Genomic DNA, 547,809 nt, shown 5'->3' with positions numbered 1-547,809 from the left:
CAACAAAATATGGAATGAAAGTATTCGGTGGTAAGAACATCTCATTATCTCTAGCCGCTTTATCCTGTTCTACAGGGTCGCAGGCAAGCTGGAGCCTATCCCAGCTGACTACGGGTGAAAGGCGGGGTACACCCTGGACAAGTCGCCAGGTCATCACAGGGCTGACACATAGACACAGACAACCATTCACACTCACATTCACACCTACGCTCAATTTAGAGTCACCAGTTAACCTAACCTGCATGTCTTTGGACTGTGGGGGAAACCGGAGCACCCGGAGGAAACCCATGCGGACACGGGGAGAACATGCAAACTCCGCACAGAAAGGCCCTCGCCGGCCACGGGGCTCGAACCCGGACCTTCTTGCTGTGAGGCGACAGCACTAACCACTACACTACTGTGCCATCCGTGGTAAGAACGTATCTTTTTTTTAAGAATTATTTTATATATTGAATTTGCAAAAACTAAAACTGCTCTGTTTCTCAAAATCTGGTGAATGTGGATAGAATAAAACAGTTATTCCACTCAATCTCGGTGCTACGCGCCTCGTCACCTATCAGCTCATGTACGACTCGATTGCAGGGAATAACTGTTACATATATTTTTATCACAAAATACAAAATTGTTATTGAATTATTAGCCAAGCTGTACCACTGAACATTGTAGGATCCCCCAAGAGGACATTTAAACAATTATTAAGGTTCTAGGATTTGAAATGATTTTTGTTTGTTCAGTGAAAAAAAACCACTACAATTAAAGAAAAAAAAAAAGCACCAAGGTGTAAGTTCTAGTCCAAGTTAATTTACAGGTTACAGTGATGAGTAAAGTGTTGGTTTACTGTCAGATTTTTATTTCAGCCGAAGGTTCATGAGAGACGGGAACAGAAACAGACGAGTGAAGCATCTGTTAGAGGAACATCTCAGGATTTTATAATAGCTTTTTGTGTGCGTGTGTGTGTGTGTGTGTGTGTGTGTGTGTGTGTGTGTGTGTGTGTGTGAGAGAGAGAGAGAGAGAATGTGAGAATGTGTGTGTGAGAGAGAGAGAGAGAGAGAGAGAGAGAGAGAGAGAGAGAGAGAGAGAAAAGAAGAGACTGACAGTAAAATGAGAGCAGGGGAAAAATAAAGGCTGCTGCTTGCTTTCACATTTCCAACAGTGGTGAAGTACGAGAGTGAGTCACGTGAGCGATCCCCATCACACTCTCCACCAACCTCTACTGGACTCTGTCTCCTGTTAAAAGGTGCCACTTTATCTCACACACACACACACACACACACACACACACACACACACACACACACACACACACAGATGAAAGTGATCTCATCTCTTCCACACATCACTGCTGTCTCAACTTCTCAGTGCTTTCAGAAGCTTCATGTTCTTTCAAAATAGCAGTAAATTTCTTGTCAAAGCTCCACCCATAACTATTGATGTCACCACTTCCAACTTTGGGAACAGCGATGCTGTGGTGCCCTGCTGATACCAGTCCTTCTCCAGTTGAAATGTGTGGAACCGGTTCTAGATTCGGGACCAGCCCCAGCACCGTGTTGGTGTAAAACAGCTAAAACGAAGCGTTCAGGATTTCGAGATGCCGAATGAGCAACAGAAGAACGCTGAAGTGTTCTAGATTTAATTTTTTTTTCACTGGACAACCAAAAACAAGAATCCGGCCCAAATGTCCCAGTTCATGTTCCAAAAGTTTTCAAGACTGGAACAAAGAGAGATGAGGGACGAGCACAAGGCGTAGAGTTTTAGAGTGATTAGTGTCTAACATCGCGAGTGAAGCTCTACACAGATCGAAGACTTTCTGACACATAGTGTAGAGTTAGCTTTTTTTTTAATAGAACAATTAATGAATTTATCTCCACGTGGCCTGAAATTCTCCGCTATTTTTTCCTGCTTCACCATGACCCAATACAAGATACTACGTCGTGCATCACATGGTGGGCTTTCCCCGTTCACGCAAGGCATTGTAGGATACAAATTTGAAACAGGAGAGAAAAATGGAGGACGTGAGTGTGCGAATGAAACGTGAAAGACCGACTACAGTAATGGAAAGAAAGCGAGAAGAAAAGACGTTATGTTATATACGAAGGAAAGGAAACGCAGGACCAAACTAATAAATATGGGTGCTCAGCGAGCACCTCAGTGTGATCAGCTGTTCGTTTAGCGATGGAATGATGGAACTGTCAGTGCACGCTCAAAGGTAAACCTGTAGATGGCAGTAATGCGACACTGTGGATGCCAGCTGCTGTAAAACCCAAAAGAAGAAGAAGAAGGTAAACCTGCGCATGTGCACACGAACTTCCTCTGTCTGCTTGACTGCACCAAGCGAGCGATTTCATGCACATTATTTGCTTTAATCCCCTCAAATTAAATAACTTCCCAGCCATAGAATGGCCTGATATTTTGTGAGATATTACAGAAATAAACAGATATCACAATCACCACATTTCAGACGGAACTAAATTTCACCGATTTTATGAAATCGAAAGGCCGTCTCGCTTTAAATATGTAGCAGCAACAAGTAACATCAGGACAGAAGAGATAGAAGGAAAGGATGAGTACAAAAGGAGGATGACTGACAAATAGCTAAGAATAAGAGAGACTATGCCTCTAGGATGGACAGTTTGAACGAGAAACCAAGGAAAAGAAAACCAAAGCATTGTAGAATTGGCTAACAAAAGGAAATGTGAAGAGAGACACAGAAAGCTTACTGATGGCTGCACAGGACCACGCCCTCAACACCAACCAACTCAATCTGGAAACACACATACAGACTGGGAGACTCTGAGGAATGTAGATTGAGTGGCAAGCAAGTTGAATCTCTCACCTAAGTAATAAACAGATATGCAATGCTTACACAGAAAGATTATAAACGCTGAAATCATAAAGTATTCCAACATTTACACTTGTGTCTGAGCAAAAATACGGATTTGAGACAGCTGAGAAACGGGACCAGCATGTCCCAGAGAAAGTCATCAAAAACAAGGAGGTTAAAATGCTGTGGGACTTGACCGTCCAGACTGATCGGGTGCTAGAGCACAGCACACAAGACCAGACGTTACTCTAGTAAAGAAAAGAGCGAACAAATGCTTCATCATCGATGTGGCTATACTACCTGATGAGCATTACACTGAACAGAAAGAAGTCGAGAAGATCAACAGTTCCTCCCAACTGAGACTGGAGATCAAAAGACTGTGGAGTAAAGAGAGAGCTGGAGTTCTGGTGGTAATTGGAGCCTTAGGGTCCATACCAAAGGAGCTCGATTATGACCTGGAAAAGATAAAAATAACACCAGACATCACCGCCTTACAAAAGCGTGCTCTTCTAAAATCAGCAAACATCATCAGTCTGTCTCAGGGTGTGAGGATGTGATGGACATGCATAAGAACGACTTCCAGTTTAGTAAGACCTTAACTGTGGAAAAACAAGTTTTAGATAATAATAATAATAATAATAGGGGCAGCACGGTGGTGTAGTGGTTAGCGCTGTCGCCTCACAGCAAGAAGGTCCTGGGTTCGAGCCCCGTGGCCAGCGAGGGCCTTTCTGTGCGGAGTTTGCATGTTCTCCCCGTGTCCGCGTGGGTTTCCTCCGGGTGCTCCGGTTTCCCCCACAGTCCAAAGACATGCAGGTTAGGTTAACTGGTGACTCTAAATTGACCGTAGGTGTGAATGTGAGTGTGAATGGTTGTCTGTGTCTATGTGTCAGCCCTGTGATGACCTGGCGACTTGTCCAGGGTGAACCCCGCCTTTCACCCGTAGTCAGCTAGGATAGGCTCCAGCTTGCCTGCGACCCTGTAGAACAGGATAAAGCGGCTAGAGATAATGAGATGAGATGAGAAATTAAAAGCACAAAGCACACTGAGAAAAGAAAAAAAAATATATATGAAAGTCACATCGTCACACAGTGTGTGTGAGGGAGGTGTAATTCCTGGAAATGAGAATTCATTTAGATAGATAGATATTTACATACTGTAGTACATTATAAATAAGGAAAAAGGAAGCACAGGAGAGATGGAGAGCAGGAGATAGAGTGATAATACACTGCTAGGTCTGTCTGTTCAGTCTCTCTCTCTCTCTCTCTCTCACACACACACACACACACACACACTAATCTGTCATCATGAAGCATAGAAAGATAGAAAGTACATGTCAAGTCAAGTCAAGTTTATTTGTATAGCGCTTTTAACAATAAACATTGTCACAAAGCAGCTTTACGGAATATGAACGACTTAAAACATGAGCTAATTTTATCCCTAATCTATCCCCAGTGAGCAAGCCTGTGGCGACAGTGGCAAGGAAAAACTCCCTCAGACAACATGAGGAAGAAACCTCGAGAGGAGCCAGACTCAAAAGGGAACCCATCCTCATTTGGGCAACAACAGACAGCCTGACTATAACATTAACAGCTTTAACATAAAGTCAGCTTAAACATAAATTTATACAGTTAGGTCCATAAATATTTGGACAGAGACAACATTTTTCTAATTTTGGTTCTGTACATTACCACAATGAATTTTGAACAAAACAATTCAGATGCAGTTGAAGTTCAGACTTTCAGCTTTAATTCAGTGGGTTGAACAAAATGATTGCATAAAAATGTGAGGAACTAAAGCATTTTTTAAACACAATCCCTTCATTTCAGGGGCTCAAAAGTAATTGGACAAATTAAATAATTGTAAATAAAATGTTCATTTCTAATACTTGGTTGAAAACCCTTTGTTGGCAATGACTGCCTGAAGTCTTGAACTCATGGACATCACCAGACGCCGTGTTTCCTCCTTTTTAATGCTCTGCCAGGCCTTTACTGCAGCGGTTTTCAGTTGCTGTTTGTTTGTGGGCCTTTCTGTCTGAAGTTTAGTCTTTAACAAATGAAAAGCATGCTCAATTGGGTTGAGATCAGGTGACTGACTTGGCCATTCAAGAATATTCCACTTCTTTGCTTTAATAAACTCCTGGGTTGCTTTGGCTTTATGTTTTGGGTCATTGTCCATCTGTATTATGAAACGCCGACCAATCAATTTGGCTGTATTTGCCTGGATTTGAGCACACAGTATGTCTCCAAATACCTCAGAATTCATCCGACTGCTTCTGTCCTGTGTCACATCATCAATAAACACTAGTGACCCAGTGCCACTGGCAGCCATGCATGCCCAAGCCATCACACTGCCTCCACCGTGTTTTACAGATGATGTAGTATGCTTTGGATCATGAGCTGTACCACGCCTTCGCCATAGTTTTTTCTTTCCATCATTCTGGTAGAGGTTGATCTTGGTTTCATCTGTCCAAAGAATGTTCTTCCAGAACTGTGCTGGCTATTTTAGATGTCCAATTTAGCCTTTTTATTCTTGAGGCTTAGGAGTGGCTTGCACCGTGCAGTGAACCCTCTGTATTTACTTTCATACAGTCTTCTCTTTATGGTAGATTTGGATATTGATACGCCTACCTCCTGGAGAGTGTTGTTCACTTGGTTGGCTGTTGTGAAGGGGTTTCTCTTCACCATGGAAATTATTCTGTGATCATCCACTACTGTTGTCTTCTGTGGGCATCCAGGTCTTTTTGCATTGATGAGTTCACCAGTGCTTTCTTTCTTTCTCAGGATGTACCAAACTGTAGATTTTGCCACTCTTAATATTGTAGCAATTTCTCGGATGTTTTTTTTCTGTTTTCGCAGCTTAAGGATGGCTTGTTTCACCTGCATGGAGAGCTCCTTTGACCGCATGTTTTCTTCACAGCAAAATCTTCCAAATGCAAGCACCACACCTCAAATCAACTCCAGGCCTTTTATCTGCTTAATTGAGAATGACATAACAAATGAATCGCCCACACCTGCCCATGAAATAGCCTTTGGGTCAACTGTCCAATTACTTTTGGTCCCTTTAAAAACAGGGTGGCACATGTTAAGGAGCTGAAACTCCTAAACCCTTCATCCAATTTTAATGTGGATACCCTCAAATGAAAGCTGAAAATCTGGACTTTATGTCCATGTCCATTATATAACTATAACTTGAATATGTTTCAGTAAACAGGTAAAAAAACAAAATTTGTGTCAGTGTCCAAATATATATGGACCTAACTGTACATGATATACATCATGAGATGTTTGTCACATTGTGTGTGTGAGAGAGAGAGAGAGAGAGAGAGAGAGAGAGAGAGAGAGAGAGAGAGAGAGAGAGAGATCGCTGTATCAGCATATGTGGCAGTGCTCATGTGCTTGTGTTAACACTGATAAGAAACACTGTGTTATTTTAATGGAAAACATTTAAGTTATTTATATACAAATAAAGAATAAGTTTAAAGAGGCAGTGTGCACTTTTTAGGGCACTTTATTAAAGATCTGGGGTTATATTCAGACTTCTGTGCACACTGAGGTTATTGAAAGTACTGAAACTGAATTCAGAACTCAGACATAACTCCAGACTCAGAAGTTATGTGAGACCTATGCAGCCAGGGGGTGGAGTTTATCTAAAAGAGGCATGTCTCAGGTGCTCAGAATTCTGAACATGGTGATATCAGCTCAGGTGATACGTGAGATTAAGTCCAGCGCTGCTATCCGACAGCTTGCTGTAACCGCAGTGTCAGACTGAAACATGTTTTAGCTGTTAATAAACTCAAACACTACTGAATGCCAGCAGATCCATCCAAATAATTAGACTGAAAGCTGATTGGATCAGAGACAGAAGGTAAAAGACCAAAAGCAGATCATTAGGTTAGTGAACAGCACCCCCTGCTGTTCAGTAGCTGATGAGTTTGTGGCATGTAATAGAGACTCAAACCGGAAGAGATGAGCAGTGAGTAATTAAACCCTGCAGGTGTGTTCTGATTGGCTGTCCGGTGTCACTCACCTGGTTTCCTATTTGTATCCCCTCCCACCATGCAGTTGCAGACCCTGAGGGGTTCACAAATTATGCAACTCTAATGAGAGAGAGAGAGAGAGAGAGAGGTTTTAGGTATTCTACACAGTTCTACTTTACAAAACTACCGTGGAGGTTAAAATGTCAATCATCTCATCTCATTATCTGTAGCCGCTTTATCCTGTTCTACAGGGTCGCAGGCAAGCTGGATCCTATCCCAGCTGACTACGGGCGAAAGGCGGGGTACACCCTGGACAAGTCGCCAGGTCATCACAGGGCTGACACATAGACACAGACAACCATTCACACTCACATTCACACCTACGGTCAATTTAGAGTCACCAGTTAACCTAACCTGCATGTCTTTGGACTGTGGGGGAAACCGGAGCACCCGGAGGAAACCCACGCGGACACGGGGAGAACATGCAAACTCCGCAAAGAAAGGCCCTCGCCGGCCACGGGGCTCGAACCCGGACCTTCTTGCTGTGAGGCAACAGCGCTAACCACTACACCACCGTGCCACCCATTTTATAATCAATCAGTATTATTATTATCTCATCTCATCTCATTATCTCTAGCCGCTTTATCCTTCTACAGGGTCGCAGGCAAGCTGGAGCCTATCCCAGCTGACTACGGGCGAAAGGCGGGGTACACCCTGGACAAGTCGCCAGGTCATCACAGGGCTGACACATCGACACAGACAACCATTCACACTCACATTCACACCTACGCTCAATTTAGAGTCACCAGTTAACCTAACCTGCATGTCTTTGGACTGTGGGGGAAACCGGAGCACCCGGAGGAAACCCACGCGGACATGGGGAGAACATACAAACTCCACACAGAAAGGCCCTCGCCGGCCACGGGGCTCGAACCCAGGACCTTCTTGCTGTGAGGCGACAGCGCTAACCACTACACCACCGTGCCGCCCTATTATTATTATTATTATAGTAGTAGTAGTAGTAGTAGTATTTTATAAATGTATAAGCATATGTACAAGTCTGAACAGCCAAAAACCACACGAGATCCGATTTTTTACAAATCTGCTTCAAAACACATTCGTATTTCATATTCAGAGTAAACCCATTTCATTAACCTCCATGTAAGTTTCTTTTGTCAACTTTGTAGTTTTTCACCACAAGGTCATTGCAGTGGCGGCTGCTGGTTTTTAAAACAGGGGAAGCCCATTTTACGCATTCATTGTAAAACCTGTAGGCCGGATATCAAAGCATAGAAAGGTGTGCGCCATTAGCATAGTGAACTATACAACCCTACCTAGTGGCAGAAAGTATTTTTGCTTGTACATTTCATGTTATAGTCTGGCTTGCCAGGCTAGTGCCTCATATCCTTAATCAAAAATATCAAACATCCAAAAATCACTGGCTATTCAACGAAGAGCCTTGAACATCATACCCTGATATGCAACACAGAGTCTTTAACACAACACCCAGCTGTGCAACACATCCTTGAACATCTTCTGCAACACAGTCTGGAAATTCATAACCAGGTAGGCTATGCAACACACAGAACCTTGAATATTATACCCAGGTATAACCTATAACACAGAGCCCACCATTCTCTTAACATTACTGAACAATATACACACTTCAGATTCATGAACATTATATGATGCACACTATTTATACACAAATTCTGCCCTCCGCTCCTTTTCCAGAAAATGGTCTGTGACCCTGTCATACCAGCTGGTTGTGCTTTCCAGAGACTTCACCAATTTCTGTTAGCAGCTAGCACTGCAGATCCCGATAAGGCTCAAGCTAGCCTACAACCAGATTGAACTACAAATGAAATAAACGAGTGAATTCACGAATGATCAAACTGATAGAATGGATGAAAGTTAACGGAGCACAACGAGTAATATTTACATTTATTTACAGAGTAATGTACAGAGACATCAATGAGAAGAAACGTTTATATGAAAAGAAATTCGGACAGCACTTTGGCACACGACTACACTTTCTCGACATCCACTAGGGACTGACTGATCATGCTTCCGTGTTCCTCGCCGACGCCGAAGTACAGAGCCCGCCCTCCTCATGTCTTTAACACTACCTCCAATAATCCTTCATCAGCCCGGCTTCTTGCCCCTCCCACTGTCTCGTTAGTCCCAGAGAAGCCCGGCTTCCCTGGAAGTGACGATTTTGTCGATTTTAACCAATAACAACTAGCCGAAATTGGCTGTTCAGAGCCCTCTCATAGACTGCAACGGAAACCCGGCTGCCAGCGCATAGAGCCCATTGAAATAAGAAAGGTTACAGCCAGTGTTGCCAGATTGGGCGGTTTTAAGTGCATTTTGGCGGGTTTTGAACATATTTTGGCTGGAAAACGTCAGCAGCATCTGGCAACGCTGGTTACAGCCTGGCAGCAAAGGTGATTCTCGTAGCGAACTGCAAGTTCGTCAGACATCACTCAAATAAGTTACAGGATAGTTATGAACGTAAATACAATCTTGGGCATATATTATGTTATGCAAGTTATTGTTTAATGAGAATTCAATGTCATAGATGCCGCAGTTTGGGGAGAGAATTTTAGGGGAAGCTCGGCTTCCCTTGTTGTCTCTGAGAAATCGCCCCTGGGTCATTGCTACTTCCAAGGGAAATGACGTTACTATAGCAACCAATGTGAATAAGACTAAAAATGAGGTTCGCCACATGGACACAAATCGGATCTATTCCCTTGAAATATATAACGTAAACAAGTCAATCAGGAAAATCAGATTCAGACTGGATATGCAAAAAATCTGATATGGACTGATAGTGTGAACTTAACCATAGTAAACAATCACATTTCACTTTAAGCTCACAGTCAGGATTGAAAATTTGTTCTACTGCAAATTTCAATGAGGTATTGAATAAAAGCTAACAGAGAAAGAACGCAAGGAATTCCACTCAAATACCACACGCTCTGTATTTGGACCATGCTGACCTGAATAGATTAGATTAGCTGGATTTAATGCCATATTAATGAGACTCAAATTATTCATCTTCATTATGACAAAATGTAGTATCGTGGGATCGTCAAATGACAATTGACCCCACATAACCTTGATTTGACCATGGTTGTCACATAACCTGCCAGCTTTTTTTGTTCACCTCTTAAAAATGAGCATATTTTTAGTGGTGCTCCTCATGTGAAGCAGAGCCCTATGCTTAAGAGAATATGGTAACGCATCAACCTGATTTTTGATGGCTTTTGCGAGCATACAACAACCGTACATATGAACAACATCCAACACCACCACAGGGAACCTGATCGTAAATGTGAGGCAACGTATCTCAAACACTTGACCACCAGACAACAAAATTTGTTTCTTTATTTCCATAAGATAGATGGGGTTTTAGCCAATTCTTATTTTTAATTTGCTTTTCAAAAAATAATGTGGGATTATTTACTAACACATTTTATGGAAAAATATTCACCATAGTTTCATATAAAATGAGTTAAAACAGGTTTATTAGTCCACTCGCTTGTTGGACAGTTGAGTTTGTGTCATGTAAGGGAAACAGAAGGATGTAATCGCAGGAAGAGTTTCATTGAAAGCACGTGAGCAAACACATCCAAAATGGAGACGAACAGAGGCAGAGTTGAAAAACAGGCAGTGGTGGAGTGAGGCACAGACAGGATATCAGAGGGATACGATACTCACAGTCCAAAAACACAAACAGGGTCAAAACCAGAAAAGAGACACAAAATACAAGGCTTTCACAAAGTCTGTGTGTCACTCAGAGTCCTTATATAAATGCCTATGCTGTGATTGAGCTCTAATCAGGAACAGGTGCATGGGGATTAGTCCTAATGACGCTGCATGTTCGTGGGTGTGAGAGACGAAACCAGGTGACTGTTTGACAGCTCGAGTGTGATACTAGATGGTAGCTCTACAGTAGTGATGTAAAGTGAAAGCGCTGGTTCACTGCTGTCCCCCAGGCACCCAGCAGAGTCACACCATAATAAATATGCTGGTGTTGTTTCTGGTATATGGCATGCGGCGTCAAAGAAAGGAATAAATATGTATCATAACTGTGATGTGTATCTCATTATTGATCTCATTGTCACAAGAAAATGCAGTGATTTATTGAGGTGAAAAAAACACGACGACACTTCGGTACTGTGAGCTGGCCTAGTGGTGAGCCTCTTGACTGGGAGATTGTGAGTTCTACTCACAGTTGGGTCATACCAAAGACCATCATAAAAATTGTACCTACTGACATCTGGCAAGGCTGCAATACAGATGTGAGTGGGGAGTCAAACTCTCACGGTTACCAGAGAACCAGTCCCCCAGTGTAACCCTAGCTATATAATAAGAGAGAGGCCGAGGGCTACAGAAACGGAGATCAGCGCTGCCCAGTGCACCTCAAAAGACTGGTTAGTACTGGGACAGGAGACTGCCTGGGAAGACCAGGTCCTGGAGTGGGAGGGACTTTGACACAATTCAATGCGTCATATGCTAATATTATTATTCTACTGAGATTGATTTTGTGCCCTTGCAAATATTTTGTTCATAAACTCATCAGGAGCTCCACTTTTATGCAGCGCCTAAATATATATATAGGGGAGAGCGGGGTAAGATGAGCCAGAGGGTAAGATGAGCCACCCCCTGTTTCTAAGAAACAGTAAACAAATGTGATCATGTGACCACATTCAAAGGGGGGTGGGACCATTTACTTACACTTGTGGAGAGGAGCACCACATGTCAAACTAGGTGAGGGAGATATTTATAAAAATATGTTTTTGTGCTTTCTAAGTCAATTCCATGTTTGTCCACAGTGAAGATGATTTAGAGAAGACAAAAGTAGAATAATATTTAGACACATTAGGGTTAAGTTAGTGGCTTTCTAAGCTATGATATGAATGCTAATAAAAATAATTTTGATTAGCCTAATCCCCTTTATTAGCATTTTTTTACAAAATGGTGGCCATGGGGTAAGATGAGCCATTAGATGTGGGGCAAGTTGAGCCACTGGCTCAACTTACCCCATTGGTGGCTGAGCTTACCCAATATGGATGACACTTAAGTTTTCACATTTACTGGTCATATATGACAACATCACATATATATATATATATATATATATATATATATATATATATATATATATATATGACATCAGATGAGGAAGACCAGTTGTTAGATGTGGGGGATTATGTTGTGGCAAAATTCACGGGGAAGAAGAAAGTGCATTTCTTCATTGGCCAGATAATCAAATTGGATGTCTTCGAAATAGAGGCAAGATTTGTCAAAAGAAGCCGGTCATGCCATGGCTCTGCAAGAAAGCCGACCTTTGTCTTCAAAGAGAAAGATAAGGCTGTCCTGTCAAGACAGGATATTGTGAAAAAATTGCCCCACCCCTTTACTGTTGGGGGGACAGCACGGAGGGAGAGGCAAATGGTGTTCCCTTGCCATTTGAATGCTTGGAACATTGAATAATGATGAAATGATTGATGGAATGATTGCTGCATGTTTTAGCAATGTTTTAACCTACTGAAAGAAATAAGATTTTTTTGGGACTGTTCTACTGTTTTAGTAATTTCTATAATATAGTATATCTCTCATTCCCTCTCTAACCATCCCTCTTTCTATCTATCTATGCATATCTCTCTCTCTCTATCCATCTATCTATCCCTCCCTATCCCATCTCGTTCTATCACCTCTCTCTTCATCTCCCCTTCTCTATGCAACGGCCCTATCCCCCACTTGATTGACTTGACTTGATTCACTGATTGCATTTCTAATAATAAAAGTTGTTTACTTTGTTAACCTAACGTTTTGTGTTGGCTCAATTTACCCCACACAGTGGCTCATCTTACCCCGTGCATGGGGTAAGTTGAGCCACTTGACATTTTTTTTCAAGAGGTAATATCACTCTAACCATAAGAGCTTATCAATTATTTTTTGCTCACATAGTAACAGTACACTTTGAAATTTGGTATGGTGTGTAGACTGGAAGCAAAAATGGCTTTAACATGTAGTTATGATGAAAAATGTAAAAAGTGGCTCATCTTACCCCGCTCTCCCCTATAAAATTTTTCTCGCTTATTTGCAGATATTTCATGCGACAGAAAAATTACTTCAGCATCATTGTCAACAACATGCCCTCCCCTGACTAGCTGAAAATAGGTTGGTGGTCCATCCGCTTCCACGACGTAGTCAAGATGGTGACCACTGAGGATGAGAAGTGTCCAGGGTTCCACACTCAACATTGTGACTGTTTTGAGTCCACCATCCAGGTCTCACAGCATGTTGCAGTGTGAACACACTCAAAATATCAAGTGTAAGTAGAGGAGTGTGCGAACTGAGACACCTCAGCCCTAATGTGACCAGACGTCCCGGTTTGACCGGGACAGTCCCGATTTTGAGTTGCGTGTCCCCAGTCCCGACAAAGGTCCGTCAGGATGCTGAAATGTCCCAGTTTACACCAAACACGAACAAACTGTCCCGGTTACAGCGATTATATATAGCCAACAAGATGTCAATAAAGCTTCTAGCAATTCAGCATCAATGAGCGTGTGTGCGCAGTCAACTTTACAATGTATCTATTTGTACAATCTTGCAATGTAGAGGCCGCGTTATAACGGTTTCTTTCGCTAGTGGCAATGCCGAACGGATGAGCGCTGGGCGGAGATGTTCGTGCACTTCAAGAGTAGGGAGATTCCTTACAGCAATGTCAGCCAGCTTTGCCAGTTTGCCATGTGCCTACCTGGCACCAATGCTCCAGTTGAGCGAATATTTTCACTCATGAGTAACACCTGGACTGATGAGAGGAATCGCATGACCGTGCCTACTCTCAAAGCCTTGCTCATTACCCGGGCCAATTTCGACGATACTTGCTCGCAGTTTCACAGCAGGCTCTCGGGCAATAAAGCGCTACTGGAGTAAATTCACTCATCATGTAAATATATGCAATAAAATGGCATCTTCTTTAGGGTGGGTGGGTTGGGTGGCTGTGTTTCTGAAACATTTTTTGTTGTCTTTCATCTGTATCACAGATTGTCTTGACTTGTTTGATGCTGTTGTCAACTCAGGGTTCATCTCATCTCATTATCTCTAGCTGCTTTATCCTGTTCTACAGGGTCGCAGGCAAGCTGGAGCCTATCCCACCTGACTACGGGTGAAAGGCGGGGTACACCCTGGACAAGTCGCCAGGTCATCACAGGGCTGACACATAGACACAGACAACCATTCACACTCACATTCACACCTACGGTCAATTTAGAGTCACCAGTTAACCTAACCTGCATGTCTTTGGACTGTGGGGGAAACCGGAGCACCCGGAGGAAACCCACGCGGACACGGGGAGAACATGCAAACTCCGCACAGAAAGGCCCTCGCCGGCCACGGGGCTCGAACCCGGACCTTCTTGCTGTGAGGTGACAGCGCTAACCACTACACCACCGTGCCGCCCACTCAGGGTTCACGTTTTCAAAATAGTTAATAGCCGACACTGGTTAAGATTAAACCGAGGCATTTTGGGTAAAGGTTCGGAGGTGACAACGATTAGGCTCATGCGCTCATTCCTGTTACAATGCATAGCCTATTGTTTAAAAAAAAAGTTCATTGCATAAAATGTTGATGTTAATATGCAAGCAATGCATTTTCTTGGCATTTTCACAAAGGTGGAATAAATCAGTTGAAATTTAGGCTATTGGCCTATTCCCCATCATCACATCTGTTGTCTGATTTTCTTACTTTAACTGAATTGTGATAGAAGCACATGTAGATAACAAGAAAATACTTGCTTATTCTCTGAAATGTTGATAAAAGTGAGCTTCTACAAAATGATAAAAGCACCTGTCTGAGCCATGGTTTGAGCCGGCGCATGTTTACATCAAAACGCGTGTGCGTGCACGAGTGTCCCGGTTTTAGACTCGAGAAATCTGGCCACCCTACTCAGCCCCTATACAGTTCTGTTATTTGAAACACATCAGTGAGCTGGTGTCTTGTTGGTATTCAGAACTGGAAATTAAAAAAAAATAATAATTAATTAGTACTGCAGGTTTACACCATGATTTGCCACACAGCTTAATTAACCACCATCTTGTGTGACTAAGCTACTGAGCCTCAGCTAGCTGGTGTTAATATGTTCACTGAGAAATTGACCAAAAAATACAAGCAGAACTTTTTACAACTTTTAATTTTATCAATGTACAGCTTCTGACAAGTCACAGCATTATGATTCAAAGCCAAAAACTGCCATAAAAACCACTAAAATAGATTAAATGTAGATTTTAAACTCCTATCAGATGAAAGCAGATACTAAGCTAAGCTAATCTGTTCAATAGCATGTTAGCTAGGAAGCTAACATTTTAGCGGGAAATAAGTAGAATTTTTTTTTAATAGCGACAGAAACCTTGAGCTGTATGAGAAATATAATGTGTAAATTTTACTCAAAGAGGATTATCTTTTATCTACATCTACGCCTAATTTGTTATTGGTTTAATCTTAAGGCTAACCGCTAGTCAGCTGCTAGCTAGCTGTCTAAAGTTAAACTATAGAACATGACCGCATCTGTTTTAAACATTTATACAACAGAAAATTGTTTAGTCAAGCCTTGTGTTAATGGTGTTTATGAGGTAAAGGTGTAGATCTGGAGGATCCTCAGACAGAGTGTTTTGGTAAACTGGGATGTATGGATGCTGTCAGTCCCCACTCGCTTGCTCACTTGAGTTTGTTGATGGTGTAGCGGCTGCTGTTTTATGTCCCGGGGCTCCCTCATGCCTGTGTTACCTTCTGGCTCTCCCCTTTTAGTTATGCTATCATATTTAGTTGTCGGAGTTCCTGCTTGTACTCAGTGCAATATGTATACTGTTCCTACTTATTCAGGTGACATTGGGCATACCTAACAACCTGTGTTTTCTCTCCCTCTGAGTTACAGGTCAATCCTGAGATCGGGATGCTGAACCTCTTCTGCTCCTCGGACCTGCCTGATCCATCCTGGTGCCCTGTGTCTGGTTTGAGTCTCATCACATCGCTCCTGTGGAGGACGGCCCCATGTGACAGTTGAAAGTCACACCTGGAGGACGCTCTGGACTCTTACAGTAATGCTTTTATGGCTGAGGACTACAGTTGACTTGCTAACTTTAGGACTGCAGTTGACATGAACAGTTTTGCACTCAAGTTTCCATCAGTGAAGAGTTTATAACATCAACGAAACTGACTTCATGTTAAAACTGTTAATGTTATAGTCATGTTGTCTGTTGTAGCCCACATGTGGATGGGTTCCCTTTTGAGTCTGGTTCCTCTCGAGGTTTCTTCCTCATGTCGTCTGAGGGAGTTTTTCCTTGCCACCGTCGCCACAGGCTTCATCATTGGGGATAGATTAGGGATAAAATTAGCTCATGTTTAAAGTCGTTCAAATTCTGTAAAGCTGCTTTGCGACAATGTTTATTGTTAAAAGCGCGAAACAAATAAACTGGACTTGACAAGTCGCCAGGTCATCACAGGGCTTGTATTATTATTATTATTATTATTATTATTATTATTCGGAGTTTAATATGGCAGATTAGACACCAACTGGTGTATTACCGCCACCTACAGGATAATCAAGTCCACTACCATGTCAGACTCTTAGATTCTGGAATAAAGCCCAGAGGCTTTTAAAAACCCAATCAGGATGGAGGTAACTTTAAAATCCTTCAACTGAAGCAAAACAGAGAGAGAGACATTATTATTATTATTGAAATAAATTGTTTAATAATGAACTAAATAATTGTGATGTCACTCCCTTTTTAGCCCTGAAGTCTGTCAGATTGATTAAACCGGAAAGCCGGAAGTCGTGCGAATTGTAAATAATTAAACCGACTTTTTTCATATTTGCATATAACCACAAAACATTTGCATACACCATTTTTGTACAAACTCATGATATTATAGGCTAGGGAAAGAGGGGCTCTTATTTTGACACACACACACACACTATAGTGCGCTTCACACTCTGCAGGACAGAGCTCTCAGCACTTTGGTTCCACACACAGTGCACAGACTTCAGAAAGTAATCCAGGATGTTGATGTCCAGATGTGTGAGTAGCTTCCTGTGCAGGATGAACTCCGCTCCAGTGGTGCTGTGCTCCAGGTAAGATCACTGCACTGCTTTGTTCCACACTGACCTTCACCAAACACACACTTGTTCCTGGCTTCCTGTGTTTACTTGTCCTCCATGCACAGCGCTGTCAGGATGCAGGGCAAAGGTTACTAGGGGAAAGTTCACTGTGGTCACGTGAGCGCCGCCTCGTGACGTCATACTTCTTGATTCCATCATACTGACTGGATCCCAAAGAAGGCCTTTTTGAAATCATTTCCAATTTACCAGCGTTTCTTGCAACTCTATAAAGTTTTTAAGACTCCTTAAAGCAGGGGTGTCAAACCTGATCCATAAAGGGCCGTGTGGCTGCAGGTTTTCATTCCAGCCATGCAGCAGCACCCTGATTTGGCTTATTCAATCAACTGACACACCCACCCTTTAATCAAGGGTGGGTGTGGCTGCAAGTATTTGACTGTGTGAAGACAGTTCAGTTGATTGAATGAGCCAAGTCAGGTGTGCTGCTGCATGGCTGGAATGAAAACCTGCAGCCACACGGCCCTTTATGGATCAGGTTTGACACCCCTGCCTTAAAGGAACAGTCCACCGTACTTCCATAATGAAATATGTTCTTCTCTGAATTGAGACGAGCTGCTCCGTACCTCTCCGAGCTTTGTGCGACCTCCCAGTCAGTCAGACGCGCTGTCACTCCTGTTAGCAATGTAGCTAGGCTCAGCATGGCCAATGGTATTTTTTGGGGCTGTAGTTAGATGCGACCAAACTCTTCCACGTTTTTCCTGTTTACATAGGTTTATATGACCAGTGATATGAAACAAGTTCAGTTACACAAATTGAAACGTAGCGATTTTCTATGCTATGGAAAGTCCGCACTATCATGACAGGCGTACTAACACCTTCTGCGCGCTTCGGCAGCGCATTGATACCTTCACTCCTCTTCGGGCACGGCCAGGCGGGCGAATGCCCTGGTTCGTCCGCCCTGTCTAAAAAAATGGTACAACTCGAGCCCCATGGTAAAATTGGGACTTTGTCATTTTTTCCGCATGAGGCCCATGGTAAAACCACACTTCCAGGAGGGGCTGCCGTCTGCCTCCCAAGCCGGCCGAGAGCGCTCCTCGTCGGGCACGGCCAGGCGGGCGAATGCCCTGGTCCGTCCGCCCTGTCTAAAAAAAAAAATGGTACAACTCAGGAGTGAATGTATCAATGCGCTGCCGAAGCGCGCAGAAGGTGTTAGTACGCCTGTCATTATAGTGCGGACTTTCCATAGCATAGAAAATCGCTACGTTTCAATTTGTGTAACTGAACTTTGTTTCATATCGCTGGTCATATAAACCTATGTAAACAGGAAAAACGTGGAAGAGTTTGGTCGCATCTAACTACAGCCCCAAAAAATACCATTGGCCATGCTGAGCCTAGCTACATTGCTAACAGGAGTGACAGCGCGTCTGACTGACTGGGAGGTCGTGCAAAGCTCGGAGAGGTACGGAGCAGCTCGTCTCAATTCAGATAAGAGCATATTTCATTATGGAAGTACAGTGGACTGTTCCTTTAAAAAGTCTTAAATACAACTTTCGGTTTTCAAGGCCTAAAAACGTCTTAAATTGTTTGTTTGGAATGAGTGGAATTTTCGAAAGGGAGGTATTAAATTTAATATTGGACCGAACAAGTGAAATGTCTCCATCCGGTTTGGGGTATTTATTTAACTGTAATTTTAAAAGTGACCAGCGGACCTTTTGGGGGCAGCATTGGTTCTGTGCATTCCGTAGATCAAGAGCTAACGTTAGGAGGCTACTGGAGGCAGTGTGGTGCGGTGCGGTGTGGTGTGGTGGGTGTGAAGAGAGAGAGATAGAAAGCGTTGATAATTATGGGAAGATGTCTGTTTAACGACAAGTGGTTGGGGGATGACAAATACCCCCAAAATAAGGAGAAGAATCGTTTGCGATAAAAAGCGCTGGATCGCACAAACGTACGTCAACCCATATGGATTTCCTGTATTCCCTACGGATTTTGGCATTTTAAAAATGGTACGGGCGTAGTGGTATTCAACTACGGATTTTTCTACATTTTCACCTTAAAATTATTTTGATTTATTACCGTCAAAAAAATCGTCATGAAATACGAAAATGCACGGGAGCCACCATTTTCTACATTTAGAATTACTCAACCGGTACTTCCGCTAGGTATGGAATCAATTTTGTGCCAAAATGTTCATACAATACTTTTGAAATATCAAACAAAAACAATAAATCAAAATTCAAAAAAAAAATGTTGCAGTAGTGCACATTATGCAGGCGTGTTTAACGTTAGCAAGACAGCTATTATATTGGGTAGTGGAGCGAAGTCTAACATTTGACTTGCCATGAAACACCTGCATAATGTGCACTACTGCAACACATACAGCACATTTGTCCCGCACTTACACTTTGTTGAATTAATTTAATATCATAGTCGCCACTGAAGTCCACTCGATCCTTGTTTACCGTCAATGGATCGGTCACTCGGCAAACAGTCCGCCAGAATCCGAGTAGGAAATGGCCGCAACAGCCTCCAGGGGAATCGCTGAGCGTAGCTGTCAGTCAAACACAATTTAGCGAATGGGAATGCATTCCTGGACAGCCCACCCACACGTCAAGTTTGTGCCAAAACTGCAAGCAAAAAGTCACGGAGCGCAAACGAGAGAGCTGGAATCGCAACCAAAATAAATCACGGCAAACAAAACCGAGAAAGACGCGGAACAAAAATAAAAGGTTTCTGAAGAGTAATAGACTGATATTTTGCACGATTAGACAAATAATTTGTTTGCCAGTTTAAAAAAAATTGACTTTTTTTTTTAAATTTTGATTTGTTGTTTTTGTTTGATATTTCAAAAGTATTGTATGAACATTTTGGCACAAAATTGATTCCATACCTAGTACCAGCAAGCCATTCCGAATGTCTGAGCATGCGCAATTGTGATTTTCCTGCACACCGAGCGGGAAATAACAGCACATGTAGCGTAACAATAGACAGGTCAAGAGGTCAAGAGGTCAGCACCACCGAAGAAGAAACTCAAAAAGTCTAAAACTGGAGGTCGCTTTCTTCCCGAATGGACAGAAACATTCAATGGAATAATTATCGCTTCCAAAATGAGTGCTGAGTATGTCAACTGCACAATTTGTTGTAGAGACGTGAAAGTGTTTGCCTCTGGAATTTACGACGTGAGGGAACACATGAAATCTCAAATGCATGTGAAGAATGCAAACCAGAAAAAGAGACAGCCGTCAATTAATTTCTTCATACAAAAGCAATCAGGAACATTGCTGAACAATGTGCCAAGTGAACCCCAAATTACTGGATTATGTGAGAAGAGACACTAAATTTTGTTGAACTGATATAGGGTTCAGGGCGGCACGGTGGTGTAGTGGTTAGTGCTGTCGCCTCACAGCAAGAAGGTCCTGGGTTCGAGCCCCGTGGCCGGTGAGGGCCTTTCTGTGTGGAGTTTGCATGTTCTCCCCGTGTCCGCGTGGGTTTCCTCCGGGTGCTCCGGTTTCCCCCACAGTCCAAAGACATGCAGGTTAGGTTAACTGGTGACTCTAAATTGAGCGTAGGTGTGAATGTGAGTGTGAATGGTTGTCTGTGTCTATGTGTCAGCCCTGTGATGACCTGGCGACTTGTCCAGGGTGTACCCCGCCTTTCGCCCCGTAGTCAGCTGGGATAGGCTCCAGCTTGCCTGCGACCCTGTAGAACAGGATAACGTGGCTACAGATAATGAATGAATGAGTTTATAAATGTAATTGGTGATTTCCCCCCCCCCCAATCCCTGGGAGTGGATTTATGTCTTTTCCCCTGAACGATACAGTGGCCTACAAGCCACTTGTAGTTTCAAGATTTTCATATTTGCACACAGTTGTTTGTGTAGATGCTCATGGTACCTTCCGTGATTTGGAAATTGCTCATAAGTACGAACCAAACTTCCTCTGTGAGAAAATGGTATTTCCGAGGATTATATAGAAACAAATAGGATTGCTTTCTCTGAGATGGTGAGCTGCTCCTTCAAACTGGTCCAGAGCAAGGAAGCAGAAATGAGATCTTTTGTAGTGGTGCCTCCTGAACTGGACAGACTTCATGAACATTGCTGCTAGGGGTGGCACGGTACACAAAAGTGACGGTCCGGTACGTACCTCGGTCCAGACCCCATGGGTACGGTACATTTTCGGTACGGTGCAGGGGAAAAAAAAACAACCAAAAAGGTTGTCCTTAAAGGTATTTATTGTTCAAAAATAGGTAGCTGAAATATCTCATCTCATTATCTCACTAGCTTTATCCTTCTACAGGGTCGCAGGTGAGCTGGAGCCTATCCCAGCTGACTACGGGTGAAAGGCGGGGTTCACCCTGGACAAGTCACCAGGTCATCACAGGGCTGACACATAGACACAGACAACCATTCACACTCACATTCACACCTACGGTCAATTTAGAGTCACCAGTTAACCTAACCTGCATGTCTTTGGACTGTGGGGGAAACCGGAGCACCCGGAGGAAACCCACGCGGACACGGGGAGAACATGCAAACTCCACACAGAAAGGCCCTCGCCGGCCCCGGGGCTCGAACCCAGGACCTTCTTATTGTGAGGCGACAGCGCTAACCACTACACCACCGTGCCGCCCTAGCTGAAATATTCTGAATCAAAATGAAAAATGGAACAATGAAGGCAAAGCAAAGGAGTGGCCTGTGAAGTTGATGGTCTGTCCTCCTGTGTGGACAGAGACAGCTCATTCTGCAATGTGAAAAGGGGGAAAACAATAAATTGAGCATTATGGTGTAACAGTAGATTAGTCACTTAAGAAATAACATTTTATATATTATTATTATTATTATTATTATTATTATTTTCTTAAATGCATACCTTTCTTAAATGCATGTAACAAATATTTGAAGCCTTCCTCTTCCACAGTGGAGTATGGGCGCATTGCAGATGCAATAAAAATCCCAATTGCGTCGGTAATTTTTTTTCACTCTAGTAGAGTTTGTGTCTAGTGGTTGGTGAAACACGGTGGGGAGAAGTGACTGGACACTTTTTTTTTTTTTTTGGGCTTGTTCCAGTTATGGGGATGCCTGGGTGATGTCGTCGAATGTGCTTTAGCATGTTCGAAGTGTTCCCATTCGCATAACCAACCACTGTCGAACAACGCCGACAGACAGTCTTCGTTTTGTCTACTTCTCGCTCACCTTTATTGTAAGTCACGGGGAACCCGAAATTATCCCACACCGTTGATTTAAACGATGCAGGCGGGTCTTCTAACTCCGGTGTGCTGTCACTCGCCATTCTTGCATTCGTACTTCTCTTCAAACTTGCAGCCGCAAAGAAAAATAAGGAGCCATACCAAGCAGCGGTTGTATTTTGAAGGCGTTTGGGCGGGGTTGGAAAAGCTAGACCAATCAAGAGTTTCCAGGTGCAAATGGTTAATATGCCCTGAATGAATCCTCACACGACACAGCAGTTCCGCGTTTAGTTCTTATTAAAAAAAAAAAAAGAGTACCGTGTATTCTCCGTGACAATGCATGTACCGGACCGTGACCCCCGGACCGTGACGGTCCAATACGAGTACAAATACCGTGCCACCCCTAATTGCTGCTGAAGAGCGCTGTGTGTTTCTGAATGGAATGATGAAGATAGTGTTGACGGTGGCAGTAAGCTGTATAATGTCCTGCTCCTTCTGCTGATCACAATATCCTGAACTTTCCCCGTAACTCTCTTTTCCCAGAATGCAGCACCTGCAGGGTGGCACGCCCACCCCCTTTCGCCCTGAGACCTCAATGGCCAAGTCGCTGATGGACATCGGGACACGGCGGATCTTCTCTGAGGAGCATGACCTGTTCAGGCAGAACGTCCGGCGCTTCTTTAAGGAAGAAGTAGTTCCTTATCATGCAGAGTGAGTGCAGTGGCTACGTCCTGAACACCACATTACTATCACATGTTTTATTCAATCACATATCTCTAACGATGGTAACTTCCTGTTTGGTAGTTAACCATCACTCATGACTGCGCTGTTTTTTCTCTTAAAAATGTTTAAATGTAAATTATGTTAAAAGTGTTTCAAAGACTTTTTTGCTGAGGATCAATTGAAAACAGTTTCCAATTTTACAAAATATAAAATATCCTCCTGCTCAATTCTATAAGATCATGTGATCAGAAGCATAAAGATGAAAAGCTTTTCGCAGACCTGCGTTACACTGTTACGCAGTTCTGTCTTTACACGGCTACAGAGACGATACACCGTTATACTGTTACGCTGTAACATACAGGATTTACAGAGTTTAGTCCTGGGTGTGACTTTAAACTGCAACCGGTGGTGAGTCTCAGGTCCAGGAGGACTTGAGTATTGGGGAAAGTGGAGTTACCCCTTAATCACCATTGCTCCCAGGTCCGCTCTGACCCAGAGTGGTAGCACCTGCCTGGGTTCCAGCTATGGTTTAAATAATACATCGCCGATAAGGTGCTGGCAGCAGGGCGCTTTTCAGTGAAATGTGGCAGATGAACCCAACAGTGTCAGTGGTGCACCACCAGATGGCATGTGGAAGAGCCACTCAAATGGCCAACGGATGGCATCACTCAGCAAGTCAGCTGTCACTGTGGGGCAACTTCCATACCCGTCAGGTGTGTGGTACTTTTGTGCACCATTTGGCATCAGGTCTGGAGGTCCAGAGAGACAACACAATGGGGGCATTACATCGTTTGTCTTATCTTACTATGCAAGGCGCTTGATTAGGAGAGGAGAAAAATATGTGAGAGCTCACAAGGCCCGACATTCCAATGGCGGCTCGGCCGGGCTGTTTGTGATGCCACCGCTGTGGACGGCTCTGTCACTCTGGTGCAGGCCTCGTGCCCATCTGCGTCTCTGTGCACGCTACTGAAGCAGTCATCATCACTAGCGATGGACAGCGGACGACAGCGATTTACAGAATTACTGTTATGTTGCTGATAAACACTGTGTAAAAATATTAACTATGGAAATTTGTTACAAAGCAACTCGGTAAACGTGCAACAGTGTAACTGTAAGTATGTCATGCAAGTCTGCAAAAAAGTCTTTGTTGATCTTTTTCTAACATTACTGTAGAACAGGGGTTCCCAAACTTTTCCATGCCAAGGCCCCCCAAACAGCATTAGCTTCTGGCCGGGGACCCCTTTGCAAACCCATAGACAATGCTACACAATATGTATAGAAACATCAACTTTTAGAATGTTTTCTCTTACTTTTATTCAATAGTCAATAATTGTTATATTTGTTTAGCATAAGAATATTATTAACTAACGTTTTCAACACAAATATTTTTGCACTGAACAATAAACTGTATAACCTCCTGTAGTATCTGATTCAACTCGTTATCCATCCTTTTTGCGACCAGTGCCTCGCGATGGAGCATGCAGTGTGTGGCCCCTACATGCGGGGCCTTCTGCTTAATGAGCGCGGTCACTCCACTGATCTTCCCGGTCATTGCCGCGGCTCCGTCCGAACACGCCCCCACACAACGGGTCCAGTCCAATCCGTTAGACTCGATGTAATCGTCCAAAACTTGAAAAATGTCTTTCCCAGTAGTTCTTCTTTCAAGTGCTTTACAAAATAGTATTTCCTCCACAAATCTTTCCTGTGAAATAAATCTGATGTACACGAGCAGTTGGGCCTCGTTGGATAAATCTGTGCTCTCATCCAGCTGAAGTGCGAAGAATTCGCTGGCTCTCACCTGCTCCAACAGCTGAGCAGATACGTCTTGAGCCATGTCACCAATCCGTCGGCTCACGGTGTTATCAGAGAGTGGGACAGCATCGATTTTTTTTTTTTTTTTTTGGCAGCGTCCTCACCAAGCAATTCTCGGACAATGTCTTTGGTGGCTGGTAAAATCAAATCTTCTCCAATTGAGTGAGGTTTTTTAGCACGAGGAATGTGGTACGAGGCTAAAAATGATGCCTTCAGGGCCCACTCGGGGACAGTACGGTAGCTTGCTGGGTGAATGCAGCAGATTGCCTGACCAAATGCTCTTCTTTGCGTCTGAAGAAATCTACTGTTTTTTCGGCATCTGTCGGATGTTTTTGTACCAAGTGACGCTGAAGTTTCGAAGGTTTTAAGCACTCGTTTGACAGGGTCTCCAGACAGAGGACGCATTTCGGGCAATCATGGCCATTTTTCTGTATGGCTGTAAAGCCATACTTAATGTATGCTGCCTCATATTTTCGGATTTTAGGTGGCCAGGACTTCTTAGTTTTTTTCGCAGCAGTGTCCTCCACAGCAGGGCTGTTGGTTTGTTCCGTCGGTCTCTTTTTCAAAAACCTGTCCATTTTACGCAAGCAATACGCTAGCTTGAGGAGCAAAGCAGCTTGATAAATGGCGCAAACTGCAACGTCACAGGCAATCGGAGAGATGAGCATGGCAAACAACGTTTCGATATGATGTATTATTATTAATAATTATATTTTATAATAATGATTAAAAAACTAATTACAATATATTTAATAATAATTATTTTTAAAAAGTATATTTTTTTCGCAGTTTTTTTTATCGTCCCTCCAACTTTCTGAGGCCCCCCTAGCGCCCCCTGCCCCCACTTTGAAAACCACTGCTGTAGAACATTGTTGATCTTTTGTCCTGTGAAACTGTAAAAATGTAACAATTTCGGAATGTAATGTTGTAACGGTGTAACATTTGTATCTATGTAACAGTGGCCCCTTTTCTGCAGCCTGTTCAAGGCAGAAATCTTGCGCCTTTATTTCACGTTGCATTCTGTATAAAGCATCCGAATGTGGAACGGCAGGTCTGTGCTGTTCCTCCTCTGAGCCAGAACGATTGCTAGTAACAGAACCGGAATCGACGCCTAATGGTTAGTGAAGCAGCTTTGGGACCAAAAGGTTGTTGGTTCAATTCCCTCGATCAGCAGGAATTGCTGAATTGGCCTTGATCAAGGCACCGAACCCCCAGCTGCTCCCCAGGCTGCTCTGGGTGTGTTCTCTTATCCAGAGCAACATAGCCTCTGCTAAATGCCTGTAATGTAAAAGGAACAGCTGGCACAGCGGGACAGGGGTTGTGACGTTGTACCTCTTTCCAAAATCAGTGCAAATTCAAGTCTCCATCTACGGTGTCTAAGGTCCGCACCCCTTTCTGACTTAAACTGCTTCACTTTCTTCTCCAACATTATTCTGATCAAACATGTTGCTTGCACGAGTCTTGCTGGGGGAAGTCATGGCTCTCATGGTTAGAGAAGCAGCTTTGGGACCAAAAGGTCACTGGTTTGATTCCCTGGAACAACAGGAATGTCTAAAGTGCCCTTGAGCAAGGCACTGAACCCCCAACTGCTCCCCAGGCTACTCTGGGTATTTTGCATGTCATTTTGGATAAGACTGTCTGCTAAATACCTGTAATGTAATGAGTCTCTCCACTCCTCTGTCTCTCTCTGTTTGTGAGTGTACTTTTCTGTAACAGACTTTTCCCCCCTGAAAAGCCAGTATGTTCGAAGTATTCATATTTCCGATGTGTAGCTGCGTCCCCCTAGACGCCGTCCCGCCTCTGGTTGCTGAACGCCAGCTCACGGTGTAAAAACACACACTGCCTCGGCTTCATGCTGGATTTATTTTTCAGCGTAAATCACTAAAGCTGGAAAATTGAGGTGTTTCTTTACACCAAGATTCCAGAATATCTGTGTGAAAATAGCGAGAGGAACAGCGGAACAGTGTAGCGATGTGACCCAGGTTTGCTAAAAGCTGTTGATCTTCATGTTTTGGATCCAAGAATGCCGTTGGGAAGTTGGATGAGATGACTGGTACCAAATTTGTGTAAAACAACAATTAAAGCACTTAAATATCAGGGTATTTTTAACCAAAGTGATTCACACAGCCTCAAAAATCTAAACCTAACCCTGTGAGGAATGCAATCAATCAATCAATCAATCAATCAATCAATCAATCAATCAATCAATCAATCAATCATATACAAGGGTTTGATGTTTAAAAATTGATTAACTTGTTTTTATTTTAATTGGTTGTGTGTGTTTACAGGTGGGAGAAGGCGGGCGAGGTCAGTAGGGAGGTGTGGGAGAAGGCGGGCCAGCAGGGGTTGCTGGGTGTTTACACTCCTGCTGAACATGGTGGCATCGGAGGAGACCTGCTCTCTGCTGCCATCATGTGGGAGGAGCAGTAAGTAACACTGGGTTACTGTCTCACTTACTATACCTGTTTCTGTCTCTCTCTCTCTCTCTCTCTCTCTCTCTCTCTGGGTATCTCGGTGGATCATTTTGGTTGGGGTGTGTGTGTGTGTGTGTGTGTGTGTGTAGGATGTACTCGAACTGTTCTGGTCCTGGTTTCTCTCTGCATTCGGAGATTGTGATGCCGTACATCAGTCATTATGGCTCTCAGGCTCAGATCGAGCACTTCCTGCCTCACATGGCTGCTGGGAAATGCATTGGTGCCATCGCCATGAGCGAGCCAGGGGCAGGCAGGTGAGGCCACGCCCACTAATGATGGCACACAATCGTATACATATTCATATTAGATATTTCACTAGCATACAAGTGACATCTGTTGGTGAAAGAGGGGAACTGCAGCAAGTAGTGTGTGTGTGTGTGTGTGTGTGTGTGTGTGTGTGTACACACAGTGATATTCAGGGAGTGAAGACACATGCTCGGCAAGATGGCACTGACTGGATCCTCAATGGAAATAAGGTTTAAACAGATGCTGAAATATTCTTCTGCTACATTAACAAATAAAGTTTGGATTTATTTATTTATATTAAATGTGTTGTACCCTTTCTGTCTGTCTGTTTGTATGTCTGTCTGTCTGTCTGTCTGTGTCGTCCCTCCCCCCCAGGTGTTTATCACTAACGGGTGGATGAGTGATCTGGTTATTGTTGTTGCTGTAACAAATCGTGAAATGAAATCAGCAGCTCATGGTCTCAGTCTGTTTCTGGTGGAGAGCGGCACCAAGGGCTTCAGCAAGGGACGTAAACTAGAGAAAATCGGCCTCAAAGCACAGGTGTTTACACACACACACACACACACACACTATATGTCACATCATACTGGTTTTGATGATTAGCATACAACCCCAGTTCCAAAAAAGTTGGGACGCTGCATAAACTGTAAAAAAAAAAAACAGAATGTGATCATTTGCAAATCGCAGAAACCCTATAGGGGCGTCACGATGATGTAGTGGTTAGCGATGTCGCCTCACAGCAAGAAGGTCCGGGTTCGAGCCCCGTGGCCGGCGAGGGCCTTTCTGTGCGGAGTTTGCATGTTCTCCCCGTGTCCGCGTGGGTTTCCTCCGGGTGCTCCGGTTTCCCCCACAGTCCAAAGACATGCAGGTTAGGTTAACTGGTGACTCTAAATTGAGCGTAGGTGTGAATGTGAGTGTGAATGGTTGTCTGTGTCTATGTGTCAGCCCTGTGATGACCTGGCGACTTGTCCAGGGTGTACCCCGCCTTTCGCCCATAGTCAGCTGGGATAGGCTCCAGCTTGCCTGCGACCCTGTAGAACAGGATAAAGCGGCTACAGATAATGAGATGAGACGAGACATTTCTGTAGCTGTCACTGCTGATCTAATCTCAAATCTCTTTTCCTTTTCTGAGTCACTGTATAAACAGCAGGGGGCGCCATTAGATAAACGCCATTCTGATCTGAATTCATACTCTGACCTTTAACCTTGGTCATTTTATCCCATACATCAATCTAATCTAGAAATTAGGGCTCTCTATATTCCAGTCTAGACGTGCTCCCTTTGTTTGTTTGTTTTATTAGGATCCCTGTTAGCTGCAGCAAAACTGCAGCTATTCTTCCTGGGGTCCGACACATAGTATACAATACATTACAACAGAAAATTAAAAACAGACCAATAAAGGTACCATAATAGAAAAATAAAAATGAAATGAAACTAAAAATTATACCACAAAATTATACTTTTAATTACTGGTAATACATTCAATACAATGCATATACAGACATTCTACAACTAGCATCAAAGTATTTTCTATTTATTACTTATAATGAGATGATGAGATGAGAAACCCTATATTTCATTGAAAATATTACAAAGACAATATATCAGATGTTGAAACCGAGAAATATTATTGTTTTTTGGAAAATATATGCTCATTTTGAATTTAATGTCAGCAACACGTTTCAGAAAAGTTGGGACAGGGGTGTGTTTACCACTGTGTTTCATCACCTCAACTTTTAACAACACTGTAAATGTTTGGGAACTGAGGAGACCAGTTGCTGTAGTTTTGAAAGAGAAATGTTGTCCTGTTCTTGCCTGATATACAATTTCAGTTGCTCAACAGTTCGGGGTCTCACATCTTTATCGTATTTTGCACTTCATAATGCGCCGAATGTTTTAAATGGGAGGCAGGTCTGGACTGCAGGCAGGCCAGTTTAGCACCCGGACTCTTTTATTACGGAGCCATGCAGTTTTAATATGTGCAGAAAGTGGGTTTGGCATTGTCTTGGTGAAAGAAGGAAGGCCTTCCCTGAAAAAGATTTTGTCTGGATGGCAGCATGTTGCTCTGAAACGTGTTTATATCATTCAGCATTAATGACGCCTTCCCAGATGTGCAAGCTCCCCATGTCATGTGCACTAACGCCCCCTCATACCATCACAGATGAACTGTGCACTGATAACACGCCGGATGGTCCCTCTCCTCTTTAGCCTGGAGGACGTGGTGTCCATGATTTCTAAAAAGAATTTCTACTTTTGATTCGTCAGACCTCGGGACAGTTTTCCACTTTGCCTCAGTCCATCGTAAAAGAGCTCGGGCCCAGAGAAGGGGGCGGGGTTCCTGGATATTGTTTATATCTGGTTTTAACTTGCATTTGTGGATGCAGTAATGAAGTGTTTTCACAGACGATGGTTTTCTGAAGTATGTAGTGAAAATTCATTATGTCTGATAATTATAACTATTCTTTTAAGTTCGTTTCTTAAGACACGTATTTTTAAGTATGTTACCTCGCTTGTTGACAGTTTCGGCGAACACTTCCGCCTTCTTCAAAACAGTCACCAGATGTCGAGTGGTGACGTGCCTTATCAGCTGATGTACTCTATGGAGGCGTGAACGTCCCGCCCAATTTGACAGGTAGTCCACGCCTCCTGCTGTCAGGTCGCTGGCCCAGGACTGCGCTCCAGGTGTGTGACAGCGCGTACGCTCCCTCATCCCGGTTTATAGTCCTCTGCGCCCGCTTACGTATCTCCACTGCCTCCAAAATCCAACGCTGATATCTATTCTCTTCAGCGCGAATGACTCTGGCCTCTTCCCAATCCATAATATGATTTTGTTGTTTGCAGTGGTCTGAAATGGCTGATTTTAAGTTTTCTTGGCTTGCTTTTTCTTTTTCGGATCTTGTGAGTCTTTTTGTTGTTTCTTTTTCACATTCTAATTGGTGTTCTTTCCTGCGAGTGTGGAAGCATCTGCCCGTTTCACCAATATAGACTTTATTGCATGAACGGCAAGGGATTTCATATATGACATTGCATTTATTGTCCAGTTGTATTTTATCTTTGGGGTGAACTAGCAGCTGTCGGAGGTTCTTGTATGGTTTGACCGGGGTGCTGATGTGGTATTTCCTCATGGATCGTTGGATGCGTTCTGTAACTCCTTTTATATATGGTAATGTGAGTAACATCAGCTGATAAGGCACGTCACCACTCGACATCTGGTGACTGTTTTGAAGAAGGCGGAAGTGTTCGCCGAAACTGTCAACAAGCGAGGTAACATACTTAAAAATACGTGTCTTAAGAAACGAACTTAAAAGAATGGTTTTCTGAAGTGTTCCTGAGCCCATACAGTGATTTCCACTACAGACACGTGTCTGCTTTTAATGCAGTGTCTCCTGAGGGCCTGAAGATCACAGGCATCCAATGTCAGTTTTCAGCCTTGTCTGTTGCAGACAGAGATTTCTCCAGATTCTCTGAATCTTTTAATGATATTATGGACCAGAGATGATGTGATCCACAAATTCTTTGCAGTTTTACATTGAGGAGCGTTATTCTTAAGTTGTTGCGCTGTTTGCCCATGCAGTCTTTCACAGAGCGGTGAACCCCTCCCCATCTTTACTTCTGCTCCTCGGACCTGCCTGATCCATCCTGGTGCCCTGTGTCTGGTTGGAGTCTCATCGCATCGCTCCTGTGGAGGACGGCCCCATGAGGACAGTTGAAAGTCACACCTGGAGGATGCTCTGAACTCTTACAGTAATGCTTTTATGGCTGAGGACTACAGTTGACTTGCTAACTTTAGGACTGCAGTTGTCATGAACAGTTTTGCACTCAAGTTTCCATCAATGAAGAGTTTATAACATCAACGAAACTGACTTCATGTTAAAACTGTTAATGTTATAGTCATGCTGTCTGTTGGTGCCCAAATGAGGATGGGTTCCCTTTTGAGTCTGGTTCCTCTCGAGGTTTCTTCCTCATGTCGTCTGAGGGAGTTTTTCCTTGCCACCGTCGCCACAGGCTTGCTCATTGGGGATAGATTAGGGATAAAATTAGCTCATATTTTAAGTCGTTCAAATTCTGTAAAGCTGCTTTGTGACAATGTTTATTGTTAAAAGCAATAAATAAACAAATAAACTGGACTTCTGAGAGACTCCGTCTCTGTGGGATACTCTTTTTATACACAATCATTTTACTGACTTGTTGCCAATTAAACTAATTAGGTTTTTTTTAGCATTACACAACTTTTTCCAGTCTTGTTGCCCCGTCCCACCTTTTCTGAAATGTGTTGCTGACATCAAATTCAAAATGAGCATATATTTTTCAAAAAACAACAAAATTTCTCAGTTTCAACATTTGATATGTTGTCTTTGTACTATTTTCACTATTTTAAATGAAATATAGTTTCCATGATTTGCATACATGTCAACCCATATGGATTTCCTGTATTCCCTACGGATTTTGGCATTTTAAAAATGGTACGGGCGTAGTGGTATTCAACTACGGATTTTTCTACATTTTCACCTTCAAATTATTTTGATTTATTACCATCAAAAAAATCGTCATGAAATACAAAAATGCATGGGAGCCGCCATTTTCTACATTTAGAATTACTTAACCGGTACTTCCGCTAGTACCAACAAGCCATTCCGAATGTCTGAGCATGCGCAGTTGTGATTTTCCTGCACACCGAGCGGGAAATAACAGCACATGTAGCGTAACAATAGACAGGTCAAGATGTCGGCACCACCGAAGAAAAAAACTCAAAACATCTAAAACTGGAGGTCGCGTTCTTCCCGAATGGACAGAAACATTCAATGGAATAATTATCGCTTCCAAAATGGGTGCTGAGTATGTCAACTGCACAATTTGTTGTAGAGACGTGAAAGTGTTTGCCTCTGGAATTTACGACGTGAGGGAACACATGAAATCTCAAATGCATGTGAAGAATGCAAACCAGAAAAAGAGACAGCCGTCAATTAATTTCTTCACGCAAAAGCAATCAGGAACATTGCTGAACAATGTGCCAAGTGAACCCCAAATTACTGGATTATGTGAGAAGAGACACTAAAGTTTGTTGAACTGATATAGGGTTAAAGGAACAGTCCACCGTACTTCCATAATGAAATATGCTCTTATCTGAATTGAGACGAGCTGCTCCGTACCTCTCCGAGCTTTGCGCGACCTCCCAGTCAGTCAGACGCGCTGTTACTCCTGTTAGCAATGTAGCTAGGCTCAGTATGGCCAATGGTATTTTTTGGGGCTGTAGTTAGATGCGACCAAACTCTTCCGCGTTTTTCCTGTTTACATAGGTTTATATGACCAGTGATATGAAACAAGTTCAGTTACACAAATTGAAACGTAGCGATTTTCTATGCTATGGAAAGTGCGCACTATAATGACAGGCGTACTAACACCTTCTGCGCGCTTCGGCAGCGCATTGATATCTGAGCTCCGTATCAATGCGCTGCTGAAGCGCGCAGAAGGTGTTAGTACGCCTGTCATTATAGTGCGCACTTTCCATAGCATAGAAAATCGCTACGTTTCAATTTGTGTAACTGAACTTGTTTCATATCACTGGTCATATAAACCTATGTAAACAGGAAAAACGCGGAAGAGTTTGGTCGCATCTAACTACAGCCCCAAAAAATACCATTGGCCATACTGAGCCTAGCTACATTGCTAACAGGAGTAACAGCGCGTCTGACTGACTGGGAGGTCGCGCAAAGCTCGGAGAGGTACGGAGCAGCTTGTCTCAATTCAGAGAAGAGCATATTTCATTATGGAAGTACGGTGGACTGTTCCTTTAAGAAAACACTGACTGTTGTTTAATTGAGTGTGAACAGTACATATGGATGTACAGAAATAAACCAGTGCATATATTAGGTAAGATCTGATACATTTTTATTATGCATGAAATATTACTATGGATTTGGTCTGGAAATTATGGATTTCTTTACCAGGCAGTGCAGGTGAGAGCCGTGAGGGGTTGACATGTATGGATTTGCAGATTATCACATGATTTTCTTTACAGTTTACACACCGTCCCAACCAGGGTTCCCGCGGGTCCTTAAAAAGTCTTAAATACAACTTTTGGTTTTCAAGGCCTAAAAACGTCTTAAATTGTTTGGAATGACTGGAATTTTCGAAAGGGAGGCATTAAATTTAATATTGGACCGAATGAGTGAAATGTCTCCATCCGGTTTGGGGTATTTTTTTAACCGTAATTTTAAAAGTGACCAGCGGACCTTTTGGGGGCAGCATTGGGTCTGTGCGTTCTGTGCATTCCGTAGATCAAGAGCTAACGTTAGGAGGCTACTGGAGGCGGTGTGGTGTGGTGTGGTGCGGTGTGGTGGGTGTGAAGAGAGAGAGATAGAAAGTGTTGATAATTATGGGAAGATGTCTGTTTAACGACAAGTGGTTGGGGGATGACAAATACCCCCAAAATAAGGAGAAGAATCGTTTGCGATAAAAAGTGCTGGATTGCACAAATGTGTTTAAAGATGGTACTGCAGCGCTGGGGACACGCCCACTGGGAAACTGGCTTTTCACGGACACGAGGCGGGCATGTGTTAGAGGTCAAGTGCTCCGGAGTGAAACGCAGGGGGGTTCGCGCATGCGCACAAGAGTCAGGTGGAAAATGGGACTTATAGGACATAATACTCATCTCATCTCATCTCATTATCTGTAGCCGCTTTATCCTGTTCTACAGGGTCACAGGCGAGCTGGATCCTATCCCAGCTGACTACGGGTGAAAGGCGGGGTACACCCTGGACAAGTCGCCAGGTCATCACAGGGCTGACACATAGACACAGACAACCATTCACACTCACATTCACATCTACGGTCAATTTAGAGTCACCAGTTAACCTAACCTGCATGTCTTTGGACTGTGGGGGAAACCGGAGCACCCGGAGGAAACCCACGCGGACACGGGGAGAACATGCAAACTCCACACAGAAAGGCCCTCGCCGGCCACGGGGCTCGAACCCAGGACCTTCTTGCTGTGAGGCGACAGCGCTAACCACTACACCACTGTGCCTCCCATTACTACTTATGAATTAGTGATTAATAAGTACTAGGGATTAATAAATGTTATTAAAAATTATTACAAATAATTATTAAAAAGTAGTAATTGGTAGAATACAAACAAATACTCATGGATTATAGATAATTTTTTAAAATAGTGAACATTGATATAAAATAACTGTACTACTAATAATAAACAATAATACTACTAGTAATACTTGTTGTTAATGTTGTTATTATTATCAGTTCAGTTGTTATCAATGTTCACTATTAAAAACAAATTATCTATAATCCATGAATAATTGTTTCACTGCTACTACTAATAATAATAACTACTTTTTTAATAATAATTTTAACTAATCTTATAACTCAATTTTATAGCATTTTAATAATCACTACTTATTAATTATTAGTATAATTTAGTTGATGATAATTACTACTTATTAAATTACATTTTGATAATCACTGCTTATTAATTAAGTAGTAATTAATAATACTGAATTATAATAATTGCTACTCTATTCATTAATTAATATAGCTAATAAGTAGGGATTATTAAAATGTAAAATTGAGTTAATTTTTTTTATTATTAAAAAAGTAGTTATTATTATTTTTAGTAGTAGTAGTAGTAATACAAACAATTATTCATGGATTATAGATAATGATTATTTTTGAATAATGAACATTGATATAACGATTGCACTGATGATAATTAGTTTGCAGTTATTACGGCACATTGATTAATATTGATAATGGTTATGAAAGGTGACAGTAGTTTTTCTGTGTTGAATGTAACGCTCTGATGATTGTATGGCTGCAGAAACAGGTTTACGCTGTTACCTGCTATAATGCAGAAGATACTCGAGAACTTCCTCAGCCAGCTGTGTACTGTACCACACTCACACTGATTTTGCTGTCGGACACAAAATCACACATCAAAGATAATCTTTGGGGATTGAAATAATGCCGGCTAAGGTTGTTCAGCTGGTTCTACTTGCCGTTTATTGTTTTTGAAATGATTCCTGGTGTTTTCTCCAGTAAACCCCAGTCTTCTCGTTGCTGCTACAGTAGTTCTGCAGCCCAGAACACACGACTTTGCTTCAGCTGTTTGCTGTCTAACAGTTGCCACTGATGCACCCTGTTGTTCACCAATTGTGTGCATTCTTCTTAAAGTTAGTAAAAAAAAAACTATTGCAGAAAAGAGTTTTAAGTTGTCGTATTTATCACTTTCTTTGCCATGGTACAGTCTTAATTTTTCCATTTAGAGGTCTTGAAAAGGTCTTAAAAGTCTTTAAATTTGTACTTGAAAAATGTGCAGATACCCTGCCAACTTTTTGGAAATGGGGTTGTATTTTCAGTATTTAATCTTTATGTGGAGCTGCAGCTGGATTTTAAGTGTGTGTGTGTGTGTGTGTGTGTGTGTACAGGACACAGCAGAGTTGTTCTTTGAGGACGTTCGCCTCCCAGCTGATGCTGTACTGGGAGAAGTGAATAAAGGTTTTTACTATCTCATGAATGAACTGCCTCAGGTACGAGCAGCTCCACACTGGAGGAGATTTTACCCTCTTCTATCACTTCATCTTTCGTTCTGCCTCCTTCTTTCCTTTTGTCTTTTTTTATCTTTTTCATTCGATGTCTTTCTTCCCAAATGAGGTTTATCATCACACTGTTGCATGAGTTAAATTTATAATGTAAAGCTATGCAAGTGTGGCAGCGGGGGCGTGGCCGAGCGTCAGTCTGTGAATGGAGGGCGGGGTCAGGGAAGCTGAGTGGTCGTGTCACTACACCTGTTGTCAATTAACGTGTGTTTGTGTGTGAGAATGAGAAGGGGAGGGCGGTGCCGAGGGCTTGCTGGTAGCCTGTGTGTGTGTGTGTGTGTGTGTGTGTGTGTGTGTGTGTGTGTGTGTGTGTGAGTCATTCTATAATTAGGGGTACATTTCATGTAAAGCAAAATCTCAAAATCTCAGTATTCTTTTTCAATAAATAACCTATATGTTTCCATGGTATATACCCTCAAGTTCCTAAACAAATTAATTGCCAAGCTTAATCTTAAATTACTTTTAAAATATTTTAATGAAAATGAACATTTGATTGTTTATTTTGTCAACCGTGTTACGGACAAATGTTATGTCATCTTAAACATATATAAAAACACTACACATTTGAAAACACATTTGTTTGAAAGTGCTTAAGTCCATTAACAAGATGTTTTTAATTAATCTGTACAACTGTTATGGAAAATATGAATTTTGAGCTTCATAAATAGGATTTTATGGTTCACTGTGATGCAGAATGACACTTTTTTCAACACAAATCCTTGTTACGTCGAATTTAGAGTTGTTCTCCCTCCTTATACAAGACTTCCCTATCCAGAGATAATCCCCAATCTTTTATTTTACAGTTCATCAAACACATAAGAGATTTATAGCACAAAAAACACTTGCAACACAGTTGACAGGCAATGTAACACAACTGACGGGAGTAACACAGTTGACAGGGCAGAAGAACAAGAGGACACTTTTTAGGATAAAAAGAGCTTTTTATTGTTTTAAATTTAACTACAAATAAGCTGATGAATTCAGGTGAACTGTTAAAACAACATTTAGACACAATTTCAGAGAAACGTAGCTTATTTAACAAATTGAACAAATTAAATCGTTCTGTTTGTTTGTCTGTCAATATGAAGATTAAGTGACAGAAACATACTCCTCCTCAACTGTGTCATAGCTGATGGGTAACACGGTTGATGGTAACACAGTTGACAATTCGGCCATTTTTAGAGTGTCGTGCTAACTGCAGACCTCAGAGCTTTCACTACAAGACCTTAATCAATTCATATTTTTATTATCTTTAGCTGTATACTTTGTAAATACAATTTCTAAATCAGGTTTATATGAATATGTTGACAACACAGTTGACAGACATTTAACCCGCTCTAGGACTATACAACAGTATTGATGAAAATATTGAAGAGGTGAACTCAAAACTTACCGCACGGTCTTCAAATTTCCCACCAAAGAGGATATGACATCACATGATGCTGGTCACATGACTTAGGACCAAACCATTTGCCGATTTATGGGGGGGGGGGTTCAGTGGGTAACACAGTTGACATAAGTTTCTCGGACGCACACAAAATTCTTCATTTAATTTATAATATAAAGCATTTTAGGCTTTTAAACACTTTTGTCATATTATAATAATTACCATGAATAAATATTTGTAAAAATTTTAAACAAAAACCTTTTTTTAAAATGTAAATATGAAGACCAAACCTGACATTTGGAAAATCAGACAGCATAAAAACACCAAATTCCAGTATTATATATGCATTTTTGCAGAGTAAAATGATATAATTTGTTGACTTTTTGTATTATATAAAAGAGAAATGTGTGCTAACGTACAGTACAAAAGATCATTGGCTGAAGTTAATAGTTAGTGAAATTGACAAATACAGCACATGGACTCGAGATGTACCCCTAATTATAGAATGACGTGTGTGTGTGTGTGTGTGAGAGAGAGAGAGTTTGAGTTGTGTGCTGAAAAGCAGCAATAAAGAAAATAATTAAGACGCAAACAACCGCCTGCTGTGCTTCTGTGCTCCACCCACATCAGGGTCTTTCTAAAGTAAGGTCCATAAACAGTAGTGAATTTAGACTTGCGCGCTCTTTCTCTCTCTCTCTTTCTCTCTCTCTCTCTCAGGAGCGGTTGATAATAGCGGTCATGGCTCTGGCCAGCTGTGAGTTTATGTTTGAGGAGACTCGGAATTACGTGATTCAGAGGAAGGCCTTTGGAAAAACCATCTCTAACCTCCAGGTGGGACTTTAATAAATAAAAACACAGTTTAGACTTTAAAGATTCCTTGTGTTTTTCAACCCCTTTCATTTTAAACAAAATGATTTTTAGCTCATCCCGCTGTAGGCCAGGCTGGATGAGCTTATGTGATCACGTGTCGTCTGCAGTCATCCGTCCACAATTTACAAAACTCGCTGTTCCTCCTACAGGAGTGATCAGGTTTCGATCAAACTTGCATCCAGTGTTCCCAGGTGGGTGTGCATAAAAGTGGTCAAGACGGTGGCGCCACCTGTCATATTTACAATTGTATAGGTGTCTGAAATTTTTGGGTGACTCTCTGCTCTTCGTAAACTGCTGGGACGTTGTAGTAACTCACGGGAGGCTTCTTGCTGAACATTAAGGAGTTTTATGATGTTTCTAATGAACACAGTGTGCAGCTTGGTCACCTCATTTCTCACAGTATGCAACCCAAACTGTTTCTTCCTCTACTGTCTGTTTAACCCAACTGGTAACAACTAAAGGTCACCATACCACCTAGTGGACCTGCGGACTAACATGCGTTACTGTCAAATATCACCGTTACAGCAGACGTTTTCACTGAAACTCACCCAGAAGACTCTAAAGACATATTCCAACAAGAGTTGTTCACCAGGTGGCGCCACCTGCCACGGATGAGGCTCCACAGGGGTCCTATGCAATTTCACAAAAATCGCTACTCCTCCTACAGGAGTGATCGGATTTCAAACTCGCACACAACAATAATGGCCGGTATGAGCTCCAGCTTCAGTGAGGCTATTTTTTTCAAGGATATGTTACTACTCGGCATTTTTCAACTTTGGAATTTTCCCCCTCACTCCAAACTCTCTAGGTATTTTAGTTGTTTCTTGGACTTAAAGTAAACTCCATAAGTATTTGGACAGTGACAGACTTTTTCTGTTTATACTGTTCAAACCTTGTTAAAATGATCGCTTTTTCTGATGTAAAAAAAATGAGACCATGATAAATAATTTCAAAACTTTGCCCACCTTTAATGTGATCTATAACCTGTACAATTGAAAAACAAACAAATCTGTTAGGGGAAAAAAAAACATATAACAAGCTGGTTGCATAAGTGTGCACGCCCTTAAACTAATACTTTGTTGAAGCAGCTTTTGATTTAATTACAGCATTCAGTCTTTTTGGGTCGGAGTCTATCAGCCTGCCACATCTGGACTTGGCAATATTTGCCCACTCTTCCTTGCAAAAGTGCTCCAAATCTGTCAGACTGCGAGTGCGGCTCTTGTGCACAGCCCTCTTCAGGTCACCCCACAGATTTTCAGTTGGATTTAGGTCTGGGCTCTGGCTGGGCCGTTCCAAAACTCTAATTTTGTTCTGGTGAAGCCATTCTTTTGTTGATTTCGATGTATGCTTGGAGTCATTGTCATGCTGAAGGATGAAATTCCTCTTCATCTTCAGCTTTCTAGCAGACACCTGAAGGTTTTGGGCCAAAATTGACTGGTATTTAGAACTGTTCATAATTCCCTCCACCTTGACTAAAGCCCCTGTTCCAGCTGAAGATAAACAACCCCAAAACATGATGCTGTCACCACCATGCTTCACCGTGGGTATGGGGTTCTTTTGGTGATGCGCAGTGTTGTTTTTGCGCCAAACATACCTTTTGGAATTGTGGCCAAAAAGTTCAACCTTGGTTTCATCAGACCATAACACATTTTCCCACATGCTTTTGGGAGAGTTGATGTTGGGTTTTTTTTTTTTGCAAAATTTAGCCGGGCCTGGATGTTTCTCTCTGTAAGAAAAGGCTTCTGTCTTGTGACCCTACCTCATAGTCCAGACATATGGAGAATATGGGAGATTGTTGTCACATGTAGTACACAACCAGTACTTGCCAGAAATTCCTGCAGCTCCTTCAGTCAGTGCGTTTACATGCACATCCAAATCGAGCTGCTGTCGGTAATCGAGCTAAGGGTCCCAGCAGGGGTGCCAGAGAAATCCAATCCTACATGCACACAAGGAAATTGAGCTATTGAGTGAGGTACATTGTGCACCCGAGCCACAGGTGGTGCTACACGCCCCATCGTGTTGGTACACTTCTGGTTGTCGTCATGAAGAAGAGCTATTCAAGAGTATAAACAAAGTTATCCGTGTTCACAAGAAGAGTGTTTGTAGTTTGTATGTATGAACAGAAGTGTTCCTAATAAAGTGGGCAGCTAAGGTGAAGTGTCATGCCGACCGAGGCTGGGTTTTTTTTTTCGACCGAGGCTGTTGTGTTTCCCGCTTGTGGTCTCGTCACTTCCGGAAGGGGCAGTGCTGAAGTAAGCAGCTCGACTCCGTAGCTCGATAGGGTTTACATGCACTAAGTAGCTCGGCTACAATCGCATAATCTAGGTCGTGCAGCTCGATTACGAGAAATCCAGTTCGGTTCGATTTCAGCCGAGCTAAGGTGTTTCCATGGCATTTAGAACTTCGATTTCAGTCGAGCTACGGCAGAAATTCGATTTTCTCTATGTGCATGTAAACGCACTGAGTGTTGCTGTAGGCCTCTCGGCAGCCTCCCTGACCAGTTTTCATCTTGTCTTTTCATCAATTTTGGAGGGACGTCCAATTCTCAGTAATGTCACTTTTGTCCCATATTTTCTCAGAAACACTTTTCAGAAGTCATCAAGAAGTGGAGAAAATATCAGAAACACTTTTCTTCTGAAAAGTGTTTCTGATATTTTCTCCACTTCTTGATGACGGTCTTCACTGTGCTCCATGGCATATCTAATGCCGTGGAAATGTTTTTGTCCCCTTCTCCTGACCAATACCTTTCAGCAATGAGATCCCTTCGATGCTTTGTAAGCTCTCTGTGAACCCTGGCTTTTGCTGGAGGAGGCGACTGAGTAAATGTCTGAACTTTATTTGGAGTTTAACGTGATGTCATTGGCAGGTTCCCCTTCTTGTGTACCACGTCACGTGTGACATGGCACAGATTATCAGCAATGGCGGATAGAACGCGATTGTCAGCTTCGGAAAAGAAGCGAAGGAAAATAGCGAGTGATGCCCAAAGGAGACGGTCGATGGTGAATATCGGCACAGCAATCGACAAGTGGAAATCGCGTTCTATCCGCCATTGCTGATAACCTGTGCCACGTCACATGTGACGTGGTACACAAGAAGGGGAACCTGCCGATGACATCACGTTTCACTACCGCGCGGAAATTAAAAGGGTAGGTGACTTTGGTCGCAAAATTAATATACTTGTCGTTGTCAAAAAATTATGTTTGATATATCATTTTGAAGCGAAAAGATTTCTCTGTCTAGTCATGTTGTCATAAAATATATTGTATTTTATGCCAAAGAATACATCCAATGGTGGAATGGCACTTTAAGGGTGTGTACACTTATGCAACCAGCTTATTGTACGTTTTTTATTTTTCCCCCGAACAGATTTGTTTTTCAGTTGAATTGTACAGGTTGTAGGTCACGTTAAAGGTGGGAAAAGTTTTGAAATTATTGATTGTGGTCTAATTTTTTTTTTACATCTGAAAAACCAATCATTTTAATGGGGTGTGTACACTTTTTATATCCATTGTGTGTGTGTGTGTGTGTCATATATGGCTGAACGATCTATCGTTTTCGACCGAAAATCGCGATCTCAGACAACACGATTTTGGGATCGTCAAAGCCGCGGTTTTTCTCAGTGCTCCTAAACTGACCCATGTTTTGTTTCGTCAATAAATTGTCCTCATTTTTTACACTACAGACAAAAAAAATTACGTTCAGGAAAGCCTTGTGGCACTCATTGTGAAAGAATTTTGTGAATATCTCCTTCCGTTGTCATGTAAATCCCCGTTGTTTGGAGGGAGCGCTGTGAGGAAAAAGTGCGCTTTCTCTGTCTCTGAGCGCGCGGGTGGGGGAGGGTCTGCTCTCTCTCTCACACACAGGAGGGAGGGGCCCTGCAATAGCGACTGCTACAGCCACTGCATCACTCTTATTTCCCACAGGGGAATTGTTGGCTCTAGTTATAATTTATAATGCTCATGTACATTCTTTTACAAAAGTGCAATATTTTGATGCTGCTGAGCCATTGATCAACCTTTTTTTATGTCTGATATGTTGTAGATGGGAAAAGTAAAAGAAGCAAAAGTTTACTTAAGCAAGATGGCTCTCTTTTTATTTTTATTTTAAGTTATTATAACTTGTTCCTCAGGCACTCAATGTTAATAAACAGGCCTACATTTGAAATCTGTTAACCTCAGTTTTCATTCTTGCATTAGCTTTATGGAATTCATTGTATTAATTAATTTGCACTGAAACTCGGTTTAAAGAAAAAAAATCGTGGTTGAAATCGAAATCGCAATATCTGCCAGAAAAATCGCAATTCAATTTTTTCTTAAAATCGTTCAGCCCTAGTGTCATATATAAAATATATTGCCAAAAGTATTTGCTCACCCATCCAAATTATCGGAATCAGGTGTTCCAATCACTTCCATGGCCACAGGTGTATAAAATCAAGCCCTTGGGCATGCAGACTGTTTTTACAGTTTGGAGCTGGCCCCCTCCTCTTCCAACATGACTGTGCACCAGTGCACAAAGCAAGGTCCATAAAGACATGGATGACAGAGTCTGGTGTGGATGAACTTGGCTGGCCTGCACAGAGTCCTGACCTCAACCCGATAGAACACCTTTGGGATGAATTAGAGCGGATATATATAATGTGTGTGTGTGTGTGTATATATAATGTGTGTGTATATATAATGTGTGTGTATATATAATGTGTGTGTGTGTGTGTGTGTGTCTCTGGGCAGACAGTTCAGCACAGATTAGCTGAGTTGAAGACGGAGATCTGTGTAGGTCGAGCGTTCGTTGATAGTTGCCTCCAGCTGCACAGTGAGGGGAAACTGGACTCTGGCACTGCCTCCATTGCCAAATACTGGTCAGTCTCTCTCTCTCTCTCTCTCTCTCTCTCTCTCTCTCTCTCCAGTTTATTCACTCTGTATTTAGATCCATATGAGTGATTTTGTAAAGTACTCAAACTGTTTGGCCACATAAAACGAATGGATTGTGGCGTCAGCAAGATCTGTTTAGAAGTCATGATTAATGGAAAGAGAAACGGGGGTCGGCAACCTAAGAGATGGAGAGATAACATCACAGCATGGACAGGTGTTGATATAAATTCCCTGATCGCTCTTGCCAAAGATTGAGATCTATGGAAGCAACATCTCATGTTAGTGCGTGTTCTGCCGCAGGCGGAGATGGCGGTTAATGATAAATGAGTGATTTTGATGATGCTATAAGAGTCAGGGTTAATCTGAGAGGGCGTGGCATGTCAGTCTCCTGTTTAAACATCTTTGTGCTTGTAAAAACAGTATCCACTTTAAATTTAATCTTGTGTCTCGCTCTCGCTGTGTCTCTCTCTCTGCAGGGCGTCAGAGTTACAGAATAAAGTGGCCACTCAGTGTTTGCAGCTGCATGGTGGGTGGGGCTACATGTGGGAGTATCCAATCGCCAAGTGAGTGACACACAGCAGCCAAGCAGAGGAAAGATCTAGCATTTAATTTCAACCATTATTCCGTTTCAAGCTTTAGAAATCAATGCTCTAGATTCCCTGCTTGTAATGTTTGGTCACACCCGTAACTCCACCCTGTACGGGTGAAAGAAATTTCATTTTTGTCCGATATAATTGCTGGAGTTCTTAACATTGACATATTTTTCACTTTTACATTTCTGTAGCGGCGGCACGGTGGTGTAGTGGTTAGTGCTGTTGCCTCACAGCAAGAAGGTCTGGGTTCGAGCCCCGTGGCCGGCGAGGGCCTTTCTGTGTGGAGTTTGCATGTTCTCCCCGTGTCCGCGTGGGTTTCCTCCGGGTGCTCCGGTTTCCCCCACAGTCCAAAGACATGCAGGTTAGGTTAACTGGTGACTCTAAATTGAGCGTAGGTGTGAATGTGAGTGTGAATGGTTGTCTGTGTCTATGTGTCAGCCCTGTGATGACCTGGCGACTTGTCCAGGGTGTACCCCGCCTTTCGCCCGTAGTCAGCTGGGATAGGCTCCAGCTTGCCTGCGACCCTGTAGAACAGGATAAAGCGGCTACAGATAATGAGATGAGATGAGTCACTGTATAAACAGCAGGAGGCGCCATTAGATAAACGCCATTCTGATCTGAATTCATGCTCTGACCTTTAACCTTGGTCATTTTATCCCATACATCAATCTAATCTAGAAATCAGGGCTCTCTATATTCCAGTCTAGATGTGCTCCCTTTGTTTGTTTGTTTGTTTGTTTGTTTGTTTTATTAGGATCCCCATTAGCTGCAGCAAAACTGCAGCTATTCTTCCTGGGGTCCGACACATAGTATACAATACATTACAACAGAAAATTAAAAACAGACCAATAAAGGTACCATAATAGAAAAATAAAAATGAAATGAAACTAAAAATTATACCACAAAATTATACTTTTAATTACTGATAATACATTCAGTACAATGCATATCCAGACATTCTACAACTAGCATCAAAGTATTTTCTATTTATTACTTACTAGTTATTATTCCTTGCTGTATGATTTTATTCTATATTTTTAGCGTTCTATATTTCTTTAATAATTCAGTTAATAATTCAAATAGTTTTATATGTATCCATTTAAGAGATGTTTCTTCACTAACAATTTGAAATCTTTTTTCCTAATAGTTTGCCCAAAGTGTTTGGGGAGTAAATTCCATGGCTCTGTACATCACTGTTCTTTTACTGTAGTTTGTTTTTATTTTTGGCAGTGAAAATTTTCCTCTTGCCGCATGTCTCGTAGTCTCATCTCATTATCTCTAGCCGCTTTATCCTGTTCTACAGGGTCGCAGGCAAGCTGGAGCCTATCCCAGCTGACTACGGGCGAAAGGCGGGGTACACCCTGGACAAGTCGCCAGGTCATCACAGGGCTGACACATAGACACAGACAACCATTCACATTCACACCTACGGTCAATTTAGAGTCACCAGTTAACCTAACCTGCATGTCTTTGGACTGTGGGGGAAACCGGAGCACCCGGAGGAAACCCACGCGGACACGGGGAGAACATGCAAACTCCACACAGAAAGGCCCTCGCCGGCCACGGGGCTCGAACCCGGACCTTCTTGCTGTGAGGTGACAGCGCTAACCACTACACCACCGTGCCGCTCCCGTAGTGATAATTGTCTGAACTATAATATAGTTTCCTGTGTAGAACTTGCGGGATTTTGGATGTGGATACATTTCTTACAAATATTAATAATGAATAAAATAGTCTGTCTCGCACCATTAACCAGCTGAGATTTTTATGCATGTTAAATACATTTGTTCTGAAATCACAGCCAAGGACAATGCATGCTGCTCTGTTTTGCACTTTTTGAAGTTTATTAACCATGTCTGCTGTGGCGTTTGACCAGACCACTGTGCAATAGTCAAGATTTGACAAAATTAAAGCTTCTGTTACCCGTTTAGTTGATTTTGGAGACAGACATGCCTTGTGTCTTCTAATAACAGAAATGCCGCTTCCTATTTTATTAACAATTTTATATATGTGTTTTTTCCAAGAAAGTTTGTCATCTATAACTACTCCCAGCAGCGTGGTCTCCTGCACTTGGTTGATACACACCTCTTTAATTTCCAGATTTAACTGAGGGTTTCTACTAATTTTGTGGTGTGAACTAATTACCATACAGCTGGTTCTGGATCCATTCAAAGCAAGTTTGAATGTGTATCATCCTCTAATCTCAATCTAATTCCAGATGATGTTCAGGAGGTTTGCGTTGGTTTCTGGTGTGTGGTTTTGTTTTGGTTTTTCTCACATGCTCTCATCCTCAGAGCCTTCGTGGACGCTCGTGTGCAGCCCATCTATGGTGGAACCAACGAGATCATGAAGGAGCTGATCGCTCGCACCATCGTCGGACACAAATAGACGGGAGGGGCGCTGAGCCGAGCTGACGGATCCGACTGAGAAGCTGGTTTGAGAGTGTTTAGTGGTTTGTGTGTTCCTGAGAAGTGCCATGATGTACATGTAGCTAAGAAATGCTGATCATGTAGCAATACATTTTCTTCAAGTTCATGTGATACAACGGTGATTTATTTCAATCAAACAGGAAAATAATTAAGTTTAACTTTTAAATAAATAATTTAACCTTTATTCTTTATGTTGTTGTGCTGTCATTTGTGTTCAATGTTTTAAAACAGCAGTAATATTTAAAGCACTAGAGATGTGAAATGTTCCGACTCGCTCAGCTCCACTTCACTCTCCGTCATCACTGAAGCAGCAAAAATGGATTCAGTAATTTTTAAAAATGCTGATGCGGTGACACATGACCTCACAACTGCCTTTAAAAAATATAATACTGACTGTTCAGTCTTTCAGCTGTGATAAAGTTTAGAATTTCAGGATCTGGTGTCTAAAGGTGATGATGCACAGGGCAACTGCGCTTCGACACTTTCCCAGGGAGATTGGGCAACATCACTTCTGTCTGAATGATTTTGATTGTTTTTGGGCAACTTTTTATTATTAAGATCATCCAATCAGAGTGCTGCAGCGAATCACATGACCACCCGAGAGCTTCTGGAATTTTCAACAAAGACAGCGGCGACTCCAGCAGTGGAGCGAAGAAAAAAAAAAAGAGAGAACTTGTATCCTTTTATGCCCAAAGTGGTGAATTTAGCTCATCAAATGTTTAGAAACCCAACAGACATCTCCAGTTGTTTTTTCTCGTCCCCCACCAGTGTCTCTGATTAAGATCCTCTGATGTCTGAACAGCGCTGAAGTCTGTAGTTGTGTCTGAGGTCTGAACACCGATGTGTGTCATTTCATTATGAAATCATGACTGTACTCTTAACTCTGAATCCACCTCCAAACCTTTCATAAAGTGCCCTAAAGGCCTCTGCATGCTCTTGCGACAAGGCTTTCGCAGATAGCTTTTCGCAGACAGTTGTAATTTATCGTTGAGCGGGGAGTAATAGGCGTGCGCGATGTTATTCACCGGCACAACGCAAGGGGGTGTGAAGTCGCTAGGAGTAGTTGGTGGGTGTGGTTAGTGGAGTGTTTATCCTCCGGTTACTTATAATGACTAGAACTTTTTTTTTATAATGACTAGAACTGGAGTCGTATAGATGTACGTACTTCCTCAATCAACCGCTCTTCATGCTGCTCCATCTTCGCTCGTGTTTTTAAAAATGGTGGTCGTGAAAACAAACCAAACCAGGAAAGTAGGGAAGCGGAAGTGCGTGTACAGCGGATGTAGAGTGGACCAATCAGAGCCCTCTTGTCTGCGACGCTGTCTGCGAGGCTTCTGCAGTGGTCACAATTTTTGGGAAGTGTGCGCAGAGCGTCTGCGAAGGTGGGGGGGCTACGCAGACGCTATCTGCGACACCGTCTGCGAGGACTGGGTTGTCAGCATAAATTGGCCTTAAAATTACTCGTGTGCAGTTTTAAAAATTGTTTGAACATAAAGAAAAATACTTTTTCGATAGAATAAGTAAAACTCTTCTGCTGTAATTTGTGATCGAATGTGTGCTGATTATTTTGTATGTAAATGACATTAAAATGTTATTTTAATGAAATATTTTTCATTAAAATAACACGTGGCTCACCTCACTGTGTGGATCTGTAATATCTCTCTCTCTCCCCTAACTGTAGCACTATTTTACATTAAAGTGAAAAATGTTTTTTGGCTTTATATTTAGTTACAATGTTTTCAGCCGAGACTTAAACGCTGAGCCTGTGTCTGATTCCCGAACACTACTTGGAAGGCTGTTCCATAACTGTGGGGCTTTGTAAGAAAAGGCTCCGCCCCCTGACTTGTCCAGGGTGTACCCCGCCTTTCGCCCGTAGTCAGCTGGGATAGGCTCCTGTAGAACAGGATAAAGCAGCTACAGATAATGAGATGAGATGAAAATAATAATACATTTCAGAGCTGCAGGAAATGTGGAAGTGAAACATGACGCTCGCGCATTCCGCCACCAGAGGGCAGCACGAGCACACCGTGAGAACCTCAAAAGTAAACAAGTAAACACAATAATAAAATTATACAAAGCTAAAATAAATTGTAATAAATAAATACAGAGATGGAAGATAAATGAAGATATTAAAAAGAAAAGCAAAGCTGAAATAAAAAAGAAAATTATATGAATATAATAGATACTATTTCTGTTTAGAAGAAGAAGAAACCTTTATTTGTCACATGCACACTTCAAGCACAGTGAAATTCATCCTCTGCATTTAACCCCTCTGAAGCAGTGATCACACACGCACAGCAGTGGGCAGCCACACCAGAGCGCCCGGGGAGCAGTCAGGGGTTCGGTACCTTGCTCAAGGGCACCTCAGCCCAAGGCCGCCCCACGTTAACCTAACCGCATGTCTTTGGATTGTGGGGGAAACCAGAGCACCCGGAGGAAGCCCACGCAGACACGGGGAGAACATGCAAACTCCACACAGAAAGGCCCTCACCGGCCGCTGGGTTCGAACCCAGAACCTTCTTGCTGTGAGGTGACAGCGCTAACCACTACACCACCATGCTGTTTAGAGACAGATAGATAGATAAAACTTTATTGATCCCTTTGGGAGGGTTCCCTCAGGGAAATTAAAATTCCAGCAGCATCATTAGAGAATAAACAGAGAATAGAAAATAGAGAAAACTTCTAGATAAATTAAGTATTAACATATAGTCAAGTTTATTTCTATAGCGCTTTTAACAATAAACATTGTCACAAAGCAGCTTTACAGAATTTGAATTACTTAAAACATGAGCTAATTTTATCCCTAATCTATCCCCAATGAGCAAGACGGTGGCAAGGAAAAACTCCCTCAGACGACATGAGGAAGAAACCTCGAGAGGAACCAGACTCAAAAGGGAACCCATCCTCATTTGGGCAACAACAGACAGCATGACTATAACATTAACAGTTTTAACATGAAGTCAGTTTCGTTGATGTTATAAACTCTTTATTGATGGAAACAATATATAAATATAAAACATATACAAACATAAAAAATAAAATATGAAAAAAAATCTCGCAGGAAAGGTATTGTACATTTATATTGCACATTGTCCAGTATTGCTTTTTGTCAGGCTAGGCTACTGCTCCTTCCCGTCCTCTGTCCTCCTGTTACCCCTCCTCCCCCCCAGAGAGGAGTTGTACAGTCTGATGGCGTGAGGGACAAAGGAGTTTTTGAGTCTGTTCGTCCTGCACTTGGGAAGGAGCATTCTGTCACTGAACAGGCTCCTCTGGTTGCTGATGACGGTGTGCAGAGGGTGACTGGCATCGTCCATGATGTTCAGTAGTTTATCTTCAATCCTTGTACACACATGCAAACTCCTCACCTTTCGGCGAAATTCGCCGTTTTGGTCCCAAAATAGGTCACTTGTGTGAATCGTGTAGATCCGAAGAGTTTTTTGGGGGGTAGGCAGGCTACAACGCTATTGTTGCCAAACATTTCACTTACAAGGTTACAGCCAATCAAGATAAACAGTTACTAACACGCTTCTTTTCCATTGGAGTTCTGATCAGCTGGTGCACAACCCACTGCTGGTTGCCAGTCCTCGCTTACGAATATTCCACAGATTCAGACCGCAAAGTCACCTTTTTATAGAGAGATCTGGCAACCTCATCTCGCGACTGAATCTGAATACCAATGGAACAGTTTCCAGCGCGCTCGGGGGTGAATAACCATGGGCGGATCTACCGGGGTGGCATATGCCACTCTAAAAGAAAGCCTTGCCACCCCTGCTGCTACCCCAGTTGGCAGCGACGAATTCAAAGAAAAATTACGGCCAATTTGACATTTACGTGCGCGAATTTCCAATGTCCGACTGCGGCGAATGCAGCACGAGATAACGCCAGAGATTGGTTGTTTTGGAAAATTGAGAGGCGCGAAGCGAGGGAGCCAGGAGTCGCGAGGAAAGGAGACACGGGAGGAAAGGGGTAAAAGCTGATTAACTATCTATCAAAAAATGAAATTATAATGAATGAACAGTGCTAGCATAGTTGCGATGCTGATTTTGAGAGGATAAAAATCAGGTTGGAGAAGGTTATTTAGCTAACTATACATGTAAGGCAAAAAAAAAAAAAGTGTGTTTCCGGTAACCCGACCGATCGAGAATTTCCGCGTCGAAATTGCCGACCGTAAAGTTTTTATTACAAATTTCCCTCGATATTTTAGTGTAAGTGGCGTTAGTTTGTCATAATTTTTTGTTTCAACGCATTCAAGTTGTGAAAGAAACGATAAAAAGTAAAATGTTTTGCCACTTCTATCAGCCCTCCTGGCCGTAATGCAAATTGCTTCCTCTTCAGTATACAAGTGCACTTCCATGGCAGGGAAAAACACTACATTTTGCCGCCTATGTAGTCCCCTATTTATACAAATAGGAGTCATTCAGGATTCAGCCATGTTTTTGCTCGACCCAAGTTCTACAGTAGGCTCGGCGAGGCCGTCTGCTTTTAATGGAAGTAGCCTAGCCTAGGACGTTAAACCATATTTTCACATTATTTCTTGATAAGGTGTTTTCACATTATCACATGAAAATATCATGAAATTACGTGTTATTACATGATAAATATATTGTAAAAACGTGATAACTCTGTTAACAATATCTTTTCACGTAATTACTTGAGTCTAAGCCAATTTTTTTTTTTGAGTGTGGCAGCAATACGCTTCCGCAGATCATAACTCGAACTCTTGCGATATTTTTTTTATTCGTTTAAAGATTTAAAACACTTATTTTATTATGATGTGTGGTATAAAGGATTCTGTGCCAAAATACTATTTTGTAAGATGTTTACTTGTGTTAATTTTTTCAAACAAAATAAAACAAATTAAGAAAAAAATTTCCTACCTACCGACCTTATTTTAGTATTTCATGTTACCTGAAACACACTTTTTTTTTTTTTTTGGCCTAATGTTAGCTAGGTTTGACATTAGTTTTGTGTAAAGTCGGCCACAAAAGTTAATATTGATTCACCGTCTGTGAAGGAAAACATTGCTATTGGCTGAAGCTTATGATTCAAATATTGAGGATCTTAAACATGAGTTAGATCAGACGAGGAGAGTACTAGACAGAAAAAAGGGGGAACAGGAGAGTCCTACCACTCTCATGGAGTTCACTGTTTTTGGACCCATACCAAGATGATGTTGTTATTGTTTTTTTTAGTTGTTCAGGTTGTGTAAAATAGCGGTTGTCTTGCCTGTGAGCAGTGCATCCTGTGAACGAAGTTTTTCATCTCTCAGGCTCATAAAGACTTAATTGCGGTTGACTATGACAGAAAAGAGACTATCAAGTTTGGCTGTACTCAGCATTGAATCAAAGCGCACAAAAGCATTAGATCTTGATAAATTTGTGAAGCGTTTTGCTGAGCAACATGGAAATCGCCGCATTCAGCTGTTGTAGGCATGACAAGTTCATGTTATGCTCACTGGTGAGCCTTTACAAAGCGTGAGGAAAAAAACTATAAAATGTGACACTGGTGTAAATGGTTTAAATCATGCTGAACTTGAAGCAGTGTTGTTATTGTTGTTTTTTAGTGTCTGTTCTTTTGCATATACAGTATAAAACTGTCCAGAAACGGTATAGACCTCATCTGAGAATGTGTTCTTCGTGAACAATAAAGGCATGAGATTAAGTTTATCTGTACGAGTTTGTAAATGGCAGTCTGTGCCCTTTTGTAGTGTGTACATACTATTTGTCGTCAAACTGTGATTAAATTCAGTATATATACACACACACATGTCTGTAATACGTTGCCACCCCTCAAAAATTCCTGCCCCCCTCTTGCCACCCCATAAATATTTTTCTAGATCCGCCCCTGATTTCACATAGGTGATGTCTTTAAGAAAATTGACAGACAGGGATTGGCCAGGTGTGTCCTCTGGGGTAGGTCTGTTAGATAGCACAGGCAGTAATATATACCTTTTTGTAAATAGCCCACTGTGTTGTACACAGGGGTGAAAATTAACTTCACAAAATATCAAACTTTACCGGCCACTGACAAATAAATGGTACAATTTACTGGCCACTCAACAGTAACTTATTAAGACATGTTTATGGAAAGTTATTTTGTACTGTATTAAATTCAAGATGTCACTGGTTGCAATTTTTTTTGTAACGTAGACTACGAAATGTACTTTTGCGCGCGTGCCGTGTCCCCGTGCATCCTTCTCACCTTTTTCACCCCTGACCAGTTTGCATGCCTGTTGTATTTATATTGTTTTATATATCAACAATCTACAGTAATGTTAGAAAAAGATCAAGAAAAACAAAGATCAAAGACTTTTTTCAGACTTTTTTGAAGAGTGTGCAGACACTGTGTATGGAGGAATATTGGTGAGACGACTGTGAGCGTGGTAGCATCATGTTGTGAGGGTGTTTTGCTGGAAAAAGGGATTGGTGCACTCGAATAGATGGCGTCGTGAGGAAGAAGGATGCTCTTATATATGATATAATCAATTAAAACTGAAATAAAAATGACTTCTTATAGAAATAAAGTAGATTACCTAATTGAGTATAAAAGGAAAAGTAACATGAAATGTGTGGAGCTGTGAACGTTCGAGTTTGAATGTCTTTAACCTCGGTGTATGTAAACTTTTGGCTTGCTTCCTTTTTATCACCTGATTTCTGAATGTTAAAGTATAACCAGCTGATCTCATTTCATCTACAGGATGATGATTCTGGTGTACTAATATCCTTATTACTCATTGCAAAAGTTGGATTCCATAGAAAACTGGTTATCTATGACCCGTGATTGCCAGCACTGGCCACTGGGTTCCTCAGAATTAATTCTTTATTCCTGATCAACATAAACAGCTACCTTCTGCATTACTGTAGCACAAACTGCTGAAAAAGTTCATGCTGGCTAAAACAGAAAGGTGTCAGCATGAACTTTTTTAGCAGTTTGCGCTCCAGTAGCTTTTCTGTTCTTCTGGATCTGACCATATGTTCTGGCCTTCAAGCCCCATGCAAATCAATGAGCCTTCGACACCCATCACCCTGTCACCGGTTCACCAGTTGTTCTTCAGATCCTTGGACCACTTTTGGTCAGTACTAACCACTGCATACCGGGAACACCCCTCAAGATGTGCCATTTTGGAGACGCTCAGACCCAGTCATCTAGCATCACAATCTGGCCCTTGTCAAAGTCAGCCAGATCCTTACACTCGCCCATTTTTCCTGCTTCCAACACATCAACTTCAAGAACTGACTGTTCTCTTGCTGCCCTGTTCCTTTGACAGGTGCTGTTGTAGCAACCTAATCAGTATAGTTCACATCACCTGTTTCACAGTGAATCAACACAGTTTTTTTCAGCAAGGCAGGTTTTTTTGACCTCAGCCTAGATCTGGATTTAACAGTCTCTCTAACTTATACTACATGTGAAATAATAAATTAAATGCTACACCTTTCTTGCATTTCTTTGAGTTAATTGGCTTGCATGGCCTGAATCCCTTTTTCGTGGATGGTGTTGGAATATTGTTGGCGCAGCATCAGGTTTGAGTCGAACACGACCTGCATAGCCCATGAGCTCAGCCTGTCGATTCCTTGCAAAGCAATTGGACTCCTCACAAACAGCAGGATTTCTACCAAAGGAGAGTGTTTGTAAAGTGTGACCTGCTCCCAAGTTGTGTAGCCACTGCTTAGCAAGTTGTTTATGTTGCTTGGTTGGGCGGCACGGTGGTGTAGTGGTTAGCACGGTCACCTCACAGCAAGAAGGTTCCGGGTTCGAACCCAGTGGTTGATGTGGCCTTTATGTGTGGGGTTTGCATGTTCTCCCCGTGTCTGCGTGGGTTTCCTCCGGGTGCTCCGGTTTCCTCCACAATCCAAAGACATACAGTTAGGTTGACGTGGGGCGGCCTTGGGCTGAGGTGCCCTTGAGCAAGGTACTGAACCCCTGACTGCTCCCTGGGTGCTCTGGGCTGCCCACTGCTCTGGGCATGTGTGCGTGTGTTCACTGCTTCAGATGGGTTAAATGCAGAGGATGAATTTCACTGTGCTTGAAGTGTGCATGTGACGAATAAAGGTTTCTTCTTCTTGTTGGCAATGGAACACAAAAAAAAATGCTTCCCTTATTATCGCATTTATTATTTTTGCAACCACGGGCTTTGCATTCTAACATTTTTCAACAATGATTTGTACATCCGGGTACATCATGGGGTCAGGAGCAGTGAGCCAATCAAGATACAGGAAACCTATCAATGATTCTACATCATGATGCCCTTTGACACCACCCACAAAATGGCAGTATGGCTGTGCTCTGAAGTGAGCAGGATATCAAATCAATCTAAAAGCACTGCTTTATGTGACAGTACAACAGAGATGTTGAGGAGAAGTAGTTACAACAGTTCTCCTCAACATCTACACTTGTTCTTTCCAGGGATCATTTCCTGAATAACTCAGCAGATGGTTCCACCTTCTTGGTTCAGATTGCGATGGGTGGTCATATGTTAATCGGGGGTAGTACACTGTCAGAAATAGGGGAACAGTAGGAGAACATTTCTGTCCTCCATGGTACAATTTACACTAATGTACTCCATGGCGCTCATTACTGGACCTCAATGTGTATCTTTTCAGGGCCAAAAAGTTACATATATGTTCCTAAGCGGTATATAAAGGGTACAAATAAGTACCTTAGAGGGTCCTGCCTCTACAGTGACAAGCCACTGTAGCCCTAAAGGTACAATAATGTGCTTTATTTTCTGAGAGTGTTCCATAAGGAATGACAGGAGAGTCTACATAAGACTTTTGTAACTGGTTTGTTCTCTTCGCCTGATTTTTCTCTGTGGTCTTTACAGACTGGGAAGGTAACAGTGCACTTTGAAAGGTCCAGAATGTTCCCAAATCACACTGACATTTCAGAAACAACAAGAAAATACAGTTTTCCCTCCAAAGACATGTCCCCTTTAAAACACAGCTGGAATCACAGTGTTGAACTGCTACAGTAGACCTTCTGTTCTGGACCATATGTTCTAGCCTTCATGCCCAATGCAAATCAGTGAGCCTTCAACACCCATGACCCTGTCACTGGTTCACCAGTTTTCCTTTGGAACCTTGGACCACTTTTGTTTGGTTCGAACCACTGCCTCCCAGGAACACCCCACAAGATGTGCTGTTTTGGAGATGCTCAGTCAGACCCAGTCATCTCGCCATCACAATCTGTCAAAGTCACTCAGATCCTTACACTCGCCTTTTTTTCCTGCTTCCAACACGCCAATTCTTCAAGAACTGACTGTTCTCTTCTCTCGCTGCCTGATGCAGTATATACCACCCCTTGACAGGTGCCACTGTAATGAGATCAACGTTATTCACTTCTTCACCTGTCAGTGGGTTTAATGTTACGGCTGATAAGTGTGTGTGAATGAAGTTTTTAACCCTAAAAAGTTCGAGAGAAAGACATTATGACTGTAATGTAATTCATAAACCTGAAAGTCTCTCTTGGAAATTCGAGCCAGCCTGAGAGAGCGCATTAAAATCTTGCGCAGAGCTGAGTGTCACCGCAGGGACAGGAAGTGGCGGATGAAGGAAAGGGTAAACTTCACGAAGAACCCTTTCAAATACCTGTCCAAACTCTTGGGCGACAAAAGATCAGGGGAGTTGAAAGCAACAAAGGAAGAGGTGGAGGAGCACCTTCGTCAGGTCCACAGTGATCCCAGGAGGGAGGTTGGCTTAGGTGAGATGGAAAGGCTCATTAAACCTGCCGCACCAACTATTCCCTTCGAGATAAAAGAACCGAGCTGGCAGGAAGTCAACAGCTTTCTCAAGAAGACCAGAGGAAAATCAGCCCCAGGTCCAAACGGTATCCCGTACAATGTCTACAAGCATTGCGAGAGGCTTAGGAAACGACTCTGGAAGCTACTGAAGGTGGCATGGCGGAAGAACTTCCTTGCTGACGAATGGTTGCTTGCCGAGGGGTGCTTCATCCCTAAGGAAGAAAATTCCGTAGGGATCAAGCAATTTCGTACCATCTCACTGCTTAATGTGGAAGCTAAGATCTTTCTAGGGATCCTGGCGAAGAGGTTGACCACCTTTTTGTTGGACAATGGGTATATTGACACTTCAGTTCAAAAAGGTGGCATGCCAGGGGTATCTGGCTGTCTCGAACACACCAGCGTAATCTCCAAGATCATTGAGGACGCAAAGAGGAACAACGGCAATCTGGCAGTCCTGTGGCTTGATTTAACAAATACCTATGGGACGATACCCCATAAGCTAGTGGAGTTGACTCTGAAGACCTACCATATCCCAGAGCGATTCCAGAAGCTCTTGCAGAATTACTTCGACAGATTTAACATGCGTTTCACCTGCGGAGAATTCACCACGAGTTGGCAGAGGCTAGAGGTGGGCATCGTCACTGGCTGCACAATTTCAGTGATTCTGTTTTCTGCAGCGATGAACCTTCTCGTCAAGTCAGCAGAGAAGTTGCGTCGAGGTGCAGTCCTGGCAAGCGGCATGCAGATGCTGCCTATAAGAGCGTTTATGGACGACCTCACCATCACAGCAAGATCAGTGTCAGAAGGAAGATGGATTTAGGAGGACTTGATTGAGCTCATAAATTGGGCAAGAATGGAGTTCAAACCGGCAAAATCCAGAAGCCTAGTTCTGAAAAAGGGGCGTGTCCAGGAACGATTTCGCTTCAAGATTGGAGAGGACATTATTCCATCTGTCCAAGAAAAACCTGTGAAGTGCTTGGGGAAGTGGTTTAGGTCAGACCTCAATGACAGAGCGTGAAAGAGATGCTTAACCAAGCAGAAACCTGGATGACATCTCTGGAGAAGAGTGGTCTGCCGGGTAATTATAAGGCCTGGGGCTACCAACATGGGGTTCTCCCCAGACTGCTCTGGCCACTCCTGGTTTATGAGGTACCTGTTTCCACAGTGGAGAGGCTGGAGAGGAAGCTGAACACTTACTTGAGGAGATGGTTGGGTGTCCCAAGAAGCTTCTGCTCCATTGGCCTGTACAGCTCAGGCAGCAAGCTACAGCTGCCAATAACATCGGTGGTGGAGGAGTATAAGGTCGCAAAGATACGGCAGGCCATGATGCTACGAGATAGTAGAGATGAGAGAGTGCGGCAGGCGGGCATTGTTGTCAGAACAGGCCGGAAATAGTCAGCCAGTACAGCACTGAAGGAGGTGGAAGATCGACTGCATCATGCTGACATCATTGGGTCAGTAGCCCAGGGAAAGCTTGGGCTGGGTTGCTTCACCAGAACAAGCTGGAACAAAGCCGATCCAAAGGAGCGTCGAGGCTTGGTGCAAAGGGAGCTGCGGAAGGCAGAGGAGGAAAGCCGGCATGTCAAGGCCGTGGCCATGAGCAAACAAGGCAGCTGGACTAAATGGGAGGGAGCGAGCTTTATCTTGGCGGGACATCTGGAGCATGGAAGGCCACCGGATTAAGTTCCTGTTGCGTTCCACATATGATGTCCTGCCGACTCCATCGAACCTCTACACCTGGGGAATGGTAGAGAGCCCGAGCTGCAAGCTCTGCGGAAGGACAGCTAACCTAGAGCATGTCCTCTCCTCGTGTCACTCAAGCCTTGCAGACGGGAAGTTCCGATGGCGACATGACCAGATCCTCGCACAGTTGGTCGATGGTGTTGAGCAGGCGAGGAAAAAGGCAAGACAGCTTTCCAGGGGGCCTCGCTTCATCCATTTTGTCAGAGCGGGAGAAAGCTCTGTAGCAGGAGGGAGGAGCAAAGGGGTCCTTGCCACAGCAAGTGACTGGGAGATGCGGGCTGACCTGAAAAAGCAGCTCAAATTCCCAGAGGAGATAGCCCACACTAGCCTGAGACCAGATATTGTACTGTGGTCTAAAGGTACCAAACAGGTGGTGCTCATAGAACTGACGGTTCCCTGGGAAGAGAGGCTAGAGGAGGCATATGAGCGTAAGCTTAAGAAATATCAAGCCCTCATCCTCGAGATCCAGCATAATGGATGGAAGGCCTGGAACTTGCCGGTGGAGGTGGGCTGCAGGGGTTTTGCTGGGCGGTCGCTCTGGAGAGCCCTTGGACTGTTGGGAATTGAAGGGTCAGCTAGGAAGCAGCTGGTGGCCAACACCACCAAGCGGGCAGAAGAAGCGTCACGCTGGATTTGGATCCAAAGGGAGGTGCGGTGGTAGAGCCGGCCTACTGAAGAACTGAAGGCATAGAGTTGGGTGGCGTTCAAGCGGGGGTAGAGCCAGGATGCTGGTTCTGCCGTCGAGCCCCTCCGAGGTGTCATGGGCTTAAATCGATGAAACACCAGTGAAGGGGGGTGCCCATTTGACAACCTGCTGAAGCCAGCCAACTCTTGTCTAGTTGTGGCATGCAGTCAAGCTTCGTCTTGGCTTAGGGAGGAGGGCGCCCTGCCACGCAGAGCCCCGCTGGTGCCTTGAGGGAAGGAGAAAGAGAGAGAGCGATGCCACTGGCTCACAGATGGTGCAGGGCCGAGTACCTGTAGAGGTGAGCCAGGTGCGATACCCCTATCGTATTTTGCATATATAATTCATAAACCTGAAAGTCACTTCAGGAAGAGTGGAAGTGTGTGAATCAGAGAAAGAGAGAGAGGTTGAAGTAGTTGTTATGGTGGTGAAGTCATGAGTCAACTCTTTTGTGCCAGCAACTGGTGATCAGGTCATTCAGTCTCTCTCTCTCTCTCTCACACACACACACACACATGCAAACACACAAACATAAACCTTGTTGTCACCTGGATGCTGCTTTCTCTCTCTCTCTCTCTCTCTCTCTCTCATCCTCTCAGCTCAGGTAATGATGCAGAAACTGATGTGTTTAATTTCCTCTTGGAATCAATAAAGAGTTTTATTCCTCACTGTAATGTTATAACTCTATAAAATGTGTAATTAATGTTGTTGTTTTTTTGTCCTTAAATGCTATAAATGCACTATGCATTCCTGAAGAAGGTTTTTAGAGACATGTAAGGTTAGAGCTTTCCAAACTTGACCATGTGTTCACAGACTGCAACTTTTTCCATTTTGGTTCTAAGGGTGTGTAAACTTTTGCACAACAGGAAATCTCTCTCTCTCTCTCTCTCTCTCTCTCTCTGTAAAGTAAAGCTGCTGCTTTACTTTACACCTCGGTGCTGAGGAAACACAGTGCAGCTTTATTAACCTCATCTGCATTAATCTATAAAAGGAATAGTAAATAAAATTAATTGAAGTTACACCATATTTCACCTTCCAGAGTAAAAACACACTAAAAGTACAAGAAATTTATGTTTAATAACATCACACCAGAGAACACTTCAGTCAAGTCAAGTTTATTTGTATAGCGCTTTTAACAATAAACATTGTCGCAAAGCAGCTTTACACAATTTGAACGACTTAAAACATGAGCTAATTTTATCCCTAATCTATCCCCAATGAGCAAGCCTGTGGCGACGGTGGCAAGGAAAAACTCCCTCAGACGACATGAGGAAGAAACCTCGAGAGGAACCAGACTCAAAAGGGAACCCATCCTCATTTGGGCAACAACAGACAGCATGACTAACATTAACAGTTTTAATATAAAGTCAGTTTCGTTGATGTTATAAACTCTTCATTGATGGAAACTTGAGTGCAAAACTGTTCATGACACCTGCAGTCCTAAAGTTAGCAAGTCAACTGCAGTCCTCAGCCATAAAAGCATTACTGTAAGAGTCCAGAGCGTCCTCCAGGTGTGACTTTCAAAAGGAGCAGTGAGGTGGACAGTTGGGGGTCGCGCCTGGAGGACGCTCTGGACTCTTGCAGTGGTGCTTTTGTGGCTGGGGACTGCAGTTGACTTGCTGACTTTGGGACTGCAGTTGACTTGCTGACTTTGGGACTGCGGTTGACTTGCTGACTTTGGGACTGCGGTTGACTTGCTGACTTTAGAACTGCAGTTGACTTGCTGACTTTAGGACTGCAGTTGATTTGCTGACTTTGGGACTGCAGTTGATTTGCTGACTTTGGGACTGCGGTTGACTTGCTGACTTTGGGACTGTGGTTGACTTGCTGACTTTAGGACTGCAGTTGACTTGCTGACTTTGGGACTGCAGTTGACTTGCTGACTTTGGGACTGCAGTTGTTGTGAACAGTTTTGCACTCGGGTTTCCGTCGGTGGGGGGTTTATAGCATCAACGAAGCTGACTTTATGTTAGGACTGTTAATGTTATAGTCATATTGCCTGTTGAGTCTGGTTCCTCTTGAGGTTTCTTCCTCATGTCATCTGAGGGAGTTTTTCCTTGCCACCGTCGCCACAGGCTTGCTCATTGGGGATAGATTAGGGATAAAATTAGCTCATATTTTAAGTCATTCAAATTCTGTAAATCTGCTTTGCGACAATGTTTATTGTTAAAAGCGCTATACAAATAAACTTGACTTGACCCTCAGTTCAGCTGCTTCAGGTGAGAGGGGTAATGGTCCACTAAACCAGAGCAACTCAACAGGAATGAACTCACTCTGTGTGTGTGTGTGTGTGTGTGTGTGTGTGTGTGTGTGTGTGTGTGTGTGTGTGTGTGTAAAAAACACACTGCTTTGCCCAAACAAGGCACAGTATATTTAAAGATAAGGCTCATTAACACATTACAATATCATATAGTGTAATGTATACTATGTAACGCGCGTACACACACACACACACACACACACACACACACACACACGATATACTATATAACTGCATTTATAATCACATCTTGATCTACACAGGACATGCTGCAGTGTTTTGTTACACACAGGTTAGAAACATGAATATTCATGAGTTACAGTGTGTGTGTGAGTTAAAGTCATGCTTTGGTTTGTAATACAGCTCATGCATAAGCTTCAGAACAGCTGGACAAATATGATCCCACCCTCAGACACACAGCTGAATGTACTTTCATCATGGGTGTGTCCACCTACAGGGTGTTAAGCAATCAGTTCCCAGAGGGCAAACCCCCGATAACATGCAAACTCCACACAGAAAGGCCCCGTCAGCCACTGGGCTCGAACCCAGAACCTTCTTGCTGTGAGGCGACACTCAGTGCGTTTACATGCACATAGAGAAAATCGAATTTCTGCCGTAGCTTGACTGAAATCGAAGTTCTAAATGGCATGGAAACAACTTAGCTCGGCTGAAATCGAACTGAACTGGATTTCTCGTAATCGAGCTACGCGACCTAGATTATGCGATTGTAGCCGAGCTACTTAGTGCATGTAAACCCTATCGAGCTACGGAGTCGAGCTGCTTACTTCAGCACTGCCCCTTCCGGAAGTGACGAGTGACGAGACCACAAGTGGGAAACACAACAGCCTCGGTCGGCATGACAACAGTAGTAGTAGCAAGCAGCAGAAGAGGTCAGGAGGAACAAGGAGAACGATAACTTTGAACAGCTGATAACAGGAACAGCTGATAACTTTGTTTATACTCTTGAATAGCTCTTCTTCATGACGACAACCGGAAGTGTACCAACACGATGGGGCGTGTAGCGCCACCTGTGGCTCGGGTGCACAATGTACCTCACACAATAGCTCGATTTCCTTGTGTGCATGTAGGATTGGATTTCTCTGGCACCCCTGCTGGGACCCTTAGCTCGATTACCGACAGCAGCTCGATTTGGATGTGCATGTAAACGCACTGATTGTTAACCGCCGTGCCACTCCTCTGTAAGCATTTCCACATACGATCAACAATGAGTAAATCACTGAGTTGAACAAATCAAAAGAAACAAAGAACGAGTCTTCTTTTTTTAACTATTTTTATTTAATATCTAGGTAAAACGTTGATTGTATACAATCTTGAACGTTCCTTGACAACAAAAGCTCTTCCAACATTTTTAAGTGGCCTATCAGTCCCAGTTTTTGAGAAGGAAAGAAAGAAGAAAAAACAAAGCAGTAAAATTAAATAGTTACAAGGGGATAAATACCATCTTTAGGGTATTCTACATTTCAACCAGATATTGAGTTACAGGTGCCCATCTTTGCAGAAAGATACCTTTTTTTGTTTGCAACTGTGTAGTCATCTCTTCCATCATGTATACCTGTTTCAGTCTATTAGTCCATTGTTCCATCTTGGGAAGTTGATTTTGCAACCAAGAGATAGTTATCATTTCCCTTGTGATTAACAATAATACCATTAAAATATACATTATCCCCATAGAGTATACCTTTCAGTATACATCCCAAAATATAATACTGAGGAAAATCAAAGTTTAAAAATAACTGTTATCAAGTCAAGTCAAGTCAAGTCAACTTTATTGTCAAATATGCTATACATGCTCGACATACAGCACAGATGAAATATCAGTCCTCTCTGACCCACGGTGCAAACAGGCAATGCAATAAATAAATAAAAATAGAATAATTGAAAAAAACAAACAATATAAACAGTATAAACACTCTAGATAGGAACTAGACATAGACTAAACACTCAAACAATATAAACAGAATAAATAAACAGTATAAACACTAGATAAGAACAAGACAGACTAAACACTCAGACAATATAAACAGTGTAAACACTAGATAAGAACTACACACAGACTAAACACTCAAACAGACAATATAAACAGTATAAACACTCTAGATATGAACTACACACAGACTAAACACTCAGACAATATAAACAGTATAAACACTCTAGATATGAACTAGACGTAGACTAAACACTCATACACACACACACACACACACATCTCAGTTTTAATATCTTCCCAAATTTTTTGCAGTTTTGGACAAGCCCAAAACATGTGGGCCTGGTCCCCAATCTTCCCACAGCCCCTCCAGCATAATGGTGAAGCTCCTCCAACAAACTCAGACAACACTTGAGGGGTCCTAAAGTACCTGACCTTAACTTTCCAGTGAAACTCTCTCCACATAGGGCTGTCTATGATTTTATGGCTACTTAAGTGACTCTTCTCCCATTCTTCATCATCTATTATAACATTAGCTTCCAATTCCCGTTTTTCTTTAATAGAGTACGCATCTCCTGATTCATCTAATTGTAAAGTTTTATACATGTTGGATATATATACTTTTTTCAGTCAATTTTTTCTCCATCAAATTAATAAAGTACTGTTCCACACCCGTTGGAGGTCTTTTAATTTTTCCCACTTACTGTGAGTAACCAAATAATGCCTTCTTTGAAAATATCTAAACTTTGGAAGGCAACCCAAAGTGGTGCTGTAGCTGTGCAAATCATTTCAAACTGTCTCCTGCCATTAACTGGTTAATGGTCACCAGGCCCAAGTCAGCTGATCTTTTAAAGCCCCCATCACACAAAGATGGACAATTAGCCTGTATTTCCTGCTATAGAGGATGTGCAGTCACGTGACCCGCACGTGTGTACTCCGCCCACTCCGCCATATTGGACGGCATCAGGATAGTTTACCTTGCGCGAGTGTAATGGATCCAGGGAGTAATCCCCAAGAAAATTCGGAAAATACCCCATCTACATCGCGCGATTACTTGTCTAAGTTTGTTCAGCATCTTGAAGGTGACGTGAGGCAGCGTTACGTGGAAAAGTGTTCCAGGTTGGGGATTGCAGATCTGTACAACTTGCCGCAATCCTTGTTCAGGGAAATTCGGAGCTGCGGTGCCGGCGATTTGCCCGATCTGGCCTACCACGACATTTACAATTTTCTTGTTAATATATTTTAAGTTCGTTTCTTAGACAAGGATATTTTTTAAGCTTGTTACCTCGTTAACAGTTTCGGCGAGAATCTCCCGCCTTCTTCAGAAACAGTCACCAGATGTCGAGTGGTGACGTGCCTTATCAGCTGATGTTGCGTTACGGAGGCGTGAACGTCCCGCCCAATTTGACAGGTAGTTCACGCCTCCTGCTGTCAGGTCGCTCCTCCAGGACGGCGCTCCAGGTGTGCGACAGCGCGTACGCTCCCTCATCCCGGTTCATCGTCCTCTGCGCCCGCTTACGTATCTCCACTGCCTCTAAAATCCAACGCTGGAATCTATTTTCTTCAGCGCGAATGACTCTGGCCTCTTCCCAATTCATTATGTGATTTTGCCGTTTGCAGTGGTCTGAAATGGCTGATTTTAGGTTTTCTTGGTTTGCTTTTTCTTTTTCGGATCTTGTGAGTCTTCTTGCTGTTTCTTTTTCACACTCTATTTGGTGTTCTTTCCTTCGAGTATGGAAGCATCTGCCCGTTTCACCAATATAGACTTTATTACATGACCGGCAAGGGATTTCATAGATGACGTTGCATTTATTGTCCAGTTGTATTTTGTCTTTGGGGTGAACTAGCAGCTGTCGGAGGTTCTTGTATGGTTTGACCGGGGTGTTGATGTGGTATTTCCTCATGGATCGTTGGATGCGTTCTGTGACTCCTTTTATGTATGGTAGTGTGACAAAGCCCCGGTTTGTTTTTTCAGTGTTTTTTCTTGTTTGTTTATTTTCTTTTATTTGTGTCTGTAATTTCCCTTTCCGAATTGCCCACGGTGGATATTGGCAGTTTTTTAATGCCTGTTGGATGTGTTGTTCCTCCTCCTGTCTGTCTTTCTCCTCCGTGATGTTCTGTGCTCGGTCGTATAGTGTTCTGATTACTGACATTTTGTGTGCAATGGGATGTTCAGATGTCCAGAGAAGATATTGGTCGGTATGTGTAGGTTTTCTGTATGTTGTAATTCTGATGTTCCCTTCTTCTGTGTGGTGTATTTTTAAGTCCAAAAAAGCTATTGTCTTGTCCGTTTCCTCTTCGTGTGTGAATTTGATGTTGCCTGTCTTGTCTATGGAGTTTAAATGATCCGTGAGTTGTTGTGTGTGTCCTGTTTTGGTTATTTCGAGAATGTCATCAACGTATCTTTTCCAGAAGATAGGTTTGCAGTCATCCGGTGCTGTTTCTATGGCTCGGGTTTCCAGATCCTCCATAAAAAAGTTACATAGAGTGGCAGATAGCGGGTCCCCCATTGCAAATCCCTCTTTTTGTCTATAGATTATGCCTCTAAATTGGAAAAATGTGGAAGTGGAAATGAAATGCAATAGTTTTGTTATGTCCTGTGCTGTAAGTTTTGTGCGTTTTTTCAGGGTTCTGTCTGCTTTTAACCGGTTTTCTACTACGTTGAGTGTGTTTGTGACCGGTGTTTTTGTAAAGAGGGATATGACGTCATGCGATACAAACATTTCATCCTTTTTTATCTTGATTTCCTTTAATTCTTTCGCCAGTTGTTTTGAGTTTTTGCAGTGGTATTCCGTAAGTCCGAGGAGTGGTTTGATTATGTCTGCCAGCGTCTTGGAAAGGTTGTAGGTAACTGATCCTATACTGTCTACTATGGGTCTTAGTGGTGCTCCGGGTTTATGAATTTTCGGTGTGCCGTATATCCGGGGGGTGATGTTTGCTGTGGGGATGAGGTGGTTGTATGTTTGTTTATCGATTTTGTTGTCATCCAGTAACGGTTTGAGTAATAGCTTTAGTCTTCTTTTCTTTTCCTCCGTCAGGTCTTTTTTTAATACTTCATATGTGTTTGGGTCCGTGAGCATTTCATTCATTTGTTTTTCATATTGATTAGTGTCCAGGATAACCGTGGTCCTCCCTTTATCAGCCGGTAATATTGTTATTTTCTTGTTCTTTGTAAGTGTTCTGATGGCTTCCATTTCCTGTTTGGTTATGTTTCTGGGTGGCGGTTTAGCTGAGGTGAGGATGCCTGCTATTTCGTTCCTTAATGCGGCCTTCTGTCCTTGGTCCTGTATCATATTGCACGCTAGTTCCGTGGCTAATACGAATTCTTCATGCGGGATTTTATTTGGTGTGATGGCATAGTTTAGTCCCCGTGAGAGTATAGTGCGTTCTGCTGTTGTTAGTGTGTGTTTAGACAGTTTGCAAATCCATTTTTCGTTTATTTGCTTGTCCTTGCATTTATTTTGTTTCTTATTGATAAGTCTGTTCAGTTTTTTAATATGGCGTGTTTTTGTTTTTGAAAACTCTTGTTCTTGTATTGCATTCAGATGTTCTTCCATATTTTTTTCCATTTCACTGCTGAATTTGAACCGGCGTTTGAATTCTTGTTTTCTTTGTGCTATTTCTGTGTTTAAATTGTTGATTTTGTTAGTCGTGCATTGATTCTTTCTCTTACCAGAGTCATTCGCGCTCTTTCGATGGTCCTTTCCGCGTTTCTTGTTGGTATCGGATTTTTTATGTAGAGGCTTGCTGGAATGCCCACTTGTCCACCGTGGGCAATTCGGAAAGGGAAATTACAGACACAAATAAAAGAAAATAAACAAACAAGAAAAAACACTGAAAAAACAAACCGGGGCTTTGTCACACTACCATACATAAAAGGAGTCACAGAACGCATCCAACGATCCATGAGGAAATACCACATCAACACCCCGGTCAAACCATACAAGAACCTCCGACAGCTGCTAGTTCACCCCAAAGATAAAATACAACTGGACAATAAATGCAACGTCATCTATGAAATCCCTTGCCGGTCATGCAATAAAGTCTATATTGGTGAAACGGGCAGATGCTTCCATACTCGAAGGAAAGAACACCAAATAGAATGTGAAAAAGAAATAACAAAAAGACTCACAAGATCCGAAAAAGAAAAAGCAAACCAAGAAAACCTAAAATCAGCCATTTCAGACCACTGCAAATGGCAAAATCACATAATGAATTGGGAAGAGGCCAGAGTCATTCGCGCTGAAGAAAATAGATTCCAGCGTTGGATTTTAGAGGCAGTGGAGATACGTAAGCGGGCGCAGAGGACGATGAACCGGGATGAGGGAGCGTACGCGCTGTCGCACACCTGGAGCGCCGTCCTGGAGGAGCGACCTGACAGCAGGAGGTGTGAACTACCTGTCAAATTGGGCGGGACGTTCACGCCTCCGTAACGCAACATCAGCTGATAAGGCACGTCACCACTCGACATCTGGTGACTGTTTCTGAAGAAGGCGGGAGATTCTCGCCGAAACTGTTAACGAGGTAACAAGCTTAAAAAATATCCTTGTCTAAGAAACGAACTTAAAATATTTGTAATAGTTAGACATAATGAACATCCACTACGTAATTTTCTTGTTAATCGTGAATCGTGTTACACTGGCAAAGCCCTCAAAGCTTACAAGAGCCTGGAAGCTTATAAATATTTTGTTGCGGGTGGGTATCCCAACTATACCTCTGGAAGGTACCGAAGAAGAATGTCTACTTGATAACCTCACAGGTAAGTGGCATTAAGACGTTTACTTATCATAAAGAGACTATGCAGGACGTTTTATCTTAAGAATGTTCGAAATTTAAACTCAGTTCCAGATAATGACAGGGTTGTAAATATGTATGTTTTTGTCTGAAAAACAGTAAATCTGCGCAGCTTCCACGAAAACGTGGGCAGTTTTCTTCTCATACTTCCTATTTTTCATGGACTGTAAGGCATTTGCTTATTTAGTAATTTTAATACAGAATTTACTCTGATGAAATTATTCAGACACTCCAACGCCCCCCTAAAGAAAAAAATCGGATCTGCGTGTTTCAGCCATGAAACGGCATCCGCCGTTTGCATCCCTGTTTAAACTCATAGGTTAACCGGCTAATGAGGCTCGGTGGTCGGTCAAGATTTTTTTTAGTTTTCGCCATCCCTACTATGGATTGGCCTTTCAAAGGCATATATGAGCCAAAAAGATAAAACATTGTCATAGACTAGGCCAGGGTAGTAGGGCTAGGCATAGCCATTTTAAACGTTAGAGACTGTCTAGTTTCTAAGTATGCAGTTATCATTCAATCCGAAAATCAACTTAACAGATGTACTAGGAGTATTGAATTAGAAGATTACATCAAATGCTGAACAAGATATAACCATTCTCGAAAGATCTACTCCCACACACTTGATAATTAGAACAGGTTCATCTAAGTTCTATGCGTGGCCTTGCCGTCCAAAATAGTGGATAACGAATACCACGTGACCTCGTGACGTCACGTGCACGCTCTCTATAGAGATCTTGCAGTCACGGGACCGGAATGTAAACAGCCACCATCTTGTCAGTAAAAAACACCGCTGAATACTGCTGCACTCGTGTACAAAATGGATCAATTTCAACCGACGGACTACACGGCTCATTTTTCTAATGAACAGATAATTAGATATATGTCTAAAATAAACAACCTACAGATTAGTGACCCTTATCACTTACCGGACATAGTTTTCACGACCGTGTCAGTGGATATTGAACTGCCAGAGGTGGAATACCCAGATGTGTATAATTACCTCATTAACTTTCCCTCGCTGTTCAGTGGTGAAGCACTGCGTGCTTATAAATCTCTGCACAGTTATCTTTACAGAAATTCAGGATTTGTCAGCCGCGGCATCTTGTAAACAAGAAAATAACAATCCTCATTGGACGGGTAAGTCACTTAAGTATTGAGTACTAATACTGGATATATCAGTAGTATCTAGTATAGCAATGACCAGCTGATTATAGAATAGAATAAGGTAATTCCAGCTGTAATTCCAAATCGTCCGTCTTGTTTACCATGGATCTGGCGTTGGAGAGGTAGAGGCTTGGCCGTAGAGATTTGAGTGGCTGTTTTCTGAGCTTAGTCAACAGGCCGGCTCTGCCTGCAGCCTCGCTTTTGCTTCCTCTCGCCTCCTTTGCCTGCCAGACCCGATAACAATCTACGGAGACCCCGCTGGTCTCGCTATCTCTTCCGGAATGCTGTGCATGTGATGGAAATCGCTACAAACCATCATTTTCTGCTGGAAACCAATGTCCAGTAAGTCCATACGGTTGTAGTGGATATTGAAGTCCGATACAGACGAACAACACACAAAAATACGCACAAAAAACAAAAATCGTGCACAGGTAGGGAGAGCTTGTAGCCGCAGCCGTTGTAGTAGAATTGTATATAGTAGGGTTTTCCAGAAGAAAAGGTAGAAGCAGAAGTAGAACCAGAAGTAGAAGGCGGAAATATGGCGTTTGACCGACAAGATGGCGTTTGTTACAATCTGGATTGGCTGTGACGTCACATGCAAGATCTCTATTGGCATAGCCCTTGATATTGAGTTTGCACCTTTCCCTTTTTTTATCCCACACTTTCAGTGCATTTTGTATCTGGTTGTTTTTTTATCTTCATTTGTTTTTCCAATGATCTTTACCCCAAAATATTATTGATCAGAGGGGGCTTTCAGGAACTGAATTTTGTTTGATATGTACTCATCTTGTATCCAAGTCATTATTAATCCAGTGCACCAGTGTCTGTTGTTGGGCTGCCCAATAGTAGTATGTAAGGTTCGACAAGCCAAATGCACCTCTGTGTTTTGGTAGAAGAAATATTTTGAGCTTAACCTTGGGTTTTTTCTTCTGCCAAATTTATCTCAATAAGAGTTTTTCTCACCTTTTGAAGGTAATAGCAGGTATTTGTATGGGCAAAGACTGAAAAAGAAAAAAAATCTGGGCAGTACATTCATTCGGATTTATACTATTCACCCCAATAAAGAAAGTGGTATAATTTCCCACCTAGAAATGTCTGATTTGACTTGTGAAATCAACTTCTTATAGTTAGCTTGATATAACTGATTGTTCCTGGGAGTAAGAATAATTCCTCTCTCTGTATCCCTCATTAGGGTGCTATACTATTCAAATGAGGTGGCCAACATCCCATTATCATCATAGCTTCTGATCTGATAGCCAGACAACGCTCCATAGTTTTCCAAATCATTCATTATGGCTGGGATTGAATCTACAGGGTTCATTTGATCTAATTATTTCCGCAAGTGGCTATATGGTAAACGCAAATAGTGATGGAGATAAAACATCCCCTTGACATGTCCCTCTCTGTTTCTAAAAAATTGGGAGCAGTGGCCATTTACCCTAACTCTGGATTTAGGGGCTTTATATATAATTTTATCCAGTTAATAAATGTGTTATTAAATCCCATACATTTCAGTGTTAGTTCCAGATACAGCCAATCAACTCCATCAAATGCCTTCTCGGCATCTAGGCTAAGAAGCATTGCTAGTTCCTGTTTGGATCCAGCCACTGATTACAAGTTTAAAGTTCTTCTAATGTTGTTAGTACCTTGTTGGCCAGGAATAAAACCAGCTTGATCTGGATTAATAAGTGTTGCAATATATTTCTGTATTCTTTTATGCAATATTGATGTCAATATTTTAAGATCAATACATAGCAGACTTATAGGCCTATAGGAACTGCATTGCGTGGGGTCTTTGCCTTCTTTGTATATTACTGAGACGATGCCTTCTGACCAACTTTTTGGTGTGTTTATAAAATTCCCCTGGAAATCCATCTGTTCTAAGTGATTTGTTATTTTCAAGCAGCTGAATAGTTTCTGATATCTCCTTCTCAGTAATGGGAGGTGTCAGTTCACCAGCCTGTTCTGTAGCCAGTTTAGAGAGTTTAAGATGATGTAAAAAGTTCCAAATTTTTTCTTCCTTATTCTCCAATTCTTGTGTTTTATAAAGGTCACTATAGCATGCTGCAAAGGTATTAGTGATTTCTTGTGGTTGTATTACTATTAGCAGGGGTGGATCCAGGAAAATGGGAAAGGGGGGCATCAACCCAGTAAGGGTGGGGGTCCGGGTGCTCAGTTCCCAAGACTCAAGGGATTTCAAAGAGATTTTCTTCAGAGCCGTTGCAAAAATCAACATCTCTCACAGACCTATCCAGCCACTGTCATAAAAATCAAAGTGAGGCTCACCCCCAAAACGGCACATGTCCCATGTCCATACACAGGGTATAGTAAGTACAGGGATACCCTATTAATAAACACGAGCAGTAGCCAGACAGCCAACACATGTGTGTACGCAGTAAGCCTGCTGTAGCATCTTATCATTCTGGCTTGTGCGCATGCGTGTTAATGGTACCATAAACATAAAGAGATGGCCCTTTACATGTAGTCCATAGTGCAGTCCAGGAATACAGTATGTTATGACAGTGTGGGAAATGAGGAATTTTAAGCAGACTGTCACCAGACAGACAAGTCTGAAATGTTGTCTACCCATCCAAATTTCAGCCTGTCTGAATGATGGGCCAAAGGCCTAGAACAATGCGGCCGGGAGAAGCTGAAAGACTTTAGATGCCTGGAGATGGCTTCTCAGCTATTTCCAGGCACATTTTTGTGATCTTCAAAGGCCAAATTACACCAAACATTAGTTGCTAATTACACTACAAATTGAATCTAATTTACAAGAAAATGTCAGAAGATTCAAGGAGAACATGCTTAAAGTTCTACCCAAGAAAACAGTAGCACACACAGGTCAGTTCCATGTCTAGAAAAAAGTGGGGGGCAAGGATGTTCCAGTTGGTTACAACTTACTGGTCCTCATATATAGGTACTATAATAACACTTTTGAAACATTATGTCAACATGACTATTTTTATACTATGTTTTATAATAAGTCTATAAGAAATTTAGTAATTATAGTAGAGCTGTTAAGGCCCTATAAACATAAGAATTGTGCACAACATGATAAAAGCATGAAACTTTCAGGGTTTGTTCTCCAGGGCATAACAATTAATTTAAGATCTGGAGGCGCTCTCAGTTTGACCTTGGAGGTCATCGACCCTTGTTATGTGCAATTTCAATGGACAGGATTAAAAATTGGGGCATTTTATCATATAAGTGTGACAAAAATTGTAATTACATGTGGATTTCCATTTTTCTAGGTCATGAGGGTCCATTTATAGTGATATTACACTTAGAAGTCAAGGTTAAGATGAAGGTCACTCTAAAATATATGATGTGTTATGTCAATTTCAACAACTTTTATGATTTTGTAGCATATTGCCAAGCAGTATATACTTTGTAATTGTAAAATGACTTCCAAATGAGTGATACAAGTGATACAGGCCTAATGTGAGTATTCTAATCATTGCAGTCTCCAGAACATGCACAAAGGGCAGTACACTTCAATTCTGCCTTTTTGCATTTGCAGTGACCACAACAGCCCTTTTTGCAACCACAATGCAAAAGCTCATAGCACGACTGTGAGGCCTCAGGTAGTGTTGTCCAAAGTGGCTGCCATCCATCGTCACTGTTAACCCATGCCCAGTCTGAAGGACTTGGCAACTGGGGCCTAATAACCAAGGCAAGGTTCCATACATGAGCCTGATACATGGCTCGTTTGATGTGTTGTCTCAAAGCAGCTTGTGTAGGGGGGATGGTTTCCAACGATCTTGACTTTCGTGTGAAAAGATGTTTCCGTGCCTCATTGACACCTACACATGTTCTGTCATAAATGAGAACAACAAAGCATTCCAGCTGTGAGAAAGACAGGTCACGCAGTTCTTGTGGCATTTGCAACATTTCGTGAAAAGCCTCCGTGACTTCTGGGTACACAAGCCACGTGTCCCAAGCAGTCTTTTTACCACGGCCACAGAATGCTGATGTTGTATCACAGCCAGTGAAAGAATGAAATGCGAGCAAACAGTATTTTATGAATGTGTAAGTGTGCGCTCAGCGCTCCGACTCTGGTGTGACTGAGTAAGGGGACAAGTTTTATGTTTCATCTAATTTAGGTAATTTAAAAACTATAATATTATTTGGCAGTGGGCACAGAGAAAAGTGTAAAGTATAAAGTTTCTGTCAATATGTTTATCATGCTTGTATTATAAAAAGTCGTGAAGATATTTATCTAAATCCAGGACCTACTCATTCTAAACCTGTTGAGCTTCACCAGTGAAGCTCTCGACCCCAGAGGGTTAAAATACGATGGAAAAAAACACTTTTTCAGCATCCAAAACCTGTAATGGTCTATTTTCTTTTAATGTTAGTGGTAAACCTACCCAGCTGATAACAGCGTCATGTGGTGTCATGCCAAAATGCGCTCCTACTTGCTGATGAGAGGCAATCGGCCAATCACAGGCCTTGCTACAACATAATGTATTTGCCCAGTGTAACATTTGGAAGAAAATTAGAAGTAGTTTAGACCAATATCTTTACAATTTTTCATGGGTAATCCATTCCGATGCTTTTGAAATACAGATGGCCAAATGTGAAAATTACCGGTCAATATCCGCTGGGCCGGCCTTATTTCCCACACTGTTACTGTGCAGATGCATGAAGTTCCCCCACCCTGTTAAAATCCAACAGGACTCGCTTTTCATCGCATTTGTGTCATGAGCGAAAAAACCTAAGCCAGGACCTACTATTAAATATAAATTTATACCATAAACTCTTCACCTCAATCCCACATAACAATTTATTTTGCTAATTTTTTTTTACCTTGTAGCGCCTGTCCCAGGTAGCTATTTATCTAATATGCTTTAAAGCGGTGTTATAGTGCCACGGGTGGGGGCCTGGGTTCCTTTAATTATTGGTTTTGCCGTAAACCTGTATTAATTACCAAATTAAATTCTCTTTTTACTTTTAAATAAACTATTTTTGATGGTTGGTGCCTCCACTTAGTAGAAATATAGGATAAATTAATTATTTAATCTACTAAGAATTAGTTTTTGTACTTGTTGTAACCCACTCTTTTAAAACCTTGTTTAAACCACAAAATATGAATTAACTCAAACAATATAAACACAACCACACACACAACGACTTTATATAAAAATAAAATATTATTATTAAATGAAATGGGGTTTTAAATGGCTTTTCAATAAACATACATAAGAATTAATTAGGTACAAAACTAATTTGATATTTAACACAAAATGACTTTTTGAATTGCTGCGTAGTAAAATAGAATTACTCAATATGTACCCTTAACTTTCTCAAATGATGCTGTATTTATACGCAAGATTAACTGAGGGTGCACTCCTCTCTCTCTCTCTCTCTCTCTCTCTCTCTCACACACACACACACACACACACACACAGTCTGCAATAAAACAAAATGTCCCTTACAAAACCTGAAACGTTGCAGGCCTGAGTCGATGCTTGTGAGTGTTGAGGTCTGAAACTTAGTGACCCTTTCACAAGCATATATATATATATATATACAACCCCGATTCCAAAAAAGTTGGCACAAAGTACAAATTGTAAATAAAAACGGAATGCAATAATTTACAAATCTCAAAAACTGATATTGTATTCACAATAGAACATAGACAACATATCAAATGTCGAAAGTGAGACATTTTGAAATTTCATGCCAAATATTGGCTCATTTGAAATTTCATGACAGCAACACATCTCAAAAAAGTTGGGACAGGGGCAATAAGAGGCTGGAAAAGTTAAAGGGGCAAAAAAGGAACAGCTGGAGGACCAAACTGCAACTCATTAGGTCAACTGGCAATAGGTCATTAACAATGACTGGGTATAAAAAGAGCATCTTGGAGTGGCAGCGGCTCTCAGAAGTAAAGATGGGAAGAGGATCACCAATCCCCCTAATTCTGCACCGACAAATAGTGGAGCAATATCAGAAAGGAGTTCGACAGTGTAAAATTGCAAAGAGTTTGAACATATCATCTACAGTGCATAATATCATCAAAAGATTCAGAGAATCTGGAAGAATCTCTGTGCGTAAGGGTCAAGGCCGGAAAACCATACTGGGTGCCCGTGATCTTCAGGCCCTTAGACAGCACTGCATCACATACAGGCATGCTTCTGTATTGGAAATCACAAAATGGGCTCAGGAATATTTCCAGAGAACGTTATCTGTGAACACAATTCACCGTGCCATCCGCCGTTGCCAGCTAAAACTCTATAGTTCAAAGAAGAAGCCGTATCTAAACATGATCCAGAAGCGCAGACGTCTTCTCTGGCCCAAGGCTCATTTAAAATGGACTGTGGCAAAGTGGAAAACTGTTCTGTGGTCAGACGAATCAAAATTTGAAGTTCTTTATGGAAATCAGGGACGCCGTGTCGTTCGGACTAAAGAGGAGAAGGACGACCCAAGTTGTTATCAGCACTCAGTTCAGAAGCCTGCATCTCTGATGGTATGGGGTTGCATTAGTGCGTGTGGCATGGGCAGCTTACACATCTGGAAAGACACCATCAATGCTGAAAGGTATATCCAGGTTCTAGAGCAACATATGCTCCCATCCAGACGACGTCACTTTCAGGGAAGACCTTGCATTTTCCAACATGACAATGCCAAACCACATACTGCATCAATTACAGCATCATGGCTGCGTAGAAGAAGGGTCCGGGTACTGAACTGGCCAGCCTGCAGTCCAGATCTTTCACCCATAGAAAACATTTGGCGCATCATAAAACGGAAGATACGACAAAAAAGACCTAAGACAGTTGAGCAACTAGAATCCTACATTAGACAAGAATGGGTTAACATTCCTATCCCTAAACTGGAGCAACTTGTCTCCTCAGTCCCCAGACGTTTACAGACTGTTGTAAAGAGAAAAGGGGATGTCTCACAGTGGGAAACATGGCCTTGTCCCAACTTTTTTGAGATGTGTTGTTGTCATGAAATTTAAAATCACCTAATTTTTCTCTTTAAATGATACATTTTCTCAGTTTAAACATTTGATATGTCATCTATGTTCTATTCTGAATAAAATATGGCATTTTGAAACTTCCACATCATTGCATTCCGTTTTTATTTACAATTCGTTCTTTGTCCCAACTTTTTTGGAATCGGGGTTATATATATATATATATATATATATATATATATATATATATGCACGTGCAACAGTTTAGTTACTCACAACCTCTTTAGTTACTGTGCTTGCTGAGTGATGAGCTGATGAAGAAAAGGGATCTGGTGCTGGAACACGAGGACAAGAAGCACCAACTTCTGGCGGCAACACACATGTGTGAAAAAGAGAGGAAGAGCTGCTGACCGGAATCTTCTATACTTCTCAAAAAGTCCAAGGAATGCCTCCTGGTCTTATCCTTCCGCAAGCCTCCTAATGACTTTTACCCGTCGGTAAACTCTGCATCCACCATGGGATTTGTCATAATTCTCCGGCTCGGATATTCTCTCTGTATGTCTGCTTATCGTCTCTCGTCTCTCTACTTCTCTAAACTCACACACGCTACGGGGTCTCGGTGACATCCCGCCCCAACAATGATCTGATTAGGCTCCTAATTTATCACATCCAATACAATTAAAGAATGAGCAAGATAGACAGTTTGACATGGAGGTTAGGGAGTAACTGAGCATGTTTTCACCTGTGTACGACAAGCAAGCTATTTGAATTTCAATGAACTTTATTTAACACATGACAAACATTTCATTATCAACTGTTTTTAGAATTAATTTACTTTGTAAATGTATTATAACTTTTTAAATAAACACCGTATATGAACTTAAAATGTTTTAATTGCTTTTAACAGCATTTAACAAATTATTTATTACTTTTAAATTTTATTTATTGGGGGGAGTGGCTATGGTGCGGAGCTGAGTGGTCGCATTTTTCGAGCTCTCTGCAGCAATCGGCTAATTAAAGTATCCTGAGTTAGAAGCGAACACACTCCTTTATCAAAACTAAAGCTAAGTGTATCTGGACTCGAAGACATGTTGAACAAACAACGTAAAACCACCACGGGCCACCAGAAAAAGACTCAGAAATCCGACCGATTCGAGGAAACAAGGGAAGATGCTAGCAGGCTAACTAGCGATGAGCAGACCCCTGGAGCAGCTGGGATCTTGGAAGCAATTATAGCCCTGAAAGACGAGTTTGGCTCTAAATTTGACGGAGTCCTGACTGCAATTAACGGGATCATGTCGGATATTAAAGACTTTTCAGGAAGATTGCAACAAGCGGAGAATCGTATTGGTGACGTAGAGGATGAGGTTGCCAGTGAGAAAACCAAACTGGCGGTGATGGAGAAGCAGGTGTCTGAACTCACCTCTAAGGTGGACGATTTAGAAAACAGGAGTCGCCGCTCAAATCTCAGGTTGGTGAACCTCCCAGAAAAAGTTGAAAAAGGCAACGCGGCTGCTTTTCTGGAAAAGTGGCTACCCGACGTCCTGGGACCGGAGACCTTTCCTGTTCCGCTGGTTATCGAAAGAGCGCATAGACTACCAAGTGCTCCGCGATCCTCTGCTCCACCAGTCATGATTATGAAGTTCTTGAACTTCCGCGACAAGGTCCAAGTCATGCAAGCGGCTAGAGAGAAGGGCAAGATCATGTATGAAGGCCGCCATGTCATGTTTTTTCAAGACATCTCCACAGAGCTGCACAAGAAAAGAAAGCGCTTTGATGGTGTGAAACAGCAACTGCGAGACCTGAAGATAGACTACGGCATCATTTACCCCGCTAAACTCAGGGTGTTCCACGAAGGGAAACCTTGCGTGTTTGCTGATCCGGCAAGTGTGGAGTTGTTCATCAAAGAATTAGAGCAGCCTTCCCAGGACTAGAGGGATTACACTGCGATGACCACTATTAGTGACTGAACTTCTCCACGGCAGCAGCAGCAACCGGTGTGAACATTCAATTTGAACTTTGAACTTTGTTTTTCATCTAGCCTCCTAAGGAAAGGTACTGTCTGTTTTATAATGCTTTAAGTTGTACCCGATTGATACCATGCGCGTAAGTGGTTTTAATCCCACACACCAGACAGATATACAAGTGTACATAGACTATATGTTCGCTTATCGTAGCCTACTAAGCCGATTGTGGGCGAGGGCTTGTTTACTGTGCGATTCATCAGTTTATAACTGCTCCTCGTTCTTAGTGGATCAGTTGGGCGTTTAGTTAGCTCTTCATGTTAATAGAGGGGATACGTCGTCTCGTTTGGGGAGACAACGTTGGGACTATTTTAGGGGTTACTAATGTACGTTTTTATTTTGAGGCGTGGCACAATGACATACAATCTAATTGTTTTGAAAGAACAAAATACAAAAACGAGTTTTCAGTTTACACCATTCCTTCCTATTCATATATGGTATGGTTGAAAATGTTTATGGTATACTATTTTTTAGATGCCTTCTAATCTAAATTTGAAGTTTACGTCCTGGAATGTTAGAGGTATGGTGAAATTGGCTAAAATGAAGCAGGTACTTAGTAGGATTAAACAAATTAAATCATCAGTAGTATATCTCCAAGAAACCCACTTATTATCAGATGAGGTGATTAAAATAAAAAGGAGATGGTCAGGACAGGCGGCACGGTGGCATAGTGGTTAGCGCCGTCGCCTCACAGCAAGAAGGTCCGGGTTCGAGCCCCGTGGCCGGCGAGGGCCTTTCTGTGTGGAGTTTGCATGTTCTCCCCGTGTCCGCGTGGGTTTCCTCTGGGTGCTCCGGTTTCCCCCACAGTCCAAAGACATGCAGGTTAGGTTAACTGGTGACTCTAAATTGAGCGTAGATGTGAATGTGAGTGTGAATGGTTGTCTGTGTCTGTGTGTCAGCCCTGTGATGACCTGGCGACTTGTCCAGGGTGTACCCCGCCTTTCGCCCGTAGTCAGCTGGGATAGGCTCCTGCGACCCTGTAGAGCAGGATAAAGCAGCTAGAGATGATAATTGAACCTCTTTTAGCTATGTATGACGAGTCTTTTCAACAGGATCGTCTCCCAGACTCCCTGAGGAGCGCGCTGATAACACTTATTTTGAAACCCAATAAATCCCCCACCAACTGTACCTCATATAGACCCATTTCTCTGCTCAACACAGATGCTAAGATTATCGCTAAAGTAATTGCAAGAAGACTGGAACCGGTGCTCCCAACTGTGATTAACCTGGTCCAGAATGGTTTTGTGAAAGACCGTCAAGCCTTCCACAATGTCAGAAGAGTGTTGCATTTGATACATGTGAGGGAGGGAGGGCGCCCCTGACACCGCTATTCTGTCTTTAGATGCTGAGAAAGCATTTGACAGAGTGGAGTGGAGCTATTTATTTGAGGTGCTATCTCGTTTTGGCCTTAGTAATTACCTTCGAAAATGGATTGAGACACTTTATACTGATCCAATGGCAGAAGTCTCCACCAACTATTTAATATCATCCCCTTTCAAACTCACAAGAGGAACCCGTCAGGGGTGCCCTCTCTCACCAATGCTATTTGTCTTGTCAATGGAACCATTTGCGATAGCAGTGAGGTCACACACCTCGATTTCAGGTATAAAAATATCGGACACTGAACACCGAATTGTAATGTACGCTGATGACACCCTTTTACTTCTAACAGATTTAAGTAACTCCATTCTTAATTTGATTAACTTAACTGAGAAATTTGGAAAGTTTTCAGGCTTTAAAATAAACGAAACAAAATCCTCTATCATGTTTTTGAATGAGCAGGAACGAATAAATCCAGTTATAAACCACCCCTTTAATAATGCACTAAATGGATTTAAATATCTCGGTATCACCATTACCCCAAACATTAAGGATTTAACATCTCGCAACTATGATCCTGTGATCTCTACAGTAACTGAATCCATGAATAGTTGGTCATCAATGCCAATCTCTCTACTAGGACGTATAAATATAATCACGATGAATGTACTACCAAAGTTTTTATATCTATTTCAATCGATCCCTTTACCCCCACCACCACAGTTTTTCTCAAAAATGAAGAAACTATTTACAAAGTTTATTTGGAATAATAGAAGGTCAAGGTTGAGACTGTCACTTCTTTACCTGCCATATGAAAGGGAAGGGTTACAATTACCCCACTTACAGTGGTATTTCTGGGCGGCTCAAATTAGAGCTGCAATGTACTGGTTTTCACCTGAACCGTGCTTACCATGGGTACAAATCGAAAGTATTTGCACTGGAGGCCTGCGACTAGACACTTATTTATACTCTGCATCTGTCAAAAAATTGAACTGGCTTACTGTTAACCCTTTTGTGAGGAATACTATTAATGTCTGGCACCATGTACAGTCATTTCTTGGAGAATCTACTTTGTTTTCAGGCTTTTCACCAATATGGGGAAATGATAACTTCTCTCCTGGCAGAAAAGACCAAGGTTTTAAAATGTGGGGTACAAAAGATTTGTAAAGTTATGGCAAACTAGCTTCATTTGAAGAACTCAGAAATGAATATGACATTCCCCGGACACACTTATTTAAATATTTACAGTGAAGAAGTTTTGTTTACGCACAGACTCACTCTTGTATACAACCCCCTCTGTCCATATTGGAAAATCTTGCAGTGAATAATTGTACTGGTAAGGGTCAGATATCCTTAACCTATGATATACTGGTGAAAAATCATAAAGACTCTACTGAACATAGGAAAGCTCGATGGGCAACTGACTTGCAAGAAGATATCTCAGAAGCGGATTGGAGAGACGTGTGCTCAACAGTCCATCTCCTAACAGTAAACACCCATCTCAGACTAATTCAATATAATTGGATTATGAGAATTTATATTACACCAGATAGACTGAATAAGATGAATCCAAATATCCCTGATACCGGTGTTAAATGTAATGCTGAAAAGGGCACCTTATTTCACTGTCTGTGGGACTGTCCTGAGATGCAACAATTCTGGAATGAAGTTATAGAATGCATTTCTCAGGCCAAGTTTACATTAGACCATATCTGTCTCGTTTTCTTCGCGGATGCACTGTCCGTTTACATTAAAATGCCTGGAAACGCCGGGAAACGGGAATCCGCTAGGGTCCACGTATTCAATCCAAATCGTGTCTGGTCCGGTGCTGTGTAAACATTGAGAATATGCGGATACGCTGTGCTGAGCTCTAGCTGGCGTCATCATTGGACAACGTCACTGTGACATCCACCTTCCTGATTCACTGGCGTTGGTCATGTGACGCGACTGCTGAAAAATGGCACGGACTTCCGCCTTGTATCACCTTTCATTAAAGAGTATAAAAGTATGAAAATACTGCAAATACTGATGCAAATACTGCCCATTGTGTAGTTATGATTGTCTTTAGGCTTGCCATCCTTCCACTTGCAAGTGGTAAGTGACGCGCATGCCCGACATGCACTGAGATCACACACACAGCGGCTCAGTCCCAAATCACTGCTCGTGCGCTTCACTCGCGCGCTCTGTGAGCTGCGCAGGGCCGGAGTGTGCACCCTCCAGAGGGCACTCGCTGTTCAGGGCGGAGTGATTTGGAGCGCAGGATGCCTGCGGAGCCGAGCGTATCCGTGTATTGGCGTTGCTGTGTGCACACTAATCGTTTTAAAAACATTAATCTGATGATCCGCTGATACGGTCTAATGTAAACCCCACCTCAGATGACCTTGAATCCTGTACCCAACTGCCCGACACTTTGTATCCTTAACCTATACCCAATGGACTGTAAGCTAAACAGCAAAGAGAGGAAATTGACTGATCTATGTCTATTACAAGCTAGACGTTTGATCTCTCTCTGTTGGAAAGATATCAAGAGGTCGTCTGTTGGTCGTTGGCTGAAAGAACTATCAGCCTGCCTTGTCCTCGAAAAGCTGACTTATACGATTCAAAAGAAACTGGCCAAATTCAAAGAGATCTGGAACCCCTTTCTTGCATTCTTAGAAAACTGTGAAGTTGAAGAAACTCTGAAAACTTGAAGGTGTTATGTCCCTAACTGCCATCACGTAAACCATGTGATGTTAAACTGCGTATGTATATGCATGTATGCTTATGTAATGTCATTGCCCATGTCAGTACTGGGTTTTTTTTTTGTTCCCTTTGGGGTGGGGGTGAGTGGATTATTTTTACAGTTTGACTGTAATATGCTTTGTTGAATGTATGTTTGCAAATTGTTAAAACTCAATAAATACATGTTTACAAAAAAATTAATTTATTTTCCGTCTATACCTTTAGTAGGCTGGGCTACACCTTATTAATTAAATAAAAAGCAGCAGGCATTCTTGGTATCTGCAATACTAAAACTATATTTTTTTTTGGATGGGGGGCACCCCTCCCCCCAAAATCCGTGCCAGATTAGACTTGTATTTGGGTGTTTAATCTTTGGGACTACCTGACTTGACTGTGCTTTGTGGAGCTGGAATGCCAACAACTTGCTTGCCCTATTTCCCATCTTATAGTAAGTCTGATCAATAAATCTAAGGGCCCCATCTAAGGGCCCCTTCTGCTTTATTTTTAGTCATTGCCTCTTTAGGATACTTGACATTGAGATGATTTTACCTCTCATTAAGGCATTTACTGCATCCCATAAAACTGAAGGTGAAACACTCCCACTGTTGTTAGAATCAATATAATTCTTCAGTTCTTGACTTACTTTCTCCCTTATGAGAGGGTCAGACAGCATGGATACACTGAGCTGCCAGTATTTAAAAATTTTATCAAATCCAAAGTTCATTTTAAGAGTTACAAGTCCGTGATCTGAGATAGTCACTGATTCAATATTACAGGATTCAATTTGGCTAATATCTTGCTTGGAGACACAAAAAATCTATCCGGGAATAACTACCATGGACCTCTGACCTGAAAGTAAAATCCTTCTGTCTCGGGTGATGGTAATGCCACGCATCTGTAAGTTCAAATTATTTTATCATTGCATTCAGTGATCTAGATTTCCTAGAGATAGATCCACTATCCGGAGGGAACTGATTGATTTTTGAATTAAGTACACAGTTGAAATCTCCAGCCATAATAATAATAATTCCTTTGGCGTTTCCTGCCAAGAGCGATGCTATGATTTTAAAGAAGTTAGGGCAATCCTCATTTGGTGCATATATATTGAGGAAAGTTAAGTCTATTCCGAAAATTGACCCCACAACCATGCGATAGCTACCCTGTTCATCAGCAATTTGGTAAAATAGACAGATTCATTAAATAGTATAGCCACTCCCTTCTTCTTTCCATCTTGGGAAGAGGCACTACATGCCTGGTCTGTGTTCACCTACTGATTCCAGCTTGTAATGTGCCAAAACAGAACAAACACCAAGGGGGATGAATACTTTTGCAAGACACTGTAGCAATGTTTATGCCATGATCAAAGTCACTGAGCACTTGGTAGCTTTCCATTCTGCTCTACCACTTCACTGCTTCCATCCAGCACTCAAGTATAACCTGGACCTGTGCAATTATCATAACAGTGTACACTGATGCAGATCATGCTTATTGTCATGATGATGATGTTATTGTTGTTGGAAGAAGATGCAAGTAAGGATTTCGGTGCAAAACGTGAACCTGAAGGGCATTTAAATGCATGAAATGATGCATGAAGATAGCAAGCAGCAACGTTCATGCAGCAACCTCACACATCCGATTGGTGCTGTGATGTGGTCTCGGGTGCAAACACTCCCAATTCTTAGAAAAGACACAAAAGTTCATGCACTCAGCAGAAAGACGACAGCGGGAAATCCAGAGAACATGCAGACATACACACACAGGCGTATGAACAGATATGTTGTGGGTATTTTTATTTTGCACTGCAGAGAAGTAGTGAAAATGAAAGATTAGATTAGATTAGATTAGATTAGATTAGATTAGATTAGATTAGATTAGATTAGATTAGATTAGATTAGATTAGATTAGATTAGATTAGATTAGATTAGATTAGATTAGATTAGATTAGATTAGATTAGATTAGATTAGATTAGATTAGAACTTTATTGATTCCTTTGGGAGGGTTCCGTCAGGGAAATTAAGATTCCAGCAGCATCATTACAGATAAACAGAGAATAGAAAATAGAGAAAAAACTTCTAGAGAAATTAAATAAAGTATTTACATATACAAATATAAAAAGAATAAGATATGGGGAAGAGATGAAGGGGGAGGAGAAAAAAGGAGGGGCTGCAGGAGAGATATTGCACGTTATATTGAACATTGTCCGGTATTGCTTATTGTTAGGTTACTGCTACCTATAGGGCTGAGGAAAATATAGGACTGAGGAAACATTGAAGTGTGTTAAGACTGACAGAAAATGGTGAAAATGAGACGGAGAGAATATAAGATTAGCTAGACTGATAGACAGAGTTTACCAGAAAATAACAAGTCCCAAATTTATACTAACCCTAAACCCAGGGTCAGTAGGAACCCTGAGCCTGATAAAGAGAGAGAGAGACAGAGAGAGAGAGAGAGAGAGAGAGAGAGAGAGAGAGAGAGATCAAAGATTAAAGCAGCAATCCAAAAATTAGAGTGTGCAAGCAAGTATCTTCCTAAAAATAATAATAATAAAAGATAGACATAAAATATTCAGCAAAATATATAAAATATAGTATTGGATATAGAGTATAGCTTTGGGATTATTGTGATGTACAGCACAAAACAGCAGGAATGGAACCACCGCAGTGCATCAGAGTAGTCAAGTCAAGTCAATTTATTTGTATTGCACTTTTAACAACAGACATTGTTGCAAAGCAGCTTTACAGAAAATTAAAGACTTTAAACAAATAAACTAATTTTATCCCAAATAAATGTATTTATCCCTGATGATCAAGCATGAGGTGATGGCGTTGAGGAAGAACTCTCTCAGATGACATGAGGAAGAACCCTTGAGAGGAACCAGACTCTAAAGGGAACCCATCCTCATCTGGGTGATAACAGACAGCGTGATTATAAATAACTCACGTCTATAACTGTGTCCTATAGAGTCACAAAGTACAACTGTGTAACCAGGAAATTCATTAGAGTTTGAACAGGAAGTCAGTTTTGTTGAAGTTATCAACTGTTCATCAGTTGATGGAGACTTGAGTGTAAAACTGTTCATGAGAACTGCAGCCCTAAAGTTATCATGGTGATTGGAGTCCTAAAGCATCGGAGCAGAACAGTAAGTGTCCAGAACGCGTCTAAGTGTGATTTCAACTGTCCATATGGGGCCGTCCTCCACAGGAGCGATGTGGTGAGACTCCAGCTAGAAGTAGGGCATCAGGATGGATCAGGCAGGTCTGAAGGGCAGAAGGGGCAGGATCGCACTGGTGTCTCAGGATCTACAGTGGTGCTTGAAAGTTTGTGAACCCTTTAGAATTTTCTAAATTTCTGCATAAATATGATCTAAAACATCATCAGATTTTCACACAAGTCCTAAAAGTAGATAAAGAGAACCCAGTTAAACAAATGAGACAAAAAATATTATACTCTGTCATTTATTTTTTGAGGAAAATAATCCAATATTACTTATCTGTGAGTGGCAAAAGTATGTGAACCTCTAGGATTAGCAGTTAATTTGAAGGTGAAATTAGAGTCAGGTGTTTTCAATCAGTGGGATGATGATCAGGTGTGAGTGGGCACCATGTTTTATTTAAAGAACAGGGATCTATCAAAGTCTGATCTTCACAACACATGTTTGTGGAAGTGTATCATGGCATGAACAAAGGAGATTTCTGAGGAACTCAGAAGAAGTGTTGTTTATGCTTATCAGGCTGATAAAGGTTACAAAACCATCTCTAAAGAGTTTGGACTCCACCAATCCACAGTCAGACAGATTGTGTACAAATGATGGAAATTCAAGACCATTATTACCCTCCCCAGGAGTGGTCGACCAACAAAGATCACTCCAAGAGCAAGGCGTGTAATAGTCGGCGAGGTCACAAAGGACCCCAGGGTAACTTCTAAGCAACTGAAGGCCTCTCTCACATTGGCTAATGTTAATGTTCATGAGTCCACCATCAGGCGAACACTGAACAACAATGGTGTGCATGGCAGGGTTGCAAGGAGAAAGCCACTGCTCTCCAAAAAGAACATTGCTGCTCATCTGCAGTTTGCTAAAGATCACGTGGACAAGCCAGAAGGCTATTGGAAAAATGTTTTGTGGATGGATGAGACCAAAAAAGAACTTTATGGTTTAAATGAGAAGCATTATGTTTGGAGAAAGGAAAACACTGCATTCCAGCATAAGAACCTTATCCCATCTGTGAAACATGGTGGTGGTAGTATCAGGGTTTGGGCCTGTTTTGCTGCATCTAATGACCCTAAACATGTGGCCAAATCTACACAAAAATGGTTCACCAGACACAAAATCAAGCTCCTCCCATGGCCATCTCAGTCCCCAGACCTCAACCCAATTGAAAACCTGTGGGGTGAGCTGAAGAGGAGAGTGCATAGGAGAGGACCCAGGACTCAGGAATGATTTAGAGAGATTGTGCAAAGAGGAATGGTTGAATATCCCTCTCTCTGTATTCTTCCATCTTGTGAAATGTTATAGGAGAATATTAAGTGCTGTCTTGTTGGCAAAAGGGAATTGTACAAAGTACAGGTATTAACATCAGGGGTGCCAATAATTGTGGCACGCATGATTTCATGTAAAATAATTATTTCTTAATGTGGGATATTTTTCCCACTGAATAAATGCCCTTGAAGTAAAGGTTGGGGATTTTTCTCTTTTTTTGCATTGTTGTCCTATATTATTTAAAAAAAATGAATTTATTAGAAACCTAAGAACATATCTTAATGAGGGGTGCCAATAACTGTGGAGGGCGCTGTATAGGTACTATATATATAAAACACTCTTGAAACATTATGTCAACAATGACTATTTTCATACTATGTTTATAATAAGTCTATAAGAAATTTAGTAATTAACAATACAACTATTCTTACAGAATAGTGTCATTATCTTGCTGAAAGACCCAGTGACGACCCCTCTTCAGCTTTCGGGCAGAGGCCACCAGATTTTGATTTAAAATGTCCTGGTATTTCAAGGAGTTCATGATGCTATGCACCCTAACAAGGTTCCCGGGGCCTTTGGAAGAGAAACAGGCCCACAGCATCACCGATCCTCCCCCATACTTCACAGTGGGCATGAGGTGCTTTTCTGCATACTCATCTTTTGTGTTACGCCAGACCCACTTAGAGTGTTGCCAAAAAGCTCTATCTTGGTCTCATCTGACCAAAGCACACGGTCCCAGTTGAAGTCCCAGTACACTGTAAAAAATGTAACTTGCAAAATTGTTGAGTGAAAAAAGGATTCTAGGTTGAATGAACAAATTTCCCTTCTAATTGTTCAAGTAACTAAAAAAAAATAGTTGAGACGCCTTTCCTTCACCACAAGTTCATAGGAATTGGAAAATTAAGTTAAGTGAACTTATATATTCAAGTGCTGATTGACGCCCCTTAACCGATGCCACTGCACATGCGCGCTTCACAAGTTCGAAAGTTTCAACGGTCGGGTGGAGTGAGAAGTCCGTGGAAACTGACACGAGACGTTGTATAGGAGTATAGACTAAGCTTTCCTCAACAGAGGCCAGGGAATTCCCTCCTTGTATGTCAGTATTTGTTTCTGTTTGTGTAATAATAGGCAAAGTGAAGTAGAACTTAAGTGTTGAGAGGTTTGTGTTAACTAAAAAATGTAATGCACACTAAATCATTGTAAAAAAAAATAGTCAAGCCAACTTAAAAATGTAACGCAACCTGCTGCCAAAGGATTTTGAGTAAACTCAACTTAGAACCATGATGTGCCAACTTGCTCTTCTAAGTTAATTGGCATTATTATTTCAATTTATTTCAACTAAACAATTTGTTGGACTGAACTTCTAAAGTCAGGTCAAGTAAACTCAACATAAAATAGTCTTCTATGTGAACTTAAAAGAACATTTTGGGGCGCTGTGGTTCAGGTAGATAAGGCGCCATACCATAAATCCAGGGACCTGGGTTTAATTCCGACCTGAGGTCATTTCCCAATCCCTCCCTGTCTCTCTCCCGCTCATTTCCTGTCTCTACACTGTCCTCTCCAATAAAGGTGGAAAAGGCCCAAAAAATATTTAAAAAAAGAATAATTTAGGATAACAATGTTTTTTGTGCCAACTTGCTTTTCCAAGTTAATTGGAATGATTATTTCGATTTATTTCAACATCACAATTTGAATGCACTGAACTTGCTAAATAAAGTAAGGTCAACATAAAATACTCATCTGTGTCGACTTAAAAGAGCAAGTCAGCACAACTGTTTGGCCCGGAGTTGAGTTTACTCAAAATCCTTTGGCAGCAGGTTGCGTTACGTTTTTAAGTTGGCTTGACTAATTTTTTTTTACAGTGTACTGCTTAGCGAACTCCAGACGTTTACGTTTATGCTTGTAAGTGAGAAAAGGCTTTTTCCATGCATGCCTCCCAAACAGCTTGTTGGCATGTAGATCATGCCTGATGGTTGTTATGGAGACTTTGTGACCCCAAGATGCTACTCTTTGATGCAATTATCTAACAGTGAGCTTTGGAGAACATTTTACTTATCTTCCCATCCTCCTCACTGTGCGTGGTGGCAAGATAAACTTGCATCCTCGTCCAGGCTTGTTTGCCACTGTTCCAGTTGTTTTAAACTTCTTGATGATTCCAGTGGCTATTTTCTTGTAGCCATTGCCTGACTTATGAAGGTCAACACACATCTGCCTTACTTGAATGGTGTATGAGATCCTGCACTTTTGGCGGCAACCAACGTGAGTCCAAAAAACTCTGTCTGTTGTTGCCCAAATGAGGATGGGTTCCCTTTTGAGTCTGGTTCCTCTCGAGGTTTCTTCCTCGTGTCATCTGAGGGAGTTTTTCCTTGCGACTGTCACCACAGGCTTGCTCATTGGGGATAGATTAGGGATAAAATTAGCTCATGTTTTAAGTCGTACAAATTCTGTGAAGCTGCTTTGCGACAATGTTTATTGTTAAAAGCGCTATACAAATAAACTTGACTTGTTCTCTTGCTTTTCCCATGTTGAAGAGTGGATAAGAGAAATAGGCCTTTGTGTCGCATCATATTTATACCCCAGGGAAACAGGATGTGATGAATTACTAATTAAAGGTTCCTAGATACTCTGATCAACTTTATAAACTACAGTAGAAATGACAGAAATGCTTCAATTACATTTATTTGCATACTCATCTTTTGTGTTACATGTAACCGTCCTGGCCCAGATGCAGCAAAACAGGCCCAAACCCTGATACTACCACCACCATGTTTCACAGTTGGGATAAGGTTCTTATGCTGGAATGCAGTGTTTTCCTTTCTCCAAACATAACGCTTCTCATTTAAACCAAAAAGTTCTATTTTGGTCTCATCCATCCACAAAACATTTTTCCAATAGCCTTCTGGCTTGTCCACGTGATCTTTAGCAAACTGCAGACGAGCAGCAATGTTCTTTTTGGAGAGCAGTGGCTTTCTCCTTGCAACCCTGCCATGCACACCATTGTTGTTCAGTGTTCGCCTGATGGTGGACTCATGAACATTAACATTAGCCAATGTGAGAGAGGCCTTCAGTTGCTTAGAAGTTACCCTGGGGTCCTTTGTGACCTCGCCGACTATTACACGCTTTGCTCTTGGAGTGATCTTTGTTGGTCGACCACTCCTGGGAAGGGTAACAATGGTCTTGAATTTCCTTCATTTGTACACAATCTGTCTGACTGTGGATTGGTGGAGTCCAAACTCTTTAGAGATGGTTTTGTAACCTTTTCCAGCCTGATGAGCATCAACAACGCTTCTTCTGAGGTCCTCAGAAATCTCCTTTGTTCGTGCCATGATACACTTCCACAAACATGTGTTGCGAAGATCAGACTTTGATAGATCCCTGTTCTTTAAATAAAACAGGGTGCCCACTGTTACACCTGCTGGCTCAAACAAGTGCAACATAAAGGGAGACCACACGTAGTAATATAATTTGATATAGAAATTTATTTAAGTAATAGATAAAAATCAGTAGTATGAAAAATAAAAATATAATGTACTAAGGACTATGTCCAAACAACAAACCAAAACCCCAAAAATGCCTGGAAGGAGGAAGCCCCTCTCCTCCTGGCCAATGGATCTTTTTAAAAGGCCAGGCCCCTTGTTAAGCCAACTCTCCGCACCTGCACCCCAATCACCTGCTGATTAAACACATAATAAGGAGACAGGGAACAGGGCGGAGCTAAGGGGCTCCTAAATGAGACAGGGTCGTGACACCCCCCTCCTTAAAACAGAGACACACCCCTGTGGGTCTCTGTAAATGTAACCACTTAGACAATACAACAATAATACACATTATTCCAAATACCTAAATACCACAATACATCATAACTACATGCGAATCAAACACTAATAAGGGCACAGCAAATATTAAACAACAAATTCAAAATCTCACACATTCCAGCCATAACGAGATGATACACAACATCCAATCACAAAGTCAGCACCCTCCTGCGTCACACTCTCCCCACCCATCGGCAAACCTCGGCGCCAGGCAGCTATTTAAGGCAGGCAGAAACGAGAAAGACACATTCACTTCTGACATGATCAGATATGCAATTAAGAAATTAGTCATCCATAGGAGATCGTGACAAAGCATCAGCCATGACATTTTCCACCCCCCTAATATGACGAATTTCTAAATTATACGGCTGGAGAACCAATGCCCAGCGCATAAGACGCTGGTTAGGGCTCTGCAACGAATGGAGAAATGTGAGCGGGTTGTGGTCAGAATAGACCACCACTGGTCGAACCCCTCCACCCACATAAACATCAAAGTGTTGCAGAGCCCAAACCAACGCTAGCGCCTACTTTTCAATAACATAATAATTCAATTGATGTCTATTGAACTTTTTAGAAAAATAACCTACTGGACGCGCAATGTTGGCTTTATCTAACTGCAACAAAACTGCTCCAGCACCCACTTGGCTTGCATCCACCTGTAACTGAAAAGGCACATTAAGCCTAGGAGCAGCCAGAACAGGAGCGGTGCTCAATAGCAACTTCGCATTTTCAAACGCAGTCTGACAATCTAGAGACCAAAGAAACTTAACATTTTTTTTCAAAAGAGCAGTCAATGGAGCGACAACAGTGGAAAAATTGGCACAAAAACTACGATAATAACCCACCATACCTAAAAATCTCATCAATTCTTTTTTCGAGGTAGGTGGGGGAAACGCATCAATAGCCTGTACCTTGGCTCGGACTGGGCAGACTTGACCCTGACCCACAACCTTACCCAGGTACACCACAGTAGCACAAGCAAACTCGCACTTAGCAAGGTTAACAGTAAGCTTTGCAGCACGCAAGCGCTCAAAAAATGATCTAATACAAGACAGGTGTTCTTCCCAAGTATCACTATATGTCACAACATCATCGAGATAAACAGCGTTTATAAACAGCACAACCCTCCAACCCGGCAACAACTCGATTCATGAGTCGCTGAAAGGTGGAAGGTGTGTTGCGTAATCCGAAGCTCATGACAGTATACGAATACAACCCTGATGGCGTTATAAACGCAGAAATTTCCTGGGCTCGCGGCGTCAATGGAACCTGATAATACCCCTTTAAGAGATCAAACTTACTGACAAAGTGAGCTGAGCCCACCCTATCAATACAGTCTTCCATCCTTGGAAGCGGAAAGGAATCGGGCTTAGTAACCTTGTTCACCTTACAATAGTCAGTGCAAAACCGAAATGTGTTATCCGGTTTAGCAACTAACAAACATGGTGACGACCAGCTGGAATAGGAAGGCTTAGCCAAGCCATGATCTAACAAATATTGCACCTCGGCTTCCAAGTATCTCTCTTTCTCGGGCGGCACCCGGTAAAAACGTTGACGAATGGGCTGACTATTCTCAACCACAATGTCATGTTGAATAACATCAGTACAGGTAGGCACATCAGAAAACAAAGCATCGAATTCACAAATCACAGATTTCAATTGGCCTTGCTGTTCAGAAGACAAGTGACCAAACAAACAATCCAACTTCGACAACATTTCAGAATTTCTCAGTCGCGGTTGCCACACTGTACCCAAAGCACTTACATCCTCAGGAGCCGCCACATCCTGAGACTCCGCCTCCACTTCGCTCACCACAGCCAAACCGACAGCCTTGGTACTCCCACCACCAAAGTCTGTCTTCAAAGCGGGAGCATAGTAGGGCTTTAAAAGATTAACATGGCACAACTGAGTAGCCCTTCTACGATCTGGAGTGGGCAATAAATAATCTAAATCAGTCACCTGACGCACAACTACATAAGGACCCGAAAACTTAGCACAGAAAGGCGAGCCCGACACCGGAAGCAAAGCCAGAACCTGATCCCCAATGTTAAATACACGCTCTACAGCGCGTCGGTCATACAGGCGCTTCATTTTTTCTGTGCTTTGGACAAATTTTCCTTAGACAGTTTCCACGCAAGCAATAACTTTCTTCTAAAACCGTGCACATAAGCAATTAAGTTTACAGGGGGCTCCACCTGCTCCACTCCCTCTTTTAACACAGAAAGAGGTCCACGAACTTTGTGCGCAAACACCAAATCATTTGGGCTGAATCCCATGCTCTCCTGAGTAACATCACGAGCAGCTAGTAGGAGCCAAGGAAGACCCTCCTCCCAATCTTTATTCAACTCCACACAGTAAGCGCGCAATAAAGATTTTAACGTACAGTGGAAATGCTCTAAAGCACCCTGACTCTGCGCATGATATGCACTACTTACCCTATGTTTAACGTGGAGCTGATTCAAAACTTCCTTGAACAAACCCGAGGTGAAATTACTACCACGGTCACTTTGCACGATTTTTGGTATACCAAATATGGACATGAATTGAGACAGCGCTTTAACCACAGAACGAGTGGTAATGGTGCGTAACGGATAGGCCGCTGGGTACCGCGTGGCCTGACACATAACAGTTAACAAGTAGGCGCACCCAGACTTCGATGGCGGCAATGGACCTACGCAATCAACAATTAGATGTTCAAATGGTTGCCCCACCACAGGGATGGGATGTAACGGCACAGACTTTATTGTCTGATTTGGCTTCCCTGTCAATTGACAAACATGCATGTCCGAACATACTCAGCCACACTCTTTTTAATCTTCGGCCAATAAAAATGCTGTAACAATCTCTGGTACGTCTTACGCACACCAAAGTGTCCCGCGACATCACCATGAGCTGACTGTAACACCAACTCCCGAAATTTCACCGGTACCACCAATTGCAATACTGGGTCAGCATCCCCATAAGCAGACCATTTACGCACTAATACCCCATCAATAACAAAATAACCACTCGTATAAGAATTCACATCTTCTACAGGCAACGCCCCACTCAACACCCCTGCCAACTCTTCATCCCCTTGCTGCGCTGCAACAAGATCCTCCCGGGGCAAAGATGATGGCAAAACTGGAACAGAAATGGCACTAAACTTAACATCTTTTCTGTGACTCTGCGCACGGGTCACAGCACAGGCACAGAACACATCAGGGAACTGATCTCCACATTCGTCCGATACCACAAGCAATGGCACTACACTTACAACAGGTGGCGGTGCTGACTCAGCCCACACCCGCCCACCGGCCAAGTTGTTTCCCAGTATAATATCCACCCCTTCTACCGGTAACTCGGGCCGAACAGCCATCGTAACCTCCCCATTTATTAAATCGGATTCCAAATTAAATTTGTGTAAGGGTACAGAAAATGTGTGCATTCCTATCCCCCGAATCAGAACGCAACGGTGTGTATCAGACTGTTCATTAACTGGCAACACATACTGTTTTATAAAGGACTCAGAAGCCCCAGTGTCACGCAATATTTTTACTGGCACTTTCTGCTGGCTGCCCACTACAGACACAAACCCAGTTGTAATAAATGGCTCATAGCCATCATTATACTCTGTCTCCATCACCGACCTGTCAACGCTCACATCAGCTGACACACTGCACACAGAACTAGTCAACACCTCTTCAAGCTTACTAACGCTCGCATCCTCCAGTGGCGTCCCCACGCCCCTGGAGGAAGCAGCGCGTACAGGTTTAGAGGATGCAGCACCCACAGGTTTAGCTGGAGCAATTCTACCCCTACCCTTTCCCTGCAAAAGAGGACATTCTTTCTTCCAATGACCGCGCTCGTTACAATAACGACACTGGTCATCCCCAGTAACACTGGGATATGCAGACTGCCTAGAAACAGAAAAACGATGATAACGAGGGCCACGACTACCAAAAGACACACCATTATCATTAACAAACTTACCCTTGTGGATCAAAACAAACTCGTCTGCCAACACCGCAGCTTCAGCGGCAGTTTTAACTTTCCGCTCCGTAATATAAGTTACAATACGATCAGGAATGGTGTTTTTAAATTGCTCAAGCAAAACTAAATCACATAGAGTCTCAAATATATGGACACCTTCAGCTGTACACCAACGACTGAAAAAAGTAGTGAGCTCACTAACGAACTCTGTATACAGCTGCCTGTCACCTTTTCTCCAATGTCTAAACTTCTGACGATAGGCCTCGGGGACCAGCTCGTAAGCTTTCAATACGGCCCCTTTAACCGATGCATACTTCTTTCTCTCATCAGCGCTCAATGCAACGAAAGCATCCTGGGCTTTTCCCGTGAGCACACTTTGCAACAACAAAGTGCGCTCCGAGTCACTCCACCTTCGATCAACAGCCAGATTTTCAAACAATGCGAAAAAAGTTTCAAGATCTCTATAGTTGAATTTAGGCAGAAGTTTAACCATATTTGCTACATTACATTCCTTAAAATCGACGGTATTTCCAGCGCTATTCGCGTCCACACCCCTACGTAACTTTTCATATTCCAGCTGCCGGTCTTTATCACGGACATCAGCAGCCAGTCGGTCTCTCTCTAATTGAAACTTAATTAGTTCCTTCTGCTGCTCAAAAGTTAAATGTGTTGTAGACGGAACTACAGGTGCACCCAATACTGGTACACTAAAAGGTATCATTTTGGAAAAATCTAACATCTCCAATTTTACCAATTTGTCTTTTACGGCCAGTCTCAATTCATCCTTTCTTAAAGTCTTGGGTAAATCTGTCACAAACTCAAAATGTGCAGCTACCTCCCAAAGTTGAGCCTTCGTCAAACCATTTAATGCCTCCTCCGACGGAGAATCCACAAATGCGCTCACACTATCCATGACACAACTTACCAAATGTCAATACAAAAATGACCAAATAACACTCACAACCGATCCAAAAGTTGCCAAACTGTCCTGACCAAATTTACCAAATGCCAAACTACTTACCACGCACCTAACCAAGTTACTAGCCTACTTACCAAATGCCAAAACCAAAAATAGCTGCCCAAATTACTAGGCCAAAAGTAGCTGCCCAATACTATTTACAAATGCCCTTTACATGCATATCAACCATTCCTTGAGGCGCATGTCCCACAATTGCTGAAAGTTAAAACGCACAGGAGTAGCCCCGCACCTAACTCAACAGAAATCCCTAATTAAAACTAAACTAGTCTTCAGGAGCCCCCATACGATTGAGTTCCGAAGAACCCCCCCGCGTTCGACTCCCAAACACAAAAAACTAAAATAACAAACTAAAAAAACAAACAGCGTTAGGCGCTCTACTCCTACCGCAAGGTTTGCACGTTACTCCGGTGAATCTAATCCACCTGCGTTACCTCAGCAATCAAGGGGCAATTGCCTCAACCAAAATACTTGGTACTAGAACGATGAGACTTCCTCCTCCCCCAAACAAACAGAAACAATTAAACCAACAACCCAAACGAAAATGTATCAAAATATACAAAAATACTACGCGAGTCACCCACCAATTTAATGCGCTAGTTTACCCAAAATCGGTTCCAAAACCGGACGAGCCCCCATACGTTACACCTGCTGGCTCAAACAAGTGCAACATAAAGGAAGACCACACGTAGTAATATAATTTGATATAGAAATTTATTTAAGTAATAGATAAAAATCAGTAGTATGAAAAATAAAAATATAATGTACTAAGGACTATGTCCAAACAACAAACCAAAACCCCAAAAATGCCTGGAAGGAGGAAGCCCCTCTCCTCCTGGCCAACGGATCTTTTTAAAAGGCCAGGCCCCTTATTAAGCCAACTCTCCGCACCTGCACCCCAATCACCTGCTGATTAAACACATAATAAGGAGACAGGGAACAGGGTGGAGCTAAGGGGCTCCTAAATGAGACAGGGTCGTGACACCACTCACACCTGATTGTCATCCCATTGATTGAAAACACCTGACTCTAATTTCAACTTCAAATTAACTGCTAATCCTAGAGGTTCACATACTTTTGCCACTCACAGATATGTAATATTGGATCATTTTCCTCAATAAATAAATGACCGAGTATAATATTTTTGTCTCGTTTGTTTAACTGGGTTCTCTTTATCTACTTTTAGGACTTGTGTGAAAATCTGATGATGTTTTAGGTCATATTTATGCAGAAATATAGAAAATTCTAAAGGGTTCACAAACTTTCAAGCACCACTGTAGATCCTGAGACACCAGTGCGATCCTGCCCCTTCTGCTCTTCAGACCTGCCTGATCCATCCTGATGCCCTACTTCTAGCTGGAGTCTCACCGCATCGCTCCTGTGGAGGACGGCCCCATATGGACAGTTGAAATCACACTTAGACACGCTCTGGACACTTATGGCCCTTTTCCACTACCCTTTTTCAGCTCGCTTCAGCTCGCTTCAGCTCACTTCAGCCCGACACGGCTCGCGTTTCGACTACCAAAGAACAGCACGACTCAGCTCGCTTCAGCCCTGCTTAGCCCCTAAAACTCGCACCGTTTTGGAGTGGGGCTGAAGCGAGCCAAACCGAGCCGAGTGAGGCTAGGGGCATGAGCAGACACTCCCCTGTGCACTGATTGGTGAGGAGGAGTGTCCTCACATGCCCACACATGCCCCGCGAGCACGCTGGGATCTGTAAACACCGTAAACCCGGAAGAAGGAGAATTACGAATTACGAGAATTTCTGAAGCCTTATGCGCCTCGCCTCATCTATACGCTCTTGCCAGTATCTGTTGGTGTTGTCGGTGACAACAAACCACAGAACCAAGACCAGCAACACTAACGACTCCATGTCCTCCATGTTTATTGTTTACTATTCGGGTTGTGAGACTACCGCTTAAAAGCTCACTGATGTCACTGTTTGTGCCGCTTAACGACATCACCTGACGTCCACCCACTTTCGCTAACTCCACCCAATGTGTCTACCCACTTCCAGCCAGCACGGTTCAGCGCGGTTGTAGTCGAAATGCAACTTCAATAGCCCCGCTCAGCTCGACTCAGCCCAACTCGGCACGGCACGGCTCAGCCCGACTCAGCCACGTTTGTAGTGGAAAAGCGGCAATACTGTTCTGCTCCGATGCTTTAGGACTCCAATCACCATGATAACTTTAGGGCTGCAGTTTTACACTCAAGTCTCCATCAACTGATGAACAGTTGATAACTTCAAGAAAACAGACTTCCTGTTCAAACTATAATGAATTTCCTGGTTACACAGTGGTATTTTGTGACTCTATAGGACACAGTTATAGAAGTGAGTTATTTATAATCATGCTGTCTGTTATCACCCAGGTGAGGATGGGTTCCCTTTAGAGTCTGGTTCCTCTCAAGGTTTCTTCCTTGTGTCATCTGAGAGAGTTTTTCCTCAACGCCGTCACCTCATGCTTGATCATCAGGGATAAATAAATTTATTCGGGATAAAATTAGTTTATTTGTTTAAAGTTTTTAATTTTCTGTAAAGCTGCTTTGCAACAATGTCTGTTGTTAAAAGTGCAATACAAATAAATTGACTTGACTTGATTACTCTGATGCACTGCGGTGGTTCCATTCCTGCTGTTTTGTGCTGTACATCACAATAATCCCAAGGCTATACTCTATATCCAATACTATATTTTATATATTTTGCTGAATATTTTATGTCCATCTTTTATTATTATTATTATTATTATTATTCATCTCATCTCATCATCTCTAGCCACTTTATCCTGTTCTACAGGGTCGCAGGCAAGCTGGAGCCTATCCCAGCTGACTACGGGTGAAAGGCGGGGTACACCCTGGACAAGTTGCCAGGTCATCGCAGGGCTGACACATAGACACAGACAACCATTCACACTCACATTCACACCTACGGTCAATTTTAGAGTCACCAGTTAACCTAACCTGCATGTCTTTGGACTGTGGGGGAAACCGGAGCACCCGGAGGAAACCCACATGGACATGGAGAGAACATGCAAACTCCACACAGAAAGGCCCTCGCCGGCCACGGGACTCAAACCCGCCCGGACCTTCTTGCTGTGAGGCGACAGCGCTAACCACTACACCACCGTGCCGCCCATTATTATTATTATTATTAGGAAGATACTTGCTTGCACACTCTAATTTTTGGATTGCTGCTTTAATCTTTGATATCTCTCTCTCTCTCTCTCTCTCAGGCTCAGGGTTACTACTGACCCTGGGTTTAGGGTTAGTATAAATTTGAGAAGCCCTGTGATGACCTGGCGACTTGTCCAGGGTGTACCCCGCCTTTCGCCCGTAGTCAGCTGGGATAGGCTCCAGCTTGCCTGCGACCCTGTAGAAGGATAAAGCGGCTAGAGATAATGAGATGAGATGAGATAAATTTGAGACTTCTTGTTTCCTGGTAAACTCTGTCTATCAGTCTAGCTAATCTTATATTCTTCTCTCCGTCTCATTTTCACCATTTCTGAAACAAACAACATTCTTCATCTGATATAAACATGAGACACAGTGTCTGACTGTCTAAGAATCTGAGAGGCACAGATTCTCTAAAAATTATATTTCTCCCTACACACTGTCTCTGAAGCTCTCATCTCATCTCATTATCTCTAGCCGCTTTATCCTTCTACAGGGTCGCAGGCAAGCTGGAGCCTATCCCAGCTGACTACGGGCGAAAGGCGGGGTACACCCTGGACAAGTCGCCAGGTCATCACAGGGCTGACACATAGACACAGACAACCATTCACACTCACATTCACACCTACGGTCAATTTAGAGTCACCAGTTAACCTAACCTGCATGTCTTTGGACTGTGGGGGAAACCGGAGCACCCGGAGGAAACCCACATGGACATGGGGAGAACATGCAAACTCCACACAGAAAGGCCCTCGCCGGCCACGGGACTCAAACCCGCCCGGACCTTCTTGCTGTGAGGCGACAGCGCTAACCACTACACCACCGTGCCGCCCATTATTATTATTATTATTATTATTAGGAAGATACTTGCTTGCACACTCTAATTTTTGGATTGCTGCTTTAATCTTTGATATCTCTCTCTCTCTCAGGCTCAGGGTTACTACTGACCCTGGGTTTAGGGTTAGTATAAATTTGAGACGCCCTGTGATGACCTGGCGACTTGTCCAGGGTGTACCCCGCCTTTCGCCCGTAGTCAGCTGGGATAGGCTCCAGCTTGCCTGCGACCCTGTAGAAGGATAAAGCGGCTAGAGATAATGAGATGAGATGAGATAAATTTGAGACTTCTTGTTTCCTGGTAAACTCTGTCTATCAGTCTAGCTAATCTTATATTCTTCTCTCCGTCTCATTTTCACCATTTCTGAAACAAACAACATTCTTCATCTGATATAAACATGAGACACAGTGTCTGACTGTCTAAGAATCTGAGAGGCACAGATTATCTAAAAATTATATTTCTCCCTACACACTGTCTCTGAAGCTCTCATCTCATCTCATTATCTCTAGCCGCTTTATCCTTCTACAGGGTTGCAGGCAAGCTGGAGCCTATCCCAGCTGACTACGGGCGAAAGGCGGGGTACACCCTGGACAAGTCGCCAGGTCATCACAGGGCTGACACATAGACACAGACAACCATTCACACTCACATTCACACCTACGCTCAATTTAGAGTCACCAGTTAACCTAACCTGCATGTCTTTGGACTGTGGGGGAAACCGGAGCACCCGGAGGAAACCCACGCGGACACGGGGAGAACATGCATACTCCGCACAGAAAGGCCCTCGCCGGCCCCGGGGCTCGAACCCAGGACCTTCTTGCTGTGAGGCAACAGCGCTAACCACTACACCACCGTGCCGCCCGTCTCTGCAGCTTACCTTTCTAAAAATCACTAAAGTCATAAGAATTGTCTAAAAATTAAATTTTCCCCTACAACACTCTTCTTCTACTTTATTTTGGGAAATTATTTCACGTATCATAGCATTGTTATGCATTTTACTCTGCCACCTTGCCACCCAATAAAGATGGCAATATGTGACCCTTTTTGGGTTGTGACCCTAAGTTTGGGAAACGCTGATTTAGTTCAGTGAAAGCATTCTGGAATAAACTGTCAGTACTTGCACTACTGTCATCAGCCTGGTGAGCCACGTAAAGGATGAGTTTCTCCCTTTAGTGATTGATTAATACTCTGCCACCCAGTACTGCTTCCTGGAGTATTAACCTGTAAAAGAAAGATCATTTAGTTCCACAGGAGTAGCTGTTATACATACAGGACTGTGGCAGTGGGGGCGTGGCCAAGCGTCGGTCTGTAACCGGAGGGCAGAGGCAAGGAAGGTAAGTGGCAGAATCACTACACCTGAGGTTGATTAATGTGTTTGTGTGTCTTCCCCAGTGACCGTGCCCTATTTAAGGAAGAGAGTGAGAGCAGAAAGGGTTCACTCCCCAACCAGGCGACTGGAGTGTGTGTGTATAAGTATAGTTAAGGCTGAAAAGCTGTAATAAATGGGTTTTGTGAACTCACTTCTGGCCTGCCGTCCTTCTGTGCTCCACCCACCCATCCGAATTGCTACAGTGGTGCCGAAACCCGGGACTTGGAGTGCCAAAGCAGAACAGCCCCATGGAGTCCTCCCCTTTCGCCGAGCTGGTCCACGCCCTCACCACGGCCCAGCAAAGCCAGCACCAGGCACTAGTAGCCCTCCGGAAGGAACAGGAACAGCAGTTCGAGGCCCTGGTGCTGGCTCAGCACGAAGAGCGACAGGCGTTCCGGCACCTCCTCGCGTCGGCGGGGTCCACCACTGCGGGACCGTCCCGCTTCACCCTGATAAAGATGGGCCTGCAGGACGACCCCGAGGCCTTCCTCACGCTCTTTGAGCAGGTAACAGAGACCTCGGGGTGGCCGATGGAACAGCGCGCGGCGCGCCTCCTCCCCCTGCTAACGGGAGAGGCGCAGCTGGCCGTGCTACAGCTCCCCGCCGACCGCCGGCTGGCCTACGCGGACCTTCACCGGGCCGTCCTCCAGCGTGTGGGGTGCACCCCCAAGCAACAACGACAGCGCTTCCGTGCTTTGCGCTTGGAGGACGTTGGCCGGCCATTCACATTTGGCCAGCAACTCCAGGACGCCTGCTGGCGGTGGTTGAGGGCCGACAACCGCGACGCCGAGGGGATCATCGACCAGGTGGCGTTGGAGCAGTTCATCGCGTGTCCACCAGCCGGAGCTGCAGAGTGGGTCCAGTGCCACCACCTGGTGTCACTGGATCAGGCAATCGAGCTAGCGGAGGACCATTGGCGGCTGTCCTGACAGCAGACAACCTCTTCTCCCCTCTCCTCTCTCTCTCTCTCTCTCTCTCCCCCTCTCCTCCTGTGTCTCATCCTCATCCCATTCCCCCACTGCGGAGGTGGGGGCCGGCCCCACCCCAGCCGGCCTGCCGCACCCGCGGTGCCCTCCCGTTTCTCCTGTCTGTGTCTGTCTCTCCCCCCCCTCAGGTGAGTGAGCCCCAGAGCACCAGTGCAGAGAGGAAGCCCGGGCTGGTTTGCTGGCGCTGCGGGGAGCTGGGCCACCTCCAAAAGCAGTGCTCAGTAATGGAGGTGGGCACGGTGGTTCAGATCCCCGACGTGCCAGGAGCCGCCCTCGATCAGGCCGGAGCATATCACATACCGGTGAGTATCCAAGGGGATACACATCAGGCGTTGGTGGATTCGGGTTGTAATCAGACCTCAATCCACCAAAACCTGGTGCAAGACGAGGCATTGGGGGGAGCACAATTGGTGAAGGTGTTGTGTGTGCACGGGGATGTTCACAACTACCCTTTAGTGTCGGTCCACATTTTTTTACGAGGGGAAAAATTTATAGTGAAGGCGGCGGTTAATCCTCGCCTTACCCACTCGATAATTTTGGGGACGGATTGGCCGGGATTTGGGGAATTAATGAGTCACCTAGTGAAGAGTGGGTCCTGCCGTAGTTTAATAAGGGGAGGTCCCGGTGTCGCATTGGCGGGAGCAGCTGTCACAGAGCTGTCTACGTCAGCTCTGAGTCAGAGTGAGGAGCCGCCGGCTCCTCCTCTCTCTCTTGGGGAATCCCTCGCGGATTTTCCATTAGAGCAGTTGCAAGACGAGACTCTGCGGCATGCATTTGACCAAATGAGAGTAATCGATGGTCAAATGCTCCAGCCAAACGCCACCCTGTCCTTCCCCTACTTCACGATTATGAAGGATAGATTATACCGAGTGACGCAAGACACTCAAACTAAAGAGCAAGTCACGCAGCTGTTGATTCCGAAGAGCCGCCGGGAATTGGTATTCCAGGCGGCTCACTTTAATCCCATGGCTGGACACTTAGGGCAGGATAAAACACTAGCCCGAATAATGGCCCCGTTCTATTGGCCAGGGATTCGCGGCAATGTCCATAGGTGGTGTACGGCGTGCCGTGAATACCAGTTAAGTAAATCCAGCGGCCATTCGAAAAGCACCTTTGCACCCTCTCCCATTAATCGAGACCCCATTCGAAAGAATTGGGATGGATCTTGTCGGGCCATTAGATCGGTCAACACGAGGGTACTGCTTTATATTAGTTCTGGTGGACTATGCAACGCGATACCCGGAAGAGGTGCCTCGTCGCAATATCTCAGCACGCAGTATTGCGAAGGCGCTCTTCCACGTTATCTCCCGAGTTGGAATCCCGAAAGAGATTCTGACTGACCAAGGCACCGCGTTTATGTCACGTAAACTAAAGGAACTGTATAGGTTGTTGGGTATTAAGCCGATCCGCACCAGCGTGTATCACCCACAAACGGACGGTTTAGTTGAACAGTTCAATCGCACCCTCAAGAATATAATTAAAAAATTTGTAAGTGAGGACGCACGTAATTGGGATAAGTGGCTCGAACCCTTGCTGTTTTCAGTGCGAGAGGTTCCCCAAGCCTCCACGGGGTTCTCCCTGTTTGTATTGTTATACGGGCGTAAGCCACGTGGCATTCTAGATGTGCTGCAGGAAAATTGGGAGGAGGGACCTTCACCAAGTAAAAATGAAATCCAATACGTTATTGACCTGCGCGCAAAACTCCACACACTCACCCACCTAACCCAGGAGAATTTGCGGCAGGCCCAAGAACAACAAACCTGCCTGTACGACAAGGGTACGCGCTTCAGGGAGTTCACACCGGGAGATAAAGTACTCGTACTGTTGCACACATCGAGCTCCAAATTAGTCGACAAGTGGCAAGGACCCTTTGAGGTCACACGGCGAGTCGGGGATGTTGACTATGAGGTGAGGCGAATGGACAGCTTCATTACAAGTTTACCACCTCAATCTGCTCAAACTCTGGAACAAGGAGGTCCCCATGGCATTGGTGTCGGTGGTTCCGGAGAAGGAGGAGCTGAGGCCGGAGGTTCAAAAGGGAACATTGGCATCGCGTACCTCTCCAGTCCCCTGTGGAGACCACCTCTCCCCAACCCAACTCGCAGAGGTTGCCCAGTTGCAGACCGAGTTTTCGGACGTATTCTCGCCCCTGCCTGGCCACACCAACCTCATAGAACACCACATTGAGACGCCCCCGGGGGTGGTAGTGCATAGCCGCCCTTACAGGCTATCTGAACACAAGAAAAAAGTGGTTCAGGAAGAATTCGAGGCCATGCTTGAAATGGGCATCGTCGAGGAGTCCCACAGTGACTGGAGCAGCCCGGTGGTCTTGGTACCCAAGTATGACGGGTCAGTCCGGTTCTGTGTAGACTATAGGAAAGTCAACACGGTGTCTAAATTCGGCGCGTACCCAATGCCTCGTATTGATGAGTTGCTCGATCGGCTAGGCACAGCTCACTTTTACTCAACACTGGATTTAACAAAGGGTTTTTGGTAGATCCCCTTGACTCCATTATCCCAAGAAAAAACGGCCATTTCCACACCGTTCGGCTTACACCAGTTCGTCACACTTCCTTTTGGGCTGTTTGGGGCGCCCGCTATGTTTCAGCGGCTGATGGATAGGGTCCTCCGCCCCCACGCCACCTATGCTGCCGCGTACCTTGACGACATCATTATTTATAGTATTGACTGGCCGTGGCACCTACAACACCTGAGGGCCGTCCTTAGGTCGCTGAGGCGGGCGGGTCTCACAGCCAATGCGAAGAAGTGTGCGATTGGGCAGGTGGAAGTACGGTATCTGGGCTTCCACTTGGGCAATGGGCAGGTGCGTCCCCAAATTAACAAGACTGCAGCAATTGCGGCCTGCCCGAGGCCCAAGACCAAAAAGGGGGTGAGACAGGTCCTGGGGCTGGCTGGCTATTATCATAGGTTTAGACATAATTATTCGGAAGTCACCAGCCCGCTGACTGATCTCACTAAAAGGGGGGCACCAGATCCGGTCCAGTGGACGGAGCAATGCCAGAGGGCTTTTTCTGAGGTAAAGGCTGCACTGTGTGGGGGGCCGCTGTTACACTCCCCTGACTTTTCTCTCCCTTTTATATTGCAGATGGACGCGTCGGACAGAGGGCTGGGGGCTGTTTTGTCCCAGGAGGTGGAGGGGGAGGATTGCACAGTGCTGCATATTAGTCGAAAGCTGTCAGTGCGTGAGGGGCACTACAGCACCATAGAGAAGGAGTGCCTGGCCATCAAGTGGGCGGTCCTCGCCCTCCGTTACTACCTGCTGGGGCCCCCTTTCACCCTCTGTTCAGACCACGCACCCCTCCAGTGGCTCCACCGCATGAAGGATGCCAACACGCGGATCACCTGTTGGTATCTGGCACTCCAACCCTTTAACTTGAAGGTGGTCCACAGGCCGGGGGCGCAGATAGTCGTGGCAGACTTCCTCTCCCGTCGGGGGGGGGGTAGTTGGCTGCGGGCCGGACGGCTGCCCGGCCTGAGTCAGGCGGTGGGGGTATGTGGCAGTGGGGGTGTGGCCAAGCGTCGGTCTGTGACCGGAGGGCAGAGTCAGGGAAGGTAAGTGGCAGAATGACTACACCTGAGGTTGATTAATGTGTTTGTGTGTCTTCCCCAGCCCTATTTAAGGAAGAGAGCGAGAGCAGAAAGGGTTCGCTCCCCAACCAGGCGACTGAAGTGTGTAGTTAAGGCTGAAAAGCTGTAATACCATGGGTATTACCATGGGTACAAATCGAAAGTATTTGCACTGGAGGCCTATGACTACACATTTATTTATACTCTGCATCTGTCAAAAAATTGAACCGGCTTACTGTTAACCCTTTTGTGAGGAATACTATTAATGTCTGGCACCATGTACAGTCATTTCTTGGAGAATCTACTTTGTTTTCAGGCTTTTCACCAATATGGGGAAATGATAACTTCTCTCCTGGCAGAAAAGACCAAGGTTTTAAAATGTGGGGTACAAAAGATTTGTAAAGTTATGGCAAACTAGCTTCATTTGAAGAACTCAGAAATGAATATGACATTCCCCGGACACACTTATTTAAATATTTACAGTGAAGAAGTTTTGTTTACGCACAGACTCACTCTTGTATACAACCCCCTCTGTCCATATTGGAAAATCTTGCAGTGAATAATTGTACTGGTAAGGGTCAGATATCCTTAATCTATGATATACTGGTGAAAAATCATAAAGATTAGGTGGGGTTTACATTAGACCGTATCAGCGGATCATCAGATTAACGTTTTTAAAACGATTAGTGTGCACACAGCAACACCAATACACGATTCGCGTGCACACAGCAATGCCAATACACGGATACGCTCGGCTCCGCAGGCATCCTGCGCTCCAAATCCCTCCGCCCTGAACAGCGAGTGCCCTCTGGAGGGTGCGCACTCCGGCCCTGCGCAGCTCACACAGCGCGCGAGTGAAGTGCACAAGCAATGATTCGGGATTGAGCCACTGTGTGTGTGATCCCAGCGCATATCACTTACCACTTGCAAGTGGAAGGATGGCAAGCCTAAAGACAATCATAACTACACAATGGGCAGTATTTGCATCATGATTTGCAGTATTTTCATACTTTTATACTCTTTAATGAAAGGTGATACAAGGCGGAAGTCCGCGCCGTTTTTCAGCAGTCGCGTCACATGACCAACGCCAGCGAATCAGGAAGGTGGATGTCACAGTGACATTGTCCAATGACGACGCCAGCTAGAGCTCAGCACAGCGTATCCGCGTATTCTCAATGTTTACACAGCACCGGACCAGACACGATCTAGATTGAATACGTGGACCCTGGCGGATTCCCGTTTCCCGGCGTTTCCAGGCGTTTTAATGTAAACGGACAGTGCATCCGCGAAGAAAACGAGACAGATACGGTCTAATGTAAACTTGGCCAAAGACTCTACTGAACATAGGAAAGCTCGATGGGCAACTGAATTGCAAGAAGATATCTCAGAAGCGGATTGGAGAGACGTGTGCTCAACAGTCCATCTCCTAACAGTAAACACCCATCTCAGACTAATTCAATATAATTGGATTATGAGAATTTATATTACACCAGATAGACTGAATAAGATGAATCCAAATATCTCTGATACCTGTGTTAAATGTAATGCTGAAAAGGGCACCTTATTTCACTGTCTGTGGGACTGTCCTGAGATGCAACAATTCTGGAATGAAGTTATAGAATGCATTTCTCAGGCCAAGTTTACATTAGACCATATCTGTCTCGTTTTCTTCGCGGATGCACTGTCCTTTTACATTAAAACGCCTGGAAACGCCGGGAAACGGCAATCCGCCAGGGTCCACATATTCAATCCAAATCGTGTCTGGTCCGGTGCTGTGTAAACATTGAGAATATGCGGATACGCTGTGCTGAGCTCTAGCTGGCGTCATCATTGGACAACGTCACTGTGACATCCACCTTCCTGATTCACTGGCGTTGGTCATGTGACGCGACTGCTGAAAAATGACACGGACTTCCGCCTTGTATCACCTTTCATTAAAGAGTATAAATGTATGAAAATACTGCAAATACTGATGCAAATACTGCCCATTGTGTAGTTATGATTGTCTTTAGGCTTGCCATCCTTCCACTTGCAAGTGGTAAGTGACGCGCATGCCCGACATGCACTGAGATCACACACACAGCGGCTCAGTCCCAAATCACTGCTCGTGCGCTTCACTCGCGCGCTCTGTGAGCTGCGCAGGGCCGGAGTGCGCACCCTCCAGAGGGCACTCGCTGTTCAGGGCGGAGTGATTTGGAGCGCAGGATGCCTGCGGAGCCGAGCGTATCCGTGTATTGGCGTTGCTGTGTGCACACTAATCGTTTTAAAAACATTAATCTGATGATCCGCTGATACGGTCTAATGTAAACCCCACCTCAGATGACCTTGAATCCTGTACCCAACTGCCCGACACTTTGTATCCTTAACCTATACCCAATGGACTGTAAGCTAAACAGCAAAGAGAGGAAATTGACTGATCTATGTCTATTACAAGCTAGACGTTTGATCTCTCTCTGTTGGAAAGATATCAAGAGGTCGTCTGTTGGTCGTTGGCTGAAAGAACTATCAGCCTGCCTTGTCCTCGAAAAGCTGACTTATACGATTCAAAAGAAACTGGCCAAAGTCAAAGAGATCTGGAACCCCTTTCTTGCATTCTTAGAAAACTGTGAAGTTGAAGAAACTCTGAAAACTTGGTGTTATGTCCCTAACTGCCATCACGTAAACCATGTGATGTTAAACTGCCTATGTATATGCATGTACAGTGGTGCTTGAAAGTTTGTGAACCTTTTAGAATTTTCTATATTTCTGCATAAATATGACCTAAAACAACATCAGATTTTCACACAAGTCCTAAAAGTAGATAAAGAGAACCCAGTTAAACAAATGAGACAAAAATATTATACTTGGTCATTTATTTATCGAGGAAAATGATCCAATATTACACATCTGTGAGTAGCAAAAGTATGTGAACCTTTGCTTTCAGTATCTGGTGTGACCCCCTTGTGCAGCAATAACTGCAACTAAACGTTTGCGGTAACTATTGATCAGTCCTGCACACCGGCTTGGAGGAATTTTAGCCCATTCCTTCAGCTTCAACTCTGGGATGTTGGTGGGTTTCCTCACATGAACTGCTCGCTTCAGGTCCTTCCACAATATTTCCGTTGGATTAAGGTCAGGACTTTGACTTGGCCATTCCAAAACATTAACTTTATTCTTCTTTAACCATTTTTTGGTAGAACGACTTGTGTGATTAGGGTCGTTGTCTTGTTGCATGACCCACCTTCTCTTGAGATTCAGTTTATGGACAGACCTCCTGACATTTTCCTTTAGAATTCACTGGTATAATTCACAATTCATTGTTCCATCAATGATGGCAAGCCGTCCTGGCCCAGATGCAGCAAATCAGGCCCAAACCATGATACTACCACCACCATGTTTCACAGATGGCATAAGGTTCTTATGCTGGAATGCAGTGTTTTCCTTTCTCCAAAAATAACGCTTCTCATTTAAACCAGAATGTTCTATTTTGGTCTCATCCATCCACAAAACTTTTTTCCAATAGCTTTCTGGCTTGTCCACGTGATCTTTAGCAAACTGCAGATGAGCAGCAATGTTCTTTTTGGAGAGCAGTGGCTTTCTCCTTGCAACCCTGCCATGCACACCATTGTTGTTCAGTGTCCTCCTGATGGTGGACTCATTAACATTAGTCAATGTGAGAGAGGCCTTCAGTTGCTTAGAAGTTACCCTGGGGTCCTTTGTGACCTTGCCGACTATTACACGCCTTGCTCTTGGAGTGATCTTTGTTGGCCGACCACTCCTGGGGAGGGTAACAATGGTCTTGAATTTCCTCCATTTGTACACAATCTGTCTGACTGTGGATTGGTGGAGTCCAAACTCTTTAGAGATGGTTTTATAACCTTTTCCAGCCTGATGAGCATCAACAACGCTTTTTCTGAGATCCTCAGAAATCTCCTTTGTTCGTGCCATGATACACTTCCACAAACATGTGTTGCGAAGATCATACTTTGATAGATCCCTGTTCTTTAAATAAAACAGGGTGCCCACTCACACCTGATTGTCATCCCATTGATTGAAAACACCTGACTCTAATTTCACCTTCAAATTAACTGCTAATCCTAGAGGTTCACATACTTTTGCCACTCACAGATATTTAATATTGGATCATTTTCCTCAATAAATAAATGAGCAAGTACAATATTTTTGTCTCATTTGTTTAACTGGGTTCTCTTTATCTACTTTTAGGACTTGTGTGAAATTCTGATGATGTTTTAGGTTATATTTATGCAGAAATATTGAAAACTCTAAAGGGTTCACAAACTTTCAAGCACCACTGTATGCTTATGTAATGTCATTGCCCATGTCAGTACTGGGTTTTTTTTTTTGTTCCCTTTGGGGTGGGGGTGAGTGGATTATTTTTACAGTTTGACTGTAATATACTTTGTTGAATGTATGTTTGCAAATTGTTAAAACTCAATAAATACATGTTTACAAAAAAATTTATTTATTTTCTGTCTATACCTTTAGTAGGCTGGGCTGCACCTTATTAATTAAATAAAAAGCAGCAGGCATTCTTGGTATCTGCAATACTAAAACTATTTTTTTTTTGGATGGGGGGGCACCGCCCCCCAATCCATGCCAGATTAGACTTGTATTTGGGTGTTTAATCTTTGGGACTACCTGACTTGACTGTGCTTTGTGGAGCTGGAATGCCAACAACTTGCTTGCCCTATTTCCCATCTCCATAGTAAGTCTGACCAATAAATCTAAGGGCCCCATCTAAGGGCCCCTTCTGCTTTATTTTTAGTTGTTGCCTCTTTAGGATACTTGACATTGAGATGATTTTACCTCTCATTGAGGCATTTACTGCATCCCATAAAACTGAAGGTGAAACACTCCCACTGTTGTTAGAATCAATATAATTCTTCAGTTCTTGACTTACTTTCTCCCTTATGAGAGGGTCAGACAGCATGGATACACTGAGCTGCCAGTATTTAAAAATTTTATCAAATCCAAAGTTCATTTTAAGAGTTACAAGTCCGTGATCTGAGATAGTCACTGATTCAATATTACAGGATTCAATTTGGCTAATATCTTGCTTGGAGACACAAAAAATCTATCCGGGAATAACTACCATGGACCTCTGACCTGAAAGTAAAATCCTTCTGTCTCGGGTGATGGTAATGCCACGCATCTGTAAGTTCAAATTATTTTATCATTGCATTCAGTGATCTAGATTTCCTAGAGATAGAGCCACTATCCAGAGGGAACTGATTGATTTTTGAATTAAGTACACAGTTGAAATCTCCAGCCATAATAATAATTCCTTTGGCGTTTCCTGCCAAGAGCGATGCTATGATTTTAAAGAAGTTAGGGCAATCCTCATTTGGTGCATATATATTGAGGAAAGTTAAGTCTATTCCGAAAATTGACCCCACAACCATGAGATAGCTACCCTGTTCATCAGCAATTTGGTAAAATAGACAGATTTATTAAATAGTATTTACTACAATTTTTGTGGTTTTTACTTGTTTTGGGACTTTTTAAAACAATATCGGGACAGCCATTCAGTCATGGCTCGACTGTTTACACCTGCGATCAGCTGATGGCATTGCAAAGCATGAGGATACTCTGTGAGGAGAGACACAAGATCCCCGTGTAAATAAGGAGGACGAGGAGATGTAGAGCTGGGGTTAAGCACCGCAAGAGGAAAAGACGGTATAAACCATCCATGCTGTCTGTTATCACGGGGAATGTAAGATCCCTCCCTAATAAGATGGAATGAGACTGGTAAGAGTAAGGGCAGGGGGGTAGTGATGTTTGTGAACGAGAGATGGTGTATGGGACTTCAAGTTGCAAGATTTTTATAATTTATTATAATTTTATAATTTAATTTAGGGGCGGCACGGTGGTGTAGTGGTTAGCGCTGTCGCCTCACAGCAAGAAGGTCCTGGGTTCGAGCCCCGAGGCTGGCGAGGGCCTTTCTGTGTGGAGTTTGCATGTTCTCCCCGTGTCCGCGTGGGTTTCCTCCGGGTGCTCCGGTTTCCCCCACAGTCCAAAGACATGCAGGTTAGGTTAACTGGTGACTCTAAATTGACCGTAGGTGTGAATGTGAGTGTGAATGATTGTCTGTGTCTATGTGTCAGCCCTGTGATGACCTGGTGACTTGTCCAGGGTGTACCCCGCCTTTCGCCCGTAGTCAGCTGGGATAGGCTCCAGCTTGCCTGCGACCCTGTAGAAGGATAAAGCGGCTAGAGATAATGAGATGAGATAATGAGATAATTTAATTTAATTTATTTAGCTTTTGCCATAGGAAGATCTATATATATATGTACATACATCATGGCATGGGAAACCACAACAACTTGCGTCAATTACAGTGGCCCCATTGTACCGAATCTGCATGTCTTTAATGATGTTAGCATTTGGCCGTACCACCTCCTGAGGGAGTTCTCGCATGTTATCTTGCATGTTATAATCCCGCTGGTAGCTGATTCTGCAGCAGCCTGCGAGCTTTTACATGCTGTCGTATCACAGCTGCAAACATCACACCCACAAGCCTTCCTCCTAATCTCAGGGGACTTTAATCATGCTACCCTGTCTTCCACTCTCCCCACTTTCAGTCAGTATGTTGACTGCTATACCAGGTACAATAAGACACTGGACTTACTGTATGCAAACATCAACGGTGCATACAGCATATTGTCCCTCCCCCCACTGGACTACTCAGTGTGTCAGAGGGGAACGAACAGGGATACAGGGGGGTCATCAATGATTTTGTCAACTGGTGTGGAAATATCAACTTCCATATCAATGCCAGGAAGACAAGGGAGTTGGTGATTGATTTCCACAGGATAGCACCAGTACGCCAGTGGACATCCTGGGTACAAACATTGAGATTGTGAGGGAATACAAATACCTGGGTGTTCACCTTAACAATAAACTGGACTGGACTGGACTACCAACACAGATGATTTGTATAAGAAGGGTCTCCACCTGCTGAGGAGACCGAGGTCCTTCAGAGTGTGCAAGACACTGTTGAGGACATTCTACAACACTGTGGTACAGGGCTCTCAAGTCTCACGCATTGAGCGTGAGACACACGCATTTCAAGCAGTTCACACGCTCACACCTTGTATCTCTCATGCACAGAAATTACTAAGACAACACCCACCAAGGTGCACCGTGATTTTTTAACTGTGGACGAAGAGCAGGCATCAAGTGGTTTCCTGCAGAATTCAGAAATAGCTTGCCACACACTGATCAATAAATTGAGAAATGTAGCTACCCAACAGCCAATCAAAAAATAGCATTGTTGTTGTCGCGGCGAATGCCCTTTTCGTCAGCCGGTATGCAAGCGCATTAATTACTCACCTGCGCGCAATCAAGGAGAACAAAGCGACACGCTGACTTCCTGCTCGGGTGCAAGGACTGAACAGCAAAAAATAGGCTGCTGCAGCACCAAATACAAACTCGATCACTTGCCGAGCATTTTGTGAAGCTGTGTAGAAGTTTTGCCATTGTCAAGATCTGAACAGACAGCCGGTAAGCTCGCGGTTAGTTTTATTTTGTTGTGAATGCGAGGAAATTGTTGCGCTGATGGGGCATTGAGATGCGGGGAAAATGTTTGTGTTTGTAGCATCTTAAGGTTCAAATATTCACATGGTGTTTTGTGTAATTGTCGGCTGGTAAGGGTTATTGCAACTTGCTTTGTTTGGTCCGGTAAAAGGTGTGGCAACTTGCTTGGTTTCATGTTTGAAATGGCCCAATTTAGATGTGGTTTGATGCGTAGATATTATTATTATTATTATTATTATGCTGAATCCTTGGGTGCCAGTGAAGACATGGTTCAAAAGCATGTATCTTTTTCTACTTGCATACAGTGCATGTTTAAAACGAGCTGAAAGTATTTCATTGCTAAAATGTTCATGGTGGATATGGTTTGTAAATATGTAGGTTGGCTTGTTACTTGGTAACTCATTTATTGGGTTTAGTAACTTGCTTAATTCATTATGGCCCTTGTGGTTAAAATGTATTTTAATATTTTGATGCATTTACATTGAAACAATTCATTCAAAATCTGTCTTAAGTTAAAGTAAATTCTGTCTATTTTCACATACATGTATTTAATGTTAAGCTTTTGATCATTTTTTTGTGTAACTGCTTTTATAAAAAGGAAAAAAACTGTGCAAATTGGTAAATGGATGGTGTTTGTCTTTTAAGGTTTTTCACCTGCAAAGGAAAAAAAATAAAAGGAAAAAGATGGAACAAAGGTCTGGTTTGACTGAATTCCAGTTTTAATGTTCAGCATTGGTATTACCCTTCAAGTGTGGGATAAGCACAGCAAAGGAGCAGAACACTTGACAGTTGTATCCAGGTAAAATTTACGTGAACTTTCCAAAGAAGACGATGCGGTGAAGTGCAGACGGACACACATTGGAGGACGCAGGAGCGCCACATTTGATGAGTAGCTTACAGTACAGTACAGTACATCCATTTACATCTCATTTACATCTCATCATGTGATTTTGTATTTCCTGAATGAAATTAGTACTTGCATCACAAAAATTATGAGAGCTGATGTTGGGGAATATAGTCTCCAGCTAATAATGTTAACTATCACTTTGCCCAGAGTCTGTGAGCTTGTCTCGCCACTTCAATCTTGAATCCTTGCTAATTTCAACAGCTATTTTTGACACCTGTTTTTAGTCCTAGTGTTGCACACTTGAATGAAAACTCAGTGTGATTTTTTTTTTTAATCTCTTCCTTTACTGGGTACTTGCCAAACTGCAAAATACACAGATATAGTAGTACATCATTACGCGCTTCTGTTTACACGTTGCCCTTGACGGAACTCTCTTCTCAATCATGGCTGTTAAAATGGCAGGCCTGGAACCACTGTGTTTCAAGTGGGAGCCCCCTACCCCTGTATTGAAGGCCTCTAAATCTGCCACTAACACAACACATAACACCAATCATAACCCCCCCCTCCATCCCCCTGTGTGCCGCCGCCAACACCCCTCACCGGCACCACCCCTGCCCTTCCCGACAAATCTCACTCTGAACTGACTTCAAAACTTGAGAGCCCTGCTGTGGTAGCATCTGCTATCTTCTTTGTCGTGGCCTGTTGGGGATGTAGAAGCACTGAGAGAGACAGAAAGAGACTGAACAAGCTGGTGAAAAGGATCAGCTCTGTCCTGGACTGCCCTCTGAAATCCACTGAGGAGGTGTGTGTGTGTGTGTGTGAGAGAGAGAGAGAGAGAGAGAGAGAGAGAGAGAGGAGGATGATGTTAGTTAAGCTAATGTCAATCATGACCAACACCTTTCATCCCCTACACGAGACTGTTGGTGCTCTGAGCAGCTCCTTCAGCAGCATGCTGCTGCACCCACAGTGCAAGAAGGAACGCTACTGCAGATCTTTCATCCCAACTGCTGCCAGACTTTTCACTGACAGCCTGGTGTAATGTAGCACAGTTTCTCATGTCACTATCACTTTTTGTCACTTCGACACTTTATCCGCATCTCGTCGCCATCTTATACTTATTCTCATCTCATCTCATTATCTCTAGCCGCTTTATCCTTCTACAGGGTCGCAGGCAAGCTGGAGCCTATCCCAGCTGACTACGGGCGAAAGGCGGGGTACACCCTGGACAAGTCGCCAGGTCATCACAGGGCTGACAAATAGACACAGACAACCATTCACACTCACATTCACACCTACGGTCAATTTAGAGTCACCAGTTAACCTAACCTGCATGTCTTTGGACTGTGGGGGAAACCGGAGCACCAGGAGGAAACCCACGCGGACACGGGGAGAACATGCAAACTCCGCACAGAAAGGCCCTCGCCGGCCACGGGGCTCGAACCCGGACCTTCTTGCTGTGAGGCGACAGCGCTAACCACTACACCACCGTGCCACCAATATCCTTTTCATTTGCTAGTATTTTCTTATTCATGTCTCACTCTCATAATTGTGTACAATTATGTCCATAGCCTGTTTTTTGTCATTTATTGGTCACTCACAAATTTACCCACCAAAGGATGAATTTAGCTTATTTTAGCTTAGTCAAATTTTCAGCGCTGGCCACAGGACAGTGAGCGTCGTCTCGGGTTCTCAGAACGAATGCTTGGTTCCTCTTTCAGCTTAATCACTGGAGCTTAGCAGAACAGTGTTTGTTCATATTCTGCTAATGGGCTGTGTGTAAAAAAAAAAAAAACAGTGAGAGGAGGAGTCCTAAACTCTGTCTCGGTCAGAGTCAGTCCATATAAACCCCATCACTCATCACCAATCCGCAAAGCAGCTCACTGGTTCATCTCTCCGCTCACTGGTTCATCTCTCCTCTCACTGTTCATCTCTCCGCTCATTGATTCATCTCTCCGCTCACTCCCATCGTGCAGGTGAGTAAAACTGATTGAACCTAAAGTGCACCTGGTTTATTTATTTGAACATTTAAAGAAAAAAAACCCAGATGTGATGTATGAGCATGGCCTTTTATAAAGATGACTAAAGCTGAAGAATAAAACTAGAACTGATGCATTAATTATTAAATATCAAGCCTGATATCCTCGGATCAGTTTGTGCACGAATTTATAGCTTCTATAATATAAGAACAGGAGCTTGTTTTGAACGTTCTGCAACCTTAAATCTGACTATAAACAGATGAAAGCATGAAATATTATAAATATAAGCACAAGCATTTGTGATGTTTTATTCTTTAATAATTAAAAATGGTAAACTTTGGCAAATTGCTTTGGCATAAGAGAAAGAAAGCACTTGGGGATGAGCTGTTTTAGGAAAATAATCAACTTCCAGGTGGGAACAGTAACTTTGATTTGCATCCCGCTGTCTGGATGATTTTCCTACAACAACAAACCCACTCGTGTTTTATTCCTTACGTATTAGCTACGAGAACTAGAAATGTGGCTTTAATTATTTAGAAACAGTGAAAGTCTAAATATTAATATCTTCAGGTCAGCATGTACACAAATTCTTTTCCAATGTTCTTATCATTTTTTCCCATAAAAGTCACTACTTGCTTGAATCTGACACACATTTTTAATAACTGTCTTTATATTCAGAACCATGAGCAGGAACTTCTTGTCTATAAATGAAGAGCTCCAGAAAGGAGACTTCCTGTTATCCAACAACAGCGAGTACAAAGCAATCTTTCAGGTAGAACTGAAACATGGGAAATATATAGAGATGAAGAGTCTTCTTTGCTTTTTCTTCATTTGCTGTTTGAAAAAATTACTTCCAGTTCCTTTCACAGAAATATAAACTCACCTTCCATTCTCTGATATTGAACCCTAACGTCTTGTTTCAGGATGATGGGAACTTTGTAGTGTACGGCTGGGCGCCGGTGTGGGCTACTAACACTGGCGGCATTACAGGCATCAATCGCCTGGCCATGCAAAACGACTGCAACCTCGTCATATATACGCCGGATGAACCCGTGTGGGCCGCCGGCAGCTACAGCCCGGATCTCACCACATGCCGTTTAACTTTGGGTAATGACGGCATTCTGGTGATCCACAGGGACGGGAAAATGGTGTGGAAGTCCACTAAGAAGAATTAAAATTAATGAAACAAACTTCTCAAAATGCTTTGATGTTCCTTTCATCTGCAACTGTCATTAAAGTTGTCAATAAATCAGCAAAGCAGATCAGCTGGATGTCTCCGTGTCTCAGTATTATAGCCATAGCACTGTTATTACAATCAGTCATGAGCTGAACCTCAACACCACAATTACACCAATCACTATTTCAACTGCACTGTTGATAAATAATAAATCTAAGAAATATAATGTAAGGGACATAATTCTATTTAGAGTCAAAAATAATGAGTATAATATTGATATCAGATAGATTTTGATTGGTCTGTATCGAAGAAGGTTGAATTGATCAAGTGTGAGTGATGTAGAAATATAAGTCCTCTTATAACACAAACATAACACACACACTATTATCATTAGGAACATTAGGGACAAGCCTGCGAGCTGGGGACGGAATATCAGAACGTCAATAACATCAGTGATCATTGCTAACATTAAGTACGTTAGCTAGCAACACAACAGACTCATGAAACAAACCATTCAAATGCTAACACACACAAACAATCCAGTACTTGTCGCTGACTGAAGAGATGTTCCACTGAGATGCAAGACTGAGAAAACAGACACAGCTTGGACTGTGATGAAGTTAATTTGAGACGATTGTGAGCTTTGGAGATCACGTTCCTCTGTAGCTCTGACTGTAATCACAATCTTTTACACAGATCACAAAAAAATCCTGACATGTGTACAAAAGTGTGAAGTAAAGGAAAGGTCGCCATTACTAATGCCATTTTATAGTGTCCTGTGTTCGTGTGTGTGATATGTACATATGCACAAGAAGGTACCCAGGTGTTGAAACACCGGCCCCTGGAGGTGATAAGGGGTGAAATGGAGTTTCTCCTGACACTCAGGTCATGAACATTTCAACTTGCAAAGATGTGACTTTAAAAGATGAAACCATTTTTAAAGTTGCTCAAAAGTAAAAGTAAATTATTACAGCAAGAAACATCTTGTCTCCTCTCGTCTCGTCTTCTTCTGCTTTATCCGGGACTGGGTCGCGGAGGCAGCAGTCTAAGCATGGAAGCCCAAACTTCCCTCTCCCCAGACACCTCGGTCAGCTCCTCGGGAAGAACACTGAGGCGTTCCCAGGCCAGCCAAGAGACATAGTCCCTCCAGCATGTCCTGGGTCTTCCCCGGGGCCTCCTCCCAGGGGAACATGCCTGGAACACCTCCCCAGGAAGGCGTCCAGGAGGCATCCGAAAAAGATGCCCGAGCCACCTCAGCTGGTTCCTCTCGATGTGGAGGAGCAGCGGCTCTACTCCGAGCTCCTCACGAGTGACTGTGCTTCTCACCCTATCTCTAAGGGAGCACCCAGCCACCCTGCGAAGGAAACTCATTTCAGCCGCATGTATCCGCGATCTTGTTCTTTCGGTCATTACCCAAAGCTCATGACCATAGGTGAGACTCGGGACATAGATTGACCGGTAAATTGAGAGCTTCGCCTTTTGGCTCAGCTCCTTCTTCACCACGACGGACCGGTAAAGCGACCGCATCACTGCGGAGGCTGCACCGATCCGCCTGTCGATCTCACGCTCCATCCTTCCCTCACTCGTGAACAAGATCCCGAGATACTTAAACTCTTCCACTTGAGGCAGGACTTCTCCACCAACCTGGAGAGGGCAAGCCATCCTTTTCCGGTCGAGAACCATGGCCTCGGACTTGGAGGTGCTGATTCTCATCCCAGCCACTTCACACTCGACTGCAAACCGCCCCAGTGCATGCTGGAGGTCCTGGTTTGAAGAAGCCAACAGGACAACATCATCCGCAAAAAGCAGAGATGAAATCCTGTGGTTCCCAAACAGGATTCCTTCCGGCCCCTGGCTGCGCCAAGAAATTCTGTCCATAAAAATTATGAACAGAACCGGTGACAAAGGGCAGCCCTGCCGGAGTCCAACATGCACTGGGAACAGGTCTGACTTACTGTCGGCAATGTGAACCAGACTCCTGCTCTGTTCGTACAGGGACCGGACAGCCCTTAGCAAAGAGCCCCGAACCCCATACTCCCGAAGCACCCCCCACAGAATACCATGGGGGACACGGTCGAATACCTTCTCCAGATCCACAAAGCACATGTGGACTGGTTGGGCAAACTCCCATGAACCCTTGAGCACCCTATGAAGGGTATAGAGCTGGTCCAGTGTTCCGCGACCAGGAAGAAAACCGCATTGTTCCTCCTGGATCCGAGGTTCGACTATTGGTTGAATTCTCCTCTCCAGTACCCTAGAGTAAACTTTCCCTGGGAGGCTGAGAAGTGTGATTGGAGCACACTCTCCGGTCCCCTTTCTTGAAAAGAGGGACCACCACCCCAGTCTGCCACTCCAGAGGCACTGTCCTCAACCGCCACGCGATGTTGCAGAGACGTGTCAACCAAGACAGCCCCACAACATCCAGAGACTTGAGATACTCAGGGCGGATCTCATCCACCCCCGGTGCCTTGCCACCGAGGAGCTTGCAAACCACCTCAGTGACTTCGGCTTGGGTAATGGACAAGTCCACCTCTGCGTCATCAGCCTCAGTCTCCTCAATGGAAGACATGACGGTGGGATTGAGGAGATCCTCAAAGTGTTCCTTCCACTGCCCGACAATGTCCCCAGTCGAGGTCAACAGCTCCCCACCCGCACTGTAAACAGTGTTGGCAGAGTATTGCTTCCCCCTCCTGAGGTGCCGGACAGTTTGCCAGAATTTCTTCGAGGCTGACCGATAGTCCTTCTCCATGGCCTCCCCGAACTCCTCCCAGTTCCGAGTTTTTGCCTCCGCAACTGCCCGAGCTGCAGCACGCCTGGCCTGCCGATACCCGTCAGCTGCCTCAGGGGTCCCAGAGGTCAACATGGCCCGATAGGACTCCTTCTTCAGCTTGACAGCATCCCTTACTTCCGGTGTCCACCACCGGGTTCAGGGATTGCCGCCATGACAGGCACCGGAGACCTTGCGGCCACAGCTCTGAACAGCTGCATCCACAATGGAGGTAGAGAACATGGTCCACTCAGACTCAATGTCCCCCACCTCCCTCGGAAGCTGGGAAAAGCTCTCCCGGAGGTGGGAGTTAAAGACCTCCCCAACAGAGTGCTTGGCCAGACATTCCCAGCAGACCCTCACCATACATTTGGGCCTGCCAGGTCTGTCCAGCTTCCTCCTCCGCCAGCGGATCCAACTCATCACCAGGTGGTGATCAGTTGACACCTCAGCCCCTCTCTTCACCCGAGTGTCCAAGACATAGGGCCGGAGATCAGATGAAACGACAACAAAGTCTATCATCGACCTCCGACCTAAGGTGTCCTGGTGCCACGTGCACTTATGGACACCCCATGCTCGAACATGGTGTTCGTTATGGACAAACCGTGACTAGCACAGAAGTCCAATAACAAAACACCACTCGGGTTCAGATCGGGGAGGCCGTTCCTCCCAGCCATGCCCCTCCAGGTGTCACTGTCATCGCCCACGTGAGCATTGAAGTCCCCCAGTAACACAATGGAGTCCCCAGTCTGAGCACCCCTCAGTACCTTTCCCAGGGACTCCAAGAAGGCCGGATACTCTATACTGCTATTCGGCCCGTAGGCACAAACAACAGCAAGAGCCCTCTCCCCAATCTGAAGGCGCAGAGAGGCGACCCTCTCGTTCACTGGGGTAAACTCCAACACATGGTGGCGGAGCTGGGGAGCTATAAGCAAGCCCACACCAGCCCGCCGCCGCTCACCATGGGCGACTCCAGAGAAGTGGAGAGTCCAGCCCCTCTCGAGGAGCTGGGTTCCAGAGCCCAAGCTGTGAGTGGAGGTGAGCCCGACTATCTCTAGCCGGTACCTCTCAACCTCCCGCACAAGCTCAGGCTCTTTCCCCCCCAGTGAAGTGACATTCCATCTCCCAACAGCTAGCTGCTGTGTCCGGGGATCAGGTCGTCGAGGCCCCTGCCTTCGACTGCCACCCAATCCACACTGCACCAGTCCCCTACTGCTACCTCTGTGGGTGGTGAACCCACAGGAGGTCGGGCCCACGTCACCTCTTCGGGCTGAGCCCGGCCGGGCCCCATGGGCAAAGGCCCGGCCACCAAGCGCTTGCATACGAGCCCCAACCCCAGGCCTGGCTCCAGGGTGGGGCCCCGGCTGTGCCATACCGGGCGACGTCACGGTCCTCGATGGTTTCTCCATAAGGGTTTTGGTGAACTGCTCTTGGTCTGGCCTGTCACCTAGGACCTGTCTGCCTTGGGAAACTCTGACAGGGGCATAATGCCCCCGACAACATAGCTCCTAGGATCATTCAAGCACACAAACCCCTCCACCACAATAAGGTGGCAGTTCTAGGAGGGGGCAAGAAACATACAAGGGACTTTTTTTTTTAAACCACTGTTTACTAAACATGAGGACCTGAGCATTCTGGGGGGGAAAAATCAATAAAAATAGACTGAACAGACAGAATGTTATTGGAAATAACAAACAAACTGAAGGCAGTGATACTTTTAGGGGTTACGCTGCAATTTCTAACTGCACTAACAGCTGCAGAGAAAATCCAGCCTCTGTCCGAGGATGATGATGGTGATGATGTTGTTGTTGTTGATGTTGATGATGATGATCCTGCTGAGGGAAAATGCTGGCATTATTTAGAAGAAAGAAGAAACTCTTATTTGTCACATGCACACTTCAAGCACAGTGAGATTCATCCTCTGCATTTAACCCATCTGAAGCAGTGAACACACGCACACACACACCCAGAGCAGTGGGCAGCCACACTAGAGCGCCCGGGGAGCAGTCAGGGGTTCGGTACCTTGCTCAAGGGCACTTCAGCCCAAGGCCGCCCCATGTTAACCTAACTGCATGTCTTGAACTGTGGGGGAAACCGGAGCACCCGGAGGAAACCCACACTGACACAAGGAGAACATGCAAACTCTATACAGAAAGACCCCACCAGCCGCTGGGCTCGGACCCAGAACCTTCTTGCTGTGAGGCAACAGTGCTAACCACTACACCAGTGGTTATGAAACCTTTTCAACTTGAGACCCAAACAATAAATTCAGAGTCTCCTCAGGACCCAAACTTACAAAGATCTACAAACCCCATTTCCATAAAAGTTGGGATATTTTCCAAAATGCAATAAAAACAAAAATGTGTGATTTGTTAATTCATGTGAATCTTTATCTAGCTGATAAAAGTACAAAGAAAAGATTTTCAATAGTTTTACTGACCAACTTAATTGTATGTTGTAAATATAAACAAAGTTAGCATTTGAGTCCTGCAACACACTCCAAAAAAAAAAAAAAGTTGGGACAGAGGCATTATTACCATTGTGCTACATCACCTTTCCTTTTAATAACACTTTATAATCGTATGGGATCTGAGGAGTTGGACTTTTTGTCCATTCTTGCTTGATACAAGACTTCAACTGCTCAACAGTCTGTGGCTGCCATTGTCTGATTGTCATCTTCACGATGCACTATGCATTCTCAGTAGGAGACAGATCTGGACTGGCAGCAGGCCAGTCAAGCACACACACTCTGTGTCTACAAAGCCATGCTGTTGTGGCCCGTGCCGAATGAGGCCTGGCACTGTCCTGCCCAAATAAGCATGGACTTCCTGGGAACATTCTCATTCTTATCTCATTATCTGAAGCCGCTTTATCCTGTGCTACAGGGTTGCAGGCAAGCTGAAGCCTATCCCAGCTGACTACGGGTGAAAGGCGAGGTACACCCTGGACAAGTCGCCAGGTCATCACAGGGCTGACACAGAGACACAGACAACCATTCACACTCACATTCACACCTACGGTCAATTTAGAGTCACCAGTTAACCTAACCTGCATGTCTTTGGACTGTGGGGAAAACCGGAGCACCCGGAGGAAACCCACGCGGACACGGGGAGAACATGCAAACTCCACACAGAAAGGCCCTCGCCGACCATGGGGCTCGAACCCGGACCTTCTTGCTGTGAGGCGACAGCGCTAACCACTACACCACCGTGCCATGATGGCAACATGTGTCTCTAAAATCCCAATACTGTATATCAATGGCAACTTCACACACATGCAACTCACCCCCTGATGCCCCCCCATCCACCCACCCATCACAGATGAATCATCTCTGCCCTGATAGAAACAACATCAAAATAATCGCTTCCACCGCTGTTTGAAATCTTCACGTCGCTCGTGACTCCACCCTTTCTTTTCAGTCACACATGACCAAATCAACTTCCTGTGACTTCCATAATATCACCTGGCTCCGCCCCTCTCGGCTTTCAAGATGCGGTGTTGATGATGATGATGAACAACAGCACACAGGAAATTGCTGTGATTGTCGTCACGGTGCTGAAACGTGTAGCTCTCGCACTCCGCCACCAGAGGGCAGCACGAGCGCACTGCAGTTCCAAGGAGAACCTTTCAGAGCTGAGAGCCTGAGAACTCCTGTTCCCTTTTCATCATGAGGAAAACACAACTGGCAACAAACATCATCATTCAGTTATAAAAGGATTAAATGAAGTAAAGAAAAAATGGAAACAATTCCAGAGAAGGAGGATAAAACAAAATATACTGTAAAATAAAATACAAGAGTAAATGAATAAATAAAACCGTTTTAACTGAAAGGTATACTAAACACAAATGTCAGAATAGAGGAAGCGCTTTCATTATTTGTGAAAAATATTTGCTTTTAGTGAATTAAAACTCAACAATTAAAACAGTGAGGTACTGTATTCTGCGCGTGTGTGTTAACAAAAGCATCTCATCTGGTCGGTCATTAGTTTAGCATAGTGGATTAATGTGGGTTGCCAGAGTGGAACAATTTGGGTTGCCAGAGTGCGTTAATTTGTGTTTCTAAAGTGGATTCTTGTGGGTTGCCAGAGTGGATATATTTGGATTGTGAGAGTGGATCAATTTGTGCTGCCAGAAAGCCTTAATCTGGATTGTCAAAGTGGATTAATGTGGGTTGCCAGAGTGGATTATATCGGTCATGATATTACACTGTATTACTTCAGAAAGTAATGTGCACAATTGTGTACGCGGTGACTGAAGAGGTTAATGTGTGTTGCCAGAGTGGATACATTTATGTTGCGAGAGTAGGTTCATTTAGGTTGCCAGAGTGCATTAATTTGGGTTGCCAGAGTGCATTAATTTGGGTTGCCAGAGTAGATTAATATGGGTTGCCATATTCGATTAATTTGGGTTGCGAGAGATAAATATGGGTTGCCGAGTAGATGAATTTGTGTTTTCAGAATTTTGGTTGCCAGAGTGTATTAATGTGTGTTGTCAGAATAATAGTAACATGTTAGTATCCAATACAAAAAGGATGGATGGATGTAGGGTGTTTTTTCTGTCTTGGTTTTAGACTAACACAAATTTTAATTTCATAAATACAGTGAAGGACAGCAGTGCAGTCACCATTATCAGGTTAACCGAGATCATTTATATCGACACCTCTACCGCCATACGCTTCAGTGTTTAACACTGTGTTTGGAAATAAACCATGATATACTATACAGGTACAGCATCTTCAGCTCATACTGCATGTGTTATTGCATACATGAAATTTCACTCAGTGTAGTTGGAGGTGCCAATAATTCTGGACATGGAAAGGTAGGAGGGGGGAAATATGACAGAAAATGTCACAATCATGATACTTGAAGATGTTTCTACAATCCATGATATGTATTGCAATATTTTTACTTTGCTAAGAAGAACAGGTAAAGCTGAATTAAAAAGAAGAACCTGGGAACAACTGAGACTGATCCATCCATCCGTCCGTTATCTCTAGCCGCCAGAGGTGGAAAGAGTACTAAAATATTATACTCAAGTACAAGTACTGTTACTCTGATGAAATTTTACTTAAGTACAAGTAAAGTTACCAGACAAAAAATCTACTCAAGTAAAAGTAAAAAGTAGATCATTTAAAATGTACTTTGAGTAAAAGTAAAACGTTACAGTACTTTTAACAATGGGTGTTTTCTGCCTCCATTGTGTTGTGCAAAAATGAAAAAGAAGAGGAAACAAGGATATATGTACATCTCAACCCAGATGTTTTATTTAAAGGAAGTGTATCAAATTGAATGCTTAGGATAATGCTGCATTAAAACTGAGACAAACAAAAAAGGTCAATACACACAGTCATGTCGTTTACATCGCCCTGACCACACACAAAGCATTGTACATGAAATATGAAAGTGAAATGTTGCACCGAAATCTCGTAGCTTGCCTGTGTGCACTGTGTGTTACTGAACAATTCAATTCAAACATTATTTGTTTTGCTTAGTATTCCTTTCTGGCCTGTTGGATGTAGAATGGTAGGAGGACTGATCACGGCAGGTTGGCGAGCTAACTTGCTTGCATGATTAGCCAACTGAATAACAGACTAGTTACCGTTATGTTACAGTACCAACAGGTTGCTACTTCAACATTAGCAATGCCATCCACTATTTTTGGAATATAACCAGCCTATTGTCGGTTTTACTATGGAAAGGAAACATTATGATCAGGGGCGCAGATACGTTTTTTGAACTGGGAGGGACAAAAAACTGGGGGGGACAAAAAACTGGGGGGAACAAAGCTGCCAGCAAACCAACCCCAACCCCGATATGCCTGTCAAACTTGTTGTGGGTAACCATAGCAACCAAGCTCGAGCTCGAAACCTGTGCAGTCTGCGCAGCTCAACCAACCGAATATCAGTCTTTGTTTTGTTTTATGTGAGTTGTTGCAACTATGTATACACTGCTGTGCACCTCAATAAACCGAATGGTAATTAGTCTTTTGATTTTTCCGTGAGGTTTGCCTTATGCAAAGAAAGACAGCATAGATGTTTTTTCCTCCCTATAAGTGGGGGGGACCGAACGAGGTGAATTTAAATCTGGGTGGGACGAATCCCACCCGTCCCACCCTCTATCTGCGCCCGTGACTATGATGCCAATGACAATACTTACCTCAACATGCTTGCGCAGATTAGACGTCGAATTTTTGTATGCCGCAATGGTTGTCTTCTTGGGCACACACAATCTGCATTGCATAATGAAACTGTCACCCCTTTTTTCTACGAAGCTGAAGTGATCACGTATGTAGGGCCAGGGGTGCACTTCATTACTGGAAGAAATTGCGTTTTCTGCAGGGTTGTCCACCACAGGTTCCTCGGTCTCCTCCATGTCCACAGGGGAGCTTTATCAACACCCGTGGCCCAGGGGCTAGGCCCCTCATAGGCCACCTGTCAACCCTACCCTTACTGTTGGCCAGGAAAACACTCTTATTTTATTTGCAATACGTGTCAAGCATTTACAGTGTAAGCGCGTAATTAGCCTAGAAGCCTACGATAGGTTACGTTTGGCTCAGCGTAGCTGCGCAAGGCCCATGCTCACATCGCTCAACACATCCGACCACAGAGGGAGAGAAGAATGCGTGCATTATCATTACAGAGCCGGTTCTGATTATTACCACGGACAGGACAGTGATACTGCGTAACTTTAACGCAGGGGCATGGCCAGAGATAACCACACAAGCGTGCGTGCGCTAATGTAGACCTATGTGTTGTAAACATAAAACACACACACCTACAGACAAGTCCTTTTAAAAAATAAAATACATAAAAATAGCTCGGCGGCATGAAAACAAACATTCACTGCAAGACAAGGTGCCCTAGAATCACCATCAGTTTTTAAATATCTATATGGACTTTGTTGTCAGGATTGCACAGCATGAGATATCAAAACTGTACCCAGATACAGGCTTCAAGTTCAGATATTGCATTCCAAATGAGGTATCCACAAGAGAAATGCGTATGAAAGCACGAGCATCAGGAGAGGGTTGCATAACAGAGATTCTATACGCAGATGATCAGGCCATACTCGCTGGATCCATCGAGGAGCTTCAGAATATTCTTCAGTTGTATGATAAGACCTACACCCGCTTTGGTTTACAAATATCATATGTCAAAACAGAAACAATGGCTTTTAACGTCAATGAGGATATCAAATGTAAACCAAGTATCATTTCCCTTGGCGGCATTAATATTAAAAAAGTCCGCACCTTTAAATATCTTGGTTATAATGTCAGCAACTGTGATGAATCCTCACACTTCCTGCATGCTAGGATAAGTGCTGCATTCATGAAATGGAATGAACTGAAACACGTTCTAACCGACCACCGAATACTACTAAAAACCCGTATAAAGTTCCTAGTGGCATGCGTTCGATCTCGTCTCCTGTACAGCACACAGGCATGGCAACTATCATCCAGTGAAATTCACAAAATTGAGTTAGTGTGGCACGGCTTCCTAAGGAAAATGATTAAAGGTGGATATAAACGAAAGAATGCCCCTGACCAAAAGAACACTACAAATGAAGATATAGACTGGAGCTACAAGATGTCCAATGCTGACCTCCGGAAACTGACAGGAACCCAGGATATAAAACTATCCTGCTACGTACAACAACTAAAATATATTGCTCACGTTTGCCGGATGGGCAATAACCAAGTGCAAAAGCAGCTGCTGTTTGACAAAAATGGTTACAAATGGACGAAATGGGAAAATCTGCTGGGCATAGACACCCAACAGATAAGACATATGATGATGGACAAATCAAACTTTGAGCAACTGCTGCAACTGCTACAGCAGAAGCACCCCTAGAGAGTTTAACTTTTGACAGGGGAACATGATGATGATGATGATGATGAAGGTACTTGGCTCGGCGGCCACATGAAACGTAAACACCATGGACAGTGGCCAAACTCATAACTCTACAGACCGAAATACACGAAACCGAGTCCTACTAGGGTATATTTTACCGATCTATGTTCAAGCATCATGCAAGTCTTCCTTCTCCTTGAATAAGACCATGCATTCAACTGCCTTTTTGACATGACTGCATCGAAATACCACTCAACAATATTTCACACACTCCATCAAGAAAAAAGTTAAACATGATGAACACGGGCATACTGTTTTGAGCATACGATTTTTTAAAAAGAAACTAGCTACATCAAAGTCCTTCAATAAACCCATCCTTTAGCGCAAATGAGCTTAACCTAGTTCAAAGCATGACGCTAGCAGTAGCTGCATAAGGCAAAATCATGTGGGCCTTTCATCAACAACAAGCCACGGCGGGCAAACATTAATAATCAAGCATCCTTACCTTAAAACATTGTCTTGACCACAGAACTTCTCAAGTATTTCACTTAAATCCACATGGGTTAACAACACACCCAACACAGCTAGCGAGAAATGTGGATCTGCGCTAGCTTTGTATTGCTATTCCCCTCAGTATGCTTACTCTGTCTGCTGCCCGAACTGTGAACATTATAGCCTACAATCTTTTCATCAATTTCTTCAGTAGATGCCGTTTTAGACATTTTATTATCCCCATCGAAATATGCTATTATACTAACAGGATTATAACTCAAATCACACGACACGTATTCAAATCACAACTGATTTATTTTACTGTTGGACAGATCATAGCATATCTAGCCTAGCTGCACATAGCCTAGCTGCTGGTAGGCTGATAACTGATAAGTAGCTGATATTCTGAACAGATTGGTGATCCTTACCTTAAAAAAGTCTGTGACTTTAGGCAACGATTCTATCATTACCTGCATCTCTCTCTTTTTTTTCCTTTTATGCGCCCCACTAACATGTGAACGCTTCATCTTTCAAAGCCTCTAAATTTGTGTCTCTGTAGTCTGCAGTCGTTGGCGCGCTTTTGTGCGTGATGTTACATTTTGTTACATTTTATTCTGGTACAGTTGTGGGTGTTCGTTTCATGAACCATATCCACCATGTCTCTTACAGCGGGCTACTGTGCGCTCATTTATTTCTAACCTTATTTCTATCCGTACATTAATGTAGGCCCACGATTCCGACAGTTTATTATTTTATTAATATTACAAGGCCCCTGATTGGCTGTGGCCCAGGTGGTTGAGCCCCCTGAAGCCCCCCCCCTTAAAGCGCCGGTGCATGTCTGCCATCATCTGTGTGAGACTCGCGTGCGCGACAACTGTCCTTCCTGTGATTCATTTCCAGAACGCATTTCCCCAGGGGCGTCAGAAGGATTTTTAATGTGGGGGGGACACACTGGCGGGGGGTCCTCCGCCAGAAAAATTTTAATTAATTTTCAACAATAAGTCTTCATTCAACTAGTCCATATATTCATCAGCCTGTTTTTAAACCCACCGCTACGCCTAAGATAATGAGATGAATGTGACACAATTTATCACCAACAATGACTTTATGGGTGCATTTTACTTTTTATTTTGTGTTTTCTATTTAGTTTTAGATGTAACACAACATGCCACTGGGCCAAGCAATAGTGACACTCAACTGTATGTTTAAAAATAAGAATATTCATAATCTCACACAATGAACAGGCATGACATGGCATCGTGCAAACTTCATAACACAAAATCACACTGTGTCAAGCAACGGTGACACATAAAAAATTACTTCACACAATGAACAGGTGCAATTTTGTTCACCACCAACAGTGACTTTAGTGGGTGCATTTTACTTTTTTCCGATTTAGCGATACTCATAACAAAAATGGCATGGCATCATGCAGTCTTCATAACACAAAATTACACTGGGTCAAGCAACGACACATAAAAGAGAACTTCACACAATGAACAAGTGCAGTTTTGTCAACCTACATGCAATGGTGGTACTACAGTAACATTTACAGATTAGTATAACAAATAGATTTATAGATAGAACTCCTTCTTATATTGGTGCCACCACAATTTCTATCACTTCATAACTTTTATCCCCCTTTCCTTCACAATCCACCTGGAATAACATCCATCTCTCTCCATCGCTTTCCTCTCTACTATTCCTTCCCCATACACTGATTTCCCATCTTACTTTCCAGAAAACTGCCAAAGACCAGACAAAACAAGGAATCAATAAATAATCATCAGAGCAGACTTGACCTCATTCTTGGCATTACAGTAAGGCAGGCCTACTGGGTTTGAATTAAATGATAGCTAACATTAAGCTAGCTGATACATCTCCTAACATTGACTAGCCAGCTAACTGCACTAACATTTCCATTGGGACAAAAAAAACCCTGTCCTGTGGGGAAATTCTGACTGACTTTCCACTTCTTTGTAAAGAATGTCCTTATGTCCATTGTGTCTGGGGAGGAGCAAATACTGCAAACAATTCATCATCAATCAAGAATACCCCATTAGGCTAAGCTTATTTCACTGTTTAGTTGGACATTAATTTAACGTGCCCTAGGGTTAATTTTGAGGGCAGATAACAAAAGAATAAGGTTTTAGCAAAAGCTAGCCATTGTGAGGTTGCAATGGGGATGACGTCACCTCCTCCACTTTCCAGCAGCTGCACCAACATTTCTGTGCTCGCGCTGAGATTCCCTTCCCTCGCGCGCGGTGAGCTGTTGTAGGGAGCGGCCGGAAACCCCGGAGTGGATTTTCAGTGCTCTGTGTTTTCTCTTATCCATCAAGTGGAATGGATTCTTTCACGAAGCAACAGAAACGGCGCTGGGTGAACTCATATTTTATGTTAAATGTGGGCGGGTCCAAACGAAGAATTATGAAATGTGAGGGGGACACGCCCACTTCACATTCAATGGTGGCGACGCCCATGCATTTCCCCTTCTCCGTTTTAGCCTTTTTTTAAAATTTATTATTTATTTATTTTTACCCAGTAACGGTTGTGATGTAAAATGTACCGAAGTACACTACTTAAAAGAAAACATACTTAAGTAAAAGTAAAAGTACACTCTTTAAAAATTACTTGAAAAAGTATAAGTACACAAAAAAGCTACTCAAGTACAGTAACGCGAGTAATGTAATTCGTTACTTTCCACCTCTGCTAGCCGCTTTATCCTGTTCTACAGGGTCGCAGGCAAGCTGGAGCCTATCCCAGCTGACTACGGGCGAAAGGCGGGGTACACCCTGGACAAGTCGCCAGGTCATCACAGGGCTGACACATAGACACAGACAACCATTCACACTCACATTCACACCTACGGTCAATTTAGAGTCACCAGTTAACCTAACCTGCATGTCTTTGGACTGTGGGGGAAACCGGAGCACCCGGAGGACAACATGCAAACCCCACACAGAAAGGCCCTCATCAGCCACTGGGCTTGAACCCAAGACCTTCTTGCTGTAAGGTGACAGTGCTAACCACTACACCACCGTGCTGAGACTGGTGATAACATTTAATTTTGAATAAAATAAATGAAAATGGAATGAAATGATACCAAATTTTCCATTTTATAAACTGAGTTGAAGAGAGAAAAAAGAATCAACGTCAAATCAAAGCTGCTCCAAAGGTCGATTTATTTCGTCATAATTTTTGAAACATGATAAAAGTTATAAACTATGATTTAAAAAAAAGTTCTCACATTCCTATGATATCTGAATAAAGTCTATTGCAGGGAATTTTATCACGATATTAAAGTATCGTTACAGCATATAAATCACAGCTCCCCCTGGCGGCAGGACATTTTATTATACAGTGGATATTTATGAAGCTCTTTTGTGATAGAGTTAAATAGAGCAGCAGGTCACAGATCTGAGAGAGGTGAGGGGTGAGAGGGGTTTAAATAAAAATAAATAAATAAAAGCTGTATAATTTTTATTTTGCATAAATCTGGCAACCGGGGCAGCACGGTGGTGTAGAGGTTAGCGCTGTCGCCTCACAGCAAGAGGGTCCGGGTTCGAGCCCCGTGGCCAGCGAGGGCCTTTCTGTGCGGAGTTTGCATGTTCTCCCAGTGTCTGCGTGGGTTTCCTCCGGGTGCTCCGGTTTCCCCCACAGTCCAAAGACATGCAGGTTAGGTTAACTGGTGACTCTAAATTGACCGTAGGCAGGGGCGTATCACCCGTGGGGAATGCGTACGTTTCATCCCCCGCACTTTTGTTGAAACACAATTTCATCCCCTGCACTTTTGTCAGATTAAAATGACATCATTATGAAAATTATACAGCTACTATAAAATGTGTAACAAGGAAGTAAACTATTGCCATAACGCATAGACCGCAGAACTGCCCGGGCCAGGGGGGCCGTGGCCCGGGTAACTTTTTGAAAATTATTTAAAAAATAGGCTAAACCAATATTTTTTGACGTTGAGCGGACTCGAGCCTGGCATGAACCGCTCCGACGCGCTATAATGACACCAATCTATCACCAGCTAATCAGGAGACTTAATCAAACGCATCCCCCGCCCACCAATTTATCACCAGCCAATCAGGAGACTTAATCAAACGCATCCCCTGCCCACCAATCTATCACCAGCCAATCAGAAGACTTAATCAAACGCATCCCCCGCCCACTTGTGTCCGTGTCTGAGACGCTGAATTTTCACAGAAGGAGGGAAGAAGTTGACTGAGGTAAGACTGTGTGATAAATTAACGAGCGAATAAGAGAGGGATTTCAACATATAGGGCTTAAGTTTGTTACCGTTAAATAAGCATTGCTTGTACAGTAGCGTTATGTCGTTACAACATTGACCCACTTTTAACGTGTCGAGTACCGACTGTAGCCGCTAACATGCTAATTAGCTTGCTGTCAAAAGTGCAAAGACCTTAAATTGCTCTGTGTAAATTAGAAAATGGCGCAACTTCCTCTGTAGCCGTCAACGGACAAGCACAGACTTGTCTTGAGTTTTGAGCCGATCACAGCAGGGCAGCACTGTGGCCTGAGGTAAAACATGATAGTTTTAGTTTGTTTAAATTACAAAAATGAGTAACCCAATGACTGTCTCATATACTCTTCATATACTCACACTGTTTAAGTAATGCAGTAAAACTAATCTTTAAAAGTGGAATTTACTCAAACTGTTTGCACAGAATGAACTTTGGGGTTAACAGTGTAATAGTGTCGCAGTGTTCTGCAAATCTGCAATTTAATATTTCAGATCTTGAGACATGAAAGTGCTATTTAAAAAAATAAAAGGTCAGAAATGTTTTCTTTGTCGTCTATTTCGTTCATTTTATTTCCTCAATAATTTTCCTTGATTGAGAAATCGGTCTGGGCTCTTATGGGTTAATCAGTAGCCTGCATGCTAGTATATGTTCCATTTACAGTCAAACATTTTGATGAACTCCAGGCTCAATTTTGATGAATCAAAAATCTGCGTAGTAGTACAGTCTGAAGATGCTCTTGCACATTCGGTGTCAATTGAACAAAAATTATGGGAGGATATAGGTTTAATAAGTTTTACAATTTTTGAAGTGAGTGATGGATTGATAAGTTTAGATGTGTTCAATATTTTCTTATCTTCAGACATAATATTGTAGATGTTTCTTTACCTGCTTGATAGTTTTGACCGGGACTCCAATCTTCCTCAGAAGAGTCATTAGTCCTTAAATTAAATTCATTATAGACATGAACTTAAAATCACTGTTTTATTTTATGGCCTCAGTGCCCTGGCTTTTGGCCTTCGTGCCCTCGGCATCAGCAGAGAGTTCGTTTTCCACACTTCGTCGACTGAAATCATACCTCCGATCCACAATGACACAAAAGAGACTGAATGACTTGATGAACTGCCATATTCACCGTGACATTCTGGAACAAACTGACATGACAGCCATCGCAAAGGAGTTCGTGCAGGCCAATCAGTGCGTTTACATGCACATCCAAATTGAGCTACTGTCAGTATTCGAGCTAAGGGTCCCAGCAGGGGTGCCAGAGAAATCCAATCCTACATGCACACAAGGAAATCGAGCTATTGTGTGAGGTACATTGTGCACCCGAGCCACAGGTGGCGCTACACGCCCCATCGTGTTGGTACACTTCCGGTTGTCGTCATAAAGAAGAGCTATTCAAGAGTATAAACAAAGTTATCAGCAGTGTTGCCAGATACTGCTGATGTTTTCCAGCCCAAAACATGTTCAAGTCTGCCAAAATGCACTTAAAACCGCCCAATCTGGCAACACTGGCAGTTCCGCGTTCACAAGTTCCGTACTCAAGCTGCTAGGCTTGCTCTAACAGACTGTATGGCTACAAACTGTCCTGCGCAGACCACTGTTTTGTAAGACAACTTATTTTGCACAATTGTATATTTTTCTAAAGCCCATTTTTTGCTGACAAAAAAATATTTTTTTTTGCTTACAGTTTAACTTATGTCTTAATAAACACACAAAAAGTTCAATTGTTTTGTTTTTATTGACATTCTTCAGATGTTGGACATTATATATACACACAAATACAGTGACTTGTTTATGTACACAATTCACAGCTATGCAACAGCTGTACAGATGTATTTGGTGATACAGGAAGTGTATACATGCCAACCTTTTCACAAGAAAAAGAGGTAGATTTTACTCGCGCACGGTACCGTTGCACAAATTGGCAATTTCAAATTTTGGCGGACAATTGTTTTTAAAGATGTTGCTACTAATTCACTTTAAACAAAGCATAAAACACAACTAAACATAAATAGGAATCAAATAAGTACATTTTATTACACAGATTTGATCATCTGATCTAATGTAATGCTTTATATGTTGCAGATTTAGCATTTGTCACAAGTTTTTCATCTGGACTCCAGCTGAAACAAGTGCTGTCTTTGAAAATGTTAATTTTGGATGCCAGAATACCACACAATGTATTCCTAATCCCATGGGTGTCTTCATATACACTGGCTTTTGCATGTCCATCTTTCCCCAGCTGACTTCTTTAAGTTGGAAATTTCCAACTTAAATTTCTTTATTTCTTTAAGTTGGTCCTTCCGTTTTGCGCTGAAAATATAAAAGGAAATAATTGTACACTATTGCATTCCCTCAGGTGTTTATTTTATAAATCATATCAGAGTTCAAAATAGCAATAAATATTAAATAAAAAATAGTAAAGTGAAAACAACGTATTTTATCAAGGAACATGTCAGTTCAAAATAGCAATAAATATTAAATAATAATACTAGCAAAAAAAAATGTCAAAGGAAACTTTAATAAATGTTTGAATTGCAGTAATGCTCACCTTTTCTGGAAATGATAGTAGAGATCTATGAGGAAATCTCCTGCATCAAACCCGTTCAGAGCCTTTTATCCTAACAAGAATCTAAGCAATTTCATCACAAACACACCACATGCACACTGCCAACGAAACCGGAAATAGAGAAGTGAGCAAACAGCACCAAACGAATAATTGGTTGGTCTTGTGCATTTCCGGTATTCGTGATGCCAAAATAACGCACGAAACACCGGCCAAGCATGTTCAGAACTTAGTGTGGGATTTTTTTTCTGAGAAATCTAAAAAACTTTGACATTATGTACAAAAGCGGTAGGCGTTGACAGAAGTTAAAAACCGGTAGTTTACCGCACAAATCGGTAGTGTTGGTGTGTCAGTAAGTGAGCTAAATTTTAACAGTGCAAACGATGCCACAAAAAGAAAAGATTCATGCCGTTGTCATGATTCGTTGTCATGCCGACCGAGGCTGTCGTGTTTCCCGCTTGTGGTCTCGTCACTTCCGGAAGGGGCAGTGCTGAAGTAAGTAACTCGACTACGTAGCTCAATAGGGTTTACATGCACTAAGTAGCTCGGCAGAAATCGCATAATCTAGGTCGTGTAGCTCGATTCCGAGAAATCAAGTTCGGTTCAATTTCAGCCGAATTAAGGTGTATACATGGCATTTTGAACTTCGATTTCAGTCGAGCAACGGCAGAAATTCGATTCTCTCTATGTGCATGTAAACGCACTGAGTGACAGACGCAGGCAGGCCTTTGGGAAGTTTTAAGCGCAAGTCATTGGTTACTTCTATTAGCACCGCCGAGTGCACTGCTTCCTCTGTTTTCAATGTTTCTATACTGCATTGGTACTGATACAAGCAAGTTGTTTAAGTTGAGTTAGCCTACTACCGAGGTGTTTTTGTTGTGTACTGTTGGCTGTTTTAGCATTTTATTCTGCGCACTTCTGTGCTGGCATATTGTGGACTAAAGTCATAACTGATGCTGGGGTTATTAGTGTTGGCTGTTTTGGCATTTTATTCTGTGCAGTTATGTGCTGGCATATTGTGGAAACGCTCACACACACACACACACACACACACACACACACACAGACGCGCACTCGCGGACACACACGCAGCTCTGACAAAACTGCAGGCATATTCCCATACTTTCCTCTGACCGAGAACCGCCGAGCACACTTCTCTGTGTTCAGTGTTTCTCTCTATAGTGCTTTAGTACTGGTACAAGCAAGCAGTTTAAGTTGAGTTACCACCGACCACCGAGGTGCTTTTCTTGTGCATTTTAATCTGCGTGGTTCTGTGCTGGTTGTCATGACTGATAGCATTACGTGCGTGTCCGTGTATAATGTAGCCTACAGTATATGCATCATGTCTGACCTAACATTTCGGTGACACCCTCTTGCGATTGTGGCCCCCCCCTTGTTCAAATGCGTTCCGCGGTCTATGCCATAACGTTAGACAAAAAACAGCCACGCAACGGACTCAAAACAGTTTTTCTCACCCAGCAGTTGCGTGAATATAATAGCCAGTTTGCGTAGCGTGCCAAAAGCGCTCAATAATACAGTATCTGTCTGCAGAGCTGCAGAGCCAACACCAGTTTTACCGCTCCTGATTCACCGTTCCAGGTTTGACGTCGCATGCGGTGCTTACTGTGCCTGGCTCTGCGGACAGACCCTTCTCAAAGCGCTTGCGATGCCGTCGTTCAAACAGTTGTCCCAGGCGCCATGCCCTAAAAGATTGTGTTAAAGGGCTGATGACATGTTTTTGACATCTTTGGCGATGTTTTATAACATAAAAAGTAATTCCCGATGATCCATATATTAATTCACGAAGGCGCCTATTTTACAAGTTATGATAAAAAACGCGGCTATTTGGGCAAATTTGACGGGGCTGCAGCACCCAGGAGACGAATGAGGAGGAGGGGCTATATGACGTCAGCGAAAGAATCTTCCTCCTTACTTACCAGTTTGTTGTTGATGCGAGAGGTGTTCAGTTTATCATTATTAGTATTATTATTATACATTATTATAATATATATATATATATATATATATATATATATATATATATATTAGTTATTATGCCTTCACGTTGTGTTGCCGGCTTTTGCTCCAAAACCCACAAGGATGGGGTAAGTTTATTCAAGTTTCCCAGAGATCCCGAGCTGCATGCGAAGTGGGTGAAGCAAGTCAGGCGCACTCGTGACAAGTGGGAGCCCTCACCAACATCCGTCCTGTGCTCTGAACACTTCGATTTGGATTGTTTTGACACCCTTCCCAGCTTAAAGGAATCTCTTGGGTGTTCAGTTCAGCACAAACGTGTGTTACTACCATCAGCAGTGCCTACAGTATTCCGGAGGGGGTCTACTAGTAGCTATGCCGGATCCAACAGTCGCCTGGGACAAGGCGACTCCTCCAAAGACAGTCCAACTGTCAGAACATGTGTTGAGAAACGACATAAGATAAAGGTACGTAGAGCTATAGAGTGCTCCGACATGATGCTAAAAATAGTAACCATGCGCTCTGCGCGGCCATCTTGGAAGTGACTCGCTCCAGAGCGCTCATAGAGTACACATCATAGAGTACACATTCATGATAATCATAAATGTAATCATAAAGTCGGCGTGATATCAGTCATGTATTTGCTTGTGAAAGCTTGTTTCTCAAAGCAAACACTGAGGGAAAGCTAACTTAGCCAGACAAGTAGGCTACAGATTGTCATTTGCTTACGCTGATGTAGGTCATCAAATATTTTGCTTCATTCAAGGATAAAACTAAGAAGCCATAAACTAGAAGATGTGCCTGCCAATATTATCCTAAATGTATCACGGATCAGGCATAGTCATAAGCTTATTATGTTAGCCGTTTGCATTCTCCATTAGGAACTATGTATTCAGTGTAGCATACGGCTTACATGATATAAGCAGTGTTTACACATGCAAGACAACAATACACAATATTAAAATATTGATTCCGTAACATTTTGAACAAATACGGGTTGACCTACCAATCCTTGTTATCCAACCTTGTGGTGTTCAATGCCGGGCTATCTGCCTGTCCGCTGTCCATCTCGGGGTCGGAGTCGCTCTCAGATTGCACAGTAACAGGTTCAAACCTGTACGGTCGGATGCACCCGTGTTCGTCATCACTTGATTCTTCCGATCTATCCCACTCACAACACAATTCTAGACTCCCAGAAGAGGAAGAGCTAGAGTGTTCACCGGCGTTTTCATGCGCCATTTCCATTGAGTAAACAGCCAGTGAACCGCAGCGTGTTCTTCCGCTGACGTCACAACATGGCCGCGAGCCATGGACCCAGTTTTCTTGTGCTGTGCAATTAAAAGTTGGATATTTGCGTAACAACAGCTTCTTTTCACGTAATTATAACAGAAATCTAACATGTTTGCCATGTTGTATAGTTTATTTAAGAAATTGCATAGAGTCATGTTCGTGTCATCAGACCTTTTAATTGAGATTTAAAGGCATTTCAAATCGAATGAATGTTCAATAATTGTTGTACAGTAATGTTATTTGGCCATTAAGTGTTTGTTGTATGTGTAGTCTATTGCATCATTTTCAAATTTTATGCGTTAAACCTGATGTAATGCATGATGCAAACAAGTTTTGTACACGAGTTTGAATAATTAAAGACATTAAAAGCAGGAACTGCCCCGTCTTATTTGAATGCTATACTAAAGAGGTCCTTCCAGGATGCTGCGCTTCTCCAACCTGAACTGATTAGCCATGCCTCCTGCTCACACAAAGTGATCCCAGTCCAAACTGTTATGCATGATGGTGTATGATCTATACACTGTGTATGACTTCTTGGGCTATGTGAAGTTTTTGGTTTTGTTTATATCGGTGTATACCAGTGTAGGCAACAATACTGACATCTCTGTTATAGAACAGTATCCTGTTACCTAGAATTATCACTCAATACTTTTTGCCTTCACTTACTGAATAATTACATAGCCCTGGCAGTAACAACACCAAAACCCAACATGATAGATCTCTGCATGAAATGCAGAACTTGGCTGGAGTCAACTGGATTTATAGGCTTTCTGCTGTCCTCCCTTTCATTTGCATCCATGGACCATGGGTATGAAAAAGTTCCATATCGGTCATTGACAGTACATCAGTGTACACGCCGGGCATGTATATAGCCATAAACCGATTTCTAATGATATGGCTTCCCCATTCCAGAACACCCCCACTTTTGGAAAGCTTGATATGCCCCTGCAAAGACCATCATAAAAATTGTACCTACTGCCATCTGGCAAGGCTGCAATACAGATGTGAGTGGGGAGTCAAACTCACACGGTTACCAGAGAACCAGTCCCCCAGTGTAACCCTAGCTATATAATAAGAGAGAGGCCGAGGGCTACAGAAACGGAGATCAGCGCTGCGCAGTGCACCTCAAAAGACTGGTTAGTACTGGGACAAGAGACTGCCTGGGAAGACCAGGTCCTGGAGTGGGAGGGACTTTGACACAATTCAATGTGTCATATGCTAATATTATTATTCTACTGAGATTGATTTTGTGCCCTTGCAAATATTTTGCTCATAAACTCATCAGGAGCTCCACTTTTATGCAGCGCCTATATATATATATATATAAAATTTTTCTCGCTTATTTGCAGATATTTCATGCTACAGAAAAATTACTTCAGCATCATTGTCAACAACATGCCCTCCTCTGACTAGCTGAAAATAGGTTGGTGGTCCATCCGCTTCCACGACGTAGTCAAGATGGTGACCACTGAGGATGAGAAGTGTCCAGGGTTCCACACTCAACATTGTGACTGTTTTGAGTCCACCATCCAGGTCTCACAGCATGTTGCAGTGTGAACACACTCAAAATATCAAGTGTAAGTAGAGGAGTGTGCGAACTGAGACACCTCAGCCCTAATGTGACCAGACGTCCCGGTTTGACCGGGACAGTCCCGATTTTGAGTTGCGTCCCCAGTCCCGACAAAGGTCCGTCAGGATGCTGAAATGTCCCAATTTACACCAAACACTAACAAACTGTCCCGGTTACAGCGATTATATATAGCCAACAAGATGTCAATAAAGCTTCTAGCAATTCAGCATCAATGAGCGTGTGTGCGCAGTCAACTTTACAATGTATCTATTTGTACAATCTTGCAATGTAGAGGCCGCGTTATAACGGTTTCTTTCGCTAGTGGCAATGCCGAACGGATGAGCGCTGGGCGGAGATGTTCGTGCACTTCAAGAGTAGGGAGATTCCTTACAGCAATGTCAGCCAGCTTTGCCAGTTTGCCATGTACCTACCTGGCACCAATGCTCCAGCTGAGCGAATATTTTCACTCATGAGTAACACCTGGACTGATGAGAGGAATCGCATGACCGTGCCTACTCTCAAAGCCTTGCTCATTACCCGGGCCAATTTCGACGATACTTGCTCGCAGTTTCACAGCAGGCTCTCGGGCAATAAAGCGCTACTGGAGTAAATTCACTCATCATGTAAATATATGCAATAAAATGGCATCTTCTTTAGGGTGGGTGGGTTGGGTGGCTGTGTTTCTGAAACATTTTTTGTTGTCTTTCATCTGTCTTTAATCTGTATCACAGATTGTCTTGACTTGTTTGATGCTGTTGTCAACTCAGGGTTCATCTCATCTCATTATCTCTAGCCGCTTTATCTTGTTCTACAGGGTCGCAGGCAAGCTGGAGCCTATCCCAGCTGACTACGGGTGAAAGGCGGGGTACACCCTGGACAAGTCGCCAGGTCATCACAGGGCTGACACATAGACACACACAACCATTCACACTCACATTCACACCTACAGTCAATTTAGAGTCACCAGTTAACCTAACCTGCATGTCTTTGGACTGTGGGGGAAACCGGAGCACCCAGAAGAAACCCACGCGGACACGGGGAGAACATGCAAACTCCGCACAGAAAGGCCCTCGCTGGCCACGGGGCTCGAACCCAGACCTTCTTGCTGTGAGGTGACAGTGCTAACCACTACACCACCGTGCTGCCCACTCAGGGTTCACGTTTTCAAAATAGTTAATAGCCGACACTGGTTAAGATTAAACCGAGGCGTTTTGGGTAAAGGTTCGGAGGTGACAATGATTAGGCTCATGCGCTTGTTCCTGTTACAATGCATAGCCTATTGTTTAAAAAAAAAAGTTAACCGCATAAAATATTGATGTTAATATGCAAGCGATGCATTTTCTTGGCGTTTTCACAAAGGTGGAATAAATCAGTTGAAATGTAGGCTATTGGCCTATTCCCCATCATCACATCTGTTGTCTGATTTTCTTACTTTAACTGAATTGTGATAGAAGCACATGTAGATAACAAGAAAATACTTGCTTATTCTCTGAAATGTTGATAAAAGTGAGCTTCTATAAAATGATAAAAGCACCTGTCTGAGCCATGGTTTGAGCTGGCGCATGTTTACATCAAAACGCGTGTGCGTGCACGAGTGTCCTGGTTTTAGACTCAAGAAATCTGGTCACCCTACTCAGCCCCTATACAGTTCTGTTATTTGAAACACATCAGTGAGCTGGTGTCTTGTTGGTATTCAGAACTGGAAATTCTCATCTCATCTCATTATCTGTAGCCGCTTTATCCTGTTCTACAGGGTCGCAGGCAAGCTGGAGCCTATCCCAGCTGACTACGGGCAAAAGGCGGGGTACACCCTGGACAAGTCGCCAGGTCATCACAGGGCTAAACATAGACACAGACAACCATTCACACTCACATTCACACCCAGTGGCGGATTTAGCAAATTGGGGGCCCCAGGCGAAGGTATGTATGGGGCCCCCCTCATCCGATCCGAAACAAAAAAAAAAATGTACCAACTGCATGGTGGATAGGCAGGTAAAGCTAATCTATAGGGAAGTAAAGGTTGGAGAGGAGAAAAAAAACATTCCCCTTTAAACCCTGCATACACTTCTGTACTCCAAAATGAAGATGGAAAGCAGAGAACACACAAAGTGTAGCACTGCACAAACTAATAGTCATGATGGAACCCAACAGAGAATAAGATTTCAGATAACATCTGTCTTTGCCAAAATGCCAGGAAAACCAGCACTGTTTATTGTTTTTTAAAGATCAGAACATTTCAAACATTCTATAAATAAAACTATGTACATGGTTGTGTGTGTGTTTATGTGTGTGAGAGTGAGTTAGTGTTTGTGTGTATGTGTGTGTGAGAGAGAGAGAGAGAGAGAGAGAGAGAGTGTTGTGTGTGTGAGACAGAGAGGGAGAGTGAATGAATGAGAGTCATTTTCTTCGTGGTGGTCAACAGAAACGGGACACGCACTCACCACCTCCGCTATGTTTTTTTCAGAATGATTATTCTGCTGCTCGTCTGCTGTGTTGGAGCTCGATGCCGCTCGCTCCCCTCCTGAATCCACAGCAGCTCCTCCTGCTCCGCTACAACATCCGAGTCAACCGACGCTGTTGACACATTAAAGAAAGCTGTGAGCTTGGGAAGTGCATCATTCTTTGATTTCGCCTCATCCCGCTTCCTCCTTTTCGTAGCACCACTTGGAAAGTGGCGCTTCATTTCGCTGATCACAAGTTCAAAACAATTCAGCACAGTCGCTATTAGCAGTTCTCTGAATTCACTCACTCAGGTTCAGCTCACGCTCGTCTTTCGCGCGATCATTGCATGGAATAGTCCATTTCAACACAAACGGGGGGGTACAAATACTTCATTCCTTTGTATTTTAGTTTTTTGTCTTTGTTTCCGATTTAAACATACAAAATTACAATTTACAAACACAGTGGCTTAGGAATGGATCGCTGTCCAAAGGCCCCCAAATCCCCAGCTGATTCGGGAAGGGGCAGCTGGTCTGGGGCCCCTGCCGAATGGGAAAGTTGAAGGGGCCCAAGGCAATTGCCTACTTCGCCTCTATTGTAAGACCGCCTCTGATTGTGGCCAACACGAGTGTTAAATTACCTAAAAGATCGCGTGAAGTTGGCTGCTATCTACTTTGCGTTCGTTCTCATTTTCCTCCATCATTTCACAGGCCAGAAAGAGATGTTTTGACGTAATTTAATTTAGTAGGCTATGATTATTATTTAACCGTAGTCTTCTAGGGGCGGCACGGTGGTGTAGTGGTTAGCGCTGTCGCCTCACAGCAAGAAGGTCCTGGGTTCGAGCCCCGGGGCTGACGAGGGCCTTTCTGTGCGGAGTTTGCATGTTCTCCCCGTGTCCGCGTGGGTTTCCTCCGGGTGCTTCGGTTTTCCCCACAGTCCAAAGACATGCAGGTTAGGTTAACTGGTGACTCTAAATTGAGCGTAGGTGTGAATGTGAGTGTGAATGGTTGTCTGTGTCTATGTGTTGGCCCTGTGATGACCTGGCGACTTGTCCAGGGTGTACCCCGCCTTTCGCCCGTAGTCAGCTGGGATAGGCTCCAGCTTGCCTGCGACCCTGTAGAAGGATAAAGCGGCTAGAGATAATGAGATGAGATGAGTCTTCTAGACATTTTGACTGTTTGGGGCATTGAACGCTTGTGTATGATTTTCAGGGAATAAAGTTTAGCGCATGTCGGAACATCATTGCGCTCGCAGCCTCCAACTCCTCAAACGTCCTTTAAATTGTGATATAACGTAGGCTATAAGGCACGGTTCTAACATACCTTACACATTGGCCTAACGAAAATAATAATTGTTGGGGCTTCTGCTGATTTGTTAGCTATAAATTTAGGTCTAATTACTTCTGACAGTCTGCAAGCATTGCACCGTCGGGTCTTCAAGTCTGGCTGAAGCAGAGGAGCGGGCTTTCCGGGGGTTTTTTTTTTGGGGTTTTTTTTAACATGCTCTATTTCTATATGTCCAGGTTTGAACTGAGTCATTTTGGCAAGATTTAATTTAATACAAAACAGAAATGGTCAGACACAAGCACGCCAAGTACATGGGAATGTATTTTGCCAATTTTGACAGCGCATGTTTTTTTAATGCCGCACTGTAGACAGCGAACGTTTAAACATGATCAAACATAGGAAATGAGCGACACAAAGCATGGCTCAAAAACAAAAAAGTTAAATAAACCCTGCTGATAGTTGATGGTGTTGCAACACATCAGTGTTATAACCCAATCTCTACCCAACCACCCGTCATTTTAATTCTCCTCGGATCAGCACCGACATCACATTTGGCCTTGGGAGAGTTCAGTTGACGGAAATCCGTCACACGACGGAAAACTTTAATCCATGCTACTGCAATAGCATAGGCAGGGAAACGCAGCTGTCAGACGTCTGGGGAACGATCAAACAAATGAGTGGTATAAGAAGAAGGTATGAAATACCAGTGTTAAACCAAAATAATAAAATAGCAGTTACAAACAGACAAAGCAGAGCTATTGGCACAAACGTTTGTTAAAATTCATAGCCTAGAGAATCTGTCAAATACAGCTAGACAATCTAGAGATAATACACTGACATTAAATTCAGGTGTTGAGGTGAAGAAAACTACATTAGGTGATCATCTGGACTTACCCTTAAGTCTATTTGAGTTAAATAGAGCTATCATGAAGGTCAAGCAAACTTCCCCAGGGAAAGATGGTATTAACTATAGCATGCTGGAACATATGGATAATAGTTCACTTAGTGTAGTGTTGAGACTATTTAACATGGTCTGGGAAACTGGAATAATTCCAACAACCTGGAAGCAGTCAATCATTGTGCCAATTTTAAAGCCTGGAAAAGACCCTTCAAACTACAGACCAATAGCATTAACATCACAGTTCGGTAAAACAATGGAGCGGATGATAACGGAGAGGATTACTTCATAGAAAGTAAACACCTTTTCGCACCTTATCAAAGTGGATTCCGTAAAGGAAAAAACACATTGGACTCTGTCTTATGCTTGGAATCAGAAATCTGTCTTATGCTTGGAATCAGAAATCAGGAAAGCCCAGACTAATAAAGAAATAGTTGTAGTTGTCTTGTTTGATATAGAAAAAGCATATGATACTGTGGAGCACCTGTCCTGCAGCCCCATGGAATCCTCCCCGTTCGCGGACTTGGTCCACGCCCTCGCTACGGCTCAGCAGAGCCAGCACCAGGCACTCGTCACGCTCCGGAAGGAGCAGGAGCGCCGCTTTGAAGCCCTGGTGCTGGCTCAACAGGAAGACCGAGAGGCGTTCCGGCGCCTCCTCGCGTCGGCGGGGTCCACCAGCGCCCCGGCCGTGGGCCCATCTCCCCTCACCTTGACCAAGATGGGCCCGCAGGACGACCCCGAGGCTTTCATCGCGTTGTTCGAGCAGGTCGCCGAAGCCTCGGGGTGGCCGATGGAGCAGCGCGCGGCGCGCCTCCTCCCCCTCCTGACGGGAGAGGTGCAGTTAGCCGCACTACAGCTCCCCGCCGACCGCCGGCTGGCCTACGCCGACCTTCGCCGGGCTGTCCTCCAGCGCGTGGGGTGAACGCCGGAGCAGCAGCGCCAGCACTTCCGCGCGCTGCGAATGGAGGAAGTCGGCAGCCCATTCGTGTTTGGCCAGCAGCTCCGGGACGCCTGCTGGTGGTGGCTGAGGGCCGAAGATCGCGACGCCGAGGGAATCATCAACCAGGTGGCGCTGGAACAGTTCATCGCCCGCCTACCCGCCGGAACCGTGGAGTGGGTCCAGTGCCACCGCCCGGCGTCGCTGGATCAGGCCGTGGGACTGGCGGAGGATCATCTGGCGGCTGTCCTGGCGGCCGGACAACGGATGACGTCATCTTCTCTCTCCTCTTCTCTCTCTCTCTCTCTCTCTCTCTCTCTTCCCCCTCCTCCCGTGTCCCGCCCTCGCCCCATTCCCCCACCACGGAGGCGGGGGCCGGCTCCACCCCAGCCGGCCCGCCGTACCTGTGGTGCCCTCCCGTTTCTCCCTTCTGTGTCTGTCTCTCCCCCCCCCTCAGGTGAGTGACCCTCAAAACACAGCTGCAGAGGGGAGGCCCAGGCCGGTTTGCTGGCGCTGCGGGGAACCGGGCCACCTGCAGCATCAGTGTGCAGCGATGGAGGTGGGGGCGGTGGTGCGGATCCCCGACGCGCCAGAGGCTGCCCTCGATCGGGCCGGAGCATATCGCATACCGGTAAGTGTACAAGGGGCGACATATCAGGCGTTGGTGGATTCGGGTTGCAATCAGACCTCGATCTGCCAAAGCCTGGTGCAAGATGAGGCATTGGGGGGAGCACAAGGGGTGAAGGTGTTGTGTGTGCATGGGGATATTCACAGCTACCCGTTGGTGTCGGTCCACATACATTTCAGAGGGGAAAAATCGATAGTGAAGGCGGCGGTTAATCCTCGCCTTACCCACTCTTTGATCTTGGGGACTGATTGGCCAGGATTTCGGGGGTTGATGGCACGCCTAGTAAAGAGTGGGTCCTGCCGGTTGTCAGGGGAGGGTCCCGGTGTCGCTTTGGCTGGAGCTGCGGTCGCAGAGCCGTCTACGTCATCTCCACGACAGAGTGAGGAGCCCCTGGCCCCTTCTCTTTCTATTGGGGAATCCCTCGCGGATTTCCCACTGGAACAATCGCGAGACGAGACTCTGCGACATGCGTTTGACCAAGTGAGAGTAATCGATGGTCAAACGCTCCAGCCGAACGCCACCCCGTCCTTCCCCTATTTTTCCATTTTGAAGGATAGGTTATACCGAGTGACGCAGGACACTCAGACGAAAGAGCGAGTCACCCAGGTTGTTAATTCCAAAGAGCCGCCGGGAATTGGTATTCCAGGCGGCTCACTTTAATCCCATGGCGGGACACCTCGGGCAGGATAAGACACTCGCCCGGATAATGGCCCGATTCTATTGGCCGGGGATTCGCGGCGACGTCCGTAAGTGGTGTACGGCGTGCCGCAAATGCCAATTAGTAAATCCAGCGGCCATTCCAAAAGCGCCCTTGCGCCCCCTACCCTTAATCGAGACCCCGTTTGAAAGAATTGGGATGGATCTCGTTGGGCCATTAGATCGGTCAACACGAGGGTACCGCTTTATATCGGTTCTGGTGAACTATGCAACGCGATACCCGGAAGCGGTCCCTCTCCACGGGGTTCTTCCCGTTTGAATTATTGTATGGGCGTAAGCCGCGCGGCATCTTAGATGTACTGCGGGAAAATTGGGTGGAGGGACCTTCATAGAGCAAAAATGAAATTCAGTACATTATGGATCTGCGCGCAAAACTCCACACGCTCACCCACCTAACTCAGGAGAATTTGCGGCAGGCCCAGGAACGGCAAACCCGCCTGTACAACAAGGGCACGAGCCTTAGAGAGTTCACTCTGGGAGATAAGGTACTCGTCCTGTTGCCCACGTCGAGCTCCAAATTAGTCGCCAAGTGGCAAGGGCCCTTTGAGGTCACATGGCGAGTCGGGGACGTCGACTATGAGGTTAAGCGAACGGACAGGGAGGGGGCGCTACAGATCTACCACCTCAATCTGCTGAAACTCTGGAACGAGGAGGTCCCCGTGGCGTTGGTGTCGGTAGTTCCGGAGAAGGCGGAGCTGGGGCCGGAGGTCCAAAAAGGGTCATTGGCATCTCGCACCTCTCCGGTCCCCTGTGGAGACCACCTCTCTCCGACCCAACTCACGGAGGTCGCCCAGTTGCAGACCGAGTTTTCGGATGTGTTCTCGCCCCTGCCTGGTTGCACCAACCTCATAGAACACCACATAGAGACGCCCCCGGGGGTGGTAGTGCGTAGCCGTCCTTATAGATTACCCGAACACAAAAAAAAGGTGGTTCAGGAAGAACTTCAGGCCATGCTCGAAATGGGCATCGTCGAGGAGTCTCACAGTGACTGGAGCAGCCCAGTGGTCTTGGTTCCCAAGGCCGACGGCTCGGTCCGGTTCTGTGTGGACTATAGAAAAGTCAACGCGGTGTCTAAATTCGACGCGTACCCAATGCCTCGTATTGATGAGCTGCTCGGTCAACTAGGCACGGCTCGCTTTTACTCGACACTGGATTTGACGAAGGGATATTGGCAGATCCCCTTGACTCCATTATCCCGGGAAAAAACGGCCTTCTCCACACCGTTCGGCTTACACCAGTTCGTCACACTTCCGTTTGGGCCGTTTGGGGCGCCCGCTATGTTTCAGTGGCTGATGGACCGGGTCCTCCGGCCCCACGCCACCTATGCGGCCGCTTACTTAGATGACATCATCATTTATAGTAATGACTGGCAGCGGCACCTGCAACATCTGAGGGCTGTCCTTAGGTCGCTGAGGCGGGCGGGGCTCACAGCCAACCCGAAGAAGTGTGCGATTGGGCGAGTGGAAGTACGGTATCTGGGCTTCCACTTGGGTAACGGGCAGGTGCGTCCCCAAATTAATAAGACAGCAGCGATTGCGGCCTGCCCGAGGCCCAAGACCAAAAAGGGGTTGAGACAGTTCCTGGGGCTGGCTGGCTATTATCGTAGGTTTATACCTAATTATTCGGACGTCACCAGCCCGCTGACTGACCTCACTAAAAAGGGGGCGCCAGATCCGGTCCAGTGGACGGAGCAGTGCCAGCGGGCTTTCTCTGAGGTAAAGGCTGCACTGTGTGGGGGGGCCACTTTTGCACTCCCCTGACTTCTCTCTCCCTTTTTTGTTACAGATGGATGCGTCGGACAGAGGGCTGGGGGCGTTTTGTCCCAGCAGGTGGGGGGAGAGGACCGCCCAGTGTTATACATCAGCCGAAAGCTGTCAGTGCGTGAGAGGCGCTACAGCACCATCGAGAAAGAGTGCCTGGCGATCAAGTGGGTGGTCCTCGCCCTCCGGTACTACCTGCTGGGGCGCTCTTTCACCCTCTGTTCAGACCATGCGCCCCTCCAGTGGCTCCACCGCATGAAGGATGCCAACGCGCGGATCACCCGTTGGTATCTGGCGCTCCAACATTTCAACTTCAAGGTGGTCCACAGGCGGGGGGGCACAGATGGTCGTGGCGGACTTCCTCTCCCGTAAAGGGGGGGGGGGGGGGGGGGGGAGTCGGCTGCGGGCCGGACGGGCGCCCGGCCTGAGTCGGGCGGTGGGGGTATGTGGCAGCGGGGGCGTGGTCAAGCGCCAGTCTGTGACAGGAGGGCGGAGTTGGGGAAGGTAAGTGGCAGAATCGCTTCACCTGAGTGTAATTAACCTGTGTTTGTGTGTGTTCTCCCCAGTAAACCGCGTCCTATTTAAGGAGGGAGAGTGAGAGCGGAGGGGAGCTCGCGAGAGGAGATTCACGAGTGTGTGTGTGTGTGTGAATCTCAGAGTGTGTTTTGTGTGTGCCCGACTGAAAAGTGCGGCAATAAAAGCGCAATATTTAATCCTGATCTCTGTCCTGCCGTCTTCTGTGCTCCACCCACACGTTAAACCCCCTACAGATACGTTGTGGAAAGAAGGACTTCTTATTAAGTTGAATAAATTAGGTGGTAGGTTATACATGTAGGTATCATGCCGCCATCTTGTGTCAGAACTACAATTCCCAGGCAACTTCCGCGTGACCTACGTCACGCGTGGGCAGGATCATCTACGTCAGTCCGCCATGCGCGCATAAGTCCAAGCGGAAGCTCCGCCATTTTTGTCTCTCGCATCCGGTTTTCAAGGAAGCTAGACGCACAAAAGAGGCGCTCTCCATCAAAAAGACGTCTTCTTTCTTGCAAGATCCATCACTCAGCGCGATTTTCTTTCTTACCCTTGGCAAAGGTAAACTCTAGAGTTGCGCGATCTTTAAACTCAACCTGAGTTACAACCGGTTTACTCGTATTAGAAGTGACGTCACGACTGCAGCCCAGGCAGTTAAAAGTTAAGAAGCGATTGAATCCCTTTTAACTCAAAAGCACTGTGCATCTTGTTCTGATCAGAGACTTTTCCTCTCGAACGCTGAGGTTCAGACCAAGAATCCTCTGCTTTCTACAGGAACCACCCAAGTGCTCCGCTGGACCCGAAAGTTTTCTACGCCTCCATCACAAGTGGCTCACGTGCTCCCACGGCAAGGCCTAAAACTACAACGGCGAACATCTTCATATCTTGCTAAAGGCAGGATTAAGTAAGATTTTGGCATTTGGGCATAATTAAGATAGTCTTAGGAATTTGCTTTTATTGAAATAGTGTGAATTTAAACCCAGGTTTATCTGTTACACTGTTAAAACGCAGCGTGTTGATTTATTTTGGTTCTATGTTCTCTCAATTGTTTAATAGATAGGCTGTGCATGCTTTTCTCTCTGACTAACACTTTAATGTCCTTATCATACATTTGACCTTCTCAAGGTTTCAGTGAGTTTGGTAATGTTATGAGTGTGGAATCTTTTTTGTTACTGAGAACACGTACTCAACAGGCCTGATCAGGCCTGATACACTTTAGATAGCTTCCCTTTGTCTTTAGCAACACGTGCTCAGTAGGCCTCACCAGGCCTAACAGACACACTTTAGCTAGGCCATAGGGCCTTTCACAAACACACTAGCAACACAAGGCTAATCTAGGCCTCCACCACGTGTAGTTAGCTACATGAGGCTAAACACATGGTCAAGTCCCTCACACACACCCAAGCACACGTTAGCAACAGAGCTAATCCTTTGTTCTATTTAGATAACATTGCTTTGTTTTAGCTAGCAACAAGCTAGGTCATACACACACACACCACACATGTATATACACACCTCACTGCTTGTATATATTGATTTATTATTTTTCTTTGTTATAATAAATTCATTTATTAAACAAACTGTTTATTTGTGTGAACGATATATGAAGTCCCCAGTCTTCTCAAAGAATTCAAAAGATGCATATATGTTATGTACAGAGGTGGAAAGAGTACTAAAATATTATACTCAAGTACAAGTACTGTTACTCTGATGAAATTTTACTTAAGTACAAGTAAAGTTACCAGACAAAAAATCTACTCAAGTAAAAGTAAAAAGTAGATCATTTAAAATGTACTTTGAGTAAAAGTAAAACGTTACTTTTAACAATGGGTGTTTTCTGCCTCCATTGTGTTGTGCAAAAATGAAAAAGAAGAGGAAACAAGGATATATGTACATCTCAACCCAGATGTTTTATTTAAAGGAAGTGTATCAAATTGAATGCTTAGGATAATGCTGCATTAAAACTGAGACAAACAAAAAAGGTCAATACACACAGTCATGTCGTTTACATCGCCCTGACCACACACAAAGCATTGTACACGAAATATGAAAGTGAAATGTTGCACCGAAATCTCGTAGCTTGCCTGTGTGCACTGTGTGTTATTGAACAATTCAATTCAAACATTATTTGTTTTGCTTAGTATTCCTTTCTGGCCTGTTGGATGTAGAATGGTAGGAGGACTGATCACGTCAGGTTGGCGAGCTAACTTGCTTGCATGATTAGCCAACCGAATAACAGACTAGTTACCGTTATGTTACAGTACCAACAGGTTGCTACTTCAACATTAGCAATGCCATCCACTATTTTTGGAATATAACCAGCCTATTGCCGGTTTTACTATGGAAAGGAAACATTATGATCAGGGGCGCAGATATGTTTTTTGAACTGGGGGGGACAAAAAAACTGGGGGGGACAAAGCTGCCAGCAAACCAACCCCAACCCCGATATGCCTGTCAAACTTGTTGTGGGTAACCATAGCAACCAAGCTCGAGCTCGAAACCTGTGCAGTCTGCGCAGCTCAACCAACCGAATATCAGTCTTTGTTTTGTTTTATGTGAGTTGTTGCAACTATGTATGTACTGCTGTGCACCTCAATAAACCGAATGGTAATTAGTCTTTTGATTTTTCCGTGAGGTTTGCCTTATGCAAAGAAAGACAGCATAGATGTTTTTTCTTCCCTATAAGTGGGGGGACCGAACGAGGTGAATTTAAATCTGGGTGGGACGAATCCCACCCGTCCCACCCTCTATCTGCGCCCGTGATTATGATGCCAATGACAATACTTACCTCAACATGCTTGCGCAGATTAGACGTTGAATTTTTGTATGCCGCAATGGTTGTCTTCTTGGGCACACAATCTGCATTGCATAATGAAACTGTCACCCCTTTTCTCTACGAAGCTGATCACGTATGTAGGGCCAGGGGTGCACTTCATTACTGGAAGAAATTGTGTTTTCTGCAGGGTCGTCCACCACAGGTTCCTCGGTCTCCTCCATGTCCGCAGGGGCACTTTATCAACACCCGTGGCCCAGGGGCTAGGCCCCTCATAGGCCACCTGTCAACCCTACCCTTACCGTTGGCCAGGAAAACACTCTTATTTTATTTGCAATATGTGTCAAGCATTTACAGTGTAAGTGCGTAATTAGCCTAGAAGCCTACGATAGGTTACGTTTGGCTCAGCGTAGCTGCGCAAGGCCCACGCTCACATCGCTCAACACATCCGACCACAGAGGGAGAGAAGAACGTGCACATTATCATTACAGAGCCGGTTCTGATTATTACCACGGACAGGACAGTGATACTGCGTAACTTTCACGCAGGGGCATGGCCAGAGATAATCACACAAGCGCGCGTGCGCTAATGTAGACCTATGTGTTGTAAACATAAAACACACACACCTACAGACAAGTCCTTTTAAAAAATAAAATACATAAAAATAGCTCGGCGGCATGAAAACAAACATTCACTGCAAGACAAGGTGCCCTAGAATCGCCATCAGTTTTTAAATATCTATATGGACTTTGTTGTCAGGATTGCACAGCATGAGATATCAAAACTGTACCCAGATACAGGCTTCAAGTTCAGATATTGCATTCCAAATGAGGTATCCACAAGAGAAATGCGTACGAAAGCACGAGCATCAGGAGAGGGTTGCATAACAGAGATTCTATACGCAGATGATCAGGCCATACTCGCTGGATCCATCGAGGAGCTTCAGAATATTCTTCAGTTGTATGATAAGACCTACACCCATTTTGGTTTACAAATATCATATGTCAAAACAGAAACAATGGCTTTTAACGTCAATGAGGATATCAAATGTAAACCAAGTATCATTTCCCTTGGCGGCACTAATATTAAAAACGTCCGCACCTTTAAATATCTTGGTTATAATGTCAGCAACTGTGATGAATCCTCACACTTCCTGCATGCTAGGATAAGTGCTGCATTCATGAAATGGAATGAACTGAAACACGTTCTAACCGACCACCGAATACTACTAAAAACCCGTATAAAGTTCCTAGTGGCATGCGTTCGATCTCGTCTCCTGTACAACACACAGGCATGGCAACTATCATCCAGTGAAATTCACAAAATTGAGGTAGTGTGGCACGGCTTCCTAAGGAAAATGATTAAAGGTGGATATAAACGAAAGAATGCCCCTGACCAAAAGAACACTACAAATGAAGATATAGACTGGAGCTACAAGATGTCCAATGCTGACCTCCGGAAACTGACAGGAACCCAGGATATAAAACTATCCTGCTACGTAAAACAACTAAAATATATTGCTCACGTTTGCCGGATGGGCAATAACCAAGTGCAAAAGCAGCTCCTGTTTGACAAAAATGGTTACAAATGGACGAAATGGGAAAATCTGCTGGGCATAGACACCCAACAGATAAGACGTATGATGATGGACAAATCAAACTTTGAGCAACTGCTGCAACTGCTACAGCAGAAGCACCCCTAGAGAGTTTAACTTTTGACAGGGGAACATGATGATGATGATGAAGGTACTTGGCTCGGCGGCCACATGAAACGTAAACACCATGGACAGCGGCCAAACTCATAACTCTACAGACCGAAATACACAAAACCAAGTCCTACTAGGGTCTATTTTACCGATCTATGTTCAAGCATCATGCAAGTCTTCCTTCTCCTTGAATAAGACCTTGCATTCAACTGCCTTTTTGACATGACTGCATCGAAATACCACTTGCAACAATATTTCACACACTCCATCAAGAAAAAAGTTAAACATGATGAACACGGGGCATACTGTTTTGAGCATACGATTTTTTAAAAAGAAACTAGCTACATCAAAGTCCTTCAATAAACCCATCCTTTAGCGCAAATGAGCTTAACCTAGTTCAAAGCATTACGCTAGCAGTAGCTGCATAAGGCAAAATCGTGTGGGCCTTTCGTCAACAACAAGCCACGGCGGGCAAACATTAATAATCAAGCGTCCTTACCTTAAAATGTTGTCTTGACCACAGAACTTCTCAAGTATTTCACTTAAATCCACACGGGTTAACAACACACCCAACACAGCTAGCGAGAAATGTGGATATGCGCTAGCTTTGTATTGCTATTCCCCTCAGTATGCTTACTCTGTCTGCTGCCCGAACTGTGAAAATTATAGGCTACAATCTTTTCATCAATTTCTTCAGTAGATGCCGTTTTAGACATTTTATTATCCCCATCGAAATATGCTATTATACTAACAGGATTATAACTCAAATCACACGACACGTATTCAAATCACAACTGATTTATTTTACTGTTGGACAGATCATAGCATATCTAGCCTAGCTTCACATAGCCTAGCTGCTGGTACGGCTGATAACTGATAAGTAGCTGATATTCTGAACAGATTGGTGATCCTTACCTTAAAAAAGTCTGTGACTTTAGGCAACGATTCTATCATTACCTGCATCTCTCTCTTTTTTTTTCCTTTTATGCGCCCCGCTAACATGTGAACGCTTCATCTTTCAAAGTCTCTAAATTTGTGTCTCAGTAGTCTGCAGTCTTTGGTGCGCTTTCGTGCGTGACGTTACATTTTGTTACATTTTATTCTGGTACAGTTGTGGGTGTACGTTTCGCGAACCACATCCACCATGTCTCTTACAGCAGGCTACTGTGCGCTCATTTATTTCTAACCTTATTTCTATCCGTACATTAATGTAGGCCCACAATTCCAACAGTTTATTATTTTATTAATATTACAAGGCCCCTGATTGGCTGTGGCCCAGGGGTTTGAGCCCCCCGAAGCCCCCCCCTTAAAGCGCCGGTGCATGTCCGCCATCGTCTGTGTGAGACTCGCGCGCGCGACAACTGTCCTTCCTGTGATTCATTTCCAGAACGCATTTCCCCAGGGGCGTCAGAAGCATTTTTAATATGGGGGGGACACACTGGCGGGGGGTCCTCTGCCAGAAAAATTTTAATTAATTTTCAACAATAAGTCCTCATTCAACTAGTCCATATATTCATCAGCCTGTTTTTAAACCCACCGCTACGCCTAAGATAATGAGATGAATGTGACACAGTTCATCACCAACAATGACTTTATGGGTGCATTTTACTTTTTATTTTGTGTTTTCTATTTAGTTTTAGATGTAACACAACATGCCACTGTGCCAAGCAATAGTGACACTCAACTGTATGTTTAAAAATAAGAATATTCATAATCTCACACAATGAACAGGCATGACATGGCATCATGCAAACTTCATAACACAAAATCACACTGTGTCAAGCAACGGTGACACATAAAAAAATAACTTCACACAATGAACAGGTGCAATTTTGTTCACCACCAACAGTGACTTCAGTGGGTGCATTTTACTTTTTTCCGATTTAGCGATACTCATAACAAAAATGGCATGGCATCATGCAGTCTTCATAACACAAAATTACACTGGGTCAAGCAATGACACAAAAGATAACTTCACACAATGAACAAGTGCAGTTTTGTCAACCTACATGCAATGGTGGTACTACAGTAACATTTACAGATTAGTATAACAAATAGATTTATAGATAGAACTCCTTCTTATATTGGTGCCACCACAATTTCTACTACTTCATAACTTTTATCCCCCTTTCCTTCACAATCCACCTGGAATAACATCCATCTCTTTCCTCTCTACTATTCCTTCCCCATACACTGATTTCCCATCTTACTTTCCAGAAAACTAGCAAAGACCAGACAAAACAAGGAATCAGTAAATATCATCAGAGCAGACTTGACCTCATTCTTGGCATTACAGTAAGGCAGGCCTACTGGGTTTGAATTAAATGATAGCTAACATTAAGCTAGCTGATACATCTCCTAACATTGACTAGCCAGCTAACTGCACTAACATTTCCATTGGGACAAAAAAAAACCCTGTCCTGTGGGGAAATTCTGACTGACTTTCCGCTTCTTTGTAAAGAATGTCCTTATGTCCATTGTGTCTGGGGAGGAGCAAATACTGCAAACAATTCATCATCAATCAAGAATACCCCATTAGGCTAAGCTTATTTCACTGTTTAGTTGAATATTAATTTAACGTGTCCTAGGGTTAATTTTGAGGGCAGATAACAAAAGAATAAGGTTTTAGCAAAAGCTAGACATTGTGAGGTTGCAATGGGGATGACGTCACCTCCTCCACTTTCCAGCAGCTGCACCAACATTTCTGTGCTCGCGCTGAGATTCACTTCCCTCGCGCGCGGTGAGCTGTTGTCGGGAGCGGCCGGAAACCCCGGAGTGGATTTTCAGTGCTCTGTGTTTTCTCTTATCCATCAAGTGGAATGGATTCTTTCACAAGCAATAGAAACGGCGCTGAGTGAACTCATATTTTATGTTAAATGTGGGCGGGTCCAAACGAAGAATTATGAAATGTGAGGGGGACACGCCCACTTCACATTCAATGGTGGCGACGCCCATGCATTTCCCCTTCTCCGTTTTAGCCTTTTTTTAATTTTTTTATTTTTTTACTCAGTAACGGTTGTGATGTAAAATGTACCGAAGTACACTACTTAAAAGAAAACATACTTAAATAAAAGTAAAAGTACACTCTTTAAAAATTACTTGAAAAAGTATAAGTACACAAAAAAGCTACTCAAGTACAGTAACGCGAGTAATGTAATTCGTTACTTTCCACCTCTGGTCGCTGCCATTTATTCATCCAGTTCAGAGTGGAACACAAGAGGGCAGACTGTCTCTATCTCGGTCTCTGATTTCACACAAAAGAACATCGAACATTCACATAATGTAGTCAGTATCATGGTGGAGCCTATTCTGGGAACACTGGGTTCAAGGTGGGGGGAAGGATTCCATCTATCACATGGCACCAAGTACACACACACACTGACAAATAGGATCAGTTTAGCATACCCAAACTGCCTAGCTGCATGTTTTTGGACACCGGGAGGAAACCAGAAAACCCAGAAGAAACACACATACAGTGTCTTGCAAAAGTATTCATCCCCCTTGGTGTTTGACCCGTTTTGTCGTATTACAAGCTAGAATGAAAATGGATTTTTGGGAGGTTAGCACCATTTGATTTACACAGTATGCGTACAACTTTAAAGGTGCAATTTTTTTTTAAAATTGTGACACAAACAATAATTAAGCTAAAAAAAACCCCCAGAAATCTGGAGTGTGCATGGGTATTCACCCCCTTTCGTATGAAACCCCTCAATAAGAGCTGGTCCAGCCAATTAACTTCATAAGTCACATTAGTTGATTAAGATCCACTTATGTGCAATCAAAGTGTCACATGATCTGTCACATGATGTCTGTATAAATCAACCTGTTCTGGAAGGACCCTGACTCTGCAACACTACTAAGCAAGCAACATGAAACCCAAGGAGCCTCCAAACAGGTCAGAGACAAAGTTGTGGAGAAGTATAGATCACAATTGAGTTATAAAAAATATTCCAAACTTTGAATATCCCAGGAAGCTCCATTAAATCCATTATAGCAAAATGGAAAGAACATGGCACCACTACAAATCTGACAAGAGAAGGCCACCCACCAAAACTCACAGACTGGGCAAGGAGATCATTAATCAGAGATGCAACAAAGACACCAAAGATAACACTGAAGGAGCTGCAAAGATCCACAGCAGAGTTGTACACTCCACAGAGCAGGCTTTATGGAAGAGTGGTCAGAAAAAAGCCACTGCTTAAAGAAAAAAAATAAGAAAAAACACATTTAGAGTTTGCCCAACAGCATGTGGCAGACTCCTCAAAACACATGGAAGAAGATTCTCTGGTCAGAGGAGACTAAAACTGATCTTTTTGGCCATCATGGGAAACGCCATGTGTTGTGCAAAGCCAACACCCTGAGAACACCATTCCTACAGTGATTGAGAATCTGTGGCATAACTTGAAGATTGCTGTACACCAACACAACCCATCTAACTTGAAGGAGTTGGAGCAGTTTTGCCTTGGGGAATAGGCAAAAATCCCAGTGGCTAGATGTGCTAAGCTAATAGAGACATACCCCAAGAGACTTGCAGCTGTAATTGCAGCAAAAGGTGGCTTTACAAAAGTATTGACTTTGGGGGGTGAAGACCTATGCCCACTCCATATTTCTGTTTTTTCATCTTAATTATTGTTTTTGTGTCACAGTTTTAAAAAAATTGCACTTTTAAATTGGTAGGCATGTTGTGTAAATCAAATGGTGCTAACCCCCCCCCCAAAATTCATTTTAATTCCAGCTTGTAATGCAACAAAACAGGACAAACACCAGGGGTGTTTGAATACTTTTGCAAAACACAGTAGATACAGGAAGAAAATGGGACTCTACCACAGTGAGGAGACATTGTTACCCACTGTACCACCATGTCACCTAGAAATGCCTTTTTACATCTTCTAAATGGCTCTTTATTTGTGTTTTCACACTTAGTATATTTCAATGCTCCAAGAGGTCTCCGATTGATGACTGAGCATTTTTTGTGCATATATGAAGACAACAAAAGAACAAAACAAAAAGGTCTTTTACTGCTGCACATGAAGAAACAGAAAGGCCATCTAGAGTGCCTATGCAATTAGAACCTACTTCTAGCTACATGTGGTTCAAGTACTTCTGTCTTGTCAGAATTAAGTCAAAGGAAGTTTATAAGCATCCAGTGTCTAATGTCCTTTACACATTCCTCAGTTTATTCAAGCTGGTGTCTGTCATCTGGCTTTGCTGAAACATACAACTGTGTGTCATCAGCATAACCGTGGAAGCGAATACGATGCTGGCAAATAATATTACCCAGATCTAACATACATTAAAAAAAGCAGTGGGCCGAAGAGAGAACCTTGTGGAACACCAAACTTTACCTTATTATGCATAGAAAAATCACCATTTACATCAACAAACTGATAGCAATCAGTTAAATAAGACCTGAGCCAGGAGAGGGCCATTGCCTTAACTCCCACATTTTCTAGTCTATCCAGGAGAATGAAATGATCAGTGGTGTCAAATGCTGCACTAAGGTCAAGCAATACAAGCAGCGAGACACAGCCCTGATCAGAGGCCAACAGTAGGTCATTTACTACTTTAACCAGTGCTGTGTCTGTGCGAAGATGAGGTCTAAATCCTGACTGATACAGGGCTGCCTTTATATTTTTGATTAAAAAACCTAACCTGGACCCCAGTCAGCTGTCCAACTATAAGCCAACATCATACTTCCCCTTTATCTCCAAGATCCTAGAAAAAGCTGTGGCACAGCAGTTATGTTCATACCTACATAGGAATAACACAGAAAGAGACAGAAAACACAGGTTGTTGGGTATGCCCAATGTCACCTGATGAGTAGGAACAGTATACATTTTGCACTGAGTACAAGCAGGGACTCCAGCAAAACTAACTATGACAGCATAACTAAAACGGGAGAGCCAGAAGGTAAACACGGGCATGAGAGGGCCCCGAGACTTAAAGCATCAGGCACTACACCATCAACAAACTCGAGTGAGCAAGTGAGTGGGGGACTGACAGCATCCATACATCCCAGTTTACTAAACACTCTGTCTGAGGACCCTCCAGATCTAATCCTTTACCTAATAAAATAAAAAAAGGCTTGACTAAACAAATATGTTTTCAGCCTAGACTTAAATGCTGAGACTGTGTCCGAGTCCCGAACACTATTTGGAAGGCTGTATAAATGGGGGGCTTTGTAAGAAAAGGCTCCACCCTCTGATGTAGCCTTCACTATACGAGGTACCAGCAGATAGCCTGCACCTTTTGATGTAAGTAGGCATGGCAGGTAATAAAGGACCAGAAGTTCTCTCAGGTACTGTGGTGTGAGACCATTCAGTGCTTTAAAGGTCAATAGTAATATTTTATCATATTTTACAATATGAAATATGGGGGGACTTCCGGATGCAGCGGAGGAGTGCAGACATGTATTCATGAGCTCTTGGTGGTAGGCCCTAGCACCTGCTTTTATCCTAATTTAACTTCTCATAACTTTGGTTTGTATGCAAAAGGTGAAGTCATTAAGAACACTTTTGTATGGCAAGCTACAATTTTCAACATACAAAGTGAAAGAAAACTACAATTCAAACTTCACTGCACTTGCACGCTTTAACTACAAGAAACATGGCGGCCGGGGAAAAAGAAACATCCTTCAACAAGCTTCTCGATGCTATTCGAGAAACTAAAGAGGACCTCACAAAACATATTGACAAAAAAACAGCCAACATACAAACAACTTTAACGAAGATCGAATCCTCACTCTCTATCCTGTCAGAACAGGTCCAGGAGATAGAGAATGAGTGAGTGCAAATGAAGACGATGTTAAGGATGCACGCGACCATGTTGAAAAACTGGAGAAACTGATAATGCACCTCCAAGACAAAAATGATGACTTAGAAAACCACAGCAGGAGGTCTAACATTAGGATACTGAATGTGCCGGAATAGGCAGAAGGTCGTGATGCTGTAGGATTTTTGGAAAAGTTTATACCGCAAATCCTGGGTAACGGCAACATCACCTCACCGGTCAGCCTGGAAAGAGCGCACCATATCGGGAAGAAGTCGGACAGACCGCGGCCCTTTATCGCCAAGTTCCTGAACTTCAGAGAGAAAGAGAAAGTCCTTCGGCTGGTCAGAAGCAAAGGAGAGATGACATACGATATTGTTCTATCCAGATTACAGTGCAGACCTGCAGCGTAGGAGAGACAAGTTCCTTGATGTGAAGTGGATGCTGTGAGAGAAGGAGGTGGAATACCCAGCCCGGCTTCGCATCAAACATCTGGAATCTGTCAAGTTTTTCTCTATTCCAGCCGAAGCGCAACATTTTCTGAAAGAACTCCCAAGTGAGTAAGCTGACCAAAGTGACTGCAGTACTCAGTCTAAAATTTAAAACTTTGCCATGTACAAACTGTTATGAGTGGCCAGTTTTAACTCCAGTAGTTGCTGGAGCCACCACTGTTGTTTAAGGGAGTTACCTACCTAATGTGGTTTTGTTACAGGGGTTTTACAAGGCAGGTTTTTACTTTAATGTTTTGGGGTTATGTATGGTCTCTCACTAACATTCGAACTTCTACTTACACATATGTCCAGATTATTCTCATGTCCAGGTTGTGTCTTATCGGTATACCTAGGTTAATTGTTTTTACCACCTCTAACTGATATTATGGGTAAATTAACATGTATATCTTGGAATATGGGGCGGCACGGTGGTGTAGTGGTTAGCACTGTCGCCTCACAGCAAGAAGGTCCAGGTTCGAGCCCCGTGGCCAGCGAGGGCCTTTCTGTGTGGAGTTTGCATGTTCTCCCCGTGTCCACGTGGGTTTCCTCCGGGTGCTCCGGTTTCCCCCACAGTCCAAAGACATGCAGGTTAGGTTAACTGTTGACTCTAAATTGACCGTAGGTGTGAACGTGAGTGTGAATGGTTGTCTGTGTCTATGTGTCAGCCCTGTGATGACCTGGCGACTTGTCCAGGGTGTACCCCGCCTCTCGCCTGTAGTCAGCTGGGATAGGCTCCAGCTTGCCTGTGACCCTGTAGAACAGGATAAAGCGGCTAGAGATAATGAGATGAGATGAGATCTTGGAATATTAGAGAGGTCAACTCTCCAATTAAGAGGAAGAAAACGTTGACATATTTGAAGAGGCAGAATGTAGATATTGCCTTTATCCAAGAGAGCCACCTCACTGACACTGAACATTTAAAACTGTGTAGAGACTGAGTGGGTAATGTTTTCTACTCTTCCTACTCCTCAAAAGCAAAAGGTGTTGCCCGGCTCATTAATAAACACCTGAATTTTAAATTAAATTCAGTTGAAAAGGATAAAAACGGCAGATTTTTGCTTGTAGACTGTGAAATAAATAGAAACAAGATATTTTTGGTGAATATATATGGGCCTAACTACGATGACCCATTGTTCTTTAGCAATCTGATTATGAAACTGGCTACAATTGGGGGTCAATGTATTGTGGGTGGAGACTTTAATTTGGTCTTAAACCCTCTTTTGGATCGATCATCACCAAAAACAACTTCACTATCAAAGGCGGCAACAGCACTAAACCAAGGTATGAAAGACATAGGCATAATTGATGTGTGACCAAATCTTTATCCAAATCAGAGGGATTTTTTTTCTTTTCACCAACACATAATACACACTCTAGAATTGACATGTTCTTGGTGCCACAAGATATGATGGCCATGGTGATAGAATGCTCCTATTTAGCAGCTACCTTCTCAGATCATCATCCCATCAAACTCCCCTGGATGATTGATACTCTACAGCCCACAACCCGTAGGTGGAGATTTAAAAATTACATGTTAAAAGACCCTGAATTTATTTCATATATGTCCACTAACATTGAAATATTTCTTGATGTCAATTTAAATTCCTCTTCTCACGCCAACATTTGGGAGGCTCTTAAAGCCTATATGAGAGGTCAGATTTTATCATACAGTGGCCATAAGGTGAAAAAAAAATTAGAGAGAGACTAACTAGATTAGAAAGTGATATTAAAAAGCAGGAACAGGACTACATTGCCACCAGAAAGGAAGAACACCTTAATACACTAATAAAAACAAGGATGCAGTATAATAATCTATGTACCAACAAAGAGGAAGCAGCTATGGCCAGAACTAGGTATCACTGTTATGAATTTGGGAACAAGACAAGTAAACTCTTGGCTTGGCAAATTAGAAAGGAAACATCCGATAAGTTTATATACTCAATATTAACAGAGGACGGCAGACTCCTTGACGATTCACCATCCATAAATGCAGAATTCAAACAATTTTACGAAGATTTATATAAAACTGGGCAGGACGCTGATAATATCAGAGCAAAAAGGTTTATGGATGGAATAACCCTTCCTAAATTACAAGATGAGGATAGAGAACTGCTTGATGCAGATATATCAGAAATGGAGGTACTCTAAGCCATTAATTCTTTACAAAATAACAAGACTCCCGGGCCAGACGGTTTCCCTGTCGAGTATTGTAAGGCCTTTTCAAAAAAAATTATTGACCCCCCTCACGAACATGTTTAAAGAAGCTCTAGAAAATAAAAAAATACCAGACTCATTGGAAATCGCAACAATCACACTGCTTCCAAAACCGGGGACAAACAGAAATGTGACTCATGCAGACCCCTCAGCCTTCTAAATGCAGATTATAAAATACTGTCCAAACTAATTGCTCTCAGACTGGAAGATATTATACCAAAGATAATACACGCTGACCAAACAGGCTTCGTTAAAAACAGGCACGGAGCAGATAATGTGCGGCGACTGCTCCACATACTGAACATCTTTAAAAAAAATCAAAATCCTATGCTAATAATATCTATGGATGCAAACAAAGCATTTGACAGGATTGAACCAAGCTTTCTCTTTCTGACTCTAGAGGCTATGGGCTTTGGAGAGAAATTCACTTGGTATATTAAAACAATTTTTAATGCTCCCAAAGCTAATATTTTAACAAATGATGTTCTGTCTAACACTTTCTCCTTATCAAGAGGCTGCAGGCAAGGCTGTCCAAGCTCCCCCCTGCTCTTCGCACTTGTGATCGAACCATTAGCTGTCGCCATCCGCTCCAACACCTCCATAGCTGGAATTAAATTTGGTACAAGTGAACATAAACTTTCTCTGTATGCAGATGATCTCCTTTTATATCTAACCGATCCACACACATCAGTCCCCCCTCTATTGGAATGCCTCAAAGAATATAGTGCAGTTTCAGGGTATGAATTAAATTACACTAAAAGCGAGATTCTACCACTAAATATACTGGACAAAAATATCAGAGCTCTCACTGACCCATTGAAGTGGTGAATGGTTTCAAATATTTGGGTATAAAAATTGTCAAAGCGGATGGGCATATATTTAAACAGAACTAGATGACATTATTGGAACAAACCAAACTCAACCTTCAAAGATGGATGGATCTCCCATTGTCTCTCATAGGCAGAATTAACACTATTAAAATGAACATTTTGCCTAAGTTTATTTACCTATTTCAATGTCTTTCTGTAAATGTTCCCAAGAGTTTTTTTAAAGAGCTTAACAAAATTATAACTCCTTTCATATGGCAGAGGAAAAACCCTAGAGTCAAACTCACCTCTCTGCAGGCTCCATATTCAAGGGGAGGACTTAACCTACCAAACTTTAGGAATTATTATCTTGCTTCTCAGTACCGATCAATTTGGATCTGGCTGCATGCAGAGAATAGTGAGGTTACATGGGTCCCAATAGAACAACATGAGATGAAGTCTATGCCTTTAAAGGATGTTCCATTTTTAGGTACAAAAAAATTTTTTAGCCACACTCACAAACAATTCAATAATACTGAACACATTCACTGCTTGGCAAGAATCTCACTCACTTCTAAACACAAGTATTTCTTTTCTCAGAAGTGCACCTTTGTGGGGTAATCCCAACCTCTCACACCACATCGCTGACTCAGTATTGCAGGGGTGGAAAGATAGAAAAGTCCAAACAGTTGCTGATTTATACATTAATGATACTTTTGCTAACTTCCAACAACTAAATGAAAAATCCAATCTTCCTAATTATAGTCTCTTCAAATTCCTACAAATTAGAGACTGGGTTAAGGAGAAATCTAAAGAAACATTCCCAGATATTCCAAAAGAAACTCCTCTTGAAACCCACCTATGTAACAAGCTATGCAGATCAACAAAAGGAATAACATCTTCTATATATGGTATCATCAATGGAAAGTTACTTGTTTATGATAAAACATCTACAAAAGGAAAATGGGAAACAGACCTAGGCTGTGTTTATGAGGAGGCAGATTGGCATAAACTATTGGAACAGGCACAGACTGTGTTAACCTCCACAAAACACAGGCAAATTCAATTTAATATATTCCATAGGACATGCGACACCCCTTACAGGTTACATAAAATTGACAGCAACATTTCCCCCAGATGTCAGAGATGTAAAGTGACCGACGGTGAGCTTCTACACATGCTATGGAGTTGCCCAATTGTTGGGGTTCACCCAGAAAGAGACCCCGATTCCTTCATGAGCCACCCTCGGATCCGGGACGATAATGATCAGGTCGAGAAAAACAGACAAAGAATCAGAGATTCACATGCCAGTTTATTCGCACAGTCACTTCGTCAAAGATGAAAGATTACAAACACCTTTTATAACAAATCATAATCTTTCCAAACGGCTATTGTGTCTGTCAAATGTGTGTGTGTTTGTATGTGACCTCAGAGAGGGGTGTGTGTGTGTGTGTGTGTGTGTGTGTGTGTGTGTGTGTGTCTATGGGAGGGTGTGAGTAAGTGACATCATTTTGATATCTGTGTCTATGTGCTAGGTCAGCAAATGACATCTTAATTCCATATGTATGTGTGTGTGAATGAAACCTTCAATCATAAGCAAAATAATATTTCAGCAATTCAGTAATTTCATTTACACACGTCAAAGCACATGAGATGTTTTTACGACAATGTTTTAAACAAAGACTATGTTTGGTCTAACAAAGAAGTGTTCTTCTCCACTGGACGAAGGTCAGGCTACACAGGAACAGTTTAAAATCACTGCCATAGTATATGCAATAGTCCAAAATAATAAAGGATCTTAAAAAGCTCTAAAATATACTATAAGTAATATATACTATAACTATACTATAAAAATATAATATAAGAGTCTTAACTCTTTGTTCAGCAATAAGGCTACCATTACATCCAACATTAAAGTGTGTGTGGGTCAATCTGACATCAAAACAGACCTTGGCGTCGTTCAGACACATCTCTGATCAAAAATACACATTTCATAAACAAAATGTTCCCAAACAATGTCCAGCCGAGACAGAAGGTCATTTTTAACTGAACCTTAAGTTAATCCTTAATTTTGTCACCATTTTAATAATAATACTAATAAGAATAATAAGAATAATACTTATATAAACCTAACAATCCCCCCCTTTGATAATAGTATCACTATTATCAAACCCTAGGACCATATTTGATCATTATCACCTCATGATTATATATGTGATTACATCGAGAATTAATCCTGAGTTAATCTTTGCCCTTCTTGACGTTTATTGGTGCTCAGAGGGCGGGCATGCCCAATCAGCCCTCGTCCCACCTCACCGGAGCTTAGAGAAACTCAAAACCTCGTAATTCCCAGATACACGCTACTTCCTTCAGAGTAATTTGTTCTAAAACAGTGAGGGAAAAATGAAATTAGAAGGCATATCGACCTATAGTGAGAACAGAGTCCTGTAAGAATACAGAGTTTCAGAGCATAGAGATGTGTAATAATAGTAGAAAACGGCATCAGATGAAAGACATAACACATTCGTGTGGTGTGCGCTTGTGCAGTTCAGTTAGCGAAGTTAGTCCAGAAGATGTTGTCTCGAAGTCCAGCTCGAGCGGGTAACCCTGCCCCGAGCAATGAAGTGGTCCAGAAGGCTCGGGCGGGTAACCCTGCCCCGAGCAATGAAGTGGTCCAGAAGGCTCGGGCGGGTAGCCCTGCCCCGAGCAACAATGAAGCCACGAAACCCGTGATGAGGACTGTCATGGTTGTAGTGAGGATGATTGGTTCCAAATGGGGCGCAAGATCTCTTCCCCTCTTTGTTCACAACATCTTGAGGATTCTCAGTCGAATCTGTGTAGAGCTCAGAAATAGAGAGAGAGAGAGAGAGAGAGAGAGAGAGAGAGAGAAAACTGGCCAGAGGGAGACTAGATAGGGACACAAAAAGCGTTAATAGCAGCAAACTTGTTATTGTAACACAACTTTGTTATGGAGCCTTCTTCAATCGAGTGGCATGGATCCACTGTGGAAAAAGATCAGTTAAAACAGCAGCAAAAGTAATGGCGACTATGTCTGCAGGCCCATTATATTGTTTTCCCAATTGTCCAAATCATTACTTTAAAAAGTCACACCAGCACCTGTCTCCCACGTGAAAGGGGTGTGTGGTGGAGATAATATTGTATTATTGACCTTGGTACAAATTTTATGCAACTTATCTATAAGGGCTGCAGAATACTCATCCATATGCATTTTCAAATCAGAGGTACCCGGAGCCGGAGTTCCCTTCTTCCAGGGGAGAATAATTTCTTGGTGTCACACGAATTTCAGCCAGAATGAATTATGGATTACAGAACCAAACCTGTGTCCTGCATGACCTTAATTAATTTGTCTTTCAATGTTCGATTAGTACGTTCTACGATACCAGAGGATTTAGGAGTGTGAAAACACCAGTTTAGTTTAGAGATACTTACAAAGGTTTTGTGTGACTTTTGAGGTGAAAGGGGTACCCTTGTCTGAGTCTATGGCATTTGAAACCCCATAACAATAATTATTATTATTATTGATTTCTTATTATTTTATTGTTGTTATTTTATTGTTCTGCTTTTATTGTTTGTTTTCTTTTTTATTGTCCAGTGTCCTTAGGTACTTTGAAAGGCACTTATAAATAAAATGTATCATTATTATTATTATAACTAGGTATCAAAACGACTACCTTCGTGTTCTCTCGAGAACAGGGAAAAACTTCTACCCATTTAGAGAATTTGTCCACAATCAAGATGACAAAAATCAAATGAGAAAGGAAGAGCGTATGTCTCATGCAGAATATCAGGCTGATATTGATTGAACACACAGAATAACCACAGAGGTGTGATAATATTATAAATTATAAAACAAGCACCGTCTGAAGATTTAGAAAGATCCCTAGAGGGCTGGAGCGAAGAGATCAGACCTGATACTAGTAGTATGTACGATTTTTTAGACAGCCAATATCAATGTCATCCCAAGTGTCATCCCGAGAATTAAGGAGGCGTGCGAGAGCGCGACCTACATTATCAAAAGAGGATGTGACACGAATTTCGAGATTGTTAGTAGAACAGAGAATAAATAGTCATATGTTAATCTAATTATCCATTAAATTACTGATTAATTAATTTAATGGGTAAACCATCAAAGCACATGCGGAGACAGCCCCCAGACACGCAGGTAAGCCTTGAGCAACAATGTCTAATGTTTTAATGTGTTGGATAAAAACGCACAATGATGCATTCCCCCCCACGTTCCCCAGAGGCCGTGCCCCGGTGTCCACAGGCATAGAGGTGGAAGGGCTTGAAGTGAGCAGGTAACCCAGGGGCGGAACAAAGGGTGCTTCTGAGGGAGTGATAAGCAACCACCATAGCGTCAGTCCAGGTCAAAGGATGTTGCAGTGGAGGAGGTTTTGTGTCTAGAATGACAGCCTTGAGAAAGTTCAAAACTTCAAAAGTTCAAATACTTAAGTGTCCATATAATATTGCAGCTTGGTTCTGGAAACCTTAAAGCCCTTATGCACCAGATGTTGGAGCAGGCGCAAGTGTCAGTGTCTTGGCAGATTTCTGGTGACTCAGCAGACACCAGAACACACAGACCACAGAGTCCTGAGGGAGGGAGAAGGTCACAGAGCACGTTATGAATTACAGCTGAAAAAAAAAACAGCAGGAGAATCAAATGAAACCTTGAGTCCAAACGCTATCTCCTCATGTGCGTGAAAAAAAAGGCAGAACAGAGATCATTAAATGGTAGGAACTTGTGATATTACAGAAGAAACAATCAATTAATTAATCTTACGTAAATCTTGTGTAAAGTGTCTCACCACACCTTGCTCGAGAAGAGACTGTAGGATGACATGGATCCAGAGAGAGAGGTACTGCTTATTATAAACAGGATGCACATGAATAGTTTCATGTCAATTTAAGTTCCAGGTTGCAGTGCAACAAAATGCGGAAAGGTTCAAGGACAATGAGTACTTATACAAGCCAACGTATCATAATCATGATAATTTATGAAGTTTTTTCTTAATGGTTAAATAAAGATAAACCCAAGTCTCCGATTTATAAACAAAAGTTATTCAAGTAAACGTTTGTTAACTAAATACATTAAAAGCCTATCCATTCCATATCCTCTGTGGTTTTTAAAGGCAAAAGTATAGAGGTTTAAAACTCAGCAAACAGTTAATCAGAGCATTTCATATCAATAGTTCGAAATTAGAAGGAACATAGTTAAGCTTAGCCTCATAAGTAGCAATAAGTTTAAAGAAAGATAAGGAGATAAAAACAGGGCAAATTGAAATGACAAACAATTTCACTGAATGTAATTTGAATAAAATTGAATAGCTGATAAGCACTCTTTGTTGGATTCGATATGTGACAGAGACTGAAAATACATTTTTAATTCAATTAACAGTATTAATGGGAATGAGAATTGGTTGTCTTGGACATTTTGACTTTATGTATATGGAATTTACCTAATAATATAAAGAGATTACTTATTAAATTCATTATTGTGAGAGAGTGCCAAAAATAATGATTTTCTCTGCCCATTGCAGATTTCTGTGTGTCCTTGCCTGCTGTTCTTGCATGAGTTGTTTATATTATAGCTATCTGTAACAGTCTGGGAGCCCTTATCTCAATGCTGACTGAGAAAGAGACAAAGCATATTGCTACGGAACAATTATTCAAAATATGTCAAAAATGAAGTAAAAAGCGGGTTAGCTCGCTGTTGAACTAATTTCATGCTTCCCAGACAAGACAAGTCCACATTTCGCTAAAACGCGTCAGAAACAGGAGTATATAGGATATTTAAAGGTTAGAATTACATATGATTAATAAAAATACCACTACACCAGCGGCGGTGAGAGCGCCGAATCCTAACCACTAGACCACCACACGATCAGTTTTAAATGTTTTAGATCAACATTAAACATTAGGTTAAACATTAAACTTTTCGGCATTTCCATTCACACGTAGGGTAAATATATTTGATGCCTTTTATTATGCCTTTAAACAGGAAGTGGTATAATACTCAATATTTTAAAAATGATTCCTGATAAATATCTTCAAATCTGAAAGTGATATTTGATTTGGCTAAATTAATCAAACTCTAAGCCTTAAATATATTTCTTCTGTTTTTACCATGTCTGTTTAATTTAAGTGAATGTTTTAAAATGGTTTTTGTGTTGTATTTGCTTGTACAGTTATTTCCTTATTTAAGGTCTGAACGCATGGAATTACTGCCCAAATCTGATGAGACGAGAGTTTTGCCCTAAAGAGCTGTTTTTTTTTCTTTTATCCAGTGCGCATGCCCAGTTCACAAGCATCATGGGAACTGGAGTTCTCATAATGTTATTTTGCCGTCACATACTTCGTAATCTAGACATGAAACTGCATTAATAGCTGCACTATTAATTATTAAAACGCATTAATAGGCTTGTAGAGTGCTCGCGGACCACTCGTGACTTTCCTGATAACCTTCCAGTTATAAGTTTCGGACTATCAACACACAATGAATATAAAATAAAATGCAGATGGTCTACTCACCAAACGCTGAAACTAACTGATTAAGAAGCAGATTTTTCCTCTGATGATGTTAAGGGAAGAGGATCTCTTCTCTTGGATTTCTAACAGTGATGAGATTCACAAACGATTCGGATCTTCTTCGGGACGAAACATAAATGACTCGATCGAGCGAATCGATACAGACGCTGCATTTGTTGAGTTCATGCACACGTAATGGGTTGAGGAAAGTTCATACTTTAATTTCATGCAGCATGAAAATGTGATTATTGTTTACAATTTGAAAACAGGAATACAAATAAGGTTCCCGTAGTTTCTGAGTCAAGAATCAAGAGTGAATCAAGTAAATTGATTCACACGCATATGAGTTTGTTCTAAAGAATCGATTCAGTGAAGCTTTCGTTGAGATCATAATGCACAATATACAGAATGTCCGTATTTTATACGGATTTGATTCAATAAACATAGTATACGGGCGTACAAATAAAGTTATACGGATTCTTTTTAACAAAAAAACCCTTCAATATTTATTTAGAGCTATAATCAATTCCCACGATGATAAAAGAGCACATAACATTTACACCTTGTGTTTTTTTTTGTCAAACATTGAAGCTTTGTATTCATTCTTAAAGTTTATTATTATTAATATTGAATAAAAAGTACCTGGGATATATTATTGTTAACTATCATTCAAATTTTAGGTAAATCATTTTAATTTGCATCTTATAAGGATTTTATAAGGGAAATAAAGACTTTGGAAGTTGGTTATACAGGTTTGACTGACCAAAGGTTTGACATTTATGCACACCAGGAACACAGTTCTGACTGTTCATGTCCAGAGTACTGATTTGTTGTTTCATTATTTTGTGCATATCCAGTAATGCCTTATATAAATGCTAAAACAATTAAAGATACATTACACAGCTCCTAGAGATTGCAAATACCTGGATGAGGATAAATCAAAACTGAGCCGGCCAAATTGTCTAGAATCTTTGTAGAATGCTAAACCACATCCAATCCCTTGGGTTTTTTCTCGGGGTCCGGGTACCTTAATACAATAATACAATTAATATAATACAATTAATATAATACAATTAATATAATACAATTTTTCCCCCCATGGTGGCTGCACGAAGGAATCAAAGATTAAAAGCGCGCTCTTCTCGTGACAGCTCTCCCGTGGAGTGTCTTCACGAGGCTCACCGTCCTGTAAACAAATTACGAGGTTTATCAGTCCAATCCCGTGGCTCTACCAGCCCCGTCTCGTCCCGTAAACAAAAGTCTAAAAAGTCTACGAGGTTCCCCAAAACATCCCGTGCCTTCACACGAGGATTACCTGAATTTACTGGGTCTCTTTTCTTTTTGAAATTACTACCAACCAGGCGGAAGTCTAACCAATCAAATTATATATTAAAATTAAAATAATTTACTCACCTGGTTGGCAGTATCCCACTACTGACACCAAATTGTTGGGGTTCACCCAGAAAGAGACCCCGATTCGTTCATGAGCCACCCTCGGATCTGGGACGATAATGATCAGGTCGAGAAAAACAGACAAAGAATCAGAGATTCACATGCCAGTTTATTCGCACAGTCACTTCGTCAAAGATGAAAGATTACAAACACCTTTTATAACAAATCATAATCTTTCCAAACGGCTATTGTGTCTGTCAAATGTGTGTGTGTTTGTATGTGACCTCAGAGAGGGGTGTGTGTGTGTGTGTCTATGGGAGGGTGTGAGTAAATGACATCATTTTGATATCCGTGTCTATGTGCTAGGTCAGCAAATGACATCTTAATTCCATATGTATGTGTGTGTGAATGAAACCTTCAATCATAAGCAAAATAATATTTCAGCAATTCAGCAATTTCATTTACGCACGTCAAAGCGCGTGAGATGTTTTTACGACAATGTTTTAAACAAAGACTATGTTTGGTCTAACAAAGAAGTGTTCTTCTCCACTGGACGAAGGTCAGGCTACACAGGAACAGTTTAAAATCACTGCCATAGTATATGCAATAGTCCAAAATAATAAAGGATCTTAAAAAGCTCTAAAATATACTATAAGTAATATATACTATAACTATACTATAAAAATATAATATAAGAGTCTTAACTCTTTGTTCAGCAATAAGGCTACCCTTACATCCAACATTAAAGTGTGTGTGGGTCGATCTGACATCAAAACAGACCTTGGCGTCGTTCAGACACATCTCTGATCAAAAATACACATTTCATAAACAAAATGTTCCCAAACAATGTCCAGCCGAGACAGAAGGTCATTTTTAACTGAACCTTAAGTTAATCCTTAATTTTGTCACCATTTTAATAATAATACTTATAAGAATAATAAGAATAATACTTATATAAACCTAACACCAATGATAGAAGAATTTTGGAAGCGTGCCATTGAATTAACCTCAAGGGTAATAGGAATTCAAATTGAACAGGACCCAAAACTATGGATTCTGGGGGACACAAGCTCTAATAATGTGAAATACTATAAGAAATACTTTATTTTACTTCCGAGCACTGCAGTGAAAAAATTTATTCTGATTAACTGGAAATCTGAAAATTCACCATCAGTAAGACACTGGATTAATGAGCTTGTATCTTACTGCACACCCGAAAAGATATTATATAATGTGAGAGGGAAGCATGGAGCCTTTGGAAAAATTTGGGGCCCCTTCATAGACATTCTGCCTTTTCTGGACTTGGTTGACCTTGGTGGTGTTAACCTTTATGGACTGGCTTCAAACTAGCCCTCTGTAGGTTCTTCTTGTACAGTGGGGCAAAAAAGTATTTAGTCAGTCACCAATTGTGCAAGTTCTCCCACTTAAAAAGATGAGAGAGGCCTGTAATTTTCATCATAGGTACACTTCAACTATGAGAGACAAAATGAGAAAAAAAAATCCAGAAAATCACATTGTCTGATTTTTAAAGAATTTATTTGCAAATTATGGTGGAAAATAAGTATTTGGTCAATAACAAAAGTTCATCTCAATACTTTGTTATATACCCTTTTTTGGCAATGACAGAGGTCAAACATTTTCTGTAAGTCTTCACAAGGTTTTCACACACTGTTGCTGGTATTTTGGCCCATTCCTCCATGCAGATCTCCTCTAGAGCAGTGATGTTTTGGGGTTGTCGCTGGGCAACACGGACTTTCAACTCCCTCCAAAGATTTGCTATGGGGTTGAGATCTGGAGACTGGCTAGGCCACTCCAGGACCTTGAAATGCTTCTTACAAAGCCACTCCTTCATTTCCCGGGCGGTGTGTTTGGGATCATTATCATGCTGAAAGACCCAGCCATGTTTCATCTTCAATGCCCTTGCTGATGGAAGGAGGTTTTCACTCAAAATCTCACGATACATGGCCCCATTCATTCTTTCCTTTACACGGATCAGTCGTCCTGGTCCCTTTGCAGAAAAACAGCCCCAAAGCATGATGTTTCCACCCCCATGCTTCACAGTAGGTATGGTGTTCTTTGGACGCAACTCAGCATTCTTTCTCCTCCAAACACCACAAGTTGAGTTTTTACCAAAAAGTTCTATTTTGGTTTCATCTGACCATATGACATTCTCCCAATCCTCTTCTGGATCATCCAAATGCTCTCTAGCAAACTTCAGATGGGCCTGGACATGTACTGGCTTAAGCAGGGGGACACATCTGGCACTGCAGGATTTGAGTCCCTGGCGGCATAGTGTGTTACTGATGGTAGCCTTTGTTACTTTGGTCCCAGCTCTCTGCAGGTCATTCACTAGGTCCCCCCATGTGGTTCTGGGATTTTTGCTCACCGTTCTTGTGATCATTTTGACCCCACGGGGTGAGATTTTGCGTGGAGCCCCAGATCGAGGGAGATTATCAGTGGTCTTGTATGTCTTCCATTTTCTAACAATTGCTCCCACAGTTGATTTCTTCACACCAAGCTGCTTACCTATTGCAGATTCAGTCTTCCCAGCCTGGTGCAGGTCTACAGTTTTGTTTCTGGTGTCCTTTGACAGCTCTTTGGTCTTGGCCATAATGGAGTTTGGAGTGTGACTCTTTGAGGTTGTGGACAGGTATCTTTTATACTGATAACGAGTTCAAACAGGTGCCATTAATACAGGTAATGAGTGGAGGACAGAGGAGCCTCTTAAAGAAGAAGTTACAGGTCTGTGAGAGCCAGAAATCTTGCTTGTTTGTAGGTGACCAAATACTTATTTTACCGAGGAATTTACCAATTAATTCATTAAAAATCCTACAATGTGATTTTCTGGATTCTCCCCCCCCCCCCCCCCATTCTGTCTCTCATAGTTGAAGTGTACCTATGATGAAAATTACAGGCCTCTCTCATCTTTTTAAGTGGGAGAACTTGCATAATTGGTGGCTGACTAAATACCTTTTTGCCCCACTGTATAACTTCCTCATTGATGTATCTGCTGTGAGTAGTGTGTTGATTTATATACATTTGAATGTGTACAGATGGGTGTATGTATAGACTGGGTATACAGACTGTGTAGGTATATAAATGAAAGGAAAGTGAGAGCCATACGAGTGAGGAGGGTGGGATGGGAAAAGTTAATGTAATATATATATATATTTTTCTTGGTTTCTCTTCTGATGTTCAAAAATCATCCTTGTATGGTGTGTCTGTAATGTTATACATTTATGTATGTTTTTTTTGTAAAATATGACTTTCACTGTAACAAACTGTAGAAGGTTGCTATGCACTATAAACATCCTGTAAGAGCTTATATGAATAAAAACAAATCTTTACCAAAAAAAAATACAACATTTGATTGGGAGCCAATGCAGTGTACTGTAGATAAGACAGGGGTGATGTGGTCGTATTTTCTAGTTCTAGTAAAGACTCTTATTGCTGCATTTTGAACTAACTGAGCTTGTTTATGCACTTATTGGAACATCCAGACAGTAAGGCATTACAGTAATCCAACCTGGAGGTAACAAGTTCAAGTTTTATTTGTCACATATAATTACAAGTAATTACAGTGAAATTCTTATGTACCATAGGTCGTTGCGAGTATAAAGGTATATAGATAAGATACAACCCCAATTCCAAAAAAGTTGGGGCAAAGTACAAATTGTAAATAAAAATGGAATGCAATAATTTACAAATCTCAAAAACTGATATTGTATTCACTCACAATAGAACATAGACAACATATCAAATGTCGAAAGTGAGACATTTTGAAATTTCATGCCAAATATTGGCTCATTTGAAATTTCATGACAGCAACACATCTCAAAAAAGTTGGGACAGGGGCAATAAGAGGCTGGAAAAGTTAAAGGTACAAAAAAGGAACAGCTGGAGGACCAAATTGCAACTCATTAGGTCAATTGGCAATAGGTCATTAACATGACTAGGTATAAAAAGAGCGTCTTGGAGTGGCAGCGGCTCTCAGAAGTAAAGATGGGAAGAGGAACACCAATCCCCCTAATTCTGCACCGACAAATAGTGGAGCAATATCAGAAAGGAGTTCGACAGTGTAAAATTGCAAAGGGTTTGAACATATCATCATCTACAGTGCATAATATCATCAAAAGATTCAGAGAATCTGGAAGAATCTCTGCATAAGGGTCAAGGCCGGAAAACCGTACTGGGTGCCCGTGATCTTCGGGCCCTTAGACGGCACTGCATCACATACAGGCATGCTTCTGTATTGGAAATCACAAAATGGGCTCAGGAATATTTCCAGAGAACATTATCTGTGAACACAAGTCACCGTGCCATCCGCCGTTGCCAGCTAAAACTCTATAGTTCAAAGAAGAAGCCGTATCTAAACATGATCCAGAAGCACAGACGTCTTCTCTGGGCCAAGGCTCATTTAAAATGGACTGTGGCAAAGTGGAAAACTGTTCTGTGGTCAGACGAATCAAAATTTGAAGTTCTTTATGGAAATCAGGGACGCCGTGTCATTCGGATTAAAGAGGAGAAGGACGACCCAAGTTGTTATCAGTGCTCAGTTCAGGAGCCTGCATCTCTGATGGTATGGGGTTGCATTAGTGCATGTGGCATGGGCAGCTTACACATCTGGAAAGACACCATCAATGCTGAAAGGTATATCCAGGTTCTAGAGCAACATATGCTCCCAGCCAGACGACGTCTCTTTCAGGGAAGACCTTGCATTTTCCAACATGACAATGCCAAACCACATACTGCATCAATTACAGCATCATGACTGCATAGAAGAAGGGTCCGGGTACTGAACTGGCCAGCCTGCAGTCCAGATCTTTCACCCATAGAAAACATTTGGCGCATCATAAAACAGAAGATACGACAAAAAAGACCTAAGACAGTTGAGCAACTAGAATCCTACATTAGACAAGAATGGGTTAACATTCCTATCCCTAAACTTGAGCAACTTGTCTCCTCAGTCCCCAGACGTTTACAGACTGTTGTAAAGAGAAAAGGGGATGTCTCACAGTGGTAAACATGGCCTTGTCCCAACTTTTTTGAGATGTGTTGTTGTCATGAAATTTAGAATCACCTCATTTTTCTCTTTAAATGATACATTTTCTCAGTTTAAACATTTGATATGTCATCTATGTTCTATTCTGAATAAAATATGGAATTTTGAAACTTCCACATCATTGCATTCCGTTTTTATTTACAATTTGTACTTTGTCCCAACTTTTTTGGAATCGGGGTTGTAAATTAAAAACAATAGAAATAAAGGGGGGGGGGAACTCAAGCTATATTAATGAGTGGAAACATGGCAGAGATGTGATGATTGTGCGGTTATGAGTCCTTAAAGTCCAAAGTGCAGTACTGCATAGTAGTGTACCTTGTTATCATTATGAACAGTTCAACAGTCTGATGGCCTGAGGGAAGAAGCTCCTCCTCATTCTCTCAGTGTTGGCCTTCAGCTGTCGGTAGCGTCTCCCTGAAGGTAGCAGGAAGAACAATCTATTATTTGGGTGGCTGGGGACGCTGGCGATCTTCCTGGCTCTGTCCCTGCAGCAGTTGGAATAAATGTCCTGTAGGTTAGGGAGGGTGGTCCTGATGGTTCTCTCAGCAGAGCGAACCACCCTCCTGAGAGCCAGCTTATCTCTCCTCGTGGTGCTTCCCATCCAGTTAGTGATGCTCCTACTCAGGACACTCTCAATAGTGCAGGAGTAAAAGTTCCTTAGAACCTTGAGTGGGAGTTTGAAGTCCTTCAGTCTTCAAAAGCATGAACTTGTTTTTCTGCGTCGTGTAGTGACATTAAATTTCTTATCTTAGCAATATTTCTGAGATGAAAGAAAGCTATCCAGGTAATGTTATCGATATGAGTTTCGAATGAAAGACTGGGGTCAATAATCACTCCGAGGTCTTTTACTGCTGCACGTGAAGAAACAGAAAGGCCATCCAGAGTTACTGTGGAATCAGAAAACCTACTTCTAGCTTCATGTGATCTGAGTACAAGTACTTTAGTCTTGTCAGAGCTAAGCAGAAGGAAATTAATAAGCATCCAGTGTCTAATGTCCTTTACACATTCCTCAATTCTATTAAGCTGGAGTCTCTCATCTGGTTTTGCAGAAACATACAACTGTGTGTCATCAGCATGTAGGTACCATGCGCCATCTTGTGTCTCAGAACTACAACTCCCAGCCAACTTCCGCGTTGACCTACGTCACGCCTGGGCGGGATCACTTACATCACCTCCTCCATGATCTTCAAAAATGCTTGGAAGACTCCATTTTGTTATCTCTGGTGTCTGAACTCAGCGAGGAACAGACCATAAAGAGACGCTCACCATCGGACCGTCCGAAACCACGACTCTTTCTTGCAAGATCCACGCTTCAGCGCATTTCCCCGTTCTGTTTACCCTTGATCACGGTAGACTCCAGAAACACGCGCGCTTTAACTCAAGTGAGTTATAAACCGGTTTTCAATTATTCTTTTAAGACGTACGCAACTGCAAGCAAAAAGGCAGTTTTCTTTGTTTTTCATCTGTTCGGGAAGCGGCTGGACCCTCCTGAACCCGTGCACGGTGCTTTTGAACAGAGCTCTCCTTCTCACGAGCCACAAAGCCTTTTCAAAGAACCTCCTCTCCTCCCTACAGAAGTTTTTCCTAAGCTCCAGGAAGACTCTGCTTTCTTCAAAAGACGAGACTTTTGAAGTAAGACTGGCATTGGGCAATAAGACTAGAAAAACATTCTAATTGCTGATCTGAGTTATATTGTTAACTACAGGGTTACTTAAATTGTCACTTACATTGTCTGACCTTAAATTAGTAGTTTGAATTTTTTGTCGGATATTTTCAATTTTGTCATTAAAAAAATTCATGAAGTCGTTGCTACTACATGCTGCAGGTGTGCATGTGTTTATAGTGGACTTATTCCTGGTTAATTTTGCTACAGTATTAAATAGGAATCTAGGATTATTTTTGTTCTTTTATTACAGCAGCATGGTGGTGTGGTGGTTAGTGCTGTCACCTCACAGCAAGAAGGTCCGGGTTCGAGCCCCATGGCTGGTGAGGGCCTTTCTGTGCGGAGTTTGCATGTTCTCCCCGTGTCCGCGTGGGTTTCCTCTGGGTGCTCCGGTTTCCCCCACAGTCCAAAGACATGCAGGTTAGGTTAACTGGTGACTCTAAATTGAGCGTAGGTGTGAATGTGAGTGTGAATGGTTGTCTGTGTCTATGTGTCAGCCCTGTGATGACCTGGCGACTTGTCCAGGGTGTACCCCGCCTTTCGCCCGTAGTCAGCTGGGATAGGCTCCAGCTTGCCTGCGACCCTGTAGAACAGGATAAAGCGGCTAGAGATAATGAGATGAGATCTTCTATAGGGATATGTTGATCTAGCAGCACTGAGAGATTTTCTATACTTCAGGAAGCTCTCCTTCCATGCTAATTTGAACGCTACCAATTTTATTTGGCACCATTTACGTTCCAGTTTTTGAGTGGTCTGTTTTAAAGTGTGAGTGTCATCATTATACCTGGGTGCTATTTTTTCCCCTGATCATTTTCCTTTTAAGAGGAGCTACATTATCTAAAGTATAGCGGAACGTTGACTCTAAGCATTCAGTTGCCTGATTAAGTTCTGCGGGGGCTGACAGTGACCCAATCAAAGTTGATAACTCTGGGAGATCATTCATTTTATGTAAACTCTTCTAATATTAGGATGCACACCACTGACACTGTTCTTCATTTAGCCATCAGTGACGAGTTACTGTTGTTCTTAGTGAACCACAGGAAGATGCTCAAGTGTTGGCACGTGCACATTAAACAAATATAAATGCATATTTTGAGGTGTTCATGAAGCATTTGAGTTCGTGAGGCATTCCTTGATGTTAATCCTCTCTAATACCTCCAAAAATCACCAACAAGGAGATATTAGAGAGGATTAACATCAAGGAATGCCTCATGATCATTATACAAATCAAGAAACTCAAGTATTTGGGGCATATTATTTGCCACAATACTTTTCATCGCATGCTTTTAGAGGGAAAAATTTATGGAAAAAGAGGAAGAGGAAGGCTAAGAATTTTATGGACATCCAACCTCTGTAGATGGACAGGCCTCAGTTACACCAAAGCAGTGTGAATGGCTCAGGATGACAGAAGTGGCTGGAGAACTATTGCATCCAACCCTCGACCCGAGGATGGAACCTGACGATGATGACGACGATGACAATGAGTTCCTTCTGTTCTTAGCGAACCACAGGAAGATGCTCAAGTGTTGGCATGTGCACAATAAACTTACATAGATGCATATTTTGCGGTGTGGTCTCAATTTTTTACTGTTCCAGTTTACCCCAGGTTGTGTTACAACATACCCTGGTAGTGGGGTCGGCTGTAACAATGGCACTCCTTGCATTTGACATCAAATAATGAATTCTGTGATATAGTTTGTGAAAATATTGATATTTGTAGTCGACAAATGAGGGGACTTTGTGTCAAAATTTGAGCACTTTATCACAAAAATTCTGCAAGTTCTAGGAATAATGTTTTTGTATAATGTTTTTGCTAAGACAAAAAGTGTTACACTCATCCCCGGCCTCCCCTACACCAGTTGTTGCCGGCACGCGCATGCCTAATGGCCGTGAATGGCCCTGCGTTTTCTGCCGTGTTGTGGACAGAGATTATTTCTAATGCAGAGCGAAAACAGAGATTGTTTTTACTTTAACGCCGTTTTAAAACTAAAACGTATGAGTGTGGACGTAGCCTATGTTTATATAAAGGAGAGAGAGAGAGAGAGAGAGAGACTGTGACTCCACCCTCTGAAACCCCGCCTTTTCTCCTCCGGATCTCAGGTGAAAGTGAAAGTGTTTTCAGGTGTTTTTCAGGTGAAGGTCAGCAGGAGGTTTTTTTTTTTGTGACCAGAAAAACATGTGGCTCTTTAGGAGAAAAAAAAAATCATCAGAGTGAGTACAGGAATATAAAGCTGTAATATGTGAATGTTTGGATTATTTTCTAAATGAAGAACATTTCTGTCTTAACTGACACAGTTGACTTTATTCTTAATTTGATAATTCGGTGTTGACGCAGTAACTTTACCTGAAGGAAGGAAACCTGTGTGTCCTGCGGTGTTTCTTACATGTGTGTAAAGTTTACAGCTGTTATTTGTTAGAGAGGGAAGAATATTCATATTTATTACAACAATTCCTGACATACTTCCACTATTTATTCTTCTTTTTCTCCAACAAACACAAACAGCAACAAACGCAACACTTCCTGGTTACACACACACACACACACACACACACACACACACACACACACACACACACACACACACACAGAGCCATTTTAGATTGAAATGCTGAAATGTCATTGGGCCTCGATACCATTCATGTCAGATCGAAATATCTCACAGCAGCAATGATTTTTATCGATTCTGTCCTGATAAAACCATTTCAATCACAAGTCGGATAAATATCTGTGTAGCCTTCACCTGCCATATAAGCAACCAGAGAACTGTGCTTCAGAAATTTAAAGCTCTTTCAATAATAAATATCAATCTCTATGAAGTAAAATAGCTTTTTAGCATCATTTAGAGTAGAGTGGGGGAAAAGCCCCCCTTAAGGAAAATTCAGTTTTTCTCCAAGTTAAAATGAACCATGTGTTTAGTTTTAATCATAGTTTTTGACAACAGTGACATGAACAATAATGCCACCTAAAGTTTGCCTAAAGTTAATACTTAATTTTTTTTTTAAACAAAAACAAACATTGTGCCAAGGGGGCCTTTTACCCCCCCCCCCCCCCCCCCCCCCCAGTGGGGTAAAAGGCCCCCTGAGGTGGGGCAATAGGCCCCCTCACTAAAAAAAAAGCTGTTTGGATAGCAAAAGTGTTTACTTAAGCCTATAATGTGGAAGAAACAAGAAAATATCCCTGAATTAATGAATAGATGCATTATTTTATTATATTTCGCATTTTAATTTCAATATAATTTTGTGTGGATTGAACATGAATTAACAAAGAACAAGTGCATCAATAAATAATGCTAATTGAATCAATGAATTCATTACATTAACATTACAGTGAAATGTAACGCTATCTAAATACCCTGCAGCTGAAAACCCCCAACTGAAACAACACACATGCCATCACACACACACACACACACACACACACACACACACACACACACACACACACACACACACACACACAACCATATCACCATGTTATATGTAACTATAAGAATCTGAATCTGATGAGCATCAATTAGCCAAACATGATGTGACTAATCTTAGGCTACTGTTCTAGCTAGCTACATAGCTATCTAGGCTAATCTGAGGTAATATTTTAATATTAAGTTCAAATTACTTGCTTTGCTCAACCAGGTAAGCGAGATGTTATTAAAAACTATGTATCTGCTATTCAGAAATGTATGAAATACAGTAATTATGATAAAAGGAAATGATGCCCCCTGGGGGCCATTTACCCCGCCATTAAGGGGGCGTTTTACCCCACAGACTACACTTTTACGAAAAAGGGTCTTACTTTCAAAATGTGATTCAACTTTTTATACCTAATGTATTTTTTTTAACGTACTGACTTGTCTACTCATACCACATACACAGCTGTGATATCTGACGAAATAGCAGCTATCTAAATACAGTTTTACTGATATCTGAAAATTATATCACTTACCATGAAATTTGATTTCTCTCTGCTGCGTTGCTGATATGCGATCCACAGTGGATATTTGTATATCCCCGTTGTCAAGCCAGTCCATAGCAACAATAGAAATGTAACTTTGCGCCATCTGGTGGTTATTTTGGGTAAAACAGGCCGGGTCGTATTACCCCACGGGGGCTTTTCCCCCCACTCTACTCTAATTTATACACACTTTTTTTGACAAAGTACTTACCCATATTAACAAAAAAATAAACCTATGTATTTGTGCTTGCGTTTATATGGAAGAGCACTGAAATATACAGGAGATTAGTTGCTCAGTGTTGTTCAACTCAAAAGGTTAAATTCTTTACACATCTCCTGGTAAGACCAGAGAGACGTAACGCTTCACAATCTTGTGCACAAAAATTACATACTTGCCAACCCACTGAGAAGGAAAAGCGGTAGATCAGATTGTGCAGCATAGTCGCACCCTTGTCTGGGGGGGGGGGGGGGGGGGTCCTGGCTGCACTAAGGTCAAGCAATAAAAGCAGCGAGACACAGCCCTGATCAGAAGCCAACAGTAGCCTTATCACACCCTTGGCAAAGCCCCGATGGTAAGGCTGCACTCAAGGTGTGTGAAGAGGATATGAGATGGCTCTTCCAGAATCAGAAAATAAGGAAAGCACAAGGTCACGATGGAGTCTCCCCCTCCTCTTTTAAAGCCTGTGCTGACCAACTGGCTCCAATCTTTACACAGATCTTCAACAGATCCCTCAAGCTATGTCAAGTTCCCTCTTGCTTCAAGTGCTCCACCAAGAAACCCTCCATTACAGGACTAAATGACTACAAGGCTGTCGCTCTGACATCTGTGGTCTTGAAGTCCTTTGAACGACTAGTGCTGGCTCATCTGAAGAGCATTACAGGTCACCTGCTAGACCCCCTGCTTACAGGCCAAAGTGGTCAGTGGATGATGCAGTTAACATGGGGCTGCACTACATCCTGCAACATCGTGACTGCTCAGGGACCTATGCAAGAATCCAGTTCATAGACTTCAGCTCGCCTGCCATATGTCAGTGGATCACCAGCTTCCTGACAGGCAGGGAACAGCAAGTAAGGCAGGGGGAAGTCACTTCCGGCATATGGTCAGTCAGAACTGGTGCTCCTCATGGATGTGTCCTCTCCCCACTGCTCTTCTCCCTTTACACCAATGACTGCACCTCCAGGAACCCAAATGTAAAACTCCTGAAATTTGCAGATGACACTTCTGCTGACTTTTTTTTTTTTTTGCTCACCTCTTAATGATCTAGGCAAAAAAATTCCACTAATTAACTTTTGACAAGGCACGCCTGTGACGACCATACGGTCTATGGTGACGACTGCGAGTGCTCCTGGGCGTGGCTGCGCTGATTGCCTGATTGCCATCTGGCGGGATGAGCTCATCTGCGCCCTTATCTATTGGACTTCCCTCAGTTGTTAGTTACCCGTGAGCATTAGGCTTCACGTTTTTGCCACTTGTTGTGTGTGTTTGGTTTTCTGTGATTGTGAACTTGCAAGTGTTTTAGTAAGAGACTCATGGTATTTTTGAACTTGGTGTATAGTTGAACAGTTTAAATCTTCTGTGCCTGAACGTGTAGCTATCTTTATTTCTGAGCATAAAGCTAAAACTCCTGAAAAGGCGGCGGAACTGGCTGATGAATTTACATTAACGCATAAAAGTAGTTCTCATGATGTTGGTAAGCCTGGGTTAAATGCAGCCCAGGGGGGCGAGTAGACCATTGCCGGGGCCTTTGACGTCGTTGCCGAGTCAGGCCACGGATTTGGTATGCAATTACTGTCGCGAAATTGGGCACTGGAAGGTGGATTGCCCCGCCTTAAAAAATAGACTATTGTGCTCGACTTATAAATACGTTAAATCAAATGCATTAGCTAGGTCTTTGCATTCTATTGAGTCGTGTGCATGGAGCTCGGGGGGGTGACAGAGATTTTGCAAAAGATTGTTTAATGTCCTATTTGCCCTTTATTACTGATGGCTTTGTTTTTTTTCCCAGGTCAGAACAGTGTTCCGGTCATAGTTCGAATTACGGGGGGTACTGGGGGGTACTATACCCCCCAATGAAGACCCAGTACCCCCCAAAGAGACAAAAATATAAGTTTTGGGGGGGTCCGATATTTTTTCTGATATTGTGAAAAGGAATATATAATTCAAACCAACTCCCATTCGGCATTCTTATTGTAGGAACATTTTAATGTAAATCGATTTCAGACAGACACCCCTATTGTGGACCGTAACATTTTTAGTCACCGCAGCGCTAGAACGCGCTACAGCAGGGGTTCTCAAAGTGTGGGAGAGTCAGCCCCCTCCCCCCCCCGCAGAGAGCAAATAAACAACAGCGCCCCCCCCCCACACACACACACAATTTTTGTTGTTGCCATACTTAATGTTCCATTCGTATTTAAAAAAAAATGGTTGTTGTACACATTTTTATTTTTTTCTTTTACACATTTTAAACATCTGTGCTTTTTGAAAACATCTTTTTTACACATTTAAAACATATGAGCTTTTTTTAAACATCTTGTTTTACACATTTTAAACATCTCATAGCATCGTTAGCTAGCACCTCTTGGCAGACAACACACTGTAGCAGTGGAGCATCTTCAGATCCAGTCCATGAAAATCCAAACTTTAAATAATCGTGGTCATACTTCCTTCTTTTTTTGCTTGGCCCAGACTCTGTCTCCTCACTCACTGTAGCTTTAGGTACTAAAAATCGATCCATTTTGTCTCTGGCAAAAGCTAGCTGAAGTTCGCTAAATGTCCGCAATAGTAACTTATTCTGGTTTATTTTTCCTCACGTTGCACCCCCCCCCCCCCCGAAGAACTCTGGTGCCCCCTAGGGGAGGCGCGCCCCACACTTTGAAAAGCCCTGCGCTAGAAGCAACAGCTTCTAGTCCACACCATATTCAGTTGATTCATCAGATACAGTCCATGGGTTTGCAGCAATTTATACAGTCTGTGGTTTGCAGCAGAAGACGTGCATTGGTAATGTTAGTTGCTAACCAACTTTTAGCCTGTTGAAAATGTGTTATTTTACAACTTTCATTTATTAAAGTGATTTGTTCTTTCAGCTCATGTCACATCTTTATACGTTGAATTACTTACTCACTGAGGCCAGAAGGCTACAGTGGACGGACGTTAACGTTAGTTACCAGCGTTAGTTAGCAAGATAAGCTAAGTCTCTATTTAAATCAAGCTTATTACAGTGTGGTATAGAAACGATTCTCATTTCAAAGGAGAAGAACTCCATATGTTTCCATTCTCATTTTATCATGAATAAATTGTGCCCTTCTGAAATTCATTTGGCACATAGGCCCATCCTGTGTGTGTGATTAGGCACAAGAAGTTCTGATGTAGGCCTCGCTAAGCCTATGTAAAATTACAATCACAACCTCTGGGGGCAACATAAAAAGAGCCAGGTAGTAGGCTAGCCTAGGCAAAATAGCCTAGTACATGGATGTTTTCTATTGTTTTTACTTACATTCCTTTTGTATTATTTTTAAGATATTCATAGTTTCATCTGAGTACCCTGTTTGAGTTTATTCACAGAGACAGTAGGCCAAACATGAGGAAAAGAAAAGGGCCAGACATCAGGCATTTTTTTGGTGCTAAAAGAGTAAGTAGTAAATATTAGCACTAAGATCTACAGACAATTACAGTACAAGTGTAGGTGCAGTTAGGTTTCATACACTGTTCATGTGAATAAAGAAAATGGGTTCCCAGCAGACAGGAGAGGCACAGCAGGACGAAAGAGAGCAAGACATTCAGCAGGACTGTTCTGCATGTGTGTATATACTGTATGTGACTCATTTGTAGTGTTGATACCCAGTTTGTTCTGACAAAGAAGGTTATCAGGTTGTACTGCTGTTTTTCTTCTGTGGTAGTACTGTATGGTTTGTCATGCTTCTTAATGACATTAAAAATTATTGTTCAGAGTTATTGTGTTGAGTTACTGACACCGACTTCCATAGACGAGACGGGACAGGACCGGGGGGGGATTGATATGATAGTGGACCATGATGGTACCCCCCAATTATGGTGGGGTAATTCGCACTCTGGTTCCGGTGAAAATTCTGCGGGACACAGGTGCTGTAGATTCGTTTATTTTACAGTCGGTGCTATCTTTCTCTGAGCGGTCATATACTGGTGATAATGTTTTAATTCGTGGAATTGGTTTGAATACGGTTTCTGTTCCCCTTCACAGAATTAATATTCATTCTGATTTTGTGCAGGGGGAAATTGTCCTCGGGGTTCGTCCGGCCCTCCCTGTGGATGGAGTCCATATTATTTTAGGCAATGCAATTGCGGGGCACTGTGTTTGGGATGACGTTCCTTCACCTATTGCGTCTGATTCCCCTGGTGCACCTGTTTGTGCTCCTAGTAATGAGGGGGAGAGCCCAGCCTGTGCAGTGACAAGGTCGATGAGCAGCACTGGTCATCATGTGGTACCGACGGCTGTGCAGAGGGAAAGTTTGGGGTCTGTGCTGGGTGTTCCTGATTTGTCTAACCTGCCCTTTCCTTTGTCAAGGGAGGAGTTGCGCAATGCACAGGCTGGTGATCCAGGGTTGTCTGATTTGTTTAAGAACGTGTTGTCCCCCGCAGATGCATTGGGAGCAGCGAGGGGGTACTTCCGGGATAATGGGGTTCTCTTCCGTAAGTGGGTACGGCAAGGGGAGGTGTTTGTGGGGGATGCCTATGTCCAGGTGGTAGTTCCTGCTCAATTTCAAAATTCTGTATTGCAGGTTGCACATGACCAGTGTGGTCATGGGGGCGTGAAAAAGACGTATGATCGAGTTCTTAGAACTTTTTTTTGGCCGCGCGTAAAAAGGGATGTGTCCGCATATATAAAGACATGTCATACCTGTCAGACTACTAGTAAGTCAAATCAAGCGCTCAAACCTGTGCCTTTGCGCCCAATTGTAGCTGTTGGGGAACCTTTTGAGCACATTGTTATTGATTGTGTAGGCCCATTGCCTCGGTCGAAGAATGGTAGTAATTATATTTTTATGCTAATGTGCTTGAACACGTTATCCTTTCATGTTTCCTTTGCGTACTAGCTCTGCGAAAGCGGTACTATGGGCTTTAATTCAGTTTATGTCTGTTTTTGGCATTCCAAGATTTGTGCAAAGTGACCGCGGGTCTAATTTTACTTCCCGTGTGTTTGCTGATGTCCTAAAACAACTGCGCATCGAACATCTTACATCCACAGCATATCATGCCCAGTCGCAGGGTTCCGTTGAAAGATTTCATCAGTCTATGAAATCTCTCCTCCGTGCCTACTGCGTGCAGCTGGATGCAGACTGGGAGGAGTCACTACCATGGCTCATGCTGGCTGCTCGTGAAGTTGTGCAGGAGAGCACTGGGTTCAGCCCGAATGATTTGGTGTTCGGTCACAAGGTGCGGGGACTTTTGTCAGTTTTGGGGGATGTAGGTAAACCTGTTGTACCACCCACTAATGTTGAAGGTTATGTGCTTGGGTTTAAGGACAGGTTGTCTAGGGTTTGGGATATAGCAAGAACAAATCTGGAGAGCGCACAAAAGAAAATGAAAAGCTTGTATGATCGAGCCGTAGAGCGTCGCTCTTTTGAAGCTGGGGATCAAGTGTTGGTGCTTCGTCAGTTAGTGGGGTTTTATAGATGTTTTTGTAAGAATTTTGCCACTGTGGTAGCACCATTGACTAATCTTTTGCGGGATGGAGAAAAATGTGTGGACTTCTGGCTGTCAAATGGCTTTTGAAAACGTTAAGTCAATTCTGTATTCTGCTCCTGTTCTGTCTGCTCCACGTTTTGATAAGCCTTTTGTATTACAGGTTGATGCCAGCAACGTCGGAGCAGGTGCTGTTCTGATGCAGGTTGATGAGCATGGCATTTACCATCCTGTGGGTTTCTTTTCCAAAAAATTCTGTTCTTACCAGCTTCACTATTCTGTGGTTGAGAAAGAGACACTGGCGCTAATATGGGCTTTGCAACATTTTTCCGTTTATATCAATTCCACAGTAGCTTTGACTGTTTATTCAGATCATAACCCTTTAGTCTTCTTAAATTCACTGAAGTGTCCAAATCAGCGTTTAGTGCGGTGGTTTCTGTTTCTACAGTCATACTGTTTGGACATAAGACATATTAAAGGGTCTGAAAACATCGTGGCCGATGCGTTATCCCGTGCATGATCTACTGCTGTTTTTGTGCTCTCTCTCTTTCTCTCTGTCTCTCTCTGTCTCTTCTACTCATGGGATTGGGGGGGGGGGATGACTATTGTTTTTGTTGTTTTAGGAAATTGTGGAAAAAAAAACTACGATCCTGAGGGATCTGCGTTTTTTGGAAGGGGGGGGGCGTGTGACGACCATACGGTCTATGGTGACGACTGCGAGTGCTCCTGGGCGTGGCTGCGCTGATTGCCTGATTGCCATCTGGCGGGATGAGCTCATCTGCGCCCTTATCTATTGGACTTCCCTCAGTTGTTAGTTACCTGTGAGCATTAGGCTTCACGTTTTTGCCACTTGTGTGTTTGGTTTTCTGTGATTGTGAACTTGCAAGTGTTTTAGTAAGAGACTCGTGGTATTTTTGAACTTGGTTTTTGGGGGTTTTTTGTGGGTTGTTACGTCTTTGAGCCGCACGTAACAACGCCTGTTAATTGAAGTGTTCCAGGTGACGACCTCAGGAAGCTGGTTAAGATAATGCCAAGTGTGTGTAAAGCTGTTAACAAGGCAAACGATGGCTACTTTGAAGAATCTAAATAAAATATGAAATATATTTTTGACCATTTTTAGTTTACCACATAATTCCATATATGTTCCAGATGTTATTTCATAGTTTTGATGTCTTCAGTATTGTTCTACAATGTAGAAAATAGTCACAGTCCAGAAAAACATATGAATGAGTCAATGTGTCCAAACTTTTGACTGGTTGTGTGTGTAAATCATATTTGTTGTAATATCATTTTCCCCCTGTTGTTTTCACACCAGGACCAATCTAAGCTAATTAGACCTTCTGAAATAATGTCTGGGGAGTATGAGGAACTCAACATCTGAACTGCGTGAAGATGAGCAGCACAAGATAGATATATTTTGGAGGGTTCCCTCAGGGAAATTAAAATTCCAGCAGCATCATTACAGGATAAACAGAAAATAGAAAAAACCTCTGGATAAATTAAGTATTAACATATATATACACAGGTGTATACATATGAAAAAAGTCCAGCAGGAGAGGTATTGCACTTTATATTGCACATTGTCCAGTATTGCTTTTTGTCAGGCTAGGCTTCTGCTCCTTCCCGTCCTCTGTCCTCCTGTTACCCCTCCTCCCCCCCAGAGAGGAGTTGTACAGTCTGATGGCGTGAGGGACAAAGGAGTTTTTGAGTCTGTTCGTCCTGCACTTGGGAAGGAGCATTCTGTCACTGAACAGGCTCCTCTGGTTGCTGATGACGGTGTGCAGAGGGTGACTGGCATCGTCCATGATGTTCAGTAGTTTGTCCATAGTCCTCTTCTCTGCCACCGTCACCAGAGAGTCCAGCTTCATGCTGACCACAGAGCCGGCCCGCCTGATCAGTTTGTCACAAGACACAAACGTAAGCACGCAGAATGCAAAAATGTGATATAACCTACTGCTCCCTATGTTCTAAATTAAAAGAAAAAGGAAATTTACATGCACTAACATAAACTTATAAAGGATTTGTTAGAAGTTCTGCATGGAGGCTCTGAATGAAATGTTGTACAGAATGGAATACACTTTTTTACTGTTCTTTTAAAGCAGTGTTTAAAATATAAAAAATGTGTAGTGTGAGAAGTTTACTATGACCCATAAATGGAACTAAATCTGAAAACTAGTAGTGCATTAACAACAAACTGGTAATGGTTCAGGTTTCACATATTGTTGAAATGTTCGTGAGGAAGAAGTCCTGTATTTCTAGTGGGAAAAGGGTACGTTAATGGAACACAGGCACAGGGGGAAAAGACAGGTATACTGAAAGAGCTGCTCAGAAATTCTTTGTGAACAGAACCAACAGAATCAAGACCATTAATGTTGCGTGATCGTCAGAAAAATATCTTAAACGATAACAACTTGAAAAAGGAGAAAAGTGAGACAGACCTCTGGTGGCAGTGAGTGTTAGTCTGTCTTTTTCAACCTGGAATGGAGAAAATCTTTTTAAAGAGATCATGAAATATTGTGAAAGCTAAAATTTGATTTTGTATGTTGATGTATTTAATTTTAAAACAGAAAATTTGTGTTTGTTTTTTAGAGAATTCTCTCTAACACACGTGTTTTACACACACACACACACACACACACACACACACACACACACACACACACACACACACACCTGGGACTACGTGAACTTTGCTAAAAAGCTAATTTCTTCCTTGCCTAGCTTGAACTCGCATGATCTAATTTTAGGTGGTGATCTGAATTGTTACTGACCCAGCCTTAGACTGATCGAACCCTAAACTTAAGAATTTCTCTAAAATGGCTACGTGTGTGTGTGTGTGTGTGTATTCCTCTTTTCCCTCTCCACTGTAATTGTTTATTTTTCCAAAAAAATTCCAAAAAAGTTGGGACAAAGTACAAATTGTAAATAAAAACGGAATGCAATAATTTACAAATCTCAAAAACTGATATTGTATTCACAATAGAACATAGACAACATATCAAATGTCAAAAGTGAGACATTTTGAAATTTCATGCCAAATATTGGCTCATTTGAAATTTCATGACAGCAACACATCTCAAAAAAGTTGGGACAGGGGCAATAAGAGGCTGGAAAAGTTAAAGGTACAAAAAAGGAACAGCTGGAGGACCAAATTGCAACTCATTAGGTCAATTGGCAATAGGTCATTAACATGACTGGGTATAAAAAGAGCATCTTGGAGTGGCAGTGGCTCTCAGAAGTAAAGATGGGAAGAGGATCACCAATCCCCCTAATTCTGTGCCGACAAATACTGGAGCAATATCAGAAAGGAGTTCGACAGTGTAAAATTGCAAAGAGTTTGAACATATCATCATCTGCAGTGAATAATATCATCAAAAGATTCAGAGAATCTGGAAGAATCTCTGTGCGTAAGGGTCAAGGCTGGAAAACCATACTGGGTGCCCGTGATCTTTGGGCCCTTAGACGGCACTGCATCACATACAGGCATGCTTCTGTATTGGAAATCACAAAATGGGCTCAGGAATATTTCCAGAGAACATTATCTGTGAACACAATTCACCGTGCCATCCGCCGTTGCCAGCTAAAACTCTGTAGTTCAAAGAAGAAGCCGTATCTAAACATGATCCAGAAGCACAGACGTCTTCTCTGGGCCAAGGCTCATTTAAAATGGACTGTGGCAAAGTGGAAAACTGTTCTGTGGTCAGACGAATCAAAATTTGAAGTTCTTTATGGAAATCAGGGACGCCGTGTCATTCGGATTAAAGAGGAGAAGGACGACCCAAGTTGTTATCAGCACTCAGTTCAGAAGCCTGCATCTTTGATGGTATGGGGTTGCATTAGTGCGTGTGGCATGGGCAGCTTACACATCTGGAAAGACACCATCAATGCTGAAAGGTATATCCAGGTTCTAGAGCAACATATGCTCCCATCCAGATGACGTCTCTTTCAGGGAAGACCTTGCATTTTCCAACATGACAATGCCAAACCACATACTGCATCAATTACAGCATCATGGCTGCGTAGAAGAAGGGTCCGGGTACTGAACTGGCCAGCCTGCAGTCCAGATGTTTCACCAATAGAAAACATTTAGCACATCATAAAACGGAAGATACGACAAAAAAGACCTAAGACAGTTGAGCAACTAGAATCCTACATTAGACAAGAATGGGTTAACATTCCTATCCCTAAACTTGAGCAACTTGTCTCCTCAGTCCCCAGACGTTTACAGACTGTTGTAAAGAGAAAAGGGGATGTCTCACAGTGGTAAACATGGCCTTGTCCCAACTTTTTTGAAATGTGTTGTTGTCATGAAATTTAAAATCACCTAATTTTTCTCTTTAAATGATACATTTCCTCAGTTAATCATTTTATGTCATCTATTTTCTATTCTGAATAAAATATGGAATTTTGAAACTTCCACATCATTGCATTCCGTTTTTATTTACAATTTGTACTTTGTCCCAACTTTTTTGGAATGGGGGTTGTACTTGTTATCATGACTTATGGTTCTCAAAGGTGATGTGGTGTGTGTGTGTGGGTGGGGGTGTGGGGCTGTGGGGATGGGGGTGTGTGGGGAGGAATTGGGGGTGAAAAGTCAAAAAAGTATGCTCATATCACATGTTCAGTCCTTTTAGTCAGTGTCTCCTCATAACTAGCTGCTACTTTGTAGCCAAGCTACAAAGCCCCTGTTGGTCCGTCAAGCAAGGTCTTTATTCTGCTCTGTTCCAGAGGTGCAGTATAATAATCAAATTAGGATATGCAAATAATTATAAAACTCTGGAGCTGTATATGCATAATGGCATCTTCAGATATAAATGACTATATTTTATAGATAAAAATCTAAAACTACTTTCTCTTCATTCTAGTGAAACGAAGGAAAGGCCTGTCTCACCTGGACTCAGCTGTGTGTCCTTTCAGAGTGACCGCTCAATGGTGCAGCCTCTCGAGTTTACAGGTGGAGCATCCTCTGTGGAAAGGTATTCCTCTATCCTCCCCTCACTCAGTTCTCTGAATATCTGTAGAAATAACTCCCGACAGGGCAATTCTTGTTCGCTTCAGTATAAAATGTGTTGTGCTAAATTTTCTTGATTAAATTACTGGTATCATATTCAGAGTTCATATGAACCGTTATGAACGTGTGTTCTAGTGTATCACTACTCATAACAAGCCCAAAATAATTCTACCCGAATAACTTCTGGGTAGAAAAGGAAAAGTTTTTCCAGAAGGGAATCTGCCAATAGCCCTTGGTAAACTCCAGGAGGGGATGGGGGGCGGTTGGGGTTAGTGGTCAGAGGAGTCTCTGTATTGTCTTCCATGATCTAATTTTAGGTGTTGATCTGAATTGTTACTGACCCAGCCTTAGACTGATCGAACCCTAAACTTATGACTTTCTCTAAAATGGCTATGACCTTATCTGTATTTATGAACCAGGTGGGGTGCATTGACCCCTGGCAGACCCTTTTTCCTTACAACAAAGAACTTTCCTCTTTTTTCCCCCATGCACACAATACATATTCCAGAATTGATTATTTTTTCATAGATAAGACTTTTCTCTCCTCAGTTAAGAACGTTGTATATTCAGGGTCATTACTGAATACTCTAAGTGATGATTAAATACTCGAAGTGACAATATTTTTCAGGGCTTTGAACCAGAATTTTTTTCCTATTGGTTCGTTCCGAACAGAAACGGAATTTTAACGTTTCCGGTTTTGGGTTCCACCATTAAATAGACGTTCCCGAACCGGTTAGAACAAAAAAATTTCGTTCCCGGAACGGTTAATTACGTTCCCTGTCAGCGGTTTAACAAATGGCTAGAAAATTATGTCTCTGTCTCATCCAGCTTAAGCCAAATGTAGGCTAATTCTATTACAACCTTCATTAAATAAGACAAGAAATAATTCAAAACAATTATTATTTCAAATGTTGGCGATTTGGATTCTCAGTATGTCTTCCCATCTACACAAACAGAAAAAGTGCCAAAAATGAAAGATAATTCGTTTAGTGTGTTACCAGAGGCTAGTCAGGCCCTATAGAGGACTACCGCATGACGTCACCGCGCCGCTAGATTTTGTTAGGCGCCATATTGGAAGACCAAGTACACATCTATGCAAGTACATACATACATAAAACAAACTACACCTGAAATGTAGCCAGGGCCGGTTCTGCCCTAATCTGGACCCGGGTGCAACATCGCGCAACCCCCCCCCCCCCCCCCCCCCCCAAAAAAAAAAAAAACCAGTCTAAATCAGGACAACCATCACATAACTATAACTATAAACATTTTATATCAACTATTTTAACTAAATGGGCTATAATAAATAAGCCTGCAGGCAGCCACGGCGGGCTGCCTCAGAAAAGTAACCATTCAATGACACAACTGAAAGCCTGCAGCCACGGCGGGCTGCCTCAGAAAAGTAACCATTTGTCCTACCTTAAAACTTGTTTTGCATTTTCTGCCTCCTTTTTTGTATTTTCAACCCTCCGTTTATTTTCTTCCCTTTTCTGAAAACCCGATTTGTGTCCAGACATTTTGTTCTGCTACCAATGAACTAACTCGTCAGGTCTCGTCTCTCGAGCCCGCGATGATTCCCGTGGGAAGGGCAACAACTGATACATTTTTACAAACAGCCAATAGGGAGGTTGCAACGTTCAGACTCTTCTTTGCTCAGACACTCAGTAATGGAGACGTGATAGCAGTCCACCTTCCTGCTCTGTCCATTCAGTCAGCGACCGTCACACAGGAAGTGAACCCCAGCGGGTCATAGAAACTTGCGCAGGAGAAGAATGGCTTTTTTATTTGTAGGCTACGGAAACTTTGAGGAACGAAATAAAAACCGGTATTAACCGGTTACCATTATTTTTAATAAGCGTTTCTGTTCCGGAACATAAAAAATAATAAAGTTTCTGGTTTCGTTTCTGTTCCATGTGAAATAGAAAAAGTTCCCGGTTTTCGTTTTCGTTCCTTGAACCGGTTCAAAGCCCTGATATTTTTATGTGTAATTTGAGGGAAATGTTGTCAGTAATTTTTGGGATAAATAAAACAAAAATGTTCATGTTCTTCAAACACATAACTGTAAATCATAAAACCAGAGAAACTGATCATATATTTATATACAGTGGGGCAAAAAAGTATTTAGTCAGTAACCAATTGTGCAAGTTCTCCCACTTAAAAAGATGAGAGAGGCCTGTAATTTTCATCATAGGTACACTTCAACTATGAGAGACAAAATGAGAAAAAAAATCCAGAAAAATCACATCGTCTGATTTTTAAAGAATTTATTTGCAAATTATGGTGGAAAATAAGTATTTGGTCAATAACAAAAGTTCATCTCAATACTTTGTTATATACCCTTTGTTGGCAATGACAGAGGTCAAACGTTTTCTGTAAGTCTTCACAAGGTTTTCACACACTGTTGCTGGTATTTTGGCCCATTCCTCCATGTAGATCTCCTCTAGATCAGTAATGTTTTGGGGCTGTCGCTGGGCAACACGGACTTTCAACTCCCTCCAAAGATTTTCTATGGGGTTGAGATCTGGAGACTGGCTAGGCCACTCCAGGACCTTGAAATGCTTCTTACGAAGCCACTCCTTCGTTGCCCGGGCAGTGTGTTTGGGATCATTGTCATGCTGAAAGACCCAGCCACGTTTCATCTTCAATGCCCTTGCTGATGGAAGGAGGTTTTCACTCAAAATCTCACGATACATGGCCCCATTCATTCTTTCCTTTACACGGATCAGTCGTCCTGGTCCCTTTGCAGAAAAACAGCCCCAAAGCATGATGTTTCCACCCCCATGCTTCACAGTAGGTATGGTGTTCTTTGGATGCAACTCAGCATTCTTTCTCCTCCAAACACGACAAGTTGAGTTTTTACCAAAAAAGTTCTATTTTGGTTTCATCTGACCATATGACATTCTCCCAATCCTCTTCTGGATCATCCAGATGCTCTCTAGCAAACTTCAGACGGGCCTGGACACGTACTGGCTTAAGCAGGGGGACACGTCTGGCACTGCAGGATTTGAGTCCCTGGCGGCATAGTGTGTTACTGATGGTAGCCTTTGTTACTTTGGTCCCAGCTCTCTGCAGGTCATTCACTAGGTCCCCCCATGTGGTTCTGGGATTTTTGCTCACCGTTCTTGTGATCATTTTGACCCCACAGGGTGAGATCTTGTGTGGAGCCCCAGATTGAGGCAAGGCAAGGCAAGTTTATTTATATAGCACATTTCATACACAATGGCAGTTCAATGTGCTTTACAGAAGTAAAAACAAAAACAGTAAACAATAGAGAAATAAAATTACATAAAATATTTTTTTATTCTAAAACAATTAATTAAAAGAATTAAAAGAATTAAAAGAAAATAATAAGAATTAAACAATAGTAGAAATAAAATAATAAAATGAAGTAGAAATAGGAGGAGAAAAAAAAGAAACCAGCAGAATAGAATAAAGAATAAAATACAATAAAGTTAAAATTAAAGTAAATTTAAAACATGCAGAGAAAGTAAAAATTATAAAAAAAGAAGACAATATTAATTATTTAAAAGAAAGCATCTGAAAACAGCTTGGTCTTTAACCTAGATTTAAAACTGCCAACAGCAGGAGCATTTTTAATGTCCTCTGGCAGTTGGTTCCATAGCTGCACTGCATAGTAGCTAAAAGCTGCTTCACCATACTTTGTTTTAACAACAGGTTTTACCAGTAAATTTTTCTGCTGCAATCTGGTAGATCTGATTGGGTTAGGCCGCTGCAACATATCAGAGAGGTAATTGGGCCCTGTACCATTTAGAGATTTGTACACCAGCAGCAATGCTTTAAAGTCAATTCTGTAGCTTACTGGAAGCCAGTGAAGGGACCTTAGAATTGGAGTAATGTGCTCTGTTCTTTTTGTTCGTGTGAGAACCCTAGCCGCTGCATTTTGAACCAGCTGAAGTTGTTTGATGGTCTTTTTTGGCAGGCCTGTGAAAAGGCCATTGCAGTAGTTAACCCTACTAGAGATGAAGGCATGTGTTAGTTTTTCCAGATCATTTTTTGACACAAGTCCTCTTAGTTTGGAAATGTTTTTTAGGTGATAAAATGCCGTTTTAGTAATTTTTTTCATGTGACTGTCAAAGTTTAGCTCATTGTCAACGAAAACACCAAGATTTTTAATCATTTCTTTAGTTTTCATCCCTTTTGTGTCAAGAATAGTGGTAATTTTGAGTCTTTCATCTTTTTTTCCAAATAGAATTACTTCTGTTTTATCTGTGTTCAGCTGAAGAAAATTTTGTGACATCCAGCTGTTGATTTGATCGATACACTGGTAGAGACATTCAAGGGGGGCATAATCATTAGGTGATAGAGCAAAATAAATTTGGGTGTCATCTGCATAGCAGTGATACAAAATTTGAATTTTTATTGATAATTTGCCCAAGTGGGAGCATATAAAGGTTGAAAAGTAATGGTCCAAGAATCGACCCCTGGGGGACACCACAGGTCAAGGACATTGACGTTGAGGAACAATTTCCCAGGGTAACAGAGAAGCTTCTATCTTTTAAGTATGAATTTAACCAATTGATAACTTTACCAGTCAATCCAACCCAGTGTTCAAGTCGATATAGCAGTATGTTGTGATCAATAGTATTAAAAGCTGCACTGAGGTCCAGTAATACCAGGACCGATGTTTTGCCTGCATCAGTATTAAGACGTATGTCATTTATAACTTTAATCAGCGCTGTTTCAGTGCTATGATTGGCACGAAATCCTGACTGAAAATTATCAAAACGGCTGTTTGCTATCAAGAAGGCAGTTAATTGATTGAAGACAATTTTTTCAAGGATTTTCCCAATGAATGGTAAATTTGATATTGGCCTGTAGTTATTTAATACTGAAGCATCCACATTATTCTTTTTAAGTAGGGGCTTTACAACGGCTTTTTTCAAGGACACAGGAACAATGCCAGTCTCTAGGGATGTATTTATGATTTGAAGCACATCTGTAATTATAAGATGTAGAACAGACTTAAAAAAGTTGGTGGGCAGAATGTCCAATTCAGATGCTGAGGAACTGAGATTTTCTACAGTTTTTTCAAGAGTCTCATAATCAATTAAACAAAATTCTGACATTGTGTTGAAGTTATCTATCTGTATCACTGGTGATTGCAGTTTTTCAATTATTTGCAACTGAGATATATTATGAGCAATATTATGTCATATTTTATCAATTTTACCTTTAAAGAAGGATGCAAACTCATTGCATTTATTAACTGAGAGAAGTTCAGGTGCTAATTGTGGTGGGGGATTTGTTAGCTTCTCTACTGTTGAAAATAGCACACGGGCATTGTTCATATTCCTGTTTATGATGTTGGAGAAGAAAGACTGTCTTGCTTTACGAATTTCATAATTATATTTACAAAGCATCTCTTTATGGATTTGATAATGGATGTGAAGTTTAGTTTTGCGCCATTTTCTTTCAGTCTTTCTACATTCTCTCTTTAACAGTTTAACAGCTGGGTATTCCTTCCATGGTGCTTTCTGCTTATCATTGACTCTTTTGATTTTGAATGGAACAATATCATCCATAATTTGGGTCATATTTAAATTAAAAATTTCCAGTAAATCATCTACAGAGTCTGACATTTTGGTTGAGATCCGAGAGAGAGCTTGCTCAAAGAGAACACATGTGTTGTCATTTATGACTCTCCTACCCATAGTCATTGAGCTGTTCTGAATGTGAGGAGACATAGAAACATCAGAGAAAACACAAAAATGATCAGATAAGGCCAGGTCAACAACAGTAGTAGAAACAGTAAGACCCTTTGTGATGACAAGGTCAAGGGTATGACCACGAGAGTGGGTCGGCCCCTGTACATGTTGTACAAGGTTGAAATGGTCAATAAGTGCAAGTAGTTCATTGGCATAGGTGTTTTCAGGATTATTTACATGCAAGTTAAAATCCCCAGATATAATAAGACAGTCAAACTCTAAGCAAATGACTGACAACAGTTCACCAAACTCTTCCAAAAAAACTTTGGCTGAATGTCTCGGAGGCCTGTAAATAGTTAATAATAATGTGTTAGGAGAGCATGTAACAATTGCACATAAGTGTTCAAAGGATGTAAAATCACCAAGTGAGGATTGTTTACATTGAAAAGAGAATTTGAATATATTTGCGATCCCTCCACCTTTCCCCTGTCCGGTAACATTCATAAAATTAAAATTTGGGGGAGTTGCTTCAATAAGGGTGGTAGCACTATTTGCTACCACCCTTATACAAGAGGCTGGAAAAGTTAAAGGTACAAAAAAGGAACAGCTGGAGGACCAAATTGCAACTCATTAGGTCAATTGGCAATAGGTCATTAACATGACTGGGTATAAAAAGAGCATCTTGGAGTGGCAGCGGCTCTCAGAAGTAAAGATGGGAAGAAGATCACCAATCCCCCTAATTCTGCGCTGACAAATAGTGAAGCAATATCAGAAAGGAGTTTGACAGTGTAAAATTGCAAAGAGTTTGAACATATCATCATCTACAGTGCATAATATCATCAAAAGATTCAGAGAATCTGGAAGAATCTCTGTGCGTAAGGGTCACGACCGGAAAACCATACAGGGTACCCGTGATCTTCGGGCCCTTAGACGGCACTGCATCACATACAGGCATGCTTCTGTATTGGAAATCACAAAATGGGCTCAGGAATATTTCCAGAGAACATTATCTGTGAACACAATTCACCGTGCCATCCGCTGTTGCCAGCTAAAACTCTATAGTTCAAAGAAGAAGCCGTATCTAAACATGATCCATAAGCGCAGACGTCTTCTCTGGGCCAAGGCTCATTTAAAATGGACTGTGGCAAAGTGGAAAACTGTTCTGTGGTCAGACGAATCAAAATTTGAAGTTCTTTATGGAAATCAGGGACGCCGTGTCATTCGGATTAAAGAGGAGAAGGACGACCCAAGTTGTTATCAGCACTCAGTTCAGAAGCCTGCATCTCTGATAGTATGGGGTTGCATTAGTGCGTGTGGCATGGGCAGCTTACACATCTGGAAAGACACCATCAATGCTGAAAGGTATATCCAGGTTCTAGAGCAACATATGCTCCCATCCAGACGACGTCTCTTTCAGGGAAGACCTTGCATTTTCCAACATGACAATGCCAAACCACATACTGCATCAATTACAGCATCATGGCTGTGTAGAAGAAGGGTCCAGGTACTGAACTGGCCAGCCTGCAGTCCAGATCTTTCACCCATAGAAAACATTTGGCGCATCATAAAACGGAAGATACGACAAAAAAGACCTAAGACAGTTGAGCAACTAGAATCCTACATTAGACAAGAATGGGTCAACATTCCTATCCCTAAACTTGAGCAACTTGTCTCCTCAGTCCCCAGACGTTTACAGACTGTTGTAAAGAGAAAAGGGGATGTCTCACAGTGGTACCCATGGCCTTGTCCCAACTATTTTGAGATGTGTTGTTGTCATGAAATTTAGAATCACCTCATTTTTCTCTTTAAATGATACATTTTCTCAGTTTAAACATTTGATATGTCATCTATGTTCTATTCTGAATAAAATATGGAATTTTGAAAATTCCACATCATTGCATTCCGTTTTTTTTTACAATTTGTACTTTGTCCCAACTTTTTTGGAATCGGGGTTGTATAAAGAAAAATGCAGTGGACCCAAGACAGAACCTTGTGGAACACCAAACTTTACTTCAGTACGTCTAGAAATATCACCATTTATATCAACATACTGATAGCCATCAGTTAAAGGTGGAGTACGAGATTTTTTTCAGGAGTATTTTTTACCATATTGCTTGAAAAGCTCCTCACACCCATGTTGCAAGCAGTACAATAGAAGGTTTGACCCAAAAACGAAATATTTTAATCCAGTCTACAGTGTAAAATAAAGGAAAAACACCATCAAATCCTATCGAGGTCACCACCTCAAAATGATTGGATACTGACACGTCAATCAGACTGAAGCCCGAGCAGCCCGGCCCTTCTGTGCATAGATTTACATAGAAGACTAGATGCCTCATTCCCGTTGCCCGTCAACGAAGTTGAACGTCCGCACGTGGCGGCCATCTTACCTCAGACAGCTGGCTTACCCATTACATTGTGTTGGTAGCGATATGTACTTTTCAGATGACCGTAACTTCCTCAAATTTCAATCGATATTCAAATGGTTTGGTTTGTTATATATAAAAAAAAAAACGGAAGTATGTATTTATGATATTAATGATGAATAATCATTTTATGTTTTAAAAAAATACGCATAGCTTGGCGAAAATATTTCAGTATACCACAGACTGTAAGACAGGATGCATGCTGAAATTCCTCTGCTCTGAGAAGCCTAACACTGCATACTTATGGATAACTGCAGCCTTAGGACAAATAACCATACAATTTATTTCCAATTTTTAGTGAAAATATTTTTACATGTGATAGGGCCATAGGGGAAGCTAAATTTAAATAAACAGCTTACTCACTTCTGAAACTTCAGAAATACTTCATCCACCTCAAAAACCTAATGCACTCACATCATAGCATAATAACAAATGTAAACTCACATCATAGCATAATAACAAATGTAAACTCACATCATAGCATAATAACAAATGCACTGCCCGAGTAAGTAATAGTATAAAACAGTGACAGCGACTCACGGTAGTTTGTGACAAAAAAGCATTTAATTAATCACATGTGGTTATAGTTCCAAGGATAAAAAGATATCTTTACATTTACAAAAAGAACATTCAAAGCTGATTATCATGTCAAAGTCAATATATGTTAGCACAGAAGATTGAAATTTCATTTGCCTAGGCTCCAATCAGGCCTGGCGCCAGGAACAGTTTACTAAGGGGGCAATTAGAAATTGCAAGGGGGCAAATATTTTTCATATAGTGTGTAGTAGTGATGGCGGTCTGACAACTTGTTTCAAACAATTAACTGCGCCAACCACAAAATCACGGCCCCGAAGGTTGCTTTAGTACGGGAAAATCATGTGACATATTACCAGGGCAGTTGCGCTTTATCAACTCCCGTGCCCACCTGTTAACCCTCCCCTCCGATTTTCTCACAGACACGCGGTACAACCGGAAAGATGCCAAACATAAAACAACACACACAAACCTACAGGCAAGTCCTTTACATTTAAAATACATACAAATAGCTCCGCGGCATGAAAACAAAACGCCAATGCAAGTCTAAGGTACTTGGCTCGGCGGCCAAAATCATAATTTTAAAAAAATCAACAGACCCCGCGGCTGCACCAGTAATAGCCTTCCTGACTCGCACCGAGTCAACGCTGGCCACTTACTCCGCGATCCCAGTTTAGGCGTGTAGGGGACTAAACACTCTGAAGTGATGAATTTTCACCCCCGCTGCATGGGGAGGTGACGTCAACGACACATATTCTTGCGCTATTTGTGCACAAAGCGGACCATATATGAACACATACACCAACATAAACGGAGATAAACTTAGCCTACAAAGAAAGAAAATGGATTCACAATATTGTGATTGAATTTGTTTAATTCGGTGGGGGAAAGACTACTCCCGTAAACTTGACTGCATATACAGGGAGTGCAGAATTATTAGGCAAGTTGTATTTTTGAGGATTAGTTTTATTATTGAAAAACAACTATGTTCTTGATGAACCCAAAAGACTCATAAATATCAAAGCTGAGTATTTTTGGAAGTTGGAGTAGGGCTTTCTTAGTTTTAGCTATCTTAGGAGGATATCTGTGTGTGCAGGTGACTATAACTGTGCATAATTATTAGGCAACTTAACAAAAAACAAACATATACCCATTTCACTCATTTATTTTCACCAGGGAAACCAATATAACAACTCACCATTCACTAATATACATTGCTGGCATTCAAAAACAAAAAAAAAAAACAAATCAGTGACTAATATAGCCGCCTTTCTTTACAAGGACACTCAAAAGCCTGCCATCCATGGATTCGGTCAGTGTTTTGATCTGTTTGCGATCAACATTGCGTGCAGCAGCAACCACAGCCTCCCAGACACTGTTCAGAGATGTGTACTGTTTCCCCTCCTTGTAGATCTCACATTTGATGAGGGACCACAGGTTTTCTATGGGGTTCAGATCAGGTGAACAAGGAGGCCACGTCATTAATCTTTCTTCCTTTAGACCCTTTCTGGCCAGCCATGCTGTGGAGTACTTGGATGCGTGTGATGGAGCATTGTCCTGCATGAAAATCATGTTTTTCTTGAAGGATGCTGACTTCTTCCTGTACCACTGCTTGAAGAAGGTGTCTTCCAAAAACTGACAATAGGACTGGGAGTTGAGCTTGACGCCATCCTCAACCCGAAAAGGTCCCACAAGCTCATCTTTGATGATACCAGCCCATACCAGTACCCCACCTCCACCTTGCTGGCGTCTGAGTCGGACTGGAGCTCTCTGCCCTTTGCTGATCCAGCCACGAGCCCATCCATCTGGCCCATCAAGACTCACTCTCATTTCATCTGTCCATAAGACCTTAGAAAAATCAGTCTTGTGATACTTCTTGGCCCAGTCTTGATGTTTCATCTTGTGTGTCTTGTTCAGTGGTGGTCGTTTTTCAGCCTTTGTTACCTTGGCTGTGTCCCTGAGTATTGCACACCTTGTGCTTTTTGACACTCCAGTGATGTTGCAGCTCTGAAATATGGCAAAACTGGTGGCGAGTGGCATCTTGGCAGCTTCACGCTTGACTTTCCTCAGTTCACGGGCAGTTAGTTTGCGCCTTTTTTTTTCAACGTGCTTCTTGCGACCCTGTTGACTATTTTGAATGAAGCGCTTGATTGTTCGATGGTCACGCTTCAAAAGCTGGGCAATTTTAAGAGTGCTCCATCCCTTTGCAATATATAGTGGGGCAAAAAAGTATTTAGTCAGCCACCAATTGTGCAAGAGTTCCCACTTAAAAAGATGAGAGAGGCCTGTAATTTTCATCATAGGTACACTTCAACTATGAGAGACAGAATGGGGGGAAAGAATCCAGGAAATCACATTGTAGGATTTTTAATGAATTAATTGGTAAATTCCTTGGTAAAATAAGTATTTGGTCACCTACAAACAAGCACGATTTCTGGCTCTCACAGACCTGTAACAACTTCTTTAAGAGGCTCCTCTGTCCTCCACTCGTTACCTGTATTAATGGCACCTGTTTGAACTCGTTATCAGTATAAAAGACACCTGTCCACAACCTCAAACAGTCACACTCCAAACTCCACTATGGCCAAGACCAAAGAGCTGTCAAAGGACACCAGAAACAAAATTGTAGACCTGCACCAGGCTGGGAAGACTGAATCTGCAATAGGTAAGCAGCTTGGTGTGAAGAAATCAACTGTGGGAGCAATTATTAGAAAATGGAAGACAGACAAGACCACTGATAATCTCCCTCGATCTGGGGCTCCACACAAGATCTCACCCCGTGGGGTCAAAATGATCACAAGAACGGTGAGCAAAAATCCCAGAACCACGCGGGGGGACCTGAAGAGTGCTGGGACCAAAGTAACAAAGGCTACCATCAGTAACACACTACGCCGCCAGGGACTCAAATCCTGCAGTGCCAGACGTGTCCCCCTGCTTAAGCCAGTACATGTCCAGGCCCGTCTGAAGTTTGCTAGAGAGCATTTGGATGATCCAGAAGAGGACTGGGAGAATGTCATATGGTCAGATGAAACCAAAATAGAACGTTTTGGTAAAAACTCAACTTGTCGTGTCTGGAGGAGAAAGAATGCTGAGTTGCATCCAAGGAACACCATACCTACTGTGAAGCATGGGGGTGGAAACATCATGCTTTGGGGCTGTTTTTCTGCAAAGGGACCAGGACGACTGATCCGTGTAAAGGAATGAATGAATGGGGCCATATATCATGAGATTTTGAGTGAAAACCTCCTTCTATCAGCAAGGGCATTGAAGATGAAACGTGGCTGGGTCTTTCAGCATGACAATGATCCCAAACACACCGCCCGGGCAACGAAGGAGTGGCTTCGTAAGAAGCATTTCAAGGTCCTGAAGTGGCCTAGCCAGTCTCCAGATCTCAACACCATAGAAAATCTTTGGAGGGAGTTGAAAGTCCGTGTTGCTCAGTGACAGCCCCAAAACATCACTGCTCTAGAGGAGATCTGCATGGAGGAATGGACCAAAATACCAGCAACAGTGTGTGAAAACCTTGTGAAGACTTACAGAAAACGTTTGACCTCTGTCATTGCCAACAAAGGGTATATAACAAAGTATTGAGATGAACTTTTGTTATTGACCAAATACTTATTTTCCACCATAATTTGCAAATAAATTCTTTAAAAATCAGACAATGTGATTTTCTGGATTTTTTCTCATTTTGTCTTTCATAGTTGAGGTATACCTATGATGAAAATTACAGGCCTCTCTCATCTTTTTAAGTGGGAGAACTTGCATAATTGGTGACTGACTAAATAATTTTTTGCCCCACTGTATGTCACTATTTTTGACTTTTCTGAGTCCGTCAAATCCCTCTTCTGACCCATTTTGCCAAAGGAAAGGAAGTTGCCTAATAATTTTGCACACCTGATATAGGGTGTTGATGTCATTAGACCACACCCCTTTTCATTACAGAGATGCACATCACCTGGTATGCTTAATTGGTAGGAGGCTTTCAAGCCTATGCAGCTTGGAGTAGGCCAACATGCATAGAGAGGGTAATGTGGTCAACATACTCATTTGCCTAATAATTCTGCACTCCCTGTAGACCCCTTCGCAGTAAATGTCATTCATACGTAAGCGGAAATTGCGCGCGCAGCCTGGACCCAAAAAAGACTCAGAAATGCCTAGTTGTTGTGTTGTCGGGTGTCAGAATCGTAGCAGTGATGGGGTTAAAATGTACAGAATTCCAGCAGGATCTCACCCATTCCAAAAAAATCGCCGACGTCTATGGCTCCAAGCCATCAAACGTGTAGACTGGGATGAAAGCACTATCAAAAATGCGCGGGTTTGCAGCGCCCACTTCATCACAGGTAAGATCAGGCTATTTATTAAATCTTTCTTTTTTATTCTTTCTAGTCTTCGTTTATTGATGTAGCAAAATACTTTGGTAACGTTTGTCTGATTAGCTGGGTCATAGTTACACAATGTAATGAATATTGTTAGCATGTTAGCTTTGCATGCAATTTTGTTTGTAGGAGAGGTCTCGCTTGACTCAAGCAGTCCAGATTTTGTGCCATCATTATTTGTGTATGCCGAAAATCACAATTTTAAAGCAAGGATGGAAAGGTAAAATTGTGTGCCCTCACTCTAAATGCCAACTTACGTTGACTGCTCTAACCTAGCTCCCGCCCCGTTCAGTTTCATTTCTGCTCTCTGCCTCTCGCTTTTTACGCAGCTCTGATTTCTCTTAGCTGCACTCTTTACACTATCATTCCTTTCATGCCATTACCTCCTGCAAATTGCTGTTTAGTGTTGGTATTTGCTGTTGTAGCTAAAGCCACATTGCCATCACACCACTGGCATAATTTGATTAAAACAAAATGAATATGAATGTCTCATCTCATCTCATTATCTCTAGCCGCTTTATCCTGTTCTACAGGGTCGCAGGCAAGCTGGAGCCTATCCCAGCTGACTACGGGCGAAAGGCGGGGTACACCCTGGACAAGTCGCCAGGTCATCACAGGGCTGACACATAGACACAGACAACCATTCACACTCACACCTACGGTCAATTTAGAGTCACCAGTTAACCTAACCTGCATGTCTTTGGACTGTGGGGAAACCGGAGCACCCGGAGGAAACCCACGCAGACACGGGGAGAACATGCAAACTCCGCACAGAAAGGCCCTCGCCGGCCACGGGGCTCGAACCCAGACCTTCTTGCTGTGAGGCGACAGCGCTAACCACTACACCACTGTGCCGCCCTTGAATATGAATGTCCCATTGTTAATCACGTTGTACATGCCCGCACATAACAATCATATGCGTCTAAAGACTTGTAGGCACGAAGTTTTTCGTGGGTGTACACTGAAGTCTTGTCAATAAGGTACGAGTATATATCTGGCCATTGTATACCAGGGAACTTACTAACATCGTCCGTCCACTCTTTATTTATTTTTTATTTATTTATTTATTTATTATTGATTGATTGATTGATTGATTACTTTATTCTGAACAATAAAGAAGATATAAAAATAAAAATTTAAATAAAAAATACAATAATCAAAACATCATCATAAACAAACAGAATAGCGTAGCCACAAGGCAATAACATAACATTCAGAAAGGATTAGGAAGAAGTAATAACTTATCCAGTCCTAACCCTCTATACCACCACTAATCAAATGTCACTTTCCACCATAATAAACTATATATACAAAAGAAAACAAAAGCAATAAACAAATAAGAAAACATACCAACATACCAAAACATACCGACATGGTATAATATCGACCAAATCATATATACAGATACTTATGTTATGCATATAGACACACATACAATACATATATACAGTACATACATATACACATACCTATAACTATACACTAAATACAAGAAGACCAGTCACAGACTTGCTCTCAATTTCATCATCACCTATATAGTCTGCCTGTCCTCATTCTCATATATTTTTATTAACATGTTTTTATATAATTTTTTAAACAGTTTTATGTTGGTGCTATTTTTGAGTTCATAATCCAGACCATTCCACAATTTCACCCCACAGACTGTTATGCACATACTTTTCATAGTTGTTCTAACATTTACTCTCTTAAAATTCATTTCCCCTCTCAGGTTATACCCACCCTGCCTTTCCATAAACATATTTTGTACCTCACCCGGAAGAAGGTTATGTCTTGCTTTATACATAATTTGTGCAGTCTTGTGTTTAACCAGATCCGTGAATTTCAGAGTGTGTGCTTTTACGAATAATGCGTTTGTATGCTCAAGATATCCCGTATTACTGATGATTCTTATTGCTCTTTTTTGTAATGTGCATAATGGCTGTAGGTTAGATTTGTAGGTATTACCCCATATCTCCACACAGTAGCTCAGATATGGAAGTATGAGTGCATTATACAGAGTATGTAGTGATTTATAGTCCAGAATGTGTCTTCATTTCCCCAAAATTGCAGTAATCTTTGCTATTTTTGCTTTAACATGATTAATATGTGGTTTCCAGCAGATTTTATGATCAACAATCACACCCAGAAATTTTATTTCATACACTCTTTCTATGGTTATGTTGTCAATTTTCAATTCAACTTGAGGGTTCGACTTATATTTTCCAAATAACATAATCTTTGTTTGACTCAAATTCAATGACAATTTGTTTACGTTAAACCACCTTTTTAATTTATTCATTTCGGTTGTGATTGTCTCCATAAGCTGCTGTGCATTGTCCCCGGCACAAAAGATGTTTGTATCATTGGCAAATAAAATGCATTTCATTATACTTGATACATTACATAAGTCATTAATGTACAATATAAACAGTTTAGGACCTAAGACAGACCCTTGCGGTACTCAACATGTTATGGGCAAATAATCAGATGTGTGATCTCCAATTTTTACAAATTGCTGCCTGTTGCTTAAGTAGCTCCTCACCCAGTCCAAACCCACCCCTCTGATACCATCCCTCTCTAATTTGTTGAATAGAATGTCATGATTTATTGTGTCAAATGCTTTCTTTAGATCTATGAAAATTCTCATAACATGTTTTTTATTGTCTATACCATTTGTGATTTTCTCGATAAGTTCCATTAATGCCAGGGTTGTTGATCTGTCTTTCCGGAATCCGTATTGACTGTCAGCTAGAAGTTTATATTTTTCAATGAAGTTGTCTAGTTTTGCTGTGAACAGTTTTTTGAGGATCTTGGAGAACTGAGAGAGTAAAGAAACTGGCCTGTAATTTGTGTAATGGTGTCTATCTCCACATTTATATAAAGGTATAACTTTAGCTATTTTCATGTTGTTTGGAAATTTACCAGATTGAAAAGACATATTACATATGTGAGTAAATGGTTCTGCAATTTCTTCAATAACTTTTTTTATTAAACTCATATCAATATCATTCCAGTCAGTGGAGGTTTTACTTTCACTTCTCCTTACAATGTCTATGACCTCTTTTATGCCAACTGCACCAAGGAATATAGATTTAGGATTCCTCTCCCATCGAGCAGCCTCCGCCCGTCCAGGTGTGTCTGTATCCTGAATCTTTTCTGCCAGATCTGGTCCCACATTTACAAAGAATCTATTAAAACCATTTACTACTTCTTCCATATTATTTATTGATCTGTCATTCTCAATATAATGATCAGGGTAGCTTGTATTTTTGTTTTTAGCTTCATTCCTAATAATACTATTCAGTACATTCCATAGCCCCTTCATATTATTTTTATTACTATCTAATAATTTATTATAATATTCCTTCTTACATGTCCTCATAATGCTGGTTAATTTATTCTTGTATTTTTTATATTTAATTTCTGCCTCTAAGGTTCTTTTTTTTATGAATTGTCTTTACAGCGTGTTCTTTTTTTTACAGGCATTTTTTAATCCTTTGGTGATCCATGGACCATTTGCTTGTTTTTGTCCATCATTGTATTTCCTTACAGGACAGGTTTTATCATATAGTGTTTTAAAGATATTTAGAAATCCACTGTATGCTTTGTCAATATCTTCTCCCTCATATACGACTCTCCAGTTCTGTTTCAGTAATTCACTCTTAAGTGTCCTTATGTTTTCTTCAGTTCTTACCCGTTTGTATTTCAACTGATATCCTTAGGTTTCCAGTAATTACAGTGATAGACAATAAATGCAGGCAAATGGTCACTGATGTCATTATATAAAAGCCCACTTTCTGTATTATTTTCCATACTGTTTGTAAATATGTTATCTATTAATGTGACACAATGAGAAGTAATTCTACTAGGTTTGGTGATTTTTGGGTATAAACCCATACTGTACATTGTATTTATGAAATCTTCTGTCATTTTATGCTTTTTTGGATTTAACAGATCAATATTATAATCCCCACAGATAAACACAGTCTTCTGCACTGAGTTAGAAAACATGTTTTCCATCCAGTTTTCAAATATATCGATACTTGATGCTGGAGTTCTGTACAAACAGCTCACAATTATATTTTTTACTTTTTCCATACAAATTTCCACTGTGATACATTCCACCAGATTATCAACAGCTGCTGTCATACTCTCCACCACCTTATACTTCAGTCCTTTGTCCACACATGTTGCCACACCTCCTCCTCTCTTTTTCACTCTGTTTATATGATTTAGATCATTGAAACAGATTTAGATTGAAAATAAAAAGACTCCAGATTGTTCTCTGTAATTGTTCTTTATCATGTAAAATAGGCAACTCTTGCTTTTAAAATTTTATTGCAATTATCTGTTGGTTACAGTGCCACTCTGTGGGTGAGAAGAAAGTGAAGGAAAACTGCTCATCCAAAGGAAACATATTTACTCAAATATGTGTAGATTAAAACAAACAAACAGGCTTTAAAATATAACAAAAAAAAGGGTGTAGAGAAGTTCGATTGTATGGCACAGGTTCCCAGTCTTGATCCTTGACTAATCCCTGACCTGCATATTTTCGTGTTTTCACGGCTCTAACACACCCAGTTCAACTCGAGACGGGATGTTAATTAGCTGATTAATTGAATCAGGTCTGCTGGGAGCAGAGAAAACACTAAAATGTGCAGGACAGGGGGTTCTCCAGGGCCAGGGTTGGGAACCTTTGCTCTGTGGTATATATCCAGAAGTTAATTTAATGAGCTCAGCCATTTCACACTCTCCTAGAGAACTCCTACCAGGATTAAGAGTGAAGCAGACGTTTGACTTTCTGAGAGAATGTCGGGGGAGTGTGAAGAAATCACAACCACTGAAATGAGTCTTCCTGAGGGGAAATGCAAGAATCAAGGGTAAGCCAACCAGGTTTATTTGCTACTTACATTACAATAAATCACATTTACTGCATTAGCAGATTAGAATTCCATTTGGAAAAAAAAAAGAGGTGTGTATTTTGCAAACCTCCAGTTTCCCTCGTAAACATTTATATCATAACTATACAAGATGTTCGCCGATAATGTGTCTTATGTTCTCTCAACAAGAAGTCAGGAAGTTTAGCGTCTTGTGAGAGCTAAATATAACAGGCCTCAATGTTACTTTTTGAAATCTTGCCCTGCAGGGCAAATGGCCTCAAAATATTTTTGCCCCCCCCCTTGAATTTCCTTTTCCTCTAAAATTTTGTGGTATTTCGGCAAGTTTTCAAGTACACGGTTCAAGGCAACACTGATATGTTTTCTAGGGGTATAATTGAGTTATTTAGACAAAAGTACATGTTTAAAAATATATATATTTTTAAAAGCATTTATTTCTGCAACAGAAGAACAAGACAAGCCCTGAAAACATGAAACATAAATCAGTATCATATGTGTAAGACTTGCATACGGTACGAGTATGTAATACATCTTTTTATATCGAGTTTAGGACACAAAACACTTTGTTTTGCCTAACAATAACTAGCAATATCACAAAGATGAATTATAAAACTAAAAACATGATAAAACAGGAGTCTGTACTGCAGTAGTGTCTTATTCAGTTTGCCGTTGCATTCAGGAGGAAATTAAACAACCTGTCCTCCTCATCTTCACATGCATGATGGGCCAATGTCAAATGGTAAATGGACTGAGATATTTATCTGTGGGATAATTCACTATGTAAATGATGTATATTTGCTGTAGAGGGTGTGGTTTACTATTTGAGACACGAAAGCATGTCTTTCCATTCACTGAATGTACTTACCACTAGCTTTAATTATTACAGAATGATTATAGCTACTATAGGACTACAGCTACAACTGGAATGTGCTGATTCTGTTAGCGTTTGTAATTATTGTTCCATCCACTATTAGATAAAATTAAAATAAAATCTTACAACATTCTTTGAATGTCTAGAGCAAGATATTTGTTATTTTACAAATAACACTTCAGATGTTGTTTTAACAATAATAAGCATCACTGTATAAATGATGGAGTGCAGATAGCTCTGTAACTACATGTCACTGGGGTTGATGAGACATGGAGGGGAGGGAATACCATCCAGCCCACAGTTCAGGTTGGAGTCCTTTGAGAGTAAATGCTTTGGCTTTCACAACATTCTGTTCTCAAAAACTGATGTCAGGAGAAAGTCTTTACACAAAGAAGGTTTTCTTGCTTTTGTAATTTTTTTTTTTTAACTGTTCTTCCGTGTCGGGACTTTTCGGGAAAAAGTAGGTGTATTCCAACATGTAGTGAATGCTAACACTAGGCCACAAATCTGCACTGTCACTCCAGTCATTTCGAGGAATTTTGTACGGATCATAACCGCTAATAGACTCTAATTTCCGTGTATGTCTGTCCTTCGCTTCTTTCTGACTAAGATTATCCAAGTAATCCCGTAGTAGAGCTTTTTTAGCTGTAGTTTTCTTTGGACAACAGATCCCGAACGGGTCTAACTTGCTAAACTATTTCTGCCTGAACGTCTTGGTCGGGTAAATCGGGCATTCGGGCAATGCCTGGCGTTGAGTCTTGTATAATGGGTGATTAAATTGAAGGTAAAATCTATCGCCCTCCTCAGCTGCTCTGAGGTCAGTTGAGAACCTGCTCATCACTTCTGGTTGGCACTCGGAATGCATTTTTTCATCACAGTAGACAATGTACTGTCATCATGTTATCAGCATGTTGTTGTTGTTTCCGTATAGAATTTGAAAGGTAAAACAAAAAAAAAACCTTTCAAAACTACTGAGGGACAAAATGGGATTATATAAAGGGCAACATGTGTGAGAAGTGAATGCATGCAGAAGTAGAGGAAAATACAATAAAAACACTCAGCAGTGTGTACTGACTGTGTCCCTGGCGCTGCTGTTGATGTGACACATTTCTCTCAACTCTTTAGTGCAACAGAGAAAAGGCCAAATTCTCCTGAAGTCAGCTGTGTGTCCTTGAAGAGTGGGCGGTCAATGTTGGCCCCTATTAACTTTAAAGGTGGAACATCCTCTCAGGAAAGGTATTCATTTCTTTTCCTCTCGCTCATCATTATCTAATCTTCAGACGCATCTTTAGAAACAGTTTCTCAGAATGGAATTTTTAACCTCAGTCTAAAGGGGTTTGAAGATGATCCTACGATGAACCATAACTTATTGGTACTAACATTAGTGTGTTGCTCATTTAGTTTGTAGGACACTTTTTTCTCTTTCTCGCCCAGTTTCTATTTCTGTAGCTGGAAATGCTCCCTCCTACGCTGAAGGGACTGGATCAGAACAGCAGGGGGTTTCATTTGTCATCATGTAACGATTCACTCAATTCATGATTGCATTGGATTCACAATATCGGGTTCACAATTCAAATTTCCCCACAATATTTAAAAAAAAATTAAATGAAGCAAATTTTATCAAAAATGCAACATTTCCCTTATTCTTTATCAGCTTCAATATTAATTGTGTTCAGTAAAAAAAAAAAACCTTTTATTTCGTTTTCTTAATAACCAGCAAGAATTATTTGCCCACATTTGTAAAGGTTGGAGTAAAATATAATGGCCTATTAACTAAAATATTCTTTTTATTAAAAAGAAAAAAAGCTAAAAGCGAGCTCTGATTTCTTGCTAAATCTATTTGTACAGTCAATCACACAACAGCTCTTTGATATTTTAGATCTGTTTTTGTGTTTTAACTGCTTTAGAGCAGGGTTACTTCCACCTACAGTGAAGTCACATGTATTCCTGCTATTTTATGCTATTACGCCCTCTGCTGTCTCAACACTGTTACAGCAATCGTCGATTCAAATAGTCATACATTTATATGAGGATTTATCGTTGCACAATATATACATGCCAAATCATTGGGTTGTGAAACCTGTTGGTGCAGTGGGATTTTCAAACCCACACTAATCCAAGATTTTGCACGTTACTTGTTCCTGGTGCCATTTCATATGTGTCACCCACTTCAGTATAATAAGGCAACTTCACCTTCAAATATTAACCAGTTAAACTAGTGAACAAATATATTCACTATTAACAAAACGTCCATCCCAGATTGAAGTATTACTGAATGAAAGTGAAAGAGAGTGTGCCCATAGGATCAGTAATAGCTGGCTTGATTCCAGTGGGTGTGTCGGTGAGAACACAGAAGTCTAGTCAGGTTAAGTCCTTTGAATATGTTTGTTGGAGTTATATTGTGTGTGTGTGTGTGTGTGTGTGTGTGTGTGTGTGTGTGTGTGTGTGTGGTGTTTATTGCTCAATTATGCACACATACATGATAAGAGGTCTGACCCGTACTCGTCGTCTTCTTGCCTTTCATCCATCCGTTTTCAAAACATTTCATCCAGCCGTCATTCAGTAGTTAACAGTCTGCTGCATCGGTGAAGTCACTCTGCATTATCTTCAGAGAATGCACTTTCTAGTTTTTGATTAACCCTTTGGTGACTGACCCCTTGAAAATGGTTCCTCCAGGAACGATGACATTTCAGTTGTCAAGACAACGGAAAAACTAAAATACAAAAACAGAAAGATGCGTCACAATGCTCTTGTGCACAAAACAAAATGCTCTTGTATTTGTATTTGTATTTTAGTTTTTCTGTTGTCTTGACAACTGAAACATCATGGTTCCTGGAGGAACCATTTTCAAGGGGTCAGTCACCAAAGGGTTAAAAAAATCTAAAACTACTTTCTCTTCATTCTAGTGAAACGAAGGAAAGGCCTGTCTCACCTGGACCCAGCTGTGTGTCCTTTCAGAGTGACCACTCAATGACGCAGCCTCTCGAGTTTACAGATGGAACATCCTCTGTGGAAAGGTATTCCTCTATCTTCCTCTCACTCAGTTCTCTGAATATCTGTAGAAATAACTCCCGAGAGGGCAATTCTTGTTCGCTTAAGTATAAAATGTGTTGTGCTAAATTTTCTTGATTAAATGACTGGTATCATATTCAGAGTTCATATGAACCGTTATGAACGTGTGTTCTAGTCGTATCACTACTCATAACAAGCCCATAATAATTCTACCCTAATAACTTCTGGGTAGAAAAGGAAAAGTTTTTCCAGAAGGGAATTTGCCAATAGCCCTTGGTAAACTCCAGGAGGGGGTGGAGGGGGATGGGGTTAGTGGTCAGAGGAGTCTGATAAATTTTTTTTTAAAAATTGATATATCGCATTTTGGAAAAAAAATTTAAATACAATTTAAAAATCAAAATCTCGATTTGTATTTTTAATGTTATTACAGCTTCTTAGTGTTATATTAAAGTTTCAAACAGAACATCATGGCTTTCATGCGACTACTTTTTTGGTAAAGAAAATACCTTTTTCTCAAAGTTCCTGACAGTGGATTTATCGCGGTTTGGAACCAAACTCTTCAAATTGTTAAAACAGGAAACACCCTTTCGGCCACCCATTTTTTTTATTTTTAAGTTCACGGATTTTTTTCAACATATTTCTGATAATGTCGGTCGAAATAAAAATAAAAGTGTCCTTGTCTATTTTTTCTTTTTTTTCGCATGGCAAAATTTCAGTGTCCGATTAAGATGATAAAATAATTTAAATTCAAGAGACTCCCTTTTTATATACAGTGCTGAGCGTAAATGAGTGCACCCCCTTTGAAAAGTAACATTTTAAACAATATCTCAATGAACACAATTTCCAAAATGTTGACAAGACAAAGTTTAATATAACATCTGTTTAACTTATAACGGGAAAGTAAGGTTCATAATGTAAACATCACTCTCCATCCAGCATCCAGTCACTAAAAGAGGTCATTGTTGAAGAATGGAAAAAGATTGATGTTGCAAAATGTCGCCAACTTGTTCATTCCATGCCTAGAAGACTTGGTGCTGTCATTAAAAATCATGGAGGCCATACAAAGTACTAGATGTAGTAGTTTTTGTTGTGGGGTGTACTCATTTTTGCACCACCCTAATTTGAGTAAAACTGAAAAATGTGTACTCTAAGTTATATTATTAACCTTACTTTCACGTTATAAGTTAAACAGATGTTATATTAAACTTTGTCTTGTCAACATTTTAGAAATTGTGTTCATTGAGATATTGTTTAAAATGTTACTTTTCAAAGGGGGTGTACTCATTTACGCTCAGCACTGTGTGTGTGTGTGTGTGTGTGTGTGTGTACAACCCCGATTCCAAAAAAGTTGGGACAAAGTACAAATTGTAAATAAAAACGGAATGCAATGATGTGGAAGTTTCAAAATTCCATATTTTATTCAGAATAGAACATAGATGACATATCAAATGCAGGGATGAGAATTTTCCGCCGATCGGCGGATTTCCGACTTTTTCAGACCAAAATGATCGTTTTTGAGATCGATGTAAATCCGTTGAGAAATTTTTTGGGGGGTGTATGATTAACGATCTGTGGTCACCTTATAACGCAGACATCCCAAGTCTCCCGGAACTTCCGGGAGTCTCCTGCATATTGATAGAAGCGAGCAAGAGCGTGCGCGCGCAACATTAAGGTCTGCATCACGCATCTTAGAATGTGCGTGCACGAGGGAGACTGTGTGCAGTGTTGCCAGATATTGCTGACGTTTTCCATCCCAAAATATGTTCAAAACCCGCCAAAATGCACTTAAAACCACCCAATGTGGCAACACTGTCTGTGTGCCTGTTCATGTAGCGCATGCCAGACAAAGAGCATCCTGATTGGGTTACTCAGCAAAATAAGCCAATCAGCTTTCAGTGTGGGCAGGCTTTTATCCCTTTTCTCGAGGACCGAAGTTTTTAGTTGAGTCAGTGCAGCCGACAGGACCGGCATAGCAGAGAGAGAGCGCGCGCCCCAAAAAACCAAAGTACAAACCCCACTTCAGCTCAGATTACACAAAAGAATCTCCCTGTCTAATAAGGGTAGAAAATAATGACAGTTTCGCGCGATGTACTGTTTGCAGCAGTGGTTTCAGCATTGCCCATGGTGGCTTAAATGATTGTAAAGGACATGTTGAGGTGAGGAGTGTCATTTCATGTGCATTATATTTAGGTCAACAACAGGCTGCCATGAAAAGACCAAACTTATTGAAGATTTCCGTAAAGTAACAATGTATGAATATACATCATATATATCAAATACACGTCATATATAAGTGTGTATCTTTTATAAATGAGGTTAGCTTGTCTAATGTAGCATGTTGGGGAGAATCATAGTATCATATCTATATTTCTGATAAAATTTTAGGTATGATACCGTGTATAACTCTCCTACTTATTGCTCATTTCATGGGGGGGGAATTGCTGGGATGTGCCGCGCAGGAGCGTCTGCCCACATTTTTTTAGGCCGAGATGAACTTATAGTTTTTGATTAAAATTTTTTTTTCCAATTTGTAATGCCCATTGTACATGCCTGTTCTTTAACTCAAAATCACCATCTCGATCTTCAAATTGACCGTATGGTATCTGTATTACATTCCACAACATCCTGTCCAGATAAAACCTAGTTAGTACACGCAACAGTTGAAAGGGAAGTGATGAGTGATGTTGAATGTTGCCTGCTTAATATGCAAGACCTCCTGCTACCATGATAACATCAGAAGAAAGCTTAAGAGAATTATATGACAGAACTTTTTTCTGGTTTGCACTTCATTTTAAAGGATTAGAGTATTCAAAGACATGAATAGCAAAAATGCAGAAATATAATACTGTAGAGCTCGTTTATATTAAAAGGTGCATTGATTTTTTGAAATCATCAAATGTGAATTGATTAAAACCAAGTCTCTTGTACCATATTAATCATTTTCACCTGGTAGTCCACCAAGAAGGGGAATTTATTTCCAAATACATTGCAACTTTTTGCTGATAAAATTAATGGTTTTGGGGTAAAAAAAAAAACCAAAAATCATTAGCGCCTGGAACCCCTGGGCCCCGCCCCCTTGGGCCATGGGCCCCGCCCCCTTGGGCCATGGGCCCCGCCCCCCCTGGGCCATGGGCCCCGCCCCCCCTGGGCCATGGGACCCGCCCCCCCTGGGCCATGGGACCCGCCCTGGGTTAAATATTTTCCATTCTCATCCCTGCAAATGTTTAAACTGAGAAAATGTATCATTTAAAGAGAAAAATTAGGTGATTTTAAATTTCATGACAACACCTCATTCATCTCATCTCATTATCTCTAGCTGCTTTATCCTGTTCTACAGGGTCGCAGGCAAGCTGGAGCCTATCCCAGCTGACTACGGGCGAAAGGCGGGGTACACCCTGGACAAGTCGCCAGGTCATCACAGGGCTGACACATAGACACAGACAACCATTCACACTCACATTCACACCTACGGTCAATTTAGAGTCACCAGTTAACCTAACCTGCATGTCTTTGGACTGTGGGGGAAACTGGAGCACACAGAGGAAACCCACGCAGACACGGGGAGAACATGCAAACTCCACACAGAAAGGCCCTCGCCGGCCATGGGGCTCGAACCCGGACCTTCTTGCTGTGAGGCGACAGCGCTAACCACTACACCACCGTGCCGCCCTCATGACAACACGTCTCAAAAAAGTTGGGACAAGGCCATGTTTACCACTGTGAGACATCCCCTTTTCTCTTTACAACAGTCTGTAAACGTCTGGGGACTGAGGAGACAAGCTCAAGTTTAGGGATAGGAATGTTAACCCATTCTTGTCTAATGTAGGATTCTAGTTGTTCAACTGTCTTAGGTCTTTTTTGTCGTATCTTCCATTTTATGATGGGCCAAATGTTTTCTATGGGTGAAAGATCTGGACTGCAGGCTGGCCAGTTCAGTACCCGGACCCTTCTTCTACGCAGCCATGATGCTGTAATTGATGCAGTATGTGGTTTGGCATTGTCATGTTGGAAAATGCAAGGTCTTCCCTGAAAGAGACATCGTCTGGATGGGAGCATATGTTGCTCTAGAACCTGGATATACCTTTCAGCATTGATGGTGTCTTTCCAGATGTGTAAGCTGCCCATGCCACACGCACTAATGCAACCCCATACCATCAGAGATGCAGGCTTCTGAACTGAGCGCTGATGACAACTTGGGTCGTCCTTCTCCTCTTTAGTCCGAATGACACGGCGTCCCTGATTTCCATAAAGAACTTCAAATTTTGATTCGTCTGACCACAGAACAGTTTTCCACTTTGCCACAGTCCATTTTAAATGAGCCTTGGCCCAGAGAAGACGTCTGCGCTTCTGGATCATGTTTAGATATGGCTTCTTCTTTGAACTATAGAGTTTTAGCTGGCAACGGCGGATGGCACGGTGAATTGTGTTCACAGATAATGTTCTCTGGAAATATTCCTGAGCCCATTTTGTGATTTCCAATACAGAAGCATGCCTGTATGTGATGCAGTGCCATCTAAGGGCCCGAAGATCACGGGCACCCAGTATGGTTTTCCGGCCTTGACCCTTACGCACAGAGATTCTTCCAGATTCTCTGAATCTTTTGATGATATTATGCACTGTAGATGATGATATGTTCAAACTCTTTGCAATTTTACACTGTCGAACTCCTTTCTGATATTGCTCCACTATTTGTCGGCGCAGAATTGGGGGGATTGGTGATCCTCTTCCCATCTTTACTTCTGAGAGCCGCTGCCACTCCAAGATGCTCTTTTTATACCCAGTCATGTTAATGACCTATTGCCAATTCACCTAATGAGTTGCAATTTGGTCTTCCAGCTGTTCCTTTTTTGTACCTTTAACTTTTCCAGCCTCTTATTGCCCCTGTCCCAACTTTTTTGAGATGTGTTGCTGTCATGAAATTTCAAATGAGCCAATATTTGGCATGAAATTTCAAAATGTCTCACTTTCGACATTTGATATGTTGTCTATGTTCTATTGTGAATACAATATCAGTTTTTGAGATTTGTAAATTATTGCATTCCGTTTTTATTTACATTTTGTATATATATATGTGTGTGTGTGTATGTATGTATGTGTGTATATATATATATATATATATATATATATATATATATATATATATATATATATATATATGAGAAATATTTTATGGCCCTATCATTATATCAGATGTATTTGTTTGAATAAAATGTGTTCATATAATTCTATATAGAAATAAAAAAAAAAAATCTAAATCATCTACAGGCAAGCTTGCATGCTACCAGCACAAAATAAAAATGCTACCATCACCAATACAAGAAAAAATAAACCTACCTGGCCATATTGTCCAATTTCTGTTTTCCTACATATCAATATTTATCATGAATAGTATATTTGTATTTTTTTAAACGAACACCTTCAAAAAATCAGTTTCAACATTTCTTAAAATCACACAGCAAGAGATATTTTGTACCACAGATACATGTACTTGTCTGATCTCAAAAACATTGATCCACATATCAGAGCTATTTTTCTATACACCATCAATTTATACCTGTACAAGTACCATACATCTGCTCATGAGGCTATCGCTAGCCATCAGCCGCTGAAAGAAAATCTTGAAAAATATAATACACAAATTAGCCAAAAATATTTTTCTTCTTTTGATTTACTGTAATGTGGTTAATCAATTTGAAATCCTGGTGCTAGCCTGGCATTCCCAATGACCATTCTTAAGAATGCGCAAATCCTAAGTAGGCACACAACACGTTTGTGTGTATATATAAAAAATCTCCTTCTCACCCCCGGCGGGGGTGGGTGGGGGTGGTATCCATGTCATCCTCAAGCTCGGGTCCTCTACCAGAGGCCTGGGAGTTTGAGGGTTCTGCGCAGTATCTTCGATGTTCATATGTATATACATATAATGTGTGTGTGTGTGTGTGTGTGTGTGTGTGTATATATACAGATCATATCATCTCATCTCATCTCATCTCATTATCTCTAGCCGCTTTATCCTTCTACAGGGTCGCAGGCAAGCTGGAGCCTATCCCAGCTGACTACGGGCGAAAGGCGGGGTACACCCTGGACAAGTCGCCAGGTCATCACAGGGCTGACACATAGACACAGACAACCATTCACACTCACATTCACACCTACGGTCAATTTAGAGTCACCAGTTAACCTAACCTGCATGTCTTTGGACTGTGGGGGAAACCGGAGCACCCGGAGGAAACCCACGCGGACACGGGGAGAACATGCAAACTCCACACAGAAAGGCCCTCGCCGGCCCCGGGGCTCAAACCCAGACCTTCTTGCTGTGAGGCGACAGCGCTAACCACTACACCACCGTGCCGCCCAGATCATATCACTTAATTGCATATCGGTTAATCGCATAAATCGCTTATTTGCGTAAGTAGAAAACCACAAACCATTCCCCATTATTCATAAACAAATTTGATCGGTTAATTGCATATCGGTTAATTGCATATATCGCTTATATGCATAAAAATTCATGGCAAAAACCTTCCAACTGATCAGTTTATCGCATAACAATACAGGGTATTTTCCCATCAATCATCTTCTGCACATGCACAGAGCACACGAGATTCCATGGAATCTCCGGTCATGACGTCAGTGTAGCGTCATCACCTACTTTCGTGAATACTGAGTGGACGACCTAATTTCCGACAAATCAGCGCATTGTTTACCCGGAAGCAGGTGCGTGAAGCAAGATGGGAAAATCACTTTAGTTTTAAGTAGTAACGATGTCGAAACAACGTAGTAGGACTGACTTGGATATTTCCAAACAATATGAAGTTATCAGTGAGTTGGACAAGGGTATTTCACAAAGCATAGTGGCTGAAAAATTCGGAATATCTCAGTCACAAGTCTCATGGATAAAAGCAAAACGAAATGATGTTATTGCAAAATTCAAATCGAACGACAATACATCACGAAAACGGAATAGAATTTCGACACGTGATAATTTGGATGCGGCGCTTATGCGATGGTAGACTCAAGCCAGAGCCATGAATTTGCCTGTGTCTGGACCTCTTCTGCTCAGTAAAGCGCAGAGTCTTGCAAAAGAACTCCAGCTGGAAGGAGAAATTGTTAGGTCATGGGTCCAGAGATGGTGTAGATGGCATAAAATTCAGTTCAAAAAGGCACATGGTGAGAAACAAAGCCATGACCAAGAGGCAGCTGACCACTGGGTGAAGACCGTGTGGCCTGAAATCTTTCAACATTATAGTGCTGAGGACATTTATAACTGTGATGAAACTGGGGTCTTTTTTCGAGCACTCCCCAGTAGTGGAATGGTTTATGAACATGAAAAACCTGCTGGAAATAAAATCAGTAAAGAGCAAATTACTGCATTGGTTTGCTGCAATTACACTAGGTCAGATAAAAGGAAACTGTTTGTTATTGGAAAGTCCTCGTCTCCTCGATGTTTCCGTGGTGTTCGGAAGCTTCCCGTAAAATATGCAGCAAACAAGAATTCCTGGATGACGTCTGTTTTATTTAAGGAATGGCTCCAAGAATTCAATAGAGACATGGGGAGCAAAAATAGAAAAGTATGTCTCCTGATGGATAATTGTACAGCTCACAATGTTGATGTACACTTGAACAATGTAGAAATTGTCCTCTTACCCCCAAACACAACATCGAGCATTCAACCTTTGGATCAGGGGATAATTAGAACAATGAAACATTATTATAGATCGGAGTTGCTACAGAGGACGGTGGCAGCAATTGACTCGGGTGCACTGGATAATGCCCTCAAAGTATCGAAATCAGTGACATTACTGGATGCAGTACACATGCTGGATAATGCATGGAAAAAAGTGAAACCAGAGACCATAGCAAACTGTTTCATGTCCGGCCTGACGGAGGATGTAGAAGATGACTTTGTAGGATTTTCTCCTGATGAAATTCCTCAGATGCTAAACAGGGAACAATATGAGGACTACATTGACATTGAGGGCGGCACGGTGGTGTAGTGGTTAGCGCTGTCGCCTCACAGCAAGAAGGTCCTGGGTTCGAGCCCCGTGGCCAGCGAGGGCCTTTCTGTGTGGAGTTTGCATGTTCTCCCCGTGTCCGCGTGGGTTTCCTCCGGGTGCTCCGGTTTCCCCCACAGTCCAAAGACATGCAGGTTAGGTTAACTGGTGACTCTAAATTGACCGTAGGTGTGAATGTGAGTGTGAATGGTTGTCTGTGTCTATGTGTCAGCCCTGTGATGACCTGGCGACTTGTCCAGGGTGTACCCCGCCTTTCGCCCGTAGTCAGCTGGGATAGGCTCCAGCTTGCCTGCGACCCTGTAGAAGGATAAAGTGGCTAGAGATAATGAGATGAGATGAGACATTGACATTGATGAGGAAGTAGAAACTGAAGGAGCATTGAGTGATGCGGATCTCTGTGATGGTCTCCGACAAAAGGAGCAAGTGCAGGAGGATGAGGATGATGATGATGAGGAGGAGGAGGACAAGTCTCCACCACAACAACCTCCTTCTAATGTTGAAGTTGTTCAAGCCCTGGATATCATTAGAAGGAGGTTATATCACCATGGACTCTCAACTGAGGCTTTTCAAGAAACTGAAAAGATAATCAATAAGGACATGATAAACAATGTTAAACAGAAGATAATTAATGATTATTTTAAGTAAATTTATAATGTTAAATAAACATTGTAACAATAATCATGTTTGTAGTTGATTATTTTAAGTAAATTTCTAATGTTACACAAACATTTATTGTATACCATGCAGAAATGTATCAAGCAAAACACATTACACGACAATGCAAATCACACAACTGGGCTTAAACTATCCTCGAAGTAGCCTGATCTCTTAATTGCATAGATCACTTAATTGCATAAAATATCTTGCACCAAGCTTATGCAATTAAGCAATCATGTCTGTATATATATATATATATATATATATATATATATATATATATATGTGTGTGTGTATATATGTATGTGTGTGTGTGTGTGTGTGTGTGTCTGTGTTCTAATATAAAACTGGACTAGTATTCCAGTACTTACTTCTCTGAAGGTGTGTGGTCATATGACTGTTGAGCTCTCATTAGCATATCGAGGGCTGATACCTTCGTGATACTCGGTTCGATAGGACTCTCTCCAGCACCTTCCTCTTCTAATTCTAGTCAGATACCTGCAGCCAAAATCTCAAACTAACGTTACTGCAGGCATGTTCAGCATGGCTCTGGTTAAATCGTTACCTTCTCTCTGTGAACCAAAGATCGTTTTGATCTTTTCATTGTTTATCTTCAACGCTTGAGAGACGAAATCGCCCACGTTTTCAAAAGATTTTTGTTTACCACTTGTTATGCTTACATAGAGTTGAGTCGATGGCTCGGAAGCCATGCTGTCAGCATCAGCCATGATCAGCACGAGGTTTATACTGTCGTAAAGCGGTCATAGATCACCCTGTAGACTTTACAACATTCAAATCTAACATTCAAGTGAATACGCAATGTCGTAAATAGTTTCGTTTTCTGACTTGGCTGAAGTGGATATACAGTATACAACACACGTTTCGTTTGTATTTACGCTTTTTCCTTTTTACTTGCGACAAATAGGATCTAGTACTGGGGATACAATGCTGTTACAAGAAAAATATGTGACCCCAAAATTTTGTCACTTCTTTTTGTAAGTTTCGGTGGTTCAAATAAAATTACACACAAACTTTTTATTTTTTCAGCGGTAGTATTTAACTGCCGTCGGTGGATCCGTGATCTGAAAAACCTAAAATGCGTCGCCTTATGTTGCCATTGGAGCCAGTTCTCCCATGATAAGAGACTCGTGTGTGGAGTTCCAGAGGTTTATATATCACAGCTGTGTGGACCAGATCTACAGGATGTGTTCTGATATTAAAATTAAAAAAGTAATTTACAATCTTTGTTTATCTACAGAACCCCAAAACAGGAACCAGAAAACAGCTGCAGAAATTGGATGGAGTCCGTATTCCAGGTGTGTTTGTATGTGTTTTGTTGTGTAATTAATATACACAATTTTAATTTGAAACGATGACAGTAATTTACAGTTAACAGTTTAGTTACAGCAGCATTATGGGTAATCGGACAAAACTGCATTTCAATCTGTTTTAAAATCAGCTTCTGACTTACAAAGTACTGATAATGGAGACTCCTTATCTACATGTGAAATAAACATCTGTTTACTGAAAACGTCACCATATTAACGATTACTCACATTTTTAATCGATTGAGTTGGAGTGTTTGCTGTACAGGTCCCTGTGAAACAGCTGTACATCAGCTATAGAAATGTATTAGAATGAGAAAATAAATCCAATTAACCCCTTCTGACCAATCAGAATCCAGAATTCAACAGCAATGTTGTGTAAAATCAGGTTATATACCATTTTTATTGATTTAATTTAATTTAATTTTTTTAAATCACAAGCTGGAGCACAAAGTCATCACATTGGTGAAGAATGAACTGAACAATTTAAAGAAGCTACTGAGTGCTGATTACCCAGAATGCTCTGAGAGGGAGGAGAAAGCGGAGGAGGAGGATCTGGACCGTATTAGAGAGAGTGTGCTGAAGATCACACTGCGTATCCTGAAGAACCTGAAGCAGAAAGATCTCACTCACCAACTGCAGATCAGTAAGAGCTTTAGATTATTATTCTCTCAGTTTAAAGGAAACACACTGGGCCACTGGTCGATATTATCATGCTGCTGTTTATCCTAATGACTACAGTTATTTCAACAAATAAACGACTCCAAGATAATCCGAGTGTTTTGGTTCTTTTCCAGAATATTTATGTATTTATTAGGAATGTATGTCAGTTTTTTTTAATCGATATTGACTTTCACACTGTGTATAGTGTTTATACATGAAAATAATGGCCATCACATTGTTCTGTTTGTTAGAGCTGGCCTCTGTATATCAGCGAAAACTCAAATCCAGACTTGGAGATAAATTTAAAAGGATAAATGAAGGAATCTCCCAGCATGGGACATCAGTACTTCTGAATCAGATCTACACAGAGCTCTACATCACAGAGGGCTGGAGTGAAGACATCAGTAATGAACATGAGGTGAGACAGATTGAGACAGTGTCCAGGAGACCAATAACAGAGGAGAAACCCATCAAATGTCATGATCTCTTTAAAGACACGTCCATCAGAAGTGTGCTGACTAAAGGAGTTGCTGGAATTGGAAAAACTGTCTCTGTGCAGAAGTTCATTCTGGACTGGACTGAAGGGAAAGTGAATCAGGACATCACCTTCATGTTCCCACTTCCCTTTAGAGAGCTGAATCTGATGAAGCAGCAAAACCTCAGTCTGATGAAGCTTCTTCATCAGTTTTTCCCCGATATTAAGGGCCTAGAAGTAATAGACAGTGATACCTACAAAATCCTGTTGATCTTTGATGGTCTGGATGAGTGTCGACTTCCTCTAGATTTCCAGAACAATGAGAGATTGTGTGATGTGACCGAGTCAGCCTCAGTGGATGTGCTGCTGACAAACCTCATCATGGGGAACCTGCTTCGCTCTGCTCTCCTCTGGATAACTACTCGACCTGCAGCAGCCAATCAGATCCCTCCTGAGAGTATAGACCAGGCAACAGAGGTACGAGGGTTCAGTGATTCTCAGAAAGAGGAGTACTTCAGGAAGAAGATCAGTGATCAGAGCCTGGCCAATAAAATTATCACACACATGAAGTCTTCAAGAAGCCTCGACATCATGTGCCACATCCCAGTCTTCTGCTGGATCTCAGCCACTGTTCTCGAAAAAATGTTGGGTGAAGCAGAGAGTGGAGAGATCCCCAAGACTCTGACTCAAATGTTCACACACTTCCTGATCTTTCAGATCAAACACAAGGGACAAAAGTACCATGGAACATATGACCCTGATCCTCAGCAGACCAGAGAGAGCATCCTGGCACTGGGAACACTGGCTTTCCAACAGCTGGAGAAAGGAAACCTGATCTTCTACGAGGAAGACCTGAGAGAGTGTGGCATTGGTGTTCGAGAAGTGGCAGTGTACTCAGGGGTGTGTACTCAGATCTTCAGAAAAGAATCAGGACTCCACCTGGGGAAGATGTTCAGCTTTGTGCATCTGAGCATTCAGGAGTTTTTGGCTGCGTTGTATGCATTTCTCTGCTTTCTTGACAAAAACCCTACAAAAGAACAAACTACTGCTCTGTCTGGTCTTTTCAACACATCAGAAATGCCTGACTTCCTCAAAGGTGCAGTGGACCAGGCCTTACAGAGTGACACCGGACACTTGGATCTTTTCCTCCGCTTCCTTCTGGGCCTCTCAGTGGAGTCCAATCAGAAGCTCATTCGAGATCTGCTGCCACACACAGGAAGCAGCTCTGACTGCCAGAAGGACATAGTTGAGTACATCAAGTTCAAGTTTGAACAAAATCCATCTCCAGAGAGATTAATAAACCTTTTCTACTGTCTGAATGAGTTAAATGATGATTCACTCGTGAAAGAGATCCAAAGTTACATGAGCTCAGGACGTCTCTCTGAAGCTGAACTCTCACCTGCTCAGTGGTCTGCTCTGGTCTTTGTGTTGCTGACATCAGATGAGGATCTGGAAGTGTTTCAGCTACAGAAATTCATAAAGTCAGATGAATGCTTTAAGAGGCTGCTACCAGTCGTCCAGCAAGCCACAACAGTTCTGTAAGTAAAACCCTGTGACACTTTACAGGGTTTGGGAGACTGATGGGATGGAGACGGGCCGATTACTTTTGCTTTATTCAAGGTAGATTGCCTTTCAGATTTTCAAGTGTAGGTCATGAAAAGAATTTTCCCGACACCCAATTATTTTTGTTTAGTGATCGAAAGCTACTGAATTCAAATCACAGACTTCCAATTTTATTAGTTTTTTTTTAAAATAGAACAATTAATGCATTTATCTCCACGTGGCCCTAAATTCTCCGCTATTTTTTCCTGCTTCACCATGACCCAATACGAGATACTACATAATGCATCACGTGGTGGGCTTTCCCCATTCACGCAAGGCATTGTGGGATACAAATTTGAAAAAGGAGAGAAAAATGGAGGGCGTGAGTGTGCGAATGAAACGTGAAAGAGCGACTACAGTAACGGAAAGTGAGAAGAAAAGACGTTATGTTATATATGAAGGAAAGGAAACGCAGGACCAAACTAATAAATATGGGCGCTCAGCGAGCACCTCGGTGTGATCAGCTGTTCGTTTAGCGACAGAATGATGGAATTGTCAGTGCACGCTCAAAGGTAAACCTGTAGATGGCAGTAATGCAACACTGTGGATGCCAGCTGACGTAAATCCCAAAAGAAGAAGAAGGTAAACCTGCGCATGCGCACACAGACTTCCTCTGTCTGCTTGACTGCGCGATGCGAGCGATTTCATGCACATTATTTGCTTTAATCCCCTCAAATTAAATAACCTCCCAGCCACAGAATGGCCTGATATTTTGTGGGATATTACAGAAATAAACAGATATCACAATCACCACATTTCAGAGGGAACTAAATTTCACCGAGTTTATGAAATCGAAAGGCCGTCTCGCTTTAACTTTCAACTTGCACTTTTCAGCAGCTTTATTGTTTCACAGTCTCACTCACTCTCTCTCTCTCTCACACACACACACACACACACACACTCATCACTGTTAATCAGTCCCAGGTGTCCCTTTGCCACTCACCTCCCGCACCTTCACTCTCCATTCCCAAACTGATGCTTGACCACGCCTTCACTTCCACAAACTCATTTCTCTATTAAACTCAGGTTTTGGGAGGGAGAGGAGCTGTTCTGATTGCATTTCACAGCAATACACCAAACTGCTCATGTTAAAGGATGTATTCAGGATGCATTGTTATTGATCCTGGTATGCGGTGGCTACAATTATCGACAGTCCATAATTATCGACACCTTTTCAGATTTACCAATAAAAAACAAATTTTACAAAGGTGAGTTTCAGTTCCAACAGTTATTATTGGTTAATTAATTTTTTTTCAGTTTGTTGTAAATATCTACCACATATTACAGTATCAGTAGACATTTTTTTTAAATTTTGGTTCGAGGAATGAGATGTGGCCTTTGACCTGGATGTTCATGTGGTTTCAGTGTCGATTGCCTGTTGACATTTATTATTAAACGACAAAACTAGAAATTAATACAAACAACAATGAATGATTAACAAAATGTGATCTACGAAAATCCTGAGAAAGTGGAACAAAAAGATTTTCTGACGCAGGTTAAACATTATCAGTTCATTTGTTTACAAACATGAGAATTACTTCCTCATTTACGTAAACACCGACATCCATATATTTATATAAAAGATATTTTGTCCTAAATATAAGTCTATGGAAAACTAATTTTAAATAAAAACTGTTTTGTTAACTTAATACCACATACTGATTTATTTTCTATAAATATTCATCTGGATGTTGATAACTGGACAAAGGTGTCGATGATTGTGAAACAGTGTCACGTGATCTGATACGCGAAGTAATCAGGAATCAACTCTTTTTTTTTTTCAGTGGAAGTTTGAGGAATTATTCATGCACAATTTACGTATTGAAAGTCTTCTACTTTTGCGACGGCCAAAAGATCGTTAAGGTGTCGATAATTGTAGCCGCTGCTCCAGTCTGATACTGTGCTGAGTTACATGTACTTGTCAGGGTGCAGGCACTTCCGGATGCAGTCGCAGGGGAGAGCGGGTGCATCGCGAACTGTGAACAAATCCAAATCGGGAAACTAGAAACGTAGTCAGGGACGAGCAAGAGTCAGTCATTCGGTGAACAGGATATCACAGATAAGGCAAGAGGACGAAGTTGAAAGTAAACGTAAACAGAGTTCAATAACGGGAAGTCAGGCAGATAGTCAAACGGCTCAGTAAAGTCAGGCACAGGGACACAGAACAATACTTCACAAATACTGAGAGTGAGAGCTGAGCTTACAGTGGGGCAAAAAAGGATTTAGTCAGTCACCAGTTGTGCAAGTTCTCCCACTTAAAAAGATGAGAGAGGCCTGTAATTTTCATCATAGGTACACTTCAACTATGAGAGACAAAATGAGAAAAAAAATCCAGAAAACCACATTGTCTGATTTTTAAAGAATTTATTTGCAAATTATGGTGGAAAATAAGTATTTGGTCAATAACAAAAGTTCATCTCAATACTTTGTTATATACCCTTTGTTGGCAATGACAGAGGTCAAACGTTTTCTGTAAGTCTTCACAAGGTTTTCACACACTGTTGCTGGTATTTTGGCCCATTCCTCCATGCAGATCTCCTCTAGAGCAGTGATGTTTTGGGGCTGTCACTGGGCAACATGGACTTTCAACTCCAAAGATTTTCTATGGGGTTGAGCTCTGGAGACTGGCTAGGCCACTCCAGGACCTTGAAATGCTTCTTACGAAGCCACTCCTTCGTTGCCCGGGCGGTGTGTTTGGGATCATTGTCATGCTGAAAGACCCAGCCACGTTTCATCTTCAATGCCCTTGCTGATGGAAGGAGGTTTTCACTCAAAATCTCACGATACATGGCCCCATTCATTCTTTCCTTTACACGGATCAGTCGTCCTGGTCCCTTTACGGAAAAACAGCCCCAAAGCATGATGTTTCCACCCCCATGCTTCACAGTAGGTATGGTGTTCTTTGGATGCAACTCAGCATTCTTTCTCCTCCAAACACGACAAGTTGAGTTTTTACAAAAAAGTTCTTGTGATCATTTTGACCCCACGGGGTGAGATCTTGCGTGGAGCCCCAGATCGAGGGAGATTATCAGTGGTCTTGTATGTCTTCCATTTTCTAATAATTGCTCCCACAGATTTCTTCACACCAAGCTGCTTACCTATTGCTGATTCAGTCTTCCCAGCCTGGTGCAGATCTACAATTTTGTTTCTGGTGTCCTTTGACAGCTCTTCGGTCTTGGCCATAGTGGAGTTTGGAGTGTGACTGTTTGAGGTTGTGGACAGGTGTCTTTTATACTGATAACGAGTTCAAACAGGTGCCATTAATACAGGTAAAAAGTGGAGGACAGAGGAGCCTCTTAAAGAAGTTGTTACAGGTCTGTGAGAGACAGAAATCTTGCATGTTTGTAGGTGACCAAATACTTATTTTACAGAGGAATTTACCAGTTAATTCATTAAAAATCCTACAATGTGATTTCCTGGATTCTTTCCCCCCATTCCGTCTCTCATAGTTGAAGTGTACATATGATGAAAATTACAGGCCTCTCTCATCGTTTTAAGTGGGAGAACTTGCACAATTGGTGGCTGACTAAATAATTTTTTGCCCCACTGTATATGGAGAAGGTGATAGCAGGTAGACTGAAGACAGGTGATGTTGTTAGAACTCTGGTGACGAGGGTCGCTGTGGATCTTGGGAAGTGTAGTCCAGAGTGGCCATGTGTGGAGGCTGCTCTGAACTCAGGTTTTCAGCGCCATTACTGACAGTACTCCTAAAAAAGTGTCCAGTCCCAACATCTGATACCATGTGATGTAAGTTGTAGCACTAATGAAAAGATTAACAGGAAATGACTGTTCTCGACGCACTAAAATGATGAACGCTCAAAGCAAATCAGATTGAAAACCATTAAATATCAGGAGGTGGAGCTATCACATCTTCCTACAATACAAGTAACGCAATAAAAACATCTTTATTGTGTATAAACAGTGTATTAAATCGAGAGGACGGCTGAGCTGAGCACACAGAGCAGTATTGGCGAGTAGATCATTAAAAATGAGCACAAGCCGCTGGGAATTGAACACATACAAAGATATTCTGAGTCTGGATTATTAACGTAAGCGGGCCGAATAAATACAGTGTGTGTGAATTACTAATACACTGAGTACTGAGACACACACTTCCTTTTGTCACAGTCGATACCTTGCTAGAGAGTCATGGTTCAGTTCTCCCTCACACTATCGATTAAATATACTGTTTAATCATCAAAACTCATCAGGAGTTCATTCTGAACAGGATATGACTGCAACCAGCACAGAGTGAAACAGTCGTGACGCTGTGGCCGTGGTAATGCCGTGAATATTCTGTGTGATTTTCTGTCTTACAGCACAAACAGTTTTGTGTTTGTGTTCATGAAGGGCTCAGTGTTTTATGAGTTCCTCTGATATTTTCAGCTTTCAGGTGGGGATGGGTCAGGATTTTCAAATATTCACATTGTCATTAAAATATAAAAAATTGAATAGTTTATGTCATCATTGTCTTTCAAAATATATTTTCCCTTGTTTTTACTAGCACCAGGTAAAGTTAACATTCAATCTCTCTCTCTCTCTCTCTCTCTCTGTTCGTTCGCATTTTGGGGGGGTGTTGGTGGTGAATCATTCTTTAAAGAATGGTCAAATAATATTTTTGTTTGAAATGTCTCTCCCTCCTTTCAGGCTCAGTGATTGTAACCTGACAGAGAGAAGCTGCTCAGCTTTACACACAGTTCTCAGCTCTGAATCCTCCAAACTGACTGAGGTGGATCTGAGCAGTAACCATCTGGAGGACTCAGGAGTGAAGCAGCTTTGTGTTGGACTGGAGAGTCCAAACTGTAAACTGGAGAAACTGAGGTGAGTTCATCTCTCCTATTGGGTCGACTTGATCTGAATAATTGCTTATTGCAACTGATACACAAAGAATAAAGAGGAAAATAATTACAGAAATGTTTATTTTTTAGATCTGTATATATTAGCGCATCTCAAACAATTAGAATATCGTGAAAAAGTTCATTTTCACCGATATTCACTGAGCCTGTGACTCCTTGTTTTATTGTAAAATACATTTGATTATTTTTTTAAAAATATTGGAAAAAAAAGTATTTCAAACTTCAAAAGCAACAAGTAAATGTAATAACTTTGCAGCGCAGACTTGTGTCACTTAATATTTAAGCCGAGTCACATAAAATACTTTGTTTTGAAATCGATAAAATAAATCACAGTTCCACCTTACCTTTGAATAGTTTTAGACCAAACTGCGTATCATCTTTAGTGCTTTTAGGATCAGCATTTTCTTTCATCATTTGTAATTCTTCCTCACTTACAGTGACAAAGTCTATTATTGCAGGTCTATTATTGCTTACATGAGCTCAAACAATTCTGACATAACAGCCTCTCAAGTCAAGACTCTCCAGATAAAGTGGCGCCTGGAGGGTCTCATATTAATGCGCATTGTCACACCTTCAATGCTAACACACTGCACCTCAGAAATCATGCAAAAGAGCTTGCATCAAGAATGCAAGAACACAAGATTGACATGTTTGGTATCCAGGAGCATAGGAGAGTACACCCAAGTGAAGAGCTTAAGTTTGAAGTAGTTGAAGATTTTCACCGAGTCACATCTGTATGGAGAGAAATAATCACAAATTCATCCCAAGGAGGGGTTGGACTAATGCTCAGCATTAGAGCGAGAAAGTCCTTCTGAAGCATAACCTCTGTCTGCAACTGTATTTTAGTTACTGAATTTAAAGGGAATCCTGCTTGTACAGTCATACTTTGTTACTGTTCACACTCTGGACTCAGGAGGATAGGTCCACCCTGACTAAAAGCCAACTAGACTATATCATTGTCTGAAGAAAGTGGTGGAACAGTGTAATCAATACTGAGGCTTATAACAGCTTCAGCAGCGGGCTCAGACCGTTGGGTCATCAGTATGAGTTTTAGGCTCTGCCTACACCAGCCAAAGACAATCCCTGCACCAAAGATTGACTGGAAGGCCTTTGCGGGAGATCCTACACTCCAAGCCCAATATACCATCGAGGTAAGGAATCATTTTGAGGCTCTTGACCTTGAAGAAAGCTCCACTGACTGCTACTCCAGATTTATTAATGCGAACAGAGAGGCAATGAAGCTTTTACCAACTGTTAAAAGCATCAAGAAAGCAAGAGCCTCTGACCACCCTAGCATACAAACAGCGAGGAAGGCAGTCAAAGAATGTCAAGTTTGTTTGTATAGCGCTTTTAACAATAAACATTGTCGCAAAGCAGCTTTACAGAATTTGAATGACTTAAAACATGAGATAATTTTATCCCTAATCTATCCCCGATGATGAAGCCTTTGGCGACGGTGGCAATGAAAAACTCCCTCAGACGACACGAGGAAGAAACCTCGAGAGGAACCAGACTCAAAATGGAACCCATCCACATTTGGGCACCAACAGACAACATGACTATAACATTAACAGTTTTAATATGAAGTCAGTTTCGTTGATGTTTTAAACTCTTCACTGATGGAAACTTGAGTGCAAAACTGTTCATGACAACTGCAGTCCTAAAGTTAGCAAGTCAACTGTAGTCCTCAGCCATAAAAGCATTACTGTAAGAGTCCAGAGCATCCTCCAGGTGTGACTTTCAACTGTCACATGGGGCCGTCCTCCACAGGAGCGATGTGATGAGACTCAAACCAGACACAGGGCACCAGGATGGATCAGGCAGGTCCGAGGAGCAGAAGAGGTTCAGCATCTCGATCCCAGGACCGATATGTAACTCAGAGGGACAGATTTGAGGGGGAGGAGAGAGAGAGAGAGAGAGAGAGAGAGAGAAAACACAGGTTGTTAGGTATGCCCAATGTCACCTGAATAAGTAGGAACAGTATACATATTGCACTGAGTACAAGCAGGGACTCCGGCAACTAACTATGACAGCATAACTAAAAGGGGAGAGCCAGAAGGTAACACAGGCATGAGGGAGCCCTGGGACATAAAGCAGCAGCCACTACACCGTCAACAAACTCGAGTGAGCAAGCGAGTGGGGGACTGACAGCATCCATACATCCCAGTTTACCAAAACACTCTGTCTGAGGATCCTCCAGATCTACACCTTTACCTCAAAAACACCATTAACACAAGGCTTGACTAAACAGATATGTTTTCAGCCTAGACTTAAATGCTGAGACTGTGTCGGATTCCCAAACATTACTTGGAAGGCTGTTCCATAACTGTGGGGCTTTGTAAGAAAAGGCTCCGCCCCCTGATGTAGCCTTCACTATACGAGGTACCAGCAGATAGCCTGCACCTTTTGATCTAAGTAGGCGTGGCGGGTCATAGAGGAGCAGAAGTTCACTCAGGTACTGTGGTGTGAGACCATTCAGTGCTTTAAAGGTCAACAGTAGTATTTTATAATCAGTAATAAATTTGATTGGGAGCCAATGCAGTGTGGATAAGACAGGGGTGATGGGGTCATATTTTCTAGTTCTAGTAAGGACTCTTGCTGCTGCATTTTGAACTAACTGGAGCTTGTTTATGCACTTCTTGGGACATCCAGACAGTAAGGCATTACAATAATCCAACCTGGAGGTAACGAAAGCATGAACTAGTTTTTCCGCGTCATGTAGTGACATTCAATTTCTTATCTTAGCAGTAGTATTTCTGAGATGAAAGAAAGCTATCCAGATAATGTTATCAATGTGAGTTTCAAATAAAAGACTGGGGTCAATAATCACTCCGAGGTCTTTTGCTGCTGCACACGAAGAAACAGAAAGGCCATCCACATTCCACAACCTGAAAAGAGTTTGGACATCCAAGTTATCAAGAGGGTTAAAAGCCAGGATATTCACAGCAGCCATTAAATCCATCTTGCTCTATGGCTGGGAGGTCTGGACCCTGACCACTCCCCTTACGAAGTCCCTGGACAGGTGTTACACAAGAATGCTGAGGGCCATTCACAATATCAACTGGCAGCAACACATCACCAATCAAGAATTGTATGGAGACCTCCCTAGGGTCTCAGACAAAATAGCAGCAAGGCGACTCAGGCTAGCCGGCCACTGCTCCCAACATCCAGAGATCCCAGTATCTGTAATGGTATTATGGGAGCCCACACATGGCAGAAGATGCCCTGGGCGGCCACTCAAAACAGTGGTGGATGTCCTCAAAGAAGATGCTGGAGTGGTCGACACCACTGAATTGAGGACCCTAATGATGGATAGAGAGGAGTGGAGAGTCCATTATTACAGTGGTGCTTGAAAGTTTGTGAACCCTTTCTATATTTCTGCATAAATATGACCTAAAACATCATCAGATTTTCACACAAGTCCTAAAAGTAGACAAAGAGAACTCAGTGAAACAAATGAGACAAAAATATTATACTTGGTCATTTATTTATTTATTGAGGAAAATGATCCAATATTACACATCTGTGAGTGGCAAAAGTACGTGAACCTCTAGGATTAGCAGTTAATTTGAAGGTGAAATTAGAGTCAATTGTTTTCAATCGATGGGATGACAATCAGGTGTGAGTGGGCACCCTGTTTTATTTCAAGAACAGGGATCTATCAAAGTCTGATCTTCACAACACGTTTGTGGAAGTGTATCACGGCACGAACAAAGATTTCTGAGGACCTCAGAAAAAGCATTGTTGATGCTCATCAGGCTGGAAAAGGTTAGAAAACCATCTCTAAAGAGTTTGGACTCCACCAATCCACAGTCAGACAGACTGTGTACAAATGGAGGAAATTCAAGACCATTGTTACCCTCCCCAGGAGTGGTCAACCAACAAAGATCACTCCAAGAGCAAGGCATGTAATAGTCGGCAAAGTCACAAAGGACCCCAGGGTAACTTCTAAGCAACTGAAGGCCTCTCTCACATTGGCTAATATTCATGAGTCCACCATCAGGAGACCACTGAACAACAATGGTGTGCATGGCAGGGTTGCAAGGAGAAAGCCACTGCTCTCCAAAAAGAACATTGTTGTTCGTCTGCAGTTTGCTAAAGATCATGTGGACAAGCCAGAAGGCTACTGAAAAAATGTTTTGTGGACGGATGAGACCAAAATAGAACTTTTTGGTTTAAATGAGAAGCGTTATGTTTGGAGAAAGGAAAACACTGCATTCCAGCATAAGAACCTTATCCCATTTGGGCCTGTTTTGATGCATCTGGGCCAGGACGGCTTGTCATCCTTGATGGAACAATGAATTCTGAATTATACCAGTGAATTCTAAAGGAAAATGTCAGGACACCTGTCCATGAACTGAATCTCAAGAGAAGGTGAGTCATGCAGCAAGAACGACCCTAAGCACACACGTCGTTCTACCAAAGAATGGTTAAAGAAGAATAAAGCTAATGTTTTGGAATGGCCAAGTCAAAGTCCTGACCTTAATCCAATCGAAATGTTGTGGAAGGACCTGAAGTGAGCAGTTCATGTGAGGAAACCCAACAACATCCCAAAGTTGAAGCTGTTCTGTACGGAAGAATGGGCTAAAATTCCTCCAAGCCGGTGTGCAGGACTGATCAACAGTTACCGGAAACGTTTAGTTGCAGTTATTGCTGCACAAGGGGGTCACACCAGATACTGAAAGCAAAGGTTCACATACTTTTGCCACACACAGATATGCAATATTGGATCATTTTCCTCAATAAATAAATGACCAAGTATAATATTTTTGTCTCATTTGTTTCACTGGGTTCTCTTTATCTACTTTTAGGACTTGTGTGAAAATCTGATGATGTTTTAGGTCATATTTATGCAGCAATATAGAAAATTGTAAAGGGTTCACAAACTTTCAGGCACCACTGTATGCCCGACTGAGGTCGATGTTGTAGTAGTATGGTGACAAAGCGATTGGCTGCCATTTTGCCACATCACTCGAGGTGATTATCATTCCAGGTGACTACCTCATGAAGGTGGTTAAGATAATGCGAAGTGTGCGCAAAGCATCAAGGTAAATGTTGGCTACTTTAAAGAATCTAAAATATCACACATTTTGTTTTGTAACACTTTTTATTTTCAACATAATTCCACATATGTTCCATTTGTTATTTCATAATTTTGATGTCTTCAGTATTGTGTTTAATATAATATTATGAATAGAAGTGCCATGTTTTCCAGTGTGCCAAATAGCTTCTTAATTCTATATTGTTTTCTAAGATGTTCACCCTTTTTATTCTCGATCCTCTTTGGCAACATTTTACACAGACTTTCAGACTGCAGTATAACAGAGGAAGGATACACTGCTCTGGCTGAAGCTGAGAGACTAAACCCATCATCCCACCTGAGAGAGGTGGATCTCAGAGGGAACGACCCTGGAGCATCAGGAGTGAAGCTGCTCACTGATTTACTCCAGGATCCAGACTGTAAACTGGAGAAACTGAGGTGAACAATATGTACTGGGGTTAATTACTTAATTACAAAATCCACTTTAATACTCGAACACAACATTAATTCAATATAATTGAACACAAAATAAAATATGAGCTTGTTAATAATGTAATATTTTTGTCTTTGTAATTTTGTGCCTTTCTCTCACTGCAGGTTGTTGAAAAGTGATGAAGCAGTGAAGGCCTGTGATTTTCTGACTGAGGTTCTGGATAAAAACCCTTTATTGCAGAAAGAACTGGATCTGAGTGGAAAGATCTCTTCAGTGTCAGAAGTGAAGCAGCTCTCTGCCCTACTGGAGGATTCACACTGCACACCTGAGAAACTTGCGTGTGTATTCTAATGATATTTTATAAATTGCTGTTTGCAGTTCTGATTATTATGCTTGAACTAAAATGAATCTGCCCTCTATCCTTAGGCTAAGGAAGAGTGGTGTTACAGAAGAAGGCTGTTCTGCTTTGACTTCATCTTTTCTATTCAATCCTGCACACATAAAAGAGTTGGATCTGAGTGAGAATAAAGTTGGAAACTCTGGAGTGCAGAGAGTTTGTGCTCTACTGAAACATCAGCCATGTAACCTGCAGATCCTGAGGTTGGTTTCAGGTTCCACAAACAAACACGTACATCTAGATCATATAATCCTTAAATGGCCTTGGCATTACATCTTGGGTGCCAACTCACCTAAGGGTCCCCACATCACCTTCTCAGATTTTGCTCAAAAAATTCTATAATCAAGAATCATATGTTTGTACCACACATGCAAAATATTAGCTCCCAATTCATTGTAGTTTTGGAACTACAGGCCTTTGAAATTTTGATGTCAAAATACCACATGACGAAATGGCTCTTTCCCCAACTTCAGAGACCCATAACTTTTTATTGCAGCTATCTAGACAGTTGTGTTTGCAGATTCTTACTGAATGATACCCACTCTTTTCAAATCTGTTGCCACAAAGCCTCTGAAGGACATACGTTTTGCATAATGGGAAGCCAAAAATGACGTTTTGGCCAAAATCACTTAAAATTCATTAAAACTCTAGGGGGCATAGTAGAAATATGAAGCTAGTTAGATTTTTTTCCTCACTATATAGTAATTGTAGGGTTGTTATCTGTTCACAGAAACATATTTTGCCATGAAATTTCAATTCCTGAATTTAAAAAAAAAATTTTAACATCTTACGTCCTTTCCGAGGGGGCTAAAATAGGGCATTTTTGCCATCTTATTTGGTCATGTGGCTAGGGGTTTAGGATCTTCTAATTTTTGTGAAGATGCTCTCATATAAGATGTAACTACTCCCTGATTTTTTTTAACAAACGCCCCTTGCTTCATATTTTAATAATTTGTTTTGTACATGGACAGTTTCATCATTTTTCACTTTTTTCCACATTCAGAACTCTGTAACTCTAAATTGGAAGATTCCTACTAGCAGCTATTTCAGATTTACATACACTGACACACAAATTTTCATATTTTAGTAGTAGTATGCCCAAGAAATTCATATTTTTCTTTCTATTGGGACCTAAAAACAGCTATTTGGCCAAAAATGACAAAAACGCTGGGCAGCTTTTAATAAACAAGGGAATAATGAAGGGGTGTTTTGCACACAAATTAAGGCTTATAAGAACCTAATCTAGGCATACACATTTCCTGAACAACTTTTACTGTATTGTATAGTATTTTTTGCAATTAGAAAATTTTAGGTATAATTGCAATTTTTGTTGAATATCCTTGGAAAATATAGAAAAATAACAACAAAATTCTGGAGTAGTATTTTTAATATACTTCAAGGTTGTGTAAGCACAAAACATTTAGCAATGAGGTTTTATTTACATATTAACACATTCAATGATCCATGATCATGATGTTGAAAAACATCACAAGATTTGTACATAATTTAAAGTCAAATATGGGCATCCGTGATAATGGGTAATTCATTCACAGGCAGTACAGTTTCATGTGATGTGCTAAGACACTCATAAACTGTCATCTAGTAGTACATAAGTTAAAACTTAAGTCTTTCACAAGTTTGAAGTCATCCTCTGTTAGTTGGTATTGGCGTCCCCCACTTTTTATGTTTGGGGCCTCTACCACACAAAGGACATGAAGCAAAGGCACCCAACATTCATCTTTCCTGCTTTGTGGTGGCCATGAGAATGTGTTGCCTCGTCCTTGTCTCATGAAATTGACATACACATCATTTTCTTCTTCATTTCTGGTGACAATATTTCCAATGTACCATTTTCTGTCATAAACACAGGCAATATATTTGCCTGGCTGGTACATATTTGGTGCAGATTGGGACATTTGGCTTGGGGCCTGTAACTGGGACTGTAAAACTGGTGTGGTTTCAGGTCCTATGTCCACTACCGATGATGGTACCACATCAGAAGAAACCCTTCTCATCTCCAGCTGAGTGGGTGCAATTGGGCTAAGGATATCATTGCTAATATATATATATATATATATATATATATATATATATATATATATATATATATGGATAGAAAAAGTCACCACATCTTTAATTTATGAGGAAAATAGCCCATTCCCTCCAGAACTTGAAAAATATCAACATTTTTGTCATTTTTGGCCAAATAGCTGTTTTTAGGTCCCAATAGAAAGAAAAATATGAATTTCTTGGGCATACTACTACTAAAATATGAAAATTTGTATGTCAGTGTATGTAAATCTGAAATAGCTGCTAGTAGGAATTTTCCAATGTAGAGTTACAGAGTTCTGAATGTGGAAAAAAGTGAAAAATGATGAAACTGTCCATGTACAAAACAAATTATTAAAATATGAAGCAAGGGGCGTTTGTTAAAAAAAATCAGGGAGTAGTTACATCTTATATGAGAGCATCTTCACAAAAAATTAGAAGATCCTAAACCCCTAGCCACATTACCAAATAAGATGGCAAAAATGCCCTATTTTAGCCCCCTCGGAAAGGACGTAAGATGTTAAAAAATTTTTTTAAAATTCAGGAATATAATTTTCATCGCAAAATATGTTTCTGTGAACAGATAACAACCCTACAATTACTATGTAATGAGGAAAAAAATCTAACTAGTTTCATATTTCTACTAGGCCCCTTAGAGTTTTAATGAATTTTAAGCGATTTTGGCCAAAATGCCATTTTTGGCTTCCTATTATGCAAAAAGTATGTCCTTCAGAGGCTTTCTGGCAACAGATTTGAAAAGAGTGGGTATCATTCAGTAAGAATCTGCACACACAACTTTCTAGATAGCTGCAATAAAAAGTTATGGGTCTCTGAAGTTGGGGAAAGAGCCAATTTCGACGTGGTGTTTTGACATCAATATTTCAAAGGCCTGTAGTTCCAAAACTACAACATAATTGGGGGCTAATATTTTGCATGTGTGGTACAAACATATGATTCTTGATTATAGAATTTTTTGAGTAAAATCTGAGACGGTGATGTGGGGGAGTTCCTGAAATTTAGGTGAGTTGGCACGGAATGACCCTCTTATATTGTATAGATGTTCATCAGACTATTATAAAAATGGCATCAAATGTTCTCTCTTTAGACTTTCAGACTGCAGTATAACAGAGGAAGGATACGCTGCTCTGGCTGAAGCTCTGAAATCATCCCACCTGAGAAAGCTGGATCTCAGAGGGAACGACCCTGGAGCATCAGGAGTGAAGCTGCTCACTGATTTACTCCAGGATCCAGACTGTAAACTAACAACACTGAGGTGATTCTTCTATAAACTAACACAATTATATAAATATTAAACAGAAAGTAATGCTGTACTTGCACTATGTCCCAGTGTGTTACAGACATAGTGCCTAATCATTTCAATTTAGAGAGAAGCCATCAGGAAATAAGCAAAAGCAGCCACACTGTTCTGGTTAATGTGGGTCTATTATTCTGGAAACACCAAGTACAAAAACATTTTACTTTCTGCAGTTTGTTGAAACGTCCTGCTGCACAAGAGGCCTGTACTTGGCTAAATTCAGTTTTAGATGAAAACCCTTTACTCCTAAAAGAGCTGGATCTGAGCATGAAGGAACCAGGAGACTCAGGGGTGAAGAAGCTCTCAGCTCTACTGGAAGACTCTCACTGTAAATTTCAGAAAATTCAGTAAGTATTTTTATTTATGCATCACTGTCAGCTGAGTTTTACTCACAGAATGTTTTCTAGTGGGACCTGCCATTAAGGATGACCCAAGTATGCACAAATGTATTTTTAATTATAGATTTTTTTTGTTTGTTTTCTATAAGTGCTGACATAACATAATATCCTGTGTTTCTCCAAAGAAACCTCATAGTCCTTCTAGAAACACCTGGGTTCTGTTCCATCACTGGAAAGTGTTAAGCTCCTGAAACTAGAAAGGAACAGAAAAGTAGAAATAATAAACAAGTTTGACCTTTTCAATGAAATCATTTGATTTAACCACTGAGACATAACAGACAAGACAAATTAAAAGAGGAATAAATTAATAAAATTATGTTAAAAATAACCTCTAATGACCCCTTATGACCCAGATGAACCCAGAATATGGACTTCAGTGCACATGAAAATAAAATGACTTGTGTTTTCCATAATATCTGCACAATGAAGTATTAAGATTGAGTACAAAGCTCTGTCTACATCATATTTCATATCTAGGCTGAATAAAAGTAATCTGACTGTGGAGAGCTGTTCAGCTTTAGCCAGCGTTCTCAAATTAAAGTCCTGCAGTGTGAGAGAGCTGGACCTGAGCAACAACAGTCTGCAGGATCCAGGAGTCACTCAGCTTTCTGCTGGACTGAAGAATCCACAGTCTCCACTCAGAACACTGAGGTGAAGGAACATCTGAAATGATGTCTAATCCTTCAGTGAAGCATCAATTCAGTATTTTAATCTCTGAGTTTAAACGACTGCAGAATTATGTGTCATTAAAAAAGCAGTACATGTTCTACAGACTTTAATGCTGTTAATACATTTCTGAGTCTCCATATTCTCTGTGTCCAAGTCTGGCAAAGAGATCAGGAAAAAAATAACTAAACTAGAACACAATATAATTAAACAGCATGTTTTGATTAAAAAATAGATTATTAGTTTTATTATATTTAACTAAAAGGTGTTTAAGTGTGTAAAAGTTCTATTCCAATGTAAACATCTAATTGCTGTAATTCTAAGGTAACTGTTAAAGAAAAGAATGAAAATATTGCGTTCTTATTGAACAAATGAGATGCGATCTGTTCATTGTGCTCCTTTCCTTCTGCAGACTGTGTAACTGCAGTGTAGCAGCTGAAGGCTGTGCTGCTTTGGCTGCAGCTCTGGAAGAAAATCCCTCACAGCTCAGAGAGCTGGATCTGAGCGGGAATAAAGCAGGAGACTCAGGAATAAAGCACATCTCGAACCTCCTACAGAATTCGCACTGCCTCCTGGAAACACTCAAGTATGTCAATGTCATTTCTTAAAAACATGACAGTGTCATGAAATGCTTTTATCCTTCAACACTATTTCTTTTACTTTTGAAGTCGTGCTCAGTCAAGCACTGAATTATTATAATATCAGTTTTTAATGACAACCCAGTAATTTGTACACAATCCATTAAGTGACATTGACTTAATGGACTTATTGACTTCCTTACCAACCGGCCACAGAGGGTGTTTGTTAACGGATCCTACTCTGACATCCTCCACACCTCCACTGGCTCCCCACAGGGCTGTGTCCTATCGCTCCTGCTTTACATCCTCTACACCGATGATTGCAGGTCCACTCAGCCAGACTGTCATCTGGTGAAATTTGCGGACGACACAGTCCTGCTCTCTCTGCTTTCCGCCTCTAACCCACACCATGGCTCTGTACTTCAGGACTTCATCTCCTGGTGTGAGGGAGCCGGTCTCCAGTTGAACTCTAATAGGACCAAAGAGTTGATTGTGACATTCTCCATCAAGCAGAGACAACTGGCAGAGGCTCACACGACCACCATCCGGGGGGAGCCGGTGGAGCTGGTGGAGGAATATAAGTATTTGGGCACAATATTTGACAGTCTTCTGAGGTTTTCCTCCAACACTGAGGAGATCCTCAAGAAGTGCCACCAGAGACAATATTTGCTGAGGAAGCTGAGATCATTTGGAGTGAATAAAGACATTCTCCTGACTTTCTACCACTCTTTCATTGAGAGTGTATTAACATTTTCATTCATCTCATGGTTTCACTCCATCAGCCTACAAGACCGGTCAAGACTACTCACTATCACCAAAGTCTGTTCCAAAATCATTGGACTCCCTGTTCGAGCTCTGTCTGCTTTTTGTGACCAGCAAACCATCCGCACCGCCCACAGGATCCTACATGACCCCTCACACACACTACACTCAGTGTTGGAGTGGCTTCCATCAGGACGCAGACTGTGCTGTCCACGCTGCAGGACACAAAGGAGGAGGTCCACCTTTGTTCCCACAGTGGTCCGACTCCTGAACACTGACCCTTCCCTGTCCCAACATCATTGTCCAGCCCCTCGTCAGACTGAATGCACACAGAACTGACAGCTGTAGAGGATTCTAATTTGTGTTTTTATGTTTTTATGTTGTCTGATGTTCGACTGCCCTAATGCTGCTCTTGATGCTCTTTTAATTGCCCTGCGGGGACAAATAAAGTGTTTTGAATTGAATTGAATTGACAATCTAGAGTTAATAAATTAACAAGAAAAAAGATGAAATTCTCAATTTGTATACAATATCACATCTTCATTAATTTATTTTGTACATAAAATCAGAGAGTTGTGTGTTTTTGTGTAGACTTTCAGACTGCAGTATAACAGAGGAAGGATACACTGCTCTGGCTGAAGCTCTGAGACTAAACCCATCATCACACCTGAGAGAGCTGGATCTCAGAGGGAACGACCCTGGAGCATCAGGAGTCCAACAACTTACTGACTGCAAAACTAACAAACTGACACTCAGGTGATTCTTCTAGAAGCAAACATCATATTAAATAAACAAACAAATAAATAAATAAATACTGTGAAAAGAACCTTTCTCTTCAAATCCCTACAGGTTGTTGAAAAGTGCTGAAGCAGAGGAAGCCTACAACCTTCTTACTCGAATGTTCAGTAAAAACCCCTTACTGCACACGGAGCTGGATCTGAGCTCCAGAAAATTAACAGTCGTCAGAGTGGATCAGCTCTCGGCTCTGCTGCAGGATCCACATTACAGACTGCAGAAACTTACGTAAGAAACAACTATAAACACATCGATCTCTATTTTCTGTTTTCACTCAGTTGCTGTTTTTTACAGCCAGAAGCGACTGTATCCATGCGGACTGTGCCTGTGCTGATTGGAAAGCCACTGACAGTGAATTGTACTCACCTTACAACCTGCCGAGTCCCTGCCTCTTCAAGAAAACGCTGTTTTCATTGAAGCCCAGGCTTAAATATTCCATTTCTTACAGCTCAGTTTTGTAGATATTCACTAATTATGTCACACGGCTTTTATAGTAGGCCACAGCACTACAGCCGCATTTCACCTCAACTCCTAATTATACACAACTGACTCAATTATTTTAAACATTTTACAGATTTTATATATTTACATTATTTTTCAGAAAAAATAAGAATAAACAGGTCAGTTGTAACCACTAAATGTGAATCACATGAATTTAACAGACTACTATTTCATTTATCAGGGGTGTGTTTAGCCTATTTTTGGGGGTGCTCAAGCACCCCCAAAAACGAGCTCAGCACCCCCTAGCTCAGCACCCTCAAAAACACTGCTTTTGGACGTAATTTTCAGAAATAAGTGCCCTTGCGCACTGCGCAATGAATGTGTGCGCGGGCGTGTTCTTGAATTCATCTGTTACGTGATAGTTCTATGACCAGTAAAATACCTCTCCTCCTTGCGTCCCCTCTGATTGGGTTGCCTGTCCGCGCGAGTGCTTGCTATGACATGGTGTTTTTTTTTTAACTGGATTCCATGCCGATGAGGAACTAACGTGGAAATAAACGTGGAATAAACATGGAAACACTGTCGTTCAAGCCAGGTGCCTCTGTCAGCTCTGGGGGCTAAGCACCCCCAAAGATCAGATGCTAGAATCGCCCCTGTCATTTATCAAGACAACGTGACGTCACACATCAGAGCTGATGCGAATATCCAATGAGGGAGGTTTCTGCTGCACAGAACCATTTCTTTGTTCGCTGGGAAAGAGAAAGATTCGGCTAATCCAGTGCTAGGATTAGCTGTGCTATAATTAAGCACTAAATAAATAAACTGAAACTAAAGACATGTTGAACACCTGAAAGGCTCCCAAAACTTCATTAGATATTCTTCACGCATGTTTACAAGCAGTGGTGAACCGTTACTATTAGAGCTGGGACTTCAGACACCAACACAGCAACAGGGTAAAGGATTCTGTAAGGGATTAGCGTCAGGCTGCCAGGTCGCTCTGTTGTATGAAGCTGTCGATGTTGATTTTAACTCAGTAAATTCCACAGGGGAATAAATCCTTAAGTCTGAGTGAAAAATACTGTAGTGAGCGTGCAGTGTGGAAGAAGAGTCTGGAGACAGAAATCTTAGTTTATTGGTCGTTAGCCTGTGCTACTTGCTCTCGATAGCACTGACTGCTTTATTAGCTTTCGCTAACACTACTGATGAACGCTACACCGGCTGGAAGGTGACTTCACTGCTGCGCTGATGGCGCCGATTCATGGTTAAATTCGCGTTGGCCTTCAAGAATGCAATTAAAAAGCAATTAAAGAATGAAAGAAATGAAATATAACATTTGAAATGCTGATATGTTTGGGCTTCTCTGAACGACTGGAAGGCCCTGACGCTTCCCCTCTGTTTACAAGAGAAAACCACACGAACCGACATTGAAAAACTAGAAGAGTGTGCATGTAGAATGATAATAATAATAATAATAATAATAATAATAATAATATTGGCTAACTAACTTCTTTCTTTGATGTTCCGCAACATTTAATGTAACTACAAATTGTTTTTTTTTTTTTGGCAAATTGCTGTGGTATGAGAAGAATAACACTCCAAGATGTGCTGTTATAGAAAAATAATCAACTTCAGGGTGAGAACAGTAACTCCACTTCATCACACCACCTTTGGCCCTTTTCCACTACCCTTTTTCAGCTCGCTTCAGCTCGCTTCAGCCCGACATGGCTCGCGTTTCGACTACCAAAAAACAGCACGACTCAGCTCGCTTCAGCCCTGCTTAGCCCCTAAAACTCGCACCGTTTTGGAGTGGGGCTGAAGCGAGCCAAGCTGTGCCGAGTGAGGCTGGGGGCGTGAGCAGACACACCCCTGTGCACTGATTGGTGAGGAGGAGTGTCCTCACATGCCCACACACGCCCCGCGAGCGCGCTGGGATCTGTAAACACCGTAAACCCGGAAGAAGAAGAATTACGAATTACGAGAATTTCTGAAGCCTTATGCGCCTCGCCTCATCTATACGCTCTTGCCAGTATCTGTCCGCGTTGTCGGTGACAACAAGCCACAGCACCAAGACCAGCAACACTAACGACTCCATGTCCTCCATGTTTATTGTTTACTATTCGGGTCGTGAGACTACCGCTTAAAAGATCACTGATGTCACTGTTTGCGCTGCTTAACGACATCACCTGACGTCCACCCACTTTCGCTAACTCCACCCAATGTGTCCACCCACTTCCAGCCAGCACGGTTCAGCGCGGTTGTAGTCGAAATGCAACTCCAACAGCCCCGCTCAGCCCGACTCAGCACGGCACGGCTCAGCCCGACTCAGCCGCGTTTGTAGTGGAAAAGCGGCACTTGTGTGTCTCTCTCTCTCTCTCTCTCTCTCACACACTCTCACACACACACACACACACACACACACACACACACACACACACACACACGCGCACACAGTGGTTTATTCTTTAGTTATTGACCTTAATACTGTAACAGTGTTGAGTTCACTCTAATAAAGGACTAAATATCTTTTCTGTCTCCCTCTGCAGACTGTGGAACAGCGTCAGTGAGAAATCCTGCACTGCTTTGGCTTCAGCTCTCTGTACAAATCCATCATACATCAGAGAGCTGGATCTGAGTGGGTGTAAACTGGGAGACTCAGGAGTGGAGAAGCTCTGTGATCTACTGAAGAAACACGAGTGTAAACTGGAGACACTGCGGTGAGTAACTCAGTGATGAAACACAGTAAGTTTTATAATAATGCAGAACAAGGGCGCCTGCTAGTGGGGGGACTGGTGAAGATAAACTGCCCTTTAGGTGTGAATGAGTGTGTAAAAGTGTGTGTGCATGGAGCCCTGCAATGGACGGTGTTCTGATGATTTGTGGTGTTCTACTGAAAAATGCTACCGTAGCGCTAATCGACAGCAGAGTCCATCGATTTATGCTACTTTGTCAAAAACTGCTCCCGTTGATTATCGGTATGATTTTTGTATATCTCCTAAAGATATAACTCACAACAAGTTACGTTACATATTTATTTACATTACAAACCAGGTCACGTGTACTGTCCGAGCTTGGCTTGCATGTTTTTATTGACGTTTTTAAAGTAGCACATTTTGATCTACCAATATTCTCCATCAAATAATGCTCCCAGTAGATACACATTCTATTTTACACCTCCAGTCCCTCCAAGGGCGCTGTCAGAGCATGGGGAGCATGTTTTGATACTCTATTCTCATATTCTGAAATATACATTTCAGATTCCAGCAAAGTCACTCCTGCAAGGTAGCATGGAATGATGGGCGTGGAAACGGAGCTAAAAAAAAATGGGCCTGCGCAAAGACGCAGGGTAGCACATCTCGATAGGTAGCACAGTTTGATAGAACAACGGTACATTAAAGAGAATCATACTGTAATTCAACACAAGTTTTCTGACAGTAACACACACTGGCTCAGCACTAGTAAACAGCTGTAAACATCTGTCAGCACTAATACTGAACAGATGATGAAAACGTAGTTTAAAAACTGTCGTTATTTTTAACAGTTTTAAAAGAGGCTAATCTCATCTCATTATCTGTAGCCGCTTTATCCTGTTCTACAGGGTCGCAGGCAAGCTGGAGCCTATCCCAGCTGACTACGGGCGAAAGGCGGGGTACACCCTGGACAAGTCGCCAGGTCATCACAGGGCTGACACATAGACACAGACAACCATTCACATTCACACCTACGGTCAATTTCGAGTCACCAGTTAAAGGACCCATGGCATGGTGGTTTGTTGATGCTTTAAATGGGATCGTGGAGGCTTCCGGATGTTATATCCACAGCCTTTCTTGAAATGAACCCTCGGAACGTAGATATAGCCTCCTGGAAGAAAGCCCCATTTCAGCGCTTTTCCCAGTGCGTCGTTTTGCTAATGAGAAGCATGGAGGCGGGGAAGTGTAGAGGGTGGGGGTATGCCATGGGGGGAGGGGCTGCCGTCTGCCTCCCAAGCCGGCCGAGAGCGCTCCTCGTCGGGCACGGCCAGGCGGGCGAATGCCCTGGTCCGTCCGCCCTGTCTAAAAAAATGGTACAACTCGAGCCCATGGTAAAACTGGGACTTTGTCGGGTTTTTTTTTCAGCCTGAGGCCCATGCACTGTAAAAAATGTAACTTGCAAAATTGTTGAGTGAAAAAAGGATTCGAAGTTGAATGAACAAATTCCCCATCTAATTGTTCAAGTAACTAAAAAAAAATAGTTGAGACGCCTTTCCTTCGCCACAAGTTCATAGGAATTGGAAAACTAAGTTAAGTGAACTTATATATTCAAGTGCTGATTGACACCCCTTAACCAATGCCACTGCGCATGCGCGCTTCACAAGTTCGAAAGTTTCAATGGTCAGGTGGAGGGAGAAGTCCGTGGAAACTGACACGAGATGTTGTATAGGAGTATAGACTAAGCTTTCCTCAACAGAGGCCAGGGAATTCCCTCCTTGTATGTCGGTATTTGTTTCTGTTTGTGTTAATAATAGGCAAAGTGAAGTAGAACTTATGTGTTGAGAGGTTTGTGTTAACTAAAAAATGTAATGCACACTAAATCTCCTCTCATTATTTCTAGCCGCTTTATCCTGTTCTACAGTGTTGCAGGCAAGCTGGAGCCTATCCCAGCTGACTACAGGCAAAAGGCGGGGTACACCCTGAACAAGTCACCAGGTCATCACAGGGCTGACACATAGACACCCATTTACACCTACAGTCAATTTAGAGTCACCAGTTAACCTAACCTGCATGTCTTTGGGGGAAACCGGAGCACATGCAAACTCCACACAGAAAGGCCCTCGCCAGCCACGGGGCTCAAACCCAGAACTTCTTGCTGTGAGGCGACGGCGCTAACCATTACACCACTGTGCCACCACACACTAAATCATTGTTAAAAAAAATAGTCAAGCCAACTTAAAAATGTAACGCAACCTGCTGCCAAAGGATTTTGAGTAAACTCAACTTAGAACCATGATGTGCCAACTTGCTCTTCTAAGTTAATTGGCATTATTATTTCAATTTATTTCAACTAAACAATTTGTTGGACTGAACTTCTAAAGGCAAGGCAAGTCAACTCAACATAAAATACTCTTCTATGTGAACTTAAAAGAGCACTTTGGGGCATCGTGGCTCAGGTGGATAAGGCACCATACCATAAATCTGGGGACCTGGGTTTGATTCTGACCTAAGGTCATTTCCCAATCCCTCTCTGTCTTTCTCCCACTCATTTCCTGTCTCTACACTGTCCTATCCAATAAAGGTGGAAAAGGCCCCCAAAAAAGAATAATATTGGATAACAATGTTTTTTGTGCCAACTTGCTTTTCCAAGTTAATTGGAATGATTATTTCAATTTATTTCAACATCACAATTTGAATGCACTGAACTTGCTAAATAAAGTAAGGTCAACATAAAATACTCATCTGTGTCAACTTCAAAGAGCAAGTCAGCACAACTATTTGGCCCAGAGTTGAGTTTACTCAAAATCCTTTGGCAGCAGGTTGCGTTACATTTTTAAGTTGGCTTGACTAATTTTTTTTTTTTTTACAGTGTGGTAAAACTGAGCAGTTTTACCATGTAGGAGTGGGGACTTTGCCGTTTCCTCCCCCCAGCTCGCCCCTGGGAGAACCGCTGCCTCCACGGGCGGCCGGTGCCGCTGGAGGGCCGCCCGCGCGACCTCGGCTCCCGACAAAAGATTGGATCTAGGGCTGACTTTCAATGGATCGCAGCGATGGAGCTGCTCTGCCACTCACGACACCCCGGCCCAGAATCAAGGAAAAATACCGCGCGCTGACGTCATTAAGGTGCGACGCGAGGAAATAAAATAAATTCAACAAATGTTTGGGTTTTTACTGAACAAACAAATAAAATGAACGAGTGACTTAAAAAAAAGAATGTGGGTGTCTTTGTAAAAACTGTTTTGATTGGCTATTATAACAGAGGTAGCACAGAGTACCTGGCTAACTGCAGGAAGCAGTTAGCTGCACAGCTAATGTAGCCATTGCAAACGCACCGATTTTAAAACACGGCAAAACGACTTAACAGTTATACACTTACTTGTTCGGTGTTTGTGGCTGATGCGGCAGGGATGCTTGGTACGGACCCAGGTTTCAGTGACAGTTGATGTGCAAAACCTGCCCTGTACTGTCCCAAGTTGTGGAAACATTCCTCAGGAAAATGCTTCCGCCAAACATACACCGTCTTAGGTAGACTCGACGGCGTATTATTGAAGTAAATAAAATTAAGCCACTGCGTCTTCAGGGGCTCTCCCGTCGGCAGTAAAAACAGACTCTTTTCTGTGTTGTCACATCCGTGTACAGCGCAATTTCCATGTTTCGCTCGCTTAGGTGATGCCATGTTGTGTCCTCTATGGTCTCCTCACTACAACTGGGCGGGCAATCCATACAGTGGGTGGGAATCCAGAGGGGGGGCGTGGGGATCATCTCCCTTGCTGACGTAGTAAAGGGAAGAGCTTATCAACGCTCCGTTTTGACGCGCCATTCTCAAATGTTGGGCATAGTTTGGTTTACACATTATGAAATTTCTAGCCACTGGGGTGACTTAAGAAGGTCAGAGGAACTCATTTTAACGTTAAAAAACCTCAGAAAGTGAAAATTTCATGCCATGGGACCTTTAACCTAACCTGCATGTCTTTGGACTGTGGGAGAAACCGGAGCACCCGGAGGAAACCCACGCGGACACGGGGAGAACATGCAAACTCCACACAGAAAGGCCCTCGCTGGCCACGGGGCTTGAACCCGGACCTTCTTGCTGTGAGGTGACAGCGCTAACCACTACACCACCGTGCCGCCCAAAAGAGGCTAATATTACCCAAAATAATATTTACATTTATTTACATTTACGTCATCATTCCATCCTTTACACTTCTATCTTACAAATAAGAAAAGTCACAGCAGCTCATGTGGCAGAGTGTGATCTGACAGATAGGAAAAAGACTTGATTTAGAGAAAAGACTGAACACATGTCATTTATATTATAGAACTGCCACTTTATAGAAATTTCAGTGATATAATTCACTCCTGCTGAGAATAAATTCACCAGCAGATGGCGCTCTCACATAGGAATACACATAGGAAGCTTGCAAAGAGCTGACATCAGAACGAAGTGTTGCCAATGAATGAATGTCCGTGAATGAGAGCGCTATCTGACCTGCTGCATCTTTGTGTATTCCCAACAGGTAAATACACTCAAAACATAATTCTGTAAACAGTAACACTTATAGGAGCGCAGATAGCGGCCTGTGTAATGGTTGTAATGGGATTAGCAATGAGTTTTCCTGTCAGTTGTTTGTGGTGCAGCGAGGGCGGCCAGTTAACGGTCACCAGTGAAGCCGCTGAGTGTTTGGTACAAAATCACCTGTCAGCTAAATGAGGAATGCAGTTTGGAGATGGATATGTAATGTATGAGGTTTACTGTGAAATGTGCTGGTAATGAATATGTTTACCGTAGCCTAAACATGCTAGTAATGAATAGTGCAGGTAGTTGGGTTTGGTTCTGTGTTTCCCTCAGCCCGAATGTTAGCTAGCCTAATGCTAATCGCGATTGCTAACTCTTAGCATTTAAGCATTACAGTAGAGGGAACTGGTCTGTATGTGGTTGCTGAGGGAAGGATATACCAAGACACGATTGTTCTTTAAAGTGTTGTGTGTCACACTATTTCTGTATCTATTTTATTGTTATTCCCTGTTGAGTGAGAAATGTAAATTGAATGGCAAGAATATAAGCGAGACACATGCTGTTCCGTGGTGGGAACGTTACAAATGCGCGTGCAGGCACAGGAACACACACACACACACACACACTCACTCCGCACCCACACACACACACACACTCACTCCGCACACACACACACACACACACACACTCCGCACACACACACACACACACTAGATCTTCTCCCAGTAGACACTAAGATTGATCTGCATGTTTACTATGTAGAGAGAGACATGATTATTGATTGAAATGCAGACTGTTATTGTTGATGTAAGATGTTGAATTTGGTTACTGGCGAAATACTTCCTTTTAATGGAATACATGTCCATAGAGAGTGAATGCACACACAGTATTTTGTCTATTGTAAGGGACCAGAACGTGGCATATGATCAGTTGTATGTTAAGTAACACCTATGTTATTATTTACAGTTAGTATGGAATCCAATATGAAAGAGCTGACATCAGAACGAAGTGTTGCCAATGAATGAATGTCCATGAATGAGAGCGCTATCTGACCTGCTGCATCTTTGTGTATTCCCAACAGATGATATTTCATTAAATATGTTACTCCAGACCACAGTGTCATTTTTTGGGACCCGTAACACTCACAAAATACACTGAATTATCAGTCTAGTGATTGGCATAAGGTCCAAATAAGTCAGAAAAAGGCAGCATGCAGCTTCAATAAGTGTGTGTGTGTGTGTGTGTGTTTTCTGGGGGGCAATGTAACCACTGAACAATACTCCCTTACTGTACAGTACATGAGAACACTTGGATAAAAGGAAATCAGAATTAAAAAAAAAAAAAATTCACCTCAGGTCTCTTTTCTTTTTTTCTGTCCTGATGGACTAAATGCCGTTTCCTTTCTGCAGACTGAGGAACAGCGTCAGTGAGAAATCCTGCACTGCTTTGGCTTCAGCTCTCTGTACAAATCCATCACACATCAGAGAGCTGGATCTGCGTGGGTGTAAACTAGGAGACTCAGGAGTGGAGAAGCTCTGTGATCTACTGAAGAAACACGAGTGTAAACTGGAGACACTGCGGTGAGTAACTCAGTGATGAAACACACTAAGTTTTATAATAATGCAGAACAAGGGCGCCTGCTAGTGGGGGGACTGGTGAAGATAAACTGCCCTTTAGGTGTGAATGAGTGTGTAAAAGTGTGTGTGCATGGAGCCCTGCAATGGACGGTACATTAAAGAAAACCATCCTGTAATTCAACACAAGTTTTCTGACAGTAACACACACTGGCTCAGCACTCATAAACAGATGTAAACATCTGTCAGCACTAATACTGAACAGACGGTGAAAGCTTGGTTTAAAAACTGTCGTTATTTTTCACAGTTTTAAAAGAGGCTAATATTACCCAAAATAATATTTACATTTTATTTACATTTACTTCATCATTCCATCCTTTACACTTCTATCTTACAAATAAGAAAAGTCACAGCAGCTCACAAAAATACACTGAATTATCAGTCTAGTGATTGGCGTTGTTAACTTCCAGATATAAGACATACAGTTTTGCATGTTTATGATTTTTGTTGTGTTTAATTAAGAGTGAGGTAAGAGTGATGAAAGATGGAAATGGAAATGTGCTGACAGAGTGTATTAAGAAGGTGGAAAGAGTACTTTGAGGATTTATGAAATGAGGAGAATCCAAGAGAGAAAAGGTCAGATTCGTTGGAGACAGCAAATCAGGAAGCAGAGTCGGTTAGTAAGGATGAGGTGAGGGCAGCCATGAAAAGAATGAAGACTGGGAAAGCAGTCGGACCAGATGGTATCCCGATTGAGGCTTGGAGATGTTTGGGTGAGACGGCTGTGGAGTTCCTAACGAGATTGTTTAATAAGATCTTGGAGAATGAGAAAATGCTGAATGAATGGAGAAAGAGTGTGCTTGTCCCAATATACAAGAATAAGGGAGATGTACAGAGCTGCAGTAATTACAGAGGGATGGCGGCGCGCACACGCAGCGGCTCCTCTCTGTCCCGACAGAACGGGGTTTTCGTGTTGTTTGGGTTTTAAAACAGTGTGTATCTGTTCGTCTTTGTCGCGTCCATTAGTTTCAAGGCGCACATACTCCCGTGAGTTTCTGCTCGACATCCGCAGAACTTTATTCACGGATATAAATCCAGCGGACGCGGAAGTGCTACGCGGCTACGGTTTGCTCCGGAGGCCTGCCCGAGCACCGACCCCCACTCCTGCATCCAGCCGGCAGTGGAAGCGCCACAGGCGGAACATGCGGAAGCAGAAGATAGGCAAACGCGAAGGTGTCCGAGCTAGGCTAGCGGCTAACCCTCACAGCCCGGCTATCCCTACCATCACTCTGGCCAACGTACGCTCGCTGGACAACAAGCTGGATTATGTCCGCCTGCTCCGCTCATCTGTTAAGTATGTGAGTGGGTGTTGTGTCCTTGTGTTTGTGGAAACATGGCTTAACAACAGCGTCCCGGACTGTGCCATTCAGCGAGCCCGGCTAACATGCTACCGGTCAGACAGAGCGCGAATCGAGGGGGGGAAGACTCGTGGTGGAGGACTCTGTGTTTACATCAGTGATGCCTGGTGCCGTGATGCTGTTGTAGTCTGCAAACACTGCTCACTGGTGGAGTTTATGATTATTAAGTGCCGGCCATTCTATCTGCCGAGGGAATTTACAGCCATACTGCTGGTAGCATTATACATCCCTCCCGGCTCCAATAGAGATCTTGCAGTCACGTGACCGGAAAGTACACAGCCGCCATCTTGTCGGTAAAAAACACCGCTGAATATTGCTGCACTCGTGTACAGAATGGATCAATTTCAACCGACGGACTACACGGCTCATTTTTCTAATGAACAGATAACTAGATATATGTCTAAAATAAACGATCTACAGATTAGTGACCCTTATGGCTTACTGGACGTAGTTTTCACGACCGTGTCAGTGGATTTTGAACTGCCAGCGGAATACCCAGACGTGTATAATTACCTCATTAACTTTCCCTCGCTGTTCAGTGGTGAAGCACTGCGTGCTTATAAATCTCTGGACAGTTATCTTTACAGAAATTCAGGATTTGTCATCTTGTAAACAAGAAAATAATCCTCATTGGACGGGTAAGTCACTTAAGTATTGAGTATAGCACTGACCAGCCGATTATAGAATAAGGTAATTCCAGCTGTAATTCCAAATCGTACGTCTTGTTTACCATGGATCTGGCGTTGGAGAGATAGAGGCTTAGCAGTGGAGATTTGAGTGGCTGTTTTCTGAGCTTAGTCAACAGGCTGGCTCTGCAGCCTCGCTTTTGCTTCTGCTCCCGACGCCGCCTCCTTCGCTTTGCTTCCGATAACAATCCACGGAGACCCCGCTGGTCTCGCTATCTCGTCCGGAATGTTGTGCATGCGATGGAAATCGCTACAAAACGTCATTTTCTGCTGGAAACCAATGTCCAGTAAATCCATACAGTTGTAGTGGATGTTGAAGTCCGATACAGACGAACAACACGCAAAAATACACACAAAAAACATAAACATGCACAGGTAGGGAGAGCTTGTAGCCGCAGCCGTTGTAGTAGAATTGTATATAGTAGGGTTTTCCAGAAGAAAAGGTAGAAGTAGAAGGCGGAAATATGGCGTTTGACCGACAAGATGGTGTCTGTCACAATCTGGATCGGCTGTGACGTCACATGCAAGTGCTCCATAACAACAGGAGTGAAGCACTGAATGAACTCTATCAGCACATCAGTGAGCAGCAGACAGCCCACCCAGATGCTTTCCTCATCCTGGCTGGGGATTTCAACCATGCAAACCCCAAAAGCGTATTTCCAAAACTCTATGGACATATCAACTTTCCCACACGTGGAAACAATATTCTGGACAATGTTTACACCATGCATAAAGACGCCTACAAAGCCCTACTCCTCCCCCACCTTGGGGCCTCAGATCACTCCACTGTTATGCTAATGCCAGCATACAGGCCGCTGGTTAAAGTCACCAAACCAGCTAAAAAGCAGATACGTGTGTGGCCAGAGGGGTCCTCAGAGGCACTCCAGGACTGTTTTTCCACCACTGACTGGAGCATGTTCAGACAGGCGGCCACCTACAACAACACCACAGATCTCCAGGAATACACGGAGACCGTCACTGCCTACATGAGGAAGTGCATGAATGACGTTACGGTCACCAGAACCGTCTCCATTCGGGCCAATCAGAAGCCATGGCTGACAGGGGAAGTCTATAGGCTCCTGTGGGCTCGGAACGCCGCCTTCAGAGCTGGGGACGAGGTGGGCCTGAGGACAGCTAGGGCCAATCTGTCACGAGGCATCAGGGTGGCCAAGAGACAGTATTCCAGGCACATTGCTGACCATTTCAACGACAGCAGAGACACCAGGAACCTGTGGCGGGGGATTCAGACCATCACAGACTACAAGCCCTCGCCACAGACCTGTGACAACTCCACGTCTCTGCTGAATCAGTTGAACGACTTCTTCGCTCGCTTTGAGGCAGACAACAGCACCACGGCACAGAAGACCCCACCACCTCCCGGCGACTAGGTGTTGACGCTGTCCCCAGACAGCGTGAGGAGAGCTCTTAGGACGACAAATGCACGAAAAGCTCTGGGTCCTGATAACATTCCTGGTCGTGTCCTGAGAGACTGTGCCGAGGAGCTCACAGATGTCTTTACAGACATCAACATCTCGTTGAGCCAGGCTGTTGTCCCCACGTGCCTCAAAGCCACCACCATCATCCTGGTCCCAAAGAAGCAGTCTCCCTCCTGCTTCAATGACTACCGCCCTGTCGCACTCACTCCCATCCTCATGAAGTGCTTCGAGCGGCTAGTCATGAGGCATATCAAGTCTGCCCTCCCCCCCCGCCCTGGATCCTTTCCAGTTTGCATATCAATCCAACCGTTCGACCGATGATGCCATCTCCACTGCCCTCCACTCAGCCCTCACCCACCTGGAGACAAAAGACTCGTATGTCAAAATGCTGTTCATAGACTTTAGCTCAGCATTCAACACAATCATTCCTCAGCAGCTCATTCACAAACTGGATCAGCTGGGACTCAACACCTCCCTGTGCAACTGGCTGCTGGACTTCCTGACAGGGAGACCACAGACTGTACGGGTCGGCAGCAACTCCTCCAGCACCATCACACTAAACACGGGGGCCCCCCCAAGGATGTGTGCTGAGCCCCCTCCTCTTCACTTTGCTGACCCACGACTGCACACCAACATCCAGCTCAAATATCTTCATTAAGTTTGCGGATGACACGACTGTGGTGGGTCTCATCAGCAATGGCGATGAGACAATCTACAGGAGTGAGGTGAGCCACTTGGCCATGTGGTGCAAGGACAACAATCTCCGTCTGAACGTGGAGAAGACGAAGGAGATTGTTGTGGACTTCAGGAGGGAGCACACCCAGCATGCTCCACTATCTATCGACGGTGCTGCAGTGGAGAGGGTGAGCAGCACCCAGTTTCTGGGTGTGCACATCTCTGAAGACCTGTCCTTGAGCAACAACACCGCATCACTGGCCAAAAAAGCCCAACAGCGTCTGTACTTCCTCCGCAAACTGAGGAGAGCAAGAGTCCCGGCCCCCATCATGCACACATTCTACAGAGGCACCATTGAGAACATTCTGACCAGCTGCATCACCCTGTGGTACGGCGCCTGCACCGTGTCCTGCTGCAAGACTCTGCAGCGCATCGTGAGAGCAGCTGAGAAGATCATTGGTGTCTCTCTCCCTTCTCTAATGGATATTTATAACTCCCGCCTCACCCGCAAAGCCAGCAGGATTGCAGGTGACCCCACCCACCCATCTCACAGTCTCTTCAGCCTGCTGCCGTCGGGGAGGAGACTGCGGAGTCTCCGGGCCAAAACCAGCAGGATCAAGAACAGTTTCTTTCACCAGGCGGTCAGGAGGCTCAACTCCCTCCCTGTTCTGCCCCTCCTCCCCCCTCTGCCCCCTGCCACAGATTTTGCCCGCACACTCCCCTTCAGCATCTGACATGTCATCCTCACAGTTTCCCCCCCCAACACACACACACACACACACACACACACACACACACACCTCATCGTTCATTAACACACTGAACTCAGGGACCGCACATCTCACTTTACCTCGCTCATTTGCACTATTCCGCACTACCTCACCTTAACGGCTGCTAGTTTGTTTATTCTGCTTATTTCATGTTTCATGTTTACCTGCTATACCTCAAGTGCCCTTGACTGTTTGGTTATTTGTACCAATTTGTGTGTGTGTGTGTTTAGTCTAGTTAATATCTAGAGTGTTGATACTGTTTATATTGTTTGAGTGTTTAGTATGTCTAGTTCCTATCTAGAGTGTTTATACTGTTTATATTGTTTGGTTTTTTTCAGTTATTCTATTTTTATTTATTGCATTGCCAATTTGCACCGTGGGTCAGAGAGGACTGATATTTCATCTGTGCTGTATGTCGAGCATGTATAGCATATTTGACAATAAAGTTGACTTGATACTTGATAGAGGGATAAAATTGATGAGCCACACCATGAAGATATGGGAAAGGGTATTGGAGGTGAGATTGAGAAGAAAGGTAGCAATCTGTGAACAGCAGTACGGGTTTATGCCAAGGAAGAGCACGTCAGATGCAATATTTGCTTTAAGAATGTTAATGGAGAAGTACAGGGAAGGCCAGAGAAAGCTACATTGTGTGTTTGTAGACCTGGAGAAGGCATACGATAGAGTGCCGAGAGAGGAGTTATGGTATTGTATGAGAAAGTGTGGAGTGAATGAGAAGTATATCAGAGTGGTGCAAGACATGTATGAGAACAGTGAAACAGCAGTGAGGTGTGCAGTTGGAACGACTGAATGGTTCAAGGTGCAGGTGGGACTCCATCAAGGATCTGCTTTGAGTCCTTTCTTGTTTGCCAGAGTGATGGATAGCTTGACGGACGAAGTGAGGCAAGAGTCACCATGGAACATGATGTTTGCGGATGATATTGTGATATGTGGTGAAAGTAGAAAGGAGGTTGAGTTGGGTTTGGAGAAATGGAGGTATGCATTGGAACGAAGAGGAATGAAGGTGAGCAGGAGCAAAACAGAATACATGTGCATCAGTGAGAATGGGGATGAGAGTGTAGTGAGGATGCAAGGAGCAGACGTAAAGAAAGTTGGTGAATTCAAGTACCTGGGGTCAACCGTGCAGGAAAATGAGGGCTGCGATAGTGAGGTGAGAAAGAGAGTGCAGACAGGGTGGAGCAGTTGGAGAAGGATTTCGGGAGTCATTTGTGATCGGAAAGTCCCAGCAAAAGTGAAAGGTAAGATGTATAAGACAGTAGTGAGACCAGCTGTGATGTATGGATTGGAGACGTACCCTTAACGAAGAGACAGGAGGCAAAGTTGGACGTGGCGGAGTTGAGGATGTTAAGGTTTGCGATGGGAGTGACGAGGTTGGACAGGATAAGGAACGAGCACATCAGAGGGACAGCACATGTGGAGAGCTTGGGAATTAAGCTAAGAGAGATGAGACGGAGATGGTATGGGCACATCCTGAGAAGAGATGCAGAGCATGTGGGAAGGAGAATGTTGAGGATGGAGCTGCCAGGCAAACAAAAACGAGGAAGGCCAAAGCGAGGACATGAAAGTGGCAGGTGTGGTAGAGAAGGATGCGGAAGACAGGGAGCAATGGAGACGAAAGATCCGCTGTGGCGACCCCTAATCAGGAGCAGCCAAAAGAAGAAGAAGTAGTTGTATTTAATTTGCTAAAGCTGTATATGTTCACATATGTTTCCTTACACTGAATGACAAAGGTGAAACTCGTATTGTGAAAGGAGCGGAAGTGGATGTGGTCGTTCGAGGGGAGGAAGATGAAGGTTGCCATTAAAACATGTCAATAAAACTTTTGAAGAGGGTCTTATTGTCATGGAACAGGCATAAGGTCCAAATAAGTTCACAAAAGGCAGCACAATTAGTGTGTGTGTGTGTGTGTGTGTGTGTGTGTGTGTTCTGGGGTCAATGTAATCACTGAACAATACTCCCTTAGTGTACATGAGAACACTTGGATAAAAGGAAATCAGAATTTTTAAAATTTATGAACAATTTTCAACTCGAGTCTCTCTTCTTTTTTCTGTCCTGATGGACTAAATGCCGTTTCCTTTCTGCAGACTGAGGAACAGCGTCAGTGAGAAATCCTGCACTGCTTTGGCTTCAGCTCTCTGTACAAATCCATCACACATCAGAGAGCTGGATCTGAGTGGGTGTGAACTGGGAGACTCAGGAGTGGAGAAGCTCTGTGATCTACTGAAGAAACACGAGTGTAAACTGGAGACACTGCGGTGAGTAACTCAGTGATGAAACACACTAAGTTTTATAATAATGCAGAACAAGGGCGCCTGCTAGTGGGGGGACTGGTGAAGATAAACTGCCCTTTAGGTGTGAATGAGTGTGTAAAAGTGTGTGTGCATGGAGCCCTGCAATGGACAGTACATTAAAGAAAACCATACTGTAATTCAACACAAGTTTTCTGACAGTAACACACACTGGCTCAGCACTAGTAAACAGCTGTAAACATCTGTCAGCACTAATACTGAACAGACGGTGAAAATTTAGTTTAAAAACTGTCGCTATTTTTAACAGTTTTAAAAGAGGCTAATATTACCCAAAATAATATTTACATTTTATTTACATTTACTTCATCATTCCATCCTTTACACTTCTATCTTACAAATAAGAAAAGTCACAGCAGCTCACAAAATACACTGAATTATCAGTCTAGTGATTGGCATAAGGCGCGGCACGGTGGTGGAGTGCAGTGTTTCTCAACCACCGGGCTGCAGCCCATTAGTGGGCCGCGAAGCGACATCTAGTGGGCTGTGAATTTTTTTCAAGTTGATGCTAATTTTTAATCTTTAGGGTACAATTGCTGGGTTGTATCTGACGTCACATCCACCTCATTAAGCTACAGTCTCACTACAGCTCGCGGTGCTTTGCGACGGGTTATTGATGAAAATGAGGCATTTTGATGGCGACATACACGCGAGCTAAAAGTTGTGGTCACACAGTCGGTGAACACTTGACTGTCACGCCTTTGTGCACTTAAGCCTGGTGCAGCTCGAGCGGCCGCGTGCACTCACGGAGCGCGTTGTGCGCGTGATTTGGGACCCAGTCGTTATGGGGAACACCTGACGCTGATTTGAGTGCAATCAGCACGCACAGATATGGAAGCTGTTTTCACAGAGGCTTTGCGAAGTATTGTCATCATCACTGTCCAATTTGTTTCTAGCCATGTTTATAACGCTGTTTAAATACCCTTTCTGTTTTGCTTAAAAAACAAAGAAAAAAAAACACTTGGAAGACGCTCTGGACTCTTACAGTAATGCATTTATATCTGAGGACTTCAGTTGACTTGCTAACTTTATGGCTGCAGATGTCATGAACAGTTTTGCACTCAAGTTTCCATCAATGAACAGTTTATAACTTCAACAACACAGACTTCCTGTTAAAACTATAATGAATTTCCTGGTTCCACAGTTATACTTTGTGACTCTATAGGACACAGTTATAGAAGCAAGTTATTTATACTCATGCTTTCTGTTCTCACCCAGATGAGGATGGGTTCCCTGTTGAGTCCGGTTCCTCTCAAGGTTTCTTCCTCATGTCATCTGAGTTTTTCCTCACCACCGTCACCACAGGCTTGATCATTGGGGATAGATTCGGGATAAAATTAGTTCATGTTTAAAGTCTTCAATTTTCTGTGAAGCTGCTTTGCAACAATGTCTGTTTGTTAAAAGCGCTATAAAATAAACTTGACTTGACTTAAATATCACGCCTGCTAATAAACACTCTTCCTGCACTTAGATCCGTCTACCACCGTCTATCGTGTAGTGTCCTGATCCCCAGATCTTTAACCCAGCCACATATAAAAAGTTGTTCTCCTCCAGGATCTTCCAGGTTTTCATCTGTGTGTCCGTGTAGAACGATGTCTGCAGCAGCAGGTAATTTGAGATGTCGGGGAACTCAACGGATGGATAATTTTCCAACTCATAGGAAAAATCCTTCTTTGTTAGCGTGTAAGGATCTAATCCCATTGAGTGGGTTCTATATCCACTTCTTGGTTTTAATAACGTGCTTGTTTGCTGAACACAAACATGGCAATGAGTTCTTGTGTGAATGGACCAGACTCCACTTTTGGATCATTAATCCCTTTGGGCTGAGAATGAGCTGCATGCATGGGTTTGGCTTCTGGCACATCCATACAGTTTTAAATACAAAACCTACAATTAAAAACTGTCAGTCCTGTGCGCTGTGGCGTGTGCACCTGAAGGCACGCCTAGGGCTGTGCGAGCACCAAGTGAGCTCCAGCACATGTGCCATGAACAAGACGCACCTGAACTCAATTAGCGAACTCTCTGTTTGGCTATTTAAGGACTGCACTGATGCAGTAGCATCGCGAAGTATTACACTACATTAAGTACGCATTACCGAGCCTTTCTTCCTGTGTTCTTGTTTTCCTGGTTTCTTGATTCTTGTGCCTTGTTCTCAGTCTCGTTGTGCCTTTGATGTACTGTTTCCGCCTCGACCGACCCTTTACCTGTTTTCATGTTTCTGATCTTGCCTGCCGTTTTGGACTGTTTGCCTTTGTGTGTGTTTTCTGCACTTTGTGTACATATTGCACTGTATTAAACTGAACACTTCTGCACATGCATCCGCCTCTCTCGCGTACCTGACAAAAACAGTTTGTTTTTACTGCATTTATTGAATTCCTGAGCTCCCAGCTGTAACAGGGAGTGATGTTGTGTTCCATTAATACACTTTACAGTAGATTATTAGATTCTAAGAGAATAGATGAGCCAAAATAATTGGGGATCTTTTTTTAATGGGCCCCGACTCGTTACAAATATGAATAGGTGGGCCTTAAAATAGAGGTTGAGAACCCCTGGTGTAGTGGTTAGCGCTGTCGCCTCAAAGCAAGAAGGTTCTGGGTTCGAGCCCAGTGGTTGATGTGGCCTTTCTGTGCGGAGTTTGCATGTTCTCCCCGATGACCTGGCGACTTATCCAGGGTGAACCCCGCCTCTCACCCATAGTCAGCTGGGATAGGCTCCAGCCCGCCCGCGATCCTGCACAGGATAAGCAGCTACAGATGGTGGATGGATGATTGGCATGAGGTCCAAATAAGTGAACAAATGCAGCTTCAAGAAGTGTGTGTGTGTTCTGGGGTCAATGTAACCATTGAACAATACTCCCTTATTGTACATGAGAACACTTTATGCTATTTCCTTTCTGCAGACTGAGGAAGAGCATCAGTGAGAAATCCTGCGCTGCTTTGGCTTCAGCACTTTCCAGATTAGTTATTGACCTTAATACTGTAACAGTGTTGAGTTCACTCTAATAAAGGACTAAATATCTTTTCTCTGTCTCCCTCTGCAGACTGAGTTACATTTTCAGTGAGAAATCCGGCACTTCTTTGGCTTCAGCTCTCTGTACAAATCCATCACACATCAGAGAGCTGGATCTGGGTGAGTGTGAACTGGGAGACTCAGGAGTGGAGAAGCTCTGTGATCTACTGAAGAAACACGAGTGTAAACTGGAGACACTGCGGTGAGTAACTCAGTGATGAAACACACTAAGTTTTATAATAATGCAGAACAAGGGTGCCTGCTAGTGGGGGGACTGGTGAAGATAAACTGCCCTTTAGGTGTGAATGAGTGTGTAAAAGTGTGTGTGCATGGAGCCCTGCAATGGACGATACATTAAAGAAAACCATCCTGTAATTCAACACAAGTTTTCTGACAGTAACACACACTGGCTCAGCACTAGTAAACAGCTGTAAACATCTGTAAACATCTGTCAGCACTAATACTGAACAGACGGTGAAAACTTAGTTTAAAAACTGTCGCTATTTTTAACAGTTTTAAAAGAGGCTAATATTACCCAAAATAATATTTACATTTTATTTACATTTACTTCATCATTCCATCCTTTACACTTCTATCTTACAAATAAGAAAACTCACAGCAGCTCACAAAAATACACTGAATTATCAGTCTAGTGATTGGCATAAGGCGCTGCACGGTGGTGTAGTGCAGTGTTTCTCAATCACCGGGCTGCAGCCCATTAGTGGGCCACAAAGCGCCATCTAGTGTTCTGTGAATTTTTTTCAAGTTGATGCTAATTTTTAATCTTTAGGGTACAATTGCTGGGTTGCATCTGACGTCACATCCACCTCATTAAGCTACAGTCACACTACAGCTCGCGGTGCTTTGCGACGGGTTATTGATGAAAATGAGGCATTTTGATGGCGACATACACGCGAGCTAAAAGTTGTGGTCACACAGTCGGTGAACACTTGACTGTCATGCCTTTGTGCACTTAAGCCTGGTGCAGCTCAAGCGGCCGCGTGCACTCACGGAGCGCGTTGTGCGCATGATTGGGACCCAGTCGTTATGGGGAACACCTGACACTGATTTGAGCGCAGTCAGCACGCACAGATACGGAAGCTGTTTTCACAGAGGCTTTGCGAAGTATTGTCATCACTGTCCAATTTGTTTCTAGCCATGTTTATAACGCTGTTTAAATACCCTTTCTGTTTTGCTTAAAAAAAAAAAACACACAACACTTGGAAGACGCTCTGGACTCTTATGCCGCTTTTCCACTACAAACGCGGCTGAGCCGTGCCGTGCTGAGTCGAGCTGAGTCGAGCTGAGCGGGGCTGTTGGAGTTGCATTTCGACTACAACCGCGCTGAACCGTGCTGGCTGGAAGTGGGTGGACACATTGGGTGGAGTTAGCGAAAGTGGGTGGACGTCACGTGATGTCGTTAAGCAGCGCAAACAGTGACATCAGTGACAGTGGCGGAACAAGTCAGAGCCGGGCCGGGGGCGGGGCAAATGACCGGGCCCTTTATTAAAGCTTATCATAACATCATTTTAGGCTACAAAATGTCCGTAACTGCGGTGTTTACCAATTTCACCACTACCGGGTGCAACTATGTTATTTAGTACATCAAGTCCTTCAAACGAACATGTAACTCAGAAACAAAAAACATTAGGATACTGTACATGGCTCATAATAAAACATCAATAGCCTATACTGCGCACATTATTTGAAGGGCATACGAATGAGCGCTCAGAGGTTGCAACGGTGACAGGAAGAGTCAGAAATAAAAGGAGGGCGGTGCAAACCTCACTGAATGCACTGTGTTTACCAATTTCAACACTACGGGGTGCAACTATGTTATTTTTTACATTAAGTCCTTCAAACGAACATGTAACTCAGAAACAAAAAAACATTAGGTGACATACTGTACATGGGTCATAATCAGTGATGGGAATAACGGCGTTAGAATAAACGGCGTTACTTTTTTTAGTAACGAGTAATCTAACTAATTACTTTTTACATCGTTATAACGCCGTTCCCGTTACTTACAATAAAATACTATGCGTTACTTTATTAAAGCTGTTCTCATCTGGCACGCTGCTCGTTCAGCCTTTCTTTACTCTGCTTTAGTGTGGGGCGGGGAGACACGAGACAACGGCACAGTAAGCCAATCAGAGTAGATTTGGACAACATATGTAGGTAGGCCACGCCTACTGCACTACTGCGCACACTTTCAATCGGAAGACCCAGCGATGGCGAGCGGTCAGCCCAGCACTGCGCTTTCACACTGGAAATACAGCCATTACTTTTCATTACTTGAAATAAAAGGCAAGACTGTTTACGTGCAATGCACATTATGTCGAGGAACAAAGCGTTTGTCCTCGTCAGTGGCCAGTAATTAGTAACAATTTTTATAACTGCAAAAATATATTACATTTGATAGATGTCTTATCTCACATTGTCCCACAAAAATATTAATATAGTGTAGATAATGTTACTAACTGGTTCTGTTAAGTGTCCATTTCAGTCATTAAACACATTTAACATTCACTTTTATTATGATTACACTAATTGAATTTGATTTTTTTTGGGGGGGGGGGGGGGGGGGGGGGGGACAAAATGTAACGGAATAATTACTTTCCCTGGTAATTAGTTACTTTTATGACAAAGTAACTCCGTTACTAACTCAGTTACTTTTTGGGAAAAGTAACTAGTAACTATAACTAATTACTTTTTGAAAGTAACGTGCCCAACACTGGTCATAATAAAACATCAATAGCCTACTGCGCGCATTATTTGAAGGGCATACGACGAGCCTTGCGCTCCGCGAACTCGTCCACGATGCTCTGTATGTCACTGATTCAGTGAGCTTTTAAGCGGTAGTCTCACGACCCGAATAGTAAACAATAAACATGGAGGACATGGAGTCGTTAATGTTGCTGGTCTTGGTGCTGTGGCTTGTTGTCACCGACAACGCCAACAGATACTGACTGGCAAGAGCGTATAGATGAGGCGAGGCGCATAAGGCTTCAGAAATTCTCATAATTCGTAATTATTCTTCTTCCGGGTTTGCGGTGTTTACAGATCCCAGCGCGCTCGCGGGGCGTGTGTGGGCATGTGAGGACACTCCTCCTCACCAATCAGTGCACAGGGGAGTGTCTGCTCATGCCCCCAACCTCACTCGGCACGGCTTGGCTCGCTTCAGCCCCACTCCAAAACGGTGCGAGTTTTAGGGGCTAAGCAGGGCTGAAGCGAGCTGAGTCGTGCTGGTTTTTGGTAGTCGAAACGCGAGCCGTGTCGGGCTGAAGTGAGCTGAAGCGAGCTGAAGTGAGCTGAAAAAGGGTAGTGGAAAAGGGCCATTACAGTAATGCATTTATATCTGAGGACTTCAGTTGACTTGCTAACTTTAGGGCTGCAGATGCCATGAACAGTTTTGTACTCAAGTTTCCATCAATGAACAGTTTATAACTTCAACAACACAGACTTCCTGTTAAAACTATAATGAATTTCCTGGTTCCACAGTTATACTTTGTGACTCTATAGGACACAGTTATAGAAGCAAGTTATTTATACTCATGCTTTCTGTGATCACCCAGATGAGGATGGGTTCCCTGTTGAGTCCGGTTCCTCTCAAGGTTTCTTCCTCATGTCATCTGAGTTTTTCCTCACCACCGTCGCCACAGGCTTGATCATTGGGGATAGATTCGGGATAAAATTAGCTCATGTTTAAAGTCTTTAATTTTCTGTGAAGCTGCTTTGCAACTATGTCTGTTTGTTAAAAGCGCTATAAAAATAAACTTGACTTGACTTAAATATCACGCCTGCTAATAAACACTCTTCCTGCACTTAGATCCGTCTACCGCCGTCTATCGTGTAGTGTCCTGATCCCCAGATCTTTAACCCAGCCACATATAAAAAGTTGTTCTCCTCCAGGATCTTCCAGGTTTTCATCTGTGTGTCCATGTAGAACGATGTCTGCAGCAGCAGGTAGTCTGAGATGTCGGGGAACTCAACGGATGGATAATTTTTCCAACTCATAGGAAAAATCCTTCTTTGTTAGCGTGTAAGGATCTAATCCCATTGAGTGGGTTCTATATCCACTTCTTGGTTTCAATAACTTGCTTGTTTGCTGAACACAAACATGGCAATGAGTTCTTGTGTTAATGGACCAGACTCCACTTTTGGATCATTAATCCCTTTGGGCTGAGAATGAGCTGCATGCATGGGTTTGGCTTCTGGCACATCCATACAGTTTTAAATACAAAACCTACAATTAAAAACTGTCAGTCCTGTGCGCTGTGGCGTGTGCACCTGAAGGCGCGCCTCGGGCTGTGCGAGCACCGAGTGAGCTCCAGCACACGCGCCATGAACAAGACGCACCTGAACTCAATTAGCGAACTAGCTGTTTGGCTATTTAAGGACTGCACTGATGCAGTAGCATCGCGAAGTATTACACTACATTACATACACATTACCGAGCCTTTCTTCCTGTGTTCTTGTTTTCCTGGTTTCTTGATTCTTGTGCCTTGTTCTCGGTCTCGTTGTGCCTTTGATGTACTGTTTGTGCCTCGACTGACCCTTTACCTGTTTTCATGTTTCTGATCTTGCCTACCGTTTTGGACTGTTTGCCTTTGTGTGTGTTTTCTGCACTTTGTGTACATATTGCACTATATTAAACTGAACACTTCTGCACATACATCCGCCTCTCTCGCGTACCTGACAAAAACAGTTTGTTTTTACTGCATTTATTGAATTCCTGAGCTCCCAGCTGTAACAGGGAGTGATGTTGTGTTCCATTAATACACTTTACAGTAGATTATTAGATTCTAAGAGAATAGATGAGCCAAAATAATTGGGGATCTTTTTTTAATGGGCCCCGACTCGTTACAAATATGAATAGGTGGGCCTGAAAGTAGAAAAGGTTGAGAACCCCTGGTGTAGTGGTTAGCACTGTCGCCTCACAGCAAGAAGGTTCTGGGTTCGAGCCCTGTGGTTGATGTGGCCTTTCTGTGTGGAGTTTGCATGTTCTCCCCGTGTCTGCTACCCCTTTTCCACCAAATCAGTTCCAGGGCTGGTTCGGGGCCAGTGCTGGTGCTGGTTCACAACTCGTTCAACTTGCGAGCCAGCTGAGAACCAGTTTGCTTTTCCATAGCTTGCGGTGCTAAGGGGAGCCACGTCATTACGTCGCTGTATACGTCAGTTACGTCGGTGCGTTTGCATAAACCTTGGCGCAAACATCGAAGCAACAACAATACGGAGAAGAAGAAGCAGCAGCAACAACAACAATAATGGATGACTTCGCGTTTGTACAGCTGCTGCTTCTCGTCACTTAAAAATAGTGACCTTTCGCGGTCTTGCTGTTGTTGGTGGTCTTAACAACCCCCCCCCCCCCCCCCCCCCCCCCCGCTGACATAAGCGATTCTTTCCTCTGGCCCAGCAGAGAGTTGGCGCTAGCCTGGAACCGTTTTTTCTGGCCCCAGAGCCAGTTCTTTGTCAGTGGAAACAGAAAACCCGGTTCCAAACTAAGCACTGGCCCCGAACCAGCCCTGGAACTGCTTTGGTGGAAAAGGGGCATCAGTGGGTTTCCTCCGGGTGCTCCGGTTTCCCCCACAGTCCAAAGACATGCAGGTTAGGATAACTGGTGGCTCTAAATTGACCGTAGGTGTGAGTGTGAATGGTTGTGTGTCTGTGTGTCAGCCCCGTGATGATCTGGTGACTTATCCAGGGTGAACCCCGCCTTTCGCCCGTAGTCAGCTGGGATAGGCTCCAGCCCACCCACAACCCTGCACAGGATAAGTAGTTACAGATAATGGACGGATGATTGGCATAAGGTCCAAATAAGTGAACAAAAGCAACATGCAGCTTCAATAAGTGTGTGTGTGTGTTCTGGGGTCAATGTAACCATTGAACAATACTCCCTTATTGTACATGAGATGACACTTTATGCTATTTCCTTTCTGCAGACTGTGTTACAGCGTCAGTAAGAAATCCTGCACTGCTTTGGCTTCAGCTCTCTGTGCAAATCCATCACACATCAGAGAGCTGGATCTGCGTGGGTGTGAACTGGGAGACTCAGGAGTGGAGAAGCTCTGTGATCTACTGAAGAAACACGAGTGTAAACTGGAGACACTGCGGTGAGTAACTCAGTCAGTGCGTTTACATGCACATCCAAATCGAGCTGCTGTCGGTAATCGAGCTAAGGGTCCCAGCAGGGGTGCCAGAGAAATCCAATCCTACATGCACACAAGGAAATCGAGCTATTGAGTGAGGTGCATTGTGCACCTGAGCCACAGGTGGCGCTACACGCCCCATCGTGTTGGTACACTTCCGGTTGTCGTCATGAAGAGCTATTCAAGAGTATAAACAAAGTTATCAGTTCCGTGTTCACAAGAAGTGTTTGTATGTACGAACAGAAGTGTTCCTACTAAAATGGCCACTAAGTTGAAGTTGATCTGTAATGGTGAACATTTTAACTGTTAGCCTGCTAACATGCTAATAACTTACCAACTAATTGGAAATGGGTGCGTACATGCCCAGACACAGGTGTTCCTAATAAAGTGGCGGCTAAGGTGAACTGTCATGCTGACCGAGGCTGTTGTGTTTCCCGCTTGTGGTCTCGTCACTTCCGGAAGGGGCAGTGCTGAAGTAAGCAGCTCGACTCCGTAGCTCGATAGGGTTTACATGCACTAAGTAGCTCGGCTACAATCGCATAATCGACGGTAGGTCGCGTAGCTCGATTACGAGAAATCCAGTTCGGTTCGATTTCAGCCGAGCTAAGGTGTTTCCATGGCATTTAGAACTTCGATTTCAGTCGAGCTACGGCAGAAATTCGCTTTTCTCTATGTGCATGTATGTATGTATGTGCTGAGTGATGAAACACACCAAGTTTTATAATAATGCAGAACAAGGGCGCCTGCTAGTGTGTTTTTTTTTTTTTTTTCCGTCTTTTTTGTCAAAGGATAAAAATACATATCCTAAGGTACATAAGCATATAAGAAAAAAGAAAAAAAAAACTTGTACGTATACTAAGTTAAGCTAAATGTTTAAAAAGTAGCCTATTTACAAAGGTATTTTTAAAACGATCAGTATTTACATTAGGCATTACATATCTTGCTCCACGGAGATTATATTTGCTTTTTTTTGACGGGGAGATAAGGCTTAAGCGGATGATTATCAGTCGACAGTGCTTTCTTGTCTATTTTACAATCTTGTTTTGCTAAAAAAGTTTTAATACAGAGAGGCTACGATATGAAGTGGCGCTTATGACATCTATCTAGAAAATTTTGAACTACATTAAGACTAGATTCATACGCACCATAAACAGGTAAGGCATATGTAAAACAAGGCAAAACAAGGGATAAAAATAATCAATTTCTAATTGAGTACACTGTTCCTTTCTAAGCGTTCTTAATACATGCAGACATTTGTTCACCTTAGTCAATTTAGTCTGTGTGTAATGTAAATTTAAAATCACTCTGTAACGTAACTCCTAATAAAGGTAAGCTACTGCATTGTGGGATATCACTAACAGGCTGATATACATAATTATTACATTTCTTCCGCACTATTAGTTCCTTACGTTTACTAGTGTTACATGACGTCTGATTCTCATTAGACCATCTAAGAAACAAATTGACTAAATTTATAGAAGGGTCTGCTTTGTTATAAACGGGAGACACTATAGTAGAATCTGCGTATTTGAAAAGTATAGGATTACCATTATAACGCATGTCAAGATCATTAAGGAAAATGTTAAAAAGGTGCGGTCCGCTGACACTGCCCTGAGTAGTCCCTTTGTTTACAGACTTCCAATTGCAACTGTGATTACTAGAGAAGATTCTTTGTTGCCTACCAAAAAGAAAACTGTGATACCAATTGATTATGTATGGGCTAAGCGCTAACTGTTTGAGTTTGTTTGACAAAAGATTATGCTTAACAGTCAAAGGCCTCGCTGAAGTCCATTGTAAAAACTCTAACGGCTCTGCAGTCAATGTCATCCAGGTATTTACACACCTGATGCTGGACGGTGATCAGCGCATTGGTACAGTTACCTCCTTGTCTGTATGCGAACTGAGAGGGGCTAATGCCGCTTTTCCACTACAAACGCGGCTGAGCCATGCCGTGCTGAGTCGGGCTGAGTCGAGCTGAGTGCGGCTGTTGGAGTTGCATTTCGACTACAACCGCACTGAACCGTGCTGGCTGGAAGTGGGTGGACACATTGGGTGGAGTTAGCGAAAGTGGGTGGACGTCACGTTATGTCGTTAGGCAGCGCAAACAGTGACATCAGTGAGCTTTTAAGCGGTAGTCTCACGACCCGGAGAGTAAACAATAAACATGGAGGACATGCAGTCGTTAGTGTTGCTGGTCTTGGTGCTGTGGCTTGTTGTCACCGACAACGCCAACAGATACTGGCAAGAGCGTATAGATGAGGCGAGGCGCATAAGGCTTCATAATTCTCGTAATTCGTAATTCTCCTTCTTCTGGGTTTACGGTGTTTACAGATCCCAGCGTGCTCGCAGGGCGTGTGAGGACACTCCTCCTCACCAATCAGTGCACAGGGGAGTGTCTCCTCACGCCCCTAGCCTCACTCAGCTCGGTTTGGCTCGCTTCAGCCCCACTCCAAAACCGTGCGAGTTTTGGGGGCTAAGCAGGGCTGAAGCGAGCTGAGTCGTGCTGTTTTTGGATAGTCGAAACGCGAGCCGTGTCGGGCTGAAGCGAGCTGAAAAAGGGTAGTGGAAAAGGGCCATAAGGCTAGCTTTGACCGTTTTCCTGGCGAAGTTCTCAAACACAACCTTTTCAAAGGCCCTCGCAATAACAGGTGTTACATTAATGCCTCTGTAATCTTTGTCCTCCTTCGGGATATCCAACTTGGGTAGCGGGTTGATGTTAGCTCTCTTCCAGGACTCAGGCCATTCGTACGTTGACAGTGATAAAGTTCCAAACTTTAGAAATAACAGGTGTAAATATTTCCGAAAAGTCTTTCCAGATCCAGAACAGGATCTCATCCGGGCCAGTAGCAGTTTTCTTTAATTTCCCAAGAGCATTCCAGACCATTCTCTCAGATAATTCGGGAACCTCCACATCAGCAATTTGCATGTTGATTGGTCGCATGTAGTTGTCATCACAGCAGAGTTGCCCAAAATAATCATTAAGACGGTCCATGGTATGTTCATCCAGAGCAACGTAGGTCGAGTTACGGCGCTGAGAAATAAAGTCTACATTTTTCCACCACTCGCGGCTCCCTAAGATTGTAGAAGGGTTTCTCCAGTTCTGGCTAATTACTTCCGAAATTCTGCTATTAAATCACTGTAAGGCGTTCTTCGTTGTTTGGAGAGAGAGAGATTCTTGATTTTGCTCTAAACATTGATCTTACGAGAGGAGTCATCCAAGCAGGGTCACGTGATGACATATGTACAGATCTGAAAGGCATATATTTATCCATCAGTGAGCGAATCTTTTCTTCAAGCCGACCGACTGCCTCATTTATGTTTGTTGCCTCGGTAACATCTCCCCAGTCCATATCCGCCAATGCAAGATGCAGCGCTCGCTTGCGGTGTTCTCTACAGTCACGCACTAGCACTTTATGACGAATGGGCTTCAGTTTCCGACCCGCTGGCAAAGCAAAGCCTTTGTGATCGGTTTTTATTAGCATGTGAATGGGATAAGCTTTTCCAAAAAGTTCCGGGCGGTTGGTTAGGCAATTGTCAAGAATAGCATCGCCCCTCGTGGGGAACTCAACCATAATGTCCCACCCTGACAAAGCCTTTAGTTCTTGCAAATCCAATCGATTGAGATCACCGCCACATACCACGACTGTTTCAGGGTGTTTTTCCAACACCGAGTCAACAAAAGCCAACCAAATAGCCCATTAGATCTTCGTCACGGTAATTGTGCTTTGGTGGATTGTAAAGGCCACAAATTAGCATTCGATATCCAGAAGGCAATACCAGAGTCAAACAGATCAATTCGTCTAGCTTAGAACGATAAACGTCCAAAACTTGTAAATTTTTCCGTACATAGACAGACACTCCACCTTTTTTCCTTTTGTCCAAATCAGCCCAACCTCTATCATGCCTGTAGATTGCGTACTCAGGAATATTCACAACTGCATCAGGCACATCGGTTGAAGGATGTGTTTCAAATACCACACACATCGATATCCTGGTTTCTGAAGCGAGTTTCGAGAGCAACTGGTCCCCTTACATGGTTCTTTGTTTTCGCCAATCCACAAAAATTTGTGAAAAGACAGTTAGGAACAGCAAAATCCGTGGCAGGAGCAGCACAGTTCATTGTTGTATTTACTCGGGGAATGCAAATCAGATTGCTTCGGTTAATAGGGCAACATATAGATTTTACTTTAAAGCAGCGGGTTGCAACAACAGGGATGTTCGGTTCAGCGGATTACCCACGCCTCTCGGCGTAGGGTAGGCACACGCTGGTCCGGCCATTGTGGCGCGCGTGCAGCCCCGGACATCTAAGGGCATCACAGACCTGTTATTGCTCCATCTCTCGTGGCTGAACGCCACTTGTCCCTCTAAGAAGTTTGGGACGCTGGCCGCGAGGGGCCGCGTAACTATTTAGCATGCCGGAGTCTCGTTCGTTATCGGAATTAACCAGACAAATCGCTCCACCAACTAACGGCCATGCACCACCACCCACAGAATCGAGAAAGAGCTATCAATCTGTCAGTCCTTTCCGTGTCCGGGCCGGGTGAGGTTTCCCGTGTTGAGTCAAATTAAGCCGCAGGCTCAACTCCTGGTGGTGCCCTTCCGTCAATTCCTTTAAGTTTCAGCTTTGCAACCATCCTCCCCCCGGAACCCAAAGACTCGTGGTTTCCCGCACGCTGCCCAGCGGGTCATGGGAATAACGCCGCCGGATTACGGGTCGGCATGGTTTACGGTCGGAACTACGACGGTATCTGATCGTCTTCGAACCTCCGACTTTCGTTCTTGATTAATGAAAACATTCTTGGCAAATGCTTTCGCTTTCGTCCGTCTTGCGCCGGTCCAAGAATTTCACCTCTAGCGGCGCAATACGAATGCCCCCAGCCGTCCTTCTTAATCATGGCCCAGGTTCCGAAAAACCCACAAAATAGAACTGGAGTCCTATTCCATTATTCCTAGCTCAGGTATTCAGGCAGGTTGGGCGGCCCGCTTTGAACACTCTAATTTTTTCAAAGTAAACGCTCCGGGCCCCGGCCCCCCGCCCCACACCCCGGGGAGGGGGAGGGAAGGAGGCTTTTGCGCCGGACACCCAGCCAAGGGCATCCGGGGGGCGCCGGGGAGGCAGGGTCTGGGACAGGCGGTGGCTCGCCTCGCAGCGGACCGCCAGCCCACTCCCGAGATCCAACTACGAGCTTTTTAACTGCAGCAACTTTAATATACGCCTTTGGAGCTGGAATTACCGCGGCTGCTGGCACCAGATTTGCCCTCCAATGGGTCCTCGCCCGTGGGTTTAGGATACGCTCATTCCGATTACAGGGCCTCGAAAGAGACCTGTATCGTTATTTTTCGTCACTACCTCCCTGTGTCGGGAATGGGTAATTTGCGCGCCTGCTGCCTTCCTTGGATGTGGTAGCCATTTCTCAGGCTCCCTCTCCGGAATCGAACCCTGATTCCCCGTCACCTGTGGTCACCATGGTAGGCGCCTATAGTACCATCGAAAGTTGATAGGGCAGACATTCGAATGAGACATCGCCACCGCGGGGGGCGCGCGATCGGCCCGAGGTTATTGAGAGTCACCAAAGTGGCCGGGGCGGGGGGAGCCCCGAGGACCCCCCTGCGCCCGCAGATGGGTTTTGGGTCTGATAAATGCACGCATCCCCGGCACCCCCCCGGCTCCAGGGAGGAGGGTCAGCGCTTCTGTCCAGCCCCTCTTCTGCCTCTGTCTCGCAAAATGCCTAGTGACTTCAGTTCAGACAGGACGGTCCTATCAGGCTTAAGTGCCATATGCCTGAGGGACAGGAGTTTCGAACGGTCGTAAGCTGTATTCCCACTGTCTGGTCTTTTGCGAACATTTCCCATCTGCTTCCTCCCTGGAACGACAAGCTCTGAACCAGGGTGAGGCTGGACATCCATACAGATCGTAATATCTAGTAAAATGGACTGTTCCGGAGCCACCAGTAAAGTCAAGCCTCGATCACTCCATAATACAATCGCCCGTCGAACTCAATATTTATGCGAATAGGGAACTTGAAACCGGCTGTTTTGGAGCCACGGCGTTTCGTTTTCCTTAAATCTAGCTTTTAAAAGCTTGAAAGCAACTATCAATGTAATAAAAGTAAAGAACAAACACAGAGCTCTTACAAACGTGGCGGCCATGTTGGTGCCTGCGCGGGTTGTTTTTTTTTTTTTGGGGGGGGGGACTGGTGAAGATAAACTGCCCTTTAGGTGTGAATGTGTGTGTAAAAGTGTGTGCGCATGGAGCCCTGCAATGGACGGTACATTAAAGAAAACCATCCTGTAATTCAACACAAGTTTTCTGACAGTAACACACACTGGCTCAGCACTAGTAAACAGCTGTAAACATCTGTCAGCACTAATACTGAACAGACGGTGAAAACTTAAATTAAAAACTGTCGTTATTTTTCAGTTTTAAAAGAGGCTAATATTACCCAAAATAATATTTACATTTTATTTACATTTACTTCATCATTCCATCCTTTACACTTCTATCTTACAAATAAGAAAAGTCACAGCAGCTCACAAAAATACACTGAATTATCAGTCTAGTGATTGGCGTTGTTAACTTTCAGATATAAGACATACAGTTTTGCATGTTTATGATTTTTGTTGTATTTAATTTGCTAAAGCTGTACATGTTCACATATGTTTCCTTACACTGAATGACAAAGGTGAAACTCTTATTGTGAAGGAGCGGAAGTGGATGTGGTCGTTCGAGGGGAGGAAGATGGAGGTTGCCATTAAAATGTGTCAAAACTTTTGAAGAGGGTCTTATTGTCATGTAACAGGCATAAGGTCCAAATAAGTTCACAAAAGGCAGCACAATTAGTGTGTGTGTGTGTGTGTGTGTGTTTCTGGGGGGCAATGTAACCACAATACTCCCTTAGTGTACATGAGAACACTTGGATAAAAAGAAATCAGAATTTAAAAAAAAAAAAATTCATCTCTGGTCTCTTTTCTTTTTTCTGTCCTGATGGACTAAATGCTGTTTCCTTTCTGCAGACTGAGTTACAGCGTCAGTGAGAAATCCTGCACTGCTTTGGCTTCAGCTCTCTGTACAAATCCATCACACATCAGAGAGCTGGATCTGAGTGGGTGTAAACTGGGAGACTCAGGAGTGGAGAAGCTCTGTGATCTACTGAAGAAACACGAGTGTAAACTGGAGACACTGCGGTGAGTAACTCAGTGATGAAACACTGAACTGAGATCACAATCTTTAATAGTTTTCTGTGAATCAGAGCTTTCCAGATGCACACGAACAAAACTGACAAGATCTTCATCTCTGTATTAACATCTGTGTTTGTTTTACATTCACGATGAGTTCATGAATCTCTTCATGTTCACACGTACGTCATTATCTCCCTGTCTGCAGGTTATCTCAGTGCAGAATAACAGAGAGAGGCGGTGCTGCTCTGACTGCAGCTCTGAGCTCAAACTCCTCACATCTGAAAGTGCTGGATCTGAGAGGGAATGAACTAAAAGATTCACTCACACAGCTCGAGGAGTTGCTGAAAAGTTCAGGAGGCCGGCTAATGTAAGTGAACTTAACACACACACAGGACTGAATGTATATTTCCTCTAAAATATAATGTAAGAGCAAGAATGTCATGTCTGTTCGAGTAATGTAATGGGACAAATCAACAGAATGTACCGATGATAATCGTATTGACAGAAGCCAGGGGCGCCGCTAGAAATCTTGGACCCTATGAAAGATTACAATTTAGGGCCCCCCGGTAAAATTTTCAAGCGCAAGCAACTGAATTTGAAGTCTGGTTTTGGCTGCACTTCTACTTTACTATGCATGTGATCAGCTACCTAGCAAGTTTAGGTGATACAATTATTTGGTATATGAACATTTTTAAATGCAGAACTGTCAGAATTAGACTGAATAGACTGTTGCCTTAAAATTAAAATTCCATGATATATATGGAAGATATATATATTTTATTTTATGAGCAACTATTATTAGGCCACTCAGTAGCCTATGGAGTTCCTTCCATCCAAATGTTTGTGTTGAGAGAAACTGCATGCATCGCTGTATCAGTATGGACTTATAACATTCTGTATGACATTATGGAGACTCCAGAGCCCTCCAGCAAACATCATCAATAATAAGGATTACAAAATGTATTCCTTTGTTTTCTCCATTTATTGACTTATTGTACGTGACCAAATGTATGCCTTGACGAATAACTACACTAGTTTTTTGATACAGTTAGAGTGCACTGCAAGAAATCCACTAAGTGTTTTTGGTTTCTTTTAGGCATCACACATTTATTAGAAAACACAGCAAATGTTCAAATATTCAAGTTAAATACTTAGCAACAGTATCAATAAATCCACACATGAACAATGGCAATGATATCTATGACCACAGCTAATGTGCAAAATATTAAAGTTAAATACTTAATATCAACAAATCCACACATGAACAATGGCAAAACACCTAGACTTAATTATACAATAAAGATACCTATGAAAAAAGGTGATTTTTTTTTTTTTTCCACACAGTGTTCTCAACTTTCATGGCCTGAGGAGGGCGCTGGCTCTGAACTATCCATAATGTGCAGAATACAGAATCTGTTATAAATCCACTGAGATACTACTGAGACAGTAATGCATGCAAGTTCTCTCGACACATGAACATTTTGATTGAATGAACTCCATACTAAGTTGCCTAAGAATAGTTGCTCATAAAAGAAAGAAATGTCTTTTCATTTTAATGTAAGTCTTAATAGTCTAATGCTGCTTACTGTAGCCTAGCAATTAAAATAGTTTTTAACCCCAAATCCTTTATTCATGGATTGTACTGCTCACCTCCTCCTAGGATTTGGGTTGAGGGCTGGGGTCCTATTCCTGAGGCTGAATCTGTGTATGTTGAGGGCACCTCATTAGTTTTGAAACCAGTTATTAGCACCAGTATCATGTACTGTAGGCTAGCCTAATATTTTACCTCACGTATTAGCCCAGTAGGCTAGTTTACTGCACAAGTTTAGCTAGTTCTGTGCACAGTGGCGTGCACAGACATTTTGGGGGGGCAAGTGCTCTGGGGGGAAAAAAGGGCACTTTTTTGCGCATGTGGAACACCTTGTTATAAAAGTCTGAGATTTAACCCTCCTCTTGTGTTCGGGTCGCCACTGACCCGTTTTAGTTTTTAAAGGTGTAAAACAACCACTTAATGTTAATTTATTACATCAAGGCTTTTTGACTTTGCCAGGAATCTCTAGTTGAACAAAATAGAAAAAGAAATTTTTGTTTTCCTAAATCTGAAAATGTTCTAGCAAAAAATATAATACTTATGTGCAGTTGTTTCTGTATGCGACGGGCTACTTCACGACAAAATTACAGCTTGGGCTTAGAGGGCAAACAATACATTTACACTCGATTCATGTGTTAGCTGGCTGGTGGGGCAGGGGAAGAGCTGACTGACTGCCCGATGTGTTGTCTGCGCTACGACAAGGCCGTGGCTTCCAGGACGCTATGCTGCTGCAACCTCACATTGAATGCACTGCACGCTTGTTCACGTGACAGAGCAAGAGAGACAGAGGTCCGGTGTGTGTGCGGAGGGGGCACACATCGGGACATTATTTTCACACGCTTTTAATGCCGCGGCTTTTCTAAAAGATCATGTTGACATTGGCCTCAGTAAACTGTAAAAAAAAAAAAAATTCAAGAGGGCACTTTTTTGGACAGCGGGCAAAGGGGCAGGTGCTTGAGCACCACCTCGTGTCTATCTGTGCTCGCCACTGTCTGTGCAGACCTACATTAGTCATCTGATCTTCCATGGCAATAAACGTGAAGTATTTAAATAAAATGACACTGCACTGCTGATTGAAAAGGCAGGCAAGTTTATTTATATAGCACATTTCATACACAGTTGCAGTTCAGTGTGCTTTACAGAGGTAAAAGCAAAACCAGTAAACAATAGAAAATAAAATTACATAATTTTATTTTTATTCTAATATATAATATTATAAGAATTAAACAATTAATTAAAATAATTAAAAGAAATATAATAAGAATTAAACAATAGTAGAAATAAAATAGTAAAATGAAGTAGAAGTTCAAATAGGGGGAGAAAAAGAAAAAAAAGAAACCAGCAGAATAAAATAGAATAAAGTTAAAGTAAATTTGAAACATGCAGAGACTGTAAAAGTAAAGATTATAAAACATGTAAAAAAAAACACAATTATTTAACAGAAAGCATCTGAAAACAGCTTGGTCTTTAACCTAGATTTGAAGCTGCCAACAGCAGGAGCATTTTTAATGTCCTCTTCCAGTTGGTTCCATAGCTGCACTGCATAGAAGCTAAAAGCTGCTTCACCACACTTTGTTTTAACAACAGGTTTTAATAGTAAATTTTTCTGTTGCGATCTGGTAGATCTGATTGGGTTAGGCTGCTGCAACATATCAGAGAGGTAATTGGGCCCTGTACCATTTAGAGATTTGTACACCAGCAGCAATGCTTTAAAGTCAATTCTGTAGCTTACTGGAAGCCAGTGAAGGGACCTTAGAATTGGAGTAATGTGCTCTGTTCTTTTTGTTCGTGTGAGAACCCTCGCCGCTGCATTTTGAACCAGCTGAAGTCGTTTGATGGTCTTTTTTGGCAGGCCTGTGAAAAGGCCATTGCAGTAATCAACCCTACTAGAGATGAAGGCATGGATTAGTTTTTCCAGATCATTTTTTGACACAAGTCCTCTTAGTTTGGAAATGTTTAGGTGATAAAATGCCGTTTTAGTGATTGCTTTCATGTGACTGTCAAAGTTTAACTCGCTGTCAATGAAAACACCAAGATTTTTAACCAATTCTTTAGTTTGAATCCCTTTTGTGTCAAGAATAGTGGTAATCCTGAGTCTTTCATCTTTTTTTCCAAATAGAATTACTTCTGTTTTATCTGTGTTCAGCTGAAGAAAAGTTTGTGACATCCAGCTGTTGATTTGATCGATACACTGGTAGAGACATTCAAGGGGAGCATAATCATTAGGTGATAAAGCAAGATAAATTTGGGTGTCATCTGCATAGCAGTGATACAAAATTGAATTGTTATTGATAATTTGCCCAAGTGGGAGCATATAAAGGTTGAAAAGTAATGGTCCAAGAATCGACCCCTGGGGGACACCACAGGTCAAGGACATTGACGTTGAGGAACAATTTCCCATGGTAACAAAGAAGCTTCTAAGTATGAATTTAACCAATTGATAACTTTACCAGTCAATCCAACCCAGTGTTCAAGTCGATATAGCAGTATGTTGTGATCAACAGTATCAAAAGCTGCACTGAGGTCCAGTAATACCAGGACCGATGTTTTGCCTGCATCAGTATTAAGACGCATGTCATTTATAACTTTAATCAGCGCTGTTTCAGTGCTGTGATTGGCACGAAATCCTGACTGAAAATTATCAAAACGGCTGTTTGATATCAAGAAGGCAGTTAATTGATTGAAGACAATTTTTTCAAGGATTTTCCCAATGAATGGTAAATTTGATATTGGCCTGTAGTTATTTAACACTGAAGGATCCAGATTATTTTTTTTTAAGTAGGGGCTTTACAACGGCTTTTTTCAGGGACACAGGAACAACGCCAGTCTCTAGGGATGTATTTATAATTTGAAGCACATCTGTAATTATAAGATGAAGAACAGACTTAAAGAAGTTGGTGGGCAGAATGTCCAGTTCAGATGTTGAGGAACCGAGATTTTGTACAGTTTTTTCAAGAGTCTCAATCAATTTAACAAAATTCTGACATTGTGTTGAAGTTATCTATCTGTGTCATTGGTGATTGCAGTTTTTCAATTTTTTGCAACTGAGATATATTATGAGCAATATTCTGCCGTATTTTATCAATTTTACCTTTGAAAAAGGATGCAAACTCATTGCATTTATTAACTGAGAGAAGTTCAGGTGCTAATTGTGGTGGGGGATTAGTTAGCTTCTCTACTGTTGAAAATAGCACATGGGCATTGTTCATATTCCTGCTGCTGATGTTGGAGAAGAAAGACTGTCTTGCTTTACGAATTTCATAATTATAATTACAAAGCATCTCTTTATGGATTTGATAATGGATGTGAAGTTTAGATTTGTGCCATTTTCTTTCAGTCTTCCTACATTCTCTCTTTAGCAGTTTAACAGCTGGGTATTGCTTCCATGGTGCTTTCTGCTTATCATTGACTCTTTTGATTTTTAATGGAGCAATATCATCCATAATTTGGGTCATATTTAAATTAAAAATTTCCAGTAAATCATCTACAGAGTCTGACATTTTGGTTGAGTTCTGAGAGCGAGCTTGCTCAAAGAGAGCACGTGTTGTCTTTTATGGCTCTCCTACCCATAGTCGTTGAGCTGTTCTGAATGTGAGGAGACGTAGAAACATCAGAGAAAACACAGAAATGATCGGATAAGCCAAGATCAACAACAGTAGTAGAAACAGTAAGACCCTTTGTGATGACGAGGTCAAGGGTATGACCACGAGAGTGGGTCGGTCCCTGTACATGTTGTACTAGGTTGAAGTTGTCAATAAGTGCAAGTAGTTCTTTGGCATAAGTGTTATCAGTATTATCTACATGCAAATTAAAATCCCCAGATATAATAAGATAATCAAACTCTAAGCAAATGACTGACAACAGTTCACCAAACTCTTCAAGAAAGACTTTGGCTGAATGTCTCGGAGGCCTATAAATAGTTAATAATAATATGTTAGGAGAGCATGTAACAAGTGCACATAAGTGTTCAAAGGACGTAAAATCACCAAGTGAGGATTGTTTACATTGAAAAGAGACTTTGAATATATTTGCGATCCCTCCACTTTTCCCTTGTCGGGTAACATTCAAAAAATTAAAATTTGGGGGAGCTGCTTCAATAAGGGTGGTAGCACTATTTGCTTGATCCAGCCAGGTTTCAGTTAGAAGCAAAAAATCAAGATTGTGTTTGCAGATAAGATCATTAATTAAAAATGACTTGTTTAAAAGTGATCTAACGTTCAGAAGAACTAGCTTTACAGAAAGTCTAGAAGTAATATCTGCTTGTGCACTCTGATGTCGTTTTAAAACAGGAAGGAGATTAGATTGGTTCACCCCCAGGGTTAAATGTGCTCTATGTTTTCTCTTTCTTATCAACACAGGAACAGAGAATGGCATAGGCACATTGGGTCCCTGCTGGTTTTCAAAACTACACCCATTTGCAGGGACCCAGAGTACATCAAACAAGACTTTCTAAATGTTCCATTTGGTTTGAGGGTGAAAGGATTGGAGATGACATGTATCTTTTGGATGGTGAAAAAGATTTGTAGCCAGCTGAAAGTCCTGGGCGAACACAATTTTGATGAACTGGGTACACTGCTTGTCGCGACAGATTTGGGCTGGAAAAAGAGAGTGTAGCCATTGGGAGCAATTTTTTCATGCTATTTGGGAAATCCATCCTGGGGGAAGATGGAGATGGCGAAATGAAGTCAGAAGAGCGAGAAATTGGGGAGTTCTTTGTAAAGCAGTTTGTCTCTGATTTTTGGCAGTCTGTCTTTGAATCTTGGCAGTCTGGCAGGTCAGATGTCTGTGTGTCCTTGATGACGACTTGCAAAGATGATTGTTTAGGCTTTGCAGAGGTATTGTTTTTTGTAACTATGTCAGTCTGCGACATCTTATCAACTGTTTTCCTCAATGCTGGCTGAGAAAAGATTGCAAGTCTGTAATGGTCTACTAAGACTTTGGCTCCAGTCCAGCTGAGTTCAGTGCTATTTGGCTTGTAGAATTCTCTGCGATTCCAGAAAAGGTTAAAATTGTCTATGAAGTTCATACCAAATGAAAAACAAGTTTTTCCAAGCCAGGTGTTAAGACTGAAGAATCGAGAAAATGCAAAACTTCCTCTCGCTGGAAGTGGGCCGCTAATAAAAGATTGTATTCCAGTCTTATAGAGCTCAGAAAAAAGTTTTCTGAAATCATCTTGGACAAACAGCTGTTCTCTGAAAACATCATTTGCTCCCACATGCACAACAATACGTTTAATAGTTTTATGCTCGGACATGAGTTTCAAAATGCTGTCTTTGGTGTCAGAGATGGATGCATTTGGAAGGCAGCAAATAATCATCCCATGACCTTTTAATTGTCTTACAGTGGAATCACCAAGAACAAGGGTTGTGGGATCAGGTGGTGTTACGAGCTGCTTTTTGCCTCTTCCCACAGCTCTTCGATCTTGGTGCGATCTCTTTTCACGATGTGTTTGTCCGCTTGAAAAATCCTCTTCCACATCCCTGAGGCATTCAAATTTGTTCTGAAGCCTTATGGGCTGTGGATTTTCCATAGGATTGTAGATCCTATTGTAATTTGTAGAACGAGCTGGTGTTGAAGTAATTACTCTTCTGTTTTTATTTTTGGGCTTGCCACCCATCATTTGCCAGTTTTCTGTACTCACATTTTGCCCAGCTTGATTGATGATTTCATCCACTCGATCTGCAATGCCCTCGGTCTGTCGGAGTGCAATCTCTGGATTCTCAGCCACTGTTTCTGTACTCCTTTCCTGAGATATCGCTTTTAATTTGTCCGTCTTTGGCAGAGCATCAATCTTTGATTCCAGAATAGAAATCCTCTGTTCTAGTTCCATACATTTTCTGCAGGATTTTTTGCCCCCTGGCATTTTGTTTTAAAAACTAACTTCTTATAAAGATGAGAAATAAAATGAAAAAATAGTGGAAATTAAATGAGAAAGTAAAGTATAGAAATAAAGATCAAGAAAGCAGGAGCAAAGCAAAGAAGCGTCCTACTCGCTTGAGTAGGAGGGGCAAGGCAAGTTTATTTATATAGCACATTTCATACACAATGGCAGTTCAATGTGCTTTACAGAAGCAAAAACAAACAGTAAACAATAGAGAAATAAAATTACATATAATTTTTTTTATTCTAAAACAATTAAAAGAATTAAAAGAAAATAATAAGAATTAAATAATAGTAGAAATAAAATAATAAAATGCCAAAAAGAAAAAGGAGAAAAAGAAACCAGCGGAATAAAACAGAATAAAGTTAAAGTAAATTTAAAACATGCAGAGAAAGTAAAGATTGTAAAAATATTAATTATTTAACAGAAAGCATCTGAAAACAGCTTGGTCTTTAACCTAGATTTGAAGCTGCCAACAGCAGGAGCATTTTTAATGTCCTCTGGCAGTTGGTTCCATAGCTGTACTGCATAGTAGCTAAAAGCTGCTTCACTACACTTTGTTTTAACAACAGGTTTTAATAGTACATTTTTCTGTTGCGATCTGGTAGATCTGATTGGGTTTGGCCGCTGCAACATAGAGAGGTAATTGGGCCCTGTACCATTTAGAGATTTGTATACCAGCAGCAATGCTTTAAAGTCAATTCTGTAGCTTACTGGAAGCCAGTGAAGGGACCTTAGAATTGGAGTAATGTGCTCTGTTCTTTTTGTTCGTGTGAGAACCCTCACCACTGCATTTCGAACCAGCTGAAGTCTCTGATGGTCTTTTTTGGCAGGCCTGTGAAAAGGCCATTGCAGTAATCAACCCTACTAGAGATGAAGGCATGTATTAGTTTTTCCCGATCATTTTTTGACATAAGTCCTCTTAGACCCCGTCCACACGTAGCCGGGTATCTGCTAAATCGAAGATATTTTTCTACGTTTTGGCCTGTTATCCACATGAAAACACATCAAAAACGAATATTTAAAAAAACTCCGGGCAAAGTGAAGATTTTTGAAAACTCTGTGTATGCCTTTTCGTGTAGACAGAGATAACCGGAGGTTTGCGTTTTAGAACGTCACAATCTGCGCCAAAAAAATGACAACAAATCTGCCCTGACGTCAAACGTGTGACCTTTGTTTACTGCAGAAGCCAGATTAAGCATGGACTTAAACTAGCCGCACACCACGGCGATCCACGCGGTACCGAACCGACCCATTTCAGAGCCGACTCCCGACAGGGCACGCACATATCCCCCGACTGTTGACGAGTGCAGTCGCGATTGAAGCGACACGTGACAATAGCTTTGTGATTGGCTATTGGATATAGTTACTGTTAAATCCAACACTTGAAGATGCTACAGGCTGAATTACAAATGACACAACACGGAATATGTAGCGCACTATCTAGGCTGCATGAGCTATTATTTCCAACCTTAAATAGTGCACTTATATAGGGGAGTTAAAGCGATTTGGAATTCAGCCACACAACTTGAGCAGAGTGGCTTTCCAGCCCACTGTGTCTATGGATAAAGCTTCAGTCTATGGAATTACAGTATATACCTGCATTAGGTGCTACCAACACGTATTTCTCGCGCTAGAAATTGTGTTTAATGATGTCACGTGTTATATGCGAAAGATATGATTGGCTATTGCTAGCGACTCTCGCCGATCAGTCTGGCTCCCGATTAGTTTTTCGAATCGGCTGTGAGATGAGTCGGTACCATCGAAAACTAGTCTTTACGCCTGACTCGCGACTTCAGTTGGTTCGGTACGCTGAAAATCGGCGTAGTGTGCGGCTAGCTAAAGAGTAATGGATCGGAGTAGTGCCTTGAAAGCGTTAATTATTGTGCAGGTGCTATTTACATGTTTAATTTTAGAAGCCCAACTACTGCTCCAAGAGCACAGGCGATGTGATTAGGGGGTAGGATTTGGGGAAATAGCCATCTACAGGTTTGGAATGCTTATGAATGTGATTGAAAACGCAGATGTTCGGTTATGTGTGGAAGGGATTTTTTTCGAAGACGAGGTGGTGTGGATAAAACATTTTTATAAACGGAGGGGGGGAAAATGTTCGGTTTTAAAAATACCCGGCTACGTGTGTACATGGCATTAGTTTGGAAAAAAAACATTCCCCACAACTGAATGAATAAAGCAAGATGATGTGTACAAAAGTGAACACTTTAATGGAAGGTGCCACAAGCTGTTCAACACAGCAATATGGCCAAACTGTCAGAATGGTATGTTAAACAGAAACAAAAAAGAGACAAGTGATTTGAGAATATATACTACGGAAGCCGCGAGAGGCCCTTCATATAATCCTTTTTTTTTTTTTTCACCTTGTTATCCCAAGATAACGACATAATTAATTCAGGATCTCGAGAAAACACCACAACTAATTCGAGATATTGAGAAAAAAACGTTATTCCGAGATCTCGAGAAAACACAATTATTTCATGATCTCGAGTAAACAGCTGAGAAATGGTTCATTCAGGTGCGCCAAGAGACTTGTGATATGCTGACTTTGGGGCTATTTCTCATTCTGTATAGACGCAACTTTGGTCATTAGAATGTCTGGAATAATCGATCACCTAATAAGGCAATATTTTGATCAGGGGTTGACACAGGGAGAGATTGCATCAAGTCTTTTAATAAGGGATAATTTCAAAATTAGTCCACGGCACCTCCGCAGAAGACTGGCCCGGCTTCGTCTCTACCGACGGAGATACAGTGATCCAGCTGAGATCATGAAATAATTTTGTTTTCTCGAGATCTCGAATTAGTTGTTGTTTTCTCGAGATCCTGAATTAATTATGTCATTATCTCGGGATAACAAGGTGAATAAAAAAAGATTATATGAAGGGCCTCTCACGGCTTCCGTAAATATACACTCAAACAAAACAGCAATAAAAGAGGAGAGGGGCGACAGCCCGAGGAAAGCCCCCACAGGAGCGCACATCATTTGCAACATAGGCTACCCAACTCAGTACAAGAACAAAACACTTACAGCGTGTGCAGTAGGCTTCGTGCGCATTGTTCTGCATCGGAGGAAGGGGTAGGTGCCCTGTAAATCTTTGGAAAAGGTACATTTTCTTTTCGGCATAATTGCTGCGGCATTACTGCTGCTAGCTGCTAGACAAAGAACGCGCCAGTTAATGTTTATTTTATTGTTGCATGGCAACACGTTCTGTTGTCTGGAATAATGTGGCTAAATAAACACCCATGCCACAGGGCCAGGGGGCAGTAACCAGGAAAGTTTGCGATTCCTGTCAATTCATCAAAATAGTAAATGCAGACATTTCTCCGCTAATGATTCCCACGCTGCTCAGTCGCAAACGTCGCGAGTGGCGAAAACCAGGACATATCCGTGTCCCGACAGACTTTTGTCGGGACTTGAGACACACAACCCCAAATCGGGACTGTCCCGGTAAAACCGGGACGTCTGGTCACCCTAGGTTAAAATGAAATCTGCTAGTCTATCATTAGCTAGCATGCTGTAATGGCATCGAGTGTCAGTGAATAATAGACTACCTTTCTTTGGGAAAAACTGAGTCACCAATTGTCGACCCTTTTTCTCCCTTTCTGCTGCTTCTCCTTCCGTTTTTGAAATCCGGACTTCATAATTTATCTCACCACCATCACACCTGCTCCTGCTTAGCAACTTCTAGAATGTTGCTCTGTTGCGCACACAAAAACCGGCAGCTGATCTGAGCTGCGCTAATAGCGGCGCTGTGCTAATAGCGCTGTGCACACACGGAGCTACACATTTCACTGTCCCCGCTCAGAATCAGACTGTACCATTAGTAAAAAGGGAGGAGGGGTGAAATGACTATAATAAATAATTCAAGGATATAGCAAATCATAACCATGTATAATTTGCATATTTTAACAGATGAAATGAAATATTTTTTCAAAAACTTACACAAGGCAATACTATTAAAATATTAATATCCCTCACAGGCCCCCGTCAGTGCCAGGCCCTTAGAATCGTCCTAACTCCCGCCCCCCCCCCAGCGCCGCCCCTGACAGACGCGCATAGAATATCCCATCAGAATTCAAACATAATGCTAATCACTGCATGCTAATTGTTAGTTGTGGCTGTAATTTGATTGGAGTACACCAAGTACACTTTGAACTGAGCTGTTACTGTTCTACACAGAAATACCACTGCAGTTTTACTTTCATTTCAGCAGGAATAACAGCTTACACGAGTCCAACATGCTCTAAACTCACTCTCTCACATACACAATGATCAACTGTTCATTCACATTTATTTTTATACTGCATTTACTGAAGTGCGAATGTGATTTAACCAAATGTGATTTATTTTAAATATTTTAATAAAGTGATAATTACAAGGGAAAACAGATATAGTTCCTGAGTAAGACAATTTATATTGATCACAATGTTGAAACCTGTCTTTTTTTTTTTCTGTTTTCATCTTACAGATATTAGACCACATGGGAGAAAATGAAAGCTCTTGGGTTTGCTATTACACATTACGGCCCTGGTATTAGAAATTCTGATCAGCAGCCGACTTTAGAAAGTGAGTCGTCGACACTGCAGCATGACCAAAGAGAGGGAAAAATGGAACTCGTCCCACAGTGAGGAAGCAGTGTGGACACTGTCCACACTGCTTCCTCACTACGTTTACATGCACATAGAGAGAATCGAATTTCTGCCGTTGCTCGACTGAAATCGAAGTTCAAAATGCCATGTATACACCTTAATTTGGCTGAAATTGAACCGAACTTGATTTCTCGGAATCGAGCTACACGACCTAGTTTATGCATGTAAACCCTATCAAGCTAGTTGTCGAGCTACTTCCGGAAGTATCGAGTGACGAGACCACAAGCGGGAAACACAACAGCCTCGGTCGGCATGACAACGGCATGAATCTTTTCTTTTTGTGGCATTGTTTGCACTGTTAAAATTTAGCTCACTTACTGTATCACCAAATACATCTGTACAGCTGTTGCATAGCTGTGAATTGTGTACATAAACAAGTCATTGTATTTGTGTGTGTGTGTGTATATATATATATATATATATATATATATATATATACACATATATACATACATGTGTATATGTGTGTGTGTATGTGTGTGTATATATATATATATATATATATATATATATATATATATATATATATATATATACACATATATACATACATGTGTATATGTGTGTGTGTGTGTGTGTGTATATATATATATATATATATATATATATATATATATATATATATATATACACATATATACATACATGTGTATATGTGTGTGTGTATGTGTGTGTATATATATATATATATATATATATATATATATATATATATATATATACACATGTATGTATGTGTCCAACATCTGAAGAATGTCAATAAAAACAAAACAATTGAACTTTGTGTGTTTATTAAGACATAAGTTAAATTGTAAGCAAAAAATGGACTTTAGAAAAATATTATTGTGCAAAATAAGTTGTCTAACAAAACAGTGGTCTGCGCCGGACAGTTTGTAGCCATACAGTCTGTTAGAGCAAGCCTAACAGCTTGAACACGGAACTGCTAGTGTTGCCAGACTGGGGGTTTTAAGTGCAGTTTAGCGGATTTGAACATGTTTTGGGCTGGAAAACGTCAGCAGTATCTGGCAATACTATAGCTCTTCTTCATGACGACAACCGGAAGTGTACCAACACGATGGGGCGTGTAGCGCCACGTGTGGCTCGGGTGCACAATGCACCTTGCACAATAGCCCAATTTCACTTGTGCATGTAGGATTGGATTTCTCTGGCACCCCTGCTGGGACCCTTTGCTCAATTACCAACAGCAGCTCGATTTGGACGTGCATGTAAACGCAGCGAGCCAGACGAGGGCAGGAGGGGGAACACAACAAAAGACTGCACAGAGAAAAGTCACACCAGTAGTTCACAGAATCTACAAAATAAAGGCTACACAAGCGTTCCCACCTCCAAACCACAAAACAACATGGACTAGAAAAGAACAAAAAAAAAAAATCCCTCACCAATACGGGCTACAAACATCCTGGTGACTGATGCTCAGATTTCATTCAGTCCATTTACTGAAAAGGAAGTTTGTTCTGGTTTCTGTTCCTTTCTTCTGCAAAGGAACTTTCAGAGCTGAACACAGTGAACGGGTTTGTTTAATAAATATCACATGGACAACTTCATTTGTAATGAAAGTACCGATAACCCTCACTCTAATCCAACACACACTGAAACAAACATTATGGGAAGAATGTTAGAAAGTCGGACTCTGCTGTCGTTCTCATTCACACACATACAGACTTTTTTTTGTTTTTTAACAAATTAATTTTGTTACTAAAATATGCTTATAATAATGTTTTTAAATATCTGGAATATTCTTCTGTGTCTTTACACTAAGGCTACAATGAACAATTTTAATTATTTTTTTTAATTAGTTGATTGCACTAATGATTTTTTTTAAATTAATCTATTGATTATTTTTTTATTAGTCAATTAATCCTTTGGTGAGCTTATCAATAAATAACCATAACTTCTACCTTTTAATCTTTCAAACTTTTATTCAAATATTTTCTCATAAAAATATTTTAACTCTTCCTGAGACACAAAAATCAGTGACATTTTCACATGAACTCTATGAATGAAGGAACCATTTCAAACCAACTTTTACCTCATGATATTATTCATCACAACACTTTAGATTTATGCAGTGTAGGCCTCATTAGGAAAGATGTTGTTTACGATATCGTGGTATTAATTAGCGTAAATAGTGTTGAGTTGGATTTATTTCAACGGCTCATGCTGATTGTAATCAGAAATGAACTTGTATTATTTATCTGTAAAAGGTTTGTTTATACTGACTGACAGTGTAATGTTAATGGAAATTACCTGCTCACAGTGAGGATAGAGCAGATGTTCATGACTTGGATGGCGACGCTGCTTTCCAGAACAAGGCTGAATTTAACTCCTTATTTGCATAATAATCAATAATTAAATAAACACTTACGCTGCTGTCTTTTGGTTTTGAAGTCAGAGAGCCACAGGACGTTTACTTTTGAGATATTCTTGTATAGTGTTTGTGCTCCTGTAGAAGGCCATTTTAGTTTTACAAACCATGCAGAGCTCTATTTTATTCGGTCTCCGTTTAAAGAAATCCCACACTTTGGATGATCAGGTTTGAGTTTTTTGGGATAGAGTTTCATTTTCAGCATGCTCAGGGAGAAGGTCCTGGCTGCAGCCCGAAGAACGAGGTGGGGCATGTGTAGCTCCACCCCTAACCCCTGGGGCGTGGCTATACATGTAGCCCCACCCCTAACCTTATTCCTTACCATAACCCTTGGGTGGGGCTCCACATTCCCCGCCTTGTTCAAAATAATAAATTGCTGGGACAAATTTAAAAAATGTTATTTTTACCCAAGTTTTGGTAACAGAATCTTATGAGAACTGTATTAAAGGACTAATGCCTGAAGCTTGGGGGGGGGGGGCCTCACGTGATGCAGCTGAGCTAGGAAGATGTCTGTTCCGGAGCTCCCACAGAAAACTCGGTTTTAACTTATAAATTACACCTGCTCTGCCTCTAACTTCACCTGGTTGATGTAATATGGACTTGAGACCTCGAAACAAGACTCAAAGCTCGATTATTGATCACTTTTCCTCTCGGGAAGCCGCACATGAACCGAGCACCGAGTGCAACATGGCCGTGAAAGAGCAGCGTGAAGTGGAAGGAAGCCTCGCGATATTACAAGAGAGAAAACGCAGAAATGAAGCACTCTCCCAGAAGCTCGACGCCAAAACAGCCGAAATTAAGCATTCTATCTCGGGGTTGAAAACGGTGATAGACGGGATGTGCTCACGCGTTACGGAGGAATGAATTAGCCCAGCCGAAGACAAGCTAACTGAACTGGATTCCCGTGTCCTCAGCCTGATAAAGGAGAAGGAGTTTCTCATGGACAAAGCAGACCAACTGGAAAATCAAATCTGATGCAACAATGTCCGCAATGTTAACCTACAAGAGGACGGAGAGGGAACAGATCCAGTGCACTTTTTTACAGATTGGATCCCTCCATGCTGGGACGACAGCACTTTCCCGAGCCACTGATTATTGAAGGAGCGCATCGATCCCCGACATCCCGCCAACCAACAGATAAACAGCCCAGACCCATCCTCATCCGTCTGCTCAACTACCAGGACTGTGATAAAATTCTCCGAACAGCCACTAAGAGATCCAGAGAAAAAGGTGGGCCGATCACTTTCAATGGGAACGCGGTGCTGTTTTTCCCGGATCTGAGTGCAAACCTGGTGAGGCGCAGAAAGGAAAATAACAACATTAAGAAGGAGCTGCATGCAAAGAAGCTCCAATTCAGCCTTCTACAGCCAGCGATTTTGAGAGTCGTCCTGCCTGATGGAGAGAAGAAGTTTTTCAAGACACCCGAAGCGGTGGCATCTTTTCTCAGAGACTTCCCGGGAGGAGCTGGGTCCTGATCGACACCGGGGACTACAGGTGCAGCTCTGTAGCTCCGCTAATGCTGAGAGGAGAACGACATTTGTACAGATCCTCTCCATGAACTATCTGGTGACTTTTACAAATGCAACAATATCCCTGTCATAACTTCTTTATTTTCTGGACATTATGGACAGAAAAGGGAACTTACAGTAGCCTACTGTTCTGAGGCTGCATCTGATAGAACTTTTATTTACTTTTAAAGCGGGTGTTAAAATGTTTGCATTTCAGTTTGCTTATATACAGAGTGATAAGGTTCTTTACAATTGAGCTCTGGGCCCGACAAGGTATTAGTTAGGCAAGATACATTTAGGCAGCGTCCAACGGAGGCCCCGGGAGGTGATTTTGGATGGGGCCGAGTGTTCAGGGGGTCAGCAGTCAAGGGGACGGGGAGGCTTTGGTTTCATTAATTTGTTTTTTGTGTTTAGTTTGATCAAAAGAGAGGCATTTTCTTTAAAACTTCTTGACGACAGATTACAAGGTGAGTTACTGTCATACCTCTATATTTTTCACATGAACAAGGTGGTGAAATATGTCAGTTTTAATGTCAATGGTCTAAATGGGCTCGTTAAGAGGAAAAGGGTGTTAACATATTTAAAAAAGACTGAAACGGATATAGCCTTTATCCAGGAGACCCATCTTACTGCGCAAGAGCACAACAAATTAAAGAGAGGGTGGATAGGCCAAGGCTTTTCTTCATCTTTCAGCTCTAAGGTGAGAGGAGTTGCTATTTTGATAAATAAAAACATTCCCATCACTATTCAGGAAATGATCAGTGATCCATTAGGCCACTATGTTTTAATAAATTGCCGGATCTATTCGGGACACTGGACCTTACTAAACCTCTATGCCCCAAACTATGATGACGTTTTCTTTATTCAAGACATTTTTCTTAAAGTATCAGGAGGCCACAAACATATTCTTATGGGAGGAGATTTAATTTCTGTTTAGATTAAATTTTAGACAAATTAGCAACCTCCATCTTTAAAACTAAGTCAGCCTCAACTACTGTATCATTCATGAAGGATTTAAACCTAACAAATGTTTGGAGGCAAATGCATCCTCAAACCTTAGGCTACATCCACATGACAACGGCAATGAGATGTTATTAAAAAAAATATCGCGTCCACATGGGCGACGGATCAGTAAAATATCAGGTCCATATGGCAACGCACCGCTTGCTGAAAACGATGCAACACACATGCCACACCTTTAGGGGCGCTGTAAGATGGTCCCTTTGGAGACACCAGAACAATAGAAGTAAGGACGCATGCACAAACTATTATGCGCGAGACTTCATATTAGCCACAAAGTCAGGAAAATCTGTTCGTAAAATTACATTATAATGACCAAATACAATGAAAAGTATTTTTCCAGTCTCACCTGTGAAAGGTAATCCCATGTGATCTCGTTTGGACAGCAAACCTGTTGGTACAGTTAAACGCAGCACATGAATGAGGCATCTTTATTCTCCGCTTTGACCCATCCAATATGGCGGCGAGGATGACGTATGATTCTACGCGGAAGGCGGCGTCTTTAATGGTCCGGAATAAATTGAATGCTACACGTTGATGGATTAATTTGTTCTTCTACGCCCTTTTTGAGGAATGTATTGTAGGACTTAAACCAACATCTGAAGAGGTGAGATCGCTCCTTTTTTTCCCTATTTTTGCTGGCGGGATTGACTCTGACCTAAGGGCTATTCTCCCTCTCTCTCTCTCACTTTGCACCATTACACAATAAATATTCACAGTGAAAATATTTTGTAAGCACGTTTCATGAACCAAGTTATAGGATTTGTTGACAACTCGCATCGAGTTCGTTACACTTCTACCCGGCGTGAAGCACATGTGGTTGTGACGTCATCATAAAAAAATCCGTTCTACTCATCCAGACGACTTCGCAAGGGCGCCGTTGCCAGATCTTTCCACTCTGGAACCAGTTCTCAAAAGATTTCGTTTTGGGGCACCCAAAACGCCGGTGCCGCGTGGACGCCAGGCCCGGTAAGGAGGATGGTAAGCAAAACACAAAGGCAACAATGTAGGAATGGGAAAAAAACCCAGTACATTTATTTCACAAAATAAATAATTCAGTAACTGAATAAACCAAGATGTTTCACCTTTATCTTTTTAAATGTTAACTTGGATTCACTTGAAATTAAATAAATAATAATAATAATAATAATAAAATAAATGGATCAACAGAAATGTACCACTTTGGTCACCGCTTTTCAATTCCAATGGTAACTTTCAATTCGGTATTCACATCAAAGTCATAAAAAAACAACAAAATTAAAGTGTCCACCTCTACAGTTCGTTCCTGAGGTAGTATCACAATCAGTTTCTTTATCAGTCCCCCCAGGATTCCGCGGGCCTTTTTTGTGATTGTTGCGGGCTAAATGTCTGATGTTGCAGGGGGTTTATCAAAAAATTGCGATGAAAGTTGCGGTGTTTTTTAGGTTTTTGTTGCGATTACATTGCAGGAGGAAGTGAAAGTTGCGAGGAATTGTTGCGATTTTCTCTTTTTGTGATTAAAATTGAGTGATATGTTAAATATTAAGTTATTACTGAAAAACTATTGATTAAAAAAACAAAGACACTGAGAAATGGTCCTATAAACAACTTTACCAATATAAAAGATTACCAGGACTACAAAAATGCAGAAAAATAGGCTTTACTTATCCAAATGCACCTGTTGGTTCAAAAGTTAAAGTGCATAGAACCTCACAGCACAACATGAAGTTACCTTAAAATATAATATAAATGCCTCAGCTTTCATGTAAGAAAAAAAAAAAAACTAAATACTAGTACTGTGTGCAGGCAGTCTCTCCTGAAGACTAAATTAATAATTATAAACTAATAAAATAAATGGCTCAGGCTTCATAGAAGAAAAAAACAATTTGAACAGAATCTCACAGTATGATGCTGAAGCTGCCTAAACAATGGAAAATAAAATACCATTTTGGCAAAAATGTTGGCATCCATTAATTTCTTGTATTAAGTAAAAAATAAAGTGCACACAGTCCTTCACTGTAAATATAACACACTTTCAGTAACAGAATTTAAGCCTATATAAAACACTGACTCGCACATCATGCAATGTTGCCAGATACTGCTGACGTTTTCCAGCCCAAAATATGTTCAAATCCTCCAAAGTGCACTTGAAACCACCCAATCTGGCAACACTGGAAGTAAGGCGGAAGGTAGTTTGTTGACGTCACCACAATACGATGCCAACGATTGGTCAGATTTGCGGGAAAGTTGCGGTGATTGGATATAATTGCAGCACCGCCCTGAATTCGCACTGATTGGTTGAATTTGCGTTGACGTTGCAAATCGCAACATCGCGAAATCCTGGAGGCTCTGCTTTTATAATCTTTCTGCATTAGATAATTGAGAACTGTCCTTTTCTTTTCTTTGCAAGTGCAGTTCTGTTGAGTCAAGTCAGTCAGTCAACTAGTCAGATTCAGTTTAGTTCGGGGCCCCTTTTTTTAGTCTTTTATTCTCTTTGCGCAAGCTTATCTGATTCTTTATGTGGAAATCCAACGCATCCCAGAGCATCCACTCTCTCTCTCTCTCTCTCCACACATGCATACATGTCAACCTTTGGTCAATCAAACCTGTATAACCAACCTCGAAAATCCGTATTTCCCTTATAAAATCCGTATAAGATGCAAATTAAAATAATTTAACTAAAATTTGAATGATAATTAACAATGATATATCCCAGTTACTTTTTACTCAATATTAATAACAATAAACCTTCAGAATGAATACAAAGCTCCAATGTTTGACAAAAACACAAAGTGTTATCAGCGTAGTTACGAAGGAAATACTTCGTTGTTTGGAGACAGGTTTCACCGAGCGGCTATTATTCATATTAGCCACAAAGACTTCATATTAGCCACAAAGTCAGGAAAATCTGTTCGTAAAATTACGTTATAATGACCAAATACAATGAAAAGTATTTTTCCAGTCTTACCTGTGAAAGGTAATCCCATGTGATCTCGTTTGGACGGTAAACCTGTTGGTACAGTTAAACGCAGCACATGAATGAGGCATCTTTATTCTCAGAATCGCCACTTTGCCACATCCTATTTAGCGGCGAGGATGACGTATGATTCTACGCAGAAGGCGGCGTCTATGTTTATATGTCTATGACTTCCGGGTTGGCGGGATTCTCGCAATGCGGTGTGCGCATGATCAAAAGTGGAACGAAGTCTCGCTACCACAAGATAACGCGCGATTTCATAAGACTCTTTACTGGCTGTCGTGGGAATTGATTATAGCTCTAAACAAATATTGAAGTTTTTTTTAAAGAATCCGTATAACTTTATTTATACGCCCGTATACTACGCTTATTGAATCAAATCCGTATAAAATACGGACATTCCGTATAGGTTGACATGTATGCACCTCCCGCTCGCTGGAAATCTTTGTCGTTTTCTTCAGAAAGCGACCAACACAAAAAACCCAACCTGCACACCATATAAATTAACCTCAGTTAATATCAAATCATATTAATCATAATAATATTACTGATTGATGTGTGGTATTTTATCATAAAATCCAACCATTTTTTAAATGCATGTGTTTAATTCATAACTGCATAATGCTCACTGGTTCTGTAGCTCTTGACTTGTTTCTTTTCTTTTTGAAAAGGAAAATGTTCCAGCTTGGGTTTCAGTTGGAATGTATGCTCTTAAAGAAAATGTTCCTGCAGACTTTGTCTACAAATGGACACCTACAACGAGCAACCCTGTCTTGATACATAGAATCAAAACGTGGTATGAAGTCCGGGAAAGTATTGGACTAAAAATATTGTTTCACCTAAAACACCTTTGAAAGAGAATGGACTCATACCCATGTCAGTGGATAATAAGACCCTGGAAACATGGCATTTTGCATGGCATCCAGGACTGGCACACGACTCCAAAAGGTACACTCTGGTGCATTTCAGCTAAGAGATAATGATACACAAAACTAGCAGGTAAAGGAGGCTTTACATGACCAAACTTTGGGAAAAAAATACTGGTGTGAGAAGAGCATGTCCACATATAACATAGTGAAAAAGATTCCGTTAAATCCTGCTAAATGGGTAAAATGTGCCACCTGCTGTAGTAAGTGTGCGCCTGCATTGACCGAGTAGGAATAGCGATGGATTATGGGTAATCCTCAAAGCAGCGGAGGATCTGCCACGAGATAACATGTCTGTGACTAGCCCAGGGGCGCAGATAGGATTTTTGAACTGGGGGGGACTGAGCTGTCAGCAAATGATTCCATTTTGTGTATGTGTATATATATATATATATATATATATATATATATATATATATATATATATATATATACACACACACACACTACCGTTCAAAAGTTTGGGGTCACTTTGAAATGTCCTTATTTTTGAAAGAAAAGCACTGTTCTTTTCAATGAAGATCACTTTAAACTAATCAGAAATCCACTCTATACATTGCTAATGTGGTAAATGACTATTCTAGCTGCAAATGTCTGGTTTTTGGTGCAATATCTCCATAGGTGTATAGAGGCCCATTTCCAGCAACTATCACTCCAGTGTTCTAATGGTACAATGTGTTTGCTCATTGCCTCAGAAGGCTAATGGATGATTAGAAAACCCTTGAACAATCATGTTAGCACAGCTGAAAACAGTTTAGCTCTTTAGAGAAGCTATAAAACTGACCTTCCTTTGAGCAGATTGAGTTTCTGGAGCATCACATTTGTGGGGTCGATTAAATGCTCAAAATGGCCAGAAAAATGTCTTGACTATATTTTCTATTCATTTTACAACTTATGGTGGTAAATAAAAGTGTGACTTTTCATGGAAAACACAAAATTGTCTGGGTGACCCCAAACTTTTGAACGGTAGTGTGTATACATGTCATTTCACCTCCCTCACTGCCATCACCAGGAACTACCTGCAGGCCAGGACAATGATAACATTTTAACATAGCCTATGGAAATCCAAAGTTTACACATTATCATCATGCACAGAAACTGCAAAACTAGTTTTAAAACCGCTAAGTTCCAACTGTTAAACATAGCGAGAGGCTGGGCTGTGTGTGTAAAGTGTAAACCAGTGCATCCTGACTTTCTAACTATGCCTGTGTGTTGCGTGAGCGGCAGTCAGTCAACAACTCTTCGCAAAGTTTCCTTATGAAACAATATGCTCGCTGAAATTATGGCAGGGAACGCCAGATTAAACATTAAAACTGCCTTCTGAGCACTGTATCTACAGGCTGCCACCGAAAGAAGGAGGCTACCAGAAAGGTTTCTCTACTCCGTATGATTTTACTTTCACTACGATATTACTTTGAACAGACTATCAAAAAATTGCAAGGTGATATGATAAAGTAAGGCACAGTTTACTTACAGTCGTTTTTTTTTTTAACGATGCAATCGTTTTCTGCCTTTTGGCACCCTTCATCATGCAGTGTTGGGGTCCTGAACTAGGAGGCGTTGTCCCCGATATGCCTGTCAAACTTGTTGTGGGTAACCATAGCAACCAAGCTAGAGCTCACAACCCGTGCAGTCTGCGCAGTTGCAACCATGTCTGTACTGCTGTGCATCTCAATAAACCGAATGGTAATTAGTCTTTTGATTTTTCCGTGAGGTTTGCCTTATGCAAAGAAAGACAGCATAGACGTTTTTTCCTCCCTATAAGTGGGGGGGGACCGAACGAGGTGAATTTAAATCTGGGTGGGACGAATCCCCCCCCCCCCCCCCCCCCGTCCCCCCCTCTATCTGCGCCCGTGGACTAGCCGTGGACAAAAAGAATGTGAAATTGCTCAAAACAGCACATAAATGTTAGCTGGCTGTATTTGGTTGTCTGTCACGTTTCAGGTTAAACTCGTTATGGTTTTATTAAAGTTCATGATTTGATTTTTATGTGTTTTGCCGCCAGTAAAAATTCCTCTCGTATCGCGCTAGTTAACATTAGCGCTAGCTGACACTTACACAATGTCTTCAGACAGAGCAATGCGCTGCACACCCACAAATGACTATCCGACTCTTATGTCCTGTCATATATGTCTGTAGCAGTGTGTTGATTTTTAAAGTGTTGTAATATCCTATATGAGGTATTTGCCTTGTTTTGTATGGGTAGTTGGAGTTTTTTAATTGCTTTTTTATAGAATGTAAAATGCAACAAAAGGTAACAGTCAGTTTGAACTCTGTAGAAGTATATTGTTATATTTTTGTTCATTTTCCTTGTACTTTCTTTTTGAAAATTAAGGGGATAGCTTCTGTTTTTTTATTTATTTATTCTATTTACATTAATCAAAAACCACTATACAATCATTGTGTATTAGTTAATATCGTTTTAAGTTCTAATTTAAATATGGGTAATCCTAAAAGCAGCAGAGGATTTGCCACTAGACAGAGCAATGCGCTGCACGCCCACAAATGACTATCCGACTCTTATGTCCTGTCATACACTACCGTTCAAAAGTTTGGGGTCACCCAGACAATTTTGTGTTTTCCATGAAAAGTCACACTTTTATTTACCACCATAAGTTGTAAAATGAATAGAAGATATAGTCAAGACATTTTTCTGGCCATTTTGAGCATTTAATCGACCCCACAAATGTGATACTCCAGAAACTCAATCTGCTCAAAGGAAGGTCAGTTTTATAGCTTCCCTAAAGAGCTAAACTGTTTTCAGCTGTGCTAACATGATTGTACAAGGGTTTTCTAATCCTCCATTAGCCTTCTGAGGCAATGAGCAAACACATTGTACCATTAGAACACTGGAGTGAGAGTTGCTGGAAATGGGCCTCTATTGAGGTATTTCACTCACGTGACCAAGTCATGTGATGCTGCCATTTTGGACGGCACGGCTCGAATCAGTTTGAATGCGAGGAAGGCGACAAACAAAAAACATTAAAAGAAAAAGGAGCGAGATGCAGAAAACACCTTCACTATCCAGTGACGCAGGGCATTTACAGGGCGAGCAAAGGGAGAGGTATTTGCAAAAATTGAGGTTAGCAGGCTTAGAGAACGACGTTTACCTGCTTCCACCAGGATTGTTCACTGACAGCTAAGATTTGTTCACATTTTCATTTACTTTCGGTCCTCAGGATAAACAAAATGTTATTAAATGTCATTGAAATAACTTCTTAGTCTGTTGAGACATGGCCCGTTATAAGTTTTTCCTTTACTGTATTTACTAGTTTACTGAGCGCGCTCCGGGGCTGGCTGGCTGGCGCTAGCTAGCTAGCGCTCCGGGGCTGGCTGGCGCTAGCTAGCTAGCGCTCCGGGGCTGGCTGGCGCTAGCTAGCTAGCGCGCCGGGGCTGGCTGGCTCAGTAAACTAGTAAATCCAGTAAAGGAAAAACTTGAGACTGAAAGGTTTTAACAGTCATCCAAATGACTGAACGTAAACATTGCTACAGTAACATACCAGCTACTGTTGTTGACATTAGCTAGCTTGCCGTCCAAAATGGCGGACACCGGGGTGTTACGTGACGTCAGGTGAAATACCTCAATACACCTATGGAGATATTGCACCAAAAACCAGACATTTGCAGCTAGAATAGTCATTTACCACATTAGCAATGTATAGAGTGGATTTCTGATTAGTTTAAAGTGATCTTCATTGAAAAGAACAGTGCTTTTCTTTCAAAAATAAGGACATTTCAAAGTGACCCCAAACTTTTGAACAGTAGTGTATACCATATGCAGATGTGAGAAATAAACTGCTGTCACCACAAGCCTGATTAGTCCAGAGAGATCCCTTAGAAGACACCACACACAGGCCATACACGCACTGAAAATTTGGCGTGTTTCCATGTTATAGGTGGTTATTCCCCTGACCTCTTGCATGATGTTTTAGAGGGCAAAGATAGTGTACACAAGATTCCTTCTCACTCATTTCTTGGGGATAGCTTATTTTGATTTTGTAACTTGCATGCTCAATAGCATTGTTCTATTAAAAAGTGTACACAGATTACAGGTTAGATTTTATAAACAACCAACATCTAAGGATGGTTGCATTGCTAAAAATAAATGATTACATACCATCCACGACTGAAACTATCCTCATGAAGAGCATTTGATTTATTCGCTGCTGTCAGGATGTAAAGAGAATTCCAAGAAATATAACAAAAAACACCTCCCATGTCTTTAAATAAAATAAAAATCAGTAATAATAATAATAATAACAATAATAATAATAATGCCCCATACTGTTCGATTTCACTTATTCCAAATGGTTTAATTTTTATTTTATCAGAAGTGTTTACATGTAGAATGATAAGCTGGGTTCAGTCAATCACGGGTATTAATCAAACCTTGTAACACTGTCTTTAAAATTTGCAAAATAATATCAAAATTTAGTGATTTTCACCTTAAAGGTCTGTTTAACTTTGAGCTTAAAAGTTTTAATGTTAAGTTTGGTGAGAATTTTGAACTTGTAGACTGAACTTGCAGACACTGTGTGAAAAATAACACAAAATAACTAAAGAAGCCAAACAACTTAATGTTTACCACATATTGTAAATACATCATGAGTAAATAAAGCCTTATATAAATATTATAGTCAATGATATCTTTACACTATATATAATTATATCCTAATTTATATGCATAAATTACCTTACAGCCAATTTGTTTAGTTCAAGTTCAGAGAGCTACAACATTTCCAGTTTACAGGTTATACAGTAATACTTCGAGAGTCTGAGGCCCATTTTGATGAAGAGCAGCCATTTTGTGAAAGTGAAAAAACAAACAGTGAATGAAATGGGTTCATATAAAATAACATTGTGATTCTGAGGACAATCAAAATCTTCAGAAGGATTTTTGTTTAAAAAGACTAGTTGAATTATCGATTTTTCTCTTCTTTTTTTACCTCCCAGAATTTATAAATGAATCACAGGCTGTTTTAACAGCTTCGACCCAGTCCGCACTGTGCCCTCCTCCCGTCCATAATGTGTGAGATTCGGTACTTGATGTTATGAACATATTGAGTCCAGTAAAGTGACTAAAGTGTGTGATTCTCATGAAGCTAACAGAAGTGATGTCTGTGAAGATTTTTGGGACTCAAGAAAACTTAAAATAATTAACGTTTATTATAAAGTACACTATGTCCATTATGTGGCACAGTTCACTGCTTGGTAACAAACTAGTAGGCCTATTTTATGTGTTTTTAAATTTTTTGAATCACAAATTCATTAGAGATTTTTCTGGAGAAAAATTCATGGTTTTCCTTTAATTTAGCGAAATAAATATTCAAGCCAGTGCATGAAAATAAATATAAATTTGTATAAAACTATAATTTAACAGATTATATTCAGCTTCAATGGTTTTGAACTATGCATAAAACAATTGTAAGAAAACAGTGTTGAAACATACAGCTTTTATTACCGGTGCCCCCTTTTTTTTTTTTTTTAATTTTTTTTTTTAAAAACCTATAATGCACCACAATGAAAAGGAGACAAAAGATTTCCTCTTTTTGATTGCTTGGGTTAAAAATGCCAAGTTATGATGACTGAATTGATTATTCACTTAAATATGAATATGATACATTTTGGGTATTTGATATGGCGAAATAGGACACAATGGAAAAATCAAGAGCACACCGGAAAGATGAGAATAACGGCGGTGGTAAAAGAACAGTGACTGTACCGGCTGAAGGTCGCGCGGGTCTCTGCTGCGGCGCACGAGCAACGGGACATCACTACCGCACCGGACGGAGCGCGAGGTAGGGGCGGGGCAAAATGACTGGCCATAGATTCTATCAAAAGTTCGATCTAAATTGACCATGGTTGCAAAATATTGGCCAAAAACATGCAAACACTACGAAATATGAAAGCAAGATGAAAGTAACATTCTACTGCCTTATACTGCAAGACTAAAACAAAATAAAACTGCCAAAACTCACCTTTTCGGTGATGACCTCCGAACAGATCACCTGCGTAACAGAAAGACCGCAAATGGAAGCACGATCAACTTCTAACTGTTGGAGTGGAAAATTCCATTCTACACATGCAAATTGTTAATGTGTGTCCTTCCCCGCACACAAATAACACGCTACGGTAAAAAATAGACCACAACTCATTTTATAGCTCAGAAATTCATACAAGACCAGCTACCATCATAACATATTCTGTAAGAAACATATTCTATACCTAACTTTCAGCTTTCGTTTTAAAAAACAAAAATCGCAGATTTATAACTAAATTTTTATATGGCGTAGTGATTTATGTTACTACTTTTGGTGAGTAGTGACCTTGACCCTGAGGCTTTCCATTTAGATCAAAACACACAATCGTATTGGTTTTGGGTATGCAGAAAATGGAGTTTCAACGGTAATCAAATATTTTGCATGATGTTTTATTACGGTTATGATTATTCTGTGAGCGCACCAATCCTTAGGTGTATAAAGTTACAACTTAAAATACAATTAGTGATAACTGTAGACTTTTCAGTGAACTAGAACCTTTTTAAGGGAATGCGATGTAGTCAACCATTTATCATGACCCAGATCAAGCCGCCATTTTTCCACAAATTTGCAGAATTTTTGCCAAATTCTGAATATTCACATCAAAGATAGTTTTATTTCTTTCATCATTTTATTTAAAATTAAAACCAACACCACCATTCAAAACCGTATAGTTTATTGACTGAGTATATTTAGTGGGGTACGCCCACAGTACCCAGTTTCTGAGACAGACCCATATGAACAGTTGTTGCAGTTACAACAATATTTTGCTGTGCTTATATTTTTGTATGTCATTTGTCTTTTTTTTTTTTGTTTCTAGCTGGCTGGGATAAATGTAATAAATATTATTTTAAAAAAATGCAAGGAATGCAACTTATACAATTGTAAAAATGGCAGAATAAAAGTTTGTACATAGCTTTTGTTAAAAAACAAAGAAAGTTTGGTTTATCTTTTATATAAAATGTAAAATAATTTAAGTCCCAATATCCCTATATATTCTAAAATTAAATTTCCCTCCAAGTCCCACATTCCTAGACTTAACTTTAAAATAATTATAAGTAGGAAATCCATATTTCCAAAGTGATATCGCCAAAAAAACCTTTATTTCTTTTAACACTTCAATATTCCCACCCCATTAGATTTTATGCTTCATCAGGTTTACTCTTTTGGGAGGTTTTGGTGAGTTCTGCCTGGACCATACGTCCTTGCCATGGAACAGAACCAGCAGGACTGTTAAAGTACAGTTTTAGATACTCCCTCTGTCTCTTGGCAATTACAGTGGTACGATTGTGTCCTCTAACAGCTCCCAGATCATGCATATTTGCATTCTCCCCCCACTGGCCAGGAACAAGGGCTTGCCAGTACCAGGTATTATGCTTGGCTATTCTTGGTCTGATTCTGTTCAGGAGCTCGTTGAACATTGCAGGCTCCATCCTCAAGAATTTACTGAAGGAAGCAGCATCTTCTTGCCGTAATTCCTCCATGAGGTGATTGTAATGGTCATACTGCAATCTTCTGTCAACATCCAGCCACGGTCTCACCCACCCTCTTCAGGGTCTTCTTCTCACAACAGGTCTCTGGGCAACTAACCTGGCGTGTCTCAGCCTGGCTATTTGTCTTCTATTCTCCTCTTCAATTAAAGCCCATGCCAAACCCACGACAGCTACTTGCACTTCAGGTTCTTCCAGGTCCATGACTGTGGAATGAATGAGAACAAGCAGGGAATGTTGGTCTTTTATAGGTACACATCGTGTGACCCATCATGGAATGCCACAAATACAAAAAAAAAAAAGTGTAGACGTTGTAGGTACTCTTGCAACACCACAAACACTTCAACAATGCAGCAACGACATGGCAGCGAAAGGTACGTAGTATGTACGCCATACATACACCAGGATACGCCCAAGAAACAAAAAAATACAGAATCCATACGCAGCTGATACACAGTGGATAAGAACGCTGTGGGTTTGCAGTGGCAACGCATGTCAGTGGTAACAGTGTATGCCACGGTTACGCAGAGGCTCCAATCAAGCTCAGTGAAAAAGAGGGAGACCTCCCTACACTCACTCCAGAAAATAGGGAGAATTTTTTAAACCTTGAATGACATACACAAAGCTACAGGAAGATGCTAAAATGATACACATACCGGTACAAATTATTTATTGTACCGGCATTGTCAGATGAAAATCCTTTGACGCTTGACCAGGGTATATTGTGATGTCTGCAAAATATACAGCAAATAATGTCCTTAGCACAGAAAAAAAAAATTAATAAGAAGTGGTCAGCCTATCATTAGACTGACACAGAATTTAAGGACTGGAATAAAAAAAAAACTATCCTCTTATCTGTTAATAATTATTATATTATGGGGAAAAACACACTGTAGTGTTTTGTAGAGTTGTGAACAAGTTTTAATGTGTGGAGTGACGCTGCTCCAGAGTGAGAGCTGCTCAGTGCTAGCAGTGTTAGCAAAGCTAACTCTCTGTGGAGAATCAACTGAGGAAAGCTAGATAGAGAAGTCACCGCCATTCTGCACCCTCACACGAAAAAGAAATTCAAGTAATGCTGCCAAAGAAGAACTTAATGGATGAGATTGAGGATTTAATTAAAAAATTTTTTGCTTGATTTCCTTACGGAAGAGGTTTCTGCTGTCCACAAGCAACAGAAAATAATAATGGATCTGGTAGAGGAGGTGAACTCCCTCAGGATCCAAAATGTTGAGAAGGACCAGAAGATCATGCTGCTGGAAAACCGGGTCGAAAATCTTGAACAATATTCAAGGATAAACAATGTCATAGTCTCCGGACTGGAGATTAAACCCGGTCGTATGCCCACGCAGTAAAGCGGCAAGACGGAGAAGAACTCACCGAGATGGAAGCCATTTTGGTGGAGGAACCGGTGTCCACTTTCTTCCATTTACACCATATTAAGTTAGACATCAGCAACATTGAGGCTACGTTTACATTACGTCGAATCAGCGGATCATCAGATTAACGTTCTTAAAACGATTCGCGTTGACACTAAAACCGTTAGCCGTGCACACAGCAACACCAATACGCGGATACGCTCGGCTCCGCAGGCATCCTGCGCTCCAAATCACTCCGCCCTGAACAGCGAGTGCCCTCTGGAGGGTGCGCACTCCGGCCCTGCGCAGCTCACAGAGCGCGCGAGTGAAGTGAACAAGCCACGATTCGGGACTGAGCCGCTGTGTGTGAGATCCCAGCGCATATCACTTATTACTTGCAAGTGGAAGGATGGCAAGCCTAAAGACAATCATAACTACACAATGGGCAGTATTTGCAGTATTTTCATACTTTTATACTCTTTAATGAAAGGTGATACAAGGCGGAAGTCTGCGCCGTTTTTCAGCAGTCGCGTCACATGACCAACGCCAGCGAATCAGGAAGGTGGATGTCACAGTGACGTTGTCCAATGAGACGCCAGCTAGAGCTCAGCACAGCGTATTCGCGTATTCTCAATGTTTACACAGCACCGGAGCTGATACGATCTAGATTGAATACGTGGACGCTGGCCGATTCCCGTTTCCCCGCTTTTTCAGGGGGGTTAATGTAAACGGACAGTGCGTCCGCGAAGAAAACGAGACAGATACGGTCTAGTGTAAACGTAGCCATCTCCTTCCTCAGAGAACAAATACAGACAAACCAGCTGTGATTATACGGTTTGTGAACAAAGTTCAAAAAGGAGTTGCTAAAACAAGGCCGAATGCTGAAAGGAACCAATGTATATTTGAATGAACATCTGACAAAAAAAAGAATGCAGATATTGCTCGAAAAGCCCGCTCACTGCGAAGGCAGAAGAAGATACAGTCTACAGGGTCTACAAACTGCAAAATCTTTATTAAACTAAATGGTTCCCCAGAGCAAGCTAAAGTTTTGGTTGTCAGAAGCTTGGAGGAACTGGACAACTATTAATGACACCATTTATCTATGGTAGGATTAACCTTTTTTTTCTTTTTTGAAATGATAAAAGGCATTTTTTGTGCTTTTTTTTCATATGGAGAGTTTTAATCACTCTTCTCTCCTTATGTTTTTGTTGGACTGTGGAATTTTGCTTTTCCAAAATGAATAGTTACTCTTTATAGTTTGGATATCAGGGATCATGTTGTTTCCCACCCCAGTTTTGCACTACTTTTGACGGAAGACGCCCATTTTTGTTTTTGGAGTGTAAATTCTATAGAAGTTGTGTGTTTATATATAGTCGTCAGAAACTCTTTAGTCAATATGCAGGACATAGAATCGGATATAGACCCAGAAAGTAATCTGCTAAATAAATGTGATTTGAAATCGCCGTTACTATACTGAAGATCAGTTTAATAACAAATTCAATATAAAACATGGAGTATCGATCATTCACTTTAATAGCAGATGTTTATATGCAAACTTTCAAAATATAAAAGATTACCTGGGTCAGTTCACTACACCCTTTAGTGTGATAGCCATCTCTGAAACCTGGCTCAGTGTGGAAAAAAAGGGTGATTTTGAACTAGGAGGGTATGAATTAAATTACACGAATAGAGCTAACAAAATGGGGGGGGGGGGGGGGGGGCAGCTCTGTATGTCGACAGAAGATTGAAATATAAGATTAATAGTATGACTGCTGCTACTGATATGTGAATGTATTTCTATGGAGATTTTCAAGAAGAAAAATAAAAATATTTTTGCCAGCTGTGTTTGCAGAGCTCCCAGCTCCAGTATAGAAAAATTCAAAAAAGTGATGGAACGCATGTTCATAAACACTGAGCAGGTGGTCACTTTCATTTGTGGTGATTTCAATATAGATCTATTAAATCCTAATAAATTAGCCTTGATTGATGAATTTAGTGCTGCAATGTACAGTATGAACTTTTATCCGATCATTACTAAACCCAGTAGAATAACATCACGATCAGCAACAATTATAGATAATATATTTACTAACAACTTGGAAGACAATATAATTGGAGGATTACTAATAAATGATATCAGCGACCACCTGCCCGTGTTTGTTAATTATGATTGTGAATATAAAATGTCGAAAGATGAAAATGAAATAAGACAGAGGAGAGGAAGAGCAGAAGGTACTATAAAAACATTGAGAAGTGAACTGTTATGTCAAAACTGGAGAAATGTATACAAAGCAGTGGACGTAGACTCTGCTTATGACTGTTTTCTGGATACTTTCCTATCCTTATAACAGAACATGTCCAATAAAACAGAGCAGGAGGAAAATAATCAGTTATGATAAACCCTGGATTACAAAGGGCTTGCTGAATGCCTGTTTAAAAAAAAAAAAAAGAATATATTGTACAAAAAATTTGTAAAGCATAGAACTATAGAAACAGAAATAAAATATAAAAAGATATAAAAAATTAACTGATATTCAGAAATGTAAGAAATATTTCTACAATAACGTATTAGAAAAGAATAAGGATAACAGAGGTACATGGAACTTATTAAATTCAGTTATTAGAAATAGGAAAACTTGCCCCAAGTTTTCAGATTATTTTATGGAAAACGATAAGACAATAACTGATAAGAAGGATGTGGTGGAGGATTTCAACAGATTCTTTGTGAATGTAGGGCAGAAACTTGCAGAAGATATAGACCCTCCACAAGGGGGAGCTGTTGAAAAATATTATGGAGAAAAATTCATCCACTATATTTTTGAGACACAGATAAAAATGAAATTATTGATGTTGTTCGCAAGTTTAAGAACAAAGCATCTTTGGATTGGAATGGTATACTTTAATAAAACAAGTAATTGATACTATTGTGGACCCTCTAACATACAGCTGTAACTTATCGTTGAAGCTGGGCTGCTTTCCCAGCAAAATGAAAATTGCCAAAGTGATCCCACTATATACAGTTGGAGAAAAAAAAAAATCTGCTTAACAGTTACAGGCCAATTTCACTACTCTCCCAGTTTTCTAAAATATTAGAGAAACTTTTTGTTGCAAGGTTGGACAGCTTCATTGATAAACATGAATTGCTTAATGACCATCAGTATGGTTTTAGAACAAGCAGATCATCTGCAATGGCTTTAATGGAACTAGTAGAAGAGTTAACAACTGCAATTGGGTGTTTTTATAGATTTGAAGAAAGCGTTTGATACAATTGATCATGAAATTTTACTACAAAAATTGGAAAGGTATGGGATTAGAAGGGTAGGGCTAAATTGGTTAAAAAGCTACATTGAAAATAGGCAGCAATTTGTTCAGATGGGTGCTATTAAGTCTACTCTCTTAGACATCACATGTGGTGTACCACAAGGGTCAATTCTTGGACCAAAATTATTGATATACAATATCAATGACATATGTAATGTTTCAAAAATATTGAGATGTTATTTTTGCGGATGACACAAACGTATTCTGCATAGGGGAGAGCCTTCAGCAGCTATTGGAGGTAGTCTCGGAAGAACTAGGAAAGCTAAAGCTGTGGTTTGATGTAAATAAATCATTAAGTATAAAAAAATTATGGTTTTTCTCGTCTCGTCTTCTTCCGCTTATCCAGGACCGGGTCGCGGAGGCAGCAGTCTAAGCATGGAAGCCCAAACTTCCCTTTCCCCAGACACCTCGGCCAGCTCCTCGGGAAGAACACCAAGGCGTTCCCAGGCCAGCCGAGAGACATAGTCCCTCCAGCGTGTCCTGGGTCTTCCCCGGGGCCTCCTCCCGGGGGAACATGCCTGGAACACCTCCCCAGGGAGGCGTCCAGGAGGCATCCGAAAAAGATGCCCGAGCCACCTCAGCTGGTTCCTCTCGATGTGGAGGAGCAGCGGCTCTACTCCAAGCTCCTCCCGAGTGACTGTGCTTCTCACCCTATCTCTAAGGGAGCGCCCAGCCACCCTGCGAAGGAAACTCATTTCAGCCGCTTGTATCCGCGATCTTGTTCTTTCTGTCATTACCCAAAGCTCATGACCATAGGTGAGAGTCGGAACGTAGATCGACCGGTAAATTGAGAGCTTCGCCTTTTGGCTCAGCTCCTTCTTCACCACGACGGACCGGTAAAGCGACCGCATCACTGCGGAGGCTGCACCGATCCGCCTGTCGATCTCACGCTCCATCCTTCCCTCACTCGTGAACAAGGTCCCGAGATACTTAAACTTCTCCACTTGAGGCAGGACTTCTCCACCAACCTGGAGAGGGCAAGCCACCCTTTTCCGGTCGAGACTTGGAGGTGCTGATTCTCATCCCAGCCGCTTCACACTCGACTGCAAACCGCCCCAGTGCATGCTGAAGGTCCTGGTTTGAAGAAGCCAACAGGACATCATCATCCGCAAAAAGCAGAGATGAAATCCTGTGGTTCCCAAACAGGATTCCTTCCGGCCCCTGGCTGCGCCGAGAAATTCTGTCCATAAAAATTATGAACAGAACCGGTGACAAAGGGCAGCCCTGCCGGAGTCCAACATGCACTGGGAACAGGTCTGACTTACTGCCGGCAATGCGAACCAGACTCCTGCTCCGTTCGTACAGGGACCGGACAGTCCTTAGCAAAGAGCCCCGAACCCCATACTCCCGAAGCACCCCCCACAGAATACCACGGGGGACATGGTCAAATGCCTTCTCCAGATCCACAAAGCACATGTGGACTGGTTGGGCAAACTCCCATGAACCCTCAAGCACCCTATGAAGGGTATAGAGCTGGTCCAGTATTCCGCGACCAGGACGAAAACCGCATTGTTATTATGGTTTTTGGTAAACAAAACATTATGGTTTTTGGTAAACAAAAACATCTGGGCACACCGGTGGAAATAATGATTGATAGTGTAAAGCTGGAAAGAGTATATGAGAATATATTTCTGGGGTAATAAATCGACCACAACTTTAGCTGGAAACCCCATATTAAGTATGCCAGGTTCAAGTTAGCATGCACAGTGGGGATTCTTTGCAAAATAAGGCACATTCTGAACTATAAATCAATCATTGCACATATTGTATTGTACTCTCTTTTTACCATATCTGACTTATTGTGTGGAAGTTTGGGGCAACACCTATAAAAGTACCCTGCAGTCAATATACATTATGCAAAAGAAGGTAATAAGAATAGTGAATAATGTAGAATACCATGAACATACTAATGCACTGTTTCTAAAGTCAAAAATACTGAAATTTAGAGATTTAGTTGACTTCAAAACTGCACAATTTCTGTACAAAGTAAGACAATTTACTTTCTGGCAATATTCAAAAAAGGTTTATAGATAGAGAAGGGGGTATCACTTAAGACGGAGAGAGAACTTGAAACAGCCAATAGTTCATACCACGCTGAAAAGTATGTGTATATCTGTATGTGGGGTGAAGCTGTGGAATAGTTTACCTGTTGATATTAAAGAGAGTAAAAGTGTCCCACATTTCAAGATAAAGCTTAAAAACATTATACTTGAGAAGTATCGAGAGGTATGTATGGATAGTTAAAGGATTAAATAAATGTTGCTTAATATCTTTCCTCTTCAATCTTTTTTGTGTTAGATAGATCATCTATTGGCTGCTCCCGATTAGGGGTCGCCACAGTGGATCTTTCGTCTCCATTGCTCCCTGTCTTCCGCATCCTTCTCTACCACACCTGCCACTTTCATGTCCTCTCTCACCACATCCATGTACCTCCTCTTTGGCCTTCCTCGTTTTCGTGTGCCTGGCAGCTCCATCCTCAAAATTCTCCTTCCAACATGCTCTGCATCTCTTCTCAGGATGTGCCCATACCATCTCAGTCTCATCTCTCTTAGCTTCATTCCCAAGCTCTCCTCATGTGCTGTCCCTCTAATGTGCTCGTTCCTTATCCTGTCCAACCTCGTCATTCCCATCACAAACCTTAACATCCTCAACTCCACCACCTCCAACTTTGCCTCCTGTCTCTTCGTTAAGGGTACGGTCTCCAATCCATACATCACAGCTGGTCTCACTACTGTCTTATACATCTTACCTTTCACTTCTGCTGGTACTTTCCCATCACAAATGACTCCCGAAATCCTTCTCCAACTGCTCCACCCTGCCTGCACTCTCTTTCTCACCTCACTATCGCAGCCCCCATTTTCCTGCACAGTTGACCCCAGGGACTTGAATTCACATACAATAACATTATTGTATTTTATTTGTATGGCTCTTTGGACCATCCTGTAGGGCAAGTGATTTGTGGGTTTGCACTTTTATAAGCTTTACTTCAGCCTAAACCCTTTTTGGTAAGCCACAGAACTGCTGGGTTTGTGGTGACTAAATTGGCTTGTATTGTACAGATACTGCTGCTGACTGAAAATTAAATAAATAAATATAAAATAAGTTTTAAGCATTCGGTATATTGCACACTGGAATGCCTAGAAATCTGTTTTCAACTCTGAAGGTCCTTTTGTCCAGCAGTCTGACCATGATGGCACAAGCTTCTTCATCTGCCCTTTTGTTGGACTCCTCCATCATGGTGGTGATCGGTCCCTCTTGAGCAGTTTCCACAATGTTCTCCACACAGTGAGGAGCAAGAGCCTGATTGATTATCGCTGCGGTTTGTGTCCACACTGATATTTTTCTGCTATGCTGCTGTGTGGAAAAGCTGCCTTTATAGCGAACCCCAGCCACACAATGGTGAAGCTTACTGATGTTCAAGAAGCATTTATTATGTTCAGCCGCCATCTTTAATCTGAACACAAATATACTTCCTTTCCTTCACAACCTTTCTTCACAAACACCGTCAGAGCTGCAGATGGATAAATAAAATGAAATTAGCTCTTACAAGCAGAAACATTTCCATAATGCCAGTTAACCATACATGTGAACATTTATAAAATATTCACTCACATATAAAATCGCTTAAAGCACATAAACAGCTAGAAACCCAGCATTAACACGCCATTACAGCTTCTCCATTAGCATGGCTAACACAACAACAACGAGTTTATATATAAACACCCTTTCGGCGGTTAATTAAAATAACAAGTCACAGCAAACAGTCATAAACAAGTTGAAACACACAACACCTTGTTCCCATTTCCAGCGAGGCGCTTAATTATCCCTAATGAAACTTTACATCGCAAAGCAACGTCTCCAAAACACCTTTTCCTTCCGGACACTCTTCCATTAGCTGCCCTTCACGTGTGAACACTGACCAACAAGTTGCTGACTCTCAAGTGAGAGGACACCAGAAGGGCTTCAAAATAAAAGACCCGGAAACGCAAAAGGCACGAACAAAATAAAACTTACAGGAAGTAGTTAACCTGCTTATAGAGATCTTGCAGTCACGTGACCGGAAAGTACACAAACGCCATCTTGTCGGTCAAAAACACCGCTGAATACTGCTGCACTCGTGTACAGAATGGATCAATTTCAACCGACGGACTACACGGCTCATTTTTCTAATGAACAGATAACTAGATATATGTCTAAAATAAACAATCTACAGATTAGTGACCCTTATGGCTTACCGGACGGAGTTTTCACGACCGGATTTTGAACTGCCAGCGGAATACCCAGACGTGTATAATTACCTCATTAACTTTCCCTCGCTGTTCAGTGGTGAAGCACTGCGTGCTTATAAATCTCTGGACAGTTATCTTTACAGAAATTCAGGATTTGTCAGCGACTCAGATGTGGCATCTTGTAAACAAGAATCCTCATTGGATGGGTAAGTCACTTAAGTATTACTAGTACTGATACTAGATGCACTGACCAGCCGATTATAGAATAGAATAAGGTAATTCCAAATCGTCCGTTTTGTTTACCATGGATCTGGCGTTGGAGAGAGAGAGGCTTAGCAGTGGAGGTTTGAGTGGCTGTTTTCTGAGCTTAGTCAGCAGGCCGTCTCTGCAGCCTTGCTTTTGCTTCCGCTCCCGGCGCTGCCTCCTTCGCTTTGCTTCCGATAACAATCCACGGAGACCCCGCTGGTCTCACTATCTCGTCCGGAATGTTTTTTTTTTTTCTCGTCCGGAATGTTTTTTTTTTTTTTTCTCGTCCGGAATGTTGTGCATGCGATGGAAATCGCTACAAACCGTCATTTTCTGCTGGAAACCAATCCAGTAAGTCCATACGGTTGTAGTCCAGTACTGAAGTATTGAAGTCCGGTACAGACGAACAACACACAAAAATACACACAAAAAACATAAAAAACGTGCACAGGTAGGGAGAGCTTGCAGCCGCAGCCGTTGTAGTAGAATTGTATATAGTAGGGTTTTCCAGAAGAAAAGGTAGAAGTAAAAGCAGAAGTAGAACCAGAAGTAGAAGTAGAAGGCGGAATATGGCGTTTGACCGACAAGATGGCGTCTGTCACAATCTGGATCGGCTGTGACGTCACATGCAAGTGCTCCATATACTGTTGGGGTTCAACCCAGTCTGAAACGGTCAATCGGTCAACTTATTTCTCGGGACCCCCGCCCTCGTACCACCCGGACGTCTGGGATGGAACACCGCAAAAAAAACAGAGAACCAGAGATCGGTTTAACTGCTGTTTATTCACAGTATTCTCGCCAAAGATGAAAGATTACAAACACCTTTTATAACAAATCATCATCTCTCCAAACGGCTATTGTGTCTGTCAAATGTGTGTGTGTGTGTTTGTATGTGACCTCAGAGAGGGGTGTGTGTGTGTGTGTGTGTCTATGGGAGGGTGTGAGTGAGTGACGTCATTTTGATATCTGTGTCTATGTGCTAGGTCAGCAAATCACATCTTAATTCCATATGTATGTGTGTGTGTGAATGAAACCTTCAATCATAAGCAAAATAATATTTCAGCAATTTCATTTACGCACGTCAAAGCGCGCGAGATGTTTTTACGACAATGTTTTAAACAAAGACTATGTTTGGTCTAACAAAGAAGTGTTCTTCTCCACTGGACGAAGGTCAGGCTACACAGGAACAGTTTAAAATCACTGCCATAGTATATGCAATAGTCCAAAATAATAAAGGATCTTAAAAAGCTCTAAAATATAGTCTTAACTCTTTGTTCAGCAATAAGGCTACTATTACATCCAACATTAAAGCGTGTGTGGGTCGATCTGACATCAAAACAGACCTTGGCGTCGTTCAGACACATCTCTGATCAAAAATACACATTTCATATCAAACATAAACAAAATGTTCCCAAACAATGTCCAGCCGAGACAGAAGGTCATTTTTAACTGAACCGAAGTTAATCCTTAATTTTGTCACCATTTTAATAAATTACTGCCTTCTTGGTCAAGAATAATACTTATATAAACCTAACAATCCCCCCCCCCCCCCCCCCCCCCTTTGATAATAGTATCACTATTATCAAATCCTAGGACCATATATTATCACCTCATGATCATATATGTGATTACATTGAGAATTAATCTTGAGTTAATCTTTGCCCTTCTTGATGTATATTGGTGCTCAGAGGGCGGGCATGCCCAATCAGCCCTCGTCCCACCTCACCGGAGCTTAGAGAAACTCAAAACCTCTTAATTCGTCCCAAATACACGCTACTTCCTTCAGAGTAATTTGTTCTAAAACAGTGAGGGAAAAATGAAATTAGAAGGCATATCGACCTATAGTGAGAACAGAGTCCTGTAAGAATACAGAGTTTCAGAGCATAGAGATGTGTAATAATAGTAGAAGACATAGAAGCATCAGATGACAGACATAACACATTCGTGTGGTGTGCGCTTGTGCAGTCCAGTTAGCGAAGTTAGTCCAGAAGATGTTGTCTCGAAGTCCAGCTCGAGCAGGTAACCCTGCTCCGAGCAATGAAGTGGTCCTGAAGGCTCGGGCGGGTAACCCTGCCCCAAGCAAAGATGAAGCAGTCACGAAGGCTCGGGCGGGTAGCCCTGCCCCGAGCAACAATGAAGTCACGAAACCCGTGATGAGGACTGTCATGGTTGTAGTGAGGATGATTGGTTCCAAACGGGGCGCAAGATCTCTTCCCCTCTTTGTTCACAACGTCTTGAGGATTCTCAGTCGAATCTGTGTAGAGCTCAGAAATAGAGAGACGGAGAGAGAGAGAAAACTGGCCAGAAGGAGACTAGATAGGGACACAAAAAGCATTAATAGCAGCAAACTTGTCATTGTAACACAACTTTGTTATGGAGCCTTCATCAATCGCATGGTATGGATCCACTGTGGAAAAAGATCAGTTAAAACAGCAGTAGAAGTAATGGCGACTATGTCTGCAGGCCCATTATATTGTTTTCCCAATTGTCCAAATCATTACTTTAAAAAAATCACACCAGCACTTGTCTCCCACATGAAAGGGGTGTGTGGTGGAGATATTGTACTATTGACCTTGGTACAAATTTTATACAACTTATCTAAAGGGCTGCAAAATACTCATCCATATGCATTTTCAAATCAGAGGTACCCAGAGCCGGAGTTCCCTTCTTCCAGGGGAATTATGGATTACAGAACCAAACCTGTGTCCTGCATGACCTTAATTAATTTGTCTTTCAATGTTCGATTAGTACGTTCTACGATACCAGAGGATTGAGGAATGTGAAAATACCAGTTTAGTTTAGAGATACTTACAAAGGTTTTGTGTGACTTTTGAGGTGAAAGAAGTACCCTTGTCTGACTCTATGGCATTTGAAACCCCACAACTATAACAATAATTATTATTATTGATTTCTTATTATTTTATTGTTGTTATTTTATTGTTCTGCTTTTATTGTTTGTTTTTCTAACCCTTTTTTACTGTCCAGTGTTCTTAGGTACCTTGAAAGGCACTTATAAATAAAATGTATCATTATTATTATTATAACTAGGTATTATTTCTTTTGCCAGAGTACGAGTGAACTACCTTCGGGTTCCCTCGAAAACAGAAAAAAAACTTCTACCCATTTAGAGAATTTGTCCACAATCAAGATGACAACAATCAAATGAGAAAGGAAGAGCGTATGTCTCATGCAGAATATCAGGCTGATATTGATTGAACACACAGAATAACCACAGATGTGTGCTAATATTATAAATTATAAACAAGAACCGTTTAAGGGTTTAGAACAAGAACCACCAACAAAGAGTACATCCCCCATCCCTAGAGGGCTGGAGGAGAGATCAGACCTGATACTAGTAGTATGTACGATTTTTAGACAGACAATATCAATGTCATCCCAAGTATCATCCCGAGAATTAAGGAGGCGTGCGGGAGCGTGACCTACATTATCAAAGAGGATGTGACACGAACTTCGAGATTGTTAGTAGAACAGAGAATAAATAGTCATATGTTAATTTAATTATCTATTAAATTACTGATTAAATTAATTTAATGAGTCTGTAAATGGCGGCACGGTGGTGTAGTGGTTAGTGCTGTCGCCTCACAGCAAGAAGGTCCTGGGTTCGAGCCCCGGGGCCGGCGAGGGCCTTTCTGTGTGGAGTTTGCATGTTCTCCCCGTGTCCGCGTGGGTTTCCTCCGGGTGCTCCGGTTTCCCCCACAGTCCAAAGACATGCAGGTTAGGTTAACTGGTGACTCTAAATTGACCGTAGGTATGAATGTGAGTGTGAATGGTTGTCTGTGTCTATGTGTCAGCCCTGTGATGACCTGGCGACTTGTCCAGGGTGTACCCCGCCTTTCGCCCGTGATCAGCTGGGATAGGCTCCAGCTTGCCTGCGACCCTGTAGAAGGATAAAGCGGCTAGAGATAATGAGATGAGATGAGATGAGTCTGTAAATTTTGCAACACCTGTTTAACTTGGTGTGACGAGTGCAAGATCAATGGGTGAGACAAAACCAACTTTTCCACATCTAAAACCATCAAAGCACATGCGGAGACAGCCCTCAGACACGCAGGTAAGCCTTGAGCAACAATGTCTAATGTTGTGCCTTGGTGTTCACAGGCCTAGAGGTGGAAGGGCTTGAAGTGAGCAGGTAACCCAGGGGCGGAACAAAGGGTGCTTCTGAGGGAGTGATAAGCGACCACCATAGCGTCAGTCCAGGTCAAAGGATGTTGCAGTGGATTGTGATGAGAGATTGTGGAATGGAGAAGCTTGTCATATAAAGAGCAGTCAGGGATCCATTTTCTGACCCAGAAAAGACATCAATGCATGTTTAGTTGCAGGGCGTTTTGTGTCTAGAATGACAGCCTTGAGAAAGTTCAGAACTTCAAAAGTTCAAATACTTAAGTGTCCATGCAATATTGCAGATTGGTTCTGGAAACCTTAAAGCCCTTATGCGCCAGATGTTGGAGCAGGCGCAAGTGTCAGTGTCTTGGCAGATTTCTGGTGACTCAGCAGATACCAGAACACACAGACCACAGAGTCCTGAGGGAGGGAGAAGGTCACAGAGTGTGTTATGAATTACAGCTGAAAAAAAACAGCAGGAGAATCAAATGAAACCTTGAGTCCAAACGCTATCCCCTCATGTGCGTGAAAAAAAAGGCAGAACAGAGATCATTAATGGAAAAAAGCAATGATGAGCAGGAACCTGTGATATTACAGAAGAAACAATCAATTCATTAATCTTACGTAAATCTTGTGTAAAGTGTCTCACCACGCCTTGCTCAAGAAGAGACTGTAGGATGACATCCAGAGAGAGAGAGGTACTGCTTAACATAAACAACTTAACTCTGTTAACTCTGTTTCTTGCTGAAAAAAATTATGGTTAACTAAATACATTAAAAGCCTATCCATTCCATATCCTCTGTGGTTTTTAAAGGCAAAAGTATGGAGGTTTAAAACTCAGCAAACAGTTAATCAGAGCATTTCATATCAATAGTTCGAAATTAGGAGGAACATGTTTAAGCTTAGCCTCCTAAGTAGCAATAAGTTTAAAGAAAGAAAAGGAGATATAAAACAGGGCAAATTGAAATGACAAACAATTTCACTGAATGTAATTTGAATAAAATTGAATAGCTGATAAGCACTCTTTGTTGGATTTGATATGTGACAGAGACTCAAAATACATTTTTAATTCAATTAACAGTATTAATGAGAATTGGTTGTCTTGGACATTTTGACTTTATGTATATGGAATATAAAGAGATTACTTATTAAATTTATTATTGTGAGAAAGTGCCAAAAATAATGATTTTCTCTGCCCATTGCAGATTTCTGTGGCTGTCCTTGCCTGCTATGCTTGCATGAGTTGTTTATATTATAGCTATCTGTAACAGTCTGGGAGCTCTTATCTCAATGCTGACTGAGAAAGAGACAGAGAGACTATAGAGACGGAACAATTATTCAAAATATTATTTATAATAGGACGACAATTATTCAAAAAATGTCAAAAATGAAGTAAAAAGCGGGTTAGCTCGCTGTTGAACTAATTGCATGCTTCCCAGACAAGACAAGTCCACATTTCGCTAAAACGCATTAGAAACAGGAGTATATAGGATATTTAAAGGTTAGAATTACATATGATTAATAAAAATACCACTACACGATCAGTTTTAAAATGTTTAGATCAACATTAAACATTAGGTTAAACATTAAACTTTTCGGCATTTCCATTCACACGTAGGGTAAATATATTTGATGCCTTTTATTATGCCTTTAAACAGGAAGTGGTATAATACTCAATAGACCCCTTTCACTGACGTCACCCGAAACCAGAAGTAAACAGACCCTGCGCCATTTTGGAAGACCAACAAACTTGTGATAACGGCAGCGGTATGTGAACCCACGAGAATAAAGTGGAGTGGCAAACGACTTAAACAAACAAATTTGAGCTGTTTTATTTATGATTTATTGGCCCAACAGTAGACTTGAAAGAAACCTGTGTGAGACTTGGCAAAAAACTGTGGATATAATGGATAAGTCTGTGCATGATCTGCGGACACTTTGAGGTAAGCAAATGCAAGAAATTCAGATTTAAAACATGCTAAATTGGCCCCAAGTTGATAACTGTATGAGGAGCAAGCCTCCCAGACTTCTACAATTTAATAATAATAATAACTATGTGTAGGTTATTCTTAATAACAGCTGTAATATCACGAACCAAGCCACTAACAACATAATTGTAAGCCTGTAGCCCTTTGTAGGCTTTCAAGTCATCAGCAGTGTAGGCACTGGGTGTAAACAACAAATAGTTTCCAATGTCTGGGTAGCAAACAGATGGCAGAATTGGCGTCCGGTCCTCCTTATGTATCTGACACGGAGAAATAATATAAATTGTGCTGCCTACCAGATTACAGTCGTCTGTTTTATTGTATCAGTACTAGTATCACTTACTATACTCATCAGTCATAGATTAGTCCAGTACAACATGACCAGCCTGCTTTTTTTCCATTTGACTGTTGCAAGTTTTTTCAGGCTGGTACAGTCAAAAATTTAAAAAAGTTTTGGCCTACTAAACTAGTCATCGATTCTACTAGTGTATTAATTGGAGTCGACATGAAAACGTTAGGTAAAAACTTTAAACCAGTACAATCTCTTCTTCAAAGTTTCACCAAATGGTTTTATTTATGCAATTTAAAGCTCATAATACTGTATAACTTTGGTCGAGTAAAAGCACAGAGCAAAAACATGGCTGAATCCTGAATGACTCCTATTTGTTTAAATAGGGGACTACATAGGCGGCAGAATGTAGTTTCTTTTTCCCTGCCATGGAAGCACACTTGTATACCGAGGAGGAAAGCAATTTGCATTACAGCCGTGAGGCGGCTCGGCTCGGTTTTCCCTTTCGGGGGCTCTCGTTTTCTGTTAGAATTTGGTAAAGAAAAAAAAATATTATTTACCAGCTTATCGGGTCCATTAACATAAATCTGACAGCTGACAAGGTCGGGATATAAACGAACTTTTGCGTTAAACTGTGTGCTTGGATTCACATAATTTTTTCTGAGTCTTATCATATGGGTCAAACCCATCAATCACAGCCAGTTTCTCCACATACCGTGTCCTTTCTGCAACTGGTAATGTACTCACATAACCCGAATTATCATCCATCGTGTCACTTTACTCTCACTCGTACTTTGTTTTATATTGTGAGTGCATGTACTTAGTCTTCCAATATGGCGCCTAACAAAATCTCGCGGCGCGGTGACGTCATGTGAAAGGGGTCTATATTTTAAAAATGATTCCTGATAAATATCTTCAAATCTGAAAGTGATATTTGATTTGGTTGAATTAATCAAACTCTAAGCCTTAAATATATTTCTTCTGTTTTTACCATGTCTGTTTAATTTAAGTGAATGTTTTAAAAATGGTTTTTATGTTGTATTTGCTTGTACAGTTATTTCATTATTTAAGGACTGAACGCATAGAATTACTGCCCAAATCTGATGAGACGAGAGTTTTGCCCTAAAGAGCTGCTTTTTCTTTTATCCAGTGCGCATGCCCAGTTCACAAGCATCATGGGAACTGGAGTTCATCACGATTTTGAAACCTTCGTATTCATCATTTATAAGATCTAGACATGAAACTGCATTAATAGCTGCACTATTAATTATTAAAACACATTAATAGTCTTGTAGAGTGCTCGCGGACCTGTTCAGAGATCACCTCGCAGACCCCTCGTGTCTTTCCTGATAACTTTCCAGTTACAAGTTTCGGACTATCAACACACAAGGAATATAAAAAATAAAATACAGATGATCTACTCACCAAACGCTGAAACTAATTGATTAAGAAACAGATTTTTCCTCTGATGATTCCATTCTGTGTTAAGGGAAGAGGATCTCTTCTCTTGGGTTTCTAACAGTGATGAGATTCACAAACGATTCGGATCTTTTTCGGGACGAAACATAAATGACTCGATCGAGCGAATCGATACAGACGCATGGACTGCATTTGTTGAGTTCATGCACACGTAATGGTTTAATTTCATGCAGCATGAAAGTGTGATTATTGTTTACAATTTGTAAACAGGAATACAAATAAGGTTTCCGTAGTTTCTAAGTCAAGAATCAAGAGTGAATCAAGTAAATTGATTCACCCGCATGCGAGTTTGTTCTAAAGAATCGATTCAGTGAAGCTTTCGTTGAGGTTAAAATGCACAATATACAGAATGTCCGTATTTTATACGGATTTGATTCAATAAACATAGTATACGGGCGTACAAATAAAGTTATACGGATTCTTTTTAACAAAAAAACACTTCAATATTTATTTAGAGCTATAATCAATTCCCACGATGATAAAAGAGCACATAACATTTACACCTTGTGTTTTTTTTTTTTGTCAAACATTGAAGCTTTGTATTCAATGTTTGTATTCTTAAAGTTTATTGAATAAAAAGTACCTGGGATATATCATTGTTAATTATCATTCAAATTTTAGGTAAATCATTTTAATTTGCATCCTATAAGGATTTTATAAGGGAAATAAGGATTTAAGGAAGTTGGTTATACAGGTTTGATTGACCAAAGGTTTGACATTTATGCACACCAGGAACACAGTTCTAACTGTTCATGTCCAGAGTACTGATTTATTGTTTCATTATTTTGTGCATATCCAGTAATGCCTTATATAAATGCTATAACAATTAAAGATACATTACACAGCTCCTAGAGATTGCAAATACCTGAATGAGGATAAATCAAAATTGAGCCGGCTAAACTGTCTAGAATTTGTGTAGAATGCTAAACCACAGCAATTCATCCAATCCCGTGGGTTTTTTTCTCGGGGTCCGGGTACCTTAATACAATAATACAATTAATATAATACAATTTTTCCCCCCATGGTGGCACGAAGGAATCAGTCCCAAGATTAATTAGGGTAATTATTATGGGTTTAACATAAAAAGCGCGCTCTTCCCGTGACAGCGCCTTCACTTCACGAGGGTCATCTTCCCATAAACAAATTACGAGGATAGCCTTCTCGTGTTTTTACACGAGGTTTAACCAATCTTCCCGTAGCCCAAACAAAAGTCTACAAGGATCCCCAAAATAAAAACGTCCCGTGCCTCTACATGAGGATAACATAACCAAAATAATAAACAACTGTTTTTTTTGTTTTTTTTTTTCTGAGACCTCCAACCAAGCGGAAGTCCAACCAATCAAACTAATCAATTAAAATAATTTACTCCTTACCTGATTGGGAGGTTCCCTGTACGGGCCACCAAATTGTTGGGGTTCAACCCAGTCTGAAACGGTCAATCAGTCAACTTATTTCTCGGGACCCCCGCCCTCGTACCACCCGGACGTCTGGGACGGAACACCGCAAAAAAACAGAGAACCAGAGATCGGTTTAACTGCTGTTTATTCACAGTATTCTCGCCAAAGATGAAAGATTACAAACACCTTTTATAGCAAATCATAATCTCTCCAAACGGCTATTGTGTCTGTCAAATGTGTGTGTGTGTGTGTGTGTGTCTATGGGAGGGTGTGAGTGAGTGACATCATTTTGATATCTGTGTCTATGTGCTAGGTCAGCAAATCACATCTTAATTCCATATGTATGTGTGTGTGTGAATGAAACCTTCAATCATAAGCAAAATAATATTTCAGCAATTCAGCAATTTCATTTACGCACGTCAAAGCGCGCGAGATGTTTTTACGACAATGTTTTAAACAAAGACTATGTTTGGTCTAACAAAGAAGTATTCTTCTCCACTGGACGAAGGTCAGGCTACACAGGAACAGTTTAAAATCACTGCCATAGTATATGCAATAGTCTAAAATAATAAAGGATCTTAAAAAGCTCTAAAATATAAAGTCTTAACTCTTTGTTCAGCAATAAGGCTACCATTACATCCAACATTAAAGTGTGTGTGGGTCGATCTGACATCAAAACAGACCTTGGCGTCGTTCAGACACATCTCTGATCAAAAATACACATTTCATATCAAACATAAACAAAATGTTCCCAAACAATGTCCAGCCGAGACAGAAGGTCATTTTTAACTGAACCGAAGTTAATCCTTAATTTTGTCACCATTTTAATACATTACTGCCTTCTTGGTCAAGAATAATACTTATATAAACCTAACACTGCTAACACAGTGACAGTGGAAATGACATAGAATCATCCAGAATGTCAACTTTTACCTCAGAGGTGTTGAAAAATTAACAGGAAAATATTTAAAATACACTGTAATAACATTTAGCATCAAACTGCTAACACAGCGAGCATGGGAATGCCACAGAATTACCTACAATGTCAACATTTACCTCAGACATGTCGAAAAATTAATAAGAAAATACCTAAATTACACTGCATTAACATTTAGCATCAAACTGCTAACACAATGACAGTGGAAATGACGTAGAATCATCCAGAACATCAACTTTTACCTCAGATGTGTTGAACAATTATTATGAAAATACTTAAATTACACTGTAATTGCACTTAACATCAAACTGCTAACACGGAAATGGCACAGAATTATCTACAATGTCAACATTTACCTCAAATATGTTGAAAAATTAATAAGAAAATACCTAAATTACACTGTAATAACATTTAGCATCAAACTGCTAACACAGCGACAGTGGAAATGACATAGAATCATCCCGAACGTCAACATTTACCTCAGATGTGTTGAAAAATTGTAAGGTTTTATTACTTTGTAAGGATAAATAATTGTAAGGATTTATTCTTAATATTGTTAAGGATTATATTTTACTATTTCAGCTAGAAGGACATATTGCTCGAGATGTAATATTGATATCTTTATCAGAACATCTTGCCCTTTGCTATCTCTGACCTAAGGTTGTGCGTAAGAAATGGCCTTTGATATCTGTATCGTATCATATCATAAGAACATCTTATTAATGTACCATCGCCAAGGTTTCACTCACACACACACATACATCTGAAAGAACAGTGATGTAATTAAGATGTGACCTGCTCAGATCAAGGTTTAAGCATGCAATGATGTCATACACACACACATACACATAGATACAGATATCAAAATGATGTCACTCACTCACACACCCCCTACACACACACACAGCTTCAGTGATGTCATTTCATCCACACAGATAACACACACATATAAAATTCCCTGTATTCTCTTGTCTCATTGGGGACTTGTGAATAAAGATTGCAAACTACTTTGTGGGGTTCCTGTCTTTTTTTTCGCAACTCACCCCCAGAGCTCTGGGTGATGCGAGGGGACTGATCTCGAGATGGGGTAATCGCTCTCTGAAGGCTGAGGGCAAGAGGTGAAGAAACCTTTCAGTTTGGGGGCTCGTCCGGGATCTGCTGACCAGGTAAGTTTAAGGGACTTCCGCCTGGTTGGTAGTATCCGAAAACCCAGATTTGTTTATCCCCATGAAATAGTTGTCATGGAATGATTTGTTTATTTGTTTATCCTCGTGAATGGTTTCACGGGAAGATTTGTTTCTCCTCGTGAATGGTTTCACGGGAAGATTTGTTTATCCTCGTGAATGGTTTCGTGGGAAGATTTGTTTATCCTCGTGAATGGTTTCATGGTACGATTTGTTTATCCTCGTGAATGGCTTCACGGGAAGAATTAGTGCGCGCACTTCTGTATTAATTAACACAGAATAATTAATCTCGAGACTGTCCTTTCGTGTCACCATGGGAGGGGAAATTGTGTTAAGGTACTCAGACCCCAAGAAAAACTCACGGGATTGGATGAATCGCTGTGGTTTAGCATTCTACACAAATTCTAGACAATTTGACCAGCTCAGTTTTGATTCATCCTCGTGCAGGCATTTGCAATCTCTAGGAGCTGTGTAAGGTATATTTTATTTTTTAATTGTTTCAGCATTTATATATGGCATTACTGGATATGCCCAAAATAATGAAACAATAACCAACTTCCAAAATCCTTATTTCCCTTATAAAATCCTTTAAGATGCAAATTAAAATAATTTACCTAAAATTTGAATGATAATTCACAATGATACATCCCAGTTACTTTTTTTTCAATATTAATAACAATAAACCTTCAGAATGAATACAAAGCTCCAATGTTTGACAAAAACACAGTGTAAATGTTATGCGCTCTTTTATCATCGTGGGAATTGATTATAGCTCTAAATAAATATTGAAGTTTTTTTTTTTTAAAGAATCCGTATAACTTTATTTGTACGCCCGTATACTACGTTTATTGAATCAAATCCGTATAAAATACAGACATCCTGTATAGGTTGACATGGGTGTGCATTTTAATCTCAACGAAAGCTTCACTGAATCGATTCTTTAGAACAAACTCGTATGCGTCTGTATCGATTCGCTCGATCAAGTCATTTTTATGCTTCGTTTCGAAAAAGATATAAATCGTTTGTGAATCTCATCACTGTTACTGAAGGAGAGAGAGAGAGATCCTCCTCCCTCAACACAGAATGGAAAAATCTGCTTCTTCATTAATTAGTTTCAGTGCATGGTGAGTAGATCATCTGTATTTTATTTTATATTCACTGTGTGTCGATAGTCTGAAACTTGTAACTGAAAAGATACCAGTAAAGTCACGAGTGGTCCGCAAGGATATCTATAACTCCCGCCTCACCCGCAAAGCCGTCAGGATTGCAGGTGACCCCACCCACCCATCTCACAGCCTCTTCAGCCTGTTGCCATCGGGGAGGAGACTGCGGAGTCTCCAGGCCAAAACCAGCAGGCTCAAGAACAGTTTCTTTCACCAGGCGGTCAGGAGGCTCAACTCCCTCCCTGTTCTGCCCCTCCTGCCCCCTGCCACAGATTCTGCTCGCACACCCCTCTTCAGCATCTGACATGTCATCCTCACAGTTCCCCCCCCAACACACACACACACACACACACACACACACACACACACACACATACATACATACATACATACATACATACATCTCATCGTTCATTAACACACTGAACTCAGGTACCGCATATCTCACTTTACCTCGCTCATTTGCACTATTCCGCACTACTTCACCTTAATGGCTGCTAGTTTGTTTATTCTGCTTATTTCATGTTTCATGTTTACCTGCTATACCTCAAGTGCCCTTGACTGTTTGGTTATTTGTACCAATTTGTGTGTGTGTGTGTTTAGTCTAGTTAATATCTAGAGTGTTTATACTGTTTATATTGTCTGTTTGAGTGTTTAGTCTGTCTTGTTCTTGTCTAGTGTTTTATACTGTTTATTTATACTGTTTATATTGTTTGAGTGTTTAGTCTAGTTCATATCTAGAGTGTTTTATACTGTTTATATTGTTTGGTTTTTTCAATTATTCTATTTTTATTTATTGCATTGCCAGTTTACACCGTGGGTCAGAGAGGACTGATATTTCATCTGTGCTGTATGTCGAGCATGTATAGCATATTTGACAATAAAGTTGATGTTAGGACTTGGACTATCTTGGCCTCTAGAGGCCGCTATTATTTCTGTTGTTGTCATGTTTGTTTTGACTGCTAGAGCCCGAATAATTGTTCCATAGCAATATGATAACTACAGTCTCTGTCTCTTTTCTCAGTCAACATTGAGATAAGGGCTCCCAGACTGACCTAGTTACAGAGAGCAATAATATAAACAAACAACCATCCATGCCAGCACAAGGACAAGAACAAGGACACACAGATATCTGAAGTGTCGAAAGATTTGGGAAATTTTCTTTGATGAGAAAATCATTATTTTTGGCACTTTCTCACACAGTAATAAATTTAATATAAGTAATCTCTTTATATTACTAGGTAAATTCCATATACATAAAGTCAAAATGTCCAAGACAACCAATTCTCATTCCCATTATTTTTAATTGAATTAAAAATGTATTTTGAGTCTCTGTCACATATCGAATCCAACAAAAAGTGCTTATCAGCTATTCAATTTTATTCAAATTACATTCAGTGAAATTGTTTGTCATTTCAATTTGCCCTGTTTTATATCTCCTTTTCTTTTTTTCTTAAACTTATTCATCCTGTTTATGTTAAGCAGTACCTCTCTCTCTGGACTGATGTCATCCTACAGTCTCTTCTCGAGCAAGGCGTGGTGAGACCGTGTACCAGCTCGTACAATACACCTGTCAATCCAGTACCTAAATCTGATGGTACCTGGCGTTTTACGCAGGATTTACGTAAGATTAATGAACTGATTGTCCCTGTTGTCCTCTGTAATGTCACAGGTTCCTGCTCATCATTGCTGTTTTTCCGTTATTGATCTCTATATTAATCAATATAGATTAATTAATATATTAATCTATTAATATTGCTCTGCCTTTTTCACGCACGGGGGAGATAGTATACTTGGACGCGTTTGCCTTAAGGTTTCATTAACTCTCCTGCTGTTTTTTCAGCCGTAATTCAAATTCATAACGCACTCTGTGACCTCTCCGTCCCTCAGGGCTCTGTGGTCCTGCAGTATGCAGACAATCTTCAGGTATCTGCTGGGTCACCAGAAATCTGCCAAGACACTTCCTTATGCCTGCTCCAACATCTGGCGCACAAGGGCTTTAAGGTTTCCAGGACCAAGTTGCAATATTGCATGGACACTTAAGTATTGAACTTTCACAAGGTTGTCGTAAGCTGTCATCTGAACGGTGATTCTAGACACAAAACGCCCTGCAACTAAACATGCACTGATGTCTTTTTTGGGTCTTATCAATTACTGCAGACAATGGATCCCTGACTGCTCTTTATATGACAAGATTCTCCGTTCTGCAATCTCTCATCATGATCCACTACAACACCCTTTGACCTGGACTGACGCTATGGCGGACGCTTATCACTCCCTCAAAAGCGCCATTTGTTCCGCCCCTGGGTTTACCTGATTACTCCAAGCCCTTCCACCTCTATGCCTGTGAACACCAAGGCACAGCTGTTGGCCCGGGAGCATGAGGGGGGGGATGCATCCTTGTGCGGGTTTTTATCCAAAACATTAGACACTGTTGCTCAAGGCTTACCTGCATGTCTAAGGGCTGTCTCCGCATGTGCTTTGATGGTTTTAGATGCGGAAAAATTGGTTTTGTCTCACTCACTAATCTTGCACTCGTCACATCAAGTTAAACAGGTGTTGCAAAATTTACAGACCCAACATATGACTGTTCATTCTCTGTTCTACTAACAATCTCGAAATTCGTGCCACATCCTCTTTTGATACTGTAGGTCACGCTCTCGCATGCCTCCTTAATTCTCGGGACGACACTTGGGATGACATTGATATTGTCTGTCTAAAAATCGTACATACTACTAGTATCAGGTCTGATCTCTCCTCCAGCCCTCTAGGGATGGGGGAAGTACTCTTTGTTGATGGTTCTTGTTCTGAACCCTCAGATGGTGTATAATATTTATAATTTATAATATTTATAACACCTCTGTGGTTACTCTGTGTGTTCACTGCCTGATATTGTGCATGAGGCATACGGCTCTTCCTTTCTCATTTGATTTTTGTCATCTTGATTGTGGACAAATTCTCTAAATGGGTAGAAGTTTTTCCCTGTTCTCGAGAGAACACAAAGGTAGTTACTCGTATTCTGGCAAAAGAAATAATACCTAGTTATAATAATAATAATGATAATACATTTTATTTATAAGCGCCTTTCAAGGTACCCAAGGACACTGAACAGTAAAAAAAAACAATAAAAGCATAACAATAAAATAACAATAAATTAATAAGAAATCAATAATAATAATTATTGTTATAGTTATGGGGTTCCAGACGCCATAGACTCAGACAAAGGTACCCCTTTTACCTCGAAAGTCACACAAAACATAACAAGTAAGTATCTCTCATTAAACTGGCATTTTCACATTCCGTACCACCCTCAATCCTCTGGTATCGTAGAATGTACTAATCGAACATTGAAAGACAAACTAACTAAGGCCATGCAGGCCACAGGTTCGAAAAATTGGTAGACTTATTGCCAGCCACTCTGGCTGAAATTCGTATGACAGCCTAGTCTAGGGGATACTCCCCCTACAAAATTATTTTGGAAGACCTTTCCCTTTCCCATGGAGGAAGGGAACTCCGGCTCCGGGTACCTCTGATTTGAAAACATATGGATTAGTATTCTGCAGCCCTTATAGATAAGTTGCATAAAATTTGTACCAAGGTCAATAGTCCAATATTATCTCCACCAGCAGCACCCACACACCCCTTTCACGTGGGAGACAAGGTGCTGTTGCGACTTTTTAAACGATTTGGACAATTGGGAGAACCTATATATAGTGGGCCTGCAGACATAGTCGGCATTACTTTTACTGCTGTTTTAACTGATCTTTTTCCACAGTGGATCCATGCTACACGATTGAAGAAGGCTCCATAACAAAGTTGTGTTACAATGACAAGTTTGCTACTAACGTTTTCTCTGTGTCCCTATCCAGTCTCTGTTCTGTCTCTCTATCTCTGAGCTCTACACAGATTTGACGTGACCTGTGTGCAGCCCTGGCCGACTGAGAATCCTCAGATTACCTGCAAGACATTGTGAACAAAGAGGGGATCTTGCGCCCTGTCTGGGACCAATCACCTGCACTACAACCATGAAAGTCCTCATCACAAGCTTCGTGACCACTCTACTGCTGCTCGGAGCAGGGTTACCCGCTCGAGCTGGACCTCGAGACAACATATTTTGGCAATTCGCTAACTGGACTGCACGAGCGCACACGAATGAAAGTTGTTATGTCTGTCATCTGATGCCGCCTTATACTATTATTACACATCCACCTTTGTCTCTATGCTCTGAAGCTCTGTATTCTTACAGGACTCTGTTCTCACTATAGGTCAATATGCCCTATAATTTCATTTTCCCTCACTGTTTTAGAACAAATTACTCTGAAGGAAGTAGCGTGTATTTGGGACAAATTAAGAGGTTTCGAGTTTCTCTAAGCTCCGGTGAGGTGGGACGAGGGCTGATAGGGCATGCCCGCCCTCTGAGCACCAATACACGTCAAGAAGAGCAAGCATACATCTAATCTCATACATCTTACTCAGTGCAATATTGCCGCTTTTCCACTACAAACGCGGCTGAGTCGGGCTGAGCCGTGCTGTGCTGAGTCGGGCTGAGCGGGGCTGTTGGAGTTGCATTTCGACTACAACCGCGCTGAACCGTGCTGGCTGGAAGTGGGTGGACACATTGGGTGGAGTTAGCGAAAGTGGGCGGACATCAGGTGATGTCGTTAAGCAGCGCAAACAGTGACATCAGTGATCTTTTAAGCGGTAGTCTCACGACCCGGAGAGTAAACAATAAACACGGAGGACATGGAGTCGTTAGTGTGGCTGGTCTTGGTGCTGTGGCTTGTTGTCACCGACAACGCAGACAGATACTGGCAAGAGCGTATAGATGATGCGAGGCGCATAAGGCTTCAGAAATTCTCGTAATTCGTAATTATTCTCCTTCCGGGTTTGCGGTGTTTACAGATCCCAGCTCGCTCGCGGGGCGTGTGTGGGCATGTGAGGACACTCCTCCTCACCAATCAGTGCACAGGGGAGTGTCTGCTCACGCCCCCAACCTCACTCGGCACGGCTTGGCTCGCTTAAGCCCCACTCCAAAACGGTGCGAGTTTTAGGGGCTAAGCAGGGCTGAAACGAGCTGAGTCATGCTGGTTTTTGGTAGTCGAAATGCGAGCCGTGTCGGGCTGAAGTGAGCTGAAGCGAGCTGAAGTGAGCTGAAAAAGGGTAGTGGAAAAGGGCCATATGTATACTGTTCCTACTTATTCAGGTGACATTGGGCATACCTTACAACCTGCGTTTTCTCTCCCCCCCAAATCTGTCCCTCTGAGTTACATGGAGTCAACAGGAAATCTTTTGGTGGAGAGGGTGGAGACCTCGATTGGCTATCGTAGCCTGCAGGGAATTGGCCGTCAGACATTCTGTCGCATGTCCCAGACCCGGTGAAATGTAACTGAATTGTCTTGGCCAGCCCTAAGGGTCCCATCTGCATCTCATCATTGCTGAGGCGTGTGCTCCCATCACCCAATCAAGCATCCAGCCAGAGCAGGTCATGATATTTTTTAACCATATTAACATGCCATTGTTGTGTATTATGCCTGATGTCAAGACTCTCGTCTCTGCGAGCCTACCACACAGATTTAATACTTGTCATTTTTAGGGCATACCTAACAACCTGTGTTCCCCCCCCCCCCCCCATCTGTCCCTCTGAGTTACATGTTGGTCCTGGGATTGAGATTCTGGCCTCTTCTGCCCCTCGGACCTGCTTGATCCATCCTGGTGCCCTGTGTCTGGTCGGAGTTTTATCGCATCGCTCCTGTGAAGGACGGTCCCATGAGGACAGTTGAGGGCTATACCTGGAGGATGCTCTGGACTCTTACAGTAATGCTTTTATGGCTGAGGACTACAGTTGACTTGCTAACTTTAGGACTGCAGTTGTCATGAACAGTTTTGCACTCAAGTTTCCATCAATGAAGAGTTATAACATCAACGAAACTGTCTTCATGTTAAAACTGTTAATGTTATAGTCATGCTGTCTGTTGTTGCCCAAATGAGGATGGGTTCCCTTTTGAGTCTGGTTCCTCTCGAGGTTTCTTCCTCATGTCGTCTGAGGGAGTTTTTCCTTGCCACCATCGCCACAGGCTTGCTCATTGGGGATAGATTAGGGACAAAATTAGCTCATGTTTGAAGTCGTTCAAATTCTGTAAAGCTGCTTTGCAACAATGTTTATTGTTAAAAGCGCTATACAAATAAACTTGACTTGACTTGACTAATCCTAATTCTCGATGTAATCACATATATGATCAGAATACCGGGGTGTGATCCTAGCGATACTAGTATCAAAGAGGGGATTGTAAAGTTTTATTCCTTTGTAAGGATAAATAATTGTAAAGATTTATTCTTAATATTGTTAAGGATTATATTTTACTATTTCAGCTAGAAGGACATATTGCTCGAGACATAATATTGATATCTTTATCAGAACATCTTGCCCTTTGCTATCTCTGACCTAAGGTTGTGTGTAAGAAATGGCCTTTGATATCTGTATATCATATCATATCATATCATATCATATCATATCATATCATATCATATCATATCATATCATATCATAAGAACATCTTATTATTGTACCATCGCCAAGGTTTCACTCACACACACATACATCTGAAAGAACAGTGATGTGATTAAGATGTGACCTGCTCAGACCAAGGTTTAAGCATGCAATGATGTCATATACACACACACACACACACACACACACACATAGATACAGATATCAAAATGATGTCACTCACTCACCCCCCCCCCCCCCCCCCCACACACACACAGCTTCAGTGATGTCATTTCATCCACACAGATAACACATGCATATAAAATCCCCTGTATTCTCTTGTCTCATTGGGGATTTGTGAATAAAGATTGTGAACTATTTTGTGGGGTTCCTGTCTTTTTTTCGCAACTTGCCCCCAGAGCTCTGGGTGACGCGAGGGGACTGATCTCGAGATGGGGTAATTGCTCTCTGGAGGCTGAGGGCAAGAGGTGAAGAAACCTTTCAAAAATTATTACGAAAATACTTAAATTACACTGTAATTACACTTAGCATCAAACTGCTAACACAGCGACAGTGGAAATGACACAGAATCATCCAGAACATCAACTTTTACCTCAGATATGTTGAAAAATTAATAGGAAAATATTTAAATTACCCTGTAATAACATTTAGCATCAAACTGCTAACACAGCGAGCATGGAAATGCCACAGAATTACCTACAATGTTAACATTTACCTCAGATATGTTGAAAAATTAATAATAAAATACCTAAATTACACTGTAATAACATTTAGCATCAAACTGCTAACACAGTGACAGTGGAAATGACATAGAGTCATCCAGAACGTCAACATTTACCTCAAATATGTTGAAAAATTAATAAGAAAATACCTAAATTACACTGTAATAACATTTAGCATCAAACTGCTAACACAGTGACAGTGGAAATGACATAGAGTCATCCAGAATATCAACATTTACCTCAAATATGTTGAAAAATTAATAAGAAAATACCTAAATTACACTGTAATAACATTTAGCATCAAACTGCTAACACAGTGACAGTGGAAATGACATAGAGGCATCCAGAACGTCAACTTTTACCTCAGATGTGTTGAAATATTAACAGAAAAATATTTAAATTACACTGTAATGACATTTAGCATCAAACTGCTAACACAGCGAGCATGGAAATGCCACAGAATTACCTACAATGTTAACGTTTACCTCAGATATGTTGAAAAATTAATAAGAAAATACCTGAATTACACTGTAATTACACTTAGCATCAAACTGCTAACACAGTCACTACGTTTATATGCACATAGAGAGAATCGAATTTCTGCCATTGCTCAACTGAAATCGAAGTTCAAAATGCCATGTATACACCTTAATTCGGCTGAAATTGAACCGAACTTGATTTCTCGGAATCGAGCTACACGACCTAGTTTATGCGATTTCTGCCGAGCTACTTTGTGCATGTATACCCTATCGAGCTCGTTGTCGAGCTACTTCCGGAAGTGACGAGTGACGAGACCACAAGCGGGAAACACAACAGCCTCGGTCGGCATGACAACAGTAGTAGCGAGCAGCAGAAGAGGTCAGGAGGAACAAACGAAGAAGATAAAATGGCGATGTAGAGCTCTCTGAAGTGTGGGTGGAGCACAGAGGACGGCAGGACAAAGCTTCTGGTACTAATAGGCTTTTTATTGTCAGACTTTTCAGTTTAACAGCCTACTTTTATTCTTGAGAGAAAAACACACACACACGCACGAGCGCGTGCTGTGTTCTAGTCCCGGGATGAGCTGTCCCCTCTGCTCTCCCTCTGCCACCTTAAATAGGGCGCGGTTACTGGGAAGACACACAAACACAGGTTAATTACCGTCAGGTGAAGTGATTCTGCCACTCACCTTCCCTGGCTCCGCCCTCCTGTCACAGCCCGGCACTTGACCACGCCCCTACTGCCACAGGCGAGCAGAAACGTGCACTTCTGGAGCAATGAGGAGACAGAGTTCATGCTCATTCAGCTTAAGGAGTTGAATATATTAAAATTCATGGACGGGAGAAAAACGCGCAATGGAGAACACGGAACTGATAACTTTGTTTACACTCTTGAATAGCTCTTCTTCATGACGACAACCGGAAGTGTACCAACACAATGGGGCGTGTTGTGCCACCTGTGGCTCGGGTGCACAATGCACCTCACACAATAGTCCGATTTCATTGTGTGCATGTAGGATTGGATTTCTCTGGCACCCTGCTGGGACCTTCAGCTCGATTACCGACAGCAGCTCGATTTGGATGTGCATGTAAACGTAGTCAGTGACCCACCACATGATCCATTATTTAAACTGCACACACATTGCGTGTAGGCAGCAGTGTGTGTATGTTGTTCCCTACATGTTCCCTGAGAATTCTGCGCTCTCAATAAAGTCTCCTTTAGCGATTCCCACCTGCATGTCTTCATCTGTAACACACAAAGTTACACACTGTTATACACCATGTGTGTGTAGGTGCATATTGGGGACAAATCTCAGACTACACCAGCCGACGGGGGATTTCTTGGCAAATGAGGACCAACTCTTAGATTTCCAATTGTTTTAGCGCTCTAATACTATCCAGGAGGGTAAAAATGTATGCTAGTAGGAAAATCTCCAAAGTCCACAAATTTCATTTCATGAACAAATGTGTGCAGAAAGTATGTGCCCCCTACAAAGTGTGTGTGAGCACAGTGCCCGAGGAAGTGAATCACACACTGGCATCAGATGATGCAAATTGGCGTGAATTGTTGTAAAGCCTGAGAGAAGAGGTCAGGTGATTCAAACTGACCAATCAGAGTCTACTTAGCCAGACTATGCTTTCAAAACAGGAAGTGTAAATTCCATCTATTTACTTTGTGCATGTCAGTCCTGGGGTCGAGATGCTGACCTCTTCTGCTCCTCGGGCCTGCCTGATCCATCCTGGTGCCCTGTGTCTGGTTGGAGTCTCATCGCATCACTCCTGTGGAGGACAGCCCCATGAGGACAGTTGAAAGTCACACTTGGAGGACGCTCTGGACTCTTACAGTAATGCTTTTATGGCTGAGGACTACAGTACAGTTGACTTGCTAACTTTAGGACTGCAGTTGTCATGAACAGTTCTGCACTCAAATTTCCATCAATGAAGAGTTTATAACATCAATGAAACTGACTTCTGACTCCTGACTGATGTCAAGACTCTCGTCTCTGCGAGCCTACCACACAGATTTAATACTTGTCATTTTTAGGGCATACCTAACAACCTGTGTTTTCTCTCTCCCCCCCCCCATCTGTCCCTCTGAGTTACATGTTGGTCCTGGGATTGAGATGCTGGCCTCTTCTGCCCCTCGGACCTGCTTGATCCATCCTGGTGCCCTGTGTCTGGTCGGAGTTTTATCGCATCGCTCCTGTGAAGGACGGTCCCATGAGGACAGTTGAGGGCTATACCTGGAGGATGCTCTGGACTCTTACAGTAATGCTTTTATGGCTGAGGACTACAGTTGACTTGCTAACTTTAGGACTGCAGTTGTCATGAACAGTTTTGCACTCAAGTTTCCATCAATGAAGAGTTATAACATCAACGAAACTGTCTTCATGTTAAAACTGTTAATGTTATAGTCAGGCTGTCTGTTGTTGCCCAAATGAGGATGGGTTCCCTTTTGAGTCTGGTTCCTCTCGAGGTTTCTTCCTCATGTCGTCTGAGGGAGTTTTTCCTTGCCACCGTCGCCACAGGCTTGCTCATTGGGGATAGATTAGGGACATAATTAGCTCATGTTTTAAGTCGTTCAAATTGTGTAAAGCTGCTTTGCAACAATGTTTATTGTTAAAAGCGCTATACAAATAAACTTGACTTGACTTTTGTTATCTCGTCTTGTCTTCATCCGCTTATCCGGGGCCGGGTCGCAGAGGCAGCAGTCTGAGCATGGAAGCCCAAACTTCCCTTTCCCCAGACACCTCGGCCAGCTCCTCGGGAAGGACACCGAGGCATTCCCAGGCCAGCCGAGAGACATAGTCCCTCCAGCATGTCCTGGGTCATCCCTGGGGTCTCCTCCCGGGGGGACATGCCTGGAACACCTCCCCAGGGAGGCGTCCAGGAGGCATCCAAAAGAGATGCCCGAGCCACCTCAGCTGATTCCTCTCGATGTGGAGGAGCAGCGGCTCTACTCCGAGCTCCTCCCGAGTGACTGTGCTTCTCACCCTATCTCTAAGGGAGCGCCCAGCCACCCTGCGAAAGAAACTCATTTCAGCCGCTTGTCTCCACGATCTTGTTCTTTCAGTCATTACCCAAAGCTCATGACCATAGGTGAGAGTCGGAACGTAGATCGACCGGTAAATTGAGAGCTTCACCTTTTGGCTCAGCTCCTTCTTCACCACAACGGACCAGTAAAGCGACCACATCACTGCGGAGGCTGCACCGATCTGCCTGTCGACCTCACGCTCTATCCTTCCCTCACTCGTGAACAAGGTCCCAAGATACTTAAACTCCTCCACTTGAGGCAGGACTTCTCCACCAACCTGGAGAGGGCAAGCCACCCTTTTCCGGTTGAGAACCGTGGCCTCAGACTTGGAGGTGCTGATTCTCATCCCAGCTGCTTCACACTCGGCTGCAAACCACCCCAGTGCATGCTGAAGGTCCTGGTTTGAAGAAGCCAACAGGACAGCATCATCTGCAAAAAGCAGAGATGAAATCCTGTGGTTCCCAAACAGGATTCCTTCCGGCCCCTGGCTGCGCCTAGAAATTCTGTCCATAAAAATTATGAACAGAACCGGTGACAAAGGGCAGCCCTGCCGGAGTCCAACATGCACTGGGAACAGGTCTGACTTACTGCCGGCAATGCAAACCAGACTCCTGCTCCGTTCGTACAGGGACTGGACAGCCCTTAGCAAAGAGCCCCGAGCCCCATACTCCTGAAGCACCCCCCACAGAATACCATGAGGGACACAGTCGAATGCCTTCTCCAGATCCACAAAGCACATGTGGACTGGTTGGGCAAACTCCCATGAACCCTCGAGTACCCTGTGAAGGGTATAGAGCTGGTCCAGTGTTCCGCGACCAGGACGAAAACTGCATTGTTCCTCCTGGATCCGAGGTTCAACTAACTTTTTTTTTTGATTGAATTCGTCTTTATATATATATATATATATATATATATATATATATATATATATATATATATATATGACTTTTGTTATATAAAGATGAAGTCAATCAAAAAAAAGTCTTGATAATTTTTGTATGTCTATTGAAACTATCAAATTGTTGATTAATTATTGTGATTCGATATCGATCCACAATAAAAGTTTCCTTTAAACATAGCATGGCTTCCGCTTCATTCACCAGGCAGATGCTATACTGGCAAACTGATTCTGTTTTAAACGTAATGTCTAATTATTTTATTGAACATCATAATTAAACAAACATGGGAAACACCACTCTGTGTGATGTGGCTTGCAGGACTATTGCACGACTTCAGGAACCTTTCTCCGGGGAGAAGATTCCAGGGAACCGGGGGCATCATATCATGAGCAGCTAGCGAGCCACAGGTGTACACTACAACAACAGGAAAATGCAGTAGAATTCTCTTATTACTTTAGGACTAAAATCATATCATCTAAACTACTCAATAACTAGAAGTATAGCATGTCAAATTTAAAGCCGAGTCGATACACCTACATGGTGATGTGCGTTTAAACAGGGGAACACCATGTGTAGCTGGTTAACGTGTGTTAAGGTAATGATTTGTTTTGCAAGTTTTGAAAAGTGTGTAAAATGTTTACATTAGCTCATTAAAAACAAATTGGACTTATATTTTAGTTGGCAAAATTTATCCCATGTGTGTTTGTGTTTCAACAAAAATGACTTGCACTGGAGGAAAACAGTACGGTGATTATAATAATGAGTGTTATGCTAATGATAAACGTCGAATTGAACAGAGAAAACGTGGGCCATTTAAATATTAAGACACCAGGTTTACATGCTAATCTAATGCTAGGGTTTTAAAAATAAAACTGACTGTATTCAGGAAGATTAATTTTGCTCCTTTAGTTCAGCTCCTTCCAAATCCTTTAGTTTGCCAACTAAAATATAAGTCCAATTTGTTTTTAATGAGCTAATGTAAACATTTGACAGACTTTTCAAAACTTGCAAAATACCAAGAAATTAAGGAAAATGAAGTAATTTTCTTGAAATGTTTTCCGTGAACAATTAATATGTAGTGATTTACCATAATGTGGGACACCTATTAATATTTAGTCTATCCATATTCACTGGATATGAGCAATCACGCGCTCCGATTGGCTACACTACTACACAGCAAATTCCCCAGTGTTGAATTAACACTTTCAGAGTTTATTTGTGTCCAATTGGACATAATAAACACAGTAGGGTGTTAAATCGATACCCTGGGTGTTAATTCAACACTGGGGATTTTACTGTGTACTAGGGTATCAGCTCATACACCGTGAGTAGAGAAAAACAAAATGGCAGAGCGTGAACCAACCAAGGATGAAATAAAAACTCTACTCAAAACAAAAACCCCCAAAATACAAAAAAATCCCCAAAACAAATATGGAATAAAAGTTTTTGACGGTAAGAACTTTTTTTTTCAAGAATTAGTATTGTAACATTTTTTACAAATTGTTCCTGTCATTTCACCGGTTTGTTTACATTCTTCATCTTTGAGCATTAAAATTTGTTGAATTTGTTTAGACTGGTTCAAAAGCTCAAAGAAGTTTGAAAATTACAGAACTGAAATGTCCAAGGAAAAATTTTATAAATGTTTAAAGTTATTCTATACCTCGGCACGACAGCGAGACAGCACTTTCTACAAAAAAACAACACTAAAGTCAATTCATGCCGCCATCGATAGGATTTTAAGAAGTCTGCCTATGTTTTATATAAAGTTTTATTTATCGAATTTGCAAAAAAAATGCTTTGTTTCTCAAAACCCAGTGAATGTGGATAGAATAAAACTTATTCCACTCAGTCTCGTCATACATTGGTTATACATGTACATGGCTCAAAGAAGTTTGAAAATTACAGAACCGAAATGTCCAAGGAAAAATTTAATAAATGTTTAAAGTTATTCTATACCTCGGCACGACAGCGAGACAGCACTTTCTACAAAAAAAAAACAACACTAAAGTCAATTCATGCCGCCATCGATAGGATTTTAAGAAGTCTGCCTAAGCAGAAATGATTTTGTCTGATGTTTTATATAAAGTTTTATTTATCGAATTTGCAAAAAAAACTGCTTTGTTTCTCAAAACCCAGTGAATGTGGATAGAATAAAACACTTATTCAACTCAGTCTCGTCGTACATGGGTTATACATGTAAATGGCTCGGTGCTGCACGCCTCATCAGCTAGAGGCTCATGTATGACTTGATTTCAGGGAATAATTGTTATATTTCTTTAGACTCAATTGGCCTAAAATGTCCCACATTAGGTTAATTTCACCCTACTTTATCATAATATGCATTTCTGCAATTATATGTAAATGTACATGAATATACCACAGTTAAGCAATAATAATAATAATAATAATAATAATAATAATAATAATAAAACCATGAAATTAACAATATGACTATACCAAGAAGTTCAGAAGCTGGAATATGACACTAACACATTATATATGATTATAAGAATCCAAATATTTATCATTGCTTTCAAAGTTTTCACAGTTTATGAAACAAAATTTGGGAATAATAAACCGGAAACCACAAAACTTTTCAAACGACTTAGATCAGAGGAATCAATGAACACTTTTAGAAATGACTTGCTGGCACAAAACTGGGATGAAATATACCGACTCAAAGACATAAATAAAGCATATGAGGAATTCTTGAGGATATTTACATCATTGCAACAGTGATCATCGCCCATGATGTTTGGGATGGAGCCTGTGTGTGCACACGTCTTACAGGAGACACTGAAGCCAAAGACACCGTCGAACTCTTTGAGCAGTGTTTTGAGTAATGTGCTTTTCCCAGCACCCGAGGGACTGCTGAAAACCACTGGCCTCAGTCCTGCCATCACTACACACACACACACACACACACACACACACACACACACAGGGTTCCGTAAAAATGCAAATATAACAAAGCTGATGTTCTTGTTGAGTGTTTTTTGGAATTAATAATAACAAAACAACTGTGTGTTCCAGCATCTTCAGTGGATTGTGTCCCAGTCCACACTAAACCCCACAAGCCATAGCAACTGATCACAGGGCACTTCACACAGCACAGTGGTACATTCCACTGTTTGGGAGCAGCAGCACAACAGCCACTCTCCCTAACTGAAGTCTCCTGATTAGGATGTGATTAATAAGGACAAATCAACACACTCAAACACACTTCACCTCCAACATCACACCGAACACAAGGTCCTTCAGCATCAACAAGGAACAAGAAAGATCTAAAGTCTGGGGTAATCTATAAATATAAATGGGGGGGGGGGGGAATCATCAATATCATATCAGGTCAAAAGTTTGTGCCCACTTTTCTGAATCTGATAGGAATATTCTATAATAACCTGCATGTATGCTGTTTTTCTTTCAGTGTTCTTCCTGGATCTTGGGTTTGTTTTTTCTTCTCCTGTTGAGTTTTTCGAGAGTTCTCGTGTTGTAGAATTCAAGATCCCCCCCAATCCAGACATTATTTTTAATCAGGGCTCGACATTAAGCACTGTCTGATTGCCCGGGGCAAGTGAAACATGCATTTGGGCAAGTGAGGTATGTCCCTGACATGCCCGACCGGGCAAATTGGAATGAGTATATATTACGAACTAGCACCACAAAATTAGACTTTTTGATCTTTTATTTCAGTTCCTAAAAGCGTCCCTCACTACGTATCCGCCATTATGTCTTGGCTGTTTTCGTAGTCTCAGTTTAATTAACTGCTTTGCATGTTATTTTATTTACCCCCGTTGTTGTACTGTGGTACTGTACATGTACTGTTTGTAGACCCTCTTGTGTATGACGTCACGCATCACGTGATAATTACAGCTGGGGCTTAATCTGTCTTCAGTCTGGTTAATTTTTTGTGCTGTTTTTGCTTGCTCAAACAGAGAAATGGATAAAAGGCATTACCATCTCCCTGCTATCAAGAAAAATGTTAACAAATAGAAGCAAATGCTTCAAGAACAACGAGGAAATGAGCAGTTAAAGAATACGAGGAGAGGAGCTCAGCATGAAAATGGAGAAATTCACGATTTTATTTAAAATGTATTTTACAAAAACAAAGTCGGAAGTGAGGATGGAAGAGTTTGATGAAGAATCTTTTTTGTTCTTGCTCGCATTCGAGTTTAGCCTAGTAAACTAGACCCACCCGCCTAGCAGACAAAAATATTTTTGCCTACGAGTGGGTCTAGCCTCGGACCATATCAACAACACACCCCGGGCATCAAATCGTGCCCGCCAATTACAACACAAGGTTTTTGTTTGGATTCTTTGGGCGGGCTTTTGCAGGAGTGACGACAAGGCTGCGCGACGCTGGAGAAAGCACAACAGGAAAGATGGCTACGGCTATTGAACAGCGCTCATTTGACTCCGCTTTGGAATCAGTTTTAGAAGAATTAGACTTGGAGTTTTCGTTGAAACATGAGCAGGAAGAGGCTCTCTGCTCATTCCTTTTCAAGAAGGACGTTTCGCTGTCACATTTAGTCTGGCTTGCCAGGCTACTCCCCCACTGCTTTCTGTCACTCTGACTACGTCACAGTCACTGTTGCGCTGATTGGTCAGACCGTTGGTCAGGGGTTTTTTTGTTATATCATCCACCTCTAGGTTTAAAAAAACAAACAAAAAAAAAGCAGTGCTGCGTTATGACAGACTGGTTGTACTTGATTCAGTTACAGGTTGCCAGGTCAGTATAAAACACCCACAACCTACACACTAAGGTGGTGTTTACATTAGACCGTATCCGTATCGTTTTCATCGCGGATGCACTGTCCGTGCACATTAAAACGCCGGGAAACGACTCCACAGGCGGAACAGTTTGAATCCGCCAGGGCCCACGTATTCAACCCAGTACGTATCTGATCCGGTGCTGTGTAAACATTGAGGAATGAGGATACGCAGTGCTGAGCTCTAGCTGACGTCGTCATTGGACAACGTCACTGTGACATCCACCTTCCTGATTCGCTGGCGTTGGTCATGCCACGTTGGTCATGTGACGGCTCAGTCCCGAATCACTGCTTGTGCGCTTCACTCGCGCGCTCTGTGAGTTGTGCAGGGCCGGAGTGCGCACCCTCCAGAGGGCACTCGCTGTTCAGGGCGGAGTGATTTGGAGCGCAGGATGCCTGCGTGCGGAGGAGGAAGCGCTGAGCCGCACTGAGGTTTATTTACACATTTCAACTTACGTGCCATCTAATTAGTCATGTGATTAGCGTATCCGTGTATTGGCGTTGCTGTGTGCACGCGAATCGTGTATTGGCGTTGCTGTGTGCACGCGAATCATTTTAAAAACATTAATCTGATGATCCGCTGATACGGTCTAATGTAAACACCACCTAAACAATTTTAAACTCAAACATTATCCTGTCTGTCATGATGCAGCACTTTTTTTTAAACCTAGAGGTAGATGATATCCCAAAGATATGTAAATATTCTCAAACACAGTACTGTTCAAAAATATTGGCACCCTAACCTTCATACAAACTTTGTTATAGATTTCTATTTTATGATTTCTACATTGTCGAGTAATTAACCTACAGTCTGAGAGACAAACACACTGAACTTTACAACAGCTGCATGCATGTGAAATGGAAATAAATCGACTAAGGCAGGAAAATCTATTTTGGATAAAATGTTTACTTTTACTTGTAATGGACAATAAAAAGTAACCAATAACCAAACTTAATAATAAACTTAGTCAATAACCAAACTTCAACTCAGTGTGTGTGATCTTAATTTTATGTTGCAATTCACAACCATCCTAGATTTCCTTAAAAAAAAGTACAACCCCGATTCCAAAAAAGTTGGGACAAAGTACAAATTGTAAATAAAAACAGAATGCAATGATGTGGAAGTTTCAAAATTCCATATTTTATTCAGAATAGAACATAGATGACATATCAAATGTTTAAACTGAGAAAATGTATCATTTAAAGAGAAAAATTAGGTGATTTTAAATTTCATGACAACACATCTCAAAAAAGTTGGGACAAGGCCATGTTTACCACTGTGAGACATCCCCTTTTCTCTTTACAACAGTCTGTAAATGTCTGGGGACTGAGGAGACAAGTTGCTTAAGTTTAGGGATAGGAATGTTAACCCATTCTTGTCTAATGTAGGATTCTAGTTGCTCAACTGTCTTCGGTCTTTTTTGTCATATCTTCCGTTTTATGATGCGGCAAATGTTTTCTATGGGTGAAAAATCTGGACTGCAGGCTGGCCAGTTCAGTACCTGGACCCTTCTTCTATGCAGCCATGATGCTGTAATTGATGCAGTATGTGATTTGGCATTGTCATGTTGGAAAATGCAAGGTCTTCCCTGAAAGAGACGTCGTCTGGATGGGAGCATATGTTGCTCTAGAACCTGGATATACCTTTCAGCATTGATGGTGTCTTTCCAGATGTGTAAGCTGCCCATGCCACACGCACTAATGCAACCCCATACCATCAGAGATGCAGGCTTCTGAACTGAGCACTGATAACAACTTGGGTCATCCTTCTCCTCTTTAGTCCGAATGACACGGTGTCCCTGATTTCCATAAAGAACTTCAAATTTTGATTCGTCTGACCACAGAACAGTTTTCCACTTTCCCACAATCCATTTTAAATGAGCTTTGGCCCAGAGAAGACGTCTGCGCTTCTGGATCATGTTTAGATACGGCTTCTTCTTTGAACTATATAGTTTTAGCTGGCAACGGCGGATGGCACAGTGAATTGTGTTCACAGATAATGTTCTCTGGAAATATTCCTGAGCCCATTTTGTGATTTTCAATACAGAAGCATGCCTGTATGTGATGCAGTGCCGTCTAAGGGCCCGAAGATCACGAGCACCCAGTATGGTTTTCCAGCCTTGACCCTTACGCACAGAGATTCTTCCAGATTCTCTGAATCTTTTGATGATATTATGCACTGTAGATGATGATATGTTCAAACTCTTTGCAATTTAACACTGTCGAACTCCTTTCTGATATTGCTCCACTATTTGTCAGTGCACAATTAGGGGGATTGGTGATCCTCTTCCTATCTTTACTTCTGAGAGCCGCTGCCACTCCAAGATGCTCTTTTTATAGCCAGTCATGTTAATGACCTATTGTCAATTGACCTAATGAGTTGCAATTTGGTCCTCCAGGCCTGTTCCTTTTTTGTACCTTTAACTTTTCCAGCCTCTTATTGCCCCTGTCCCAACTTTTTTGAGATGTATTGCTGTCATGAAATTTCAAATGAGCCAATATTTGGCATGAAATTTCAAAATGTCTCACTTTTGACATTTGATATGTTGTCTATGTTCTATTGTGAATACAATATCAGTTTTTGAGATTTGTAAATTATTGCATTCTGTTTTTATTTACAATTTGTACTTTGTCCCAACTTTTTTGGAATCGGGGTTGTAGTAGTCACAAAATAGGGGGAAAGTGATGATGGGGGGGGGGGGGGGGGGGGGGGGGGGGGGCAAGTGGAAATTTTAAAAAAAAAAGTGGAAATAATAAAGGATGCACAAGTGTTAGTAAACTAAAAGCAAATTAAACTAAACTTGTGAAACTTGATTAAAGAATAGGCACAACGCTGCCTGTAACACAGCGCCACCTGCTGTAATAGAAGATAAACACGTGTACATTAACAAAGTGAAAATAAACAGTCTCGCAGTGAATAAGGGAACAAAACTAGGGGACTTGTGTAAAGGCAAATAAAAAAAAAGCGAATGCATCTAGTGCCTAGTGTACAAGGCGACAAAAACTGGGTGAGTATTTTTAAAAAATGTCAAAGTGCAATAAGCTGATTTCCATAATGTTCCTAATTTTACACACACAATAGAAACAGAAGGATCAGACTCACCTAAGTGAGACATGGCCATGCGAGAGTGAAAACAGAAGCTACACTCTGTGTGTGTGTGTGTGTGTGTGTGAGAGAGAGAGAGAGATACCGTACATGTATGGGTGTGGCCAGCATTCAGCCAATCACCTGCTTCATAAATTGAGCATTCAAATCAGCCATTACATCAGACACTTCTATTATGGGTTTGTTTAAGGTGTGTGTGTGTGTGTGTGTGTGTGTGTGTGTGTGTGTGTGTGTGTGTTATTTGGAGAGCTCTAACTGATTCAGGAGGAAAAAAAATCATCATTAACTTTGAACCCACCATCACACAATGGCGATGAGACAATCTACAGGAGTGAGGTGAGCCGCTTGGCCATGTGGTGCAAGGACAACAATCTCCGTCTGAACGTGGAGAAGACGAAGGAGATTGTTGTGGACTTCAGGAGAGAGCACATCCAACATGCTCCACTATCTATCGACGGTGCTGCAGTGGAGAGAGTGAGCAGCACCAAGTTTCTGGGTGTGCACATCTCTGAAGACCTGTCCTGGAACAACAACACCGCATCACTGGCCAAAAAAGCCCAACAGCGTCTGTACTTCCTCCGCAAACTGAGGAGAGCAAGAGTCCCAGCCCCCATCATGCACACATTCTGCAGAGGCACCATCGAGAACATCCTGACCAGCTGCATCACCGTGTGGTATGGCACCTGCACCGTGTCCTGCTGCAAGACTCTGCAGTGCATCGTGAGAGCAGCTGAGAGGATCATTGGTGTCTCTCTCCCTTCTCTTATGGATATATATAACTCCCACCTCACCCGCAAAGCCATCAGGATTGCAGGTGACCCCACCCACCCATCTCACAGCCTCTTCAGCCTGCTGCCGTCGAGGAGGAGACTGCGAAGTCTCCGGGCCAAAACCAGCAGGCTCAAGAACAGTTTCTTTCACCAGGTCTGCCCCTCCTCCCCCCTCTGCCCCCTGCCACAGATTCTGCCCGCACAACCCCCTTCAGCATCTGACATGTCATCCTCACAGTTCCCCCCCCCCAACACACACACACACATACATACATACATACATACATCTCATCGTTCATTAACACACTGAACTCAGGTACCGCACATCTTACTTTACCTCGCTCATTTGCACTATTCCGCACTACCTCACCTTAACAGCTGCTAGTTTGTTTATTCTGCTTATTTCATGTTTCATGTTTACCTGCTATACCTCAAGTGCCCTTGACTGTTTGGTTATTTGAACCAATTTATGTGTGTGTGTGTGTGTGTGTGTGTTTAGTCTAGTTCATATCTAGGGTGTTTATACCGTTTATATTGTCTGTTTGAGTGTTTAGTCTGTCTTGTTCTTACAGTATCTAGTGTTTATACTGTTTATTTATAATGTTTATATTGTTTGTCTGAGTGTTTAGTCTATGTCTAGTTCCTATCTAGAGTGTTTATACTGTTTATATTGTTTGGTTTTTTCAATTATTCTATTTTTATTCTATTTTTATTTATTGCATTGCCAGTTTGCACCGTGGGTCAGAGAGGACTGATATTTCATCTGTGCTGTATGTCGAGCATGTATAGCATATTTGACAATAAAGTTGACTTGACTTGACTTGACTTGACACAGAGAAAGAGAAGAACACAAAAAAGAGAAAAAGAAGGAAAAGAGGAAATAATGCAAAAGAGAATGAAGAAGGTTAAATCCCCTTTAAAAACTAATGTTAATGGCGCTAAAACAGCCACTCTCAAATGGTGCGGTTGGAGTGTTGTTCGTGGACTCAACTCAGACTTGACTCTAAAATTTTTTTAATGACTTGGATTTGACTCGGCTTTGAACATTGGGGACTCGAGACTGGACTTGGACTCGAGGTTTAATGACTTGACTACAACACTGATCTTCATAAAGGTGACATGGGGGAACCCCACGGACTCTGGGGTTGGTGCACCTGTTGGAGTGATGAGGTGCAGGAGCGCCTGGCGGTCCTCTTGCTGGGCTTGCAGCAGGGCCTCGACACACCACTCCTGCTCAGTCCGCATTGTGACCAGCACCTGGTGCTGGTTTTGTTGGGCAGCGGCGAGAGCATGGACCAGCTCTTTAAACAGGGAGGATTCCATATAATAAAAAGAAAATTACACATTCGCTTGGATATGAAGTGATCATCTCATGTTGAAAAATATTTCCATCACTTGCAGATAAACTTCATATTATTGTGCCACCATGGAATATCAAATTATATATATATTTTTTTCATACACACAAGCATTAATAAAATCAATAATTTTGCAGATAAGTGTATATTCTAAAGAAAATAGTAATTGTGATGTTCTACTTTAACATACTGAGGTGAATTATTGAATCGTCCTGAGACATTTTTAAAAAAGGAAAATGAGCATTTCCACATTTTTCGTTGAAGGATTAAACCCCCCCCGAAAATAAACTCCTTTATAATGACAGACAATATCCATACAAGACATGTTTGAGTGTTCACTGTTCATATTTGTACCTGTATACTGTGTACAGATTTTATTTTAAAGGAAGAAGTGTCCTTGGGCACTGACATCTTACTCTCCGAGGTACAAATATCACGCTCTGAGTACAAATTACATGAGAGAATCCAAGATTGTGATGTCACTTACATGCTGCATGACTTACTGAGACTGAGATCTAGTGAATACATCACTTTTAAACTGTTATAAACAACCCTGAAGATGCCGAGTGTCAATTGTGTAAAAATCAGCCCACTCATGGATCACTGTATGTGACATGCATAGGCATAGAGTGTGGATACATAAAGAAACCCATTGAGTTTGTTTTCTGATGGTTTCGGTCCTGTACGTGCCTCCACCATGCCAGTGTTAAAGTAATGACCAGTCATACACACCGCCGAGTGGCCAGTGTTATAGTAATGACCAGTCATACACACCGCCTAGTGGCCAGTGTTATAGTAATGACCAGTCATACACACTGCCTAGTGGCCAGTGTTATAGTAATGACCAGTCATACACACCGCCTAGTGGCCAGTGTTATAGTAATGACCAGTCATACACACCGCCGAGTGGCCAGTGTTATAGTAATGACCAGTCATACACACCGCCTAGTGGCCAGTGTTATAGTAATGACCAGTCATACACACCGCCTAGTGGCCAGTGCTATAGTAATGACCAGTCATACACACCGCCTAGTGGCCAGTGTTAGTAATTGCCAGTCATACACACCGCCTAGTGGGCAGTGTTCGTAATTACCAGTCATACACACCGCCTAGTGGCCAGTGTTAGTAATTACCAGTCACACACACTGCCTAGTGGCCAGTGTTAGTAAATAACTGTCGTACTCACCACCTAAGGCGGCACGGTGGTGTAGTGGTTAGTGCTGTCGCCTCACAGCAAGAAGGTCCGGGTTCGAGCCCCGTGGCCGGCGAGGGCCTTTCTCTGCGGAGTTTGCATGTTCTCCCCGTGTCCACGTGGGTTTCCTCCGGGTGCTCCGGTTTCCCCCACAGTCCAAAGACATGCAGGTTAGGTTAACTGGTGACTAAATTGACCATAGGTGTGAGTGTGAATGGTTATCTGTGTCTATGTGTCAGCCCTGTGATGAGCTGGCGACTTGTCCAGGGTGTACCCCGCCTTTCGCCCGTAGTCAGCTGGGATAGGCTCCAGCTTGCCTGCGACCCTGTAGAACAGGATAAAGCGGCTAGAGATAATGAGATGAGATGAGATGAGACACACCACCTAGTGGCCAGTGTTAGTAATTACCAGTCACACACACCGCCTAGTGGCCAGTGTTAGTAATTACCAGTCACACACACCGCCTAGTGGCCAGTGTTAGCCAGTAAAGAAATAAAACAAAAGAGGCTGGCTATGATATAAGAAAATTCTACAACCCAGAAACAGACGGGAGCTCCGCTTTTAGGCAGTGCCTAAATCTATATATTAATCACTGAACAAAGCGATTTTTTTAGATGGCAATAATTGTGTTGCAATGGCAACGGGATTGAGTCCTCATATCTGTGTCCGTACTGCATGTGCTTTATCTAGCCGAGTGAAATTTAAACTTCATCAAAGTGGAGTCTTGATTTAAGGATTTTGTTGCCAGTAAAAATCACATGGTTCCATTGAATTTCTGAATAGATTTCTAGAATTAGAAGCCTTTATTTGTTACATATACATTACAGCACAGTGAAGTTCTTTCTCTGTACTTAACCCATCTGAAGCAGTGAAAACATACGCATGTGCGCGCACACGCACACACACACACACAGAGCACAGTAGCACCCAGCGATTTTTCTTTTTGAGAATTAGAAGCCTTTATTTGATGGCTATTTGTAATGAAGATTAACAGCATTCTCATGTACCATGAATGTTATGACCAGATACCCAGTTCCAGTGCAAGTGGTTGCATCCAGGTAAGCCTATTTTTAGCAATATCATCACTGTTAAAATTGATAAATTGTCTTTTATTTTTAATTTAAATGTGCAGAGGGCACATCAGGGCACTTGCCGTGATCAGGAAACAGTGTTTATTTTTGGGTTTTGTTTTAATTTAAGGAAAGAAGGGGAAGCCTGCAGCACAGCTCTGGGTGTGTGTGCTGACATGCTGAGATGGGTTAAATGCAGAGAAAGAATTTTACTGCTCGAACGTACATGTCACAAATAAAGGCTTCCCCCCCCCACCCCCCCCCCACCCCCACCCCCCCCCCCACACACACACACACACTCACACAAACAGCATTCCAGGTGACTACTTCATGAAGCTGGTTAAGATAATGCCAGTAGTGTACAAAGCATCATCAAGGCAAACACTGGCTCTTTGAAGAATCTAAAATATCAAACATTTTTGTTTTTTTCTCCACACTTTTTTGTTTCCCACATTCCATATGTGTTCCAGATGTTATTTCACAGTTTGGTTGTCTTCAGTGTTGTTTTTAATATATTGTTAGAATTAGAAATGGCATGTTTCTCAGTGTGTCCAACAGCTTCTTAAATCTATATTGCTTCTTTTGATGTTCACCCTTTTTATTCTCTATCCTCTGTGACAATATTTTACAGACTTTCAGACTGCAGTATAACAGAGGAAGGATACACTGCTCTGGCTGAAGTTCTGAAATCATCCCACATGATATAGCTGGATCTCAGAGGGAACGACCCTGGAGCATCAGGAGTGAAGCTGCTCACTGATTTACTCCAGGATCCAGACTGTAAACTAACAACACTGAGGTGATTCTTCTATAAACTAACACAATTATATAAATATTAAACATAAAGTAATGCTGTACAAAGAACTTTCATAGGGTTTGTTTTTTTTAATGGATAAAGTTGATAATTGACTGTAATTTATGGTTTATTCAACTGGTCCTATTTTTTTCCAGTGTGTTACAGACATTGGGCACTATCATTTAAATTTAAAAAGAAGTCAGGAAATAAGCAAAAGCAGCCACACTGTTCTGGTTAATGTGGGTCTATTATTCTGGAAACACCAAGTACAAAAACATTTAATTTTTGCAGTTTGTTGAAACGCCCTGCTGCACAAGAGGCCTGTACTTGGCTAAATTCAGTTTTAGATGAAAACCCTTTACTCCTAAAAGAGCTGGATCTGAGCATGAAGGAACCAGGAGACTCAGGGGTGAAGAAGCTCTCAGCTCTACTGGAAGATTCTCACTGTAAACTTCAGACAATTCGGTAAGTATTTTTATTTATGCATCACTGTCAGCTGAGTTTTACTCACAGAATGTTTTCTAGTGGGACCTGCCATTAAAGGACCCATGGCATGGTGGTTTGTTGATGCTTTAAATGGGCTCATGGAGGCTTCCGGATGTTATATCCGCAGCCTTTCTCGAAATGAACCCTCGGCAGGTAGATATAGCCTCCTGGGAGAAAGCCCCATTTCAGCCCTTTTCCCAGTGTGTCGTTTTGCTAATGAGAAGCATGGAGGCGGGCCATGGGGGGAGGGGGCGGGGCTTGGCCAAGCTGCGGGCATGCTACCTGGCTAACTGCAGGAAGCGGTTAGCTGCACAGCTAATGTAGCCATTGCTAGGCTAACGCACCGATTTTAAAACACGGCAAAACGACTTAACAGTTACACACTTACTTGTTCGGTGTTTGTGGCTGATGCGGCAGGGATGCAGCGCAATTTCCATGTTTCGCTCACATAGGTGGTGTAAAGTTATCCTACCTCTTCAATTTGTCCTACCAAGCCTACTGCGCACGCGCAAAGCCTACGCGCGAAGCCTACTGCGCATGCGCAGAACACATGACATTATTACAATTAGCAAGTTCTCATACAGACCGTTTTATTATACAAAACAAGTCATTACAAATTATTTGACTCGGCCAAAGACTCGACCAATACGCACAAAACATAAAAATCGGCACATGCGTGAAATACTCACCGATTTTCTATCAGCCCAGCTGATCGGTAGGACAAAACTACTGTTGAATTTTCCTACCCTCCTGCATTTCGCGCATGCGCAGTAGGCTTGGTAGGACGGGCAATCCATACAGTGGGTGGGTATCCGGGGGGGGGGCGTGGGGATCATCTCCCTTGCTGACGTAGTAAAGGGAAGAGCCTATCAACGCGCCATTTTGACGCGCCATTCTCAAATGTTGGGCATAGTTTGGTTTACACATTATGAAATTTCTAGCCACTGGGGTGACTTAAGAAGGTCAGAGGAACTCATTTTAACGTTAAAAAACCTCAGAAAGTGAAAATTTCATGCCATGGGACCTTTAAGGATGACCCAAGTATGCACAAATGTATTTTTAATTATAGATTTTTTTTGTTTTCTATAAGTGCTGACATAACATAACGTATCCTGTGCTTCTCCAAAGAAACCTCATAGTCCTTCTAGAAACACTTGGGTTCTGTTCCATCACTGGAAAGTGTTAAGCTCCTGAAACTAGAAAGGAACAGAAGAGTAGAAATGAAAACACAACTTTATTCATCACACACTTGTGAAATTTCTTCTCTGCATTTAACCCATCTGAAGCAATGAGCACACACACATACCCTTATTAGGTGTTATCGCAAGTTAGGTGCATCGCTCAAGGGCACCTCAGCCGAAGGCCATCCCATATTAATCTAACCTGCATGTCTTTGGATTGTGGGGAAAACCGGAGTACCCGGAGGAAACCCACACAGACACGGGGAGAACATGCAAACTCCACACAGAAAGGCCCTTGCCGGCTGCTGGGTTCGAACCCAGAACCTTCTTGCTGTAAGGCGATAGTGCTAACCACTACACCACCGTGCCGCCCGGTGAAATGATCAACAAATTTGACATTTTTCAATTAAATCACTTGATTTAACCACTGAGACATAACAGACAAGACAAATTAAAAGAGGAATAAATGAATAGAATGATGTTAAAAATAACATCTAATAACCCCTTATGACCCAGATGAACCCAGAATATGGACTTCAGTGCACATGAAAATAAAATGACTTGTGTTTTCCATAATATCTGCACAATGAAGTATTGAGTATAAAGCTCTTTCTACATCATATTTCATATCTAGGCTGAATAAAAGTAATCTGACTGTGAAGAGCTGTTCAGCTTTAGCCAGTGTTCTCAAATTAAAGTCCTGCAGTGTGAGAGAGCTGGACCTGAGCAACAACAGTCTGCAGGATCCAGGAGTCACTCAGCTTTCTGCTGGACTGAAACACAGTCACTGTAAACTGGAGATTCTGAGGTCAGTTCATTTAGGTTATGAATATTTAGTCACGCCAGACTAAAAAAAAATGTAAAATGTGGGTGAATTTTGGTATAAAACACGATTATTGTTCTGAATGCGTCAGTTTATTGTTGCTCTTCCTTCCTCTGGTTTCATCTTTAGGTTTAATGCATGTGCTCTAACTGATGGAAGCGGTTCGGCTCTCGCTGAAGTTTTGAGCTCTGAATATTCCCAGCTGAGAGAGCTGGACCTGAGCAACAACAGTCTGCAGGATCCAGGAGTTACTCAGCTTTCTGCTGGACTGAAGAATCCACAGTCTCCACTCAGAACACTGAGGTGAAGGAACATCTGAAATGATGTCTAATCCTTCAGTGAAGCATCAATTCAGTATTTTAATCTCTGAGTTTAAATGACTGCAGAATTGTGTGTCATTAAAAAAGTAGAACTAGAACACAATATAATAAACAGCTTGCTTTCATAAAAAATAGATTATTAGATTTACTATTTTAAACTAAAAAGTGTTTGTGTAAAAGTTCTATTCCAATGTAAACGTCTAATTGCTGTAATTCTAAGGTAACTGTTAAAGAAAAGAATGAAAATATTGCGTTCTTATTGAACAACTGAGATGCGATCTGTTCATTGTGCTCCTTCTTTCCTTCTGCAGACTGTGTAACTGCAGTGTAGCAGCTGAAGGCTGTGCTGCTTTGGCTGCAGCTCTGGAAGAAAATCCCTCACAGCTCAGAGAGCTGGATCTGAGCGGGAATAAAGCAAGAGACTCAGGAATAAAGCAGATCTCGAACCTCCTACAGAATTCACACTGCCTCCTGGAAACACTCAAGTATGTCAATGTCATTTCTTAAAAACAAAGTGTCATGAAATGCTTTTATCCTTCAACACTATTTCTTTTACTTTTGAAGTCGTGCTCAGTCAAGCACTGAATTATTATAATATCAGTTTTTAATGACAACCCAGTAATTTGTACATGATCCATTCAGTGACCATCTAGAGTTAATAAATTAACAAGAAAAAAGATTAAATCCTCAATTTGTATACAATATCACATCTTCACTCATTTATTTTGTATATAAAATAAGACCGTTGTTTTCTCTTCCTTGTTGTCTCTCTGTATCCAGGGTAAATAAGAGCAGGGTGAGAAATGAAGGCTGTACTGCTCTGGCATCAGCTCTGTGTTTAAAGCCGTCACACCTGAAATAATAAGAAAAAGAATGAGTTATTATTATTAATAATCTCCTGCCACCAGCAGCTGGATTAAAGTTTATACTGAAACTATAATTATTACTAAAAGTAACAGAAAACTTTCTAGAAATGTTAAACACTGGTCACAAACCACCAGTTAATCTGCAGATAATAAAATCCTCCAGGTTGAAGAAGTTACAGTAACAGAGTAATGTACAGTACGGACCTGTCAGATTATTTCATGACTACAGCGAGAACTGCACTTACCACCGTCAAGAATTCTTAAACACACAAGACACACAGTGAGAGATCGTCATACGATACCCAGACATGATCAGAGCAACAAGCAGAGACAGATCCAGAAGAGCAGAACAGGAGCCTGATAGGAAGCTTCACACTCTTTAAGTAAAGTCAGTTAAGATGAGGAAGGAAAAGCACAATGAAATTAATCTGCTCCCCCTGCAGGTTGTGTAAGTGCCGTCTCTCTGAGGAAGATTGTGGTGCTGTTGTATCAGCTCTGAGAACAAACCCCTCACACCTCAAGGAGCTGGACCTGAGTGAGAACACGATTGGAGACTCAGGAGTGAAGGAGCTCTCTGATCTACTGCACAACTCAAACTGCACTCTGGAGAAACTGAAGTAAATTATTTTTAGTCTGAGAAAAGTAAAAATGTTGAAAAAATGAATTAAAAAAATGAGAAAAATAACTGATAGATTTTGAATTTTGTTGACAAACTGATGAAGTGGCATCATTTTACTCTGTGAATAAGGAAAGAAATTAAGAGTTCATCAAACTCATTTAGTTATAAAAAGGGAACCCTTGTAGTATGTAGACTGAGTGGATCTCAGCGTGGACATGTCCCAAATCACACTGCATAGTTCTCATTGGTCTGGGTCACTAGACAGGTTCTTCAGAGCAGTGGTTCTCAATCTTAGAGCCCTCCTCCCCCGTCCTGAATTTCTTCTATCTATCGTTGTTCCAAACACACCTGAGTGTTAGTGTGATTAGCATGCTCTTGATTAGAATCAGGCATGTTCAGTTAAACAAAAGTGCTGAGGAGTTGAGTCAGGTAGGTGGAGCAGGAGAAGATGGAAAACATGCAGAGCAGCGGGGCTCAGGAGCAGGACCGAGAATCGGCACTTTAGAACGAATGAGACAGACACGTCTGGGAGAGAACACACACAGACTGGAAACGAGAAGTTACTGATTCAGTTTTTCCCACAGACAAAAGCGGCCGTATTTGGGCAGGTGTGTGTGTGTGTGAGAGAGAGACGACACAGAGGACGTCTGATTATAGCTTTATACAATTACACTGACAAATCTGCTATGCAAGGTTAAATATAATTAATGATTAGATTAATCAAACAGGACGATTAATTACAGGTCAGAACTTAACAATAACACATTTATCAGTGTGTGACATGGCCTGTGTGTGTAAATAAACATTCCTGACACCAAGCCATTCTATAACTGCGGAATATTTCTCACTGTGCAATATACGACTCTCACTTCCTCTTTCTACAGCCACAAATCTGTGCCGCACTCATCAAGGGCCCTTATTACACAGGGCAATTAGTTAACACCAGCGAGTCATCGGTTCACACGGGAGGTAAGTCAAGTCAAGTTTATTTGTATAGTGCTTTTAACAATAAAAATTGTCACAAAGCAGCTTTACAGAATTTGAACAACTTAAAACATGAGCTAATTTTATCCCTAATCTATCCCCAATGAGCAAGCCTGTGGTAGGGAGCTGGACACACACACTATATATGTCTCACCAGCCACTTTATTAGGTACACATGTTCAATTAACACAAATCTCAATCAGCCAAATCACACAGCAGCAACTCAATGCATTTAGGCATGTCGACATGGTCAGGACAACCTGCTGAAGTTCATACCAAGCATCAGAATGAGGAAGAAGTGATTTAACTGACTTTGAACGTGGCATGGTTGTTGGTTCCAGCCAGGCTGGTCTGAGTATTCCAGAACTACTGGTATTTTCACACACAGCCAACTCTAGGGTTTACAGAGAATGGTCCAAAAAAGAGAAAATATCCGGTGAGCTTCGGTTCTGTGGGTGAAAATGCCTTGTCGATGCCCGAAGTCATGATTTTCGAGATGATAGAAAGGCAACAGTAACTCAACCACTCGTTACAAGGTATTACAAGGTATACAGAAGACCATCTCTGAACGTACAACACATCGAACCTTGAAGCAGATGGACTACAGCAGCAGAAGACCACACCGGGTGCCAATCCTGTCAGCTCAGGACAGGAAACTGAGGATACAATTCGCATGGGCTCACCAAAATTGGACAACAGAAGACTGGAAAAACATTGCCTGGTCTTGATCGATGAGTCTCGATTTCCGGTCAGAATTTGGCATAAACAACGTGAAAGCATGGATCCATCCTGCACTGTATCAATGGTTCAGGCTGCTGCTGGTGGTGTAACGGCGTGATACTTTCTTAGCACACTTTGGGCCCCTTAGTACCAAATGAGCATCGTTTAAACACCACAGTGTACCTGAGCATTGTCACCAAACATGAGGGGACTTATAAAGGGAGACAGAGCCCATATAGCTACCTACTGGATATATAGTGCACTACAGAGGGTATAAAAACCAATACTTACTCCCTAGATAGGCAGCTGAATCCTAAGTGACTTTATAGTGCACTATATAGGGATGATTTCATCCCCTATACAGTGTGCCCTTCCAGAGAGATTGGGAATTCCAAATTGCTCCCTCCTTTCATTTAGTGCAGAAGTCATGAAAAGCCTATTTAGTGCACTTGTATAAATGAAACAGACTCAGAGATGCTTGCCCAGTGGAAACATAGTGCACTATATAGGGTTTAACACCCAAGTAGTGCACATAGAAAGGGAGTTGAATAGTGTAGTGGAAGAACCCTTTATTTCATTCCCTATGTACAGTAGTGCACATACACAGGGACCAGTCATGGACTTTGAGATAAATCTTTAATATGACAATGACACTGTTTAAAAAAAAAAAACATGTCCACTTTCCCTCATTACACAGAAGTGTGCACTCCTGAAGTCCACTCTAATGCTGACTCGTCCCCTCATCTGATGATCTAGAGCACTTCACTGGAGCTGAAGAAGCAGCATAAAGATAACAGACTGCTTTCCAAACAAAGTGTGTTACAAAAAGAAATCAGAACGGAGTCACTGCGTCCTGGTTGATGGAGGTGAGAACAAAGACACTTCTGCACTCGTTTTCCCTTTTAGATCTCGCAAACATCTTGCACAAGGTGACAAAACAGAAATAAACTTCAGACCTGAGAAGCGCCAGCACACACCGATTGGAAGTGTTAAGGCACGAATGTCATTCTGAACATCATACCAGGATTATATGTTGACGCATAAATGTCATTGTTGTCACTCTAATGAAGCAAACGTTAGGAGACATCTCTGAAGATTCTCAGTCATCCAGGTCATAGTAAACTGTGGGTGGTAAAAGAGAGCAACTGGACTTGCTTGAAGATTCTTGAAGACGTTTCACCTCTCATCCGAAAGGCTTCTTCAGTTTTGTCTGACTGGTAGGGAGTATCAGGTATTTATGAAAACATCCATGAGAGGATAAATACCGGATACTCCCTACCAGGCAGACAGAACTGAAGAAGCCTTTCAGATGAGAGGCGAAACGTCTTCAAGAATCTTCAAGCAAGTCCAGTTGCTCTCTTTTACCACCCACAGTCAGGAGACATCATTCTGAACCACTAATCATCATTATACTGACCATAACAGGTGACACACAGGTGTCGCTCTCTCTCAACACACAGACTAGCTGGATGTCATTCTGAACACGACACTATCACACTCTGTGAAGACATGACAGGTCTTTATAAAAAAAAGTCATTGCGGACACCGAAACGTCACGGCATACTGAACATATAAGGCTCTCATTGTGGATACTGTGTCAAAGATCATCCTGAACACTAACACATGTTCTGCACATGCATGACATGTCATTATAACTGGCATCACTCTGCACACCCAAATGTCATGCTGACATGGAGATAAATACACAGTTATCTCTGATTGCATAATCTAGCCAGTTCTCATTCTGACTCTTCACTAAACCGTCAGTCAGTACATGACATGGCACGACTTTAGAAAGACACCCAGGCTTCACGGTGAACACACAGACACACACACCCCTTCCGGAACATGGAGGAAAAGCGAGCTGGATGTCATTCCGAACGCCGCTCGCGCTCGCTTGAGTTGCACCAAATGTCATTCTGTACGCAGTGACGTCATACCGCGCGCCCAACGCCCCGCTGAACACAGAGGAGGGTTTCTCACTGCAGAGATCATTATGAGCGCGCGCGCACCTGATCTGCTGGCGGTGTCACACTGATCCTACAATAGCTAGCGAACCTGCTAGTCACGCCAGCGCTCCTAACTAGCTTAGCATGCAGAGCAGAGTGATGTGTTAGCATGAGCGCTACTGTACAGCCCCGCAGGTTCACCTACCGTGAACGGGACATCATTCACACTCCCCACCGAATAGCAGCAGTCTCCCGGGTTCACGGCTCCCGTCAGCAGCTGGTGGAGATGCATCGCTGCTCCTCCGCGGCTGTCTGTCTGCGAGGGTTGACGATTATTTTAATAATTCACAGCGATGAAAACAACACCGAGCCGCCGCTTCACTGTCTCCATCTATTAACTAACCGGGAATCCCATCCGCCTCTCTCTCTCTCTCTCTCTCTCGGGTGCGCGCTTGGCCTCTTTCTGTGGGGAGGAAAAATAAAACTCTCAATATCCTCTCCGACACCAAACATGGACCCAACCTGGTTTCCTCCCGATATTGTTGTTGTTGTTTTAATAATTAAACCGCCACTACTGTGTGTTTTTTTCCGCGTCGTTATCATTTAGCTAAGAAGCTAACTCCAGCTTCACACCGCCGCACTGAAAACCTCCGCAGCTGCCGAGCGCGACAACCGCGCATGCGCAGAGATCCTGAACTGACCATAAATAAATCAAACAAACAAAAACCCGGCGTTTATGAATCCTTTTTTTTTTGTCACGCGATACTATTCCAAGAACAAACTCGATAATAACACGCATTTATTCAGTTTAACATCTTGATGCTTCGAATGCGATAAATAATTTTGTTCTTTAAAAACAAAGAAACAAACAAACAGCCATAGGGAAGGCGGGGCGATGGAATCCGTGCCGCTGTGACGTCAGCAGGCTCGGGCGCAGTGGGAAAGGTCTCTGTGAGGTAGGGGGTGTCGTAGCTCAGATGGCTAAGGCACCAGACCATAAATCCGGGGACCCGGGTTCGATTCCGGCCCGAGGTCATGTCCCAATCCCTCCCCGTCTCTCTCGCTCATTTCCTGTTTCTCTACACTGTCCTATCCAAAAAGAGGTCAGCGTGCTGATTAGATTTAATCAATGAGGAATCTGGAGAACTAAACACAACAGACTGGCTGAATAAAACCACCGTGTGACTGGGTTTCCACTTATTTATCATTTAAATATTATTTGTTCTACATCCATAAAGGGAATCCCCGATTATGTGTGGGTTTATTTTTGCATTTTTACTTCAAAATGGCTTCCTTCTCACTCTGAAGTGAACAGAAGTGTGATTGTCAGTTATGGATATGGGTCACAACATCATTCTGTCACATGACCATCACAAACACTGTTTATTACATTTAACCAGAACAGGGGCCTCATGTACAAAGCTTGCGTACGCACAAAAAAGCTACGTACGTCACTTTCTGCGCAAACATTTGTATGTACAAAGATTGACTTGGCGTGGAAAAGTGCGGTACTCTACGCAAACCTCATGGCTGGCGTACGCACATTTCTGGTGCATCTTGGTACTTGGCGACACTTAGAGGCAGAGCAAGGCAACTACATTTAGGCCTACCCGGTCAAGAGTCATGACATGGCAATAAGAGGCATCCAAAAATGCATCGGAACATCAGGATGCGTGAATTGAAATGTATGTCAGTCATACGACATTGTCGAGACACATAATGCGAGACTGTTGGGTAAATGCCAACAGATCCATCAACCATCCCTTCCATATTGTAATTACGGGAAATGAGAAACCCCAGCAATATCATTTCGATATTATTCCCATTGACTATTGGTTAATTAATTAAATTAAAGAATGCACATGCAGGACCATGCATTGCAGCTAGCTTAATAGATCTTTCTCGTGCATTTGCCGCGAGGTGTCAGACTGAAATATTATTAGTTGATGTTGCGTGGAGTAGCCTTATCACATAATTACCAAGATCAATATATGAAACGATTTCCAAGTGCGTACAAAGCAGACACAACCGCGGTGTGTGGCGTGTTACACAATGTGGCGCAGCGGCACGGCGTGCCAATAATGGAGCGAGACCTGCCGCAGGACCCAGACCCTGGGCCTCACAACGAGGTGCTACAGCGACATGGCATACAAACCCGACAGCGCTTAATAGCCACAATGTGAAAGACAGACGGGACACCATTCATGTTTTAAGATATTCTTTTAATGTGTTATTCAGTTCCTTCAATTCCTCGCGGATTCCCTCGAGGTTGTCGTTAATCGCCTCTATCCCCTTTAAAATTTCCCCCTGCGACTCAAGGACCGCGCGCGTCAGCACCCGGCATGTGGACCCGGCGACAGGGGCAGGCAGTGGAGAAGGGGGGCAGGTGACAGTGACGCTGGATCCGCTCGGCTGGGGGTCCTCTTCCTGCTCGGGTGGGATGGACTGGGGGCCTCCTGTTGTTCCCTGGCACCCTGCTAGAATACATTTGTCATTAAAATCCTATTGTGGAAAATATGTGCACATTTTATTTCTGGTTACATGTGGCTAGGAATATTGGGCCTACTAAGAGAGGAAGACATTTCCTCAAATACAGGGTGTCCCCGAAAAAATTTACACATTAGAGCACTAAAGGTGTTTTTTTGTTTTCAAAACCCATGTAACTCGAATAGACACTCATTGTGGCGCAGGCACTGCGGACAATGCGAATCATACCGTTATCTTGGTATAGGCTACATTCACATTCAGTGGCATACAATCAGTGACCGTTGCATGTCTCATAGCATACACTTTGAACATCACTTTAATTGGAGGTGACAGAACAATTAAGTGATGTATGTGAATTCTATTGCACTGTGCTAAAGGCAGGGATTAACGCAAATAAATGTTAATGTTAAATGTTAATAATAAATGTTAAATGTTAATTTGATTAACGCGAGATTTCTAACATTTAATTAACATTAACGCGTTAGTAAAAGTTGCCATGTCTTTTACCTAACGCGGGCCTTACTGCAGGTCTATTTATACTAATTAACATATTCAATGTGGAATAATTGAGGGAGGAGACGGGGCGGGGAACGGGGCTCGTGCATGTGCGCTGAATTCCATGTTGATTGGGATGTACAACAGGAAAGCGCGTGGAAACCTTCGTACGCACTGATTGATACATCCGGATTTTTTTGGTCGTACGCAAATTTCCCGATTTTGACGTGCGCACATATTTAGTGGGAAATCCACGCAGGTCTTTGTACATGAGGCCCCAGGACATTACTGAATAAATGTCTCAGATTGATGTTTAAACAAAGAGCAGGACAAAATGAACAGATAGGACAGGAAGAGGGGAAGAATCCACAAAACAACGTTAAAAGAACAAGATTACAGTCAAAGTAAAAAAAAAAAAAGTTTGCGAACCCCTTGGAATTTTCTATATTTATGTCTAATTCCCATATAAAACATGGTCATATCTTCATGTAAGTCACAATAATGAACAAAGACAGTCTCCTATAACTAAAGATACACAGATTTTCAAAGAATGTTTGACCATATTGAATAAATCATTCAAACTGTGAAACTGAAAGTTGGAAAAAGTCAGTGAACCCTAAGCTAATGGCTTTTTAAAAAGCTCATTGCAGTCAGAATTTAGCACACCTGGGTTCCATTTAATGAAACGAGTTCAGAGGTGTGGCCGAGAATTACTTTGATTGATAAAAACCCCTGAAAAGTCTGAGTTTGAACTTTTGACAAGAAGCATATCCAGATGGGAATCATGCCTCGCACAAAAGAGCTATCTGAAGACCCAAGATCAAGAATTGTTAACTTACATAAGGCTGGAAACGGTTACAAAGTCAACTCAAAGATTTTAGGTATTCATCAGTCTACGGTCAGGCAAGTTGTCTATAAATGGAGATGATTAGGTATTGTGGCTACTTTGCCTAGAAGTGGGCGCCCCGCCAAGATGACCCCAAGAGCACAATGCAAAATCATTAATGAAGTAAAGAAGAACCCTAGAGTGACAGTGAAAGACTTGAAGATGTCATTAGAACTGGCTAACATCTCTGTTCATGATTCAACAATACGCAAAACATTGAACAAGAAAGGAGTCCATGGCAGGACACCAAGAAGGAAGCCACTGCTGTCAAAAAAAGAACATTGCTGCATGCCTGAATTTTGCAAAAGAGCACTTGGACACTCCACAATGGTACTGGGAAAATGTTTTGTGGCGTGATGAAACCAAAATTGAACTATTTGGGAGGAACAAGCAGAACTCCATTTGGCATAAAAAGGGAACTGCATATCAACATCCGAGACCTGTACCTGTCCAGAGTCAGGAAACGGGCGGGTAACATCTCTGCTGACCCATCACACCCTGGTCACAAACTGTTTAAACTTCTCCCCTCTGGGAGATGCTACAGAACACTGTACGCAAAAACAACCAGACATGAACAGTTTTTTCCCCTCAGGCTGTCTCTATGATGAACAGCTAAAACCGGACTCAAATATCAGTAACATCAACTGTGAAATATCTGCACACTCATACCGTCATTCTGTGCACACTGTATATTTATATTTACTAAGTCATCCTTGGACTATGCTGTCTATACATATTTACCCTTCTACATCTGCATAGCTTTTTGTTTTTTGTCTACGCATTTTATGTTTGTACTAAGAGAGCTAAGTGAAACCAGAGTCAAATTCCTCGTGTGTGTTCACATATCTGGCAAATAAAGTTCTCATCTCATCATCTCTAGCCGCTTTATCCTTCTACAGGGTCGCAGGCAAGCTGGAGCCTATCCCAGCTGACTACAGGCGAAAGGCAGGGTACACCCTGGACAAGTCGCCAGGTCATCACAGGGCTGACACATAGACACAGACAACCATTCACACCTACGGTCAATTTAGAGTCACCAGTTAACCTAACCTGCATGTCTTTGGACTGTGGGGGAAACCGGAGCACCCGGAGGAAACCCACGTGGACACGGGGAGAACATGCAAACTCCGCACAGAAAGGCCCTCGCTGGCCACGGGGCTCGAACCCAGGACCTTCTTGCTGTGAGGCGACAGCGCTAACCACTACACCACCATGCCACCCTGCAAATAAAGTTGTTTTTTTTATTATTATTATTATTATTAACATCCCCCTCCTAGAACTGCCACCTTATTGTGGTGGAGGGGTTTGTGTGCTTGAATGATCCTAGGAGCTATGTTGTCGGGGGCATTATGCCCCTGGTAGGGTTTCCCAAGGCAGACAGGTCCTAGGTGACAGGCCAGACCAAGAGCAGTTCACCAAAAACCCCCTATGGAGAAAAAATCCAGGACCGTGACGTTGCCCGGTAGGACGCAGCCGGGGCCCCACCCTGGAGCCAGGCCTGGGGTTGGGGCTCGTATGCGAGCGCTTGGTGGCTGGGCCTTTGCCTATGGGGCCCGGTCGGGCTCAGCCCGAAGAGGTGACGTGGGCCCGACCTCCTGTGGGTTCACCACCCACAGAGGTAGCAGTAAGGGTTTGGTGCAATGTGGATTGGGTGGCAGTCGAAGGCAGGGGCCTCGACGACCTGATCCCCGGACACAGCGGCTGGCTGTTGGGACATGGAATGTCACTTCGCTGGGGGGGAAGGAGCCTGAGCTTGTGCGGGAGGTTGAGAGGTACCGGCTAGAGATAGTCGGGCTCACCTCCACGCATAGCTTGGGCTCTGGAACCCAGCTCCTCGAGAGGGGCTGGACTTTCCACTTCTCTGGAGTCGCCCGTGGTGAGTGGCGGCGGGCTGGTGTGGGCTTGCTTATAGCTCCCCAGCTCAGCCGCCATGTGTTGGAGTTTACCCCAGTGAACGAGAGGGTCGCCTCTCTGTGCCTTCGGATTGGGGAGAGGGCTCTTGCTGTTGTTTGTGCCTACGGGCCAAATAGCAGTATAGAGTATCCGGCCTTCTTGGAGTCCCTGGGAGAGGTACTGAGGGGTGCTCAGACTGGGGACTCCATTGTGCTACTGGGGGACTTCAGTGCTCACGTGGGTGACGACAGTGACACCTGGAGGGGCGTGGTTGGGAGGAACGGCCTCCCTGATCTGAACCCGAGTGGTGTTTTGTTATTGGACTTCTGTGCTAGTCACAGTTTGTCCATAACGAACACCATGTTCGAGCATAGGGGTGTCCATAAGTGCACGTGGCACCAGGACACCTTAGGTCGGAGGTCGATGATCGACTTTGTAGTCGTTTCATCTGATCTCCGGCCCTATGTCTTGGACACTCGGGTGAAGAGAGGGGCTGAGCTGTCAACTGATCACCACCTGGTGGTGAGTTGGATCCGCTGGCAGAGGAGGAAGCTGGACAGACCTGGCAGGCCCAAACGTATGGTGAGGGTCTGCTGGGAACGTCTGGCCGAGCACTCTGTTGGGGAGGTCTTTAACTCCCACCTCCGGGAGAGCTTTTCCCGGCTTCCGAGGGAGGCGGGGGACATTGAGTCTGAGTGGACCATGTTCTCTACCTCCATTGTGGACGCAGCTGTTCGGAGCTGTGGCCGCAAGGTCTCCGGTGCCTGTCGTGGCGGCAATCCCCGAACCCGGTGGTGGACACCGGAAGTAAGGGATGCCGTCAAGCTGAAGAAGGAGTCCTATCGGGCCATGTTGACCTCCAGGACTCCTGAGGCAGCCGCCGGGTATCGGCAGGCCAGGCGTGCTGCAGCTCGGGCAGTTGCGGAGGCAAAAACTCGGAACTGGGAGGAGTTCGGGGAGGCCATGGAGAAGGACTATCGGTCGGCCTCGAAGAAATTCTGGCAAACCGTCCGGCGCCTCAGGAGGGGGAATCAGTACTCTGCCAACACTGTTTACAGTGCGGGTGGGGAGCTGTTGACCTCGACTGGGGACATTGTCGGGCGTTGGAAGGAATACTTTGAGGATCTCCTCAATCCCACCGTCATGTCTTCCACTGAGGAGACTGAGGCTGATGACTCAGAGGTGGACTCGTCCATTACCCAAGCCGAAGTCACTGAGGTGGTTTGCAAGCTCCTCGGTGGCAAGGCACCGGGGGTGGATGAGATCCGCCCTGAGTATCTCAAGTCTCTGGATGTTGTGGGGCTGTCTTGGTTGACACGCCTCTGCAACATCGCGTGGCGGTCGGGGACAGTGCCTCTGGAGTGGCAGACTGGGGTGGTGGTCCCTCTTTTTAAGAAAGGGGACCGGAGAGTGTGCTCCAATTATAGGGGAATCACACTTCTCAGCCTCCCAGGGAAAGTTTACTCCAGGGTACTGGAGAGGAGAATTCGACCAATAGTCGAACCTCGGATCCAGGAGGAACAATGCGGTTTTCGTCCTGGTCGCGGAACACTGGACCAGCTCTATACCCTTCATAGGGTGCTCGAGGGTTCATGGGAGTTTGCCCAACCAGTCCACATGTGCTTTGTGGATCTGGAGAAGGCATTTGACCATGTCCCCTGTGGTATTCTGTGGGGGGTGCTTCGGGAGTATGGGGTTCGGGGCTCTTTGCTAAGGGCTGTCCGGTCCCTGTACGAACGGAGCAGGAGTCTGGTTCGCATTGCCGGCAGTAAGTCAGACCTGTTCCCAGTGCATGTTGGACTCCGGCAGGGCTGCCCTTTGTCACCGGTTCTGTTCATAATTTTTATGGACAGAATTTCTAGGTGCAGCCAGGGGCCGGAAGGAATCCTGTTTGGGAACCACAGGATTTCATCTCTGCTTTTTGCGGATGATGTTGTCCTGTTGGCTTCTTCAAACCAGGACCTTCAGCATGCACTGGGGCGGTTTGCAGTCGAGTGTGAAGTGGCTGGGATGAGAATCAGCACCTCCAAGTCCGAGGCCATGGTTCTCGACCGGAAAAGGGTGGCTTGCCCTCTCCAGGTTGGTGGAGAAGTCCTGCCTCAAGTGGAGGAGTTTAAGTATCTCGGGATCTTGTTCACGAGTGAGGGAAGGATGGAGCGTGAGATCGACAGGCGGATCGGTGCAGCCTCTGCAGTGATGCGGTCGCTTTACTGGTCCGTCGTGGTGAAGAAGGAGCTGAGCCAAAAGGCGAAGCTCTCAATTTACCGGTCGATCTACGTTCCGACTCTCACCTATGGTCATGAGCTTTGGGTAATGACAGAAAGAACAAGATCGCGGATACAAGCGGCTGAAATGAGTTTCCTTCGCAGGGTGGCTGGGCGCTCCCTTAGAGATAGGGTGAGAAGCACAGTCACTCGGGAGGAGCTCGGAGTAGAGCTGCTGCTCCTCCACATCGAGAGGAACCAGCTGAGGGGGCTCGGGCATCTTTTTCGGATGCCTCCTGGACGCCTCCCTGGGGAGGTGTTCCAGGCATGTCCCCCCGGGAGGAGGCCCCGGGGAAGACCCAGGACACGCTGGAGGGACTATGTCTCTCGGCTGGCCTGGGAACGCCTCGGTGTTCTTCCCGAGGAGCTGGCCAAGGTGTCTGGGGAAAGGGAAGTTTGGGCTTCCATGCTTAGACTGCTGCCTCCGTGACCCGGTCCTGGATAAGCGGAAGAAGACGAGACGAGACGATTATTAACATCAAAACATCATCCCTACAGGAAAGTATGCTGGAGGGAACATCATGATTTGGGCCTGCTTTGCTGCGTCAGGGCCTGGAGAGCTTGCCATCATTCAGGGGAAAATGAATTCCCAAATGTATCTACAAATTCTCCAGGATAATGTGAGGGTGTCTGTCCATCAACTGAAGCTCAGAAGAGACTGGGTGATGCAACAGGACATTGACCCCAAACATCACAGCAAATCCACAGCACAATGGTTTCAGAAGAACAAAATCCACCTTTTGGAGTGGCCTAGTCAGAGCCCAGATCTCAATCCGATTGAGATGCTGTGGAATGACTTGAAGACAGCCATACACAGAAGACAACCCAAGAATATGGAAGAGTTAATGCAGTTCTGCAGGGAAGAATGGGCTAAAATTCCCCCTGCACGATGTACAGGTCTGATCTGCAGTTACAGGAAGCGCCTGGTTGAGGTCATTGCTGCCAAAGGAGGGTCAACCAGTTATTAAATCCAAAGGTTCACTTACTTTTTCCACCACTACTGTGAATGTTGAATGCATTTCTATAATAATCATGAAAAAGTAGAATATTTTGTGTGTTATTGGTTTAAGCTCATTGTGTATATCAGTACCTGTGACTTGTATGAAGATCAGATCACTTTTTATTACCAATTCATGCAGAAAACCAGATAATTCCAAGGGGTCCACATACTTTTTACTCTGACTGTATCTAGTTACACATTACATACCAGACACTCTAAACCATGGGAAGCCATGGCCGAATGGTATAGCAGCTTTGGGACCAAAAGTTTGCTGGTTCAAGTCCCTCAATCAGCAGGACTGGCTGAAGTGCCCTTGAGCAAGACACCTAACCCCGAACTGCTCCCCAGGTTGCTGTGGATATGTTGTACATCACTCTGGATAAGAGCGTCTGTTAAATTCATGTAATATAATGTAAACCCATATACCTGACCTATCCATCTAGCTGTCTGTTTGTCTCTAGGAGTTAGAAACGGAAATGCTGTATTTTTAAAATGTAAGGTATACGGGGTGGAGAATTCTTGACTGATTGTATTTTGTTACAATACTTAAATATTACTTTTGGCATATTTAGCTACTTCAGTATTACTGAAACTGAATCCTTGTACCCTTACCTGATTACATTTCCATGAAAGAAGTACTTTTTACTCCTTATATATTTAGTTAGACTTTCCACATACTTCTTAAACCTGGTGTACATGGGCGACTTCTCGCCGCAAGCGTATTGTGATTTTTGGATGCAAGTTTCCCCTCTCGGGTAGCTGCATGTGCGTGTTATCTGTGACCAGTGGGTGATTTGGGGAGGGGGATGCAAGTCACATGGAAATCACGTGACTACTTTGCGGGCAGGGATTGGCTTCGCCTTTGGAAGTGATAACTTCATTACCGCAAAGACACACATGTGGCGATATCTCTGCAGTAACTCAGTGACTGGCGAATTTTTGTTGCAGAATATCAAGCACATTTGATACCTGCAATCTGTCGCAAGCCAAAAAAAAAAACCGCTGTCACAAATATCTGTACACAAAGCAATTTTTTGCTTGCGTCAAAAAGTTGCATGACCAAGCAACGGAAAATCGCCCGTGTGCGCCAGGCTTTACAAACCTTGAAGATTTTCATAATTTTCATTGAAGATGTTATTTTCATAAATAAAGATTTTTTTCAATTTGTCTTAGAACTTTTTGACTTACCCGATTTCGATCACGATTGTCGTGCGTGATGGCGCCAGTGTGTGTGGCTTGCCGTCCGCTGCTGTCAGCTCTGGCGTCTCCGTCTGTGTTTGTACTGTTTTCGTTTTATGTGACCAACAAAGTGAACTGTCTGCTGGTCTACGACCGACAATCACTGCTCAGCATTCGGTCAAACTATGAAAACCTGTTGCGCTGGGGCTATGGTGGACAGAACTGCCCTCCCCCTCCACTGCTGTCGGATTTACCTGCGTGCATACTCTGCGGACCTGTTCCTCACCGGACCCAGAGACGTCTATATTTGAAACGAGCTGTCAATCAAAGAAAATATCCAACCGCTTTCACCAATCACCAGTCTCCTCGCGGAAACTGCCATGTCCCTCCCACTGTGAGGCTGGGAGTCCGTGGGGCGGGCGTTTTCGCAGTATTTGTCCAATAACCGTCTTGCATTTTGAGATTGACAAGCGCATAGCTCCCAAATGCCATTGAAGTCCACTGAGGCTGGGAGTCCGTGGGACTCCGTGGGCAGGCGTTTTCGCAGTATTTGTCCAATAATCGTCTTGCATTTTGAGATTGAAAAGCGCATAGCTCCCAAATGCCATTGAAGTCCACTGAGGCTGGGCTGCATCACGCTGTCATGAGGGGGAAAAACTCACGCACACATTAGGCAAACTGGGGAAAGTTATAACGGAATGATTTTGCACTGTAGTTGGGTTGAGCACATATATTTCTATGATTCTGGATCTGAAATAGCAATGTTATAAGTTCGGCTATAACATAAGCCTAGCGCACATGTGTCAAACTCAAGGCCCGCAGGCCATTTAAGGCCCACCAAACAATTATATCCGGCCCGCGAGACCATTTTACATTATCGTTATTAATGGCCCGGTGATATGATGCGCTGATAGGCCGTCACTGTGGGCGGGCCATTGGGGGCAGTGCCTGCCCACCAATATGCGTGGGCCCGCCCACCCAAGCCAGATCACAAATCACAGATCTCAAATAAATAAATAGATAAATAAAATCCTAATTTCATTTTATTTTACTCGCTTTGGGTTAAAACTTCCAGTGTTGCATAATCACTAAGACATTAAACATATTAAAACCGTGTGAGTTTGTTGGAAAGTTTGGCTACGTAATTACGTCAGTCAGTGTTGACAAGCAACAATCAGTTACCCGCATTTTTAGGTGGAAAATGAAGCGCGAGTTTATGTCAGCAGACAGCAGCTAGTTTCCGCGCTTTCTTAAATATGGATATAAGTAATTGGTTCAAAACCCCAACACCGGCAACTTCGGATAAACCAACACATGATGTCGTTGGCAAAGAAGACGAAAGAGAGGACAGCGCTGGCACTCTACTCAAAGTAGGTCCAAATTGTGTGTGTGTGTGTGTGTGTGTAATGGCAATTGGTAGCTACCCCTCTGTTGGTTGCTTTGAAATGCACCTGCCATGGCGTTTTTTTGTTTAGTTTGAGATGCTGCTTGTCATCTAATATGTCATGTGCACACTCAGTTGTTGTTGTTGGTGTGTGTGTGTAATGGCAATTGGTAGCTACCCCTCTTGGTTGCTTTGAAATGCACCCGCCGTGGTGTTTTTTTTTTTGTTTAGTTTGAGATGCTGCTTGTCATCTAATACATTATGTGTACTTGTTGTGTGCATGTGTGTGTGAGAGAGAGAGGGGACTGATGTTGCAGGCTGTTGCTGGTCCGGTCATGTTTGCTGTTGGTTATGTTTAATGTGATGATTACTGTGCGGGATTAGGGCTGCCCGAATAGTGTGCAAAAATAAGCTAATAATAGTAGTGCCCCCCTGGTGGATTTCATAAGCCCCCCTTAAGACTGAGATCTCGCGACGGGACTGGATAACACACAAACTGCATGTCCCATAATGCAGCGCACCAACATTCCCGCATTATTCAAGTCAAGCGTCTGTTACTGTCTCTATGGTTACTGTCTGTAAAGCTAGCCTTTGACAATGGCGAAAAGAAAAGTTGATTCAGAAAATAGAGCCTTTCAAAACAGATGGGAGGCTGAGTATATGTTTACTGACATTGCTGGCAAACCCGTGTGTCTTATTTGTGGAGCCAATGTGGCTGTACTGAAGGAATTTAATCTAAGAAGGCACTTTGAGACGAGACATCAGGACAAGCTGAAAAACCTAAATGCTGACCAGAAGCTACAGAAAGTAGAGGAGCTAACAAAACAGCATAAGAGCAAAGACAACTGAATGTTGACAACTGAATGTTGACAACTGAATGTTAAAACTAAAAAGTGAATGTAAAGCACACATTTTATTTATTTTTCAGGGCTTTTGGACCATGCTCATGTTTTGATTTTGTATTGTTTAACATTTTTATGGAGAGCAGAAATATTTAAAGATATTTGAAGTTTATTTTTCTAAAATGGTGATTTTGAGGGAAATGGAAATTCTGATTTAATTTTTTAATAGTGGAAATGCACGATTTTGATTTCATTTTTTCATGTTTTTGCAGCATTTTCATAGTTGTAACTTTTATAATTTTGACAAGAGATATATTTCGAGAGCAAAGTATTCAAGTTGAATAAAGTTTAAGTTTATTGTGAAATAATATTCCTGTCTGCTCAGAACATACTTATTTTTAGTGCGTTCAATAAATGTTTATCCTGTTTGGCCCGCGACCTAAAGTGTGCTTTGAATTTTGGCCCCTGGTGCAACTGAGTTTGACACCCCTGGCCTAGCACAATTCATTCTACACGATGTTCATCATTTTTAGAGGAGGCTGAGCCTCCCTCATTGTCTTAGAGCCATCGCCCGTGCAGTCCACAGTGCCAAAATGAATACTTAACTTTGTTTGGCAACACAATTGTGAGAGAAATTGCCTCAACAATCAGGTCCCTCCCAGTAGTTCAGTTTTTGATTATAATGGATGGCACTCAGGATATACAGGGCAAAGAGCAGGTTTCAATATGCTTAAGGTATGTGGAGAAAGACCTAATCCCACAGGAAGTATTTGTTGGATTATTTGAGATACCAGGGACAACTGGTGAGCAAATGGCCATGGTAGCGCTTGATGTGCTGCTGAGACTATACCTTCCTATCTCAGGCTTGCAAGGTCAAACTTATGATGGAGCAGCCAATATGGCAGGAAGGTTCCCTGGGGCACAGGCATGGCTTAAGAAGAAACAGCCACTTGCTTTGTATGTACACTGTGGAGCACACTGTGCCAATCTTATTACACAGTGTGCATGCAGTGCCTCTCCCTTACATTGCATTACAGTGGGTCCATGAACTTGGAACACTGAGCAACCAGTCAGGGAAGTTCAAAGGGATATTGGCTGATCAGACATTGTCAGAAGGGCATACCAGAACTGTAAAACCTTTGTGTCCAACTAGGTGGACTGTACATGGTCAAGCTGTTCAAATAGTACTTAGTCAGTATGAGGCTGTCTTGACCAGTCTGGAGGAAATGGCTGCAGTTAGTTCTGACACTGGCACTAGGGCCAGTGGTCTCCTAGAATGCTTTCAGAAGGGCAAGACAGTTCTTGGACTGCTTCTAGCCACAGAGGTGCTCTGAGAGCTAGAGTGTTTAAGCAGGTCTCTGCAAAACCGCTCCCAAACAATTGGAGGTATGCAGACTGCTGTTGGCTATGTAAGCTCAACTCTTCAAGAAAAAGGAGTGAGGAGAAGTTTACAGAGTTGTTTGAGAAGGCAGTGTTAATGGTTGATACTCTGGGAATTGAACCAATTGAAATCCCTCACCAAAGAAAACCCCCCAAAAGATTTACTGGTGGGGCTAGTCACTATAAGTCAGAGACACCAGAGGAATACTACAAAATTGAAATTTTCAAGGTGTTGGACAGTTTGGACATTCAATTTAAGTATCTATTTAACCAACCAGACATAGAGAAACTCAAGCAAGTTGAGAATGTGCTCCTCACAGGGAAAATGATTGATTTGATTGGAGAGTATCCAGAGATGGATAGGGAGAATTTGAGGGTTCAGCTTTCAATGTTTCACTCAAAGCATACATTCATGTCAACTGGAGAAGCTGCAGATATCCTGAGAGGGATGCATAGTGAAGTAAGAGGCTTGTTTGATGAGGTTGAGAAGCTTGTTAAGCTCTTGTTGGTTGTCCCTGTGGCCTCAGCTGAAGCTGAACAAAGCTTTAGTGCACTGAAAAGGCTAAAAAACTGGTTAAGATCTACCATGACACAGCAGCGCCTTAACAATGTAAGTGCATGCCATGTACATCAAACGGAACTTGACCTAATAGATCTTGAAGATCTAGGCCAACAGTTTGTGTCTGTGAATGACAGACGGAGGCATCTGTTTGGAATGTTTGAATGTAATTATGTATAGAATAGATTATTCATTTCGGGTGCAATTTTGTTTTATCAGCTCAATATGTCACTATTTGTTTGTTCAACTGTACTTGAACTTTAGGTACCATTTGCAGTGTTTGTCATTAGAAATAGTAAATAAAGTGTTAAATTGTTCAGCATTATGTCGTCATATCATAATGTATTATGCTCTACTTGTGCATGTAATAGTATGGGTGGTTAAGTAAGTAGTTCGGCAGAGGATTGGTGTTGGGGGGGGATTGTCCCAACCAAAGCTGAGACCAAACCTACACCCTTGGATAAAGTGCTCAAATTTTGACACAAAGTCCCCTCATTTGTTGACTACAAATATCAATATTTTCACAAACTATCTCATCTCATCATCTCTAGCCGCTTTATCCTGTTCTACAGGGTCACAGGCAAGCTGGAGCCTATCCCAGCTGACTACGGGCGAAAGGCGGGGTACACCCTGGACAAGTCGTCAGGTCATCACAGGGCTGGCACATAGACACAGACAACCATTCACACTCACATTCACACCTACAGTCAATTTAGAGTCACCAGTTAACCTAACCTGCATGTCTTTGGACTGTGGGGGAAACCGGAGCACCCGGAGGAAATCCACATGGACACGGAAACATGCAAACTCCGCACAGAAAGGCCCTCGCTGGCCATGGGACTCAAACCCAGACCTTCTCGCTGTGAGATGACAGCGCTAACCACTACACCACCATGCCACCCCTTTTCACAAACTACAGTTAGGCCCATATATATTTGGACACTGACACAAATTTTGTTTTTTTTACCTGTTTACTGAAACATATTCAAGTTATAGTTATATAATGGACATGGACATAAAGTCCAGACTTTCAGCTTTCATTTGAGGGTATCTACATTAAAATTGGATGAAGGGTTTAGGAGTTTCAGCTCCTTAACATGTGCCACCCTGTTTTTAAAGGGACCAAAAGTAATTGGACAGTTGACTCAAAGGCTATTTCATGGACAGGTGTGGGCAATTCCTTTGTTATGCCATTCTCAATTAAGCAGATAAAAGGCCTGGAGTTGATTTGAGGTGTGGTGCTTGCATTTGGAAGATTTTGCTGTGAAGAAAACATGCGGTCAAAGGAGCTCTCCATGCAGGTGAAACAAGCCATCCTTAAGCTGTGAAAACAGAAAAAAAACATCCGAGAAATTGCTACAATATTAAGAGTGGCAAAATCTACACTTTGGTACATCCTGTGAAAGAAAGAAAGCACCGGTGAACTCATCAATGCAAAAAGACCTGGATGCCCACAGAAGACAACAGTGGTGGATGATTGCAGAATAATTTCCATGGTGAAGAGAAACCCCTTCACAACAGCCAACCAAGTGAACAACACCCTCCAGGAGGTAGGCGTATCAATATCCAAATCTAAGGAGTTCTGCCACCTCCTAGGGGCCACTGCCAGTCTCACATCCGGCTTCCACCCTCAGTCTAATGGGCAGTCGGAGCGACTCAACCAGGAGCTGGAGAAGTCCCTTCGCTGCATGGCTTCACGCAATCCTTGGTCATGGGCTCGACATCTCTTATGGGTGGAATATGCCCACAGCTCCCTTCCGAGCTCCACCACTGGCTTGTCCCCTTTCCACTGTGTGTATGGCTACCAACCACTGCTGTTTGCAAGTCAGGAGGGAGATGCATCCTGCCCGTCTGCCCTTGCAAACGTCCGTCGCTGTCGCTGAACCTGGTCCCAAGCTCGGACCACCCTCCTCAGATCCGTTGCCAGTTATGCTGCTGGGGCCAATCGACGGAGGATTCCTGCCCCTACATACCGGGTGGGCCAGAAGGTGTGGCTCTCGGCCCGGGACCTGCCACTCAGAGTGGAGTCACGCAAGCTGGCACCCCGATACGTTGGCCCATTTCTTGTACAGAAGGTAATCAGCCCATCTGCAGTCCGGCTCCAACTGCCTAGGTCGATGAGGGTGCACCCGACGTTTCATGTCTCCAAACTGAAGCCGGTTCACGAAAGCATCCTGGTCCCAAATGCACCGCTGCCGCCTCCTCCTCGCCTCATTGAGGGGGGTCCAGTCTACGCCGTTGAACGTCTGCTTCAGTTGTGTCGGTGGGGCAGGGGCCTTCAGTACCTGGTAGATTGGAAAGGCTATGGTCCTGAGGAGAGGATGTGGGTCCCCGCCAGGAGGATTGTGGACCCGACACTCATCTCTGACTTCCACCGCCTCCATCCTGACCAGCCTTCCATCCGGAGGGGCCGACCAAGGGATTCCCGACGCGGTTCTGTCCAGCCGGCTTGCCCTCTGCCCAATCCTGTGCCTACACCTACCCCCGAATCCGACTCTGAACCTGATCCTGTGCCTGTGCCTGCCCCCGACTCTGGCTCTGAACCTGATCTGGTGCCATCGGATGGTGGATTGCCCTCTGAGGATGAAACCATGGACACTGACAGGTCGGAGGAATTCTGACCCTCCTCCGGTTCCCCCCTCCGCCCGCCCTGCTCGGTGTCTCTCTTCTTGGGACTTCTGGGGCCGTCCCTTGAGGGGGGGGTTCTGTCATGAGTCTGCTCCCTGCTCGACTAATTGGGTAATATTCCACCACACCCTGCCTGGCGGCCACACCCCCTTACACTCTCGTTCTAACCAATCAGGAAGCTCACCTGCTCTGGGCCCTTAATCATGGCCACCTGCTTCTTGTTACCTGCTCCCTTGTGTGTGTGTATTTAAGGCACAGGTCTTCAGACATTCAGTGTCAGTTCATCTGCGAAGCAACATGTTCTTGTTCGCTGGATCTCCACACAACTGATCTCTGTGACTGAAAACTTGCCTGACCCAACATGACTGCTCTCCTGCCCCGAACTACCTGCCAGTACCTGCCTGCCCCCTGCTCCAGTCTGTGCCCGGTGTTGTCCCAGCTCCTGCAGCCACTCACTCCAAAGAACCCTCCTGCCACTGCCTCACCCAGACCCCCACTCCAGGGAACCACGACTGCCACTGCACGCTCAGCCACAGCCACCACTCAGACTCTCACTCTCCCCATCCCCTTTCCCCTTTTATCAATAAATCAACTTGTGTTCATGACACGCACTTGGTTCTCCTGTCTTGTACTTGACAGGATTAACATCAAGGAATGTCTCATGAACTCAAATGCCTCATGAACGCCTCAAAATATGCATTTATATTAGTTTATTGTGCACGTGCCAACACTTGAGCATCTTCCTGTGGTTCACTAAGAACAAAAGTAACTCGTCACTGATGGCTAAATGAAGAACAGGGTCAGTGGTGTGCATCCTAATATTAGAAGAGCTTTCTTAAAATAAATGATCTCCTAGTGTCTATACGATCAACTTTGATTGGGTCACTGTCAGCCCCCGGAGAACTTGATCAGGCAACTGAATGCTTAGAGTCAACGTTCCGCTATACTTTAGATAATGTAGCTCCTCTTAAAAGGAAAATGATCAGAGAAAAAAAATAGCACTCAGGTATAATGATGACACTCACACTTTAAAACAGACCACTCAAAAACTGGAACATAAATGGTGCCAAATAAAATTGGTAGCATTCAGATTAGCTTGGAAGGAGAGCTTCCTGAAGTATAGAAAAGCTCTCAGTGCTGCTAGATCAACATATCCCTAATAGAAGATAACAAAAATAATCCTAGATTCCTATTTAATACTGTAGCAAAATTAACCAGGAAAAAGACCAGTATAGACACATGCACACCTGCAGTATGTAGTAGCAACGACTTCATGAATTTTTTTAATGACAAAATTGAAAATATCCGACAAAAAATTCAAACTACTAATTTAAGGTCAGACAATGTAAGTGACAATTTAAGTAACCCTGTAGTTAACAATATAACTCAGATCAGCAATTAGAATGTGTTAGGACAGAGATCCACCGTCTCTTCCTCTTGCCCCCCAACCAGAGCGATCACCATCTCGAGATCAGTCCCCCGGTGTCACCCAGAGCCGCTCTGGGGTGAATCTCGAAGAAAGACAGGAACCCCCATAAGTTCACAATCTTTATTCACAAGTCCCCAAAGACGAAAGGGTACAGAGGGCTTTTATATGTCTGTGTGTGTGTGTATATGGGGGGGTGTGAGTGAGTGTGACATCACTGTTTGATATCTGTGTCTATGTGTGTGTGTGAGTGAAGGTGTGTGTGTGTGTGTGTGTGTGTGTGTGAAGACCTTGGCGATGGTATGCAATAATAAGCAGAATGTTCTTATGATATGATATGATAGCAATGTTCTTATGATATCAAAGGCCATTTCTTACGCACAGCCTTAGGTCAGAGATAGGACAGTTTCTAGCTGAACAGAGGGTCACCAAATAAATTAATGTCAAGAATAAATCCTTTACAGTCACAAAATAAATTACTGCCTTCTTGGTCATTTTAAACAGAAATACTATTTCTAGCTAAAATAGTAATAAATCCTTAACAGAATGTTTTACTCCCCTTAGAGAAATCGAGCTACTTTCATTAGTCTCCGCATCAAAATCCTCAACTTGCATACGAGATCCCTTACCTACACATCTATTCAAACAGATAATACCTGAAGTAATTGAACCACTTCTAAAAACAATAAATTATTCTCTTAGGATTGGCTATGTACCCAAATCCTTTAAACTAGCAGTTATCAAACCCCTGATTAAAAAAAACCTGACCTTGATCCCTGTCAGCTGTCCAATTATTGGCCAATATCAAACCTCCCCTTTATCTCCAAGATCCTAGAAAAAGCTGTGGCACAGCAGTTATGCTCATATTTAACTACTAATGACCATATTTAACTACTATTGACCTTTAAAGCACTAAATGGTCTCGCACCACAGTACCTGAGTGAACTTCTGCTCCTCTATGACCCGCCACGCTTACTTAGATCAAAAGGTGCAGGCTATCTGCTGGTACCTCGTATAGTGAAGGCTACATCAGGGGGCAGAGCCTTTTCTTACAAAGCCCCACTGTTATGGAACAGCCTTCCAAGTAATGTTCGGGAATCAGACACAGTCTCAGCATTTAAGTCTAGGCTGAAAACATATCTGTTTAGTCAAGCCTTTTGTTAATGGTGTTTATGAGGTAAAGGAGTAGATCTGGAGGGTCCTCAGACATAGAGTGTTTTGGTAAACTGGGATGTATGGATGCTGTCAGTCCCCACTCGCTTGCTCACTCGAGTTTGTTGACGGTGTAGTGGCTGGCTGCTTTATGTCCCGGGGCTCCCTCATGCCTGTGTTACCTTCTGGCTCTCTCCTTTTAGTTATGCTGTCATAGTTAGTTGCCGGAGTCCCTGCTTGTACTCGGTGCAATATGTATACTGTTCCTACTTATTCAGGTGACATTGGGCATACCTAACCACCTGTGTTTTCTTTCCCTCCCCCCCACCCCAAATCTGTCCCTCTGAGTTACATGGAGTCAACAGGAAATCTTTTGGTGGAGACGGTGGGGACCTCGACTGGCTATCGTAGCCTGCAGGGAATCGGCCGTCAGACATTCTGTCGCATGTCCCAGACCCGGTGAAATGTAACTGAATTGTCTTGACCAGGCCTAAGGGTCCCATCTGTATCTCATCATTGCTGAGGAGTGTGCTCCCATCACCCAATCAAGCATCCAGCCAGAGCAGGTCATGATATATTTTTTACCATATTAACATGCCATTGTGTGTTATGCCTGATGTAAAGACTCTCGTCTCTGCGAGCCTACCACACAGATTTATTACTTGTCATTTTTAGGGCATACCTAACAACGTGTTTTCTTTCTCTCTCTCCCCCCCCCCCCCATCTGTCCCTCTGAGTTACATGTTGATCCTGGGATTGAGATGCTGGCCTCTTCTGCCCCTCGGACCTGCTTGATCCATCCTGGTGCCCTGTGTCTGGTCGGAGTTTTATCGCCCCACTCCTGTGAAGGACGGCCCCATGAGGACAGTTGAGGGTTATACCTGTTAAAACTGTTAATATTATAGTCAGGCTGTCTGTTGTTGCCCAAATGAGGATGGGTTCCCTTTTGAGTCTGGTTCCTCTCGAGGTTTCTTCCTCATGTCGTCTGAGGGAGTTTTTCCTTGCCACCGTCGCCACAGGCTTGCTCATTGGGGATAGATTAGGGATAAAATTAGCTCATGTTTTAAGTCGTTCAAATTCTGTAAAGCTGCTTTGCGACAATGTTTATTGTTAAAAGCGCTGTACAAATAAACTTGATTTGATTTGATTTGATATTTACATAGGAATAACATCCATGAAATGTATCAGTCAGGATTTAGACCTCATCATAGAGACAGCTCTGGTTAAAGTAGTAAACGACCTACTGTTGGCATCTGATCAGGACTGTGTCTCGCTGCTTGTGTTGCTTGACCTTAATGCAGCATTTGATACCATTGATTATTCCATTCTTTTGAATAGACTAGAAAATGTTGTGGGAGTTAAGGGAACGGCCCTCTCCTGGCTCAGCTCTTATTTAACTGATCACTATCAGTATGTTGATGTAAATGGTGATTTCTTTAGACATACTGAGGTAAAGTTTGGTGTTCCACAAGGTTCTGACTTAGGTCCACTGCTTTTTCCATTCTATATGTTACCTCTGGGTGATATTATTCATAAGCATGGTATTAGTTTCCACTGTTATGCTGATGACACACAGTTGTATGTTTCTGCAAAACCAGATGAGAGACACCAGCTAAATAGAATTGAGGAATGTGTAAAGGACATTAGACACCAGATGCTTATTAACTTCCTTCTGCTTAACTCCAACAAGACTGAAGTACTTGTACTTGAACCACATGCAGCTAGAACTAAGTTTTCTGATTCCACAGTAACTCGGATGGCCTTTCTGTTTCTTCACGTGCAGCAGTAAAAGACCTTGGGGTGATTATTGACCCCAGTCTTTCATTTGAAATTCATATCGATAACATTACCTGGATAGCTTTATTTCATCTCAGAAATATTGCTAAGATAAGAAATTTAATGTCACTACATGACGCAGAAAAAATAGTTCATGCTTTTGTTACCTCCAGGTTAGATTATTGTAATACCTTACTGTCTGAATGTTCCAATAAGTGAATAAACAAGCTCCAGTTAGTTCAAAATGCAGCAATAAGAGTCCTTACTAGAACTAGAAAATATGACCACATCACCCCTGTCATATCTACACTGCATTGGCTCCCAATCAAATTTCGTATTGCTTATAAAATACTACTATTGACCTTTAAAGCACTAAATGGTCTCACACCACAGTACCTAAGAGAACTTCTGGTCCTTTATGACCCACCATGCCTTAGTACTTAGATCAAAAGGTGCAGGCTATCTGCTGGTACCTTGTATAGTGAAGGCTACATCAGGGGGTGGAGCCTTTTCTTACAAAGCCCCCCATTTATGGAACAGCCTTCCAAGTAGTGTTTGGGACTCGGACACAGTCTCAGCATTTAAGTCTAGGCTGAAAACATATTTGTTTAGTCAAGCCTTTTTTTTTTTTTGGTAAAGGAGTAGATCTGGAGGATCCTCAGATAGAGTGTTTTGGTAAACTGGGATGTATGGATGCTGTCAGTCCCCCACTCACTTGCTCACTCGAGTTTGTTGATGGTGTAGTGGCTGGCTGCTTTATGTCTCGGGGTTATCTTCTGGCTATCCCCTTTTAGTTATGCTGTCATAGTTAGTTTTGCCGGAGTCCCTGCTTGCACTCAGTGCAAAATGTATACTGTTCTTACTCATCAGGTGACATTGGGCATACCTAACAACCTATGTTTTCTGTCTCTTTCTGTGTTATTCCTTTGTAGCTATGAACATAACTGCTGTGCCACAGTTTTTTCTAGGATCTTGGAGATAAAGGGGAAGTATGATGTTGGTTTATAGTTGGACAGCTGACTGGGGTCCAGGTTAGGTTTTTTAATGAAAAAGATAAAGGCAGCCCTGTATCAGTCAGGATTTAGACCTCATCTTCGCACAGACACAGCACTGGTTAAAGTAGTAAATGACCTACTGTTGGCCTCTGATCAGGGCTGTGTCTCGCTGCTTGTATTGCTTGACCTTAGTGCAGCATTTGACACCACTGATCATTCCATTCTCCTGGATAGATTAGAAAATGTGGGAGTTAAGGCAGTGACCCTCTCCTGGCTCAGGTCTTATTTAACTGATCGCTATCAATTTGTTGATGTAAATGGTGATTTTTCTATGCATAATAAGGTAAAGTTTGGTGTTCCACAAGGTTGTTTCTTCAGCCCACTGCTTTTTTTAATGTATGTTAGATCTGGGTAATATTATTTGTCAGCATCGTATTCGCTTCCACGGTTATGCTGATGACACACAGTTGTAGGTATCAGCAAAGCCAGATGACAGACACCAGCTTAAATAAACTGAGGAATGTGTAAAGGACATTAGACACTGGATGCTTATAAACTTCCTTTGACTTAATTCTGACAAGACAGAAGTACTTGAACCACATGCAGCTAGAAGTAGGTTCTAATTACATAGGCACTCTGCATGGCCTTTCTGTTTCTTCATGTGCAGCAGTAAAAGACCTTTTGTCTTGTTCTTTTGTTGTCTTCATATATGCACAAAAAATGCTCAGTCATCAATCGGAGACCTCTTGGACCACTGAAATGTACTAAGTGTGAAAACACAAATAAAGAGCTGTTTAAAAGATGTAAAAAGGCATTTCTAAGTGACATGGTGGTACAATGGGTAACAATGTCTCCTCACTGTGGTAATGTCCCATTTTCTTCCTGTATCTACTGTGTCTTGCAAAAGTATTCTGAGGACTACAGTTGACTTGCTAACTTTAGGACTGCAGTTATCATGAACAGTTTTGCACTCAAGTTTCCATCAGTGAAGAGTTTATAACATCAACGAAACTGACTTCATGTTACAACTGTTAATATTATAGTCATGCTGTCTGTTGTTGCCCAAATGAGGATGGGTTCCCTTTTGAGTCTGGTTCCTCTCGAGGTTTCTTCCTCATGTCATCTGAGGGAGTTTTTCCTTGCCACCGTCGCCACAGGCTTGCTCATTGGGGATAGATTAGGGATAAAATTAGCTCATGTTTTAAGTCATTCAAATTCTGGAAAGCTGCTTTGCGACACTGTTTATTGTTAACAGCGCTATACAAATAAACTTGACTTGACTTGACTATTCAAACACCCCCGGTGTTTGTCCTGTTTTGTTGCATTTCAAGCTGGAATTAAAATCAATTTGGGGGGGGGGAGAGCAGCATTTGATTAACACAACATGCCTACCAATTTAAAAGTGATTTTTTTTTTAAACTGTGACACAAACAATAATTAAGATGAAAAAACAGAAATCTGGAGTGGGCATAGGTCTTCACCCCCCAAAGTCAATACTTTGTCAAGCCACCTTTTGCTACAATTACAGCTTCAAGTCTCGGGGTATGTCTCTATTAGTTTAGCACATCTAGCCACTGGGATTTTTGCCCATTCCCCAAGGCAAAACTGCTCCAACTCCTTCAAGTTAGATGGGTTGCATTGGTGTACAGCAATCTTCAAGTTAGCCACAGATTCTCAATTGGATTGAAGTTTGGGCTTTGACAAGGCCATTCCAAAACATTTAAATGTTTCCCTTTAAACCACTCCAGTGTAGGTTTAGCAGTATGTTTAGGGTCATTGTTCTGCTGGAATATGAACCTTCGTCCCAGTCTCAAACCTCTGGCCGACTCAAACAGGTTTTCCTTCAGAATTGCCCTGGATTTAGTGCCATCCATCTTTCCTTCAATCCTGACCAGCTTTCCTGTCCCTGCAGATGAAAAACATCCCCACAGCATGATGCTGCCATCACCGTGCTTCACTGTAGGAATGGTGTTCTCAAGGTGTTGGATTTGCACAACACATGGCATTTCCCATGATGGCCAAAAAGATCAATTTTAGTCTCCTCTGACCAGAGAATCTTCTTCCATGTGTTTTGAGGAGTCTGCCACATGCTGTTGGGCAAACTCTAAATGTGTTTTCTTATTTTTTTTCTTTAAGCAGTGGCTTTTTTCTGACCACTCTTCCATAAAGCCTGCTCTGTGGAGTGTACAACTTAGTGTTCCCATAGACCAGGGGTGTCCAAACTGATCCATAAAGGGCCATGTGGCTGCAGGTTTTCATTCCAGCCATGCAGCAGCACACCTGACTTGGCTCATTCAATCAACTGAACTGTCTTCACACAGTCAAATACTTGCAGCCACACCCACCCTTGATTAAAGGGTGGGTGTGTCAGTTGATTGAATAAGCCAAATCAGGTGTGCTGCTGCATGGCTGGAATGAAAACCTGCAGCCACACGGCCCTTTATGGATCAGTTTGGACACCCCTGCCATAGACAGATACTCTCATATCTGCTGTGGATCTTTGCAACTCTTTCAGTGTTATCTTTGGTGTCTTTGTTACATCTCTGATTAATGCCTTCCTTGCTCAGTCTGTGAGTTTTGATGGGTGGCCTTTTCTTGTCAGATTTGTAGTGGTGCCATGTTCTTTCCATTTTGCTATAATGGATTTAATGGAGCTTCCTGGGATATTCAAAGTTTGGGATATTTTTTTTATAACTCAACTGTGATCTATACTTCTCCACAACTTTGTCTCTGGCCTGTTTGGAGGCTCCTTGGGTTTCATGCTGCTTGCTTAGTAGTGTTGCAGAGTCAGGGTCCTTCCAGAACAGGCTGATTTATACAGACATCATGTGACAGATCATGTGACACTTTGATTGCACACAAGTGGATCTTAATCAACTAATGTGACTTATGAAGTTAATTGGGTGGACCAGCTCTTATTGAGGGGTTTCATATGAAAGGGGGTGAATACCTATGTACACTCCAGATTTCTGTTTTTTTTTTTAGCTTAATTATTGTTTGTGTCACAATTAAAAAAAAACAATTTGCACCTTTAAAGTTGTACACATGCTGTGTAAAGCAAATGGTGCTAACCTCCCAAAAATCCATTTTCATTCTAGCTTGTAATATGACAAAACAGGTCAAACACCAAGGGGGATGAATACTTTTGCAAGACACTGTATGTGGGTTTCTTCTGGGTTTTCTGGTTTCCTCCTGGTGTCCAAAAACATGCGGCTAGGCAGTTTGGGTATGCTAAACTGATCCTATTTGTCAGTGTGTGTGTGTGTGTGTGTGTACTTGGCGCCATGTGATAGATGGAATCCTTCCCCCCACCTTGAACCCAGTGTTCCCAGAATAGGCTCCACCATGATACTGACTACATTATGTGAATGTTCGATGTTCTTTAGTGTGTAATCAGAGACTGAGATAGAGGCAGTCTGCCCTCTTGTGTTCCACTCTGAACTGGATGAATAAATGGCAGTGACAAAATGAAAGAGAGCTAAACATTCATCTCATTCTCATCTCATTATCTCTAGCCGCTTTATCCTGTTCTACAGGGTCGCAGGCAAGCTGGAGCCTATCCCAGCTGACTACGGGCGAAAGGCGGGGTACACCCTGGACAAGTCGCCAGGTCATCACAGGGCTGACACATAGACACAGACAACCATTCACACTCACATTCACACCTACGGTCAATTTAGAGTCACCAGTTAACCTAACCTGCATGTCTTTGGACCGTGGGGGAAACCGGAGCACCCGGAGGAAACCCACGCGGACACGGGGAGAACATGCAAACTCCGCACAGAAAGGCCCTCGCCGGCCCCGGGGCTCGAACCCAGGACCTTCTTGCTGTGAGGCGACAGCGCTAACTACTACACCACCGTGCCGCCAGCTAAACATTCAACAAGACAAAAAAGACACAGTTATAAACAGTTTCATAAAATAGTAGAATATTATGCACACTACATTTGAAGTAGCGTTTCATTTGAATGACCTTCATACTTTTGGCTACGCTTCCTCCCTGAGTGTCATACAGAGTCAGAAACACCATGAGCAAGTCTGTCTGTGATACTGAATAAAGTTGATGAGAGACACCACTGTGGGAAGATTTACACATGCCTACTGCACAACATTCAACTGGCAAGAAAGCAATACAATTATATTACTGCGTTGTTGACTGAAATATCACTTTAAGTGGTCTGTAAAGTACCAAATGTCATATAATGTGTTAATTTAGAACACTACCCATCTATAGAATGAGTCCTGATACCATGTAGCAATAAAACAATCATCACTGATGAGTAAAGATAAGAGCAGGGTGCTGTTTCCTCCTCTTATCCTATTGAAGCTTGATGTAACTAAAGAACTGTGAAATGTATCTTTCTATAGCCAGTGCAATTGTGAAGCCTCTCATGTGTGGAGCCTCATACTTAAGTAAAAATGGTAATGTATCTACCCATCTGGTGGATTATCCATCATCATCTGTACACAGATAGAGCTTTTGCCCTTCTGCTCCATGGGAGGTTTCTGTCCTCCCCGAGCTCACCTTAGGACACCTGCCTTATGCTTTGACAGGTGTACCACCCCAGTCAAATTCCCCACCTGCCACTGTCCCCAGAAAAAGTAAAGCTGTGCCTTCAATATCGACATTAAATGGTATGGAATAGCATCCTTTGGCAAGTAATCCCTGTTGCTTGATGGGACAGCAAGACTGACACAGTCACAGAAAAGACTTGTTGCACCACCAAAACGTGAGGTGGGATTTGTTTTCAGGGTTTACTCCCCAAGATCTGCCATGTTCTGTGATAGTAACAGGGGCACTACGAGTAGGACACATGGTCAGTCTTCACCATAGAGAGGCTGGTGTGATCAGCTCTTGAGTGACCATATGCTGTGCTTAACAGGGTGCTGGATGTAAGGAGACCAGTCTAGGATGCCTACAGGCCACTAGGAAAGGTACTACTCCTCCAGTGATCCTTAAGCCCCGACACAGATAGCTATAGCATTATCTATATTGTGTAGCATGAGATGGTGACAGATGATGATGAATTGGCATGATTCTTTAGATTTTCTACATTAATGGCTGTAATTGCATCATTCAATTGAGCTCCTTCAATCCATCCATTATCTGTAACTGCTTATCCTGTGCAGGGTTGCTGGCAAGCTGGAGCCTATCCCAGCTGACTATGGGTGAGAGGCGGGGTCAGGGGCATCAGAAGCATTTTTAATGTGGGGGGACACACTGGCTGGGGGTCTGGGGATCCTCCCCCAGAAAATTTTTAATTCATTAGATGCCATTTCCTGCATTCTGGTGTATTTTTAACAGGTTGTTAAACACCTAATTTTACCTACAAAAGTCACTTAATTTCAATGACTATTTTAGAGACTCAACAATAAGTCCTCATTCAACTAGTCCATATATTCATCAACCTGTTTTTAAATCCACTGCTACGCCTAAGATAATGAGCTGAATGTGACACAATTTATCACCAACAATGACTTTATGGGTGCATTTTACTTTTTATTTTGTGTTTCCTTTTTATTTAGTTTTAGATGTAACACAACATACCACTGTGCCAAGCAATAGTGACACTCAACTATATGTTTAAAAATAAGAATATTCATAATTTCACACAATGAACAGGCATGACATGGCATCATGCAAACTTCATAACACACAATCACACTGTGTCAAGCAACGGTGACACATAAAAAAATAACTTCACACAATGAACAGGTGCAATTTTGTTCACCACCAACAGTGACTTTAGTGGGTGCATTTTACTTTTTTCCGATTTAGTGATACTCATAACAAATGACATGGCATCATGCAGTCTTCATAACACAAAATCATACTATGTCAAGCAACGACACATAAAATATAACATCACACAATGAACAAGTGCAGTTTTGTCAACTTACATGCAATGGTGGTACTACAGTCACATTTACAGATTAGTATAACAAATAGATTTATAGATAGAACTCCTTCTTACATTGGTGCCACCACAACTTCTAGCACTTCATAACTTTTATCCCCCTTTCCTTCACAATCCACCTGGAATAACATCCATCTCTTTCCATTGCTTTCCTTTCTACTATTCCTTCCCCATACACTGATTTCCCATGTTACTTTCCAGAAAACTGGCAAAGACCAGACAAAACAAGTTCTTCACATCACAACAGGGAATCAGTAAATATCATCAGAGCAGACTTGACCTCATTCTTGGCATTACAATAAGGTCAGCCTACTGGGTTTGAATTAAATGATAGCTAACATTAAGCTCGCTGATACATCTCCTAACATTGACTAGCCAGCTAACTGCACTAACATTTCCATTGGGACAAAAAAACCCTGTCCTTTGGGGAAATTTTTACTTACTTTCTGCTTCTTTGTAAAGAATGTCCTTATGTCCATTGTGTCTGGGGAGGGAGCAAATACTGCAAACAATTCATCATCAACCAAGAATACCCCATTAGGCTAAGCTTATTTCATTGTTTAGTTGAACATTAATTTAACGTGGCCTAGGGTTAATTTTGAGGGCATATAACAAAAGAATAAGGTTTTAGCAAAAGCTACGGTAGACATTGTGAGGTGGCAATGGGGCTGATGTTACCTCCTCCACTTTCGAGCAGCTGCACCTTGCAGCAAAATTTCTCTGCTTGCACTGAGATTCACTTCACTTGCGTGTGGTGAGTTGTTGTAGGTAACGCCCAGAAAACCCAGAGTGGATTTTCAGTGGTATGTGTATTCTCTTATCGATCAAATGGAATGGATTCTTTCACGAAGCAATAGAAACGGCGCTGGGTGAACTAATATTTTATGGTAAATGTGGGAGGGGGGGTCTAAATGAAGAATTATGAAATGTGAAGGGGACACATCCCCTTCACATTCAATGGTGGCGACGCCCATGGGTGGGGTACACCCTCTACAAGTCGCCACATCATCGCAAGGTCGACACATAGAGACAACCATTCACACTCTCGGTCAATTTAGAGCCACCAATTATCCTAAACTGCATGCCTTTGGACTGTGGGGGAAACTGGAACACCCGGAGGAAACCCACATAGACACGGGGAGAATATGCAAACTCCACACAGAAAGGCCTCATCAGCCACTGGACTCGAACCCAGAACCTTCTTGCTGTGAGGCGACTGTGCTAACTACTACACCACCATGCCACCCTCATTCAATATATTTAACAGGTTTTTTTTCCCACGAAATCGAGTCGTACCGGTACATGAGGCTATAAGCCATGTATGACAAGATTGAGTGGAATAACAATTTTATTCTCTCCACATTCACTGGATTTTGAGAAACAGAGCATTTTTATTTTTAGCAAATTTGATAAATAAAAACTTTATACAAAACGTCCATCACAATCATTTCCACTTGGAATGTAAACAAACCGGTGAAATGACAGGAGCAATTTGTGAAAAATGCTTAAATAAAAAAAATAATAATCAAATAATTTATATAGTGTCTTTCTCATACCCAAGTTCACCTTACAATTAGGAAAAGAAAAAAAAAGTCCACCAAAAGAGTCAGGATGTCATTCCAATGGTGTAGCTGCCACAGTCTCACCAAAAGGCACACGAAGATAAATCCCTCACTGCCTGCACAGCTGCCACGACACCGCCGGGCAACATCGCTTGGAACACCGCGCCAAGCAAAAAAACACCATCACACACAGGGCTGCGTTAACCCTTGCCGAGGCCCTGGGCAGACACACCCCCGAGGCCCCACCCCCGTCTGTTTTCAACTGCACTCAGCAAATTCACCCCCTCAGACGTGCCTGTCTAACTAGACACAGAAACTTAAATAATGACAGTGGCACAATTAGAAATACTATTGAACGATAAAACTTTATATCCATCAACACCTATTTAATCGAGAAAAAGCAATGGTGAAATAGGCAATTGCATGGTGAAGAAATCCATCAGACATCATGGTTAACAAGTCTGGTTAACTAAAGTTTAGCCTCAAGAAGCCTTTGAATGAGTGAGTCAATGAACAACATGTCAAGAACATAACCTAGGCCTACAACAGTTTCTTTAGTATTCAGAACAAGAACATTAATTTGGTATATAACCATTCGTTTTCATTTTGGAATCCAGGCGACTTTTAACTTGTGAAAACAAAGAGCGATAACAAAGAAAGAAAAATATCTTGCTTCTCAGAAATAAATCTCAATGTTAGGCTATGTGAAACATTTCATCCTTTCACACACGTAATGTCCCAAACAGCAGTGGCACACAGCTTTGCGCATTCAGTTTGACAGCCATGGGTCAACTTACAAGGGCACTTTCCTACTTTTCTGGAAAGCGAAGTCATTAATTAAATCATTGAACTCAAGCTGGCGTAGCGTGTGAAGACATGGTGGACAGTGATCATATTAACAATGACAGGTGATTTATGCGACGGGACAAGGTGGGCTTCCTTACGGGTGGCGAAATGCATCAAAAATGTTATCAATATGATCAAAACTTCTGAAAATATCGTTTCATATTTTCTGATCTCGCTACCTCCGAGGCCCCCTAGTGGCCGAGGCCCTGGGCAGCTGCCCATGAAGCCCATTAGGATAACGCATCCTTGATCACACAGAGCGCTTGACAACCACAATGCTAAAAGAGCAACAGGCTCACTGCAGTCCATAGCGAGGAGCACAGGCATCACTAACGGCAAACCAAGGCCAGGAGGGAACCGACGTCCAAAACTGTGTCCAGAGCTACACCACAACCAGTGGACAAAACACTCAAACAAAAAACAAACATCAAACTACACAAACACAAAAAAAAGAAAAACAAAAGGGAAAATAAAATAAAAAGCTTCAGTGAGAAGCGGCAGCCAAAATGTGCACAGTGTACTCTCAACTGGATTTCTTAGCGTCAAATATTTTTATTCCGTGTTTTGTTGCTTTTTTTTTTTTTTGGTATGGGGGGGTTTTCAAGTATAGGTTTTATTTCGTCCTTGGCTGGTTCAGCAACACGCTCAACCATTTTCTTTTTCTTCTTTAGGGTTTTTTGGCACAATTTCTCTGCTTGCACTGAGATTCACTTCACTGCATGCGGTGAGATGCATTACCACCGCTGACTGGGCTGGAGTGTGGAACAGGAGATATTGGGGGGAAAAGAAAGCTATATTCTTTCAGCAGGGGCATAGCCATCATTTTAGAAGTGAGGGGTACAAATTGTTCAGAGGTCTATTGAGTGATTTATCATCCTCTCGCATTCAATTGCACCTCTCCTTAGCAGCTAAAGAACCACATAACCACAAACAGCACAGCACCAGGGAACTGACTTTAGTTCTTTAAAATGATATACTATCAAAATCTAAAGTCAAAATCTATAAATCTATAAAGTAAAATTTATAAATAGAATTAAGAATAGTAGTAGTGACATAGCTAGTTATATTCTCTTCTCACCTGTGACCCTGCATAATCATCCCTGCTGGCCTCTGGTCCACTGTCTTCTTTCTCACCCTGCTCTTTCTGTTGTGGCAATAAAGATTAAAATAATATGCAGAAAGCAACATTTTGAAATAGAATTAGGAATACAGTAATAATAATCAGCAAATTCATGTACTTTAAACTTTAACTACCACAAAAATAAATTAAATCTTTACAAAAATAACAGTCAAAGGAACACAAATACATTTATATTCTTATTTTCTACTCAGAAGTGAGTAATCTAAGGGTAGCCAAAATAGTAACGTTACTCAAGTAAGAGTATTGTTACTTTAGAATAATATTACTCAAGTAAAAGTAAAACGTATTTTGCAACAAAACAACTCTTAAGAGTACAATTTATCAAAAAAGTTACTCAAGTAAATGTAACTGAGTAAATGTAACTAGTTACTACCGCCTCTAAGTTAGCTAGCTAGCTTAACTGACTAAATTGACATCTATTTGTCATCTTTTAGCTAAGGGGTCATCCATAATTTTCATCATTATCATGAGTCTACAAAGAGTAGACTTTTGAGCAACCCCCCTCACCCCCCAAAAAAGTGTACATTAGCGGACAAAAAAATGATGATGGATCTACGTGGAATAGGAATTCAAAATAAAACCATGTCTTGTATTACTTTTTATTAAAATCAGATGACAGGACAATACAGAAATTCACAAGAGAAGAAAAGAAGACACAAGACGGGTCCAGAAGTTTTCATAGAAAGCAGGCGATTTATTTTTCAGTCCTCCCAGGATTCCGCGGGCCTTTTTTGTGATTGTTGTGGGCTAAAATGTCTAATGTTGCGGGTTTTTCCAAAAAAATTGCGATGAAAGTTGCGGTGTTTTTTAAGTTTTTGTTGCGATTACATTGCGGGAGGAAGTGAAAGTTGCGAGAAATTGTTGTGATTTTCTCTTTTTGTGATTAAAATTGAGTGATGTTAAATATTAAGTTATTACTGAAAAACTATTGATTAAAAGAACAAAGACACTTGAACGTATACACGGAAGTAAGCAGTGTTGCCAGATACTGCTGACGTTTTCCAGCCCAAAATATGTTCAAAACCCGCCAAAATGAACTTGAAACCCCCCAACTGGGCGGGAAACCGCCCAATCTGGCAACACTGGAAGTAAGGCGGAAGGTAGTTTGTCAACCTCAAGACAACGCCAACGATTGGTCAAATTTGCAGGAAAGTTGCAGTGATTGGATATAATTGCAACACCGCCCTGAATTCGCGGGGATTGGTTGAATTTGCATTGAAATTGCAAATCGCAACATCGCAAAATCCTGGAGGGTCTGATTTTTGAAAATTAGGAACTGTCTTTTTAAGGGGAGCTGTTGCCTTTTGGCTTTGAAACGTTCGTTTTTGATTCTTTCCAAGCAGCCTGTCCTGCCCTAACTGCCTCCTGCTGCTTCTCAGATGAATGCAGGAAACAATAAATGTTTAAAAATTGCTCGTACTCGTTTGAAGGAGTCTTGTGAATAGCGGTATTTCTGCTATTCACAAATTTGTAAATGCGGTCAAAATCTGGGTCAGCCATTGTTGTTGTATTGAAGAAAGAAAGCGTGTAGAGCTAGCTGGCAACACCGATTGTTAGGACTAGGACTGTTTTGGCCTCTAGAGGCCGCTGTTATTTCCTTTTCATGTCGTGTTTATTTTGGCCTCTAGAGGCCGCCACTGTTCCTGTGTTTTGTGTTTGTGTTAATTGCCTAATTATCTTCACCTGTGTCCTTAATTAGTTTGTCTATTTATACCCCTGAGTTCAGTCCTCTTGTCACGGAGTCTTTGTGCTGTTATGTTTATCTCCAGTTTCCTTTGTACTGTGTTTTTTTGATCTTCTTAGCTTTTGAATTTTTGCACTTTGCTTTTCTTTTGGATTATACTCTTTGGTTTTTTTTGTCTTTTGTTTTGCCCTGTATATAGTGTATATAGTTTAAATAAACCATTTGATTCTTTTTCTACTTCCGCCTCACGCCTCTGCATTTGAGTCATCCCCCTGGTGGCCTAGTGGGGGTTTGCTGGATTATCACACCAACGAACCAGGTTCGAATCCCAGCAAAACCCTAACAGAAAGACTCCGTCATGACCGACTCAGCAGAGGCTGCTTCAACTGTCTACCCGGCCAACCTTCAGGGAATTATGGCAGTTTTGACACGCTTCGGAGCGACCATGGACGCTCATGGACGTACGCTCACCAGCCAACGTGAGGCCCTCGCTCGCCACGAGGAACTGCTTCAGCAAATTGGGAAAACCCTGGCACAGCTGACATCTCTGCCTGCATCTCCTGCTCCTGATCCAGCTCCCACTCCTGCTCCAGTGCCTCCTGCAATGCTGCCTTCTTCACCTCGCGAACCCAGCCTTCCTGCACCACAGAGGTATGACGGCAAGCACAGTGAGTGCCGAGAGTTCCTTACCCAGTGTCAACTCACCTTTGAGCTTCAGCCTACCACCTACACTACGGATCGCCGCAAGATTGCCTTTGTGATCACCTTATTAGCTGGTAAGGCGCGAGCCTGGGCTACTGCTATCTGGCAAAGACAGGGACCTGAGTGCTTTGATTTCCAGCTGTTTTCTGAAGAGATGCTTCGGGTCTTCGATCAGGCAGACATCAGTACCGACGCAGCCCGAAAGCTCATGTCCATCCGGCAAGGAGGAAGCGTCGCAGATTACGCCATCTCGTTCCGAACACTCGCAGCAGTAAGTGGATGGAACGAGACTGCCCTGGTGTCAGCCTTCCACCATGGTCTGTCTGACCCCATCAAGGACGGTCTGGCCTCTATTGGATGCCCAAGTGACCTCGAAACCCTCATCTCACATGCTATTCGTCTGGACAACAGGATGAGAGAACGCCACCAAGCCTTGAGCCCCCCCAGCCTCCCTACCTCTACCTGGAGACCGTCTACCTCCTTCAGTGACTGTCCAGAACCCATGCAAGTGGGTCGTACTCGCCTCTCCGCATCTGAGAGGGAGCGCAGAAGGAGGGACAAGTGCTGCATCTACTGTGGCAAGCCTGGTCACTTCCGAGCATCATGTCCCGAACTCTTGGGAAAAGGACCGCCCCGTCCAGCCGAGGGAGGGTTGTGACGGGGCCTACCCTCTCTCCCGGACTCCCTGGCCAAGGAATCTACATCCCGGTCTCCATCTCCTGGGGTGAGTCTGTCCACTCTTGTCAAGCTTTGATAGACTCAGGGGCGGCTGGGAACTTTATGGATATTCACTTCGCCCAAAGCATCAATATTCCGACTGCACCTCTTGAAGTCCCACTGTCTGTGTCTGCCCTCGATGGCCAAGCGTTAGGTGATGGAAGAGTCACCCAAGTTACTTCTCCAGTTTTCCTCCAGTCTCAAGGTCACAAGGAAGAAATATCCCTGCACCTGATTCCTTCACCTGAGTTCCCAGTTATTCTAGGCCTTCCTTGGCTTACTCGCCACAACCCTCGCATAGACTGGGTAACAAGCCAGGTTGTGGAATGGGGCCCTGCATGCCATGCCTCTTGTCTGCTCTCTAGCTCTCCTGTGTCTCCTGCCGAGCCCCCTGATCTCACCGAGTTATCTCAAGTTCCCACAGAGTACTGGGATCTCAAGGAGGTATTCAGCAAGAGCAGGGCCGCCGTTCTTCCTCCGCACCGGGCCTACGACTGTGCCATCTACTTGCTCCCTGGGACTACCCCTCCTCGTGGCAGACTGTTTTCACTCTCTCAGCCAGAACGCAAGGCCATGGAGGAATACCTCAAAGATGCCCTGGTCTCTGGGTTTATTCGACCCTCCACTTCACCTGCTGGAGCCGGCTTCTTCTTTGTCGGCAAGAAGGATGGGGGGCTCCGACCATGTATTGATTACAGGGGCCTGAATAAGATCACTGTGCGCAACCGATATCCCCTTCCGCTGATGTCCACAGCTTTCGACCTGCTCCAAGGCGCCACCGTCTTCACCAAGTTGGACCTACGGAACGCATACCACCTCATCCGTATCCGACAGGGAGATGAGTGGAAGACTGCCTTTAACACCCCGTCTGGGCACTACGAATACCAGGTGATGCCCTTCGGACTCACCAACGCACCAGCTGTTTTTCAGGCCCTAATCAACGACGTCTTAAGGGACATGATTAACCTATACGTTTTTGTCTACCTCGACGACATCCTTATCTTTTCCAAGACCGTGCAGGAGCACCGCCACCATGTCCGCCAGGTTCTCCAGAGGCTGCTACAGAACAATCTGTTCGCCAAGGCCCAGAAATGCGAATTTCATGTTCCCGAGGTCTCCTTTCTGGGATTTATTGTACGGACAGGCCAACTCCAAATGGACCCTGCCAAGACCCTGGCCGTCCGGGATTGGCCTACTCCCAAGTCCGTTAAGGAGGTTCAGCGGTTCTTAGGATTCGCTAACTTCTACCGCAAGTTCATCAGGAACTTCAGTTCTGTGGCAGCACCCATGTCAGACCTCACCAAAGGGACAGGTGGATCTTATGGCTGGTCTCCTCAGGCAGAAAAGGCATTCAAAGACCTCAAGGACCGCTTCTGCACGGCACCCATTCTGGTTCTCCCGGACACCTCCCAACCATTCATCGTGGAGGTGGACGCCTCAGACAGTGGTGTCGGCGCGGTGCTCTCTCAACGTTCGGAAGGAAAGCTGCACCCCTGCGCTTACTTCTCCCACCGCCTGAGTCCTGCTGAGTCCCGGTACGATGTGGGGGATCGAGAACTGCTAGCGGTCAAACTGGCCCTTGAGGAGTGGAGGCACTGGCTGGAGGGAGCACAACATCCATTCCTGGTTTGGACTGACCACAAGAACCTGGAGTACCTCCAGCAAGCCAAGAGACTGAACCCTCGACAGGCTAGGTGGGCCCTGTTTTTCAGTCGGTTTGACTTCACCCTCTCATACCGCCCCGGCTCCAAGAACACCAAACCTGACGCACTGTCCAGACTGTTCTCTGCCACTAACAGGGAGAATGAAGTCGGGCCTATTATCCCTGTGTCCCGGATTGTGGCCCCTGTCCGCTGGGGTATTGAGGAGGCTGTCCGACGAGCCCAACGCCAGGACCCCGGTCCTGGGACGGGGCCACCAGGCCTCTTGTACGTCCCACATCAAGCCCGGGCCAAGGTTCTCCAGTGGGGTCACTCTTCCCCTCTCACCGCCCACCCGGGAGCTCGGAGGACCCTGGACTTCCTGAAAAGACGCTTCTGGTGGCCTAACATGGAGAAGGAAGTAAGGTCATTTGTCCTGTCCTGTGAGGTTTGCACCAGAACCAAGAACCCACGACAGCGTCCCCAGGGTCTCCTGCATCCTCTGACCATTCCCCGGCGTCCCTGGTCCCACGTGGCAGTCGACTTTATCACGGGTCTCCCTGAGTCACAAGGTAACACGGTCATTTTGGTCTTAGTTGACAGATTCTCCAAGGCCTGCCGCTTCATACCACTGTGCAAACTCCCCTCTGCTCTTGAAACTGCGAAACTTTTGTTTAATCATGTCTTCCGAGTCTTTGGTCTTCCACAGGACATCGTCTCAGACCGAGGGCCCCAGTTCTCCTCCCGAGTGTGGCACGGGTTCTGCAAGGTCATCGGAGCCACTGCCAGCCTCTCCTCTGGGTTTCACCCACAGTCCAATGGTCAGACGGAGAGGCTCAACCAGGACCTGGAAACCACCCTGCGAGGCCTGGCTATGGATAACCCGACATCGTGGAGCACCTGGCTGCCATGGGCGGAGTACGCCCACAACACCCTGCAGTCATCGGCCACCAAGCTGTCGCCATTCCAGTGCCAATTCGGGTTCCAGCCACCTCTGTTCCCGGACCAGGAGGAGGACGCGGGGGTGCCCTCGGTCAACCAATATGTGAGACGGTGTCGCAAGACCTGGAGCAAGGTCAGGAAGACCCTCATACAGACCTCCAGAACCAACCAGACTCAGGCCAACCGCCATAGAAGACCTGCACATGCTTTCCGCCCTGGGCAGCGTGTTTGGCTGTCCACTAAGGACCTTCCACTGCGGGTGGAGAACCGCAAGCTTGCTCCTCGCTACATTGGCCCCTTCAAGGTGGTGCGCAGGGTGAACCCTGTCTCCTACCGGCTCCAGTTGCCCCGGACTCTGAGGATCAACCCCACTTTCCATGTTTCCCTGTTACGGCCCGTACTGACGTCTACGTATGCCCCTGCCCCTAGGAACCCCCCACCCCCCCGCATCTTCCAGGGGCAGACTGTGTTCACTGTGAATCGCCTGCTTGACTCCCGCCGGGTCCGCGGCGGGTTGCAATATCTGGTGGACTGGGAGGGCTATGGTCCTGAGGAGCGCTGCTGGGTTCCTGCTCGGGATGTCCTTGATAAAGAACTATGTCGGGACTTCCATTCGGCCCATCCGGATCGCCCTGGGAACGTCAGGAGACGCTCCTAGAGGGGGGGGTCCTGTTAGGACTAGGACTGTTTTGGCCTCTAGAGGCCGCTGTTATTTCCTTTTCATGTCGTGTTTATTTTGGCCTCTAGAGGCCGCCACTGTTCCTGTGTTTTGTGTTTGTGTTAATTGCCTAATTATCTTCACCTGTGTCCTTAATTAGTTTGTCTATTTATACCCCTGAGTTCAGTCCTCTTGTCACGGAGTCTTTGTGCTGTTATGTTTATCTCCAGTTTCCTTTGTACTGTGTTTTTTTGATCTTCTTAGCTTTTGAATTTTTGCACTTTGCTTTTCTTTTGGATTATACTCTTTGGTTTTTTTTGTCTTTTGTTTTGCCCTGTATATAGTGTATATAGTTTAAATAAACCATTTGATTCTTTTTCTACTTCCGCCTCACGCCTCTGCATTTGAGTCATCCCCCTGGTGGCCTAGTGGGGGTTTGCTGGATTATCACACCAACGAACCAGGTTCGAATCCCAGCAAAACCCTAACACCGATGTGGCGCGAAATTTTTAACATGGCGGCCGCCGATTCACACATTGACGGATCATCATTTTTTTCATTTTTAAAAAGTGTATGCCTGGTCATTAACCCCCTCCCCCCGCGTACTGTTTGTACGCTCGTGATAATGATGAAAATTATGGATGACCCCTAAACATTATCTACATTCAACAGCATTACTCAACTTACATGGTTTGTTTGGAAAAAAAACTGTCTAAAGTCTTTAGCCTCTTGGCTGGTTTGCTGAACATACAGAAGAACTGCCCAGATCTGAATCACACCAAAGATACTCACACAATATTTTCTAAAGCGTTTCTGATCACACGTGACAGCTGTGTTTGTTTGCCGCCTTAGCTCTGCCTGCTCATGATGCATTTAGAGGCGGCTCGGAAAAACACGTTTCCACATGTTAAAAATGAATTGAGTGGTTGTAATGGCTGTAAAAAGTGAGGGGGGACAGAGGGCACAGATACGGGAAGTGCGGGGGACATGTCCCCCGCGTACCCCGCATCCGCTACGCCCATGTCTTTCAGCTATTTCTACTTCTTTTAAATACTTGATAAGAAGGTGATATATCAGACTTGATGCACGCCACCATTTTGTTTTTCTTTACTCACGGTACAGTATATGAGCTAATATCATAGTAGTCAATCAGAGCACGCAATTGCTCATATCCAGTGAATGTGGATAGAATACATGAGGGTAGTCAAGTCAAGTCAAGTTTATTTATAAAGCACTTTAAAATACAACAAAGGCAGCTGACCAAAGTGCTGGACAAGCAGGTAAAAAGACTTGAGGACACCATAAAACACAAAGACAACGTAACTTGAGGACACCATACACACAGAGAGATGACAACATGACCTGACAACTAAGGACCAATAACACAGGTCAGTGCAATCTCAAAACAAGAAATCATGTAATAAAAGGCACCAAGGCATAGTAATGAATTTAGAGTAAAAAAATAAATAAATAAAAAAATAAATAAATAAATAAATAAATAAAGTAAAAAGACTCATGTAACATTAAAAGAAAAACAAAAAATGAATAAATAAGTAAATAAAAGCTATACAGAGTTAAAAGCTAAGGCATAAAAATGGGTTTTGAGATGAGTTTTAAAAACAGCTAAGGACAGGGCCAAACGTATATGTAGTGGAAGCTCGTTCCAGAGTTTAGGGCCAATGACTGCGAAGGCTCGGTCCCCTCTACTTTTCAGTCTGGAGGGTGGTACAACTAGGCGTAATTGGTCAGCTGACCTGAGGGCCCTGGAGGGGGTGTGAATTTTTAGGAGATCAGACAAGTAAGAGGGTGCCAGTCCATGTAGGGATTTAAAAACAAATAAAAGAATCTTAAAATGTATCCTGTAGCGTATGGGGAGCCAGTGAAGAGCAGCAAGCACAGGTGTTATATGTTCTTGCCTTCGTGTTCTAGTGAGAAGGCGGGCGGCAGCATTTTGAACAAGTTGCAGGTGTGAGATGGAGGAAGAACTTATGCCAGCATACAGGGCATTGCAGTAATCCAGGCGGGAGGAAACAAATGCATGGATGACCCTCTCAAAATCTTTAAAAGATAAAAAAGGCTTAACCTTGGATAAAAGCCTTAGTCGATAAAAACTCGACTTAACAACCATGTTGATTTGCTTCTCCATATTAAAAAATGAATCTAAAATTACACCAAGGTTTTTCGCTGTGTCTTTTACATTGGGTTCAAGTGGGCCTAGGTCATGGAGGGGGTTAGAGGTGGCACTGGGCCAGAAGACTAGGACCTCAGTTTTACTTTCATTGAAACTTAAGAAATTTAGGGCCATCCATGCTTTGATGTCCTCAAGGCAGTTTAGTAGCTGTTTAAAAGCATGGGGGTCACTGGGTTTTAGGGGCATGTAGATCTGTGTATCATCAGCATAACAGTGAAAGGATACGTTGTATTTTCTAAGGATAGACCCCAGGGGTAGCATGTACAGAGAGAAGAGTAGGGGGGCAAGAATCGAACCTTACGGAACGCCACAGGAGAGATGAGCAGAAGGGGATACTGAGTCCCCCAGGCAGACTGAAAAGGTTCTATTTGTCAGGTAGGATTTAAACCATTCAAGGGCAGTGCCTCTGATACCAACACAGTTCTCTAGATGGGAAATTAAAATGTTGTGATCAACAATGTCAAACGCAGCAGTGATGTCAAGTAAAATCAAAATGGCATTGTCACCAGAGTCAGTAGCTATTAAAAGATCATTTAAAACCTTTAGTAGAGCTGACTGTGCTATGGAGAGCTTTAAAACCAGACTGGAGGGGTTCTAAAGGCCCAGTCACACAGCCAAAACTTACGATTTACGCATGAATTGCGCATAAATTTCGAGTCGTGCGCGATTCATCAGTGCTGTGCGTAATTCATACGTTTTTTTGATGTGCAGCATCAGTAGTTGTCAGTGGATGTTCGACGAATTGGGTTTGTGCGCGATTCCAGGTTTTGAGCTGCTCAAAAATATTGATCACGCACAAGTATGCGCGATTGTGCGCCGCTTAACGTAATTCATGCGTCCTTTGCCGTAGTTCTGACGCGGACAATGCACGACATATGCGTGGACCGTTAGTGGTTGATCGCAAGAAATTTACCGCTACCGCGCACGTCGATGACTTTTCACTGACGAATAACGCACATATCACGCATGTCTCGCTGTAGTAACATGTACATTTCACTGATATCCACTGACATGCGTGCTCTATGCGTCGTTCATCAGTGCTAGTGTGCGGTTCATGCGTGCTTATACGTGGTTCATACGCAGTTTATGCGTGGAGTGTTCGTCAATAAAAACCAGAAATTGTCCCTCTTTTGACCCTATGCGCTGATGTGCGTGATTTGTAAGTGATTGTAAGTGATTTGTACGTAGTTCATGCGCAATTAATCAGTGATTTTCGACCACGCACACCCCCAAAAAATGGTCAATTTCTCCACTGACAATCACGCACAAGCCAACTTTATACATGATTTATACGTGATTTATGCGTGATCGGCTGTGTGACTGGGCCTTAAGATGCCATGGGAGTCTAAAAAAGATTGCACTTGCTGGAGCACTAGTTTTTCAAGGACCTTGGACAGGAAGGGAAGCTTTGAGATGGGTCTGTAATTGGAGAGGATAGTGGTGTCTAAATTAGGTTTTTTAATTAATGGCTGTACAATTGCATGTTTAAATGATTGTGGAACACATCCTGAGGCAAGGCTACAGTTCATAATGTCCAGTATGCTGGGACCTGTGGTCTCCAGTGTCAGCTTGATGAGAGACGGGGGCATGGTGTCTGCTTGGCCAGAGGTAATTTTCGTTTGGCCAATTGTTTTGGTTAGAGTGGCCAGGGAGATGGTTTCAAACTGATAAAAAGTTGCAGTGGAAATGACAGGGACAGAGGGATCGAAAGAGGGAGGGGTTATGGAAGCTCTAATATTGTTGACTTTAGAAACAAAAAACTGCAGGAGTGTGTCACTATTAACTGAGGAGGGGTCCAACTCTACATGCTGCTTGGGGTTTAGAGCAGTGTTGATGGTGCTAAAAAGGACACGTGGTTTATCACTGTTACGATGGACAATGTCAGAGAAATATTTGTTTTTTTCAAACTTGACAGTTTTCTGGTATTTAGCCCAGGTTTCCTTCAGAATGTCATAGTTCACATGTAACTTGTCTTTTTTCCACCTGCGTTCAGCCCTCCTGCACTCTTGTCTGACAGAACGAGAGGCGTCAGTCAACCAGGGGACTTGCTTTGTTTTTGGGCGCAGAGTTTTAACGGGTGCGACACAGTAGAGGATGCTGGTGCAGGTAGAGTAAAAAGATGAAATCAGTTGTTCAACATCGTGACAGGCAGCCGAGTCATGGGACTCAGAGGCATTATGGAATGCAGCAGAGAAGCAGGACGCTGTAGTGGAATTAATAATGCGGCACCGGCACACGGAGGCGCGCGCATTTGAGTTGTTTGCAGAGCAGGGGAGTTCAAATGATATGGGCATATGGTCTGAGAAAACAGCGTCACGTATTTTCAGATTTTGCACATGGAGTCCATAGGATAAAATCAGATCCAATGTGTGTCCTAATACTTGGGTGGGGCCCGTCACAGACTGAACAAGATTAAAAGAGTCAATAAGATTTAAAAAGTCATTAGACAGTGGTTTGGAGGGACAGCAGACATGAATGTTGAAGTCACCAACTATAAGCACGCGATCATATTTAGGCATGACCTCGGACAGAAAGTGAGAAAAGTCCTGTTTAAAATCCTTGTTGTACTTCAGAGGACGGTAGATCACCGCGCACAGAATGGCATGCGAGGCAATCAGTTCAAAAGCATTTTGTTCAAAGCTGGCGTACTGAGCCAGCGACAACTGTCTGCATTTTAAAGAGTTTTTAAAAACAGATGCCAAACCACCACCGCGTCCAGTTGTTCTCGGCGAGTTAAGGAATGAGCAATTTGGCGGTAACAGCTCAGCAAAAGGGCTCAGCTCACCTGGGCACAGCCAGGTTTCTGTGATGCACAGTACATTCAATTGGTGCGTTGTGAAGAAGTCGTTCAGGATGAAGGTCTTGTTTCCCACCGAATGCGCATTCACCAGTGCAAACCTGATGGCAAGCGGCTCGCACTCTTCCTGGGGTGCCCGACCTACCGGTTGAAGATGACAGTGGTTCACCCCTCCTCTGCGGAGACGAGGTGAGCGAGGGCATTGGGTGTGGCAGGTGGCCTCCGGGGGAGCAATGACAGTCTTCAGCCAGGTGTATGCAGGTTCCAGGGAGCGCCAGGAGACGAATCGGCTGCAATCAGGAAAATAATCCCGGACCTTGATCCCAGGAGTCAACGACAGATGGAACTTCAGCTTCACCAGTCAACCGCTGCGTTTCCCCCGACATTGGCGTCTCTGGGTCCGTTGAGGAACAGGTCCGCAGAGTATGCACGCAGGTAAATCCGACAGCAGTGGAGGGGGAGGGCAGGTCTGTCCACCATAGCCCCAGCGCAACAGGTTTTCATAGTTTGACCGAATGCTGAGCAGTGATTGTCGGTCGTAGACCAGCAGACAGTTCACTTTGTTGGTCACATAAAACGAAAACAGTACAAACACAGACAGAGACGCCAGAGCTGACAGCAGCGGACGGCAAGCCACACACACTGGCGCCATCACGCACGACAGTTGTGATCGAAATCGGGTAAGTCAAAAAGTTCTAAGACAAATTGAAAAAAATCTTTATTTATGAAAATAACATCTTCAGGCGGCACGGTGGTGTAGTGGTTAGCGCTGTCGCCTCACATCAAGAAGGTCCTGGGTTCGAACCCCGGGTCCGGCGAGGGCCTTTCTGTGTGGAGTTTGCATGTTCTCCCCGTGTCCGCGTGGGTTTCCTCCGGGTGCTCCGGTTTCCCCCACAGTCCAAAGACATGCATGTTAGGTTAACTGGTGACTCTAAATTGACCGTAGGTGTGAATGTGAGTGTGAATGGTTGTCTGTGTCTATGTGTCAGCCCTGTGATGACCTGGCGACTTGTCCAGGGTGTACCCCGCCTTTCGCCCGTAGTCGAAATAGGGATAGGCTCCAGCTTGCCTGCGACCCTGTAGAAGGATAAAGCGGCTAGAGATAATGAGATGAGATGAGAATGAGATAACATCTTCAATAAAAATTATGAAAATCTTCAAGGTTTGTAAAGCCTGGCGCACACGGGCGATTTTCCGTTGCTTGGTCATGCAACTTTTTGGCGCAAGCAAAAAATTGCTTTGTGTACAGATATTTGTGACAGCGGGGTTTTTTTTGGCTTGCGACAGATTGCAGGTATCAAATGTGCTTGATATTCTGCAACAAAAATTCGCCAGTCACTGAGTTGCTGCAGAGATATCGCCACGTGTGTCTTTGCGATAATGAAGTTATCACTTCCAAAGGCGAAGCCAATCCCTGCCCGCGAAGTAGTCACATGATTTCCATGTGACTTGCATCCCCCTCCCCAAATCACCCACTGGTCACAGATAACACGCACATGCAGCTACCCGAGAGGGGAAACTTGCATCCAAAAATCACAATACGCTTGCGGCGAGAAGTCGCCCGTGTACACCAGGTTTAAGAAGTATGTGGAAAGTCTAACTAAATATATAAGGAGTAAAAAGTACTTCTTTCATGGAAATGTAATCAGGTAAGGGTACAAGGATTCAGTTTCAGTAATACTGAAGTAGCTAAATATGCCAAAAGTAATATTTAAGTATTGTAACAAAATACAATCAGTCAAGAATTCTCCACCCCTGTATACCTTACATTTTAAAAATACAGCATTTCTGTTTCTAACTCCTAGAGACAAACAGGCAGCTAGATGGATAGGTCAGGTATATGGGTTTACATTATATTACATGAATTTAACAGACGCTCTTATCCAGAGTGATGTACAACATATCCACAGCAACCTGGGGAGCAGTTCGGGGTTAGGTGTCTTGCTCAAGGGCACTTCAGCCAGTCCTGCTGATTGAGGGACTTGAACCAGCAAACTTTTGGTCCCAAAGCTGCTATACCATTCGGCCATGGCTTCCCATGGTTTAGAGTGTCTGGTATGTAATGTGTAACTAGATACAGTCAGAGTTAAAAGTATGTGGACCCCTTGGAATTATCTGGTTTTCTGCATGAATTGGTAATAAAAAGTGATCTGATCTTCATCCAAGTCACAGGTACTGATATACACAATGAGCTTAAACCAATAACACACAAAATATTCTACTTTTTCATGATTATTATAGAAATGCATTCAACATTCACAGTAGTGGTGGAAAAAGTAAGTGAACCTTTGGATTTAATAACTGGTTGACCCTCCTTTGGCAGCAATGACCTCAACCAGGCGCTTCCTGTAACTGCAGAGCAGACCTATACATCGTGCAGGGGGAATTTTAGCCCATTCTTCCCTGCAGAACTGCATTAACTCTTCCATATTCTTGGGTTGTCTTCTGTGTATGGCTGTCTTCAAATCATTCCACAGCATCTCAATCGGATTGAGATCTGGGCTCTGACTAGGCCACTCCAAAAGGTGGATTTTGTTCTTCTGAAACCATTGTGCTGTGGATTTGCTGTGATGTTTGGGGTCATTGTCCTGTTGCATCACCCACCCAGCCTCTTCTGAGCTTCAGTTGATGGACAGACACCCTCACATTATCCTGGAGAATTTGTAAATACATTTGGGAATTCATTTTCCCCTGAATGATGGCAAGCTCTCCAGGCCCTGACGCAGCAAAGCAGGCCCAAATCATGATGTTCCCTCCACCATACTTTACTGTAGGGATGATGTTTTGATGTTAATCATAATAATAATAATAATAATAATAATAATAAACAACTTTATTTGCCAGATATGTGAACACACACGAGGAATTTGACTCCGGTTTCACTTAGCTCTCTTAGTACAAACATAAAATGCGTAGACAAAAAACAAAAAGCTATGCAGATGTAGAAGGGTAAATATGTATAGACAGCATAGTCCAAGGATGACTTAGTAAATATAAATATACAGTGTGCACAGAATGACGGTATGAGTGTGCAGATATTTCACAGTTGATGTTACTGATATTTGAGTCCGGTTTTAGCTGTTCATCACAGAGACAGCCTGAGGGGAAAAAACTGTTAATGTCTGGTTGTTTTTGCGTACAGTGTTCTGTAGCATCTCCCAGAGGGGAGAAGTTTAAACAGTTTGTGACCAGGGTGTGATGGGTCAGCAGAGATGTTACCCGCCCGTTTCCTGACTCTGGACAGGTACAGGTCTCGGATGTTGATATGCAGTTCCCTTTTTATGCCAAATGGAGTTCTGCTTGTTCCTCCCAAATAGTTCAATTTTGGTTTCATCACGCCACAAAACATTTTCCCAGTACCATTGTGGAGTGTCCAAGTGCTCTTTTGCAAAATTCAGGCATGCAGCAATGTTCTTTTTTTGACAGCAGTGGCTTCCTTCTTGGTGTCCTGCCATGGACTCCTTTCTTGTTCAATGTTTTGCGTATTGTTGAATCATGAACAGAGATGTTAGCCAGTTCTAATGACATCGTCAAGTCTTTCACTGTCACTCTAGGGTTCTTCTTTACTTCATTAATGATTTTGCATTGTGCTCTTGGGGTCATCTTGGTGGGGCGCCCACTTCTAGGCAAAGTAGCCACAATACCTAATCATCTCCATTCATAGACAACTTGCCTGACCGTAGACTGATGAATACCTAAAATCTTTGAGATGACTTTGTAACTCTTTCCAGCCTTATGTAAGTTAACAATTCTTGATCTTGGGTCTTCAGATAGCTCTTTTGTGCGAGGCATGATTCCCATCTGGATATGCTTCTTGTCAAAAGTTCAAACTCAGACTTTTCAGGGGTTTTTATCAATCAAAGTAATTCTCGGCCACACCTCTGAACTCGTTTTATTAAATGGAACCCAGGTGTGCTAAATTCTGACTGCAATGAGCTTTTTAAAAAGCCATTAGCTTAGGGTTCACTGACTTTTTCCAACTTTCAGTTTCACAGTTTGAATGATTTATTCAATATGGTCAAACATTCTTTGAAAATCTGTGTATCTTTAGTTATAGGAGACTGTCTTTGTTCATTATTGTGACTTACATGAAGATATGACCATGTTTTATATGGGAATTAGACATAAATATAGAAAATTCCAAGGGGTTCGCAAACTTTTTTTTTTTTACTTTGACTGTAATCTTGTTCTTTTAACGTTGTTTTGTGGATTCTTCCCCTCTTCCTGTCCTATCTGTTCATTTTGTCCTGCTCTTTGTTTAAACATCAATCTGAGACATTTATTCAGTAATGTCCTGGGGCCTCATGTACAAAGACCTGCGTGGATTTCCCACTAAATATGTGCGCACGTCAAAATCGGGAAATTTGCGTACGACCAAAAAAATCCGGATGTATCAATCAGTGCGTACGAAGGTTTCCACGCGCTTTCCTGTTGTACATCCCAATCAACGTGGAATTCGGCGCACATGCACGAGCCCCGTTCCCCACCCCGTCTCCTCCCTCAATTATTCCACACTGAATATGTTAATTAGTATAAATAGACCTGCAGTAAGGCCCGCGTTAGGTAAAAGACATGGTAACTTTTACTAACGCGTTAATGTTAATTAAATGTTAGAAATCTCGCGTTAATCAAATTAACATTCAACATTTATTATTAACATTTAACATTAACATTTATTTGCGTTAATCCCTGCCTTTAGCACAGTGCAATAGAATTCACATACATCACTTAATTGTTCTGTCGCCTCCAATTAAAGTGATGTTCAAAGTGTATGCTATGAGACATGCAACGGTCACTGATTGTATGCCACTGAATGTGAATGTAGCCTATACCAAGATAACGGTATGATTCGCATTGTCCGCAGTGCCTGCGCCACAATGAGTGTCTATTCGAGTTACATGGGTTTTGAAAACAAAAAAACACCTTTAGTGCTCTAATGTGTAAATTTTTTCGGGGACACCCTGTATTTGAGGAAATGTCTTCCTCTCTTAGTAGGCCCAATATTCCTAGCCACATGTAACCAGAAATAAAACGTGCACATATTTTCCACAATAGGATTTTAATGACAAATGTATTCTAGCAGGGTGCCAGGGAACAACAGGAGGCCCCCAGTCCATCCCACCCGAGCAGGAAGAGGACCCCCAGCCGAGCGGATCCAGCGTCACTGTCACCTGCCCCCTTCTCCACCGCCTGCCCCTGTCGCCGGGTCCACAGGCCGGGTGCTGACGCGCGCGGTCCTTGAGTCGCAGGGGGAAATTTTAAAGGGGATAGAGGCAATTAACGACAACCTCGAGGGAATCCGCTAGGAATTGACGGAACTGAATAACACATTAAAAGAATATCTTAAAAAATGAATGGTGTCCCGTCTGTCTTTCACATTGTGGCTATTAAGCGCTGCCGGGTTTGTCTGCCATGTCGCTGTAGCACCTCATTGTGAGGCCCAGGGTCTGGGTCCTGCGGCAGGTCTCGCTCCTATTATTGGCACGCCGTGCCGCTGCGCCACATTGTGTAACACGCCACACACCGCGGTTGTGTCTGATTTGTACGCACTTGGAAATCGTTTCATATATTGATCTTGGTAATTATGTGATAAGGCTACTCCACGCAACATCAACTAATAATATTTCAGTCTGACACCTCGCGGCAAATGCGCGAGAAAGATCTATTAAGCTAGCTGCAATGCATGGTCCTGCATGTGCATTCTTTAATTTAATTAATTAACCAATAGTCAATGGGAATAATATCGAAATGTTCACGAGTGAGGGAAGGATAGAGTGTGAGGTCGACAGGCGGATCGGTGCAGCCTCCGCAGTGATGTGGTCGCTTTACCGGTCCATTGTGGTGAAGAAGGAGCTGAGCCAAAAGGTGAAGCTCTCGATTTACCGGTCGATCTACGTTCCGACTCTCACCTATGGTCATGAGCTTTGGGTAATGACTGAAAGAACAAGATCACGGATACAAGCGGCCGAAATGTGTTTCTTTCGCAGGGTGGCTGGGCGCTCCCTTAGAGATAGGGTGAGAAGCACAGTCACTCGGGAGGAGCTCAGAGTAGAGCCGCTGCTCCTCCACATCGAGAGGAATCAGCTGAGGTGGCTCGGGCATCTCTTTTGGATGCCTCCTGGATGCCTCCCTGGGGAGGTGTTCCAGGCATGTCCCCCAGGGAGGAGACCCCAGGGATGACCCAGGACATGCTGGAGGGACTATGTCTCTCGGCTGGCCTGGGAATGCCTCGGTGTCCTTCCCGAGGAGCTGGCCGAGGTGTCTGGGGAAAGGGAAGTTTGGGCTTCCATGCTCAGACTGCTGCCTCTGCGACCCGGCCCCGGATAAGCGGATGAAGACGAGACGAGACGAGACGAGATAATAAAAGTCAAGTCAAGTATATTTGTATAGCGCTTTTAACAATAAACATTGTTGCAAAGCAGCTTTACACAATTTGAATGACTTAAAACATGAGCTAATTTTATCCCTAATCTATCCCCAATGAGCAAGCCTGTGGCGACGGTGGCAAGGAAAAACTCCTTCAGACGACATGAGGAAGAAACCTCGAGAGGAACCATACTCAAAAGGGAACCCATCCTCATTTGGGCAACAACAGACAGCATGACTAAAACATTAACAGCTTTAACATGAAGTCAGTTTCATTGATGTTATAAACTCTTCATTGATGGAAACTTGAGTGCAGAACTGTTCATGACAACTGCAGTCCTAAAGTTAGCAAGTCAACTGTACTGTAGTCCTCAGCCATAAAAGCATTACTGTAAGAGTCCAGAGCATCCTCCAAGTGTGACTTTCAACTGTCCTCATGGGGCTGTCCTCCACAGGAGTGATGTGATGAGACTCCAACCAGACACAGGGCACCAGGATGGATCAGGCAGGCCCGAGGAGCAGAAGAGGTCAGCATCTCGACCCCAGGACTGACATGCACAAAGTAAATAGATGGAATTTACACTTCCTGTTTTGAAAGCATAGTCTGGCTAAGTAGACTCTGATTGGTCAGTTTGAATCACCTGACCTGTTCTCTCAGGCTTTACAACAATTCACGGCAATTTGCATCATCTGATGCCAGTGTGTGATTCACTTCCTCGGGCACTGTGCTCACACACACTTTGTAGGGGGCACATACTTTCTGCACACATTTGTTCATGAAATGAAATTTGGGGACTTTGGAGATTTTCCTACTAGCATACATTTTTACCCTCCTGGATAGTATTAGAGCGCTAAAACAATTGGAAATCTAAGAGTTGGTCCTCATTTGCCAAGAAGTCCCCAGTTGGCTGGTGTAGTCTGAGATTTGTCCCCAATATGCACCTACACACACATGGTGTATAACAGTGTGTAACTTTGTGTGTTACAGATGAAGACATGCAGGCGGGAATCGCTAAAGGAGACTTTATTGAGAGCGCAGAATTCTCAGGGAACATGTAGGGAACAAGGTACACACACTGCTGCCTACACGCAATGTGTGTGCAGTTTAAATAATGGATCATGTGTTGGGTCACTGTGTTAGCAGTTTGATGCTAAGTGTAATTACAGTGTAATTCAGGTATTTTCTTATTAATTTTTCAACATATCTGAGGTAAACGTTAACATTGTAGGTAATTCTGTGGCATTTCCATGCTCGCTGTGTTAGCAGTTTGATGCTAAATGTCATTACAGTGTAATTTAAATATTTTTCTGTTAATATTTCAACACATCTGAGGTAAAAGTTGACGTTCTGGATGACTCTATGTCATTTCCACTGTCACTGTGTTAGCAGTTTGATGCTAAATGTTATTACAGTGTAATTTAGGTATTTTATTATTAATTTTTCAACATATCTGAGGTAAATGTTAACATTGTAGGTAATTCTGTGGCATTTCCATGCTCGCTGTATTAGCAGTTTGATGCTAAATGTTATTACAGGGTAATTTAAATATTTTTCTATTAATTTTTCAACATATCTGAGGTAAAAGTTGATGTTCTGGATGATTCTGTGTCATTTCCACTGTCGCTGTGTTAGCAGTTTGATGCTAAGTGTAATTACAGTGTAATTTAAGTATTTTCGTAATAATTTTTGAAAGGTTTCTTCACCTCTTGCCCTCAGCCTCCAGAGAGCGATTACCCCATCTCGAGATCAGTCCCCTCGCGTCACCCAGAGCTCTGGGGGTAAGTTGTGAAAAAAAGACAGGAACCCCACAAAGTAGTTCACAATCTTTATTCACAAGTCCCCAATGAGACAAGAGAATACAGGGGATTTTATATGTGTGTGTTATCTGTGTGGATGAAATGACATCACTGAAGCTGTGTGTGTGTGTGGGGGTGTGAGTGAGTGACATCATTTTGATATCTGTATCTATGTGTATGTGTGTGTGTATGACATCATTGCATGCTTAAACCTTGGTCTGAGCAGGTCACATCTTAATTACATCACTGTTCTTTCAGATGTACGTGTGTGTGAGTGAAACCTTGGCGATGGTACAATAATAAGATGTTCTTATGATATGATATGATATGATATGATATGATATGATATGATATGATATGATATGATATGATACAGATATCAAAGGCCATTTCTTACACACAACCTTAGGTCAGAGATAGCAAAGGGCAAGATGTTCTGATAAAGATATCAATATTACGTCTCGAGCAATATGTCCTTCTAGCTGAAATAGTAAAATATAATCCTTAACAATATTAAGAATAAATCCTTACAATTATTTATCCTTACAAAGGAATAAAACCTTACAATCCCCTCTTTGATACTAGTATCACTAGGATCACACCCCGGTATTCTGATCATATATGTGATTACATCGAGAATTAGGATTAGTCAAGTCAAGTCAAGTTTATTTGTATAGCACTTTTAACAATAAACATTGTTGCAAAGCAGCTTTACAGAATTTGAACGACTTAAAACATGAGCTAATTTTGTCCCTAATCTATCCCCAATGAGCAAGCCTGTGGCGATGGTGGCAAGGAAAAACTCCCTCAGACGACATGAGGAAGAAACCTCGAGAGGAACCAGACTCAAAAGGGAACCCATCCTCATTTGGGCAACAACAGACAGCATGACTATAACATTAACAGTTTTAACATGACAGTTTCGTTGATGTTATAACTCTTCATTGATGGAAACTTGAGTGCAAAACTGTTCATGACAACTGCAGTCCTAAAGTTAGCATGTCAACTGTAGTCCTCAGCCATAAAAGCATTACTGTAAGAGTCCAGAGCATCCTCCAGGTATAGCCCTCAACTGTCCTCATGGGACCGTCCTTCACAGGAGCGATATGATAAAACTCCGACCAGACACAGGGCACCAGGATGGATCAAGCAGGTCCGAGGGGCAGAAGAGGCCAGCATCTCAATCCCAGGACCAACATGTAACTCAGAGGGACAGATGGGGGGGGGGGGGGGGGGGGAAGAGAGAAAACACAGGTTGTTAGGTATGCCCTAAAAATGACAAGTATTAAATCTGTGTGGTAGGCTCGCATAGACGAGAGTCTTGACATCAGGCATAATACACAACAATGGCATGTTAATATGGTTAAAAAATATCATGACCTGCTCTGGCTGGATGCTTGATTGGGTGATGGGAGCACACTCCTCAGCAATGATGAGATGCAGATGGGACCCTTAGGGCTGGCCAAGACAATTCAGTTACATTTCACCGGGTCTGGGACATGCGACAGAATGTCTGACGGCTGATTCCCTGCAGGCTACGATAGCCAATCGAGGTCTTCACCCTCTCCACCAAAAGATTTCCTGTTGACTCCATGTAACTCAGAGGGACAGATTTGGGGGGGAGAGAAAACGCAGGTTGTTAGGTATGCCCAATGTCACCTGAATAAGTAGGAACAGTATACATATTGCACTGAGTAAGATGTATGAGATTAGATGTATGCTTGAGTTAATCTTTGCTCTTCTTGACATGTATTGGTGCTCAGAGGGCAGGCATGCCCTATTAGCCCTCGTCCCACCTCACCGGAGCTTAGAGAAACTCGAAACCTCTTAATTTGTCCCAAATACACGCTACTTCCTTCAGAGTAATTTGTTCTAAAACAGTGAGGGAAAATGAAATTATAGGGCATATCGACCTATAGTGAGAACAGAGTCCTGTGAGAATACAGAGCTTCAGAGCATAGAGACAAAGGTGGATGTGTAATAATAGTATAAGGCGGCATCAGATGACAGACATAACAACTTTCATTCATGTGCGCTCGTGCAGTCCAGTTAGCAAATTGCCAAAATATGTTGTCTCAAGGTCCAGCTTGAGCGGGTAACCCTGCTCCGAGCAGCAGTAGAGTGGTCACGAAGCTCATGATGAGGACTTTCATGGTTGTAGTGAGGGTGATTGGTCCCAGACAGGGCGCGAGATCCCCTCTTTGTTCACAACGTCTTGCAGGTAATCTGAGGATTCTCAGTCGGCCAGGGCTGCACACAGGTCACGTCAAATCTGTGTAGAGCTCAGAGATAGAGAGACAGAACAGAGACTGGATAGGGACACAGAGAAAATGTTAGTAGCAAACTTGTCATTGTAACACAACTTTGTTATGGAGCCTTCTTCAATCGTGTAGCATGGATCCACTGTGGAAAAAGATCAGTTAAAACAGCAGTAAAAGTAATGCCGACTATGTCTGCAGGCCCACTATATATAGGTTCTCCCAATTGTCCAAATCATTTAAAAATTTGCACCAGCACCTTGTCTCCCACGTGAAAGGGGTGTGTGGGTGCTGCTGGTGGAGATAATATTGGACTATTGACCTTGGTACAAATTTTATGCAACTTATCTATAAGGGCTGGAGAATACTAATCCATATGTTTTCAAATCAGAGGTACCCGGAGCCAGAGTTCCCTTCCTCTATGGGAAAGGGAAAGGTCTTCCAAAATAATTTCATAGGGGGAGTATCCCCTAGACTAGGCTGTCATATGAATTTCAGCCAGAGTGGCTGGCAATAAGTCTACCCAATTTTTCGAACCTGTTGCCTGCATGGCCTTAGTTAGTTTGTCTTTCAATGTTCGATTAGTACATTCTACGATACCAGAGGATTGAGGGTGGTACGGAATGTGAAAACGCCAGTTTAATGAGAGATACTTACTTGTTATGTTTTGTGTGACTTTCGAGGTAAAAGGGGTACCTTTGTCTGAGTCTATGGCGTCTGGAACCCCATAACTATAACAATAATTATTATTATTGATTTCTTATTAATTTATTGTTGTAATTTTATTGTTATGCTTTTATTGTTTTTTTTTACTGTTCAGTGTCCTTGGGTACCTTGAAAGGCGCTTATAAATCAAATGTATTATTATTTTTATTATTATTATTATTATTATTATAACTAGGTATTATTTCTTTTGCCAGAATACGAGTAACTACCTTTGTGTTCTCTTGAGAACAGGGAAAAACTTCTACCCATTTAGAGAATTTGTCCACAATCAAGATGACAAAAATCAAATGAGAAAGGAAGAGCCGTATGCCTCATGCACAATATCAGGCAGTGAACACAGAGTAACCACAGAGGTATTATAAATATTATAAATTATCAATATTATACACCGTCTGAGGGTTTAGAACAAGAACCATCAACAAAGAGTACTTCCCCCATCCCTAGAGGGCTGGAGGAGAGATCAGACCTGATACTAGTAGTATGTACGATTTTTAGACAGACAATATCAATGTCATCCCAAGTGTCGTCCCGAGAATTAAGGAGGCGTGTGAGAGCGTGACCTACAGTATCAAAAGAGGATGTGGCACGAATTTCGAGATTGTTAGTAGAACAGAGAATGAACAGTCATATGTTGGGTCTGTAAATTTTGCAACACCTGTTTAACTTGATGTGACGAGTGCAAGATTAGTGGGTAAGACAAAAACAATTTTTCCGCATCTAAAACCATCAAAGCACATGTGGAGACAGCCCTTAGACATGCAGGTAAACCTTGAGCAACACTGTCTAATGTTTTGGATAAAAACCCACACAAGGATGCATCCCCCCCTCATGCTCCCGGGCCAACAGCTGTGCCTTGGTGTTCACAGGCATAGAGGTGGAAGGGCTTGGAGTAATCAGGTAAACCCAGGGGCGGAACAAAGGGCGCTTTTGAGGGCGTGATAAGCGTCTGCCATAGCGTCAGTCCAGGTCAAAGGGTGTTGCAGTGGATCGTGATGAGAGATTGCAGAACGGAGAATCTTGTCATATAAAGAGCAGTCAGGGATCCATTGTCTGCAGTAATTGATAAGACCCAAAAAAGACATCAGTGCATGTTTAGTTGCAGGACGTTTTGTGTCTAGAATCACCGTTCAGATGACAGCTTACGACAACCTTCTGAAAGTTCAATACTTAAGTGTCCATGCAATATTGCAACTTGGTCCTGGAAACCTTAAAGTCCTTGTGCGCCAGATGTTGGAGCAGGCGTAAGGAAGTGTCTTGGCAGATTTCTGGTGACCCAGCAGATACCAGAAGATCGTTTGCATACTGCAGGACCACAGAACCCTGAGGGACGGAGAGGTCACAGAGTGCGTTATGAATTTGAATTATGGCTGAAAAAACAGCAGGAGAGTTAATGAAAACTTAAGGCAAACGCGTCCAAGTATACTATCTCCCCCATGCGTGAAAAGGGCAGAGCAATATTAATAGATTAATATATTAATTAATCTATATTGATTAATATAGAGATCAATAACGGAAAAACAGCAATGATGAGCAGGAACCTGTGACATTACAGAGGACAACAGGGACAATCAGTTCATTAATCTTACGTAAATCCTGCGTAAAACACCAGGTACCATCAGATTTAGGTACTGGATTGACAGGTGTATTGTACGAGCTGGTACACGGGCTCACCATGCCTTGCTCGAGAAGAGACTGTAGGATGACATCAGTCCAGAGAGAGAGAGGTACTGCTTAACATAAACAGGATGAATAAGTTTAAGAAAAAAGAAAAGGAGATATAAAACAGGGCAAATTGAAATGACAAACAATTTCACTGAATGTAATTTGAATAAAATTGAATAGCTGATAAGCACTTTTTGTTGGATTCGATATGTGACAGAGACTCAAAATACATTTTTAATTCAATTAAAAATAATGGGAATGAGAATTGGTTGTCTTGGACATTTTGACTTTATGTATATGGAATTTACCTAGTAATATAAAGAGATTACTTATATTAAATTTATTACTGTGTGAGAAAGTGCCAAAAATAATGATTTTCTCATCAAAGAAAATTTCCCAAATCTTTCGACACTTCAGATATCTGTGTGTCCTTGTTCTTGTCCTTGTGCTGGCATGGATGGTTGTTTGTTTATATTATTGCTATCTGTAACTAGGTCAGTCTGGGAGCCCTTATCTCAATGTTGACTGAGAAAAGAGACAGAGACTGTAGTTATCATATTGCTATGGAACAATTATTTGGCCTCTAGCAGTCAAAACAAACATGACAACAACAGAAATAATAGCGGCCTCTAGAGGCCAAGATAGTCCAAGTCCTAACATCAACTTTATTGTCAAATATGCTATACATGCTCGACATACAGCACAGATGAAATATCAGTCCTCTCTGACCCACGGTGCACACTGGCAATGCAATAAATAAAAACAGAATAATTGAAAAAACCAAACAATATAAACAGTATAAAACACTCTAGATATGAACTAGACTAAACACTCAAACAATATAAACAGTATAAATAAACAGTATAAAACACTAGATAAGAACAAGACAGACTAAACACTCAAACAGACAATATAAACAGTATAAACACTCTAGATATTAACTAGACTAAACACACACACACACACACACACACACACACACACACACACATTAATTGGTACAAATAACCAAACAGTCAAGGGCACTTGAGGTATAGCAGGTAAACATGAAACATGAAATAAGCAGAATAAACAAACTAGCAGCTGTTAAGGTGAAGTAGTGCGGAATAGTGCAAATGAGCGAGGTAAAGTGAGATGTGCGGTACCTGAGTTCAGTGTGTTAATGAACGATGAGATGTATGTATGTATGTATGTATGTGTGTGTGTGTGTGTGTGTGTGTGTGTGTTGGGGGGGAACTGTGAGGATGACATGTCAGATGCTGAAGAGGGGTGTGCGAGCAGAATCTGTGGCAGGGGGCAGAGGGGGGAGGAGGGGCAGAACAGGGAGGGAGTTGAGCCTCCTGACCGCCTGGTGAAAGAAACTGCTCTTGAGCCTGCTGGTTTTGGCCCGGAGACTCCGCAGTCTCCTCCCCGATGGCAACAGGCTGAAGAGGCTGTGAGATGGGTGGGTGGGGTCACCTGCAATCCTGATGGCTTTGCGGGTGAGGCGGGAGTTATAGATGTCCTCACGGACCACTTGTGACTTTACTGGTATCTTTTCAGTTACAAGTTTCGGACTATCGACACACAGTGAATATAAGATAAAATACAGATGATCTACTCATCAAACCACTAACACAGCGAGCATGGAAATGCCACAGAATTACCTACAATGTTAACATTTACCTCAGCTTTGTTGAAAAATTAATAAGAAAATTCCTAAATTACACTGTAGCATCAAACTGTTTACCAGTCCCCCCAGGATTTCGCGGGCCTTTTTTGTGCTTGTTGCTGGTTAAAATGTCTGATGTTATGGGGGGTTTTCCAAAAAATTGCGATGAAAGTTGCGATGTTTTTTAGGTTTTTGTTGCGATTACATTGCGGGAGGAAGTGAAAGTTGCGAGAAATTGTTGCGATTTTCTCTTTTTGTGATTAAAATTGAGTGATATGTTAAATATTAAATTATTACTGAAAAATTATTGATTAAAAGAACAAAGACACTGAGAAATTATCCTATAAACAACTTTACCACAGGGTTCCCGCGGGTCCTTAAAAAGTCTGAAAAAGTCTTAAATCCAACTTTCGGTTTTCAAGGCTTAAAAATGTCTTAAATTGTTTGGAATGACTGGAATTTTCGAAAGGGAGGTATTAAATTCAATATTGGACCGAACGAGTGAAATGTCTCCATCCGGTTTGGGGTATTTTTTTAACCGTAATTTTAAAAGTGACCAGCGGACCTTTTGGGGGCAGCATTGGTTCTGTGCGTTCTGTGCATTCCGTAGATCAAGAACTAACGTTAGGAGGCTACTGGAGGAAGTGTGGTATGGTGTGGTGTGGTGGAGGAAGTGTGGTGTGGTGTGGTGTGGTGGTTGTGAAGAGTGAGAGATGCGCAGGTAGCTTACGTGGGCACTAGAAAGCGTTGATAATTATGGGAAGATGTCTGTTTAAAGACAAGTGGTTGGGGGATGACAAATACCCCCAAAATAAGGAGAAGAATCGTTTGCGATAAAAAAGCGCTGGATCACACAAATGTGTTTAAAGCCGGTAACGCAGCGCTGGGGACATGGCGGACTGGGAAACTGCTTTTTCACGGACACGAGGCGTGCGCACGCGTGCGTGTTAGAGGTCAAGCACTCTGGAGTGAAACGCAGGGGGGTTCGCGCATGCGCACAAGAGTCAGGTGGAAAATGGGACTTGTAGGAAATACTACTAATAATAGTGATTAGCATAATTTTTTTTACATAATTAACATTGTCTATTGTACTAAGTTTAATATAAATATTTAAACAACCTTTATTTCAAAACTCAATTAAATAGAACTCCAGAAAATACAATAATTCTAAATATAGTACAATATAAATATTTTGTACAAAAAGTTTTTTAGTTTTATTACCTATCGTCGACAACAGTGTTTTTTTTTAACAATATTTAGTTTTCATAATAATCAAGGCAATCTTATTATATTGGAAAAAAAACAAACAAAAAAGCCAATCAATACAAAATCAGTACAAGACAATCTTAATAGTATTGGAAAAAAACAACCCAAAAGACAATAACAAAAGATATAAACAAACAAAAACAGAGCCTGTGTGAGATTGTATTAGTAAATGTGACTGACATCTGATTAATCATGTCTTCCCTTATATGTCAACCATTTCCCACATCTTTTTATATAAACATCTTCTTTCATTTTCAACTTACATGTGAGATGCTCCATCACCAATATATCATCTATGATTGTCATCCACTGTTTGTAACTTGGAGTGTCAGGCTTAAGCCAATTCTTAGTAATAGTCTTCTTCCCAGCCACCAAAAGAATCCTGACCAAATATTGGTCACTTTCATGCACTGTGCCCTCCAAATGACCCAGGTACAAAACAAGACAGGGTTTAGGTATCATATAACCCAAAACATCACAGAGAACTGAGTGAATATTCCCCCAGAAGGGTTGTATTTTTGTGCAATTCCAAAAAATGTGTGTATGATCTGGATCCATGTGGTTGCATAATCTCCAACATGGCTGTTGAACATTTTTCTGTTTACTTCTAATTTTAGGTGTAATAAAGTACCGAATTAGATTCTTCCAACTGAATTCCCTCCATTTCAAAGACTGTGTTGTAATTTGATGTGTTTTCCACATATCATACCATATCCCCTCTGGAATCTCCTCACCCAGCCCTCTTTCCCATTTGACTTTAACATATAATGTTGAATCTGTTCTAGAAGCCATCAAACATTCATACAAAACTGCCACAGCCTTTGGAATAGCTTGGCTATAAGCTTGTACAAGTAGCTTTATGATGGGATATATTTTATCCCCAGTTGTTTTAATACTTTTGATATAATAATCCCTCAATTATAGATATCTAAATAAGTCCTGATTCGTTAGATCATGTGTATTCTTTAGTTCTTGAAAGCTTTTCATTTCACCTCCTTTAATAGTAGTACATATAGCTGTAATTCCTTTTTCTGCCCAATATTTAAATCTAACATCATATTTTCCTGGTGCAAATTTGTCATCATATGCAATCCATTTTAATAGTCCAATTTCCTTCCCTATTTTTAATTGTTTCACTGTGGAATACCACATATCTAAAGTAAAGGATATCACTGGGTTAAAATTATGCTAATCTTTAATATAAGTGGGGATTTCTGTTTCACCAATACTTATTTGAATCGGATATTTAAATGCAGACATTTCAATATCTTTCCATCTAGCTACATATCCCTCATTACACCAGTAAATTAGTTGACACAGTTGTGCAGAAAGAAAATATTCTTTTAGATTTGGGAGTGCCATTCCCCCTCTGTCTTTAGATAATTGTAGTGTGGTGTAGCGTACTCTGGGCCGTGTACCTCCCCATACAAATCTTGATATGCACTTATCCCATTTAATAAATTGGTTTTTAGATATATCTACAGGCAAAGATAGGAACAAATATAGCAGACATGGTAGGATGTTCATTTTTACCACATTTATCCTATCATTTAATCCCAGTGGGTAAGTGAACCATCTGTCAATATCTGCCCTTATGTTTTTGTTAATGTGTTCATAGTTACTACTATATAATTTGGAAAGATCTTTAGTTATGTTTATGCCCAAGTGTTTAATTGATTTTGCTTCCCAGTTTATCTGCCATTCCCTAAGTTCTTGGTTTGGTGAACAGTTAAACATGAGGATTTGAGTTTTCTGTTAGGACTAGGACTGTTTTGGCCTCTAGAGGCCGCTGTTATTTCCTTTTCATGTCATGTTCATTTTGGCCTCTAGAGGCCGCCACTGTTCCTGTGTTTTGAGTTTGTGTTAATTGCCTAATTATCTTCACCTGTGTCCTTAATTAGTTTGTCTATTTATACCCCTGAGTTCAGTCCTCTTGTCACGGAGTCTTTGTGCTGTTATGTTTATCTCCAGTTTCCTTTGTACTGTGTTTTTTGATCTTCTTAGCTTTTGTATTTTTGCACTTTGCTTTTCTTTTGGATTATACTCTTTGGTTTTTTTTTGTCTTTTGTTTTGCCCTGTATATAGTGTATATAGTTTAAATAAACCTTTTGATTCTTTTTCTACTTCCGCCTCACGCCTCTGCATTTGAGTCATCCCCCTGGTGGCCTAGTGGGGGTTTGCTGGATTATCACACCAACGAACCAGGTTCGAATCCCAGCAAAACCCTAACAGAAAGACTCCGTCATGACCGACTCAGCAGAGGCTGCTTCAACTGTCTACCCGGCCAATCTTCAGGGAATTATGGCAGCTTTGACACGCTTCGGAGCGACCATGGACGCTCATGGACGTACGCTCACCAGCCAACGTGAGGCCCTCGCTCGCCACGAGGAACTGCTTCAGCAAATTGGGAAAACCCTGGCACAGCTGACATCTCTGCCTGCATCTCCTGCTCCTGATCCTGCTCCTGATCCAGCTCCCACTCCTGCTCCAGTGCCTCCTGCAATGCTGCCTTCTTCACCTCGCGAACCCAGCCTTCCTGCACCACAGAGGTATGACGGCAAGCACAGTGAGTGCCGAGAGTTCCTTACCCAGTGTCAACTCACCTTTGAGCTTCAGCCTACCACCTACACTACGGATCGCCGCAAGATTGCCTTTGTGATCACCTTATTAGCTGGTAAGGCGCGAGCCTGGGCTACTGCTATCTGGCAAAGACAGGGACCTGAGTGCTTTGATTTCCAGCTGTTTTCTGAAGAGATGCTTCGGGTCTTCGATCAGGCAGACATCAGTACCGACGCAGCCCGAAAGCTCATGTCCATCCGGCAAGGAGGAAGCGTCGCAGATTACGCCATCTCGTTCCGAACACTCGCAGCAGTAAGTGGATGGAACGAGACTGCCCTGGTGTCAGCCTTCCACCATGGTCTGTCTGACCCCATCAAGGACGGTCTGGCCTCTATTGGATGCCCAAGTGACCTCGAAACCCTCATCTCACATGCTATTCGTCTGGACAACAGGATGAGAGAACGCCACCAAGCCTTGAGCCCCCCCAGCCTCCCTACCTCTACCTGGAGACCGTCTACCTCCTTCAGTGACTGTCCAGAACCCATGCAAGTGGGTCGTACTCGCCTCTCCGCATCTGAGAGGGAGCGCAGAAGGAGGGACAAGTGCTGCATCTACTGTGGCAAGCCTGGTCACTTCCGAGCATCATGTCCCGAACTCTTGGGAAAAGGACCGCCCCGTCCAGCCGAGGGAGGGTTGTGACGGGGCCTACCCTCTCTCCCGGACTCCCTGGCCAAGGAATCTACATCCCGGTCTCCATCTCCTGGGGTGAGTCTGTCCACTCTTGTCAAGCTTTGATAGACTCAGGGGCGGCTGGGAACTTTATGGATATTCACTTCGCCCAAAGCATCAATATACCTACTGCACCTCTTGAAGTCCCTCTGTCTGTGTCTGCCCTCGATGGCCAAGCGTTAGGTGATGGAAGAGTCACTCAAGTTACTTCTCCAGTCTTCCTCCAGTCTCAAGGTCACAAGGAAGAAATATCCCTGCACCTGATTCCTTCACCTGAGTTCCCAGTTATTCTAGGCCTTCCTTGGCTTACTCGCCACAACCCTCGCATAGACTGGGTAACAAGCCAGGTTGTGGAATGGGGCCCTGCATGCCATGCCTCTTGTCTGCTCTCTAGCTCTCCTGTGTCTCCTGCTGAGCCCCCTGATCTCACCGAGTTATCTCAAGTTCCCACAGAGTACTGGGATCTCAAGGAGGTATTCAGCAAGAGCAGGGCCGCCGTTCTTCCTCCGCACCGGGCCTACGACTGTGCCATCGACTTGCTCCCTGGGACTACCCCTCCTCGTGGCAGACTGTTTTCACTCTCTCAGCCAGAACGCAAGGCCATGGAGGAATACCTCAAAGATGCCCTGGTCTCTGGGTTTATTCGACCCTCCACTTCACCTGCTGGAGCCGGCTTCTTCTTTGTCGGCAAGAAGGATGGGGGGCTCCGACCATGTATTGATTACAGGGGCCTGAATAAGATCACTGTGCGCAACCGATATCCCCTTCCGCTGATGTCCACAGCTTTCGACCTGCTCCAAGGCGCCACCGTCTTCACCAAGTTGGACCTACGGAACGCATACCACCTCATCCGTATCCGACAGGGAGACGAGTGGAAGACTGCCTTTAACACCCCGTCTGGGCACTACGAATACCAGGTGATGCCCTTCGGACTCACCAACGCACCAGCTGTTTTTCAGGCCCTAATCAACGACGTCTTAAGGGACATGATTAACCTATACGTTTTTGTCTACCTCGACGACATCCTTATCTTTTCCAAGACCGTGCAGGAGCACCGCCACCATGTCCGCCAGGTTCTCCAGAGGCTGCTACAGAACAATCTGTTCGCCAAGGCCCAGAAATGCGAATTTCATGTTCCCGAGGTCTCCTTTCTGGGATTTATTGTACGGACAGGCCAACTCCAAATGGACCCTGCCAAGACCCTGGCCGTCCGGGATTGGCCTACTCCCAAGTCCGTTAAGGAGGTTCAGCGGTTCTTAGGATTCGCTAACTTCTACCGCAAGTTCATCAGGAACTTCAGTTCTGTGGCAGCACCCATGTCAGACCTCACCAAAGGGACAGGTGGATCTTATGGCTGGTCTCCTCAGGCAGAAAAGACGTTCAAAGACCTCAAGGACCGCTTCTGCACGGCACCCATTCTGGTTCTCCCGGACACCTCCCAACCATTCATCGTGGAGGTGGACGCCTCGGACAGTGGTGTCGGCGCGGTGCTCTCTCAACGTTCGGAAGGAAAGCTGCACCCCTGCGCTTACTTCTCCCACCGCCTGAGTCCTGCTGAGTCCCGGTACGATGTGGGGGATCGAGAACTGCTAGCGGTCAAACTGGCCCTTGAGGAGTGGAGGCACTGGCTGGAGGGAGCACAACATCCATTCCTGGTTTGGACTGACCACAAGAACCTGGAGTACCTCCAGCAAGCCAAGAGACTGAACCCTCGACAGGCTAGGTGGGCCCTGTTTTTCAGTCGGTTTGACTTCACCCTCTCATACCGCCCCGGCTCCAAGAACACCAAACCTGACGCACTGTCCAGACTGTTCTCTGCCACTAACAGGGAGAATGAAGTCGGGCCTATTATCCCTGTGTCCCGGATTGTGGCCCCTGTCTGCTGGGGTATTGAGGAGGCTGTCCGACGAGCCCAACGCCAGGACCCCGGTCCTGGGACGGGGCCACCAGGCCTCTTGTACGTCCCACATCAAGCCCGGGCCAAGGTTCTCCAGTGGGGTCACTCTTCCCCTCTCACCGCCCACCCGGGAGCTCGGAGGACCCTGGACTTCCTGAAAAGACGCTTCTGGTGGCCTAACATGGAGAAGGAAGTAAGGTCATTTGTCCTGTCCTGTGAGGTTTGCACCAGAACCAAGAACCCACGACAGCGTCCCCAGGGTCTCCTGCATCCTCTGACCATTCCCCGGCGTCCCTGGTCCCACGTGGCAGTCGACTTTATCACGGGTCTCCCTGAGTCACAAGGTAACACGGTCATTTTGGTCTTAGTTGACAGATTCTCCAAGGCCTGCCGCTTCATACCACTGTGCAAACTCCCCTCTGCTCTTGAAACTGCGAAACTTTTGTTTAATCATGTCTTCCGAGTCTTTGGTCTTCCACAGGACATCGTCTCAGACCGAGGGCCCCAGTTCTCCTCCCGAGTGTGGCACGGGTTCTGCAAGGTCATCGGAGCCACTGCCAGCCTCTCCTCTGGGTTTCACCCACAGTCCAATGGTCAGACGGAGAGGCTCAACCAGGACCTGGAAACCACCCTGCGAGGCCTGGCTATGGATAACCCGACATCGTGGAGCACCTGGCTGCCATGGGCGGAGTACGCCCACAACACCCTGCAGTCATCGGCCACCAAGCTGTCGCCATTCCAGTGCCAATTCGGGTTCCAGCCACCTCTGTTCCCGGACCAGGAGGAGGACGCGGGGGTGCCCTCGGTCAACCAATATGTGAGACGGTGTCGCAAGACCTGGAGCAAGGTCAGGAAGACCCTCATACAGACCTCCAGAACCAACCAGACTCAGGCCAACCGCCATAGAAGACCTGCACACGCTTTCCGCCCTGGGCAGCGTGTTTGGCTGTCCACTAAGGACCTTCCACTGCGGGTGGAGAACCGCAAGCTTGCTCCTCGCTACATTGGCCCCTTCAAGGTGGTGCGCAGGGTGAACCCTGTCTCCTACCGGCTCCAGTTGCCCCGGACTCTGAGGATCAACCCCACTTTCCATGTTTCCCTGTTACGGCCCGTACTGACGTCTACGTATGCCCCTGCCCCTAGGAACCCCCCACCCCCCCGCATCTTCCAGGGGCAGACTGTGTTCACTGTGAATCGCCTGCTTGACTCCCGCCGGGTCCGCGGCGGGTTGCAATATCTGGTGGACTGGGAGGGCTATGGTCCTGAGGAGCGCTGCTGGGTTCCTGCTCGGGATGTCCTTGATAAAGAACTATGTAGGGACTTCCATTCGGCCCATCCGGATCGCCCTGGGAACGTCAGGAGACGCTCCTAGAGGGGGGGGTCCTGTTAGGACTAGGACTGTTTTGGCCTCTAGAGGCCGCTGTTATTTCCTTTTCATGTCGTGTTCATTTTGGCCTCTAGAGGCCGCCACTGTTCCTGTGTTTTGAGTTTGTGTTAATTGCCTAATTATCTTCACCTGTGTCCTTAATTAGTTTGTCTATTTATACCCCTGAGTTCAGTCCTCTTGTCACGGAGTCTTTGTGCTGTTATGTTTATCTCCAGTTTCCTTTGTACTGTGTTTTTTGATCTTCTTAGCTTTTGTATTTTTGCACTTTGCTTTTCTTTTGGATTATACTCTTTGGTTTTTTTTTGTCTTTTGTTTTGCCCTGTATATAGTGTATATAGTTTAAATAAACCTTTTGATTCTTTTTCTACTTCCGCCTCACGCCTCTGCATTTGAGTCATCCCCCTGGTGGCCTAGTGGGGGTTTGCTGGATTATCACACCAACGAACCAGGTTCGAATCCCAGCAAAACCCTAACATTTTCAATATATTTACTTTATACCCTGAATAAAAACCAAATTTGTCAAGAGTTTGTGTAAGCTGCTTAAATGAATTCCCTGGTTTTTTTTAAATAAATCATAATGTCATCCGTGAACAAGCTTATTACGTGCTCTTGTTTATTAATTTCTATACCTTTTATTGAACTGTCTTGTCTGATCATCTGGGCCAATGGCTCAATGTATAGGGCAAACAGTGTGGGGCTAAGACAGCATCCCTGTCTGGTACCTCTCTCCAAAACAAATCTTTCTGACAGAGAGCCATTGACCTTTACTCTAGCTGTAGGCTTGTTATAGATAGACTTGATGCATTGAATTGACTTCATGTTGAATCCAAATTTTCCCAAAGTTAAATATAAAAATTCCCAATTGACTCTATCAAAAGCTTTTTCTGCATCTAAGCTGATCAAAGCTGCTTGTATGTTGTCTTTATGTATTTTATGTATAATATGCAATGTTCTTCTAATATTATCTTGCGTTTGTCTATTCCTAACAAACCCACTTTGATCCTCATCTATTAAGTCTGGTACAAATGATTGGAGTCTAGTTGATATAATTGAGGTGTACATTTTGTAGTCGACGTTTAGTACTGAAATCGGCCTATAATTTTGGCAATATTGTTTGTCTTTAAAGGGTTTGGGGAGCACAGTAATAATTGCTTCTGACCAGGAGGGGGGTATTCTGTCATTAGTCATAATCCAATTAAAAGTAGTGTGGAGCAGTGGTAATAGTTCCTCAATGAATTTTTTATACCACTCAGAGGGAAATCCATCACTGCCAGGTGCCTTATTTGATTTTAATTTTTGTATTGTTTCCGGATTTCATCTATTGTTATCTTTGCTGTAATGTGTTCATTTTGTTTAGTGCCTATTGAAGGTAGGTCCAGAGAGTCGATGAAAGTCTTTATGTCATTCTGATCTAAAGCCGATGACTCAGTGTAAAGTTCTTTGTAATAATCTCTAAAAATATTTTCAATTTCTGCTGGTTCAAATTTAGGCTGGTTTGTTTTTGGGTCGCGTATTTTATTGACTGTAGTTTCTGCCTGTTGTTTCCATAAACGTCTCGCTAACAATTTCATTGCTTTGGGACCTGATTCATAATAGTTTTGCTTTAAATATCTTGCTTTTGTTTCTGTTTCACACTGAAGTAGGTTATTAATTTCCTTTCTCACCTCGCTCATTCGTTGTTTGATTTTTGGTTCAACTTTGCCAGTCCCCTTATGTTTCTGTTCCAAATGTCTCAATTCTGCTATATAGATTTTATATTGCTTTATTCTTTCTCTTTTGAGATTGCTTGTAATTGCGATCAATTTTCCCCATATCACTGCTTTTAAAGCTTCCCACAATATAGCTGGATCTGTTTGCCCATTATTGTTTTCCTCCAGGTAAGTCCGTATATCTGCCTTAATTTGCTCGACTACTGATTTATTATTTAATATCCCCACGTTCAATCTCCATATTGTATCTTTCCGTCTACATTTTAAGTGTATCTTCAGATAGATGGCACTATGATCAGATACATCTGCCACTCCAATCCAACAGTCTTTTATGTTATCTCTATTTTCCTTTTGCATAAAAAAGTAGTCAATTCTAGAGTACACCGAGTGTGTTGTTGAGTAATGACTAAAATCTCTCTGCAATGGATGTAGATCTCTCCACACATCAAAAAAGCCCATCTCCTCCCAAGTATTCCTGACCAGTTTTGTGATAGATTTCTTATTTCTCTTAAAGCTAGATGTATCCATGTCATAATCCATTAAAACATTAAGGTCTCCCCCACATATACATATGCCCTCTGCTTCCAATGCAATGGTGTCAAATAGTGACTTGAAAAATTCCTTATTACTCTCAGGTGGGGCATATATGTTCACCAACGTTATCACTGTTTGGCCCATCATCCCTTTTACAATAATATAAGTTCCCTCTTTGGCTTTTATTTCCTTTTGGCATTCAAATTTGGTTGCATTAGGCGTCAGTATTGCTACTCCTCTTTTCCGACCACTGGAGTGTGAACTATAAAAGGTGTTTTTGAAACCAAATCTCTTTAATTTCTCATGTTCTGCTTTTGATAAATGAGTTTCTTGTAGGAAATTTATCTGTGTCTTTTCTTTTTTAAGTTTGGTCATTATTTTGGCTCTTTTGACTGGGTTTCCCAAACCGTTGACATTCAAAGAAAGCACATTAATTTCTTCTTGATTGGTATCCATAAACCATCTTAGTTGTATTAACTTTGTAGAGATTCATCCACAAGCTTACAGTTAAACATTTAGGAACAAGCAACACTCTCCAAAACTGTTTAGTGCTTATTTGAACTATATACAAAAAAAAGGACTTCCATAAAGAGATGTCAACACCCCTCCACTTCTGCTGACACTCTTTTTGTTTTGAGGGGGAAAGCCTCTCACAGAGAAAGGGCCCCCATCCAGTAATGAGATTCAACCCATATAGGATTAATATACTCATACCAGACCCTGCAGCTGCGTTTCAGTCCTACTTAAGCCAACAGACCGTTTATCTATAACCCATCAAAGCTAACTACGTTTAACTTCACCTACCCTTAGCAAATTATATAATTTTGTTGTTCATTTTAACTCAGATTTAGTGAGAGCTACTTATTCAGCGTTGTTTCCCCTTAGATGAAAATCAGGCAGTCTTTCACGTGCGCGTCTGCTGGCCTCCCCGGTGCGTCCACTCCTGGTGTGTTTCCATGTCACGGTTCCGGTCGATTGGAGTCTCTCAACGATTCTGATTTCTCCGGTGTTGGTCCCCGCGCTATCAACATCATATCCTCTCTCCCACAGGTCTCTAGTTGCCTCCTCTGCACTGCCGTAGGTTTTCACGCCGCTGGCCCAGTGGATGCACATCTTGTTGAGAGGTGTCTGAAAGCGGATGCCTTCTCTCTTTAAAATCTTCTTGATGTTGGAGTACGCTTTACGTTGTTTCAGTGTCCTCTCTGAGTAATCGTGATCGAAATAAACCCTGTTTCTTCCGAGGGTGATTGTTTTCTTCTCCCAAGCTCTTTTCAAAATCATCTCCTTTACAGTAAACTGATGACAATCGATCTGGGAGGCTGGTCCGTTTTTGGCTTTGGAGCCAAGGCTCGGTGAGTGCGCTGAATCTGAAGGTCCGAGTTTATGGAAAATTCCTCACGGAGCCACTTATCCATGAACTGTGCCACCGAGTCACTCTCAGACTCTGCCTCCTCTTGTATGCCATACACCCGTAAATTATTCCGACGGGACCTCGATTCCAAGTTGTCTAGTTTGACCATTATCATTTCCTGCTCTTGCATTATGTCCTGCAGTGCACCGTTTGCTTCATAACTCCACGACTCAAGTTCTTCTGTGCGTGTCAGAGCAGCGCTTATCTTCTCATCATGTTCACCAATATCCGTGGTCATTTTTGCAAACTTTTGATCAATGTCCCCCTTAAGTTCTATCAGTTCGTTTCTCATTTGCGCTGTATTTTCGTCTTTGAATGCTTTTAGGTCCGTCTTCATTTCGTTTTGCAGGGCTTGAATTTGCTTGCTAATGCTGTCCAGGCTGCTTTGAAACAAGGCCATGCTAGCTTCCGGTGTTAGCTTGCTCTCGCTAATCAATCTATTTATTTCTTTACCTTGGATTTCTGGGTTCTTTTTATTCTTTGTTCTTGTTGGTACTCCGCTCATACTCTCAGTTTCAAAGTTTGCTGTCGATTATCTCGGGTTTTAGCGGAGTTTAATATGTTGGCCTGAAGGAGCTCCTGTCTTACATGTCCATGCTGCTCTACCGACCCACCCGGAAGTCCGACAACAGTGTTTTTAATATAATAATAAGAATAATATTAACAACCACTAATAATAATTAGTAGTAATAGTAATTATTGATTATTAATCATTACTACTTATGAATTAGTGATTAAGTACTAGGGATTATTAAATGTTATAAAAATTAAGTTATTAAAAATTATTACAAATAATTATTAAAATGTAGTAATTGATAGAATACAAACAAATACTCATGGATTATAGATGATTTTTTTAAATGGTGAACATTGATATAAAATAACTATAATAATAATAATAATAATAAGCAATAATACTACTAGTAATACTTATTATTATTATTATTATTATTATTATCAGTTCAATTGTTATATCAATGTTCACGATTAAAAACAAATTATTATCTGTAATCCATGAATAATTGTTTGTACCACTACTACTACTACTAATAATAATAATAATAATTACTACTTTTTTAATAATAATTTTAACTAATCTGATAATTCAATTTTATAGCATTTTAATAATCACTACTTATTATTAGTAGAATTTAGTAGTTGATAATAATAATTACTACTTATTATTAAATTACATTTTGATAATCACTGCTTATTAATTAAGTAGTAATTAATAATACTGAATTATAATAATTGCTACTCTATTATTAATTAATATAGCTAATAAGTAGTGATTATTAAAATGTTATAAAATTGAGTTAATTGTTTTTATTATTATTAAAAAGTAGTTATTATTATTATTATTATTATTATTAGTAGTAGTAGTAGTAATACAAACAATTATTCATGGATTATAGATAATAATTAATGATTATTTTTGAATAATGAACATTGATATAACAATTGCACTGATGATAATTAGTTTAGTTATTACAACACATTGATTAATATTGATAATGGTTATGAAAGGTGACAGTTGTTTTTCTGTGTTTAATGTAACGCTCTGATGATTGTATGGCTGCATAAACAGGTTTACGCTGTTACCTGCTATAATGCAGAAGATACTCGAGAACTTCCTCAGCCAGCTGTGTACTGTACGACACTCAGACTGATTTTGCTATCGGACACAAAATCACACATCATCAAAGATAATCTTTGGGGATTGAAATAATACCGGCTAAGGTTGTTCAGCTGGTTCTACTTGCTGTTTATTGTTTTCGTTTTTGAAATGATTCATGGTGTTTTCTCCAGTAAACACCAGTCTTCTCCTTGATGCTACAGTAGTTCTGCAGGCCCAAAACACACGACTTTGCTTCAGCTGTTTGCATGTCTAATAGTTGCCACTGATGCACCCTGTTGTTCACCAATTGTGTGCATTCTTCTAAAAGTTAGTAAAAAAAAAACTATTGCAGAAAACAGTTTTAAGTTGTCGTATTTATCATTTTCTTTGCCATGGTACAGTCTTAATTTTTCCATTTAGAGGTCTTGAAAAGGTCTTAAAAGTCTTTAAATTTGTACTTGAAAAATGTGCAGATACCCTGTACCAATATAAAAGATTACCAGGACTACAAAAATGCAGAAAAATAGGCTTTACTTATCCAAATGCACCTGTTGATTCAAAAGTTAAAGTGCATAGAACCTCACAGCACAACATGAAGTTACCTTAAAATATAATATAAATGGCTCAGCTTTTATCTCATTATCTCTAGCTGCTTTATCCTGTTCTACAGGGTCACAGGCAAGCTGGAGCCTATCCCAACTGACTACGGGCAAAAGGCGGGGTGCACCCTGGACAAGTCGCCAGGTCATCACAGGGCTGACACATAGACAACCATTCACACTCATGGTCAATTTAGAGTCACCAGTTAACCTAACCTGCATGTTTTTGGACTGTGGGGGAAACCAGAGCACCCGGAGGAAACCCACGCAGACAACATGCAAACTCCGCACAGAAAGGCCCTCGCTGGCCACAGGGCTCGAACCCGGACCTTCTTGCTGTGAGGCGACAGCACTAACCACTACACCACCGTGCCGCCCTCCTCAGCTTTCATGTAAGAAAAAAAAACCTATTAATACTAGTACTGTGTGCAGGCAGTCTCTCCTGAAGACTAAATTAAACAGTAATTATAAACTAATAAAATAAATGGCTCAGGCTTCATAGAAGAAAAAAAAACAATTTGAACATAATCTCACTGATGCTGAAGCTGCCTAAACAATGGAAAATAAAATACCATTTTGGCAAAAATTTTGGCATCCATTAATTTCTTGTATTGAGTAAAAAATAATGTAAAGTGCACATAGTCCTTCACTGTAAACATAACACACTTTCAGTAACACAATTTAAGCCTATATAAACACTGACTCGCACACAGTGTTGCCAGATACTGCTGACGTTTTCCAGCCCAAAATATGTTCAAAACCCACCAAAATGCACTTAAAACTACCCCATTGGGCGGGAAACCACCCAATCTGGCAACACTGCTCGCCCATGCTGCTTCACTTGAACGTATACACGGAAGTAAGGCAGAAGGTAGTTTGTTGAGGTCACCTCAAGACGACACCAATGATTGGTCAAATTTGCGGGAAAGTTGCGGTGATTGGACATAATTGCAATACCGCCCTGAATTTGAGGGAATTGGCTGAATTTGCGTTGAAGTTGCAAATCGCAACATCGTGAAATCCTGGAGGGTCTGGCTAACACAGTGACAGTGGAAATGACACAGAATTATGGTACCTACAATGTCAGCATGTACCTCAGATATGTCAAAAAATTAATAAGAAAATACCTGAATTACACTGTAATAACATTTAGCATCAAACTGCTAACAGAGCGAGCATGGGAATGCCACAGAATTACCTACAATGTCAACATTTACCTCAGATATGTCGAAAAATTCATAAGAAAATACCTAAATTACGCTGCAAGATGCGTTGTTGTCATGAAATTTAAAATCACCTAATTTTTCACTTTTAATGATACATTTTCTAAGTTTAAACGTTTGATATGTCATCTATGTTCTATTCTGAATAAAATATGGAATTTTGAAACTTTTACATCATTGCATTCCGTTTTTATTTACAATGTGTACTTTGTCCCAACTTTTTTGGAATTGGGGTTGTACCTAAATTACACTGTAATAACATTTAGCATCAAACTGCTAACACAGTGACAGTGGAAATGACATAGAGGCATCCAGAACATCAACTTTTACCTCAGATGTGTTGAAAAATTAACAAGAAAATATTTAAATTACACTGTAATAACATTTAGCATCAAACTGCTAACACAGCGAGCATGGGAATGCCACAGAATTACTTACAATGTCAACATTTACCACAGATATGTCGAAAAATTAATAAGAAAATACCTAAATTACACTGCAATAACATTTAGCATCAAACTGCTGACACAGCAACTGTGGAAATGACATAGAATCATCCAGAAAGTCAACTTTTACTTCAAATATGTTGAAAAATTTATAAGAAAATACCTAAATTACACTGTAATAACATTTAGCATCAAACTGCTAACACAGTGACAGTGGAAATGACATAGAATAATCCAGAACGTCAACTTTTACCTCAGATGTGTTGAAAAATTAATAGGAAAATATTTAAATTACCCTGTAATAACACTGAGCATCAAACTGTTAACACAGCGAGCATGGAAATGCCACAGAATTACATACAACGTGAACATTTACCTCAGATATGTTGAAAAAGTAATAGTAAAATACCTAAATTACACAGTAATAACATTTAGCATCAAACTGCTAACACAGTGACAGTGGAAATGACATAGAGGCATCCAGAACATCAACTTTTACCTCAGATGTGTTGAAAAATTAACAGGAAAATATTTAAATTATACTGTAATAACATTTAGCATCAAACTGCTAACACAGCGAGCATGGGAATGCCACAGGATTACCTACAATGTCAACATTTACCTCACATATGTCGAAAAATTAATAAGAAAATACCTAAATTACACTGCAATAACATTTAGCATCAAACTGCTATCACAGTGACAGTGGAAATGACATAGAATCATCCAGAACGTCAACTTTTACCTCAGATGTGTTGAAAAATTATTACAAAAATACTTAAATTACACTTTAATTGCACGTAACATCAAACTGCTAACACAGCAAACACGGAAATGGCACAGAATTGTCTACAATGTCAACATTTACCTCAGATATGTTGAAAAATTAATAAGAAAATACAACCCCGATTCCAAAAAAGTTGGGACAAAGTACAAACTGTAAATAAAAACGGAATGCAATAATTTACAAATCTCAAAAACTGATATTGTATTCACAATAGAACATGGACAACATATCACATGTTGAAAGTGAGACATTTTGAAATTTCATGCCAAATATTGGCTCATTTGAAATTTCATGACAGCAACACATCTCAAAAAAGTTGAGACAGGGGCAATAAGAGGCTGGAAAAGTTAAAGGTACAAAAAAGGAACAGCTGGAGGACCAAATTGCAACTCATTAGGTCAACTGGCAATAGGTCATTAACATGACTGGGTATAAAAAGAGCATCTTGGAGTGGCAGCGGCACTCAGAAGTAAAGATGGGAAGAGGATCACCAATCCCCCTAATTCTGTGCCGACAAATACTGGAGCAATATCAGAAAGGAGTTTGACAGTGTAAAATTGCAAAGAGTTTGAACATATCATCATCTACGGTGCATAATATCATCAAAAGATTCAGAGAATCTGGAAAAATCTCTGTGCGTAAGGGTCAAGGCTGGAAAACCATACTGGGTGCCCGTGATCTTCAGGCCCTTAGACGGTACTGCATCACATACAGGCATGCTTCTGTATTGGAATTCACAAAATGGGCTCAGGAATATTTCCAGAGAACATTATCTGTGAACACAATTCACCGTGCCATCTGCCATTGCCAGCTAAAACTCTATAGTTCAAAAAAGAAGCCGTATCTAAACATGATCCAGAAGCGCAGATGTCTTCTCTGGGCCAAGGCTCATTTAAAATGAACTGTGGCAAAGTGGAAAACTGTTCTGTGGGCAGACGAATCAAAATTTGAAGTTCTTTATGGAAATCGGACGCCGTGTCATTCGGACTAAAGAAGAGAAGGACGACCCGAGTTGTTATCAGCGCTCAGTTCAGAAGCCTGCATCTCTGATGGTATGGGGTTGCATTAGTGTGTGTGGCATGGGCAGCTTACACATCTGGAAAGACACCATCAATGCTGAAAGGTATATCCAGGTTCTAGAGCAACATATGCTCCCATCCAGACGATGTCTCTTTCAGGGAAGACCTTGCATTTTCCAACATGACAACGCCAAACCACATACTGCATCAATTACAGCATGATGGCTGCATAGAAGAAGGGTCCGGGTACTGAACTGGCCAGCCTGCAGTCCAGATCTTTCACCCACAGAAAACATTTGGCGCATCATAAAACGGAAGATACAACAAAAAAGACATAAGATGGTTGAGCAATTAGAATCCTACATTAGGCAAGAATGGGTTAACATTCCTATCCCTAAACTTAAGCAACTTGTCTCCTCAGTCCCTAGACGTTTACAGACTGTTGTAAAGAGAAAAGGGGATGTCTCACAGTGGTAAACATGGCCTTGTCCCAACTTTTTTGAGATGCATTGTTGTCATGAAATTTAAAATCAGGTAATTTTTCACTTTTAATGATACATTTTCTAAGTTTAAATGTTTGATATGTCATCTATGTTCTATTCTGAATAAAATATGGAATTTTGAAACTTTTACATCATTGCATTCCATTTTTATTTACAATTTGTACTTTGTCCCAACTTTTTTGGAATTGGGGTTGTAGCTAAATTACACTGTAATAACATTTAGCATCAAACTGCTAACACAGTGACAGTGGAAATGACAGAATAATCCAGAACGTCAACTTTTACCTCAGATGTGTTGAAAAATTAATAGGAAAATATTTAAATTACCCTGTAATAACATTTAGCATCAAACTGCTAAAATAGCGAGCATGGGAAGGCCACAGAATTACCTACAATGTCAACATTTACCTCAAATATGTTGAAAAATTAATAAGAAAATACCTAAATTACACTGTAATAACATTTAGCATCAAACTGCTAACACAGTGATAGTGATAATGACATAGAGGCATCCAGAACGTCAACTTTTACATCAGATGTGTTGAAAAATTAACAGGAAAATATTTAAATTACACTGTAATAACATTTAGCATCAAACTGCTAATGCAGGGAGCATGGGAATGCCACAGAATTACCTACAATGTCAACATTTACCTCAGATATGTCGAAAAATTAATAAGAAAATACCTAAATTACACTGTAATAACATTTAGCACCAAACTGCTAACACAGCGACAATGGAAATGACACAGAATCATCCAGAACATCAACTTTTACCTCAGATATGTTGAAAAATTAATAAGAAAATATTTAAATTACGCTGTAATAACATTTAGCATCAAACTGCTAACACAGCAAGCATGGAAATGCCACAGAATTACCTACAATGTTAATATTTACCTCAGCTTTTTTTTTAAATTAATAAGAAAATACCTAAATTATACTGTAATAACATTTAGCATCAAACTGCTAACACAGTGACAGTGGAAATTACATAGAATCTTCCAGAACGTCAACTTTTACCTCAGATGTGTTGAAAAATTATTATGAAACTACTTAAATTACACTGTAATTGCACTTAACATCAAACTGCTAACACAGTGACAGTGGAAATGACACAGAATCATCCAGAACATCAACTTTTACCTCAGACATGTTGAAAAATTAATAAGAAAATACCTAAATTACACTGTAATAACATTTAGCATCAAACTGCTCACACAGTGACAGTGGAAATGACATAGAATCATCCAGAACGTCAACTTTTACCTCAGATATGTTGAAAAATTAATAAGAAAATACCTAAATTACACTGTAATAACATTTAGCATCAAACTGCTAGCACAGTGACAGTGGAAATGACATAGAGTCATCCAGAACGTCAACATTTACCTCAGATATGTCGAAAAATTAATAAGAAAATAACTAAATTACACTGCAATAACATTTAGCACCAAATTGCTGACACAGCGACAGTGGAAATGACACAGAATCATCCAGAAAGTCAACTTTTACCTCAGATGTGTTGAAAAATTAATAAGAAAATACCTAAATTACACTGTAATAACATTTAGCATCAAACTGCTAACACAGCAAACACGGAAATGGCACAGAATTATCTAAAATGTCAACATTTACCTCAGACATGTTGAAAAATTAATAAGAAAATACCTAAATTACACTGTAATAACATTTAGCATCAAACTGCTAACACAGTGACAGTGGAAATGACATCGAATAATCCAGAACCTCAACTTTTACCTCAGATATGTTGAAAAATTAATCGGAAAATATTTAAATTACTCTGTAATAACATTTAGCATCAAACTGCTAACGCAGCGAGCATGGGAATGGCACAGAATTACCTACAATGTCAACATTTACCTCAGATATGTTGAAAAATTAATAAGAAAATACCTAAATTACACTGTAATAACATTTCACATCAAACTGCTAACGCAGTGACAGTGGAAATGACATAAAATAATCCAGAACGTCAACTTTTACCTCAGATGTGTTGAAAAATTAATAGGAAAATATTTAAATTACCCTGTAATAACATTTAGCATCAAACTGCTAAAATAGCGAGCATGGGAAGGCCACAGAATTACCTTCAATGTCAACATTTACCTCAGAAATGTCGAAAAATTAATAAGAAAATACCTAAATTACACTGCAATAACATTTAGCACCAAACTGCTAACACAGCGACAGTGGAAATGACACAGAATCATCCAGAACATCAACTTTTACCTCAGATATGTTGAAAAATTAATAAGAAAATACCTAAATTACACTGTAATAACATTTAGCACCAAACTGCTAACACAGCGACAGTGGAAATGACACAGAAACATCCAGAACATCAACTTTTACCTCAGATATGTTGAAAAATTAATAAGAAAATACCTAAATTACACTGTAATAAAATTTAGCATCAAACTGTTAGCACAGTCACAGTGGAAATGACATAGAGTCATCCAGAACGCCAACATTTACCTCAGATATGTCGAAAAATTAATAAGAAAATACCTAAATTACACTGCAATAACATTTAGCACCAAACTGCTAACACAGCGACAGTGGAAATGACACAGAATCATCCAGAAAGTCAACTTTTACCTCAGATATGTTGAAAAATTAATAAGAAAATACCTAAATTACACTGTAATAACATTTAGCATCAAACTGCTAAAACAGCGAGCATGGGAAGGCCACAGAATTACCTACAATGTCAACATTTACCTCAAATATGTTGAAAAATTATTACGAAAATACTTAAATTACACTGTAATTGCACTTAACATCAAACTGCTAACACAGTGACAGTGGAAATGACACAGAATCATCCAGAACATCAACTTTTACCTCAGACATGTTGAAAAATTAATAAGAAAATACCTAAATTACACTGTAATAACATTTAGCATCAAACTGCTAGCACAGTGACAGTGGAAATGACATAGAGTCATCCAGAACGTCAACATTTACTTCAGATATGTCGAAAAATTAATAAGAAAATTACTAAATTACACTGCAATAACATTTAGCACCAAACTGCTCACACAGCGACAGTGGAAATGACACAGAATCATCCAGAAAGTCAACTTTTACTTCAGATATGTTGAAAAATTAATAAGAAAATACCTAAAATACACTGTAATAACATTTAGCATCAAACTGCTAACACAGTGACAGTGGAAATGACATAAAATAATCCAGAATGTCAACTTTTACCTCAGATGTGTTGAAAAATTAACAGGAAAATATTTAAATTACACTGTAATAACATTTAGCATCAAACTGCTAACACAGCGAGCATGGGAATGCCACAGAATTACCTACAATGTCAACATTTACCTCAGATATGTCGAAAAATTAATAAGAAAATACCTAAATTACACTGCAATAACATTTAGCACCAAACTGCTAACACAGCGACAGTGGAAATGACACAGAATCATCCAGAAAGTCAACTTTTACTTCAGATATGTTGAAAAATTAATAAGAAAATACCTAAAATACACTGTAATAACATTTAGCATCAAACTGCTAACACAGTGACAGTGGAAATGACATAAAATAATCCAGAATGTCAACTTTTACCTCAGATGTGTTGAAAAATTAATAGGAAAATATTTAAATTACCCTGTAATAACATTTAGCATCAAACTTTTAACACAGCAAGCATGGAAATGCCACAGAATTACCTACAATGCCAACATTTACCTCAGACATGTTGAAAAATTAATAATAAAATATCTAAATTACACTGTAATAACATTTAGCATCAAACTGCTAACACAGTGACAGTGGAAATGACATAGAATCATCCAGAAAGTCAACTTTTACCACAGATGTGTTGAGAAATTATTACGAATATACTTAAATTACACTGTAATTGCACTTAACATCAAACTGCTAACACAGTGACAGTGGAAATGACATAGAGGGATCCAGAACGTCAACTTTTACCTCAGATATGTTGAAAAATTAATAAGAAAATACCTAAATTACACTGTAATATAATTTAGCATCAAACTGCTAGCACAGTGACAGTGGAAATGACATAGAGTCATCCAGAATGTCAACATTTACCTCAGATATGTCGAAAAATTAATAAGAAAATACCTAAATTACACTGTAATAACATTTAGCATCAAACTGCTAACACAGTGACAGTGGAAATGACATAGAATCATCCAGAACGTCAACTTTTACCTCAGATGTGTTGAAAAATTATTACGAATATACTTAAATTACACTGTAATTGCACTTAACATCAAACTGCTAACACAGTGACAGTGGAAATGACATAGAAGCATCCAGAACGTCAACTTTTACCTCAGATGTGTTGAAAAATTAACAGGAAAATATTTAAATTACACTGTAATAACATTTAGCATCAAACTGCTAACACAGCGAGCATGGGAATGGCACAGAATTACCTACAATGTCAACATTTACCTCAGATATGTTGAAAAATTAATAAGAAAATACCTAAATTAAACTGTAATAACATTTAGCATCAAACTGCTAACACAGTGACAGTGGAAATGACATAGAATAATCCAGAACGTCAACTTTTACCTCAGATGTGTTCAAAAATGAACAGGAAAATATTTAAATTACACTGTAATACCATTTAGCATCAAACTGCTAACACAGCGAGCATGGGAATGCCACAGAATTACCTACAATGTCAACATTTACCTCAGATATGTCGAAAAAATAATAAGAAAATACCTAAATTACACGGTAATAACATTTAGCATCAAACTGCTAACACAGCGACAGTGGAAATGACGCAGAATCATCCAGAACATCAACTTTTACCTCAGATGTGTTGAAAAATTATTACTAATATACTTAAATTACACTGTAATTGCACTTAACATCAAACTGCTAACACAGTGACAGTGGAAATGACATAGAGGCATCCAGAACTTCAACTTTTACCTCAGATGTGTTGAAAAATTAACAGGAAAATATTTAAATGATACTGTAATAACATTTAGTATCAAACTGCTAACACAGCGAGCATGGAAATGCCACAGAAATACCTACAATGTCAACTTTTACCTCAGATATGTCGAAAAATTTATAAGAAAATCCCTAAATTACACTGTAATAACATTTAGCATCAAACTGCTAACACACTGACAGTGGAAATGACATAGGGGCATCCAGAACATCAACTTTTGCCTCAGAGGTGTAGAAAAATTATTACGAAAATACGTAAATCACACTGTAATAACATTTAGCATCAAACTGCTAACACAGCAAACACAAAAATGGCACAGAATTATCTAAAATGTCAACATTTACCTCAGACATGTTGAAAAATTAATAAGAAAATACCTAAATTACACTTTAATAACATTTAGCATCAAACTGCTAACACAGTGACAGTGGAAATGACATAGAATAATCCAGAACGTCAACTTTTACCTCAGATGTGTTGACAAATTAACAGGAAAATATTTAAATTACCCTGTAATAACATTTAGCATCAAACTGCTAAAACAGCGAGCATGGGAAGGCCACAGAATTAACTACAATGTCAACATTTACCTCAAATATGTTGAAAAATTATTACGAAAAGACTTAAATTACACTGTAATTGCACTTAACATCAAACTGCTAACACAGCAAACACGGAAATGGCACAGAATTATCTACAATGTCAACATTTACCTCAAATATGTTGACAATTTAATGAGAAATAACTAAATTACACTGTAATAACATTTAGCATCAAACTGCTAACACAGTGACAGTGGAAATGACATAGAGGCATCTAGAATGTCAACTTTTACCTCAGATGTGTTGAAAAATGATTACGAATATACTTAAATTACACTGTAATTGCACTTAACATCAAACTGCTAACACAGTGACAGTGGAAATGACATAGAATCATCCAGAACGTCAACTTTTACCACAGATGTGTTGAAAAATTATGACGAATATACTTAAATTACACTGTAATTGCACTTAACATCAAACTGCTAACACAGTGACAGTGGAAATGACATAGAGGCATCCAGAACGTCAACTTTTACCTCAGATATGTTGAAAAATTAATAAGAAAATACCTAAATTACACTGTAATGATATTTAGCATCAAACTGCTAACACAGCGACAGTGGAAATGACATAGAATCATCCAGAACGTCAACTTTTACCTCAGTTGTGTTGAAAAATTAACAGGAAAATATTTAAATTACACTGTAATAACATTTAGCATCAAACTGCTAACACAGCGAGCATGGGAATGCAACAGAATTACCTACAATGTCAACATTTACCTCAGATATGTCGAAAAATTAATAAGAAAATACCTAAATTACACTGCAATAACATTTAGCACCAAACTGCTAACACAGCGACAGTGGAAATGACACAGAATCATCCAGAAAGTCAACTTTTACTTCAGATATGTTGAAAAATTAACAAGAAAATACCTAAAATACACTGTAATAACATTTAGCATCAAACTGCTAACACAGTGACAGTGGAAATGACATAAAATAATCCAGAATGTCAACTTTTACCTCAGATGTGTTGAAAAATTAACAGGAAAATATTTAAATTACACTGTAATAACATTTAGCATCAAACTGCTAACACAGCGAGCATGGGAATGCCACAGAATTACCTACAATGTCAACATTTACCTCAGATATGTCGAAAAATTAATAAGAAAATACCTAAATTACACTGCAATAACATTTAGCACCAAACTGCTAACACAGCGACAGTGGAAATGACACAGAATCATCCAGAAAGTCAACTTTTACTTCAGATATGTTGAAAAATTAATAAGAAAATACCTAAAATACACTGTAATAACATTTAGCATCAAACTGCTAACACAGTGACAGTGGAAATGACATAAAATAATCCAGAATGTCAACTTTTACCTCAGATGTGTTGAAAAATTAACAGGAAAATATTTAAATTACACTGTAATAACATTTAGCATCAAACTGCTAACACAGCGAGCATGGGAATGCCACAGAATTACCTACAATGTCAACATTTACCTCAGATATGTCGAAAAATTAATAAGAAAATACCTAAATTACACTGCAATAACATTTAGCACCAAACTGCTAGCACAGCGACAGTGGAAATGACACAGAATCATCCAGAAAGTCAACTTTTACTTCAGATATGTTGAAAAATTAATAAGAAAATACCTAAAATACACTGTAATAACATTTAGCATCAAACTGCTAACACAGTGACAGTGGAAATGACATAAAATAATCCAGAATGTCAACTTTTACCTCAGATGTGTTGAAAAATTAATAGGAAAATATTTAAATTACCCTGTAATAACATTTAGCATCAAACTTTTAACACAGCAAGCATGGAAATGCCACAGAATTACCTACAATGCCAACATTTACCTCAGACATGTTGAAAAATTAATAATAAAATATCTAAATTACACTGTAATAACATTTAGCATCAAAGTGCTAACACAGTGACAGTGGAAATGACATAGAATCATCCAGAAAGTCAACTTTTACCACAGATGTGTTGAAAAATTATTACGAATATACTTAAATTACACTGTAATTGCACTTAACATCAAACTGCTAACACAGTGACAGTGGAAATGACATAGAGGGATCCAGAACGTCAACTTTTACCTCAGATATGTTGAAAAATTAATAAGAAAATACCTAAATTACACTGTAATATAATTTAGCATCAAACTGCTAGCACAGTGACAGTGGAAATGACATAGAGTCATCCAGAATGTCAACATTTACCTCAGATATGTCGAAAAATTAATAAGAAAATACCTAAATTACACTGTAATAACATTTAGCATCAAACTGCTAACACAGTGACAGTGGAAATGACATAGAATCATCCAGAACGTCAACTTTTACCTCAGATGTGTTGAAAAATTATTACGAATATACTTAAATTACACTGTAATTGCACTTAACATCAAACTGCTAACACAGTGACAGTGGAAATGACATAGAAGCATCCAGAACGTCAACTTTTACCTCAGATGTGTTGAAAAATTAACAGGAAAATATTTAAATTCCACTGTAATAACATTTAGCATCAAACTGCTAACACAGCGAGCATGGGAATGGCACAGAATTACCTACAATGTCAACATTTACCTCAGATATGTTGAAAAATTAATAAGAAAATACCTAAATTAAACTGTAATAACATTTAGCATCAAACTGCTAACACAGTGACAGTGGAAATGACATAGAATAATCCAGAACGTCAACTTTTACCTCAGATGTGTTCAAAAATTAACAGGAAAATATTTAAATTACACTGTAATACCATTTAGCATCAAACTGCTAACACAGCGAGCATGGGAATGCCACAGAATTACCTACAATGTCAACATTTACCTCAGATATGTCGAAAAAATAATAAGAAAATACCTAAATTACACGGTAATAACATTTAGCATCAAACTGCTAACACAGCGACAGTGGAAATGACGCAGAATCATCCAGAACATCAACTTTTACCTCAGATGTGTTGAAAAATTATTACTAATATACTTAAATTACACTGTAATTGCACTTAACATCAAACTGCTAACACAGTGACAGTGGAAATGACATAGAGGCATCCAGAACTTCAACTTTTACCTCAGATGTGTTGAAAAATTAACAGGAAAATATTTAAATGATACTGTAATAACATTTAGTATCAAACTGCTAACACAGCGAGCATGGAAATGCCACAGAAATACCTACAATGTCAACTTTTACCTCAGATATGTCGAAAAATTTATAAGAAAATCCCTAAATTACACTGTAATAACATTTAGCATCAAACTGCTAACACACTGACAGTGGAAATGACATAGGGGCATCCAGAACATCAACTTTTGCCTCAGAGGTGTAGAAAAATTAATAAGAAAATAACTAAATTACACTGTTATAACATTTAGCATCAAACTGCTAACACAGTGACAGTGGAAATGACATAGAATCATCCAGAACGTCAACTTTTACCTCAGATGTGTTGAAAAATTAATAGGAAAATATTTAAATTACCCTGTAATAGCATTTAGCATCAAACTGCTAACGCAGCGAGCAGGGGAATGGCACAGAATTACCTACAATGTCAACATTTACCTCAGATATGTTGAAAAATTAATAAGAAAATACCTAAATTACACTTTAATAACATTTAGCATCAAACTGCTAACACAGTGACAGTGGAAATGACATAGAATAATCCAGAACGTCAACTTTTACCTCAGATGTGTTGACAAATTAACAGGAAAATATTTAAATTACCCTGTAATAACATTTAGCATCAAACTGCTAAAACAGCGAGCATGGGAAGGCCACAGAATTACCTACAATGTCAACATTTACCTCAGATATGTCGAAAAATTAATAAGAAAATACCTAAATTACACTGCAATAACATTTAGCATCAAACTGCTAACACAGTGACAGTGGAAATGACATAGAATAATCCAGAACGTCAACTTTTACCTCAGATGTGTTGACAAATTAACAGGAAAATATTTAAATTACCCTGTAATAACATTTAGCATCAAACTGCTAAAACAGCGAGCATGGGATGGCCACAGAATTAACTACAATGTCAACATTTACCTCAGATATGTTGAAAAATTAATAAGAAAATACCTAAATTACACTTTAATAACATTTAGCATCAAACTGCTAACACAGTGACAGTGGAAATGACATAGAATCATCCAGAACGTCAACTTTTACCTCAGATGTGTTGAAAAATTAACAGGAAAATATTTAAATTACCCTGTAATAACATTTAGCATCAAACTGCTAAAACAGCGAGCATGGGATGGCCACAGAATTAACTACAATGTCAACATTTACCTCAAATATGTTGAAAAATTATTACGAAAAGACTTAAATTACACTGTAATTGCACTTAACATCAAACTGCTAACACAGTGACAGTGGAAATGACATAGAGGGATCCAGAACGTCAACTTTTACCTCAGATATGTTGAAAAATTAATAAGAAAATACCTAAATTACACTGTAATATAATTTAGCATCAAACTGCTAGCACAGTGACAGTGGAAATGACATAGAGTCATCCAGAATGTCAACATTTACCTCAGATATGTCGAAAAATTAATAAGAAAATACCTAAATTACACTGTAATAACATTTAGCATCAAACTGCAAACACAGTGACAGTGGAAATGACATAGAATCATCCAGAACGTCAACTTTTACCTCAGATGTGTTGAAAAATTATTACGAATATACTTAAATTACACTGTAATTGCACTTAACATCAAACTGCTAACACAGTGACAGTGGAAATGACATAGAGGCATCCAGAACTTCAACTTTTACCTCAGATGTGTTGAAAAATTAACAGGAAAATATTTAAATGATACTGTAATAACATTTAGTATCAAACTGCTAACACAGCGAGCATGGAAATGCCACAGAAATACCTACAATGTCAACTTTTACCTCAGATATGTCGAAAAATTTATAAGAAAATCCCTAAATTACACTGTAATAACATTTAGCATCAAACTGCTAACACACTGACAGTGGAAATGACATAGGGGCATCCAGAACATCAACTTTTGCCTCAGAGGTGTAGAAAAATTATTACGAAAATACGTAAATTACACTGTAATAACATTTAGCATCAAACTGCTAACACAGCAAACACAAAAATGGCACAGAATTATCTAAAATGTCAACATTTACCTCAGACATGTTGAAAAATTAATAAGAAAATAACTAAATTACACTGTTATAACATTTAGCATCAAACTGCTAACACAGTGACAGTGGAAATGACATAGAATCATCCAGAACGTCAACTTTTACCTCAGATGTGTTGAAAAATTAATAGGAAAATATTTAAATTACCCTGTAATAACATTTAGCATCAAACTTTTAACACAGAAAGCATGGAAATGGCACAGAATTACCTACAATGCCAACATTTACCTCAGACATGTTGAAAAATTAATAATAAAATATCTAAATTACACTGTAATAACATTTAGCATCAAACTGCTAATACAGTGACAGTGGAAATGACATAGAATAATCCAGAACGTCAACTTTTACCTCAGATGTGTTGACAAATTAACAGGAAAATATTTAAATTACCCTGTAATAACATTTAGCATCAAACTGCTAAAACAGCGAGCATGGGATGGCCACAGAATTAACTACAATGTCAACATTTACCTCAAATATGTTGAAAAATTATTACGAAAAGACTTAAATTACACTGTAATTGCACTTAACATCAAACTGCTAACACAGCAAACACGGAAATGGCACAGAATTATCTACAATGTCAACATTTACCTCAAATATGTTGAAAATTTAATTACACTGCAATAACATTTAGCACCAAACTGCTAACACAGCGACAGTGGAAATGACACAGAATCATCCAGAAAGTCAACTTTTACTTCAGATATGTTGAAAAATTAATAAGAAAATACCTAAAATACACTGTAATAACATTTAGCATCAAACTGCTAACACAGTGACAGTGGAAATGACATAAAATAATCCAGAATGTCAACTTTTACCTCAGATGTGTTGAAAAATTAACAGGAAAATATTTAAATTACACTGTAATAACATTTAGCATCAAACTGCTAACACAGCGAGCATGGGAATGCCACAGAATTACCTACAATGTCAACATTTACCTCAGATATGTCGAAAAATTAATAAGAAAATACCTAAATTACACTGCAATAACATTTAGCACCAAACTGCTAGCACAGCGACAGTGGAAATGACACAGAATCATCCAGAAAGTCAACTTTTACTTCAGATATGTTGAAAAATTAATAAGAAAATACCTAAAATACACTGTAATAACATTTAGCATCAAACTGCTAACACAGTGACAGTGGAAATGACATAAAATAATCCAGAATGTCAACTTTTACCTCAGATGTGTTGAAAAATTAATAGGAAAATATTTAAATTACCCTGTAATAACATTTAGCATCAAACTTTTAACACAGCAAGCATGGAAATGCCACAGAATTACCTACAATGCCAACATTTACCTCAGACATGTTGAAAAATTAATAATAAAATATCTAAATTACACTGTAATAACATTTAGCATCAAACTGCTAACACAGTGACAGTGGAAATGACATAGAATCATCCAGAAAGTCAACTTTTACCACAGATGTGTTGAAAAATTATTACGAATATACTTAAATTACACTGTAATTGCACTTAACATCAAACTGCTAACACAGTGACAGTGGAAATGACATAGAGGGATCCAGAACGTCAACTTTTACCTCAGATATGTTGAAAAATTAAGAAGAAAATACCTAAATTACACTGTAATATAATTTAGCATCAAACTGCTAGCACAGTGACAGTGGAAATGACATAGAGTCATCCAGAATGTCAACATTTACCTCAGATATGTCGAAAAATTAATAAGAAAATACCTAAATTACACTGTAATAACATTTAGCATCAAACTGCTAACACAGTGACAGTGGAAATGACATAGAATCATCCAGAACGTCAACTTTTACCTCAGATGTGTTGAAAAATTATTACGAATATACTTAAATTACACTGTAATTGCACTTAACATCAAACTGCGAACACAGTGACAGTGGAAATGACATAGAAGCATCCAGAACGTCAACTTTTACCTCAGATCTGTTGAAAAATTAACAGGAAAATATTTAAATTACACTGTAATAACATTTAGCATCAAACTGCTAAAACAGCGAGCATGGGAATGGCACAGAATTACCTACAATGTCAACATTTACCTCAGATATGTTGAAAAATTAATAAGAAAATACCTAAATTACACGGTAATAACATTTAGCATCAAACTGCTAACACAGTGACAGTGGAAATGACATAGAATAATCCAGAATGTCAACTTTTACCTCAGATGTGTTCAAAAATTAACAGGAAAATATTTAAATTACACTGTAATACCATTTAGCATCAAACTGCTAACACAGCGAGCATGGGAATGGCACAGAATTACCTACAATGTCAACATTTACCTCAGATACGTCGAAAAAATAATAAGAAAATACCTAAATTACACGGTAATAACATTTAGCATCAAACTGCTAACACAGCGACAGTGGAAATGACGCAGAATCACCAAGAACATCAACTTTTACCTCAGATGTGTTGAAAAATTATTACTAATATACTTAAATTACACTGTAATTGCACTTAACATCAAACTGCTAACACAGTGACAGTGGAAATGACATAGAGGCATCCAGAACTTCAACTTTTACCTCAGATGTGTTGAAAAATTAACAGGAAAATATTTAAATGATACTGTAATAACATTTAGTATCAAACTGCTAACACAGCGAGCATGGAAATGCCACAGAAATACCTACAATGTCAACTTTTACCTCAGATATGTCGAAAAATTTATAAGAAAATCCCTAAATTACACTGTAATAACATTTAGCATCAAACTGCTAACACACTGACAGTGGAAATGACATAGGGGCATCCAGAACATCAACTTTTGCCTCAGAGGTGTAGAAAAATTATTACGAAAATACGTAAATTACACTGTAATAACATTTAGCATCAAACTGCTAACACAGCAAACACAAAAATGGCACAGAATTATCTAAAATGTCAACATTTACCTCAGACATGTTGAAAAATTAATAAGAAAATATCTAAATTACACTGTTATAACATTTAGCATCAAACTGCTAACACAGTGACAGTGGAAATGACATAGAATCATCCAGAACGTCAACTTTTACCTCAGATGTGTTGAAAAATTAATAGGAAAATATTTAAATTACCCTGTAATAGCATTTAGCATCAAACTGCTAACGCAGCGAGCAGGGGAATGGCACAGAATTACCTACAATGTCAACATTTACCTCAGATATGTTGAAAAATTAATAAGAAAATACCTAAATTACACTTTAATAACATTTAGCATCAAACTGCTAACACAGTGACAGTGGAAATGACATAGAATAATCCAGAACGTCAACTTTTACCTCAGATGTGTTGACAAATTAACAGGAAAATATTTAAATTACCCTGTAATAACATTTAGCATCAAACTGCTAAAACAGCGAGCATGGGAAGGCCACAGAATTAACTACAATGTCAACATTTACCTCAAATATGTTGAAAAATTATTACGAAAAGACTTAAATTACACTGTAATTGCACTTAACATCAAACTGCTAACACAGCAAACACGGAAATAGCACAGAATTATCTACAATGTCAACATTTACCTCAAATATGTTGACAATTTAATGAGAAATAACTAAATTACACTGTAATAACATTTAGCATCAATCTGCTAACACAGTGACAGTGGAAATGACATAGAGGCATCTAGAATGTCAACTTTTACCTCAGATGTGTTGAAAAATGATTACGAATATACTTAAATTACACTGTAATTGCACTTAACATCAAACTGCTAACACAGTGACAGTGGAAATGACATAGAATCATCCAGAACGTCAACTTTTACCACAGATGTGTTGAAAAATTATGACGAATATACTTAAATTACACTGTAATTGCACTTAACATCAAACTGCTATCACAGTGACAGTGGAAATGACATAGAGGCATCCAGAACATCAACTTTTACCTCAGATATGTTGAAAAATTAATAAGAAAATACCTAAATTACACTGTAATGAAATTTAGCATCAAACTGCTAACACAGCGACAGTGGAAATGACATAGAATCATCCAGAACGTCAACTTTTACCTCAGATGTGTTGAAAAATTAACAGGAAAATATTTAAATTACACTGTAATAACATTTAGCATCAAACTGCTAACACAGCGAGCATGGGAATGCCACAGAATTACCTACAATGTCAACATTTACCTCAGATATGTCGAAAAATTAATAAGAAAATTACTAAATTACACTGCAATAACATTTAGCACCAAACTGCTCACACAGCGACAGTGGAAATGTCACAGAATCATCCAGAAAGTCAACTTTTACTTCAGATATGTTGAAAAATTAATAAGAAAATACCTAAAATACACTGTAATAACATTTAGCATCAAACTGCTAACACAGTGACAGTGGAAATGACATAAAATAATCCAGAATGTCAACTTTTACCTCAGATGTGTTGAAAAATTAACAGGAAAATATTTAAATTACACTGTAATAACATTTAGCATCAAACTGCTAACACAGCGAGCATGGGAATGCCACAGAATTACCTACAATGTCAACATTTACCTCAGATATGTCGAAAAATTAATAAGAAAATACCTAAATTACACTGCAATAACATTTAGCACCAAACTGCTAACACAGCGACAGTGGAAATGACACAGAATCATCCAGAAAGTCAACTTTTACTTCAGATATGTTGAAAAATTAATAAGAAAATACCTAAAATACACTGTAATAACATTTAGCATCAAACTGCTAACACAGTGACAGTGGAAATGACATAAAATAATCCAGAATGTCAACTTTTACCTCAGATGTGTTGAAAAATTAATAGGAAAATATTTAAATTACCCTGTAATAACATTTAGCATCAAACTTTTAACACAGCAAGCATGGAAATGCCACAGAATTACCTACAATGCCAACATTTACCTCAGACATGTTGAAAAATTAATAATAAAATATCTAAATTACACTGTAATAACATTTAGCATCAAACTGCTAACACAGTGACAGTGGAAATGACATAGAATCATCCAGAAAGTCAACTTTTACCACAGATGTGTTGAAAAATTATTACGAATATACTTAAATTACACTGTAATTGCACTTAACATCAAACTGCTAACACAGTGACAGTGGAAATGACATAGAGGGATCCAGAACGTCAACTTTTACCTCAGATATGTTGAAAAATTAATAAGAAAATACCTAAATTACACTGTAATATAATTTAGCATCAAACTGCTAGCACAGTGACAGTGGAAATGACATAGAGTCATCCAGAATGTCAACATTTACCTCAGATATGTCGAAAAATTAATAAGAAAATACCTAAATTACACTGTAATAACATTTAGCATCAAACTGCTAACACAGTGACAGTGGAAATGACATAGAATCATCCAGAACGTCAACTTTTACCTCAGATGTGTTGAAAAATTATTACGAATATACTTAAATTACACTGTAATTGCACTTAACATCAAACTGCTAACACAGTGACAGTGGAAATGACATAGAAGCATCCAGAACGTCAACTTTTACCTCAGATGTGTTGAAAAATTAACAGGAAAATATTTAAATTACACTGTAATAACATTTAGCATCAAACTGCTAACACAGCGAGCATGGGAATGGCACAGAATTACCTACAATGTCAACATTTACCTCAGATATGTTGAAAAATTAATAAGAAAATACCTAAATTAAACTGTAATAACATTTAGCATCAAACTGCTAACACAGTGACAGTGGAAATGACATAGAATAATCCAGAACGTCAACTTTTACCTCAGATGTGTTCAAAAATTAACAGGAAAATATTTAAATTACACTGTAATACCATTTAGCATCAAACTGCTAACACAGCGAGCATGGGAATGCCACAGAATTACCTACAATGTCAACATTTACCTCAGATATGTCGAAAAAATAATAAGAAAATACCTAAATTACACGGTAATAACATTTAGCATCAAACTGCTAACACAGCGACAGTGGAAATGACGCAGAATCATCCAGAACATCAACTTTTACCTCAGATGTGTTGAAAAATTATTACTAATATACTTAAATTACACTGTAATTGCACTTAACATCAAACTGCTAACACAGTGACAGTGGAAATGACATAGAGGCATCCAGAACTTCAACTTTTACCTCAGATGTGTTGAAAAATTAACAGGAAAATATTTAAATGATACTGTAATAACATTTAGTATCAAACTGCTAACACAGCGAGCATGGAAATGCCACAGAAATACCTACAATGTCAACTTTTACCTCAGATATGTCGAAAAATTTATAAGAAAATCCCTAAATTACACTGTAATAACATTTAGCATCAAACTGCTAACACACTGACAGTGGAAATGACATAGGGGCATCCAGAACATCAACTTTTGCCTCAGAGGTGTAGAAAAATTATTACGAAAATACGTAAATCACACTGTAATAACATTTAGCATCAAACTGCTAACACAGCAAACACAAAAATGGCACAGAATTATCTAAAATGTCAACATTTACCTCAGACATGTTGAAAAATTAATAAGAAAATATCTAAATTACACTGTTATAACATTTAGCATCAAACTGCTAACACAGTGACAGTGGAAATGACATAGAATCATCCAGAACGTCAACTTTTACCTCAGATGTGTTGAAAAATTAATAGGAAAATATTTAAATTACCCTGTAATAGCATTTAGCATCAAACTGCTAACGCAGCGAGCAGGGGAATGGCACAGAATTACCTACAATGTCAACATTTACCTCAGATATGTTGAAAAATTAATAAGAAAATACCTAAATTACACTTTAATAACATTTAGCATCAAACTGCTAACACAGTGACAGTGGAAATGACATAGAATAATCCAGAACGTCAACTTTTACCTCAGATGTGTTGACAAATTAACAGGAAAATATTTAAATTACCCTGTAATAACATTTAGCATCAAACTGCTAAAACAGCGAGCATGGGAAGGCCACAGAATTAACTACAATGTCAACATTTACCTCAAATATGTTGAAAAATTATTACGAAAAGACTTAAATTACACTGTAATTGCACTTAACATCAAACTGCTAACACAGCAAACACGGAAATGGCACAGAATTATCTACAATGTCAACATTTACCTCAAATATGTTGACAATTTAATGAGAAATAACTAAATTACACTGTAATAACATTTAGCATCAAACTGCTAACACAGTGACAGTGGAAATGACATAGAGGCATCTAGAATGTCAACTTTTACCTCAGATGTGTTGAAAAATGATTACGAATATACTTAAATTACACTGTAATTGCACTTAACATCAAACTGCTAACACAGTGACAGTGGAAATGACATAGAATCATCCAGAACGTCAACTTTTACCACAGATGTGTTGAAAAATTATGACGAATATACTTAAATTACACTGTAATTGCACTTAACATCAAACTGCTATCACAGTGACAGTGGAAATGACATAGAGGCATCCAGAACATCAACTTTTACCTCAGATATGTTGAAAAATTAATAAGAAAATACCTAAATTACACTGTAATGAAATTTAGCATCAAACTGCTAACACAGCGACAGTGGAAATGACATAGAATCATCCAGAACGTCAACTTTTACCTCAGATGTGTTGAAAAATTAACAGGAAAATATTTAAATTACACTGTAATAACATTTAGCATCAAACTGCTAACACAGCGAGCATGGGAATGCCACAGAATTACCTACAATGTCAACATTTACCTCAGATATGTCGAAAAATTAATAAGAAAATACCTAAATTACACTGCAATAACATTTAGCACCAAACTGCTAACACAGCGACAGTGGAAATGACACAGAATCATCCAGAAAGTCAACTTTTACTTCAGATATGTTGAAAAATTAATAAGAAAATACCTAAAATACACTGTAATAACATTTAGCATCAAACTGCTAACACAGTGACAGTGGAAATGACATAAAATAATCCAGAATGTCAACTTTTACCTCAGATGTGTTGAAAAATTAACAGGAAAATATTTAAATTACACTGTAATAACATTTAGCATCAAACTGCTAACACAGCGAGCATGGGAATGCCACAGAATTACCTACAATGTCAACATTTACCTCAGATATGTCGAAAAATTAATAAGAAAATACCTAAATTACACTGCAATAACATTTAGCACCAAACTGCTAACACAGCGACAGTGGAAATGACACAGAATCATCCAGAAAGTCAACTTTTACTTCAGATATGTTGAAAAATTAATAAGAAAATACCTAAAATACACTGTAATAACATTTAGCATCAAACTGCTAACACAGTGACAGTGGAAATGACATAAAATAATCCAGAATGTCAACTTTTACCTCAGATGTGTTGAAAAATTAATAGGAAAATATTTAAATTACCCTGTAATAACATTTAGCATCAAACTTTTAACACAGCAAGCATGGAAATGCCACAGAATTACCTACAATGCCAACATTTACCTCAGACATGTTGAAAAATTAATAATAAAATATCTAAATTACACTGTAATAACATTTAGCATCAAAGTGCTAACACAGTGACAGTGGAAATGACATAGAATCATCCAGAAAGTCAACTTTTACCACAGATGTGTTGAAAAATTATTACGAATATACTTAAATTACACTGTAATTGCACTTAACATCAAACTGCTAACACAGTGACAGTGGAAATGACATAGAGGGATCCAGAACGTCAACTTTTACCTCAGATATGTTGAAAAATTAATAAGAAAATACCTAAATTACACTGTAATATAATTTAGCATCAAACTGCTAGCACAGTGACAGTGGAAATGACATAGAGTCATCCAGAATGTCAACATTTACCTCAGATATGTCGAAAAATTAATAAGAAAATACCTAAATTACACTGTAATAACATTTAGCATCAAACTGCTAACACAGTGACAGTGGAAATGACATAGAATCATCCAGAACGTCAACTTTTACCTCAGATGTGTTGAAAAATTATTACGAATATACTTAAATTACACTGTAATTGCACTTAACATCAAACTGCTAACACAGTGACAGTGGAAATGACATAGAAGCATCCAGAACGTCAACTTTTACCTCAGATGTGTTGAAAAATTAACAGGAAAATATTTAAATTACACTGTAATAACATTTAGCATCAAACTGCTAACACAGCGAGCATGGGAATGGCACAGAATTACCTACAATGTCAACATTTACCTCAGATATGTTGAAAAATTAATAAGAAAATACCTAAATTAAACTGTAATAACATTTAGCATCAACCTGCTAACACAGTGACAGTGGAAATGACATAGAATAATCCAGAACGTCAACTTTTACCTCAGATGTGTTCAAAAATTAACAGGAAAATATTTAAATTACACTGTAATACCATTTAGCATCAAACTGCTAACACAGCGAGCATGGGAATGCCACAGAATTACCTACAATGTCAACATTTACCTCAGATATGTCGAAAAAATAATAAGAAAATACCTAAATTACACGGTAATAACATTTAGCATCAAACTGCTAACACAGCGACAGTGGAAATGACGCAGAATCATCCAGAACATCAACTTTTACCTCAGATGTGTTGAAAAATTATTACTAATATACTTAAATTACACTGTAATTGCACTTAACATCAAACTGCTAACACAGTGACAGTGGAAATGACATAGAGGCATCCAGAACTTCAACTTTTACCTCAGATGTGTTGAAAAATTAACAGGAAAATATTTAAATGATACTGTAATAACATTTAGTATCAAACTGCTAACACAGCGAGCATGGAAATGCCACAGAAATACCTACAATGTCAACTTTTACCTCAGATATGTCGAACAATTTATAAGAAAATCCCTAAATTACACTGTAATAACATTTAGCATCAAACTGCTAACACACTGACAGTGGAAATGACATAGGGGCATCCAGAACATCAACTTTTGCCTCAGAGGTGTAGAAAAATTAATAAGAAAATAACTAAATTACACTGTTATATCATTTAGCATCAAACTGCTAACACAGTGACAGTGGAAATGACATAGAATCATCCAGAACGTCAACTTTTACCTCAGATGTGTTGAAAAATTATTACTAATATACTTAAATTACACTGTAATTGCACTTAACATCAAACTGCTAACACAGTGACAGTGGAAATGACATAGAATCATCCAGAACGTCAACTTTTACCTCAGATGTGTTGAAAAATTAATAGGAAAATATTTAAATTACCCTGTAATAGCATTTAGCATCAAACTGCTAACGCAGCGAGCAGGGGAATGGCACAGAATTACCTACAATGTCAACATTTACCTCAGATATGTTGAAAAATTAATAAGAAAATACCTAAATTACACTTTAATAACATTTAGCATCAAACTGCTAACACAGTGACAGTGGAAATGACATAGAATAATCCAGAACGTCAACTTTTACCTCAGATGTGTTGACAAATTAACAGGAAAATATTTAAATTACCCTGTAATAACATTTAGCATCAAACTGCTAAAACAGCGAGCATGGGAAGGCCACAGAATTACCTACAATGTCAACATTTACCTCAGATATGTCGAAAAATTAATAAGAAAATACCTAAATTACACTGCAATAACATTTAGCATCAAACTGCTAACACAGTGACAGTGGAAATGACATAGAATAATCCAGAACGTCAACTTTTACCTCAGATGTGTTGACAAATTAACAGGAAAATATTTAAATTACCCTGTAATAACATTTAGCATCAAACTGCTAAAACAGCGAGCATGGGATGGCCACAGAATTAACTACAATGTCAACATTTACCTCAGATATGTTGAAAAATTAATAAGAAAATACCTAAATTACACTTTAATAACATTTAGCATCAAACTGCTAACACAGTGACAGTGGAAATGACATAGAATCATCCAGAACGTCAACTTTTACCTCAGATGTGTTGAAAAATTAACAGGAAAATATTTAAATTACCCTGTAATAACATTTAGCATCAAACTGCTAAAACAGCGAGCATGGGATGGCCACAGAATTAACTACAATGTCAACATTTACCTCAAATATGTTGAAAAATTATTACGAAAAGACTTAAATTACACTGTAATTGCACTTAACATCAAACTGCTAACACAGTGACAGTGGAAATGACATAGAGGGATCCAGAACGTCAACTTTTACCTCAGATATGTTGAAAAATTAATAAGAAAATACCTAAATTACACTGTAATATAATTTAGCATCAAACTGCTAGCACAGTGACAGTGGAAATGACATAGAGTCATCCAGAATGTCAACATTTACCTCAGATATGTCGAAAAATTAATAAGAAAATACCTAAATTACACTGTAATAACATTTAGCATCAAACTGCAAACACAGTGACAGTGGAAATGACATAGAATCATCCAGAACGTCAACTTTTACCTCAGATGTGTTGAAAAATTATTACGAATATACTTAAATTACACTGTAATTGCACTTAACATCAAACTGCTAACACAGTGACAGTGGAAATGACATAGAGGCATCCAGAACTTCAACTTTTACCTCAGATGTGTTGAAAAATTAACAGGAAAATATTTAAATGATACTGTAATAACATTTAGTATCAAACTGCTAACACAGCGAGCATGGAAATGCCACAGAAATACCTACAATGTCAACTTTTACCTCAGATATGTCGAAAAATTTATAAGAAAATCCCTAAATTACACTGTAATAACATTTAGCATCAAACTGCTAACACACTGACAGTGGAAATGACATAGGGGCATCCAGAACATCAACTTTTGCCTCAGAGGTGTAGAAAAATTATTACGAAAATACGTAAATTACACTGTAATAACATTTAGCATCAAACTGCTAACACAGCAAACACAAAAATGGCACAGAATTATCTAAAATGTCAACATTTACCTCAGACATGTTGAAAAATTAATAAGAAAATAACTAAATTACACTGTTATAACATTTAGCATCAAACTGCTAACACAGTGACAGTGGAAATGACATAGAATCATCCAGAACGTCAACTTTTACCTCAGATGTGTTGAAAAATTAATAGGAAAATATTTAAATTACCCTGTAATAACATTTAGCATCAAACTTTTAACACAGCAAGCATGGAAATGGCACAGAATTACCTACAATGCCAACATTTACCTCAGACATGTTGAAAAATTAATAATAAAATATCTAAATTACACTGTAATAACATTTAGCATCAAACTGCTAATACAGTGACAGTGGAAATGACATAGAATAATCCAGAACGTCAACTTTTACCTCAGATGTGTTGACAAATTAACAGGAAAATATTTAAATTACCCTGTAATAACATTTAGCATCAAACTGCTAAAACAGCGAGCATGGGATGGCCACAGAATTAACTACAATGTCAACATTTACCTCAAATATGTTGAAAAATTATTACGAAAAGACTTAAATTACACTGTAATTGCACTTAACATCAAACTGCTAACACAGCAAACACGGAAATGGCACAGAATTATCTACAATGTCAACATTTACCTCAAATATGTTGAAAATTTAATTACACTGCAATAACATTTAGCACCAAACTGCTAACACAGCGACAGTGGAAATGACACAGAATCATCCAGAAAGTCAACTTTTACTTCAGATATGTTGAAAAATTAATAAGAAAATACCTAAAATACACTGTAATAACATTTAGCATCAAACTGCTAACACAGTGACAGTGGAAATGACATAAAATAATCCAGAATGTCAACTTTTACCTCAGATGTGTTGAAAAATTAACAGGAAAATATTTAAATTACACTGTAATAACATTTAGCATCAAACTGCTAACACAGCGAGCATGGGAATGCCACAGAATTACCTACAATGTCAACATTTACCTCAGATATGTCGAAAAATTAATAAGAAAATACCTAAATTACACTGCAATAACATTTAGCACCAAACTGCTAGCACAGCGACAGTGGAAATGACACAGAATCATCCAGAAAGTCAACTTTTACTTCAGATATGTTGAAAAATTAATAAGAAAATACCTAAAATACACTGTAATAACATTTAGCATCAAACTGCTAACACAGTGACAGTGGAAATGACATAAAATAATCCAGAATGTCAACTTTTACCTCAGATGTGTTGAAAAATTAATAGGAAAATATTTAAATTACCCTGTAATAACATTTAGCATCAAACTTTTAACACAGCAAGCATGGAAATGCCACAGAATTACCTACAATGCCAACATTTACCTCAGACATGTTGAAAAATTAATAATAAAATATCTAAATTACACTGTAATAACATTTAGCATCAAAGTGCTAACACAGTGACAGTGGAAATGACATAGAATCATCCAGAAAGTCAACTTTTACCACAGATGTGTTGAAAAATTATTACGAATATACTTAAATTACACTGTAATTGCACTTAACATCAAACTGCTAACACAGTGACAGTGGAAATGACATAGAGGGATCCAGAACGTCAACTTTTACCTCAGATATGTTGAAAAATTAATAAGAAAATACCTAAATTACACTGTAATATAATTTAGCATCAAACTGCTAGCACAGTGACAGTGGAAATGACATAGAGTCATCCAGAATGTCAACATTTACCTCAGATATGTCGAAAAATTAATAAGAAAATACCTAAATTACACTGTAATAACATTTAGCATCAAACTGCTAACACAGTGACAGTGGAAATGACATAGAATCATCCAGAACGTCAACTTTTACCTCAGATGTGTTGAAAAATTATTACGAATATACTTAAATTACACTGTAATTGCACTTAACATCAAACTGCTAACACAGTGACAGTGGAAATGACATAGAAGCATCCAGAACGTCAACTTTTACCTCAGATGTGTTGAAAAATTAACAGGAAAATATTTAAATTACACTGTAATAACATTTAGCATCAAACTGCTAACACAGCGAGCATGGGAATGGCACAGAATTACCTACAATGTCAACATTTACCTCAGATATGTTGAAAAATTAATAAGAAAATACCTAAATTAAACTGTAATAACATTTAGCATCAAACTGCTAACACAGTGACAGTGGAAATGACATAGAATAATCCAGAACGTCAACTTTTACCTCAGATGTGTTCAAAAATTAACAGGAAAATATTTAAATTACACTGTAATACCATTTAGCATCAAACTGCTAACACAGCGAGCATGGGAATGCCACAGAATTACCTACAATGTCAACATTTACCTCAGATATGTCGAAAAAATAATAAGAAAATACCTAAATTACACGGTAATAACATTTAGCATCAAACTGCTAACACAGCGACAGTGGAAATGACGCAGAATCATCCAGAACATCAACTTTTACCTCAGATGTGTTGAAAAATTATTACTAATATACTTAAATTACACTGTAATTGCACTTAACATCAAACTGCTAACACAGTGACAGTGGAAATGACATAGAGGCATCCAGAACTTCAACTTTTACCTCAGATGTGTTGAAAAATTAACAGGAAAATATTTAAATGATACTGTAATAACATTTAGTATCAAACTGCTAACACAGCGAGCATGGAAATGCCACAGAAATACCTACAATGTCAACTTTTACCTCAGATATGTCGAAAAATTTATAAGAAAATCCCTAAATTACACTGTAATAACATTTAGCATCAAACTGCTAACACACTGACAGTGGAAATGACATAGGGGCATCCAGAACATCAACTTTTGCCTCAGAGGTGTAGAAAAATTAATAAGAAAATAACTAAATTACACTGTTATAACATTTAGCATCAAACTGCTAACACAGTGACAGTGGAAATGACATAGAATCATCCAGAACGTCAACTTTTACCTCAGATGTGTTGAAAAATTAATAGGAAAATATTTAAATTACCCTGTAATAGCATTTAGCATCAAACTGCTAACGCAGCGAGCAGGGGAATGGCACAGAATTACCTACAATGTCAACATTTACCTCAGATATGTTGAAAAATTAATAAGAAAATACCTAAATTACACTTTAATAACATTTAGCATCAAACTGCTAACACAGTGACAGTGGAAATGACATAGAATAATCCAGAACGTCAACTTTTACCTCAGATGTGTTGACAAATTAACAGGAAAATATTTAAATTACCCTGTAATAACATTTAGCATCAAACTGCTAAAACAGCGAGCATGGGAAGGCCACAGAATTACCTACAATGTCAACATTTACCTCAGATATGTCGAAAAATTAATAAGAAAATACCTAAATTACACTGCAATAACATTTAGCATCAAACTGCTAACACAGTGACAGTGGAAATGACATAGAATAATCCAGAACGTCAACTTTTACCTCAGATGTGTTGACAAATTAACAGGAAAATATTTAAATTACCCTGTAATAACATTTAGCATCAAACTGCTAAAACAGCGAGCATGGGATGGCCACAGAATTAACTACAATGTCAACATTTACCTCAGATATGTTGAAAAATTAATAAGAAAATACCTAAATTACACTTTAATAACATTTAGCATCAAACTGCTAACACAGTGACAGTGGAAATGACATAGAATCATCCAGAACGTCAACTTTTACCTCAGATGTGTTGAAAAATTAACAGGAAAATATTTAAATTACCCTGTAATAACATTTAGCATCAAACTGCTAAAACAGCGAGCATGGGATGGCCACAGAATTAACTACAATGTCAACATTTACCTCAAATATGTTGAAAAATTATTACGAAAAGACTTAAATTACACTGTAATTGCACTTAACATCAAACTGCTAACACAGTGACAGTGGAAATGACATAGAGGGATCCAGAACGTCAACTTTTACCTCAGATATGTTGAAAAATTAATAAGAAAATACCTAAATTACACTGTAATATAATTTAGCATCAAACTGCTAGCACAGTGACAGTGGAAATGACATAGAGTCATCCAGAATGTCAACATTTACCTCAGATATGTCGAAAAATTAATAAGAAAATACCTAAATTACACTGTAATAACATTTAGCATCAAACTGCAAACACAGTGACAGTGGAAATGACATAGAATCATCCAGAACGTCAACTTTTACCTCAGATGTGTTGAAAAATTATTACGAATATACTTAAATTACACTGTAATTGCACTTAACATCAAACTGCTAACACAGTGACAGTGGAAATGACATAGAGGCATCCAGAACTTCAACTTTTACCTCAGATGTGTTGAAAAATTAACAGGAAAATATTTAAATGATACTGTAATAACATTTAGTATCAAACTGCTAACACAGCGAGCATGGAAATGCCACAGAAATACCTACAATGTCAACTTTTACCTCAGATATGTCGAAAAATTTATAAGAAAATCCCTAAATTACACTGTAATAACATTTAGCATCAAACTGCTAACACACTGACAGTGGAAATGACATAGGGGCATCCAGAACATCAACTTTTGCCTCAGAGGTGTAGAAAAATTATTACGAAAATACGTAAATTACACTGTAATAACATTTAGCATCAAACTGCTAACACAGCAAACACAAAAATGGCACAGAATTATCTAAAATGTCAACATTTACCTCAGACATGTTGAAAAATTAATAAGAAAATAACTAAATTACACTGTTATAACATTTAGCATCAAACTGCTAACACAGTGACAGTGGAAATGACATAGAATCATCCAGAACGTCAACTTTTACCTCAGATGTGTTGAAAAATTAATAGGAAAATATTTAAATTACCCTGTAATAACATTTAGCATCAAACTTTTAACACAGCAAGCATGGAAATGGCACAGAATTACCTACAATGCCAACATTTACCTCAGACATGTTGAAAAATTAATAATAAAATATCTAAATTACACTGTAATAACATTTAGCATCAAACTGCTAATACAGTGACAGTGGAAATGACATAGAATAATCCAGAACGTCAACTTTTACCTCAGATGTGTTGACAAATTAACAGGAAAATATTTAAATTACCCTGTAATAACATTTAGCATCAAACTGCTAAAACAGCGAGCATGGGATGGCCACAGAATTAACTACAATGTCAACATTTACCTCAAATATGTTGAAAAATTATTACGAAAAGACTTAAATTACACTGTAATTGCACTTAACATCAAACTGCTAACACAGCAAACACGGAAATGGCACAGAATTATCTACAATGTCAACATTTACCTCAAATATGTTGAAAATTTAATTACACTGCAATAACATTTAGCACCAAACTGCTAACACAGCGACAGTGGAAATGACACAGAATCATCCAGAAAGTCAACTTTTACTTCAGATATGTTGAAAAATTAATAAGAAAATACCTAAAATACACTGTAATAACATTTAGCATCAAACTGCTAACACAGTGACAGTGGAAATGACATAAAATAATCCAGAATGTCAACTTTTACCTCAGATGTGTTGAAAAATTAACAGGAAAATATTTAAATTACACTGTAATAACATTTAGCATCAAACTGCTAACACAGCGAGCATGGGAATGCCACAGAATTACCTACAATGTCAACATTTACCTCAGATATGTCGAAAAATTAATAAGAAAATACCTAAATTACACTGCAATAACATTTAGCACCAAACTGCTAGCACAGCGACAGTGGAAATGACACAGAATCATCCAGAAAGTCAACTTTTACTTCAGATATGTTGAAAAATTAATAAGAAAATACCTAAAATACACTGTAATAACATTTAGCATCAAACTGCTAACACAGTGACAGTGGAAATGACATAAAATAATCCAGAATGTCAACTTTTACCTCAGATGTGTTGAAAAATTAATAGGAAAATATTTAAATTACCCTGTAATAACATTTAGCATCAAACTTTTAACACAGCAAGCATGGAAATGCCACAGAATTACCTACAATGCCAACATTTACCTCAGACATGTTGAAAAATTAATAATAAAATATCTAAATTACACTGTAATAACATTTAGCATCAAACTGCTAACACAGTGACAGTGGAAATGACATAGAATCATCCAGAAAGTCAACTTTTACCACAGATGTGTTGAAAAATTATTACGAATATACTTAAATTACACTGTAATTGCACTTAACATCAAACTGCTAACACAGTGACAGTGGAAATGACATAGAGGGATCCAGAACGTCAACTTGTACCTCAGATATGTTGAAAAATTAATAAGAAAATACCTAAATTACACTGTAATATAATTTAGCATCAAACTGCTAGCACAGTGACAGTGGAAATGACATAGAGTCATCCAGAATGTCAACATTTACCTCAGATATGTCGAAAAATTAATAAGAAAATACCTAAATTACACTGTAATAACATTTAGCATCAAACTGCTAACACAGTGACAGTGGAAATGACATAGAATCATCCAGAACGTCAACTTTTACCTCAGATGTGTTGAAAAATTATTACGAATATACTTAAATTACACTGTAATTGCACTTAACATCAAACTGCTAACACAGTGACAGTGGAAATGACATAGAAGCATCCAGAACGTCAACTTTTACCTCAGATGTGTTGAAAAATTAACAGGAAAATATTTAAATTACACTGTAATAACATTTAGAATCAAACTGCTAACACAGCGAGCATGGGAATGGCATAGAATTACCTACAATGTCAACATTTACCTCAGATATGTTGAAAAATTAATAAGAAAATACCTAAATTACACGGTAATAACATTTAGCATCAAACTGCTAACACAGTGACAGTGGAAATGACATAGAATAATCCAGAACGTCAACTTTTACCTCAGATGTGTTCAAAAATTAACAGGAAAATATTTAAATTACACTGTAATACCATTTAGCATCAAACTGCTAACACAGCGAGCATGGGAATGGCACAGAATTACCTACAATGTCAACATTTACCTCAGATATGTCGAAAAAATAATAAGAAAATACCTAAATTACACGGTAATAACATTTAGCATCAAACTGCTAACACAGCGACAGTGGAAATGACGCAGAATCATCCAGAACATCAACTTTTACCTCAGATGTGTTGAAAAATTATTACTAATATACTTAAATTACACTGTAATTGCACTTAACATCAAACTGCTAACACAGTGACAGTGGAAATGACATAGAGGCATCCAGAACTTCAACTTTTACCTCAGATGTGTTGAAAAATTAACAGGAAAATATTTAAATGATACTGTAATAACATTTAGTATCAAACTGCTAACACAGCGAGCATGGAAATGCCACAGAAATACCTACAATGTCAACTTTTACCTCAGATATGTCGAAAAATTTATAAGAAAATCCCTAAATTACACTGTAATAACATTTAGCATCAAACTGCTAACACACTGACAGTGGAAATGACATAGGGGCATCCAGAACATCAACTTTTGCCTCAGAGGAGTAGAAAAATTATTACGAAAATACGTAAATTACACTGTAATAACATTTAGCATCAAACTGCTAACACAGCAAATACAAAAATGGCACAGAATTATCTAAAATGTCAACATTTACCTCAGACATGTTGAAAAATTAATAAGAAAATAACTAAATTACACTGTTATAACATTTAGCATCAAACTGCTAACACAGTGACAGTGGAAATGACATAGAATCATCCAGAACGTCAACTTTTACCTCAGATGTGTTGAAAAATTAATAGGAAAATATTTAAATTACCCTGTAATAGCATTTAGCATCAAACTGCTAACGCAGCGAGCAGGGGAATGGCACAGAATTACCTACAATGTCAACATTTACCTCAGATATGTTGAAAAATTAATAAGAAAATACCTAAATTACACTTTAATAACATTTAGCATCAAACTGCTAACACAGTGACAGTGGAAATGACATAGAATAATCCAGAACGTCAACTTTTACCTCAGATGTGTTGACAAATTAACAGGAAAATATTTAAATTACCCTGTAATAACATTTAGCATCAAACTGCTAAAACAGCGAGCATGGGAAGGCCACAGAATTAACTACAATGTCAACATTTACCTCAAATATGTTGAAAAATTATTACGAAAAGACTTAAATTACACTGTAATTGCACTTAACATCAAACTGCTAACACAGCAAACACGGAAATGGCACAGAATTATCTACAATGTCAACATTTACCTCAAATATGTTGACAATTTAATGAGAAATAACTAAATTACACTGTAATAACATTTAGCATCAAACTGCTAACACAGTGACAGTGGAAATGACATAGAGGCATCTAGAATGTCAACTTTTACCTCAGATGTGTTGAAAAATGATTACGAATATACTTAAATTACACTGTAATTGCACTTAACATCAAACTGCTAACACAGTGACAGTGGAAATGACATAGAATCATCCAGAACGTCAACTTTTACCACAGATGTGTTGAAAAATTATGACGAATATACTTAAATTACACTGTAATTGCACTTAACATCAAACTGCTAACACAGTGACAGTGGAAATGACATAGAGGCATCCAGAACGTCAACTTTTACCTCAGATATGTTGAAAAATTAATAAGAAAATACCTAAATTACACTGTAATGAAATTTAGCATCAAACTGCTAACACAGCGACAGTGGAAATGACATAGAATCATCCAGAACGTCAACTTTTACCTCAGATGTGTTGAAAAATTAACAGGAAAATATTTAAATTACACTGTAATAACATTTAGCATCAAACTGCTAACACAGCGAGCATGGGAATGCCACAGAATTACCTACAATGTCAACATTTACCTCAGATATGTCGAAAAATTAATAAGAAAATACCTAAATTACACTGCAATAACATTTAGCACCAAACTGCTAACACAGCAACAGTGGAAATGACACAGAATCATCCAGAAAGTCAACTTTTACTTCAGATATGTTGAAAAATTAATAAGAAAATACCTAAAATACACTGTAATAACATTTAGCATCAAACTGCTAACACAGTGACAGTGGAAATGACATAAAATAATCCAGAATGTCAACTTTTACCTCAGATGTGTTGAAAAATTAACAGGAAAATATTTAAATTACACTGTAATAACATTTAGCATCAAACTGCTAACACAGCGAGCATGGGAATGCCACAGAATTACCTACAATGTCAACATTTACCTCAGATATGTCGAAAAATTAATAAGAAAATACCTAAATTACACTGCAATAACATTTAGCACCAAACTGCTAACACAGCGACAGTGGAAATGACACAGAATCATCCAGAAAGTCAACTTTTACTTCAGATATGTTGAAAAATTAATAAGAAAATACCTAAAATACACTGTAATAACATTTAGCATCAAACTGCTAACACAGTGACAGTGGAAATGACATAAAATAATCCAGAATGTCAACTTTTACCTCAGATGTGTTGAAAAATTAATAGGAAAATATTTAAATTACCCTGTAATAACATTTAGCATCAAACTTTTAACACAGCAAGCATGGAAATGCCACAGAATTACCTACAATGCCAACATTTACCTCAGACATGTTGAAAAATTAATAATAAAATATCTAAATTACACTGTAATAACATTTAGCATCAAACTGCTAACACAGTGACAGTGGAAATGACATAGAATCATCCAGAAAGTCAACTTTTACCACAGATGTGTTGAAAAATTATTACGAATATACTTAAATTACACTGTAATTGCACTTAACATCAAACTGCTAACACAGTGACAGTGGAAATGACATAGAGGGATCCAGAACGTCAACTTTTACCTCAGATATGTTGAAAAATTAATAAGAAAATACCTAAATTACACTGTAATATAATTTAGCATTAAACTGCTAGCACAGTGACAGTGGAAATGACATAGAGTCATCCAGAATGTCAACATTTACCTCAGATATGTCGAAAAATTAATAAGAAAATACCTAAATTACACTGTAATAACATTTAGCATCAAACTGCTAACACAGTGACAGTGGAAATGACATAGAATCATCCAGAACGTCAACTTTTACCTCAGATGTGTTGAAAAATTAACAGGAAAATATTTAAATTACACTGTAATAACATTTAGCATCAAACTGCTAACACAGCGAGCATGGGAATGGCACAGAATTACCTACAATGTCAACATTTACCTCAGATATGTTGAAAAATTAATAAGAAAATACCTAAATTAAACTGTAATAACATTTAGCATCAAACTGCTAACACAGTGACAGTGGAAATGACATAGAATAATCCAGAACGTCAACTTTTACCTCAGATGTGTTCAAAAATGAACAGGAAAATATTTAAATTACACTGTAATACCATTTAGCATCAAACTGCTAACACAGCGAGCATGGGAATGCCACAGAATTACCTACAATGTCAACATTTACCTCAGATATGTCGAAAAAATAATAAGAAAATACCTAAATTACACGGTAATAACATTTAGCATCAAACTGCTAACACAGCGACAGTGGAAATGACGCAGAATCATCCAGAACATCAACTTTTACCTCAGATGTGTTGAAAAATTATTACTAATATACTTAAATTACACTGTAATTGCACTTAACATCAAACTGCTAACACAGTGACAGTGGAAATGACATAGAGGCATCCAGAACTTCAACTTTTACCTCAGATGTGTTGAAAAATTAACAGGAAAATATTTAAATGATACTGTAATAACATTTAGTATCAAACTGCTAACACAGCGAGCATGGAAATGCCACAGAAATACCTACAATGTCAACTTTTACCTCAGATATGTCGAAAAATTTATAAGAAAATCCCTAAATTACACTGTAATAACATTTAGCATCAAACTGCTAACACACTGACAGTGGAAATGACATAGGGGCATCCAGAACATCAACTTTTGCCTCAGAGGTGTAGAAAAATTATTACGAAAATACGTAAATTACACTGTAATAACATTTAGCATCAAACTGCTAACACAGCAAACACAAAAATGGCACAGAATTATCTAAAATGTCAACATTTACCTCAGACATGTTGAAAAATTAATAAGAAAATACCTAAATTACACTTTAATAACATTTAGCATCAAACTGCTAACACAGTGACAGTGGAAATGACATAGAATAATCCAGAACGTCAACTTTTACCTCAGATGTGTTGACAAATTAACAGGAAAATATTTAAATTACCCTGTAATAACATTTAGCATCAAACTGCTAAAACAGCGAGCATGGGAAGGCCACAGAATTAACTACAATGTCAACATTTACCTCAAATATGTTGAAAAATTATTACGAAAAGACTTAAATTACACTGTAATTGCACTTAACATCAAACTGCTAACACAGCAAACACGGAAATGGCACAGAATTATCTACAATGTCAACATTTACCTCAAATATGTTGAAAATTTAATGAGAAATAACTAAATTACACTGTAATAACATTTAGCATCAAACTGCTAACACAGTGACAGTGGAAATGACATAGAGGCATCTAGAATGTCAACTTTTACCTCAGATGTGTTGAAAAATGATTACGAATATACTTAAATTACACTGTAATTGCACTTAACATCAAACTGCTAACACAGTGACAGTGGAAATGACATAGAATCATCCAGAACGTCAACTTTTACCACAGATGTGTTGAAAAATTATGACGAATATACTTAAATTACACTGTAATTGCACTTAACATCAAACTGCTAACACAGTGACAGTGGAAATGACATAGAGGCATCCAGAACGTCAACTTTTACCTCAGATATGTTGAAAAATTAATAAGAAAATACCTAAATTACACTGTAATGAAATTTAGCATCAAACTGCTAACACAGCGACAGTGGAAATGACATAGAATCATCCAGAACGTCAACTTTTACCTCAGATGTGTTGAAAAATTAACAGGAAAATATTTAAATTACACTGTAATAACATTTAGCATCAAACTGCTAACACAGCGAGCATGGGAATGCCACAGAATTACCTACAATGTCAACATTTACCTCAGATATGTCGAAAAATTAATAAGAAAATACCTAAATTACACTGCAATAACATTTAGCACCAAACTGCTAACACAGCGACAGTGGAAATGACACAGAATCATCCAGAAAGTCAACTTTTACTTCAGATATGTTGAAAAATTAATAAGAAAATACCTAAAATACACTGTAATAACATTTAGCATAAAACTGCTAACACAGTGACAGTGGAAATGACATAAAATAATCCAGAATGTCAACTTTTACCTCAGATGTGTTGAAAAATTAACAGGAAAATATTTAAATTACACTGTAATAACATTTAGCATCAAACTGCTAACACAGCGAGCATGGGAATGCCACAGAATTACCTACAATGTCAACATTTACCTCAGATATGTCGAAAAATTAATAAGAAAATACCTAAATTACACTGCAATAACATTTAGCACCAAACTGCTAACACAGCGACAGTGGAAATGACACAGAATCATCCAGAAAGTCAACTTTTACTTCAGATATGTTGAAAAATTAATAAGAAAATACCTAAAATACACTGTAATAACATTTAGCATCAAACTGCTAACACAGTGACAGTGGAAATGACATAAAATAATCCAGAATGTCAACTTTTACCTCAGATGTGTTGAAAAATTAACAGGAAAATATTTAAATTACACTGTAATAACATTTAGCATCAAACTGCTAACACAGCGAGCATGGGAATGCCACAGAATTACCTACAATGTCAACATTTACCTCAGATATGTTGAAAAATTAATAAGAAAATACCTAAATTACACTGTAATATAATTTAGCATCAAACTGCTAGCACAGTGACAGTGGAAATGACATAGAGTCATCCAGAATGTCAACATTTACCTCAGATATGTCGAAAAATTAATAAGAAAATACCTAAATTACACTGTAATAACATTTAGCATCAAACTGCTAACACAGTGACAGTGGAAATGACATAGAATCATCCAGAACGTCAACTTTTACCTCAGATGTGTTGAAAAATTATTACGAATATACTTAAATTACACTGTAATTGCACTTAACATCAAACTGCTAACACAGTGACAGTGGAAATGACATAGAAGCATCCAGAACGTCAACTTTTACCTCAGATGTGTTGAAAAATTAACAGGAAAATATTTAAATTAAAGCCGCAAGCGGCCTCGACGGGCCCTCGCGCCAGCGGCCAAGGGGGGCGGGGGCATGCGTCCCCGCGAAATACCTTCCACAGCTTCTTCGGCAAGAGACATTACTCCCACAAAGGCGACAAAGCACAGAATTGGACACATGGCAACAATAGGGTCTCGCACTGTACGGTGCTCGGGGGGCGCTATAGAGGCCCTGAGGCCCACCTGGATCTGGGCTTCTGGTTCTCAGTAGCGGTGGCAGTCTAAGAAAAAGGAGCCAAAGTTCGTGCGTCATCGACCATGGCAAGCGCCCCAATAAGGGTCTTGTAAAGAGTTTGCTTGCCAAGTTTGACAAATCAGAAGCTGCAATATCATTTTTGCCATAACCAGCACCCCCAGGGGCGAAAGCGCACAAAATTTGGCGTATATGTCAGGTGAGCTATGAAGAGTTTGCGTATGAAGTTTGATGACAATTGAGTAAATAGAAGATGAGATATAGATTTTTGAAGAATAAATTTTTGGGTTTTCCCATGTCAGTAGGTGGCGCTATGCTGTACATGAGCGATTATGAGTTGGAAAAATAAGTGTCTACAACAGCAACGTACTAGCACAAGGTAGTGGTGTGAAGGAAAAGCATAATGGAATTATTTACCAAAAACCCGTTGTGGAGCAATTGCGTCGGCCAAAAACAGCGCCCCCCATGGACGAAAATTCCCAAAATGTGGTATACATGACATGGCAGGTAGAAAGATGGCGGCCGTGAAGTTTGACCAAATTTGAGGAAAGATTGGATTTTTTGCCCAAAAATAGCGCCCCCAGTGGCGAAAGTGCACAAAATTTGGCGTATATGTCAGTTGAGCTATGAAGAGTTTGCGTATGAAGTTTGATGACAATTGAGTAAATAGAAAATGAGATATAGATTTTTGAAGAATAAATCTTTTGGTTTTTCCCATGTCAGTAGGTGGCGCAATGCTGTACATGAGCGATTATGAGTTGGAAAAATAAGTGTCTACAACAGCAACGTACTATCACAAGGTAGTGGTGTGAAGGAAAAGCATTATGGAATTATTTACCAAAAACCCGTTTTGGAGCAATTGCGTCGGCCAAAAACAGCGCCCCCCATAGACGAAAATTCCCAAAATGTGGTATACATGACATGGGAGGTAGTAAGAGGGTGGCCGTGAAGTTTGACCAAATTTGAGGAAAGATTGGAATTTTTGCCCAAAAATAGCGCCCCCAGTGGCGAAATATCACAGAAATTGGGTAACATGTCAGAAGCCCAATGAGTGATTTGCGTGTGAAGTATGAGCAGTTTTGAGCAATCAGAAGATTTGTTATGAATTTTTAAGCATGTAAAATTTTGCATCGAAAATTGATTGACGTATAACTTCTGAACGGTTTATCCTACGTGAAACATATTTAGTAACTTTTGTCAGCCATGTCTGTAGATGATGTGTATCAATTTTGGTGACATTCCTATGAACGGTCTAGGAGGAGTTGCGCCGTCTTCGTGGCCATGCATTTCGCACAAAAGAGAAATTACCTCACTTCCTGTTGGGCGTGGCTAATGCATTGCAAATACATTTTTGTCCGGCTTAGTGAGATACATATGCGTACCAAATGGTATGCCACTACTACAAACTACCTGGCACCCAGGCACCTTAATGCGGGAGGCCAAAATCACAACGACTTAGGGGGCGCTATAGAGGCCCTGAGCCCCGGCCAAGTTTGGGCTTCTGGTTCTGAGTAGCGGTGGCAATTCTCGGAACTGGTGCCAAATTTCGTGCGTTTTCGCCCATGGCAAGCGCCCCGAAAATGGCCCAACAGCGGAGAAAAATAAAGAAGAAGAAGAAGACGGAAGAAGAAGAAGAAGAAGAAGAAGAAGACGGAAGAATAATATAATAGTGAACTCTTACAAGAACAATAGGGCCTTCGCCCATAGGGCTCGGGCCCTAATTACACTGTAATAACATTTAGCGTCAAACTGCTAACACAGCGAGCATGGAAATGGCACAGAATTACCGACAATGTCAACATTTACCTCAGATATGTTGAAAAATTCATAAGAAAATACCTAAATTAAACTGTAATAACATTTAGCATCAAACTGCTAACACAGTGACAGTGGAAATGACATAGAATAATCCAGAACGTCAACTTTTACCTCAGATGTGTTCAAAAATGAACAGGAAAATATTTAAATTACACTGTAATACCATTTAGCATCAAACTGCTAACACAGCGAGCATGGGAATGCCACAGAATTACCTACAATGTCAACATTTACCTCAGATATGTCGAAAAAATAATAAGAAAATACCTAAATTACACGGTAATAACATTTAGCATCAAACTGCTAACACAGCGACAGTGGAAATGACGCAGAATCATCCAGAACATCAACTTTTACCTCAGATGTGTTGAAAAATTATTACTAATATACTTAAATTACACTGTAATTGCACTTAACATCAAACTGCTAACACAGTGACAGTGGAAATGACATAGAGGCATCCAGAACTTCAACTTTTACCTCAGATGTGTTGAAAAATTAACAGGAAAATATTTAAATGATACTGTAATAACATTTAGTATCAAACTGCTAACACAGCGAGCATGGAAATGCCACAGAAATACCTACAATGTCAACTTTTACCTCAGATATGTCGAAAAATTTATAAGAAAATCCCTAAATTACACTGTAATAACATTTAGCATCAAACTGCTAACACACTGACAGTGGAAATGACATAGGGGCATCCAGAACATCAACTTTTGCCTCAGAGGTGTAGAAAAATTATTACGAAAATACGTAAATTACACTGTAATAACATTTAGCATCAAACTGCTAACACAGCAAACACAAAAATGGCACAGAATTATCTAAAATGTCAACATTTACCTCAGACATGTTGAAAAATTAATAAGAAAATAACTAAATTACACTGTTATAACATTTAGCATCAAACTGCTAACACAGTGACAGTGGAAATGACATAGAATCATCCAGAACGTCAACTTTTACCTCAGATGTGTTGAAAAATTAATAGGAAAATATTTAAATTACCCTGTAATAGCATTTAGCATCAAACTGCTAACGCAGCGAGCAGGGGAATGGCACAGAATTACCTACAATGTCAACATTTACCTCAGATATGTTGAAAAATTAATAAGAAAATACCTAAATTACACTTTAATAACATTTAGCATCAAACTGCTAACACAGTGACAGTGGAAATGACATAGAATAATCCAGAACGTCAACTTTTACCTCAGATGTGTTGACAAATTAACAGGAAAATATTTAAATTACCCTGTAATAACATTTAGCATCAAACTGCTAAAACAGCGAGCATGGGAAGGCCACAGAATTAACTACAATGTCAACATTTACCTCAAATATGTTGAAAAATTATTACGAAAAGACTTAAATTACACTGTAATTGCACTTAACATCAAACTGCTAACACAGCAAACACGGAAATGGCACAGAATTATCTACAATGTCAACATTTACCTCAAATATGTTGAAAAATTAATAAGAAAATACCTAAAATACACTGTAATAACATTTAGCATCAAACTGCTAACACAGTGACAGTGGAAATGACATAAAATAATCCAGAATGTCAACTTTTACCTCAGATGTGTTGAAAAATTAACAGGAAAATATTTAAATTACACTGTAATAACATTTAGCATCAAACTGCTAACACAGCGAGCATGGGAATGCCACAGAATTACCTACAATGTCAACATTTACCTCAGATATGTCGAAAAATTAATAAGAAAATACCTAAATTACACTGCAATAACATTTAGCACCAAACTGCTAACACAGCGACAGTGGAAATGACACAGAATCATCCAGAAAGTCAACTTTTACTTCAGATATGTTGAAAAATTAATAAGAAAATACCTAAAATACACTGTAATAACATTTAGCATCAAACTGCTAACACAGTGACAGTGGAAATGACATAAAATAATCCAGAATGTCAACTTTTACCTCAGATGTGTTGAAAAATTAATAGGAAAATATTTAAATTACCCTGTAATAACATTTAGCATCAAACTTTTAACACAGCAAGCATGGAAATGCCACAGAATTACCTACAATGCCAACATTTACCTCAGACATGTTGAAAAATTAATAATAAAATATCTAAATTACACTGTAATAACATTTAGCATCAAACTGCTAACACAGTGACAGTGGAAATGACATAGAATCATCCAGAAAGTCAACTTTTACCACAGATGTGTTGAGAAATTATTACGAATATACTTAAATTACACTGTAATTGCACTTAACATCAAACTGCTAACACAGTGACAGTGGAAATGACATAGAGGGATCCAGAACGTCAACTTTTACCTCAGATATGTTGAAAAATTAATAAGAAAATACCTAAATTACACTGTAATATAATTTAGCATCAAACTGCTAGCACAGTGACAGTGGAAATGACATAGAGTCATCCAGAATGTCAACATTTACCTCAGATATGTCGAAAAATTAATAAGAAAATACCTAAATTACACTGTAATAACATTTAGCATCAAACTGCTAACACAGTGACAGTGGAAATGACATAGAATCATCCAGAACGTCAACTTTTACCTCAGATGTGTTGAAAAATTATTACGAATATACTTAAATTACACTGTAATTGCACTTAACATCAAACTGCTAACACAGTGACAGTGGAAATGACATAGAAGCATCCAGAACGTCAACTTTTACCTCAGATATGTCGAAAAATTAATAAGAAAATACCTAAATTACACTGTAATAACATTTAGCATCAAACTGCTAACACAGTGACAGTGGAAATGACATAGAATCATCCAGAACGTCAACTTTTACCTCAGATGTGTTGAAAAATTATTACGAATATACTTAAATTACACTGTAATTGCACTTAACATCAAACTGCTAACACAGTGACAGTGGAAATGACATAGAAGCATCCAGAACGTCAACTTTTACCTCAGATGTGTTGACAAATTAACAGGAAAATATTTAAATTACACTGTAATAACATTTAGCATCAAACTGCTAACACAGTGACAGTGGAAATGACATAGAGGCATCTAGAATGTCAACTTTTACCTCAGATGTGTTGAAAAATGATTACGAATATACTTAAATTACACTGTAATTGCACTTAACATCAAACTGCTAACACAGTGACAGTGGAAATGACATAGAATCATCCAGAACGTCAACTTTTACCACAGATGTGTTGAAAAATTATGACGAATATACTTAAATTACACTGTAATTGCACTTAACATCAAACTGCTAACACAGTGACAGTGGAAATGACATAGAGGCATCCAGAACGTCAACTTTTACCTCAGATATGTTGAAAAATTAATAAGAAAATACCTAAATTACACTGTAATGAAATTTAGCATCAAACTGCTAACACAGCGACAGTGGAAATGACATAGAATCATCCAGAACGTCAACTTTTACCTCAGATGTGTTGAAAAATTAACAGGAAAATATTTAAATTACACTGTAATAACATTTAGCATCAAACTGCTAACACAGCGAGCATGGGAATGCCACAGAATTACCTACAATGTCAACATTTACCTCAGATATGTCGAAAAATTAATAAGAAAATACCTAAATTACACTGCAATAACATTTAGCACCAAACTGCTAACACAGCGACAGTGGAAATGACACAGAATCATCCAGAAAGTCAACTTTTACTTCAGATATGTTGAAAAATTAATAAGAAAATACCTAAAATACACTGTAATAACATTTAGCATCAAACTGCTAACACAGTGACAGTGGAAATGACATAAAATAATCCAGAATGTCAACTTTTACCTCAGATGTGTTGAAAAATTAACAGGAAAATATTTAAATTACACTGTAATAACATTTAGCATCAAACTGCTAACACAGCGAGCATGGGAATGCCACAGAATTACCTACAATGTCAACATTTACCTCAGATATGTCGAAAAATTAATAAGAAAATACCTAAATTACACTGCAATAACATTTAGCACCAAACTGCTAACACAGCGACAGTGGAAATGACACAGAATCATCCAGAAAGTCAACTTTTACTTCAGATATGTTGAAAAATTAATAAGAAAATACCTAAAATACACTGTAATAACATTTAGCATCAAACTGCTAACACAGTGACAGTGGAAATGACATAAAATAATCCAGAATGTCAACTTTTACCTCAGATGTGTTGAAAAATTAATAGGAAAATATTTAAATTACCCTGTAATAACATTTAGCATCAAACTTTTAACACAGCAAGCATGGAAATGCCACAGAATTACCTACAATGCCAACATTTACCTCAGATATGTTGAAAAATTAATAATAAAATATCTAAATTACACTGTAATAACATTTAGCATCAAACTGCTAACACAGTGACAGTGGAAATGACATAGAATCATCCAGAAAGTCAACTTTTACCACAGATGTGTTGAAAAATTATTACGAATATACTTAAATTACACTGTAATTGCACTTAACATCAAACTGCTAACACAGTGACAGTGGAAATGACATAGAGGGATCCAGAACGTCAACTTTTACCTCAGATATGTTGAAAAATTAATAAGAAAATACCTAAATTACACTGTAATATAATTTAGCATCAAACTGCTAGCACAGTGACAGTGGAAATGACATAGAGTCATCCAGAATGTCAACATTTACCTCAGATATGTCGAAAAATTAATAAGAAAATACCTAAATTACACTGTAATAACATTTAGCATCAAACTGCTAACACAGTGACAGTGGAAATGACATAGAGGCATCCAGAACGTCAACTTTTACCTCAGATGTGTTGAAAAATTAACAGGAAAATATTTAAATTACACTGTAATAACATTTAGCATCAAACTCCTAACACAGCGAGCATGGGAATGCCACAGAATTACCTACAATGTCAACATTTACCTCAGATATGTCGAAAAATGAATAAGAAAATACCTAAAATTACACTGCAATAACATTTAGCATCAAACTGCTAACACAGTGACATTGGAAATGACATAGAATCATCCCGAACGTCAACATTTCCCTCAGATGTGTTGAAAAATTGTAAGGTTTTATTACTTTGTAAGGATAAATAATTGTAAGGATTTATTCTTGATATTGTTAAGGATTATATTTTACTATTTCAGCTAGAAGGACATATTGCTCGAGACGTAATATTGATCAGAACATCTTGCCCTTTGCTATCTCTGACCTAAGGTTGTGCGTAAGAAATGGCCTTTGATATCTGTATCGTATCATATCATAAGTACATCTTATTATTGTACCATCGCCAAGGTTTCACTCACACACACATACATCTGAAAGAACAGTGATGTAATTAAGATGTGACCTGCTCAGACCAAGGTTTAAGCATGCAATGATGTCATACACACACACATACACATAGATACAGATATCAAAATGATGTCACTCACTCACACACACCCTACACACACACACAGCTTCAGTGATGTCATTTCATCCACACAGATAACACACACACATAAAATTCCCTGTATTCTCTTGTCTCATTGGGGACTTGTGAATAAAGATTGCGAACTACTTTGTGGGGTTCCTGTCTTTTTTTCGCAACTCACCCCCAGAGCTCTGGGTGACGCGAGGGGACTGATCTCGAGATGGGGTAATCGCTCTCTGAAGGCTGAGGGCAAGAGGTGAAGAAACCTTTCAGTTTGGGGGCTCATCCGGGATCTGCTGACCAGGTAAGTTTAAGGGACTTCCGCCTGGTTGGTAGTATCCGAAAACCCAGATTTGTTTATCCCCGTGAAATAGTTGTCATGGAATGATTTGTTTATTTGTTTATCCTCGTGAATGGTTTCATGGGAAGATTTGTTTCTCCTCGTGAATGGTTTCACGGGAAGAATTAGTGCCCGCACCTCTGTATGAATTAACACAGAATAATTAATCTCGAGACTGTCCTTTCGTGTCACCATGGGAGGGGAAATTGTGTTAAGGTACTCAGACCCCAAGAAAAACTCACGGGATTGGATGAATCGCTGTGGTTTAGCATTCTACACAAATTCTAGACAATTTGGCCAGCTCAGTTTTGATTCATCCTCGTGCAGGCATTTGCAATCTCTAGGAGCTGTGTAAGGTATATTTTATTTTTTAATTGTTTCAGCATTTATATATGGCATTACTGGATATGCCCAAAATAATTAAACAATAACCAACTTCCAAAATCCTTATTTCCCTTATAAAATCCTTATAAGATGCAAATTAAAATAATTTACCTAAAATTTGAATGATAATTAACAATGATACATCCCAGTTACTTTTTTTTCAATATTAATAACAATAAACCTTCAGAATGAATACAAAGCTCCAATGTTTGACAAAAACACAAAGTGTAAATGTTATGCGCTCTTTTATCATCGTGGGAATTGATTATAGCTCTAAATAAATATTGAAGTTTTTTTTTTTAAAGAATCCGTATAACTTTATTTGTACGCCCGTATACTACGTTTATTGAATCAAATCCGTATAAAATACGGACATTCTGTATAGGTTGAAATGGGTGTGCATTTTAATCTCAACGAAAGCTTCACTGAATCGATTCTTTAGCTTAGAACAAACTCGTATGCGTCTGTATCGATTCGCTCGATCAAGTCATTTTTATGCTTCGTTTCGAAAAAGATCTGAATCGTTTGTGAATCTCATCACTGTTACTGAAGGAGAGAGAGAGATCCTCCTCCCTCAACACAGAATGGAAAAATCTGCTTCTTAATCAATTAGTTTCAGCGTTTGGTGAGTAGATCATCTGTATTTTAATTTATATTCACTGTGTGTCGATAGTCCGAAACTTGTAACTGAAAAGATACCAGTAAAGACACGAGTGGTCCGCGAGGATATCTATAACTCCCGCCTCACCCGCAAAGCCATCAGGATTGCAGGTGACCCCACCCACCCATCTCACAGCCTCTTCAGTCTGTTGCCATCGGGGAGGAGACTGCGGAGTCTCCGGGCCAAAACCAGCAGGCTCAAGAACAGTTGCTTTCACCAGGCGGTCAGGAGGCTCAACTCCCTCCCTGTTCTGCCCCTCCTCCCCCCTCTGCCCCCTGCCACAGATTCTGCTCGCACACCCCTCTTCAGCATCTGACATGTCATCCTCACAGTTCCCCCCCCAACACACACACACACACACACACACACACACACATACATACATACATACATACATACATCTCATCGTTCATTAACACACTGAACTCAGGTACCGCACATCTCACTTTACCTCGCTCATTTGCACTATTCCGCACTACTTCACCTTAATGGCTGCTAGTTTGTTTATTCTGCTTATTTCATGTTTCATGTTTACCTGCTATACCTCAAGTGCCCTTGACTGTTTGTTTATTTGTACCAATTGTGTGTGTGTGTGTGTGTGTGTGTGTGTGTGTGTGTGTGTGTGTGTGTGTGTGTGTTTAGTCTTGTTAATATCTAGAGTGTTTATACTGTTTATATTGTCTGTTTGAGTGTTTAGTCTGTCTTGTTCTTATCTAGTGTTTTATACTGTTTATTTATACTGTTTATATTGTTTGAGTGTTTAGTCTAGTTCATATCTAGAGTGTTTTATACTGTTTATATTGTTTGTTTTTTTCAATTATTCTGTTTTTATTTATTGCATTGCCAGTGTGCACCGTGGGTCAGAGAGGACTGATATTTCATCTGTGCTGTATGTCGAGCATGTATAGCATATTTGACAATAAAGTTGATGTTAGGACTTGGACTATCTTGGCCTCTAGAGGCCGCTATTATTTCTGTTGTTGTCATGTTTGTTTTGACTGCTAGAGGCCAAATAATTGTTCCATAGCAATATGATAACTACAGTCTCTGTCTCTTTTCTCAGTCAACATTGAGATAAGGGCTCCCAGACTGACCTAGTTACAGATAGCAATAATATAAACAAACAACCATCCATGCCAGCACAAGGACAAGAACAAGGACACACAGATATCTGAAGTGTCGAAAGATTTGGGAAATTTTCTTTGATGAGAAAATCATTATTTTTGGCACTTTCTCACACAATAATAAATTTAATATAAGTAATCTCTTTATATTACTAGGTAAATTCCATATACATAAAGTCAAAATGTCCAAGACAACCAATTCTCATTCCCATTATTTTTAATTGAATTAAAAATGTATTTTGAGTCTCTGTCACATATCGAATCCAACAAAAAGTGCTTATCAGCTATTCAATTTTATTCAAATTACATTCAGTGAAATTGTTTGTCATTTCAATTTGCCCTGTTTTATATCTCCTTTTCTTTTTTTCTTAAACTTATTCATCCTGTTTATGTTAAGCAGTACCTCTCTCTCTGGATTGATGTCATCCTACAGTCTCTTCTCAAGCAAGGCGTGGTGAGCCTGTGTACCAGCTCGTACAATACACCTGTCAATCCAGTACCTAAATCTGATGGTACCTGGTGTTTTACGCAGGATTTACGTAAGATTAATGAACTGATTGTCCCTGTTGTCCTCTGTAATGTCACAGGTTCCTGCTCATCATTGCTGTTTTTCCGTTATTGATCTCTATATTAATCAATATAGATTAATTAATATATTAATCTATTAATATTGCTCTGCCCTTTTCACGCACGGGGGAGATAGTATACTTGGACGCGTTTGCCTTAAGGTTTCATTAACTCTCCTGCTGTTTTTTCAGCCATAATTCAAATTCATAACGCACTCTGTGACCACTCCGTCCCTCAGGGCTCTGTGGTCCTGCAGTATGCAGACGATCTTCTGGTATCTGCTGGGTCACCAGAAATCTGCCAAGACACTTCCTTACGCCTGCTCCAACATCTGGCGCACAAGGACTTTAAGGTTTCCAGGACCAAGTTGCAATATTGCATGGACACTTAAGTATTGAACTTTCACAAGGTTGTCATAAGCTGTCATCTGAACGGTGATTCTAGACACAAAACGTCCTGCAACTAAACATGCACTGATGTCTTTTTTGGGTCTTATCAATTACTGCAGACAATGGATCCCTGACTGCTCTTTATATGACAAGATTCTCCGTTCTGCAATCTCTCATCACGATCCACTGCAACATCCTTTGACCTGGACTGACGCTATGGTGGACGCTTATCACTCCCTCAAAAGCGCCCTTTGTTCCGCCCCTGGGTTTACCTGATTACTCCAAGCCCTTCCACCTCTATGCCTGTGAACACCAAGGCACAGCTGTTGGCCCGGGAGCATGAGGGGGGGATGCATCCTTGTGCGGGTTTTTATTCAAAACATTAGACACTGTTGCTCAAGGTTTACCTGCATGTCTAAGGGCTGTCTCCACATGTGCTTTGATGGTTTTAGATGCGGAAAAATTGGTTTTGTCTTACCCACTAATCTTGCACTCGTCACATCAAGTTAAACAGGTGTTGCAAAATTTACAGACCCAACATATGACTGTTCATTCTCTGTTCTACTAACAATCTCGAAATTCGTGCCACATCCTCTTTTGATACTGTAGGTCACGCTCTTGCACGCCTCCTTAATTCTCGGGACGACACTTGGGATGACATTGATATTGTCTGTCTAAAAATCGTACATACTACTAGTATCAGGTCTGATCTCTCCTCCAGCCCTCTAGGGATGGGGGAAGTACTCTTTGTTGATGGTTCTTGTTCTAAACCCTCAGACGGTGTATAATATTTATAATTTATAATATTTATAATACCTCTGTGGTTACTCTGTGTGTTCACTGCCTGATATTGTGCATGAGGCATACGGCTCTTCCTTTCTCATTTGATTTTTGTCATCTTGATTGTGGACAAATTCTCTAAATGGGTAGAAGTTTTTCCCTGTTCTCAAGAGAACACAAAGGTAGTTACTCGTATTCTGGCAAAAGAAATAATACCTAGTTATAATAATAATAATAATAATAATAATAATAATAATAATAATAATAATAATACATTTGATTTATAAGCGCCTTTCAAGGTACCCAAGGACACTGAACAGTAAAAAAAAAAAACAATAAAATCATAACAATAAAATTACAACAATAAATTAATAAGAAATCAATAATAATAATTATTGTTATAGTTATGGGGTTCCAGACGCCATAGACTCAGACAAAGGTACCCCTTTTACCTCGAAAGTCACACAAAACATAACAAGTAAGTATCTCTCATTAAACTGGCGTTTTCACATTCCGTACCACCCTCAATCCTCTGGTATCGTAGAATGTACTAATCGAACATTGAAAGACAAACTAACTAAGGCCATGCAGGCCACAGGTTCGAAAAATTGGGTAGACTTATTGCCAGCCACTCTGGCTGAAATTCGTATGACAGCCTAGTCTAGGGGATACTCCCCCTATGAAATTATTTTGGAAGACCTTTCCCTTTCCCATGGAGGAAGGGAACTCTGGCTCCGGGTACCTCTGATTTGAAAACATATGGATTAGTATTCTGCAGCCCTTATAGATAAGTTGCATAAAATTTGTACCAAGGTCAATAGTCCAATATTATCTCCACCAGCAGCACCCACACACCCCTTTCACGTGGGAGACAAGGTGCTGGTGCAACTTTTTAAATGATTTGGACAATTGGGAGAACCTATATATAGTGGGCCTGCAGACATAGTCGGCATTACTTTTACTGCTGTTTTAACTGATCTTTTTCCACAGTGGATCCATGCTACACGATTGAAGAAGGCTCCATAACAAAGTTGTGTTACAATGACAAGTTTGATACTAACATTTTCTCTGTGTCCCTATCCAGTCTCTGTTCTGTCTCTCTATCTCTGAGCTCTACACAGATTTGACGTGACCTGTGTGCAGCCCTGGCCGACTGAGAATCCTCAGATTACCTGCAAGATGTTGTGCACAAAGAGGGGATCTCGCGCCCTGTCTGGGACCAATCACTCTCACTACAACCATGAAAGTCCTCATCATGAGCTTCGTGACCACTCTACTGCTGCTCGGAGCAGGGTTACCCGCTCGAGCTGGACCTTGAGACAACATATTTTGGCAATTTGCTAACTGGACTGCACGAGCGCACACGAATGAAAGTTGTTATGTCTGTCATCTGATGCCGCCTTATACTATTATTACACATCCACCTTTGTCTCTATGCTCTGAAGCTCTGTATTCTTACAGGACTCTGTTCTCACTATAGGTCGATATGCCCTATAATTTCATTTTCCCTCACTGTTTTAGAACAAATTACTCTGAAGGAAGTAGCGTGTATTTGGGACAAATTAAGAGGTTTCGAGTTTCTCTAAGCTCCGGTGAGGTGGGACGAGGGCTGATAGGGCATGCCTGCCCTCTGAGCACCAATACATGTCAAGAACAGCAAAGATTAACTCAAGCATACATCTAATCTCATACATCTTACTCAGTGCAATATGTATACTGTTCCTACTTATTCAGGTGACATTGGGCATACCTAACAACCTGCGTTTTCTCTCCCCCCCAAATCTGTCCCTCTGAGTTACATGGAGTCAACAGGAAATCTTTTGGTGGAGAGGGTGAAGACCTCGATTGGCTATCGTAGCCTGCAGGGAATCAGCCGTCAGACATTCTGTCGCATGTCCCAGACCCGGTGAAATGTAACTGAATTGTCTTGGCCAGCCCTAAGGGTCCCATCTGCATCTCATCATTGCTGAGGAGTGTGCTCCCATCACCCAATCAAGCATCCAGCCAGAGCAGGTCATGATATTTTTTAACCATATTAACATGCCATTGTTGTGTATTATGCCTGATGTCAAGACTCTCGTCTCTGCGAGCCTACCACACAGATTTAATACTTGTCATTTTTAGGGCATACCTAACAACCTGTGTTTTCTCTCTTCCCCCCCCCTCCCCATCTGTCCCTCTGAGTTACATGTTGGTCCTGGGATTGAGATGCTGGCCTCTTCTGCCCCTCGGACCTGCTTGATCCATCCTGGTGCCCTGTGTCTGGTCGGAGTTTTATCACATCGCTCCTGTGAAGGACGGTCCCATGAGGACAGTTGAGGGCTATACCTGGAGGATGCTCTGGACTCTTACAGTAATGCTTTTATGGCTGAGGACTACAGTTGACTTGCTAACTTTAGGACTGCAGTTGTCATGAACAGTTTTGCACTCAAGTTTCCATCAATGAAGAGTTATAACATCAACGAAACTGTCATGTTAAAACTGTTAATGTTATAGTCATGCTGTCTGTTGTTGCCCAAATGAGGATGGGTTCCCTTTTGAGTCTGGTTCCTCTCGAGGTTTCTTCCTCATGTCGTCTGAGGGAGTTTTTCCTTGCTACCATCGCCACAGGCTTGCTCATTGGGGATAGATTAGGGACAAAATTAGCTCATGTTTTAAGTCGTTCAAATTCTGTAAAGCTGCTTTGCAACAATGTTTATTGTTAAAAGTGCTATACAAATAAACTTGACTTGACTTGACTAATCCTAATTCTCGATGTAATCACATATATGATCAGAATACCGGGGTGTGATCCTAGTGATACTAGTATCAAAGAGGGGATTGTAAGGTTTTATTCCTTTGTAAGGATAAATAATTGTAAGGATTTATTCTTAATATTGTTAAGGATTATATTTTACTATTTCAGCTAGAAGGACATATTGCTCGAGACGTAATATTGATATCTTTATCAGAACATCTTGCCCTTTGCTATCTCTGACCTAAGGTTGTGTGTAAGAAATGGCCTTTGATATCTGTATCATATCATATCATATCATATCATATCATATCATATCATATCATATCATATCATATCATATCATATCATAAGAACATCTTATTATTGTACCATCGCCAAGGTTTCACTCACACACACGTACATCTGAAAGAACAGTGATGTAATTAAGATGTGACCTGCTCAGACCAAGGTTTAAGCATGCAATGATGTCATACACACACACATACACATAGATACAGATATCAAAATGATGTCACTCACTCACACCCCCCCACACACACACAGCTTCAGTGATGTCATTTCATCCACACAGATAACACACGCATATAAAATCCCCTGTATTCTCTTGTCTCATTGGGGACTTGTGAATAAAGATTGTGAACTACTTTGTGGGGTTCCTGTCTTTTTTTCACAACTTACCCCCAGAGCTCTGGGTGACGCGAGGGGACTGATCTCGAGATGGGGTAATCGCTCTCTGGAGGCTGAGGGCAAGAGGTGAAGAAATCTTTCAAAAATTATTACGAAAATACTTAAATTACACTGTAATTACACTTAGCATCAAACTGCTAACACAGTGACAGTGGAAATGACACAGAATCATCCAGAACATCAACTTTTACCTCAGATATGTTGAAAAATTAATAGAAAAATATTTAAATTACCCTGTAATAACATTTAGCATCAAACTGCTAATACAGCGAGCATGGAAATGCCACAGAATTACCTACAATGTTAACATTTACCTCAGATATGTTGAAAAATTAATAATAAAATACCTAAATTACACTGTAATAACATTTAGCATCAAACTGCTAACACAGTGACAGTGGAAATGACATAGAGTCATCCAGAACGTCAACTTTTACTTCAGATGTGTTGAAATATTAACAGAAAAATATTTAAATTACACTGTAATGACATTTAGCATCAAACTGCTAACACAGCGAGCATGGAAATGCCACAGAATTACCTACAATGTTAACGTTTACCTCAGATATGTTGAAAAATTAATAAGAAAATACCTGAATTACACTGTAATTACACTTAGCATCAAACTGCTAACACAGTGACCCAACACATGATCCATTATTTAAACTGCACACACATTGCGTGTAGGCAGCAGTGTGTGTACCTTGTTCCCTACATGTTCCCTGAGAATTCTGCGCTCTCAATAAAGTCTCCTTTAGCGATTCCCGCCTGCATGTCTTCATCTGTAACACACAAAGTTACACACTGTTATACACCATGTGTGTGTAGGTGCATATTGGGGACAAATCTCAGACTACACCAGCCAACTGGGGACTTCTTGGCAAATGAGGACCAACTCTTAGATTTCCAATTGTTTTAGCGCTCTAATACTATCCAGGAGGGTAAAAATGTATGCTAGTAGGAAAATCTCCAAAGTCCCCAAATTTCATTTCATGAACAAATGTGTGCAGAAAGTATGTGCCCCCTACAAAGTGTGTGTGAGCACAGTGCCCGAGGAAGTGAATCACACACTGGCATCAGATGATGCAAATTGCCGTGAATTGTTGTAAAGCCTGAGAGAAGAGGTCAGGTGATTCAAACTGACCAATCAGAGTCTACTTAGCCAGACTATGCTTTCAAAACAGGAAGTGTAAATTCCATCTATTTACTTTGTGCATGTCAGTCCTGGGGTCGAGATGCTGACCTCTTCTGCTCCTCGGGCCTGCCTGATCCATCCTGGTGCCCTGTGTCTGGTTGGAGTCTCATCGCATCACTCCTGTGGAGGACAGCCCCATGAGGACAGTTGAAAGTCACACTTGGAGGACGCTCTGGACTCTTACAGTAATGCTTTTATGGCTGAGGACTACAGTACAGTTGACTTGCTAACTTTAGGACTGCAGTTGTCATGAACAGTTCTGCACTCAAGTTTCCATCAATGAAGAGTTTATAACATCAATGAAACTGACTTCATGTTAAAGCTGTTAATGTTTTAGTCATGCTGTCTGTTGTTGCCCAAATGAGGATGGGTTCCCTTTTGAGTATGGTTCCTCTCGAGGTTTCTTCCTCATGTCGTCTGAAGGAGTTTTTCCTTGCCACCGTCGCCACAGGCTTGCTCATTGGGGATAGATTAGGGATAAAATTAGCTCATGTTTTAAGTCATTCAAATTGTGTAAAGCTGCTTTGCAACAATGTTTATTGTTAAAAGCGCTATACAAATAAACTTGACTTGACTTTTGTTATCTCGTCTCGTCTCGTCTTCATCCGCTTATCCGGGGCCGGGTCGCAGAGGCAGCAGTCTGAGCATGGAAGCCCAAACTTCCCTTTCCCCAGACACCTTGGCCAGCTCCTCGGGAAGGACACCGAGGCATTCCCAGGCCAGCCGAGAGACATAGTCCCTCCAGCATGCACTGTAAAAAAAAATCTTGTCAAATTTACAGTGAAAAACTGGCAGCTGTGGTTGCCATTTTTTCACCGTAAAAAATACAGTGACAGTGTATATGGCTTTACGGTAAGGTATATCAACACTTGTAAAAACAACAGTTTGAAAATGTTCAATTTTACAGGTATTCAATGTACAATAATCAATACATAACTGTTAATTTTACGGATATTCATTGTACAATAAACAATGATTCAAAATGATGGTTACAAGCAATGATCTACTAGACAGGTATATATATATTTTTTTTTTAAGAATTTTTTGGGGGCTTTTTTCACCTTTATTGGATAGGACAATGCAGAGACAGGAAATGAGCTGGAGAGAGAGACGGGGAGGGATTGGGAAATGACTTCAGGTCGGAATTGAACCCGGGTCCCCGGTATGATGCCTTAGTCGACTGAGCCACGACGGTGGGCATTTTTTAAATTATTTTTAACAGGGCAATGATGTAATTTTAACTATCACATTCTGTTTTAGTATTACAGTTTGTCTGTGTTTAAACTACAACAATTTGTAAATTCTACAAAAAAAATATGATCAATTCAACATATTCTTACTGTTAAATTAACAGTGGTATTTGGTTAGGAGTTTTACAGTATATTGATGTAAATTACACACTGCTTCATTGTTTTTGTATTTACAGGTTTTTTATGTCATGATTTTACATAAATTCACTGTTAATTCTACGGACATTTTTTACAGTGTGTCCTGGGTCATCCCTGGGGTCTCCTCCCGGGGGGACATGCCTGGAACACCTCCCCAGGGAGGCGTCCAGGAGGCATCCAAAAGAGATGCCCGAGCCACCTCAGCTGATTCCTCTCGATGTGGAGGAGCAGCAGCTCAACTCTGAGCTCCTCCCGAGTGACTGTGCTTCTCACCCTATCTCTAAGGGAGCGCCCAGCCACCCTGCGAAAGAAACTCATTTCGGCCGCTTGTATCCGTGATCTTGTTCTTTCAGTCATTACCCAAAGCTCATGACCATAGGTGAGAGTCGGAACGTAGATCGACCGGTAAATCGAGAGCTTCACCTTTTGGCTCAGCTCCTTCTTCACCACAACGGACCGGTAAAGCGACCGCATCACTGCGGAGGCTGCACCGATCCGCCTGTCGACCTCACGCTCTATCCTTCCCTCACTCGTGAACAAGGTCCCGAGATACTTAAACTCCTCCACTTGAGGCAGGACTTCTCCACCAACCTGGATAGGGCAAGCCACCCTTTTCCGGTCGAGAACTGTGGCCTCAGACTTGGAGGTGCTGATTCTCATCCCAGCTGCTTCACACTCGGCTGCAAACCACCCCAGTGCATGCTGAAGGTCCTGGTTTGAAAAAGCCAACAGGACAGCATCATCTGCAAAAAGCAGAGATGAAATCCTGTGGTTCCCAAACAGGATTCCTTCCGGCCCCTGGCTGCGCCTAGAAATTCTGTCCATAAAAATTATGAACAGAACCGGTGACAAAGGGCAGCCCTGCCGGAGTCCAACATGCACTGGGAACAGGTCTGACTTACTGACGGCAATGCGAACCAGACTCCTGCTCCGTTCGTACAGGGACTGGACAGCCCTTAGCAAAGAGCCCCGAACCCCATACTTCCGAAGAACCCCCCACAGAATACCACGAGGGACACGGTCGAATGCCTTCTCCAGATCCACAAAGCACATGTGGACTGGTTGGGCAAACTCCCATGAACCCTCGAGTACCCTGTGAAGGGTATAGAGCTGGTCCAGTGTTCCGCGACCAGGACGAAAACCGCATTGTTCCTCCTGGATCCGAGGTTCGACTAACTTTTTTTTTTGATTGAATTCGTCTTTATATATATATATATACAGTGGTGCTTGAAAGTTTGTGAACCCTTTAGAATTTTCTATATTTCTGCATAAATATGACCAAAAACATCCTCAGATTTTCACACAAGTCCTAAAAGTAGATAAAGAGAACCCAGTTAAACAAATTAGACAAAAATATGATTCTTGGTCATTTATTTATTGAGGAAAATGATCCAATATTACATATCTGTGACTGGCAAAAGTATGTGAACCTCTAGGATTAGCAGTTAATTTGAAGGTGAAATTAGAGTCCGGTGTTTTCAATCAATTGGATGACAAATCAGGTGTGAGTGGGCACCCTGTTTTATTTAAAGAACCGGGATCTATCAAAGTCTGATCTTCACAACACATGTTTGTGCAAGTGTATCATGGCACGAACAAAGGAGATTTCTGAGGACCTCAGAAAAAGCGTTGTTGATGCTCATCAGGCTGGAAAAGGTTACAAAACCATCTCTAAAAAGTTTGGACTCCACCAATCCACAGTCAGACAGATTGTGTACAAATGGAGAAAATTCAAGACCATTGTTACCCTCCCCAGGAGTGGTTGACCAACAAAGATCACTCCAAGAGCAAGGCGTGTAATAGTTGGTGAGGTCACAAAGGACCCCAGGGTAACTTCTAAGCAACTGAAGGCCTCTCTTACATTGGCTAATGTTAATGTTCATGAGTCCACCATCAGGAGAACACTGAACAACAATGGTGTGCATGACAAGGTTGCAAGGAGAAAGCCACTGCTCTCCAAAAAAACTTGCTGCTTGTCTGCAGTTTGCTAAAGATCGCATGGAAAAGCCAGAATGCTATTGGAAAAATGTTTTGTGGATGGCTGAGCCCAAAATTGAACAATTTGGTTTAAATGAGAAGCGTTAAGTTTGGAGAAAGGAAAACACTGCATTCCAGTATAACAACCTTATCCCATCTGTGAAACATGGTGGTGGTAGTATCGTGTTTTGGGCCTGTTTTGCTGCATCTGGGCCAGGACGGCTTGCCATCATTGATGGAGCAATGAATTCTGAATTTTACCAGGGAATTCTAAAGGAAAATGTCAGGACATCTGTCCACGAACTGAATTTCAAGAGAAGGTGGGTCATGCAGCAATACAACGACCCTAAGCACACAAGTCATTCTACCAAAGAATGGTTAAAGAAGAATAAAGTTCATGTTTTCGAATGGCCAAGTCAAAGTCCTGACCTTAATCCAATCAAAATGTTGTGGAAGGACCTGAAGCGAGCAGTTCATGTGAGGAAACCCACCAACATCCCAGAGTTGAAGCTGTTCTGTACGGAGGAACGGGCTAAAATTCCTCCAAGCCAGTGTGCAGGACTGATCAACAGACACCGGAAACATTTAGTTGCAGTTATTGCTGCACAAGGGGGTCACACCAGATACTGAAAGCAAAGGTTCACATACTTTTGCCACTTACAGATATGTAATATTGGATCATTTTCCTCAATAAATAAATGACCAAGTATAATATTTTTGTCTCATTTGTTTAACTGGGTTCTCTTTATCTACTTTTAGGACTTGTGTGAAAATCTGAGGATGTTTTATGCCATATTTTTGCAGAAATATAGAAAATTCTAAAGGGTTCATAAACTTTTAAGCACCACTGTATATATATATATATATATATATATATATATATATATATATATATATATATATATATATGACTTTTGTTATATAAAGACGAAGTCAATCAAAAAAAAGTCTTGATCATTTTTGTATGTCTATTGAAACTATCAAATTGTTGATTAATTATTGTGATTCGATATCAATCCACAATAAAAGTTGCCTTTAAACATAGCATGGCTTCTGCTTCATTCACCAGGCAGATGCTATACTGGCAAACTGATTCTGTTTTAAACGTAATGTCTAATTATTTTATTGAACATCATAATTAAACAAACATGGGAAACACCACTCTGTGTGATGTGGCTTGCAGGACTATTGCACGACTTCAGGAACCTTTCTCCGGGGAGAAGATTCCAGGGAACCGGGGGCATCATATCATGAGCAGCTAGCGAGCCACAGGTGTACACTACAACAACAGGAAAATGCAGTAGAATTCTCTTATTACTTTAGGACTAAAATCATATCATCTAAACTACTCAATAACTAGAAGTATAGCATGTCAAATTTAAAGCCGAGTCGATACACCTACATGGTGATGTGCGTTTAAACAGGGGAACACCATGTGTAGCTGGTTAACGTGTGTTAAGGTAATGATTTGTTTTGCAAGTTTTGAAAAGTGTGTCAAATGTTTACATTAGCTCATTAAAAACAAATTGGACTTATATTTTAGTTGGCAAAATTTATCCCATGTGTGTTTGTGTTTCAACAAAAATGACTTGCACTGGAGGAAAACAGTATGGTGATTATAATAATGAGTGTTATGCTAATGATAAACGTCGACTTGAACACAGAAAACATGTGGGCCATTTAAATATTAAGACACCAGGTTTACATGCTAATCTAATGCTAGGGTTTTAAAAATAAAACTGACTGTATTCAGGAAGATTAATTTTGCTCCTTTAGTTCAGCTCCTTCCAAATCCTTTAGTTTGCCAACTAAAATATAAGTCCAATTTGTTTTTAATGAGCTAATGTAAACATTTGACAGACTTTTCAAAACTTGCAAAATACCAAGAAATTAAGGAAAATGAAGTAATTTTCTTGAAATGTTTTCCGTGAACAATTAATATGTAGTGATTTACCATAATGTGGGACACCTATTAATATTTAGTCTATCCATATTCACTGGATATGAGCAATCACGCGCTCCGATTGGCTACACTACTACACAGCAAATTCCCCAGTGTTGAATTAACACTTTCAAAGTTTATTTGTGTCCAATTGGACATAATAAACACAGTAGGGTGTTAAATTGATACCCTGGGTGTTAATTCAGCACTGGGGATTTTACTGTGTACTAGGTTATCAGCTCATACACCGTGAGTAGAGAAAAACAAAATGGCAGAGCGTGAACCAACCAAGGACGAAATAAAAACTCTACTCAAAAACAAAACCCCCCAAAATACAAAAAATCCCCAAAACAAATATGGAATAAAAGTTTTTGACAGTAAGAACTTTTTTTTTCAAGAATTAGTATTGTAACATTTTTTACAAATTGTTCCTGTCATTTCACCGGTTTGTTTACATTCTTCATCTTTAAGCATTAAAATTTGTTGAATTTGTTTAGACTGGTTCAAAAGCTCAAAGAAGTTTGAAAATTACAGAACTGAAATGTCCAAGGAAAAATTTAATAAATGTTGAAAGTTATTCTATACCTAGGCACGACAGCGAGACAGCACTTTCTACAAAAAAAACAACACTAAAGTCAATTCATGCCGCCATCGATAGGATTTTAAGAAGTCTGCCTATGTTTTATATAAAGTTTTATTTATCGAATTTGCAAAAAAAATGTTTTGTTTCTCAAAACCCAGTGAATGTGGATAGAATAAAACTTATTCCACTCAGTCTCGTCATACATGGGTTATACATGTACATGGCTCAAAGAAGTTTGAAAATTACAGAACCGAAATGTCCAAGGAAAAATTTAATAAATGTTTAAAGTTATTCTATACCTCGGCACGACAGCGAGACAGCACTTTCTACAAAAAAAAACAACACTAAAGTCAATTCATGCCACCATCAATAGGATTTTAAGAAGTCTGCCTAAGCAGAAATGATTTTGTCTGATGTTTTATATAAAGTTTTATTTATCAAATTTGCAAAAAAAACTGCTTTGTTTCTCAAAACCCAGTGAATGTGGATAGAAAAAAACACTTATTCCACTCAGTCTCGTCGTACATGGGTTATACATGTACATGGCTCGGTGCTGCACGCCTCATCAGCTAGAGGCTCATGTACAACTTGATTTCAGGGAATAATTGTTAATTATATATTTCTTTAGACTCAATTGGCCTAAAATGTCCCACATTAGGTTAATTTCACCCTACTTTATCATAATATGCATTTCTGCAATTACATGTAAACGTACATGAATATACCACAGTTAAGCAATAATAATAATAATAATAATAATAATAAAAAACCATGAAATTAATAATATGATTATACCAAGAAGTTCAGAAGCTGGAATATGACACTAACACATTATATATGATTATAAGAATCCAAATATTTATCATTGCTTTCAAAGTTTTCACAGTTTATGAAACAAAATTTGGGAATAATAAACCGGAAACCACAAAACTTTTCAGACGACTTAGATCAGAGGAATCAATGAACACTTTTAGAAATGACTTGCTGGCACAAAACTGGGATGAAATATACCGACTCAAAGACATAAATAAAGCATATGAGGAATTCTTGAGGATATTTACATCATTGCGACAGTGATCATCGCCCATGATGTTTGGGATAGAGCCTGTGTGCGCGCGCGTCTTACAGGAGACACTGAAGCCGAAGACACCGTCAAACTCTTTGAGCAGTGTTTTGAGTAATGTGCTTTTCCCAGCACCCGAGGGACCGCTGAAAACCACTGGCCTCAGTCCTGCCATCACTACACACACACACACACACACACACACACAGGGTTCCGTAAAAATGCAAATATAACAAAGCTGATGTTCTTGTTGAGTGTTTTTTGGAATTAATAATAACAAAACAACTGTGTGTTCCAGCATCTTCAGTGGATTGTGTCCCAGTCCACACTAAACCCCACAAGCCATAGCAACTGATCACAGGGCACTTCACACAGCACAGTGGTACATTCCACTGTTTGGGAGCAGCAGCACAACAGCCACTCTCCCTAACTGAAGTCTCCTGATTAGGACGTGATTAATAAGGACAAATCAACACACTCAAACACACTTCACCTCCAACATCACACCGAACACAAGGTCCTTCAGCATCAACAAGGAACAAGAAAGATCTAAAGTCTGGGGTGATCTATAAATATAAATGGGGGGGGGGGGATTATCAATATCATATCAGGTCAAAAGTTTGTGCCCACTTTTCTGAATCTAATAGGAATATTCTATAATAACCTGCATGTATGCTGTTTTTCTTTCAGTGTTCTTCCTGGATCTTGGGTTTGTTTGTTTTTCTCCTTTTGATTTTTTCGAGAGTTCTCGTGTTGTAGAATTCAAGATCCCCCCCCAATCCAGACATTATTTTTAATCAGGGCTCAACATTAAGCACTGCCTGATTGCCCGGGGCAAGTGAAACATGCATTTGGGCAAGTGAGGTATGTCCCTGACATGCCCGACCGGGCAAATTGGAATGAGTATATATTACGAACTAGCACCACAAAAATTAGACTTTTTGATCTTTTATTTCAGTTCCTAAAAGCGTCCCTCACTACGTATCCGCCATTATGTCTTGGCTGTTTTCGTAGTCTCAGTTTCATTAACTGCTTTGCAAGTTATTTTATTTACCCCCGTTGTTGTACTGTGGTACTGTACATGTACTGTTTGTAGACCCTCTTGTGTATGACGTCACGCATCACGTGATAATTACAGCTGGGGCTTAATCTGTCTTCAGTCTGGTTAATTTTTTGTGCTGTTTTTGCTTGCTCAAACAGAGAAATGGATAAAAGGCATTACCATCTCCCTGCTATCAAGAAAAATGTTAACAAATAGAAGCAAATGCTTCAAGAACAACGAGGAAATGAGCAGTTAAAGAATACGAGGAGAGGAGCTCAGCCTGAAAATGGAGAAATTCACGATTTTATTTAAAATGTATTTTACAAAAACAAAGTCGGAAGTGAGGATGGAAGAGTTTGATGAAGAATCTTTTTTTTTCTTGCTCACATTCGAGTTTAGCCTAGTAAACTAGACCCACCCGCCTAGCAGACAAAAATATTTTTGCCTACAAGTGGGTCTAGCCTCGGACCATATCAACAACACACCCCGGGCATCAAATCGTGCCCGCCAATCACAACGCAAGGTTTTTGTTTGGATTCTTTGGGCGGGCTTTTGCAGGAGTGACGACAAGGCTGCGCGACGCTGGAGAAAGCACAACAGGAAAGATGGCTACGGCTATTGAACAGCGCTCATTTGACTCCACTTTGGAATCAGTTTTAGAAGAATTAGACTTGGAGTTTTCGTTGAAACATGAGCAGGAAGAGGCTCTCCGCTCATTCCTTTTCAAGAAGGACGTTTCGCTGTCACATTTAGTCTGGCTTGCCAGGCTACTCCCCCACTGCTTTCTGTCGCTCTGACTACGTCACAGTCACTGTTGCGCTGATTGGTCAGACCGTTGGTCAGGGTTTTTTTTGTTATATCATCCACCTCTAGGTTTAAAAAAACAAACGAAAAAAAAGCAGTGCTGCGTTAGGACAGACTGGTTGTACTTGATTCAGTTACTGGTTGCCAGGTCAGTATAAAACACCCACAACCTACACACTAAGGTGGTGTTTACATTAGACCGTATCCGTATCGTTTTCGTCGCGGATGCACTGTCCGTGCACATTAAAACGCCGGGAAACGACTCCACAGGCGGAACAGTTTGAATCCGCCAGGGCCCACGTATTCAACCCAGTACGTATCTGATCCGGTGCTGTGTAAACATTGAGGAACGAGGATACGCAGTGCTGAGCTCTAGCTGACATCGTCATTGGACAACGTCACTGTGACATCCATCTTCCTGATTTGCTGGCGTTGGTCATGCCACGTTGGTCATGTGATGGCTCAGTCCCGAATCACTGCTTGTGCGCTTCACTCGCGCGCTCTGTGAGTTGCGCAGGGCTGGAGTGCGCACCCTCCAGAGGGCACTCGCTGTTCAGGGCGGAGTGATTTGGAGCGGAGGATGCCTGAGTGCAGAGGAGGAAGCGCTGAGCCGCACTGAGGTTAATTTACACATTTCAACTTACGTGCCATCTAATTAGTCATGTGATTAGCGTATCCGTGTATTGGCGTTGCTGTGTGCACGCGAATCATGTACTGGCGTTGCTATGTGCACGTGAATCATTTTAAAAATGTTAATTTGATGATCCGCTGATACGGTCTAATGTAAACACCACCTAAACAATTTTAAACTCAAACATTATCCTGTCTGTCATGATGCAGCACTTTTTTTTAAACCTAGAGGTAGATAATATCACAAAGATATGTAAATATTCTCAAACACAGTACTGTTCAAAAATATTGGCACCCTAACCTTCATACAAACTTTGTTATAGATTTCTATTTTATGATTTCTACATTGTCAAGTAATTAACCTACAGTCTGAGAGACAAACACACTGAACTTTACAACAGCTGCATGCATGTGAAATGGAAATAAATCGACTAAGGCAGGAAAATCTATTTTGGATAAAATTTTTACTTTTACTTTAATGGACAGTAAAAAGTAACCAATAACCAAACTTAATAATAAACTTAGTCAATAACCAAACTTCAACTCAGTGTGTGTGATCTTAATTTTATGTTGCAATTCACAACTATCCTATGATTTCCTTAAAAAAAAAGTACAACCCCAATTCCAAAAAAGTTGGGACAAAGTACAAATTGTAAATAAAAACAGAATGCAATGATGTGAAAGTTTCAAAATTCCATATTTTATTCAGAATAGAACATAGATGACATATCAAATGTTTAAACTGAGAAAATGTATCATTTAAAGAGAAAAATTAGGTGATTTTAAATTTCATGACAACAACACATCTCAAAAAAGTTGGGACAAGGCCATGTTTACCACTGTGAGACATCCCCTTTTCTCTTTACAACAGTCTGTAAATGTCTGGGGACTGAGGAGACAAGTTGCTTAAGTTTAGGGATAGGAATGTTAACCCATTCTTGTCTAATGTAGGATTCTAGTTGCTCAACTGTCTTCGGTCTTTTTTGTCATATCTTCCGTTTTATGATGCGGCAAATGTTTTCTATGGGTGAAAGATCTGGACTGCAGGCTGGCCAGTTCAGTACCTGGACCCTTCTTCTATGCAGCCATGATGCTGTAATTGATGCAGTATATGGTTTGGCATTGTCATGTTGGAAAATGCAAGGTCTTCCCTGAAAGAGACGTCGTCTGGATGGGAGCATATGTTGCTCTAGAACCTGGATATACCTTTCAGCATTGATGGTGTCTTTCCAGATGTGTAAGCTGCCCATGCCACACGCACTAATGCAACCCCATACCATCAGAGATGCAGGCTTCTGAACTGAGCACTGATAACAACTTGGGTCATCCTTCTCCGCTTTAGTCTGAATGACACGGCATCCCTGATTTCCATAAAGAACTTCAAATTTTGATTCGTCTGACCACAGAACAGTTTTCCACTTTCCCACAATCCATTTTAAATGAGCCTTGGCTCAGAGAAGACGTCTGCGCTTCTGGATCATGTTTAGATACGGCTTCTTCTTTGAACTATAGAGTTTTAGCTGGCAACGGCGGATGGCACAGTGAATTGTGTTCACAGATAATGTTCTCTGGAAATATTCCTGAGCCCATTTTGTGATTTCCAATACAGAAGCATGCCTGTATGTGATGCAGTGCCATCTAAGGGCCCGAAGATCACGGGCACCCAGTATGGTTTTCCGGCCTTGACCCTTACGCACAGAGATTCTTCCAGATTCTCTGAATCTTTTGATGATATTATGCACTGTAGATGATGATATGTTCAAACTCTTTGCAATTTAACACTGTCGAACTCCTTTCTGATATTGCTCCACTATTTGTCAGTGCACAATTAGGGGGATTGGTGATCCTCTTCCTATCTTTACTTCTGAGAGCCGCTGCCACTCCAAGATGCTCTTTTTATAGCCAGTCATGTTAATGACCTATTGTCAATTGACCTAATGAGTTGCAATTTGGTCCTCCAGCTGTTCCTTTTTTGTACCTTTAACTTTTCCAGCCTCTTATTGCCCCTGTCCCAACTTTTTTGAGATGTGTTGCTGTCATGAAATTTCAAATGAGCCAATATTTGGCATGAAATTTCAAAATGTCTCACTTTCGACATTTGATATGTTGTCTATGTTCTATTGTGAATACAATATCAGTTTTTGAGATTTGTAAATTATTGCATTCCATTTTTATTTACAATTTGTACTTTGTCCCAACTTTTTTGGAATCGGGGTTGTAGTAGTCACAAAATAGGGGGAAAGTGATGGGGGGGGGGGCAAGTGGAAATTTTTTTTAAAAAGTGGAAATAATAAAGGATGCACAAGTGTTAGTAAACTAAAAGCAAATTAAACTAAACTTGTGAAACTTGATTAAAGAATAGGCACAACGCTGCCTGTAACACAGCGCCACCTGCTGTAATAGAAGATAAACACGTGTACATTAACAAAGTGAAAATAAACAGTCTCGCAGTGAATAAGGGAACAAAACTAGGGGACTTGTGTAAAGGCAAATAAAAAAAAAGCGAATGCATCTAGTGCCTAGTGTACAAGGCGACAAAAACTGGGTGAGTATTTTTAAAAAATGTCAAAGTGCAATAAGCTGATTTCCATAATGTTCCTAATTTTACACACACAATAGAAATAGAAGGATCAGACTCACCTTCGTGAGACATGGCCATGCGAGAGTGAAAACAGAAGCTACACTCTGTGTGTGTGTGTGAGAGAGAGAGAGAGAGAGAGAGAGAGAGAGAGAGAGAGATACCATACATGTATGGGTGTGGCCAGCATTCAGCCAATCACCTGCTTCATAAATTGAGCATTCAAATCAGCCATTACATCAGACACTTCTATTATGGGTTTGTTTAAGGTGTGTGTGTGTGTGTGTGTGTGTGTGTGTGTGTTATTTGGAGAGCTCTAACTGATTTAGGAGGAAAAAATCATCATGAACTTTGAACCCACCATCACACAATGGCGATGAGACAGTCTACAGGAGTGAGGTGAGCCGCTTGGCCATGTGGTGCAAGGACAACAGTCTCCGTCTGAACGTGGAGAAGACGAATGAGATTGTTGTGGACTTCAGGAGAGAGCACATCCAGCATGCTCCACTATCTATCGACGGTGCTGCAGTGGAGAGGGTGAGCAGCACCAAGTTTCTGGGTGTGCACATCTCTGAAGACCTGTCCTGGAACAACAACACCGCATCACTGGCCAAAAAAGCCCAACAGCGTCTGTACTTCCTCCGCAAACTGAGGAGAGCAAGAGTCCCAGCCCCCATCATGCACACATTCTACAGAGGCACCATCGAGAACATCCTGACCAGCTGCATCACCGTGTGGTACGGCGCCTGCACCGTGTCCTGCTGCAAGACTCTGCAGCGCATCGTGAGAGCAGCTGAGAGGATCATTGGTGTCTCTCTCCCTTCTCTTATGAATATATATAACTCCCACCTCAGCCGCAAAGCCATCAGGATTGCAGGTGACCCCACCCACCCATCTCACAGCCTCTTCAGCCTGCTGCCGTCGGGGAGGAGACTGCGGAGTCTCCGGGACAAAACCAGCAGGCTCAAGAACAGTTTCTTTCACCAGGTGGTCAGGAGGCTCAACTCCCTCCCTGTTCTGCCCCTCCTCCCCCCTCTGCCCCATGCCACAGATTCTGCTCGCACACACCCCTTCAGCATCTGACGTCATCCTCACAGTTCCCCCCCAACACACACACACACACACACACACATACATACATACATACATCTCATCGTTCATTAACACACTGAACTCAGGTACCGCACATCTCACTTTACCTCGCTCATTTGCACTATTCCGCACTACCTCACCTTAACATCTGCTAGTTTGTTTATTCTGCTTATTTCATGTTTCATGTTTACCTGCTATACCTCAAGTGCCCTTGACTGTTTGGTTATTTGAACCAATTTATGTGTGTGTGTGTGTGTGTGTGTTTAGTCTAGTTCATATCTAGGGTGTTTATACCGTTTATATTGTCTGTTTGAGTGTTTAGTCTATGTCTAGTTCCTATCTAGAGTGTTTATACTGTTTATATTGTTTGTTTTTTTCAATTATTCTATTTTTATTCTATTTTTATTTATTGCATTTTGCACTAGTTTGCACCGTGGGTCAGAGAGGACTGATATTTCATCTGTGCTGTATGTCGAGCATGTATAGCATATTTGACAATAAAGTTGACTTGACTTGACTTGACACAGAGAAAGAGAAGAACACAAAAAAGAGAAAAAGAAGGAAAAGAGGAAATAATGCAAAAGAGAATGAAGAAGGTTAAATCCCCTTAAAAAACTAATGTTAATGGCGCTAAAACAGCCACTCTCAAATGGTGCGGTTGGAGTGTTGTTCGTGGACTCAACTCAGACTTGACTCTAAAATTTTTTTAATGACTTGGACTTGACTCGGCTTTGAACATTGGGGACTCAAGACCGGACTTGGACTCGAGGTTTAATGACTTGACTACAACACTGATCTTCATAAAGGTGACATGGGGGAACCCCACGGACTCTGGGGCTTGTGCACCTGTTGGAGTGATGAGGTGCAGGAGCGCCTGGCGGTCCTCTTGCTGGGCTTGCAGCAGGGCCTCGACACACCACTCCTGCTCAGTCCACATTGTGACCAGCACCTGGTGCTGGTTTTGTTGGGCAGTGGCGAGAGCATGGACCAGCTCTTTAAACAGGGAGGACTCCATATAATAAAAAGAAAATTACACATTCGCTTGGATATGAAGTGATCATCTCATGTTGAAAAATATTTCCATCACTTGCAGATAAACTTCATATTATTGTGCCACCATGGAATATCAAATTATATAATTTTTTTTCATACACACAAGCATTAATAAAATCAATAATTTTGCAGATAAGTGTATATTCTAAAGAAAATAGTAATTGTGATGTTCTACTTTAACATACTGAGGTGAATTATTGAATCGTCCTGAGACATTTTTAAAAAAGGAAAATGAGCATTTCCACATTTTTCATTGAAGGATTAAAACCCCCCCGAAAATAAACTCCTTTATAATGACAGACAATATCCATACAAGACATGTTTGAGTTTTCACTGTTCATATTTGTACCTGTATACTGTGTACAGATTTTATTTTAAAGGAAGAAGTGTCCTTGGGCACTGACATCTTACTCTCCGAGGTACAAATATCATGCTCTGAGTACAAATTACATGAGAGAATCCAAGATTGTGATGTCACTTACATGCTGCATGACTTACTGAGACTGAGATCTAGTGAATACATCACTTTTAAACTGTTATAAACAACCCTGAAGATGCCGAGTGTCAATTGTGTAAAAATCAGCCCACTCATGGATCACTGTATGTGACATGCATAGGCATAGAGTATGGATACATAAAGAAACCCATTGAGTTTGTTTTCTGATGGTTTCGGTCCTGTACGTGCCTCCATCATGCCAGTGTTAAAGTAATGACCAGTCATACACACCGCCGAGTGGCCAGTGTTATAGTAATGACCAGTCATACACACCGCCTAGTGGCCAGTGTTATAGTAATGGCCAGTCATACACACCGCCTAGTGGCCAGTGTTATAGTAATGACCAGTCATACACACAGCCTAGTGGCCAGTGTTATAGTAATGACCAGTCATACACACCGCCTAGTGGCCAGTGTTATTGTAATGACCAGTCATACACACCGCCTAGTGGCCAGTGTTATAGTAATGACCAGTCATACACACAGCCTAGTGGCCAGTGTTATAGTAATGACCAGTCATACACACAGCCTAGTGGCCAGTGTTATAGTAATGACCAGTCATACACACCGCCTAGTGGCCAGTGTTATAGTAATGGCCAGTCATACACACCGCCTAGTGGCCAGTGTTATAGTAATGACCAGTCATACACACCGCCTAGTGGCCAGTGTTATAGTAATGACCAGTCATACACACCGCCTAGTGGCCAGTGTTATTGTAATGACCAGTCATACACACCGCCTAGTGGGCAGTGTTAGTAATTGCCAGTCATACACACCGCCTAGTGGCCAGTGTTAGTAATTACCAGTCACACACACTGCCTAGTGGCCAGTGTTAGGAAATAACTGTCGTACTCACCACCTATGGTGGTGTAGTGGTTAGTGCTGTCGCCTCACAGCAAGAAGGTCCGGGTTCGAGCCCCGTGGCCGGCGAGGGCCTTTCTCTGTGGAGTTTGCATGTTCTCCCCGTGTCCGCGTGGGTTTCCTCCGGGTGCTCTGGTTTCCCCCACAGTCCAAAGACATGCAGGTTAGGTTAACTGGTGACTCTAAATCAGGGGTGTCAAACCTGATCCATAAAGGGCCGTGTGGCTGCAGGTTTTCATTCCAGCCATGCAGCAGCACACCTGACTTGGCTCATTCAATCAACTGAACTGTCTTCACACAGTCAAATACTTGCAGCCACACCCACCCTTGATTAAAGGGTGGGTGTGTCAGTTGATTGAATAAGCCAAATCAGGGTGCTGCTGCATGGCTGGAATGAAAACCTGCAGCCACACGGCCCTTTATGGATCAGGTTTGACACCCCTGCTCTAAATTGACCGTAGGTGTGAACGTGAGTGTGAATGGTTGTCTGTGTCTATGTGTCAGCCCTGTGATGAGCTGGCGACTTGTCCAGGGTGTACCCCGCCTTTCGCCCGTAGTCAGCTGGGATAGGCTCCAGCTTGCCTGCGACCCTGTAGAACAGGATAAAGCGGCTAGAGATAATGAGATGAGATAATGAGATTAGACACACCACCAAGTGGCCAGTGTTAGTAATTACCAGTCACACACACCGCCTAGTGGCCAGTGTTAGCCAGTAAAGAAATAAAACAAAAGAGGCTGGCTATGATATAAGAAAATTCTACAACCCAGAAACAGACGGGAGCTCCGCTTTTAGGCAGTGCCTAAATCTATATATTAATCACTGAACAAAGCGATTTTTTTAGATGGCAATAATTGTGTTGCAATGGCAACGGGATTGAGTCCTCATATCTGTGTCAGTACTGCATGTGCTTTATCTAGCCGAGTGAAATTTAAACTTCATCAAAGTGGAGTCTTTTGATTTAAGGATTTTGTTGCCAGTAAAAATCACATGGTTCCATTGAATTTCTGAATAGATTTCTAGAATTAGAAGCCTTTATTTGTTACATATACATTACAGCACAGTGAAGTTCTTTCTCTGTACTTAACCCATCTGAAGCAGTGAAAACATACGCATGTGCGCGCGCACGCACACACACACACACAGAGCACAGTAGCACCCAGCGATTTTTCTTTTTGAGAATTAGAAGCCTTTATTTGATGGCTCTTTGTAATGAAGATTAACAGCATTCTCATGTACCATGAATGTTATGACCAGATACCCAGTTCCAGTGCAAGTGGTTGCATCCAGGTAAGCCTATTTTTAGCAATATCATCACTGTTAAAATTGATAAATTGTCTTTTATTTTTTAATTTAAATGTGCAGAGGGCACATCAGGGCACTTGCCGTAATCAGGAAACAGTGTTTATTTTTGGGTTTTGTTTTACTTTAAGGAAAGAAGGGGAAGCCTGCAGCACAGCTCTGGGGGGGGGTGTGCTGACATGCCAAGATGGGTTAAATGCAGAGAAAGAATTTTACTGCTCGAAAGTACATGTCACAAATAAAGGCTTAGCCCCCCCCCCCCCCCCCCCCCCCCACACACACACACACACACACACACTCACACAAACAGCATTCCAGGTGACTACTTCATGAAGCTGGTTAAGATAATGCCAGTAGTGTACAAAGCATCATCAAGGCAAACACTGGCTCTTTGAAGAATCTAAAATATCAAACATTTTTGTTTTTTTCTCCACACTTTTTTGTTTCCCACATTCCATATGTGTTCCAGATGTTATTTCACAGTTTGGTTGTCTTCAGTGTTGTTTTTAATATATTGTTAGAATTAGAAATGGCATGTTTCTCAGTGTGTCCAACAGCTTCTTAAATCTATATTGCTTCTTTTGATGTTCACCCTTTTTATTCTCTATCCTCTGTGACAATATTTTACAGACTTTCAGACTGCAGTATAACAGAGGAAGGATACGCTGCTCTGGCTGAAGTTCTGAAATCATCCCACCTGATAGAGCTGGATCTCAGAGGGAACGACCCTGGAGCATCAGGAGTGAAGCTGCTCACTGATTTACTCCAGGATCCAGACTATAAACTAACAACACTGAGGTGATTCTTCTATAAACTAACACAATTATATAAATATTAAACATAAAGTAATGCTGTACAAATAACTTTGATAGGGTTTGGTTTTTTTAATGGATAAAGTTGATAATTGACTGTAATTTATGGTTTATTCAACTGGTCCTATTTTTTTCCAGTGTGTTACCGACATTGGGCACTATCATTTAAGAGAAGTAATCAGGAAATAAGCAAAAGCAGCCACACTGTTCTGGTTAATGTGGGTCTATTATTCTGGAAACACCAAGTACAAAAACATTTTACTTTTTGCAGTTTGTTGAAACGTCCTGCTGCACAAGAGGCCTGTACTTGGCTAAATTCAGTTTTAGATGAAAACCCTTTACTCCTAAAAGAGCTGGATCTGAGCATGAAGGAACCAGGAGACTCAGGGGTGAAGAAGCTCTCAGCTCTACTGGAAGATTCTCACTGTAAATTTCAGACAATTCGGTAAGTATTTTTATTTATGCATCACTGTCAGCTGAGTTTTACTCACAGAATGTTTTCTAGTGGGACCTGCCATTAAAGGACCCATGGCATGGTGGTTTGTTGATGCTTTAAATGGGCTCATGGAGGCTTCCGGATGTTATATCCGCAGCTTTTCTCGAAATGAACCCTCAGCAGGTAGATATAGCCTCCTGGGAGAAAGCCCCATTTCAGCCCTTTTCCCAGTGCATCGTTTTGCTAATGAGAAGCATGGAGGCGGGCCATGGGGGGAGGGGGCGGGGCTTGACCAAGCTGTGGGCATGCTACCTGGCTAACTGCAGGAAGCGGTTAGCTGCACAGCTAATGCAGCCATTGCTAGGCTAACGCACCGATTTTAAAACACGGCAAAACGACTTAACAGTTATACACTTACCGTACTTGTTCGGTGTTTGTGGCTGATGCGGCAGGGATGCAGCGCAATTTCCATGTTTCGCTCACATAGGTGGTGTAAAGTTATCCTACCTCTTCAATTTGTCCTACAGTACTAAGCCTACTGCGCACACGCGAAGCCTACTGCGCATGCGCGAAGCCTACGCGCAAAGCCTACTGCGCATGCGCAGAACACATGACATCATTACAATTAGCAAGTTCTCATACAGACCGTTTTATTATACAAAACAAGTCATTACAAATTATTTGACTCGGCCAAAGACTCGACCAATACGCACAAAACAAAAATCGGCACATGCGTGAAATACTCACCGATTTTCTATCAGCCCAGCTGATCAGTAGGACAAAACTACTGTTGAATTTTCCTACCCTCCTGGATTTCACGCATGCGCAGTAGGCTTGGTAGGACGGGCAATCCATACAGTGGGTGGGTATCCAGAGGGGGGGGGGGGCGTGGGGATCATCTCCCTTGCTGACGTAGTAAAGGGAAGAGCCTATCAACGCGCCATTTTGACGCGCCATTCTCAAATGTTGGGCATAGTTTGGTTTACACATTATGAAATTTCTAGCCACTGGGGTGACTTAAGAAGGTCAGAGGAACTCATTTTAACGTTAAAAAACCTCAGAAAGTGAAAATTTCATGCCATGGGACCTTTAAGGATGACCCAAGTATGCACAAATGTATTTTTAATTATAGATTTTTTTTGTTTTCTATAAGTGCTGACATAACATAACATATCCTGTGCTTCTCCAAAGAAACCTCATAGTCCTTCTAGAAACACTTGGGTTCTGTTCCATCACTGGAAAGTGTTAAGCTCCTGAAACTAGAAAGGAACAGAAGAGTAGAAATGAAAGAAAAGAAAAAAAAGAAAGCACAACTTTATTCATCACACACTTGTGAAATTTCTTCTCTGCATTTAACCCATCTGAAGCAATGAGCACACACACATACCCAGCACCCAGCTGGGAGTTAGGTGCATCGCTCAAGGGCACCTCAGCCGAAGGCCGTCCCATATTAACCTAACCTGCATGTCTTTGGATTGTGGGGGAAACCGGAGTACCCGGAGGAAACCCACGCAGACACGGGGAGAACATGCAAACTCCACACAGAAAGGCCCTTGCCGGCTGCTGGGTTCGAACCCAGAACCTTCTTGCTGTAAGGCGATAGTGCTAACCACTACACCACCGTGCCGCCCGGTGAAATGATCAACAAGTTTGACATTTTCAATTAAATCACTTGATTTAACCACTGAGACATAACAGACAAGACAAATTAAAAGAGGAATAAATGAATAGAATGATGTTAAAAATAACATCTAATAACCCCTTATGACCCAGATGAACCCAGAATATGGACTTCAGTGCACATGAAAATAAAATGACTTGTGTTTTCCATAATATCTGCACAATGAAGTATTGAGTATAAAGCTCTTTCTACATCATATTTCATATCTAGGCTGAATAAAAGTAATCTGACTGTGGAGAGCTGTTCAGCTTTAGCCAGTGTTCTCAAATTAAAGTCCTGCAGTGTGAGAGAGCTGGACCTGAGCAACAACAGTCTGCAGGATCCAGGAGTCACTCAGCTTTCTGCTGGACTGAAACACCGCCACTGTAAACTGGAGATTCTGAGGTCAGTTCATTTAGGTTATGAATATTTAGTCACGCCAGATTAAAAAAAAAATGTAAAATGTGGGTGAATTTTGGTATAAAACACAATTATTGTTCTGAATGTGTCAGTTTATTGTTGCTCTTCCTTCCTCTGGTTTCATCTTTAGGTTTAATGCATGTGCTATAACTGATGGAAGAGGTTCAGCTCTCGCTGAAGTTTTGAGCTCTGAATATTCCCAGCTGAGAGAGCTGGACCTGAGCAACAACAGTCTGCAGGATCCAGGAGTTACTCAGCTTTCTGCTGGACTGAAGAATCCACAGTCTCCACTCAGAACACTGAGGTGAAGGAACATCTGAAATGATGTTTAATCCTTCTGTGAAGCATCAATTCAGTATTTTAATCTCTGAGTTTAAATGACTGCAGAATTATGTGTCATTAAAAAAGTAGAACTAGAACGAGAACACAATATAATAAACAGCTTGCTTTCATAAAAAATAGATTATTAGATTTACTATTTTAAACTAAAAAGTGTTTGTGTAAAAGTTCTATTCCAATGTAAACGTCTAATTGCTGTAATTCTAAGGTAACTGTTAAAGAAAAGAATGAAAATATTGCGTTCTTATTGAACAACTGAGATGCGATCTGTTCATTGTGCTCCTTCTTTCCTTCTGCAGACTGTGTAACTGCAGTGTAGCAGCTGAAGGCTGTGCTGCTTTGGCTGCAGTTCTGGAAGAAAATCCCTCACAGCTCAGAGACCTGGATCTGAGCGGGAATAAAGCAGGAGACTCAGGAATAAAGCAGATCTCGAACCTCCTACGGAATTCACACTGCCTCCTGGAAACACTCAAGTATGTCAATGTCATTTCTTAAAAACATGACAAAGTGTCATGAAATGCTTTTATCCTTCAACACTATTTCTTTTACTTTTGAAGTCGTGCTCAGTCAAGCACTGAATTATTATAATATCAGATTTTAATGACAACCCAGTAATTTGTACATGATCCATTCAGTGACCATCTAGAGTTAATAAATTAACAAGAAAAAAGATTAAATCCTCAATTTGTATACAATATCACATCTTCATTCATTTATTTTGTATATAAAATAAGACCGTTGTTTTCTCTTCCTTGTTGTCTCTCTGTATCCAGGGTAAATAAGAGCAGGGTGAGAAATGAAGGCTGTACTGCTCTGGCATCAGCTCTGTGTTTAAAGCCGTCACACCTGAAATAATAAGAAAAAGAATGAGTTATTATTATTAATAATCTCCTGCCACCAGCAGCTGGATTAAAGTTTATACTGAAACTATAATTATTACTAAAAGTAACAGAAAACCTTCTAGAAATGTTAAACACTGGTCACAAACCACCAGTTGATCTGCAGATAATAAAATCCTCCAGGTTGAAGAAGTTACAGTAACAGAGTAATGTACAGTACGGACCTGTCAGATTATTTCATGACTACAGTGAGAACTGCACTTACCACCGTCAAGAATTCTTAAACACACAAGACACACAGTGAGATATCGTCATACGATACCCAGACATGATCAGAGCAACAAGCAGAGACAGATCCAGAAGAGCAGAACAGGAGCCTGATAGGAAGCTTCACACTCTTTAAGTAAAGTCAGTTAAGATGAGGAAGGAAAAGCACAATGAAATTAATCTGCTCCCCCTGCAGGTTGTGTCAGTGCCGTCTCTCTGAGGAAGATTGTGGTGCTGTTGTATCGGCTCTGAGAACAAACCCCTCACACCTCAAGGAGCTGGACCTGAGTGAGAACACAATTGGAGACTCAGGAGTGAAGGAGCTCTCTGATCTACTGCACAACTCAAACTGCACTCTGGAGAAACTGAAGTAAATTATTTTTAGTCTGAGAAAAAATAAAAAAATAATAATAAAAATGTTGAAAAAATGAATTTAAAAAATGAGAAAAATAACGGATAGATTTTGAATTTTGTTGACAAACTGATGAAGTGGCATCATTTTACTCTGTGAATAAGGAAAGAAATTAAGAGTTCATCAAACTCATTTAGTTATAAAAAGGGAACCCTTGTAGTATGTAGACTGAGTGGATCTCAGCGTGGACATGTCCCAAATCACACTGCGTAGTTCTCATTGGTCTGGGTCACTAGACAGGTTCTTCAGAGCAGTGGTTCTCAATCTTAGAGCCCTCCTCCCCCGTCCTGAATTTCTTCTATCTATCGTTGTTCCAAACACACCTGAGTGTTAGTGTGATTAGCATGCTCTTGATTAGAATCAGGCGTGTTCAGTTAAACAAAAGTGCTGAGGAGTTGAGTCAGGTAGGTGGAGCAGGAGAAGATGGAAAACATGCAGAGCAGCGGGGCTCAGGAGCAGGACCGAGAATCGGCACTTTAGAACGAATGAGACAGACACGTCTGGGAGAGAACACACACAGAGTGGAAACGAGAAGTTACTGATTCAGTTTTTCCCACAGACAAAAGCGGCCGTATTTGGGCAGGTGTGTGTGGGTGAGAGAGACGACACAGAGGACGTCTGATTATAGCTTTATACAATTACACTGACAAATCTGCTATAGAAGGTTAAATATAATTAATGATTAGATTAATCAAACAGGACGATTAATTACAGGTCAGAACTTAACAATAACATTTATCAGTGTGTGACATGGCGTGTGTGTGAAAATAAACATTCCTGACACCAAGCCATTCTGTAACTGCGGAATATTTCTCACTGTGCAATATACGACTCTCACTTCCTCTTTCTACAGCCACAAATCTGTGCCGCACTCATCAAGGGCCCTTATTACACAGGGCAATTAGTTAACACCAGCGAGTCATCGGTTCACACGGGAGGTAGGTCAAGTCAAGTCAAGTTTATTTGTATAGCGCTTTTAACAATAAACATTGTCACAAAGCAGCTTTACAGAATTTGAACAACTAAAACACGAGCTAATTTTATCCCTAATCTATCCCCAATGAGCAAGCCTGTGGTAGGGAGCTGGACACACACACACTATATATGTCTCACCAGCCACTTTATTAGGTACACATGTTCAATTAACACAAATCTCAATCAGCCAAATCACACAGCAGCAACTCAATGCATTTAGGCATGTCGACATGGTCAGGACAACCTGCTGAAGTTCATACCAAGCATCAGAATGAGGAAGAAGTGATTTAACTGACTTTGAACGTGGCATGGTTGTTGGTTCCAGCCAGGCTGGTCTGAGTATTTCAGAACTACTGGTATTTTCACACACAGCCAACTCTAGGGTTTACAGAGAATGGTCCGAAAAAGAGAAAATATCCGGTGAGCGTCGGTTCTGTGGGTGAAAATGCCTTGTCGATGCCCGAAGTCATGATTTTCGAGATGATAGAAAGGCAACAGTAACTCAACCACTCGTTACAAGGTATTACAAGGTATACAGAAGACTATCTCTGAACGTACAACACATCGAACCTTGAAGCAGATGGACTACAGCAGCAGAAGACCACACCGGGTGCCAATCCTGTCAGCTCAGGACAGGAAACTGAGGATACAATTCGCATGGGCTCACCAAAATTGGACAACAGAAGACCTGAAAAACATTGCCTGGTCTTGATCGATGAGTCTCGATTTTTGGTCAGAATTTGGCATAAACAACGTGAAAGCATGGATCCATCCTACACTGTATCAATGGTTCAGGCTGCTGCTGGTGGTGTAATGGCGTGATACTTTCTTAGCATGCTTTGGGCCCCTTAGTACCAAATGAGCATCATTTAAACACCACAGTGTACCTGAGCATTGTCACCAAACATGAGGGGGCTTATAAACAGAGACAGAGCCCATATAGCTACCTACTGGATATATAGTGCACTACAGAGGGTATAAAAACCAATACTTCTCCCTAGATAGGCAGCTGAATCCTAAGTGACTTTATAGTGCACTATATAGGGATTATTTCATCCCCTATACAGTGTGCCCTTCCAGAGAGATTGGGAATTCCAAATTGCTCCCTCCTTTCATTTAGTGCAGAAGTCATGAAAAGCCTATTTAGTGCACTTGTATAAACTAAACAGACTCCGAGATGCTTGCCCAGTGGAAACATAGTGCACTATATAGGGTTTAACACCCAAGTAGTGCACATAGAAAGGGAGTTGAATAGTGTAGTGGAAGAACCCTTTATTTCATTCCCTATGTACAGTAGTGCACATATACAGGGACCAGTCATGGACTTTGAGATAAATCTTTAATATGACAATGACACTGTTTTAAAAAAAAAAAACATGTCCACTTTCCCTCATTACACAGAAGTGTGCACTCCTGAAGTCCACTCTAATGCCGACTCGTCCCCTCATCTGATGATCTAGAGCACTTCACTGGAGCTGAAGAAGTAGCATAAAGATAACAGACTGCTTTCCAAACAAAGTGTGTTACAAAAAGAAATCAGAACGGAGTCACTGCGTCCTGGTTGATGGAGGTGAGAACAAAGATACTTCTGCACTCGTTTTCCCTTTTAGATCTCGCAAACATCTTGCACAAGGTGACAAAACAGAAATAAACTTCAGACCTGAGAAGCGCCAGCACACACCGATTGGAAGTGTTAAGGCACGAATGTCATTCTGAACATCATACCAGGATTATATGTTGACGCATTAATGTCCTTGTTGTCACTCTAATGAAGCAAACGTCAGGAGACATCTCTGAAGATTCTCAGTCATCCAGGTCATAGTAAACTGTGGGTGGTAAAAGAGAGCAACTGGACTTGCTTGAAGATTCTTGAAGACGTTTCACCTCTCATCCGAAAGGCTTCTTCAGTTTTGTTTGACTGGTAGGGAGTATCAGGTATTTATGAAAACATCCATGAGAGGATAAATACTTGATACTCCCTACCAGGCAGACAGAACTGAAGAAGCCTTTCGGATGAGAGGCGAAACGTCTTCAAGAATCTTCAAGCAAGTCCAGTTGCTCTCTTTTACCACCCACAGTCAGGAGACATCATTCTGAACCACTAATCATCATTATACTGACCATAACAGGTGACACACAAGTGTGTGTGTCTCTCTCTCTCTCTCTGACATCCAGCTAGTCTGTGTGTTGATTCTGAACACTACACTATCACACTCTGTGAAGACATGACAGGTCTTTATAAAAAAAAGTCATTGCGGACACCGAAACGTCACGGCATACTGAACATATAAGGCTCTCATTGTGGATTCTGTGTCAAAGATCATCCTGAACACTAACACATGTTCTGCACATGCATGACATGTCATTATAACTGGCATCACTCTGCACACCCAAATGTCATGCTGACATGCAGATAAATACACAGTTATCTCTGATTGCATAATCTAGCCAGTTCTCATTCTGACTCTTCACTAAACCGTCAGTCAGTACATGACATGGCACGACTTTAGAAAGACACCCAGGCTTCATGGTGGAGTTACCCGAAATCTAACGTTAGTACTACTGTTAAGGTAACAAATGCTATTCAAAAGCATACAACGGTTTTCCTGAAGTCCCGCCGAGGATTGAGTGGACAGCTGTCGGCGGCTTGTTTTGTTTGGCGGCAATTCAACGAAGAAGAAGAAACAAGGCGTGCAGTAAGCCACAGGAAGACATTTAACTGTACAGTGAATGTGAAGTGGTCATGGCAGAAAAGTCAGATGGTTGTTTAAGAAATAATGAAGTTAATGTGAATGAGGATATGTTTTGGGAAGAAGTCAGTCGAATTAGGAAACTGTCAGATAGAGATAGCAGTGGAGACGAGTCTGGAAAATCTGTTATCAAAAGAACCAAGGTTGATAGAAAGATGTCTAAGGGGTCAAGCGAAGAAGTATGGAAAGTTATGGTAGTTTTTGAACAAAAAGGAGGGCCAGATTTACATCCAATCCACATTACTAAGGCAATTGAGAGAGAAATAGGAAAGATAAATCATGCCAGATTCATGGGAAATGAGAGGCTTTTGATTTTTGCTAAGACTGAAAAGCAGCAAAATAGCATCCTGATGAAGGAGTCACTTAACAAACTTAAAATTACCTCACATATTCCAGGGGCAGCATCTAAAGCTAGAGGTGTCATAACAGGAATACCAACATCAGTCTTAATGGAAGAGATCAAGGAGAATCTGGCAAGGTATGCAATAACTGATGCTAAACGCCTGACCAAGGGAAAAGAAAAAACTGAAAGTCCATCAATTTTATTAAGCTTCAGTAAAGACTTGCCGACTAGAGTTCAGATGTCTTACATGGTCCGTGAATACATTCCACCTCCATTGTGGTGTTTTAAATGCCAAAGATTTGGTCATGTGGCAGGGCAATGTAGAGGTAAAATAAGATGTGCAAAATGTGGTGGTCAACACGAATATGGTCAGTGTGGGGAAACTGTATTAAAGTGTTGCAACTGTGGAGGGCCACACAGTGCTGCATATGGTGGTTGTGAGAAGCAAAAGGAGGCCAAAGAAATACAGAAATACAGAGTTACATACAAGACTTCTTATGCAGATGCCATTAAGATAGTTAAGAAGGATAAGAGAGTTACTAGTGTTCCTACTTCACCAGAACAATCCACTTGGAGCCAGTTTGATAACACACTAAGACTGAAAAACAGAGTTCAATTAGAAGGGAATCCTCAACATGTTAACAGGCCTAGGCCTGTTTCAGCTTCAGTTACATGTAAGTGTGAATGCAAAACAAAAATCACAAAAACACTACTTGTGGATAAGAATGAATTCATTGCGTTTATTTGCACAGTGATGAACACAGCATTACAACACTCAAGGAAAAGTGACAGGATTAAATCAATTGTTGACATTGCCAATGATTTTTTGGGGCCTATGAGTAAAGCTGATGTAATTCATGAAATGATAAATCTTAAATATGGACAGACTCAAGGTAGTTGAATGAATTATGGTTCTTTTCATTTTACAATGGAATGCAAGGAGTTTATTAGCTAATGGACAAGAATTCAAAAGTTACATTCAAAATTTGACAGATAAACCTGATATAATATGTATTCAGGAGACATGGTTGAAACCACACCTAGATTTTATCATCAAAGGCTTTAAAGGCATTAGATTTGATAGAAGTAATGAGAGAGGTGGTGGATGTACGACATTCATAAAAGATGGGATTCCTTACAGACATATTAATATAGATAAAGAACATGAATGTATTATCACAGAAATATTTAATGGGCCTAAGGAAATATATAGTGTTGTTAACTATTATAACCCATGTAAAAGTTTAACAACTGACATGCTAAACAATATCTTTGAGAAAAAACATCCTGAAATATGGTGTGGTGACTTTAATGCCCACAACAGCTTATGGGGTAGTAGACATACAGACATGAATGGCTCAGCAGTTGAAGAAATGGCCAATGACAGAATGTTAGTTTGTTTAAATAATGGTTCTGGTACTAGGATCAGTATTTATAAGAATGAGACATCTTGCATTGATTTAACCTTAGTTGACAGAAGAATTGCTTATAGATGTAGGTGGGATGTAGATCAATCAACTAATATTGGAAGTGATCATTTTCCAATATGGTGCAAAATGGATATGGAGTTTAAGATTGATCCAAATTATATACATCACAAATGGGTGTTTAGCAAAGCTAATTGGGATGAGTTTAAAGAAATCTCTGAAGATATGCTTTCAATGATACCAGAAGTTGATCAAAACGTGAATGATATGAATAGTAGCATAAGCTCTCTTATATACTTTGCAGCAAGCCAAAGTATTCCAATTAGTGAAGGTAAAAAGAATAAAATAAATGTACCATGGTGGGATGATAAATGTACTGAAGCAATTAAAGAACGAAATAAAGCTTTTAAGATCCTGTGTAAAACATTAACATCTGATAATCTTTTGAATTATCAAAAGAAAAGAGCCATAGCCAGGAAAGTTATTAAAGAAGCAAAAAGAGAATCCTGGAGGCAGTTTTGTTCAACAATAGGTAGAGAAACTACAATAAACCAAGTATGGATGAGGATTAAAAAGATGACCGGAAGATATAAACCATCACATATCCCTGTGCTAATGGAAGGTGATAATCAATATGTTGCTGATTCTGATAAAGCGAACCTTTTAGGTAAAACCTTTGCAGATATCCATAAAGGTAACCATCTGGAAGAATGTTTTAAGAAAAGGAAAAAAGAAGTCTTGGAAGTAAATAAAGATACTCTAGTCATGAAGGAACCAAACATGCCCAGCATGGATGCTGAATTTAATATATCAGAATTAAAAATGACTTTAAATAACACTGCATATTCTGCTCCAGGCAGTGATTACTTATGTTATGCTATGTTTAGGCAATTACCTGATGCAGTTCTACAAATGATTCTTAATCTATTTAATAAAGTATGGAATGAGGGTAAACTACCAAATGTATGGAAAAGATCTACAATCCTCCCATTTAATAAGCCCAGAAAGGACCCAAGCAACCCAGGGAATTATAGACCAATAGCTCTCACCTCACATTTAGGGAAACTGGCGGAGAAAATGATTGTGTCAAGATTAAATTACTATTTAGAATATAATTGTTCACTTCACAGCTGGCACGGTGGTGTAGTGGTTAGCGCTGTCGCCTCACAGCAAGAAGGTCCTGGGTTCGAGCCCCGGGGCTGGCGAGTTTGCATGTTCTCCCCGTGTCCGCGTGGGTTTCCTCCGGGTGCTCCGGTTTCCCCCACAGTCCAAAGACATGCAGGTTAGGTTAACTGGTGACTCTAAATTGACCGTAGGTGTGAGTGTGAATGGTTGTCTGTGTCTATGTGTCAGCCCTGTGATGACCTGGCGACTTGTCCAGGGTGTACCCCGCCTTTCGCCCATAGTCAGCTGGGATAGGCTCCAGCTTGCCTGCGACCCTGTAGAAGGATAAAGCGGCTAGAGATGATGAGATGAGACTTCACAGCTATCAAACTGGATTCAGGAAACAGAAATCAACAACTGATGCATTAATCAAACTTACTAATGAAATTGAAAAAGCATTGGTTATGAAGGAGGCTATGGTAACAGTCTTTCTAGATATAGAGAAAGCTTATGATACCATGTGGAGGGAAGGATTATTAATAAAATTAGGAAAATTGGGAATTAATGGGAAGATGTACAACTACATATTAGACTTTCTTTCTCAACGTACCTTAAGGGTCAGAGTGGGTGAAGGTGTTTCAGAAGAATTTACTGTTGAAAATGGAATACCCCAAGGGAGTGTCATTAGTCCAATACTTTTTAACATTATGATTAATGATATTTTTGAGAAATTGGGTGAAATGAATGAAGGTTTACTATATGCAGATGATGCTGTTATATGGAAAAGGGGACGTAACATATCGCACATTACTGAATCAATCCAGAAGGACATACACATCCTAGAACAATGGGGGATAGATTGGGGTTTATGTTCTCTGTTCAAAAATCTCAAGTCACATACTTTACAAGAAAGAAAGTTCCAGAAAATGTTAAAGTAATGCTATATAATCATATTATTGAAATGGGGAATGCATTTAAATATCTAGGTATGTGGTTGGATAGTAAACTGACATGGAAACTTCATACTGAACATGTTGAAACTAAATGCAAAATGGTACTGAACTTGATGAGGATGATATCTGGTCTTACCTGGGGAGCAGACAGACAATCTTTGCTGAATATTTATAAAGCATTGATAAGATCAGCTATTGATTATGGTTGTATTACATATAGCTCAGCTTGTAAAACATCCCTTCTGAAGCTGGAAAGAATACAATTAAAGGCCATTAGAATAGCTTTGGGTGCTATTAAAACAACTCCTGCATGTGCTCTTCTGGTGGAGTCAGAGGAAACCCCACTTAATTTAAGGTTTAACAAGCTTTCTTTAATGTATTGGGTCAGACTGCAGAGCAGTATTAACAATCCAGCCATATCAGTACTTAAAGATTGCTGGGAATATTACAAGAAGCATAATGGGTTTGGGTGGAACATTGACAATACTGCAAACCAGTATGGTTTGAAGGAATTAACATACAGCCCTGCATTAGCTTTAAGTGGTGTCTCTCCATGGATTCTGCCTACCCCTGAGGTTAATATAGAACTGCTAGAGGCAAAGAAAGATTATCCAAATCAAAAGAGTTTTGCATTATTTTGCAAACAATACTTGACTTCTTCATTCTATGGATATCTCCAAATTTATACTGATGGATCAAAAAGATGTATTAAGTGGTAAATGTAGCATTGGAATTTATATTCCAGAATAAAAAAAAACAACAACATATGGCTATAGACTGAATAATTTCCTATCAGTTTACTCAATTGAAATGGCTGGAATTCTTTCTGCATTAAGATGGATTGAAGAAATCAAACTACTCAAGTCAGTTAGATTCAATGTCAGTTTTACAAAGTTTTTTTTATCAGGTAACTCAACAAGGGAAGACTTGAAGTTAAACATCTCTTAGCTCACATAAGGAATATGGGACTTACTATTGAGTTTTGTTGGATACCAGCCCATATAGGAATTAAAGGTAATGAAATAGCAGACCACATAGCCAAAGAATCCATTGATAAAGAACAGATAGACATTCATATTCCACTGGGAAAAGGAGAAGCTAAAGCTTTAATTAAAATAGAGATTATGAAAAGATGGCAAAAAGAGTGGGAAACAGAACCCGAAGGTAGACAGTACTTTAATATGCAGAGTCAGGTATGGGGGAAAAGAATAACATCAATGGGATTTAACAGAAATGAGGAGGTAGTATATACAAGATTAAGACTGGGACACACAGGTCTTAATGCAACATTACAGATATTAGGTAAAAGTGATGGTCTTTGTCAAGGATGTAGAGTTAAGGAAGATGTTGAGCACATTTTATTTCATTGTAGTAAATACAGTTATCAAAGACAGAAATGGTTGGAGCTTGAAGCAGGTTCAGACATTCACAACATACTAAAGGAAGAAGGAATACAGCGAAATAGAATTAAATCACTAATCAGTTATCTTAATGATACAGGACCTAATGAAAAGAATATAGTTTTTTTTTTTTGTAGCCTAGTAATCTGACATAGAATCTGTCCAGTCCCTTCACACACTCCTGTACAGTAGGTGGCGGTATACACAGATTGTGATAATCTGCCATTAAAAAGAAGAAGAAGAAGGCTTCACGGTGAACACACACACCCCTTCCGGAACATGGAGGAAAAGCGAGCTGGATGTCATTCCGAACGCCGCTCGCTTGAGTTGCACCAAATGTCATTCTGTACGCAGTGACGTCATACCGCGCGCCCAACGCCCCGCTGAACACAGAGGAGGGTTTCTCAATGCAGAGATCATTATGAGCGCGCGCGCACCTGATCTGCTGGCGGTGTCACACTGATCCTACAATAGCTAGCGAACCTGCTAGTCACGCCAGCGCTCCTAACTAGCTTAGCATGCAGAGCAGAGTGATGTGTTAGCATGAGCGCTACTGTACAGCCCCGCAGGTTCACCTACCGTGAACGGGACATCATTCACACTCCCCACCGAATAGCAGCAGTCTCCCGGGTTCACGGCTCCCGTCAGCACCTGGTGGAGATGCATCGCTGCTCCTCCGCGGCTGTCTGTCTGCGAGGGTTGACGATTATTTTAATAATTCACAGCGATGAAAACAACACCGAGCCGCCGCTTCACTGTCTCCATCTATTAGCTAACCGGGAATTCCATCCGCCTCCCTCTCTCTCCCTCTCTCTCGGGTGCGCGCTTGGCCTCTTTCTGTGGGGAGGAAAAATAAAACTCTCAATATCCTCTCCGACACCAAACATGGACCCAACCTGGGCCCTGTACTACGAAGCGGGTTTTCTGGCTTACCAGGGTAACTTCGAGAGTAACTTGATCACGTGCAGCGTAACTTCCCGATTAACCCATACTACGAAAGTTGGCTATGTTCAAACCGAGGTATGCTGCCATGGCAACTTATGCTGCATCTCAAACCTGCTCGTCTCAGGTTATGTTCTTGGTTAACCCGAGGTTTCTGATTAACCACACCCTTTTTAAACACCACCTCTCCACCGACATTTCCTCTAGAGACAAAGCCAGCGTACCTGGATGACCCGTGCAATATCGGAGCGCAGATTAGAGATGGGATTTATGGCTCTTTGATGGGATCCGCATCTTTGTGATCCGTTCTTTGAAAAGAGCCGTTCAAAAGACTGGCTCATTTGGCTCTTTTTAAATATTTATTCAGTTTTAAGAAGACAGCGTCTAAAGAAGCCAGATCCCTCTGCTTAGACAGTGACATCAATATTTCTGGACATACCTTTTATATAAAGCAACCTAGACTTACATTATTGTAACCCCTAAACGCTCATAAATAACCATTAAAAAACAATGAGGGCTTCAATGAATGTCCATGCAGAACGGCTTTTCTGTAAAAAAAAAAAAGAACCCACTCAAGAACATAGTTACCAAGAACGCAAGAATATTTTATAAAAAACACTTGTTTTACAAAAATATTTAAGTCTGAGATACAAAATAGATACAACTACAATAAATATAACACAATAACTAGTTATCACACAAGAACATTTTAATAGAAAAAAACTTTCTATATTAAAAATATTGAAATTGTAACAAAAATAGATACAACTAAACAGTCAGATAAATAGATAAAGTTATAACAAGAACACAAGATTATTTTAATAGGAAAAAACAAACTATTAATGCAAAAATATATTATTATTAGAAAAATAGATACAACTAGACAAACATAAATAAATAAAATATACAAAAATAGAACAAACAAAATGACGATAGAATAAATTAAATGAACGTCCGTGCAAAGTAGTTTCCCCACAATATTATCATTAATATCACACAACAACATTATAAACTATATACAAAACAATTTGAACTATTAGGCAAACAGATAAAACTTGAATAAATAAAAGGCAAATGAATGCTTGCTTGCACGCGCACACACACACCATTATGAATGATGTTTTTATATTTCATTTTCACCTGTTGCCAGGTGCGTTTGGCACTGCTGTTGCCTCTGAAATGTTCACAGGACATACACCAACTTAGTCAAAGGGACTGAACAGTCAGTCATCCTAATTCATGTGACTCTGTGCACATATCAGCTTAAGTAGGCTACTCCATGAATTTACCATACCAAATTTTATTCAGGATTTTTCGGACATTAAACAAGCTATATATGACTGGGGCCACGTCGAAGGACCATTTTCTGTGACTTGTGATTGATCATGAAGCTTTCTCTCATCCTATACTTCTGTTCTGGAACATGTAGAAGGGAGAATGTACTTGCGCATTTACCCGATCGGCAATTCGTTGCCAACATGCTTGCCGCTCCTTATTGGCAGCCGCTGTGTTAGATTTTGCTCTTAATGTTGTTTTGAACTCCTCGTAGCTTTGCATTATGACAGCACATTCTTCCTCCGTGAAGTATGGCGGGGGTGTCGTGGCTCAGATGGCTAAGGCACCCTACCATAAATCCGGAGGAACCCGGGTTCGATTCCGGCCCGAGGTCATTTCCCGCTCATTTCCTGTCTCTCTCTACACTGTCCTATCCAAAAAAAAAAAAGGTCTCTGTGAGGTAAATGTGGTCAGTGTGCTGATTAGATTTAATCAATGAGGAATCTGGAGAACTAAACACAACAGACTGGCTGAATAAAACCACCGTGTGACTGGGTTTCCACTTATTTATCATTTAAATATTGTTTGTTCTACATCCATAAAGGGAATCCCCGATTATGTGTGGGTTTATTTTTGTATTTTTACTTCAAAATGGCTTCCTTCTCACTCTGAAGGGAACAGAAGTGTGATTGTCAGTTATGGATATGGGTCACAACATCATTCTGTCACATGACCATCACAAACACTGTTTATTACATTTAACCAGAACAGGACATTACTGAATAAATGTCTCAGATTGATGTTTAAACAAAGAGCAGGACAAAATGAACAGATAGGACAGGAAGAGGGGAAGAATCCACAAAACAACGTTAAAAGAACAAGATTACAATCAAAGTAAAAAAAAAAAAGTTTGCGAACCCCTTGGAATTTTCTATATTTATGTCTAATTCCCATATAAAACATGGTCATATCTTCATGTAAGTCACAATAATGAACAAAAACAGTCTCCTATAACTAAAGATACACAGATTTTCAAAGAATGTTTGACCATATTGAAGAAATCATTCAAACTGTGAAACTGAAAGTTGGACAAAGTCAGTGAACCCTAAGCTAATGGCTTTTTAAAAAGCTCATTGCAGTCAGAATTTAGCACACCTGGGTTCCATTTAATGAAACGAGTTCAGAGGTATGGCCGAGAATTACTTTGATTGATAAAAACCCCTGAAAAGTCTGAGTTTGAACTTTTGACCAGAAGCATATCCAGATGGGAATCATGCCTCGCACAAAAGAGCTATCTGAAGACCCACGATCAAGAATTGTTAACTTACATAAGGCTGGAAAGGGTTACAAAGTCATCTCAAAGATTTTAGGTATTCATCAGTCTACGGTCAGGCAAGTTGTCTATAAATGGAGACGATTAGGTATTGTGGCTACTTTGCCTAGAAGTGGGCGCCCCGCCAAGATGACCCCAAGAGCACAACGCAAAATCATTAATGAAGTAAAGAAGAACCCTAGAGTGACAGTGAAAGACTTGAAGATGTCATTAGAACTGGCTAACATCTCTATTCATGATTCAACAATACGCAAAACACTGAACAAGAAAGGAGTCCATGGCAGGACACCAAGAAGGAAGCCACTGCTGTCAAAAAAGAACATTGCTGCATGCCTGAATTTTGCAAAAGAGCACTTGGACACTCCACAATGGTACTGGGAAAATGTTTTGTGGCGTGATGAAACCAAAATTGAACTATTTGGGAGGAACAAGCAGAACTCCATTTGGCGTAAAAAGGGAACTGCATATCAACATCCGAGACCTGTACCTGTCCAGAGTCAGGAAACGGGCAGGTAACATCTCTGCAGACCCATCACACCCTGGTCACAAATTGTTTAAACTTCTCCCCTCTGGGAGATGCTACAGAACACTGTACGCAAAAACAACCAGACACTAGAACAGTTTTTTTCCCTCAGGCTGTCTCTGTGATGAACAGCTAAAACCGGACTCAAATATCAGTAACATCAACTGTGAAATATCTGCACACTCATACCGTCATTCTGTTCACACTGTATATTTATATTTACTAAGTCATCCTTGGACTATGCTGTCTATACATATTTACCCTTCTACATGTACATAGCTTTTTGTTTTTTTTGTCTATGCATTTTATCTGTTTGTACTAGGAGAGCTAAGTGAAACCGGAGTCAAATTCCTCGTGTGTGTTCACCTGGTAAATAAAGTTGTTTATTATTATTATTATTATTATTATTATTATTATTATTATTAACATCAAAACATCATCCCTACAGTAAAGTATGGTGGAGGGAACATCATGATTTGGGCCTGCTTTGCTGCATCAGGGCCTGGAGAGCTTGCCATCATTGAGGGGAAAATTAATTCCCAAATGTATCTACAAATTCTCCAGGATAATGTGAGGGTGTCTGTCCATCAACTGAAGCTCAGAAGAGTCTGGGTGATGCAACAGGACAATGACCCCAAACATCACAGCAAATCCACAGCACAATGGTTTCAGAAGAACAAAATCCGCCTTTTGGAGTGGCCTAGTCAGAGTCCAGATCTCAATCCGATTGAGATGCTGTGGAATGACTTGAAGACAGCCATACACAGAAGACAACCCAAAAATATGGAAGAGTTAATGCAGTTCTGCAGGGAAGAATGGGCTAAAATTCCCCCTGTACGATATGCAGGTCTGATCTGCAGTTACAGGAAGCACCTGGTTGAGGTCATTGCTGCCAAAGGAGGGTCAACCAGTTATTAAATCCGAAGGTTCACTTACTTTTTTCCACCACTACTGTGAATGTTGAATGCATTTCTATAATAGTCATGAAAAAGTAGAATATTGTGTGTTATTGGCTTAAGCTCATTGTGTATATCAGTACCTGTGACTTGGATGAAGATCAGATCACTTTTTATTCCCAATTCATGCAGAAAACCAGATAATTCCAAAGGGTTCACATACTTTTTACTCTGACTGTATCTAGTTACACATTACATACCAGACAATCTAAACCATGGGAAGCCATGGCCGAATGGTATAGCAGCTTTGGGACCAAAAGGTTGCTGGTTCAAGTCCCTGAATCAGCAGGACTGGCTGAAGTGCCCTTGAGCAAGACACCTAACCCTGAACTGCTACCCAGGTTGCTCTGGATATGTTGTACATCACTCTGGATAAGAGCGTCTGTTAAATTCATGTAATATAATGTAAACCCATATACCTGACCTATCCATCTAGCTGCCTGTTTGTCTCTAGGAGTTAGAAAAGGAAATGCTGTATTTTAAAATGTAAGGTATACAGGGGTGGAGAATTCTTGACTGATTGTATTTTGTTATAATAATTAAATATTACTTTTGGCACATTTAGCTACTTCAGTATTACTGAAACTGAATACTTGTACCCTTACCTGATTACATTTCCATGAAAGAAGTACTTTTTACTCCTTATATATTTAGTTAGACTTTCCACATACTTCTTAAACCTGGTGCACACGGGCGACTTCTCGTCGCAAGCGTATTGCGATTTTTGGACGCAAGTTTCCCCTCTCGGGTAGCTGTGTGTGCGTGTTATCTGTGACCAGTGGGCGATTTGGGGAGGGGGATGCAAATCACGTGGAAATCACGTGACTACTTTGTGGGCAGGGATTGGCTTAGCCTTTGGAAGTGATCGCTTCATTATCGTAAAGACACACACACACATGGCGATATCTCTGCAGCAAGTCAGTGACTGGCGAATTTTTGTTGCAGAATATCAAGCACATTTGATACCTGTGATCTGTCGCAAGCGAAAAAAATCGCTGTCACAAATATCTGTACACAAAGCAATTTTTTGCTTGCGTCAAAAAGTTGCACGACCAAGCAATGGAAAATCACCCATGTGCGCCAGGGTTTACAAACCTTAAACATTTTCATAATTTTCATTGAAGATGTTATTTTCATAAATAAAGATTTTTTTTCAATTTGTCTTAGAACTTTTTGACTTACCCTCGTGTATTCTATCCACATTCACTGGATATGAGCAATCGCGCGCTCTGATTGACGACTACGATATTAGCTCATATACCATGAGTAAAGAAAAACAAAATGGTGGCGTGCATCAAGTCAGATATATCACCTTCTTATAAAGTATTTAAAAGAAATAGAAATAGCTGAAAGAATATAGCTTTCTTTTTCCCCCCAATATCTCCTGTTCCACACTCCAGCCCAGTCAGTGGTGGTAATGCATCTGTACTGTAAGTTGTTTTGCCAACCGCCAAAAAAAACGTAAAGAGGAAAAAGAAAATGGCTGAGCGTGTTGCTGAACCAGCCAAGGAACCCTCAAAATACCATGTTGCTGAACCCCCCCCCCCCCCAAAATCCCCAAAAAAGCAACAAAACATGGAATAAAAATATTTGATGGTAAGAAAATATCTCTTTGTTTTTTTCCATTTCCAGTTGAGAGTACACTGTGCACATTTTGGCTGCTGCTTCTCACTGAAGCTTTTTATTTTATTTTCCCTTTTGTTTTTCTTTTTTTGTGTTTGTGTAGTTTGCTGTTTGTTTTTTGTTTTTCGTTTGAGTGTTTTGTCCACTGGTTGTGATGTAGCTCCGGACCCAGTTTTGGACATCGGCTCCCTCCAGGCCTTGGTTCGCCATTAGTGATGCCTGTGCTCCTCATTATGGACTGCAGTGAGCTTGTTGCTCTTTTAACATCATGGTTGTCAAGCGCTCTGTGTGATGGTACTTTTGTGCTTGGTGCAGTGTTCTGAGCGATGTTGCCCGGCGGTGTCGCGGCGGTTGTGCAGGCAGTGTGGGATTTATCTTCATGTGCCTTTTGGTGGGACAGTGGCAGCTACACCATTGGAATGACATCCTGACTTTCTTTTGGTGGACTTTTTCTTTTCCTAATTGTAAAGTGAACTTGGGGATGATAAAGATGCTATATAAATTAAACTGATTATTATTATTATTATTATTATTATTATTAAAGCATTTTTCACAAATTGCTCCTGTCATTTCACCAGTTTGTTTACATTACAAGTGGAAATGATTGTGATGGATGTTTTGTATAAAGTTTTTATTTATCAAATTTGCTAAAAATAAAAATGCTCTGTTTCTCAAAATCCAGTGAATGTGGATAGAATAAAATTGTTATTCCACTCAATCTTGTCATACATGGCTTATAGCCAGTTTTGGGCAAGTTACTTCAAAACTGTTTTGCATTATTTATTACTTGTTACTATCATTTTCAAGTAATTAGTTACATTACAATATTACTGTATTTAAAATGTAAGCCATTACACTACTATTGCATTACTTTTAAGTTACTCTCACTAAAATAACTGGAAGTTTGGATTTGGCAATCTAAATGTAGCTCACGACGCTCAATTAGCTCATCACACATCCAGTGGAAGGTGATGTGGTATCTGACTGAGCTAGGCTTATGGTTAAAAACACTAGAATATAATAGCCACAGTGACGGCTCATGGCACAATACAAGGAACAATCATCGCAAGAACAGACAAAAGGTGAAAGTCTGGCAAATTGTGATAGAAATACTGTAACTTTAGGCCTATTCATATTAACATTAATTGAACTGTATTGTAATGTCTAAAGATATGACAGGATACAAAATTAGCATTTCTATGCCTTTATTGTTTTCAAGTTTACAGCATTAAGCATAGTTTATGCTTCATAAAAAAAAAAGATTAGCCCTAAGGGATATGACTCCATTTCAGAAATTTAACAAAAATGAACATATTATGGCAAATCGTAGCCTACAATAAAACTGGCCTGAAAAAACCCCACAAGCCTTTTAAATCACGGCTAGACAATGACTATTAGCTATATGAGGCGACCCAGTCACATTTCGAAAAACAGAATTAGAAATAAAATCAAAGTGCTTTTACTGATATTGAAGTGCTTAGGCATATTAGCCCTCGAAGGAAAGGCAGCTCAATCACTTTAGTCTGACTTCTGACCAGAAAAAAACTCAGTTATACAGGACAAAAATGTAAACAAACTGTCAGCATATCTTCAACAACATACTCTGCCACAAGTCTCCTAACCTCCTGAGGCTGAAGTAGCATCTCAGAGCAGCAGAACGTTCATTTTGGCTGTTTTGTGATTTTTATCGCCACTCTCATCCTCTGCTTGCTTCCTTGCAAACTTCATGTTACTATGGCACGTCTGTAAATGTTTAGTTAAATTACTGGCGCTATTTTGGGAAGTGGACAGTTCTTTAGGTTTAGCACACAAAGTGCATTTGACTACGATGTTCTTCACATCCTTATTTTTCACAAACTTAAAGTACTGGGCATGTGCCCATCTGGAGAATGTGCTATCCGACGTTAGATCAGCTGCAGGTTCACTCATCTCTCTCCCGTCTGACTAGCCTAAAGGAAAAGGAAGTGAAACATTTTGCACAGATGTTTCACCTCTGCTGATCTCGCGGTGATTTTGGCGAATTTGTATGAAGGAAAAAAACACCCCACCACTTCATTCCAGGTTAAAAATGCATTGTAACGCGTGTTACTGACATTTGTACCGAGTAAAATATTACCAATTTTTTTTCTGTAATGCCTTACATTACCGCGTTACCGCAAAAAGCAATGCATTACAGTAATTCGTTACTTTTGTAACACGTTACTCCCAACGCTGCTTACAGCCTCATGTATGACTCAATTTCGTGGAAAAAAAACTGTTAAATATATTGAATGAGGGCGGCACGGTGGTGTAGTAGTTAGTAGTCGCCTCACAGCAAGAAGATTCCAGGTTCGAACCTAGCGGCTGGCGAGGGCCTTTCTGTGTGGAGTTTGCATGTTCTCCCCGTGTCTGCGTGGGTTTCCTCCGGGTGCTCTGGTTTCCCCCACAATCCAAAGACATGCAGTTAGGTTGACGTGGGGCAGCCTTGGGCTGAGGTGCCCTTGAGCAAGGTACTGAACCCCTGACTGCTCCCCGGGCGCTCTGGGCTGCCCACTGCTCTGAGTGTGTGTGCGTGTGTTCATTGCTTCAGATGGGTTAAATGCAGAGGATGAATTTCACTGTGCTTGAAGTGTGCATGTGACGAATAAAGGTTTCTTCTTCTTTTCTTCTTCTTCTCACAGCAAGAAGGTTCTGGGTTCGAGCCCAGTGGCTGACGGGGCTTTTCTGTGTGGCGTTTGCATGTTCTCTCCGTGTCTGCATGGGTTTCCTCCAGGTGCTCCGGTTTTCCCCACAGTCCAAAGACATGCAGGTTAGGATAATTGGTGGCTCTAAATTGACCATTAGGCTTGGCACGCTTATGGGAAAAAAACCGAACCATACGATACGCCTGTTGCGGTGCAATACGCGTATAAACCGCGGTACCCCTATTTAAGACGTTCGCCAAAAAAAAAAAGCCGAATGCTCGTATGAAACCACGTGGTTCTCCCGGCGCCGCGCCGGATTTCCGGCGTACCGCGGCGCCGGAAAAAAAAAAATCTAGTTCGCCCATTATCCTGTGTCATTCTGAGATGCGCAGATAGACAGTAAAGGGAATTCGGAATTCCCTTTACTGTCTATCTGCGCATCTCAGAATGACACAGGATAATGGGCGAACTAGATTTTTTTTTTTCCGGCGAGGGGAGGGGAGGTTTGTTTTAAACAGTGCAGTGATTGGTTTTATTGCAATATTTTATATTGGCTGTGTGTGTATTTTGTTATAAATCGTTCTAAGAATACAGTGGCACTTTAAGATTAGATAAGAAATCCAGCCATACGTTTCAAAACACTGCACTTTAATTTCAAGTGAAAAAATACATCCTCACTCTCAGGGATTAGAAGAGTTTTTGATTCGGTTTTTGTATATAGGTGGTTGGTTGGTCGCCACATAAAAGTTTAAGTTTTAACACACACATCTGTTCAAAAGTAAGCTTTAAGAACTCATTTTTATTTCTTCCAATTATGAAAACTCTGTATGTGACAAAAGACACCTGGTTCCTCTAGATGCCACAACATGGCAGCAAACACTCCTGACACTTTGTATAAATACTGTAGTAAATAAAAAAGCTGTTGAAATCATCCATGTCTTCCCTCTTGCTGTTTCAAAATACTACCTGGCTTTTCATCAGAGATTGTTCATAAAATGTGCTTATGTCAACTCAAACTCAGTTTGTGCATGATTATTTCATTGTAACTATAATTTTAACCTCTCTTAAATGCTGTATCCTAAACTATGTTTACTTAAGGTAAATAGTAGGCTATATGCCCAAATACAGAGTACTTAAGATTTAAAAAAAAAAAAAAAAACCGCAATACGTACCGAACCGCAGACCTCAAACCGCAATACGTACCGAACCGCGACTTTTGTGAACCGTGCCACCCCTATTGACCATAGGTGTGAATGTGAGTGTGAATGGTTGTTTGTCTCTATGTGTCAGCCCTGTGATGATGTGGCAACTTGTCCAGGGTGTACCCTGCCTCTCACCCATAGTCAGCTGGGATAGGCTCCAGCTTGCCAGCGACCCTGCACAGGATAAGTGGTTACAGATAATGGATTGGATGGATATATTAAATGAGCTCAATTGAATGATGCAATTCATCCATTAATGTAGAAAATCTAAAGAATCATGCCAATTCATCATCATCTGTCACCATTTCATGCTACACAATATAGATAATGCTATAGCTATCTGTGTTGGGGGTTAAGGATCACTGGAGGAGTAGTACCTTTCCTAGTGGCCTGTAGGCATCCTAGACTGGTCTCCTTACAGCACCCTGTGAAGCACAGCATATGGTCACTCAAGAGCTGATCACACCAGCCTCTCTATGGTGAAGACTGACCATGTGTCCTACTTGTGGTGCCCCTGTTACTATTGCAGAACATGGCGGATCTTGGGGAGTAAACCCTGAAAACAAATCCCACCTCTTGTTTTGGTGGTGCAACAAGTTTTCTCTGTGACTGTGTCAGCCTTGCTGTCCCGTCGAGCAACAGGGATTACTTGCCAAGGGACGCTATTCCATGCCATTTAATGTCGACATTGAAGGCACAGCTTTACTTTTTCTGGGGACAGTGGCAGGTGGGGAGTTTGACTGGGGCGGTACACCTGTCAAAGCATAAGGCAGGTGTCCTAAGGTGAGCTCGGGGAGGACAGAAACCTCCCATGGAGCAGAAGGGCAAAAGCTCTATCTGTGTACAGATGATGATGGATAATCCACCAGATGGGTAGATACATTACCATTTTTACTTAAGTATGAGGCTCCACACATGAGAAGCTTCACAATTGCACTGGCTATAGGAAGATACATTTCACAGTTCTATAGTTACATCAAGCTTCAATGGAATAAGAGGAGGAAACAGCACCCTGCTCTTATCTTTACTCATCATTGATGATTGTTTTATTGCTACATGGTATCAGGAGTCATTCTATAGATGGGTAGTGTCCTAAATTAACACATTATATGACATTTGGTACTTTACAGACCACTTAAAGTGATATTTCAGTCAACAACGCAGTAATATAATTGTATTGCTTTCTTGCCAGTTGAATGTTGTGCAGTATGCATGTGTAAATCTTCCCACAGTGGTGTCTCTCATCAACTTTGTTCAGTATCACAGACAGACTTGCTCATGGTGTTTCTGACTCTGTATGACACTCAGGGAGGAAGTGTAGCCAAAAGTATGAAGGTCATTCAAATGAAACTCAACTTCAAATGTAGTGTGCATAATATTCTACTATTTTATGAAACTGTTTATAACTGTCTTTTTTGTCTTGTTGAATGTTTAGCTCTCTTTCATTTTGTCACTGCCATTTATTCATCCAGTTCAGAGTGGAACACTAGAGGGCAGGCATGAGGGAGCCCCGAGACATAAAGCAGCAGCCACTACACCATCAACAAACTAGAGTGAGCAAGTGAGTGGGGGACTGACAGCATCCGTACATCCCAGTTTACTAATCACTCTGTCTGAGGATCCTCCAGATCTACTCCTTTACCTAATAAACTTAAAAAAAAAAGGCTTGACTAAACAAATATTCCTCAAACTAAACAGCAATAAAACTGAGATCATCATCTTTGGCCCAAAATCCATCCTTCCCACCTGTCAGAACTTCTCACTCTGTATCGATGGTCACTCTGTCACTCCCTCCCCCCTCGTTAGAAACCTTGGAATCTATATGGACCCTGCACTCTCTTTCAAATCACACATTAACCATGTAACCAAAACATCCTTCTTCCACCTACGAAACATTGCACGCCTGCGACCCACTCTTTCCACCCCAGCTGCAGAGACATTAATTCATGCCTTTATCACCTCCAGACTCAACTACTGCAATAGCATCCTGTATGGCCTCCCCTCCACTGTTCTTCAAAAACTACAATATGTTCAAAACTCTGCTGCTCAGCTGCTCACCCGCTCTCCCTCCAGAGAACATATCACCTCTGTCCTCCGTCAACTTCACTGGCTTCCCATAAAACAACGCATACACTTCAAGATCCTCCTTATCACCTACAAGGCCCTCAACAATCTTGCACCCTCGTACCTGACTGATCTCCTCCAACGCCACTCCCCCACCCGCCGACTACACTCTGCAGATGCCAACCTCCTCACTCCTATCACCACGTCCAAGTACCGGACCCTCGGTGACAGAGCCTTCGCCATCGCTGCCCCTACCCTCTGGAACTCCCTCCCCCTGGCCATCCGTAACTCTGATACACTACTTTCCTTCAAGCGCCATCTCAAAACCCACCTGTTCAAGACTGCATATGACACTTGATACGTCACCTTCCTGCAGATCACCTTCTTATTTATCTGTTGTGTGTGTGTGTATGTGTGTATGTTTGAATCTCCTGTAAAGCGTCTTTGAGTATCATGAAAAGCGCTATACAAAACTGCTGTATTATTATTATTATTATTAAATGCTGAGACTGTGTCCGAGTCCCAAACACTACTTGGAAGGCTGTTCCATAACTGTGGGGCTTTGTAAGAAAAGGCTCCACCCCCTGATGTAGCCTTCACTATATGAGGTACCAGCAGATAGCCTGCACCTTTTGATCTAAGTAGGCATAGCGGGTCAAAAAGGACCAGAAGTTCTCTCAGGTACTTCTGAATTCTGCGCAAGACCATTCACTGCTTTAAAGGTCAATAGTCTCATCTCATCTCATTATCTCTAGCCGCTTTATCCTGTTCTACAGGGTCGCAGGCAAGCTGGAGCCTATCCCAGCTGACTGGGGTGAAAGGCAGGGTACACCCTGGACAAATCGCCAGGTCATCACAGGGCTGACACATAGACACAGACAACCATTCACACTCACATTCACACCTACGGTCAATTTAGAGTCACCAGTTAACCTAACCTGCATGTCTTTGGACTGTGGGGGAAACTGGAGCACCCGGAGGAAACCCACGCGGACACGGGGAGAACACGCAAACTCCACACAAAAAGGCCCTCGCCGGCCATGGGGCTCGAACCTGGACCTTCTTGCTGTGAGGCAACAGCACTAACCACTACACCACCGTGCCGCCAAGGTCAATAGTAGTATTTTATAAACAATATGAAATTTGATTGGGAGCCAGTGCAGTTTGGATAAGACAGGGGTGATGTGGTCATATTTTCTAGTTCTAGTAAGGACTCTTGCTGCTGCATTTTGAACTAACTGGAGCTTGTTTATGCACTTATTGGAACATCCTGACAGTAAGGCATTACAATAATCCAACCTAGAGGTAACAAAAGCATGAACTAGTTTTTCTGCATCGTGTAGTGACATTAAATTTCTTATCTTAGCAATATTTCGAAGATGAAAGAAAGCTATCTGGGTAATGAAAGAAAGAAAGAAAGAAAGAAAGAAAGAAAGAAAGAACAACTTTATTCATCACACATGTGAAATTTCCTCTCTGCATTTAACCCATCTGAAGTAGTGAACACACACGAGCAATGAGCACACACATATACCCAGAGCAGTGGGCAGCCATGCTAACAGCACCCAGGGAGCAGTTGGGAGTTCGATGCCTCGCTCAAGGGCACCTCAGCCCAAGGCCATCCCATATTAACCTAACCACATGTCTTTGGACTGTGGGTGAAACCAGAGCACCCGGAGGAAACCCACGCTGACACGGGGAGAACATGCAAACTCCACACAGAAAGGCCCTCGCCAGCTGCTGGGTTCGAACCTGGAACCTTCTTGCTGTGAGGCGACCGTGCTAACAAGTACACCACCATGCCGCCCAATGTTATTGATATGATATGATATGATATTGATAACATTATGATATGATATGATATGATATGATATGATATGATATGATATGATAATGTTATCGATATGAGTTTCAAATGAAAGACTGGGGTCAATAATCACTCCGAGGTCTTTTACTGCTGCACGTGAAGAAACAGAAAGGCCATCCAGAGTTACTGTGTAATCCGAAAACCTACTTCTAGCTCCATGTGGTCTGAGTACAAGTACTTCAGTCTTGTCAGAGTTAAGCAGAAGGAAGTTAATAAGCATCCAGTGTCTAATGTCCTTTACACATTCCTCAATTCTATTAAGCTGGTGTCTCTCATCTGGTTTTGCAGAAACATACAACTGTGTGTCATCAGCATAACAGTGGAAACTAATACCATGCTTATGAATAATATCACCCAGAGGTAACAAATATAAAGGAAAAAGCAGTGGGCCTAAGACAGAACCTTGTGGAACACCAAACTTTACCTCAGTATGTCTAGAAAAATCACCATTTATATCAACATACTGATAGTGACCAGTTAAATGAGACCTGAGCCAGGAGAGGGACGTTCCCTTAACTCCCACAACATTTTCTAGTCTATCCAGAAGAATGGAATGATCAATGGTATCAAATGCTGAACTAAGGTCAAGCAACACACGCAGCGAGACACAGCCCTGATCAGATGCCAACAGTAGGTCGTTTACTACTTTAACCAGAGCTGTCACTGTGCTATGATGAGGTCTAAATCCTGACTGATACATTTCATGGATGTTATTCCTTTGTAAATATGAGCATAACTGCTGTGCCACAGCTTTTTCTAGGATCTTGGAGATAAAGGGGAGGTTTGATATTGGCCAATAATTGCTGACAGGGATCAAGGTCAGGTTTTTTAATCAGGGGTTTGATAACTGCTAGTTTAGAGGATTTGGGTATATAAACAATCCTAAGAGAAGAATTTGTTATTTTTAGAAGTGGTTCAATTACTTCAGGTATGATGTGTTTGAATAGACGTGTTGGTAAGGGATCTAGTACACAAGATGAGGATTTTGATGCGGAGACGAATGAAAGTAGCTCGATTTCTCTAAGGGGAGTAAAACATTCTAATTGCTGATCTGAGTTAACAATAGTTAACTACAGGGTTACTTAAATTGTCACTTCCATTGTCTCATCTCATCTCATTATCTCTAGCCGCTTTATCCTTCCACAGGGTCGCAGGCAAGCTGGAGCCTATCCCAGCTGACTATGGGCGAAAGGCGGGGTACACCCTGGATAAGTCGCCAGGTCATCACAGGGCTGACACATAGACACAGACAACCATTCACACCTACGGTCAATTTAGAGCCACCAGGTAACCTAACCTGCATGTCTTTGGACTGTGGGGGGAAACCGGAGCACCCGGAGGAAACCTACGCGGACACGGGGAGAACATGCAAACTCCGCACAGAAAGGCCCTCGCCGGCCACGGGGCTCGAACCCGGACCTTCTTGCTGTGAGGCGACAGCACTAACCACTACACCACTGTGCTGCCCCACTTCCATTGTCTGACCTTAAATTAGTAGTTTGAATTTTTTGTCGGATATTTTAAATTTTGTCATTAAAAAAATTCATGAAATTGTTGCTACTACATACTGCAGGTGTGCATGTGTCTATAGTGGACTTATTCCTGGTTAATTTTGCTACAGTATTAAATAGCAATCTAGGATTATTTTTGTTATCTTCTATTAGAGAGGAGAGATATGTTGATCTAGCAGCACTGAGAGCTTTTCTATGGACCCTTTTCACGTGACGTCACGACAAACGCGGCCGCCATTTTGGACATGTACTACCAGTAGTTTACCACAGCCAGCATTGAGGAACGGCAGCAAAGAAAGTGTTTATTTTCAGCAAGACTTCCATCATGCCACTTTGTTGTTGTGCACCTGGATGTAGTAACCATCAACAAACAAGGCAAGGGTTATCATTTTATCGGATCCCGGTAGATGCTGACCGACGGAGAAGATGGATAGCGGCATACCAGCGCTTGTGTAGTGACCACTTTGTTGGAGGTAAGACGAATAAAATTAGCCAGAAAAGGCATTACATTGCTGTTAACATTCCATTCTAGTTTACTGTAATTATGATCTGGCAGCTATTTACACCGGATCCAGTGTAAATAGCCGCCGGAGCCAACGTCCGAGGTTCCGGAGCGCGCTTGCTCGCGGCCCGGCTGGAGCAGGCGGCCGCGGAGCCAGCGCGCGCTCACTCGCGGCCCGGCCGGAGCCGGCGGCCGCGGAGCCGGCACGCGCTCGCTCGCGGCCCGGCCGGACGTTGGCTCCAGCAGCTATTTACACTGGATCCGGTGTAAATAGCTGCTAGATCATAATTACAGTAAACTAGTAAATACAGTTTTCTGCATCTCGCTCCTTTTTCTTTTATGTTTGTCGCCTTCCTCACATTCAAACCGATTTGAGCCGAAGTCCACTACATGTCCAAAATGGCGGTCGCGTTTACGAAGGTCACGTGACTGAAAAGGGTCCATACTTCAGGAAGCTCTCCTCCCAAGCTAATTTGAATGCTACCAATTTTATTTGGCACCATTTATGTTCCAGTTTTTGAGTGGTCTGTTTTAAAGTGTGAGTGTCATCATTATACCTGGGTGCTATTTTTTTCTGATTATTTTCCTTTTAAGAGGAGCTACATTATCTAAAGTAAAGCGGAACGTTGACTCTAAGCATACAGTTGCCTGATCAAGTTCTGCGGGGGCTGACAGTGACCCAATCAAAGTTGATAACTCTGGGAGATCATTTATTTTAAGAAAGCTCTTCTAATATTCAGATGCACACCACTGACACTGTTCTTCATTTAGCCATCAGTGACGAGTTACTTTTTGTGGCAGCGGGGGCATGGTCAAGCGCCGGTCTGTGACCGGAGGGCGGAGTCAGGGCAGGTAAGTGGCAGAATCACTACACCTGATGTCAATTAACCTGTGTTTGTGTGTCTTCCCAGTGACCGCGCCCTATATAAAGAGAGAGAGAGCAGAGGAAGTGAGCTCTCTCCTGAACCAGACGACTTGTGTGTGTGTGTGTGTGTGTGTGTGTGTGTGTGTGTGTGTGTGTGTATGACTGGGAGATTTACAGTATTTTGTGTCTGAAAAGAACAAATAAACCATAAGTTATGGAACTTTACTCTGGCCTGCCGTCTTTCTGTGCTCCTCCCCCTACAACAAACTGCCACAGTGGTGCCGAAACCCGGGACGGAGTACAGGAAAAGAACAGCCCCATGGAGTCCTCACCCTTTGCAGACCTGGTCCATGCCCTCGCCACGGCCCAGCAGAGCCAGCACCAGGTGCTAGTCACCCTCCGGAAGGAGCAAGAGCGCCGGTTGGAGGCCCTGGTGCTGGCGCAGCAGGAAGATCGACAGGCGTTCCGGCACCTCCTCGCGTCGGCGGGGTCCACCATCTCCACCACCGCGGGCCCTTCTTCCCTCACCCTAACTAAGATGGGCCCGCAGGATGACCCCGAGGCCTTCCTCACACTCTTTGAGCAGACAGCAGAGGCCTCGGGCTGGCCGGTGGAACAGCGAGCGGCGCGCCTCCTCCCCCTGCTAACGGGCAAGGCGCAGCTGGCCGCGCTACAGCTCCCTGCCTTCCGTCGGCTGGCCTACGCGGACCTTCGCCGGGCCATCCTCCAGCGGGTGGGGAACACCCCTGAACAACAGCGACAGCGCTTCCGCGCTCTGCGGCTGGAGGAAGTCGGCCGGCCGTTCGCGTTTGGCCAGCAGCTCCGGGATGCCTGCTGGCAGTGATTGAGGGCCAACAACTGTGACGCCGAGGGAATCCTCGATCAGGTGGTGCTGGAGCAGTTCATCGGCTGCCTGCCAGAGGGAAACGTCGAGTGGGTCCAGTGCAACCGCCCGGCGTCGCTGGATCAGGCCATCGAGTTGGTGGAGGACCATTTGGCGGCTGTTCCGACGGCAGGACAGTGGAAATCCTCTTCTCTTCTCTCCTCTCCTCTCTCTCTCTCTCTCCTCCTGTGTCTTGTCCTCGCCCTGTTCCCCCACCGCGGGGGCTGGCCCCACCCCAGCCCGCTCGTCTCACCCGTGGTGCCCTCCCATTTTTCCCTTCTGTGTCTGTCTCTTCCCCCCTCAGGTGAGTGAGCCCCAGGGCGCCGGTGCAGAGAGGAAGCCCGGGCCGGTTTGCTGGCGCTGCGGGGAGCCGGGCCACCTCCAACAGCAGTGTTCGGCAATGGAAGTGGGCGTGGTGGTTCAGATCCCCGACGTGCCAGGAGCTGCCCTCGATCGGGCCGGAGCGTATCGCATACTGCTGAGTATCCAAGGGGATACATATCAGGCATTGGTGGATTCTGGTTGTAATCAGACCTCAATTCACCAAAGCCTGGTGCAAGACGAGGCATTGGGGGGAGCACAGGGGGTGAAGGTGTTGTGTGTGCACGGGGATGTTCACAGTTATCCTTTGGTGTCGGTCCACATTTTTTTCTGAGGGAAAAAATTTATAGTAAAGGCAGTGGTTAATCCTCGCCTCACCCATTCGATAATTTTGGGGACTGATTGGTTGGGATTCGGGGAGTTGATGAGTCATTTAGTGAAGAGTGGATCCTGCCGTAGTTCAGCAGGGGAAGGTCCCGGTGTCGCCTTGGTGGGAGCAGCTGTCACAGAGCCATCTACGTCATCTCCGCATCAGAGTGAGAAGCCACAGGCCCCTCCTCTCTCTCTCAGGGAATCCCTTGCGATGGTCAAACGATGGTCAAATGATGGTCAAATGATCCTGCCAAATGCCATCCCATCCTTCCCCTATTTTTCTATTATGAAAGATAGATTATACCGAGTGACACAGGACAAGCAGACGAAAGAGCAAATCACACAGCTTTTGATTCCAAAAAGCTGCCGGGAATTGGTATTCCAGGCGGCTCACTTTAATCCCATGGCTGGACACTTAGGGCAGGATAAGACACTAGCCCAAATAATGGCCCGATTCTATTGGCCGGGGATTCGCGGCGATGTCCGTAGGTGGTGTACGGCGTGCTGCGAATGCCAGTAAGTAAATCCAGTGGCCATTCCAAAAGCGCCTTTGTGCCCTCTACCATTAATTGAGACTCCATTCGAAAGAATTGGGATGGATCTCGTCAGGCCATTAGATTGGTCAACACGAGGGTACCACTTTATATTAGTTCTGGTGGACTATGCAACATGATACCCAGAAGCAGTGCCTCTCCGCAATATCTCAGCACACAGTATTGCGGAGGCACACTTCCGTGTCATCTCCTGAGTTGGAATCCCGAAAGAGATTCTGACTGATCAAGGCACCTCGTTTATGTCACGTACACTGAATGAACTGTATGGGTTATTAGGTATTAAGCCGATCTGCACCAGCATTGATCACCCACAAATGGACGGTTTAGTTGAACGGTTCAATCGCACCCTCAAGAATATAATTAAAAAATTTGTAAGTGAGGACGCACGTAACTGGGATAAATGGCTCGAACCCTTGTTATTTGCAGTGCGAGAGGTCCCCCAAGCCTTCACGGGGTTCTCCCTGTTTGAATTATTATATGGGCGTAAGCCAGGCGGCATTTTAGATGTGCTGCGAGAAAATTGGGAGGAGGGACCTTCACCAAGTAAAAGTGAAATTCAATACGTTATTGACCTGCGTGCAAAACTCCACACACTCACACACATAACCCAGGAGAATTTGCGGCAGGCCCAAGAACGGCAAACCCGCCTGTATGACAGGGGTACACGCCTTAGGGAGTTTGCACCAAACGGACAGGGGTGGGGCGCTACAGATTTACCACCTCAATCTACTCAAACTCTGGAACGAGGAGGTCCCTGTAGCATTGATGTCGGTGGTTCCAGAGAAGACGGAGCTGGGGCCAGAGGTTCAAAAGGGGGCATTGGCATCGCATACCTCTCTGGTCCCCTGTGGAGACCACCTCTCCCCGACCCAACTCGCGGAGGTTGCCCAGTTGCAGACCGAGTTTTTGGACGTGTTCTCGCCCCTGCCCGGCCGCACCGACCTCATAGAGCACCACATTGAGACGCCCCCAGGGGTGGTAGTGCATACAGGCTACCCGAACACAAGAAAAAAGTGGTTCGGGAAGAACTGGAGGCCATGGTCGAGATGGGCATCGTCGAGGAGTCCCACAGTGACTGGAGCAGCCCGGTGGTCTTGGTTCCCAAGGCCGACGGGTCGGTCTGGTTCTGTGTGGACTACAAAAAAGTCAACGCGGTGTCTAAATTCGATGCGTACCCAATGCCTCGTATTGATGAGTTGCTCGATTGGCTAGGCATGGCTCGCTTTTACTCGACACTGGATTTGACAAAGGGTTATTGGCAGATCCCCTTGACTCCATTATCCCAAGAAAAACCGGCCTTTTCCACACCGTTCGGCTTACACCATTTTGTCACACTTCCTTTCAGGCTGTTTGGGGTGCCCGCTACATTTCAGCGGCTGATGGATAGGGTCCTCCGCCCCCACGCCACCTATGCGGCCGCATACCTCAATGACATCATTATTTATAGTAATGACTGGCAGCGGCACCTACAACACCTGAGGGCCGTCCTTAGGTTGCTGAGGTGAGTGGGTCTCACAGCCAACCCAAAGAAGTGTGCGATTGGGCGCGTGGAAGTACGGTATCTGGGCTTCCACTTGGGCAATGGGCAGGTGCGTCCCCAAATTAACAAGACTGCAGCAATTGCGACCTGCCCGAGGCCCAAGACCAAAAAGGGGGTGAGACAGTTCCTGGGGCTGGCTGGCTACTATCGTAGGTTTATACCTAATTATTCGGATGTCACCAGCCCCCTGACTGATCTCACTAAAAAGGGGGCACCAGATCCAGTCCAGTGGACGGAGCAATGCTAGCTGGCTTTCTCTGAGGTAAAGGCTGCACTATGCGGGGGGCCACTGTTACACTCCCCTGACTTTTCTCTCTCTTTTATGTTACAGACAGATGCGTCGGACAGAGGGCTGGGGGCCGTGTTGTCCCAGGAGGTGGAGGGGGAGGACCGTCCAGTGCTGTACATCAGTAGAAAGCTGTCAGTACATGAGGGGCGCTACAGCACGATCGAAAAGGAGTGCCTCGCAATCAAGTGGGTGGTCCTCGCCCTCCGCTACTACCTGCTGGGACGCCCTTTCACCCTCTGTTCGGACCACGCGCCCCTCCGGTGGCTCCACCGCATGAAGGATGCCAACGTGCAGATCACCCGTTGGTATCTGGCACTCCAACCCTTTAACTTCAAGGTGATCCACAGGCCGGCGGCGCAGATGGTTGTGGCGGATTTTCTCTCCTGTCAAGGGGGGGGGGGGGAGTTGGCTACAGGCCGGACGGCTGCCCGGCCTGAGTCGGGTGGTGGGGGTATGTGGCAGCGGGGGCGTGGTCAAGTGCCGGTCTGTGACCGGAGGGTGGAGTCAGGGAAGGTAAGTGGCAGAATCACTACACCTGATGTCAATTAACCTGTGTTTGTGTGTCTTCCCAGTGAATGCGCCCTATATAAAGAGAGAGAGAGAGCAGAGGAAGTGACCTCTCTCCTGAACCAGACGACTTGTGTGTGTGTGTGTGTGTGTGTGTGTGTGTGTGTGTATGACTGGGAGATTTATTTTGTGTCTGAAAAGAACAAATAAACCATAAGTTATGGAACTTTATTCTGGCCTGCCGTCTTTCTGTGCTCCTCCCCCTCCTATGAACTGCCACACTTTTGTTCTTAGTGAACCACAGGAAGATGCTCAAGTGTTGGCACGTGCACAATAAACTAATGTAAATGCATATTTTGAGGTGTTCATGAGGCATTTGAGTTCATGAGGCATTCCATGATGTTAATCCTCTCTAATACTTCCAAAAATCACCAACAAGGAGATATTAGAGAGGATTAACATCAAGGAATGCCTCATGAACATTATACAAATCAAGAAACTCAAGTATTTGGGGCATATTATTTGCCACAATACTTTTCATCGCATGCTTTTAGAGGGAAAATTTATGGAAAAAGAGGAAAAGGAAGGCTAAGAATTTTATGGACATCCAACCTCTGTAGATGGACAGGCCTCAGTTACACCAAAGTAGTGTGAATGGCTCAGGACAACAGAAGTGGCTGGAGAACTATTGCATCCAACCCTCGACCCGAGGATGGAACCTGACAATGATGACGATGATGACAATGAGTTCCTTCTGTTCTTAGCGAACCACAGGAAGATGCTCAAGTGTTGGTAATTGCACAATAAACTTACATAGATGCATATTTTGCGGTGTGGTCTCAATTTTTTACTGTTACAATTAACCCCAGGTTGTGTTACAACATACTCTGTTAGTGGGGTCGGCTGTAACAATGGCACTCCTTGCATTTGACATCAAATAATGAATTCTGTGATATAGTTTGTGAAAATATTGATATTTGTGTCAAAATTTGAGCACTTTATCACAAAAATTCTGCAAGTTAGAGGTGCTAAGACAAAAAGTGTTACACTCATCCCCGGTCTCCCCTACACCAGTTGTTTCTGCCGGCACGCGCATGCCTAATGGATGTGAATGGCCCTGCGTTTTCTGCCATGTTAGTGTGGACCACGGGCGATTGCTCTAAGACAACGAGGGTGGCTCAGCCTCCTCTAAAAATGATGAACATCGTGTAGGATGAATTGCGCTAGGCTTATGTTATAGCCGACCTTATAACATTGCTATTTCAGATCCAGAATCACAGAAATATATGTGCTCAACCCAACTACAGCGCGAAATCATTCCGTTATAACTTTCCCCAGTTAACCTAATGTGCGTGTGAGTTTTTCCCCCTCGTGACAGCGCAATGCAGCCCAGCCTCAGTGGACTTCAATGGCATTTGGGAGCTATGCGCTTTTCAATATCAAAATGCAAGATGATTATTGGACAAATACTGCGAAAACGCCCGCCCACGGAGTCCCAATGACTCCCAGCCTCAGTGGACTTCAATGGCATTTGGGAGCTATGCACTTTTCAATCTCAAAATGCAAGACGGTTATTGGACAAATACCACGAAAATGCCCGCCCCACGGACTCCCAGCCTCACAGTGGGAGGGACATGGCAGTTTCCGCGAGGAGACTGGTGATTGGTGAAAGCAGCCGGATATTTACTTTGATTGACAGCTCGTTTCAACTATAGACAGGCAGCGGTGAATTTCAGTTCAGTCCCATGCGGATTCGCAAGTGCTGTGGTGTATTGTAAGAGATCACCTTACATTTCGATTTCATTCATTACATACGGTTTCTACCAGCTTTTTTAGTTTGTATATATTTTCATTGTAAATAAAGTGTAAATATAGTGTTGTCAAGGTTGCTATCTTAGTTCCAGAAATTTCGTTTATTTGAGTGACTGAACTTGAACTTGAGGGGGCTAGTCAGCTAGCAAGAAAGCTGCACACGGATGCCAAGCATTGCTGATTTAAATTTGGCGAAGCCATTTGCCAGTCTTCCTTTCGAGGAAAAAATTAAAATTAAAGAGCAGGGTAGACCAACGCCTCAAATTGACTTGGTGAAAAAGGTAGGAAATAATACTCGTTCCTTTCAGCTCTCCTGGTACGAGAAAGTGAATTGGCTAACAGCAAGTGACCCACATCAACAACAGTAAATAGGCTACTTTAGTAATATGTCATGGATGGACCAAAAATATAGAATCTATTTAAAATGTTTATGCTGAGTATATTATATTGGAATATATATTTCTCTGGATATGAATTAAACACAGCTACAATTTGGAAAACATTTTTAAACAAAAACACAGCCGAGAACATTTCACACTACAGACCTGGATTAAAAGTGAAGGGTTATCAAAACTGCCAATAAAACATTTCTCAGTCAAAATAAGTAAAATATAGGGAAAGTGTCACTGAATGAAATGTGTGGCACCCAGCTCTATGTTTGGCTCCCCAAGGTCAGTGCTTGTGCCTATTCCAGAACACTCTGCTGTTACTGCTGAGGTTCCTGACAAAGAGCTGCTTTCAATAATGATCAATTTTTAAACAACATGTCACAATTTAAAAATATAAAATGTTAAAATATACCCCCCCCCCAACACCACCATCATGTATATTGGACAGTAGGCTAATGGGCCAAAAGAACCTGTTATTTCACAGTTTGTGACCCTGCCAACAATCAGCCAGATCAGAGGCAAGAGTATGGGCAAAATTGATGTGTTTTTTCTTTTTTCTTTTAAAATCTGGAAATATCGTAACCGACCAGCCTCCCCTGTTTGAAAGACTACCAGCCGCCACTGGTGGGGACAGAGATTATTTCTAATGCAGAGCGAAAACAGAGATTGTTTTTACTTTAACGCCGTTTTAAAACTAAAACGTATGAGTGTGGACGTAGCCTATGTTTATATAAAGGAGAGAGAGAGAGAGAGAGAGAGAGGGGGGGGGCTGTGACTCCACCCTCTGAAACCCCGCCTTTTCTCCTCCAGATCTCAGGTGAAAGTGAAAGTGTTTTCAGGTGAAAGTCAGCAGAAGTTTTATTTTTTGTGATCAGAAAAACATGTGGCTCTTTTGGGGGAAAAAATCATCAGAGTGAGTACAGGAATATAAAGCTGTAATATGTGAATGTTTGGATTATTTTCTAAATGAAGAACATTTCTGTCTTAACTGACACAGTTGACTTTATTCTTAATTTGATAATTCGATGTTGACGCAGTAACTTAACTTGAAGGAAGGAAACCTGTGTGTCCTGTGGTGTTTCTTACATGTGTGTAAAGTTTACAGCTGTTACTTGTTAGAGAGGGAAGAATATTCATATTTATTACAACAATTCCTGACATACTTCCACTATTTATTCTTCTTTTTCTCCAACATACACAAACAGCAACAAACGCAACACCACTTCCTGGTTACACACACACACACACACACACACACACACACACAGAGCCATTTTAGATTGAAATGCTGAAATGTCATTGGGCCTGGATACCATTCGTGTCAGATCGAAATATCTCACAGCAGCAATGATTTTTATCGATTCTGTCCTGATAAAACCATTTCAATCACAAGTCGGATAAATATCTGTGTAGCCTTCACCTGCCATATAAGCAACCAGAGAACTGTGCTTCAGAAATTTAAAGCTCTTTCAATAATAAATATCAATCTCTATGAAGTAAAATAGCTTTTTAGCATCATGCAATTTATCCACACTTTTTTTTGACAAAGTACTTACCCATATTAACAAAAAATAAACCTATGTATTTGTGCTTGCGTTTATATGGAAGAGCACTGAAATATACAGGAGATTAGTTGCTCAGTGTTGTTCAACTCAAAAGTTTAAATTCTTTACACATCTCCTGTTAAGACCAGAGAGATGTAACGCTTCACAATCTTGTGTACAAAAATTACATACTTTCCAACCCACTGAGAAGGAAAAGTGGTAGATCAGATTGTGCAGCATAGTCGCACCCTTGTCTAGGGAGGGGTCCTGGCTGCACTAAGGTCAAGCAATACAAGCAGCGAGACACAGCCCTGATCAGAAGCCAACAGTAGCCTTATCACACCCTTGGCAACCCCCCTCCCTCCCCTGATGGTAAGGCTGCACTCAAGGTGTGTGAAGAGGATATGACACGGCTCTTCCAGAATCAGAAAATAAGGAAAGCACAAGGTCCAGATGGAGTCTCCCCCCCCCCCCCGTCTTAAAGCCTGTGCTGACCAACTGGCTCCAATCTTTACACAGATCTTCAACAGATCCCTCAAGCTATGTCAAGTCCCCTCCTGCTTCAAGCGCTCCACCAAGAAACCCTCCATTACAGGATTAAATGACTACAGGCCTGTCGCTCTGACATCTGTGGTCTTGAAGCCCTTTGAACGACTAGTGCTGGCTCACCTGAAGAGTATTACAGGTCACCTGCTAGACCCCCTGCTTACAGGCCAAAGTGGTCAGTGGATGATGCAAGTTAACATGGGGCTGCACTACATCCTGCAACATCGTGACTGCTCAGGGACCTATGCAAGAATCCTGTTCATAGACTTCAGCTCAGTGTTCAACACCATACTTCCAGAAATCCTCTCCTCCAAACTGTCCCAGTTCAATGTCTCACCTGCCATATGTCAGTGGATCACCAGCTTCCTGACAGGCAGGGAACAGCAAGGAAGGCAGGGGGAAGTCACTTCTGGCATGTGGTCAGTCAGAACTGGTGCTCCTCATGGATGTGTCTTCTCCCCACTGCTCTTCTCCCTTTACACCAATGACTGCACCTCCAGGAACCCAAATGTAAAACTCCTGAAATTTGCAGATGATACTGTACTTCTGCTGACTTTTTTTTTGCTCACCTCTTAATGACCTAGGCAAGAAAATTCTACTAATTAACTTTTGACAAGGCATGCCTGTTAATTGAAGTGTTCCAGGTGACTACCTCAGGAAGCTGGTTAAGATAATGTCAAGTGTGTGTAAAGCTGTTAACAAGGCAGATGATGGCTACTTTGAAGAGTCTAAATAAAATATGAAATATATTTTTGACCATTTTTAGTTTACCACATAATTCCATATACTAGTGCATCTCAAAAAATTAGAATATTGTGAAAAAGTTCAATATTTTCCATCAGTTATTTAAGAAAGCGAAAATGTTATATATTATAGACTCATTACACATAAACTAAAATGTTTCAAGCATTTTTCTATTTTAATTTTAATCAGTATGGCATACAGTACAAAAACATAAAAAAAATCTCAAAATATTAGAATATTTAATTTCGAGTTTGAGTAAAACAGTATGAACACAGTGTATCTCTCGGTCTCGTTCAGTACACACAACCACAATCATGGGGAAGACTGCTGACTTGACTGCTGTCCAGAAGATGATCACTGATGCCCTCCACAAGGAGGGTAAGCCACAAAAGGTCATTGCTGAAAAGGGTAGCTGGAAAAGGTGCACAAGCAGCAGGGATGGCCGCAGTCTTGAGAGGATTGTCAAGAAAAGTTGATTCAAGAACTTGGGAGAGCTTCACAAGGAGTGGACTGAGGCTGGTGTCAGTGTATCAAGACCCATCACGAACAGACATCTTCAAGAAAGGGGATACAACTTTCGCATTCCTAATATCAAGCTACTCCTGAGCCAGAGACAATGTCAGAAGTGTCTTATCTGGGCTAAGGAGAGAAAGAAATGGACTGTTGCTCAGTGGTCCAAAGTCCTCTTTTCAGATGAAAGTACATTTTGCATTTAATTTGGAAATCACGGTTCTAGAGTCTGGAGGAAGAGTGGAGAGGCACAGAATCCAAGGTGTTTGAAGCCCAGTGTGAAGTTTCCACAGTCTGTGATGATTTGGGGTGCCATGTCATCTGCTGGTGTTGGTCCACTGTATTTCATCAAGTCCAAAGTCAACACAGCCATCTACCAGGAAATTTTAGAGCACTTCATGCTTCCATCTGCTGACGAGCTTTTTGGAGATGCTGATTTCCTTTTCCAGCAGGACTTAGCACCTACCCACAGTGCCAAAACTACTACCAAATGGTTTGCTGACCATGATATTACTGTGTTTGATTGGCCAGCCAACTTGCCTGACCTAAACCCCATAGAGAATCTATGGGGTATTGTCAAGAGGAAGATGAGAAACACCCGACCCAAAAATACAGAAACGCTGAAGGCCACTATCAAAGCAACCTGGGCTTCAATAACACCTCAGCAGTGCCACAGGCTGATCACCTCCATGCCACATCGCATTGATACAGTAATTCATGGTAAAGGAGCCCCAACCAAGTATTGAGTGTATAAATGAATATACTTTTCAGAAGTTGGACATTTCTGTATTGTAAATCCTTTTTTTGATTGATCTTAGGGAATATTCTAATAATTTGAGATATTGGATTTCTGATTTTCATGAGCTATAAGCCATAATCATCAAAATTAAAACAAAAAAGGCTTTAAATATTTCACTTTACATGTAATGAATATAGAATATATGAAAGTTTACCTTTTTGAATTAAATTATGAAAAAAAGGAACTTTTTCATGGTATTCTAATTTTTTGAGATGCACTCCCAGATAGCAGAGGGTCGTTGATTCGACGTGGAATCATCGGCATGTTCTTCGACCTATATGCCGTCGAATCACCGTTGATCACCAACCTTGATTCAACACCGCTTTGCTCATACGAGTTTCCGTTGAAACGACGTTGAAAAGTGGCTGGTGGTCGACAGAGAATAGACCCCCTTTCACCCTTTATTCAACTACGTATTTCGGTTGATTTATAGTTGAATTTTCGGCGATGATTCATCCAACTTTACTTCCTGTTTTATGTACAACAGGAATGCTACAAATTAAGCAAAACAGGCTAAATTAAACTAGCTAACAATAAAGCATCGGGGCTCTTGCCTAGGATGAACACACACATGCATACTTCAACCATGAAAGTGAAACAACAGGATATAAAAATGCATGCAACAATGCACCTGTCCTAATGTTTGTCAAGCTATCTAATGAGGCATAACTTTTAACATTTATAAGGAACAGAACACACTTGAACAAGTTCTTAGAAACATTTTATGATTTATTTATAATTTATAATTGTGGCCTATTCCTCCTGCGGCGCAGACACCTGTACATGGAAACAGAAAAACATAACCAAAATTAATTTGATGCAGCATTGATAAAGAAAGTCAGCAGTAGGCTATGGGTTTCTAAATGCCACCCTACCTCATTATTTGGACATGGGGGAAAAACTATATTTAAAATCCAAAGAGGGATGGAGGGAGGAAAATTAAAACAAAAGAAAGAAATGAAATATAGAGTAGAGAATATTTGATAAAATTAAGGATGTTTTTATTCAGTAAACATTTAAAAAAATGTTCTACAACACTCTAGCCTAGTGACTTACCAGTAACAAAATAGACTTGAAGTATTCAGATCCGCTCTGCATAAAGCAGCTAAATCCTCTCTCTGTCTCCTGGCAGAAAGCTCCTTGGTTTGCTTGTGTCTCAATCACAGCTGGTATTCTAAAGACTTCTTTTCACCTTTCCCATCAGCTTTGTTAGAACCCTAACACAGCACAAAAGTTTACCATTGTAGGTTTTTGATGAACCAAGTGCCTCGTGGGTTCACATACCGCGCGCTGCCTTTATTTCCCCCTAATCACGAGTTTGTTGGTCTTCCAATGTGGCGCAGGGTTTGTTTACTTCCGGTTTCGGGTGACGTCAGTGAAAGGGGTCTAATGGGGGCATTACCGCCACCCACTGGATTGGGGTGTAAAGCAGTCTGAACAAAACGTGTAAACATAAACATAGGAGAAATGAACCCGTTTTTCTAACTCGTCCTCACTTAGGGCCCGTTTACACGAGGACGTTGTCGGGTAAAAACGACTAAATATTTTATCAGAAGTGCCTTTCATTTACACGAGGACGGCGTTTCCGAGGCTGAAAAACGGATAAAATTGAAAACGCCTTCCAAAGTGGATAAGTT

General features: G+C 41.6%; 3 protein-coding genes across 3 annotated transcripts; all 3 read left to right on the top strand.

Annotated features, from left to right (window-relative positions):
- The first annotated feature begins 16,795 nt into the window (after positions 1-16,795).
- Positions 16,796-46,312, top strand: LOC132888197 (long-chain specific acyl-CoA dehydrogenase, mitochondrial-like). The gene is made up of 11 exons (XM_060924245.1): positions 16,796-16,941; positions 22,651-22,818; positions 26,931-27,068; positions 27,206-27,370; positions 27,526-27,592; positions 27,738-27,902; positions 35,804-35,905; positions 38,079-38,192; positions 42,959-43,086; positions 43,576-43,662; positions 45,987-46,312. The coding sequence occupies exons 1-11, from the start codon at positions 16,871-16,873 to the stop codon at positions 46,078-46,080; spliced, it is 1,299 nt and encodes a 432-aa protein (XP_060780228.1). The 5' UTR covers positions 16,796-16,870; the 3' UTR covers positions 46,081-46,312.
- Positions 46,313-114,903: 68,591 nt separating this feature from the next.
- LOC132888478 (B-type lectin plumieribetin-like) lies at positions 114,904-116,162 on the top strand. Its single transcript, XM_060924524.1, has 3 exons — positions 114,904-114,984; positions 115,666-115,759; positions 115,911-116,162. Exons 2-3 carry the CDS (start codon positions 115,670-115,672, stop codon positions 116,160-116,162), a joined length of 342 nt encoding a protein of 113 aa, XP_060780507.1. The 5' UTR covers positions 114,904-114,984; positions 115,666-115,669.
- A 68,914-nt stretch (positions 116,163-185,076) lies between these two features.
- On the top strand, positions 185,077-530,975 carry LOC132888477 (NACHT, LRR and PYD domains-containing protein 3-like). Its single transcript, XM_060924523.1, has 21 exons — positions 185,077-185,140; positions 192,036-192,146; positions 209,945-210,066; positions 212,081-212,191; positions 213,862-213,972; positions 223,898-223,955; positions 224,406-224,610; positions 224,879-226,640; positions 231,352-231,525; positions 241,671-241,844; positions 242,272-242,445; positions 354,034-354,207; positions 354,854-355,027; positions 355,852-356,025; positions 504,530-504,697; positions 504,983-505,156; positions 507,039-507,212; positions 507,358-507,531; positions 507,866-508,039; positions 508,869-509,042; positions 530,360-530,975. Exons 3-21 carry the CDS (start codon positions 209,996-209,998, stop codon positions 530,973-530,975), a joined length of 5,016 nt encoding a protein of 1,671 aa, XP_060780506.1. The 5' UTR covers positions 185,077-185,140; positions 192,036-192,146; positions 209,945-209,995.
- The last annotated feature ends 16,834 nt before the right edge of the window (positions 530,976-547,809 follow it).

The sequence above is a fragment of the Neoarius graeffei genome, chromosome 6, assembly GCF_027579695.1.
Source record: "Neoarius graeffei isolate fNeoGra1 chromosome 6, fNeoGra1.pri, whole genome shotgun sequence".
NCBI classification, from domain to species: domain Eukaryota; kingdom Metazoa; phylum Chordata; class Actinopteri; order Siluriformes; family Ariidae; genus Neoarius; species Neoarius graeffei.
This window is presented reverse-complemented; position numbering and strand designations above follow the sequence as displayed.

Excerpts from the sequence above, each read along its gene's own strand:
- LOC132888197 (XM_060924245.1), top strand. The coding sequence starts at position 16,871 with ATGTTGATGTCCAGATGTGTGAGTAGCTTCCTGTGCAGGATGAACTCC. Across the intron at positions 16,942-22,650 it reads CCAGTGGTGCTGTGCTCCAG|AATGCAGCACCTGCAGGGTG; the intron begins GTAAGATCACTG and ends CTCTTTTCCCAG. Across the intron at positions 27,593-27,737 it reads GGATCCTCAATGGAAATAAG|GTGTTTATCACTAACGGGTG; the intron begins GTTTAAACAGAT and ends CCTCCCCCCCAG.
- LOC132888478 (XM_060924524.1), top strand. The coding sequence starts at position 115,670 with ATGAGCAGGAACTTCTTGTCTATAAATGAAGAGCTCCAGAAAGGAGAC. Across the intron at positions 115,760-115,910 it reads AGTACAAAGCAATCTTTCAG|GATGATGGGAACTTTGTAGT; the intron begins GTAGAACTGAAA and ends GTCTTGTTTCAG.
- LOC132888477 (XM_060924523.1), top strand. The coding sequence starts at position 209,996 with ATGTCGGGGGAGTGTGAAGAAATCACAACCACTGAAATGAGTCTTCCT. Across the intron at positions 224,611-224,878 it reads CACTCACCAACTGCAGATCA|AGCTGGCCTCTGTATATCAG; the intron begins GTAAGAGCTTTA and ends TCTGTTTGTTAG. Across the intron at positions 508,040-508,868 it reads TGCCTCCTGGAAACACTCAA|GTTGTGTCAGTGCCGTCTCT; the intron begins GTATGTCAATGT and ends CTCCCCCTGCAG.